We start from the raw sequence: 576,716 nt of genomic DNA, 5'->3' as shown, positions 1-576,716 counted from the left end.
GCGTTCCATTGAAATCCTGGTTGAGAATGAAACACCTGAACAAATGAAGAACCTTCATTTAACGAGGCATGTCAGTTAAGAACAAATTCTTATTTACAATGACGGCTCAGACGACGCTGGGACAATTGTGTGCTGCCCTATGGTACCCCCAATCCCGACCGGATTTAATACAGCCTGGATTCGAAGCAGGGACTGTAGCGACGCCTCTTGCACTGAGATGCAGTGCCTTAGACCACTGCGTCCATGTGTGTGTGTGTGTGTGTGTTAACTATTTAACTATACTAGAATGCTTAAAAGGCCACTATCGTTTTTTTGGCAAGGAAAATATCGGATATCGGTATCGGCCAAAAATGTCATATCGGTGCATCACTACTATCTATTGCATCTCAGCCGCTCTGTCACTGCTCATCCATATATTTAATATTTATATATTCTTATCCTATTCCGTTACTAGATTGTATGTATTAGGTTTTGTTGTGGAATTGTTTGATATTACCTGTTACACATTACTGCTGCACTGACGGATCTTGAAGCATAAGCATTTAGCTACACTCACAATAACATCTGCTAACCATGTGTATTTGACCAATAACATTTGATTTGATCTGAGATGTTTGATCCGGTTCAAATACGGGCTCTGGCTAGGCCACTCAAGGACATTCAGAGACTTGTCCCGAAGCCACTAGACAGCAATGTTGCCTTGGCTGTGTGCTTAGGGTCGTTGTCCTGTTGGAAGGAGAACCTTCGCCCCAGTCTGAGGACCTGAGCGCTTTGGAGCAGGTTTTCATCAAGGATCTCTCTGTACTTTGCTCCGTTCATCTTTCCATCGATCCTGGTCTCCCAGTTCTTGTCCCTGAAAAACATACCCACAGCATGATTCTGCCACAACCATGCTTCACCGTAGGGATGGTGCAAGATTTCTTCCAGACGTGATGCTTGGTATTCAGGCCAAAGAGTTCAATTTTGGCTTCATCAGACCAGAGAATGTTGTTTCTGAGCCTGAGAGTCTTTGGGTGCCTTTTGGCAAATTCCAAGCGGGCTCTCATATGCCTTTTACTGAGGAGTGGATTCCATTTGGCCACTCTACCATAAAGGCCTGATAGGTGGAGTGCTGCAGAGATGGTTCTCCCATCTCCACAGAGGATCTCTGGAGCTCTGTCAGAGTGACCATCGGATTCTTGGTCATCTCCCTGACCAATGCCCTTCTCCCCTGATTGCTCAGTTTGGTGGGGCGGCCAGCTCTAGGAAGAGTCATGGTGGTTCCAAACTTCCATTTAAGGGTGATGGAGGCCACTGTGTTCTTGGGGACCTTCAATGCTGCAGACATGTTTTGGTACACTTCCCCAGATCTGTGCCTCAACACGATCCTGTCTTGGAGCCTCACGGACAATTTAATTTGAGATTATGGCATGGTTTTTGCTCTGACATGCACTGTCAACTGTGGAACCTTATATAGACAGGTGTGTGCCTTTCCATATCATGTCCAATCAATTGAATTTACCTCAGGTTGACTCCAATCAAGTCTCGAGGATGATCAATGGAAACAGGATGCACCTGAGCTCAATTTCGAGTCACATAGCAAAAGGTCTGAATAATACTGTAAGGTATTTCTGTTTTTATTTTTAATAAATTAGCAAACATTTCAAAAGATCTGATTTCGCTTTGTCATTATGGGTTATTGTGTGTAGTTTGAGGATAATCTTTTTAAAATTCTATTTAAAAATAAGTCTAACACAACAAAATGTGTAAAAAGTCAAGGGGTCTGAATAACTTCCCGAATCCGATATATCTGTGAGCTGTTGCTAGAGCGCACGTGCCAAAACCAGAGTGCCACATTTGCTAAATAACAGTGTTTTTATGTAAATGCCCATCAGTACAGTTAAATGCGATGGGATCCATTTACATTCAGGGCCTAACATAAGGACAGCTCAGTATGCTATTCTGTTCTTCTGAAATATATCTACATTTTCTTTATCTTTCTTTAGACCTGTCTAAAAGAAATCATGGATTTATTGTGATGGTGGAGGCTATATTACATGGATTTATTAGACTTAAAAAAATAGATGTTCCAAACGTCTGTATCAGTGGTTTGTAGGCTATGTGTGGAAGCCAGGAGATGCTAAATGGGTTTATGTTAATTAACAGTCAATTACCATGATACTGGCAGTTATTTGCCTGACGGTCACCGGCTCACAAAATGAAATGACCGCCACAGCCCTACTAGTGACACCCACTGACATGCATAATGTGAAAGATCCTCTGCTCCTACTGAAGTAGACCACATGGTGCCTTGCAGCCAGTGCCTGTGTGATCTGAGCCATGCTTGCACCACTGATTTTCCACAGTACTGGTCCTCACTTCCCAAAGTAATCATTGCTCTGGGGCCTACTCAATTGCAAGTTCCTTTCAAGGGTGACCAGCTGGGTCAAACATATGGTCCAATTAATGAGCTGAATATGGCTCTGACAGACACACTAATACCGGACAGACAAACAGGCACAGACAGAGATCAATGGAAGAGCCTCCTGCACACGATCCCTCTCTCCCATCTGTTTGTTCTGCTTATAGGTCTCTCTCAAAAAAACTGATATTAATGATCTCTTCATTTCACATGATCTCTGAAGTGTTTTCCTCCCCTTGTACCACTATAGCCATTGCTTTAAAAGAGTGTTTCACAAATAATTCTGTATAACATTGAAAATGATCTAGGTTCAACCGGGCATATTTTCTCTCATAATCTTTTGTCTCCTGACCACAACCCTGGATTTAGTGTAACTTCTCTGTCCTCTCCCTCAGGACCGTAAGCTGACCAAAGTAGAGCGTCAGCGGTTTAAGGAGGAGGCAGAGATGCTGAAGGGGCTGCAGCACCCCAACATTGTCCGCTTCTACGACTTTTGGGAGTCACCCCTCAAAGGGAAGAAGTGCATCGTCCTGGTAACGGAGCTCATGACATCAGGCACGCTCAAAACGTGAGTGTACTGTTACACCTGCTGAAGATGGGAGAGGATGATGATGATGATAGTCAAAAGAAGAGGCTATAATTGGGCAATGCGGGATCTAGTCATAGATGTAAAGTAACACCTTTTTTTTTACATGTATTCCCTACAACAAACCAGTTAATGTGTGCGGGAGTATTATTTATCATTGAGATTACTAAGCAATGTAGTACTGCAAAAAGAGGCAATGGAGTGATATGCACATGAATATTTGCTCTAAATTACCTTTTATTTTTGACTGGATTATCAATCCCAAAACTCTGAATATATGAATGGTGATACTGATGTCCTTTTCCCAACTGTAGATATCTGAAGCGCTTCAAGGTAATGAAGCCCAAGGTTCTGAGGAGCTGGTGTAGGCAGATCCTGAAGGGTCTTCACTTCCTCCACACCAGGGCCCCTCCCATCATCCACAGAGACCTGAAGTGTGACAACATCTTCATCACGGGCCCCACCGGCTCCGTCAAGATAGGAGACCTGGGGTTGGCCACACTCAAGAGGGCCTCCTTCGCCAAGAGTGTCATAGGTAGGAGATCCAATCAGACTGCATCAGTAACACCTGGTGTATCATCTATATATGTCTAAAATGGACAACAGTCTCCAGATTCCAAAAATGTCCTGCTGTCTGACCTTTGACCATGTCCTCCCAGGCACCCCAGAGTTCATGGCCCCAGAGATGTATGAGGAGCACTATGATGAGTCAGTGGATGTCTATGCCTTTGGGATGTGCATGTTGGAGATGGCCACCTCAGAGTACCCGTACTCGGAGTGCCAGAACGCTGCACAGATCTACCGCAAAGTCACCAGCGTGAGTCCACATTTAAAATGTAAACCAATTTAGCTCGTATATAGGTAACACTCACAACTAGGCTAGACACCAAATGACCAATTTCAGTCATTCATGTTAGCACTGTGATTTCTATGAATGGCAGCCACAGATCTCAAGTAACCAGGGGTATTCAGCATTAACGATTTAAAGGCCAGAATCATCAGATCATTTGTTTTGGTACTGTCCATAAGTAGCTTGTTTTGGGTCACATGTTCAGGAATGGCTAAAGAATTGCAGCATTTACCTTGAGTTAACTCCGCAAATAGCACTGCTGGGTGGGGCGGTAGGCAGCCTAGTGGTTAGAGCGTTAGACTAGTAACCGAAAGGTTGCAAGATCGAATCCCGAGCTGACAAGAAATCAAAACTGGATGGTCTACAGAGATAGATGGGAGGGGTTGAGTGTAGCTGAAGGATGGGACTAAAAATGAACAAAAAAATAACTAATGTAGAATATACTGTGTCCGTAACATTTTTGTGGAGGGTAAGGAGATACAAGACCTTTCCATGGTAGGGGTTATGTTACCAGCCAGCCCCATGGTTCTTGATACTTGAATAATTCCCTAGTTTACTGGACAGTAAAGATGGTCATGATGTGCCATATGGCACTGCTCAGGGAGTCCAGAACCCCTCAATTCTTCATAGATCTAATCTTGTATTCCACTCTATGCCAGTGAGGAAAAGAACATCACAGTGATGAATGCAGCAAACTGTTTTTAGATCAGGGGGTGTCCGGAGCCATAATATATTGGATGAAGGGTATTGATTTTGCACTTTTAAAACTTGGCAGGCACTGCTGAAGTAGGATGACTCATCTTAGCCTGGTCCCAGATCTGTACTTTAGCCTACTCCGCTGACTAGCATTGTCAATGATAATCAGAGGACTTGGCACTAAAGCACATGCATATATTCTGCGTGGTATGGTAAGGATAGTCAGAGGTGTTGGCTTTGGCTAAAGCATATACAGTTGAAGTCGGAAGTTTACATACACTTAGGTTGGAGTCATTAACTTGTTTTTCAACCACTCCACAAACTATAGTTTTGGTACGTCGGTTAGGACATCTACATTGTGCATGACACAAGACATTTTTCCAACAATTGTTTACAGACCCATTATTTCACTTATAATACACTATCACAATTCCAGTGGGTCAGAAGTTTACACACAGTGGGGCAAAAAAGTATTTAGTCAGCCACCAATTGTGCAAGTTCTCCCACTTAAAAAGATGAGAGGCCTGTAATTTTCATCATAGGTACACTTCAACTATGACAGACAAAATGCGAAAAAATTATCCAGAAAATCACATTGTAGGATTTTTAATGACTTTATTTGCAAATTATGGTGGAAAATAAGTATTTGGTCAATAACAAAAGTTTATCTCAATACTTTGTTATATACCCTTTGTTGGCAATGACAGAGGTCAAATGTTTTCTGTAAGTTTTTACACAATGTTGCTGGTATTTTGGCCCATTCCTCCATGCAGATCTCCTCTAGAGCAGTGATGTTTTGGGGCTGTTGCTGGGCAACACGGACTTTCAACTCCCTCCAAAAATGTTCTATGGGGTTGAGATCTGGAGACTGGCTAGGCCACTCCAGGACCTTGAAATGCTTCTTATGAAGCCACTCCTTCGTTGCCCGGGCGGTGTGTTTGGGATCATTGTCATGCTGAAAGACCCAGCCACGTTTCATCTTCAATGCCCTTGCTGATGGAAGGAGGTTTTCACTCAAAATTTCACGATACATGGCCCCATTCATTCTTTCCTTTACACGGATCAGTCGTCCTGGTCCCTTTGCAGAAAAACAGTCCCAAAGCATCCCCATGCTTCAGAGTAGGTATGGTGTTCTTTGGATGCAACTCAGCATTCTTTGTCCTCCAAACACGACGAGTTGAGTTTTTACCAAAAAGTTATATTTTGGTTTCATCTGACCATATGACATTCTCCCAATCTTCTTCTGGATCATCCAAATGCTCTCTAGCAAACTTCAGACGGGCCTGGACATGTACTGGCTTAAGCAGGGGGACACGTCTGGCACTGCAGGATTTGAGTCCCTGGCGGCATAGTGTGTTACTGATGGTAGGCTTTGTTACTTTGTTACTTTGATCCCAGCTCTCTGCAGGTCATTCACTAGGTCCCCCCGTGTGGTTCTGGGATTTTTGCTCACCTTTCTTGTGATCATTTTGTCCCCACGGGGTGAGATCTTGCGTGGAGCACCAGATCGAGGGAGATTATCAGTTGTCTTCCATTTCCTAATAATTGCTCCCACAGTTGATTTCTTCAAACCAAGCTGCTTACTTACCTATTGCAGATTCAGTCTTCCCAGCCCGGTGCAGGTCTACTATTTTGTTTCTGGTGTCCTTTGACAGCTCTTGGCCATAGTGGAGTTTGGAGTGTGACTGTTTGGGGTTGTGGACAGGTGTCTTTTATACTGATAACAAGTTCAAACAGGTGCCATTAATACAGGTAACGAGTGGAGGACACAGAGGAGCCTCTTAAAGAAGAAGTCTGTGAGAGCCAGAAATCTTGCTTGTTTGTATCCACCTGCTTTTAGAAACAGAAGCCCCTCTGTCTGGCAGCAGCAGTTTTTTTTCTGTCTACTTTACTCTATGAATATCGGCATGCCCTGGAGAGACCACAGAAGTCTATTTATTTATCCTTTATCCACGGGAAACTCTGATAGCTTTCAACCAGACTACACAGTGTATAAGTATCTGTATGAATGTGTCAGTTCCTGAAAATACTATTTTCAGTCCACAGAGTTGCAGAAAGGGGCTTGTTTAAAGCATTAACAATCTGACAAGTGATGTTGACACCTCTTGAAATGTGATCAACGTTTTTAATGAGTTGTCTGCACATTGTTCAGAAAACCACTAAAGTCATTATGACAACTTTTGGTAAGCTATGTGAATACATGTGGCAATCTCTCTCTGTCTCCCTTTTTATTTTCTCCACCATACTTACTCATGGCTTCCGGCCATCCCTCTGAACTGTTTTTTCCCTTCCTTTTCTGTTATCAGGGGGTGAAGCCTGCCAGCTACAACAAGGTTGTGGATCCTGAAATCAAGGAGATTATTGGCGAGTGCATCTGCCAGAAGAAAGAGGAGCGGTGAGGGACTGTACCTGCGTCTCTGTCCACCTTGGAGGCCATAGGGCCGCCAAGGTGCTCCGTCATCCCTCCATACCTCACTTAATCTGCCCACATCCTATCACGATGACATTTGGGGCACTCAACAACATTCCAATCTCCCCTCCCGATCTGTACGCCATCCTCTGTTAACTTGAATAATAATGGGTTTAATACAGAGGAGAAAATGACCCTTAAAACTGCCTCTTCGGCAGGTTTTCATACTGAGAGGTGATTGTGTACAGTTCTCTCTCGTTCCTTGTCCTGGCAGCTAGTAAATGGAGGGTGTTCTTAGATAGGAGCTTATACTGTCCAGACCGGAACACTGAGAACATTGGTGCTCAGGAGAGTCTTTCAGCTCCTGCATGACATAACTACTGAATTTGGTGGAGGGCATTAGGTCACTGTACTTGGAGTTGATATGACTAATTTGAAGTTAATTTAGGCTAAATCTGAAAATTACAGAAGGTCAAGTTGGAGCCATGCCATGTTAGCACAGTGATAAAGGGTTGTTTTTATTTTTCGTTCCTACCAGGTACTCCATAAAGGACCTGCTGAACCACGCCTTCTTTGCGGAGGACACAGGGGTGCGGGTGGAGCTGGCCGAGGAGGATGATGGGAAGAAGGCGGCCATCGCCCTGAAGCTGTGGGTGGAAGACCCAAAGAAGCTGAAGGGAAAATACAAGGAGAGTGGAGCCATTGAGTTTACCTTTGAACTGGAAAAAGAGAGCTCGGAGGGCGTGGCCCTAGAGATGGTAAGATGGATGGTGGATGGATGGATGGATAGTTTGATGGTTGAATACATGGGTGGAGTTTAGCATTAGACTGTTTGAACAGACATTGCAATCCAAGGTGGGGTTTGAATTTGTCCTGAATAATGTAAATACTTGATTAAATGCTGGTTCTGGCGGCTCTGTTATGGTGTGGGTTGCATTTTCCAGGCATGGTTTAGGTCTACTCAACCCCTTAGAGGGCAAGGTAAACGCCAGTAAATACACAACCATTCTGAGTGATCACCTTCAACCTACAGTGCCTAGTGAAAGTCCACACACCGCTTGGACAGTCTTCACATTTTGCTGCTTTACAATCTAAAAAGGGATTAAATTAATTAGATTGTTTTCTTACTGATCTACACATTTTCAAAGTGAAAGGAAGTTATAGAAAATTTTAATTGTGCGTCTTTTCACACCCCAGAGTTAATACTTGGGTGGAAGCACGTTTGGCAGCCATTACAGCTGTAAATCATTATGAATAGTATTCCACCAACTTTGCACAACTCTTTGGGCAACATGTACATTGTTTTGGTCGCTAAAAAAAACTATCGGACAGCATATTCAAACTTGGTCTCAGATTTTATTTTTTGAAAAGTCTGTTTATTCAGTTTACACACATGACAACACAATATAAATAATGTATGCTCAACTAGAAAAAACGTATTTCAAATATAAAGATACTGTACTTTGGACAAGTTAAACACACTGGGCAGAAAAGTACAAAGGTTAAAGGGCAATCTGTAGTTAATACAGGAACAAAGCGGTCACCTTGCCATTGTTCCTGTAAACAGACGAGGGATAGGTGTGGAGAAATGCAACCACTCACAGACAGTCATGGCCACAGACTGACCATCCATCTGACCAATATGACAGTTTACAATGCTATTTAAAAAATATATTATTTTTTTTACACTTATTTTTTACAAACAGGGCAAAACAAGCTCACATTTTAGGCTTTGACAGGGCAAGAAGAATAAGGCATCCACGAGTCACATTCAATAAGAATCAATAGGCACATCACCAACCTCAAGGTCCTCCCAAAAAAACACAGAAATGCTCCTCCAACCAGTAAATCACAGGGGTGTCAAATACAGATGTATTTTTGTTTTAATGAGAGTGCCATTAGAGGGTGGTGGACTGTACAAAGTAAGACTGGAATGGAGCCCAATCATCATAAAACAGTTTGGACTTCCCATGTGTGTTGAATAACTTTTAAAAAATAAATAAAATAAAAAATACATTTGAGATTACAGCACACTTCCCACTAGGGCTGGGCGGTATACCGTATTTTACTATATACTGGTATTTATACACGGACCGGTTTGGGTTTTTACTTGATCTTTTATGACGGTATTTTAATGTTTGGTTTGTTAAATGTGATACGCTGTGTGTAACATCCATTTTTATAGTTTACTCCGCTACTTGAGTGCTCTCTCTCTCCATGCCGCTTTCTACACAGACCTAGTCCCGCCCCCTGTAACTCAAAGGAGCGCATTTTTTGTTGCTTGACCACGAGATGGAGTAATCAATGCATGATCAATGCAGCACATGCAACAATGTTGATGACAACGATGTTGTTTCCACTTTGATCTGAATATACATCCACAAGCGTTCTATTGTAATTATTGTGTTTCTTCCATCTGCAAACAGCTAGTTTGTGTTTTCTTAGCAAGTTAAGCTAATTCGCTGGTTGGCTAACTAGCTAATAAAAGTAATACGAGTCGAGCAAACGTAGCCAGCTAATACAGCCTGATACCAGTACTGGTGGAGGCTTAAATCAGCATGTTGTTTGTGCAACAGTATCTTCTAAATCAAAGAGGAATAAGCAAAGCATGAATATGTTGGCTATATGAATAAAGATGTAATGTAGCCAAAGATTATAGGGTCCCCTAGGAAACACAGAACATAACTTTGGTTCCTACCCTGTCACATGGCATTTTCATTCATTGTCATGTCAAACAACACTGTATTCAAAGTGCCCACTATTATTTATATTCTAACAATATAATTATAATAAACATTCTATTTCCATGATTCCAAAAGTTGACCTAAGGGTTTTGATCTAAATCGCAATTGCAACATTTGGTTAAAAATAAGGCCTAGTATTTTAGCCCATTTCGTGGCAGTGTGGAAATGATCTCAAATGAGTGCAGGAAATGCAGAAATTGATGGAAATTATTTTAGGTTGAATTGAATTGAATTGATAAACCAATCAGAATGTAGAAATATTAATTGAAATCATTTAGAATATATGTGTTTCCACCCTCGGGTCACGCACTACTCATAAAGCAAATGTGCAACTTTTATTAATCAAAAACATAAAATACTGTCAAAACTTTGAAAAATACCATGATATGATAATTTGACCATATCACCCAACCCTATCTCCCACCCAATATTTATAAGATGGGGGAACTACACCTGTGTAATGATCATGTTGGTTAATCAGCTTCTTGATATGCCACACCTGTCAGATGGATGGATTATCTTTGCAAAGGAGAAATGCTCACTAACAGGATGTAAACAAATTCATGCACAACATGAGAGAAATTAGCCTTTTCTGCGTTTTATTTTTTTCTTCAATATATACAGTTGAAGTCGGAAGTTTACATACACCTTAGCCAAATACATTTAAATTCTTCACAATTCCTGACATTTAATCCTAGTAAAAATTCCCTGTATTAGGTCAGTTAGGATCACCACTTTATTTTAAGAATGTGAAATGTCAGAATAATACTAGAGTGATTTATTTCAGCTTTTATTTCTTTCATCACATTCCCTGGGGGACAGAAGTTTACATACACTCAATTAGTATTTGGTAGCATTGCCTTTAAATTGTTTAACCTGTTGAATCTAGGGGTCATTTTTTTGGGGGTGTTCGTTCCCAAAGTAAACGGGCTATTTTTCAGGACTAGAAAATAGAATATGCATATAATTGACAGCTTAGGATAAAAAACACTCTAAAGTTTCCAAAACTGTAAAGATATTGTCTGAGTATAACAGAACTGATATTGCAGGCAAAAGAATGTGAAAAATCCAATAAGGAATGCAGCGGTTTCTAAATAAGAGTCCCTTCCTAAGCTTCCCTATTGAGCAGTGAATGGAATATCAACGAGATTCCCTTTTCTATGGCTTCCTTAATGTGTCTAGTATCACAAGACATAGTTTCAGGCTTTTATTTTGAAAAATGGGCATGTACAACAACATTGCGTCAGTGTCCACCTGATGGCTCTTTGTGTATTTCTCTCGCAAAAGACAGAGGTAGCCATTTTTCCACCCAGTCTTACTGAAAAAAGCTCTATCCCGGTTTATATATTATCGAATAGATATTTGAAAAACACTTTGAGGATTGATTATAAACAACGTTTGCCATGTTTCTGTCGATATTATGGAGCTAATTTTGAATATTTTTCGGCGTTGTCGTGACCGCAATTTCCGGTCGTTTTCTCAGCCAAACGTGAAGAACGAACGGAGCTATTTCGCCGACAAAAATATTATTTTTGGAAAAAAGGAACATTGGCTATCTAACTGGGAGTCTCGTGAGTGAAAACATCCGAAGCTCATCAAAGGTAAACAATTTAATTTGATTGCTTTTCTGATTTTCGTGACCAGATTGCCTGCTGCTAGCTCGGCATAATGCTATGCTAGGCTATCGATAAACTTACACAAATGCTTGTCTTGCTTATTTTCAAAATCTGAGATGACAGGGTGATTAACAAAAGGCTAAGCTGTGTTTGAATATATTTCACTTGTGATTTCACGAATATGAATACTTTCTAGTAAGATTTTTTGTCCGTTGCGTTATGCTACTTAGTGTCAGTTGATGACAATTATCCCGGATCCGGGATGGGTAGATCCAAGATTAACTTGGGTCAAACGTTTTGGGTAGCCTTCCACAAGCTCCCACAATAAGTTGGGTGAATTTTGGCCCATTCCACCTGACAGAGCTGGTGTAACTGAGTCAGGTTTATAAGGCCTCCTTGCTCGCACAAGCTTTTTCAGTTCTACCTACGACTTTGGAAGTATGCTTGGGTTCATTATCCATTTGGAAGGCCAATTTCCGACCAAGCTTTAACTTCCTGTCTAATGTCTTGAGATGTTGCTTCAATATATCACATAATTTTCCTACCTCATGATGCCATCTCTTTTGTGAAGTGCAACAGTCCCTCCTGCAGCAAAGCACCCCCACAACATGATGCCACCCCCGTGCTTCACGGTTGGGATGGTGTTCTTCGGCTTGCAAGCCTCCCCCTTTTTCCTCCAAACATAATGATGGTCATTATGGCCAAACAGTTCTATTTTTGTTTCATCAGACCAGAGGACATTTCCCCATGTGCAGTTGCAAACCGTAGTCTGGCTTTTTTATGGCGGTTTTGGAGCAGTGGCATCTTCCTTGCTGAGCGGCCTTTCAGGTTATGCCCATGTAGGACTCGTTTTACTGTGAAAATTAAGCCATCTTATGGCTTGGGGGTAGAAACTGTTAAGGAGCCTTTTGGACATAGACTTGGCGCTCCGGTACCATTTGCTGTGCGGTAGCAGAGAGAACAGTCTGACTTGTGTGACTGTAATCTTTGACAATATTTTGGGCCTTCCTCTGACACCGTCTAGTGTCAGAGGAAGGCTTGGCCCCAGTGGTGTATTGGGCCATACTCACTATTGTCTGTAGCGCCTTATGATCGGATCCCGAGCAGTTGCCATATCAGGCAGTGATGCAACCGTTCAGGATGCTCTCGATGGTGCAGCTGTATAACTTTCTGAAGATCTGGGGACATATGCCAAATCTTTTCAGTCTCATGAGGGGGAAAGATGTTGTCGTGCCCTCTTCACGACTGTCTTGGTGTGTTTGGATCATAATAGTTCAGCCCTTCTTCTCATGTAGTCCACAATGATTTCCTTTGTCTTGCTTACATTGCGGGAGAGGTTGTTGTCCTGGCACCACACTGCCAGGTCTCTGACCTCTACCCTATTGGCTGTCTCATCATTGTCAGTGATCAGGCTGACACTGTTGTGTCGTCAGCAAACTTAATGATGGTGTTGGAGTCGTGCTTGGCCACGCAGTCGTGGATAAACAGGGAGTACAGGACTGAGCACACACCTCTGAGGGGCCCCGGTGTTGAGGATCAGCGTGGAAGATGTGTTGTTGCCTACCCTTACCACCTGGGGGTGGCCCTTCAGGAAGTCCAGGATCCAGTTGCAGAGGAAGGTGTTTAGTCCCAGGGTCATTAGCTTAGGGATGAGCTTTGTGGGCACTATGGTGTTGAATGCTGAGCTGTAGTCAGTTAGCATTCTCACATTGGTGTTCCTTTTGTCCAGGTGGTAAAGGGCAGTGTAGAGTGCGATTGAGATTGAGTCATCTGTGGATCTGTTGGGGCAGTATGCAAAATGGAGTGGGTCTAGGATTTCCGGGATGATGATGCCTTTCAAAGCACTTCATGGCTACTGATGTGGTTGTCATTTAGGCAGGTTAACTTCGCATTCTTGGGCACAGGGACTATGATCTGCTTGAAACATGTAGGTATTACAGACTCGGTCAGGGAGAGGTTGAAAATGTCAGTGAAGACACCAGTTGGTCCGCGTATGCTCTGAGTACACGCCCTGGTAATCTGTCTGGCCCTGCGGCCATGTGAATGTTGACCTGTTTAAAGGTCTAGCTCACATCGACTACGGAAAGCGTAATCACAAAGTCGTCCGGAACAGCTAGTGCTTTCATGCATGCGTCAGTGTTATTTGCCTTGAAGCAAGCATAGAAGGCATTTAGCTTTTTTCCGTCTGGTAGGCTTCCGTCACAGGGCAGCTCGTGGCTGTGCTTCCCTTTTGTAGTCCGTAATAATTTGCAAGCCCTGCCACATCCGACGAGCATCAGAGCCGGTGTAGTAGGATTGACGCTTTGCCTGTTTGATGGTTCGTCTGAGGGCATAGGATTTCTTATAAGCATCTGGATTAGTGTCCTGCTCCTTGAAAGCGGCAGCTCTAGCCTTTAGCTCGGTGCGGATGTTGCCTGTATCCCATGGCTTCTGGTTGGGATATGTACGCACGGTCACTGTGGGGACGACGTTGTTGATGCACTTATTGATGAAGCCGGTGACTGAAGTGGTATACTCCTGTATGCCATAGGACGAATCACGGAACGTATTCCAGTCTGTGCTCGCAAAACAGCACCCTTACGTAGCATCCGCATCATCTGACCACTACCATATTGAGCGAGTCACTGGTACTTTCTGCTTTAGTTTTTACTTGTAAGCAGGAATCAGGAGGATATAATTATGGTCAGAGTTCCCAAATGGAGGGTGAGGGAGAGCTTTGTATGTGTCTCTGTGTGTGGAGTAAAGGTGGTCTAGAGTTAGTTTTTTTCTTTGGTGGCACATGTGAATGAGGTAAAACAGATTTGTTTCCCGGCATTAAAGACCCCGACCACTAGGAACGCTGCTTCCGGATGGGCATTTTCTTGTTTGCTTATGCCCTTATACAGCTCATTGAGTGCGGTCTTAGTGCCAGCATTGGTTTGTAGTGGTAAATGGACGGCTACGAATAATATAGATGAGAACTCTCTTGGTAGATAGTGCGGTCTACAGCTTATCATGAGGTACTCTACCTCAGGCGAGCAATACCTCGAGACTTCTTTAATATTAGACATCGCGCACCAGCTGTTATTGACAAATAGACACACACCCCCGCCCCTCATCTTACCAGATCTGTCCTACCGATGCACAGAACCCCGCAAGCTCTATATTATCTGTGTCGTCGTTCAGCCACGACTCTGTGAAGCAAGATATGACAGTTTTTAATGACCCGTTGGTAGGATAGTCTCGACCGTAGACCATCCAGTTTGTTTTCCAGTGATTGCATGTTGGCCAATAGAACCGATGGTAGTGGTGATTTACTCACTCGCCTACAAATCCTCACAATGTACCCCGATCTTCGCCCCCTGTATCTCCGTCTTTTCTTCACGTGAATGACTGGGATTTCGGCCTGGTCTCCAGGAAGCAGTATATCCTTTGTGTTGGACTCATTAAAGAAAAAATATTTGTCCAGTTCGAGGTGAGTAATCTCTGTACTTTTCGGTCATAAGAGACATTAGCAGGAACTTTATGTACAAATAATGCGGAATATAACTGTAGTATCTGGGATCTACATATTTTTATATTAGTTACTGTGCTGTTACTAAGCAGTAATGCATTACGGCAGTGTTACGTTACTACACCTAATAGGAAATGCACATGCGCACTGGGGTGCCGGGAACTGTAGAGCACGAGGGGTTTTGACTAAACGAAAACTTACTGTACTCCCGTCTCCTGCCTGGTCATTTCTCCATAACACAAATATTACAGTGGCGACGAGGATGGGATTAAACTACATAAACGGACATTGTTTGAAGGGAAGAATGTTGCGTGAGTAATGAAACTCAAAATAATTATGTAATTCGTCAGTAATTTTTTATTTTCTTTTGCCAGTAGAGAAGGCTAAGCACTGCTAGCACTGCTAGCACAGTATTCAGGAGCTGCCAAGTAGCAAGACTATTGGAGTCCAGAATAGCGACACTGCCCTCTGGTGGTTAAATAAAAGAAATAAAAAACTGTCATTGAACCCATTGAAATTAGGCGATCTCAGTGGAGAAATATTGTCAAGAAAAAAAAAGGAAGAAGGGACGTAACACGGTGTGTACATTAATACAAATGAGTGCAGTGAATGAAGTAATTGCAGAAACTTCTGAAGTGAAGAATTAGATGAAAATTCAGAAAATTAAGGAAACTGAACAATTAACTGTGAAAATGGCAACCATTGGTCGAGTACCAGAGTTCGAGGCTACAAAAGAGGATTTTGATTCCTATTTGGAGCGTTTTGAGCGTTGGCTGGCTGCAAATGAAATCAAAGATGAAAAGAAAGCAGACCTATTTCTCAGTGTTTTGGGTCCAACTGAGTATGGATTGCTGAAAGGTCTCATTGAACCAATAAAAGCAGTGGAGTTGAACTATGCAGAACTGACAAACTCTTTCAAGGTATTTCAAGCCTAAGCCAATTCTCATTGCAGAACGTTTCAGATTTTACCAACGTCACCAGAGTCAAGGGGAAACAGTGAAACCATGGCTGACTACATTCTTGCTTTGAAAAGGCTGACAAGTACATGTGAGTTTGCACGATTTCTTGATGATGCTCTCCGAGACAAGTTTGTATGTGGTCTCACAGGTGAAGCATATCACAGAAGGCTTCTGTCAGAGAAGGACCTGACCTTTAAGAAAGCCTGTGATATAGCACTTGGACTCGAGCTTGCCCACAGGGATACTATTGAGCTATCGGGACATGCAGAACGTCAGAAAGGTGTTCACAAGGTCGAAAAAGCTCACAAAAGTCACACTTTTTTCAGTCCCGTCCTCAAGGTTACACAAGAACAAAGCAGCCCACATCTCAAAGGTCTAAGCCAAGTTGCTACAGATGTGGGGGAGATAATCATCAGCACAGTGAATGTCGATTCCAAAATGAAAAGTGCCACAATTGTGGAAAGGTTGGACATTTACAGAGAGTGTGTAAGGCCTCAAAACGCACAGGAAGAGCGCACAAAGTGTCAGACGCAGCACAAGAAGAGGAAGGTACAACTGAAACAGTATTGGAACTGTTCACAGTGTACACAGCTCAACAACTAAAATATGGAATCTATCTCAACATGGAGTTAGCGGGAAAACCAGTAAAAATGCAGCTGGACACCGGAGCGTCTGTATGTCTGGTTCCAGAGAGACTCTACAAAGAAAAACAAAGAGTGCCCTCTTCAGCCCGCGTCCATCCGCCTTTCTTCATACACTGGTGACACTATTCCTGTGTTAGGGCAGATCCAGGTACCAGTCAGGTATGAGGGGAAGGAGTGGACGCTACCGCTTGTCATTGTTAAAGGAGAAAAATCAGCCTTGCTAGGCAGAAACTGGCTACAAAAGATCAAGTTGAACTGGGGAGAAATCTTCAGTCTCAGAAATGACAAACCAGTGAGTCAGGCTACACTCACTAACATGCTGGAGATGCACAAATAACTTTTCAAAGATGATTACGGTGAAATACAAGACTTCACAGCAAAAGTCAGAGTGCAAGAAGGAACCAAGCCTATCTTTCACAAACCACGTCCAGTTCCCTATGCTCTTAAGGAAGCAGTAGAGAAGGAACTGGACCGCCTACAGAAGAATAACATAATCACGAAAGTATCGAGGAGCGACTGGGCCGCTCCGATTGTTGTAGTCCCAAAGAAAAACAAGACTGTCAGAATGTGCGGTGACTACAAGGTCACAGTAAATCGCTGCATACTACCAGAGGAATATCCACTACCAAACGCTGAAGATCTGTTTGCCACTCTAGCTGGTGGGAAGGTTTTCAGTAAGCTGGACCTGGCATTCGCTTATCAGCAACTGAAGCTGGATCCGGAGTCAGAACAGTATCTGACCATCAATACACACAAGGGGCTATTCAGATTCAATCGCTTGGCCTATGGAATCTCGACAGCTCCAGCGATATTCCAACAAACAATGGATCAGATCTTGGACGGTATAGACCATGTTGTGTGCTTCATGGAGGACATCCTTGTGTCAGCACCAACCATTGGAGAGCACCTTGTAGTGCTGGACAAAGTGATGTCAAGACTGGAGAAATACGGAGTGAGAATGAAACGCAGCAAGTGTGAGTTCCTCCAGGACTCAGGGGAGTATCTCGGATACAAGATTGATGCACAAGGCCTGCACCCAACCAACAGCAAGGTGGAAGCAATCGTTAACGCACCAGCACCCACAAATATCTCAGAGCTGAGGTCATTTTTGGGGCTTCTGAACTATTACGGAAAGTTTGTGGCAAACTTGTCCACATTGTTGCATCCGCTTCACCAACTGCTGCAGGCCGATACAAAGTAGAATTGGTCCCCACAATGCGAAGAAGCATTCAAGACTTGCAAACAGCGTCTGCTAAAGAGCAAGTGGCTTGCCCACTACAACACAGAGATGAAGCTGAGACTCGCGTGTGATGATCTCCATATGGAGTAGGAGCCGTCATCTCACATGTTCTACCGTCAGGTGAAGAACACCCTATTGCATTTGCATCACGGACTCTGTCACCAAGTGAGAAAAATTATGCTCAAATTGAGAAGGAAGCCCTGAGCATAATATTCGGAGTGAAGAAGTTTAACAAATACCTCTACGGAAGGAAGTTCCAACTGCTGACAGATCACAAGCCTCTGTTGGCCATCCTTGGACCAAAATCAGCTATACCAACCCTTGCTGCACTTCGAATGCAATGTTGGGCTCTGATATTGTTAGCCTACGACTACGAGATTGAGTACAGACGATCCAGTGATCACGCAAATGCCAATGCACTATCGAGACTACCGTGCAATAGTGACTCCGACAGTGAAGATGATAGAGCAGTCTTCCAGATCTCTCTCATTGATGAATTGCCCATATCTGCTTCTGACATAGCAGAGGAAACAAGGAAAGACCCTGTGCTTTCCAAAGTCTTGGACTTAACATTAGGCGGTTGGCCAACCTTCGTAAATGACGATAACCTTCGTCCATTCATCGACAAGAAAGACCAGTTGTCCACTGATCAAGGGTGTGTTCTGTGGGGATCAAGGGTGGTGGTACCTCACAAATTCCAGAGGAGACTGCTATCTGACCTGCATGAGGGACATCCAGGGACCACTCGAATGAAAGCACTCGCTCGCAGTTATCTGTGGTGGCCTGGACTGGATCAGGACATTCAACAGCATGTAGGCCACTGCTCACCTTGTGAAGCTGTTTGCAACAAGCCGGCTGCTGCACCTATTCATCCATGGTCCTGGGCTGCTACACCTTGGGAACGCATCCATGTGGATTACGCCGAAATTGACAAGCAACATTTCCTTGTTGATGTCCATTCCAAGTGGATGGAAGTGTTCCCTACTCAACTGACCACAGCTGAGAAGACCATCAATCTTCTCAGACACCTGTTTGCATCCTTTGGACTAGTCAAGGAGCTCGTATCGGACAATGGCCCTCCGTTCACGTCAAACGATTTTGAAATGTTTCTCAAGAACAATGGAGTAAGGCACATCCTGTCACCACCTTACCATCCGGCATCAAACGGAGCAGCGGAGAGAGCCGTGCATACCTTTAAGAAGGTCTGGACTAGACTCGAGGTTCAGTCTGTGCCCACCCACCAAAGGCTTCCGCGGTTCCTGTTTACTTACCGTAACACACCACACACAGTAACGGAATGTAAACCAGCTGAACTGTTTCTGAAACGCCAACCACGTACCCGCCTGACATTGTTGAAACCAGACTTGTCAAGCACTGTGGCAAAGCACCAGCTACAGCAGAAGAAAGCTCATGACAGACACTCAAAGACTGTCAGAGAATTCAAAGAGGAAGAGAGGGTGATGGTACGTGATTTCAGACACCCTAAGCGCCTGTGGAACTCAGGTGTGATCTTGCAAAGCAGAGGACCTTTGACTTACCAAGTCCAAATTGGTCATCGCCAGGTCAACGTTCATGTGGATCATCTGCTATTGGGTCCAACGCCATCTGCAAATTGGGTCCAACGCCCCAGCAGAGACATGCCGAGAGAACAAGAACAATAACGACCTCCAGGACTATTCTCCTGACTGTGGACGTACGGGAGAGACAGAGCCTGACCTTCCACCCGAACCTGGCCCACCACAGGAAGCCTAGGAGGAGCGGAGATATCCTATTTGACAGCGAAGGGCACCTCAAAAGCTTGACCTGTGAGTTGAGCTGGTTAAGGAGGTAACAGACAGTAAAACAAACACTTTAATATGTCCTAGATAAAAGGAAAGAAAAAGGACATTACCTGGGTTAGTTATTAGGACACAAACTCCATCTTCGGGGCAGAATAATCCCCTGGATTTGTGTTGGGCTCTGAAAAGTCTGCTTCAACCCAGTAGTTGAAAAATGTTTAAGAATGCATTGTTCAGATAATGCATTAGTAGTTACCTAACATATTGACCTTGTTCTCTGGGAGTTAAACACTATGGGGGAGGAGTGTAGTATCTGGGATCTACATCTGTTTATATTAGTTACTGTGCTGTTACTAAGCAGTAATGCATTACGGCAGTGTTACGTTACTACACCTAATAGGAAATGCACATGCGCACTGGGGTGCCGGGAACTGTAGAGCACGAGGGGTTTTGACTAAAGGAAAACTAACTGTACTCCTGTCTCCTGCCTGGTCATTTCTCCACAACACAAATATTACAATAACTAACAAAATAGCACAGTTGGTTAGGAGCACTTAAAACGGTAGCTATCTCCTCCGACGCCGTTATATAATCGGCGCCATTTCACGTGCCTTTTTGCAAACTCGTGCTGTCGTGTCTTTTTCTCAGGATTGGCTTCCGTCTGACCTCTCTCCCATAAAGCCCAGATTCGTGAAGTGCTGTAGAAACTGTCCTTCTGGCAGGTTCTCCCATCTCCCTCAAGGAACTCTGTGGTTCATTGGGTTCTTGGTCACCTCTCTGAACAAGGTCCTTCTTGCCCGGCTGCTCAGTTTGGTCGGACAACCAGCTCTAGGCAGTCTTGGTAGTTTAAATGTATGTGTTTCAATTTCTCAATGATAGAGACCACTGTGCTGTTGGAAACTTTCAACACTCTAGAAATTGTTTTATACCCTTCCACAGATGTATGCCTCATCAAAATTCTACACTACATGACCAAAAGTATGTGGACACCTACACTACATGACCAAAAGTATGTGGACAAACATCTCATTCCAAAATCATGGGCATTAATATGGAGACGATCCCCCTGTAGCTGCTATAACAGCCTCCGCTCTTCTGGGAAGGCTTTCCACTAGATGTTGGAACATTGCTGCGGGGACTTGCTTCAATTCAGCCACGAGCATTAGTGAGGACGGGCACTGATGTTGGACGATTAGGCCTGGCTCGCAGTCGGCGTTCCAATTCATCCCAAAGGTGTTCAATGGGGTTTTAGGTCAGGGCTCTGTGCAGACCAGTCAAGTTCTCCCACATTGATCACATTGACCATTTCTCGCTTTGTGCACAGGGGCATTGTCATGCTGAAACAGGAGAGGGCCTTTCCCAATCCTATTTGTTAACATCACACACACTGTCAGGCATTTCACACACAAATATGTAGATACTGACTGTTACTTCTTGGTGGCCTACAGCAATACACTAAAATAATAGACTTTACATGAGGCGGGTGAACCTGCAACCACAACACTTCAATTACACTTGACATGAGATCTTCTCTAAGAATTACAGGGATATCGCTCTGATATGGTGCCTACGGAAAGAACCCTCAACTTTTTCCAAATTATGTTGCGTTACAGCCTTATTCTAAAATGTATTAAATATATTTTTTCCTCATCAATCTACACACAAAACCCTATAATGACAAAGCAAAAATTTAATTTAATTTATTTTTTATTGGATTAGGAGCATTGCGGCACAGCTATTTTCAAGTCTCTCCAGAGATGTTCGATCCGGTTCAAGTCTGAGCTCTGGCTGGGCCACTCAAGGACATTCAGAGACTTGTCCCGAAAGCAACTCCTGCGTTGTCTTGGCTGTGTACTTGGGGTGGTTGTCCTGTTGAAAGGTGAATAGGTCCTGAGTGCAAAGTTTCTTCCAGACGTGACTCTTGGCATTAAGGTCAAAGAGTTCAATCTTGGTTTCATCAGACCAGAGAATCTTGTTTTTCATGGTCTAAGAGTCTTTAGGTGTGTTTTCGCAAACTCCAAGCTGTCATGTGCCTTTTCCAGAGGAGGGGCTTCCATCTTTCCACTCTACCAGAAAAGTCTGATTGGTGGAGAGTCGCAAAGATGGTTATCCATCTGGAAGGTTCTCCCATCTCCACAGATGAACTTTAGAGCTCTGTCAAAGTGACCATCAGGTTCTTGGTCACCTCCCTGACCAAAGCCCCCGATTGCTCAGTTTGGCCGGGCAGCCAGCTCTAGGAAGAGTCTTTGTGGTTCCAAACTTGTTTCATTTAAAAAAGATAGGGACTTTCAATGCGGCAGAAATGTTTTGGTACCCTTCCCCAGATCTGTGCCTCGACTCAATCCTGTCTTGGAGCTCTACGACAATTCCTTCAACCTCGTGGCTTGGTTTTTGCTCTGACATGCACTGTGAACTGTGGAACCTTTATATAGACAGGTGTGTTCCTTTCCAAATCATGTCCAATCAATTGATTTTACCACAGGGGACTCCAATCAAGATGTTGAAACATCTCAAGGATGATCAATAGACACAGAATGCACCTCAGCTCAATTTTGAATTTCATGGGTCTGAATACTTATGTAAATAAAGTATTTAAGTTTAAAAAAATTGCAAAAAAAACAACATGTTTTCACTTTTTCATTATGGGGAATTGTGTGTAGATTGATGAACATTTTTTATTTAATATACGTTTTAGAATAAGGCTGAAACGTAACAAAATGTGGAAAAAGTGAAGGGGTCTGAATACTGTTCAGACCCCTTCTCCTATCTCTCACTCACTCACTCACTCACTCAGTCACACACCTCCCCTATAGGCATTCCTGTCTCTTCTGTAGTTGTTATATCCTTGTATTGCTACTGCTGTATCACTAAAGGAATTATCTAAGTGTCTCTGAAATGGATAATATATGAATTAGAGGTCGATGTTTTAATCGGAATGGCCGATTTTCAAGTTTTCATAACAATCGGTAATCTGCCTTTTTGGATGCCGATTATGACCGATTATATTGCAATCCACGAGGAGACTGCATGGTAGTCTGACCACCTGTTACATGAGTGCAGGCAGCAAGGAGCCATGGTAAGTTGCTAGCTAGCATTAAACTTCTCTTTGTTTTATATAATCTTAACAATAATCACTAGTTAACTAGACACGGTTGATGATATTACTAGTTTAACTAGCTTGTCCTGCATTGCATAAAGTCAATGCAGTGCCTGAAATTGTGTAACTTCTCTTGCGTTCAGTGTAAGCAGAGTCAGGGAATTTGCAGCAGTTTGGGTCGCCTGTCTCGTTGCAAACTGTGTGAAGACCATTTCTTCCTAACAAAGAACGTAATTAATTTGCCAGAATTTTACATAATTATGGCATAACATTGAAGGTTGTGCAATGTAACAGATATATTTAGACTTAGGGATGCCACCCGTTAGATAAAATACGGAGCGGTTCCGTATTTCAATGAAACAATAAATGTTTTGTTTTCTAAATGATAGTTTCCGGATTTTACCATATTAATGACCTAAGGCTCGTATTTCTGTGTGTTATTATATTATAATTAAGTCTATGATTTGATATTTGATAGAGCAGTCTGACTGAGCGGTGGTAGGCAGCAGCAGGCTCATAAGCATTCATTCAAACCACACTTTCCTCTGTTTGCCAGCAGCTTTTCGCAATGCTTGAAGCACAGCACTGTGTATGACTTCAAGCCTATCAACACCCGAGATTAGGATGGCAATACTATAGTGCCTATAAAAACATCCAATAGTCAAAGGTCTGTGAAATACAAATGGTATAGAGAGAAATAGTCCTCTAATTCATATAATAACTACAACCTAACTATAACCTTAACTGGGAATATTGAAGACTCATGTTAAAACAAACCACCAGCTTTCATATGTTCTCATGTTCTGAGCAAGGAACTTAAACATGAGCTTTTTTACATTTTACTTTCTTCTCCAACACTGTGTTTTTTTGCATTATTTAAACCAAATTGAACATGTTTCATTATTTATTTTCAGACTAAATTGATTTTATTTATGTATTATATTAAGTTAAAATACAAGTGTTCATTGTTCATTTAGTATTGTTGTAATTGTCATTATTACAAATATATATATATATAAAAATCGGGCCGATTTAACCGGTATCTGCATTTTTCGGTCCTCCAATAATTGGTATCGGCGTTGAAAAATCATAATCGGTCGCCACTAATATGAATGCTATCTGATGCAAGTTATTGATTTCATGATCCGTATTTCTAAGGTTGCTTGTATACATTTCCCTCTAAGTCCTTTCCCGTGTAGCTTATCAGAGATTGACTTAATATGGAGAAAGAAAATATATACATTATTCAGCACTCCATGAATCAGTTGTTAGTGTGTGTGCCCTGTGAGGTTCACTCTATGAGGCCTCAGGGTTGGCTCTCTCATTCCTTCCAGAGTGATCATTGCTGTTGTTAATGGGTCAGGCTGCAGTGCTCAGTGTTACTGAGAATCAGGGCCATAGATTATTTTGGCAGACAGCAAGCTGACCTGCTTTCTTCCCTCTATGGTGACATCTCTCCATCTGTCTGCGCTGGGTCAGGATGAGCTGGGGAAAATTGAAGGTCTTGCTGTAATGATAGAGAGAGAGAAGGAATGTGGCCCACAGCTCTTCATCTTCGATCACCCCTCACCACTTTCGATGACTCATTTCTTCACAGACGGGCACCATGGGAGATGCAGTTTATCTTTATCGACGGGGCTGTTGTGTTCATTCATGCACTATGCTACTTAGCGAGCGGAAACGCTGCCTCTTATGCTTCTTTTCTTTATTATTATTATTATTATTCAGGGATGTTTTATGACATGTTTTATTAAGTTTGGGTTGATTAAATGACTACATTTTACATTGTGAACGACGGTCTTAAAAGCAAAGCTCATGTTAAAGATATGGGACTCATACTCCATGAAATAAATACATTTGTCAGGTTGTGCTAAAACAGAAACCATTGAAACATTCCATGGAAGGTTCAGGCCATAATGCCTATTAATGACTCCAAACCCCCCCCAAAATCTAAACATCATTATTTCAGATGTATCTCTTCCCATGGTCTAAATGCACCTGTCCTGTATCCTGTCTCCAGTGCTGTTGTCCCAGACAGAGGCGGACTATTCTCTCTGAACCCAGCTGCTGACAGCTGCTGCCCTCCTCAAGAAATGATTCTCTCACCATCCCTCTTCCTGGCTTTCTCCTGTTTTCTCTCTTCCTCTAACACATTGACTCTAAAAAATACTCCTCTTCCCACACTCCTCCTCTCCCCGACAGGTGGAATCAGGGTTCTTCCATGAGAGTGATGCTAAGATCGTGGGGAAGTCGATCCGGGACCGCGTAGCACTTATTAAATGGAGGCGGGAGAGGACTGTGTCGGCCCTACCCCCAGTGAACCAGGGAGAGGCAGGACTCAGGGCCCAGGCCACCCTAGCCCAGGGGACCTCTGCTGGGGCTACACAGGCAGGACAGCCCCCTTTGATTGAGCCCAACGAGCCAGAAGCAGACCAGCACGACAGGCTATGTAACCTTCCGGCCAGCGCAACCTCTGTCACATGTGAGACACCACTGACACACACATCATGTGGAAAGACACGCAACATGTAAAACCCCACAACATGTAAAACCCCACAAGACCCCACAACACATCTCCTTCCTGTCACACATTCACATACATTTAATACAGTGGTCTCTGTGTCATTAGTTGAATTGATCTTTGACAGTAGTGTTTATATTATGGGGGTTTGTACTTGTTTATTTGTGTCTAATGTGTAACCGCTCTTTGTCACTTTGTTCTAGTTGCCTGTGTGGTTAAAGACTAACCTCCATCTCTGTTTGTCTATGTAGCAGACAGTACCTTTGACAGCGGCCTGGGCTCCACTGTGTTTTCTGACTCCCACAGCAGCCAGCACAATGTCCTCTACCAGTCCCAAGTGGAGCCCATCACCATGGCAACACAGCAGGTCTGTACCACACACATACAGATGTACACTTCATGTACACTTCATGTACACTCAAGACATGTGAACTGCGCAGAGGGTCATTAACATGCATACACTACACACACATACTGGACACATGCACATACATCATCATTTACATAGAGATATGCATTACATGCACATGTATGTTACATATGCTCACAAACATGGTTATTTGCCTTTATCCATAAATCTGTATCAATTTACATGTCTGCTAACATTGGCACATGTATGTTTATGCTCAACGTATACTGATTTAATACACACACACTCACGTGTATCCCATTATCTCAGAATTCCCCAATTCATCTCTATCCCACTTCATTATCATGTTTTTGTTGTGCATATGTGTTTTGGTTGTGTGCCTTTTGAGTAAGGTGTGTTTTGCCTGTGGGTCCCTGTATGGGCTCAGCGTCAGTGTTTGGCTTCAGCACGTCCCCGATCCTGTGAAAGGGGCGAGGGGTGGAAAGCAGCCCTGGGGCCAGAGTTCCGAGTGTGTGCAGGGACACGGAGAGGGAGTGCCTCGGTCATTGACACTCTTAGGGGCAACAACGACATCCCTCTTCATATGCTCCTGCAACCTATTACCTCTGGGTCCTGCAGCCAACGGAGAGCTTCCAGTCCCTCCCCCACATCACCAGACGACCAGTCAGAGAGCAGCCCCTCTGAGTCCCGCTCTGAGGCCGAGGACGGCTTCCCTTCCCCGAGTGCATTTCCTGCCCCCGTCCTCCTGGCCCCCCCATCCCCCACATACTCTGAGGCCCGACGTCATAGTGACTCTTCTATAGAATCTCCGACATTGGAAGCCACCAATGGAAGTAGGTTGAAGTCTGTGTCAGTGGAGGCAGCAGTGGGGCGGAGGCACTCGGACCTTAGCACGCTGCAGAGCCTAAACTCTGCCCTTCAACACCACCATCATCATCACCAAGGCGCACCCAGAAACCACCTGTGCCAAGCCTGTCTCTCTCTGCTGCTGGTGAAGTCACGAGAAGGGGGGCACAAGAAGCACACTGCTTTTCCCTTTCCACCACACCCCTGTGCTTGCCCCCACCGGCACCACCACTTCTCCAGTGGGATGACGACAACTGCAGGGTCAGGAGGGATGAAAGGTCCAAGTCATACAGGAAGTGACTTCTCTGACCTCTCCTTATTACAAAAGAACCTGATGAACATCATCAGCCGTAAAACCACCCCATCCAACCAGGGCCAAGCCTCCCTCCTCCACCTGCGTACAGCCCAACAGCCTGTACGGAGCTATGGGGATGGTAGTCTGAAGTTAACCCAGAGAGGCAGCTTCAGTGGTGACCACACAGCACCCCCTCTAGGCAGGCCCACACAGGACCACAAGGCCAGCTACTGTGCTGGGGAGCACCAAGCCACCGGGCCTCCGGGAGTGGTAGGTCCCACAGGGAGACTAGGGCTGCATCTCAATGGTCTGAAGTGTCTTTCTCTCCATGTCTCCTTTCCTTCAACTGCACTGAACTGACAACAAAGGATAGGTGAACTTACTGTTGATACCAACAATGATTGTGCTTTCACCTGTCCAGTTCCATGATGTCAGTGCAGATTTGGTAAAGCAGATGAGAGGGGTCTGCTTTAGACTACTGAGAGGCTCCCAGACCCCTACCCTCAGCTCAAACTCTCACCCGTAGAACTGACTCCTCCCAGCTTATAGAAGGCGCTACTTTGCATAAGATGGAGCTGATGATTGCTCTAGACCTCACTCCCTCTTTGGGCCAGTAGAGGGCGCTCTGTTTTAATGCAGCCATGGGACTGGGCCCTGCTCTCTCTCTTCCGCTCAGCTTCAAACTACCATAGAAGTCCATGGTCCCTCCACTGATTCTGTTTGTGCGCTTTGGGACAAGCTGGTTCTCTGGAGGGCCATAGATGCTGCTGTCTACACTAACTCTCTAACCCTTTGCCAACTTCAGCTAGCCTGTTTTAATGTCAGCGTCTTCTGTTTCTACTTCACTGACCAACTGCCAAAAATGCAAAACCCGCCTTTTTACACCGACTCATATCTCCCTGCCCATGGAACGTCCTCAGTGAATGGACAGATGGCTGTGGCAAACGAAGGGAATGAATTATGGCTGTGTGTCCCCTCTTCCCCATCCTCTGCCTCCTTATTTTAGTGCACACCTGCTGCCTCTTCTGTTAACCCTGCTCATTGTTTGGGTGTTTTTACAACTTTATTTTAATCCTTCATCCACGCATTATCATTGACATCCTTTGTTTTTGTCAACTGAACATTTCGGCTCATGTTTTTCTCTTGTACAGGATGTCTAGCTATTATTGTTCTAGTTTGTAGATTTAGATATTTGTGTTCATTCATAATATTTTTACATCACTGTCAAATACAGACATTTTTAACGGGGGCCTAAAAGCGCCGCCCAGAGAAGTGACTATCTCTGTCTGTCCTCTAACATGTCTCCATCTCTCCTCTCAGCCCAGTGCTGTGCATGCATTGCTCCAGAACCAGTCATCTCTCCAGGGCCAGCCTGCCTCTGCCCCAGCCCTGCACACGCCCCTGCAGTACCTCCAGCCTGGCCACAACTATCCCGCCAGTCCCCTGGCAGCCCAACAGACACCTACCGCAGCAGGCTACTCGGCTGCAGCTCTACAACACACCCCAGCCTCGGCAACTTACACAGCATCAAACATTCCTCTGCAACATAACAATACTGGACATACCTACCCAGCTCCAGCTCTGCAAAAGGCAGCAACAGCAGCAAGTCATTCAACTGCAAATGTACCACTTCAACAGCCTGCAGCAAGCTTTTCAGCAGCTACCCTGCCCCTGCAACAGCCACACACTGCAGCAAGCTACACTGCAGCAACTATGCCAATCCAACAGACACCAACTCCACAGAGCTACAGTGCCCCAACTCAGCAACAAATGACTCAAACTGCTGCAGCTCCAATTCTGCAACAGACCCCAACAGCAGCAAGCTTCTCAGCAGCAGTAGCCATGCCTGTCCAACATACTGTATTGGCAGCTAGCATAGGAACTGCAACAATACCCTCACAACCAGCTGCACAGAGATACCCAGCTCCAGTGGAGCATCTGCAACATCTCGCTCCCCCACAGAGCTATGCATCTGTAGCCCCAACTGTGGTCCACACCGTACCTATACCCAGTCTCCCTACTCAGGATCCCAGTGTCGCAACACAGCCTCTAGCTGCTGCTGTGCTTCCCCCAGTCCAGCCTTGCCCAGCGCCACACAGCCTCCCAGCCACAGCCATGCCTCCCAGTCTGCAGCCAGGCGAGTCTAGTCCCATGCATCACAGCCAACAGACTGCGCCGGTCCCCATTCAACAGCAACATAGCCAGCCAATGCCCCAGCCCTCAGTACAACACCGCCAACAGCCTGTTCAGGCCCCCATTCAGCAGCACAACCAGCAAACTGTGCAGGTCCCCCTACCCAAACACAGCCAGACAATGGCCCAGCCCACTGTCCAACAGGCTCCAGTCGTCCAGAGCTATCAGTCACCTGCCCATACTGTGCAGCAAGGTTCAACCCTCCAGAGTTACCCCAACGCTGCACCCCTAATGGGGCAACCGAACACTGCTTCACAGAGCTACACACCCACAGCCCCACACATAAAACAACAGGCTGCACCGGTACAAGGCTACACGCCAACGAAACCCAGTGTGATGGGTCAGGCCTGTCCATCTGCTCCACAGCAGGCTGCAGTCCCTAAGACCTACCCAGTGGCCCCCATAGTGCAACAACAGACTGTGATTTCCACTCCACAGCACAGCCAGGCCCAGGCAGCTACACTACCACTAGGCCAACAGGTGAGTTTAGATATAGGAGTATAGGAGTCAGCCTGAGGTTGACGCTGTGCACTTCTAACCCTTGTCGTGGAAATTTCCTCTATTTACCAAATCATGAGCGCAAACCACACACAAGTCAGAGTTAGTTATCAAAGTCCATCTTTAATTATATGAGCTCTATCACAACCCTGTGACTCTCAGATCAATTCAGTGTCTATCAATGAATTCTCTGAGAGCCCCCTCTACATTGCAACTGAGATCCTTTAATAGCAAAGAACACACATAGTCAGACAGCATAGACATAATAAATCGTTCAGCGTTGTCTCCTTACTCAAACCCAGAACCATAAACCAATCCTCCATATCAACAGGCATATATCAAATTGTCATTTAGATACAACCAATTCTAAATACAACCAATTCTAAATACAACCAATCCTGGACAAGCTCACGGGGAGCATAGAATGATTCCATACACTGCCATCCTCCTCTCCCCGATGGGAAAAGTAGGGAGTGACTGGCACACAGACACAGTGGAGCAAAAGAGCAAAATATATGTTTACACATGATGACACCTTGACCTCTCCCCTCTCTGCGGCCCATGCAACTTAGTCTTGACATAGAACAGATAACTGCCAATGGCCACCACTATAGTACAACAAAATACATTCTTATGAGAAATAACTCATAAGTATATCATGAAAATAAAACATCTTATCTATGTTACCCACCAATTCTGATTATTCCCCAACACCCTTTATCATCAAGGATCTGTTGATGCTCAGTTGCAAGTACCTTGCTCAGGCTGACCTGAAAAGTAGTGCCATTCCCATTGAACTTGGTGGAGAGTAACCGTACAGTAGTACAGTGTTCCCCTTTTGAGTCAAGTTTCAGTTCTCTGACCCTGTGTTTTCATTCTTCATAGAACCAACCCTATGTCTTCAACACAGTTTTCCTGAACCAGGTAGATCTCCCTTCCTCTCAATACACACGGTCTAAATGGGCTAAATAACACTGTCAGAGGGAGAGAAAACGAATACACATTCTCTGTCAGATAAACATTTGTTTATGACAATGCTGTTGGTTTGTTTTGGTGCTGCTGGGATGAGGACCAGCTGTGTAAGTGTATTGTATGTTAGGTGAATCACCAAACTGCTAGTAGCCTAATAAACAGGAGTTTCCTCCGAGTGTGGCCAAATAGAAAGATATTGGATACTACAAAATGAAAACAATAATAGTTGTTTTATCCGCTGCATCCGCCAGTCCCTCAGGACTGTTTTGTCTGTGGAGTGTGCAGCAGTAACAGTAGCAGATGCTGGCTGACTCCTGGCACAGAGACAGGGACAGGATGGGAAATGTGGGCCTGATTTTTGATTTGGGTCAATGGCAGGAAAAAATGTCCAATTGAGAGATGTAACCGGAGACCTAGCCTCATCCCACTTCATTTCTCCCCCCTCTCTCCCTCTCTTTCTCTCTCGCTCTATTTTTCTATCTTACACTCCCTCGCTTGTGCTGTCTGTAGAATTTTCCTGCTGCTCAAAGCCTTTCCCAGCACCACCAATCATCATCTAGTCTGCCTTCCCAGGCATCTCCTCCTCAGCAGCTATTGGCTCAGGCCTCTGTCCCTCAGCAGCTGCAGCCACTGCAGATCTCCACCTCTCTGCCACCAACACACCTTTCCCAGGTAACCCCTCCCCTCTCACTTTTACTGCTACCTGTGATGGATTATTCTTTATTCCCTGTCTCTTTCTTTTTGGTACCATATGTAGCCAACTCTATATAGGTAGATGTGCTTATAGCATTTGACAACTAAAAAGTAAAGTTCTTAATTGAGCAGCTATTAGGATATATCTTGCTTTCTCTCTAATGGCATCAAATACACCATAGTACACAGCTTTTTTGTCAAAAGTTGTGTACTGTATTGGAAATATGCCATTTTTTGCAATTTGCCTTTTGCTTGCCTGATCGGTCTGCAGTATGGAGGTTCCAAACTCCAAACCCGGGTCTCTGATTGCTTTCTTATTCTACCCTTTTCTTATCCTCCTCCCAGTTTTCCTCACCGTATCTCAACATTCAAGTGTTGACCTCTCTGACTGGATGTGACACCTACACTCACCCCTGCCCTGTTCCCCAGTCCTACCCCTCCTCTCTGCCCCCTCTCTACCTCTCCCCAGGCCAGCCTGCCACTCTGCCCCCCTCTGTCTCGTCCCTCGTCCCCTTGCATATAGAGAATGCTCTGGCGCCCCCCACCTCAGTGCCCCCGATATCCTCACACACACCCCTGCTGGCCATGACAGCACCCACACTGCCACAGCATCAGCAGATGTACCCCGCTGCTCTGCAAAAGAGTGTTATGACACACACACACCCTCACACACAGTTCCCCACTCTCACACACCCGGTTCACTCACACCTTGCCTCACTGCCTGGACAACAGAACACACAACCGCAGCATACACACCACATGCACCCAAACCCTTTTCAACACGTCACACACCCCACATACTCACACCCTGCTGCTGCACCTGAACTTGCTCTGCCGAGCTTTCTGCCCTTAAGACAGGTAAATATAAGAGGAGGACTGGAATGGAACAAAGGTTTTTGTGTACATAGCTATTATTTTTCTGTTTTTATAGACATGATAATATATAACTGTGAGTTTGTGTATACAATACACTTACACAAACCAATGCCTAGGTTTACCTCCACTGTACACACATCCTACCATACCCTTGTCTATACATTATGCCTTGAATCTATTCTACCACGCCCAGAAATCTGCTCCTTTTACTCTCTGTTCCGAACACACGAGATGACCAGTTATTTTAGCCTTTAGCCGTACACTTATCCTACTCCTCCTCTGTTCCTCTAGTGATGTAGAGGTTAACCCAGGCCCTGCAGCCCCCAGCACCACTCCCATTCCCCAGGCGCTCTCATTTGTTGACTTCTGTAACCGTAAAAGCCTTGGTTTCATACATGTTAACATTAGAAGCCTCCTCCCTAAGTTTGTTTTATTCACTGCTTTAGCACACTGCGCCAATCCGGATGTTCTAGCCGTGTCTGAATCCTGGCTTAGGAAGGCCACCAAAAATCCAGAAATTTCCATCCCTAACTATAACATTTTCTGACAAGATAGAACTGCCAAAGGGGGCGGAGTTGCAGTCTACTGCAGAGATAGCTTGTAGAGTTCTGTCACACTATCCAGGTCTGTGCCCAAACAATTTGAGCTTCTACTTTTAAAAATTCACCTTTCCAGAAACAAGTCTCTCACCGTTGCCGCTTGTTATAGACCCCCTTCAGCCCCCAGCTATGCCCTGGACACCATATGTGAATTGATTGCCCCCCATTTATCTTCAGAGCTAGTGCTGTTAGGTGACCTAAACTGGGACATGCTTAACACCCCGGCCGTCCTACAATCTAAGCTAGATGCCCTCAATCTCACACAAATGATCAAGGAACCTACCAGGTACAACCCTAAATCCGTAACCATGGGCACCCTGTTAGATATCATCCCAACCAACTTGCCCTCTAAATACACCTCTGCTGTTTTCAACCAGGATCTCAGCGATCACTGCCTCATTGCCTGCGTGTGTAATGGGTCCGCAGGCAAATTATCACCCCTCATCACTGTCAAACGCTCCCTTAAACACTTCAGCGAGCAGGCCTTTCTAATCAACCTGGCCCAGGTATCCTGGGAGGATATTGACCTCATCCCGTCAGTAGAGGAAGCCTGGTTACTCTTTAAAAGTGCTTTCCTCACCATCTTAAATAAGCATGCCCCATTCAAAAAATGTAGAACTAAGAACAGATATAGCCCTTGGTTCACCCCAGACTTGACTGCCCTTGACCTGCACAAAAACATCCTGTGGCATTAGCATCGAATAGCCCCCGCGATATGCAACTTTTCTGGGAAGTCAGGAACCAATATAGTCAGTCAGTTAGGAAAGCTAAGGCTAGCTTTTTCAAACAGAAATTTGCATCCTGTAGCACTAATTCCAAAACGTTTTGGGACACTGTAAAGTCTATGGAGAATAAGAGCACCTTCCAGCTGCCCTCTGCACTGAGGCCAGGAAACACTTTCACCACCGATAAATCTACGATAAACGTTCATTTCAATAAGCATTTTTCTACTCCTACCCCGGCCAACATCTCAGCACCCTCTGCAGCAACTTTCCCAAGCCCCCCGCTTCTCCTTCACCCAAATCCAGACAGCTGATGTTCTGAAAGAGCTGCAAAATCTGGATCCCTACAAATTAGCTTGGCTAGACAATCTGGACCCCCTCTTTCTAAAATTATCCTCAAATTGTTGCAACCCCTATTACAAACCTATTCAACCTCTCTTTCGTATCGTCTGAGATCCCCAAAGATTGGTAAGCTGCCGCGGTCATCCCCCTCTTCAAAGGGGGAGACACTCTATACCCAAACTGTTATAGACCTATATCCATCCTGCCCTGCCCTTCTAAAATCTTCGAAGGCCAAGTTAACAGATCACCGACCATTTAGAATCCCACCGTACCTTCTCCACTATGCTATCTGGTGTCCGAGCTGCTCATGGGTGCACCTCAGCCACGCTCAAGGTCCTAAACGATATGATAACTGCCATCGATAAAAGACGGTACTGTGCAGCCGTCTTCATCGACCTGGCCAAGGTTTTCCACTCTGTCAATCACCACATTCTTAACGGCAGACTCAATAGCCTTGGCTTCTCAAATGACTTCCTCGCCTCGTTCACCAACTACTTCTCTGATAGAGTTCAGTGTGTCAAATCGGAGGGCCTGTTGTCTGGACCTCTGGCAGTCTATGGGTGTTCCACAGGGTTCAATTCTCAGGCTGATTCTTTTCTCTGTATATATCAATGATGTCGCTCTTGCTGCTGGTGATTCTTTGATCCACCTCTACGCAGACGAAACCATTCTGTATACATCAGGTCCTTCTTTGGAAACTGTGCTAACAAACCTCCAAACAAGCTTTAATGCCATACAACACTCCTTCCGTGGCCTCCAACTGCTCTTAAACGCTAGTAAAACTAAATGCATGCTCTTCAACAGATTGCTGCCCGTGATGTCATTTGCAAAATAGTCTGGATGTAGTCTATCACAGTGCCATCCATTTTGTCACCACAGCCCCATATACTACCCCCATATACTACCCACCACTGCGACCTGTATGCTCTCGTTGGCTGGCCCTCACTACATATTCGTCGCCAAACCAACTGGCTCCAAGTCATCTATAACATTTTCTACATTTACTTCCTTTTGGAAGTTAAACAGCCCCACAACATCACAGATCCCACCACCATACTTCAGTTGATCACCATGTCTCTTGTTATGCCACACCCACCTTTGGTGTTTGTTGCCAAAAAGCTCTATTTTAGTCTCATCAGACCATAGAACCTGGTTCCAATTTAAGTTCCAATGACATAGATTTGTCTGTTGTGTTATTGACTGTATGTTTGTGTATGTGTAACTCTGAGTTGTTTTTGTCGCTCTGCTTTACTTTATCTTGGCCAGGTCGCAGTTGTAAATGAGAACGTGTTCTCAACTGGCCTACCTGATCAAATAAAGAATAAATATTTTAATAAATGTTGAGTCCTCCACCAATATAATATATGTCCTTCCCTACATCAGCAGGTCCAGCAGCAGGCCAAGGCCCAGCTTCCAGATGCCATCCCCTTTGCACAGCCTAATCAGCCTTCAAAGCCTGCAGTTTTCTCCCCTCCAATACAGACTGTGTCGGACCCTGGCACTGTTACTGCCACAACCCAGCTTGACTTCAACCAGAACCCCAGCCAAACCCAGTCCCAGCATCAGGCCCAAGGCCAGAGCCAACCACAGGCTCCAGCTCCACTACCCCCTGACTCCCAGACAGCAGCCCCTTGGCCTGCAAGCACCAGCCTGACTCAGCAGAACCAGGCCAGTGCCAGCAGATACTCAGGAACCACACTCACCTCGGGACAGGCTCAAACAGAGTCCAATCTGGAGGTATGGAGGACTGACCTGTCCGATATGTCCCTAAGGCCTTGAATCTCAGTCCCTCAATTCTCCCCTTTCTCAGCCCCTCCCTGACCCTCCCTCTACTTTTTCCTAAAACAGCATCTCCAATATCTCTGCACCCCAAGTATCCTCCCCAACTTTCCCTGCACACTCATCTCCGTTTATGACTTCGCTAATAATGACACAATCCATGTTTATGCCCCAACCCTTCTGAACATACTCACTTTTTGTTTGTTTTGTCTGCAGGATCCTGGTGCAGAGAAGCAGGCTTCAGGGGCCAGCTACTCCTACGACAGGTATGAGCTGACTCAACTCTTCAACCCTTCTGATGGCTATCTAGTGCAGAGATTTGGTGGTGTGTTAGGAGAGACCATGGAGAGTTCAGTGATGCCTATCATTCTCGTCTCTCAGGATGAGGATAATATAACAACCTCAGACATAAAGGGCAACAGGGAAACCTTGGTAAAAGTCCGGCCAAACCGTAGGCATAAATGGTGAACTGACAGTGCATACAGCTCACTCACTCGCTTTGCGGACATAAGGGCAACCAGTAAAGTGGTCGGTCTTAAAGGAGAGATATTTAATCTCCTCGTTTTCCAGCAGCTCAAAAGGCTGCTGTAAAATAGCTTCCAGCACAATAGACAAATCCCATGATGGGACTAAAGGCTTTGGAACTGGATATAAGCGACATAATGGGTTGTTTTCCCAACATGTTATTGTTGAAGCCTATTTGACCGGCCGAGATAGCGGCAAGATAGGCCTTAACAGTGGAGAAAGCCTTCCATAAGGTTCGTCAGAAAGCATAAAACCTTGGATACAGAGCATTGGTAAGGGATGATCTGTTTTTGGTCACACCACTTCTCAAAAATGCACCACTTGTTTCCATACAGTGAGTGTGTAGAAGGAGCCCTGGCACTCTGGATAGACTCTATGACTCTGAGAGGCAGGCCTAACCTCTCCCAGAGGGCCATCGAGGGACTACCAAGATGAGGGATGAGCCTTCTTCCTTCACTCTGGCTAGAGTGGGGGAGTATGAGGCTTAGAAGAGGAAAAGCGTAAAGCAACACCCTCGACCATGGGTGTGCCAGTGTGTTCACCCCCAGTGGTGCGTCTCCTGCTAGTGCAAAGAACAATGGGCAGTGCACGTTTTCTTGCGCTGCGAAGAGCTCGACAGATGCTTGACCGTATCTCTCTGACATCTGTTTCACCACTTGGGGATGAAGTTTCCATTCCCTTTTAAGGGGATTCCCTGTGGACAATAAGTCCGCTGCTACGTTCAGTACGCCCCAGGACATGAGTGATGTGGTGTGCTCTGCTTCACAGAATAATCCTGATGGCTAGTCCGTAAGCGCAGGGAGGGAGTGCCCCCCTGGCGGCTGATGTTCACCACCACAGTCGTATTGTCCGTTCTGATCAAGACGTGATTCTCAGCCACTTGTTTCTCAGGGATATGAGAGCTGCCTCTACACATTTGCTGAACATTTGGGGAGCTAGCACTAGCCTGAATGGAACAGCGAGGTATTTGTCGGCTGTACCTTGAAACGCAAACCTTAAAAATCTCCTGTGTGCTGGCAGGATGTTTGTGAAAATAATCATCCTGCAGGTCAACTGAGGTAAACAGCCACCTCGATGAATAGAGCGAGACACCTCTACATTTTTTGGGAACCTGGAAGTACCGGGAGTAAAAGCCTAGGTGGCTCTCTGCCGCTGGAATCACCCTGATAGTGCCTTTACTTAATAGAGAGGAGATTTCCTGCTTTAGTATTCGTGCCGAGTTGCCAGCCACTGCTGATTTCCAAATTTAGTTGAAACGGGTGGTTTCAGAGCGAATTGCAGTCTGTACTTCTTTGTAACAGTGGACCAGACCCAGGACTGGACTGCGCATGCACACCAGTTCCTTGCTCTTGTGGCGAGTAGCCCAGACTCGATCACCAGAGAGCCGTGGCACGGGGGGCCCCTCGGGTAGAGTGTATTCCCTCCGTCTTCCTTGAGAGCGAACCCATGTGAATGGGTCGCTGCACAAAGGGAAGGGTTCTAGGAGCACATGCAATGCCCTCCTGAATGATTGGCATCATAGGTAAATATGAACAAAAAAGGCTGTGTAATTGTTGTTTATCAGCTTTATCTTACACTCAAAATATCATATCACGAATATAATTACACTCAAAATATCATGAATCTAATTTGAGTTAAAATTCTGAAAAGAAGAAAAATCGGCATAAAGAAATAATTATTTTTATTCAAAAAACATTAATGTCACAAATATTTGCACCCCTGCATTTAGTACTTTGTGCACCCTCCCTTTGCCAAGATAACAGCTCTGAACCATCTCCTATAATGTTTGATGAGGTGGAAGAACACATACAGTGAGGGAAAAAAGTATTTGATCCCCTTCTGATTTTGTACGTTTGCCCACTGACAAAGAAATGATCAGTCTATAATTTGAATGGTAGGTTTATTTGAACAGTGAGAGACAGAATAACAACAAAAAAATCCACAAAAAGACACGAGGGAGCCAAAAATCTTTTATGAGGGAAATAAGTATTTGACCCCGTCTCAATCAGAAAGATTTCTGGCTCCCAGGTGTCTTTTATACAGGTAACGAGCTGAGCTATTCTGTCTCTCACTGTTCAAATAAACCTACCATTCAAATTATACTGTTCATTTCTTTGTCAGTGGGCAAACGTACAAAATCAGCAGGGGATCAAATACTTTTTTCCCTCACTGTAGGAAGAGATTTGACACCATTCCTCCATACAGAAACTATCCAGGTCCTTCAGAGTCCTTGGTCCTCACTTTGTGGACTCTTTTCTTCAGCTCACCCCACAGAGGTTTAGGTCAGGGGACTGGGGTGGCTATTGCAAAAGCTTGATTCTATGGTCAGTGAACCATTTTCGGGTGGATTTGGTGGTATTGCTTTGGATCGTTGTCCTGCTGAAAGATCCAATGACGACTCAGTTTTTTCATCTTGGAACATGGAGTCCATGATGCCTATGTATCCTAACAATCTTCCCAGGGCATTTGTAAGTAAAACAGTCCCACAACATCACAGATCCACCACCATACTTCAGTGGATCACCATGTCTCTTGTTATGCCAAACCCACCTTTGGTGTTTGTTGCCAAAAAGCTCTATTTTAGTCTCATCAGACCATAGAACCTGGTTCCAATCTAAGTTCCAATGACATTTAGAAAACTCCAGGCGGTTTCTTCTGGCAACCCTTCCAAATAACTTGTGTGCCTGAAGGTGGTGTCTAATAGTAGTTTTGGACACCCCAACTTCTGCAATTCTCCAACTGTGATCCACTCCAGTGAAACAGGAAGTCATGGATGACCTTTTTAAATTTTCCCAAAGACTTAAATCAGAATATACACTACCGTTCAGAAGTTTGGGGTCACATTGAAATGTCCGTGTTTTGTGTTAGGCAGAGTTGCAAAGAAAAAGCCATATCACATACTGACCAATAAAAAGAAAAGATTAAGATGGGCAAAAGAACAGACACTGGACAGAGGAACTCTGCCTAGAAGGCCAGCAGGGTAGCCTAGTGGTTAGAGCATTGGACTAGTAACCGGAAGGTTGCAAGTTCAAACCCCTGAGCTGACAAGGTACAAATCTGTCGTTCTGCCCCTGTTCCTAGGCCGTCATTGAAAATAAGAATTTGTTCTTAACTGACTTGCCTAGTTAAATAAAGGTAAAATAAAATAATTTAAATCCCGGAGTCGCCTCTTCACTGTTGACATTGAGACTGGTGTTTTGCGGGTACTATTTAATGCAGCTGCCAGTTGAGGACTTGTCTGTCTCTCAAACTTGCTCAGTTGTGCGCCTCCCACTCTTTCTATTCTGGTTAGAGCCGGTTTTTTTCTGTTCGGTGAAGGGAGAAGTACACAGCGTTGTACGAGATCTTCAGTTTCTTGGCAATTTCTTGCATGGAATAGCCTTCATTTCTCAGAACAAGAATAGACTGACGAGTTTCAGAAGAAAGGTCTTTGTGTTTGGCCATTTTGAGCCTGTAATCGAACCCACAAATGTTGTTGCTCCAGATACTCAACTAGTCTAAAGGCCAGTTTTATTGCTTTTTTAATCAGGACAACAGTTTCAGCTGTGCTAACATAAAAAAAATGTAATTGATCAATTAGCCTTTTAAAATGATAAACCTGGATTAGCTAACACAATGTGCCATTGGAACACAGGAGTGATGTTTGCTGATAATGGACCCCTGTAAGCCTATGTAGATATTCCATAAAAAATCAGCCGTTTCCAGCTACAATAATCATTTACAACATTAACAATGTCTACACTGTATTTCTGATCAATTTGATGTTATTTTAATGGACAAAAAAAAGGAAATTATAAGTGACCCCAAACTTTTGAACGGTAGTGTACATCAATTAGATTTTGTTCATAAGAATTTCTAGGGTTGCCAATAATTGTGACATGCATGTTTTTGATAAAACAATTATTTCTTGATGACACCACCATTTGGAGAACCCTGCGGTTACAGGCGGTGATACACAGCCCGACAGGATGCTCTCAATTGTGGATCTGTAAAAGTTTGTGGGTTTTCAGTGTCAAGCCAAATTTCTTCAGCCTCCTGAGATTGAAGAGGTGCTTTTCCACCTGACCAAACAGCTCCTTCTTCTCGACAGGAACGTCAAGGAAATAAGGAAATCTGCTTTCTCGACAGGCTGGACAAGTTGAGCCACAAGGCTCTTTTCCCCACCACTACAAGGCTCATGGCACGGCGACAGCCTTTGACGACAGATCTCTTTCCAAAGGTCTGAGTTAGGCTTGCTGATAGTTAGGAGATTATGCAGAACGAGCATCAAATTGGCCTGGTAAGCCAGCAGTAGGGACGTAATATTCAACGCCTGTACAGAACGTGCAGTAGACACATAGACCTTTTGATAGATGGATGCAGAAAAGTGGTAATTCTTACCAGGGAGAGATGTGCCTGTCAGCAACAAGGCACTGAGGTTGAGGTGGTTGGCCAGTGACTGCTCGACCACTGGTGGCTTGCCGATTTCTAGCTCCTTCATGTCCTTGACATTCATGTTGGCAAAATTCTGGTTTGGACTTTGCTGGTCAAGGGTTTGTCCCTTGGGCTGAGCGAGCAGGCTCCATGAAGCCAAAATACTGCTAATCCTTTAACAATGTTAACAATGTAGTTAGCATTCACCTCGTGAGCTAGTAGCCTAGCTAGTTAGCACAATCTTACACCAAACAAAAGCATGGCTCTAGACTGATAAGCAGTGACGCTAGGATAGTTTGGTCTAGTCCAGTGGTTCCCAAACTTGTTATAGTCCCATACCCCTTCAAATATTCAACCTCCAGTACCAGGGTCAGCGCACCCCTCTAGTACCAGGGTCAGCGCACTATCAAATGTTGTTTTTTGCCATCATTGTAAGCCTGCCAACACACACACTATACGATACATTTATTAAACATAAGAATGAGTGTGTTTTTGTCACAACCTGGCTCGTGGGAAGTGACAAAGAGCTCTTATAAGACCAGGGCACAAATAATAATATAATAACAATCAATAATTTTGCTCTTTATTTAGCCATTTACATATAAAACCTTATTTGTTCATAAAAAATTGTGATTAACTTGCCACAGGTTAATGAGAAGGGTGTGCTTGAAATGATGCACATAACTCTGCAATGTTGTATTGGAGAGAGTCTGTCTTAAATCATTTTCCACACTGTGTCTGTATTTAGTTTTCATGCTAGTGAGGGCAGAGAATCCACTCTCACATAGGTATGTGGTTGCAAAGGGCATCAGTGTCTTAACAGCGCGATTTGCCAAGGCAAGAAACTATTCAGAAATCCGGCAATGGCTTCTGATTAAATTCAATTTTCATAGAACCGCTTGTTGCAATTTCGATGAGGCTCTCTTGTTCAGATATCGGTAAGTGGACAGGAGGCAGGACATGAAAGGGATAACGAATCCAGTTGTTTGTGTCATCCGTTTCGGGAAAGTACCTGCGTAATTGCACACCCAGCTCACTCCGGTGCTTCGCTATATCACATTTGACATTGTCCGTAAGCTTGAGTTGATTTGCACACAAAAAAATCATACAATGATGGAAAGACCTGCGCGTTGTCCTTGTTAATGCAGACAGAGAAGAGCCCCATCTTCTTCATCATTGCCTCAATTTTGTCCCACACATTGAATATAGTTGCGGAGAGTCCCTGTAATCCTAGATTCAGATCATTCAGGCGAGAAAAAACATCACCTAGATTGGCCAGTCGTGTGAGACACTCGTCATCATGCAAGTGGTCAGACAAGTGTTAATTATGGTCAGTAAAGAAAACTTTAAGCTCGTCTCTCAATTTAAAAAAACGTGTCAATACTTTGCCCCTTGATAAGCAGTGCACTTCTGTATGTTGTAAAAGCGTTACATGGTCGCTGCCCATATCAGTGCATAATGCAGAAAATACACGAGCGTTCAGGGGCCTTGCTTTATCAAAGTTAACCATTTTCACTGTAGTGACCAAAACGTCTTTCAAGCTGTCAGGCATTCCCTTGGCAGCAAGAGCCTCTCGGTGGATGCTGTAGTGTACCCAACTGGCGTTACCACTCCACTATGTCTCCCTGTCATGACTTTTGCGCCATCAGTACAGATACCAACACATCTTGACCACCAACGTCCATTTGATGTCACAAAGCTGTCCAGTACTTCAAAAATATCCTCTCATGCTGTCCTGGTTTCCAGTGGTTTGCAGAAGAGCATGACTAGCCCCTTCTTATTAATGTAATCTGTTGCTTTTATACACTTCTTTATTCTCACTCAAAAACTCCAGTGGCTTATTTTTTTAATTGTCATGTTTAGTTTCTAAATGTCTGCGCAAGAGTGAATGCTTCCCGCGAGAGAGTAGTGGTTAATGTGATTGGATGTTAATTATTTGATTAGGCTACCTGCATTTGACATTGTGTTGTTACCACACCAGATTTTATTTTTGGCAGTAAAACGAGGCTACTCTCACCAAAATATATAGCCCTGTTGGAAAATATAAATGTACTGTTTGAAAATGTCAAGAAAAAAAATCTAGTCAATGCGGCACAGTAGTGGGTTGAGCTAAACGAGAGAGAACGCTAGTGATTCTACCCTTCCAAGCTTAGCTAGCCAAGTTTCAGTAGCTAGCCGTGTGATGCTAGCTACTGCAGGAAACAAATGGGAAGGAAAAAGTGGAAAAGCTCATTCTTACTTGACGCGAACACTTTCCTTTCAGTAAAGTCACCCAACACAGAAGACGAGAGATGAAAAACCTGCACTTGGCGGCATAACTTTGCAGCACACCTGTGAACAGTTGAACAGGAAAACAAATCAAGTTGTGCTGAGGAGAGCTTAGAGTAGTACTCTTCGTGAGGAAGAGAAGTGAGAATGATCATAGGGTGGGCAACTGGCTCTCTATGATGAGGGGAGGGGCTCACCTCATTCGCCACTTGACCTGTCTGTCTCCGACAGACGTGTGAGACTCTTATGTTGTTTTATGAAGGGAGAGTGCTGCTATCCAAACCTTTAGCCCTGTCTTCGGACCTGTCTATTGTGCTTCAGGGTATTTCACAGCAGTCTTTTGAGCTGAAAAATATGTGGACATGTCGTCAAACATCTCATTCCAAAATCATGGGCATTAATATAGAGTTGGTCCCCCTTTTCTGCTATGACAGCCTCCACTCTTCTGCGAAGGCTTTCCACTAGATGTTGGAACATTTCTGCAGGGACTTGCTTCCATTCAGCCACGAGCGCTGCCAGATGATGACGCGTGATTCATCACTCCAGAGAACGTGTTTCCACTGCTCCAGAGTCCAATGGCAGTGAGCTTTATACCACTCCAACCAACACTTGGCGTAGCGCATGGTGCTCTTAGGCTTGTGTGAGGCTGCTCGGCCATAGAAACCCATTTCATGAAGCTCCCGACAAACAGTTCTTGTGCAGTTTGGAACTCTGTAGTAAGTGTTGCAACCGAGGACAGACTATTATTACACGCTTCAGCACTTGATGGTCCCGTTCTGTGAGCTTGTGTGGCCTACCACTTTGCGGCTGGGCCGTTGTTGCTCCTAGACGTTTCCACTTCACAGTAACAGCACTCACAATTGACCGGGGCAGCTCTAGCAGGGCAGAAATTTGACAAACTGACTTGTTGGAAAGGTGGCGTCCTATGACGGTGCCACGTTGAAAGTCACTGAGCTCTTCAGAACGGGCCATTCTACTGCCAATGTTTGTCTATGGAGATTGCTTGGCTGTGTGCTCAATTTTATACACCTGTCAGCAACGGTGTGGCTGAAATACCCAAATCCACTCATTTGAAGAGGTGTCCACATACTTTTGTGTAGATATAGTGTATCTCTCCTTCATATTGCTTCACTAAAAAGTTTCTAAGCCTTTAGTCCTGTCTTGGGACCTGTCTATTGTGCTTGAGGTCTTTTCACAGCAGCCTTTTTTGAGCTGCTGGACTACTAATTGCCCTGACATCTGCAAAGCTAGTGAGTGAGCGGCACACATTGTCAGTCCACCATTCATGCTAACAGTTTGCTCTGGGGTTATGCAAGGTAACCTTACCTAACCTCACCTTCATGCCTAAGGTCAGCAATGATGTATTGTCAACGGGTGTTGCAAATTCCATTCTGTGAACAGGCCTAGGCTACCAGCCACACAGACAGCGAGAGGATAATGGACAGTTCCCTGCACCCGATGCATGCTAGGAATATGGGACCAAATTCGACACTTTTTACTATTTTAATACACATATAAGTATCGGCCTTCGTCAGAGCTTTTGTGAGATAAAAAAAAAAAAAAAAAAAAACCCACCCACATCCGTTCCACGCATCGAAAGGGGTTGGAGGCGAAGGAAAATCAAATATGTGCTACCAAATATAACAATATGCATTTCATAAATATTCAAATAAAGTGTGTAAATAAGATGTATTAAACATGTCTGTAAAACCACAATGAGGACACCGAGCAAGTTTTCATTAATCATTGGGTACATACAGCCATAGACGACACGATCAATCAGTCCATTGGGAAATACAGAGACTTTCTACAAGCAACAAAGATCAAGAAATATCAGCGAGACACAGAGGACTACCAGCTTAACCAGGTGTACACATGGGAAGGCCCAAGGACAGGAGCACGGAGAGGCCGACGTAGGGACGCACCACTGATCGGGGGGACGCAGATACGCAGCAGCAGGAGGACATGGAAACTTGGACACAGAGGCATCCACTGAGAGCGAATTCCCTACAGACAGCGACTCCAGCTATCTTCGCACACAGTCAGGTTTTTTTTCCCGGAAGCAACACAATGCTCCACGAAAGAAAATACACTATGTAGGAGAGGCAAGCGGTCGAAGAGGGGACCAGGAACACATGCCGTGGACACGGAGCTACAGCAGGACGCGGTAGTTAAAAATACCTTACTGATGCGCAAGTCTGTCTTATCTAATGGCCTCTCTTACCTACATGTACAGATAAACCATTCGATACGAAAGTAGATTTGCTTAAATTCTTTCGCAAGATTAAATTTAAGCATGTGTTTTCTCAAAACACTGTTTCGGGCCTGGAAACAGATCAAATAACTGGTACCAATTTTAACCCCAAAAGCAAATTTTGTCCTATGGTTAACTACTCCTCGATGAATACCTATTGTAGGTTAGTCGAACAAGAAGCCCTTTCAGTATGTATGAGACAAACATACCACATTCAGAAGAATCTCACTAGAACAGAAGAACAGGCACTTAATGAATTAATGAAAGATTCATCTTTGGTTATTAGACCTGCAGACAATGGGGGTGCTGTGGTTGTTTTACACTATGAAAAATATAAAGAAGTTCAATGAACGTTTCTATAGAAAAGTGTTGATCCCACACAGGTGTTCCAAAGGGAAATATGCTCTAATCTGGAGCAAGCCCTATTAAACCACCTTATCTCACCGGAATATTACCGGAATATGAATACCTTTGCTGCAAATGTGCCATATGTCCATGCCTGCACATTTTACCGAAATTACACAAACCTAAAACACATCACTATTTGAGAGATAGAGATACTAACAAATACCGACCAACAAGCTTTATTCTGGGGCTGAATATGTTTTGACGTGTAACTCTTTCAGATTTGATGATGAACACCACCTCCAAATGAATGGAACATCGATGGGCTCCACATTCGCTCCGAGCTATGCAACCTTTATGTGGGTATTTTTGAAGAATGTTTTGTTAACAATGAAAAAAAAAAAAAAAAAAAATTTAATAAAGCCCTGAAGTGGTATCGATATATTGATAAAAAAAATTGCATATGGGAAGGAATGGAAAAAGAGCTTTATGGCACTACTCAATGACATTGACTCCAATCTCAAATTCACTATGAATGTGGCATTCTACGTGTTCATCACATTGATATGTGGTTTTGGAAATCAAATGGAACCCTGTTTACAACTCTGTATAGAAAAGAAACGGACAGAAGGGACAACTTACAGGGGGACAACTTCCATCCTAAGCCATTAAAAAGAGGACGTCCAAGAAGCCAGTTTTTCAGACTGCGCCGTATATGCCACTCCACAGAGGATTATCTCGAAAAAGCAGCGGAGATGCGCACTGGGTTTCTAACACGGAACCCAAACTGGCTGCGCGCATGCGCCATCGTGCATACATTTATTTTGTCCCCCACACCAAACGCGATCACGAAGCGCAGGTTAAAATATCAAAACAATCTCTGAACCAATTATATTAATTTGGGGACAGGTCGAAAAGCATTAAACATTTATGGCAATTTAGCTAGTTAGTTTGCACGTGTTAGCTAATTTGTCCTATTTAGCTAGCTTGCTGTTGCTAGCTAATTTGTCCTGGGATATAAACATTGAGTTGTTATTTTATCTGAAATGCACAAGGTCCTCTACTCCGTCAATTAATCCACACAGAAAACGGTCAACCGACTAGTTTCTAGTCATCTCTTTTCCTTCCAGGCTTTTTCTTCTCTTAACTTTATATTGCGATTGGAAACATTCATAAATTAGGTGCATTACCGCCACTGACCTTGTTCGTCTTTCAGTCACCCACGCAGGTATAACCAATGAGGAGATGGCACGTGGGTACCTGCTTCTATAAACCAATGAGGCAGGACTTGCAGCGCGATCTGTGTCAGAAATAGAACGGATTTCTATTTTAGCCCTTGGTGTCGCAGACGCTCGTTGGCGCGCGCGAGCAGTGTAGGTGCATAATTGAATAACATAGATTTCTAACTGTATTTTGCAACGCGAACGGTGTGGTCAGCCTGTCAGAAGAGGCTATTCGCCACAATGTGTGGATGAAGCTCTTAATTTGGCATTGGGAAAAACACGAGATGAACTGCTACAAAAAAGACCCGCTCAAGCTAAAGAACACTCATGTTCAGAAGCACAAATACTTTGAACTCGCGAAAAGTGGGAGATGCGGTCAAGAGACACTGGCATAAATCCACCACTTATTGTGTATAGGAGAGGTAGCAATTTACGCGATAAATTGATTCATGCCAACTGCCTGCCACAAAAGAAAATCAGCCAGGCTCTTTTACGCCCTCTTCCAAATGGTAGCTATACATGCAGAGGATGCCGACAGTACAACAATATGAAGTGTGAATAATTCTGCCACCCACATACAGGAAAACGGTTCCAAATAAATGACATTATTACGTGCTCCACCACCCATGTTATGTACATGATTAAATGTCCATGTGGACTCTGCTATGTAGGTAAAACCTCTCCTTCTCTCAAACAGAGATTCAGTGAACATAAAAGTTCACTCAGGAGAACCATTAGCAGTACATTTTAATGACCTAAAGCATGACATTTCTACCTTATTAGATTTTGTGGCATAGAGAAAGTTAAGATATCAGACAGGGGGGGGGGGTGATTATTAATAATACTCTGAGTAAAAGAGAATGTTTTTGGATTTTCACCCTCCAGACATTAATTATACTCCTATTTAAGATTACTCTGCTTTTCATACGATGTACCCAATGATTAATGAAAACTTGCTCGGTAGGTCTATGTCCTCATTGTGATTTTACAAACGTGTTTAAAACGTCTTATTTACACACTTTATTTGAATATTTATGAAATGCATATTGTCATATTTGGTAGCACTTGTTTTTCCTTCGCCTCCAACCCCTTCTGATGCGTGGAACGGATGTGGGTGGGGCTTGTTCTACATAAGGGTGGTATTTTTTTTTTTTACTCACAAGAGCCCTGACGAAGGCCGTGAGGCCAATATGTAAAGCTTATTAAAGATCAGAGATACTATCAAGAGCAGTGTGTGGTTTCCTTTTTCCTTCATCTTGTTCAACTGTTACCATGCACCTGCAAAAAAAGATTGCTCAGATGTGTGAGTGCCTTTTGAATTTTGAAATACACATATAAGTGAATTTGTCACTACTTTTGGTCCCCTAAAATGGGGGGACTATGTACAAAAAGTGTTCACCCGATATGGATGAAAACAACCCTCAAATTAAAGCTGACAGTTTGTAGTTTAACCTCAGTCATTGTGCTGGAGTACATAGCCAAAACAACAAAACATGTGTCACTGTCCCAATACTTTTGGAGCTACTGAATGTCATTTTTGGTGAGTTTGTGCATTTACAAGAAAATGTGAATTAGAGACATTGTGCAAATGGACAAAGTTTTAATGCAAGCTTGTCTGAAGGAAGAACAGTACTGGCTCTGGAGCAGTAGGTGTACTGTGTGTCTGTGTGGAGTCTAGAGTTGCTAGGGCAACAGGCCTGCCTGCTCTGCTCAGAGAAGATGGGGGAGGAGCAGACTGGCCAAGAACAGAGAGGAGAAAGAAACGCAAGGAAATTAAAGATATCAGTGGCAGCTGTACAGATTACTCATCCAAAGAGCTTTGACTTCTCATTTTATTAATTTAGCAGATGCTCTTATCCAGAGATGTGGTTTGTGCATTCACCTTAGGACAACTAGGCGGGACAACCACATCACAGGCATACTATACTGACTCTGTTTTACAAAACTTTCATTGAGTGTATTTTAACTTGTATTGTTTGTTGGTATGGCAATGCCACTGTCAGACAGAAAAATATGCTGATAATGATTATCACCACTGCGAGCAAGGTACTTGGAGTCAAACAGACAGGTTTGAATGAGATCTTTAAGGTCAGGGCCCTCCAAGGCTCACAAAATCATTTTTAGATCCAAGCCCCACCCCCTGTACCCAGACTTTGAACTACTCCCCTCTAGGTGCAGGTATAGGGACCCCTCTGCAGGAAAAACAGAACTAGATAATAATTTGTGCCATGTGATATCCCTCCTAAATAGCTCAGGCTAGTGTTTCTATCGACCCAGTAAGGCCAGTCTCTTTTTAGTGGTATGTAACTGTTCTGAAAGTTGTATTGTCAATTTGTTTTGTAATTAAAACGCCACTTTAAACGTGTACATGACACTGCAACAAAAAGATCTCCCAGGGGACAATAAAGTTAGTAAAGTAGAAAGTACACTAGCTATCAGTAGAGTCTGAGCTGGAAGGGGGGTGGGGGTCGAGGTGAGGAGGAGGATTATTTAAGATATTGTTTGAAGAGGTAGGGTTTCAGATGTTTCGGGAAGATGGGCAGGGACTATGCTGTCCTAGCTTCAGGGGAAAGCTGGTTCCACCTTTGGGGTGGCAGGACAGAGAAGAGCTTGGACTGGGCTGAGCGGGAGCTGCCCTCCCAGAGGGCCAGGAGACCTGAGGTGGCAGAACGGAGTGCTTCGGCTGAGGTGTAGGGTTTAGTATAGCCTGGAGGTAGGGAGGGCCACTTCCTCTTGCTGTTCCGTATGTGAGTACCATGGTCATGTAGTGGATGCGAGCTTCGACTGGAAGCCAGTGACGTGTGTGGAGGAGCAGGGTGAGATGAGAGAACTTGGGAAGGTTGAAAACAAGGCGGGCTGCAGCTTTCTGGATAAGTTTCAGGGGTTTGATAGCACAAGCGGGGAGTCCAGCCAACAGCGAGTTGAACACAATATGATGCCCTGTCACCTTATTAATTCAACCACTTATTTGGATAACTAGCAAGTTAAATTTAGGGGTTGTGTTTTTTTCACGCTGGAAAATATAATCAAACCCATAAGAAATATCTTGCTGTGTTTATAAACGCAGATCTAAAATGCTTATTATTGTAATTTCTGCTCGGCATCGGACTAATGCATACAGCGCTCTGACTGAGGAATAGCTACTTTTTTCCGGTACTTTTCTTGATGTAGCCAGCCCACTTTTCTCCGGTGAAATGCAACATTAACTTTAAAGAAAGCTGGCTACTTAATTTGTATGGTAAATATTCGAAATGTGATGTCCATGCATCGTTTTTGCAAAAAATACCTTGCAAGCTAATTTACTTGTGTGGCTTCCAGCCAAATAGTGTATAATTTACTTGTGTGGCTGCCAGGCAAATAGTGTATCACTTCTGTCATATGATGAAAAATTAAGCTATTTTCTGTGAAGGAAAACTATAGTGCACGTCCCTGATCACGCAATTGAAGCAAAAAAAACTTGACTTACAATAAAATCGCGACCCCTGTCGATGCACAGCTGGACTCACCTGCTTCTGCGTTCTCCCGTTGTGCTATTTACAAACAAACATGTAACTGGCTCAAATGTTTTAGCAAACTATGGTAAGCTTCTTACACTGGTGTAAAGTACTTAAGTAAAGAAGTAGTTTTGGGGGGTATCTGTACTTTACGATTTATATTTTTGACTACTTTTACTTCACTACATTCCTAAAGAAAAGAATGTACTTTTTTATTCCATACATTTTCCTTGACACCCAAGAGTACTTTTTGAATGCTTAGCAGGACAGGAAAATGGTCCAATTCATGCACTTACCAAGAGAACACGTGGTCATCCCTACTGCCTCTGATCTGGTGGACTCACTAAACACACGTGTCATGACGTTGGCCCCGGGGGTAGGTTTATGACAGTCATAAATACCTCTCTACCCCTCCTTTTTCCTCTACCCTACTGATGTTGCATTTGCAAAACCCTTGGTTAATATAGAGATTCTGGGAACATCAGAATTTGGGGGGAAATGAACTATATTCTGGTAATCTGACCAATTGAACATATGCGGTGGTACTTAATGAATATGATGTCAGTTCGGTTGTCATCTGAGACATTCTCATCAATGATAAGATGACAAACTCTACAGTGGTAAGTCTACACATCAGAGTTATCGGATTTACATGGAATCGTTGTTCAATTTAAATGTTTGAATATGAAATTATTTGTGATGGATGAAATGTAATTTTAGCTTCTAAAATGTGAGATTTGGGTTTTCATAAGTTTAGGGCTCTGCTCAATCAGTGGCCCGCCCCTGTGAAGGGACATGGACTATAAAACTTTTCAAACACGCCCTCCTCTCCCTTCCTATATAAAGCCTTGACGACAATATAACCTCCTGTTCTGAGGATGTGAGGACGACGGTCCGATGTCAGAATGGTTCAGATAATTACAGAACGAAGCCAACAAAGCGTGAGCTTTGGTTGCGAATGGTATGAACTTTGAACTCTGATACACTACAGAAGTGGTACCTCCTAGCCGTTGAGTTAGCAACAGCAGCTGCAAATGCAGGTTAGGAAGGAACAGACAGAGTATGCCATCTACCGCACAACCACGTTACTACAACGTATTCAATTTACCAGCAGAGACATTCTTCAATGTACTCGGTTGGGCAACACGGCCTTCCATCTACCACCAACCTACCGAAGCGCAGCTCAGATTAAATATTTATTGCATTTTCCTTTTCCAAATGGCCGGTAATTTAGAATGGATAAGATTCTGTATTTACGATAGCACAGCTTCACCCTTTGTTCCTCAGTCTTCCCGCTCTTTCACTCAAACCCAGCCCTTTTCTTTTGTGTAGCAAGCTGTCATATCTGTTCCGCCCGCTAGGGACGTTTTCGTTTATGATGTAATTTGTAATCAAGTTATGATTAATTATGTGTATGTGTAATTCTGTGTGATTAGTTAGGTATTTAGTAAATAAATAATTAAGCCCAATTTTGTATTGCTGATTCCAACTTGTTAGCCAGGGTTCGTGAAGAATTTACAACATTCAGATGAGACTGAATTAAGGTGACGATTAATATTGACTGCTATTGATGTAAAATATTACTAGGTCTTTAAGAGTTTTATTCGGAAGATAACGGCTCTATAAATATTATTTATTGGTGCCCCGGCTCTCTAGTTAATTACATTTACATGATTAGCTCAATCAGGTAATATTAATTACGGATAAATTATTTTATAGAAAAGCATGTCATATCACTTAATCCGGCATAGCCAAAGTGACACGACACATGCATTGTTTATAAATTATGTCTGAGTGTGTCCCTGGCTACCAATGCATTTTCTTATAATAAGGAATTTGACATTTTTTACTTTTGATATTTAAGTATATTTAGAACCAAATACTTATACACTTTTACTCATGTAGTATTTTACTAGGTGACTTTCACTTTTACTTGCTAAACTTTCTATTAAGGTGTTTATGACAATTGGGTACTTTTTCCACCACTGGCTTCATAATGTAAAATAATGTGACAGATGAAATTAAGCACGCAATCTGCTTTATCGCCTAACGTATTGCATAAGTTGACTGCAGCTATTTACTTAAAGTAGCTACAAATATAGTTTGTCTTTGAAAAAATTCGAAGAAATAGTTTCAACGGTACTGAAAAACTATACTGGGTATTTGGAAATAGCTACGGGATATATGATATACCGCCCAAGCCATTTTTTCTCCATCCCAACTGAGGGGCCTTTGTCAATGGAAAACTGTAAATCTTGGCCGGGAAGGGGCATGACTTCACTCGTGGGCTCTTGTTACAACATTAGAAAAGAAGGCTCTTTTTCAAACCAATTTCAGTTGTCAATGTGCTGCGTTGTGAAAATAAGAAGATATCATTCTTAATTCATGGCATGGTTTCTTTTTATCTAAATGTTGAATAGACATAGAGAAATTCATTCATGGAAGAAAGGGCAATAGCCTATACTACTCTGGAGTCATAAAAACAATTAAATCAATTAATTTTATTTGTCGGGGCACAGATCGGCTCTCAGAACGGCGGGTGGGTCGGGTTGCGGAGAAGAATCTGCCCTGTTATCCAGTATCGGGTGGGGCTCGGAATTGATGTGGCAGGCACTGGGCAGGTGCGGCAAAAAAAAACTGACCTGTGCAGGACTCTACCCCGGAGGGTGCATGTTCAAATTGATTTGGTTTGCTATTCGCTCGTATCTGATATCTTAGCACCATGTTTATCTAGCCAGCTAGCTAGCATAGTAGCTAATATAGCTAGCTAGTTAACACCACAGATAAAAGGATTAGTTATTGTTATCTTTGCTAACAGGTAGCTTGCTTATTAGCTAGCTTGCTTATTGCATGCATGTCCGGGGACATTGACACAAGCCTTTATTATTAGTGAATTAGCAAAACAAATATTTTCAACAGGAGTTCAATTTTGGTCGCTGTGTCAATTAATCCATTTCTCAATACTGCACCTTTCTGTTGGAGAATTTGCTAGCTTGCTGCTGCTGATTTTCCCAGTTAGACTTTCCTCAGCATTGTGCAGTGCTCGTACCCTTGTATCATGTTAGGATAAACAATTTCCCATGAGTGTGTGCGGGCCTACATTTATCTTGACTTTGCTCAACCACCTTGTTAAGCTTTTATTTTGATATGCACATACTGTTGTCAATATCAGCCAACCCTGATAATTGAGCATCCGAGAAGTGCATACACTGTTCAAGTGCATTTCAGTTCACCATGTTCAGGCATTCGGGACTATCTCAAGCCATTGCATTTATAATGAGTTGGACTGTATAGTATGTCTCGTTTACTTTTTTTTCATCTTTCATGAACCAGTGTGAACTCCGACGCCACCTCAGGGAAGGAGATGAGCGATGGTAACGAGGGGACGCACGGATCAGGGAAGGGCGAGGGGAAGGTCCGGAAACACCACCGCCGCTCCACACGCACCCGCTCACGCCAGGACAAGAACAACAAGCCCAAACTCAGCATGCTCAATGTGAGTACCGCACATCCATTTATAGTAGTCTTAGTAGATCAATCGGCACACATCCATGTCTCTTGACACCTGTTCCTCTCTGGTTTCTGCCTGGACAGGTGTGTTATACAGGGGATAAGATGGTGGAGTGTCAGCTGGAGACACACAACCACAAGATGGTTACCTTCAAGTTCGACCTGGATGGAGACGCACCTGAGGAGATAGCCACTTACATGGTATGGTTAGAGTACAGTCGTGGCCAAAAGTTTTGAGAATGACACAAATATTAATTTTCACACAGTTTGCTGCTTCAGTTTCTTTAGATATTTTTGTCAGATGTTACTATGGAATACTGAAGTATAATTACAATCATTTCATAAGTGTCAAATGCTTTTATTGACAATGACATGAAGTTGATGCGAAGAGTCAATATTTAAAGTGTTGACCCTTCTTTTTCAAGACCTCTGCAATCCGCCCTGGCATGCTGTCAATGAACTTCTGGGCCACATCCTGACTGATGGCCGCCCATTCTTGCATAATCAATGCTTGGGGTTTGTCAGAATTTGTGGGTTTTTGTTTGTCCACCCGCCTCTTGAGGATTGACCACAAGTTCTCAATGGGATTAAGGTCTGGGGAGTTTCCTAGTCAGGCTTATTGAGGTAGTATGTACATGTGGGTATGGTTAAAGTGACTGTGCATATATGATGAACAGAGAGTAGCAGTAGCGTAAAAAGAGGGGTTGGCGGGTGGTGGGACACAATGCAGATAGCCCGGTTAGCCAATGTGCGGGAGCACTGGTTGGTCGGGCCAATTGAGGTAGTATGTACATGAATGTATAGTTAAAGTGACTATGCATATAAGATAAACAGAGAGTAGCAGCAGCGTAAAAGAGGGGTTGGGGGAGGCACACAATGCAAATAGTTTGGTTACCTGTTCAGGAGTCTTATGGCTTGGGGGTAAAAACTGTTGAAGCCTTTTTGTCCTAGACTTGGCACTCCGGTACCGCTTGCCATGCGTTAGTAGAGAGAACAGTCTATGACTGGGCTGGCTGAGGTCTTTGACAATTTACAGGGCCTTCGTCTGACACCGCCTGGTGTAGAGGTCCTGGATGGCAGGCAGCTTGCTTTGATGTACTGGGCCGTACGCACTACCCTCTGAAGTGCCTTGCGGTCGGAGGCCGAGCAATTGCCCTACCAGGCAGTGATGCAACCGGTCAAAATGCTCTCGATGTTGCAGCTGTAGAACCTTTTGAGGATCTCAGAACCCATGCCAAATATTTTTAGTTTCCTGACGGGGAATAGGCTTTGTCGTGCCCTCTTCACAACTGTCTTGGTGTGTTTGGACCATTCTAGTTTGTTGTTGATGTGGACACCAAGGAATTTGAAGCTCTCAACCTGCTCCACTACAGCCCCGTCGATGAGAATGGGGACGTGCTCGGTGCTCCTTTTCCTGTAGTCCACACTCATCTCCTTGGTCTTGGTTACGTTGAGGGATAGGTTGTTATTCTGGCACCACCCGGCCAGGTCTCTGACCTCCTCGCTGTCTCATCGTTGTCGGGGATCAGGCCTACCACTGTTGTGTCGTCAGCAAACTTAATGATGGTGTTGGAGTCGTGCCTGGCCATGCAGTCGGGGGTGAACAGGGAGTACAGGAGGGGACTGAGCACGCACCCCTGGGGAGCTCCAGTGTTGAGGATCAGCGTGGCAGATGTGTTGCTACCTACCCTCACCACCTGGGGGCGGCCTATCAGGAAGTCCAGGATCCAGTTGCAGGGGGAGGTGTTTAGTCCCAGGTTCCTTAGCTTAGTGATAAGCTTTGAGGGTACTATAGTGTTGAATGCTGAGCTGTAGTCAATGAATAGCATTTTCACATAGGTGTTCCTTTTGTCCAAGTGGGAAAGGGCAGTGTGGAGTGCAATAGAGATTGCATCATCTGTGGATCTGTTGGGATGGTATGCAAATTTGAGTGGGTCTAGGGTTTCTAGGATAATGGTGTTGATGTGAGCCATGACCATCCTTTCAAAGCACTTCATGGCTACGGACGTGAGTGCCACGGGCACAGGGACTATGGTGGTCTGCTTGAGGCATGTTGGTATTACAGACTCAATCAGGGACATGTTGAAAATGTCAGTGAAGACACCTGCCAGTTGGTCAGCACCTGCCCGGAGCACACGTCCTGGTAATCCATCTGGCCCCGCAGCCTTGTGAATGTTGACCTGTTTAACCTGTCTAGGACTGGGTACCCCCCCGCCGCCAAATTCAAAACAACAAAAATCTCATAATTAAAATTCTTCAAGCATACAAGTATTTTACACCATTTTAAAGATACAATTCTCATTCATCCAGCCACAGTGTCTGATTTCAAAAAGCATTTATAGCGAAAGCACCACAAACAATTATGTTAGGTCACCACCAAGCCACAGAAAAACACAGCCATTTTTTTCAGCCAAAGTGAGGAGTCACAAAAAGCAGAAAGAGATGAAGATCATCAAAAGTTAGTGATTATTTTATCAGGTGACACTCATAGGACGTCATGTTACACAATACATGTATGTTTTGTTTGATAAAGTTCATATAAAAAAATCTGAGTTTACATTGGCGCGTTACGTTCAGTAGTTCTAAAACATGCATTGATTTTGCAGAGAGCCACATCAATTTACAGAAATACTCATAATAAACATTGATAAAGATACATGGAACTTTAGATAAACCTCTCCTTAATGCAACCGCTGTGTCAGATTATTTTTTTTTACTTTACGGAGAAAGCAAACCATGCAATAATCTGAGTACAGCCTTTAGACAACAAAGCAGCCAACAAGATACCCACCATATTGGGTAGTCAACATTACTCAGAAATAGCATTTTAAATATTCACTTACCTTTGATGATCTTCATCAGAATGCACTCCCAGGAATCCCAGTTCCATCATAAATGTTTGATTTGTTCGATAATGTCCATCAGTTTTGTCCAAATATCTTCTTTTGTTAGGGCGTTTGGTAAACAAATCCAAAAGCGTTTTCAGGTCACGTCGGACGAAAAGTTCTAAAAGTTCCATTACAGCCTGTAGAAACATGCCAACCTAGGTATGGAATCAATCTTTACGATGTTAACATAAAACTTCATTAATGTTCCAACCGGACAATTCCTTTGTCTGTACAAATGAAGTGGAACCTTTCACATGAGCGCGCCAGACCGAGGCTGTGGCACTCTGCCAGACCACTCACTCAGAGCCCTTATGAGCCTCTCCTTTAGAGTAGAATCCTCAAAACAGGTTCTAAATACTGTTGACATCTAGTGGAAGCCTTGGGAAGTGAAACATAACTAATATCACCCTGTATCTTCAATGGGCGCTGAAACCTCAGATATCCCACTTCCTGGTTGGATTTTTCTCAGGTTTTCGCCTGCCATATGAGATCTGTTATACTCACAGACATCATTCAAACAGTTTTAGAAACGTCAGAGTGTTTTCTATCCGATACTAATAATAATATGCATATATTAGCATCTGGGACAGAGTAGGAGGCAGTTCACTCTGGGCACTCTATTCATCCAAAAGTGAAAATGCTGCCCCCTATCCCAAAAAGGTTAAAGGACTTACTCACGTTGGCTACGGAGAGCGTGATCACACAGTCGTCCGGAACACTAGATGCTCTCATGCATGCCTCAGTGTTGCTTGCCTCGAAGCAAGCATAGAAGTGATTTAGCTCGTCTGGTAGGCTTGTGTCATTGGGCAGCTCGCGGCTGTGCTTCCCTTTGTGGTCTAATAGTTTCTGACATCTGACGAGCGCCGGAGCCGGTGAGGTATAATTCAATCTTAGCCCTGTATTGACGCTTTGCCTGTTTGATGGTTCGTCGCAGGGCATAGCGGGATTTCTTGTAAGCTTCCGGGTTAGAGTTCCGCATCTTGAAAGCGGCAGCTCTACCCTTTAGCTCAGTGCGAATGTTGCCTGTAATCCATGGCTTCTGGTTGGGGTATGTACTGTCACTGTGAGGACGACGTCCTCAATGCACTTATTGATAAAGCCAGTGACTGATGTGGTGTATTCCTCAATGTCATCGGAAGAATCCAGGAACATGTTCCAGTCTGTGATAGCAAAACAGTCCTGTAGTTTAGCATCTGCGTCATCTGACCATTTTTTGATAGACTGAGTCACTGGTGCTTCCTGCTTTAATTTTTGCTTGTAAACAGGAATCAGGAGGATAGAGTTGTGGTCGGATTTACCAAATCGAGGGCGAGGGAGAGCTCTGTACGCATCTCTGTGTGTGGAGTACAGGTGATCTAGAATTTATTTCCCTCTGGTTGCACATTTAACATGTTGATAGAGATTTGGTTGAACTGATTTAAGTTTCCCTGCATTAAAGTCTCCGGCCACTAGGAGCGCCGCCTCTGGGTGAGTGGTTTCCTGTTTGCTTATTTCCTTATACAGTTGGCTGAGTGCGGTCTTAGTGTCGGCATCTGTCTGTGGTGGTAAATAAACAGCCACAACAAGTATAGCTGAGAACTCTCTATACTCCAGGCGGGCAAAATCTAGCTCAGATTTCATGCACCAGCTGTTGTTTACAAATCTGCACAGACCACCCCCCCTGCTCTTACCGGAGTGTGCTGTTCTATCCTGCCGGTGCAGCGTGTATCCCGCTAGCTGAATATCCATGTCGTCATTCAGCCACGATTCCGTGAAACATAGGATATTACAGTTTGTGATGTCCCGTTGGTAGGATATTCGTGATCGTACCTCGTCTAGTTTATTGTCCAATGATTGCACGTTGGCGAGTAATATTGACGGTAACTGCAGCTTCCCTGGTTGCCTTCTGCGGGTCCGGACGAGGCATCCAACTCTTCTTCCTTTGCGTCGCTTCCTTTTGCGAATAATTGGGATGTCTGCCCTGTGGGATGTTTGGAGAATATCGTGTGTCCTGCTTACTGCTGTTGTTGTTGAAAAAATCTTTGTCTAAGCCGAGGTGAGTGATCGCTGTCATTATATCTAGAAGCTCCTTTCTTCCGTAAGATACGGTTGCAGAAACATTATGTAGAAAATCATTTACAAATATCGCGGGAAAAAAACATAATAGCACAATTGGTTAGGAGACAGTAAAACAGCGGCCATCTCCTCCGGCTCCATTTTGTTCTTAGGCAAAATTGTGAGTGAGCCCACTGCCACTGCCTTGGCTGAGAAGTAACCCCACACATGAATGGTCTCAGGATGCTTTACTGTTGGCATGACACAGAACTGATGGTAGCGCTCACCTTGTCTTCTCTGGACAAGCTTTTTTCCGGATGCCCCAAACAATCGGAAAGAGGATTCATCAGAGAAAATGACTTTACCCCAGTCTTCAGCATTCCAATCCTTGTACCTTTTGCAGAATATCAGTCTGTCCCTGATGTTTTTCCTGGAGAGAAGTGGCTTCTTTGCTCCCCTTTTTGACACCAGGCCATCCTCAAAAAGTCTTCGCCACACTGCGTGCAGATGCACTCACACCTTCCTGCTGCCATTCCTGAGCAAGCTCTGTACTAGTGGTGCCCCGATCCCGCAGCTGAATCAACTTTAGGAGACGGTCCTGGCGCTTGCTGGACTTTCTTGGGCGCCCTGAAGCCCTCTTCACAACAATTTAACCGCTCTCCTTGAAGTTCTTGATGATCCGATAAATGGTTGATTTAGGTGCAATCTGTGAAGCCCTTTTTGTGCAAAGCAATGATGACGGCACGTGTTTCCTTGCAGGTGAACATGGTTGACAGAGGAAGAACAATGATTCCAAGCACCCTCCTTTTGAAGCTTCCAGTCTGTTATTCAAACTCAATCAGCATGACAGAGTGATCTCCAGCCTTGTCCGCGTCAACACTCACACCTGTGTTAATGAGAGAATCACTGACATGATGTCAGCTGGTCCTTTTGTGGCAGGGCTGAAATGCAGTTGAAATGTTTTGGGGGATTCAGTTCATTTGCATGGCAAATAGGGACATTGCAATTCATCTGATCACTCTTCATAACATTCTAGAGTATATGCAAATTGCCATCATACAAACTGAGGCAGCAGACTTTGTGAAAATGTATATTTGTGTCATTCTCAAAATTTTGGCCACGACTGTAGACCCTACTCTAGCACAGAAGCAAGCTGCAGTTTCCATGCCACTAATGGGAGGGGTGGGGGACATTTTTCTTCCCTTCACACACCTCCAAAGACTTGTGAAAACCTCCACAACCAAGGGAACCCCCCCCCCACACTAACTTTGGAAATCTTGAATATATATCACAATCTAAACACCTACACAGATGCACACTTAGCAACAAACACCCCAGAAAACCTGTTACCCTTTATCCGCCTGCCTCTAAAATTCTGTGTGTGTGCTCTGTATGCCTAGCTCTGTGAGGGAGATGCTCTTTGATGTTCCAGGGCACTGAAACTCTGTTCACTGCACTGCAGCAAAAACTCCCCTCTCTCACTAAAAACCTCAGCCCTGTTAATTTTGGACCGATATGCTTTTTTGTACGTGGATTACACATTTTGTTGCAAATAATTTTTTGTTTCATTCCCCCAAAATCGAAATATTTCTCCAAAACTGGTGCCTCTGGCCGTGCTTTGGATGGGCAGGTGTCAAACACCATCACATAGGCCTAGCCCAATTTGATTTCTTATATATTTTACCCCCTTTTTTTCTCCCCAATTTCCATCTTGTCTCATTGCTGCATCTCCCCAACAGGCTCGGGAGGTGAAGGTCGAGTCATGCGTCCTCCGACACATGATCAGCCAAGCCGCGCTTCTTAACACCCGCCCGCTTACCCCGGAAGCCAGCGTTCACCTGACAACCGAGGTCAACCTACAGGCACCCGGCCCGCCACAAGGAGTCACTAGAACACGATGAGCCAAGTAAAGCCCCCCAGACAATCCCTTCCCTAACCCGCTGGGCCAATTTTACGCACCCCTATGGGACTCCCGATCACGGCCAGTTGTGATACAGCTCGGGAATGAACCAGGGTCTGTAGTGACGCCTCTAGCACTGCGATGCAGTGCCTTAGACCGCTACGCCAAGGCCTAGCACAATTTTTATCGAAGGACAGTCCAGACGGGACTGTTTATTATACATTTTTCAGGGGATTTGACATTGATGGATGGTGTCTATTTTTGTCTGTTAGGTGGAGAATGACTTCATCCTGCTCCTGGAGAAGGAGATGTTTATAGAGCAGTTAAAGGATATTGTGGACAAGGCTGAGGACATGCTGAGTGAGGACACGGAGGGGGAAAGGATTTCTGACCACGTGGGCAGTCCCCAGCAGAGCCACGGAGCAGTCATACTGGGGGGAGAGGTGAGGAGGGATGGAGGGATTTTGAAGTAACAGAGTTATCGGGGAGAGGTGCAGGTGGCCAGTCTCAGATGCATTGTCCAACACTCAAGATTACTTAGTGAGCAGTAGAGGTCAACCGATTATGATTTTTCAACACCGGTTCCGATTATTGGAGGACCAAAAAAAGCCGATACCGGTTAATCAGCCGTTTTTTTGTTTTTTTGTTATTTATTTGTAATAATGACAATTACAACAATACTGAATGAACACTTATTTTAACTTAATATAATACATCAAAAAAATTAATTTAGCCTCAAATAAATGAAACGTGTTCAATTTGGTTTAAATAATGCAAAAACAAAGTGTTGGAGAAGAACGTAAAAGTGAAATATAATATGTGCCATGTAAGAAAGCTAACGTTTAAGTTCCTTGCTCAGAACATGGGATCATATGAAAGCTGGTGGTTCCTTTTAACATGAGTCTTCAATATTCCCAGTTAAGAAGTTTTAGATTGTAGTTATTATAGGACTATTTCCCTCTATACCATTTGTATTTCATTAACCTTTAACAATTGGATGTTCTTATAGGCACTTTAGTATTGCCAGTGTAACAGTATAGCTTCCGTCCCTCTCCTTGCTTCAACCAGGAACACAACGACAACAGCCACCCTCGAAGCAGCGTTACCCATGCAGAGCAAGGGGAACAACCACTCCAAGTCTCAGAGCAAGTGATGTTTGAAACGCTATTAGCGCGCACCCCGCTAACTAGCTAGCCATTTCACATCGGTTACACCAGCCTGATCTCAGGAGTTGACAGGCTTGAAGTCATAAACAGCGCAATGCTTGATGCACAACGAAGAGCTGCTGGCAAAACGCACAAGCCTGCTGCTGCCTACCACCGCTCAGTCAGATACTTGTATGCTTGTATGCTTGTATGCTCAGTCAGATTATGTGCAAAGCAGGATACGCTAGATAAACTAGGAATATCATCAACCATGTGTAGTTAACTAGTGATTATGATTGATTGATTGTTTTTTATAAGATAAGTTTAATGCTAGCTAGCAATTTACCTTGGCTTACTGCATTCGCGTAAAAGGCAGTCTGCCAGCAGCATACCACCCTGCATACCACTGCTGGCTTGCTTCTGAAGCTAAGCAGGGTTGGTCCTGGTCAGTTCCTGGATGGGAGACCAGATGCTGCTGGAAGTGGTGTTGGAGGGCCAGTAGGAGGCCCTCTTTCCTCTGGTCTAAAAAATATCCCAATGTCCCAGGGCAGTGATTGGGGACACTGCCCTGTGTAGGGTGCCGTCTTTCAGATGGGACGTTAAATGGGTGTCCTGACTCTCTGAGGTCATTAAAGATCCCAAGGCACATAATTGTAAGAGTAGGGGTGTTAACCCCGGTGTCCTGGCTAAATTCCCAATCTGGCCCTCAAACCATCACGGTCACCTAATAATCCCCAGTTTACAATTGGCTCATTCAACCCCCTCCTCTCACCTGTAACTATTCCCCAGGTCGTTGCTGCAAATGAGAACGTGTTCTCAGTCAACTTACCTGGTAAAATAACGGATAAATAAATAAAATAACGGATAAATAAATTAAATAAAGTCTCCCTGTGGAGTGCAACGAGAGGCAGATGGTTTTAGCGTTGGACCAGTTAACTGTAAGGTTGCAAGATTATATCCCCCGAGCTGACAAGGTGAAAATCTGTCGTTCTGCCCCTGAACGAGGCAGTTAACCCACTGTTCCTAGGCCGTCATTAAAAATAAGAATGTGTTCTTAACTGACTTGCCAAGTTAAATAAAGATTAAATAAAGGTGTAAAAAAAATATTTTAAAAAATGTTTTTTTTTTATCGGCCAAATCGGTGTCCAAAAATACCGATTTCCAATTGTTATGAAAACTTGATTCCGATTAATCGGTCGACCTCTAGTGAGCAGGACAGCCACTGCCAAGATAGAAACGTCGTTGCTGATGGGACACTTTTGGCTTACCTAATTTGTCAGCCGGGGCCAACACAGTGACATTGTTGAGAGAACCCTTTCAAGCTTCATTGTCTCCAAGTTATATTCGAGTGCCATCAATTTCTAACAATTCTCTCCCTTTTAGGGTACAAAGACAGCTACACCTAATTCACCACAACTTGTGTACCAGCAGAACGGTAGGGCTTCGCTACCTCCTGGTGTGAAGGTGAAGGCTTTTGCTCTAGCCCAGCTGTAACATCGATACAGAATATTAACTAATCATGGTCTTCAAATTAGTTTTAATGATGCATGTAACAGATAAGTTGGAACAAATGGTCTTGCAGGACCCCTAATATACAATCTTCTCTCCAACCCACGCCAGATACATTACATAGTACATTACAGCCTCTCTGTGACTCTGGTGAACCTCAGACACAGCAAATTTCCTGCCTCAGTAGATTTGTATGCTCTGGGAGGTTATTGTGGTCAGGAGTGATGGAGAGGAGGATTAGAGGATGACTGGGTTATATCTCTCTCTAGCTCTCAATCGCTCTTTCCTTTTACATCTCTGTCCTATCGTCCCTCAGTCCTATCTTTGCGTCTCCCCCAATCAATCTCTATCCCCCATTCTCTTCCTCTAAACATAATTTGATAGTTTATATGAACTTGTGAGCATCTCTATCTGTAGATCATCTGCATTTGAGTACATGTCTGTCTTTCTCTATAGAGCTATCTTACTGTTGCTACTAGATCTGTATCTATGAGCGTGTTTCTTTGTCTGTGTCCTTGGCAGTCCTCCACACTGGGAAGCGCTGGTTCATCATCTGCCCCGTGGCCGAGACGCCCACGCCAGACAGAGAGAGGACTTCATCAGACACCTCTACAACCAAGGGTGCACACACACACCCATCCATACACACACGTACACACAATCAAACGTACGTACACACACGCACACAGCAGAGTGGGTGAATAAAGCTGTGTATTAGTGTCTGTTGGTGTCTGAGCTAATGTGTGCGTTGTATGTGTGCATAAGGGTCAGTTATGTAATGCAAGCGCTGCAGTGGCTGTGGTGAAAGGTAGGCTTTGCACTCCAACTGACAGAGCTCTGATTGGGGAAGACAAGTGATGATGCAACACACAAACAGGACATATATCTCCTTGACTCCAGTCTTTAACTCCTTCTCTTCTCACCTCTCTCCCCTACAGAGGCTCCTGTCACATCATTGTCTAGGTCTAGTTGCAGTACTACTCCGCCAGTGTCTGCCCCAACTCCTGTTCTTGCCCTGACCACCACACCCCCTACTCCAGGCCCCTCTGCACCTCAAAGCTCTGCCCAGTCTCAGGACACCAACGTAGGCAAGGCCAGAGTTCAGCAGCCCCAGGCCTCTGGAACCAAACCCTCCAGCACCAGTGCTACGACTGCTGCCATGGGCCGCCACGACTCTCTTTCCGGCAGCGAACCCTGCATCTCCATGGTAACAGACATCCCATGCTGCCCCATCGTCCCACCTGTGTCCCTGGATGTGAATGGGGCGGGACATAAAGGGGTGAGTGGCACTTCCTCATGTCTACCCAATCAGGAGGCCAGCCTGTCAGGAGACCCGCCCCCTCCCCTGGACTCCCACCAGCCAGTGGTCCTGCAGCAGCCCTATGCCATGCCAAGCATGGTGGGTGGAGGAGGTGGAGCCAGAACACCACCACAGCCCCAGAGTCCTGCCCACCAGGCGTCCCAGCAGCAGGATGGACCTGGGGGGTCTGGGAGTGGAGGTGGTTGCGGCCTGGGGGAGTCTGATGGAGAGGGCCCGCCCAGGGTGGAGTTTGTAGACCGTACCATCAAGACTCTGGATGAGAAGCTGAGGAACCTGCTGTACCAGGAGTATGCCCAATCTGCTCCCTCCAGCACCGCCTCCGACCTCCAGGGCTCCAACACAGAGGGGATCAGCTCTGACTGCCAGACCACCTCTGGGGGGGGGCCCTCCAGGAAGAGAGAGGTGCTGGTAAAGATGCACTGTGTGTCTGTGTCCGCCAGATATTCGGATTGGGGCAGCAGCAGCGTTTTATCTGATGGAGGGGTGTGTGTTTGTGTGAATCCTTGGTGTAATATTGATTCAGCCATTGAATGTAATCACTGGCCTTTAGTGTGACTGATACTGCATTTAGCAGAGGAAGTACAGCTCAGGGCTGCTGGCCAGATAGTCCATTATACTCTGCACCCCTGGCAGTTTGATCTCTGATGTGGGTTGAGTGGTGTGTGTGTGTCGGCGCCGATATGTTTAGACAAAGCAGGCATCATAGAAGGATAATGGCTAGACTGATTCACAAGTTTTTTTCATTCAATATTTATTTCTCATTTTCAGCCTCAGATTCCTGAGCGTACTGATAGTTTGGGTACACTGAGTGACTCTGCAGGTAAATTACATCACAAACACAATTTTATATGCTATATTATGTATTGTGTAGTATTCATTTGTACTATTTAGGATAAACCCCCAAAGTGATTCCTACTTTTTAAATGTTGACTTTGAATTGTATTTTGTTAAGGATTGTTGAACAGGAGAGACTTTGTGGGCAGTTCCAGTTCCTATGTCTCCAAGAGCCGCTTTCAGGTAACCATCTACTTTAATCCCTCTCACTTAAACAAACACAAACATTCTGAATACGAACTCTCTTCAATAAACTACATTTGACTTTGATTAAAGTGAACACGTTTTATGTAACTGTTTGTCCTCAAGATTTAGATCTATTAAATCAGTTAATTGAGAATTATTCAGTTTACTCCCTAGTTTTTTAAATTTTTTATAGTTTAATCAGATTCTATTTGATCACTATGTCCTTCTCCAGATCATCCCCACTCCTCCGGACGTCATCCGTCGTTTAGAGAAGGGCAGAAGTCGCAGTTCCCTGGCTCCCTCTAGTGGTTCGGGGGGCTCTCGCGCCGCAGCCGAGGGGGGCAGCCCACGAGACCAGGGGTGTATGGTCGTGGGTAGGTTCTCAGTGATGACCGCTGAAGAGGGTGCGGAAAACGCCCCCAAACCCCCCTGTAGTAACCGCTACTCAGCCCCCCCAGACTTGTACCAGGACACCACCGCCTCTAGCCCCAACGCCACCCCCAGCCTGCTCCCACGTGCCCACACTGCTGACGCTGCCACCAACCACTCCTTTCACTTCGACTCTGACTCGGGGAAGGAGGACACCAGCAGTTTAGCCCCTCACCTTGCCCACCACAAGCCTCCGGCTCATGCCCTCCCGGAACACAGCAGAAGTGACCTCATGAAGAGGGCGGTGGCCTTCCTGCGCCGCACTGGCCGCAGCAGTGTGCAGAGTTCTGATTCGCCGAGCCGGCAATCCGTGGTAGCGAATGGTCACACCGTCCTGCCGCCTGGACCCGGCCATGTATCATACGTCAGCAGTGACAACGACTCTGAGTTTGAGGATGCGGACATGAGGAAGGAGCTGCAGAGGCTGAGGGAGAAGTATGTACACACATATGCATTCATAGACCCTTTGTGTGTGTGTATGACTAAGTCAACCCATTGATATATAGCAAACTATTAACCATTGTAACCTTCATAGCCCTGGATAGGTGTGTATCCCATTAAACACTGCTAGTTAGTGAACTTTTAAAATTGTACGAGACAATATAAATGACAGTTCCTGTCCCGGTTAAAGAGAGAAATGGAATACATTGTAGTATGCAGATTTTCCCTTTCTCAATCTCTCTCTTTTTTCTCCTCAGACACATGAAGGAGATCTCTGAGCTGCAGGCGTTCCAGAGGAGTGAGATAGAGCGTCTGTATAAAGAGCTGGGGAAAGCCCTGCCGCCTGGTGTAGGCCTGTTGCACGCTGCTCCCCCTAGTGGCCGCAGACGCAAGGTCAGCAAACACAAGCTGAAGGCAGCCAAGCTGCTCAACCCCATGGTGCAGCAGCTGAAAAACAACCTGAATACCATCACCACCACCGGTGAGGGGAAATGTGTCAGAGTGGTGAGAAGAGGGTAGAGGGGTGTGTGGTGGATAGAGTGAAAGGTGGGGTGAGGAGGAAAAGAGTGACATGTCTCTGTGAGAGAGGGAGGGAATGGAAGAGAGAAAGGGGTTTGTGAGCTGTCCTGAGAAAGGGGAACTGAGTGAGGAAGATTGGGAGGATTTGAAATGTGGTAATAACAAGAAATGAATCACCAATTCACCCTAAAGCTGCTTCTGTGGCTTATCCAGTATTTCTCTCTGAAGGTGAGAGCGCACCGAGCTCGTCTGGCTCTCCAGCTAAGAGCTCCATTGTGTCTGACGGCTCGGCCCGCTCCAGTGGCAGCAGCAGTACCAGTGGCACTCGGCCCGGCAAGACCCCAGAGCCTGTCCAGACCCAGCAGCCCTGCTCTCTCAGGGGCTCGTTCTCTTCTGACAACATCTACGGTGGAGGCATGGCCACACACGTAGGCCCAGGGCAAGGTACCTGCACGCACATGCATGCAGGACAAGTACACACAGTACACGTCCACAGTGAGGAGTACCACACACATTTGGTGCTTAGTAAGCTTCAAACACACACATAGGATTCACGCAATATACCAAATGCAAATACACCCAAACACGTGTCACTTACTCAAACACCCATTTGTACTGAGGAACAACCAACAACTCAGCTTAATCTGCTGTAGAATTCTAAACTCTCTAATATTCAAAGTTGTGTCTAAACCGGAGGTCTCATTAGTCTCATAAGGGGATGTGGAAACTGCCACATTGGAAAAAAAAGTCATGATTGTCAGTCTATCGAAAGCTAATGTTTTTAGGCAAACGTCACATCACACATTTTTCTTCCAAAATACCGCCACGATACTGCATGACTTCTGAGGTGTCAATGGAAGCTGTCTTCAAGCACTGGTCACAGATCAGTTTACAGTCCTCATGGTGAAGGTCAGGATGAATTCGGGAAAGTAACCTGATCTTAGACCAGTGCATAGTGATAACTTGTCCATTTAGTGAATGTGAGGGCTGTCTCCTGGTGCTGGTTTAGCCCATGTGACTGTACCCTATACTGGTGCTGCGTCTGTTAATGGTGGGGGGGTTCTCATCCCAAGTCTCTGTGCACTTTTACAGAAGTATTTCTCTCTTTGTTTCTTCTCTTCTTCCCTCTTATATTCATTTTTACAGGCTGGATGGTATACCACCAAACGTCAGAGAGAGTGACCTATAAATCTAGTAGCAAACCACGTGCTAGATTCCTCAGTGGACCCGTGTCTCTGTCCATCTGTTTGTATTTGTTATTTTCTACTTTTCTCACTCATCTCATCCCTCTCTCTTCTCTTTATTTCACTTCTATCGACCAGACTGTTTCTTTTGTGTTTTAGATAGTGGATCCTCCCCTCCTCCCCCTCCGTGTCCCCCAACACAAGCATATGTCAGCTATTTTGTATGTCCTCGTAGCTTTCTCCCCCTCAGCCCTAAGTTATTCTGGGTTTAGACATCCCTCCATGCAAACGCTTTGTGCACTGCTTCTGGCTTTAAACAGACTCCAAAAGCATAGTGTATGTCATAAAGCTCGTCTTCTCCAAAGATTGGCTATGCTAGACCCGAAACCTGAGCGAGTGTGTTTGTCCACCAAAGCTTTTGTATCCTATGTGTGTTTTAATTTACTCACTTCCTTAATTGTGAGGCGCTTCATCTCAAGTCTACAACCCCTCTGTATACCAAGACTAAAGCCAGCTCTCCCCTGATAGCCCCGCCAGGTTCCATAGAGGCTTTCATGTTTGGACTGGGAGGACGTGCATGGTGCAGACAGGCGGGGGGGCAGGGCACTGTTGGAGACTGGCTCCTGCAAAAAGGCCGTATCATCAATACGATCTACTTCTGTCTACTCCTTCTCCTGCATGTCTTGATATGCGCTGACTCTGATGTGCTCAGGCTATAGTATCTCTGTGCTCTTCGGTTCAGATTTGTGGGGTTCCTTTATTATGTTTCACAGGTATTCTTGTACTTACTGGTAGGTGAACTGTTCTATGTTTAGAAATGAGCTTCAGGGATCTCGTTACTCTACTACTTACAGCATGGATCATTCACTAATTTGTGTGTCTACTCATTTAAAATGATTATATGCAAACAGTATAGTTTTACTTTCAACATTGCCATCCATTGTAACGTTTAACATACCATGTACAAACTGAAGTAAAAGGAGCCTGAAATATTGACAGTATTACTGAAACAATGACTTATTCCAAGTACGTTTTTAAAGGAACGTTCTAGACATGAAAATAGGACATGACAGGGTTACTAGGACCATATAATAGGAAGGTCTGAGTGACCTATGACAGTGTTGACATGCCCCACCTTACTGTGGTCTTCACCAAACCCCCTGTACTGGACTGTGGACCAGCATACCCAGGGCCTAGGCTTCTCTTTGTTTTCTAGGCCTCATACATTTTCTTTTCTTTTGGAGTGACAGCACAATTTAAAAGAGTCTTTCCCCCACTCCCATGACTTCTCACTGATTTTAAACCCCCTTCTCCTCCTCTCCTTTTTTCCTCGTCTCTCTCCCTAACTGATTTGATAGCTGTGTGTGGCTTTTCAGCAGCTTGTCCACAGACCTGCAGTGTGTCCCGGCCTAACTGTTTCTGTCTCTGCTGTTTTACCTTCTTATAGGGTCCACACTGAAACGACTATGTCTAGGCAAAGAGCGCAGTAGTAGTAACTATCTCATTTACTTTCTTCTTTCTCTGTCTACTTCGCTCTCTCTTTTTCTCTCTTTTGGCATGAGCAGCCTTGGTTAATAGTCTCGTGTTGAGTTTGGCAGTCTGAAAAAAACATGCCAGGTGTTGTTGGAAAGGTGTTGTTTGGGCTCTGTTGCACGAGGAGTGTCACCTTCATGAATTTATTTTATTAGGTTTTTTTGTTAGTGCATGGCGGTGTTTGTCCTAAATGTCTGAGTGCTGAATAATGTGACGTGTGGTTGTTTGTATTAGCATTAATGGTTTCTGTTTGTCTTACTGTGGTGGTGGAAGGGGGTTGGTTGGGTGGGTTGTTGTGATTCAACCATGCTGTAATCCTTTGGCTGCTAGGTTTGAGAACCTACACATTTGCTGACCAGTTGAATGAGATCACATGTCAAATACACATTTTTGTCAGCTGATCTTTCTCCACAAAACAATTACCACTCAAAGTGACATTTTAAGGTCCACTTTTAGTTGCCCTGTTTTATATTTGAATAAATATGCAGGCTCTATAGAGGCTGATGGTGGTTGAAGTGCCATAGATAACTGTGAAAGGCCTAACCGCAGCCAATCGATTCCATCGGAAGGGTCTAACTGGGCAGAGTTTACAAATCTTTCTGTGTTCTAGGGTCTTCTCACGGCGCCAGTGCGACATCCAATCAGCAACAGCCAGCAACTGTCCCCAATCCTTTGCCATCTCCTCAACCAATGACGGTGCTAGCTCAGGCCCAGACAAACAACAGCAACAACAAGAAACCAGGTACTTTCACGGACGACCTGCACAAGCTTGTAGATGATTGGACGAAGGAGACGCTGGCGGCCACACAGCCGCGGCCCTCTCTGAACCAGATAAAACAGCAGAGACGCATGCAGGACCTGGAGGGTCTAGCCGCGCCCCTGGGAGGAGCCACGCAGGAGGTAACTGGCACAGAGAAACACATCAAAAGTCTAAAGACTATCACCAGTCTGAAACACTTTTGGGAGTTGCATCCCTTCTCGCTCTCTTTACCTGATCATGTGAAAATCAGTTGACAGAAGTCCGTGTAATGTTAAACATCCCCTCTGGTTCTTCCAGGTGAGATGTCCCATCCCTCCAAATAAGTTCCAGCTGCCTTTGTCGTGCCCGCTGACAGCTGCTTTAGGCCCAGCCATGCCCACTGCCCTGAACTCCAACCCCTCTGCCATGCTCCAGCCCGGGTACATGGTACCAGCAGGCCCCTACGGAGGGGTGGTGCCCAGCCCCCTATACCCCCTGCAGTGGTCTGGTATGCCCAGCCCTGTGGGGATGATGGGGGCAGCGGGAGGGATGCCCTACCCCACCATGGCCAACCCAGGGGTGCAGGCCTACCCCCTGACCCTGCACAGCCCTGAGAACGTCCCCAACACCAGGACTTCCTAAAGTGACAACTAGCACCTCCCTGCACCCACTAAACCCCTATCTTACCCCATCGCCCCTGATGCTCAACAGACTGCCCCCAGATGTTCCCCTCTATCCCAGCACACTCACATCAGGACTGCCTGACTAACACGTTTTAACTAATCCTGTGTTGCTATCCTAACTCCACTCTGTCCCCCCTGGTTCTCACTCCAGGGTTACAATTGTAACGAAATCAAACTCTTAAAAACTTTTAATAGAGTGATGGGCTGAAAAATAGAGTAAAGTAGGGCCCACACAATTAAATGCTCCAACAAATGGCTTATGGGTCATTCCACCTCAAAGCACAAGAAAGATGATTTCGACACCCACCATCTGATTGTGCTGAAATATTTTCTGTAGTTAGAAACCTGATATTAGCATTCCTGAAAATGTTTTTTGAGATATAATTTGATCCCTGAGAAATTAAGCTAATTGCACAAAAATGTGCCATTTTAAATGTATATGATTCATATAATCTTCAATAAAAATAGTACCTAACATTCGATTTGGACCATAATTCTTCATGACAATTAGTAAGACGTGGTATACAATAAAATGATAAAAAGCCACCCACGGACCCATGTGAATCTGGTGACAGCTTTTTCCCCTTTTCACAGAAATTAGCCTTTTGAAGTCTCTTGCATTATTTGAATTTTATATTGCTTTTTTTTTTTTTACATTTAACCTTTACTTAACGAGGCAAGTCAGTTAAGAACAAAATCTTATTTACATTGACGGCCTACTGGGGAACAGTGGGTTAACTGCCTTGTTCAGACCGACAGATTTTTACCTTGTCAGCTCGGGGATGCTTTCGGTTACTGGCCCAACGCTATAACCACTAGGTTACCTGCTGCCCCATTTACCATCGATTTAGGGTGAAAGTACTCTGTTTTTCCCACTAGATGCCACTGTTTCTGCTACTGCCACACCCTTTAATCAATTTTGCTGGTCTCTTGTCTTTTATTAAATGGATCACAACATTTTCTTTAACTTTTTGTAGAAAACCAATAGCTTTTGCTCATGATGAAAATAAATTGTATGGAAATCCTCACAATTCAAGCAAAGTCCTCCATTAAAGTAATTGTTTGTCCTTCTCTTAATCTGTGTCCAGGAAACAGCCCCTCTGTGTGTGGTTTATTCCGTTAAAAAAACGTTTAAGATTAGTTAGGTCATTCCTGTTGAACAAGCAAACCATTCGGCTACAGCAGTTCTAATGGTTTCAATGTCATGGTCTCAAATGGTCTTTAATGGTGAAAGTCCTAAACATAGTGTTTGAAGGATGACCACACAATCTATTTTCATCATGAGCTGTTTTTGTTCTACCCAAAGTTGCAAAATAAAATGTTGTGATCCATTTAATGAACACGAGAAACCAGCTAAATTAATAAAGGGTATGGCAGTAGCAGGAACAGCGGCATCTAGTGGGAAAATGCTGGTACTTTCACAATTTGTGGTAAGTAATACAAGCTACTTAAATACATTACATGGGATGAAGAAGCAATAATCCAAGCCGCAGCTCCATACTACTTGACAGACATAGAGAACTGATACTGTATACTTGTTGTTGGGGTGAGATTGGTGTGGGGGGTCTGTGGGTGACCATGTTATTGGATTCCTCATGTCTTACTCAATGATAGGTAGAAGTTTGGTCCAAATCGGATGTTGGGTACTATATGTATTGAATATTACGTGAATCCTATCAATTTTAAGGGCTAATTTGGGTGCAATCAATTTCCTTAATTTCTCAGAGATAATTTTTTATTAACAAAATAGTGTTGCGGGTATGCTAATCTTATCGGTTTCTAACTATAGAAAGTATTTCAGAACAATCTGGGATGGTGGGTGTCATGGCTTGCTGAAATGACATGGAACGACTCTTATGTGTTGGAGCATCTGGTCCCTACTTGACTGTACTACTCACCCCCTCCAGTGTTTCTATATGCAGGATAATCCTGCTCCACTCTTCTCAGATTGTGGTTTGATGCTTTATTAAAGAGCAACACACGTGTAAATAGCCTGTGAGCTTGCAAATATCCAGTGTGCGTGTCAATATACTTTATACAGCACCGGGAGTTTTCCTGTGTGTATGTATACGTGTGTACAGTATAAATGTTCTGTGTGTGTCTGAGTACCTACTGCTTTTAGCTTTGGTCTTGTCTAAACTCACAGCCATACTTTATAATATCAGCGGTCACAAATGTGATGTTTTCACCAAATCCGTCATAAACGATAAGTAGTCATGTTTTCAGATTGATTTTTATCGTTTACTAATGTTTTGTCAACCTTAAAACACTACATTAGAAATCAAAATTCAATGGTTTAAGATGATGGGGCAGGAGACCTGTATTTTAAAGTGAAGTTCTCTGAAGGAGTGTAGTGCCTTGAACATTGATTTTTCTGTCCGCATTTTCTTTCCGCAACCAAGAGATTTTATTTCGCGGTGGCTTTGCGTCTTATTTTTTTCTTCTTCTTGGTTTACAATTGAATGCCCTTGTAGCACTGCACTATTAACACAGTATATGCTTTTATTCAAGTAATAAAATCATGTTTTTAATCTTTGTTTACTCCCCACCCCTGTGACATTTAGAACGCCATAGAGGTGAGATGTACAGTTGCCCTGTGGAAACAGACAGTTGATGTACAATTTTTAAAAGTCAAAACTCACTCATTGGGCAGTGGGTAGGGTCCTAGGCATAGTTAGAATTCTTAGAATTAGCGTTCCCCAGTGGGTGGACCAATTTATTTTTCATTCTATATTTATAGAATGAGGGGAACCCGTAGTGTCCAGCTCAGAATGTAGCAGAGGCAGGTTTGCCGAGCAAGACTTAGTGCAATTTCACCTATCCACCTAGCTTTCGTAGCGGCCTTCCCACAAGCCTTACCCAGGAACCTGCAACAGGAGCTAGTTTCTTTTGTTGCCGTTTAGTTGAACCTAAGTTACAAATCACATTGAAAACGATAACAGCAGTTACAACTGCTAAATATTTTCTGTTGGGGCAAGAACATGGTTCTCCTTTTATTAGGCACATTATGGGATTTCTTTAGTGCAATCACCAGTTATTATTTACTTGTCTAAATTATTGCCATTGTTTTATGTTTCTAAGCTTGATTTTGATGCTGCTAGTGTGTCTGAGGTGGATCCACTGTAAGTATGAAAGGGGAGTTGATGTGTGTTTTATCTGCACACATGATGATACAGTGGAGTCCCTCCAGTAATAAAACCTTTGTCAGAGGGTGAGTTGTTTTCTCAATGAGATTATGTTCATGTCAAGCAGTGTTATTATATTGCCTTGTTGAAATGAATAAATGATGTATCATTTCCCAGGTGGTTATTGATGATAGCCTTGCTTTTCTGTATTGTTTTGAGTGTTTGATTTCTCTGTTCAGAATGAAGCATGTAAACTCCAGATGGATACTTGATTTGCACAACATGCCCAGTGCTCTAACTATAGCCCATAATATCAGTTCCAACACACCTATACATAATGAGGTTAACCTTCCCGCCCCTTATCCTCCTGACCACTGAAGAGCATGTCTGTTATTTTCCATACAGCCGTGATTATCATTACTATACATCCATTTAGAAATGTCACAGCCACCACCACACCAGTGAAAGGTTGCAGCACCCCAGTCCTGCCAAGCTGTGAATTGTACAGTTTTCGTGTCATTAATATATTTTGTTTAACTGTTTTGGGAATTCACGTCGGTGTATATTATTCCATCAATTCGGTTTGAATTGGACTTTTTATAGGATATAATGCAGAGTTGTCTGCTTTGGTGAAATACTTGCAGTAGTAAGAGATTTCTGTTCTCTGTTACTCGTTGTATCTGACATTACTGCTACACCTCCCTGTCTGTTACACTTAGTGAGCAGATTTGGAAATAACTCTGTTCGAATATTCACTGGGAGGCCACATTCAGATCCATAGAAACTGATCATATAGAGCAGATGTGGTTCTCTGAGGAATAGAGAATAATGCCTGTTCTGATCATTGCATTTCTATCAGTTCTGAGTAACATTGCCTCATAGAATATGCCTGTAATTGTGGAAGGCTTGCACTAAAGCTCTGTGTCGGATTGCTTCTGCCTGCTATGTATCACTAGATTATCTTACCAACCCAGTCAGCGCACTCATCACAGACTGTACATGTTTAAAGAGAAATAAACATTATTTTGTGCTTGATGTTGATGTCTCTCCTTTGTTCCTCAATAATCTAGATCTATTTAATATCTCTCATGCTATTTTTTTGTAAAGATTAAAGAATTAACCCATATTTCTGTACAGATGTGATCAATTATTGGGTTCCCTTCTTAACCTCCATTAACACTTTATTGGGGAATGGACATATTATGGACATTGCTTTTTTCCCCAGGTTTGTCCAACTGACACAACCCTTTCTCTCTGCATCGTGGAAACCGTTCCTGACGTTAAATATTTAAATTCCTAAATATCTTTCCTCCAGAAAAGTCTTTTTCAGAAAAAATCTCAGAAAAGATTTTTAAATGGTCCTCCAGTGAAAATTCAGCCCACCTCCACTTTTTGACAGCCTGATTTATTATTATGGTATTAAGCGCCATGATAAAATTAGTTATTACATTTGGCCTACATTCTATTTTATAAGTGTCAAATTACCGTAATGTATATATGATTGGCCATATTTTTATTTAATTAGGCAAGTCGGTTAAGGACAAAATGTACAATGACAGCCAAACCCAGACAACACTGGGCCAATTGTGTACCGCCCTATGGGACTCCCAAACACGGCTGGTTATGACACAGCCTGGAATCAAACCAGGGTCTGTAGTGACACCTCTAGCACTGAGATGCAGTGCCTTAGACTGCTGTGCCACTCGGGAGCCTATAAATAAACATATTTTCCAAAAGACATAGCCTATAGTGACCAAATTAAAATCACATTTTATTTGTCACATACATGGTTAGCAGATGTTAATGTGAGTGTAGCGAAATGCGTGCGCTTCTAGTTCCGACAATGTAGTAATATCCAACGAGTAATCTAACCTAACAATGAAAATGTATACTGAACAAAAAGCTGCTGAGTATTTCTGGTTGTGATAACGCCCTTTTGTTATGAAAAACTCATTCTGATTTGCTGGGCCTGGCTTCCCAGTGGATGGACCTGGCTCCTAAGTGGGTGAGCCTATATCCTCCCGCCCCACCCATGGCTGTGCCCCTGCCCAGTCATGTTAAATACATAGATTAGGGCCTAATTCATTTATTTAATTTTACTAATTTCCTTCAATGAACTGTAACTCAGTAAATTCTTTGAAATTGTTGCATGTTGCATTTATATTTTTGTTCAGTACCTATTTGACTGTAGCATTATGATATTTAATAAATAATGTCCCTTTGCCAGGCTAGACTGATCAAATAATACATTTCAAAACTATCAGGCACGTGTGAACTGATCTATGATTTTTCATATTCAAATTTATGGCGCAAGCCCTCCTTTTATGATTCACATTTCCATATTGGCAGATTCGCAAATGACACAAATAAATACGAAATAAAAAAAAAACATGATCTTAGACGTGTTAATAAAATGAAATACAGCCTATTTTATCCCCATGTCTTTGGAAATTCTTTAAAGTGCACATTTATCCAGATGTATATTAAAAGTTGCGAAACGGATCATTAGATTCGCCACACAGAAAAATAACAACAAAAGGAAGCGAATTACCTTTTAATGGTGAAAATGTGACGCCACTTGACTAGGCGTCCTTCGAGTTTCAAAATTGCATCTTCCTCAAACACAAAAGAATGATACACATCGAAATGAGGCCCTTATTTCGACAAAAGCACCAAAGAACAAATACTCTATTTGACGAAAGTGCCCACACGCGCCTATGGCGTACAGCAGTGGCTGCCGCTTTTGTTCGTTGGAGTTCCTGAATTAATACCATCACAATGAAATAACTAGGATATTGTGTTGTTTTTAAACCATTTACCCCACATTTCTCATGATCATATTGGGTTTTATAGGATTAATACATCGATCTGCAATCGTCCCATTTACCGAGCTGGAGTGAGAAATTTTGCTGCACCCTAGCTTCCAGGAGCCCTGAGTAGTAAGTGCTTATTAATTCAGAGCTAGATTGGCTATGTATTCGTGGTGTCTACAGATAAATAGGCTTACATCCGTAAGGTATTTTATGAATTTTGTAAATTGTAATTATTTGTGCTTTGATTTTTGTTACAATTTGCTTTTCGAATCGTTTCAGATCCTTTAGCAAGATACGAAGACCCAGGATTCTGAGTGCCACCTTATCATAATGATTGTCTATTTATCTTTCCCTAGTAGTGAATGTAGAACTGTAGGTTTTTATTTAGTTACATGAATAGGTAGCGATCAGGTGACCACAGAGTGTTATATTGTAGTGGCTGATCAGGGTGAGGTCTAAACATTGTGGAGGGAAACATTGTAGCAAGCTGAATGTGTCCCATAACTGGAGCTGTCTGTTACAATGCATCACCTCGAGTTGTTGTAACCTATACGATTGGTTACAATGTTTCTCAGGCTTCTATAGATACAAAAGTATCATTTTGCTGAAAACTCCCAACAATAGTTGCAAGCTAGCTGCTACACATTCCTTGGATCTTTGAGCAAGTGAATGGAACATGTCATGAGATTGCGCTATCCAAATCATGGGCTAAACAAACAAAAAGAGATTACGTTGATTACTTTGCCATAGTTGTATATGGAACCTCAGGTAAATATTTTTATTCCCGTGAGAGTGGAGTCTATGTCCAGGTTTTTAGAAGTTTGCTTTTTGATTGATAGACAGCTTCTGGTTGAATCAACCTTGAAATGCATCTGTTATCTGTAATCCAACATTCCAAACGGCTGTCAAATCGAGCTGTCTAACTACCTTTCTTTTGTCTTCAGTTTAAGATTGAAATCTGTTTGATTTGAAAAGTAAGTGGTATGATGAGCAATATTGCAAGTAAAATGTCATTTGCAATAATTAAAACTAGCAAGAAAAATGGATGCAGCTGTGCCATGGTAAAGTTGACAGCTCTCCAGCCACGTGCCTGCTGTTGACGGCCTTGTTTCCTTGAAATCTGCAAGACAACATGGCATAGCTTTTAGGATTTCACAGGGCTGAAGGCAATGGACACATTCTGTATTGTTTCCAACATAGACTGATTACTTTATGGACATAATACTACCCACTGGCATGTCTGTGTTTCAATAATGTTGGTGTCAGAGATGGCAAAAAGAAATTGGTGCAAAATTTACATCAGGGTGCATCATCTCCCCTCCTCTCTCCCTCTGTCTATCTGTCTCTGTGTGTCTCAGATGTAAGCTTGAACAGCTCCTGTCCCAGCAGTGGCCATCTGCACAATGGGGCTGGACTTTGATGTGAAGACTTTCTGCCACAACCTCCGGGCCACCAAGCCCCCTTACGAGTGCCCCGTGAAGACCTGTCGCAAGGTCTACAAGAGCTACAGCGGCATCGAGTACCACCTCTACCACTACGACCATGACAACCCAACGCCTGCGCAGGCCATGCCCCAGAAGAAGAGGAAGGGGCGCCCCCCTCGAGTGTCCCTGGTTGGGGACGGAGAGGGAGGGGTGGGAAAGGGAGGTGGGCTGGGCGGGCAGGGAGCGAACACCCCGGGGAGTCCTAACCGGTCTGAGCGCTCCCACTCCCCAGGCAGGGAGACGATGACCTATGCCCAGGCCCAGCGCATGGTGGAGCTGGAGATCCATGGACGCATCCACCGCATCAGCATCTTTGAGAACATTGACGTGGTGTCGGAGGACGACAGCGGGGCCGAAGACCCTCCATCCTCAGGTGGAGGGGGATGTGGGGGAGGGGCGTGTAATGGGGGAGAAAGCGGGGGAGGAGGGAGTGAGGCAGGTGGCAACGGCAAGGACAGGCATGACACCCCTGCTGCTAACGCAGGGAAGGCCACATCTAAGTCTGGGAAGCATAAGAGTAAAGAGAAGAAGAAGGAGGTATCATCGCACCACCAAAGTGCTTCCTGTGGCCCGGTGGTCAAACTGCCTGAGGTGGTATACAGAGAGCTGGACCAAGAGAGGCCTGATGCACCCACAAGACATTCCTCCTACTACAGGTCAGTCACAGTACCACACGACACTCATCCTTCTACAGGTCAGTCACAGTACCACACGACACTCATCCTTCTACAGGTCAGTCACAGAACCACACGACACTCATCCTACTACAGGTCAGCCACAGTACCACATGACACTCATTCTACTACAGGTCAGTCGCAGTACCACACGACACTCATCCTACTACAGGTCATTCACAGTACCACATGACACTCATCCTACCTCAGGTCAGTCACAGTACCATACGACACTCATCCTTCTTCATGTCAGTCACAGTACCACACGACTCTCGTCCTTTTACAGGTCAGTCACAGTACCTCACGACACTCATCCTACGACAGGTCAGTCGCAGTACCGCACGACACTCATCCTGCTACAGGTCAGTCACAGTACTACACAACACTCATCCTACTACAGGTCAGTCACAGTACCACACGACACTCATCCTACTACTGGTCAGTTAGTCACAGTACCACATGACACTCATCCTACTACAGGTCAGTCACAGTTCCACACGACACTCATCCTACTACAGGTCAGTCGCAGTACCGCACGACACTCATCCTGCTACAGGTCAGTCACAGTACTACACGACACTCATCCTACTACAGGTCAGTCACAGTACCACACGACACTCATCCTACTACTGGTCAGTTAGTCACAGTACCACATGACACTCATCCTACTACAGGTCAGTCACAGTTCCACACGACACTCATCCTACTACAGGTCAGTCACAGTACCACACAACACTCATCCTACTACAGGTCAGTCACAGTACTACACGACACTCATCCTACTACAAGTCAGTCAGTCACAGTACCACACGACACTCATTTTACAACAAGTCAGTCACAGTACCACACGACACTCATCCTAATACAGGTCAGTCGCAGTACCACACATCACTCACCCTACTACAGGTCAGTCTCAGTACTACATGACACTCATCCTACTACAGGTCAGTCACAGTATCACACGACACTCATCCTACTACAGGTCAGTCACAGTACCACACGACACTCATCCTACTACAGGTCAGTCACAGTACCACATGACACTCATCCTACTACAGCTCAGTCAGTCACAGTACCACACGACACTCATCCTTCTACAGGTCAGTCACAGTACCACACAACACTCATCCTTCTACAGGTCAGTCACAGTACCACACAACACTCATCCTTCTACAGGTCAGTCATTCGCAGTAACACACGACACTCATCCTACTACAGGTCAGTCACAGTACTACATGATTCTCATCCTACTACAGGTCAGTCAGTCACAGCACCACACGACACTCATCCTACTACAGGTCAGTCGCAGTACCACACGACACTCATCCTACTACAGGTCAGTCGCAGTACCACAAGACACTCATCCTACTGCAGGTCAGTCACAGTTCTACACGACACTCATCCTGCTACAGGTCAGTCACAGTACAACACGACACTCATCCTACTTCAGGTCAGTCAGTCACAGTACGACATGACACTCATCCTACTACAGGTCAGTCACAGTACCACACGACACTCATCCTACTACAGGTCAGTCACAGTACTACACGACACTCATCCTGCTACAGGTCAGTCACAGTACAACACGACACTCATCCTACTACAGGTCAGTCACACACGACACTCATCCTACTACTGGACAGTCAGTCACAGTACCACACGACACTCATCCTACTATAGGTCAGTCACAGTACCACACGACACTCATCCTACTACTGGTCAGGTAGTCACAGTACCACATGACACTCATCCTACTACAGGTCAGTCACAGTACCACACGACACTCATCCTTCTACAGGTCAGTCACACACGACACTCATCCTACTACTGGACAGTCAGTCACAGTACCACACGACACTCATCCTACTACAGGTCAGTCACAGTACCACACGACACTCATCCTACTACAGGTCAGTCAGTCACAGTACCACACGGCACTCATCCTACTACATGTCAGTCAGTCACAGTTCCACACGACACTCATCCTACTAAAGGTCATTCACAGTCCCACACACGACACTCATCCTACTACATGTCAGTCAGGCACAGTTCCACACGACACTCATCCTACTACAGGTCAGTCAGTCACAGTCCCACACGACACTCATCCTTCTACAGGTCAGTCACAGTACTACACGACACTCATCCTGCTACAGGTCAGTCACAGTACCACAAGACACTCATCCTACTACATGTCAGTCGCAGTACCACACGACACTCATCCTACTACAGGTCAGTCACAGTGCCACATGACACTCATCATACTACAGCTCAGTCAGTCACAGTACTACACGACACTCATCCTGCTACAGGTCAGTCACAGTACCACATGACACTCATCCTACTACTGGTCAGTCAGTCACAGTACCACACGGCACTCATCCTACTAAAGGTAATTCACAGTCCCACACATGACACTCATCCTACTACATGTCAGTCAGTCACAGTTCCACACGACACTCATCCTACTACAGGTCAGTCAGTCACAGTACCATACGACACTCATCCTACTACAGGTCAGTTACAGTACCACATGATACTCATCATACTACAGCTCAGTCAGTCACAGTATCACACGACACTCATCCTACTACAGGTCAGTCGCAGTACCACACCACACTCATCCTACTACAGGTCAGTCACAGTACCACACCACACTCATCCTACTACAGGTCAGTCGCAGTACCACACCACACTCATCCTACTACAGGTCAGTCGCAATATCACACGACACTCATCCTACTACAGGTCAGTCACAGTACCACACGACACTCATCCTACTACTGGTCAGTTAGTCACAGTACCACATGACACTCATCCTACTACAGGTCTGTCACAGTAACACATGACACTCATCCTACTACTGAACAGTCAGTCACAGTACCACACGACACTCATCCTTCTACAGGTCAGTCACAGTACCACACGACACTCATCCTTCTACAGGTCAGTCACAGTACCACACGACACTCATCCTACTACTGAACAGTCAGTCACAGTACCACACGACACTCATCCTACTACTGGACAGTCACAGTACCACAAGACACTCATCCTACTACTGGTCAGTCAGTCACAGTACCACATGAAACTCATCCTAATACAGGTCAGTCACAGTACCACACGACACTCATCCTACTACTGGTCAGTTAGTCACAGTACCACATGACACTCATCCTACTACAGGTCAGTCACAGTAACACATGACACTCATCCTTCTACAGGTCATTCACAGTCCCACACGACACTCATCCTTCTACAGGTCATTCACAGTCCCACACGACACTCATCCTACTACAGGTCAGTCAGTCACAGTACCACACGACACTCATCCTACTACAGGTCATTCACAGTCCCACACGACACTCATCCTACTACATGTCAGTCAGTCACAGTTCCACACGACACTCATCCTACTGCAGGTCAGTCACAGTACCACACGACACTCATCCTACTACAGGTCAGTCAGTCACAGTACCACACGGCACTCATCCTACTACAGATCAGTCACAGTACTACACGACACTCATCCTGCTACAGGTCAGTCACAGTACCACAAGACACTCATCCTACTACATGTCAGTCGCAGTACCACACGACACTCATCCTACTACAGGTCAGTCACAGTGCCACATGACACTCATCATACTACAGCTCAGTCAGTCACAGTACTACACGACACTCATCCTGCTACAGGTCAGTCACAGTACCACATGACACTCATCCTACTACAGGTCAGTCACAGTACACACGACACTCATCCTTCTACAGGTCAGTCACAGTACCACACGACACTCATCCTACTACAGGTCAGTCAGTCACACTACCACACGGCACTCATCCTACTACAGATCAGTCACAGTACTACACGACACTCATCCTGCTACAGGTCAGTCACAGTACCACAAGACACTCATGCTACTACATGTCAGTCGCAGTACCACACGACACTCATCCTGCTACAGGTCAGTCACAGTACCACATGACACTCATCCTACTACAGGTCAGTCACAGTACCACACGACACTCATCCTTCTACAGGTCAGTCATTCGCAGTAACACACGACACTCATCCTACTACAGGTCAGTCACAGTACTACATGATTCTCATCCTACTACAGGTCAGTCAGTCGCAGTACCACATGACACTCATCCTTCTACAGGTCAGTCAGTCACAGCACCACACGACACTCATCCTACTACAGGTCAGTCGCAGTACCACAAGACACTCATCCTACTACAAGTCAGTCGCAGTACCACACGACACTTATCCTACTACAGGTCAGTCACAGTGCCACATGACACTCATCCTACTGCAGGTCAGTCACAGTACTACACGACACTCATCCTGATACAGGTCAGTAACAGTACAACACGACACTCATCCTACTTCAGGTCAGTCAGTCACAGTACCACATGACACTCATCCTACTGCAGGTCAGTCACAGTACTACACGACACTCATCCTGATACAGGTCAGTCACAGTACAACACGACACTCATCCTACTTCAGGTCAGTCAGTCACAGTGCCACATGACACTCATCCTACTGCAGGTCAGTCACAGTACTACACGACACTCATCCTGATACAGGTCAGTCCCAGTACTACACGACACTCATCCTGCTACAGGTCAGTCACAGTACAACACGACACTCATCCTACTACAGGTCAGTCACACACGACACTCATCCTACTACTGGACAGTCAGTCACAGTACCACACGACACTCATCCTACTACAGGTCAGTCACAATACCACACAACACTCATCCTACTACTGGTCAGGTAGTCACAGTACCACACGACACTCATCCTACTACAGGTCAGTCACAATACCACACAACACTCATCCTACTACAGGTCAGTCACGGTAACACACGACACTCATCCTACTACAGGTCAGTCACAGTACCACACAACACTCATCCTACTACTGGTCAGGTAGTCACAGTACCACATGACACTCATCCTACTACAGGTCAGTCACAGTACCACACAACACTCATCATACTACAGCTCAGTCAGTCACAGTATCACACAACACTCATCCTACTACAGGTCAGTCGCAGTACCACACCACACTCATCCTGCTACAGGTCAGTCGCAGTACCACACCACACTCATCCTACTACAGGTCAGTCGCAGTATCACACGACACTCATCCTACTACAGGTCAGTCACAGTACCACACGACACTCATCCTACTACAGGTCAGTCACAGTACCACACGACACTCATCCTACTACTGGTCAGTTAGTCACAGTACCACATGACACTCATCCTACTACAGGTCTGTCACAGTAACACATGACACTCATCCTTCTACAGGTCAGTCACAGTAACACATGACACTCATCCTTCTACAGGTCATTCACAGTCCCACACGACACTCATCCTGCTACAGGTCAGTCACAGTACCACATGACACTCATCCTACTAAAGGTCATTCACAGTTCCACACGACACTCATCCTACTACAGGTCAGTCACAGTACACACGACACTCATCCTTCTACAGGTCAGTCACAGTACCACACGACACTCATCCTACTACAGGTCAGTCAGTCACAGTACCACACGGCACTCATCCTACTACAGATCAGTCACAGTACTACACGACACTCATCCTACTTCAGGTCAGTCAGTCACAGTACCACATGACACTCATCCTACTACAGTTCAGTCACAGTACCACACGACACTCATCCTACTACAGGTCAGTCCCAGTACTACACGACACTCATCCTGCTACAAGTCAGTCACAGTACAACACGACACTCATCCTACTACAGGTCAGTCACACACGACACTCATCCTACTACTGGACAGTCAGTCACAGTACCACACGACACTCATCCTACTACAGGTCAGTCACAGTACCACACAACACTCATCCTACTACTGGTCAGGTAGTCACAGTACCACATGACACTCATCCTACTACAGGTCAGTCACGGTAACACACGACACTCATCCTACTACAGATCAGTCACAGTACCACACAACACTCATCCTACTACTGGTCGGGTAGTCACAGTACCACATGACACTCATCCTACTACAGGTCAGTCACAGTACCACACAACACTCATCATACTACAGCTCAGTCAGTCACAGTATCACACAACACTCATCCTACTACAGGTCAGTCGCAGTACCACACCACACTCATCCTACTACAGGTCAGTCGCAGTACCACACCACACTCATCCTACTACAGGTCAGTCGCAGTATCACACGACACTCATCCTACTACAGGTCAGTCACAGTACCACACGACACTCATCCTACTACAGGTCAGTCACAGTACCACACGACACTCATCCTACTACTGGTCAGTTAGTCACAGTACCACATGACACTCATCCTACTACAGGTCTGTCACAGTAACACATGACACTCATCCTTCTACAGGTCAGTCACAGTACCACACGACACTCATCCTTCTACAGGTCAGTCACAGTACCACACGGCACTCATCCTACTACTGGACAGTCAGTCACAGTACCAGATGACACTCATCCTACTACAGGTCAGTCACAGTACCACACGACACTCATCCTACTACTGGTCAGTTAGTCACAGTACCACATGACACTCATCCTACTACAGGTCAGTCACAGTAACACATGACACTCATCCTTCTAAAGGTCATTCACAGTCCCACACGACACTCATCCTTCTACAGGTCATTCACAGTCCCACACGACACTCATCCTACTACAGGTCAGTCAGTCACAGTACCACACGACACTCATCCTACTACATGTCAGTCAGTCACAGTTCCACACGACACTCATCCTACTACAGGTCAGTCAGTCACAGTACCACACGACACTCATCCTACTACATGTCAGTCAGGCACAATTCCACACGACACTCATCCTACTACAGGTCAGTCAGTCACAGTACCACACGACACTCATCCTACTACAGGTCAGTCAGTCACAGTACCACACGACACTCATCCTACTACAGGTCAGTCACAGTACACACGACACTCATCCTTCTACAGGTCAGTCACAGTACCACACGACACTCATCCTACTACAGGTCAGTCAGTCACAGTACCACACGGCACTCATCCTACTACAGGTCAGTCACAGTACTACACGACACTCATCCTGCTACAGGTCAGTCACAGTACCACAAGACACTCATCCTACTACATGTCAGTCGCAGTACCACACGACACTCATCCTACTACAGGTCAGTCACAGTGCCACATGACACTCATCATACTACAGCTCAGTCAGTCACAGTACTACACGACACTCATCCTGCTACAGGTCAGTCACAGTACCACACGACACTCATCCTACTACTGGTCAGTCAGTCACAGTACCACACGGCACTCATCCTACTAAAGGTAATTCACAGTCCCACACATGACACTCATCCTACTACATGTCAGTCAGTCACAGTTCCACACGACACTCCTCCTACTACAGGTCAGTCACAATACCACACGACACTCATCCTACTACAGGTCAGTCGCAATACCACACGACACTCATCCTATTACAGGTCAGTTACAGTACCACATGATACTCATCATACTACAGCTCAGTCAGTCACAGTATCACACGACACTCATCCTACTACAGGTCAGTCGCAGTACCACACCACACTCATCCTACTACAGGTCAGTCACAGTACCACACCACACTCATCCTACTACAGGTCAGTCGCAGTACCACACCATACTCATCCTACTACAGGTCAGTCGCAGTATCACACGACACTCATCCTACTACAGGTCAGTCACAGTACCACACGACACTCATCCTACTACAGGTCAGTCACAGTACCACACAACACTCATCCTACTACTGGTCAGTTAGTCACAGTACCACATGACACTCATCCTACTACAGGTCTGTCACAGTAACACATGACACTCATCCTACTACTGAACAGTCAGTCACAGTACCACACGACACTCATCCTTCTACAGGTCAGTCACAGTACCACACGACACTCATCCTTCTACAGGTCAGTCACAGTACCACACGACACTCATCCTACTACTGGTCAGTTAGTCACAGTACCACATGACACTCATCCTACTACAGGTCAGTCACAGTAACACATGACACTCATCCTTCTACAGGTCATTCACAGTCCCACACGACACTCATCCTTCTACAGGTCATTCACAGTCCCACACGACACTCATCCTACTACAGGTCAGTCAGTCACAGTACCACACGACACTCATCCTTCTACAGGTCATTCACAGTTCCACACGACACTCATCCTACTACAGGTCAGTCACAATACCACACAACACTCATCCTACTACTGGTCAGGTAGTCACAGTACCACATGACACTCATCCTACTACAGGTCAGTCACGGTAACACACGACACTCATCCTACTACAGGTCAGTCACAGTACCACACAACACTCATCCTACTACTGGTCAGGTAGTCACAGTACCACATGACACTCATCCTACTACAGGTCAGTCACAGTACCACACAACACTCATCATACTACAGCTCAGTCAGTCACAGTATCACACAACACTCATCCTACTACAGGTCAGTCGCAGTACCACACCACACTCATCCTACTACAGGTCAGTCGCAGTACCACACCACACTCATCCTACTACAGGTCAGTCGCAGTATCACACGACACTCATCCTACTACAGGTCAGTCACAGTACCACACGACACTCATCCTACTACAGGTCAGTCACAGTACCACACGACACTCATCCTACTACTGGTCAGTTAGTCACAGTACCACATGACACTCATCCTACTACAGGTCTGTCACAGTAACACATGACACTCATCCTTCTACAGGTCAGTCACAGTAACACATGACACTCATCCTTCTACAGGTCATTCACAGTCCCACACGACACTCATCCTGCTACAGGTCAGTCACAGTACCACATGACACTCATCCTACTAAAGGTCATCCACAGTTCCACACGACACTCATCCTACTACAGGTCAGTCACAGTACACACGACACTCATCCTTCTACAGGTCAGTCACAGTACCACACGACACTCATCCTACTACAGGTCAGTCAGTCACAGTACCACACGGCACTCATCCTACTACAGATCAGTCACAGTACTACACGACACTCATCCTACTTCAGGTCAGTCAGTCACAGTACCACATGACACTCATCCTACTACAGTTCAGTCACAGTACCACACGACACTCATCCTACTACAGGTCAGTCCCAGTACTACACGACACTCATCCTGCTACAGGTCAGTCACAGTACAACACGACACTCATCCTACTACAGGTCAGTCACACACGACACTCATCATACTACAGCTCAGTCAGTCACAGTACTACACGACACTCATCCTGCTACAGGTCAGTCACAGTACCACACGACACTCATCCTACTACTGGTCAGTCAGTCACAGTACCACACGGCACTCATCCTACTAAAGGTAATTCACAGTCCCACACATGACACTCATCCTACTACATGTCAGTCAGTCACAGTTCCACACGACACTCCTCCTACTACAGGTCAGTCACAATACCACACGACACTCATCCTACTACAGGTCAGTCGCAATACCACACGTCACTCATCCTATTACAGGTCAGTTACAGTACCACATGATACTCATCATACTACAGCTCAGTCAGTCACAGTATCACACGACACTCATCCTACTACAGGTCAGTCGCAGTACCACACCACACTCATCCTACTACAGGTCAGTCACAGTACCACACCACACTCATCCTACTACAGGTCAGTCGCAGTACCACACCATACTCATCCTACTACAGGTCAGTCGCAGTATCACACGACACTCATCCTACTACAGGTCAGTCACAGTACCACACGACACTCATCCTACTACAGGTCAGTCACAGTACCACACGACACTCATCCTACTACTGGTCAGTTAGTCACAGTACCACATGACACTCATCCTACTACAGGTCTGTCACAGTAACACATGACACTCATCCTACTACTGAACAGTCAGTCACAGTACCACACGACACTCATCCTTCTACAGGTCAGTCACAGTACCACACGACACTCATCCTTCTACAGGTCAGTCACAGTACCACACGACACTCATCCTACTACTGAACAGTCAGTCACAGTACCACACGACACTCATCCTACTACTGGACAGTCACAGTACCACAAGACACTCATCCTACTACTGGTCAGTCAGTCACAGTACCACATGAAACTCATCCTAATACAGGTCAGTCACAGTACCACACGACACTCATCCTACTACTGGTCAGTTAGTCACAGTACCACATGACACTCATCCTACTACAGGTCAGTCACAGTAACACATGACACTCATCCTTCTACAGGTCATTCACAGTCCCACACGACACTCATCCTTCTACAGGTCATTCACAGTCCCACACGACACTCATCCTACTACAGGTCAGTCAGTCACAGTACCACACGACACTCATCCTTCTACAGGTCATTCACAGTTCCACACGACACTCATCCTACTACAGGTCAGTCACAATACCACACAACACTCATCCTACTACTGGTCAGGTAGTCACAGTACCACATGACACTCATCCTACTACAGGTCAGTCACGGTAACACACGACACTCATCCTACTACAGGTCAGTCACAGTACCAAACAACACTCATCCTACTACTGGTCAGGTAGTCACAGTACCACATGACACTCATCCTACTACAGGTCAGTCACAGTACCACACAACACTCATCATACTACAGCTCAGTCAGTCACAGTATCACACAACACTCATCCTACTACAGGTCAGTCGCAGTACCACACCACACTCATCCTACTACAGGTCAGTCGCAGTACCACACCACACTCATCCTACTACAGGTCAGTCTCAGTATCACACGACACTCATCCTACTACAGGTCAGTCACAGTACCACACGACACTCATCCTACTACAGGTCAGTCACAGTACCACACGACACTCATCCTACTACTGGTCAGTTAGTCACAGTACCACATGACACTCATCCTACTACAGGTCTGTCACAGTAACACATGACACTCATCCTTCTACAGGTCAGTCACAGTAACACATGACACTCATCCTTCTACAGGTCATTCACAGTCCCACACGACACTCATCCTGCTACAGGTCAGTCACAGTACCACATGACACTCATCCTACTAAAGGTCATTCACAGTTCCACACGACACTCATCCTACTACAGGTCAGTCACAGTACACACGACACTCATCCTTCTACAGGTCAGTCACAGTACCACACGACACTCATCCTACTACAGGTCAGTCAGTCACAGTACCACACGGCACTCATCCTACTACAGATCAGTCACAGTACTACACGACACTCATCCTACTTCAGGTCAGTCAGTCACAGTACCACATGACACTCATCCTACTACAGTTCAGTCACAGTACCACACGACACTCATCCTACTACAGGTCAGTCACACACGACACTCATCCTACTACTGGACAGTCAGTCACAGTACCACACGACACTCATCCTACTACAGGTCATTCACAGTTCCACACGACACTCATCCTACTACAGGTCAGTCACAATACCACACAACACTCATCCTACTACTGGTCAGGTAGTCACAGTACCACATGACACTCATCCTACTACAGGTCAGTCACGGTAACACACGACACTCATCCTACTACAGGTCAGTCACAGTACCAAACAACACTCATCCTACTACTGGTCAGGTAGTCACAGTACCACATGACACTCATCCTACTACAGGTCAGTCACAGTACCACACAACACTCATCATACTACAGCTCAGTCAGTCACAGTATCACACAACACTCATCCTACTACAGGTCAGTCGCAGTACCACACCACACTCATCCTACTACAGGTCAGTCGCAGTACCACACCACACTCATCCTACTACAGGTCAGTCTCAGTATCACACGACACTCATCCTACTACAGGTCAGTCACAGTACCACACGACACTCATCCTACTACAGGTCAGTCACAGTACCACACGACACTCATCCTACTACTGGTCAGTTAGTCACAGTACCACATGACACTCATCCTACTACAGGTCTGTCACAGTAACACATGACACTCATCCTTCTACAGGTCAGTCACAGTAACACATGACACTCATCCTTCTACAGGTCATTCACAGTCCCACACGACACTCATCCTGCTACAGGTCAGTCACAGTACCACATGACACTCATCCTACTAAAGGTCATTCACAGTTCCACACGACACTCATCCTACTACAGGTCAGTCACAGTACACACGACACTCATCCTTCTACAGGTCAGTCACAGTACCACACGACACTCATCCTACTACAGGTCAGTCAGTCACAGTACCACACGGCACTCATCCTACTACAGATCAGTCACAGTACTACACGACACTCATCCTACTTCAGGTCAGTCAGTCACAGTACCACATGACACTCATCCTACTACAGTTCAGTCACAGTACCACACGACACTCATCCTACTACAGGTCAGTCACACACGACACTCATCCTACTACTGGACAGTCAGTCACAGTACCACACGACACTCATCCTACTACACGTCAGTCACAGTACCACACAACACTCATCCTACTACTGGTCAGGTAGTCACAGTACCACATGACACTCATCCTACTACAGGTCAGTCACGGTAACACACGACACTCATCCTACTACAGGTCAGTCACAGTACCACACAACACTCATCCTACTACTGGTCAGGTAGTCACAGTACCACATGACACTCATCCTACTACAGGTCAGTCACAGTACCACACAACACTCATCATACTACAGCTCAGTCAGTCACAGTATCACACAACACTCATCCTACTACAGGTCAGTCGCAGTACCACACCACACTCATCCTACTACAGGTCAGTCGCAGTACCACACCACACTCATCCTACTACAGGTCAGTCGCAGTATCACACCACACTCATCCTACTACAGGTCAGTCACAGTACCACACGACACTCATCCTACTACAGGTCAGTCACAGTACCACACGACACTCATCCTACTACTGGTCAGTTAGTCACAGTACCACATGACACTCATCCTACTACAGGTCTGTCACAGTAACACATGACACTCATCCTTCTACAGGTCAGTCACAGTACCACACGACACTCATCCTTCTACAGGTCAGTCACAGTACCACACGGCACTCATCCTACTACTGGACAGTCAGTCACAGTACCAGATGACACTCATCCTACTACAGGTCAGTCACAGTACCACACGACACTCATCCTACTACTGGTCAGTTAGTCACAGTACCACATGACACTCATCCTACTACAGGTCAGTCACAGTAACACATGACACTCATCCTTCTACAGGTCATTCACAGTCCCACACGACACTCATCCTTCTACAGGTCATTCACAGTCCCACACGACACTCATCCTACTACAGGTCAGTCAGTCACAGTACCACACGACACTCATCCTACTACATGTCAGTCAGTCACAGTTCCACACGACACTCATCCTACTAAAGGTCATTCACAGTCCCACACACGACACTCATCCTACTACATGTCAGTCAGGCACAATTCCACACGACACTCATCCTACTACAGGTCAGTCAGTCACAGTACCACACGACACTCATCCTACTACAGGTCAGTCAGTCACAGTACCACACGACACTCATCCTACTACAGGTCAGTCACAGTACACACGACACTCATCCTTCTACAGGTCAGTCACAGTACCACACGACACTCATCCTACTACAGGTCAGTCACAGTACTACACGACACTCATCCTGCTACAGGTCAGTCACAGTACCACAAGACACTCATCCTACTACATGTCAGTCGCAGTACCACACGACACTCATCCTACTACAGGTCAGTCACAGTGCCACATGACACTCATCATACTACAGCTCAGTCAGTCACAGTACTACACGACACTCATCCTGCTACAGGTCAGTCACAGTACCACACGACACTCATCCTACTACTGGTCAGTCAGTCACAGTACCACACGGCACTCATCCTACTAAAGGTAATTCACAGTCCCACACATGACACTCATCCTACTACATGTCAGTCAGTCACAGTTCCACACGACACTCATCCTACTACAGGTCAGTCAGTCACAGTACCACATGACACTCCTCCTACTACAGGTCAGTCACAATACCACACGACACTCATCCTACTACAGGTCAGTCGCAATACCACACGACACTCATCCTATTACAGGTCAGTTACAGTACCACATGATACTCATCATACTACAGCTCAGTCAGTCACAGTATCACACGACACTCATCCTACTACAGGTCAGTCGCAGTACCACACCACACTCATCCTACTACAGGTCAGTCACAGTACCACACCACACTCATCCTACTACAGGTCAGTCGCAGTACCACACCATACTCATCCTACTACAGGTCAGTCGCAGTATCACACGACACTCATCCTACTACAGGTCAGTCACAGTACCACACGACACTCATCCTACTACAGGTCAGTCACAGTACCACACGACACTCATCCTACTACTGGTCAGTTAGTCACAGTACCACATGACACTCATCCTACTACAGGTCTGTCACAGTAACACATGACACTCATCCTACTACTGAACAGTCAGTCACAGTACCACACGACACTCATCCTTCTACAGGTCAGTCACAGTACCACACGACACTCATCCTTCTACAGGTCAGTCACAGTACCACACGACACTCATCCTACTACTGAACAGTCAGTCACAGTACCACACGACACTCATCCTACTACTGGACAGTCACAGTACCACAAGACACTCATCCTACTACTGGTCAGTCAGTCACAGTACCACATGAAACTCATCCTAATACAGGTCAGTCACAGTACCACACGACACTCATCCTACTACTGGTCAGTTAGTCACAGTACCACATGACACTCATCCTACTACAGGTCAGTCACAGTAACACATGACACTCATCCTTCTACAGGTCATTCACAGTCCCACACGACACTCATCCTTCTACAGGTCATTCACAGTCCCACACGACACTCATCCTACTACAGGTCAGTCAGTCACAGTACCACACGACACTCATCCTTCTACAGGTCATTCACAGTTCCACACGACACTCATCCTACTACAGGTCAGTCACAGTACACACGACACTCATCCTTCTACAGGTCAGTCACAGTACCACACGACACTCATCCTACTACAGGTCAGTCAGTCACAGTACCACACGGCACTCATCCTACTACAGATCAGTCACAGTACTACACGACACTCATCCTGCTACAGGTCAGTCACAATACCACAAGACACTCATCCTACTACATGTCAGTCGCAGTACCACACGACACTCATCCTACTACAGGTCAGTCACAGTGCCACATGACACTCATCATACTACAGCTCAGTCAGTCACAGTACTACACGACACTCATCCTGCTACAGGTCAGTCACAGTACCACATGACACTCATCCTACTACAGGTCAGTCACAGTACCACACGACACTCATCCTTCTACAGGTCAGTCATTCGCAGTAACACACGACACTCATCCTACTACAGGTCAGTCACAGTACTACATGATTCTCATCCTACTACAGGTCAGTCAGTCGCAGTACCACATGACACTCATCCTTCTACAGGTCAGTCAGTCACAGCACCACACGACACTCATCCTACTACAGGTCAGTCGCAGTACCACAAGACACTCATCCTACTACAAGTCAGTCGCAGTACCACACGACACTTATCCTACTACAGGTCAGTCACAGTGCCACATGACACTCATCCTACTGCAGGTCAGTCACAGTACTACACGACACTCATCCTGATACAGGTCAGTCACCGTACAACACGACACTCATCCTACTTCAGGTCAGTCAGTCACAGTACCACATGACACTCATCCTACTACAGGTCAGTCACAGTACCACACGACACTCATCCTACTACAGGTCAGTCACAGTACTACACGACACTCATCCTGCTACAGGTCAGTCACAGTACAACACGACACTCATCCTACTACAGGTCAGTCACACACGACACTCATCCTACTACTGGACAGTCAGTCACAGTACCACACGACACTCATCCTACTACAGGTCAGTCACACACGACACTCATCCTACTACTGGTCAGGTAGTCACAGTACCACATGACACTCATCCTACTACAGGTCAGTCACGGTAACACACGACACTTATCCTTCTACAAGTCAGTCACACACGAAACTCATCCTACTACTGGACAGTCAGTCACAGTACCACACAACACTCATCCTACTACAGGTCAGTCACAGTACCACACGACACTCATCCTACTACAGGTCAGTCACAGTACCACACGACACTCATCCTACTACAGGTCAGTCAGTCACAGTACCACACGGCACTCATCCTACTAAAGGTCATTCACAGTCCCACACACGACACTCATCCTACTACATGTCAGTCAGTCACAGTTCCACACGACACTCATCCTACTACAGGTCAGTCAGTCACAGTACCACATGACACTCCTCCTACTACAGGTCAGTCACAATACCACACGACACTCATCCTACTACAGGTCAGTCGCAATACCACACGACACTCATCCTACTACAGGTCAGTCACATTACTACATGACACTCATCCTACTACAGCTCAGTCAGTCACAGTACTACACGACACTCATCCTACTACAGCTCAGTCAGTCACAGTACCATACGACACTCATCCTATTACAGGTCAGTTACAGTACCACATGATACTCATCATACTACAGCTCAGTCAGTCACAGTATCACACGACACTCATCCTACTACAGGTCAGTCGCAGTACCACACCACACTCATCCTACTACAGGTCAGTCACAGTACCACACCACACTCATCCTACTACAGGTCAGTCGCAGTACCACACCACACTCATCCTACTACAGGTCAGTCGCAGTATCACACGACACTCATCCTACTACAGGTCAGTCACAGTACCACACGACACTCATCCTACTACAGGTCAGTCACAGTACCACACGACACTCATCCTACTACTGAACAGTCAGTCACAGTACCACACGACACTCATCCTACTACTGGACAGTCACAGTACCACAAGACACTCATCCTACTACTGGTCAGTCAGTCACAGTACCACATGAAACTCATCCTAATACAGGTCAGTCACAGTACCACACGACACTCATCCTACTACTGGTCAGTTAGTCACAGTACCACATGACACTCATCCTACTACAGGTCAGTCACAGTAACACATGACACTCATCCTTCTACAGGTCATTCACAGTCCCACACGACACTCATCCTTCTACAGGTCATTCACAGTCCCACACGACACTCATCCTACTACAGGTCAGTCAGTCACAGTACCACACGACACTCATCCTTCTACAGGTCATTCACAGTTCCACACGACACTCATCCTACTACAGGTCAGTCACAGTACACACGACACTCATCCTTCTACAGGTCAGTCACAGTACCACACGACACTCATCCTACTACAGGTCAGTCAGTCACAGTACCACACGGCACTCATCCTACTACAGATCAGTCACAGTACTACACGACACTCATCCTGCTACAGGTCAGTCACAGTACCACAAGACACTCATCCTACTACATGTCAGTCGCAGTACCACACGACACTCATCCTACTACAGGTCAGTCACAGTGCCACATGACACTCATCATACTACAGCTCAGTCAGTCACAGTACTACACGACACTCATCCTGCTACAGGTCAGTCACAGTACCACATGACACTCATCCTACTACAGGTCAGTCACAGTACCACACGACACTCATCCTTCTACAGGTCAGTCATTCGCAGTAACACACGACACTCATCCTACTACAGGTCAGTCACAGTACTACATGATTCTCATCCTACTACAGGTCAGTCAGTCGCAGTACCACATGACACTCATCCTTCTACAGGTCAGTCAGTCACAGCACCACACGACACTCATCCTACTACAGGTCAGTCGCAGTACCACAAGACACTCATCCTACTACAAGTCAGTCGCAGTACCACACGACACTTATCCTACTACAGGTCAGTCACAGTGCCACATGACACTCATCCTACTGCAGGTCAGTCACAGTACTACACGACACTCATCCTGATACAGGTCAGTCACAGTACCACACGACACTCATCCTACTACAGGTCAGTCACAGTACCACACGACACTCATCCTACTACAGGTCAGTCACAGTACTACACGACACTCATCCTGCTACAGGTCAGTCACAGTCACACACGACACTCATCCTACTACAGGTCATTCACAGTCCCACACGACACTCATCCTACTACAGGTCATTCACAGTCCCACACGACACTCATCCTACTACATGTCAGTCAGTCACAGTTCCACACGACACTCATCCTACTACAGGTCAGTCACAGTACCACACGACACTCATCCTACTACAGGTCATTCACAGTCCCACACGACACTCATCCTACTACATGTCAGTCACAGTACCACACGACACTCATCCTACTACAGGTCAGTCACAGTACCACACGACACTCATCCTTCGACAGGTCATTCACAGTCCCACACGACACTCATCCTTCTACAGGTCATTCACAGTCCCACACGACACTCATCCTACTACAGGTCATTCACAGTCCCACACGACACTCATCCTACTACATGTCAGTCAGTCACAGTTCCACACGACACTCATGCTACTACAGGTCAGTCACAGTACCACACGACACTCATCCTACTACAGGTCAGTCAGTCACAGTACCACACGACACTCATCCTACTAAAGGTCATTCACAGTTCCACACGACACTCATCCTACTACAGGTCAGTCACAGTACCACACGACACTCATCCTTCTACAGGTCAGTCACAGTACCACACGACTCTCATCCTACTACAGGTCATTCACAGTCCCACACACGACACTCATCCTACTACATGTCAGTCAGTCACAGTTCCACACGACACTCATCCTACTACAGGTCAGTCAGTCACAGTACCACACGGCACTCATCCTACTACAGGTCAGTCACAGTACTACACGACACTCATCCTGCTACAGGTCAGTCACAGTACCACAAGACACTCATCCTACTACATGTCAGTCGCAGTACCACACCACACTCATCCTACTACAGGTCAGTCGCAGTACTACATGGCACTCATCCCACTACAGGTCAGTCAGTCACAGTACCACACGACACTCAACCTACTACAGGTCAGTCACAGTACCACATGACACTCATCCTACTACAGGTCAGTCACAGTACCACATGACACTCATCCTACTACAGGTCAGTCAGTCACAGTACCACACTACACTCATCCTACTACTGGTCAGTCAGTCACAGTACCACATGACACTCATCCTACTACAGGTCAGTCACAGTACCACATGACACTCATCCTACTACAGGTCAGTCACAGTACCACATGACACTCATCCTTCTACAGGTCAGTCACTGTACCACACGACACTCATCCTACTACAGGTCAGTCAGTCACAGTACCACACGACACTCATCCTACTTCAGGTCAGTCACAGTACCATAATACACTCATCCTACTACAGTTCAGTCACAGTACCCTGCCTCGGCTGGTGGTATTGAAGGTATCCATGTCCAAACTCTATCTCACTTTAAATCATTTCTGCATCCTCTTTCCCCCCACACTTTTCCCTCCCTCAGGTACATAGATAAGTCGGTAGAGGAGCTGGATGAGGAGGTGGAGTATGACATCGATGAAGAGGACTACATCTGGCTGGACATCATGAATGACAAGCGACGTAGTGACGGGGTGACGCCCATCCCCCAGGAGGTGTTTGAGTACCTCATGGACCGGCTGGAGAAAGAGTCCTACTTCGAGAGCCACAACAAGGTGATAAACACTAGGTACACTCTGTCTCTCGCTCTGAGTGACAGCTTTTGTACCACAATATGATAGACTACCAGTGCAGCATGTGCCACTGGCTGCTGTTAAGCTTTCTTGACTTGGACATCAAATCAAATCAAATTTTCAGATTTCTGATTTGATTTGACTTGGACATGCATGGCTAACCTTTGTCTAACCAGCTGCTCTTAGCGAAAATGTTTTTGGAATACCTTTTCAAGCTATTAGGTTATGTTTAGAGTTTACACCTCTTCCAATTCTATTGTGGGGAGGTCAAAATAATGAAAAACTATCTACCAAATATATTTATTTAAAAATGATGATTCATTCTCCTTGCCATTATCAATCACTTGATGATAAGACAAGATGTGACATTTTTTTTTTCCTCAGGTATGACTGGGTCCCTCGGTTGCCGGTTTGCCTGGGCAAGAAAAGGTTGAAGACCTAAATTATCCCCTTACCCTCTCCTCTTTTCTTCTCCCCCTTTTCCATTCTCTCCCAGATGGACCCTAGCGCCCTGATCGACGAAGATGCCGTCTGCTGCATCTGTAACGATGGCGAGTGTCAGAATAGCAACGTGATCCTGTTCTGTGACATGTGTAACCTGGCCGTACACCAGGAGTGTTACGGTGTGCCCTACATCCCTGAGGGCCAGTGGCTGTGTCGTCGCTGCCTCCAGTCCCCAAGCCGGGCCGTCGACTGTGCCCTATGCCCCAACAAGGGTGGAGCTTTCAAACAGACGGATGACGCACGCTGGGCCCATGTGGTGTGTGCCCTCTGGATCCCTGAGGTGAGAGTGTGTGCGAGGGTAATAGTGTTTGTGAGGGTAGGAGTGTGTGCAAGGTTGTTATTTGTTTTTTAAACAACTAATTGACCGACGTCTGTTCAATTATTTGAATTCCATTTAATTCAGTGTTGTGAGCTCAATGCGCAGTTTCTCTAGAGATAAATCAGCTCAAGCCCGAACTGTGCGATGTCGTAGGGAGTTGTAGTTTCCAACAGGCCAATATTCAACATAATTACCACGTTTTCTGTACTAAACTAACTACAATGACCATAATCCGTTGCGCGCCTACTTGTCCGGTCTGTGTGGGGAGTACACAGAGACGGAGAGAAGAGACAGAAGAACACACAATCGAGAGGGATAGAGAGCACTTGCTTGGTGAGCTATCCTTACCTGAAAATACATGATCTATGTGACTGATGGTTGGTATTTAGCAGTCATAAAAGTTTGCCTTATTTACTTTGAAGAACTACTACAAAAAAAAAATCTGACAGCATAAGCAGTAGCTTTATAATAATGAGATGACTTGGAATGAAATAATAAAGTAATCAAATAAAACAAATGTAATATACACAACTGAAATATTTTACTGAAGTACTATGAATACATTATGGTTAAGTGGTAAGCTGTAATGGGCAGTCATGCCGTTATGGTACTTTTATTCATTGTTTTATTCTGTGTCACAGCATTCAGCCCACATAATGCATACATTTAATGTTTGTTTTTGGGGGGGGATCAAAATGACCTCAAAAGCACTAATTTCTGAGCACTAGTTCAAGAGTTGGAGTGTATGTGTGAATGCTGTGCTTGAGCTGTGTATTGACAAACCATATGATAGTTTTGATGCTGTGCATGTCTGCATCTAGTCTGTCCTGTTGACAATCCTGTTGCAATGACCCCTTTTCACCCCTTTTTCTCTCTCCCCAAGGTGTGTTTTGCCAACACTGTCTTCCTGGAGCCCATCGACAGCATCGAACACATCCCCCCGGCGCGATGGAAGCTCACTTGCTACATCTGCAAGCAGCGCGGCTCAGGTGCCTGCATCCAGTGCCACAAGGCCAACTGCTACACAGCCTTCCACGTCACCTGCGCCCAGCAGGCCGGCCTCTACATGAAGATGGAGCCTGTCAGGGAGACCGGTGCCAACGGCACCTCCTTCAGTGTTCGCAAGACCGCCTATTGCGACATCCACACCCCGCCCGGCTCTGCACGCCCCATCGGAGGGGCGGGAGGGACTAGCATGGGCTCCTCCCACAGCGAGGGCGAGCTGGAGGAGGACGATGAGCCCAGTATAGGTCACGATGACGACTCCAAGGGCTGGAGCTCAGAGCGGGCCAAGAGGGCCAAGGCCAAGTCCAGACTGAAGATGAAGAGAGCCAGGAAGATACTGGCTGAGAAGAGGAACGCTGCGCCTGTGGTGTCTGTGCCCTGTATACCCCCACACAGGTACACACAGTGTATGCACACACACTCACTGCAGATACAAAGGCATTACAGATTCAGACATCACATACTCTCCCAGTCTCTTCAGTCCTACCATCTCCCCTGTGTGTTCTTCCCCAGGCTCAGTAAGATCACCAGTAACCTGACAGTGCCCAGGAAAAGCCAGTTTATGCAGCGACTGCATAGCTACTGGACCCTGAAGAGGCAGAGCCGGAATGGTGTCCCTCTACTGCGACGGCTCCAGACCCACCTGCAGTCGCAACGCAACACAGAGCAGCTACATTCACAGCCGCAGGCGCCAGAGTCACAGGTTACCACGGTAACCACCACACCGTCTCTGTCTGGTGGTGTTATCTTAGCGGTAGGGAGAACACTACTGGAAGCTCTGCATGTGTTTGGACTGATGTGTGTGTGAGAAAGAGTTATGTAAATGAGAGAGTTGTTTGATTCTGCTGTAATGGTGTGAGTGTGCTGCTGTATCCTGATTAACTGTGTTACACTGCCAAACAAACCAGTTTGTGTGTGTGTGTGTGTTGGTGCCCCAGAGGGACAGTGAGGAGAATAACTTGGCTCTGAAGGAGCAGCTGAAAGCATGGCAGAGACTGAGACATGACCTGGAGAGAGCCAGACTACTGGTGGAGCTCATCCGCAAGAGAGAGAAACTTAAGAGGGAGACGGTGAGACACACACACACACTCCTCACATCCACACTTCAAGCGCACATTTGTATATTGACACACAAACTTGACATCTGGCAGTTTGCAGTTTGCACAGTGAGCAGTTTTTTTTACAGTGTGTGTGGAATGTGTAGATCAAGGTACAGCAGATGGCACTAGAGATGCAGCTAACTCCCTTCCTGGTCCTACTGAGGAACACCCTGGAGCAACTACAGGAGAGAGACACCAGCAACTTCTTCACTGAGCCTGTCCCTCTGGCTGAGGTAACACACACGCACGCACACACAAATGTTATTTGCACACACAGTGGCTGGAGGGCTTTAACCCTGACCTCTTTTTCTCCTCAGGTGCCAGACTACCTGGACCACATCGAGAGGCCTATGGACTTCCAGACCATGTGGAATCTACTTGAGTCTCACTGCTACCTCAGTTTCGAGGCTTTCGAGGCAGACTTTGGCCTCATTGTGAACAATTGTCTCAAATACAACGCCAAGGACACCGTGTTCTACCGCGCCGCTCTGCGCCTCCGAGAGATGGGCGGGGCCGTGATCAGAACCGCCCGCAGACAGGCTGAGCGAATAGGCTTGGACTATGACACAGGCATGCACCTCCCCCGAGAGCCCAGCCCTGACAGCCAGCGTGACAGAGAGCGAGACCGAGAGAGGGAGCGGGAGAGAGAAAGGGACAGGGAGCGAGAACGAGAGAGGGACCGAGACGGAGACAGGCCGCTCTCTTCCAATGAGGAGGGTGAGTGGCTTGGAGTCCTGTTTTACCACCAGCTTTTCTACTTCTGCCTCTCCCCCTTTCTCCTTTTCCTTCAGTTGCACTCTTCCAATTAAGTAATTATGTTGCTGTATAGCTATTTGGGATTCTGTACTTGCGTTAAATCTCTCTCTGTCTCTTAGACCTGCTCTTATCAGAGAACCGGCGACGGCTGCCATTGGAGGAGCAGCTGTGTTTTTTGCAGGCGCGCTTTGATGAGGTCAGCTCGGGGAAGCACAGCATCGGTCGGTCGCGGCGGGCCAAAGCCCTGAGGAAAGAGATGACGGTCATCAAGAGGAAACTGGCCCACCAGAGAGAGGGGGGTTCGTGCATGGGGAGCAGGGACTCAGGGGGCGGAGGGGACAGGGGACCATGCCTCCCCCATCACCCCTCCTCCACGGGACGCCATGACGAGGGGGAGGAGAGCAGCAGTCAGGAGATCAGTGGCAAGGGTGAGACTGAGGGTATATCTAAACTAACTCACAGTAAATACACTATGCATTCATATGAATAACTGTTCATAACTATCTCACACTGGCCTACCCCTACCATACTGGTAATTAATTCCCAACTCTCCTTTTACGAAGGAGGGATATATGATATACTGTACTTCCATTTGCTCTTCCTCGTTCTCTCTGTAGATCTAAGTGCATCGTCTTCGGCTCTAGCTCCAGAGGTGGGACGTCGTACCTCTGTCCTCTTCTCCAAGAAGAACCCCAAAATGGCCGGACCTCCCAAGAGGCCGGGCCGCCCCCCTAAGAACAGAGACGCGGGGGTAAGCCCTAGTCCGATTGGTCCCCCTCAACTGCCCCTCCTGTCCCCCCCTCGGCAGAGGAAGAGACCCCGCAGCCCTCACAGCAGCTCCAGCTCCGAGAGTGACAGTGACGACCTCCTTCCGAGTGAGTAACACACACACAATCACACACGCACAATCACACTTCTTACATTGTTATATTGTCATTACTTGTGTTTTTGAAGTTATGACAGTCAGTCTAGTAACTGTAATGGTTATGACTCTGTCTCCTAGGTCTGCCCACTAACGGTTTTGTTGGGGGCAACCAGCCGGTGACAGAGAGTTTCCGGGTGTACAGGAATGAGAGGAGCCTCCCTCGATCCAGCTCTGACTCTGAATCCACCACTAGCAGCAGCAGCAGCGCTGCCTCTGACAGAACCAGGTAATTATAATCCACACACAATGGCATTCATACACAGTCACATAGTCAAACACAACTGAACTTTCAATGATACACACATTTTGGTTTAGGATGAATAAATTACTATTTTATTGTCTTTCTCTTTATCTCTCTCAGTACTACTCCGTCTAAGCAGGGCCGGGGGAAGCAGTCGTTCCCTCGTTCCGCCTTCCAGGAGGACAGCAGTGAGGAGACATCAGGGACAGAGAATGACTCCTACTCTGTGGGAGGGTCACGCAGTGTCTCACACTGTGAGTGACACACTACACACACACGCATAGGCATGCACTTATCTTCATCTGTCGCTCTACCTCTCCTTTTCCCAAAGTGTGTGTGTGTTTAGGAGGTAAAAATAGTGTTTTGCGTGTTTCTGTGCTAAAAAATCACCTTTTTGGGCCCTCAAACAGGGATGAAAACTTGTATGTATGTGATTCTGATGTATCGTGTGTTTCTCTCAGTAGGGTGGGGCCGGGGCCGATCAGGTTGTAGGATGCCATCAGATGACTACTCTTCCCTTGATGCTCTGGACCTGGTGTGGGCCAAGTGTAGAGGCTACCCTTCATACCCTGCTCTGGTAATCCTGCAATGGATGGACACACACACATTAGGATAAACTATGGTTTAAATTTCTGTTCGGCCACAAAGAGGCACAACATATTTCTCACACCATATTAATTTAACACCCTTTTCGTGGTATCCAATTGGTAGTTACAGTCTTGTCTCAACTCTGCAACTCCCGTACGGACACGGGAGAGGCGAATGTCGAGAGCCGTGCTCTGAAACACAACCCAACCAAGCCGCACTGCTTCTTGACACAATGCCCGCTTAACCCGGAAGCCAGCCGCACCAATGTGTCGGAGGAAACACCGTACACCTGGCGACAGTGTCAGCGTGCATGCGCCCGGCCCGCCACAGGAGTCACTAGTGCGCGATGGGACAAGGACATCCCTGCCTGCCAAACCCTCCCCTAACCCGGACGACACTTGGCCAATTGTGCACCGCCCAATGGGTATCCCGGTCGCGGCCGGCTTCGACAGAGCCTGGACTCGTACCCAGAATCTCAAGTGGCACAGCTAGCACTGCGATGCAGTGTCTTATACCAGTGCGCCATTCGGGAGGCCCCTTCGCACCATATTCATGAAACTATCCTAACCCTCCTCTTCCCCCCTTTAGATCATAGATCCTAAGATGCCCAGGGAGGGGGTATTCCACCGAGGGGTCCCCATCCCCGTGCCCCCCCAGGAAGTCCTGAAGCTGGGGGAACAGATGACCCAGGAGGCCCGGGAACACCTCTTCCTGGTTCTCTTCTTCGACAACAAGAGAACCTGGTCAGTACACTGTTTCTTCTCTTGATACTGTCTCTCTTTCTGTTATGTGTTTGTTTTTTCTCTCTCTTTCTCTCTTTGTTCCTACTCATTTTCCGCTTTCTCACTCCACTCAAACCTCAATCCCTCTCACACTCTGGTAGAGAAGTGGTGATTTGGAGGCCTCCCCTTCTACAGCTCAGGTTCTTACTCAGTAGAGGCAGCGGAAAACCCAGAATCAGAGTGTATCAGCAAACCTCTGGCTGTAGTCAACAACGTGCAGCTCAGCAGCTTTTCACTAAAGCATGTCAAATGGCTGTCTTCAAGTAGTACAAGAACAAAGGGAACTTTTCTTGACATATAAATGCAAGAAAGCAAAAAGTGGGTCAGCTGAAGTGGGTCAGGAGTGGTTGATGAGGATGCTTTGCGTGAGAACAAAGAGAGAGAAAAAAACATTGTTTTAGGTCACAGCTCACACAGTAGTTACTATTATGTCTGCAGAAGCTACTACCCTGTACTGTATGTCCCTGTGTGTGTTTCTGACCATGTCTGTAGGCAGTGGCTGCCGCGCTCTAAGCTGGTTCCTCTGGGGGTGGACCAGGAGCTGGACAAGGAGAAGATGCTTGAGGGAAGGAAGTCCAACATCCGCAAGTCAGTGCAGGTGGCCTACCACCGTGCCATGCAGCACCGCAACAAGGTCCAGGGAGACCCCAGCAGTGACACCAGCGACAGCGACTGAGCACACACACGTCTTTGCTGGCCTCCCGTTGTATTGATAGGGTATTATTTTCAGGTCTGTGTGTTGTTGATTGATATACCCTGTGGCCTTGGAGAGCCATACCCCAGCACACAGTAGCATCAGTGTGCCGGTGTAACCTATTGGAAAGCACATGCAACATTCTCTCTCTCGTTCGTTCGTTCGTACGTACGTACTTTGTTGACACACACAGTGGTATTGAATCTGAGATGTAAAATATGTATTTAAGAGAATTGAAACAAAAAGGGTATTAAGAGGATGGAAGACAATGCTATGCCCAGAATCATGATGGAAAATTGTCCTTGTATGTGGTTGATATGAGTGTTCACCAGCTCCTGAAAAACAGGATCTGCAAACAGGGTTGTATTACACAAATATGCGCATACACACTTGTATACAGTCAGGTCCAAAGTGAATGCCACCCTTGATAAAGATTAGCAAAAAAGACTGTATACAATAAATAATACAAATACTCTGCTATATTGTATGCAAAAATATGCAAAAATTGTTATTTTATACTAATACAATTTCTCAGAGAAAGATATTTTGATGGTGGGAGTAAAAAGTATTGGCACCCCTATTTTCAATTCCTGACCTTATGAGGATAATGGCACTGAGCCTTTAGAAAAAGTGTTTTATGAGATTGAAGAACACATTGGGAGAGATCTTATTTTATGTTCAATTGACATATTCTTTGTGGCTTTTGATGTGTACTTGGGGTTATTGTCTTGCTGGAAGATTCACTTGCGGCCAAGTTTCAGCCTCCTGAGGCAACCATGTTTTTGACTAAAATGTCCTAGTACTGGGTAAATGTGACCGTAACAAGGGCCCCAGGACCAGTGGAAGCAAAATAGCCCCATACAGTCGAAGATCCACCACCATATTTCTGCTCACGCATCCTTATTTCGATGTCAAACCCACCACTAGTGTGCGTGGCTAAAGACCTCTATTTTACTCATCTATATCAAGGGTGCCAATCATTTTCAACCTGACTACATTCAAACAGGGAAATGCATACACACTCACACAAAGCTCTTCTCATAGAAAAATATACACATCCACACACCCCGTTGTGTGCACTTATGGTTTGACAGTACCACTGGTCCAGCAACCCCTCTGCCGCCGCCCCCTCTTACCCCATGTCCAATCACGGCCCAATGGAGCACGGGGTTGGATGGCATGGCCAATCAACTGAGCAAAGCATCTTCCTGCTATTTATTCCGTCTCCCAAGGACCTCCAGTCTTCTCTCCACTAGTCTAACTGACCGTCTTCACAACATTGCATTGTGCAGTCGTTTCCTCTACTCTTCCGTATATGATTTTTTTTTGTCGCCTCTGTTTACATCTCTTTTTGTTCTTGTCTGTTGTACAATTCTGGCTGCTGGTGAATAATGAGGACTAATGTGGATATGATAAAACACGCCAGCCTCACTGTCTGTTCTAGTCTCAGGCCAATGGCTTAGAACTTTTATATATACAGATTACATAAGATAGAAGTTTAATAAAATAATTGAGTTTTGTACACCCTTGTTCTGGTCTGCTCTCTTTTGCCTGTTAATGTGTATGTCTGTGTATGTGTGTACAGCATTGCCGCATTTCCCTGTTAAGTTCCAAAGTTCTCTCAATCAAAATATTTTAGCAAAAGGCAGCGATCACATCTAATCACATTTAATTACACGAGTACATACTTGACATTATACAAACAGTGGTGAACAGCAGGACCAGAGGGGTGTACGACAAATCAGGATCAATGTCTTAGCCAGCTAACTATGATAAACAACCAGAAATAACTAGATTTTCTGGTTCATTAAGAACGATAAAGTTATGTTTTTTGTTTTTGAGCAATTAGACCAAGCCCCTTTTAAGCTTGTTATTTCATTATATTTGGGAAAGTTAGTGGACTAACTCCTTGATCCTGATTGTAGTATACCCCTCTGGGCTCTTATCTTGCTCCTCAACCTTCATTTCCCTGTTGTAAGCAGGAAGTTAGAACATGTGGAATACCCCTGTGTGTTCTTCAATAGCCCTGTTCTTCACTTCAGTGATTCTCAACTAGGATCATTAATGAGTGAGTGTACTTACCGCCATGCTTGACCTCCATCTCTAAATCTGACTGCCTTGTCACTCTCACACACTGACAACAAAACCATCTTCCTGCGGCCATTTGTGGGGGTGTTGAGTGAGGTGGTATGAACAGGGTGTGTCAGGTGTTGAAATTGGACACAGTCAATGCTCTCTGGTGGCTTATTTTTCATCATGACTCCTGTCTGCAGAAGGAGGGTGTAACTGCCAGGACACAAAGACAACACTCCGGTTCTGCAGGTTCCTAATCATGAAACCTAGATCCATCATAGGCCTACAGGACATACACACTGACAAGGTCTCATTTCACAAACGCACTTACTACTCTTACACATAATTACTGATTTATGTTGTGACACTATCACCTCCTGGTTACCCTCTTGAAAACAGTAGATCCTGTGAGTTATGTGAGACAATGTGTTTTTTCACTGTGGGGAAGGGCAATGTAGAAACATATATATTGAGTAAACATGCAACAACATGGTGGGCCCTGATGGTGAGAATTTCTTGAATAGCAATGCTGGGATGAATTTGATAAGAGACTGCATCTGTGAAGACAGATGACCCACTCTTCTAAAGATCTTTGTTTTCTGCCATAAATCCCCCACCCCTGTTTATAGTCATAGGGAGGATGAGTGGGAGCTGGAAGAACTGATAGATATCACCCAGTGGTTTGGTCAGAGAACAGATGAGATGAAAGAGCTGTGTCGACACTGATGTTTTTCTTCAGTTGACAGTTCATGAGTTCTTTGATATCTCTCTATGATCTCTCTAAGCAAACCCTGCTACTGTTTCCACAACAGTTCTCTCTGTACTATACCTAATTGTACACAATATGTGTGTGTGTGTGTGCGTGTGTGTGTGTGTGTGTGCGTGCGTGCGTGCGTGCGTGCGTGCGTGTGTGTGTGTGTGTGTGCGTGCGTGAGTGTGAGTGAGTGGATGAGGTCTCATTTATTGAGGTGGATGTTGAGGTAGTTGTGCCTCCAGAAAGTATTCATACCCCTTGACTTATTCCACATTAAATTACTACACAATAATTCCACAACATTTTTGTTGTGCCTGAATTGCAAATGGATTCAATTGTTGTTGTTTTCTCTCACCCATACACATACAATAACCCATAATGACGAAGTGAAAACCTGGCTTTAGAAATGTTAGCAAATTTAGTGATAAAGAAATACAGATATATCTCATTTACATACTGTAAGTATTCACACCCTTGAGTCAAATGTTAGAATCACCTTTGGGAGCTTCTGTGAGTCTTTCTGGATAAGTCTAAGAGCTTCATACACCTGGATTGTGCAACATTTGTCCATTATTATTTTCAAAATTCTTGAAACTCTGTCAAATTGGTTGTTGCCATAGATTTTTTAGTAGATTTAAGTCAAAACTGTAACTTGGCCACTCAGGAACCTTCACTGTCTTCCATGTGTATATATGGCCTTGTGTTTTAGGTTTTATTTTTATCCCCCCAAAAAACTCCCTAGTTCTTGCCGACTACAAGCATACCCATAACATGATGCAGCCACCAACATGCTTGAAAATATGAAGAGTTGTCTCCCAAGTGAACTGTGGCCTCCCAGTCTAAGGCACTGCATCGCAGTGCTAGAGGCATCACAACGGACCCGGGTTCGATCTCGGGCTGTATCACAACTGGCTGTAATCGGGAGTGCCATAGGGTGGCGCACAATTGGCCCAGTGTCGTCCGGGTTAGGGGAGGGTTTTGCCGGGGGGGGGGCTTTAATTCGCTCATTGCGCTCTAGCGACTCCTTGTGTCGGGCCGGGCCCTTCCAGGCTGCCCTCGGTTGTCAGGTGAACAGTGTTTCCTCCAACACATTAGTGCAGCTGGCTTCCGGGTTAAGCGGGTGGGTGTTAAGAAGCACAGTTTGGCGGGTCATGTTTCAGAGGTCGCATGACTTGACCTTCGCCTCCCAAGCCCCTATAAATATATATATTTTCAAAAATATGAAGAGTGGTACTCAGTGATGCTTTGGATTTGCCCCAAACATATCTTTATTTCATTTTATATTTATTTATATTTTTAAAAAGTAGATCAGCTTTAATATTGCAACTTCCATCAATGTAATTGTCTGATTCACTGTAACGATGTGCGCTGAGTGTCGGGAAGCAAGTTCAGGGAATGAGTGATTTAATCAATAAACGAAACATAATACAAAACCAGAAACATGAAAAATGTACAGACATGAAACAGAAACAATAACGTCTGGGGAAGGAACCAAAGGGAGTGACATATATAGGGAAGGTAATCAAGGAGGTGATGGAGTCCAGTTGAGTGTCATGAGGCGCTGGTGCGCTTGATGATAGTGACAGGTGTGTGGGATAATCAGCAGCCTGATGACCTAGAGGCCTGAGAGGGAGCACACGTAAACATTCACTTCCAATCCTCCATATATTTTCTGGCAAATATATATATATACATACATACATACAAATACATATACACATATTTTTTTATTAGATATTCCCTTTATTTCCCTCCAACCCTCCCCCAATTGGAGCAAACTAGTGAACGCTTAGGCCTTTATTTCCAGCTTAAACATACTATATGCATTTGATGGACACAGTCTATTTTACAATAGTTTGTTTTTAACCCTCTACCCTCAACCTATCCCATATATTTATGATGTACATACGGTTTGATTTCTGTTTGCCGTATCTTTCAAACTGTGCTCTTTCAAAAAAGTGAACCTATATACAGGTACGTTTTACGGCATTAGTTACATTAGTTATCTTGTTTTTAGTCCCAACCTTCAGCTCCATTAAACCCTTCCCATCTATCGCTTAACACCATCCATATTGGATTTCTATTTGCCATATACTTTTCAACTGTGCTGTTTCACAAAAGTTCTGAACCTTTCTATTCTCATTGTTGCGACAGACTGCAAATTGAAATGAACAATTCTTGCTAAAAGTATACTATTGATTGATTTTCTATGACTTTTCAGATCACCCAGTAGTGCTATCTGCAGCGTTAGCTCCAGGTAAATATTGCAATTCTTCAGCCATTCATTGACCTGTGACCAAAAACAAGCTATGTATGGACAATACCAAAACAACTGATCTTGTGAGGACAGATGCTGGGAGACGAGAAGCAAGTACAGGAAGTGAACATTTTATAAATAACAGACAGCGTCTGGACAGGGGGAACAAAACGGCATTAATGCAGACACGGGGAAGAAACTGAGGAAGTGACAGATATAGGGGAGGCAATCAATAAAGTAATAGTCCAGGTGAGTCCCATGAAGTGCTGGTGCGCATAACGATGGTGACAGGTGTGCCTAATGATGGGCCGCCTGGCGCACTCGAGCACCAGAGAGGGGGAGCGGGTGCAGGCATGACAGTATCCCTCATATAAATAACATTATGTTGGTTGCAAGAATTCTGAAAAATAATTTAAATTGAACAATTTCAAGTTTTGAATCCGGCGTCGTTTTGCATATCAGTTCATAAACCATGTGCCATGGAATCGGTACGTCAAAAATCTCTATCCAACTATTTTGCAATATATATGGCACAGCTGTCAATATTTTGGTTGTTACATTTTTTGGGTTGTTAATTGGATAGAGCAGACATGTCCATATGTTTTAGTTCGCTGCATGTATGACATACCAGTCATATTTATGATATAATTTACGAAGATTATACTTTTTTTTTTTTACATTTAAAAAAATTATGCTTTTTTAACAATTAGTATATTTGAGTTTAACCACAATATTCATGTATTTAGTTTGGGATATGTATACCGAGTATATCAACATCACCATCAGATAATTTCATTGGTAAACCACATGGTAAAATAAAAGTAGTATTTTTTTGTAATCCAATACGTAATATAGTACACTATAATTTGGTTGTAATCCAGAGAGGTTAGAATAATTATCTAGATCCTCTATGAGGCTGTGGAGGGATCCAAATTGTGGATTTAAAAGAACATGAATCATCAGTGTACAATGACACCTTTGTTTTTAAGCCCTGTATTTCTAGTCTCTTGATGTTATTGTTGGATCTGATTTTAATAGCTAACATTTTGATGGCCATAATAAATAGATATGCCAATAGTGGACAACCTTGTTTTACTCCTCTTGACAGTTTAAAACTTTCTGAGATGTAGCCATTATTTGCTATTTTACACCTAGGGTTACTATACACGATTTTAATCAATTTTATAAGAGATTCTCCAAAATTGAAACGTTCAAGGCATTTATATATTTTTTATTTTACCTTTATTTAACCAGGTAGGCAAGTTGAGAACAAGTTCTCATTTACAATTGCGACCTGGCCAAGATAAAGCAAAGCAGTTCGACAGATACAACAACACAGAGTTACACATGGAGTAAAACAAACATACAGTCAATAATAAAGTATAAACAAGTCTATATACAATGTGAGCAAATGAGGTGAGAAGGGAGGTAAAGGCAAAAAAAGGCCTTGGTGGCAAGGTAAATACAATATAGAAAGTAAAACACTGGAATGGTAGTTTTGCAATGGAAGAATGTGCAAAGTAGAAATAAAAATAATGGGGTGCAAAGGAGCAAAATAAATAAATTAATTAAATACAGTTGGGAAAGAGGTAGTTGATAGGGCTAAATTATATGTGGGCTATGTACAGGTGCAGTAATCTGTGAGCTGCTCTGACAGTTGGTGCTTAAAGCTAGTGAGGGAGATAAGTGTTTCCAGTTTCAGAGATTTTTGTAGTTCGTTCCAGTCATTGGCAGCAGAGAACTGGAAAGAGAGGCGGCCAAAGAAAGAATTGGTTTTGGGGGTGACTAGAGAGATATACCTGCTGGAGCGTGTGCTACAGGTGGGAGATGCTATGGTGACCAGCGAGCTGAGATAAGGGGGGACTTTACCTAGCAGGGTCTTGTAGATGACATGGAGCCAGTGGGTTTGGCGACGAGTATGAAGCGAGGGCCAGCCAAGGAGAGCGTACAGGTCGCAATGGTGGGTAGTGTATGGGGCTTTGGTGACAAAACGGATTGCACTGTGATAGACTGCATCCAGTTTGTTGAGTAGGGTATTGGAGGCTATTTTGTAAATTACATCGCCAAAGTCGAGGATTGGTAGGATGGTCAGTTTTACAAGGGTATGTTTGGCAGCATGAGTGAAGGATGCTTTGTTGCGAAATAGGAATAGGATATATAAACCCCAGTCGTACTTTATCAAAAGCCTTTTCAAAGTCCGCTATGAATAGCAGGCCTGGTTTACCAATAGTGTTCTATTGTTTCCAGTACTTGTCTTATATTATCTCTAATGTATCATCCATGTAAAAAACCTGTCTGATTAGAATGAACAATACCTTTTTAATTCTACGTGCTATACATTTTGCAAGAATTTTTGCATCAACACTGAAGTGTAAGGAGCCTCCAATTTTTTAAATGGACTGGATCTTTATATTTCCCACTTGCATCCTGTTTCAGTAATAATGAAATCAGACCTTGTTGAGAGTCTGATAATCTACCATTTACATAGGAATGGTTAAACATGCTAATAACGGTCCTCTGAGTATATCAAAAAAAGGTTAGGTATACCTCAACTGGTATGCCATCCAGCCCTGGAGTTTTCCCAGACTTAAAGGCTTGAATTGGTTCAAAAAGTTTCTCCTCTCTAATTTCACCTTCAAATTAGTTTTTCTGTATGGCTGTTCATTTTACATTATTAATATAAAAAAAAATCCATACTGTACAATTAGCTTCGGTTAGAGGAGATGGAGGAGACTGAAACAAAAACATATGCTTAAAGTACTTTGCTTCCTTTTCAAAATATAATTTGGTGACTCATAGGTGACTCCATCATTTGTAACAAGTTTCAGAAATTATTTTTGGTCGCATTTCGATGTTGAAGATAAAAAAAATATTTGGTGCATTTTTCCCCATATTCCATCCAGTTTGCTTTATTATTATTATATATTATAATATATTACACATATATTACACTGTTTAAAAAGTTCCTCCATTTCTTTTTCCTCTAATTTACTCTATGGTACAGTTTTTATTGCTATCTACTGTATCTGTTCTGTTAGACCTTATTTTTCCATTGTTAGTATGGACTCCTTTGACTTAAATTGCTTTTGTTTTATAGATGAGTACTGAATTGCATGGCCCATACAATAATCGGATTTGCTGTACCTATGTTGTCGTAAAAATGATGTTATAAATTTCTCTGTCCTAGTTAAAAACATATCATCCAATAGGCTTTGATTAAATGTCCAATATCCTTGCCCACGTGGAAATCCAGCAACAGGCATGTATATGCCAATTACAGTGCCTTGCGAAAGTATTCGGCCCCCTTGAACTTTGCGACCTTTTGCCACATTTCAGGCTTCAAACATAAAGATATAAAACTGTATTTTTTTGTGAAGAATCAACAACAAGTGGGACACAATCATGAAGTGGAACTGTCATGTATTATATATTATGTTATGTTATTATGTATTATGTCTTGTTCCTGTTCTTTCTCTTCACTCCGTCTCCCTCTGCTGGTCGTATTAGGTTACCTTCTCTTCCTCTCCTTCCCCCAGCTGTTCCTCATCTTCTCTAACTACCTCGTTCACCCTTTTCCCACCTGTTCCTTTTTTCCCTCTGATTAGGTCTCTATTTCTCTCTCTGTTCCTGCTTCTGTCTTTGTCAGATTCTCGTTTGAGTTTCTCATGCCAGAACCAAACTATCGTCTTGTTTGCTTCACCCTTGTCCTGTCCTGTCGGAATCTGCCTGTTCATCTGATGCTACGTGTGATCAGGTACCTCTGTCCTCTACGACCCGCGCCTACCTACAGAGACCAGCAGTCTGTCGCCGCTAACCCAGCTATTCTCCTCTGCTGCTAAGAAGGGGACTCTAACCCAGCTATTCTCCTCTGCTGCTAAGAAGGGGGACTCTTCTGTAAATATCAGAAGGACTTTATGATTCATTTGTCGCCCTCTCTGCGGGTTGTCTTTTTTGCCATTATATACATCCGAAGAGGATCTATGTCTTCCCTGTGTTTTGACATTAAAGGACTCTGTTTTTGTTAAACCGCTTTTGGGTCCTCACTCACGTGCATAACAGAAGAATCTGACCAAGAATGGACCCAGCGACTTCGGATCCTCTCCACTCAGCCGTCGAGATCCAGGGAGCGATGCTAGGCAGACACGAGCAGGAATTGTCTGCTGCTCGACATGCCGTTGAGACCCTGGCCGCCCAAGTCTCCGACCTCACAGAACAGATTCACCATCTCCGCCTCGATCCACCGGCCACTTCCAGGGCTTTCGAATCTCCAGAGCCCAGAATCAATAACCCGCCGTGTTACTCTGGGGAGCCCACTGAATGCCGCTCGTTCCTCACCCAGTGTGATATTGTGTTTTCTCTCCAGCCCAACACTTACTCCAGGAGCACAGCTCGTATCGCCTACGTCATATCTCTCCTTACTGGACGGGCTCGTGAGTGGGGCACGGCAATCTGGGAGGCGAGGGCTGAGTGTACTAACCAGTATCAGGACTTTAAGGAGGATATGATACGGGTTTTTGATCGTTCTGTTTTTGGGGAGGAAGCTTCCAGGGTCCTGTCTTCCCTATGTCAAGGTAATCGATCCATAACAGATTACTCTATTGAGTTTCGCACTCTTGCTGCCTCCAGTGACTGGAACGAGCCGGCTTTGCTCGCTCGTTTTCTGGAGGGTCTCTGCGCGGAGGTAAAGGATGAGATTCTCTCCCGGGAGGTTCCTTCCAGCGTGGATTCCTTGATTGAACTCGCTATTCGCATTGAGCGACGGGTTGATCTTCGTCACCGAGCTCGTGGAAAGGAGCTCGCGTTCTCCGTTGCCCCCCTCTCCGCATCACTACCATCTTCCTCCGCCGGCTCGGGTGCTGAGCCTATGCAGCTGGGGGGTATCCGCATCTCGACTAAGGAGAGGGAACGGAGAATCACCAACCGCCTCTGTCTCTATTGCGGTTCCGCTGGTCATTTTGTCACTTCATGTCCAGTAAAAGCCAGAGCTCATCAGTAAGCGGAGGGCTACTGGTGAGCGCTACTACTCTGGTCTCTCCTTCAAGATCCTGCACTACCTTGTCTGTCCATCTACGCTGGACCGGTTCGTCAGCTTCCTGCAGTGCCTTGATAGACTCTGGGGCGGAGGGCTGTTTTATGGACGAGACCTGGGCTCGGGAACATGACATTCCTCTCAGACAGTTAAGGGAGCCCACGGCCTTGTTCGCCTTGGATGGTAGTTCTCTCCCCAGGATTCAGCGTGAGACGCTACCTTTAACCCTCACTGTCTCTGGTAATCATAGTGAAACCCTTTCTTTTTTAATTTTTCGTTCACCTTTTACACCTGTTGTTTTGGGCCATCCCTGGCTAGTTTGTCATAATCCTTCTATTAATCGGTCTAGTAATTCTATCCTCTCCTGGAACGTCTCTTGTCATGTGAAATGTTTAATGTCTGCTATCCCTCCTGTTTCCTCTGTCTCTTCTTCACAGGAGGAGCCTGGTGATTTGACGGGGGTGCCGGAGGAATATCACGATCTGCGCACGGTGTTCAGTCGGTCCAGGGCCACCTCTCTTCCTCCGCACCGGTCGTATGATTGTAGTATTGATCTCCTTCCGGGAACCACTCCCCCCCGGGGTAGACTATACTCTCTGTCGGCTCCCGAACGTAAGGCTCTCGAGGATTATTTGTCTGTAGCTCTTGACGCCGGTACCATAGTCCCCTCCTCCTCTCCCGCCGGAGCGGGGGGTTTTTTTGTTAAGAAGAAGGACGGGTCCCTGCGCCCCTGCATAGATTATCGAGGGCTGAATGACATAACAGTGAAGAATCGTTATCCGCTCCCTCTTATGTCTTCAGCCTTCGAGATCCTGCAGGGAGCCAGGTTTTTCACTAAGTTGGACCTTCGTAACGCTTACCATCTCGTGCGCATCAGGGAGGGGGACGAGTGGAAAACGGCGTTTAATACTCCGTTAGGGCACTTTGAATACCGGGTTCTTCCTTTCGGCCTCGCTAACGCTCCATCTGTCTTTCAGGCATTTAGTCAATGACGTCCTGAGAGACATGCTGAACATCTTTGTTTTCGTTTACCTTGACGATATCCTGATTCTTTCACCGTTACTCCAGATTCATGTTCAGCACGTTCGACGTGTCCTCCAGCGCCTTTTAGAGAATTGTCTTTTTGTGAAGGCTGAGAAGTGCACTTTTCATACCTCCTCCGTCACATTTCTCGGTTCTGTTATTTCCGCTGAAGGCATTAAGATGGATCCCGCTAAGGTCCAAGCTGTCATTGATTGGCCCGTTCCTAAGTCACGCGTCGAGCTGCAGCGCTTTCTCGGCTTCGCGAATTTCTATCGTCGTTTCATCCGTAATTTCGGTCAGGTGGCAGCTCCTCTCACAGCCCTTACTTCTGTCAAGACGTGCTTTAAGTGGTCCGTTTCCGCCCAGGGAGCTTTTGATCTCCTCAAGAATCGTTTTACATCCGCACCTATCCTTGTTACACCTGACGTCTCTAGACAGTTCGTTGTCGAGGATGACGCGTCAGAGGTGGGCGTGGGAGCCATTCTTTCTCAGCGCTCCCTCTCTGACGACAAGGTCCACCCTTGCGCGTATTTTTCTCATCGCCTGTCGCCGTCGGAACGTAACTATGATGTGGGAAACCGCGAACTGCTCGCCATCCGCTTAGCCCTAGGCGAATGGCGACAGTGGTTGGAGGGGGCGACCGTTCCTTTTGTCGTTTGGACTGACCATAGGAACCTTGAGTACATCCGTTCTGCCAAACGACTTAATGCGCGTCAGGCTCGTTGGGCGCTGTTTTTCGCTCGTTTCGAGTTCGTTATTTCTTATTGTCCGGGCTCTAAGAACACCAAGCCTGATGCTTTATCTCGTCTCTTCAGTTCTTCAGTAGCCTCCACTGACCCCGAGGGGATTCTCCCTGAGGGGCGTGTTGTCGGGTTGACTGTCTGGGGAATTGAGAGGCAGGTAAAGCAAGCACTCACTCACACTCCGTCGCCGCGCGCTTGTCCTAGGAACCTTCTTTTCGTTCCCGTTCCTACTTGTCTGGCCGTTCTTCAGTGGGCTCACTCTGCCAAGTTAGCCGGACACCCCGGCGTTCGAGGTACACTTGCTTCCATTCGCCAGCGTTTTTGGTGGCCCACTCGGGAGCATGACACGCGTCGTTTCGTGGCTGCTTGTTCGGTCTGCGCGCAGACTAAGTCCGGTAACTCCCCTCCTGCCGGTCGTCTCAGACCGCTTCCCATTCCCTCTCGACCGTGGTCTCACATCGCCTTAGATTTTATCACCGGACTGCCTTCGTCAGCGGGGAAGACTGTTATTCTTACGGTTGTCGATAGGTTCTCTAAGGCGGCTCATTTTATTCCCCTCGCTAAGCTCCCTTCTGCTAAAGAAACGGCACAAATCATCATCGAGAATGTTTTCAGAATTCATGGCCTTCCGTCAGACGTCGTTTCGGACAGGGGTCCGCAATTCACGTCTCAATTTTGGAGGGAGTTTTGCCTTTTGATTGGGGCTTCCGTCAGTCTCTCTTCCGGCTTTCACCCCCAGTCTAACGGTCAAGCAGAACGGGCCAATCAGACTATTGGTCGCATCTTACGCAGTCTTTCTTTTCGTAACCCTGCGTCTTGGTCAGAACAGCTCCCCTGGGCAGAATACGCCCACAACTCGCTTCCTTCGTCTGCGACCGGGCTATCTCCTTTTCAGAGTAGCCTCGGGTACCAGCCTCCGCTGTTCTCGTCTCAGTTCACCGAGTCCAGCGTCCCCTCCGCTCAGGCTTTTGTCCAACGTTGCGAGCGCATCTGGAAGAGGGTCAGGTCTGCACTTTGCCGTTATAGGGCGCAGACTGTGAGAGCCGCTAATAAGCGTAGAACTAAGAGTCCTAGATATTGTCGCGGTCAGAGAGTTTGGCTCTCCACTCAGAACCTTCCCCTTAAGACAGCTTCTCGCAAGTTGACCCCGCGGTTCATTGGTCCGTTCCGTATTTCTCAGATCATTAATCCTGTCGCAGTGCGACTTCTTCTTCCGCGATATCTTCGTCGCGTCCACCCGGTCTTCCATGTCTCCTGTGTTAAGCCCGTTCTTCGCGCCCCCGCTCGTCTTCCCCCCCCCCATCCTTGTCGAGGGCGCACCTATCTACAGGGTCCGTAAGATTTTGGACATGCGTCCTCGGGGCCGTGGTCATCAGTACCTAGTGGATTGGGAGGGGTACGGTCCTGAGGAAAGGAGTTGGGTTCCCTCTCGGGACGTGCTGGACCGTTCGCTGATCGATGATTTCCTCCGTTGCCACCAGGTTTCCTCCTCGAGTGCGCCAGGAGGCGCTCGGTGAGTGGGGGGGTACTGTCATGTATTGTCATATTATGTCTTGTTCCTGTTCTTTCTCTTCACTCCGTCTCCCTCTGCTGGTCGTATTAGGTTACCTTCTCTTCCTCTCCTTCCCCCAGCTGTTCCTCATCTTCTCTAACTACCTCGTTCACCCTTTTCCCACCTGTTCCTTTTTTCCCTCTGATTAGGTCTCTATTTCTCTCTCTGTTCCTGCTTCTGTCTTTGTCAGATTCTCGTTTGAGTTTCTCATGCCAGAACCAAACTATCGTCTTGTTTGCTTCACCCTTGTCCTGTCCTGTCGGAATCTGCCTGTTCATCTGATGCTACGTGTGATCAGGTACCTCTGTCCTCTACGACCCGCGCCTACCCACAGAGACCAGCAGTCTGTCGCCGCTAACCCAGCTATTCTCCTCTGCTGCTAAGAAGGGGACTCTAACCCAGCTATTCTCCTCTGCTGCTAAGAAGGGGGACTCTTCTGTAAATATCAGAAGGACTTTATGATTCGTTTGTCGCCCTCTCTGCGGGTTGTCTTTTTTGCCATTATATACATCCGAAGAGGATCTATGTCTTCCCTGTGTTTTGACATTAAAGGACTCTGTTTTTGTTAAACCGCTTTTGGGTCCTCACTCACGTGCATAACAGGAACGACATTTATTGGATATTTCAAACTTTTTTAACAAATCAAAAACTGAAAAATTGGGCGTGCAAAATTATTCAGCCCCTTTACTTTCAGTGCAGCAAACTCTCTCCAGAAGTTCAGTGAGGATCTCTGAATGATCCAATATTGACCTAAATGACTAATGATGATAAATACAATCCACCTGTGTGTAATTAAGTCTCCGTATAAATGCACCTGCACTGTGATAGTCTCAGAGGTCCGTTAAAAGCGCAGAGAGCATCATGAAGAACAAGGAACACACCAGGCAGGTCCGAGATACTGTTGTGAAGACGTTTAAAGCCGGATTTGGATACAAAAAGATTTCCCAAGCTTTAAACATCCCAAGGAGCACTGTGCAAGCGATAATATTGAAATGGAAGGAGTATCAGACCACTGCAAATCTACCAAGACCTGGCCGTCCCTCTAAACTTTCAGCTCATACAAGGAGAAGACTGATCAGAGATGCAACCAAGAGGCCCATGATCACTCTGGATGAACTGCAGAGATCTACAGCTGAGGTGGGAGACTCTGTCCATAGGACAACAATCAGTCGTATATTGCACAAATCTGGCCTTTATGGAAGAGTGGCAAGAAGAAAGCCATTTCTTAAAGATATCCATAAAAAGTGTTGTTTAAAGTTTGCCACAAGCCACCTGGGAGACACACCAAACATGTGGAAGAAGGTGCTCTGGTCAGATGAAACCAAAATTGAACTTTTTGGCAACAATGCAAATATGTTTGGCGTAAAAGCAACACAGCTGAACACACCATCCCCACTGTCAAACATGGTGGTGTCAGCATCATGGTTTGGGCCTGCTTTTCTTCAGCAGGGACAAGGAAGATGGTTAAAATTGATGGGAAGATGGATGGAGCCAAATACAGGACCATTCTGGAAGAAAACCTGATGGAGTCTGCAAAAGACCTGAGACTGGGACGGAGATTTGTCTTCCAACAAGACAATGATCCAAAACATAAAGCAAAATCTACAATGGAATGGTTCAAAAATAAACATATCCAGGTGTTAGAATGGCCAAGTCAAAGTCCAGACCTGAATCCAATCGAGAATCTGTGGAAAGAACTGAAAACTGCTGTTCACAAATGCTCTCCATCCAACCTCACTGAGCTCGAGCTGTTTTGCAAGGAGGAATGGGAAAAAATGTCAGTCTCTCGATGTGCAAAACTGATAGAGACATACCCCAAGCGACTTACAGCTGTAATCGCAGCAAAAGGTGGCGCTACAAAGTATTAACTTAAGGGGGCTGAATAATTTTGCACGCCCAATTTTTCAGTTTTTGATTTGTTAAAAAAGTTTGAAATATCCAATAAATGTCGTTCCACTTCTGATTGTGTCCCACTTGTTGTTGATTCGTCACAAAAAAAATACAGTTTTCTATCTTTACGTTTGAAGCCTGAAATGTGGCAAAAGGTCGCAAAGTTCAAGGGGGCCGAATACTTTCGCAAGGCACTGTATCTGATGGTCTGACCGCATTCTATCCCCTATCAGCACTTCTTTCACTTTTGGTGCCAGAGAGAATGACATAAGAAAGTAGTCAAGACGACTAGCTTGATTGAGCCTCCACCATGTATATCTCACTAGGTCAGGATATTAAACCTCCTCCATGTATATCTCACTAGGTCAGGATATTTAATCCTCCATATATCCACAACATTCATGATTTCCTGTATTATAATCTCCCACCATAATAATAGTCTTGTGTTGCTTGCAGGGTTGATCATTTATTATATATATTTTCAATGAAGCGTGGCTCATCATTATTTGGTTCGTAAAGGTTAATGAGCCATATCTGTTTATGGTCCAATAACATATATTAAATCATCAATCTACCATGTGGATCTGTTTGGACAATCTGCACAATCAGATCAAAATGATTGTTAATTAATATCGTCACCCCTTTTGAGTTTCTTTGCCCATGGGAGAAGTATATTTCATCCCCCCCAGTCCATTTTTCACTCACCTTCATCTAAAATTGTTGAAAGAGTTTTCTGTAAACAGTAGAATGCATGTTTTGGAATATTTGTATTCTGTACAAGCTTCTTTTCACTCTATCATTTAGGTTAGTATTGTGGAGTAACTATAATGTTGTTGATCCATCCTTAGTTTTGTCCTATCACAGACATTAAACTCTCTAACTCTTTAAAGTCACCATTTGCTTCATGGTGAAATCCCTGAGCAGTTTCCTTCCTCTCCGGTGACTGAGTTAGGAAGGACAACTGTATCTTTGTAGTGACTGGGTGTATTGATACACCATCCAAAGTGTAACTAATAACTTCACCATGCTCAAAGGGATATTCAATGTCTACTTTTTTATTTTTACCCATCTACCAATAGGTGGCCTTTTTTTGTGAGGCATTGGAAAATCTCCCTGGTCTTTGTAGTTGAATCAGTGTTTGAAATTCACTGCTCGTCTGAGGGACGTTGCAGATAATTGTATGTGTGGGGTACAAATATAGGATAGTTTTTCAAATAATGTTAAACACTATTATTGAACACAGACTCCATGCAACTTATTATGTGACTTGTTAAGCAAATGTTTACTCCAGAACATATTTCGACTTGCCATAACAAAGGGGTTGAATACTTAGACTCAAGAAATGTCACCCTTTCATTTGTTATTAATTTGTAAAAATGTTATTTTTTTAAATGTAAAAAAATATATACTTTGACATTATGGGTATTGTGTGTAAGCCAGTGACAATTTAATAAATGTTTAATTCAGGTTGTAACACAACAAAATGTGGAAAAAGTCAAGGGGTGTAAATACTTGCTGAAGGCACTGTACGTTTGTTGATCCCTCATAGTGCTAAGGAGATGTAAATGAGTCAGAGAGGGTACAGGACATCCTGTTACTTCTTACAGGCAGAATGTGTGTATGTGTGGACGTGTTTGACTATACTTGTGGGGACCAGAAATGTGTGTGTGTGTGTGTGCGCGTATACACTGACGTAGCGCAGATTGTAAAATTAATTTTCTACGTAACAGCATACTATTCAGTTAACCAATATATATTTTATATATACAGTATTTAACAGGTAGCCTATTTATATTAGGCTACACATTGGAACCCGGACTCACTATCTGGGGTATCCGTCTCATCATTCAGAGACTGTTCACAGAAGGAGGAAAGTTACTCTCACTAGAGGAACAGTCACTACACTCTTAGAAAAAAAGTCTTCCAAAGGGATTCTTTGGCTTTTTGTATCCAAGTAGAACTCTTTTGCGTTCCATATAGAAACCTCTGTGTAAAAGGTTCTACTCAAAAGGGCTTGACCTAGAACCAGAAAGGGTTCTTCAAAGATTTCTCCTATGGGAACAGCTGAAGAACCATTTTATGTTCTAAGAATGTATTCCCAAGGCCATTGCCAGGCCCAGGCAGTGCAGCCTTGTCTCATAGACGAGACATAATATAGTAAATGTAAATCCGGGACACTCAAATTAGTATGTTATGGTTACATAAGACAGAAGATTTCCTGGTTGTTTAAATTGTAATAGTTAATTAATCATTTCAGTTTATGTCACAAGACAAGCAAGTATAGTGTAAAGAATTGTACCATCTAAACCGCTGTGAAATATATTTTCGATAAAGAAAAATTTAGTATTTTCATCTGTTTGAAGCTGGTGTGCAAAACTGAAAGTAAATGATGCAAAAACGAAACTTAAGAATGGGAAGCATAGAAATAGCACACATTGAACAGATCTACCGCTTCTTAGACTTGCGTTCAATGAGAATGAGATATCTATAATGCACATTTCTATGTGAATTTGGTCAGGTCTCCTGTTGGGGAATAATCAGAATTAGTTGGTAACATAGGTAAGATGTTTTATATTCATTATATGTTTGTGAGTTACTTCTCATCAGAATGTCTATTTTTGTATAATACTGTGGGCCGGTTGCAGTTCTGTTCTCTGTCATGGGGTAAGTTATTTGGGCCGCAGAGAGGGGAGGGGTCAAGATTGTCTTTATATGTAAACATATATTTTAAATCAATTATCTCTTGGCTCCACAATGTCTGTGTGCCAGTCAATGTGTCTCTGTGATCTTGTCAAGGAGGGGGTATTTGATATATGCCTGTTGATAGGTTTTGTTTTATGGTTCTGAGAGCGAGAAAATAACATAGTTTAGGAGACAAAGCTGAACGATAATTTATGGCCAATGCTGTCTGGCTATGTGTGTCTTTGCTATAAAGGATCTCAGTTGCAATGTGTAAGGACTCTCAGAGAATTCATTGATAGACACTGAATTGATCTGAGAGTCACAGGGTTGTGATGTAGCTCATATAATTAAAGATGGACTTTATGATAACTCTGACTTGTGCGTGGTTTGCTCTCATGATTTGGTAAATACAGGAAATTTCCACGACACTCCTAAAAAGTTATATATTACAGCGTTAAAGCAAAAACGAAAGTAGGATGGTTGGTCAGGGTGGATGGGTACCTATATAAATGCTAATTAGGTTGCGTCTTCAAATCTCATCACCAACAACTTTAGAATTTTAGCTAATTAGCAACGTTGCAACTACTTACTACTTTTTAGCTACTTTGCAACTACTTAGCATGTTAGCTAACCCTTCCCCTTAACAGTTTAACATAACTCCTAACCTTAACCCTTAACCCCTAACCTAGCTAAAGTTAGCGTTAGCCACCTAGCTAGCGTTAGCCACCTAGCTAACGTTAGTGACAACAAATTTAAATTCGTAACATATCATAGCACGGAGCCCCAGGCCGAGGGAGATTGACATTTCTTTTGTGTTTCTTCCATTTGCGAATAATCGCACCAACTGTTGTCACCTTCTCACCAAGCTGCTTGGCGATGGTCTTGTAGCCCATTCCAGCCTTGTGTAGGTCTACAATCTTGTCCCTGACTTCCTTGGAGAGCTCTTTGGTCTTGGCCATGGTGGAGAGTTTGGAATCTGATTGATTGATTGCTTCTGTGGACAGGTGTCTTTTATACATGTAACAAACTGAGATAAGGAGCCCTCCCTTTAAGAGTGTGCTCCGAATCTCAGTTTGTTACCTGTATAAAAGACACTTGGGAGCCAGAAATCTTTCTGATGGAGAGGGGATCAAATACTTATTTCCCTCATTAAAATGCAAATAAATTTCTAACATTTTTGACATGCGTTTTTCTGGATTTTTTTGTTGTTATTCTGTCTCTCACTGTTCAAATAAACCTACAGTACCATTAAAATTATAGACTGATCATTTCTTTGTCAGTGGGCAACGTACAAAATCAGCAGCGGATCAAATACTTTTTTCCCTCACTGTAATGTACGGATTGCAGTTCATAGCATATTGTAGGAATTGCAATTCGTAACATATCATGTAAAATGGATGATGGACATCCACAAATGAATACATAACATACAAAACGTAACATATGATACTAATTGTGGTGTCCCGGATTTACATTTACTATGTTACGTGGGTGGCTGCTAGTGCTAGATGCTACATAAGTAGGTCGACTAGCTTTTTGCAGTGTTTTTGTGCATCACTTGGTCATGCCTTTTGTTTCTCCATCTTGAACAACACACTCACTCTCCATCCAAATCTGACCTGATTCACCTAACCTTTTTTTTTTACTGCTGCCAGCGCCGCTGAGAAATAAAATAATTAGATGCCACTCAGTGGCCAGTTTATTAGGTACACCCTATCCACAAAATGGCTCGCTCCTACACATACGTGGTCATGGCTTGCTATATAAAGCAGGCACAAGGCATTCAGTTACTGTTCGATTGAATGTCGTATGATCGTTTGTGCTCAGAAATGTCTGGCCTCCTAGGCTTTTCACGCATGACGTATGGTTCACAGAGAATGGTGTGACAAACAAAAAACATCCAGTCAGCGGCAGTCCTGTGGGTTTAAACAGCTCCTTGATGAGAAGTCTAAGGAGAACGGCAAAAGAATTGTGCAAGCTAACAGGCGTACCATAAACGGGCAAATAATGGCGCAGTACAACAGTGGTGTGCAGAATGACATCTTGGAATGCACAACTGGTTGGTCTTTGTCACAGATGGGCTATTGCAGCAGACGACCACACCCGTTCCTTTCCTATCTAGCTAAAAACAAGAAGGAAGCGGCTCCAGTGGGCACGCAATCACCAACCGTGGACAATTTAGGAGTGAAAAACATTGCCTGGTTTGACATATCCCGGTTCCAGTTGCGTCATGCTGATGGCAGAGTCCGTTTTTGGAGTAAACAGTATGGCCCCATCCTGCATTGTGTCAATGGTACAGGCTGGTGCCGGGGGTGTAATGGTGTGGGGAATGTTTTCCTGGTACACATTAAGTCCTTTGATACCAATTGAGCAACGTTTCCATGCCCTGAAGAATAGAGTCTGTTCCAGAGGCAAAGGGAGGTCCAACCCTCTACTAGATGGGTGTACCTAATAAACTATTGTCTGACTGACTTGCATACTACCCATGTAGATTGGACAATACAAACACTTTGCTTGCTACATGTGGAAATATATATATTTTTTTTACATTTCAATGCTTTCTACAGTTGTGTCAAGTTGTCTGAATGTCCTTTGGGTGGTGAATCATTTTGATTCACACAGGAAACTGTTGAGCCTTAAAACCCCAGCAGCATTGCTGTTCTTGACACAAATCAGTTTGCCTCGCACCTACTTTTTTGTCATTTAGCAGACACTCTTTTCTGGAGCAACTTACAGTAGTGAATGCATTATTTTCCTACTGGTCTCTCATGGGAATTGAGCCCACAACCCTGGCGTTGCAAGTGCTATGCTCTACCAACTGAACCACACGGGACATGCACTTAAGTCTTTTGATCTTTTGTCTTGCCAACTCACCCTCTGAATTGCACACATACACAATGTCTTAATTGTCACAAGGCTTAAAACTGTTTCTTTAACCTGTCTCCTCCCCTTCAACTACATTGATTGAAGTTAATTTAACAAGTGAAATCACTGTACGTGTGTGTGTGTGTGTGTGCAGGTGTGAGGTGTCCTCGAGGGCACAGAAGGGATGGAGGTAAAACGCATGAAGTCTCTTTAAGGAGGAAGTATCTGTTCAGGGTTTTTACCCTCTGTAAAACACACACACAAAGACACATATTGTGAGAATTAGCACCTTGAACTCATAATGAAACCTTGACCCAGTTAGAGAGCCCACTTACCGTCAACTACATTCAACAATTTCTGAGCATTATAGTGTGTGGTGTGTGTGTGTGTTTGAGAGAGATATCGCACAACTGACAAACTTTCCACCACGTCTGACACATGCATACACATTTACAGACATACTTACTGTTTAATAACATGAATATTACCCTATCCAAATAACCAAGGCTGTTCAAAGTCCATAACTGAATTTACACATTTCAGAGGTCCTTTCCCTAGCTTTGTAGGATGTGAATAGAGACCGTTTTGAATAGAATCCAACAATAGCAATACAATAATCGTTTTGTGGTGAAGAGGAATAGATGTGACCTGATAATAGCCTATAAACATTACGGAATCAGATATCTCACTAATCTACCGCTGTTAACGCTATCTTTACACCACTGAGATGTTTTTCAGATTCGTCCTGGGTTCAAATATATGCATACTCTGAGTATTTGAGTATTTTCAAATAATATGGGCCGAATCAACTATATATTACCAAGTATTTTACCATTTAAAAAAAATGTATAGGCCTAGCATAGGCTACTATTTGAATTATTTTCAAATACTTATTTCCAAATACATTATTTCAAATACCAGGCAGACCTGGGGTAATACAATATTTGCATTTGAAAATAGAAGTTTATGTGTATTTGAATACATGCCAATATTTTCTAAGTGTTATTTTAAAATACATTCTAATATTCAACTACTTGTATTTTCAAATAAATAATATCCAAATACTTGGCCTACTTCCAAATGTCTTCGAATAAATTGAAATACTAAAAATAGTAGGCCTCAACACTAACTGTGCAGGGGACTGCAATGTTTATGCAGCAAACATTTCCGTCCTTCCCGCAGTTAAATAAAATGTTCTTTCTCAGTATACCCTGACTATTATTTCCTTACTGTTAGTTAAAGCAAAGTTCACACTCTCGGCAATCCAAGACGTAGAGCAGCAACAGTACTAGCGTGAACATTTGGCTAGTTCGTTTTGCATGGCCCAATGCCCCGGGGAGTGGAGATGTCTCTTAAGGACCAATGGAACGGTCTAAAATGAACACACTCCGCCTAACCGGGGCACCGGGCAATACAAAACGTATTCGCCCAATGGTAAACTGTGGGAGGTAACTACTGATGTAACCTGTCTGTCTGGAGTAGGCGGCTGGAGAGGTGGAACTGTATGTTGTAAACTAGTCAGCGATTACGCACTCTCCCAAGACACAATTGAACTCGTAGGGAACTATTTGATCAGTTCTTAGGAACATACAAGAACAACATGGCACTGGAACATAACATGTTGGCCTATCTACTTTTCAGTTGTATTGAATTACATTTAATTTGTTTTGAAATGCACTCTGTAGTGTGAACATGTATGTGGACTATCGGCCCACTGGATTTTGCGTTAGTTGGCTGCCTGAGCGTTGTTCTAGCAACTTCGGATACAATGTGACTTTTCCAAGTGTCTCTGGTGTCAGTACTGATCAATGTTCATGATGAGTTGCGGAAATGAACCAGCACGTGCTGTGCTCCTGTTGTGTTTGCTGCTGCTCCTGCACGCGGCGGAGGAGAAACCACGCGCTAAACTAACTGTCACTGAGGTAAAGGAATGAATCATACCATCTTTGATGTTAATCTTCATGGAGATAATGTAACTAATAAGCAATGGAGACATTATACTCAGACTGTAGCCTATAGATAATGGAAATTATGTTTTGAAAATGCATTAGGCTATGTGAATCTGCATCAATATTCACTTCACATGTCAATAACAAACTCAACACAGCCATGCTCTGTTTCTTCTCCTTCTTCCTTTCCCTGTCTCCTCCACTTTATCCATAGATTCAACACCATAATGGTAAGTGTTTCTTTAGTCCATGGTCCCCTTGGAGAGCTGATCTTATACACAATATGAAGAGGAATAGTTTATTTGGAATTGAGACTTCACGTGGAAATTTTACTCCATATGTTGTACAGTTTTGAAAGTTCTGTGGCATTTGTTTTTTCTATAGGTTCCACCTGGAACTTGGAGAGTCTTCCCCAGCTGAGTCTGTCCACCTTCCGGTTCTCTCCATCACAAGGCTCCTGTTCTGCTTGTGTCCATGTCCGTGTCAGAATGAAAGCTGCAGGTAAGGCCTTGAACTCTGTCTCCCATCCACAAACAATCTCACTCTCCACATCATCCTCTTCCCTGTCATAACCTTCTTCCAGCTTACTTTTATCCAAAGTCTTCATCTCAGTCTCCCTTTCTCTGACCTTGTGTTTGTTGTCCCCCATGATGAAATTGGGGAGGGGACTATGGATTTGTCTCTGTATGTTAGTACATTAGTCACACACGATATCTCAGACACCACTGGCCTGATGTTTGATGAAACTTGGGTGAATGATGCGTCTTGTTATAGAGATCCAGCATTTACAAAATTACACTGATTGTCCAGATGGTGGCGGTATAACAAGAGATTGAAATTTGGCGTCTTGCCATTTGGCACATATGGTCAGGAATATTAGTCTAGCCAACCCATGTGATATCTGACACCACTGGCCCGATTTAGACGAATGAATGATGCGTCTTGCCATAGAGGTCCAGTATTTACAAAATCACATGTTATTGACCCAAGGGGGGGGGGCGCTATAGTAATCAACTGTGCGTACATTGTCACACGCGATATCTCACACACCACTGGCCCGCTTTTGATTAAACTTGGGTGAGTGATGCATCTTGCCATAGAGATCTGTCATTTACAAAGTTATACTGATTTGCAAAAGGGGGGACGGACATGTTTACTGTTGCCTTATTTGTCTATCTTTCTTCCTTAACATTACTTTCTCTTGTTCTACCTTTACTGCCACGATTCCTTAATCTGTCCTCTGTTTTTCCTCTCTAGACTTTACTGGGACACTGACTATTACCTACCTGGAGCTGTCAACTAGTACTCACAGAATCATCTCCATAGAAAATGTAAAAAATCGCACTTTACAGGTAACAACTTCTCTTCATTCCACTGACCAGTGAGTATTCCTTAGCTACCAAAGTTATCAGCTGGATAGGATAGATGGATATAATTAAGTTCACTTTCTTACCCTCTTATCTATTAATTGTCCCCCACGATAAAATCGTGGAGGGGACTGTGGATCTATCTCCATCAGTTACGTTCGTACGTTAGTTCGTACGTTAGTCACACACGATATCTGTGACGGTACTGGTCTGATTTTGATTAAACTTGGGTGAATGATGCGTCTTGCCATAGAGATCTGTCATTTACAAAATTACACTGATTTCCCAAGGGGGGCCCTGCATCATTTGTGGGGGATAACATGTTTACTGTTGCCTTGTTTTTATTTTAAGTGGAGAGGCCCGCTTCCATTCAACGGAGGAAAGACCAAAATCAAACGTTTACGTCTTCATAATATTGGCCATCAAATTTTGGTAAGATCTGATATTTTCATGCGTGCACACATTAAAACAGGTCAACGTGTGTTTCTGATTATGGTGCTGTGTCTCTGCTGCCCGCCAGTGGGAGTTGGTGTATGACTGTTTCCCGGCCGATGCAGGGCGACAAGTGTATGTGTCTTTGTCCTCCAAACCAAAGAGAGAAGACAGGTACATCGTACAAGACATCTGTCCAGGTAATGAATCTCAAAACCTAACTTGCCACATCCCTCACTTTTCCCCTTCCCTCATGTGATCAAAATGACGTAATAATTTATTACATTTCTATAGTCATTTTGCATACTATGACTCTCTGTCTGTGGTGATTCAGATCCAGTGCCGGAGTTTGACCTGTTTGTTGATGAGCTGGCTCGATCCCTCACTGTAACTGTAGCCACTGGGGACCACATGTACCAGCCGGCTCTCTCACCTGAAGTGTACACCAGGCTGTGCTACAGACAGACAGACTCAGAATGCTCCAACCTTTCTCCTCTTACCACTGTAAGCCCATTGTGTGTGTGTAGACGTGTTTCAAAAGGTGAAAGTTGTGTACAAAGATGTATATCATTTGTTTATGGATAACGTATGTTTTCACCAGATTGACACCAATCAGGCATTGTCAGTGACTCTCAGGTTCCCCTACCTGCTTCGCTGTGTCTGTGTACAGGTAAGGTCTCACTCGACTACATATCAGATAATGTGCAATGGACAGTGACATTGCTGCATGGCTCAAACTATGTCCCATGTAAGTGTCCTTACTTGTCTTGTCTGTTTGTATGTCTGCCCGCTACAGGTATATTACACACACCTGGATGCAAGGCGAACCACAGTTTGCCCATTTGTGAACAGCTCATTAGGTGGTGAGTATTCGTGTTTTTTTTTTATGTCTCTTAGACTTGTGTGAGATGCAGTAGTTGATGATTAGCTTCAGTCTCTGCCTGTGTTACCTGTAAATTGCCCTGTGAATCTGATATGGGAAACCAGGGGCTTTCTGCTGCATCTATTATTATTATTGTGAGTCACAGATAAACCAGCAGAGCATGCAGTCCTTAGAGACCGAAGTCACCTTGGAGCATTCACTCCTCACACTACTATCTGTAATAAGGCACTGTCTGTGTGTGATTTGAAGAGGGCAGAGATGTGTGGCGCTCCAGTTTTGTGACTCTGTATGGTGAGTTGGGTTCCGACCTGGCATGGAGTTCCCCGTGTCCTGCTGCTTACCTGAAGCTCTCTGCCTCCCTCTGCTGGCAACACCAGAGAAACACATCCCACTGCATTCCCATCTTCAACTCCACACTGGAGGACATAGTGGAGAAGAGAGATCTGGTAAGGGTTGGTGATTACTATGATGATGATGATGACGAGGAGGATAATAATGATGAATATTCCCTTCCCTCTCCCGTTGACAGAAATATAATGTTTCTGCTGTGGATAAACACCCTCAGATGTGTGTGCAGGTAAGACTGTGAGCCGATACATGTATAATATCAACAGTTAACTGTATAGTACATGTGGGTTTCAGTCGCTGATGTTCTCATGTCTCTCCTCTCTCTAGTTGTCCTTCAGAAGCAGTTTTGATGTCCACTGTCCATTCCTGCCAGGTGAGAGACCACAAGACCGCAGTGATATGAATACTGCGCTTGATATTGTTGTTATTTATTTATTTATTTAACCTTTTATTTAACTAGGCAAGTCAGTTAAGAACAAATTCTTATTTACAATGACGGCCTACCCAGACGACGCTGGGCCAATTATGCGCCACCCTATGGGACTCCCAGTCACGGCCAATTATGATACAGCCTGGATTCAAATCTGTAGTGACACCTCAAGCATTGAGATGCAGTGCCTTAGACCGCTGCGCCACTCGGGAGCTCATAAACACATCTTCTGTGCCACTAAGAGCGGTAAAACATACCACTTTTAGTCTACCCAAATGCATGCAAGACCCTCCCTTCGGCAAATCCGACCATGAGTCTATAAACCCTTCTTTCTGATTCCAAACAAACGCTCAAACAGGAAGTACCATCCGACCCGAGGCTACAATACTATTTTGCTAATACAGACTGGAATAAGTTCCGGGGATCAACCGATAGCATTGAGGAGTTTACCACATCAGTCACGGGCTTCATCAATAAGTGCATAGACGATGTCGTTCCCACAGTGCCTATACAAGCGTGTAAACCAAAAAACATGTATTAAAGGCAATATCCTTGCTGGGCTAAAGGCTAGAACTACTGCTTACAAAGAATGGGACATGGATATGGGTGCATACAAGAAAGACTGCTACGACCTCCGAGACATCAAACATGAAAAAGGACAATCTAGGAGGAAGGTGGAATTCAAATCAAAATCAAATCAAATGTATTTATATAGCCCTTCGTACATCAGCTGATATTTCAAAGTGCTGTACAGAAACCCAGCCTAAAACCCCAAACAGCAAGCAATGCAGGTGTAGAAGTACGGTGGCTAGGAAAAACTCCCTAGAAAGGCCAAAACCTAGGAAGAAACCTAGAGAGGAACCAGGCTATGTGGGGTGGCCAGTCCTCTTCTGGCTGTGCCGGGTGGAGATTATAACAGAACATGGCCAAGATGTTCAAATGTTCATAAATGACCAGCATGGTCGAATAATAATAAGGCAGAACAGTTGAAACTGGAGCAGCAGCACGGCCAGGTGGACTGGGGACAGCAAGGAGTCATCATGTCAGGTAGTCCTGGGGCACTGTCAGGAGAAGTACTCCAGATATAACAAACTGACCCTAGCCCCCCGACACATAAACTACTGCAGCATAAATACTGGAGGCTGAGATAGGAGGGGTCAGGAGACACTGTGGCCCCATCCGAGGACACCCCCGGACAGGGCCAAACAGGAAGGATATAACCCCACCCACTTTGCCAAAGCACAGCCCCCACACCACTAGAGGGGGGGGGCAACCCAGACAGGATGACCACATCAGTGACTCAACCCACTCAGGTGACGCACCCCTCCCAGGGACGGTATGAGAGAGCCCCAGTAAGCCAGTGACTCAGCCCCTGTAATAGGGTTAGAGGCAGAGAATCCCAGTGGAAAGAGGGGAACCGGCCAGGCAGAGACAGCAATGGCGGTTCGTTGCTCCGGAGTCTTTCCGTTCACCTTCCCACTCCTGGGCCAGACTACACACAACCATATGACCCACTGAAGAGATGAGTCTTCAGTAAAGACTTAAAGGTTGAGACCGAGTTTCTCTATTACACCGGATCTGATGCTCGTTGGATGTGGCAGGGATGGCAGACTATAACAAAAGGGAAACCCAGCCATGAGATGCCCAGTGATGAGAAATTCCCAAACTAGCTAGACCACAACAACTACGCCACACTGACCCTAAACACAGGGGCCCCTCAGGAGTGCGAGTTTAGTCCCCACCTGTACTCCCTGTTCACCCATGACTGAGTGGCCATACACGACTCCAACACCATCATCAAGTTTGCTGACGACACAATGGTTGTAGGGCCTGATCTCCGACGGCGATGAGACAGCCTATAGGGAGGAGGTCACAGAGACTTGGCAGTGTGGTGCCAGGACAACAACCTCTCCCTCAACGTCAGCAAAACCAAGAAGCTTATCGTGAACTACAGGAGAAGGGTTCGAGAGGTTCAGGTTCCTTGGCGTCCACATCACTAAGGCCTTAACATGGTCCATACACACACCCGCACAGTCGTGAAGAGGGCACGATAGTGCCTCTTCACCCTCAGAAGGCTGAGAAGATTAGGCATGGGCCCTTGGATCCTTAAAATGTTATACAGCTGGGCCCCAGCCTTATGATAAATAGCCATAAGACTGCTAAATGGTTAATTAAATGGTTCATCACTCCAGAGAACGTGTTTCCACTGCTCCAGAGTCCAATGGCGATGAGCTTTACACCACTCCAGCCAACGCTTGGCATTGCGCATGGTGATTTTAGGCTTGTGTGCTGCTGCTCGGCCATGGAAACCCATTTCATGAAACTCCTGACTAACAGTTCTTGTCCTGACATTGTTTCCAGAGGCAGTTTGGAACTCGGTAGTGAGTGTTGCAACTGAGGACAGGCGATTTTTAAGCGCTGTGCGCTTCAGCACTCAGCGGTACTGTTCTGTGAACTTGTGTGTTCTATCACTTTGTGGCTGAGCAGTTGTTGCTCCTAGACGTTTCCACTTCACAATAACAGCATTTACAGTTGACCGGGGCAGCTCTAGCAGGGCAGAAATTTGATGGACTGACTTGTTGGCATCCTATGACAGTGCCACGTTTGAAAGTCACTGAGCTCTTCAGTAAGGCCATTCCACTGCCAATGTTTGTCTATGGAGATTGCATGGCTGTGCTCGATTTAAAAAATATATGTTTTATACACCTGTCAGCAAAGGGTGTGGCTGAAATAGCCTAATCTACTAATTTGAAGGGGTGTCCACATACTTTTGAATATGTAGTTTATCTACCTCAAATTCCTGGTACTGTATATAGTTTAATTCCTCTTGTGTTACTATTTGTATTTATATATATATATATATATATATATATATATATATATATATATATATATATATATATATATATTTTTTTTTTTTTTCAACTGCATCGTTGGGAAGGGCTCGTAATCAAGCATTTCATTGTAACAGTAAAGTCTACATCCATTCCGCGCATATGACCGATAAAATGTGATTTGAACATCTCTCTCTCCTTCCTTCCCTCAGGTATGTCTAAGTGGGAGGCATATGTTGGTCCTGGTTCACAGAGTCTCCGTGTCTATCTCACTTCCACTATCCCAGCATCCTTTGCTGCTCAACTCTGTGTATGGCAGGACAAGGGATGTGTGTCCAGAGGAGCTATCTACTTAGTAAACATGGTAAGGTAAGAAGACACTGTTACCGTATTATAGAGCTGTAGACACTGGTCCATGCTGTTAAGAGTGCAGTTTTCTGTTGTACAGGGTGGGGGCACCAGAGAGACACAGCTAAACCTGCCCTTATCCTTCCTAACTGAGAGACTATGTGTGCAGGTATGACCTAACTATGAATGTTTTTTGTATTATGTGAAAGGATATCTTACCTTACTTTGACTTTCTTTTCATTTCACGCTCTCTTTAACTCTCTGAAGGTGTGGCGGTCAGATCCTCCACAGTATGGGAGGAGAATACTCTGTCCTGACTGTGAGTTCTCTCTCTCTCTCTCTCTCTCTCTCTCTCACACACACACACACACACACACACACACCTTCCAGCACTTATAAGTAGTATCCTCAAATGCCTTCTCAGATTCCCACAGGAGATGGGGTCTCTATGCTGTTGCAGCCTTGACACTTCTGGTTATTGTGGCAATGCTGGGACGCCTCATATACTATGTGACCAAGAATGGAGTCACAGGTCAGTTTTTCTTGTACTGTACATAGACCTTTGTAGCCCCTTCTTGTGTCCTCAGTCATATTATATTAACAATGTTTGCAATATTATGTACTGTTTTTGACCTACTTGTCTGCTCTCTTTGTATCACCTTATCCTTCAAACCTAATTTAATCCACATTTGATTTGATCCCAAAGGCTTAATGGCCATCAGTGAAATAATAGAGAAATCAAGCAATAACTTACAATCATTTCCAATAATTTTTTTGTCTCATCCCTGTATCCCTCTCCTTTGTGTGTGTGTCTGCCTCGCCCCTACTCTCGCTCTCTGCAGGTTGGCTGTTCATCCAGAGGCCTGTGTTGTTGGTGTGTTCCTCAGAGCTGTCAACCCATGTGTCTCCCGTGTGTGCTTTGGCCTCCATTCTACAGGGAGAGCTGTGTGCTGACGTGCGCATGGCTCTGTGGGCCCAGATCTCCAATGGGGATGGTCCTGGGGCTATGGAGAGGTCTGGGGCTGGTGTGGCTGAGCTGGGCCCTGTGCCCTGGATGTATGGACAGTGGGAGGCAGTCAGAGAGGCAGGAGGCCGGGTGCTGATCATATGGAGCCCAGAGGCTAAGGAGTCCTACAAGAGCTGGAGAGAAGAGCGAGATGGAGGGAATAGGAGAGATGAGAAAAAGATAGGAGGGAGTAAAGGAGAGGAGATGCGACAAGGGGAGAGTGGAGGAGAGGAGCTGAAAGGACTTGAGTTAACAAGAGATATACAGGAGCAAGCAGGAATGGAGAAAGGAGTGGAATGGAAAGAGGAAGGTAGGAGCGGAGAGGAGGAGAGGGAGCCCTCCTCAGTGACGGGGCCGGTGTTCAGGGCTGCCCTGTCCTGTCTGCAGGGGGCACTACAGGGGACAGGCAAGAGCCACGGCTTTGCCCTTGTCTACTTCCAGGACCTCTGTCACAGCCGAGACATCCCCAAAGACCTCAGAGGTGTCCCGCGCTACTGCCTGCCTCGGGATTTTGGGGGACTGATACGAGAGCTGGGCGGGATGGCTAGAGGAAGGAACAATGTGATTGGCAGCTGGCACTGCTGGCTCAGACTCCTCTCCAAAACATTGTCGCTTTGGTTGGCACGACAACTAACTCACAAGGTGAGTTGCCACGGACGCACCCACAGGAAGAAGAGGGTCCAAAACTGAAATTGTCGCAGAAAGTGAGGTCAGAGAGGACACTAAGCAGGCATGTGTCGCCACTGTCAACCAATTAAGAGAGGACAGAGCCAAGCACTTTGCAGGAGGAGTCACTCAGCGGGCCACCGTGGTGATGAGGCAGGGCATCTCAGGTTTGACCTTTTATACAGGCTTTTTTTTAATTTTTTTTTATACAGGTTTTTTTTTGTTGTCATGACTGTAACATGAGACATGGGTGGTGTAGTGACCCAAACAGAGACAACGAACATTTATGCCTATCAAGTCAATAGGGGGTAACACTTCACCACTAAGATACCTTACCACTTGATTCGCTAAGCTAAGTAAATATGGTCGTCTGGGTACATCCCACATAGGGCCACAGTTTGTTCTTTGTGTACTGAGTGCACTGTTTGAACCTGACCATGAAGCCGCACACATCAGCCTTACCGTTGTGGGTTTGCCTGAACAAAGGAGACACCTTAATCTGGGGAATATCTCCTACAAAATCAACCACCCTCTGTTAATACAACAAGATTTAAATTCACTACATTACTCTGAACAATCTTGCCTAATTATTTTGTTTTGATTATATGTGATTTTTGACATAATATAGTGAAATCAGAACAAGTTGACATGGCAGAGTGCATGGGGGCTGCCACATCAAGCAGCATTAAGGGAAATGTTAAAGAAAAGGAGGCTTGAAGTACAGTTGCCGGGCGCAACACACCAAAGGAAACGGTTCACCCTATCTTCATCTTGGAGAGAAAAATCCTTACAAGGGAGGAGGCCAGAGCTAACCCCCTGAAGGAAGTATAGCTCAACCATAGCATACAGGGAATCCACCCAAGCCACTTGAGGTTGGTACAGAGAGTGCACTCTGGCGTATCTAAGTAAATAGGAGGCAAGGGCAACTCCTTATTGGAGGAATATATGTCTGTGGAAAGCATGTACTGTTCAAGGAAAACAACCCTGTCAGTCTGAAGTCACGCATGGCCAATCAGAACTCAGTTCAAGGTACAATCAAAGAGCTGCCTGAATCAGCAGATGACAGAGTTTCTGACCAAAGCAGGCTGCAAGACTGGGGAAAGTTATGAAACGCATGATTCGATGCAAGAACCAACTCACTAACTGTTCCAATGGAGAGCGCTTTGTTTACATTGAAGCAGACCCAGACCGAACCCAGACCGCGCTCTGCAAAGATGGGTCCACACTGGGTCAAAATATTATTAGTGCAATGGACAGCGTCAAGACGAGCCGGAACAAAAGCCTGCACTGAGCCCAAAATGCATTCCAGCCACTGAAGAGAACTTGAATTACATAGAGGAGATGTACAGTATAGCTAGTCTGTGCTGGATGACAACGCCTGCCTGAAAGTGGAACAGAGCTATCAGAAACACCCGCAGAATCTGGAGAAATTCAGGCCACTTCTACACCGAACAATAAGGGGGATGAGCCTGGAGAAAACAGTGTGCCAGACCCAACTATACATTCTAATGAGCAGAGAAAGAAGAAGAAATAAAGTAGCAAAAGAATGTGAAGAGAAAAAAATGGAAGTGACAAAAGCAGAGTAAAACAAGAACAACAAGACCTAAGATAGTAAGATGAACAGAAGGCGGTGCAACTCACTTGGGAGGGCAAAAGGAGGGAATCCATCCTTTAATTATCTTATTCCCTCTGTGCTCTGTTCCTCTGTTCTCTACAGGCAAGTAAGAAACCTAGGGAGACTCACACAGTTAAGTCTGGAACAGAAGTCAAAGAAAGAAAATGATGATGAACAGGACCAAAGTCCCCAGATCACAAGTGAAGAACACAAAAAGTCCACCCAGGAAGTATAAAGGTGATAGAACCATCATGGACAATGTGTGATGTAAATACTACCTGAGCTTGATGATCACTAACTCACTGGGCACACCACATAATTTCAACGTGGAAATATGGGTAATATTTGGGTAAGACGTTGATCAATAATATTTCACTGTGCTTCATCTAATACCATAACCAAATTACCTGGATTGCAGTTCAGATTATATTAAAAGTACATAGTGTCAATGATCAATGTTGTTTGAGATTTTACACAGATTATTATAGCAATTGTGAAGATCTCCACAGACCTGTGATGACCTTTGCATGCTATCTTGAACATGCACACTTTCTATAATTACACAAGACATTTATAGTTCCAGTAGGCTAACCTCAGAATGTGGCCATGGATCTGTTACTTATTTTAAGGTAGAATAAGTACTGTTACATTAGCCTTATTGCTATATACTGTATTACAAAAGTAAATGGAACTGTCCAAGGTACACATTCTTCAAATGTTGATATTTGGTTGCCAAATGCATTTCAATATCCAGTTTGTCTACAAATTAATAACTTGTTGGATTCACGTCTCCACCTCAACCAAAAATCTAAGTTAAAGAATTGTCACTAGAGCCGTGCGCTGAAAATCCTGGACACATCCTGTACAATGTACTGAGCTTTGAACACTTCATCTGATTTTTCAAATGTGAAGCTTGTCTTCAAGTGTCTCAATGGTCTTTCCCCTGAACCCCCTGCCCTAACAGATGCTGGAGCTGCAAAGGCCTGGAATGTCCACCAGGGAAAACTGCGGGGTCTTTCTACTGCATTGTTTCCCAACAGGCTGCTACTGCTTCAGCAGTGCAATCATGTATGAACTGCCGTGTGTTATCCAACAGACCCATTAAGACTTGTATGTCCAAGTTGTAAATATTACTGCTATGAGATTTGCTTAGGTGCATCTAATTGAAGGCTGGCATTGTGGATATAATTATGATAATGTACAGATGTGATATTTTTATTGATTACATATTTCTTTTCATTAAAGTCTATTTTGGGACGGGTGTGGAAAATGAGCTTGAGCTAGACACACTAGTGCAATGCATCGGACGATTGTTTGTTCATTGTGTCAATGTGTTTGTCCCCATTCAAATAAACTAAACTATTATTGTATGAAACTGAATGTCCTTGATGTGTACCCTCACCACAGGTGAGGGTACACTTCATCACTCTGATGAAAGTATGTGATATCTTTGGGCACTAACTATACATACAAAGTGTTGTTTTACCCAAGTCTCCACTTGACTGACAGAACCTTTCTGGAATATGTAGTTCTACTGAAGTGCACAGCATCAACCTGCCCCATCTTGAGCCAGCACATGTCCATCTAACTGGTTGGCAGTAGAACTGCCTGGGTATGCACAGTGCCATAGAGATATACAATGTCTGGGTATAGAGACCACTCCTACATTGTAATGAGCTCAACTGGACCGGGATAGGTCAGCTCCAATGAGCTTGTATGGACTGTACTGTAACCTAAGGTATATGAGAAATAGACACCTTAGTGACTCATTCTCTGGTCCAATGATGACATGGTCTTAGTTTAATATTTAAATTATTCAAGACTTTGTTTTCAGAATATTTCACTTTGCAGTATGTAGTTATCAACTATCACACCCTGATCTGTTTCACCTGTCTGTGTGCTTGTCTCCACCCCCCCTCCACGTGTCGCCCATCTTGCCCATTATCCCTTGTGTATTTATACCTGTGTTCTCTGTCTGTTGCCAGTTTGTCAAGTCAACCAGTGTCAACCCGGCTCCCCGGTATTGTCTCGGGCAGAAGGTATGGCTATCCACCCAGGATCTGCCCCCAGGTGTAATCCCGCAAACTCTCCCCCTGGTTTATGGGCCCTTTCTCCACCTCCAAGGTTATTAGCCCCTCTGCTGATCATCTTCTGTTGCTCCGTACCCTTCGTAACTTCTAAAGGATCGGCGTCCCTTCAACAGGACAGTTGTAAATCATGCAGTCATGTCAAGATCGCAGATTTGAGAGAAACAACAAATATCAAGACTTCACTATATCATTAGGGGTGTAGTATATCCTATAGGACCATATTTGGTCAGAGTGATGCCTTCATGGCATGCCGACGACACGGGCAGTCATCTCTTGAACTTTGTCAACTAAGCACCAATCGGGGTCAAACAAAGCTAGCTAGATAGCCAATAAGCTGGGCTTTACAGGAGTATCCAGAAACCATGTATGTCTTAAAATGTAGTTACTAACCTTGTACGACAGCATGCCTTTTCATTTTGGACAAATTATAAGGATATTCACAGTTATGAAAACTGGTTGTTTTGCAAATGTTGAACTTATATGGCCACTAATACTTGGAAAGCTAAATCAAAGTCCAAGTATACAGATTTGACAATATTCTTACATAAAAATATAATATGAATGCAAATGGCTCCTTCACGATTTTCCCAAATGTACCTGGGGACTTCAGTCTTGCAGTTCACTCATACTTCAAGTTATCCATCAAACTTTGCACATACACTGCTGCCATGTTGTGGACACTATCGGAATTACAACCAGAGTGATGGCTAGAACTGTGCCCTTTCTCTTGCATTTCGAAGATGGTGGTAGAAAAATACTTTTTTTTTCTTATTTTCTTCTACAATATCTATTGTGTTATTCTACTACATTCAATTCACATTTCCACAAACTTAAGTTTGTTCCCTTTCAAATGGTACCAAGAATATGCATATCCTTGCTTCAGTTCCTGAGCTACAGGCAGTTAGATTTGGGTATGTCATTTGGGAAAAAATTGGGGAAAAAAAGGAAGTTATGCCTAAACATCCCACCTTTCATGTGTCCAGAGCCAAACCTATTTCTCACAGCCCTTTGTCTACTGTTTCCAGGCCCACCCCCTCTACACTGTCTCGGTGAGGCGTCTCCTGAAGGTTCGACCTCTGGGCAGGGGGTTCTAGTACCTGGTTGACTGGGAGGGTTATGGCCCGGAGGAGAGGTGCTGGGTCCCCGCCAGGGACATCCTGGACCCAGGCCTCATCAGGGTGTCGACGTTGAAAAAACACGATCATCCAGGTATACACCCAGGTAGGACACCAGGTGACACCCCTAGAGGGGGGTACTGTCACACCCTGATCTGTTTCACCTGTCTGTGTGCTTGTCTCCACCCCCCTCCAGGTGTCGCCCATCTTCCCCATTATCCCCTGTGTATTTATACCTGTTCTGTTTGTCTGTTTGTGAAGTTTCGAATGGGGGGTCGTTTTGCTAAAATCCATTTTATGTTTTTAGTCATGAGTAATTAACTGATCTTTAGGTTCCCTTTGTGTGCATATATAACGTTTATAGATCTGACTTCCATTAGACTAAATTACAAAATATATTGTTTGGAGTGACTTAAGTTGATGAGACCGATACAAGACTAGTGGCATTCATGGAAAGTGTTTAAAAAATGGGGACATAGCATAAAGTGGTTTCTGTGAGAATTACAGGAGGGGAGCGCTTAACCCTGGGGGGGTCGTTTATCCCCAAGCCACCCTACCATAAGACAACTGTTCTAACCAGAGAAGTAAGTAATGTTTGCAATTATATGCAGTAAACAGAGGCGGGGGGGCATGCAAACACACAGACAAGCTTTAGTTCACTTGTGCGCACCATGCACAGTAATTTGTCTTATCTAGTAAGAGGCTGTCAGAAAGAAAACATCACAATGAACCTTAACCTGCTCTTTCTGCATTAACCACACTTCTGATCTAGTCTTTATTTACCTAGGCAAGACAGTTAAGAACTCATTCTTATTTACAATGACAGCCTATCCCTGCCAAACCAGGACAGAGCTGGGCCAATTGTGCACCACCCTCCCAATCACAGCTGGATGTGATTCAGCCTGGATTTTAACCAGGGACTGTAGTGACACCTCTAGCACTGAAATGCAGTGCCTTAATCCGCTGCACCACTCAGGAGCCCAGTCTGGTGCCTGTGCATTAAGTCTGGTGCCTGTGCATTAAGTCTGGTGTCTGTGCATTAAGTCAACACTGGTAAGATGCTTGATCCGTTTGAGTGAACAGATTACTGTTTTTATTGACATGCTGTAGCGCAGTCTGTACTGTAGAACAGAGTTTACCAAACTCCATCCTGCCTGGTCTGCATGTTGTAGGAAATCAATCTCTCTGTGCTCTCTCTGACTGCAGTGTAAAAGTTGAGACCATTTAAAGAAAGTATAGTGCATTATAAACCAAATTACACTGAACAAAAATATAAATGCAACATGTAAAGTGTTGGTGAGCTGAAATACAAAATCCCAGAAATGTCCACATGTACAAAAAGCTTATTTCTCCAAAATTGGTTTACATCCCTGTAAATTTAGCATTTCTCCTTTGCCAAGATAATCCATCCACCTGACAGGTGTGGCATATCAAGAAGCTTATTAAACAGCATGATCATTACACAGGTGCACCTTGTGCCGGGGACAATAACAGGCCACTTTAAAATGCTGACTGCAGGAATGTCCTATCAGGCGTGGGGGTGCTGAGGAGTATTTCTATCCATAATAAAACCCTTTTGTGGGGAATGCATTCTTATTGGCTGGGCCTGGCTCCCCAGTGGTTAGATTAGGTTCTAATACATTTATTTCAATTGACTGATTTCCTTATATGAACTGTAACTCAGTAAAATATTAATTGTGATATCTCTCTCAGATGTTGCCCTTCCTGCCATGAAAGGTCCTGTGAATGTTAGGTGGTTGGAGCTTAGTGTTTCTGTGTTGACACGACTGCAAACCCTGCCTACAAGTCCAGGTCTTATTCACAATCAAAGGTAACCCGTACAGCTTCAACCATTCAGCTGCAGAAAACTCTCTCTCGTCCTAGACACTGTGATTAGTCCAGGAAACCCTAGCCTTGATACATTGTGGGAGGCAATAAGCCTGCCCAGGGAGACTACACTGTGATGCATTGTACCGCAGTCCTTAACCATAACACTACCACTACTTTTAACAGGACTCACGTTAACTTCAACAGGACGTCACTGTGCCTGCGACTTGTGTGTCTGCTGTTCTCAGCACATGACATGGTGTTGCTGTTTCTGCAGTCCCAGATCAGCATGAGGACCAGTAAGTGTCTGCTGACCACAGTGACAAAGATTACAACTCTAAGCAGAAGTAAGTGGGTGAAAGGAGTGCCCTAGGGATGCTGAACAGGTAAGAAGACATATTGTGCCAAAAGAGAACACACACACATTAATTGGGGGAACCGTATACGGTCAAGTAAAATAAATGATGGTCTCACTGTGTTTGCTAACTTCATATTAACTGAATGTCTTTCAACCTTTTGACTGTGTTTTGCACTTTCTCATGGTGAAGTACAATTCTTGCTCTGCTGTCTCCTACTGTATGTGTTCCAGAAGTTTCTGTAATATTGTGTTACAGCTACCCACACATCATTGATTGCTGCAAGAACGTGACATTTACATTGGAACCATTCAGCTCTGGGGGACCAGAACTCTCCTGAAGTAAATTCTATCTATCACCTGTCATTGAACTGTTGTCTATTAAAATATGATGGTTATTTGGGGGAACTTTAGAGTTGTTTAGTGGACAGGACATATAGCCCAATATGTAATAGTTTGTTTGATTCCTGCAGATGTGGCTAGTCTTATTGCTGGCGCCAGAACCATATGGCAGTCCAGTCAAGGTCTATACATTATCTTCCTCAGGGACCACCACAATCCCCTCCTTTACAAAACGCTAAGAATAATATACATCATACATTTCAACAACAACTGTACTGTAGGCTATGCATTTTATTCATCAGATCATGTATTTTGATGACCACGCTCTCCTCTATTTCTGTCTCAAAGGTTGTTCCCCAAACCTAGGTGTTGAGAAAGAATGTGAGGGTGAGTCACTATCATTTGAAATTGCAATCATTTTCATTAGTGCACTGTTCTCTACACCCGCACTGAGCCTGCTTTAGTTTTATGCCACCATTTAAACCCCTGATTGGCTGACATCTGACTGATTTATGTCTCAGTGCCCAAGCTCCAAGCTGTGATTGATGAGAAGAGAGGTGTGGCTGTGCTCCTATTAAACAGTTCTAACAAAACACTGACCAGGATGAGTCAGATGCACAACCACTGTAGCTCCCTTCAGTGACCACAAGCACAACCGTTCCTTGATTTTAACTGGCGGCTTTATTCTGTGGTTTTAGTCAGAATTATCACCTTCCGTGAGAACTATAAAGTAAATGAAAAATACAGTTAAGCACACTCTTACAACCTTATCTTACGAGTAACTTATTAGCTTGGTATAACTCTGAAGTACTTACATACATAACAGTTTAACCGACAGTATCATATTAAACACATGAATAAAGGAAAAATACCTCATTGGCTGCTTATTACAGAAGGGAGGAAATCAAACTTCACACGTATTATTCCTGGCATGAATTCACACTTCATCCCAACATACACGCTGCAACCTTTATGAACTACACCCAATGACATGAAAACTTAGCTAATGCAGCGAAGGATTGCCTTCCCTCCAAAAGTGTGTTGCTACAATAAGGATCCCCGTTACAACAGTATTAGCTACGTAGTTCCGCTTGTCTTATTTCCCCTGCACAGCAGACACGTAAACAATTCAAACAAAAGACAGTCTAACTGTCAGTTACAACCACAAACACACCGGGTGGACAGCCACTCTCCACGGACATTGGGTAATGCCAACCGTGTGAAAAGTTGACTTACCCATTACCTTTAATAGTGTATATAATAATATATGCCATTTAGCAGACTTTTTTTTCCAAAGGGAAAGGGAGATACCTAGGGATACCTGTACAACTGAATGCATTCAACTAAAATGTGTCTTACGCATTTTAAAAAGCGACTCCCAGTAGTGCATGCGCAGGTTTTCGTATGGGTGGCCCAAGCAGGAATCAAACCCTTGACTTTGGCATTGCTAAACCACAGATGAATATCTGGTGTTTTCTGATCACTGACAGTGTGTTTGTGTTTGGATGTGTCTTTTTTCAGAAAAGAGGAGGGTTCATCAATGTGAACCCCCATCCTGCTTTGTGTGTTCAAGTAAAGTGTTTTCTTTCCCTTCACACTTGTCCAATGACTATTGGGCAGCATGCACTGTATAAAAAAAATGTGAGCCTGTATTTGCTCTGAAATGTAAGTGCAAGTGTTTGTCTGACACTGTACTGCTTCTTGTTGTCTAGATGAAAGTACAGGGGATGGATACAAAGCTGGATCCCTTAATATGTCCATTTGCAAGTACGAATTTCACCCCTGAGGGTCAATTTATCTATAATGATTATCTGGTCACCTCCAAAATTACTGGCACCCTTGATAAAGATGTAAAAAAAATATATAAAAAAATAATACAAATCGAGCTATATTATATGTTCACATTTTATGTGTGCTTGAGGTCATTGTCTTGCTGAAACCACAAGTTCTTCCTGGTAGAGCATTGTCTTGCTGAAACCACAAGTTCTTCCTGGTAGAGCATTATCTTGCTGAAACCACAAGTTCTTCCTGGTAGAGGCAAAATGTTCTGGTACTTGGTAGACTTCATGAAGCTGTTTACTTTTTTATTTTTTAATATTTTTTTCACCTTTATTTAACCAGGTAGGCAAGTTGAGAACAAGTTCTCATTTACAATTGCGACCTGGTCAAGATAAAGCAAAGCAGTTCGACACATACAACGACACAGAGTTACACATGGAGTAAAACAAACATACAGTCAATAATACAGTATAAACAAGTCTATATATGATGTGAGCAAATGAGGCGAGATAAGGGAGGCAAAAAAAAGGCCATGGTGGCAAAGTAAGTATAATATAGCAAGAAAAACACTGGAATTGTAGATTTGCAGTGGAAGAATGTGCAAAGTAGAAATAAAAATAATGGTGTGCAAAGGAGCTAAATAAATAAATACAGTAGGGAAAGAGGTAGTTGTTTGGGCTAAATTATAGGTGGGCTATGTACAGGTGCAGTAATCTGTGAGCTGCTCTGACAGTTGGTGCTTAAAGCTAGTGAGGGAGATAAGTGTTTCCAGTTTCAGAGATTTTTGTAGTTCGTTCCAGTCATTGGCAGCAGAGAACTGGAAGGAGAGGCGGCCAAAGAAATAATTGGTTTTGGGGGTGACCAGAGAGATATACCTGCTGGAGCGCGTGCTACAGGTGGGTGATGCTATGGTGACCAGCGAGCTGAGAAAAGGGGGGACTTTACCTAGCAGGGTCTTGTAGATGACATGGAGCCAGTGGGTTTGGTGACGAGTATGAAGCGAGGGCCAGCCAACGAGAGCGTACAGGTCGCAATGGTGGGTAGTATATGGGGCTTTGGTGACAAAACGGATTGCACTGTGATAGACTGCATCCAATTTGTTGAGTAGGATATTGGAGGCTATTTTCTAAATGACATCACTGAAGTCGAGGATTGGTAGGATGGTCAGTTTTACAAGGGTATGTTTGGCAGCATGAGTGAAGGATGCTTTGTTGCGAAATAGGAAGCCAATTCTAGATTTAATTTTGGATTGGAGATGTTTGATGTGGGTCTGGAAGGAGAGTTTACAGTCTAACCAGACACCTAGGTATTTGTAGTTGTCCACGTATTCTAAGTCAGAGCCGTCCAGAGTAGTGATGTTGGACAGGCGGGCAGGTGCAGGCAGTGATCGGTTGAAGAGCATGCATTTAACTTGTATTTAAGAGCAATTGGAGGCCACAGAAGGAGAGTTGTATGGCATTGAAGCTTGCCTGGAGGGTTGTTAACAGTGTCCAAAGAAGGGCCAGAAGTATACCGAATGGTGTCGTCTGCGTAGAGGTGGATCAGAGACTCACCAGCAGCAAGAGCGACGACATTGATGTATACAGAGAGGAGAGACCTTAACAAAGGCCCCATGACCAGTGGAAGCAAAATAGCCCCATAACATCAAAGATACACCACTATATTTTACTGTAGGTATGAGGTTATTTTTGGCATATGCATCCTTTGTCGACGAAAAACACAACGCTGGTTTGCGTGGTTAAAGACCCCTATTTTCATCTCATCTGATCATAGCACCCGGATCCAATCCAATGCCATTTCGCTAACTCCAGACATTTTACATACGTTGGTTGCTCTCAATAAAGGATATTTTCTGGCAAACCTGGAGACTTGGTGACCCCCAAGATGTGACCAAATTCTGTAATTCTCCAACTGTTGCCTTCAATTTTCCGTTGCCTCCCAAACCATCTTCCTCCATGTGCGTGTGGACAAGATACACTTACCAGCAAGTAAGATACACTTACCAGCAACAAGTTTATCACTGTTCAAGTGGTTATACACTTTATAATACTTGCCCTAATAGTGGTATAATTAAACAATAAGCTGAGGGGGTGTGCTATATGGTCAATATACCACAGCTAAGCGCTGTTCTTATGCCCGACACAACGCAGAAGACCTGGATACAGCCCTTAGCCGTGGTATATTGGCAATATCTCAAACTCCCAATGAGTTGCTTAATTATACTTCTTACCATTTATTAAGGCAATAATTAAAAAGTGTAAAACCACTTGAACAGTGGTAAACTGCTGGTAAGTGTATATTGTCCCCACGCACAGTGCTATTATAAATTGGTTACCAATTGAATGAGTAAAAATAAATGTTTTGTCATACCCGTGGTATACGGTCTAGCCAATCAGCATTCAGGGCTCGGACCATCCAGTTTATAATTATTGTTTTAGTAATTTTTTGGTACCAATTGCCTGATTTTATGAAGGTCAACAACCATTTGTGTCCTTTTGTTTGAGTTCTTTACCTTTCCCCATGGTGATGGATGACAAATGGATTTAGTGTGTTACTTAATTTTTATGCCCTAGTGAAACAGGAAGGCCATGGAAGGCCACATTACAGTTCCTTAAGCTGAGACGACCTTTACAAAGTAGAATGTTCATGCAGATTTATTATTTTATTTTTTTTATCTTTAGGGGTGTATCCTTATATCCTTCCTGTTTGGCCCTGTCCGGGGGTGTCCTCAAATGGGGCCACAGTGTCTCCTGACCCCTCCTGTCTCAGCCTCCAGTATTTATGCTGCAGTAGTTTGTGTCGGGGGGCTAGGGTCAGTTTGTTATATCTGGAGTACTTCTCCTGTCCTATTCGGTGTCCTGTGTGAATTTAAGTGTGCTCTCTCTAATTCTCTCTTTCTCTCTTTCTTTCTCTCTCTCGGAGGACCTGAGCCCTAGGACCATGCCTCAGGACTACCTGACATGATGACTCCTTGCTGTCCCCAGTCCCACCTGGCCATGCTGCTGCTCCAGTTTCAACTGTTCTGCATTATTATTATTATTATTATTATTATTATTATTATTATTATTGGACCATGCTGGTCACTTATGAACATTTGAACATCTTGGCCATGTTCTGTTATAATCTCCACCCGGCACAGCCAGAAGAGGACTGGCCACCCCACATAGCCTGGTTCCTCTCTAGGTTTCTTTCTAGGTTTTGGCCTTTCTAGGGAGTTTTTCCTAGCCACCGTGCTTCTACACCTGCATTGCTTGCTGTTTGGGGGTTTTAGGCTGGGTTTCTGTACAGCACTTTGAGATATCAGCTGATGTACGAAGGGCTATATAAATAAATTTGATTTGATTTTGGGTGCCAATCATTTTGACACTTTTTTGGGGGGGGATTACTTTTTAAACAATGTGCAATTGTATTATAAAATCATGTACTTTCCCAATTTTTTTGCATACAATATAACTTAGAATTTGTATTACTTCATTTTATACAGTATTTCTGTTGCTCATCTTTATCAAGGGTTCCAATACATTTGGAGGTGACTGTATTAATTCAACTGACACATTAATAATATTGTATATCAGTGTCGATAGTATAGACCAGGTTATCTCATTGGTTAATCTCTGTCTCTCTAACACGCAGCGTAGAGATTAATGCTCTATTAGCTAGAAAGATATTTGGCAGAAATAATGGAGTCTGTGGAGGGGTGTCGTTCTCCATATTTGGATGTCTTCAGCGCTTCACTCACTTGCATTCTGTGAACTATCTGCAGTGCTGCGCCGCGCCGGTGAATACTTCACCCTGGTGCAGTTTGAGTCTCTGCCCCTCCGGCCTCCTGGTGGCGGCCGCCCCCTGCCTGAGCTCTACAGGGGGCTGCCGCTCTTCAGCCTCCCCTCCCAGAGCCTGGGCTTCCTGACTGAACTGGCTTTGGGGCGAAGTAGTGGAGCAGCCTCATGGCCACTGGCAGGGGGGCACAGGGCAGCCTCACGGGTACTTGCTGGGGGGCTGAGAGGGTTTGCGGGGGGTTCAGCAGTGTTACAAGCCGCCACAGGACTGTGTTGGTGCAGGGGTGGAGGACCCCTGGGAGTCTGTGCCTCTGGAGCCGTGTCTCAGTACCCCACCGTCTAGTCCTGACACCAAGACCAGCAGGATAGTCTGAGAGGACATGAGAGGCTAGGAAGGAACCAGGGGCTTTTGCTACAGGACGGTAACTGTGGCACTTATACAGTATACTATAATCAGATACTGGACATAAGGACTTGCGGAGATGGTGGCTTGTTGAAACTGTATCTCATCATGCACTTGTAGAGCTACTCTACAAAGTTGAGCATGACTTGTAAATATTGTAAGTGATTCACTTTTGTGCTCCTGAAACACTACTGTCAACCCCAGCTTGGTGCTCATTCCTGAACTGTAAATGTGTGACATTGTTGTACTCAACCATTATCTTAATTTCAAAATATTATATGGTTAAAGTTTTTTTTAGTTTACTAAGTGATTTGTTAAGTTGTTTAACGCCAGTGTTGGGGAGTAGTGAACTACATGTAGTTCAACTACTAATTAAACAACATTTTGTCATAGCTTGGTGGTAGTTTAACTAAATCTAAATCTCGGCAGTGTTTTCAGTAGTTTATTACTTTTTTTATTAGCTAATTTCTTGCTCAAAATATATAGTAGGCAATAATTTCCTCACTTGAAATGTGTTTAATAGGCTAAATGACACTTTCTGTTAACATCTGACTCCAGAGCGATTTGTTCTTGCAATTTTTAGTCTGACATTTCATATTTAGATAGGATCATTTTTCACGAAGTAGCTTGGCTGTAGTGAACTACTATTTCAAAATTACCTATCTAAAGCGAATTATTTATTTTATTAAAGGTAGCTACAGTGTAGCTTAACTTCTTCCAGTGTGAAGTAATTGGTAGTTTGGTAAACTATGATTTCAGAGTAGCTTCCCACCACTGTTAAATTCAATTTTCTACATTTGTGTATTATGTTGTGGTGCATTGCTGTGACTGGGTGATTCATAATCAGTCATAGGTCTATAGTGGTTGTGACTAAATGCAGAACAACTACGGACGGGAGTAACTTTTTTGTAGCAGGTTAGCAGAGCATTTTTAGCTAAGCCTAAATATTTTCTTAAACTTAACCTAAGTATCCTAAACTGCTACATTAATTATCCTAACCTGCTGCATACGTTTTCCTAACCTTTAACGAACAAGTTACTTCCGGCCGTAGTTGTATACCACGTAGTCAACACCGTCTACAGTGGTTTGATTCATGCTCGTGTATTGGTTAAAATAAATGTTGAAATTGAAATTGGTCTGCTAAGTCGTCTCAGGACAAACGATAATGTCGTTCAGGATCAAGGCACGCCCTTCTTGGTACTCGGCGAGTAATGATTGGTTTAAGACTGAGGTCCCAGTGGGATTGGGCGGTATCCTGCCAGCTGCGTCTCAACCAAAAATAGGCAGAAAAAAAGCTACTAGAACCCCTGCATCAGCACCGGTCAGGAAACTACCGTAGATAATACGGTGGCTGGTCAATGAATGGCATGGTTGAACTGAACCGGTGAACCACGGTGTAATTGGATTACTGTGCCGACGACGCTCCCAGTCTATTGCCTGCAAACTGCTGGTAGGATTCAGCTCAGCATCATTCTTTAGAAGCAGAACATCTTTGTTGAAGCTAGGTGGCTAACATTAGCTATCCAGCTAGCTAAAAACCCCTTAAAAAGTGCATTAGTTATAGCAGCTAGCTAGTTAGCATAGTACATGTTCTGTCCTGCAGTGTACAGTAGGCAGCATCTCATATTACTTGCGCTGATCTGATGGGATTGAGGGTTATCGGATGTGACTGCGAACGGGACCTTGGCTAACGTTAACTAGCTAGAATGATGATGATCCTCTGGACCACAGCCTAGATGGATCAGTCAGGACAACAACGTTAGTGAGCTCCGTACCTAGCTAAGAATTTAACTAGCTATGTTTTTGCTAAGCAGCAGAAGCGATGTAAAATAATCATCATTAATTAGGCTTATCCTTAACAGGATCCAACTGGATTTGGCAATACATAGCTATGATTAGAGAGAGAGTAAGTGGCACTGCATTGTTTACTACAAAAGTATATAACTCATCCTCCTTTCTTTTCACACACTTTATTTAATCCTGCTGCCCGTCATTGTACACAGCAGTTCTCAAAGTATGATAAATGACTAGGTTGATTGAAAGACACAGTAACAAATCGTGACATAACCACTGTGATGAAGAAATATCGGACTGTGTATCAGTAGTTAGGGTCAACTACTTTGTACTGAATCTCCTCTGTCCTCCGTGGCTGAGTGGTAGGTAGTCCAAGCCATGTCGTGGTTGTGGCCCCTGCTCCCTGCCCTGGTACTCTTTTCTGTGTTGTCTGTGGTTCGAGTACAGACTGCACCATGCCAGACCTGCCGCAAGCTCACTGACAGCTTCATCAAGGTAGAAGTTGTCTCTCTTCCTGTACTCCCTCTTTGTTAGTTTGTCGGTCATATTGTGCGTTTTTGTATCTGTTGGTATCTCTGTTTTGCTTATTGCTCATGTCTCTTGTCGGTAGCTGCTATTTTACTCTCCTTGCTGTTCTGTTTTTGTCTTCACCTGATGGTCTTTGTTTTTCCCAGGGACTGGATAAAACATCCAATAAGAATTTTGGGGGTGGCAACACTGCTTGGGAGGAGGAAAATCTGGCTAAATATGCTCGCAGGTACTATTGGCCCCACTATGCCTATGTCTCTAGAATCTCTACGAATAAGCAGTCTTTAGGACCTACAGTCTAACATCTGTGTTTATGCAGAGGCAAGTCCACAAGGCCTACTAATCTCTGACAAGCCTTAGCATGTAGTTGAAGGGACAATGCACCATTGTCACTATAAAGGCTTGAATTTGATTCCTCTGACCTGATTCTGTTGTCCTTCTGATTAAGCCAAGGCAGACAAGACAAGAGCTTAGTACCCCCTATGTTCTTACACAGTACAGCCTCTCATAATTGTGTGTGTGATACTTCTTGAGTGTATAATGGAGGATATAAGGGTGTAGTATTTGTTTTATCTGTGCTATGTTCGCTAGTGAAGTGTACTATATTACTCACTCTTCCCCTCCCATCCTCATTCTCAGTGAAACCAGGTTGCTGGAGATAGTGGAGGCAGCGTGTGAGCAATCAGACTTAGACTGTAACAAACTGCTGGAGCAGATAGAGGACCAAGTGGAGACATGGTGGTTCCACCGGTATGTATGCCACAGTGTGTCTGTTTGTATCTGACTGTAAATGCGTTAAATGCAGTACCAGTCAAAAGTCTGGACACTTAATCATTCAAGGGTTTTTCTTTATTTCTACTATTCTACATTGTAGAATAATAGTGAAGACATCAACAATGGAATAACACATATGGAATCATGTAGTAACCAAAAGAGTGTTAAACAAATCCAAATATATTTTAGATTCTTCAAAGTAGCCACCCTTTACCTTGACCGCTTTGCACACTCTTGGCATTCTCTCAACCAGCTTCATCTGGAATGCTTTTCCAACATTCTTGAAGGAGTTCCAACATGTGCTGAGCACTTGTTGGCTGCTTTTCCTTCACTCTGCAGTCCAACTCCTCCCAAACAATCTCAATTGGGATTGAGGTTAGGTGATTGCAGAGGCCAGGTCATCTGATGCAGTATTATATCACTCTCCTTCTTGGTCAAATAGCCCTTACACAGCCTGGAGGTGTGTTGGGTCATTGTCCAGTTGAAAAACAAATGATAGTCCCACTAAGCGCAAACCAGATGGGATGGCGTATCGCTGTAGAATGATTCACAGTCTCTGAACAGTACAGTTGATGTTGAGATGTGTCTGTTACTTGAACTCTGTGAAGCATTTATTTGGGCTGCAATCGGAGATGCAGTTAACTCTTATGAACTTATCCTCTGCTGCAGAGGATAACTCTAGGTCTTCCTTTCCTGTGGCGGTCCTCATGAGAGACAGTTTCATCATAGCGATTGATGGTTTTTGTGACTTCACTTGAAGAAACCTTTCAAAGTCCTTGAAATTTTCCGTATTGACTGACCTTCATGTCTTGCAGTAATGATGGACTGTCGTTTCTCTTTGCTTATTTGAGCTGTTCTTGCCATAATATGGACTTGGTCTTTTACCAAATAGGGCTGTCTTCTGTATACCACCCCTACTTTGTCACAACACAACTGATTGTCTCTAACTCATTAAGAAGGAAAGAAATTTCACAAATTCACTTTTAACAGGGCAAACCTGTTCTTTGAAATGCATGAAGCTGGTTGAGAGAATGCCAAGAGTGCAATCTGTCATCATGGTAAACGGTGGCTACTTTGAAGAATCTCAATTTTGTTTTGTTTAACAATTTTTTTGGTTACTTCATAGTTTTTAATGTCTTCACTATTATTCTACAATATAGTAAAAATTATGAAAAACCTTTGAGTGAGTGTGTCCAAACTTTTGACTGGTACTGTGTATACACTCCCCTCCGTATGCATTTGGACAGTGAAGGAACATTTTTATTTGGCTCTATACTCCAGTTTTTTTTTAATTTTTGATATCAAATGTGCCATATGAGGCACATCATTTCACCTTTTATTTGAGGGCATTTTCATATCTGTTTTTAGAAATCAAAGCACTTTATGTATCTAGTCCCCACATTTGGACAAATTCAATTACGGCGTATTAAAGTAGTTAAACGTTTAGGATTTGGTTCCATATTCCTTGCACTCAATGACTATATGAAGCTTGTTGGATGGAGTTTGTTTGTTTTGGTTGTTTCGGATTATATTTAGCCAAATAGGAACTGAATGGTGAACAATACATATATTGTGTCATTTTGGAGTCACTTTTATTGTAAATAAGAATGTGTTTTTAAATTATATATTTTTTTAAACTTCTACATTCATGTGGATGCTACCATGATTATGGATAATTATAAATTAATTATGAAAATGATGAGTGAGAAAGTTAGATGCTCAAAGACCATACCCCTTCAAAATGCTAACCTGTTATTGGTAACAGTGAGAAGTTAGATGTTTCTCACTCATCATTATTCAGGATTTTTCTTAGTCTTGGCATTATCAGGATTAGTTTAGAAGTGTTCACAAACATCTTATTTACTCACGTAGAAAGAAATTACTCCAGTTATCATTTACCATTCAGTTCCTATTGGGCAAAACAACCCATAACACAACCAAAACAAACTTCAAATATCACAAACTTGGTGTAGTCATTGCGTGCTAGGACCAAATACTAAACTTTTGACTACTTTAATACAATATAAGGGAATTTGTTCAAATACGTATGACTAAATACACAAAGTGCTATAATTTCTAAATGGTAAAACATATGTATTAAAATACCCTCAAGTAAAGGGTGACATCTAATGTCGTCTCATGAAACATTTGATCTCAAATCCAAAATGCTGGAGTATAGTCAAATTTCAGTGTCTAGATTGTAGCTTCACTGTCCAAATATCTATGGAGGAGAGTGTATACAGTGCCGTGAAAAAGTATTGCAAAGACCCAAACGGCGTTCCATACTTTCTACTTTTGAATGCAAGAGTGGGCCAAAATTCCTCCACAGCGATCTGAGAGACTGATCGACAGCTACAGGAAGCATTTGGTTGCAGTCATTGCAGCTAAAGGTGGCACAACCACTTATTGCGTGTAAGTGGGCAATTACTTTTCACACAGGAGAATTGGGTGTTGCATAACTTTGTTAATTAAATAAATAAGTATCACATTTTTTTTGTTATTTGTGAACTCCGGTTCCCTTTATCTAATATTAGGTTTTGGTTGAAGATTTGATAACATTATAAAAAATATGCAAACATGGAGAATCAAACGGTGCCAATACCTTTTCACAGCACTGTAACTGTTCTGTGTCAATGTACATGCACACCTAAGCAGTATGTTATTTGTTTGTGTGTGCTTGTCCTTCCTCTCATCACTGATCTTGTCACTGTCTGTCTCTGTGTGCGTAGGCAGCAAGAGGCTCCAGACCTATTTGAGTGGTTGTGTATAGAAGAGCTCCCGCTTTGCTGTCCCCCGGGACATTTTGGACCAGACTGCAAAGGTACTGAACACCACACACACACACACACACACACAGTCACTGTATTAACCGTGTGTTGTTGTTGTTGTGCTGCAGAGTGTCTGTCTGGTCCTGGAGGGGTGTGTGGTGGTCTGGGCCGCTGTGAAGGAGAGGGCACGCGTCTGGGAGATGGAGAGTGCGTGTGTGACCCGGGGTACTTCGGTCAGCTGTGTCAGAGCTGTGCAGACGGCTATTACAGAGAGAAGAGCTCCAATCACAGCACACCAGCCTGCGCAGGTAGCCAGTCAGAAACAGTTTGCCTATCTGATCATCAACCAGACAGCCTGGCTCATATATTATCAAGCAATCTCATGTAGAATGCTCACAAACCAATAATTTCTCCTCTGTGTAATGTCTTTAGCATGCTACCGCTCTTGTAAAAAGTGCTCAGGGCCAGAGAACTACAAATGTCTGGAATGCAAACCTGGGTGGCTCTTCCATGACAACAAGTGTGTTGGTGAGTATTTGGCTTTTGTGTGTGTTTGTTCAAGCGTAATGTCGTCTGTTGGTTTTCGTACTGTGCCTGTGTTTAACTCCTGCTGTGTGTGTTCTTTCCAGACACTGATGAGTGTGGCACAGAGCTGGCTCGATGTTCCTCCAACACCTATTGCCACAACACAGATGGATCGTACGAGTGCAGAGGTACTGTAGGCTCTCCCTCTACTATCTGCTAGTAACAGAGTAATGACTAATCCTGTTTGTTGTTGGTAGACCTGTGTGCTGACCCAGTTCTCTGTCCTCTCTTGTCTGTGCCAGGCTGTGACCAGGCATGTGTGGGCTGTATGGGCAGTGGTCCAGCCCGCTGTAAGAAATGTGCTCGGGGATACAAGCTCAGAGGAGCCAAATGTCTTGGTGAGGGAACCCGGCTGTGTCTCCATTTACTGTCTGTCTGTGTGGCTCCCTTTACTATATGATTCTGCTCAGGGGCGCAACGTTCACTGGGGACGGGGTGGACATGCCCCCCCACGTTCTGAAATGACATTTTTGCCCACCCCAGTTTTATCATTGGAATGTGATACAAAACAAGCCAACGGAGTGCTTTAGGACCATAGGGACGCCTCCGAGTGGTCGGGTAGGCTGTTTAGAGTGTTAATCTGACTGAATAAAACAATTATGTCCGCCCCACTTCTAAAACCAAACTTGCGTCCCTGATTCAGCCAATCAGATGAACCTTTTATTAAAGCAGTCGGACTTTCTCACCTACTTGTATTATACACTCTTGTCATGCGGGTCACTCTGTCCAGCTTTTCTTTCTCTCCCACCCAGATGTGGATGAGTGTAGTGAGAGGGCGATAGCATGTCTAGGGCTGAATGAGGCGTGTTTCAATGACGAGGGGTCCTTCCGCTGTGAATGTGCTGACGGCTTCATTCGTAGAGACAGCATCTGTGTGGAGAACCATCCGCTGAGTAAGTGACACACACATACACAAACACGTGTATGACCTCCACCCCACAGCATCACAAACATATTTCTCTCTTCCTCGCGATCGCTCCATCAGGTGGTCCAGAGAAGGGTCTGTTTGATGACATGACTGATGACGAGGTCCTGGTCCTGCAGCAGATGTTCTTTGGCGTGGTCATCTGTGCCCTAGCAACGCTCGCCGCCAAGGGCGACATGGTCTTTACCGCCATCTTCATCGGGGGCGTGGCCGCCATGGCTGGATACTGGCTGTCAGAGAAGGGCGACCGCATGCTGGACGGCTTCCTAAAGGGACGCTAGCCTACCAGGAGCTAGGGATACAGGACAGAGGAAGGAACTCTTGAATGCAAACCAATGAGGGCGACAAAGACTGAGGGGTGACGGCTACAGGAATGCTAGCCAATCAGGGATGTACTATACTACTTTGGGGGTGTTGGCTTGGGATGATTGTGGGTCTTCTGGATTGTGAACCTTTGAGATAAGAGACCTTGGAGCTTAGTGAAATTAGAGAGCTCAATGGAGGAAGGAATATAGAAGACCGGGTACTACTTGATCCAAGAACACTGAAAAGACACTGGACTGTCTTTCTGCACTGATATGGGAGACCAAAACCCAAGCCTCTTGCCTCAACTCATGGAATCCCAAAAAAACATTTCCACTGAATTTCAGCCGTGACCCAAAAGGACCAGCTGACATGATTATCTCGTTAACACAGGTGTTGACGAGGACAAGGCTGGAGATCACTCTGTCATGATGAAAAGGGAGGGAGTGCAGGTTGGATAAGACCACTACTGATTGTTACCAAGTTATTATGCATTTGTATCTTCTACTGAGCAAAATATTGCTCCAAAATGATGTCTGTCCATTTCCACACATCCCAACCCCAAACTTCAAGAGCAAGAGCTACCCCTCTTACCTCATCAGTATTCTACTGTTCATCATTTCACCTTATACTGAGGAACAGCGGTGCTTCCCTGGTAATGGAAGGTGATATGGGATGGTCAGTGGGGTGTTGAAGCACTAAAGACTGCTGCTATAGTGGACATGGGAAATGTGTAGGAAAGGACAGATGCTTCCTGTTGCACCAGTGAAATTATGTCCAATGTTATAACACTATTTATAATCGCGTCCCTATTATGACTGTGTTTTTGCACAAACTTATTCTTACTGTATGAATGCATGAGAAAGGCGATACTGTATGTATTTATTATCCTGATAGGCATGAAAGACTGAACTTTATAGAGCTGCTTGTTTCCCCCTTAAACTGTTCAACCAGGATACAAGGATCATCACTTCTGTGTCACCACCCCAAACCCTAGTGCCTGAGCAGTGTGCATGAGAAAGCAAGAGAGTAAAAGGCAGCAGTCCTAGTGAAGATGTCACCCATTGTATTGTTTTGCAATAATTCATTTCTGATCATTTTTTTGCAAAAACCTTAGATGTTTATTCTGTATCTGTTTGATATGTGTGTGATCAGCACCAGGCAAAATGGGGTACTGTACAGTCGTGGCCAAAAGTTGAGAATGACACACACATTAATTTTCACAAAGTCCGCGGCCTCAGTTTGTATGATGGCACTTTGCATATACTCCAGAATATTATGAAGAGTGATCAGATGAATTGTAATTAATTGCAAAGTCCCTCTTTGCCATGCAAATGAACTGAATCCCAAAAAAACATTTCCACTGAATTTCAGCCGTGACCCAAAAGGACCAGTTGACATGATTCTCTCGTTAACACAGGTGTGAGTGTTGACGAGGACAAGGCTGGAGATCACTCTGTCATGATGGAGTTCGAATAACAGACCGGAAGCTTCAAAAGGAGGGTGGTGCTTGGAATCATTGTTCTTCCTCTGTCAACCATGGTTACCTGCAAGGAAACACATTCCGTCATCATTGCTTTGCACAAAACGGGATTCACGGGCAAGGATATTGCTGCCAGTAAGATTGCACCTAAATCAACCATTTATCAGATCATCAAGAACTTCCAAGGAGAGCGGTTCAGTTGTTGTGAAGAAGGCTTCAGGGCGCCCAAGAAAGTCCAGCAAGCACCAGGACCGTCTCCTAAAGTTGATTCAGCTGCGGGATCGGGGCACCACCAGTACAGAGCGTGCTCAGGAATGGCAGCAGGCAGGTGTGAGTGCATCTGCACGCAGTGAGGCAAAGACTTTTGGAGGATGGCCTGGTGTCAAGGGCAGCAAAGAAACCACTTCTCTCCAGGAAAAACATCAGGGACAGACTGATATTCTGCAAAAGATACAGGGATTGGACTGCTGAGGACTGGGGTAAAGTCATTTTCTCTGATGAATCCCCTTTCCGATTGTTTGGGGCATCCGGGAAAAAAGCTTGTCCAAAGAAGACCAGGTGAGCGCTTACCATCAGTCCTGTGTCATGCCAACAGTAAAGCATCCTGAGACCATTCATGTGTGGGGTTGCTTCTCAGCCAAGGGAGTGGGCTCACTCACAATTTTGCCTAAGAACACAGTTATGGATAAAGAATGGTACCAACCATCCAGGAACAGTTTGGTGACGAACAATGCCTTTTCCAGCATGATGGAGCACCTTGACATAAGGCAAAAATGATAACTAAGTGGCTCGGGGAACAAAGCATTGATATTTTGGGTGCATGGCCAGGAAACTCCCCATACCTTAATCCCATTGAGAACTTGTGGTCAATCCTCAAGAGGTGGGTGGACAAACAAAAACCCACAAATTTTGACAAACTCCAAGCATTGATTATGCAAGAATGGGCTGTCATCAGTCAGGATGTGGCCCAGAAGTTAATTGACAGCATGCCAGGGTGGATTGCAGAGGTCTTGAAAAGAAGGGTCAACACTTTAAATATTGACTCTGCATCAACTTCATGTAATTGTCAATAAAAGCCTTTAACACTTGTGAAATGCTTGTAATTGTACTTCAGTATTCCCTAGTAACATCTGACAAAAATATCTAGACACTGAACCAGCAAAGTTTGTGGAAATTAATTTGTCTCATTCTCCAAACTTTTTGCCACGACTGTACAAAGCACAAGTGTATTTTATCAGAACTGTGTCAACATGTGCATCCACTCAATCCCAACACGTTGTTCCACCCTCATCCTGAGTATCTACTAAAGCTAGTGCGCTTAGAATAAAACATTTATTCAAATTATATTTTTTCATTTTCAATCATCTTTTATTTTATTGTTAATCATGTCCTTAGGTTGCAGAACCAGTATGTGTGTATGTTAGGCCTAAGATTCCCAGCTGCACTTACTTGCATTATGACCATTATTTAAAAACATTTTTTCCCCCCAGAGTGCTATTTTCTTTACAATATCCTTTCACCATTTTTATTTGACATGTTGAAATGAACTAAAAGCAATTTAATTTGAACTACTGCTGCTCATTGCTGAAGACCTTACTAAAACACTGCTGTTGCATGTTGGCGATAGATGAAAGCCATTCAAGGAAACAGACCGCTGCGCCACTCAGGAGCTACTATCTAAGACACTGCATCTAGAAGTGTCACTACAGACCCTGGTTCGATTCCAGCCAGTATCACAACTGGCCGTGATTGGGAGTCCCATAGGGCGGCACACAATTGGCCCAGCGTCGTTTAGGGTTTGGCTGGGGTAGGCCGTCATTGTAAATAAGAATTTGTTTGTAACTGACTTGCCTAATTAAATAACCCTAACCCTAAAAATAGTGAAGTCCCCTATAAAGCTAGCTATGGAAAAAGAGAAAATGTGTGAACAGAGGTGTGTGCTTCTATTTCAGTGTGCCGCTCCAATTAATGGGGTTGTGGCGTAGCAGTTCTCTCTCCATCAGGGCCTCCTGAGAGCGAATCAGTGCCCTGTCCATCCAGCTCTGCTCCATCAGCTACACCACACACACAAAAGAGAAGAGTATGAGTAAAAAAAATATCACATTAGGACGAAGTCAGTGGAGACTGCTGAGGGGAGGACAGCACGTAATAATGGCCGGAACAGAGCAAATGAAATGCCATCAAACACATGGAAACCATGTGTTCGATACCATTCTGCTCCAGCCATTAGTACGTAGTGTGTGTGTGTTACAGTGTTCCCCAACTGGCGGCCCGTGGGTTGTTTTATTTGGCCCCCCAAGTTGTCTGGAAAAAAATATATATATATTGATAAACTTTTTAAAAACGTTTTATTGTTGGACAGAGACTGTAAAAACACCAGGAAATCAGCTCCAAGTGATTTTAATTTAAGAAATCTGTATTCCACACATAAGACACATGTGGATCGTATACAAATATAAGCAAGGTTTAAAATAATTGTTTTAGTCAAACATCTGTTTAGGCTTCTTGCGGTCAATATACAGTCTACAAATTATTTGTAATTATGTTTATATTTTACATTTTAGTTGACACTTATCCAGAGCGACTTACATGAGCAATTAGGATTAAGTGCCTTGCTCAAGGGCACATTTACAGATTTTTCACCTAGTCGGCTCTGGGATTCAAACCAGTGACCTTTGAATTACTGGCCCAACACTCTTAACCGCTAGGCTACCTGCTGACCCTGCCTGTTCCGGCCCCCTGACCATCCGCTAGTTGATGATCCCTGGTGTATTACCTTCTTGTTCTCATCTCTGTAGTGGCTCATCGCTCTGCTGTGCTGGATCCTCTGCTGTTTCTCACTGGACAGAGCCAAGCGATCCACTTCCTGTAAAAACTCAGCCTCCTCTGCCTTACTGGTCAACTTCAGCATCAGCCCCGCCCTCTTCTCCTCCATCTGCCTCTTCAGCTGCTGACGTACCTCCGATCTGGAAAATCGAGAGATTTATAAACAATATGACGGAATCCAGAATCCCACCTAGATATGGGAGGGAAATGAATCATTCAGACGAGGATGCTTTTACCTGTACTCCTCTCTTTCAGTGCAGGATCCGTAGAATGGCTTCCGCCACACCTGGTGATACCTAACAAAGCCCCAGAGAAAAAAGATTCATTGGCAGAAATGTGACATTCATATTATCGGTAATTTGTAGTTTTCTCCAAAGTGTCAGAAAATGCAGAAACAGACTGGCATCAGGGTTTATGTTTTACTACTGGAGTCACCTATTGTGCTCCTTTCTCTGCATAACCAGTGCCCTCTGGTGGTTGTGGTGATGCACAGCAGGGGTCTCCAGGCTGACGGTCCGTCTATGGGCCAGAGGAGGATGGAGGGGGTCCAGTCTGGGGACAGACTGCCGACCAGATAGGAAGTTCACACGGCAGGCCAAAATATTTATAACACTTGAATTTGCTTTATCTTAGAGTCAATGCACACCTGGCTGACTGGCAGTGCTGCAGAGGCAGGTGAGATGATGATGGGCAATGTCAGGGGAGTGACCATAAGGTAGCGACTTTGGCGGACAGGTATGGATCGAGGAATAGACAGAGTTGTGGAATTCAAGCAAACAGCAGCTGTGGTAATGAAAAGAAGAATAAAACACTGAACGGTTTAAATAATCAAACATGCACAGTTCAAACTGATAAAAAACCATTAATTAAAAACAATTTAAAACGTCAAAGCTGTTTTCAAAGTTTTCTTACGAAGTTTCATTCCGTAGACAGGGCTGTGCCTTGTGTTTCCCCAGCAGTGGAGTCCGGTCCTTGTGCATTGAAAAACTTCTAAAGGCTCTGTCTTAACTTTTACACTAAGCTCTCTTCTTACTACTGACACTGTCAAAACAGTAAAGCTATTTTTCATAACAGTTAAGTTAAATTAATTACATGCAAACTACTTCCTTTTCAAATATTTACTTTAATGATTATGAAGACTTGGATTCAAATAGAAATAGTACAAACAAATGCACTCACTTGGGTGTTTTGCGGTGGCAACGGTTGCCCTGGGAATCAGGTTACTCGTGTGCAGACAGAGAATAAAGCTGGAGCCTAGCGTAGCTAAATGCACTGGTGCTCTCCTAAAGAAATGTATTAGCATGTGAAATAGGGCTGGGCGAGCTATTGTCAGAGCATAGCTACACAGCTAGACAGATGGAGACGATTCAATACACGCAAAAAGGAACACCAATCTCCACTAGACAAAAGGGACACAGTTTATCTGTTGCTTTTCCAGAGGCACAACATCAAAGTCCAATTCAATGTAAATGAGTCATTAGGCTTTTAAAACATGATAAAACAATTTATTTAATAGAATCATGTTGAGTAACAATTGTTGTCCAAGAGAGATACCGATATGTCAGGTTATAAGCCTAATGATTTAAGAACTAGATACTGATAAAACAGGTTGTGACATCGCAGTTCCTCATGGTTCAGATTCCCAACCGCTCATGGTTCTCCCACAGCCAAGCATGGTACTTGTTTAGCATGTGGTCCTGGGGTTCAACCTATGTAAATACACACACACAAGGGCAATATCTCTAGTTGACTATATCTGGATCTATTATTTAAATGTTGGTGTAACAACAGTTGTCATCTTTGCTAAAGGGAAAATACACTATAAACTGTATGTAACAACCTACTATGGGGTCTGTGACTCACTCACCTGTCTCCACTCCTCTACACAGAAGATCCTGTAGGAGTCATTTCCATACTTCCCAATCCCATGCAGCTCTATAGGGTAGCGCCACTGCTTGGTCAGGTATTCATCTGCATAAGAGATTTGAGGTCGACCGATTATGATTTTTCAATGCCGATACCGATTATTGGAGGACCAAAAAAGCCAATATCGATTAATCGGCCGATTAAAAAAAATGTATTTGTAACAATGACAACAATACTGAATTAACACTTATTTTAACTTAATATAATACATCAATAAAATCATTTTAGCCTCAAGTAGATAATGAAACATGTTCAATTTGATTTAAATAATGCAAAAACAAAGTGTTGGAGAAGAACGTAAAAGTGCAATATGTGCTATGTAAGAAAGCTAACGTTTCAGTTCCTTGCTCAGAACATATGAAAGCTGGTGGTTCCTTTTAACATGAGTCTTCAATATTCCCAGGTAAGAAGTTTTAGGTTGTAGTTATTATAGGACTATTTCCCTCTATACCATTTATATTTCATTAACCTTTGACTATTGGATGTTCTTATAGGCACTTTATTATTGCCAGTGTAACAGTATAGCCTCCGTCCCTCTCCTCGCTCCTCCCTGGGCTCGAACCAGCAACACAACGACAACAGCCACCACATCGAAGCAGCGTTACCCCTGCAGAGCAAGGGAAACAACCACCCCAAGGCTCAGAGCGAGTGAAGTTTGAAACGCTATTAGCGCGCGCTAACTAGCCAGCCATTTCACTTCGGTCACACCAGCCTCATCTCGGGAGTTGATAGGTTTGAAGTCATAAACAGCGCAATGCTTGACGCACAAGAAGAGCTGCTGGCAAAATGCACGAAAGTGCTGTTTGAATGAATGTTTACGCGCCTGCTTCTGCCTACCACCGCTCAGTCAGATACTTAGATTTAGGTACTTAGATTTACAGTGCCTTGCGAAAGTATTCGGCCCCCTTGAACTTTGCGACCTTTTGCCACATTTCAGGCTTCAAACATAAAGATATAAAACTGTATTTTTTTGTGAAGAATCAACAACAAGTGGGACACAATCATGAAGTGGAACGACATTTATTGGATATTTCAAACTTTTTTAACAAATCAAAAACTGAAAAATTGGGCGTGCAAAATTATTCAGCCCCCTTAAGTTAATACTTTGTAGCGCCACCTTTTGCTGCGATTACAGCTGTAAGTCGCTTGGGGTATGTCTATCAGTTTTGCACATCGAGAGACTGACATTTTTTCCCATTCCTCCTTGCAAAACAGCTCGAGCTCAGTGAGGTTGGATGGAGAGCATTTGTGAACAGCAGTTTTCAGTTCTTTCCACAGATTCTCGATTGGATTCAGGTCTGGACTTTGACTTGGCCATTCTAACACCTGGATATGTTTATTTTTGAACCATTCCATTGTAGATTTTGCTTTATGTTTTGGATCATTGTCTTGTTGGAAGACAAATCTCTGTCCCAGTCTCAGGTCTTTTGCAGACTCCATCAGGTTTTCCTCCAGAATGGTCCTGTATTTGGCTCCATCCATCTTCCCATCAATTTTAACCATCTTCCCTGTCCCTGCTGAAGAAAAGCAGGCCCAAACCATGATGCTGCCACCACCATGTTTGACAGTGGGGATGGTGTGTTCAGCTGTGTTGCTTTTACGCCAAACATAATGTGTTGCATTGTTGCCAAAAAGTTCAATTTTGGTTTCATCTGACCAGAGCACCTTCTTCCACATGTTTGGTGTGTCTCTCATGTGGCTTGTGGCAAACTTTAAACAACACTTTTTATGGATATCTTTAAGAAATGGCTTTCTTCTTGCCACTCTTCCATAAAGGCCATATTTGTGCAATATACGACTGATTGTTGTCCTATGGACAGAGTCTCCCACCTCAGCTGTAGATCTCTGCAGTTCATCCAGAGTGATCATGGGCCTCTTGGCTGCATCTCTGATCAGTCTTCTCCTTGTATGAGCTGAAAGTTTAGAGGGACGGCCAGGTCTTGGTAGATTTGCAGTGGTCTGACACTCCTTCCATTTCAATATTATCGTTTGCACAGTGCTCCTTGGGATGTTTAAAGCTTGGGAAATCTTTTTGTATCCAAATCCGGCTTTAAACTTCTTCACAACAGTATCTCGGACCTGCCTGGTGTGTTCCTTGTTCTTCATGATGCTCTCTGCGCTTTTAGCAGACCTCTGAGACTATCACAGTGCAGGTGAATTTATACGGAGACTTGATTACACACAGGTGGATTGTATTTATCATCATTAGTCATTTAGGTCAACATTGGATCATTCAGAGATCCTCACTGAACTTCTGGAGAGAGTTTGCTGCACTGAAAGTAAAGGGGCTGAATAATTTTGCACGCCAAATTTTTCAGTTTTTGATTTGTTAAAAAAGTTTGAAATATCCAATAAATGTCGTTCCACTTTATGATTGTGTCCCACTTGTTGTTGATTCTTCACAAAAAAATACAGTTTTATATCTTTATGTTTGAAGCCTGAAATGTGGCAAAAGGTCGCAAAGTTCAAGGGGGCCGAATACTTTCGCAAGGCACTGTAGATTTGTATGCTCAGTCAGATTATATGCAACACAGGACACGCTAGATAATATCTAGTAATATCATCAACCATGTGTAGTTAACTAGTGATTATGATTGATTGTTTTTTTATAAGATAAGTTTAATGCTAGCTAACAACTTACCTTAGCATACTGCATTTGCGTAACAGGCAGTCAGTCTCTATAAGAGATGCATAACATCTGCATAACATCCCCATTATTTCTCAGGTGCTGTCAAAAACAAACACACCACTAACACTTGGAGGATAGGACAACCCAGTCGTCCTCCTCGATTCAGCTAAAACTAAAATCTCACTTTCTAGGAGGGAAATCAGTGGATCATCTCTTGGATCCACAGGTGGAGATGGGAACAGTGACTCACCAGAGAACCTGATGATGATTTTGGCTCGCAGTTCATACAGGCCCAAAGATCTCAGCAGCACAGACAGGGGCTTCCACTCTGCCCCCCTGGTCTCCTCCGCTGATGGGTAAAGCTTAAAGAACTGCCACAACACCGGGATGGCCATTTTACCTGAAAAGGAACACAGAACAGAGACTGTGTGAGATAATTCCAATGTTGTTATTGTAGATGTGTGTGTTTGAGCCTTGCATGTGTGTGTGTGTGTTTGTGTGTCTCACCGCTGGTTTTGTTGAGGAACACGGTGGCTACCAGGAGTTTCCAAGGGTCGTGGAAAAGGGTCTCCTGCACCAGGTGGAAGGGAGAGCGAGGAGGGGTCCACTTCCTTAAGGCTTTCCTCCTGGGGGGGCTTAGACCTGTGTGTGGACATAAGGGGTTTCGGACATAAATAAACCATTTTTTATTTGACTTACATTTTTCTCCAAGAATGGCAAGTTCTGTTAAGTTCTACCATTTATGAAATTATTACCATCTCTCATTGACTTCCGGCTGAAATAAGGACTGGTCTTCCGTTTCTCTCCTAACAGTTCTGGGCAGAACAGGAACAACAGGCACCACTACACACATTAAACATGTTATTCTCTTGGGTCAGTACACTGAAACCATGGAGGTTCTCTATCTAGGCATCACAGTCAATGCACATTATGCATCATAACTCAGATAGCACAATGCACAGTAGAGAAAATTGATACATACTGCTCTGGGAATCTTTCAGTGGTGTACAGCGCTCTCCAGTGGTCTGGGGAGATGGCAGCTCTTCGTCATGCACCTCTGCCTCTATATTCTCCACTCCCTCAGTCTCCCCCACTCCCACAAACTCAGACTCAGCCTCCCCCTCGCTCTCAGAAGCAGACTGCACCCTAAGGACTGGGACAAGTAACAGTGACACAGGAAGCTGTTCTTCTCGACCAATGAGAGCATCTTGAGGATCAGTGGGCGGGGCCAGCCTGAGCAGCTTTTCTCTCAGCAGCCCCGGCCTCCTCTGGGGGCTCTTCTCCAGTATGACATCGTCAACTACCGCCACGACCTTCAGACGCCTCTGAGTCTCATCATCCTCACCCCTTCTCACAGAGGCTTGTATGTGTGTCTCTTTGATGTCTTCATTTGTGTCTGATGGTTGGCCCGTTTCTGTGCCTCTCCCAGCTGCCGGTCTGTGATTCCCCCTTGCCAGGTGAGGCATGTCAGGCCTCAGATGAGTTATTATCGTTCTCTTGTCTCTGGGTCTGGTCCTCTGCTTGCAGGATTTTGCGGAATTGGCTATTTTTGTGTTATTTGGAGGCAGGCTTAATATTCTACCCTCTTCCATATTCTCCTCTGTGTTCTGCCGGTCTTCATTGATATTGGCCTCTGAGGTATGACGTGTGTGTTTCTGATTAACTTTCCTCTGTCTCTCCTGGCTTGGCAGCGGAGTCACAGCTACACTGCCACTCTTGGCTTTGGTGAAGTCAAAGTCATCTATCTGTAGATCCCCTCCTGCATCTCTGAGAAGGAAAGCTTGAAGAGACGCCCTGGACCGGAACCTCTGTCCCTGGGGACTAGAATCATTGATCATAGGATATCTGCAATGCACTTAGCCCCTGGCCCTGACAGTAAGATACACACACTTCAGGGATATTTTACATGCAATGAGAGAATGGAGAGTAACTAGTGAAGAAGCAAAAATCAGAATCACCTTGTTATATAGATGTCCATTTTGCCTGCAGTCTTCCCACTTTTCCTCCGTCTCACTACTCTCACCCAGCCCAGCGGCATACTAGAAGGCGGGCACGACTCCTCATCTTCCTGTCTGGTCCGCTGTCTCTTGACTGCATTCGGATCAGCCTCTTTGGTAACTCTCATATCTGAACCTGGAACAGCCATAGTGTCTGTGTCAGAGTTAGGATTCAAATGTGTGTCAGTGACGGGGTTCTCTGTGTTGAGGTCATTGTTTTTGAGCCTGGTTGTGACAGTGTTGTTGTCCGTAGGGGAAGCACAGGTTGTATCAACAGTAGGCTCAGTTTTAGCCTGATACATATGATAATCCAGTGATAGTATATTGTCCACACTCGGGAGTGTTGAGGATGTCTGTCTCAGACATGTGTCACAAGCTGGGTTTCATGAGGCTGAGATCCTGCTCCGGTCCTCTTATCTGCTAACATCTTCTTAAGACATCTGGAGCTCTATACCTTGCTGCCACAAACAAAAAGATGGATCAGAATAGTCAACTCACACTGTCTATAAAATCATATTTTAATTATATTTTATTTTATATGGAAGAGCATGGTTTGGACAAATAGGTGACTATTAGCTAGCTAAGTAGCTCAACAGTTGCAGATTGGTTGACCTTCTTGATAGTCGATTCAACTGTGCTTCTTTACATACCTCGTGATCACATGCTGTTCTGGATGAATGGTTCATATCTATTGGTATATTATTTGAAGATCGAGTTGAATAAAACTGTCGGAGACATAACATCTTTGGATAAATTGTATTGTGCGCTGGGCTGTGAAGTGTGTGAACGAGCTTGTGAGCGATTCCGCTTGACTCACACATGACATGCGCAGAACGCAGCACAAGAGACAGGACAGGAAACAGAGAACGGAGTCTGCGCACAAGCGATCCTGTAAACAGTCCTCCACGACAGCAACCTGTTGGACAGCAACATGTAGAACATAAACTGCGCAAACGGAGAGGAAATCGGAGAAAATAGACATACTTGTGAGTGCGGTTGAGAGTTTTTTTTGGGGACATCAGAAGTCCAATGCATTTCCTGTAGACAGCCAGTAGGTGTCAATGTTTGACCAAGCGAGCTCTGACAGGGACTGGTGGAAGTGGGTGCCGTTCTGTGAGGAAGAGGATGATGAGGCAGTGGAAGTGGAAGTGGATGTGGACAGCAGCATGCCAGAGCCCCTGTGCCTGCTCACCGACGCCCCCTACAGCCAGAGCAGGCAGAGCTGCAGCAGCAGGGTAGAGCACCTGGTGCTGAGCTAGGCAGCTGGAGAAAGAGAGGCAGGCAGGGAGAGGAGGGGAGCCCCTGCTGCAGGGACTGTTCTCTGATCAAGACCACTGCATGCATGAAGGAAGGGAGGAGGTAACATCAAAACTCAGGGAAAGACTCATTGTGTCGTGTCTCTCTCAGGGATGAGCACAATGACCCGCTGAAAGAAATTAGGTAAAAATTATAACGGATCTATATATTTTCAAATAACTGTGCTTTTTCTGATCCACATTGATTTTGACAAACAAAACAACCCCCCAAAAATCTGTGGCCTTTCATTGAATTTCAAAATACCGATGTGGCCCTTAAACCAAAAGGTTTACCCACCCCTGGTCTAAAATGTAGTAAATGTGTTTGCCTCCTACTGGCCATCTGGATATTGGTTACATATGAGATAAACATTTAGAGTTTGTTTCCACAGCAAATTAATAGATATGCTATGTTAGACAAGTAGCCTATCTAGTAGAAAATGCAGTCGTGATTTTTTTAAACATTTGCTTCATAGAAAGTAACATAGAAAATACTCTGATGATTGACAATCCAAAGTATATCAGTGTGTAGCACAGCAATACACCGAATGGTCGTTATGTAGAGATCAAAAGGCCTATGGTTACGACCACAGGGTTTGAGGCTCTGCTCCCAGGTGGGCAGCGGTGATTGGTCAATGGCCTGGGCGTTATCACACTTTCCCATTGCTGTGGCAACGAGCGATAACACATAAACCACAGGCCACCATAATGTATTGATAACACTTCATTAGGCCTTTAAGGCCTGTATGCAATCAGCCTGTCAGGCACTATTGAAACCATAACACTGGACTGGAGGTGATCCTGTTTAGCATTTAATAATGATCCCCTCACTACTCCTCCCCCATATTCCCCTGGGTAATACTGTAAGTACAGACAAATATGCACTGTTTCATTACCCTGCCATGGAACCTTAGTCTCATGTGTTGTCACTGGGCTGTTCATCGGTTTCAGTGAACATGCTGGTTTGATTACCATGCTGGGAATAATCTGTAATAAAAAAAAGGGAGGTTGTCCAAAATTATTTTATTTCAGGGCAAAAGAATGGACTGTCAGGCGGTTATTTTTCAGAGTGAGGAGAACCAGATGCACAGTCGGGAACTGATATGACGTTGCGCAAATGGACTTCAAGTGCCAGAACAATAGAGCCCATTTAGAAACAAGAGAGTGTGTATGTGTTTTTCCATCTGTTTGGTCAGGCGCTTAACGGGATTGCTAAGGACTGTAAGCTTTGATGTGTCTACTAGGTCGTGGTCTGGAGAAAGCCTTGGCTCAGACATTGTGGACCATAAATATGAGAGAAACTTCCCTGTTTTAATGGGTGAGACCACATTTCAAATGATGCCATATTCCTGACACAAAGATATGACCCAGGATGACAGCCTCACGCCCAAACCACCCCACCCCCCTGACCAGCGAGTTCAATACAACCTTCAGTACTCGCCTCTTGGCAAATAGTTGGACCATATCATAAAAAAACGCTGGCTCATCTTGAACACCGATCCATAACTGGAAAATACATTTAAAGAACCCCTGCAGGTCGTCTTCAGACACGCCTCCAACATCAGTCAAATGAGGATGGATCTTCCACCAGCACCACGTAGCACCTTCCTAGTCAATGTGTCGGACGGTAATTACAGACGTACCCACTGAAACTTTACGAAGAAATGTTCAATCACCCTATCATGGGCAAGGCATCATTAGGTGTTCTACAAACAACGTGGTATGCCTAGTCAAGTGTATTTGTGGTCGGAAAAGTGTGTAGGAAAAAACTAAATGAGCTCTGAAAACAAGGATAGCAGAACACAGGGTTCATATAGGAACTCTTGACCAGAGGCACCCTGTGCTGCTGCGCATTTCATGGAGGCTCGTCACAAAATCAGCTCTCTGAGATTCCAGTCAAGTTCTTCCACACCGATCTCGACAAACCATTTCTGTATGGACCTCGCTTTGTGCACGGGGGCATTGCCATGCTGAAACAGTAACGGACCTTCCCCAAACTGTTGCCACAAAGTTGGAAGCACAGAATCATCTAGAATGTCATTGTATGCTGTAGCATTAAGGTTTCCCTTCACTGGAACTAAAGGGCCTAGCCCGAACTATGAAAAACAGCCCCAGACCATTATTCCTCCTCCACCAAACTTTACAGTTGGCACTATGCATTGGGGCAGGTAGCGTTCTCCTGGCATCCGCCAAACACAGATTCGTCTGTCGGACTGCCGGATGGTGAGGGCGTGATTCATCACTCCAGAGAACGTGTTTCCACTGCTCCAGAGTCCAATGGCGGCAAGCCTTACACCACTACAGCCGATACTTGGCATTGCACATGGTGATATTAGGCTTGTGTGCGGCTGTTCGGCCATGGAATCCCATTTCATGAAACCCCCGACGAACAGTTGTTGTGTGAGTGTTGCAACCGAGGACAGATGATTTTTAGGACATTCATTTGAGACTTGCTCCCAGTCAGGGGAAGTATTGGCCTAGACAAGCATAGCTCAGTTAAAGGTAAAAAAAATATGAAGTAGAATTCCTTGTTATTTCAATGTCTGTTCCTCTGTCTCTCTCAGATTGGGAAGGACATAACTCTCTATGACTCCTGCTGCGTCAGCTACTTTCCCAAGTGGGAGTACATTGTAATGGGCAGCTCGGACAGGCAGGCCTCCCTCTACACCAAATACTGGGTGCGGCTCGGCACCATCGGGGAACAGAGCTCCTGGGTGTGGACCTGTAGAGTCTATGTGGTGGGTCTCTTTTAGTGTGTGTGTGTACATTTGAGTAACTGTGTAAGAGTGTATGAGAGAGAGTGTGTGTGTGTGCGTGTGTCTGAAGGGTACTGTATTGGAACGCTGTAATTTAAAACAGAGCTGACATGGTGCCGAGACATGCTGTGAAGAACGCGGAACGGAAATGATAAGATGCGACTGACGTAAACGCTATAGATGTCATGCTGTCAGATCAAGTGTTGATGCGACATATCACGTTGGGATAAATTCACAGATCAGTTATTTTTAACTTGTGGAAAAAGTATCTGTAATCACCCATAGAGTACATGAAAGTAATATCAATGTAGTTTATTTTATATCTTTAATATTTTATATTATATTAATACTAGCGACTCACACGAGAAAGCAATAGGTTCTACCTGGCTGACATCTCCACATTGTCTTAGACGGGGATCTAACAACAGGAACACTTTGTCTCTCTGTATTTTCATGGAAGTGTTAATGGGAACCACTGTTACATTGTTCTCTCTTTGTCTTCTGTGTAGGTGTTGGGCTTCCAGGACAGACCATAGCCTTCTTTCAGCTCATCTTCACCACGATGCATGGCCTGTACAAAGACCGTTACGCCTACAGAGACGGCATGACCGATGTCATCCTCCAGCACCTCATCACTGAACAGAAAGGTGGATTGACTTAAACAGTACATTGTACTTCCCTTAAGTCCCTTACGTTGTCAGTGTTAGCAGATCTGATGGAAATGGATGGCAGAAGCTCCCTGAAGAAGTCCATTAGAAGGCTATGTAGTCCAGCCCATATGCTCAGATCTATCCAGTCCCTTCAGATCTGTAAACACTAAGGGTGTAGGAGTTAAGTGAAGCTAGGGCTAGTGGTTATTTTTTGACTGGACTTCCTGTGCTTACTATACCTGTTCTCCATGCCCAGTGAGGATGAAGTGCAGAGAGCTGGATAAGAAGATAGCTATCAACAGGAACCGCCGTGCCATCCAGCTGCCTGAGAAGATCCTCATCTACGATTTCTGACGACTCTTCCGACATATACAACCGCATCAAGGAGAAGATCTGCAGGAAGTTTGAGTGCAACCTGCTCGTGGTCTGCTCAGAGCACATCATCCTGTGTCAGGTGAAACTTATACCCAGTCCAAAATCATACCCTATCCCCTACTACCCCCAAACACATTTACACTGTGGTAGTAGATGGTCGTAGTATTTGTACAGTTATTTAAAGTTGTTTTTAGACTAAATACATTGATTAATAACTGTTTTCTACGGATTTGCTTTTGACTTCAGGCTTTTCTCAAACACTTGGTGACAAACAACTCCGTAAAGTGCCATAACAAAACACAACACAGGGGGCTGCTGAGGGGAGGAGACCATGTGTTTGATGAGTTCGATACTATTTCATTTAATCTGTTCCAGTCATTACTATGAGCCCGTCCTCCCCAATTAAGGTGCTACCAACCTCCTGTGCAACACAAACTATTTGGCCTGAGTCAATAACATTGACCTGCAGCGTCTTTGGCTTATGTAAATTATACTAATGCATTGGTGACAGATTGTGAAAGACCCCCCCCCCCGAAATACATTATCATGCTATTAAGATGATGGAAAGCCAGTGAATTAGTGTTTAGTGCTGCATCGCTGCTCTAAAACACCTCAGAGAGAGGCCAGAGAGGGACGGCCAGAGAGGGACGGCCAGAGAGGGACGGCCAGAGAGGGACGGCCAGAGAGGGACGGCCAGAGAGAGGCCAGAGAAGGACGGCCAGAGAAGGACGGCCAGAGAGGGACGGCCAGACAGAGGCCAGAGAGAGTCCAGAGAGGGACGGCCAGAGAGAGTCCAGAGAGGGACGGCCAGAGAGAGGCCAGAGAGGGACGGCCAGAGAGAGGCCAGAGAAGGACGGCCAGAGAGGGACGGCCAGAGAGAGGCCAGGGAGGGACGGCCAGAGAGAGGCCAGAGAGAGTCCAGAGAGGGACGGCCAGAGAGAGGCCAGAGAGGGACGGCCAGAGAGAGGCCAGAGAGAGTCCAGAGAGGGACGGCCAGAGAGAGGCCAGAGAGGGCCGGCCAGAGAGAGGCCAGAGAGAGTCCAGAGGTCCTCCAGATCTTTCTGCCTATCCTTCTTCAACTGTATCTGTGTTCCTTTACGGGTTCTCTCTCTGAGTCTCTCCCCCGCCTCCTCAGCCTGAGTGAGACAGGGAAGAGTGAGTGGTTACCACCACAGCATTGTGGAGCCTGGCTGGATGTATCTGGTGGTTTCCTCCCTGGTTTGTGTCTCTGGGGTTTGACAGAGAAGGGGAGGGGAGCAGTCTAGAGTTAACTGTGACAGAGATGCTTTAGATCTGTCTCTAAAAGCCATGTTACAGCTTCACCACTGAGGCTGATGGTTTCTCTGGTATGACTGTCTAACCTCTGAATGGGCTCGGTCAAATACAATCAGACTTATCTTCACATAGCATTGAACGAGAATGAAACATATGGATAGTTAGATTAGAAGGATATATTAAGGGACAGCCATACAAAAATGCCCTCTTTCCATTCATCAAATGGTACAGTTTGGAAGCTGGAATGACATTTTTGAGGAATGTGTGCAGGTAGCCTGTAGGAGACGTTTGAAGGAGCCTAATCATATTAAAACCTTGTGACTGCTTGTGTTTATGCCACACATAAAAGGTGTTACATTTGAAAAGTGAAATTACAAATATTGAAGCTGTATTGAAGCGTTAGTTTCTAGGTTGGCAAGGAATAGCCGCTGGAATCACTGAAGTTTAGAAGAAGTTTGAAGCGTAGAAGCGTAGAAGTTTGTACTCACTTAAAAACAATAATAAAATGATTCATTGTTGTAGGCTAGTCTAGGTAGGATCATTGTATTGTCCCTAATCAAGATCAATAGGGGAGCCTTTTGAGCTGCATGTCTCATTGTCTCCAACCTGGCCTCTCTGCTGCTTATCAGCTATTCCTCGTAGTTCTTGTGGATTTACACTATATTGAACATTGGTTCAGCTTTAAATTATTTTATATGTGGTGTCTGTCTTTCACCAATGCAGTGTCTGTCCTTCACCAGTACCAAGGAATAGTGGCTCATGGAGTCTCTGATTCTCTACATCAAAGTCATTGGTGGCCGACCGGACAGCGAGGGCCTACTGGTGGGGCTAAAGAATAGAGCAGATACAAACACTTCTGTCTTAGCTAACTTGTATTTATCTAGGTTAGTCTTATTGAGATCTCCTGCGGCTCAAGCCAATCCAACTTGCACCAATGGTATTAATTTTCTCTTCAGATCCTGAAGGTCTTTGTGGACAACCCGTTTGCCATCAATCTGCTGAAGCAGTCTACACCTGTGCGTTGTCTGGACATGAGTACGTCCCGCAGCACGCTGGCAGTGGTGGACGAACACAGCACCTGCCGGTTTAATGACATCCACACCAAGGAACAGCTCTTTAAGGTCAGAGGGCAGGCATCAAGAGTTATTAAGGCCAAGGTTGAGGTGGCTTCACTTTCAAATTATTGTTCAAAGGTCGTCCCTTTTTCCTTCACCTACTTTTCCCCCTGACTTGCCCTCTATGAGCATCCTTCCCTACTCCCCAGGAGCCCAATGCTAACAACGTAGCATGGAACACTTAATGTGAGGGCATGCTGTGTTTGTCAGGCAGCTGCTACCTCAACGTCAAGGCCAGTAACTTCCCAGTGCACCAACAGAAGCTGCAGGGCTTTGTGGTGGGCTACAATGGCTCCAAGATCTTCTGCCTGCATGTCTACTCCATATCCACCGTGGAGGTTACCGGTGGGTGGGAAGAATAATACTTAAAGAACTGAGCTTTATTATCCACTATTTAGTTATGTTTCTACGTTTTCTTATTGTATGTTGAATTGACTGATTTCCCCTTCTTTCCCATCTCTTCTCCACAGTCGAACTCCTATGTACCGGTGTCTATGTACCAGTGTCTATGTACCAGTGTCTATGTACCAGAGAGAAGGATGTTCAAGCAGGTCTATCAGATCTCCTGTCTGTGTGTGACTGACAGTGACTGTAGGGATCTGGCCACGGATGCCCTGGAAGGGTTCGACTGTCACCTTTAAGAAGGTCATACAAGCACATACTCCCACGGAAGCACACACACACCTTTTCACTGCAATGCTAGTGTTCACCACTAGATGGAGCAGCCTGATGCTATTTGTATGAATAACCTCTCTCATGCTTGTTTGACCAATGTGACAGAATAGCTTAAGTATGTGGTGTGAGTGGATTCTCTGGCTTCCCCATAATTTGTTGTGGCTCCGGACAAGCACACTTAATTCTGCCCTTGACAAGTTGAATCAGGTGTTTTTGTCCAAGACTACAACAAAAATGTGTGCTGTTGGGGATACTCGAGGACTGGAGTTCCCTTTTGTTTCTCTCTCTCAGGCCTTCATCCGAGTACGAGACCTGCGCTGCCTGGAGCTCATCAACAGCATTGAGGTACAATATGGCACAGACACACTCCCCTAAAATGCATAATGGATTAGTCCAAATGGTATTATTCCAAGATCAAAGAATTTGTCACGGTAGAAAACAGACCACATAGCTTTAATCAGGGTGGATTTACTGGTTTACCAGAGAACTCCACATGACATCATCAAAGCGAGACAGAGGAGGGGAAACTTGGGATCGCATGGGTTGCCCTCATTAAGCATTTTCTTACTGCCCCAACATATGACTGTGTACACACACACACACACACACACACATGCACTCAGGCACTCACACACAAAGGGCTAGTAAAGGGAGGAAAGCGTTATGTTATGTGAACTTAGCTGATCTCCTGGGAATATTTGGGACTATAAATACATTCATGTGTTTTCATGGACATTCTTTGTGATAAGATTAGACCTGCCTCGGGGGCTGCAGTTTGAAAAGGGAAAAGTCAATCATTTTTTTGTTGTTGCATGGTGACGGTGGATGTGGAAACAATGGATCATTGAATTCCACAAAACAGTCTTGGTGTCTGTGTGTGTGCATACTGTATGGAATACGTGCAACTATGGGCAGATAGTCCAGGGTCAGACTAGGGTGAAACTGACTGAGCGGCTGATATTAGCTAATTTCTCTCTTTCTTTGCATGTGCGTGTATACACTAGTGTTCGTGTGTGTGTGCTGATGGATTTCTAGGAGAGAAAGAAGAGGGGTGAGAGTGACAAGGAGCTATTCCTATCGGACGTCTATGCCTACCAGGGGAAATTCCACCAGTCTAAGGACTGGCTACCACTCCAGAGTCCTCAGCTTGTACACTGTACGACTACCGATTGACTCATACACACACTCTCATACCCTAGACCTGTACATGTTCAAGACAACAGACATTCACACACATGGATGTTTGAATATGCCTGTACACCCACACACACATGTGAGACCTGTGCCTGTTTGAGTCAGCCAAGATACTGTACACACACACACACACAGGGGCTGTGGCTTTATGTGACACACATACCCAGAAATAATTGATGGTGGGGTGTCAGTTGTTGGATGTAAATTATTTTATGAGGGGTCAGTTGAAGTTGAGGCGATCTCCTGTTAAGTGTGTTTATGTGTGGAGTGGTCTTTGATCACAACCTGTGTATGTATGTTCATGGTAATGAAGCAGATGACACAGGCGTGACTCCTTTCCCCTCCTTTCCCCTCCCTTGTGTGTTTTGTGGCTGCTGTATATTTATGTGGCTGTGAGGCCATCTGGTCCTCGAGGCTGTTTGTTTTACCACTGGAGGACACTAGAGGGGGAATCCTGGTCCTGTTTGTGTGACTCCATGTCCCCCCTCTCCAGGCCCTGACCTGAACACCTCAAAGCCATCGACATCATAGGAGAACCAGGCTGAGTCGACATGTGGATCACACACACACACACACACACACACACACACACACACATACTCAGCTCTTGGCTTTCCTGTGAGTCATGGGAAAGCGTTATGTGGTTGGGAGGCAGGCAGATGGCTAATGCTGGGTCCTGTGGCTCTATCAGAGCTCCCCATGGGCCCCTCTCTCTGTGTCTTCTGCTTGTCAATCACACACCCACTCTGGCCCAGACCACCTAGGCTAAGGCGGCCTCAGCATAACAAACACAGGGAAAGACTGGTCGGCCTCGTCAAGCTTTATCAGGCATGACAGCTGACATTCGGGTATGAGTGAGTTCGGCCTTATTCCTAAGTGTGGTGTGATGCGCTTATAAGAGCTATGTGATTTGTAAAGGGTCCTCTACGAGGCCTGATCCACACACACACTTGGACACACACACTCAACCCCCACCTCCCACAAACTCCGTCTGATCGCATCTCTTCCCACCCCCCCACTAGGCTGATTGACATCGTCCGTAAGCTGGATAATGCGGAGCACCATGGCTACTCCTCTGAGACCTACTCCAAGATGGGAGACCTGCAGGCCCTGGTGCAGCTGCACGTGGAGGCACGATACTGGGACCAGGTTAGTCAAAACCTTTCACATTTCACTTATGGTCCTTTCACCTGTTGGACACAGCTACAGTATTCTATCTTACTTGGCTCATCAGAAAGTTGACCTCATAGGTCCCACCCAGAACACAGAAAATTCAACTGCATATTTACTGGAACAAGACAAACTGAAACGATGTTCTATTAAAACCAGAGCAACGTTTCCAGCCAAACCAGAGATTTCCTCTGAATCTCTGCCTACATTATGACTAGAATGTGAGAAGCACCCAACAGTCCAAAGCAATAAAGAGCCTTAGCTCAACCACCCCCATCAGAGCAGCTCATACTACAGAGACATGAAGAAAACACTACATTTCCTAAATCCATCACTAGTGTTTCATCAATTACAGGCGGTCCTGAGAGCAAACTGCCGATGTCCACGGTGAAACAGAGAATGCCAAAAAAAATAGAACCTTTTATCAGATTCATATTGTATGAATCTGGCATGGCGTTAGCAGCCATGTTTTTACATCCCTTTCTGGGGGAGGTGGACATTGAGAGAGAACAGAACACAGCCTACAGTACAGTATGAATGGGCCATATGGATGCTATTCACTGCACTCACTCTTATCCTGGGCCTAGCCTGGGTTTAGTCTGCTTAGACTCAGAGGCTGATTGGGCTGTGCAGAAGAGGGCTTTGACATTACTGTGACACACAGTTACACATATAAAGAGGAGTGTACTTAACAACATTCTTGCTATGGGACGTTTAGGTTAATCAATCAACATGACAGGCAGGTATGCCTCCATAGGGTACTGTCACACTACTCTATTACAGACAAACACCAGCTACTCTACCACAGACACCACCAGCTACTCTACTACAGACAACACCAGCTACTATACTACAGACAACACCAGCTACTCTACTACAGACAACACCAGCTACTCTACTACAGACAACACCAGCTACTCTACTACAGACAACACCAGCTACTCTACTACAGACAACACCAGCTACTCTACTACAGACAACACCAGCTACTATACTACAGACAACACCAGCTACTCTACTACAGACAACACCAGCTACTCTACTACAGACAACACCAGCTACTCTACCACAGACAACACCAGCTACTCTACTACAGACACCACCAGCTACTCTACTACAGACAACACCAGCTACTCTACTACAGACAACACCAGCTACTCTACTACAGACAACACCAGCTACTCTACCACAGACAACACCAGCTACTCTACCACAGACAACACCAGCTACTCTACTACAGACAACACCAGCTACTCTACTACAGACAACACCAGCTACTCTACCACAGACAACACCAGCTACTCTACTACAGACAACACCAGCTACTCTACTACAGACAACACCAGCTACTCTACTACAGACAAACACCTGCTACTCTACTACAGACAAACACCAGCTACTCTACTACAGACACACACCAGCTACTCTACTACAGACAAACACCAGCTACTCTACAACAGACAACACCAGCTACTCTACAACAGACAACACCAGCTACTCTACTAAAGACAACACCAGCTACTCTACTAAAGACAACACCAGCTACTCTACTAAAGACAACACCAGCTACTCTACCACAGACAACACCAGCTACTCTACTACAGACAACACCAGCTACTCTACTACAGACAAACACCAGCTACTCAACTACAGACAACACCAGCTACTCTACTACAGACATCACCAGCTACTCTACTACAGACAAACACCAGCTACTCTACAACAGACAACACCAGCTACTCTACAACAGACAACACCAGCTACTCTACAACAGACAACACCAGCTACTCTACTAAAGACAACACCAGCTACTCTACTAAAGACAACACCAGCTACTCTACTACAGACAACACCAGCTACTCTACTACAGACGACACCAGCTACTATACTACAGACACACACCAGCTACTCTACCACAGACAACACCAGCTACTCTACTACAGACAACACCAGCTACTCTACTACAGACAACACCAGCTACTCTACCACAGACAACACCAGTTACTCTACTACAGACAACACCAGCTACTCTACTACAGACAACACCAGCTGCACACTAATTGACCATGACATAAAATCAGTCTAATATACTGTAGTAGGGTGGCTACTTTGAAGATATATACAATACAAATGTACAATATATTTTGATTTGTTTAACACTTTTTGGTTACTTTGTTTAACACTTTATTGGTTACTACATGATTCCACATGTGTTATTTCATAGTTTTGATGTCTTCACTATTATTCTACAATGTAGAATACAGAAAAAATTAAGAAAAACCCTTGGTACTGTATGTTAACCCTAATATATCACATTAGTAATGAGATGTATTCATGTTTTGGCAAGTGTTGGTATTTATCATCATTAGTCATTTAGGTCAACATTGGATCATTCAGAGATCCTCACTGAACTTCTGGAGAGAGTTTGCTGCACTGAAAGTAAAGGGGCTGAATAATTTTGCACGCCCAATTTTTCAGTTTTTGATTTGTTAAAAAAGTTTGAAATATCCAATAAATGTCGTTCCACTTCATGATTGTGTCCCACTTGTTGTTGATTCTTCACAAAAAAATACAGTTTTATATCTTTATGTTTGAAGCCTGAAATGTGGCAAAAGGTCGCAAAGTTCAAGGGGGCCGAATACTTTCGCAAGGCACTGTACATACATACATAGCTCACAGAACAGCCTCAATTAATTGGGGAATGGACTCTACAAGGTGTCGAAAGCGTTCCACAGGGATGGTGGCCTATGTTGACTCCAATGCTTCCCACAGTTGTGTCAGTTGGGTGTCAAACTGTTGAGTCAAACCCGGCAGCGCTGCACTTCTTGACCCAAACCGGTGTGCCTGGCACCTACCACCATACCCCGTTCTAAGGAACTTAAATATTTTGTCTTTTGTCAATTCATGTCTCAAGGCTTAAAAATCCTTCTTTAAACTGTCTCCTCCCCTTCATCTATACTGATTGAAGTGGATTTAACAGGTGACCTCAATAAGGGATCATAGCTTTCACCTGGATTCACCTGGTCAGTCTGTTGGAACAAGTAGGTGTTCATAATGTTTTGTATACTCAGTGCTTATATATTATATATTCTTATATAATATATCTATATACTTATAGTACCGGTCAAAAGTTTTAGAACACCTACTCATTCAAGGGTTTTTCTTTATTTTACTATTTTCTACATTGTAGAAAAGTAGTGAAGACATCAACTATAAAATAACACACATGGAATCATGTAGTAACCAAAAACATGTTAAACAAATCTAAATGTATTTTATATTTGAGATTCTTCAAATAGCCACCCTTTTGCCTTTGACAGCTTTGCACACTCTTGGCATTCTCTCAACCAGCTTCATGAGGTAGTCACCTGGAATGCGTTTAAATTAACAGGCGTGCCTTCTTAAAAGTCAATTTGTGAAATTTCTTTCCTTATTAATGAATTTAAACCAATCACTTGTGTTGCGACAAGGAAGGAGGGTATACAGAAGATAGCCCTATTTGGTAAAAGACAGAGTCCATGTTATGGCAAGAACACATCAAATAAGCAAAGACAAACGACAGTCCATCATTACTTTAAGACATGAAGGTCAGTCAATAAGGAAAATATCTGCAAAGAAACATTACTGAAGGACACCAATAAGAAGAAGAGACTTGCCTGGGCCAAGAAACACAAGCAATGGACATTAGACCGGTGGAAATCTGTCCTTTTGTCTGGAGTCCAAATTGGAGATTTTTGATTCCAACCAACTTGTTTTTGTGAGATGCAGTGTGGGTGAATGGATGATCTCCACATGTGTATTTCCCACCGTAAAGCATGGAGGAGGAGGTGTTATGGTGTGGAGGTGCTTTGCTGGTGACACTGTCAGTGATTTATTTGGAATACAAGGCACACTTAACCAGCATGGCTACCACAGCATTCTGCAGTGATACGCCTTCCCATCTGGTTAGTGGGACTATCATTTGTTTTTCAACAGGAAAATGACTCAACATACCTCCAGACTGTGTAAGGGCTATTAGACCAAGAAAGAGAGTGATGTAGTGCTGCATCAGATGACCTGGCCTCCACAATCCCCACACAAATCCCCAGACCTCAACCAAATTGAGATGGTTTGGGATGAGTCGGACCGCAGAGTGAAGGGAAGCCAGCCAACAAGTGCTCAGCATATGTGGGAACTCCTTCAAGACTGCTGGAAGGGCATTCCAGGTGAATCTGGTTGAGAGAATGCCAAGAGTGTGCAATGCTGTCATCAAGGCAGAGGGTGGCTATTTGAAGAATGTCAAATACAAAATACATTTTGATTTGATTAACATTTTTTTGGTTACTACATGATTCCATATGTGTTATTTTATAGTTTCATATCTTCATTATTATTCTACAATGTAGAAAATAGTAAAAATTAAGAAAAACCTTTTAATGAGTAGGCGTTCTAAAACCTTTGACCGATAGTGTACCTATTTTCATATTTTTGACTTTCTTTGCTTCCAGGCCCACGGGGAAGGGGTGGAATATGGAGGGTTGCTCACTGTTCTCCGGGAGCATGGCTGGAGGGTGGATCTATGTACCTTTTCAAGATCATCTGTGATATGAACACTTCTTCCCCTCTCTCTCCCAGGCTTTCTCTCTGGTATAGAAATTTTACGCTCAGTGGCTGGCTGAGAACAACCTTTTTGAGGATGGAACAGAGAGGTCGGAGTGAAGAGAGAATATACTCATATGTTACAGGAGCTCAATGTTTGATGTTCCCAAATGGTATAGTAACTTTGCCAAGGCCATGTCTGTTGAAACTTCTTAGCATTGTTCTTAGCATTAGCAGTTTTTTTTAAATCTCATTTTGTGCACCTTACATTGACCAGACATATCTCAGATCCTTCTGGAATCAGAACTATATCAACGTATCACAGAATACCACAGATGGCTAGAAGGCAATGTTAGTTCCTAACATGGGGTACATATGGAAACCATATAAAGGTTGGCCCGTGTAGTTTTTTACTACTTCCTCTTCACTGCTCTCTCTGTTCACTGTAAAACATGATCCACAGCTAGACAGACTGCTAACACTATTACATGCCATGCATGGTTCCAATCAGCACTACAACAAGAATTCCTAATTATGACTTGAAGAACTGTAATCACCACATGGATTTACAATCAGAATCCCTGCATGCATATTTATCTACTGTACTGTATCCAATCGATCTTGCACAATATTCTTCTCTGTGTCTTGCTGTAGAGTATATAGTTGAACAGCCATGGTTGTGTTTCAGTCTGGAAGTAATCTGGTGTTGTGCTGTCTGTATTGTGTTTTCGTAATGGTGTATTGTGTTACCACCACAGTGATTGGTATTGCCTTTAGGCCCTTGTAGTCTAGTAGCCTGGTAGTTCCTCACCTGGCTAAGGCTGACTGGCGACTGTAACTCCTCACAAACTCAAACGTGTGGTGTAACCGAGCTACATCACAGAGCTTTGTGGGCCCAGACCACAGCCCATGTTAATCATTGTTAGTGTAGTGTGTTTGGGGGAGGGTATGTGGTTTGTGTGTGTGCCTGTATAGTGTTCGTGTCCTTACACTAAGCAGCAGCAGCTGACTGTGGTTTTATCCGCCTGGCTGCACTGATAAATATTAGCTACTAATATGTCCTGACCTCCTGTACATCTAAGCAGGACAGACAGGGTCACCCGAGGGGCTGTCTCCCTGAAGCTGGCTTTAATTAGCCACAGATAGCAGCATGAAGAATAGGACATATGTTTACTGGTGCTCTGCTTGCTAAGTGCCATGCTGTTTGACATTTGGGAGTGGGTTCGTTTAAGAAGACGTCTGTTTGTAGTTAGTGAAAATATTGTCTCGTATACGTTAAGTACAAATTGCCCTTGGCGTGTAGTAGCGAGAGAGAGAGAGTGTGTGATGCTGTTAAACTCTGGCAGCCTGAGAATGAGACAGAGTAATGGGAAAGGTGTTGGCTCCTATAAGGTTGAATCTCAAGGAGATTTCTTAGACTTGTCAAAGCATATCTCTGTTGTTGCAATAGAAGCAGTGTTAAGGGCTGTCCAGACGGGAAGAGATGGGGTGGAGCGGAGTTCTCCAAAACAGAGCAGATTCCTATTTTTGCCACCTCTGCTTTTACGTGCACGATCACCATCAATCACTCCGTCTGGATAGAATTCTGGCTCCGTTGGAAATGTATGGGCAGCTCTGCCCCGCTTCATGTCCGGAAAGCCCTTTTAAAGGTAGACTCAGCGAAATGATGTTGCCATGAGCAGTAACGGAGATTTTGAGAGGAGCGAGATGCAACATTTCACACAGTATCTGTGCAGGTACACAGGTCTGCTTCACGCTGTGGACAGCGTGGTAACCAGGGGACCAAAACCAGCAGAGAAGTTGAGCCTCACGCTTCAACGCTCTTAGTTGTTGTGGAAATTATCCCACTATGCTGTTTACTTTCTGCATCTACGTCATATTGCGTGATAAGTCTGCCTTTAAGCGCCACTCAAGCCTGCATTTTCCTCCTCCATCGCTACAATTAAGTCTCTTCACTTCCTTCTCTCCTCCCCCCACAGCATTCCACAAGGCGGGCGGACAGAGTGATGCTGTGAAGGTGTTGAAGCAGCTTACCCACAATGCCGTGGTGAAGAGCAGGTTTAATGAGGCTGCGTATTATTACTGGATACGGTCTATGCAGTGTTTGGACATCACTAGGGGTAAGGGAGTCTACCTAGTGAAAGTCTTCACATTTTCCTGCCTCAAAATTACCTTTAAAAAGGGGGGAAGAACAGAAAATTAGGAGAGGAAGGAGTAGACGCTGAAGAAGTTCAGGCATTTCCAGCAGCTGGCTGAGCTCTACCATGTTTACCGCTCTATACAGCGTTACACTGTAAGATGCTCACCATGCCTAAAGGTAGAGTAGAGCCCAGTAAGTACAGTTAAGAGTGGGTTAAGGTTGAGTTAAGAAAAGCTAAGAAGTTAAGAATAACAGTTTTGAGAAAGTTGAGAATGGTAGCTTGCAGTACGGCCAGACAAAAACTGTGAAGGCTAAATTCCCTTCAGTTCCTTAGTTGAAATACAAAATGCTTTTGGAATCCATTCCAATTCAGCAATATACTGCTGCAAAGCATAAGTTGGTTAGATATACAGAGCAAAGCCATCAATGAGAGAACATTCCTGGAGATTCTGTCGACAACAGCCCCGATGACCATTGCTACAACCCAACTCATGTCAACCATGACGTCAACTCTCTGAACCCCTCCCACCAGCACCCCTTCTTGAGGGGTACACTATATAATCAAAGGTATGTGAGACACCCCTTTAAATTATTGGTTTAGACTATTTCAACCACACCCGTTGCTGACAGGTGTATAAAATCGAGCATAATCTCCATAGACAAACATTGGCAGTAGAATGGCCTTACTGAAGAGCTCAGTGACTTTCAATGTGTCACCGTCATAGGATGCCACCTTTCCAGCAAGTCAGATCGTCAAAGCTGCCCCGGTCAACTTTTTAAGTGCTGGTATTGTGAAGTGGAAACGTCTAGGAGCAACAATGGCTCAGCTGCGAAGCTGAAGAAGAGAAGAGTGGAGGCTGTTATAGCAGCAAAGGGGGGACCAACTCCATATCAATGCCCATGATTTTGGAGATGTTCGATGAGCAGGTGTCCACATACTTTTGGTCATCTAGTGTATGTCTGATTATAAGCACCCTGTCCCTTTTAGGCTGGTATGCAGTGGCTTAACTATCCCTGGCCTGTGTCAGTGTGCTCTCTCTCTCTCTCTCTTTGTTTTTACAGTACTCTACCCTGGTCACACCCCTGAAATAAGGAACCCCTGTGATTGAATCCAGAGCAGGAACCTTATAGATCTCACTTTAACTCTCCCGGCCAAAGGGCTTTGATGAGCCATCAAACACTGCGGGAGCTAGCTGGCGCTACACACTAATAAACACACCCTGCCTCTTAACCTAGCCCATGTGAGCAAAGTGCTCTGTGCTGTGAAGGGAGGATGTGGCGCAGCTCAGGCTATTCTTTATCTTCAGACTAGTGTTTAAGGCAAGAGAGCGAGGAAGAGAAAAGAAGTGGAGGGCAAGGGAGGGAGAGAGGAGCAAAAGGGGCAGAGACGGAGTCGTGGTGCCTCTGTGTCCTTACAGAGATGCCCAAAGATGTGTGTATCTGATGGATGTTGTGTGCCTTCTGTCTCTCTCTGCCCCCTTTCCCTGCCGCCCATCCTTACATTTTAGTCATTTAGCAGATGCTCCTATCCCGAGCAATTTACAGTTATTGCATTCATCTTAAGAAAGCTAGGTGGGACAACCACATAATAAGTCCACCTTTCCTCAATAAAGTAGCTATCAGCAAAGTCAGAGCTAGAAGGGGGGGGGGTCAAGTGCAAATGTGAGGAGGGGAATTATTTAAAATACTCTTTGAAGAGGTAGGGTTTCAGGTGCTTTCGTGAGATGGAAGCTTCAGATGGAAGCTGGCTCTACCATTGGGGTGCCAGAAAAGAGATTGCACTGGGCTGAGCAGGAGCTGCCCTCCCTTAGGGGTGGGAGGGCCAAGAGACCAGAGGTGGCAGAACGGAGTGCTCGGTTTGGGTTGTAGGGTTTGTGCATAGCCTGAAGGTAGGGCGGGGCAGTTCCTCTTGCTGCTCTGTAGGTAAGCATCATGGTCTTGTAGTGGAAGTGCTCTTCGACTGGAAGCCAGTGGAGGAGCGGGATGACATGGGAGAACTTGAAAAGGTTGAAAACCAAGCGGGCTGCAGCACTCTGGATAAGTTGCAGGGGTTTGATGGGGCGAGTTGCAGTACTCCAGACGGGACATGATAAGTGCCTGGATTAGGAACTGCGCCGCTTCCTGTGTGAGGTAGGGTCGTACTCTACGGATATTGTAGAGCATGACCTGCAGGAGTGAGTCACTGCTTTGATGTTTGCAGAGAACGATTAGGGTGTTGTCCAGGGTCACGCCAAGGTTCTTTGCACTCTAGGAGGGAAACACTGTGGACTTTTCAATCATGATGGAGATGTCTTCCCCTGGAGGAAGAGTAGCTCCGTCTTGTCGAGCTTCCTGCTTCCTTTCCCGCCCTCTATTTCCCTCCTCTCTCCCTTCTCCTCTCTCCAGGATGAACCCTTCAGCTCTCATATACCTGAGACGCTCTTTAACATCTCCAGGTACTTCCTGCACAACCTCACCAAGGATGTACCACTGGGCATTACTAAAGTGTATCCTTCCAATGTGGGGCCTACTTCTGCGACTTGTGTTGCAACGGTCTAAAGCAGAAGGCCAAATCCATGTGTCAAATGTCACCTTTAAATGTTTTGTTTTAGTTGATGCACAGAGAGGGAGAAGGTAAAGTAGAAAAAGAGAGAGAGTGTTGGTGCCAGTGAACAAACAGATTAGAGGAAACAGCCCAGCGCAGCCAAGAGATGGGCAGGAAGAGAAGACGCCAGGAAGAGGCACATCCTCACTAACCAAAACAAACCCACTGATTACCACACACACACACACACACACACACACACACACACGCCAGGAAGAGGATGTGCCTCTTCCTGGCCATCTCCCTTTTACTTCACTTGGTTTCCTCTAATCTGTTTGTTCACTGGCACCAACACTCTCTCTCTTTTTTCTACTCTTTTCTACTTTTACCATCCTCTCTGGTGCCGCTTGGAAAACTTTGAACTGGGATTTATGAGTTTAGCGGACTCTGGACGGAATAACACGGCACAATGTCATGGAAAACACTGCTAAACAACACACAACAGGAGGAGATAAATTGATTAACAATTCCAATACTGACGCTGGGACAGAGGAGAGGAGAGCTGTTGGAGCTAGTAGATGAATATCAGTTATAGGGCTTCTGCAGCTGCAAGTCATTGACCTAGTGTTGCCTTTCTTAGAGGTCCCTCAGTGCACAACAATCTTCATCTATACAAACAGGCAGCAATTTCCTCTGCTCAAACACACACATGCAAGGATGAATACACAAACACTTACAAGTATAAATTCCTCTACTCACAGCACTTTTAAACAAAAAGCCAAGGTAGTTATTTTAGAGAGGATCAGTACACCCATCACAGAGCAAAACAGAGTATTGACTGGGGATTGTGGTTTCTGGCAACAATGGCTATGCTTAGCATACATACACAGCTCTGATGAGTGTACAGTATGTACAATCAATTGCGTGCCCAGTTCTGTCTTGATCTACACTTCCTGTTCTGGAGTTCTGAAGAAGTTTCCAGTAGGCACTGATCTAAGTTCAGTTTTCCATTTCCTAGCCTAATAGTTAGGGTATAATTTGAAGAGGGTATGCTGACCCCAGATCTGTTGCTAAGGGCAATTTCTACCTGTAGCACCTTGTTGTCCTTGATGGTGGGTCTCAGTAACACTCTGTATGCGTTGGCTAAGCAGAGCAGAACCCCGGGAGAGTTTGAGCTGGCCAGACCCTCTCGCTTCCAGGAGACCATGGACCTGGGTAGCCTTACCGTCTGCTCCAAACCACTTCAACCAGGTGTGTGTGTCTTTGCATGCGTGCACACCAGGGTTTCTGTTAGGAAAATGTGGCGCCGGACAACGTGACCGGTAAGATTTTAATTTACCGGCCAGTTGAGAAATTTACCGGACCCATATGCTTTGGTGTGCTTAACAGAACATGTAACTCATGTATTGAAGCAGCCAATAATGCAATTTGGGGGAAACACAAACATTCTGCGCAAATATAGCAATTACAAATGTGACAAAGATTAAAATCTCTGTTAGCAACTTAGAAAGAGGGGGGAACTAAAGATGCAACATCTAGGTTGGGTTGTATATATGACTAGAATTGTGCCTTTGGCTTCTGGACAACAAAATAAAGTTGACATGAAAACCAATAGAACAGGAGAGAAATGGCATAGTGGTGGGTCCAATAGGGAAGTATACTGAAGGAAAATATAAATGCAACATGTCCAACATTTTACTGAGTTACAGTACATTTAAGGAAATCAGTCAATTGAAATGAATTCAATTATTGCCTAATCGATGAATTGCACATGATGGGAATGCATTAAGGTCACAGATACCTGTGTGTGTGACCACCATTTGCCTCATGCAGCGCTACACATCTCCTTTACATAGAGTTGATCAGGCTGTTGATTATGGCCTGTGTAATGTTGCCCCACTCCTCTTCAATGGCTGTGCGAAGTAGGTATATATTGGCGGAAACTGAAACACGCTGTTGTACATGTCGATCTAGAGCATCCCAAACATGCTCAATGGGTGACATGTCTGGTGAGTATGCAGGCCATGGAAAAACGGGGACATTTTCAGCATTCAGGAATTGTGTACAGATCCTTGCGACATGGGGCTGTGCATTATCAGACTGAAACATCAGGTGATGGCGACGGACAAATGGCATAACAATGGGCCTCAGGTTCTCGTCACAGTATCTCTGAGCATTCAAATTGCCATAGATAAAATGCAAATGTGTTTGTGGTCCGTAGCTTATGCCTGCCTATACCATAACCCCACCGCCACCATGGAGCACTCTGTTTACAATGTTGACATCAGCAAACAGCTCACCCAACAACGCCATACGGCGTTGCGGTTGTGTACAACGATGTTGGAGGCGGCTTATGGTAGAGAAATTAACACAAAATTCTCTGGCAACAGCTCTGGTGGACATTCCTGCAGTCAGCATGCCAATTGCAGACATCTGTGGCATTGTGTTGTGTGACAAAACTGCACATTTTAGAGTGGCATTTTATTGTCCCCAGCACAAGGTGTGCCTGTGTAATGATGCTGTTTAATCAACTTCTTGAAATGCCACACCCATCAGGATTATCTTGGCAAAGGAGAAATGCTCACTCATAGGGATTTAAACAAATTTGTGCACAACATTTGAGAAAAATAACCTTTTTGTGCATATGGAATATTTCTGGGATCTTTAATTTCAGCTCATGAAATATAGGACCAACACTTTGCATAATATAATGTCATGTATTGTCATGTTGTGTCTTGTTTCTGTCCTTTCCCTTCACCCTGTCTCCCTCTGCTGGTCGTTATTAGGTTACCTTTTCTCCCCCTCTTTCCCCCAGCTGTTCCTTGTCTCCTCCTAACTACCTCGTCACCTCTTTTCCCACCTGTTCCCTTTTTCCCTCTGATTAGGTCTCTATATCTCTCTCTGTTCCTGCTCCTGTCCTTGTCGGATTCTTGTTTGTGTTATTCATGCCTGAACCAGACTATCGTCATGTTTGCTGCAACCTTGTCCTGTCCTGTCGGAATCTGCCGGTCCATCTGAGCCTACGTTTGTTTTGTTATTAAAGAAGCTCTGTTTACGTTAATTCGCTTTTGGGTCCTCATTCACGCACCGTAACATATAATCACTCCTATACTGAAATACTTCACCAGAAAGCATGACTTATCCACAGTGGAATCGAAGATAAATAGCCTCTTTAAAAAAAAATGTAAAATTTTTTTAGCACACACTTTTATCCAGAGCGACTTACAGGAACAATTAGTGTTGACTGCCTTGCTCAAGGGCACATCGACAGATTTTTCACCTAGTCTGCTCAGGGATTCAAACCAGCAGCCTTTCAGTTATTGGCTCAACGCTCTTAACCGCTAGGCTACCTGCCACCCTATGAGCATGTCTGATTTCTCTGTCCTGATAATGTTGAGGGGGCGTGCGAACCTGAGTATGCATAAGAAGTACCTGGCCTGCTGCACAGAAATGTAGGAAAGTGATTCCATTTTTTTTTTACATGCAAATTCGACTAATAATGTATTAAAACTATAGTTCCTCACAGTAAGCTATTTATAAATCTTTCTTACAATCTCCCCGTCGATAATCACCAATCCTGAGTGTAAAAGATGGAAGTTATACTGCTACATTGGCCTATAGGCTATGAGTTCCATGTGCTCATTTCTTTAGTTGACTTTGAACTTTTTATGATGAACCGCATGACAATGATTTTGAGAAACTAAAATGTTATTATTGAAATGAATCTGTTCCAAGAAAAAGCACATATGAAAATCATAACTGGCACGCAGAATTGTAGATATGGTAGAATGATTTGTATGCTTCCCCAAGCTTGAAACTCACGCGCCGCCTATGAAGTCTTAATAAAATAATTGCTTTCATGGTCAGATTTTGCCCATAGACATGCGTCATAATATGAAATAAAACATTCAGGTTTCAAACAATTAAGTATGTTTTTAAAATGGATACTGCCTTCAGCTCACATTGTAAAGTTGTGGGTGAAGCGTTTATAGCCTGTTGCCTATGCTTGAATGGTGAATGGGAGACCGCTTAAATTACCAGTTGAGAAATAAAAATAGTAGCTCTTTTTTATCATGCACCCAAACAGTTTTAACACGCAATTGCATTTCGAATTGTTGCGTAATGAATGTACTTATAAAAGCACATGTTTTACTCCAGCAGCAACCAAATGAGGAGTTGCAGGAGAAATCCCTCACAAAATAACCGCTGTATGTTTTGCACGTGATTGTTTTGTTGGATAAATAAAATACACACAGGCCAATTTAATTCCACTAAATTATGCGATTTATAGACCTTACAGATATGAATCTAATGTTAATATATTATAACATGAATGAAAATGACATATATATGGATCTTGCCAAAAAAAAATGATTGGTAAATGTTGAATTAATATGGAAATGACTAAAAGTAACTCCACTACATATAACTGTTATTCTTATATGTGTGGGGTACAGAGATGAGGTAGTCATTTAAAAATCATGTTAAACACACAGAGTGAATCCATACAACTTACTATGTGACTTGTTAAGCAAATTTTTACTCCTGTACTTAGGCTTGCCATAACAAAATGGTTACTTATTTACTCAAAACATTTTAGCTTTAAATGTGTTATTAATTTGTAAACATTTCGAAAAACATAATTCCACTTTGACATTATGGGGTAAAAAATCTCAATTGAACCCATTTTAAATTCAAGCTGTAAAACGCCGAAATGTGGAAAAGGTGTGTGAATACTTTCTGAAGGCACTTAATTTTTAATTTTTTTGTGGAGTGTGTATCTTATACGTTTGTGTATATTCACAAAGGTGTGTAACCCAGGACCTGATCTCCATGTGCGCTGCTCCACCAACAACCCCCTGCTGGACAGCCAGGGCAGTGTGTGTATCAACTGCAAACAGCCCTTGATCTACACGGCATCGTCATACGGTAGGTTGACACCCGTCTCTTTGTGATTGATGTTTGGTTCCAAGGTGTGTTATTAATGTGTCACTGTACTGTAAAGGTCCTACCTCTGTCGCAGTTCTACCTGGACGAGGGTATTGGTGATGAGGAGGCTGTGTCTGTCATTGCCCCGGAGGTCCCTCGCATCGACAGGAATGCCGCAGTAGGGGTATCCATTACCTTATGCAGTGTACACCACTAAAATCAACACATTTCTCATGACCACTTTTAGCTAATGGGAATAATCTGTATGTTAAGGTTGTGTGCTCGTACACGTTTCCATACATACACACATTACATACAGTATGTGTATGTGTCAGTGCTGAGGTGTGTGTTCTGAGAAGGTAGTAATCCAAGTATTTCTTGGCACTGATTTAATTTCTGCCGAGCAGCATAAGCTGTCAGGCCTAAGTCATCTTAGCGGTGAGAGTTAATAGGGTTAGAGGGAATCTTCTCTCTCAGTTTAATGACACTAACACCTCAGAGACCTCTCTGTCTGGGATTAACCTGCATTAGCCTGCCTGCCACAAGGGCACGGTGGCCACGGCTTTTCCTAGAAACTACATGCTGACTAACTCACTGACTGACCTTTAGTAGTCTACTCTCTCCGTCACTCTTACTGGCTGAGCTCTGAGGGTGAAATGTTGTGCATTTCAGTGTCTTTGTTTTTCTTTGGTGTTAAAATGCTCAAAGTGGTGGCATGGGTCTGTTAATGGTGTATGACTTAAATGTGTGTAAGAAAGCAGGGAGCAGAAGTATTGTGCACGTCTACGAGTGAGTCCTTAACGGTGTCAGAATCCCAGTCCCTGAAGCTGGATGATGGCACGGAAGACACAAAGGAGGACATCTTCATGGCCAAACTCAGTTTTGAGTTGAGGAGGGAGGGACAGAAAGAGGGAAGGATATGGAAAGTGAGGAGTGAGAGGGTGGTTAGAAAGGTGGAAGAGAGGGAGGAGGGAAACTAACAGGAGAGTATGAATGGAAAGACTCAGTTTCCCTTTACAGAAGGGTGGGTCTGACTATGTCCCAGTGGTGGTGAGTCGCTCTGTGCTGAGGTCTATGAGCAGCAGGGATGTCCTGCTCAAGCCCTGGCCTAAACCCCTTCAGTGAGAGTACTACCGCTCCTTACTGCCTGCTGTCAGCATCAATATGTGCCGCTTTTATGTTTAACTTATTTTTGTGTTTCGTGTTTTTTTTACCAGAAGTGTCTTTTACCAAATGTTGCTAGCGGTAGTGCTAGATGTTGTGTTGCTATCTATGGGAATCCCTCCTCTGCCTGGTGCTGTGTTCTCTGACCCATTCATCCTGTCTTCTCTGCTGTGTTTCCTCTAATCTAGATGTTCCACAGTGAAGACTATAAGCTGCCAGAGAGCTTCAGCTTAACTGCTCTCTCTACTGCTGACTGCCGATCGATGAACCCAACTGACCTCCGCAAACTGGTTTAGAATCACTTAATCCATCTCCCAGTTTATTAATATATTTTATCAACATTTCTACTTGGTTATAATCCAGCCAGTAAATATTTATGTTCGATTGTATGCTGATCTGGAATCAGTTACATGGCTTTCATCGAAAGTCCAGTCTGATTGAAAAAGGAGTTTCTCTCTTGCTCTTCTGAGGAATATTCCGCCCATATGCTCACACCCGATCAGAAATACAGTGTAGACATTGTTAATGTTGTAAATGACTATTGTACCTGGAAACTGCAGATTTTTTAATGGAATATCTACATAGGCGTACAGAGGCCGATTATCAGCAACCATCACTCCTGTGTTCCAATGGCACGTTGTGTTAGCTAATTCAAGTTTATCATATTAAAAGGCTAATTGATCATTGAAAACAACTCTTTTGCAATTGTGTTAGCACAGCTGAAAACTATTGTGCTGATAAAAAGTAGCAATAAAACTGGCCTTTAGACTACTTGAGTATCTGGAGCGTCAGCTTTTATGGGCTCAAAATGGCCAGAAACAAAGACCTTTCTTCTGAAACTTGTCAGTCTATTCTTGTTCTGAGAAATGAAGGCGATGCGAGAAATTGCCAAGAAACTGAAGATCTGGTACAACGCTGTGTACTACTCCCTTCACCGAACAGCGCAAACTAACCAGAATAGAAAGAAGAGTGGGAGGCCCCGGTGCACAACTGAGCAAGAGGACAAGTACATTAGAGTGTCTAGTTTGAGAAACAGATGCCTCACAAGTCCTCAACTGGCAGCTTCATTAAATAGTACCCGCAAAACACCAGTCTCAACGTCAACAGTGATGAGGCGACTCCGCGATCCCGGCCTTGTTAAATGTTAAATGTTGAGGGGCGGTAGGTAGCATAGTAGTTAGAGCGTTGGGCCAGGAACTGAAAGGTTGCTAGCTCGAATCCCCGAGCTGACAAGGTAAAAATCCCTAAACAAGGCAGTTAACCTAGGCCGTCATTGTAAATAAGAATATATTCTTAACTGACTTGTCTAAACTGTATTTCTGATCAATTTGATGTTATTTTAATGGACATAAAATGTGCTTTTCTTTCAAAAACAGGGAGATTTCTAAGTGACCCTAAACTTTTGAATGGTAGTGTACGTTATTTGAGTGACGAGGTTATGACGATCATTATAGTCCGTAACAAAAGTGCGTCTTTAGCCGATCAACCCAATAGGATTAACAGGATCAGATTACACAGAGCCTCTCACACAGATTTACACCAACAGGGAATGTAGACCGTCCATGAAATAACTGTCTGGAACATGATATATAGAAAAATGTTTGACATGTCGGTCTGCACTAGCAGACTGGTACAGTAGCCTCTTGACATCTAGGATAATGTAAATCTCTGATGACACCATGTTTCCTAGTGCACTACTTTTTGCCAGAGTCATATGTGCTATTTGAGAAGAAGTCTATAAATTGCATTGGTCTTCGTCAGCCTCCTGTAGTAACACTCTCTCCTTAGCAAACTTGTTTATGACACACTTGTGATGATGAAATCATCATAGGATAACCCTCGAGTATACAGTATATGTCCTAGATGTTTTTCTCATGAATTACTGTGTGTGTGTGTGTGTGTCCTAAATCTGCCTATGCTGACACCATGCTGAGTTCCATGCACGTCCCTAATCCTAAGAGAGAAGCTCTTAAAAGGGTCTGTGCCCGCCTCGGGGGGGGGGCAGAGCACACCACTTCTCATCACTAGGATCTATTTCCTCCATCTATCTATCCAACCTTCCAGCTAGAAATAGCTCCTCTCGTAGAAGGCATAGTGCTTTCTCTTTCCTCTCTCCAAATACCAGAGAGGATAGAGAAAGACACAAACTCCTGTAGAGACACATAGACAAACAGAAACACACACACACACCCCAACAGCCGTCGCCATGAATGGCACAGAGGGCCCAAACTTCTACGTGCCCATGTCTAACAAGACAGGGGTGGTGAGGAGCCCCTTTGAGCACCCTCAGTACTACCTAGCTCCACCCTGGAAGTACTCGCTCCTCGCTGCCTACATGATCTTTCTCATCATAACAGCCTTCCCCGTCAACTTCCTTACGCTCTATGTCACGGTGCAGCACAAGAAGCTACGGACCCCCTTGAACTACATCCTGTTGAATCTGGCTGTGGCTGACCTCTTCATGGTGGTGGGAGGCTTCACTGTGACTCTGGCAACAGCCCTACAGGGATACTTCTTCCTGGGGGTCACCGGCTGTAACATTGAAGGATTCTTTGCCACTATGGGAGGTAAGTCACGGTGGAGCCTTAGGTTAGGTAGAAGTTGTCGCAAGCTACAGGATAAGATATGTTTGTTCCCATAATGGTTATGGTTAGGCTTTAGGGAATTTGATTTTAGATCTGTGGTTAAGAGGATATTTTACCTAAAGGGGTGCCCAACTTTTTTCAGGTGTCACCTCAATGTACCTTGAACTCAATGAGTTTAATGTAAGGACATACAGAACACTAGGGTTAAGTGCCTTGCTCCACTAGGCTACCTGCCGCCCTATAATATGTATATTTGCACCTCTTTTACACACCTGTGTTCTGTGACTGGGGGGGTGGGGGAAAGGTATTTAATAACTGCAGATGTATAGACCTTATATAATGAATACATTAAGCTCTGTGTTGAAGTAGGACCTACGGTAGTTATCATATCAATATAAATGAGATCATATAACTGTATTTGCCAATATTCTTGGAACTCACTCACTATACCCTGTGTACTTTTAGATACAGTAGCCTGTGTTCACTGTTAAGTTTTCTGCCTGTGTCCAATATTCCTTAACTGTCTGAATAGTTTCTGCACATGTGCATTTATACTGTGTATGTCTCTCTAACATGCTGTGTCTCTCTCAGGGGAGATCGCCCTTTGGTCTCTGGTGGTATTGGCCATCGAGCGCTATATCGTGGTGTGTAAACCAATGACCAACTTCCGCTTCAATGAGAGGCACGCCATTGTGGGCGTGGCCTTCACCTGGATCATGTCTCTCACCTGTGCTCTACCTCCATTGTGTGGCTGGTCCAGGTAGGTAACCCTCTAAATACCCTCCAAATAGCATCTCCTACTAGTCTTACCTTAAATGTCACCTTAAGAACAGGGAATGGGCTGATGGCTGGTAGACCTCAGGGGCAATACTTCTGTATATTACATTTCCAAACAAAAATATGAGGTGAATGTTTGTAGGTACATCCCAGAGGGCATGCAGTGTTCCTGTGGGATTGACTACTACACCCCGACGCCTGAGCTGGGAAACACCTCCTTTGTCATCTACATGTTCACCCTCCACTTCTCCATCCCTCTGGTCATCATCGGCTTCTGCTACGGCCGTCTGCTCTGCACCGTCCGCGCGGTACGACCACACACACGGTCACTGAGTATCGGTAAACACACAGGACTAATATATCTCCAGTTAGGGCTCATGTCAAAGCACTCTGTGTGTGTCTGTCCATTCAGGCGGCAGCCCTGCAGCAGGAGTCAGAGACCACTCAGAGGGCAGAGAAAGAAGTGACCCGTATGGTGATCGTCATGGTCATCTCGTATCTGGTGTGCTGGATGCCCTATGCCACTGTGGCCTGGTACATCTTTGCCAATCAGGGCACCAACTTTGGCCCTGTCATGATGACCATCCCAGCCTTCTTTGCCAAGAGTGCTGCCCTCTACAACCCAATAATCTACATTCTACTCAACAGACAGGTAACCCCAAGCAGAGTGTGTGTGTGTGTGTGTCTGTCTACATAAAGCGGACATAGATAGACGTGTGTGTGAAAAACCTTCCCTCTCCTCCCTTCTCCAGTTCAGGAACTGCATGTTGACCATAGTGTGTTGCGGGAAGAACCCATTCGGTGAGGAGGAGACCTCCACCGCCTCCTCCAAAACACAGGCCTCCTCCATCTCCGCCAGCCAGGTGGCTCCTGCCTGACCTACGACCCATAAAGCCTGACTCCTTACCTGTCCCAGCCCATCTGTGGACCCACCGCCAAGCAGCAGCCTCCGATAGGCCAATTTTCTCGATTTACCTCTGTCTGCACTGCATGGGTGTGCCTGTTGTACCTGTACATATATCCCTCAATGTGACCAAAGCATAACAAACCAAGAAACAGTGCTTAGTTGGCTTCATCAATCGTTTACTGGAGTTGGTAGAAGTTGCCTCAAACCACTGATAAAGAGTCAGATTATTTTACTCCCCTTATGGTTAGGAATAGGGGTTGCATTGTCTGATATCAGGTCTGTGGTTAGTGCATCTTGACTTCTACCTCAAGCACTTTAAGCAGCACCTTTGGGTGTCATTTTGGTGGCTGTCCAACTAAACACGTTCCATGGGCTCCCCTCCCATTAAAACACATACAATAATTTAGTGTTGAAGTGAAACCTTCAAATGCCACAATATAAAAAAAAACGTATGGCAACTTTTGTTTACATAATTGTTCAGCTTATGCCCCTTAAATACACTTTAAAGTATCCATTTTTTAAATTAATACTTAGGGTAAAATACGTTTTAAATTGGTTTAGATTGTGCCTACCATAAAGCATTGAGGAGAGCTCTCCCCTGGTTTCGGTGTCTTTCCCATGATGAGGCTGAACGGGTTAGTTCTTAACACTTGGCTCGGAAAAGGTCCTGAATGTAAACAAATGGACCTGCATAGAACCTCTGCAGAAAGAAGACACCTCCTGAGAGTGTGTGTGTTAGTGTGCGTGTGTGTATGCGTGTATGTTTAAAAGCTCTGGAGACAGGACTAGTGTTAATAATGTAAAGATTAGGATGTTGTACGTGACGTGGAAATAAAGTTGTTAAATGTCCTGGAATTAAAATGACGATAAAAATATGAGACCTTTCTTTTTCATAGCTGTTTCTTTCATATGGGAGCATTTACAGTACTAGCCATTCAGAAAAAGTCCAGATGCCCATTGGGTTGTTGGGTGGTATGCACAACCAATCAAGACAGCACAAACAAAACACTACAGTACATTGCTGCCCTGTGGTTAAAAAATGTCACTTTGCTGAACTTTTCTCAGTTTACATAGGACCAGGGCCTAGATTCAGTCAGATCAAGCATTAACTGGCGATAGCAGACACCCGCATAGCAGATGTTTTGGCAATGTCAGAGGTGAAACTGCTAGAGCTGTCTAATCGGTGAGCAGCTGCTCTTGCGATCGTTGCCATGAAAGCCAAAGCGCTAGAAGTTCAGAATGAGAAAATGTAGGCTATATAGAAATAATTATGCTCAAATTTATAAATCATCCAATGAAATCATGAGCATTTCTATCATCCTAATTCAGGTGTAGATTATATCTCACAATCCAGTGTTAAAATTTGTAAATAAGGCTGCATGGGATTTTCGTTAATGCAACTTGTGCAGCGAATGGCAATGTCCGCTTTAGGTATAATGCCAGGAGCCACTTGTGGATATGACAGCTCGAACTCAGTTCCCATACCGCCAAAACAACCGCTATGCGGATGTTGGCTAAAGCGGATTTGATTGAATCGAGCCCTTGTTATTGATGAAAACAGGAATTGAAATATGATTACGAAACTGACATTTCATAACATTTTATACTATATTAAAGCTTTGTAATAGCATTTACTTTCACAAACTCTGACAATAGACAAGTCATTTTGGCATCACAAGTACAGTCATGTCAAACAGTTCTTCCTCTTTGATTAACTGAAGGTCATAGTTCTACTCTAAATTTCCCGCTTGGTCATAATCAATCTTCGTTCTCAGTCACTTCCAAAACAGATCAACCTGTCTTCACAAGAACACATCCAATGTAATTATATAGAGTCCAGTCTCTTTGCAAGCAGGTCTGGCACATGAAACACACTAAATAAATCACCTAATTATACTCTCTACTCCTCCATAACCCATCACCAACTTGCAAAGCCCATTGGGACTTGTAGTTCAAAGCACCGGTGGAGTTCTTTGCCCATTCCACCAATCAAACCTGAGAACAGTGCAGGTTACAAGAAGATGGGAGGAGTTTCTCATTCACATATCATTGAACAGGCCACTCAGAAAGCTATAACTCAGCTATAAATATTGCTATGGACATGTATCATACAGTACAGTGCATCATTGGCTCATCCCCCTAGAAAAAGGGGGTCAGTGCGTAAGATGGTTGCCGGGGATCCAGGTCCCAGAGGCGGTGACGTCATCCAGAATGAGGTCCATCTCCAAGTGCCTCCTCTAACTCCACTATGCTTCAGGTCAAAGCAGTGTGAAACCAGAGTGAGATTTAAGCCAGGTGTGAATAAGCAGGAAACCAGCTTGGGGTTATATCCATGTGTGAATAGAAGAGTCAACACAGTCAAAAGGGAGGATCCAGAGATTCTATATTTGATATAAGGGACGTGGGTATCAATTTCTCGGTATCTAAAGCAATTGCTCAATACAAGGTACGTTTCTTAGGACATTTCTTAATCCATGGTACAGTGCTCCCAATCAGGTTTCTAAGGCAGTCTTGGGTTAGGGGTGGTACAGTAAAGCTCAAGCTGACATCGCTTCCAGTCTTAAAGCAAAATCTTTCTTAAAGCAAAGAGTTCCTTTCCGTCTTTGGGCTCTATAAACAGAAGGAATATGTGGAGGGTAGACGGACTGGGGGTTTCCTAGGTCCTTGGACCCCGGGTAGGGTGGAGGCAGCCAGGGGGAATAGGCTGGAATCTGGGTGGAGGGGGACTCAGGCCTCACTGCTGCACTCATAGATGTTGTCCTCCACCAGAGCAATGACCTGCTCAAACTTGTGGTGCAGCTGAGTACGCTTCGCTGTGGGGTTGGACTCAAGAGCACTCACCACCTAACAGAGAGAGAGGGAGAAGGAGAGCGAGAAAGAAACAGTTCAGACAATGGCCAAGTGAGGAACCTTACAACACGTATCTACCCACAGATAGAGAATGAGAGCGAGAGAGAGAAATACAGAGACTCATTTCAGTAACCCTCAAGTGTTCATGCATTCTGCAGCACAAGACAGAAACTCAAACTCAACTCAACCCAGACAGAGAAAGAGTACTTCAGCAGTTCTTCAGCCTTCATGCGTGACTCTCTCCCCACAAGAGCCTTTATTGTTCACATACAGTGGGGCAAAAAAGTATTTAGTCAGCCACCAATTGTGCAAGTTCTCCCACTTAAAAAGATGAAGCGCCACCTTTTGCTGCGATTACAGCTGTAAGTCGCTTGGGGTATGTCTCTATCAGTTTTGCACATCGAGAGACTGAATTTTTTTCCCATTCCTCCTTGCAAAACAGCTCGAGCTCAGTGAGGTTGGATGGAGAGCATTTGTGAACAGCAGTTTTCAGTTCTTTCCACAGATTCTCGATTGGATTCAGGTCTGGACTTTGCCTTGGCCATTCTAACACCTGGATATGTTTATTTTTGAACCATTCCATTGTAGATGTTGCTTTATGTTTTGGATCATTGTCTTGTTGGAAGACAAATCTCCGTCCCAGTCTCAGGTCTTTTGCAGACTCCATCAGGTTTTCTTCCAGAATAGTCCTGTATTTGGCTCCATCCATCTTCCCATCAATTTTAACCATCTTCCCTGTCCCTGCTGAAAAAAAGCAGGCCCAAACCATGATGCTGCCACCACCATGTTTGACAGTGGGGATGGTGTGTTCAGGGTGATGAGCTGTGTTGCTTTTACGCCAAACATAACGTTTTGCATTGTTGCCAAAAAGTTCAATTTTGGTTTCATCTGACCAGAGCACCTTCTTCCACATGTTTGGTGTGTCTCCCAGGTGGCTTGTGGCAAACTTTAAACGACACTTTTTATGGAGATCTTTAAGAAATGGCTTTCTTCTTGCCACTCTTCCATAAAGGCCAGATTTGTGCAATATACGACTGATTGTTGTTCTATGGACAGAGTCTCCCACCTCAGCTGTAGATCTCTGCAGTTCATCCAGAGTGATCATGGGCCTCTTGGCTGCATCTCTGATCAGTCTTCTCCTTGTATGAGCTGAAAGTTTAGAGGGACGGCCAGGTCTTGGTAGATTTGCAGTGGTCTGATACTCCTTCCATTTCAATATTATCGCTTGCACAGTGCTCCTTGGGATGTTTAAAGCTTGGAAAATCTTTTTGTATCCAAATCCGGCTTTAAACGTCTTCACAACAGTATCTCGGACCTGCCTGGTGTGTTCCTTGTTCTTCATGATGCTCTCTGCGCTTTTAACGGACCTCTGAGACTATCACAGTGCAGGTGCATTTATACGGAGACTTGATTACACACAGGTGCATTGTATTTATCATCATTAGTCATTTTGGTCAACATTGGATCATTCAGAGAACCTCACTGAACTTCTGGAGAGAGTTTGCTGCACTGAAAGTAAAGGGGGCTGAATAATTTTGCACGCCCAATTTTTCAGTTTTTGATTTGTTAAAAAAGTTTGAAATATCCAATAAATGTCGTTCCACTTCATGATTGTGTCCCACTTGTTGTTGATTCTTCACAAAAAAATTAAGTTTTATATCTTGATGTTTGAAGCCTGAAATGTGGCAAAAGGTCGCAAAGTTCAAGGGGGCCGAATACTTTCGCAAGGCACTGTACATACTCATCTCATATGTATATACTGCACTCAATACCATCTACTGTATCTTGCTTATGCCGCTCTGTACCATCACTTATTCATATATCTTTATGTACAGTGCCTTGCGAAAGTATTCAGCCACCAATTGTGCAAGTTCTCCCACTTAAAAAGATGAGAGAGGCCTGTAATTTTCATCATAGGTACACTTCAACTATGACAGACAAAATTAGAAAAAAAATCCAGAAAATCACACTGTAGGATTTTTAATGAATTTATTTGCAAATTATGGTGGAACATAAGCATTTGGTCACCTTCAAACAATCAAGATCTCTGGCTTTCACAGACCTGTAACTTCTTCTTTAAGAGGCTCCTCTGTCCTCCACTCGTTACCTGTATTAATGGCACCTGTTTGAACTTGTTATCCTTATAAAAGACACCTGTCCACAACCTCAAACAGTCACACTCCAAACTCCACTATGGCCAAGACCAAAGAGCTGTCAAAGGACACCAGAAACAACATTTTAGACCTGCACCAGGCTGGGAAGACTGAATCTACAATAGGTAAGCAGCTTGGTTTGAAGAAATCAACTGTGGGAGCAATTATTAGGATATGGAAGACATACAAGACCACTGGTAATCTCCCTCGATCTGGGGCTCCACGCAAGATCTCACCCTGTGGGGTATAACAGCAGTTAAACACATGAGGGTCCTCAGACATTGTGATGAGGGTCCTCAGACATTATGATGAGGGCCCTCAGACATTATGATGAGGGCCCTCAGACATCATCACTGTCTGAATCATTCCATGGAACAGTAGGTGTGTGTGTGTGCGCGCGGGTCTTTTTCGGGTCTGGGTGAAAGAGGGTGTGTGGGGTTGTGAAGAGGCCGTTAATCTTTAAAGAAGCATGTGATCACCTGTACTGATGCTTCATGCCCTGATACTCATCTCTCTCTTTCTCTCTGAAACTCTAAACTCCATGTGGAATATAGACTGTGATAAGGCTGGAGATAGGGCCAGTTTAAACGTGTCAAACAGCTCATCCAGGGCAGAGGTAGTGGGAGAGATAGCGGATCTTACCTGGTTTCTGTATTTCTTGGCGTATTTGTAGATCTCCGTCAAGGCCAGGTTGGTATTGAACTCGTTTCTGTATTTCTGTAACAGAGTGAGCGTATCGTTCCGATATACAGTCAAAAGTTTGTATACACCTACTCATTCAAGGGTTTTTCTTTATTTTTTACTATTTTCTACATTGTAGAATAGTAGTGAAGACATCAAAACTATGAAATCACACACATGGAATCATGTAGTAACCAAAAAAAGTGTTAAACAAATCAAAATATATTTTATATTTGAGATATTACAAATAGCCACCCGTTGTCTTGATGACAGCTTTGCACTCTTAGCATTCTCTCAACCAGCTTCAAGAGGGAGGTACCTGGAATGAGTTTAAATTAACAGGTGTATCTTGTTAAAAGTTGATTTGTCAAATTTCTTTCCTTCTTAATGCATTTGAGCCAATCAGCTGTGTTGTGACTAGGTAGGGTGGTATACCAAGTCCATATTATGGCAAGAACAGCTAAAATAAGCAAAGACAAATAATAGTCCATCATTACTTTAAGACATGAAGGTCAGTCAATAGGGAACATTTCAAGAATTTTGAAAGCTCCTTCAACTGCAGTCGCAAAAACCATCAAGCGCTATGATGAAACTGTCTCTCATGAGGACCGTCACAGGAAAGACCCAGAGTTACCTGTGCAGCAGAGGATAAGTTCATTAGAGTTAACTGCACTTCAGATTGCAGCCCAAATAATGCTTCACAGAGTTCAAGTAACAGACACATCTCAACATCAACTGTTCAGAGGAGACTGTGAATCCGGCCTTCATGGTCAAATTGCTGCAAAGAAACCATTACTAAAGGACACCAATAAGAAGAGATTTGCTTGGGCCAAGAAACACGAGCAATGGACATTAGACCGGTGGAAAGCTGTCCTTTGGTCTGATGAGTCCAAATGTGAGATGTTTTGGTTCCAACCGCTGTGTCTTTGTGAGACGCAGAGTGGGTGAACAGATGACCTCCGCATGTGTGGTCCCCAACGTGAAGCATGGAGGAGGAGGTGTGATGGTGTGCGGGTGCTTTGCTGGTGACACTGTCAGTGATTTATTTAGAATTCAAGGCTCACTCACCAGTATGGCTACCACAGCATTCTGCAGCGATATGCCATGCCATCTGGTTTGCGCTTAGTGGGACAATCACTTGTTTTTCAACAGGACAATGACCCAAAACACACCTCTAGACTGTGTAAGGGCTATTTGAGCAAGAAGGAGAGTGATAGAGTGCTGCATCAGATGACCTCGCCACCACAATCACCTGAGCTCAACCCAATTAAGATGGTTTTGGATGAGTTGGACCGCAGAGAAAGAAAAGCAGCCAACAAGTGCTCAGCATATGTGTAGAACTCCTTCAAGACTGTTGGAAAAGTATTCCTCATGAAGCTGGTTGAGAGAATGCCAAGAGTGTACAAAGCTATTGAGCTAAAGGGGGGCTACTTTGAAGAATCTCTCATATAAAATATATTTTGATTTGTTGAACACTGTTTTGGTAACTACATGATTCCATATCTGTTATTTCATGGTTTTGATGTCTTCACCATTATTATACAATGTAGAACATAAAAATAAAGAAAAACCCTTGAATGAGTAGGTGTGTCCAAACTTTCAGTGTAGCACCGTTGAATGCAGTGGCAGTCTGCCACCAAGGATAACAAATTACAATCAATCAATCAATCAATCATATATTGATCTGTCACCCCTCGCTCTCTCACCCGTGACTCCTCGGCCAAGTGGGCGTTCATCTCCTGCTCGCTCAGTGGCGCCATCTCCTGGATCTGCTTGTAGTAGCACTGCACCCTCTTCTTGTACTCTGGGATCTCCTTGGCATACAGCAGCTTGTTGGTGGGAGAGTCCTGAAACAAGACACAGTCCTATTTAGTCAAAGTAACCTCTATGGAGCTTTTAGTAATTAACCAAACTAGTTCTGTACTTTACCACTCTCCTGACCACGACCAGTATGTAATAAACCACTGCCTGTGTTTGGTTGTCAGATTGTTTTCAGTATGACAGTGCTCAGTCCAGTGTATGGTGAGTCAAATCAAATCAAATCAAATGTTATTTGTCACATACACATGGTTAGCAGATGTTAATGCGAGTGTAGCGAAATGCTTGTGCTTCTAGTTCCGACAATGCAGTAATAACCAACGAGTAATCTAGCTAACAATTCCAAAACTACTACCTTATACACACAAGTGTAAAGGGATAAAGAATATGTACATTAAGATACATGAATGAGTGATGGTACAGAGCGGCATAGGCAAGATGTAGTAGATGGTATCGAGTACAGTATATACATATGAGATGAGTATGTAAACAAAGTGGCATAGTTTAAAGTGGCTAGTGACACATTTATTACATAAAGATGCAGTAGATGATATAGAGTACAGTATATTCAGTATATACGTGAGATAAGAGATAAATAATGTAGGGTATGCAAACATTATATTAAGTAGTATTAAGTAAGAGTGTGGTCTATGGTCAGTGAGTTGTTAATGAGACTGTGGGCAGCATGGTCTGTGGTCATAATGTAGTTGGTCTATGGTTGGTCTATGGTCCATGGTCATAGTGAGTGGTTGGTGTTATCAGTGTGTGAGTAGGTCAGCACCTCCTTGTGCAAAGACAAAGAAGGGAGGGCCCAGGGTTTCCTCTCCTCACAATAGGAAAGTTAAACAAGCCATATCCACAGCCACAGAGAACGAGGCCAGATATAACAACCCTTTATTCTACTTACATCTGCTACTTCTCCAAGTTACTGACAGCATTTACAATGGTACTGAAAGCATTATTCAATCACTAAGGTACACATACAAGGTATTGGGTTGAGCTGAGCATACAGATATGTAGGCTATGCATTTGCGTGTGTGTGTGGTATCGGAGCTAGGAAGATTCCAGCCACTGCCCCTCCTCCTGATAGGGATCCCTCTCTTCCTGTCCACAAGGTCATTTCATTTCCTGTGGTTCCTCCATCTGCCTGACGACCCCCCTTGACCCCTAATAACCGCCCACACCCCCTCCATCCCTACTGTATGTCTGCAGGCCACCAGATAAGGTTTTCGTGGAAGCAGCTTAGTTTCCAAGCCCTCTCTCACCCCTGCAGAGCGATGTCCTGTCCTCTGACCGCTACACACGCACACTTGTGTATTGTACTTGTGAGGACTTTTTGGGGATTCCCATTCAAAGTCCTATTTACCCTAAACCTGACCCTGACCCCAAATAATCAACTAATTATCAATTTTGGTCATTTGAATCAGCGTTAGTTAGTGTTAGGGAAAAAAACCTAAATGTGCACACCTTGGGTCCCGTGGACCGAGTTTGGGAAACGCTGCTATAACCCTAGTTCTAAACCTAACCCTTAAGCCTAAAATAGTATTTTTTCTTTTTAGGACTGGCCAAATGACCGATGAGCATCGGGATGTGAGCATCTAGATGTTTTTTACGGTGCCACGGTGTGTTTCTTTGTTTGTGTGTGTTTCACATGCTTGACGTGCTTGCATTGGCTCTTTGGCAATGAACAAGTGGAATAGATCAGCATTGTTTGACAAATATCTCCAGGGAGGAAGTCAGTCAGAGAGACAGGAAGCAGTGTGTATGCTAGGGGTCACAACGTCCGAGGGATGAGACTGATTTGTGGGGGGTGAGGGCACTGAAAGACACACACACACACACACACACACACACACACACACACACACACACACACACACACACGATTCCTGGTGCTCATGACCTTGGTTGAGCAGACTGGGCTGAAATAACATGAGGAGAGGTAGACAGAGCTGACGTACTGACTGGAGAAAGGAGGGGAGGGAGGTTGGCAGGGACTGGGGAGGAAACTGGGGATTTCTGCACTCGTCTTTTCCTACTACCACTGACTTTGCTGATAACTATTTTGTTGAGGGAAATGTACTTGTTAAGACCGTGATATGTGATTGTCTCGCCTAGCTATCTGAAGATGAATTCAATAATTGTAAGTTACTCTGGATAAGAGCGTCTGCTGTCAAAAATGTCTTTTTTTTTCTGTGTGTAAGAGTATATGCTGTAGGTACAGCAGTCTTGTATATTTGTATCAGGGCCGGCTCTAGCCTTTTGGGTACCCTAAGTGAGATTTGGGTAACCAAAATTGTCTGCCTCTTGACAGTGGAGAGAAAAATGTACCCTTTAAAAATGAAATATCCAGCAATTCTACACATTATGCCAAGGAGGCGTAGAGAAAATATTGCAGTTTTAAAGGACGTTTTCTGCAGTTTGACACATTTTGCCATGGAGTGAAGAGAACATTTTGCAATTTTATAAGAAATATCATGCAATTCTACTTATTTCGCCATGAGGCAGAGATATATTTTAGTAGTTTTAAAGCACATTTCCTGCAATTCTACACATTTTGTCATGACATGTGTGCCTGTCGGTATTCGGCCATAATTACTACAAGTTTAGATGGCTAGACTAACTTACAGTCTAAAAGTTGTTAGCTGACATGGCTAATTGAGTGACTGTCAAAAAAAGAGAAAATCTGCTGATACACAACCAAATTTCCAATTTACACCTTACACCACCACCAGCGGCCGGGGGCCCTAAGCGCCTGCTGATGTGTAACCATGTCTATGAGTGTGTGTTTACCTAGCAGTGAATATGTATGTGTGTATGCATGTTTATGTGTACTGTATTACATGTGTAGTGTACTGTATTACATGTACCATAAAAGTGTGTGTAATGCATGTGTGAAGTGTTTTTGTGTCTCACCTTGCCCAGCTGCAGGTCTGAAATGGAGCAGGCGTCTATGAAGGCCTGGGCGATGACAGACAGACATGCATCCATGTGATCCGTCTTATCAATGTCAAACACAAACTGAGGGTTCTTCAGGATGTTCACCCAGAAACGCAAAGGTAAACTAAGGAGATGGGAAAACATTCTGTGAGCTTCAGAAAACATTTAGCATTAGAGGTACAATAGTATTGATGAGTAGATGATCCGATGTATCTAGTTCCCCTACCTGTTGGTCTTCCAGATGTGCAGGGTGTCGGGGTCGGTGATGCCCCTCTTGTCTGCCTGCTCCTCCAGGAAGTCAAAGAAGTATTTGATGGCCAGTGGAGGACGCTCTGCGGGAATACTGAGGATGGCCTGGAAAAGGTCGTCCAGGAACTTCTGCAATGTTCCCTACGGAATCACAACACAGATGGGATCAGACACAGAACCAGAACTGGGATCAAGATGGATTGTTTGGAATTCCAGGATGATGTCACTGTAAATAGAACTGGTAATGGGATGATTCATAATGATTAAGGAGTGATGCCTCTGGTTTAGCCAGCTACTCTGATTGTCATGCCAAACTGTTTAGGCTCACGATTGGACATGATAAGGAGTTGGCGAGCTGAAGCAGTAACAGACCCAAACTAGGCTGGCACTGCTTTCTGTCACAGCATTGTAGACTGCAAATCGTTCAAGATGGCTGCCATGTATTTTTTATTTTCTGACCTTGGTGGAGAGGAGGCGTGTCAGGTAGATCTCAGGGAGGACCTTCTTACGGTGACTCTGTCTGTGGGACTTCTTATTCTCAAACAGCTCATCATGAGGCAGGACCTAGATGGGCAGGTTAGCAGAGATTAGAGGTCAGGGTACAAAAACATCCATTCAGCACCATGGGAAATTACCTCATTCTAAACGGGAATCTACTGTACTGTAGGTGTGACTAACATTTGACAGGGAGATGAAATTATTATTTTTTGTGTTATTTTTGGAAAAGTTCAATTAATACGTCTTCCATTTCAAAAGGTTTCTCTTATTCTTGCCTCATGAATACGACCCAGGAATCACAGTGGGGATTTATGAGGTATGACTAACATGATGTCACTTTATGAAATACTGCAAGTTGGAAAAGTCTGGAATTTTCTCTTACGCAGTACCAGTATCATGTGACATGCTCCTACAGGTCTTAGCTAGGACAGGGCTATGGAGCTGGGGCAGAAAGACACTGGCGTTTGTCCTCTACTGAGCCTGTCAACAAGCTCCATTCCAGGCCAGCACACCATAATATGAAGTCCTACAACAAACAACTGCACACTAAAAATGACTGAAGCAAGAACTCATGTCAAACCCAAAGTCATATCTGAGTTTTCTTCAATGGCTAATGTGCTATTAGCGCTGTCATGTCCTTCCTCCAGCTTTCCTACAAGCACACGCACACTCAAACTCTTACGAAAGTATGTAGTCAGATGTATTGCTCAGGCCTTCACTGTGTCTGTCCGAGTTAAATTGAGCTCTCTCTGAGACCAATGGGGCCGATGACAGAAGGAACGGGGGTGAATGAAAAAGCTCTCTGTCCATGTGTGTGTGTGAGTGAGTGTGTCTGTACTTACCAAATGGACATATTTCTCTGTGTCCAAGTCTTTGGCTGCAGAGGGAGAGAAAAAAACAGAACAAAACAATCAGAAATCAGAGGAGAGAGAGAGAGAGAAATCAGAGGAGAGAGAGAGCGAGAAAGAGGCAGTTTGAAAAAAAGAAGATTGGAGGAGGGAAGGCGAGTGAAAGACAGTAAAAAGAAAAAGAGAGAGTATGTAAGAGCCAATGATTCAGGTGGATTGGGAGCTGAGTGAAAAAAAGAAAGATTATGAGTGAAAGAATGAGGGAGAAAAGCTGAAGAGAAACAGACAGAGCTTGTGATTGGTGCTGGAGCCAGTCTAATGAGTTTACAAAGCTCAGGCACACACACAACCCCCCCCCCCCCCCCCCCCCCCCATGGTGACTGTGCTCTCATTACTCCAGGCCTAGCGTTGTCTGGCAGACAGGTTTAGGCTCCGGTCCCAGTCCAGACCCTCTGAGGTGATCACAGAAAGGGGTAAATGTGTTTTACATTAGCTAGGGTTTACTTCACATCCATTTAGCCTGTTTCTGGCCCAATATGACTGAGAGGAGAGGCCCTAATCATTAGGGTGGACAGAGCGGGTCTGTCAGAACTTAGATCTGTTCTGGGTGAGGTTAGCAGACCCTCCCAAATGTTGACGTCACAGTAGAGAATCATCTGGTACAGGGAACACTCCCCCTCCTGTTTCATCTGGGGCTAGATATCTGTTCATGCTTATGGCTACTGGACATCAACCATGCTGTAGAAAGGTCTAAATGTCTGGTTGGCCCTGTCCGGGGGTATAGTCGGACGGGGCCACAGTGTCTCCCGACCCCTCCTGTCTCAGCCTCCAGTAATTATGCTGCAATAGTTCATGTGTTGGGGGGCTAGGGTCAGTCTGTTATATCTGGAGTATTTCTCCGGTCTTATCCGGTGTCCTGTGGGAGCATTTAAGTATGCTCCCTTTAATTCTCTCTCTCTCTGATGACCTGAGCCCTAGGACCATGCCTCAGGACTACCTGGCCTGATGACTCCTTGCTGTCTCCAGTCCACCTGGTCGTGCTGCTGCTCCAGTTTCAACTGTTCTGCCTGCGGCTATGGAACCCTGACCTGTTCACCGGATGTGCTACCTGTCCCAGACCTGCTGTTTTCGACTCGCTCGCTCTATCGCACCTGCTGTCTCTAACTCTGAATGATCGACTATGAAAAGCCAACTGACATTTACTCCTGAGGTGCTGACCTGTTGCACCCTCTACAATCACTGTGATTATTATTATTATTTCCTGCTGGTCATCTATGAACATCTTGGCCATGTTCTGTTCCCTTTCTAGGGAGTTTTTCCTAGCCACCGTGCTTCTACATCTGCATTGCTTGCTGTTTGGGGTTTTAGGCTGGGTTTCTGTACAGCACTTTGAGATATCAGCTGATGTAAAAAGGGCTTCATAAATACATCTGATTGATTTATTGATTGATGTACTGTGTGTGTGCGTGCATCCGTGTGTGATTTATTAAGCGAGACTGCTACAGCGTGTTTTATGGCGGGAAATGTATGTATGTCAGTGGTTTGATGTGTGAGTGTGTGTAATATGCTCAGGATGAAGTGAGTGTGTGTGGTTTTAATAAAGTTTATATTTTTCTAAGCATGTAGGAGTGTGTGACAAGGTGACAGATAGTGTGTGTGTGTGACCTACCTCTCCCCAGGGTGTTGTCTCTCTTGTCTTTCATGCTCATGGCGAACGACGCCCCCTCTGGGATCTGTGGGAGGGTTCAGAGGTCACAGGGACAGGGGTGAGAGGGGGAGCACGAGAACTGGATCATTATCTGCTGCCTCAGGGTATGTGTGTGTGTTCGGGTGTGTGTGTGAGTCTGAAGTGGCAGGGTGGCTCCAGGGGGGCTCCAGGAGGGTTCCAGGGGGGCTCCAGGGGGGCTCGCTGGGCTCATTAAAGTCAACACAGGGAAATGGATTGAACAGCCTTGCCAGTGAACCGAGACTGTTAGTACACACTGTGCCTCACTGCCTTCACAACTCAGCACTAACTTAACAGAGCACGTAACAGCACTGGTAACAGGGCAAAGGTTATAGGTCACCGCCCGACTGTTTACACACACAAATACACTCAGACACACAGAATTACTCTGACACAATACAAACATGACAAGACACTAGAAAATGCCAAGACCCCCAATTATTTTTTTTACACCAAGACAAACACACAAATACCCACCACAGACAATGACAGATACAAATAAAAACAGAAATCACACAAAAACATACAACATGTGTATGATGACACAAACAAACACACAGTCACAGAGGGGCACCACACACACACATACTGTATCGACACCCATCTGTATGCAAACACAGATAAACAGAATTTGGCACTCCTTGGGCAGTCAACATTTACAGTGACTTCTCACCCTCACCTCTCTGTTACTTCCACCCTTGCTGTGAGTGTGTTAATGTCAGGGAAAACACACAGACACAGGGGACACACACCACGCACAACTTCACTTATGCATCCACTCACGCAGGCACAGGTGAGTTGGTGTGTGTGTTGTGGGAGCAGAGCCTTGCCTGGTAATGCGTGACTGTGTTGAGTTTCTTCCTGCCATCCTCCATCACTGAAGTGTTATCCAGGTCCTGGAGGATCCTGCTGTTACTACCAGACGCAAACCATTCTACAGCACAGCAGAGAGGGGGGAAAAAGGGAGAGAGGGACGAGGAAAGGGACGATAATGTTATAAATGTTCAAATGCATTTGGCCATCTATTGTATTAGCTTCATGTCAGTTGTGCTACAAAGCAAGAGTTGATCAGGGGTCCCTTTCAAAAAATGTCTTTCTCAATCAATCTGAATAAAGGAAGAAGAATAAAATAAAATACAAACCCAGGTCTACGTCCTCTGCCTGGGGCCACTGCGAGAAGGGCAGGTTCTTATAGAAGGCATCTAGAATCTTATCCTTCACCTGGCAGATGGTGTCTGTGTTCATCACCCTCACGGCCAGAGAGTCCATCCCACAGCCCTGGAACGAGACGTTGATGTTCTGGACACAAAGAGAGGGAGGACATTAGAGTAGGCAGGGTAGGTCACTATTTAATTAGGACATTATAAACAGGATTATATAGAGGTGAATGATTGACACATGATACATGCATACAGCAAGTCTTTTAGATTTTTTATTAACCAATCAGTGGTCAGTATATTAAATCAGCATTGCGGTGTTGTGACTGACCTGTGGCTTGGCCTCGATGTTCTCTCTGAGCAGCCACTCCTCGTTGAGGGTGTACCGGGCCTTCCCTGTGATGGCGTCTATAGAACCCTTGTTGATCTGCTGCTTGATGGCACACAGTAGCAGGAAGAAGGGCTCGCCCACTGTCTCCTGAAGAAAACATCACAGTAACATGTTAAAAACGTAACAGATAGCTTTGAGAACCGAGGGATGATGTTTCTCAGTAAGGGGTTCAACTACATTGACAGTGGATCCTCATGATTTGATAAAAAGGTCAAGGTGAGTCTCGTTTTTTATCCTGCCATCCTTCCCACACCTTGAGGTAGCTGTACATGCAGATAGACATCCAGTTGGTGAGCATCTTCTCCACCACAGACTCTGTGCGTCGCAGCATCAGCTTGGGGTTCTTGGCGGCCGAGGCGTCGATCAGGTCCACCAGCAGATCCTTCATAATGCTGGTGTAGTACTCCAGTTTACCATGGAGGGCGATAGTGAGCAAGGACGCCAGGCTACACCTGAGGAAAGAGAGACAAAAGAAAAACACCAAAATGTGTGTGAGAACAGAGTACAGAGACATGCAAGAGGATTTACTCCCCGCACCTGAGAACACACAGAGTTATGTAGTTCAGAAAGGAAATACCACTTGTACATTTAACCATTTATTAGAAAAGATAACCATGCATAGTATTGGCATTAGCAAGAGACACCAGCGCATGTGTGCGTGTGACATCTGGCATTGAGGAAGCATGTGTAGAACTGGTCAACTTCAATAGACCGCATGTAAGTAGAGTGTCAATACATTTAGTGTAATATCAGCTGATGCCACCACACTGGGGTTTCCCTTCTGAACTGGCTCCGCTTTATTTATGAGTGGTCCAAATGGATAGAGGGTGAGGACGGGGTGATTTCCATAACAAAGAGCCTTTCATCCAGGAGACCAAGTAGGGGAAATATTATAGCTGCTGTGTTGCTTAGCCTGGAGAGGGAGGGAAGTAGTTTGGTCTCAGGTAACCTAATGTAGCAGGAGTAAAATAAATGCCTGAGTTCCTAAATCCAGTTTTCAGCAGAAAAGGAAGCTAGGTTGAAGATATCCCTGAAAATTGGATGCATCCGGTTGTTGGCAACTACGCTAAGGGTGGGACTCGGGAATATCCCAGTTCTTTGAAGAGCCTTCAGAACAACATTGTTTTTACACAGATATGCTGAGGTGTTGTATTGAGCTGTCATATTCTACACATAAACACTTTGAACTGGGAAGAGGTGGATACATAGGATCATTAGTTAGGGTCCGATTCCGACTTAGGAAATTACGCCTTTCTTATATGCACGCCTTTCTTACGCAAAGTGTTTGACAATGGTCCAGTCATTGTAAAGCGTGCACCAGGCTCCAGGTTTACCTGCTATGTGTGGTCTCCTCGTTATGGCGAACATGACAGAATAACCCACCATAAAAGGACCAAGGACACAGGCTTGGACACAGGCTGAGGAGTCGCCTAGGAGCAAGAGAGGACAGCAACGACGTCGGGAAGGTAGGCCACAGAAACCCCAAGATTGTTTTTGGAGGAGGCACATGGAGCAGTCGGCGAAGTTGAGGGGTGAGTCAGAGATTGTCGAGGAGTTATTGGACAGATTGGAGGAGAGTGAACGGAGGGGGATTATGAGACCTTCGAGGAGTTGTTGATTCAATTGGAGGAGAGTGAAGAGAGAGCTGTTGGTTTGGCGTAGTATGCACGGCATTCGCCATGAGCGTGTTAGCTGTCCGATGCCACCTGTGTCAGTTCCTCGTACTCATTCTGAAATGTGTTAAAGTTTCGGAACAATTGATGCCGGCTATACACACTAGGTCTCCAGTGTACTTTCACAACCCGGTGTGTACTGTTCCTACTGCTCGCACTCTTCTCAAGTGCGCCTCCAGAGTCCAGGACGTCCTGTGTCTCCTTCCCGCACTCACCCTGAGGTGTGTGTCCTCAGCCCGGTACCACCAGTTCTGGCACCACGCACCAGGCCTACAGTGCGCCTCGGCAGTCCAGAGCGTCCGGCAATAGTACCCAGTCTAGAGCGTCCGGCTACAGTATCCAGTCCGGAGGGTCCGGCGACAGTACCCAGACCAGAACCTCCGGAGATGATCCACGGGTCAGTGCTACAAGAGCGGACTCAGTGCAAAGAAGGGGGGCGGCGTCCAGAACCAGAGCCGCCACCTAGGGTAGATGCCCACCCGAACCCTCCCCTATAAGTTCAGGTTTGCGGTCGGGAGTCCACACCTTTGGGGGTGGGTGGGGGGGTACTGTCACGCCCTGACATTAACTTATCTATGTTTTATGTATTATTTTGGTCAGGTCAGGGTGTGACGAGGGTGGGTATGTGTGTTTTTGTCCTGTTTAAGGTTTTTGTATATCTATGGGGTTTTTGTATATCCATTGGGGTTTTTGTATATCCATGGGGTTTTTGTATGTCTAGGTAATGTAGGTCTATGGTGGCCTGAATTGGTTCCCAATCAGAGGCAGCTGTTTATCGTTGTCTCTGATTGGGGATCCTATTTAGGTTGCCATTTTCCATTTTGGTTTTGTGGGTTATTGTCTATGTGTAGTTGCCTGGCAGCACTCCTGTTACATAGCTTCACGGTCGTTTTTGTTGTTTTGGTAGTTTGTTTAGTGTTCTTCGTGGAATAAAAGAAGAATGTATTCTTGGTCTCGCTGCACCATGGTCTCCTCGTTATGACGAACATGACATACAGTGCATAGAGACTGCTGTTGTTTCTATGGAAAAAAGAAAGTAGATGCTTTTTCCACTTGAAACCGGCAGGTTCGATCCACCTTATTCATGGTTTCCTGGCATGTAAAACTGGTGGAATTATGAGGGAATTAAGTCAAGGTCAGTATACCACTTATCTGTAGACACACCTCTGCCACACCTTCATTTCTTAGATCTCTACCCCGAATGAATAGAGGGTGAATAGCGTGCTATTCTCATGCTTAAGTTCAAGGTCAGAATACGCATAGAGAGAAATGCATAAAAAGGGAATGACGTTCCATTTTTGCATGTTTAACTTGGGTTGGAATCGGGGCCTTATGCAGTAACAGTGTTTTGGGTTTGAAGTGTGCATGGTTGTCATGATTTTCATGGTTACCTGTCGCGTACGGCAAAGTCCTTCTGTTGCTCCAGCGCGTGGACGAAGGTAACCAGAAAGTGTTTGTTGTTGAGAAGAGTGGAGAAGAGAGTTATGCCCTCTTCCATGTTAGGCTTGGCTGTGTTAGAGGGCTGGAGAGACAAAGAGAATGAGGAGAGAGAAAAGAGGGAGTTACAGTATGTGTATTGAACCAACCTGTTCAGTCAGTCTCCTCCCTAACCCAAATCCACCTCATAACTTCATTTGATCAGGGTATGATCACTAAAAGTCATTATGCAGTTTCTACCTCGGAGCTTTCACCTGCTCTCTCTCACACTCTCAGCCTAGTTAATGAGATGATATCCTATCTAACTGTGCATCTAAGCAGTGCTCTGATAAAGTCTTCCCCCTGGACTGCAGCAATATGCTCCTGTTTTCACAGTGACAGGAGAGCGGTGATAAATGGCCAATGTGAGATTTGGACGCTGTGGCCTGGAAAACACGGGAAGGATCTGAAACACTTTATCACTCTTAGACAGGCTCACCAGGCTGTTGACCCAAAACCATGCAGTGATGCAATAGTAGATCTCTCACTTTCTCACACACACAACCAGAGATGGCTGTCTACATGGTTACAGTAGAATGTGTGTGGTGCCATTGTCAGGGAGATGGTGGGAAGTGTGTCAACAACCTGCCAGTGTCTGGGTGGGCTGGGGTAGTGTTTGACAACATGAGAACTGCCAGAATCATAAGGACTGGCAGCTGCTGAATGTGAATTAAAATGCAATGTACACACACACACACACACACACACACACACACACACACACACACACACACACACACACACACACACACACACACACACACAATGTCAATATGCCTTGTATACTGTTGTTCAGGTTAGTTATCATTGTTTTAGTTTACAATGGAGCCCCTAGTTCCACTCTTCATACCCCTGATACCTCCTTTGTCCCACCTCCCACACATGCGGTGACCTCACCCATTACAACCAGCATGTCCAGAGATACAACCTCTCTCATCATCACCCAGTGCCTGGGCTTACATCCGCTGTACCCGCACCCCACCATACCCCTGTCTGCGCATTATGCCCTGAATATATTCTACTATGCCCAGAAATCTGCTCCTTTTACTCTGTCCCCAACGCTCTAGGCAACCAGTTTTGATAGCCTTTAGCCACACCCTCATACTACTCCTCCTCTGTTTCCTCGGGTGATGTGGAGGTAAACCCAGGCCCTGCATGTCCCCAGGCACCCTCATTTGTTGACTTCTGTGATTGAAAAAGCCTTGGTTTCATGCATGTCAACATCAGAAGCCTCCTCCCTAACTTTGTTTTACTCACTGCTTTAGCACACTCTGCTAACCCTGATGTCCTTGCCGTGTCTGAATCCTGGCTCAGGAAGGCCACCAAAAATTCTGAGATTTCCATACTCAACTATAACATTTTCCATCAAGATAGAACCGCCAAAGGGGGAGGAGTTAGCCTGCAAAGTAATGTCATACTTTCCAGGTCCATACCCAAACAGTTCGAACTACTAATTTTAAAAATTACTCTCTCCAGAAATAAGTCTGCCGCCTGCTACCGACCCCCCTCAGCTCCCAGCTGTGCCCTGGACACTATTTGTGAATTGATCGCCCCCCATCTAGCTTCAGAGTTTGTTCTGTTAGGTGACCTAAACTGGGATATGCTTAACACCCCGGCAGTCCTACAATCTAAGCTAGATGCCCTCAATCTCACACAAATCATCAAGGAACCCACCGGGTACAACCCTAAATCTGTAAACAAGGGCACCCTCATAGATGTCATCCTGACCAACTGGCCCTCCAAATACACCTCCGCTGTCTTCAACCAGGAACTCAGTGATCACTGCCTCATTGCCTGTATCCCCTACGGAGCCGCAGTCAAACGACCACCCCTCATCACTGTCAAGCGCTCCCTAAAACACATCTGTGAGCAGGCCTTTCTAATCGACCTGGCCCGGGTATCCTGGAAGGACATTGACCTCATCCCGTCAGTTGAGGATGCCTGGTCATTCTTTAAAAGTAACTTCCTCACCATTTTAGATAAGCATGCTCCGTTCAAAAAATGCAGAACTAAGAACAGATATAGCCCTTGGTTCACTCCAGACCTGACTGCCCTCGACCAGCACAAAAACATCCTGTGGCGGACTGCAATAGCATCGAATAGTCCCCGCGATATGCAACTGTTCAGGGAAGTCAGGAACCAATACACGCAGTCAGGAAAGCTAAGGCCAGCTTCTTCAGGCAGAAATTTGCATCTTGTAGCTCCAACTCCAAAAAGTTCTGGGACACTGTGAACATGGAGAACAAGAGCACCTCCTCCCAGTTGCCCACTGCACTGAGGCTAGGTAACACGGTCACCACCGATAATTCCATGATTATCGAAAACGTCAACAAGCATTTCTCAACGGCTGGCCATGCCTTCCGCCTGGCTACTCCAACCTCGGCCAACAGCTCCGCCCCCCCCCGCAGCTACTCGCCCAAGCCTCTCCAGCTTCTCCTTTACCCAAATCAAGATAGCAGATGTTCTGAAAGAGCTGCAAAACCTGGACCCGTACAAATCAGCTGGGCTTGACAATCTGGACCCTCTATTTCTGAAACTATCCGCCGCCATTGTCGCAACCCCTATTACCAGCCTGTTCAACCTCTCTTTCATATCGTCTGAGATCCCCAAGGATTGGAAAGCTGCCGCAGTCATCCCCCTCTTCAAAGGGGGAGACACCCTGGACCCAAACTGTTACAGACCTATATCCATCCTGCCCTGCCTATCTAAGGTCTTCAAAAGCCAAGTCAACAAACAGGTCACTGGCCATCTCGAATCCCACCGTACCTTCTCCGCTGTGCAATCCGGTTTCCGAGCCGGTCACGGGTGCACCTCAGCCACACTCAAGGTACTAAACGATATCATAACCGCCATCGATAAAAGACAGTACTGTGCAGCCGTCTTCATCGACCTTGCCAAGGCTTTCGACTCTGTAAATCACCATATTCTTATCGGCAGACTCAGTAGCCTCGGTTTTTCTGATGACTGCCTTGCCTGGTTCACCAACTACTTTGCAGACAGAGTTCAGTGTGTCAAATCGGAGGGCATGCTGTCCGGTCCTCTGGCAGTCTCTATGGGGGTGCCACAGGGTTCAATTCTCGGGCCGACTCTTTTCTCTGTATATATCAATGATGTTGCTCTTGCTGCGGGCGATTCCCTGATCCACCTCTACGCAGACAACACCATTCTATATACTTCCGGCCCGTCCTTGGACACTGTGCTATCTAACCTCCAAACGAGCTTCAATGCCATACAACACTCCTTCCGTGGCCTCCAACTGCTCTTAAACGCTAGTAAAACCAAATGCATGCTTTTCAACCGTTCGCTGCCTGCACCCGCACGCCTGACTAGCATCACCACCCTGGATGGTTCCGACCTTGAATATGTGGACATCTATAAGTACCTAGGTGTCTGGCTAGACTGTAAACTCTCCTTCCAGACTCATATCAAACATCTCCAATCGAAAATCAAATCTAGAGTCGGCTTTCTATTTCGCAACAAAGCCTCCTTCACTCACGCCGCCAAACTTACCCTAGTAAAACTGACTATCCTACCGATCCTCGACTTCGGCGATGTCATCTACAAAATTGCTTCCAACACTCTACTCAGCAAACTGGATGCAGTTTATCACAGTGCCATCCGTTTTGTCACTAAAGCACCTTATACCACCCACCACTGCGACCTGTATGCTCTAGTCGGCTGGCCCTCGCTACATATTCATCGCCAGACCCACTGGCTCCAGGTCATCTACAAGTCCATGCTAGGTAAAGCTCCGCCTTATCTCAGTTCACTGGTCACGATGGCAACACCCACCCGTAACACGCGCTCCAGCAGGTGTATCTCACTGATCATCCCTAAAGCCAACACCTCATTTGGCCGCCTTTCGTTCCAGTTCTCTGCTGCCTGTGACTGGAACGAATTGCAAAAATCGCTGAAGTTGGAGACTATCTCCCTCACCAACTTCAAACATCTGCTATCTGAGCAGCTAACCGATCGCTGCAGCTGTACATAGTCTATCGGTAAATAGCCCACCCATTTTTACCTACCTCATCCCCATACTGTTTTTATTTATTTTATTTTCTGCTCTTTTGCACACCAATATAGACCTGTACATGACCATCTGATCATTTATCACTCCAGTGTTAATCTGCAAAATTGTAATTATTCGCCTACCTCCTCATGCCTTTTGCACACAATGTATATAGACTCTCCTTTTTTCTACTGTATTATTGACTTGTTAATTGTTTACTCCATGTGTAACTCTGTGTTGTCTGTTCACACTGCTATGCTTTATCTTGGCCAGGTCGCAGTTGCAAATGAGAACTTGTTCTCAACTAGCCTACCTGGTTAAATAAAGGTGAAATAAAAAAATACAAATAAATAAAACACACACACACTTGTGGTTTCCTTCTATAGTTACTCCTAATCAACAGCCTCACCGTGGAGACGTAATAATCAGTGTGACCCAGTTGTGAAGCAGAGGCGCTGGAGGTAGAGGAGAGCAGAATGGATAGTGGAACACTTCAGGGGGTTAACTCTTTACCTGCCAGTCCTGCAGAAGGGGGTGTGTCTCAGGGAGGGCTCGTGGACCGAGGGCGTTGTTCTCATAGACGGGCTGGACCAGACTCCTCTCATAGTCTGAACACATCTGAGATAAACACACAGAGAGACAGAATCAGTGTGCGGACAGTGTGTGCTTGTGTGTGTGGCGATGTTGGAGTAAGTACATAATAATAACAATAGTTAGTGGGTGCTTATATTTCTCCTATTTCACACATGTACAAGTGTGTATTAAAACGCATGTGTGATTGGAAATGTGTTTTTTGCACATCCCAACTCGCCCTTAGACACTGTCGGGAAAGTGCGGTCACGGCCATCGTCTACCACTATCAACGGGGAGCCTGAGCAATTAGGGTTAAGTGCCTTGCTCAAGGGTACATTGGCAGATCAGCTCGGGGATTCAAACTAGCAACATTTTGGTTACTGGCCCAACACTCTAACCCAGGGGTGTCAAATTAATTCCATAGAGGGCCCAGTGTCTGACGGTTTTTGTATTGTCCTTTCAATTAAGCCCTAGACCACCAGGTGAGGGGAGTTCCTTATTAATTAGTGACCTTAATTCATCAATCAAGTACAAGGGACAAGCGAAAACCCGCAGACACCTCCATGGAATGAGTTTGACACGTGCTCTATTAGCTAAGCTCCTTGCCATTGTTAGGTTGTACTAAAGCGTGTATGTGCATACAAAAGTGTAAGTATGGGTGTATGGTGTGTATGGGTTAGCAGAAGAATGTGTGCTGTGTGCAGCAGTGTGTTTACATAAGTGGGGAAAGTTCTCTTGTGTGAGTGCCCAGCAATGTTCTGTCTCCTTGAAACATCATGTTTAAACATGAAACACACTGTTCTGTCTGTGGAAAAACAGATGGATAGCACACCAGAAAGGAGAAAACACTTACCTGTAACAAATATATGTTCTTCCGCTAGTGACTAAAACCACACCACGCTTGAAAAGTTTTGGGACGGAATAACTATTCAATGTAAATGGTTTCTGATCGAAAATCTCCCTCTAATGGTTGTAGTAAGGTGATACCCACCTTGGGGGAAGAAGGTCGGTGTGTATGTGTGTGTGTGACTGACTCACCTTGGGGAAGAAAGTGCGTGTGACAAACTGTTTGTACTCCAGGAAGGGGATTCCCTGGCTACTGTTCAGCTCCTTAGTCAGGTCTGTCATATCTGTCTGCAGCTCTGCAAAGCCTGGAGGGACACCACAGGGTTAGAGGACAACATCTCACCACCATTCACAGGTCATTTAGTTGAGAACACCTCAGACGACAATGTATTTTATTCCAGAGCACAGGCCCAGAACCATGCATATGTCTCTACCTAGTTCTAGAACTTTCTTTTACATTCTAGAATATCCCAGAACCCAGGTTTAACTACATTAGCATATTCTGGTGTCACATGACCGTGCCAGCATTTGCAGTCCAGCACAGCATGCAGGGAAATATTTACAAAACACAATCAGAGCTGCCAGATTCAATCTGAGAGTCTCCTATCAGAACCATGTGTGCTAGCAGTAAAATCCACAAGAACCGTATCAACATATCTAAACACATGGGTCTCATAGGTTCTGCTATGAGTGGATTATGTTCTGTCATTACAAGCTGTCATGAGACATGGAGGGGCTGTGTTGTCTCGTTATTGGACATGGGAGATCTCTTTATGGACAAGCTCTTCCTTCCCCAGGATGAGAAGTTTGTTTATGTTTTATGCAATAATCACCATGGAGACATTCTGTGTGTGTATCTGTGTGTGTGTCAGGCCAAAACTCCCTCTTAGCATTTCCCTTCGGGATAATACATCCTCTGACAAATAGTCCTTTGGTCAGGCCTGACCATCAATGACTGACTCTACAGCCAAATTCCAATGCTCTTCAGTCACACACCTTATCACTCCCACACATACCAAACTATTATCATTCATCTAGATAGGGGTGTCAAACTCATTCCATGGAGGGTCTAGTATCTGCAGGTTTTTTGGTTTTTCCTTTTAATTAAGCCCTAGACAACCAGGTGTGGGGAGTTCATTAATAATTAGTGACCTTAATTCATTAATTAAGTACACGAAAGACACTCGGCCCTCCGTGGAATGAGTTTGACACGTGTGATCTGATTTTAGGGCGGCAGGTAGCCTAGTGGTTAGAGCGTTGGGCCAGTAGCCGAAAGGTTGCTGGATCAAATCCCTGAGCTGACGAGGTAAACATCTATTGTTCTGCCCCTGAACAAGGCAGTTAACCCACTGTTCCCCAGTAGGCCATCATTGTAAATAAGAATTTGTTTTTAACTGACTTGCCTAATTAAATTGTCCCTGCAATATGCCAATCTCTTTACTCCCTTCCCAAACCTGTCCCCCGCCCCTGACACTCTCACCCACACATCTGTGTCCTTCCTAACAAACCTACCCTCCTCTTCTTTCCCTCATCCTCCTCCCACACCTCTCCTCACAGAAACATGTCCCTGACTCCTGCCCCTATTTCTTCCTCTCCCACTCTCAATTTCTCTTTCTTTCTTTATCCATCTTTATCTATCTGTCCTATAAATCTGGTCGCTCAGACATTCTGTGTCCTTCAAACTGGCCCACAGTGACCCCCCTCCTCTCGACTCCCCTCTCACACTCCTACCACTTTGCCCCTTCAGAGTAGACACATCTGAAGCAGTGTGTGACCACCATGTTTGTGTGTGAGTGATCACTACTCAGTATGTGTGTTTTATGAGTCACGCTAACTATGCACACATCTTTCAACTGCTGCCACCACATACAGCCACAGACACACACATACGTAAGCGCACACACATAAAAGCCCTATCCCTAAGTGAAGGTCCATGTTTTCTGTTTTCCCACATGTAGCCTTGGTCCAGGGACATCAGAGAACATGAGTGAGACTTCAATGGAGCTTAAATAACATCTGAGTGTAGGGAGACCTGCTGGTAGCATTACGAATCACACAGAAACCCCAGCCTTTCTGCCAGTACAAGAGAGTGCAAGTGTGTGTGTGTGTGGTTCTGAACCTTTGCGGATCTCCTCTCTGATCTGGGACTCCATCTCCTCCATCTGCAGCAGAGTCTTCTGCCAGTAGCGCTCCGCCCTCCGGCTCTTAGTACAGTATACCACCAGAGCTGTGTGTGTGTGTGTGTGTGTGTGCAAGAGAGGGCAAGGGAGATGGAGTGTGAGAGGAAAAGGGCGAGAGAGAAGGAGGGACAAAAGGGAATGAGGGAAAGTATGTGAGGAGAAACACACAGAAAGAGACATAAGAGTCAATAAATAGATGTCTTTGAAGCCATATCCTGTTATCACAGGTTGACATGTTGTAATGAATCAGGACATACTCCATTTGTAAAAGCTCCATACATAAACAGCTTCTGGAGAGAAATAAAAACACACTTGTCGAAGACACACACACACAAACACATTAAAAAAGACACACAGACATACAACTACGTGAGAACAAACATTCGCACCCACAGACAAAAACGTCACACACACACACACACACACACACACACACACACACACACACACACACACACACACACTGGGAGCAGTGGTAACAGTGGTGTCTTTGTGTTGTGTAGACTGGGGGAGAGAGACCCTAACCCCAGAGATCCTTTTATCTCCCTCACATCTGGAGCATCCGTCGCCAGGCAGCCCAGACATCCATCATTCACGGCAATATCACCAGCCCAGACACTTACCCACAGTGCACAGCAGCAACAGGACGCAGCACACCACGATGGACACCACAATGGCCAGCTCACTACCACCCAGCTGCACCTTGGCTATGATCCTCTGGAAGTTACCCACCTGCACCTAGGGAGGGAGAGAGGGGGAGAAAGAGTAAAGAAAGGAGAGAGGTTGAAAGAAAGGGTAAGATAGGAGGAAAGAGGATTCAGGGGAGAGAGCGGTGTTTAGCAGGCCTGTTTCAACATACACATGCAAACATATGTTCTGAGGTATAGAAATGCACACAATCTCACATTGACACACACAATCAAACCAATACACATTCAGGCTAACATGACACACACACACTGGAATGTGTGTGATGGTATTAGTCAACCAGTTCAGGGTAAAACAGATGTGACTGGAGAGATGAATTTCACTTCTGCTTTCTGGTTGTCCAACCCAATTCCCTATCGCAACCTTGTTGACAAAATTCAGTATGTCTGCTTCAAGGTCCTATTCCCCATATCCTTCTGTTCCTGGACTGAGGAGGGGTACGAGTGGTCTCTCTCTCTGCGGGGTCTCGCTCTGGTATGACCAATTCTTTCTCCAAACCATGAAAACAAAGCAAGAAAGAGTGTTGGAAAGAATTGCCATTGTTCTGTGTTCACATTTGGTTTGGGGTACAGCAGCCCACACAACCCCTCACACACAGCTCCCCTATACAGAGGCTCAGCTTCACTTCTGAGCCAAGGGAAAAAAGGGAGGTAAAAATAGGTACTAGTATACCACTGAAAAGTCTCTGAATAAATCATAAAGGTTGTTTTAATGCCCAGAAGCTAAGCATTTGCATACCTTTTAAACTGGGGGGAGCTAGCGTACACACACACACCGGTACACACACAAATATCTAAACACACACACACACACACACACACACACACACACACGCACACACACACACACACACACACACACAAGGTATGAGGGCAGCCCAACCTTTAGTGTTTTGACATCTTGTTGGACCCCTGCCCTCTGTGTTTGTCTGCTAATTGCATGTGTTTATTTATGGACATCCTGAGAGAGTTTTTCCCCTCCTACACTCCATTCCTCCCTCTCTCTCTTTCTGTGACTCACGCCTCACTGACTGTCTGTGAGGGACATAGACTGACAGACAGACAGACAAACATGGCCATTCTAATCCACTGCTCTCAACGGCCTTATTTTCCCTAATAAGCCCCCTCAAAACTGAAATGTGCAACAGACAAGACAGTGGGGGGAGAGAGTAAAACGAGAGAGAGAGAGTCTTTATCAGAGCAAGGCAGGGTTTAGTTGGTTGAGCCCTTCTATTATAAAGAGAGACTTCTTAGACAAAACAAAAACCATATGGGCAAGTCCTACTGTCCTTCCCGAGAAAGTGTAATTTCAGCTGAAGCCCAGAGTGTGTGTGTGTGTGTTGACTCTTGCATGCAGGCTTACGCACATGCTTGCGTGCCTGTGTCCCCCTACACGTGTGATTGGGATGGACAGACAGACAAAAGATGAGCAGATAACAGATGAACAGATATCAGATTGGTTTACTCTTTGATTCATTTACTGTTACACCCTGTCCCCTGACCAAGAGTGGCCTGTCATCCTGCTCGTCCCTCTGCTCTCAGCCAGATCATCGAGGCATAGTTGGTAGTTATACCAAACTGGACACTGTTTCAAACATTGATAATAATGTGGTCCAAAGTAGTAGCCTTAAAATATAATGCAGTTGTACTTACGGTGACAGGCAGTTCTCCTTCACTGGAGCCCAGCGAGCCGTTGATGCTGCAGTGGAACAGCTGGTCGTTATGGAAGCTGATGTCACAGGGATAGGAGCCAATCATTACTGAGTATTCCTCCGGCGCCAGTTCCAGATTGCTCGGTCCTTTCTGTGCCAGACCCAAACAAAAACAGACGTCTGTCAGTCAGAGCTCTAGGGACACCATGGTCTGTCTTGGATAGGCACAGCTGACACACAAGCACAGGCACACACATAAACACACACACACACATAAATACACCCACTGAGTAGTCCAGAACCAAACTCATTCAGTCTCACAACATTCCTCATACACAGGGCGAGAGTTCATCTTAAAGAATCACACAGTAGACATGGAGAGAACACTTTCTCCAAACTGACTAACCCACTGACTGTCATGATGGACACTGTCCATCTAAACCCCAGCCACTCCTTCATCAATGCACTGTAGGAGCACTGGTCCCCTCCATGCGCGCTCACACGAGGACATGCACCCACCCACCCACCAGTGGAGACTGCTGTGTGAGGAGAGGTTGTATGTTTATCCCCAGTGTGTTTCCTCTCTGTGATTACACCCTCAGGACCATGTACTGTCCTGTCCCCTCTACAGGATGCCACCCCCTGGGTCTCTGTCAACAAACACTTCCTCAAACACACACACACACACACACACTCACACTCACACTCACACTCAGACAAAACACATACATGAAACAATGAATTCCAAGTACCAAAACAGGATGAAAGCAAACAAAACCCACCCACATTCCAACAGATGTCCTTAATATAGGATCTAACCAAACAACAATCCCCATCAAACAAACACGTTCTACTCCATCCAACATTATCTGAACCTGGATAAGCCCACAAACATCCAGCCTGGTCCACCCAAAGTGGAATCCACCTTCGTAATGAAAACAAGAAGCAACATTGAGTACCCCCTTGCCCCTACATCACCCAAGTAGACAGGGCTGAGGCAGAAATTCCTGTAAGGGCCCCAGCTTTACACACACATACGCACAGAGGAGAGAAAGAGAGCGAGAGGGGCAGAAAGAGACTTCCCTGTAACTTCCCTGTCTGTGTCTCATCCTGTCTGTACCAGCACCAGTGGAGATCCAGCAGTTTTTAATGACTGTTAGCATTAAGACCCTCACTCCTCTCTCATATATGAGGTAGTCGTTTATGGGGCAGTAGCTTAGGTCAGCTAGAAGACAGACAGGACCTCACACAAAGATGTCTGACTGAGTTATCTGCTAAGAGGTGGTGGTACTGTAATCCCATTCTTTCTGAACAGCCCAGCCACAACTTAACACACCCCAGGTTTCAGAACTACACAGTCTTTTATCTTTTTAAAGTATGAATACAAAGAGAGTGAGCCATGATTGCTATTTTCAGAATGAAGTCAGATTGACAGGACTGGACAGTTTCTAGAACAAGTGCACGAATCTCCCTGGTCAATGGGCCTTTCAGTTCTCATCCTGCTCCATCCTCTCCCATTTGGTGGACTAAACTGTCACTTACAAAACTCCCCACCCCCATCCTCTCCCATTAGTGCTGGGCTGTCACATACGTTGATGATGAGTGTGAGTGGCTCCCCAGGGTGGTGCTTGATCAGCTTCTCCTTGTTGGCGGTGAAGAATTGAGGGTCCTCCACGTACTCCAACAGGAAGTGACCTCCATGTGGCTCCTCCTCTTCCTCCTGGCCTGGGCCATAAAAGATTGGGCTATCTCCCGTGTAGAGGACTCCATTCAGGAAGAACTCTACCGTGGCCTGCTGAGATTGGCTAGAGGTGGGGGAGGAGCATGTAATCATGGAGGGAGGCTGCACCTTACAGGCCTAGAGAGGGACCAGGAGGATGAGAGAAAAAACCTTCATCACCTCGAAGTGTACACACTGTGCAGGAGTCCATTCTTCAAGTTTTTCATCTAAGATGTTAGCTACTTCAGGAGTTTATCTATTCACACTCGAGATGTTCCTTGTTGTTACTTACCGCCTGCCCGATGTCTAGCACCTCCATAGTGACGCTCTGAACCAGGTCAAAACCCTGCCCCGTCACTGTGATGGTCCGACCGCCACTGGAACACAACCACACACGGTTAAAAACATAGAACACAGAGACACACCCAAACAACCACTCTGGCCAGAGACGGAGAGCACAAACTCACATGCACATAACCACAGGATCAGAGACAGTCCAAACCAACACACTACACACAGTCAGAGTTGGCACACATTGGCACACAAGCCAATCCGACCCACCATGCCCTCCCTCATAGGTCTGTCTCACACATGGGGTGTCATTTCAAACCAACACACACACACAGTCAGAGTCGGCACACAAGCCAATCCGACCCACCATGCTCTGCCTCATAGGTCTGTCTCACACATGGGGTGTCATTTCAAACCAACACACACACACCCATGTACGCACGCATGCACATGCAAACCCTGTGGAGAAGCTACAGAGCATAGATCAGGAAGACATTAACTCAGTATGTCATCTCTGTGGCTGGGTGGGATACCAGGCAAACCCTGCAAGAGAGTGACTGTGGTAGAACGGAACTACAAGAGCATTAGAATGACTGAAATCATATTTTCTATATGCTGTCATACTCTGTTGTCAACAGAACACTGGAAAAATAGAACCTATGGAATGCTAGATTGATCCATGGAACAATGCAGGACACTGACTGTTCAGTTTTCTACTGTATGTATAAGATACTGCATAATCAATGGAACAATGCAGGACACTGACTGTTCAGTTTTCTACTGTATGTATGAGATACTGCATAATCAATGGAACAGTGTGTTTGATAAATGTATCGCCAAACCACTGCCCGGCACATACACAGTGTGTCGTAATGTCTTTGTACCTGAGGTAGCTCTGTCTAGGTTTGATGTAGCTGATGCTGGGGTTCTTCTCGTAAATGTACTGGGTGAGGAGCTCAGAGCGCTGACAGGGTATGTATTCAAACTCCACACACACCGACACCGCCTCAGTGTGTGTGTGCAGGGCCGCAGGCATGGTGCACTCAATGGTGTCTTCAGTTAGCCTGAAACACACACACATGCACAAGGACGAAGACACACAGGGACGCACAAGGACAGAAAAATACCACACAATCAGCATGATAAAACGACACACTAAGAGCTTCCATAACAAATATATCCAAGAACAAAAACAGCCTCTGAAAATACAACAAATGCATCAGCTGAAAAAATAACAATACCTCACACACGATATAATTAAACAACTCAACTGGACTGTCTCCTTTATAACACTCAGCATCACAAAGCCATCAGATTCTGCACAGCAACATATGCAACAGTGATGACAATGTACTGAATCCCACAGCAAGACTCACGTGAGGATGGTGCATTCCTGGGTACCATTGACCTTGACTCTGATCTGGGAGCCAGTGTCCAGGTGCTCCCCCTTGATGGTAACCCTGGTTCCCCCAGAACGAGAGCCCTTTCTAGGCTCCATGGATAGCAGCTTGGGGACCTGGGGAGGGAGATGGGACATATGTGTGGGTATTCATGTGCCATAAGACCACGTTGTTGTTATGCTGTCATGTGCTGTCCACACATCCGAGGCAGCAGTCTGCTGGTGTTGCATCATTGTGGCACTGTAATTGAATGATTCAAATAATATTCTATACAGTAGATGTCTACAGTATATGTACCATATGCTTGGTTTCCTCAGCTAAATAAGTTGCTGAGTATAACATATTTTAAGTTTGACAACTTGTGGACACTGCAGCCCTGGGAAACTAAAGTTGAGTAGCCCACCCCTGCAGTTCAGTATTGTTCTGCACTGAGGCCTTACGGCTTTGCGTTCATCTCAGCCACATATGACAGATCCCTGGGGCTAGGATATATTTTGCTATCCAGCTATATAGCAGTACAGCCATACACACACAGGACAGGTCCCTGGGGCTAAGACGAATATCCCTATACAGCTATACAGTTCTACAGCATCAGCATTCTGGAGACTTCCGAAGCCTCTCTCCCCTCTATGAACCTTGCCTCCAGGGAGGACCTCTCATTCTCACTGACATGATCCACTTCCTGTGTATGTGTGTGTGTGTGAATGGGGCAGGGGTGTCTATTGTGTGTGCGTAAGGAAAAGGCAGATGTTTCCGGCCCAATATTTGAGGAAGGAGGTCCAAAGGAAGCACACATCCGGTCTCCGTTTGGATTTGAACAACTTTCCCTTTTCCTCAGAAATCACCTTCTCTCCTCTCTACCTTTCTTTCCGGTACACCCTGGGGCAGCATCCCAAAAAGTGGCAAGGGGCAGAAAGGACTTCTGAGAACCTCTAAAAGTGTTTGTTGCTTTGTATTTCAATACTTTCACATCTCCAAGACTGTTACTTCTTACTGGGATCATGACTCATACTGAAGGCAGAATCCCTTTTATAAAAGTGTCTGAAATTATGCAGAACCCTTCGACTTTATCCACACTTTGTTAGGTTACATACTCATTCTCGCTGCACAGCTATTTTCAGGTCTCTCCAGAGATGTTCCATCGGGTTCAACTCCAGGCTCTGGCTGGGCCACTCAAGGACATTGAGACTTGTCCCAAAGCCACTCCTGTGTTGTCTTGGCTGTGTGCTTAGGGTCGAAGGTGAACCTTCGCCTCAGTCTGAGGTCCTGAGCGGTCTGGAGCAGGTTTTCATCAAGGATCTCTCTGTACTTTGCTTCGTTCATCTTTGCTTCGGTCCTGACTAGTCTCCTAGTCCCTGCCGCTGAAAAACATCCCCACAGCATGATGCTGCCACCACCATGCTTCACCATAGGGACGGTGGCAGATTCCCTCCAGATATGATGCTTGGAATTCAGGACAAAGAGTTCAACATTGGTTTCATCAGAGCAGAGAATCTAGTTTCTCATGGTCTGAGAGTCTTTAGATGCCTTTTGGCAAACTCCAAGCAGGCTCTCATGTGCCTTTTACTGAGGGGTGGCTTCCGTTCTGCCACTCAACCATAAAGGCCTAATTGGTGGAGTGCTGCAGAGATGGTTGTCCATCTGGAAGGTTCTCCCATCTCCACAGAGGAACTCTACAGCTCTGTCAGAGTGACCATCGGGTTCTTGGTCACCTCCCTGACAATGGCCTTCTCCCCCAATGTCTCTGTTTGGCTGGGCAGCCAGCTCTAGGAAGAGTCTTGGTGGTTCCAAACTTCTTCCATTTAAGAATGAGGGCACTGTGTTCTTGGGGACCTTCAATGCTGATGAAATGTTTTGGTACCTTTCCTCAGATCTGTGCCTTGACACAATCCTGTCTTGGAGGCTACAGACAATTCCTTTGACCTTAAGGCTTGGTTTTTGCTCTGACATGCACTGCCAACTGTGGGACCTTATATAGACAGGTGTGAGCTTTTCCAAATCATCTCCAATCAATTGAATTTGCCACAGGTGGACTCCAATCAAGTTGTAGAAACAGCTTAAGGATGATCAATGAAAACAGGATAAACCTGAGCTCAATTTCGAGTGTCATAGCAAAGGGTCTGAATACTTATGTAAATAAGGTATTTCTATTTTTATTTTTAATACATTTACTGACATTTTTAAAAGCCTGTTTTCACTTTGTCATTATGAGGTAATGTGTGTAGATTGCTGAGGGTAATTTAAAAAAATCAATTTTATAATAAGGCTGTAAAGTAACACAATGTGGAAAAATGTAAGATGCCTGAATACTTTCCGAAGGCACTGTATTCTAAACAAAAATATAAACGCAACATTAAAAATGTCAAAGATTTTACTGAGTTACAGTTCATATAAGGAAATCAGTCAATTGAAATAAATTAATTAGGCCCTAATCTATTGATTTCACATGACTAGGCAGGGGTGCAGCCATGGGTGGGCCTTGGAGGGTATAGGTCCACCACCTGGCAGCAGAGGCCCACCCACTGGGAAGCCAATCAGAATGAGTTTTCCCCCACAAAAGCAGAATTTCTCCTCAGCATAATAAGCCGGATGTGGAGGTCCTTGGCTGGCATGGTTACACGTGGTGTCAGCAGTTGTGAGGCCAGTTGGACGTACTGCCAAATTCTCTAAAACGACGTTGGAGACAGCTTATGAAATTAACGTTCAGTCATCTGGCAACAGCTCTGGTGGACATTCCTGCAGTCAGCATGCCAAATGCACGCTCTTTCAAAACTTGAGACATCTGTGGCATTGTGTTGCGTGACAAAACAGCACATTTGAAAGTGCTCTTTTATTGTCCCCGGCACAAGGTGCACCTGTCAGGTGGATGGATTATCATGGCAAAGGAGAAATACTCCCTAACAGGGACACATTGTGCACAACATTTGAGAGAAACACGTTTTTGTGTGAATGGAACATTTCTAGGATTTCTTATTTCAACTCATGAAACATGGGTCCAAAAGAAAGAAACAGAGGGCTTAGATGGGAATTTCCACAGGCTGTGTAGTCTTAATCCAAAGGGAGACAGTGTTGGTCAGGGTCAATTAGCAGAAGAAGCAGCCAGCCTCGGCTGGTCATGAATTCAAAGAGGGGGACATTTCAACAAGCGGCATATTTGTTTTTGCTGGCACGAGTTCTGGATGACAATAGTGCTTAGTTGCTGTTCTAATGAACGTTTGAAGATTCCCACACACTTGCATTCCTGAATATCAAGACGCATCTGTTAACATTCAACTGACACATTGGGAACACTTTTCCCAGTATGAACAAGGACTGGGGAGTGGGGAGAGGGAGAGAGAGAGAGAGAGGAGGTAGGAGAAAGGATGGAGAGATTGTGGATTTAACCAGCAAGAGAAAGAGAAAGACTATACTAAAGAAATACTGTAAATGAATAGGCAGAAGAAAATGGAAAGGTAGGTCAGGGAGAAGGAGAGGAAAAATGAGGAAGGAAGACAGAGAGGAAGGAGAGAGAGAGAGACAATGAGAGAGAAAGAGAAGAGAGACAGAGAGAGGAAGGAGAGAGAGAGAGAGGGGAAGGAGAGCAGGAGAGAGAGGGAGGATAGAACACACTCACCAAGTATGAGAAGGCCTCTTTGGACACCGCCATTGCTTTTTGGTTCACAGTAATTCTGACAAAATTCTTTGTGGGATCAATGGCCTGCCCAGTAACACACACCAGCCTGTAGATAGAACACAAAACTGTAAGGTCAGCAGACACCCTTAATCTGAACCAACACTGACCAAAATCATCGCTACAGGAACAGCACAGTATTTTGGCAATTGCCTTTTAGGATGTTTTTGTGTCAACTGTGGATTACATATTTTTTTTTTGATTTTTCATGAGTTTCACAACTTTTAGAAGAAAGCTAAACACAGACATTATGATAGAGATCCTTAGAGGTTCCGTAATAATATCTATGGTAAGTACTATACAGTGTTGGCTAAACCCAGAGGAAGGGGACTTCAAAGCCCCCCCGGCCAGATGCTGCGAAACACAGAGGGGCTTAACGAGGTGACTGGATGTTTGTTTTATAACCTCATGGCTCTAATTAAGCTTCATATTGTCACACAGTACTGGGACCAGAGGGACGCAGTAGGATTATCCATACAGTGATGGAGTAACAGAAAACATTCTGCAAGGCTAGATCCCAGATCTGTATGTGCTTTGGCCCTGCTGTATTTCAGTCAGAGGAACTGGCTAAAACTCATACGGTACAGATCATGGACCAGGCTATGATACAATGACTCCCCACAGAAATAAACACAGGGGAAACCATGACGCCCCACCCCAACCCTGCGTGGCTCGAAGCCCATCCCGTCACCCTCCTCTTGTTCAGCACGTGCGGGCAGTTTATTTAGTCAGGTGGTTGGTTCTATAACGTCCATAAATACCTGGCAACCCAATCAGGGGTCTAGTCGCTGACTGACAGGAGGCTTGATCGTCTGAGGGTCACATGAGATAGGTACCCCAGAGACAGGGCAAGACCAGAAAAAGGGCTGGGCTGACGGATGGGTCTGAAGGGGATCAAGGAGCTCATAGAGCTGGATCAAGTCCCAGTAGTTGTTTGTTGTTTTGAAACAAGTAACTGATTGCAGCCAAATTCTCAGCTTTCAGGGACAGATTTCCACGTTAGAGAGTTTAAATCTCAATGCAATGGGATCCCCTCTAGGGAAAATGATTCATCATTTTGGTAAATTAATGTGAAACCTAGCTCAGTAAAACTACGTCACCATGCTGTAGACACCTTGGGGAATACGTAGAAAGCGTAAGCTCGTTGATGGCACATTCACAGCTCAATAGGGACTCATTGGAACGCAGCGCTTTCAAAACCTGTGGCACTTCCGGATTGGATTTTTCTCAGGCTTTCGCCTGCAACATCAATTCTGTTATACTAACAGACAATATCTTTACAGTTTTGGAAACGTCAGAGTGTTTTCTATCCAAAGCTGTCAATTCTTGTCTTGACAAAATATCCCGTTTAAAATGGGAACGTTTTTTTCCCAAAAATTAAAATACTGCCCCTAGAGTCGCAACAGGTTTTAACTATAAATGGCCAACTGATTGAAAGTGTTGTATAGAATATTACAGTACTTACTATAGAATTCTGTAGTAAACTGTAGTATATTGCAGAAAACTATACTAAACAATGTAGTATCCCTCGATCATGTGTAGGACTCAGCATAGAATTTTGTGGTATATTGTAGAATACTATAGTAAACCTTACAGTATTATCCACATAAGAAAACACTGAACCGTGCCCATTCCCATCCCTAATATCCCAATTTGTGCCACCCATAAGTGAGAAACCTACATGTCAAGTAGGGTTAATATATTTTGTTCCCTACAGGTTATAGAAAAGAGCAGAAACTCTGAACTCTACGTTCAGAATCCAGTCCTTGTTTAGGAAAATATGTTATTTTAGTATTTCTCCAGTAAGTTTCCTCAAGATGAAAGCCCTCTACTTCTATGTCAAAAATAATAAAACCAAATCATTTTAGTAAATAATTAAGCGGAGCCAGTTCAGAAAGGAAACCCGAGTGCCCCGCCTCAGGCTGACACATCAGCTGAGATGGCATCAATTACAGACTAGTATCAATCACGCCTACCTTATTTGGCGGCCTATTTAAGCTGACCAGGTCTGCTCAATAATCCTGCTGCCGCTTGCTGTTACTGCCACTATGCACTGACTTCTTGCTCCCACCACCACCACCCCAACCTCCACCTGTTAGGTTCTGTGTTGACGCTTTGCTTGGGCAGCGACCTACCCTGAAGGAGCAGAGCCTATATCGCCAAGACTTGCATTGTTCATTGTTAAATAAATGGATTAACATACAGTATATCACAAAAGTGCGTACACCCCTCACATTTTTGTAAATATTTGAGTATATCTTTTCATGTGACAACACTGAAGAAATGACACTTTGCTACAATGTAAAGTAGTGAGTGTACAGCTTGGATAACAGTGCAAATTTGCTGTCCCCTCAAAATTGGGCCCAATTAGCCATTTTCCCTCCCTGGTGTCATGTGACCTGTTAGTGTTACAAGGTCTCAGGTGTGAATGGGGAGTAGGTGTGTTAAATTTGGTGTCATCGCTCTCACACTCCCTCAGACTAACTGGTCACTGAAAGTTCAACATGGCATCTCATGGCAAAGAACTCTCTGAGGATTTGAAAAAATAATTGTTGCTCTACATAAAGATGGCCTGGGCTATAAGAAGATTGCCAAGACCCTGAAACTGAGCTGCAGCCCGGTGGCCAAGACCATACAGCGGTTTTAACTGGACAGGTTCCACTCAGAACAGGCCTCGCCATGGTCGACCAAAGAAGTTGAGTGCACGTGCTCAGCGTAATATCCAGAGGTTGTCTTTGGGAAATAGACGTATGAGTGCTGCCAGCATTGCTTCAGAGGTTGAAGGGGTGTGGGGTTAGCCTGTCAGTGCTCAGAACATACGCCGTACACTGCATCAAATTGGTCTGCATGGCTGTCGTCCCAGAAGGAAGCCTCTTCTAAAGATGATGCACAAGAAAGCCCGCAAACAGTTTGCTGAAGACAAGCAGACTAAGGACATGGATTACTGGAACCATGTCCTGTGGTCTGATGAGACCAAGATAAACTTATTTGGTTCAGATGGTGTCAAGTGTGTGTGGCGGCAACCAGGTAAGGAGTACAAAGACAAGTGTGTCTTGCCTACAGTCAAGCATGGTGGTGGGAGTGTCATGGTCTGGGGCTGCATGAGTGCTGCCGGCACTGGGGAGCTGCAGTTCATTGAGAGAACCATGAATGCCAACATGTACTGTGACATACTGAAGCAGAGCATGATCCCCCTCCCTTCGGAGACTGGGCCGCAGGGCAGTATTCCAACATGATAACGACCCCAAACACACCTCCAAGACGACCACTGCCTTGCTAAAGAAGCTGAGGATAAAGGTGATGGACTGGCCAAGCATGTCTCCAGACCTAAACCCTATTTCGCATCTGTGGGGCATCCTCAAACGGAAGGTGGAGGAGTGCAAGGTCTATAACATCCACCAGCTCCGTGATGTCGTCATGGAGGAGTGGAAGAGGACTGCAGTGGCAACCTGTGAAGCTCTGGTGAACTCCATGCCCAAGAGGGTAAAGGCAGTGCTGGAAAATGATGGTGGCCACACAAAATATTGATACTTTGGGCCCAATTTGGACATTTTCACTTAGGGGTGTACTCCCTTTTGTTGCCAGCGGTTTAGACATCAATGGCTGTGTGTTGAGTTATTTTGAGGGGACAGCAAATGTACACTGTTATACAAGCTGTACACTCACTACTTTACATTGTAGCAAAGTGTCATTTCTTCAGTGTTGTCACATGAAAAGATATACTCAAATATTTACAAAAATGTGAGGGGTGTACTCACTTTTGTGTGTATTTCCACATGGCGTTTTCTTTCTGAACTACAGTAATGTCCCCAAAAACACTACAGTAAATAATACAGCATACCATTCTATAGTCCGCAAAAACACTACAGTAAATACTACAGTATACCGTACCATTCTCAGCAAAAACACTACAGTAAATACTACAGTATACCGTACCATACTCAGCAAAAACACTACAGTAAATACTACAGTATACCGTACCATACTCAGCAAAAACACTACAGTAAATAGAACAGTATACTGCAGTCTGTAAAAACACTACAGTTTTTACTATAGTATATACATACTTTTTTTTTACTACAGAACCTCGCTTTACATTCCTCCACCGCCCAGAGAGGAAATATTTTGCGATCTAGCGCGTGATGTTTTGGCTACTATGAGCAATGTCTCTGGACATTTACCCAGAGAGGAGGACCAGGATAATCAGCAATGGAGCCTGAGGAAGGCGGTATTTGTGCGTGTGCGCACGCTTGGTGCATGCGTGTATGTGTTGAGGTAGAGAGGGAAGCCAACCAGGACACTCAAGGATATGAAAGAGTTGGCTGCTTGAACTTCTACTCTTTCCCCAACAGATGTGTCCAGAGTGGGTACTGAATTAGTACCCCTACTTAGCCTACATGATGAATTACCTTGAAACTATTGACACGTTCTGACTTCATCTCTCTCTCTCTCCAGAGCAGTACACTTCCCTCTGGCACTCAGATGTGACCTCTGACCTCTCAGCACACGAACAGACACCTGTCTCAGCCATGGTCGTGGTGAGGTCACGCAGGTGTGTGTGTGTGTGTGTGCATCTATTCAGTGTGTGCGCCTGCTGTAAGACAAACTGACATGTTTTGGTTTGTCAGCACCACTACCTCCGAAGAGGAAATATTTTGCTGTCTAACAACCAGCTCAGGGAACCAATGAGGGACGAGCAAGCAGGGTGAGGTCATCCCTGATGTGAAATCGCGGGATCTGGAGTGACCTGGAATGTGTGTGTGTGTGAGTGTGTGTTTGGGAGTGTGTAGTGACAGGTTAGACCTGTGGGTCAACCCAGCACTGGTCTGCATTCTACTACTGCGTGATTGGCTCCAGTGGAGCGGGAGGAGATAAACATTTCCATCCGAGGAACATTCTGGAAGTCGGTATGGAGGTTTTGCTGTGGTCCTATAGTTACAGTGTTTCCATGGAATACTATGTGCAGGTGTCAACCCAGAGTTCTGCTGTCTCCTTGGTGATAGTGTTGTGGGCCTTGAAGTGTCTCCTTCATTTTAACGGAATGGTTTAAAATGAGAAGTGCTCTTCTATATTATGCTTTTATAAATTACCCCAACAGCATCATTACAAAAATTCTGACACCTGTGCAAGAAGACACTGAACGAATGAATGCATCAACTAATTAAATAAATGAATGAATCAATCAATCATAAGACATTTACTTACTCCACAGAGACAGTGTATTGGTCAGGAATGATTGTACATGGGAACATCCCGATGGAGACCTCCACTACCTCAGCCCTGCGCCCCATGTTCCTACCCTGCACCGTGAGCAGGGTACCTCCCTCCAACGGCCCACTCTGGGGGGAGATCTAGGAGGGAGAGAGGAAGAAAAGAGAGGGGTAAATGCTCGCTTATATCCCAGCTAGCATATTTGGTTCCTTGGAAGCTGTGGTAACGTATATATTTGGTTTTACATTGGTTGTGGAAACGAACCCATACGTTCCCTGACCGGTAAAAGTGAATGTTTTTGCTAGCAGCTACCCATAGATTCCCATAACACTACCTCTAACTTCCTTCATACTGGACACAGAGACAATTCAAATGGTATCCACAAGTTTATTTGACTCTTGGGAATCAGATAAAAGGCCTCATTGCCAAAGTGTCCATTTTAAAATATTCAATAAGAACACTTTTTGGCACTTATTTCCCAATGCCAGAAACACATACAGTGGGGAGAACAAGTATTTGATACACTGCCGATTTTGCAGGTTTTCCTGCTTACAAAGCATGTAGAGGTCTGTAAATCCAGAAAATCACATTGTATGATTTTTAAGTAATTAATTTGCATTTGACCCAAGTTAAACAATTTAAAGGCAATGCTACCAAATACAAGTACTCAGTGTACGTAAACGTCTGACCCACTGGGAATGTGATGAAAGAAATAAAAGCTGAAATAAATCATTTTCTCTACTATTATTCTGACATTTCACACTCTTAAAATAAAGTGGTGATCCTAACTGATTTAAGACAGGGAATTTTTACTAGGATTAAATGTAAGGAATTGTAAAAAACTGATTTTAAATGTATTTGGCTAACACGGCACCCAAACCGGCTGCCCGCGTGTGCCATCGTGCGCTATCGTGCATAAATGTATTTTACACCAAACGCGATCGCGACACGCAGGTTAAAATATCAAAACAAACTCCGAACCAATGACATTTATTTGGGGACAGGTCAAAAAGCATTAAACATTTATAACCAATGAGGAGATGGGAGAGGCAGGACTTGCAGCGCGATCTGCATCAGAAATAGGAATGACTTCTATTTTACATGCTGACCAGACCAGACACGTCGCGTGCGTGTGCGTCGCAAAATACATTTAGAAATCCATGTTATTCAATTATTGCGCCAACGAGCGTCTGCGATGCCAAGGGATAAAATAGAAGTCATACCTATTTGTGACGCAGATCGTGCTGCAAGTCCTACCTCTCCCATCTCCTCATTGGTTTATAGAAGCAGGTACCCACGTTATACCCACGTGGGGGATGGAAAGACGAAATGTTTTGTCAGTCGTCGTGGTAATAATATGAAAGTTTAGATGCCAATCACCATATAAGTTAAAAGAGGAAAAAGCTTGGAAGGAGGAGAGATGACTAGAAACGATTCAGTTGACCGTTTTATGTGGGATTAATTGTCGGAGTAGAGGACCTTGTGCATTTCAGGTAAAATAACAACTCAATGTTTATATCCCAGGACAAATTAGCTAGCAACAGCAAGCTAGCTAAATAGGACAAATTAGCTAGCATATGCAAGCTAGCTAGCTAAATTGCCATACATGTTTAATGCTTTTCGACCTGTCCCCAAATTAATGTAATTGGTTCAGAGTTTGTTTTGATATTTTAACCTGCGTGTCGTGATCGCGTTTGGTGTGGGTGGACAAAATAAATTAATGCACGATGGTGCACAATGGCGCACGCGCGCAGCCGGTTTGGGTTCCGTGTTAGCCCTTGAAAACGCAGACGCTCGTCGACTTCAACTGTAAATTGTACAACTGTAAACTAACAAATAATTATTCAAGTTAGAACCCATGTATATTAATATATAGCACCAACTACATAAATATCTGATAGGGTCCATTGTCTGCTACCTGGACTAATCAGAGGTGGTCGGTGACTTTTAAGATGAGGGAGGATGATAAAAAAAATGCATGAGCATGGCCTTATTTCTATTTCATCATATTGGATGACTGTTATTCATATTCCATTCACCCAGCTCAATGAAACATCGATAGGTTTAGGCTACTACATGACACTCACATTTTCCCTATAACCATCATGAGGTTGCTACATCCTATCCTATGAATGAAAGTTTATAAAGAAGGTGCACAGGTCGAGTGAATTTTGAGTAATCAAGGTGACAGACAGTGACACATTCAATACCGTCTTGCACATACTTGCCTGTCTCTAGCTGATCTAGGGTGTAATCATTAGTCCAACAGCTGCAAATTAGAGTTTCTATTGGACAAATTCAGGTATGTTTATCCCCATTTCGTTACGTTTGCTTATGTTTAAGAAACATTTTTCATCAGAATCAGCAGAATGAATACACCCCTGAGCACACGCAAACACAGTTCACTTTCATAGCAACCACATTAAAACAGCATGTATATATTTGCTCATTGTGTATATATAAGTCCTTGTCACGACTTCCACCGAAGTCGGTTCCTTTTCTTGTTTGGGCGGCGTTCGGCGGTTGACGTCGCCAGTCTTCTAGCCATCGCCGATCCACCTTTCATTTTCCATTTGTTTTGACTTTTCCCACACACCTAGTTTACATTCCCACATTATTTAACCCTCTGTTCCCCCCATGTCTGTGTGTGAAACTGTTTGTTGTAAAGTGTTCACTCTGACTGGTTATTTGACTGACTGGTTAAATCGCGACAGGCTATTTTGTATCCATATTTTGATGTTCTGGGTGCCGTTGGTTTTGCATATTAAACTGCTCCGGTTATTACCCAGTTCTGCTCTCCTGCGCCTGACTTCCCTGCAGCCAGTCACGCACCTCTTACATTCCTTCTCCTAACTATCTACGCGCTCTCCTATTCCCTTCGCTTGTGGACTTCAGTGCACAATTTTGGTATTTGGTATTTTATTAGGATCCCCATTAGCTGTTGCGAAAGCAGCAGCTACTCTTCCTGAACAATTAATACAATCGTAACCGGACAATTTACATTGACCACCCCCCCCCCCCCCCCCCCAATCCATTTTTGTACACTGCTGCTACTCGCTGTTTATTATCTATGCATAGTCACTTCATCCCCACCTACAAATTACATCAACTCACCTGTACCGGGCGGCAAGGAAAGGTTGTTAGATCGAATCCCCAAGCTGACAAGGTAAAAATCTGTCGTTCTGCCCCTGAACAAGGCAGTTAACCCACTGTTCCTAGGACGTCATTGTAAATAAGAATTTGTTCCTAACCTTTATTTAACTAGGCAAGTCAGTTAACTTCACTAGGGTAGGGGGCAGCATTCGGAATTTTGGATGAAAAGCGTGCCCAATTTAAGCTGCCTGCTACTCAGGCCCAGAAGCAAGGATATGCATATAATTAGTAGATTTGGATAGAAAACACTCTAAAGTTTCCAAAACTGTTAAAATAATGTCTGTGAGTATAACAGAACTGATATGGCAGGCAAAAACCTGAGGAAAATCCAACCAGGAAGCATTATTATTTTGAAAGGCTGTTTTTCCATTGAAAGTCTATCCACCATATAAAGACTTAGGACCCAGTTCACGATCTCTATGGCTTCTTGTACATGTGGCCAGTCTTTAGACATTGTTTCAGGGTTTTACTCTGAAAAAAGGAGGGAGATACAGCACTTTCAATGAGAGGCCAGTGGAAATTTCCAGCCATGTGTCCTGCGTGTGATCGGGAACGCGCCTTTCTTGTTTCTCCTTTTCTATTGACGAAGCCTTTGTCTGTTTGAAATATTATTTATTATTTATGACAAAAACAACCTGAGGATTGATTTTAAACATCGTTTGACATGTTTCTACTAACTTTTATTGTACTTTTTTGACTTTTCGTCTTGATATTGAGAGCACGCATTGTGCCTTTGGATTTCTGAACTAAACACAGCAACAAAACTGAGGTTTTTGGACATAAAGAGGGACATTATCGAACAAAACAAACATTTATTGTCTAACTTGGAGACCTGGGAGTGCCACCAGATGAAGATCATCAAAGGTAAGTGATTAATTTTAATGCAATTTCTGACTTTTGTGAGCCCTCTCCTTGGCTGGAAAATGTCTGTATGGTTTTCTGTGTCTAAGCGCTGACCCAACATAAGCACATGGTGTGCTTTCTCCGTGAAGCCTTTTTGAAATCGGACACTGTGGTTGGATTTACAAGAAGTTTATCTTTAAAATGGTGTATAATACTTGTATGTTTGAGGAATTAATTAATTATGGGATTTCTGTTGTTTTTAATTTGGCGCCCTGCAATTTCACTGACTGTTGCCGAGGTGGGACGCTAGCGGGACACTTGTACCAGAGAGGTTAAATAAATTAAATAAATATGCGCGCACACTGACTCAGTACCGGTGCCCCCTATATATAGCCTTGTTATTGTGTTAATATTTACCAAGTAGACTAAAATAAAAAATGTCATGTGACAAATAAAGTTGGATTTGATTTGATTTGACTACAATCATGCAGTCAGAAATCAGTTTAGCAGTTACACCGGCAGGCCTCGGTGGCAATAAATGAATACAACCAAAAGCTTACCTTGACTTGGAAGAGTTCCAGTGTTGGATGGCCATAGCCAGCTAGCTAACATAGCATCACTCTCTGTTTGAGACGGGCGTTTTGAGTAGGCTAAACTAGCTAGCTGTATTCACAAGTGAAAGTGAAAAAAATATAACCAAATTCCTCCAACCCTCTCAATCTCCCACTCTCAATTCTCCTTAATTTTGGAAGATTTTTTTTTCTTCAAACTGTTCATCTATTGTCTTTCTCTCTCTTTGAGTCCACTACTCAGCACATTGTATGCAATGCAGTGCTAGCTAGCTGTAGCTTATGCTTTCAGTACTAGATTAATTCTATGATCCTTTGATTGGGTGGACAACATGTCAGCTCATGCTGCAAGAGCTCTGATAGGTTGGAGGACGTCCTCCAGAAGTTGTCATAATTACTGTGTAAGTCTATGGAAGGTGTTGAGAACCATGAGCCTCCTAGGTTTTATATTGAATTCAATGTACCCAGAGGAGGACAGAAGCTAGCTGTCCTCCAGCTACACCATGGTGCTACCCTACAGAGTGCTGCTGAGGCTATTGCAAAACAGTGTGTCAACCAGTTGGAGAACATTCCTAGAACATTACCAACATTATTATAACCAAGTTTGAACTTTTAGGAAACGTTCTGTTAAAGTAATGAAAATACCAAGAAAATAACATTTTTTTTGTCAAGTTCCACAAAACTATCCTGCACCATTCCCAGGAATAATCATAGGACAACTACACTCTCACCAAGGTCTAAGAAACATATGGTTCTCAGAACATTATGTGCTCGTTGGGATTGCTCTTCAGCTCAAGATTCAGATATAATTGAGACAGACAGTCCCTCCACTCAGCTTGGGGTCAGGTTTCATATAGAGGGCTCATCAGTCTGTACCTCTCTGAGCTACAGCCCTGTATCTGTGCTAGTTGAGTGGAACCTTAATAGTTCTTCCAGGACTCAAGTGAGACAGAGAGGGCTATATAGAGTCAGTTTGTGAGAGAGCAATAAGGAGGAAAGACAGAGAGGTAGATGGAAAGGAGTGGGGCAGATATTGAGCTAAGAGAGTTAGAGTGAATATGGGGGAGAGGTGATAGGGTAGTGTGTGAAGGTGAGAGAGACAGCAATCTACTCCCAATCCTCCAGTAGCCTATTTACCCTACATACCTCCGTCCCATTTACTCCTGTGACGCTCAGAAGCATGCTCTCTTTCACAGATCATTTCAACCCTGGCCTTTCTTCTCCCAGTGCTCCTCTCAGGAGCCATGGAGAGGACGGCAAGAGTATTTACCATTTCCACTTTATTTACCACTTCTAAGGGAAAACAACCACAGAGATTGCTTTTGCCTGGGAGCCAGAGATGGCTTACTACCATCAACTCATAGTGTAGCGTAGCTAGCTTAGCGTGGTCTAGAGTGGAAACAATGATGATGGATGACGTTGCTCCTAGAGGCTGATCTGAGGTCAGCTTTGTTTTTTTCCCCCGTTCATGTTTAGGGAATTGGGGGTGGGAAAGTTGGTCCTAGATCTGTGTTTAAGGGAACGTCTATCCAGCAGGTCCAGAGGTTCCTGTCACCTTGGCATCATGCTTTATAGAGTGACCCTTTGCCTTGGTGTCCCAAGGTCGCTGTGACCACGCCGTGTGTTATGTCTGGCTCCAGCTTGCTGCAGCTCTATCCCCCATTTGGTCTGGGTGAAAGGGTTAGGCAGAGGGTCTACCTTAAGAAAGGAATTCACGTGGACATGTGATTGACAGCTGAGACACACAAACACTGTGCTTCCGAGGTAAAGTGAGAAAGGAGGACAGTGTGTAAGTTACACATGCTTACAGTATATTACCATATAAAAGCAAACTGTTATAAATCCAGCATAAACCTAAATCTGTATAAGACCAAGACTGTGATGTACAGTAAGTGTTTGGTTATGCAAAGCTTTTGGCATTCAAGTAGTTTATCCCAAAATGAGTTACAGTTTTAAGCTTTTAGATTAAATAGTGACAAACATGCAAACACACACACACACACACACACACAAGCTCAACTTGGTAAGTACAGCAATTATCACTATGTATCTCTGAGCATCTCACTCTCTGGTGTTAGCATGTCTGGGGTTAGTGATAGCGTTAGCTGCCATGTTGCTCATTTGCACCTCTCACTCCTCTGTGAATGAGTCTCAAGCTGAGCGGAGGACAGTACAGTACAATAACATCAGGAAACTTCCTGATCCAAAACACCTTCAACAATAAAGGATCTCTAAAGAGCTCATCCTGACAGGAAATTATGAATTGTATGATCTTCTGAACATACTAAATCATTTGGATAAAGAGGATCGGCCCTCCAGATTATATACCCAGATTATGTACCCACCATCTCTGGTTGTTCTGAAATTGTTTCTGTAGTTACGATTAGCATTCCTGAAACATTATTTTGTTGAAATATAATTTGATCTCTGGAGAAATTAAGCTAATTGATTACACCCAAATTAGCCATTTTAATTTATATGATTCAGATAATATTCAATAAATTAACCACTGGATGCCCGATTAACCTCTGGATGCCTAGTCCCCATTGTAGTACTTGGAACCGGGCTGATCACGGAACGTAAAGTATGTTAGTGGGTCCTCCCTGGGGTCAGGTTCTCAGTCTGGGCTTTTCAGACCGTGGTCTCAATACTCTATATCACAGGGGCCACAATGCTTGAGCTGGGGATGATGGGCTCTTGGTCCCTCTCCTTGTTAGAGACATCATGTTGGCTGGACAGGGCATCTGCCTTCTAATTCTTGGATCCCGGGCATAGGCTAGTGTGAAGTCAAACATGTTAAAAAACAGCGCCCACCTAGCCTGGCGAGTGTTCAACCTCTTTGCTTCTTGAATGGAGACCAAGTTCTTATGGTCCGTCCAGATTCCAAAAGGATGAATTGCCCCCTCCAACCAGTGTGTCCACCCCTCAAGGGCCCACTTAACTGCTAAGAGCCTACATTGTAGTTGCGTTGCGCTGGCGAGAACCGCTTGGAGACAAACTGCATGGGTGCAATTTCTTGTCCTCCTCATTCCACTGTGAAAGGACCGCTCCTGCTCCGGTGTCCGAGGCATCCACCTCCACCACAAAGGGACGAGTCGGATCAGGATGAAAGAGGATGGGTCCAGAGGTGAAACGTCCCTTGAGCTCCATGAATGCCCTGTCAGCCTCGGGGGTCCAGCAAAAACGGGTCTGGGACTTGCCTGTTAGGACTGTGAGAGGCGCTGCCACAGCACCAAAGTTGCAAATAAAACACCTTTAAAATTGGCAAACCTGAGGAACCGCTGGACCTGCTTGAGTGAGGTGGGACGGGGCCAGTCGGTGACCGTCTCATTCTTTACGGGGTCTATTTGGATGCCTGCGGTAGAGATAATGTGACCCAGGAAGGAAACCTGGGATATGTGGAACTCCCAGTTCTCTATCTTGACATATAGTTGACTCTGCAGGAGAAACCTCAGGACTTGGCGGACGTGCAGTATGTGTTCTGGAAGGGTCTTGGAGAAGATCAAGATATCGTCGAGGTAAACAAAGACGAACCGATTCAACCTATTCCCCAGGGTGTCATTAACAAATGCTTGAAAGACTGCCAGTGACTTCGATAATCCGAATGGCATGGCTAAATACTCATAGTGGCCACTAGGGGTGTTAAAGACAGTCGTCTAAGACTTATCTCCCTCCCCGATTCTCACCAGATTGTAAGCACTACGGAGGTCCAGTTTGATGAAGAATTGGGCCCCTTGGACCAACTCCAATGCGGAGGACATCAGGGGTAGGGGGTAACGATTCTGGATCGTAATCTGGTTCAGCCCTCTGTAGTTGATGCATGGATGCAGGCCTCCATCCTTCTTACCCACAAAGAAGAAGCCTGCACAAGCAGAGGATGTAGAGGGGCGAATTAAACCTGTGTCCAGTAACTCCAGGATGTAATTGTCCATGACTGCTGCTTCAGGGGTCGAGAGGGAGTACAGATGACCCGGAGGAGGTGTGGTGCCAGGTAGGAGTTCTATGGCACAGTCGTAAGGACGATGAGGGGGAAAGGTGGCCATCGAGGGCTTGAATCTGCAGAGGGATGGGACATTTCACGCAGGGGATCTGTAACTCTCTGTCGAAGTCTTGATCAATGAAATCATCCGCGGCTCTGGAGTCCACGAAGGCTTGAATCTGGTGCTGATGGTTATCCCAGTGGAGTGTTGTGGGTAGTAACAAACGGTGAATGGGTAGCCGGGCGGTATCTGCACAGCTCGTCAGGGTCTCCCCCTGTCCTGGCGAGCCCTGGCGTTTCCCGCCAGCTCTGGGCAGGTAGCACGGAGATGGCCGAGACCTCCGCCGTAGAGGCATCAGCCTTCGCATTCGACTGTCATGCTCCTGTCAGCTCAGATGTGTGCGACCCAGCTGCATGGGATCCTCCATGCTGGGCTTGGTGGGCTTGGGATGCTCAGGAAACCCGGAATGCTGAAGGGTGCGGAACTCACTCACGAAACGAATGCACACGGTAAACAATTCAAGCTTCTGCAAAGGACCACAAAAAACACACCTCTTTTAACAGGGACACAATCATGAAATAATAAGACACACCTGAGTCCAATAAAAGTCTCTAGGGCGGTCTCTGCCGGCCTCTGATGCCAGGAAGAACAACTTTATTGTACTTTATGATAAATCATTTATCTGAATTGGGAGAACCCCCCCCAGATTTACAGGGAATACATTGCATAGTATGGAGAAGCAATACTGAATATGATCTGAATCCTTTCAATTAAAATGGCACATTTTGGTGCAATCAATTAGCTTAATTTCAATTATGTTTCAGGAATGCCAATCTTATCTGTTTCCAACTACAGAATTGTTTTTCGAACAATCTGAGATGGTGGGTGACATGTCTCGCTGAAATTACATGAAACAACTCACTCAATTTTACCAGCTTGCCATCTACATAGGTAACATCCCAGCTAATACATTTGGTTCCTTGGAAATTGTGGGAACATACTGACTGATAAAACTGAATGTTTTTTTAAATGTTCTGAAAACAGAAGTGAAAATGTATACTTTTCTGGGAATGTTCATTTTTTTTAAGTTGCAGGGAGGTTCTGAGACCATTTTACTATGATTCCCTGAAAGTTTTCCTGGGAAGTGTTAATGTTCTGAGTGGTTATAAGTTATAGGAGAAAATTATAGGTTATTTTTATGTCATTAAATAACGTTCTGAGCGCATTTTTCAATAAGACTTTTAATAACACTGCTAGCTTAGTTTGTGCTAACTGTTTTGAACTCCAGCCAAAGAGAGGACAAATGGAAATTCGTTTGCTTAGGTATTAATAATACAAACATATTTTTATTTTTTATTTTTGCATGGTATCAGTGAGATTCAAACCTATGATCTTCTGTTCTCTATCCAAGGAATTAGTGAATGATGGTAGACGACAAACCCCCTTCAACATGCGTAGTGCAAACAGACCCGACTCATCTTGTAACCTCTAAAACAAACATGGCGACATGCACAAACTACCCATCGTCAAATTACCTTAGGTTTTTTTACTCAATGATTTCGATCACTGGTGAGGTCAACTGTGATGTGATGAACTGTAAATAGTAATTGCTATTGGCTTATTCATATTATGGATTCTTTCAGCCGAGCGTTAGCTACGTAAATATGACCTCTTGTATCAGGTCACTCTTTCCTCAGTTAGCGCTCACCTGTAGGCAACGCTATGGTAAAGTACTGAAATTCCTACCTAAGGAACATATGGTTCTCAGAACATACAACATATGGTTCTCAGAACATACACTATATATACACAAGTATGTGAATACCCTTTCAAATGAGTGGATACGGCTATTTCAGCAACAACCATTGCTGACAGGTGTATAAAATAGAGCACACAGCCATGCAATCTCCATAGACAAACATTGGCAGTTGGTTGGCCTTACTAAAGAGCTCAGTGACCTTCAACATGGCACCGTCATAGTCAGTCAGTTCGTCAAATTTCTTCCCTGCTAGTGCTGCCCGGTGTGTTGTTATTGTAAAGTGTAAACATCCAGGAGCAACAACGGCTCAGCCACAAAGTGGTAGGCCACTCAAGCTCACAGAACGGGACCGCCGCGTGCTGAAGTGAGCAAAAATCACTACCGCGTTCCAAACTACCTCTGGAAGCAACTTCAGCACAATAACTGTTCGTCGGGAGATTCAGGAAATGGGTTTCCATGGCCTAGCAGCTGCACACAAGCCTAAGATCACCATGTGCAATGCCAAGCGTCAGCTGGAGTGGTGTAAAGCTCTGACGGACGAATCTGGTTTTGCCGGATGCCAGGTGAATGCTACCTGCCTGAATGCATAGTGCCAACTGAACATTTTGATGGAGGAGGAATAATGTTCTGGGGCTGTTTTTCATATTTCGGGCTAGGCCCCTTAGTTCCAGTGAAGGGAAATCTTAACGCTACACCATACAATGACATTCTGTGCTTCCAACTTTGTGGCAACAGTTTGGGGAAGGCCCTTTCCTGTTTTAGCATGACAATGCCCATGTGCACAAAGCAAGGTCCATACAGAAACTGGCCTGCACAGAGCCCTGACTTCAACCTCATCGAACACATTTGGGATTAATTGGAGCACAGAGTACGAGCAAGGCCTAATTACCCAACATCGGAGCCTGACCTCACTAATTATTTTTATTATTTTTAATTTTAGAACACATTGAAGAACCTCCAGAAGCTAACCAGCTAATTAGCTACAAGCTATTTAGTCATTGTTAGCCACTGCTAGCGGCTTTTACCTTTTGCACAGCCAGACAGTTTTTTTTAGCCTGGATAACTGTCTCTCCACAACAACGCCGGATTCCTGCCGTAATCCCTGGACCACTACTTCTGATCTTCACAGATAGCTTGCACCCAGTACCGAAGCTATCCCTGAGGCCCACCTCCCGGCCTACTCAGCTGTTCACCCGAACCCCACTCATACACGGCTAGAGCCCAATACTCCACCGGATCCTTGTTGTAAACTCTGGACCTTAGCTAACGCCACTGCCACAACGCTAGCACCAGTTAGCCGTGAGCCAGGCACATCTTCCTGCTAGCAGGCACATCTCCCTGCCAACCCTGAGCAGACCCCTCCTACCACCCCCGGGCTACTAACTTTAAACGCTGTGTCGCTACTTTAGTGGTGGCTACCCTGTCCCATCTACTGCTGCCCCCTGGACACTGTGATCACTTGGCTACATAGCTGATGCCTGCTGGACTGTTCATTAATCACGGTACTCACCATCTGTGAATTGATCTCCCCCCATCTAGCTTCAGAGTTTGATCTGTTAGGTGACCTAAACTGGGATATGCTTAACACCCTGGCAGTCCTACAATCTAAGCTAGATGTCCTCAATCTGACACAAATCATCAAGGAACCCACCAGGTACAACCCTAAATCCGTAAACATGGGCACCCTAATAGATATTATCCTGACCAACTTGCCCTCCAAATACACCTCTGCTGTCTTCAATCAGGATCTCAGCGATCACTGCCTCATTGCCTGTATCCGCTACGGTCAAACGACCACCCCTCATCACTGTCAAACGCTCCATAAAACACTTCTGCGAGCAGGCCTTTCTAATCGACCTGGCCCGGGTATCCTGGAAGGATATCGACCTCATCCCGTCAGTTGAGGATGCCTGGTCATTCTTTAAAAGTAACTTCCTCACCATCTTAGACAAGCATGCTCCGTTCAAAAAAATGCAGAACTGAGAACAGACCTGACTGCCCTCGACCAGCACAAAAACATCCTGTGGTGGACTGCAATAGCATCGAATAGTCCCCGCGATATGCAACTGTTCAGGGAAGTCAAGAACCAATACACGTCAGGAAAGCAAAGGCCAGCTTTTTCAAGCAGAAATTTGCATCCTGTAGCTCTAACTCCAAAAAGTTCTGGGACACTGTAAAGTCCATGGAGAACAAGAGCACCTCCTCCCAGCTGCCCACTGCACTGAGGCTAGGTAACATGGTCACCATCGATAATTCCGTGATAATCGAAACTTCAACAAGCATTTCTCAACGGCTGGCCATGTCTTGCTCCTGGCTACAACAACCTCGGCCAACAGCTCCGCCCACCCCGCAGCTACTCGCCCAAGCCTCTCCAGGTTCTCCTTTACCCAAATCCAGATGGCAGATGTTCTGAAAGAGCTGCAAAACCTGGACCCATACAAATCAGCTGGGCTTGACAATCTGGACCCTCTACTTCTGAAACTGTCCGCCGCCATTGTCGCAACCCCTATTACCAGCCTGTTCAACCTCTCCTTTGTATCATCTGAGATCCCCAAGATTTGGAAAGCTGCCGCTGTCATCCCCCTCTTCAAAGGGGGAGACACTCTGGACCCAAACTGTTACAGACCTATTTCCATCCTGCCCTGCCTATCTAAGGTCTTCGAAAGCCAAGTCAACAAACAGATCACTGGCCATCTCGAATCCCACCGTACCTTCTCCACTGTGCAATCCGGTTTCCGAGCCAGTCACGGGTGCACCTCAGCCACGCTGAAGGTACTAAACGATATCATAACCGCCATCGATAAAAGACAGTACTGTGCAGCCGTCTTCATCGACCTGGCCAAGGCTTTCGCCTCTGTCAATCACCATATTCTTATCGGCAGACTCAGTAGCCTCGGTTTTTCTAATGACTGCCTTGCCTGGTTCACCAACTACTTTGCAGACAGAGTTCAGTGTGTCAAATCGGAGGGCATGTTGTCCGGTCCTCTGGCAGTCTCTATGGGGGTACCACAGGGTTCAATTCTCGGGCCGACACTTTTCTCTGTATATATCAATGATGTTGCTCTTGCTGCGGACGATTCCCTGATCCACCTCTACGCAGACGACATCATTCTGTATACTTCTGGCCCTTCCTTGGACACTGTGCTATCTAACCTCCAAACGAGCTTCAATGCCATACAACACTCCTTCCGTGGCCTCCAACTGCTCTTAAACGCTAGTAAAACCAAATGCATGCTTTTCAACCATTTGCTGCCTGCACCCGCACGCCCGACTAGCATCACCACCCTGGATGGTTCCGACCTAGAATATGTGGACATCTATAAGTACCTAGGTGTCTGGCTAAACTGCAAATTCTCCTTCCAGACTCATATCAAACATCTCCAATCTAAAATCAAATCTAGAGTCGGCTTTCTATTTCGCAACAAAGCCTCCTTCACTCCGCCAAACTTACCCTAGCAAAACTGACTATCCTAACGATCCTCGACATCGGCGATGTCATCTACAAAATAGCTTCCAATACTCTACTCAGCAAACTGGATGCAGTTTATCACAGTGCCATCCGTTTTGTTACTAAAGCACCTTATACCACCCACCACTGCGACCTGTATGCTCTAGTCGGCTGGTCCTCGCTACATATTCGCCGCCAGACCCACTGGCTCCAGGTCATCTACAAGTCCATGCTAGGTAAAGCTCCGCCTTATCTCAGTTCACTGGTCACGATGGCAACACCCACCCGTAGCACGCGCTCCAGCAGGTGTATCTCAATGATCATCCCTAAATCCAAAACCTCATTTGGCCACCTTTCCTTCCAATTCTCTGCTGCCTGCGACTAGAACGAATTGCAAAAATCTCTGAAGTTGGAGACTTTTATCTCCCTCACCAACTTCAAACATCTGCTATCTGAGCAGCTAACCGATCGCTGCAGTTGTACATAGTCCACGGTATATAGCCCACCCAATTTACCTACCTCATCCCCATACTGTTTTTATTGATTTACTTTTCTGCTCTTTTGCACACCAGTATCTTTACCTGCACATGTTCATCTGATCATTTATCACTCCAGTGTTAATCCGCTAAATTGAAATTATTCACTCCTATGGCCCATTTATTGCCTACCTCCTCATGCCTTTTGCACACAATAGATTCTTTTTTTTTCTACTGTTCTTGACTTGTTTATTGTTTACTCCATGTGTAACTCTGTTGTTGTCTGTTCACACTGCTATGCTTTATCTTGGCTAGGTCGCAGTTGCAAATGAGAACTTGTTCTCAACTAGCCTACCTGGTTAAATAAAGGTGAAATAAAAAATAAATACAAAAAAATAAAATATAAAAATGCTCTTGTAGTGTATGTGCTAGCTGGGTTTCCTGTACCATTCCCAGAACGTTGTGGGAAAGTTGTATGCCAAATAAATAATAGGACAACCACGTTCTCACCAAGCTCTAAGAAACATATGGTTCTCAGAATGTTATGTGCTAGCTGGCATGTACTTAATATTATTTGTCATTTGATAAGACTTCTACTCAAAGAATATGCTACAATTACTGATTTCCCAACCATTTGAAAGCTGACTAAGAAAAAATGTGGCCTAGTAAGGAAAACCTTAGAGCAACAGCCCATACAACCTTTAGACACAGTCACTGTAGCATATGGGGTAACAGTAAACCACGGGTGATACTGTGGGAGAACAGATACTCCCCCGTAAAGCTGAGAACTCTGACTGACTGTTACTCTAACTAACTCTTGGTGATTCTATGTCTGGGAAAACATGGCTGCCAAGGCATTGCATCACACTCCCACAACCACAGCTCTAGTTTCCTGCCTTACAATCACCTCTCCTGAGGCAGCTATTCCAGTGTGTGTGTGTGTGTGTGTGTGTGTTTATGAGCATGTGTGTTTGTGTCTTTGAGCTGCCCTCACATTGAGGATTTCAACACATCTAACCCCAGTCATCTCAGTGGGATACACACACAGATGGACACTCAACAGTCCATGAGTCATGACACAATGGCTGATACAGAGAGTCAGCACTGAGTGTGCTGACAGTGGTAACAGCTACTAGTCTGTGAGTTGTGCCTCTAAATCCTTGGTGGTGTTTGAATAAAGGTTTATCCATGTGTGTAAGATATTATAGATTGTTTGAGTGGTAGTGTGAGTGTATGTGTGTCAGTCAGACTCCTTTGTTTCCCTGCTGGGCCAGGCAAGGCAGGTTTAATCTTCAGGAAGTGTTTAGGCCGACTGGGCCTCATGCGAACCGTACTTCCCGTCTGCAACTGCAGCACAGATAAAGGCAGCATTCAGTAGCGTTCAAAGTGGGTTTTAACGCAGCTCTTAACACAGCGACATAACCACAGAGGTTCAAAGTATCGGTACAAAAGAGCACGGTCACCCAGATGAATCCAAACCAACTGTTGAAACCATGTGTTCCCAATAATGAAGTTTAATGACCACAAAGAGGAGCTCTGCAACCAAATAAACTTGACCCATGTGGCTGAAGTTGTAATGTAGTTGTGTATTGCTCAATTCTGTTCCTGTGGGTGACCGCGTAGAGAGCTCAAACATTAGTACAAATATTATGCACAGAATATCCTCTCGACAGACAGACAGACAGACAGACAGACAGACAGACAGACACAGACAGACAGACAGACAGACAGACAGACAGACAGACAGACAGACAGACAGACAGACAGACAGACAGACAGACAGACAGACAGAGTAAGTGTTCCCATGCCCTCTGTCATCCCTCCAGATCAATTGTGTTGTTCCTCCATAAGGGCCAGTGTCTAAGTGGTGTGACTGTGCTGTGGAGTCAGCCAGTCAGTGAGTAGTACAGTATATAGTGTGTTATTTCAGACTGACTTGGTTTAATGAGGCTCTGTAAAAACACTTCCCCTTCCAAAATAAACCCTCATCACGAGACAAATCAAATGTATTTATATAGCCCTTCTTACATCAGCTGATATCTCAAAGTGCTGTACAGAACCCAGACTAAAACCCCAAACAGCAAGCAATGCAGGTGTATAAGCACCTGCAGAGGAAAGGCAGGGCACAGTGCCCACCCGCAGCACACCATGTGACAGGTCAAGTGACACTTCCTGTTCTAAATGTGGGCCTAAGTCAATAATGAGCGGATGGAGAATTGTGTGTACAGTGGTTCTTCCATGACTGTTTGTGGTAGATGGTGGCATTCTGTCATTGCACCATACTATCACAAGCGGGGGTTAGAACGCTGATTTATCGGTAGTTTAGTTTAGTTTATTAATTTGACCATTTTAAAAAACAAGCACACATAAAACTTGAAAAAGCCATAGATGCACATGAGTAAAATCATGGAGGATAACACACAATAAAGTCTGGGACCTATTTCTATTGTGGTCCTCTTGAGATAAGATGGCTAGGCAAGATCGAATGAAGTTAAACACAGTATTGCAGTGAAATAATAAAACATAAAACAAAGAAGAAGAACGAGGAGACAAGGTGAGTTGCTAGCTAGCATTAAACTTATCGTATAAAAAACAATCAATCTTCACATAATCACTAGTTAACTACACCTGGTTGATGATATTACTAGGTTAACTAGCTTGTCCTGCGTTGCATATAATCAATGCGGTGCCTGTTAATTTCTCATCGAATCACAGCCTACTTCGGCAAATGGTTGATGATTTAACAAAAACCCATTCGCGAAAAAAGCACAATTGTTGCACGAATGTACCTAACCATAAACCAATGCCTTTCTTAAAATCGATAAACAGAAGGATATTTTTTTAAACCTGCATATTTAGTTAAAAGAAATTCACGTTAGCAGGCAATATTAACCAGGTGAAATTGTGTCACTTCTCTTGCGTTCATTCAACGCAGAGTCAGGGTATATGCAACAGTTTGGGCCGCCTGGCTCGTTGCGAACTAATTAGCCAGAATTGTACATAATTATAACATAACATTGAAGGTTTTGCAATGTAACAGCAATATTTAGACTTAGGGTTGCCACCCTTTCGATAAAATGCATAACGGTTCCGTATTTCACTGAAAGAATAAACGTTTTGTTTTCGAAATGATAGTTTCCGGATTTGACCATATTAATGATCAAAGGCTCGTATTTCTGTGTTTATTATATTATAATTAAGTCTATGATTTGATATTTGATAGAGCAGTCTGACTGAGCAGTGGTAGGCAGCAGCAGGCTCGTAAGCATTCATTCAAACTTTACAGCGTTTGCCAGCAGCTCTTAGCAATACTTGATTCAGAGCGCTGTTGACTTACAAGCCTATCAACTCCTGAGATTAGGCTGGCAATACTAGTGCCTATTAGAACATCCAACAGTCAAAGGTACATGAAATACAAATGGTATAGAGAGAAATAGTCGACGTGTCATAATTCCTATAATAACTTCAACCTAAAACTTCTTAACTGGGAATATTGAAGAATTGGGAATATTGAACCACCAGCTTTCATATGTTCGGAGCAAGGAACTTAAATGTTAGCTTTTTTAGATGGCACATATTGCACTTTTACTTTCTTCTCCAACACTGTGTTTTTGTATTATTTAAACCAAATTGAGCATGTTTCATTATTTATTTGAGACTAAATTGATTTTATGTGTATTATATTGTTGTAATTGTCATTATTACATATATATATGATTTTTCAACACTGATACCGATTATTGGAGAACCAAAAAAAGCCGATACCTATTAAGTCCATGCTAGGTAAAGCTCCGCCTTATCTCAGCTCACTGGTCACGATGGCAACACCCATCCGTAGCACGCGCTCCAGCAGGTGTATCTCACTGATCATCCCTAAAGCCAACACCTCATTTGGCCGCCTTTCGATCCAGTACTCTGCTGCCTGTGACTGGAACGAATTGCAAAAATCGCTGAAGTTGGAGACTTATCTCCCTCACCAACTTCAAACATCAGCTATCTGAGCAGCTAACCGATCGCTGCAGCTGTACATAGTCTATTGGTAAATAGCCCACCCATTTTCACCTACCTCATCCCCATACTGTTTTTATTTATTTACTTTTCTGCTCTTTTGCACACCAATATCTCTACCTGTACATGACCATCTGGTCATTTATCACTCCAGTGTTAATCTGCAAAATTGTAATTATTCGCCTACCTCATGCCTTTTGCACACATTGTATATAGACTCCCCCTTTGTTTTCTACTGTGTTATTGACTTGTTAATTGTTTACTCCATGTGTAACTCTGTGTTGTCTGCTCATACTGCTATGCTTTATCTTGGCCAGGTCGCAGTTGCAAATGAGAACTTGTTCTCAACTAGCCTACCTGGTTAAATAAAGGTGAAATAAAAAATTAAAAAATAAAAATAAAAAAATCGGCCGTTTTTTAAAATATATATATAAAAAAATCTACCCAGCACTACTCCTGAACCTGTATAAACACACATTAGCAACACCTAATCTGGTGCTGTGATTGTGTGCATCCCTAACGCAGGGAAAGTAATCAGTTAGATATCTGGGCGCAGAACCATAAAAAGTCATGTAAACCAAACCTAGTCTAATCTGGGACACCCTAGCCTCAACAGGCAGCCAGTTTCTGAAAGCAGCTCCTGCCTATAAACTTAGATAAGCCCCCAAACCAGGAAGTACTAGCGTAGTCAAAATAGCATTGAATGAGGGCAGTGGCTTAGCACTTTCATGGAGTCCTTATCAAACAGCTTGTACTGTCTAGCCAAAAACTTAGTCCTGGCATTAACCTTCCCTAGCACTTTATTTGCCATGCTCACACCTCCCAAGCTGCCATCAATAATACATCCCAGGTAGCTAACAGAGGTTTTAGTAGTCAGCACCTCACCTAACTCCCCTCGGATTTCAGAGGTCCTATCTAACCTAACTCCACTCTGATTTGATTTGACCTACTCAATTTAGGTCAATTTAGGTCTGGATGCAAAAATAATTGCCTCGGTTTTAAGTGCAGAAATAGCTTATTATCTCCAAGCCATTTGCTAATGTTAGTAAGCTCTGTGCTAAGTATGCTCTCCAACATAGTTTTACTTTGTGAGACACCAGAAGCGTAGAGTCATCCTCATAAAGGAAAATACGGCAAGAACAAGCATCTTTCATATCATTAATATACAGTAAAAACAGTAGAGGCCCAAGCACGCTCCCCTGCGGAACACCACAACTCATTGGTTTTGCCTGAGACCTTGAACCATTAACCTCTACTACTTGCTCCCTACCTGATAAATATGACTTTACCCAGCCTAGAGGGTTACTGCTTAATACCAGTGCCTCCATTAGGAGACAGTGGTTAAATGTATCAAAGGCCTTTTGTAGGTCAAGCAGTACATTTCACAGAGATTTCCCTCATTAATCTCTTTCCTGATGAAGTCAGTCAAGTAAAGTAGACATGAATCAGTGGAGTATGTTTTTCTAAAACCCAACTGAAAATCATACATTAGACTTTGTTTGTTGACATGACTACATTTGTTCATGTACAACACTCTCAAGGATCTTTGATGTTATACTAAGAATAGATACAGGCTTATACTGCCCAAGGTCAGACTTTATCCCATTCTTATACAGAGGTATAACTTTAGCCTGTTTCATGTCCCTGGGAAAGATGCTTTGTTCAAGAGACAGATTGACGATATGTGAAATACAAGGGCCAATTTTCTCAGCAAAATCTATAAGAAACCTTGCATGAATATAATCCAGGCTTGTGGCTTTGTAGCATTCAAGCTCTGCTAGCATACTGACTATTTTGGCTGTTGCCTTTGCAAAAGAAAAAGAGTTTGGCTGAACCCCTAACTCGGCATAATACTTCTTGACTTGGTTGTTTCCATACAAACCAGAACTGGTGGGCAGCTTGCTAACCAGTTTGCTGGCAACAGAAGTAAAAAACAGTTGAATTCATTGGCAAACTCTGCTTATTCATATACCATCTCCCCCTGATGTTCAGTCCAATAATAAAATCAGGCTGCTCTTGACAGTTCTTACATTTCTTAAAGGCCTTATTCCTTGCTTGGATAGATTCTAGAATCTCATGATTAAACAAAGGGCTTCAACACAGTATTTTTTGAGTCCTCTGATTTTAACAGTTTTGTGACACTTAAATATATCTTTAACACCCTCCTTATGCAAAATGTAATAAAATAAAATAATTAATTAATTAAATTATTACTCCACTCTGCAATATTTGAAATTTATCAGACACCAATATTAAGTCAATTGTACTTTGCACTGTTTCAGACAAAAAAAAAATTCTTCAACAAGCAGGATGCACAGGACATTCTCCGAACACCCGACAAGGCCATCATCCCAGTTATTTGCAAGAGGAAGAGAGCCAGGTCAACATTCACAGGGCTGCGGGTCCAGACGGATTGTGTGCTCCGGGCATGTGCTGACCAACTGGCAGGTACAGAGGACACAGAGCTGGGTGCCTCATAAGGATACGCAGAAGGCGAGTGGTAAAGCTGCCGTTACCGTCAATATTACTCGCCAACGAGTAATATTAGACGAGGTACGATCACGAATATCCTACCAACGGGGCATCAAAAACTGTAATATCTTATGTTTCACGGAATCGTGGCTGAATGATGACATGGATATTCAGCTAGAGGGATATACGCTGCACCGGCATGATAGAACAGCACACTCGGTAAGATGAGGGGGGGTGGTCTGAGCATATTTGTAAACAACAGCTGGGGTACGAAATCTGATTTTGCTCGCCTGAAGTAGAGTATCTTGTGATAAAATACAGACCACACCATTTGCCTAGAGAGTTTTCAGCTACACTTTTCGTGGCTGTTTATTTACAACCACAGACAGATGCTGGCACTAAAACCGCACTCAGTCAGCTGTATAAGGAAATAAGCAAACAGGAAAACGCTCACCCAGAGGCGGTGCTTCTAGTGGCCGGAGACTTTATTGCAGGGAAACTGAAATCAGTTCTACTAAATTTCTATCAACATGTTAAATGTGAAACCAGAGGGAATTTGTTTTATAGATCACCTGTACTCCACTACAAAGCTCTCCCTCGCCCTCTATTTGTTAAATCCAACCACAATTCTATCCTCCTGATTCCTGCTTACAAGCAAAAATTAAAGCAGGGAGCACCAGTGACTATAAAAAAGTGATCAGATGAAGCAGATGTTAAACTACAGGACTATTTTGCTATCACAGTGGAACATGTTCTGGGTTTCTTCTGATGGCATTGAGGAGTACACCACATCAGTCACTGGCTTTATCAAAAATGCATCAATGACATCGTCCCCAAGTGATTGTACGTACATATCCCAACAAGAAGCCATGGATTACAGGCAACATTCGCACTGAGCTAAAGGGTAGAGCTGCCGTTTTCAAGGTGCAGGACTCGGAAGCTTATGAGAAATCCTGCTAAACCTTCCGACGAACCATCAAACAGGAAAATCGTCAATACAGGGCTAAGATTGAATCGTACTACACCGGCTACGACGCTCGTCTTATGTGGCAGGGATTGCAAACTATTACAGACTACAAAGGAAGCACAGCAGAGGAGGAGCTAAATCACTTCTACGCTCGCGTCGAGGCAAGCAACACTGAGGCATGCATGAGAGAATCTGCTCTTCCCGATGACTGTGTGATCACGCTTTCTGTAGCCGACGTTAGTAAGATCTATAAAACAGGTCAACATTCACAGGGCTGCGGGCCCAGACGGATTGTGTGCTCCGGGCATGTGCTGACCAACTGGCAGGTGTCTTCACTGACGTTTTCAACATGTCCCTGATTGAGTCTGTATTACCAACATGTTTCGAGCAAACCACCATAGTCCCTGTGCCCAAGAACACGAAGGCAACCTGCCTAAATAACTACATACCTGTGGCAGTCACGTCCGTAGACATGAAGTGCTTTGAAAGGCTGGTAATGGCTCAAATCAACATCATTATCCCAGAAACCCTAAACCCACTCCAATTTGCATACCTCCCAAACAGATCCACAGTTGATGCAATCTCTATTGCACTCCACACTGCCTTTTCCCACTTGGACAAAAGGAACACCTACGTGAGAATGCTAATCATTGACTACAGCTCAGCGTTCAACACCATAGTACCCTCAAAGCTCATCACTAAGCTAAGAATCCTGGGACTAAACAGCTCCCTCTGCAACTGGATCCTGGACTTCCTGACGGGCCGCCTCCAGGTGGTGAGGGTAGGTAGCAACACATCTGCCACGCTGATCCTCAACACTGGGGCCCTCAGGGGTGCGTGCTCAGTCCCCTCCTGTACTCCCTGTTCACTCACAACTGCATGGCCAGGCACAACTCCAACACCATCATTAAGTTTGCAGACGACACAACAGTGATAGGCCTGATCACCGACAACGACGAGGCAGCCTACAGGGAGGAGGTCAGAGACCTGGCCGGGTGGTGCCAGAATAACAACCTATCCCTCAACATAACCAAGCCTAAGGAGATGATTGTGGACTACAGGAAAAGGATGACAGAGCACACCCCCATTCTCATCAATGGGGCTGTAGTGGAGCAGGTTGAGAGCTTCAAGTTCCTTGGTGTCCACATCAGCAACAAACTAGAATGGTCCAAACACACCAAGACAGCCGTGAAGAGGGCACGACAAAGCCTATTCCCCCTCAGGAAACTAAAAAGATTTGGCATGGGTTGTGAGATCCTCAAAAGGTTCTACAGCTGCAACATCGAGAGCATCACTGCCTGGTACGGCAATTGCTCGGACTCCGACCGCAAGGCATCACAGAGGGTAATGCGTACGGCCCAGTACATCACTGTGGCTAAGCTGCCTGGGATCCAGGATCTCTACACCAGGCAATGTCAGAGGAAGGCACTAAAAAATTGTCAAAGACCCCAGCCTATCCAGTCATAGACTGTTCTCTCTACTACCGCATGGCAAGCGCTACCGGAGTGCCAAGTCTAGGACAAAAAGGCTTCTTAACAGTTTTTACCCTAACCCATAAGACTCCTGAACAGGTAATCAAATGGCTACCCGGACTATTTGCATTGTGGGCCCCCCCAAACCCCTCTTTTACGCTGCTGCTACTCTCTGTTTATCATATATGCATAGTCACTTTAACTATACATACATGCACATACTACCTCAATTAGCCCGACCAACCAGTTCCCCTGCACATTGGCTAACCGGGCTATCTGCATTGTGTCCCGCCACCCACCACTCGCCAACCCTCTTTTACGCTACTGCTACTCTCTGTTGATCATGCCTGTATATAGCCTCGCTGCTGTTATAGCGTCGCTACTGTATATAGCCTCGCTACTGTTATTTTTCACTGTCTTTTTACTGTTGTTTTTATTTATTTTACTTACCTATTTTTCACCTAATACTTAAAACATTTTTTTTTAAATTGCACTGGTTAGAGCCTGTAAGTAAGCATTTCACTGTAAGGCACATGTGACAAATACACTTTGATTTGATTTGATTTCCCATCAGGGAATCATTACAGTAGCCTAAACTGTGGCAATTAATGGAGTTGTTTTCTGAGAGTCTCTCCTCTGGCACTAGAGTCCTGCATCCGGCAACAACAACAAAAACAGTCAGTGGTTCTAGAGTTAAGAGAGAACTTGGGGAAATACAATACGGGAATTTCACTTGACGTGTGAACTGATGATTTTTGAAAAATAGGCATGGTGGGCTTTTGGTTTCTCTCCCTCTAAAAACCGCAATAAATAATTCTATAGAACAAACTGTCTTTATTTACAAATTAGTAAGAATGTCTCACCCCATGTTCAAGAATGGCCTTTTCCCCTTTATTCAGATTACAATCGCTCACTTTCGATCATTTGAAATTAAATCTTCTCCAAAATATCATATTTTTTTATCAAGTTAATCTGCTCACATTGTGTGTGTTCAATTATTTGTGACATTGTGACATTTAAATCATATTGAAGATAGAAGCTTCCTCTTAATGAGTTCCGAGAGCCAATCTGTTATCCAACGATTAGTTTAATAGCCCGGCTACTGTAGGTGTGAAAATCCCTCCCAACTGGCAATTTATTTGATGCTTAAGTACTCTAAAGTTTTACAGAGTAACTGCTCATCAACATCTTTATGCTTTTGTTCATAAAATAACAATAAAAAACTTTCAAAATGCAGATGTTTATTTCAACTACAGAACAGTACACCCCAGCTCCATGACCACGGGTAAAACCTTGCTGAGATGATAAGATCAATGTATTTGTTGCAATGTTGTATCATCAGTTTCTCAAGCCAAAACGTCTTGATGGCCTTCACCAGTTCATCTTTGTTTGTAGGTTTGGCAGAGATACAGATTAATTTTTCAGAATAAAGTAGGCTATTGAAGGCAATAAATTGTTGTTTACTGGAACACCCAAAGTCATCCAATTGTTATAATAGGATTTGAAGCAACAGCCTAACCCCGTGTGGGGAAGCATGGGACTAGTCTTGATAAATCAATGCAGATTTTGTTTTCACAAAATCTCAATTTGGGTATTGGTTAGCCTACAATTAGGGGATGGAAATGTTAGGATAATTTTGCTCTTGGTCAGCCTACTCCCGACCGGTCACGTTGTACAGCGCCATATTGTCTTAACGGAAACCCTCAGGGTTTTGTTTTCGTTTTTCTTGGAATAGAAACACCATAATCTTAATCCAATTAATTAAGATACATTTCTTAAAGTCAATCCCATATACTATGTTCTCACAAAAAAAGGTACAGCCAATATTAAAAACTGTCAAATGCTTCTCAAAGATGCCCTCTGGTGGTCAAACTAGCACTAACTAGCATTAATGGCAACAATAGCTGACACTTAAATAAAGTACCATAGAATTCTGCGGCAGCCCGCAAGGTGTGCTGCAGTATGACACAACTTTAAAGGTTGAACCACTGTATACTAGAGTATAGGTTCAGTCTTATGGATCTCGCGGATGGGACATGATGTGTGTGTGTGTGTGTGTGTGTGTGTGTGTGTATGTGTATTCCTACCTTGGTGATCTCGGGGTCAGGACACTGGCTATTCATATACTGGCAGTCATTCCTGGGTCTACAGCTGTTGTCACACCAGCCACACAGATGTCCCAGGTTCTCACGTCCCCAACACTGAGAACAGTCCCCATTGCCCACCCCACAGTTATACACCTCCACTGAGAGTGAAAGAGGGGGAGGGAGAGGCAGAGAGCTTTATTATTACAATACAGCATGCTAGCAACATACAGTCTACATCACGTAACCGTATGGGCTGAATATATTATACTGAGCCTATGTCAGATGCTTTGGATAAAAAATATTCAACATAATAGAAATAAACCCAGAAAAACTGAGAGGAAAGACATATGAACAGAAAGAAAGAGAAACAGATGAGCATGCCTATGTTCCAGCACCTCCCATAGAGAAATCATGTGCGCTTGTGTGTGTGTTTTGATGACTGAGCACGGTATGAAGCATCAATCTTGTAATAAAGTATGCAGTTTTTCTGGCTGTGGGCCAGGGCTGTTCTTCTGCTCTAAGGGCTCACATGGTAAACACATGGCCTGTTAACTTTGAGAATATACTGGCATCTGGGAGTGTGTGTGTGTGTGTGGTTTTACTATCCTTGAGGGTAACAGAAGTCCTCGCAAAGATAGCAAAACATGGATAATTCGGGTCCCCACAAGGAAAGATGCTATTTTAGGGGTTTTGTTTAGGGTTAGGTTTAGAATAAGTGTTAGGTTTAGGAGATAGGGTTAGGTTCAGGGTTAGGGCTTTGGTGTTAGGGTTAAGTTTAGGGAAAATAAGATTTTGAATGGGAATAAATGTTTTGGTCCGCACAAGGATATTAAGACAAATGTGTGTGTGTGCGTGCATGTGCTCATACCTGTCACGGGTTTAGGGCTGTCGATGTATTTGTCCAGGTGTCCCTTTCTACGCAGACTGAGCTGAAACACCTGACTCTTCTCCACAGTGGTTAGCTATATGGTAAGAGAGACACGCCCACTGATCGGCCATTTCACCATACACTACCAGTAAGCATGGCTTCAATTGGCCATACACTAAACAGCTTATTTCTTATTGGCCCTTTACAAAGATTGTGTTGCGTGACAGCTACTCTTGGAACATGATTGGTTGTACTCACCGTCACTCCACTGCACTTGATCCCTGAGCTGTCCTCCAGCCATCGGGAATCATACCGCTGCTCGTTCCCAAAGTCACACTCTAGCTCCTCCCCCTAAGGAACAAAACAATACAGCCATGTCGTCATGGCAATGACATTTCATTTATAAACCAATCAGAGGGGAGGCACAGTCTGACATCACCCAGGGAAACAGGGTTTATGGGGACACATTTTGGGATACTGTATATTACCTTTACACATCTTGTTATGTCTTTACTTTCCTCATCCTAGCTAGTCCTGTAGCTTAGATGCCAATCTGTTTCTGCTTCAGCCAACTGCTTTGGAAATGTCATGCAAACATTGGCAAGAGAACATTGGCAAGAAAGCGACAAGTTAGCTAAAGTAACAGCCTGGCATCCATAAAACTCCATATTTTCACAATAGTTTGTTTTGGAGCTACAAATAGTGTCTCTTTATTCAGAGTGTGCACTTTTTCTAGTTCCATTATCAGCATGGTGGCTGTTTCGTTTAGTTGAGCTAACATACCTATTAGTCGATCAGGGCTAATGTTAATTGGTTCATGAATGTACATGCACTATGTAGGGAATAGAGTGTCATATGAGAAACAATAACAAGGACCTGGCTGGCAGAGAACTCTGTCCTCCTGAATAGTTGGTAACCATTGACAACCCTGGGAAGGGAGGAATGCAAAACATCTAAATAGCCCAGGATAATTGTCCCTGCCAAGCAGAATTTAGAATCCATTAATAATTCATCATATTCATCAACATCTGGACGGTAAAGTCCCCTACCTCAGCAACTCATCTGGGATGCAGAGGGGTTTACTATGAATTCACATTTCAGCCAAAACATCAGGAGATACGACCACACATTTTGTGTGTAATAGTGTACACGTCAGGAAGAGAAGTGCAGTCAATCTACTCAAAGTGCTTGCAGTCAGTCATAAGGTATGTATGAACAGTTACATTTGGATTGATTTAACATGTTATAATAGGCCAGAATAAGCAGTGTAAGGCATTGCATCTCAGTGCAAGAGGCTTCACTACAGTGCCTGGTTCGAATCCAGGATGTATCACATCTGGCCATGATTGGGAGTCCCATAGGGCGGCGCACAATTGGCCCAGCGTCATCCGTGTTTGGCTGGGGTAGGCAGTCATTGTAAATAAGAATTTGTTCTTAACTGACTTGCTAAATAAAGGCTAAAAAAATATATTTCAAAAAAGTATATGACTGTGATGCTTTGAACTGTAAAACATTTACCCTTTCACATTACATTGTTTATGTTCCTTCTGCTTTCGACTACGTTTCCCTGATTCATAAAGATCTTCTCTGAATGGTCATTGCGTTCTTTGCCCCAGATCGACTATATGCCAATTTGAGGCATAGAGCCATGTTTAAACAAGCTAAATAAGAGCAAGGATTGCCAGGTCAAGCTAGTTTGGACTTCCCACTGTAGTATGAGACCTCCTTTTCTATACTTTACAACACATATACATCTGACTCACAGCAAAGCTGATGACATTGTTCAAACAACTGAAATGAAATAATAACAGCTATCAAAGGTTGATTATATCTATGCCAATAAACTGTGTGTGTGTGTGTGCATGTGTGTGTTTTTGTGGGTATGTGTGACTAACTGTCTGTCGCCATAGAAACCCAGTCAGAGAGTGTGTGAAAGGGCACAGGGTTATGGTTATGACTGACCAGACTTGGCAACTAGTCAGAGATGGAATGTCACAAGCTAACAGAGTCAGACCTCATCACTTTTTTCCTCCAATAAATTGAGGTTAGGATTTGGGATATACAGACTGATCTGAGATCAGTGTCTGACGGTAAAAATTGTCTAAAAGTGAAAAGATAGGGCACATAGTACTAAAGATTGCTATGTGTTCTTTGAATGTCTCCATATGTCTGTGAATGCCTGTATATCTACTGAGAGATAAGATATCAGAGAAACTGGTGGGAACAGACAGCTAAAAGGTGTTTCAAATAAGTGAGGAGATAAAGCCATTCATCATTCTGATTCTAACCTGTTCATTGCAGATGTCTCAGCTCATTCCCAAAAAGCAACCACTCACTATCAATCCCACAAATCTCCCTCTAAGAGCCTGAATCACTTCACTCCTATCTTGTACCACATTTAGTATAGTATCTAACAGGGGCTACTGTATATTGTACCTGTACCACGTTGTCTAGGAACAGGGTGAAGTTCTGGGTCATCCCCGAGGGCGAAGGTGCAACATTCTCTGCCACAAGACTTGGACAGAAAGTAGCATTCTGGGGGACAGGAAGTGACACACACACTCAGGGGTTAAAGAAAACAATGGTTCCCCTGCAGACATCCGCTTCCAAAAATACCTGTCCTGTTTATGTTGCTGAGAGGAAGGAGGAGGAAATGAGAGGGTGAAGCTCTGCTCTGCTCAGAGTGAAACAACAGCCTAAAATGGACGGGTGGTGAGGGATTCGAAAAACAGGCCCACCGGAAGGCAAAGATGGCGGAATAATGGCAGGATGGGGCTCAACACAGAAAACCAGACTTAAAAAATGTTATGTCCAGCTAACAGACTAACAGAGCCATGCTCACTCTGACTCACCTAACCACACGCCTTCAGAGTACACCAGTTTCTATGGACTCAATCAGACTGTGTGTGGGGATCCAAACAGTGGCAGGGCAACTTTGCTTCTCTAACACCAACGGCAGTATGAGAGAGGGGTGGCTGGCTGTACCACAGCAGTGATGCTGTCAGAACCTAGGTATGCTCAGAGGAGGTGAGTAGTGTGTCTAAGGGGTTGTGATAGCTTCAATGAACATAACGAGCATTTCCTGCCGTAACATAACAATACTTAAAGGGATAGCTGTTCTCACAACAATTAAAGTTTGACTGAGATTTTTACATCTCAAAAGAGGTTTTATATTGAGATCAGTCCTCCATGCCAGATTTGGACCATTTTAAAAACATCATTACTAACAAACATTTTCAGATGAAAGCAGCTCCCACTCTGGCACCATACACACTAACTATACACCAGGGCACCATTATTCAGCACTGTACAGTAGACAGGAAAAACAGTGAAACAGTGAGCCTATTCTTCACTCTGGTTACAGAGGGCCTATCAAAAGCCCCCACCATGAAGAACTGGGAGAGAGAGGCCTGAGAAGGTCAGAGAGGCTTTAACATGACCCATTATCTCGTTAGGAGTCTGTTAACCATGTCTCCCTGTGTTTTATGGGCTGTTTCAAAAATGGCTGACAACTGTAAGATAGCTTTAACCTGGTATGACTGGCCGGAATGTTACATGAGGCCAAATCAGAATGGACTGAGATCATCATAGGAGCTTCTGATTGGTTGCCATTGATCTAGGGTTTAATTTGACATTTTCCCCGCTAATGTTTAAGGTTAGGACTAGTGGAGAATGGATCCTCGATCTGTAACTAATAGAGCTACTTCTAAACTAGCCAGTGATTCTGACTGGAGTGGTTTAACAGAGGGCTAACTCACCTCTAGCAGGCTATGTTTGGAGTCTTCTTTAGAGGAGAGGCAAGAGTGGCTGTCCTGGTCCCAGTAACACCTCCACCTGGTGCTCAGACAGCTGATACATCTGACACACAGGAGAACACACATAAATAAAGGTTAGACCAGGGTTTCCCAAAATCAGTCCTCCGGACCCCAAGGGGTGCACGTTTTGTTTTTTGCCCTAGCACTACACAGCTGATTCAAATAATCAACTAATCATCCAAATTTGATTATTTGAATCTGCTGGCAAAACACACACACGTGAGACCTGGAACCTTTAGTAAACACAGTGGACAAAGCAACATGCAAGGTCAAACAGGGTTACACTGGCTACGAGAGAAGATACTAAACATCGAGTTCCACTATTCACGAGGAGCTCTGTAAAGGCAGGAATCCCTGACAGAGCTGTGTGCATGCTTGTGTGTGTTTTCTCAGATAGCAGCCCAAATAAGAACACCTCCACTGTGTGTCACACTATTGCCTGTGGGTGGAAGACAGATGTCCCCACACCAGGAGTGATAGCGCCTTCAGTGATGCCCTGTCTGTCTCGTAACAACCATGGGAGAAGGGGTGCCAGCTTGCCATTTAAGAGAGGGGAGATGAAGGGGTTTGCAGGAACGTGATTTGCTGGGTGTGTGTGGGGGAGGGTGATTAGAAGCAGACGACCCACTCCAGGGACTCTTATCAGGCAGCTTTTTTGTTTTAGCTAAATTACTCTCACTCACAAACACATACACAGAAACACACACTTCCGCTCTCCCTCTCTCACACTGCTCGTCATATAGAGTCATCCTGAAAACCCACCCCTGACCCTGACACACTGAACACACAGATGAGCTCTTACTCTCAGGTCTCTCAGTGAGCACTGTGGTTCAACACACACTCTTAGTCTCTGTCAAGGAGAAAGCTGTTAGGGAGAATCAGGGGCTCAACTTTCACGGGGGACGGGGACATTTTTATTGTTGTCTCCCCCCAGTTTTATAATTGCACTGTGATACAAAAAAAGTGCCAATGGTGTGCTTTAGGACCATGCGGACACCACAGATCATGCGGACAAGTGAGTGACCAGCACAGTGCTACTGTCTGCAGCGGCTCTCTTTGTGTGTTGCAAAGTTGTAAAGTTGTAAAGGCAAGCAGAGCAGAAACGGGTTACTCTTTATTTGACTGATGTAGCTGTCAAGGTAACTGTTGAATAAACTAAAAGGAACAAAAAAAATATTACCAGTGCTGAGCTAGTAGTGTAACTACTAGCTAATGTTCAATCCCCTCTCGACTGAAGTTCTGTCTGAAGAGAATGAACTAGCAAGTAGCTACCACAGCCGGTTCAGCTCTAGCCTCTAGCTATCTGTCAGATAGCAATATCTAACAGCTGTTGTGTGTATGGAAATGTTTTTGTCCCGTTTCAACAGAAGTAAATTAACTTGGCTAATTTTCGGGCAGTACCATAAGAGCTAGCCAAAAGTTGGCTAACATTAGCTAGCTTGCTGACTAACTTTGTATTATTTTTGCCTCAATCACACTAGACCTGAGTCAAACAATGAAACCAGTGGCCAAAGAATTGAAGACGGATATCCTGACGTTTTTTGACAGCGCAATGTGAGTTTTTATTAGAGTCAGTATAGCAATGTAACGTTATTGATCTGTCAGTTTCCTTAGCTCTACAGGCTACTCTGTCATGGTGCACAGTCAGTACACAGCACAATATTGATGAAGATGAATGGATACAGATATGTTTGAATGCCCAGTCATGTTCATATCATCTCAGACATAAATTACTGAATTTTAAGATCATCCATAGAGCATCCTATAAGCCAGTGAAACTGAATATCATGCCCTCAGAAATGTAATTAGTCTGCTGGAAGTGTAAAACACAAAAGGGGACATATTTGCATATGTTATGATCTTGTGAAGGCTGGCTGAATTCTGGTAAAGAGTATGATTTGATTTATTAGATTCACTAGATTTGATTTATTTATTTTACCTCAGCAGGTCTACAGATTCTTCTCCCTGTTTTTGTTTGCTTGGAAATGTTGATACTGGAGACTGTTATAAGAAGAAACCATGTAACCTAGCATTTATAGTGGCTAAGAAATGCATTGGCATTAATTGAAAGGTTGGTTATCCTACCACAACTTCAGAATGAATGGCAGAAATGTCAAATTGTGTATCAATATATTTGATTTATTACAAGATTAAGGGTATACTGTGCAACTTTCATAAGGTCTGGGTGCCTGTTTGACAGAAGGGGTCTGTATTGAAAACATTCAATTATTTTTGTCGTACAGTCGCAAATAAAACAATTATTTTCATGGCACACGAGACACCTGTGTGATTTGGCCTGTCTCAGTGGACTAATCCATTGAGGAGGCCCAGTGGTGTAAAGTACTTTAAAGTAAAAAACACTTTAAATTAGCCTACTACTTAAGTAATTTTTTGGGGTGTATCTGTACTCTACTTTGCTATTTATAGTTTTGACAACTTTTACTTTTACTCCACTAAATTCCTAAAGAAAACAATGTACTTTTTACACCATATACATTTTCCCTGACACCCAAAAGTACTTGTTACATTTTAAATGCCTGAGGGCACAGTGTGTTGTGAAATCTGTGAATGTATTATAATGTTTTTAAAATGGTATAAACTGCCTTAATTTTGCAGGACCCCAGGAACGGGGATTCATAATGAATACAAATACAAATGCTTAGCAAGACAGGAAAATGGTCCAATTCACGCATTTATCAAGAGAACATCCTTGGTCATCCCTGAACATCCCTGCCTCTGATCTGGCAGACTCACTAAACATAAATGCTTTGTTTGTAAATTATAATCGGAGTGTGCTGCCGGAAATCCGTTAAAAAAACGCTTTTAAAAAATTATAAGCAATTTCAAATGATTTATACCTTTACTATTGATAATTAAGTGTATTTAAAACGAAATGCTTTTAGACTTTTACTCAAATAGTATTTTACTGGGTGACCTTCACTTTTACTTCAGTTATTTTCTATTAAGGTATCTTTACTTTTACTCAAGTATGACAATTGGGTACTTTTTCCACCACTGAGGAGGCCGTGGGGATGCCATGGTCCAAGAATATGGGGATTGTGGCTCAGATGCACAAGGCACGTCACCAGAATGTGCTCTCTCCCGCCATTTTGTGGGTATTCATTGTTTCATAACTTTTTTTATTTAATTTTTTTATTTCACCTTTATTTAACCAGGTAGGCAAGTTGAGAACAAGTTCTCATTTGCAACTGCGACCTGGTCAAGATAAAGCAAAGCAGTTCGACACATACAACACAGAGTTACACATGGAGTAAACAAACATACAGTCAATAATACAGTTGGGAAAAAAGTCTATATACAGTATGTGCAAATGAGGTAGGATAAGGGAGGTAAAGGCAATAAATAGGCCATGGTAGTGAAGTAATTACAATATAGCAATTAAACACTACAATGGTAGATGTGCAGAAGATTAATGTGCAAGTAGAGATACTGGAGTGCAAAGGAGCAAGATAATTAAATAAATACAGTTTGGGGATGAGGTAGATGGATGGGCTATGCACAGGTGCAGTGATCTGTGAGCTGCTCTGACAGCTGGTGCTTAAAGCTAGTGAGGGAGATATGAGTCTCCAGCTTCAGTGATTTTTGCAGTTCTTTCCAGTCATTGGCAGCACAGAACTAGAAGGAAAGGCGGCCAAAGGAAGAATTAGCTTTGGGAATGACCAGTGAGATATGCCTGCTGGAGCGCGTGATACTATGGTGACCAGTGAGCTGAGATAAGGCGGGGCTTTACCTAGCAGAGACTTGTAGATGGCCTGGAGCCAGTGAGTGTGGTGACGAGTATGAAGCGAGGGCCAGCCAACGAGAGCGTACAGGTAGCAGTGGTGGGTAGTATATGGGGCTTTGGTGACAAATCGGATGGCACTGTGATAGACTGCATCCAATTTGTTGAGAAGAGTGTTGGAGGCTATTTTGTAAATGACATCGCCGAAGTCGAAGATCGGTAGGATGGTCAGTTTTACGAGGGTATGTTTGGCAGCATGAGTGAAGGATGCTGAGTTGCGAAATAGGAAGCTAATTCTAGATTTCATTTTGGATTTGAGATGCTTAATGTGAGTCTGGAAGGAGAGTTTACAGTCTAACAAGACACCTAGGAATTTGTAGTTGTCCACATATCCTAAGTCAGAACCGTCCAGAGTAGTGATGCTGGACGGGCGGGTGGGTGTGGGCATCGATCGGTTGAAGAGCATGCATTTAGTTTTACTTGCATTTAAGAGCAGTTGGAGGCCACGGAAGGAGAGTTGTATGGCATTGAAGCTTGTCTGGGGGTTAGTTACAGTGTCCAAAGAAGGGCCAGAGGTGGTGTCGTCTGCGTAGTGGTGGATCAGAGAATCACCAGCAGCAAGAGCGACATCATTGATGTATACAGAGAATTGAACCCTGTGGCACCCCCATAGAGACTGCCAGAGGTCCGGACAACAGGCCCTCCGATTTGACACACTGAACTCTATCAGAGAAGTAGTTGGTGAACCAGGCGAGGCAATAATTTGAGAAACCAAGGATATTAAGTCTGTCGATAATAATATGGTGATTGACAGAGTCGAATGCCTTGGCCAGGTCAATGAATACTGCTGCACAGTAATGTCTCTTATCGATGGCGGTTAAGATATCGTTTAGGATCTTGAGCGTGGCTGAGGTGCACCCATGACCAGTTCTGAAACCAGATTGCATAGCGGAGAAGGTACGGGGAGATTCAAAATGGTCGGTAATCTTTGTTAACTTGGCTTTCGAAGACCTTAGAAAGGCACGGCAGGATAGATAAAGGTCTGTTGCAGTTTGGGTCTAGAGTGTCTCCCCCTTTGAAGAGGGAGATGACCGCGGCATCTTTCCAATCTTTGGGAATCTCAGACGATATGAAAGAGAGGTTGAACAGGCTAGTAATAGGCGTTGCAACAATTTCGGGAGATCATTTTAGAAAGAGAGGATCCAGATTGTCTAGCCCAGTTTATTTGTAGGGGTCCAGATTTTGCATCTCTTTCTGAACATCAGCTATCTGGATTTGGGTGAAGGAGAAATGGGGAGGCTTGGGTGAGGTGCTGTGGGGGGTGGAGGGCTGTTGATCGGGGTAGCGGTAGCCAGATGGAAAGCATGGCCAGCCGTAAAAAAAAAGCTTTTTGAAATTCTCAATCATAGTGGATTTATCGGTGGTGACAGTGTTTCCTATCCTCAGTGCAGTGGGCAGCTGGGAGGAGGTGCTCTTATTCTCCATGGACTACAGTGTCCCAGAACTTTTTTGAGTTTGTGCTACAGGATGCAAATTTCTGCTTGAAATTGTTCTTCATTGTTTGCTGTGTCTATCAATTCCCCATTACATACATCACCAGCAATAGTTTACATTTACTGTTAATTCCCATAATGTCTAATCTGCAATGTGTGTTTGGTTATGGTAATTTTGGACATGTGTTTTGCAGAACTCACAATCTATGCTACAATTGTAAGAAACAAGTTTTTGTTTATTTCATTCCATTTATGAGTTTTGTCAATTTAGTCATTGTCTTTTGCTTAAAAAACTCCTGTCAATGTTGATTAAGGTCATGAACCTGATTACGCACATCGAAGTAGGACTAGGCTACCTGGCCTGCATGCAAATGTTGGCCTATAAATGTTTCATTTTGGGATGTATGATAGTATTTCTGATTGTCTTAACTCAGAAGCTGTGCAGCTTCTCAAAGTATTTTTTCTTCCCCTCAAACAGGAGGTAAACAAAGTCAGATTTTTAGAATCAATTGAGAATGACAATAGTTCCGCAAAGTACTTGAACAATTTTTCCAGCTCTCTCCCTTCAGAGACTACTCGGCATTAAAGGGGAAAAAAAGTAATGCTCTGATCCAGTGGAAACGTCATAAAATACCTGATTACTTCTTAAGCCTTGCACAAGTAGCCTACAGCTGTCGCTGTCCCGGGCTCACTGGCGCGGGAAACTCTGACTGCCCAAATTTTTTTATACAATGTTTAAAGTTTTCTAGTGCGAGTTTTGATAGTTTTATAAAATGTTTCAGACAGGCCCTGAATAGCCAATATGATTTATCAGATATTTATTGTTATTAGGATATTTTATACCTGCAGGCTGCAATGCTTTTATGTGTTGGCTTTATGTAGATTGTTATTACATAGTTGGCAATGGCAATAGAAGTTTAGATTTGTATTATTTTCATTTAGATATAGAATGTAGATTAACCACAGACAATGATTTTGAGATACAACAACTATTATAAGTTAAATAAAACTGTTCCATGAAAATGTGCATATGAAATCATAACGGGCACGCAGATTGGTAGAAATGGTAAGATAAATTGGCACTACAAATGGAAAAGGTTGCTGACGCGTGTAGCCTATTACTGGCAACTTCAGGAACATAATGGTAGAATCTGCGAAGCAGCGGGAGAAGGAGGGTCGGGAACTTTTTTTTCTTCTTCTGGTTAGGCTATCTTGATCTCTGGCTCCCTCTTGAGTAATTTGTCATTTGTTGATTGTCTTCATTATTTAATCAAACAGCGTGCTTAAAGCATCAGACAAGTTCAGTAAACCTACATATAGTTGTTTTTATAAAAACACATAGGGTGTGTCTATATAGGCTAAGGAAAACTACATGTTTTAAAATGTTGATCAATCGATTGGTCAAAAAAAAAAAAAAAGACTACTCTTTGTGGACCAAGATTTTTTTAGTCAGGGACAGCCCTAGTAGAAATGTGGTAAATGCGCTTTAGATGACCCAAAAATTCTGAGGGAGAACCCCCCGCACTTCTAAAACTAAAGTTGCGCCCCTGGGGAGAATATACAGTTGAAGTCGGAAGTTTACATACACTTACGTTGTAGTCCTTAAAACTCGTTTTTTAACCACTCGACAAATTTCTTGTTAACAAACTATAGTTTTGTGCATGACACAAGTAATCTTTCCAACAATTGTTTACAGACAGATTATTTCACTTATAATTCATTGTATCACAATTCTAGTGGGTCAGAAGTTTACATACACTAAGTTGACTGTGCCTTTAAACGGCTTGGGAAATTCCAGAAAAGGATGTCATGGCTTTAAAAGTTTCTGATAGGCTAATTGACATCATTTGAGTCAATTGGGCGTGTGCCTGTGGATGTATTTCAAGGCCTACCTTCAAACTCAGTGCCTCTATGTTTGACATCATGGGAAAATCAAAAGAACCAGACCTCCACAAGTCTGGTTCATCCTTGGGAGCAAATTCCAAACGCCTAAAGGTACCACGTTCATCTGTTTAAACAATAGTATGCAAGTATAAACACCATGGGACGATGCAGCAGTCATACCACTCAGGAAGGAGAAGAGTTCTGTCTCCTAGAGATGAACGTACTTTGGTGAGAAAGGTGCAAATCAATACCAGAACAATAGCAAAGGACCTTGTGAAGATGCTGGAGGAAACAGGTACAAAAGTATCTATATCCATAGTAAAATGAGTCCTATATTGACATAACCTGGGACTGGTGCACTTCACAAAATAAAAGGCATCATGAGGAATGAAAATTATGTGGATATATTGAAGCAACATCTCAAGGGTCTTTCAAATGGACAATGACCCCAAGCATAGTTCCAAAGTTGTGGCAAAATGGCTTAAGGACAACAAAGTCAATGTATTGGAGTGGCCATCACAAAGCCCTGACCTCAATCCCATAGAACATTTGTGGGCAGAACTGAAAAAGCATGTGCGAACAAGGAGGCCTACAAACTCAGTTACACCAGCTCTGTCAGGAGGAATGGGCCACAATTCACCCAACTTATTGTGGGAAGCTTGTGGAAGGTTACCTGAAATGTTTGACCCAAGTTAAACAATTTAAAGGTAATGCTACCAAATACTAATTGAGTGTATGTAAACTTCTGACCCACTGGGAATGTGATGAAAGAAATAAAAGCTGAAATAAATCATTCCCTCTACTATTATTCTGACATTTTACGTTCTTAAAATAAAGTGGTGATCCTAACTGACCTAAAACAGGGAATATCTACTAGGATTAAATGTCAGGAACTGTGAAAAACTGAGTTTAAATGTATTTGGCTTAGGTGTATGTAAACTTCCGACTTCAACTGTACATTTTTAAAGGGGGAGAAAGGGACGGTCAGAGGGAGGAATGAGAGACAGAGGCATAGTGAAAGAAACAAGAGTGACAGTGAAAGAGGGAGACAAAAAGAGAGAAAAAGGGGGAAGTGTGTGAAAGAAAGTGAAAAGAGCTTCACCTAGAAACCTCATCGACACAACTCCCACCAAACCAACTTTTTTTCAACACACTTTTAATCAAAATCGAATGTCATGGTGAATTGTTTTGTTGAGGTCACATTGAATTATCGTTAATTGAAAACTCAGCCAAATGTAAATCACAAATAGACATTGAACTGATGTTTGTGCCAAGTGGGCTGTGAGAGCGCACTCTCAACACACAAACACACTCTTCTGGACACTAACACAGACGCAAGGCCCACAGAACCAAGAAACCAGGATTCGCTCCAAACACAGAACAAAATAAGCCTGTATCCTCTTACAGTGTGATGGTGAAATTCTAGTTTACACATACAGCCTCTCTCAGTCGAACTTGTCTTTCTGCAATTATTAAAGGTCCAATTCAGCCATTTTTTACATCAGAATCAAATCATTTCTGGGTAACAATTAAGTACCTTACTGTGATTGACAATGTGAATTGAAAACAAAAAGGAACAAAAATAGCTTATTAGTAAATAGATATTTCTTAAGTAAGAATTTATCCAGGACTGTGTGGGAGTGGTCTGAGTAGGGAGGGGAAAACTGAAAATGTGCTGTTATTGGCAGAGAGGTTTAAAACTATCTTTCTTATTGGTCTATTAACAAATTTACTGCATGGTGATGTCACCGTGGAAGGCCAAAACTCCATCCCACCAAAACAAACTGAATCTTCATGCGTTCTTTTCAATCAGCTCTTACACTAAAATGGCATTATCATAATTTTCACAATTTCACAGTATTATTCCAACCTCATAGAGTGTAAATGTACACAGCTCAAAAAAATAAAGGGAACACTAAAATAACACATCCTAGATCTGAATGAATGAAATATTCTTATTAAATATTTTTTTCTTTAGTTGAATGTGCTGACAACAAAATCACACAAAAAGTATCAATGGAAATCAAATGTATCAACCCATGGAGGTCTGGATTTGGTCTGGAGGTCTGGAGTCACACTCAAAATTAAAGTGGAAAACCACACTACAGGCTGATCCAACTTTGATATAATGTCCTTAAAACAAGTCAAAATGAGGCTCAGTAGTGTGTGTGGCCTCCGCGTGCCTGTATGACCTCCCTACAACGCCTGGGCATGCTTCTGATGAGGTGGCGGATGGTCTCCTGAGGGATCTCCTCCCAGACCTGGACTAAAGCATCCGCCAACTCCTGGACAGTCTGTTGGTGGATGGAGCGAGACATGATGTCCCAGATGTGCTCAATTGGATTCAGGTCTGGGGACCGGGCGGGCCAGTCCATAGCATCAATGCCTTCCTCTTGCAGGAACTGCTGACACACTCCAGCCACATGAGGTCTAGCATTGTCTTGCATTAGGAGGAACCCAGGGCCAACCGCACCAGCATATGGTCTCACAAGGGGTCTGAGGACCTCATATCGGTACCTAATGGCAGTCAGGCTACCTCTGGCGAGCACATGGAGGGCTGTGCGGCCCCCCAAAGAAATATCACCCCACACCATGACTGACCCACCACCAAACCGTTCATGCTGGAGGATGTTGCAGGCAGCAGAACGTTCTCCACGGCGTCTCCAGACTGTCACGTCTGTCACATGTGCTCAGTGTGAACCTGCTTTCATCTGTGAAGAGCACAGGGCGCCAGAATTTGCCAATCTTGGTGTTCTCTGGCAAATGACAAACGTCCTGCACGGTGTTGGGCTGTAAGCACAACCCCCACCTGTGGACGTCGGGACCTCATACCACCCTCATGGAGTCTGTGTCTGACCGTTTGAGCAGACACATCCACATTTGTGGCCTGCTGGAGGTCATTTTGCAGGGCTCTGGCAGTGCTCCTCCTGCTCCTCCTTGCACAAAGGCGGAGGTAGCGGTCCTGCTGCTGGGTTGTTGCCCTCCTACGGCCTCCTCCACGTCTCCTGATGTACTGGCCTGTCTCCTGGTAGCACCTCCATGCTCTGGACACTACGCTGACAGACACAGCAAACCTTCTTGCCACAGCTCGCATTGATGTACCATCCTGGATGAGCTGCACTACCTGAGCCACTTGGGTGGGTTGTAGACTCCGTCTCATGCTACCACTAGAGTGAAAGCACCACCAGCATTCAAAAGTGACCAAAACATCAGCCAGGAAGCATAGGAACTGAGAAGTGGTCTGTGGTCCCCACCTGCAGAACCACTCCTTTATTGGGGGTGTCTTGCTAATTACCTATAATTTCCACCTGTTATCTATTCCATTTGCACAAAAGCATGTGAAATTTATTGTCAATCAGTGTTGCTTCCTAAGTGGACAGTTTGATTTCACTGAAGTGTGATTGACTTGGAGTTACATTTTGAGCAGTGTATATAAAACACAGGAACACACGTTTTGGACTGCACTTTGCCTTGAAGGAAGCAACATGAAGTGGTTAAAAGTAGAAAGAGTATCAGGTCTTCAGTTTGCGGCACTGTACTCTTCCTGTGAGAATGGCATTTAGCTCATTATCACATTCGACAATACATTTTACACCTTCAGACCTCACTGAGGACACAGGGGCATGCAGACACACACACACATACAACTTCGTACATATCTTCTTTGAGATTTAACGTGTAATGAAAAGTGCTATATAAATTACATCTATTATTATTATACACCTGCATACACACAGACAACTCCATTTTCACACCTCTAAACCAATCTGACAAGTGGACCGAATGAACACGTTCCAACAGTTTGCTGCTCTGAATGCACAAACATACACATTGTCATTTATACGTACGCACACATACATTATACACATTACACTATACACATTACACATACTGTACATTAGCCACAGCTCTCCACAGAAAAAGCATGAACAGGACCAGCCACAGCGCTAACTTAGCCAATTAGCTTACTTCTACTGCCACACTACATACATTTGACATTTAATACCTTGTCAAGACTTCAACCAGGCTGAATTTAAACTATTCAAGTAGATATAGAAAAATATTTAACCATCATTCCCCTCACTGAGTACAGAGGGAAAGCTATTAAATTCAATAAACTATATTTACCCCAAATAAACAATGGTTGCTAGTCAAAACATAGTATTGTAAGACCACATAAAACAACATGAGACACACTGTATATAGCCAACCAACAACATTCAGCATATACAAGACAAATATAGCACCCCTCACTGACACCAACACTGATTTCAATAGCTCTGCCGCCAGAGGCGTCATAACCCACTGGAATTGTTATAAGTGAAATAATCTGTTTGTAAACAATTGTTGGAAAAATTACTTGTGTCATGCACCTAACCAACTTGCCAAAACTATAGTTTGTCAACAAGTCATTTGTGTAGTGTTTGAAAAATGTGTGTATGTAAACTTCCGACTTCAACTGTATATGTACATACAGCTATATAGTCGCCCAAAAAATATGGGGGATTGGAAGTGATGCAGACAATTACATTGATTGAAGCTACAATCTATCTGCAATATTAAAACTGTTCTACCCCCACCCCCCCAAAAAAGTATTCAGACCCCTTTACTTTTTCCACATTTTGTTACATTACAGCCTTGTTCTAAAATGTATTAAATTGTTTCTATCCTTCGTCAATCTACACACAATACCCCATACTGACATTTTTGGAAATGCAAATAAATAAATAAAATAAACATTTACCTAAGTATTCAGACTCTTTACTCAGTACTTTGTTCAAGCACCTTTGGCAGAGATTAGAGCTTCAAGTTGTCTAGGGTATGACACTACAAGCTTGGTACACCTGTATTTGGGGAGTTTCTCCCATTCTTCTCTGCAGATCCTCTCAAGCTCTGTCAGGTTAGATGGGGAGCGTCGCTGCACAGCTATTTTAAGTTCTCTCCAGACATGTTCGATCGAGTTCAAGTCTGGGCTTTGGCTGAGATACTCGAGGACATTAAGAGATTTGTCCAAAAGCCACTCCTGTGTTGTCTAGACTGTGTGCTTAGGGTCATTGACCTGTTGGAAGGTGAACCTTTGCCCCAGTCCGAGGTCCTGAGCACTCTGGAGCAGGTTTTCATCAAGGATCTTTGCTCCGTTGATCTTTCCCTCAATCCTCAATAGTTTCTCAGTCCCTGCAGCTGAAAAACATCCCCACAGCATGATGCTGCCACCACTGTGCTTCACCGTAGGGATGGTGCCAGGTTTACTCCAGATGTGATGCTTGGCATTCAGGCCAAAGAGTTCAAGCTTGGTTTCATCACAGATAATCTTGTTTTTCATGGTCTGAGAGTCTTTAGGTGCATTTTGGCAACCTCCAAGCGGGCTGTCATGTGCTTTTACTGAGGAGTGGCTTCTGTCTGGCCATTCTATCATTAAGGCCTGATTGGTGGAGTTCTCTATAGATGGTTGTCCTTCCGAAAGTCTCTCTCATCTCCACAGAGGAAATCTGGAGCTCTGTCAGAGTGACCATTGGGTTCTTGGTCACCTCCCTGACTAAGGCCCTTCTCCCCCGATTACTCAGTTTGGCTGGGCGGCCAGCACTAGGAAGAGTCTTGGTGGTTATTAACTTCTTCCATTTAAGAATGATGAGGTCACTGTGTTCTTGAGGACCTTCACTGCTGCAGACATTTTTGATACCCTTCCCCAAATCTGTGCCTGGACACAATCCTGTCTCGGGACTCTACGGACAATTCCTTCAACCTCATGGCTTGGTTTTTGCTCTGACTTGCACTGTAAAATGTGGTACCTTATAGAGACAGGTGTGTACCTTTCCAAATCATATCCAATCAATTGAATTAAGTTGTGGAAACATGTCAAGGATGATCAATGGAAACAGGATGCACCTGAGCTCAACTTCGAGTCTCATAGCAAAGGGTCTGAATACTTACTGCCTGCAGGGAGAAACTTTGTAGTGGGGCAGGGGGAAAAAGGGAGAAGCATCAGGGAGAGTCGCATTAGAAGGGGTGGGAGATGAGGAAATGTTGGATGGGCAAGGAGGCATGGCTGAGTCAAATAGGAATCCTGACTTAAAAAAAGTGGTGATTAAAGAGCTCAGCCATGTGCTTCTTGTCAGTATCAACCACATCATCAACATTAAGGGACATGGGAAACTATGAGGAGGAGGGTTTATTCTCCGGGTCTTGAACTGTTTTCCAGAACTTATTGGGGTTAGACCAGCAGAGAGGGAACAGACTGATACCTATCAGGATTATTTGTGAGGATAACATCGAGGAGAGTAGCCTTTTCTGGGTGTTTGGAGTCATACATTGTGGGATGTTCTTTACCATTCGGCCATCAGATTTGCCACCAATGCTCCTTATAGGACACATCACTGCACTCTATGCCCCTGTAAACTGGTCATATCTGTATACCCGTCACAAGACCCACTGGTTGATGCTTATTTATAAAACCCTCACTCCCCCCTATCTGGCCTCACTCCCCCCTATCTGAGATATCTACTGCAGACCTCATCCTCCACATACAACACCTGTTCTGCCAGTCACATTCTGTTAAAGGTCCCCAAAGAACACACATCCCTGGGTCGCTCCTCTTTTCAGTTCGCTGCAGCTAGCGACTGGAACGAGCTGCAACAAACACTCAAACTGGACAGTTTTATCTCAATGTCTTCAAAGACTCAATCATGGACACTCTTACTGACAGTTGTGGCTGCTTGGTGCGAGTATTGTTGTCTCTACCTTCTTGACCGTTGTGTTGTTGACTGTGCCCAATAATGTTTGTACCTTCTTTTGTGCTGCTACCATGTTGTATTGCTACCATATTGTTGTTATGTTGTGTTGCTACCATGCTGTGTTGTCATGTGTTGCTGCCTTGCTATGTTGTTGTCTTAGGTCTCTCCTTATGTTTATTTATTTATTTATTTTATTTCACCTTTATTTAACCAGGTAGGCAAGTTGAGATCAAGTTCTCATTTACAATTGTGACCGATGTAGTGTTGTGTTGTCTCTCTTGTTGTGATGTGTGTTTTGTCCTATATTTATATTGCATTTATTTATTTATTTATACATTTTGTTTACCTTTTTAATTAACATTTTATTGATATATATATTTTTTAATTTAATTTGTATTTATTTTTATCCCAGGCCCCAATCCCCGCAGGAGGCCTTTTGCCTTTTGGTAGGCTGTCATTGTAAATAAGAATTTGTTCTTAACTGACTTGCCTTGTTAAATAAAGGTTAAATAAATACAAAATTAAAAAATTAAGCTGGTTAAGAGAATTCCAAGTGTGCAAAGCTGTCATCAAGGCCAAGGGTGGCTACTTTGAAGAATCTCAAATAGAAAATATATTTAGATTTGTTTAACACTTTTTTGGTTACTAAATGATTCCATGTGTGTTATTTCATAGTTTTGATGTCTTCACTATTATTCTACAATGTAGAAAATAGTAAATATAAAGAAAACTTCTGGAATGTGTAGGTGTGTCCAAACTTTTGACTGGTACTGTATATATAATATTTTGTGTTGTTGTTTCTCTTTAATACTACTAGCCACCTAGACATATTATGAAGTTGGCTTTAGCTAGCCCAGATAGGTTCCCAATCTCCCAACCTCATAACTAGCTACCAAGATGCCATTTCAGGCTATCAATCAAGTTAGTGTAGCTAGCTTGTCTAACTATCTTAGCAGGCAAGCAATAACTACATATACTGAATAAGACTCCCATTCTTTGAAATCTTTTATCCAGATTTTAATAGACATGCAGAGAAGCATACTTAGTTTAAAAAACAAAACACAAGTCAGGAGGATACAGGCAGCTCAAGAGGTATGCTTAGATATGCAGAACAATAGACACAATTTTTACATAGGATTAATCATAATGATTAGGGCTCTACATTGCAGGAAAAGTCTTTGAAAAATGCAAAATTCTCCAATTTACGGACAGTCATAGGACCACCCCCCACCCATCATTACAGACTTTGTGCCCCCTCAGAGTTTTGGGGTGTATACACCCCTGTCTGCCACCCTTCCAGCCTTGAGCTGCATGTGTGGTGAGAGAATTCCAGTGAGACTATAGATGACATTTGGCCGACATTTGAGTGATGCAAGTGACTTGGCAAAGAACTCTGCTCAGGGACGGGGCTGATTGCGTGTCTCAAATTTCACAGTTATGAACCTGCTATTTAGGCTACATTTGAGGTAGATTTGTGGATCCGGGATAAACAGAGACAGTGCAGATTGGAAGTGTGTGTGTCAGCGTGTGTGTGTCTTGTAACTGGGTTTAACTTAGGAAGATCTGGAAATAGTGTTAGTGGTTAAAACTATAAGATGGATAAACGAGTGTAAAAGAAACCCTAGATGACTCAGACTTGAAAACACTCACGCAGTCTTCGTGTGTATCGCTCCTGTCCTCTCGCAATCATAGATGACGAAGCTCCCGGAAACCACGGATGTGCCGTTCACCTTTATCGCCACGGGAACAGTCAAGTGATCTGGCACAACAACATATAACATGGAAATGTCTCAGCATATGTCAAGATCAGCAGTGATGAAACAGAATGATAGCAAACTAGTGTTCTACCAGTAGTATAAGTAACCCTTACCTCTGCCAGGGGGGATGTTGGGGTACCTCTCCCGAGGTAGTAGGGGGCAGGTCTGAATCTGGGCTGGGCCGTAGTCCAGGTGCACCGTGGCTGCCGTGGCAACACCCAATCCATAATCACATTCCACCCGCGAACCAACCAGATCAGGGACACTGCCGTTTATCAGAATCCCCACATCCTGGTGGAGAGAAAGAAGGGTTAGGGGATGCAGGAAAGTAGAGAGACGGAAAGAGAAATCTTCATGTCTCCAAAAGACAGATGGCATAGCAAACTTGCATCCAAACATACTGTTGTGTGACGAGAGACATGAGTGATCTACACTGGGATCACAACACTGAGGAACATCACACTTCGTTGTCTGTCAATCTCACTGATCTCATTTCAATATGTAGGAGAAAAACAGAGGCGGAGGAAGAGGGGGAGACAAGGGGGGGTGAAGAGTGAGAGCGACAGACGGAGAGGAAGATGACATAGCTGTAGACATAGTAGTTGGAGAGGCCAGTGACATATGGTAACATGCTACACTTTACACTCTATTGTCTGGAATTGATCATTTCCTGGCTGTGGCGCTGACTTCCTCTTTCCTGCTTGCTGCTTCCTGTTTGGGGAGACGGCAGTGGGCCCAGCTTCCTGTGGTCCTGAGTGATGACTTGGGATTGGACAGCTGCTGGAGCTATCACAGCCAACCTGACCTACATACCCCACACAATGCTGTGTCTGACACTCATAATGTACCTACTGTACACACAGTACCAGTCAAAAGTTTGGACACACCTACTTATTCAAGGGTTGTCTTTATTTTTACTATTTTCTACATTGTAGAATATTCACTTAACAATGTTTGAACTTACAGTACATACACCTGATGACACATAAAAACAGTTATGATGTAATGTATGGTACCTTGATGTCAGTGGACAGGCTGATCTCTGGGGGGGTGAGGGTCATGGAGGGGCACTGCTGGGGACCTTCGCCCATCCCGATCCAGGAGCGCGCCAGAGGCCCCCAGGCACACTCCCTCTGGATGGAACACCTGCACACGGGGCACATATAAAGACGTGTACATGATTAAATACGTTTAAATTGGAGCCAATTATTCTAGTAATTTATGTTTATACTCTTATAATATATCTCATAGTGAGCTCCCACTCGGTACAGATGTCAATTCAACATCTATTCCACGTTGAAATTACGTGGAAACAGCATTGATTCAACCAGTGTGCCCAGTGGGATAACACATCATGAAAGTTATTCATAGCCAAACTACTGTCTAGCAGAGCTTCTTAAATGAGCTCCCAGCTTCCTCTATGGACCTAGTAGCAACAGAGCTCCACATTGTAAACTCTGTTTACTCAGTGTTTCCACTACATCTGCTCTCCTCTCATTGCAGAGAGCGGACATATTTTGATTTCTGCCCTCATTAAATCTCAATGCAGCGTTTAGTGGGCTGGTTGGTTTCCCATAGAGTTGCGTATCAGACTCATCTCATTGTGTCACATGAGAGGTCTGGGCTGTCAGTCAGTCAGGTCAACACACACAACACACTGTTTGACTTGGTGTCAAACATGTTCCCATCACAACCTAAACCCTCCGGCATCAGGATCAGAGGCTATTTAATTCAATTAAGGAGCTACCAGGCCATGTCATTCATGTGTGTGTGTGTGTGTGTGTGTGTGTGTGTGTGTGTGTGTGTGCGTGTGCGCGTGCGCGTGCGCATGTGTGTGTGTGTGTGTGTGTGTGTGACTGTGTGAGTGTGTGTGACTGTGTGTGTGTGTGTGTGTGACTGTGAGAAAGTGGGAGCTTATCAAGCAGGGTGGGCTCGTATTATGACTACTGTTTGACTAATAAACTTCACCAGTCCCTAAGCACAGAGCACAGCTAGTACTCCTGCAGCGCAATATAAAACAAGGACACAATGACCTTAAACTATAGATTAACTAGACTGGAGCAGCCACAAGCAGTAGAACAGCAGTTAGAAGTTAGAATCACCATGTAATGACTTTGGCACCCATACTTTCCTTTAACACTTTAACAAGTCTGTTCTAAAATTGGTGTGTGAGCGAATGAGTGGATGTGTGTATGCATTTAAATGTGCATCTGTGTGTATGTGTGTATCGCTGCGTGGGTGCGTGAATGTCCAGATTTTAGTCCTACTGGCGCTAAGGGACCAGGAAAGACCATGAGGTCAGCTACTCTTCTAAGAATAGAATAGAATGGCTCTGCAATCCCACAAAAATCCCCTACACACACACACACACACACACAAACACACACGCAACAACCTCAAACACATAAAACACAAGCAGTCTCGACAAACTTAATAGCCTCTCTGGAACACACAAATACCTAAAACAAAAGCACAGCACACATTGAAGCCTAAAGAAACTAACAAACACACATAAACAATATTTAAACACACACACACAGAGAGACAAGCTATGATGCTGAGCAGGAAAGTCAGACAGTAACTCAGTGACCAGTGAGTCATTCACCTCTGTCTAAACCAGTATGGCATCAGAATGGACTTTTCTTACTTCCCTTTCTAAAGAGTAAGGGCTCTATTTGAACAAACCTTACCTGCAATGGTAAGTCTACGTGCAGGTTCAGGGGTGTGTCAGAAATATTTTTGCTATTTACTTTCAAAATGATCTACGCACTTGCTGGCATTGGTGGGAAAGGGCTGGGTTTTGATGAATAAACAAGTTGTGGGTGTGTCAAGCCTTGGCCCCTCACTGGCCAATCAGAACGCGCTCCATGGCAAAATATGTGGCTGCTTCAAGTTCTGTATTTACGTTTTTTATGTACTGCCTTGGAATCAACTCCAATTCTAATGTTAGTCCGTTATAGCTTGTTAAATGGTTTACAGAAAATAAATAAGAAAATATAGACCTATATTTGATAAATACGTCAATTTGAACCTATTTGCAGTCCACCTTGTGTTGTGTTCAAAGTAAATTTGTGGCTTCAATAGCAATCACACAGATTTAGGGGCTAGGCTTACTGTAAATTGCATTATGGCTGAGCATGGACATGCCAAATATTGTCAGTAAGATTGATAAGGCCTAAAAAGAGAATGAATAATTCCAATCAAATTCTAAACAAAACAGCAACTTGTTTTCAATAGGCTATGTCACATTTACAGGCATCATATTTTACCCCCATGGGCATATGATATTAAACAATGGAGACTACGGAGTGTTTTACACACATCCAAATGTTTCACAGTATGCACCAAGATCCAATATAAATAGAAAGGGAGGATGTCCACTTCCTGTTATACTGGTCCCAAATAGGCCCATGTTTTATGAACATATTCGGAACCATTTTACAGATCAGATCGCAATTCACAAACCTCCAGAAGTTGCATTGCAAGCGCGCCACGGATGTTGTCACCATAAAACCAGGAAGGTGAATCATTCTAATACATTTGGTTGTAATAAAATTCAATGAAGACCAACTTGTGTTTTTTAACGACAACAACAATAAATACATATAAATGTACTGATATCATAAAACCACCAGGATAAATGACAGGCGTTGCTGTTGAACCAGCCTTCGTTATAGTAGGCCTGAGGGAGAGATTGGATTTTGAACGTATGAAACAGAAAACAAGCTCTTTTTACAGGTTACATACAGATCACTTCTAAATACGAGGTTCACCAGTATTCACATAGGTTCTCATCTCTCGTTTCATGATGGGTATGGTTAAAATAATGTAGGCTTGTCTACAATACATAGATAAAAAAGGAATGTCAGCTCACTATTTTACTCCTCTCTAACTTGATATTTTAATAAAGCTTTGGTGAATAAGATGTATTTCCAAGCAGTCTCAAGAGCCAAACCCTTTACGCAGACAAAAAAAAAGCCTTAATTGAGAGGAGGGGAGGCTATGCTTGGTTCCTGATCAAATAAATCGAAATGGGACAAAATATATATATATATTTTATGTTTCTTGCCTACACTTGTTCCATGCGCATATGGGCAGTGTGTATCACGGCTGGACAGGCTGCGTTTTCGCTGTCAAGATTAATGCCATAACTAAATGCATTACCGTTAAAACCATCTTTTGGTTGGTCTTAAATATTCCTATCAGCACTGCCTGAAATTAGCACTTTGCATCATATTTTTAAGGACACACCTCACATATTTCCACCCTGCCCATCTGAGTGCAAATAAGCTGATAAAAGACAGGTGAAAGGCCAAACCAAATGCCAGGGCGTCAGTTTTTACATGAAAATTGCAAACTAATGTGCGTTTGATACTAACGCAGTGTCACGTCCTGACCTTAGTTCCTTTTTTATGTCTCTGTTTTAGTTTGGCCAGGGCGTGAGTTGGGGTGGACATTCTATGTTGTGTATTCTAGGTTTTGTATTTCTGTGTTTGGCCTGGTATGGTTCCCAATCAGATGCAGCTGTCAATCGTTGTCTCTGATTGAGAACCATACTTAGGCAGCCTGTTTTCCCACTATGATTTGTGGGTAGTTGTTTTCTGTTTTGTGTTGCTGTACCTTACAGGACTGTTTCGTTTTCATTTCACTCTCTTTGTTATTTTGTTTTGTGTTTCTGTTCTAATAAATATAACATGAACACTTACCACCCTGCGCATTGGTCCAATCCATCTTATTCCTCATCGGAAGAGGAAGACGGCCGTTACACGCAGCCTTAACGCCAGTCGAAAATAGAGCCTAAATGTTTACTCCAGGGGCTGCTCAGGAAAAGTTCTCACTGTTTTGAAATTGTTTCTAAAAATCCATTCACACCTTCTCTGTCAACTCTACCACACTCACAGTGATCATGGTGTACATAAGTAGATGCAAAAACAACTCTCTCTCAAATACACCCACACCCACAACAGCAGCCTGTCATCACCTGTCAACTACTTTGCTAAAGAAGGCAAGTTTTAAATGGTAACATGCTACTCCTTACAGTTTTTGTATAGCTTTAGTGCAATTTCACAAGTATGTGGTCAAATTTCACAATTCATAGTACAAAATTCAAAACAGATCATCAAACAGGTAGTTGTTTCAAACCTCTAAGCACATGTTCAATAGAATAAGTACAACACATAAAAATCATAGTCACTTTTTCACCAAACTTAATCAGTGTTTCATCTAGAAATACACCTTCCTAATATTGAGTTGCACCCCCTTTTGCCCTCAGAACAGCCTCAATTCGACAGAGCATGGACTACAAGGTGTTGAAAGCATTCCACAGGGATGCTGGCTCATGTTTACTCCAATGCTTCCCACAATTGTGTCAAGTTGGCTGGAAGTCCTTTGGGTGCTGGACCATTCTTTTACAAATGGGATACTGTTGAGTGTCAAAAACCCAGCAGTTTTGCAGTTCTTGACACTCCAACTGCTGCGCCTGGTACCTACTACCATACTCTGTTCAAAGGCACTTAACCTGTCTCCTCCCCTTCATCTACACTGATTGAAATGTATGTAATAGGTGACATCAATAAGGGAACAGCTTCCACCCTTGGATTCACCTGGTCATGTCATGGAAAGACAAGGTGTTCCTAATAATTTGTAGTTATCAGTTTTGAGCAGATTAAGTGATAGTTAATTGTATTGACAAATGACAAGAACATCATATCAAAAGTAAAGTGAATAGTGCATTTTTAAAAGCATATACTTAGATTGAATATGTATCCAAATTGAAAGAGCGATTTGGTGCAGTGAACAAGTGACTTTGTGAATTTGTTTGTTGTACTCAGTCAATTGAGAATGTGCTTTGAGTATTGAAAAATGAGCCATTTTGATGATCTGTTTAGATTTCTTTGCTTACAAGAGTTGTGAAAATGTACCAAATATAGTGCCTTCAGAAAGGATTCACACCCCTTGACTTGTTGTTGTTACAGCCTGAATTTAAAATGGATAATACTTTTTCCACTGGCCTACACACAATACCCCATAAGGTCAAATGGAATTATATATTTTTCAAAAATGTTACAAATTAATAAAACGGGCACCTTTTGGTAGATGGGTAAAAAAAAAAAAATCTGACATTAATATCCCTTTCAGCATGGTGAAGTTATTAATTACACTTTGGATGGTGTATCAATACACCCAGTCACTACAAAGATTCAGGCGTCCTTCCTAACTCAGATGCCGGAGAGGAAGGAAACAGCTCAGTGATTTCACCATGAAGATAATGGTGACTTTAACACAGTTACAGAGTTTAATGTCTGTGATAGGAGAAAACTGAGGATGGATCAACAACATTGTAGTTACTCCACAATACTAACCTAATGACAGAGTGACAAGAAGGAAGCATACAATTATTCCAAAACATGGATCCTGTTTGACACAAGGCACTAAGGTAATACTGTCCTGAATACAAAGTGTTATGTTTGGGGCAAATCCATTACAACACATTACTTAGTACAACTCATATTTTCAAGAATAGTGGTGGCTGCATCATGTTATGGGTATGCCTGTAATTGTTAAGGAATGGGAGTTTTTCAGGATAAAAAATATTTGGGATGGAGCTAAGCACAAGCCTAGACGAACCTGTTTCAGTCTGCTTTCCACCAGACACTGGATGAGGAATTCACCTTTCAGCAGGGCAATAACGTAAAACATAAGAACAAATCTACACTGGAGTTGCTTACCAAGAAGACAGTGAATGTTCCTGAGTGGCCGAGTTACAGTTTTGACTTAAATTAGCTTGAAAATATATGTCAAGACTTGAAAATGTCTGTCTAGCAATGATAAACAATGAACTTGACAGAGCTTGAAAACAAATGCTTCAGAGTCCAATGGCGGCGAGATTTACACCACTCCAGCCGACTCTTGGCATTGTGCATAGTGATCTTAGGCTTGTGTGCGGTTGCTAGGCCATGGAAACCAATTTCATGAAGCTCCTGACGAACAGTTATTGTGCTGACGTTGCTTCCAGAGGCAGTTTGGACCTCGGTAGTGAGTGTTGCAACCAAGGACAGACTATTTTTACACACTACGCGCTTCAGCACCTCGGTAGTCCCGTTCTGTGAGCTTGTGTGGACTACCACTTCGCGGCTGAGCCGATTTTTCTCCTACAATAGCACTTACAGTTGACCGGGGCAGCTCTAGTAGGGCAGAAATTTGACAAATTCACTTGTTGGAAAGGTGGCATCCTATGACAGTGCCACATTGAAAGTCACTGAGCTCTTCAGTTTTTGTGTATGGAGATTGCATGGCTGTGTGCTCGATTTTATACACCTATCAGCAACGGGTGTGGCTGAAATAGCCGCATCCACTCATTTGAAAGGGTGCCCACATACTTCTGTTTATATAGTGTCTGTAAATGAGATATTTCTGTATTTCATTTTCAATAAATTCTTAAAACATGTAACTTTGTCATTATGGGGGTATTGTGTGTGAGAGGATAAAATCCATTGAATCCATTTTGAATTCAGGCTGTAACACTAAAAAATTTGGAATAAGTCAAGTGTATGAATACTTTCTGAAGGTACTGTACTTGTGAAAATTGCACCTAAGTGATTGAAAAAGGAGAATCTCATTTCTCACCAAGTATGTGTGTGTCTGGCAGGTAAAAAGGAAGATAAGTTCTGATAAGAAGAATGTTAAACATCTTAAAACATAGATCTCTCTCACACTCACAACATGGACAGATACAGTATACAGACCCCCCCCCCCCCACACACACACACAGACAGATATACAGAGACAGACAGACACAGACAGACAGACAGACAGACAGACAGACAGACAGACAGACAGACAGACAGACAGACAGACAGACAGACAGACAGACAGACAGACAGACAGACAGACAATCACAGACAGCAAAAACCCAAAAGCGAGAAATATACTGTAATATACACAGATACAGACACTAAGACACATGCATGCACACATACTTTACATTTGAACACACACACACACACTCACAGAGACATACAGTAGACAAAAAATGCATAATGACAGGCAGAATAACACACATGCCTACTGTAAAACACAGACACTTACAGAGAGAAAGCCACATGATACAAAGGCATATAGACACAGTGCTGACACACACACACAGACAGGAGAAGATTATTTAGTGATGAGATAATCCTCCAGCACCCAGTATGTTTGAGTGTGTGTGTGTCAGAGAGGTGACGGAGAGGACCCTCCACCCCCAGACACCGACCCCTGATGCCCTGAGAACAGCCCCCCTTCCTGGATCAATCTGCCCTCCAGCCCTGGAACATATCACCAGCAGCAGTCCAGAGTGAGCGCCCAAACACACCACTACACACACGCTCATGAGTTCAGTACCCAGGACTCTCACAGGCACACACACACACACACACACACACACACACACCTGAACACAGACAAAGACACGCACACACATACACGAACACAGACAAAGACACGCACACATACATAGAGACACAGAAAAGCGCACACACACACACACACACACACACACACACGAACACAGACAAAGACACGCACACATACAAAGAGCCTCATAGAAAAGCGCAAACACACACACACACACACACACACAAACACACACAGATTCACTCATTCACTTACACAGACATATACACGAACACAGACAAAGACACGCACACATACAAAGAGCCTCATAGAAAAGCGCAAACACACACACACACACACACACACACACACACACAGATTCACTCATTCACTCACACAGACAAAGACACGCACACATACAAAGAGCCACAATAGAAAAGCGCACACACAGATTCACTCATTCCCTCATACAGACATATACACAAACACAGACAAAGACAAGCACACATACAAAGAGCCACATAGAAAAGTGCACTCACACACACACGCACACACACACACACACACACACACACACACACACACACACACACACACACACACACACACACACACACACACACACACACACACACACACACACACACACACACACACACACACACACACACACACACACACACACACACACAGATTCACTCATTCACTCACACAGACATATACACGAACACAGACAAAGACACGCACACATACAAAGAGCCACATAGAAAAGCGCAAACACACACACACACACACACATACACACACAGATTCACTCATTCACTCACACCGACATATACACGAACACAGACAAAGACACGCACACATACAAAGAGCCACATAGAAAAGCGCACACACACACACTCAGACATACTCAGAGACGCAGAGACACAAACACAGGCACAAAGTCACACAGACATGCGCACAGATACACACTTTGACATTTTCTTGTCAAAGGAGCCAGTGTGCACTCTCCCTCCCACCACCATTATCATCACAATCAACAGGCTTTTGTAGAGGTAGAGACAGAGAGACAGGGGGAGAACAGCAAGGGCAGAAGACAGAGCCCAAAGAGACAACGAGAGGAGAAGGGAACCCAACGAGAGAAGGATGACTAGAGCCAGATAGAGAATGAGAGCAAATGAGACAAAAAGAAAATAGTAACTAACAGTTACTAAATAAAAAAGTAATGCCAGACAGGGAGCGAGAGAGATAAATAGGAGATATATAAATAAAGAGAGGTGTGAGAGAGATTAAAGATGGACAGACAGCGTTAGTCTGTTACATTAATCAAACACCAGTCTCTCTCTCCCTCCCTTCCTCACTCCCTCCCTCGGTGCCCCCTGGCCATGTTAGCCGTGCCAGATCCCCAGTCAACCAGCGCAGCCCAGCACACATCACTAACCCCCATCTCATCTGTTGATCTGCTTTTATCACCCAGCCATAACCAACACAGCCCTCAGACACAGAGATATAGAGCGAGAGATACAGACAGAGGGACAGAGAGAGAGAGAAAGACCAACATCCCAGACAGACCCACTCATAATGCTAAACTCTAAGTCCTTTCACAGCAATTACCATAAAACTCTACTCCAACACCACTTCTTACAGTAATCTTACGGGAAACTACACAGTCCCTCCTCACTAAAACTCCTTACCCCTCTAACATCAATTATCAGCTCTCTCACAGTCCCTTCTCACTAAACTCCTCACCCCTCTAAAATCAATCATCAGCTCTCTCACAGTCCCTCCTCACTAAACTCCTCCCCCCTCTAACATCAATTGTCAGCTCTCTCACAGTCCCTCCTCACTAAACTCCTCCCCCATCTAGCATCAATCGTCAGCTCTCTCACAGTCCCTCTTCTCTCAATCTCCTAAAACTCCTTATATCACTAATATAACATGTTATACTATTAGACGACTGCACCTTACTAAACTGAGGATTGATTGATTGGTTTACATGGGTGGCCGTGGTTCTTACCTGCTCTCCAGTGTGCACCAGCCACAGTGTGCATCGCCGGCCCCCAGACAGTCACTGCATGTTCTGTACTGGCTACATGCTGCTACCTTTACCCTCAGGAGCTATTGACAGAAGCACACATACAGACACTCAAAACACTGTACATAATACAGTATATTATTCACACCTCATCTCTTTTAGCATGTTTTGTGTATTTACACACTGTCATACATGGTTAGGTCTTATCATGTTTATCAAGCATAGCATGTCGTCTGGCTTTCACACACATGCAAGGTGCCTTTCTCACTCTTTGTCTAATATGTTACCATGTTGAATAGGTACGTATTTCTCTGTTTACAGGAAGCACATTCATTCTCTCACACCAATTTTTCCGTTTGCAGCCCCACTTCTATATACAGTTTGCACGGTTGACTCATAACCTTCGTGCATTATTTAACATACAACACTTTTAGACAAGGGGCCACCACATTCTCCTAAAACGTCTGACAAGGCAATGCATATTCGCTCATCTAGCATTATTTGGTTTGTCAAATCAAAAGGGAAAGCAGACTGCTTATATCACCTCTTGAAAATTGTTATCTCTCTAAATTGTTATCTCTGAATGTATTTATCTGATGTGAAGTGAATGGATATAATATCACTTATTCACTTATTCAGAAACTTGTAATAACTGCTAAATAACATCTGTTTTTCCTAAAGAAATATGACTACTCACTAGGAAAAACCAGGAAAATGCATAAATGAAAGGCTTGTCAAAGAAACAAACTAAACCAATGCCATTGTCAGTGAGAACATGAATCAGTCTAACTGAGTCTAGTTGATGGATGAAAGTATTGATCCCCACAGCCTTACATGGTGAGAAGTCATAAGGTAGAGGTAGTTCCTGTCTATGGGGTCAAAGGTCATAATGTGGTGCACTGATTCGCCGGCTGGTAGCTTCAGAGACCACTGATTGGCCACGGTCAGGTTCTTCAGGAGGGTCAGCTGTGGGAGACAGGCAGAGTGCTCAGTACACACAAAGACACGTAACAAGTTAGGTAACAATTCAGGTCATGATTACCAGTGATTCTAGTTTTTTATTTGACGGATTCCATTCTTTCAGACTATATAAACCTGTTTATACATGTACTATTTACACAAAGGCACACTACTTGGCGGTGCTGATGTGAAGTGGGCTACTTCTTTGAGTTAAGCAGATTCATTACTTTGGCCATCTCACAGTTTGACTGGGCTGTTATTTAGGGGTTATGCAACCATGCACTTCAGTCCACTCCAACACAACTCACCCTCGATACTTTGAAAATACTCAAATGATATTAAGTCCTTTAACAAAGCACTTTGTTTTTAAAAAAGGCACAGTCGAAAAAAATGACTGTAAGATGTACACAAGAGTACACACAATTCTTTACAAAAAGTATCAAGTATTTGGAATCTTGCTCCTACACACTCACATACACACAGTAATCCATAGACCACAGACAAGTACATGCTAAGGCTGTGACTTGATGTCACACAGACAGTGAGAAAGCTTCTTGCTGAGAATTGTTGTGGTTTCTGTCTCAGCTCTATCGACATCCTGCCATCCTGAGGAAACCAGACAGAGATTGTTCTGGTGACAGTCCCGGACTCGACTGCTTCTCTAGTGACCAAACACAACTCAACCCACGAACACACACACATATGCATGAGCACTAGCACAAAATTTCACACACAAACACATGTGAAAACAGGCACGTGCACACACACTCACACGCACACAAATAAACATAAACCCCCACACACACACAAACATAAACACACACACACACACACACACACACACACACACGCATGCCAATAAAGATCAAACATACAGGGTCACAATAGAGCCACCCAATAGCCCACACCTGGGCAGATAGCAGGGAGCTGTGAAGAGGTGGAGATGAGTTGGGCACAGCCAGGTCAAACAACAAAACACCTGCTGGATACTGGCAGGTCACTCACTGCCTCTCTCTCTCCCCTGTCTGTCTGCCACAACATGAAAGACTCTATTCAACTCAGGAGTACTCAGCTGCTCCAAGCACGCGCACGTGTGTGTGTGTGTGTGTGTGTGTGTGTGTGTGTGTGTGTGTGTGTGTGTGTGTGTGTGTGTGTGTGTGTGGGAGGGAGGGAGGGAGGGAGGGAGGGAGGGAGGGAGGGAGGGAGGGAGGGAGGGAGGGAGGGAGGGAGGGGGGATAGAGTGTGTGTTTGTTGACAATATAATCAAAGGACCCTTTTTATGGTTGAGATAGTGGACTGAGCGACAGAGAGGGAGAGGGACAATGAAAGACAAACTGAGATGGGAGGAGGTGGCGAGAGAGGGAAATAAACGAGAGACAGAGAAAGAGAGAGGGAGTGAAAGAGAGACATAGAGAGACAGAGAGTAAAATAGAGAGATAGTGCTGCTGTAGTGAGAGACTTTGTTAAAAATGTCTGTAATTACTTCATTGAGGGTCTCCCACCCCCAGTAGCAGAGGCCTAACTCAATCTCTACCACTGTTCCCATGTACTCTGTACTACTCCGCCTGAGCCAAGCTCACAGACAGAATCACATTACACACACTAACAGCACCATTACCCTCTGTTACAGTGCTGCCCCCAGGACAAACACACACACACAAATGTGTAGACACACACACAGCATAAAACACACAGACCTCCTGTTTTGAACATGGACACATGCATCATACATATGTGCCACATGCAACACATACAACACGCTCCATATTAACACACACACCAGGGTTTCCTTTAGGAAAATGTGGCGCTGGCAGAATTTGAGAAAAGTACCGGACACATATACATTGGGTGTGTACCCTGATTAGGGCGTCCACCCACGGTGCTCAGAATGACAGAAATTCTGATGCACACTTTGAAGACGTTAGAATACCTGTCCACATTTGCTGTTCCTCAGCCAACAAGACGAGTAATGAACAGCAACATCACTAGCCTATATCAATCTACTATCCCACATAGTAGAAAAGTTGACCTATTCTATTGGTCAGCTTATTGAGAAAGAAATAGCCTATTCCAAACAGACTCTGGGACAGTTGTGGTAGATAGATCCCAAATTCATATAACTAATAAGCCTAGGCTACATAAAATAAAAAAAAGTTAAAAAGCTTTGAGGCTGATGCAACAGATCAGAACATTTAGTTTAAAATGTTGATAAACTGTTATTTCTTCACATTATAAGTGCAGCAATTCACACAAGGCAGTAGACGACGCATGAATGTTCGTTGTCACGACTCCTACCGAAGGTGGCTCCCCTTCCTGTTCGGGTGGCGCTCGGCGGTCGTCGTCACCGGCCTACTAGCTGCCACTGATCCCTTTTCCCTCTTTTCTGTTTATTAGTTGCACCTGTGTATAGTTTAGGATAATTGGTTGGGCTTTATTTACCAGCCGGCCCGCCTGCTGAGGTATTGCCCTCTCATATGTATTTTTTGTGTGCATTAGACTGGTACCTTTTACAACATTAGAAATATGTTGCTGGAGGGTGTCTTGTTTTAGGCCTCCTAAAAGAGCATTCTGTTAGCTTTTTTTTGTTTATGCCAGAGGTATGGTGGTGGTTAAGGTTGTGTGCGTGTGCGTGTGCGTGTGCGTGTGTGTGTGTGTGTGTGTGTGTCTCCAAATTGTCTGGCCTGATTGTATATTTAGGTTTTTGGTTGTCCTTACGCCATTGAGTAAAAGTGGTTTGGTGTTTACCCAATGTGCATACTCCATACCCCATGATTATGTGCTCTGTGTGTTCTCACAGCATGTGTGTTTATGTCTGTCTGTGTGTGTGCGCGCGTCTGCGCCTGTGTGCGTGTGAGCGCGACACCCACATAAAGCAAATGTTCTCTCAACTGTAGACATTTCCTCACCCTGCTCAGATGTGATCTTTCATTAATATACTTCCTGACATTTTAGAGCACCCTTTTAGACCTACAGTAAATCTACATTATTTTCTCACGTTAACAATGTCTCATCTTTATTCATTACCTTCAGTTCAATCTATTGTAATTTACACCTTACACTTCTCTGATAACATCTAAAACTGCTCTCTCTTCTTTGGAAATGTCAATATTCCTGAAAGAAAAATGGATGTCAGTAAAGCAGTTCCTCTAACCTTGCGCAGTCGTCCGGTGCTGGTGCCCAGAAACACCACAGTGTGGTGATGTACATTGTCCACGGCAACAGAGCTGAGGCCCAGAGACTCAAACAGGGGTGTGGCCCTCAAGGGCCTTTGTAGGGCCAGTGGGTGCTGCAGGTGGGCCGCTCCACAGTCCAGCTGCTCCGGTTGCAGCTGACAGATGGATATAGACAGACAAATAGCCAATGATCAAACTTTGAGTCAGTTTAAAATATCTCAATAAACAGGAAGAGAGACAGGCAGGCAATTATGAAAAAAAAAAAATATATATATATATATATATATATTGGATAAAATAATATCAATTACAGGTCAACATATTGCTCCCAGCGTTGTTCAAAATTCTTATATTCTTGAGCATATATGTGTATACATAAATCATTGGTTCTAATCACACCTGCGTTTTGCAAACAAGTAGAATCATAAACAGTGGTTTGTTTGTTATGTTGGCCTGCGTCCCCTGAATTTTTCTCACGGATTTGCCTCTTGATCATTACATTCACCACTCTCTCAAACGTCTAACTCCGCCCTCTCGTGGCACAGGCCGAGGGTCTGAGACGTGAAACGAATTGCCCCAGCTGAGAGTCGGCTCAAGTAGGGAACTAGAGACGCTGCTGATAGTGTGTTTGCAAGGTGCCGAACTAAAGGCAATTTTAAAACCATCCCTTTCCCAGACATCCCACAAACAAACATACACTGACTCTGGTAAATAGTCACTTAGATATGTTAGTTAGTCAGGTGGCTAGCTGACAGCAGAGACTTCTATTGCAGTAACGTTGAAGGGCTCTGGCTAGTAGGCCTATTACTTAGCCAGCTAGAAGGATGAAGTAAGAAGCTAACGTTAAGTGGCGATGCCTCAACAGGAGCAAAAAGAGGCTACTAAGTTCTCATAATAACGTTGCTTTACAGACTAGGCTACTGAGAAAGACAGTGATGTGGCGCTCAGTGTTGAGGCTGAGGCAGGCTTCAATGCATGAAGGAAGAGACAGTAAGAGAGAGGAAGCAAGCAGAGAGAGAGGTTAGTACAGTGGGTTCATATTAGTTTGTAGCCCAAATAGTTTGGATGCTACAGACAGAAGTTGGCACATCTGCAGTACCGACTTCAGACGGGCAAAACGGAGAGCACCATCGTGCTCCTGAGAGTCTCATCTTTCCATAGAGTGATCATATTAGTTAGTAGGCCATTTGGACACTACAAAGGTTTTGTGGGAAGACTTTTGTATTATGCTAATTAGATTTACAAACAGGTGAGTAATTTAAGAAATAATACATGAGAGGCCATGTGTCATGACATTTTTATCATGGCTGTGATGTGGTCATAGCCACAAAGCGACAAAGTGTTATTTAAATTGGAATCCAGCCAGTTAGGATAGCTAACAATTGGAACGTTTAATCACACACAACTGTAGTTAGAATTACTACCAAGGTGGGAAGATTGATAAATGAGACTACCTAAACCATCTAAACTGGAACAACCATCTCAATAATGGGTGAAATAAGTCCATATTGGATTAGTTTAGAATAATGTATGTTATTTAACTTTGTGTGGTTGGCTATAAAACAAATGAAACAATCAATGTTGATGCAGAAACATATATATTAAAACAAACTATTCTAAAAAGCAACCTGCAGCAAAGAATACTAGGAAATGTGATAATAAACCCCCTCTCTTGTATTTTTAACTCAGAGAGCTCATGGAAATTAACTCAACACAGCCAAGTAACAACAAAACCACAAGGTGGTGATTCAACTGTGATTCAGTGATTGAACTATGATTCAAATGATTTATTCACTGCAGGTGGTGTACATTTCAATCCCACCAGAATCAACACTCAGATGTACCTCAACACCGAGATTTGCTGTGTAGCATCTTTAAGACCTGACTGTCAACACAATGGTGGGATTGAATTTCACAGCATTCCTCAGAAGCTGCAAGTTGCATAAAGACCTTTTATAAGACACGTTGTTTGAGTACTATGGGTCCTTTAAATAATGAGAGGGGATGTATAGTGTGAAAGTAATAGCCTTTAAAGATATGATCTTTAAGGTAATAAGAATACACTTTTCTTCCTAAATTTTGTACGTAAAATATTTTTATAGGCCTAATCTAAGAGCATGTATTATGTTATTTGACACATTGAATACAGATTAACCTCAATAATGATTATGGCCTATGATACTACATTTTCCGAGAGAACGAATCAGCTTGTCCAGTGGAAAACTATAATTTTACCCTACATTTAATTTAAAAAGTTGTTGAGTATCGATGGTAAACGAATGTTTACTTTAAAAAAACATGTCCATTCTACGTCTCCAGTAGAGGCCTAAAGCTTGCGCGGATGAGAGTTTAACAAAAGAACCCTACCCCGCACGGTTCCCATAACCAGATCCTGCAAACAATCACCGACCTGAGCGCGCTCGTGACAAGAAACTTTTCCCATAGAAATGATACGGTGTGATTCATTATTAAAACTGTCTTTTGCCAAAAGCAACACATTTTGCCAATTTATTTATGCAGGCCTATAGTAGCAAGTCCAATAAACCCACACCTTTCAGTTTTTTTTTTTGTAGCACGTAGGGTTCCTAACTTCATCAAAATAGAATGAAATAAAATGAGTTCCCACCAAGTATCACAAATATGAATAGGCCTACAAATCTCACTGAAGTTTAAAACAAAATTATAGTTTTCATGCTTCACTTACCACCAGATTCCCTTTGTGTACGCACGCTGCGCCCGAGCCCTGGATGACGCTGTCCAGCACCTGCACCTCGCTGCTGGGGGAGTTGGAGCAGTTCCTCCGGCCCTGACGGATCTCTTCCTCGATGTCTGAGAACCGAAACGCACACAGGGCAGACTTTCTATCTGATTTGGTGAACACCCCGAACAGGTACGACTCCAGCCCCTCTCCGGTCCCCGAGTGGATCTCCGCGGGGTGAACGGAGACGAGACGGTTGTAGATGTTCCCGTTATATCCACACTGGAGCGGCATCTGGATGAAGGACTCAGTGAGTTTACGGCTCTCTGAGGTGGATTTTCTGGGGTTCTCGGTGTCCAGGCATATCCTGGCCAGGATGCTGTTCGGCTGGCTCTCCTTGTGGCCCATATTCGCGTCGTTGTTGATAGCAATATAAGAATAGGTCTTCTGAATGAAGGCATGGACAAAGTTTAGTTTATTCTTCTGCTTCACCTCCTGTTTGATCTTGAAGACGTTATCCTCGGACGGGTTGATGTCATAGGTGAACAGCCTAGATAAATCATTGATGTTCAGGGACCGAATGGCGATTTCGGGTGTGTTCTCGAAGCGCAGGTCCTCCTTGCTGTGGTTCTTGGGGAAAAACGTGGTCCCGACGCCGGTGTAAGTGGCCCCGACGAGGAGTCGGGTGTTCCCCCCATGGCTCCTGAAGATGAGCCCCACGGTGGAAGCGTTGGGGTGGTTCGCGGCGATATTCAGCATGCTGGGGAACACGGTCTTCTCGCCCTGAGGGGGAAACTCCACCGCTATCTGAGATATATTTTCCATCTTCCTGAGCTCACAGAAGCCCTGGTACACCGAGCCGCATACCACCAGCACCCCCTGCTCCCGGTCCAGCTCGAGCAGCTTGTTGAAGTTGTCAGTGAGGGATTTGGGGTGCTCGCAGGGCGCTTGGGGAAGCTGCGGCGCATGGCACAGCAGGTTGTCCTCCACCGGCCCTGTTCTCTTCTCCACCTCCACGCTCAGGGTCCTGTTAAGCTGGTAGACCATGTTTACCGTAGCCAGGTAGACTTTTCTACTCACCTCATCCACCACAAAGTTATTGGTCTGGTTTGGAGAGGCGAACGCCTGTTGGATCTGTAGCGCGCTGGCAAGCCATGGGCTGTGTTGTGCATTCCAGGACGATTCCAGCACCAGAACGCCGAAAATCAGAACAACTATCTTCTCCGAAGGAGGCATTTTTCCTTCTGGCCGGTTTCCGCGTCTTCTGTGCCGAGGGGTGCATTGAGTAAGGAAAAAAATATCCTGTTTTGTCCTACTGCGACAATCCAAGAGGAAAGGCTGTTTCCTGCTCAACTCCTTAACACAGAGTGACGTGATAAGAGAGTCGTGCTTCCTTTTCTCAGCGCAGCGCACATCAGAACACAGCAGACGAGGGCTGAGAGCGCAGAGCTGTCTTCTGCTGCTGCCCCTCTCTCTGCCCACTCCACTCCACCACACAGCCCCTCACCCAGCAGCTGCAGTCCTCAATCCTCCCATTCATTCTTCTCAATATTATAGGCATTGGAATTTCATCATGTGAGATTTGTTTCAGTCAAAGTTTATTGGAGTGGTTAGCGTAGGCTAATTTTAGGCTATTTGCGTAATGGACATCCACACACCAAGGCAGAACAATAATGGTGTAATTACTGTTAATGAGTTATCTATCTATAGAACTATAACAAAAATAATCCCCAAATGATCAAACTAGAATAATACTTTGAGAGAGATTTGAGGGGGATTAATAATGTGAGAAGAAAATATAGCATGGGCCTATTTTCTAAAATAGAAACCTACAAACAGACATTTAGATAGCCCAGTTGATGTTGCCTGTCATCCCAAATCAGTGCTCTGCTCCTCTTAGGGTTGATGCCGGGAGCTGCTCTTACATCCTGCGACCAGTGGCCCCTTCCCACTGGGCATAAACTGGTTGAATCAACTTTGTTTCCACGTCACTTCAACCAAAAAATTAACGCGATGACGTTGAATCAGCGTGAAAAACTGATTGGATTTGCAAAAAATCCTCAATGTAAGGGGATTTCATATTTTTGACCTAATTCCATTGACATGGTGAAATGTGTTGTTGATTTCACGTTGAATTCACGTCAGTTGACAACTCAACCAAATGTAAAGCAAAACTAGATGTTAAAGTGACGTGTGTGCCCAGTGGTTCTCAGATTAGTTATGCAGATTTGCAAAGGGCTCCGTCTGCACTCTGTGCACATATGGTGGGGTAAGCACCGTGAAAGTGCTACCAGATGGGCACCTCAGCGCACCTTTCCATTTTTTGACATTCACATCTATTTAGCTTTTGGATCCCTGCCTCATAAATATTGAAACGCAACACATGTGCACCTCTCAAAAATGTATGACGCTTAAAGTTTCATTTTTTTTAACAGAAATGAAGTCCTTCTTGTTCACAGCTCTGCAATGAGAGAACATGCGACATCTCAGTGGGATATCAATACAAAAAGTGACAGCGCAGACTGGGAGTGCATCTTTTTCGATTACCCACATTCTCTCAAGGGCCCACATAATGTAAATACAATTACCCAAAGACAGATCAGAAAGGTGGAAGGGAGAATAATCTCTGGAGTGAATGAGAAATACGGCAATATGTGCGTCATGCCAGTTCGTGCACTAAATCCCTGCTGGATCTCTCGCGGCCGGCTGTCACAGGGGACCTGTTCTGTTCCACTTAGTTCCGTGCACGCCTCCCATCACCACTTCGTGCTGTTATTTGTGCTGATAAGCACCGCCGGGGCCTATGCGTGTTTACGTTTGCCCACAAACCCGCTCATCTAATTGGACAGTGTGGAGGGGCAGGAAAGAGGTATGATAAGGAACCAGCTCACTGATCGCTCGGAGGAAGACTACCACACACACATATCGCCTACACACATCCTCCAACACACCCACTAAAACCCCTCATCTCTACTAAGAGTGAGAGGGAAGGGACTGAGGAGAGAGACTGGCGAGAGACGCGGTATTACGGGTCACGGCTGTCAAGGATCAGATATTACTGAAGAGGTGTGACGGAGTGCTGCACTTTGGTTACCCTCGATTTTTTGTGACACATCATGGAAGAGTGTGTTAGGGGGTAGACCTATCGAATCAAATCAAATTAAAATCTAATCAAAGTTTATTCGTCACTTACACAGTTTACAGCAGGTATAAAAGTCAGGGGTGGAAAAGTGAAAGTCACACTATAAAATACTACTGAGTAAAAGTATCTGGTTTTAAATTAACTTAAGTAGCCTGCAGTGGTGGAAAAAGTACTTAATTGTCATACTTGAGTAAAAGTAAAAAGTAGGCTAAAAGCAAATGCTATACATCAAATTCCTTATATTAAGCAAACCAGATGGCATGATTTTCATGTTTTCATTTATTTACAGAAAGTTATGTGCCACACTCCAACACTCAGACATCAATTACAAAGACAGCATTTGTGTTTAGTGAGTCCTCCAGATCATAGGAAGTAGGGCTAGCAATTCGTTATATTGATATGTGTGTGAATTGGACCATATTGTTGTCCTGCCTGAAAACCTATGGGAGAAAAAAGTACATATTTTCTTTAAGGAATCTAGTCGAGTAAAAGTGGTTAAAAATATAAATAGTAAAGTACAGATACTGAAAAAAACGACTTAGAATTATTTTTACTTAAGTAGGCTACACCACTGTAAAAGGTGCAGTGAAAAAAACTTGCGAGCTCCCTCAACAATGATGTTGAAGTTGAAGAAAGTCTTATACTAAGTCATAAAACTGATATGTGCACTATATGATATACAGTATACACTTTGAATGTGCAGTCAAATATGGCTGTATTTACAATATAAAGTGGATTGTCTTGGTCACGCAGTTTAAATAGTAGGTCCTAAATGGAACAGCAGCGTAGACTGAACGTATGTGTGTACAGTGCCTTCAAAAGGTATTCATTCCTTTGATTTATTCCACATTTTGTTGTGTTACAGCCTGAATTCAAAATTGATTAAATTGATTTATTTTCTCACCCATCTACACACAATACCCATAATGACAAAGTGAAAACTTGTTGTTAAAAATTGTAGCAAATTTATTGAAAATGAAATACGGAAATATCAAATTTACATAAGTATTCACACTCCCGAGTCAAAAAATCGTAGAAGCACCTTTGGCAGTGATTACAGGTGTGAGTCTTTCTGGGTAAGTAACTAAGAGCTTTCCACACCTGGATTGTGCAACGTTTGCCCCTTATTCTTTTCAAAATTCTTCAAGCGCTGTTAAATTGGTTGTTGATCATTGTTAGACAACCATTTTCAGGTCTTGCCATAGAATTTCAAGTAGATTTAAGTCAAAACTATAACTTCTTTAAACATTATTCTTGGTAAGCAAATTCAGTGTAGATTTGGCCTTGTGTTTTAGGTTATTGTCCTGCTGAAAGGTGAAATCATTTCCCAATGTCTGGTGGAAAGCAGACAACCAGGTATTCTTCTAGGAATTTGCTACTTAGCTCAATTCTGTTTCGTTTTTATCCTGAAAAACTCCCCAGTCTTTAACGATTACCAGCATACCCATTACACGATGCAGCCAACACTATGCTTGAAAATATGGAGAGTGGTACTCAGTAATTGTTGTATTGGATTTTCCCCCAAACATAACACTTTGTATTCAGGACAAAAAGTGAATTGCTTTGCCACATTTTAGCAGTATTACTTTAGTGTTTTGTTGCAAACAGGATGCATGTTTTGGAATATTTGTATTCTGTACAGGATTCGTTATTTTCACTCTGTCAATTTGGTTAGTACTGTGGAGTTATTACAATGTTGTTGATCCATCCACAGTTTTTTCCTATCACAGCCATTAAACTCTGTAACTTTTTTAAAGTCACCATTAGCCTCCTTCGTCTCCAGCAACTGAGTTAGGAAGGACGCCTGTATATTTGTAGTATCTGGGTGTATTGATACACCATCCAAAGTTTAATCAATAGCTTCCCCATTCTTAAAGGGATATTCAATGTCTGCTTTAAAAAAATGTTTTACTCACTAATTGCAAGGCATTGGAACACCTCCGTGGTCTTTGTGGTTGAAACTGTGTTTCAAATTCACTGCTCGACTAATGGACCTTACAGATAATTGTATATGTGGAGTACAGAGAACACAATTTATGTGACTTGTTAAGCACAATTTGACTTTTGGCTTGCCATAACAAAGGGGTTGAATACTTATTGACTCAAGACATTTCAACTTGTAATTTTTAATTAATTTGTAAAACATTTGAAAAACATTATTCCACTTTCACATTATGAGGTATTATGAATATGACAGTGACAAAAAAAATCTATATTTACTAAATTTTTAAATCAGGCTGACTTTCAACCTTCGTCTCTCCCGAGCCCGTACGGGAGTTGTAGCGATGAGACAAGATAGTAGCTACTACAACAATTGGATACCACGAAATTGGGGAGAAAAAGGGGTAAAATATATATTTTTTTTAAATGTAAAAAAATTGTGGAGCGGTTAAAAAATGATACAGTATGTAAACTTTCGACTTCAACTCTATATATACAGTGTATATATATATCACACACAGTGCCTTTGGAACATATTCAGACCCCTTGACATTACCCACATTTTGTCCTGTTACAGGCTTATTTGAAAATGTATTAAATAAATAAACATTCTCAGCAATCTACACACAATACCCCATAATGACAAAGTGGATACATGTTTAGATTTTTTTGCAAATGGATAAAAAAGAAAGAACTGAAATAACTTATTTACATTAGTATTCAGACCTTTTTCTATGAGGCTTAAAATTGAGCTCAGGTGCATCCTGTTTCCATTGATCATCCTTGAGACGTTTCTACAACTTGATTAGAGTCCCCCTGTGGTAAATTCAATTGATTGGACATGATTTGGAAAGGCACACACACCTGTCTAAATAAAGTCCCACAGTTGTCGGTGCATGTCAGAGCAAAAACCAAGCCATGAGGTCGAAGGAATTGTCCGTAGAGCTCCGAGACAGGATTGTGTCGAGCACAGATCTGGAGAAGGGTACCAAAACATTTCTGCAGCATTAAAGGTCCCCAAGAACACAATGGCCTCCATTATTCTTAAATGGAAGAAGTCTGGAACCACCAAGACCCTTCCTAAAGCTGGTCACCCGGCCAAACTGAGCAATCGGGGGAGAAGGGCCTTGGTCAGGGAGATGACCAAAAACCTGATGGTCACTCTGACCGAGCTCTAGAGTTCCTCTGTGGAGACGGCAGAACCTTCCAGAAGGACAACCATCTTTGCAGCACTCCACCAATTAGGTCTTTATGGTAGTGGCCAGACGGAAGCCACTCCTAAGTAAAAAAAAACATGACAGGCCGTTGGAGTTTGCCAAAAGGCATCTAAAGACTCTCAGATCATGACAAACAAGATTCTCTAGTCTGATGAAACCAAGATTGAACTCTTTGGCCTGAATGCTAAGCGCCACATCTGGAGGAAACATGGCTCATCTTTATCAAGGGTGCCAATAGTTATGGACCTGACTGTGTATGTACAATGTGTAAACTTGGAACTCGGTAGGGAGTGTATGTGGACACCCCTTCAAATTAGTGGATTCAGCTAATTCAGCCATTCCCATTGCTGACAGGTGTATAAAATAGAGCACACAGCCATGTAAACTCCATAGGCCATTCTCCTGCCAATAATTGTCTATCTAAAGAGCTCAATGTGAAGTGAAAACGTCTAGGAGCAACAACGGCTCAGCTGTGACTTGGTAGGCCACACAAGCTCACAGAATGGGACCGCCGAGTGCTGAAGCACTTAGCATGTAAAAATTGTCTGTCCTATGTTGTAACACTCCCTACCGAGTTCCAAACTGCCTTCGGAAGCAACTTCAGCACAATAACTTTTCGTCGGGGACTTCATGAAATGGGTTTCCATGGCCGAGTAGCCACACACAAGCCTAAGATCACCATGCACAATGCCAAGCGTCTGGGTTTGGCGAATTCCAGGACAACTTTACCTGCCCCAATGCATAGTGCCAGCGGTAAAGTTTGGTGGAGGAGGAATAATGGTTTTGGGCTGTTTTTCATGGTTCGGGCTAGGCCCCTTAGTTCCAGAGAAGGGAAATCATAACACTATAGCATACGATGACATTCTAGACTATTCTGTGCTTCCAACTTTGTGGCAACAGTTTGGGGAAAGCTCTTTCCTGTTTCAGCATGACAATTCCCCCATGCACAAAGCGAGGTCCATACAGAAATGGTTTGTCGAGTTCAGTGTGGAAGAACTTGACTGGCCTGCACAGAGCCCTGACCTCAACCCCATCGAATACCTTTGGGATGAATTGAAATGCCAATTGGCCTAATCGCCCAACATCAGTGCCCGATCTCACTAATGCTCTTGTGCCTGAATGGATGCAAGTCCCCACAGAAATGCTCCAACACCTAGAGGAAAAAAGAGTAGAGGCTGTTATAACTGTAAAGGGGGACCAACTCTATATTCATGCCCATGGTTTTCGAATGAGATGTTCGACGAACATGTATCCACATACTTTTGGTCATGTAGTGTATGTGTGTGTGTTTCTGTGTGAGTGAATGTGTATGTGCTTGTGTAAGTGTTGGATGTGTGGAGTGTCTCTAAGGTGCAGGTCTGAGCAGGTAGACAGGAGCCTGTTAGTCCGAGACCCGATACCTTTTGAAAGATGGTAACGGAGTGAACAGTCCATGGCTTGGGTGATTGGAGTTCTTGACAATCTTCCAGGCCTTCCTCAGACACTGTCTGGTGTAAATGTCCTGGAGTGCAGGGAGCTCGACCCCAGTAATGTATTGGGCCGTCCACTCCATACCAGGTGGTGGTGCAGCATGATAAGACGCTTTCAATAGTACAGCTATAGACGTTCTTGAATATCGGAGGGGCCATGCCAAATTTCTTCATTCGCCTGAGGTTGAAGATGCTCCCTCTCCCCCCTGCTTTCCTGTAGTTCATGATAAGCTTCTTGGTTTTGCTGATGTTAAGGGAGAGGTTTCTGTCCTGGGACCACTTTGCCAGGGCCCTAACCTCCCTGTAGGCTGTCTCATCACCGTCGTGTCGTCTGCAAATTTAATGATGGTGCTGGAGTCATGCATAGACACAGTCGTAGGTGAACAGGGAAAACAGGAGGAGGATGAACACATACCCCTGACAGCCCCCTGTGTTGAGGGTCAGCGTGGCAGAGGTGTTGTTGCCTACCCTCACCACCTGGGGGCAGCCAGCCAGGAAGTCCAGGATCCAGTTGCATAGCGAGGCGTTTAGTCCCAGGGCCATGAGCTTAATGACGAGCTCAGAGGGGACTATGTTTTTTGAAGCTGAGCTGTACTATGCAAATTGTAGTGGGTCCAGTGTGGTAAAGGACTGGGACTGCGCTCTGCCCACCAACCTGTTTCCTGCCAGATAAGAAACAACCCCTGCACAGGGACAGCGTCAGCACTCCACTGCCTCTCCGCCCCATATGGACTGACAATGAGACATGAACAGCTAGGGAATATGAATGGTAAAATGTATATATTTTGAACACACACTGCATAAAGGACACGGACGCACACACACATTGAAAAGTTAAATATGTATCACACATTTCTAAACCCACTGTAATGAAGGTGTTTCAAGGCTCAATTTGAGCGCACAGATCATCTGTGGGTCATCTCAGGCACTAAGGAGTTTTAAACAGGATAGGACCGCCATCTAGTGGCTTCGTACATGAACTTCAACAGGACTGATTCCTTCTATAATCAATCCACATTAAACACTAATCAGTGCTTAAGCCTACTTTGTTCCTTAGTTAAAAATGTAAAATGTATCTCATCTAGACAAAGTTTAGTCCAGGCAGTTTAAGAATCTCACTTAATTAATTAATCTGTTTAACAACATGACTTTAAATAATTGCCCATCCTCAACCTGAAACAGGATTTGGCCAGCAGGGAGGAGATGATCGCTTGCCAATCCTACAAGAGAGCCTGAGACAGACACACACAAGACTATGAGTGCGTGTCTAGGTACACATGCAACACACACACACACACAAAGTCAGAGTGCCAGGAGTTAATCAGGAATGCACTTTTATTGTCCCACACTTAGAAAAGGACATCAGAAGGCACTCGAGTGGTTTAGCACACAACCCTACCCTACCAAACACCAGAGAGGACACGGCAAGGTCACACCAAAGTCAGAAGTAAACTCAGGAGCCATTCACCTGTGGCACGTTCAAGATCAAGACACAAGATCAAGACACAAATTCAGTGCAGTTTCTGGTTTAAATATGTTTCAATGATCCTGAACATAGGCCTAAGCCGCCAGAGAGGGCTATGTATAGGAAGAAATGTAGTGTTCCTCCATCCTTGTCCCAGAACGCAATTCCCAATATCAGTTATTATCTTCAAACAAGCTCCTAATGGAGCTGCAGACTGGACTTCAGATGGACTCATTCATGTCAGTTAGGTCGAAGGACCTTGAACTGAAGGACCTTGAACAAATGAATGGGAGGATAAAATGGATTGAGAGCCAGCATATTCAACAGTAATCAAGGACCCGGATTAGGAAACACACATCAGATCATTAGCAGTGAGTTTCTCAGAGCAATTACTCAGAAGTGGCCTTGTTAAGGTATATTCTGTTAGCCTGGTTCCATATCAGTGTGTGCTTTGTTTAGTCAATTCTTCTGCAATGTCATGACCATGAATCAGAGGAGTTGGCTAATAAAGCACAAACAGATCTGGGAACCAGGCTAATATTATTTGTCATACACCTCAAATCCAAGGTGAGACATACAAGTAGGCCGTATGTACAATTGGCTGATCATCGAAGAGAACTGTATGTTTTGTATCACAAATGGCACATTATTCTCTATTATACACAGTGAAAGTGGTGCACTATAAAGGGAATAGGGTGTAATTGACATTTTGCCTCTCATCCCCACAAGGCTATATGACCTGCGCTGGGTCTTTTCCCTTTACATACCAAAGAAAGAAAGAACATAAAAACCTCCCTATTTATTAACCAGGTGCAACGGGAGAGTTTTGGCACATAGGACAGAATGAATATTGGAGGAAACATGGGGATAAAAAGAGAGTGAAAGGGAGAGAGAGAACCGTAAGTGATGGAGTGAGTCACATTCGTAATACAGGCAGCGCATCGAACAACAGTAGCATGGCAGTGGATACAGTTGTATTTGTCTGGCAAAAGCAGCATTCCTTTTCAACATGGACTTCAGCTGACACAATGGGTGGGCACCAGTAAAAAGCAGTATCATGGCAACTCCACATTTCCTGCAAAGTGGCCTTATTTGTACCTTTGGTCTCTGGTGGCTCTGTGGCGAATGGCCCTAACTGTTAAACCCTCCCTCTTGTCTAAAGTGTTGCCACACTCTAGAAGTCATTATCATTCATGATATCACCTATCTTAATTGAAAAGGATGTACGGAAGCACGAGGAGTCTCTAGGCGTGACACTCAAAGTATTGTCCGGGAAACAAAAAGTCCTCGGTAGAAAGGTTCCTTCTGATCTCAGAATCAAGCCATCGCGTGGGGAAAAGTGCGAGGGCATTCATTCATCTTTTTATATTCTACCCATAACAGCCAGGTAGAGCACTTTCTTCCTGAAAGGCAGACAATCAGAATAGCATTTCTCTGCAGAGGGCCTGAGCCTGAGGTGAACTTCCAATCAGTTTCCTGACAGCTCCTCTTTGTGCAGAGTGGGAGGAGCTTAACGCTACATGGTACTGAATAAAAACAAATGAAAATAAAAATAATAATATTAGAAATAATAATAACGACAATAATATACTTGATTAACTCCTAGGAAATAAAACAGTATCAGGATGCAAAAAACTATTTCTGATCTCCAAAAATGTAAACAAAGTCTCATTCTTCCTAAATGAATTGAGTGGTATTCTCATCTTCCCTCCTTCCCTGACTTTCTCCTCAGTCCCACCTCACTGAGCTCAACAGATAGGCTCATTCCTCGGCGTCCGTCAACACAACCACCACATCCCATTGGCAGTTAGGCTGATCCTGCTTATTGTGTGTGTGTGGACAGAGTTCCACCCCCATGCGTAGTCATAGAACCACACCTCTCCACGCGGTCATCTGGGTGGCTGCAGGGCGCGGTGCGTGCAGCAGCCCGACAGCGCGTCCCAGTTCCTCCAGATGAAGGCGAAGAGCAGGATGAGGAGGAGGGTGGAGAAGGACCGAGAGCGGGTCTTCATCAGGGGGATCACACAGTTGGCTATGGTGGAGACAAACACCAGGAGCACGGCCATGAGGGCCAGGAGGACGTTGATGAGCTTCCCCAGCAGTGTCCGGGCTGTGGCATTCTCTAAGCCCTCTAGCTGGACCACCTGCTGCTGTTGCTGCTGCAACTCCATCTTAGAGATACGTGTCTGACACGCCTCCAGGGCTTCCTACAGGACAGGTCAAGAGAAAAGTGTTACACATAGTATTACTCAGTACTACTACACACAGTAAAGTAAAGACAGTAGTGTCTGGCAGACAAATAACAAAGATCATTCAATGTAAAACTCTAGCATTTAATTTAAAACATCAAAGAGAGGGATGTGTAGGTTAAAGATAAGGCAACGTTGTGCACCCACAACCTCATGCAGGACAAAAGGACATGTGGTTTACAGACACGGAAATGCTCTGTTTACAGACAAACAACCCACTGAGGTTATGGTACACAGACATGGTTTTCAGTTCATTTTACAGTCCTGTTTAAGCTGGTTATTAATAAATAACCCTGTTATTTAATAAGAAATTACATTGAAACAATGGTTACTTTTCTGGGACGAACCTGTGAAGGAACTCAACAAAATAACTAACTATCTGGTACATTATGATGCTAGTTCTTATGGATTCCAATGAAACAAATATACAGTTGAAGTCAGAAGTTTACATACACTTAGGTTGGAGTCGTTAAAACTCGTTTTTCAACCACTCCACAAATTTCTTGTTAACAAACTATAGTTTTGGCATGTCGGTTAGGAGATCTACATTGTGCATGACACAAGTAATTTATCCAACATTTGTTTACAGAATCATTATTTCACTTATAACTCACTGTATCACTATTCCAGTGGGTCAGAAGTTTACATACAATAAGTAGACTGTGCCTTTAAACAGCTTGGAAAATTCCAGAAAATGATGTCATGGCTTTTTTTTTTCTGATGGGCTAATTGACATCATTTGAGTCAATTGGAGGTGTTCCTGTGGATTTATTTCAAGGCCTACCTTCAAACTTAGTGCCTCTTCGCTTGACATCATGGGAAAATCAAAAGAAATCAGCCAAAACCTCAGAAAACAAATTGTAGACCTCCACAAGTCTGGTTCATCCTTGGGAGCAATTTCCAAACGCCTGAAGGTACCATGCTCATCTGTACAAAAAATTGTGCGCAAGTATAAACACCATGGGACCACGCAGCAGTCATACCATTTAGGAAGGAGACGCGTTCGGTCTCCTAGAGATAAACGTACTTTAGTGAGAAAAGTGCAAATCAATCCCAGAACAACAGCAAAGGACCTTGTAAAGATGCTGGAGGAAACAGGTACAAAAGTATCTATATCCACAGTAAAACAAGTCCTATATTGACATAACCTGAAAGGCCGCTCAGCAAGGAAGAAGCCACTGCTCCAAAACCGCCATAAAAAAGCCAGACTACGGTTTGCAACTGCACATGGGGACAAAGATCATACTTGTCTGATTAAACAAAAATAGAACTGTTTGGCCCTAATGACCATCGTTATGTTAGGAGGATAAAGGGGGACGTTCGCAAGCCGAAGAACACCATCCCAGCCGTGAGGCACGGGGGTGGCAGGATCATGTTGTGGGGGTGCTTTGCTGCAGGAGGGACGGGTGCACTTCACAAAATAGATGGCATCATGAGGGAGGAAAATTATGTGGATATATTGAACCAACATCTCAAGACATCAGTCGGGAAGTTAAAGCTTGGTCGCAAATGGGTCTTCCAAATGGACAATGACCCCAAGCATACTTCCAAAGTCGTGGCAAAATGGCTTAAGGACAACAAAGTCAAGGTATTAGAGTGGCCATCACAAAGCCATGACCTCAATCCTATAGAACATTTGTGGGCAGAACTGAAAAAGCGTGTGTGAGCAAGGAGGCCAACAAACCAGACTCAGTTACACCAGCTCTGTCAGGAGGAATGGCTCAAAATTCACCCAACTTATTGTGGGAAGCTTGTGGAAGGTTACCTGAAACCTTTGATCCAAGTTAAACAATTTAAAGGCAATGCTACCAAATACTAATTGAGTGTATGTAAACTTCTGACCCACTGGGAATGTGATGAAAGAAATAAAAGCTGAAATAAATCGCTCTCTCCACTATTATTCTGACATTTCACATTCTTAAAATAAAGTGGTGATCCTAACTGACCTAAAACAGGGATTTTTTACTAGGATTAAATGTCAGGAATTGTGTAAAACTGAGTTTAAATCTATTTGGCTAAGGTGTATGTAAACTCCCAACTTCAACTGTAAATATGAATTCATTATCATGTATTGTCATCCAAATTAAATACCAGGTAAATGGTGAACTGTAAAATAACCTGGTACTCCCACACACAGAAGAAAGATTATTGTGCCTCATCCTCATTCCTTATAACTGAAAGCCTTTCTGTTTGACTTCAGATGAAATTGTGTTTGTGAAATTAATCACAATCATACAATTGTCTGGCTATCTAGTTTGTATGTGTACAGTGTGCACACTGTACACATAGGAGACCGAATGTCTTTGAAGATTGAAAACAGCGATTCTCACAATTCAATATTGAATTAATTCTAACTGCAAGCAAATGATAGTCTACATTCACAGTAATGGACTTTAGTGTACAGTGTGTGTGTGTGTGTGTGTGTGTGTGTGTGTGTGTGTGTGTGTGGTTGTGCGTGTGACTGACCTGTGAGTCTCTGGCTCTCTCGTAGGACTGGTAGGCTATCTTCTCCTCCATGCTGGCCAGCTCCTGCTTCAGGTTTATGATCTCATTCTGATGAAGCTCTGTCAGATCATTCAGCTGCTCCTCCAGACGCTCACACCTAGACATACCCAAATATAGACACAAATGTTAGTCTAATAGCTCACGCAAACATAGACACAGACAGAGATTCAGAGAGGCGGACAGTCACACACGCACACGCGCACACACAGACAAACACACGCTCTCTCGAGTGCCACTTTAGAGAAACAGAGGTTCCAGTTTTTCCAGGAAAAGAGCCTAAAGAGCTTTTAGCTCAAATGACAACTGACTGGACTGATGGCTATCTGTGAGCTGATTAGCACATGCTTACGCGTCTGTCGATAAGACTGACCAATGGCAGATAATCAGCAGGATGACACTGACCAATCACATACTCTCAGCAGGAGGGAGGAGACCAGGAAGATTGATGTTATTAGTAGTGGAAAGCAACTGAACAGGCAAAAAAAAGAGCTGTATATGAACGTGAGTATTTTTGAATACAGTCGTACAAAAAATTTGAATAAATGCATAATGTGCTTGTCTGTGCATGCATGTGTGCGTGATTAGGTGAATCACTTCACCAGTCTGATCTCATTATGGCTCACCTGACCTGTTTAGATTCACATTTTAATATAATCTACAACTCTTCCCTCTGGTACCACACTGGCACGCACACACACAACAGATCAAGCAGAATAGAAGCATAACATGTGAGTCAGAGAGAAGGGGAGGAGGAGGAGCTACCGCAGAACCCAAGTTGTCTGAGCATAAACTCATTGTTGGAAATAAAAAACAAAAAGAACACCAGGAAATCAGCTCCAAGTAATTTTAATTTAAGAAATCTGTTCCAAAGTATTCCCATGCATAATAGAGAGATATATGTGATCATATGCAAATGTAAGCAATGTTTTAAATGATTCTGTTCTAGTCAAATATTATATCTGTTTGGGCTTCTTGCAGTCAATTTGTATGTTCCGGCCCCCGACCATTCGCTCAACAAAAAAAAAAGGGTCTGCGGCTGAATCTAGTTGATGATCTCTTTGGTAAAGTTTCCTCTAAGAGTTATACAGGTAGCAGTCTCAACACAGAAACAGTGTGAAATAACCAGTGGACTTAGTTCATTACAAGTCATGAAAAGATAAATACAAAGTCTTCAGTTCAGGTTGTATTCTCATTCATTCATCCACCCATTTCTTCATTAGTTATGCTTCAGACTCTTATCAAAGGTTTAAACACAGTGGTTTAACCATAGCTGTGTGGTTAATTGCGAGAACATAGTCATCAGCAGACACGCTCAAAGCTCATTAGGGTCCCTCAGTTTTGATGGTCTGTATTTGTTGCCTAAACACATCTCTCTCTCTCTCTCTCCCCTGTTAATTTGCCTAAATATATTTAAATGGAGACCTCTGTTCCTTTAGTGTCTTTACTAAATTGTCTGTACAAACACCTCTACAGTTTAGTAGTCTACAGCTGTTCTCTCTGCCTGAATGATGCATAACGGTGTTTCTGTAATTTCTGTGTATCTTTATGTTTACTGTCACTACCTTTACAACAAACATACATGCTTCCATAACACTTAAAGATAACCTCTCAAATGTTAACCTTACCCATCTTTGAATGGAGTTTTTCATACAGGTCTCTCTCCCTCTCTCGTTATTTAATGATTCTTTCCGTACCTGAATCGTTCCTCCTGTAGGGTCTGCATGATGACAGTGTAGTCCCTCTGATAGTGGCTCTTAAGTACCTCCAGACTCTCCTCTAGTCTCCCCTGGCCTTCCCTCAGCTCCTGCACTTCCTGCAGCAGCATGTCCAGGCTGGAGCTCTGGCTCCTCTCCAGGGTGTTCCTCCTGGAGCTGGGGGGGCCTCCGGGGGCCCCAGTCGTGCTGTTGGCCCCTGCCGACCCTGAGGTAGCGCTGGAGCAGTCATCCTCGCTACCGTACTTGGGACTGGACTGCAGGTGGTGGTGGCCTGCGAGGCCCAGAGACCTCCCCCCGGCCCCCATCAAACCCTCCTCAACACATGACGGGTCATCCAAGGAGTCCTTCAGCCCGGGGATGTTGTCGGCGCTGCCAAACTTGTTGCGGAACAGCGAGGCGATCTCTCGGGGCTTGGAGACGACCCCGGCGGCAGCAGAGTGCGTGGCCTGCGAGAAGCTGGTGAGGCCTCCCTTGACGCTGTCCACCACACCTTCGCTGAAGCCTGTGACCTTTGCCCCCACACCCTTTAGGCCTTGCTGCATGTCCCTGAGGACGTCCTTGGACTGGCGAGGGATGCCGTTGTGCTCCACCTCCCTCAGCTTGCGGTGGTAGTGTTCCAGCTTCCTCTGCAGCTGCTGGATGGTCTGGGCTGACTTCTGGTTCTTCTTCTCAAACACCTGCAGTTATATAGGACATTTAGATTACTGTGTTTAATATGACATTTACACTGAGTATACCAAACATTAGGAACATCTTCCTAATATTGAGTTGCCCCCCATTCCTTTTGCCTTCAGAAAAGCCAAATTTTGTCTGGGCATGGACTCTACAAGGTGTTGAAAGCGTTCCACAGGGATGCTGGCCCATGTTGACTCCAATGCTTCCCACAGTTGTGTCTAGCTGGATGTCCTTTGGGTGGTAGACCATTCTTGATACACAATGGGAAACTGTTGCTCGTGAAAAACCCAGCAGTGTTGCAGTTCTTGACACAAACCGGTGCGCCTGGAACCTACTACCATACCGCATTTAAAAGGCACTCCCATTCACGCCCTAAATGTCACACATACACAATCCATGTCTCAATTGTCTCAAGGCTTTAAATCCTTATTTAACCTGTCTCCTCCCCTTCATCTACACGTGGGTCAATACCATTTTTTAAATGCACGTACAAAGTCAGGGTCTCAACTTACTGTTGTGAGTTAGAATAATATAATACACAAGGTGCAAATTGGAAATGTGGCTGTGCATCAGCAGTCACTCAATTAGCCCATGTCAGCAAAGATGTTTTAGATTGGTAAATTAGTCTAGCGGCCAGCTATCTAAACGTAGTAAGCATGGTCAAATTACCGACCGGGATAACCCATTAATCATCAATTGTCATATTAAAAACTGAAAACATTTGCCTCCACCCTATTGCAAAATGTGTAGAATTGTAGTAGAATTGTATGAAATGAGTTATAAAATGTCAAAATATTCTCTCCGCCCATGGCAAAATGAGTAGATTTGCAGCAAACGTGCTTTAAAACTGCAACATTTTCTCTAAGCCACATGGTAAAATGTACAGAACTGCAGGAAATTAACTTTAGTGGGCCATAACAAATAACTTATTTTCTCTGTCACGAGGGGGGGGGGGGACTCCCCAAAAATAGGTATGCCAAGCTTGTAGCGTCATACCCAAGAAAGCACTGAAAAACCCCATATGGAATCATGTAGTAACCAAAAAAGTGTTTAACAAACTCTTCAAAGTAGCTAACCTTGCCTTGATGACAGCTTTGTACACTCTTGGCATTCTCTCAACCAGCTTCACCTGGAATGCTTTTCCAACAGTCTTGAATGAGTTCCCACATATGCTGAGCACTTGTTGGCTGCTTTTCCTTCACTCTGCGGTCCAACTCATCCCAAACCATCTCAATTGGGTTGAGGTCGTGTGATTGTGGAGGCCAGGTCATCTAATGCAGTACTCCATCACTCTCCTTCTTGGTCAAATAGCCCTTACACAGCCTGGAGGTGTGTTGGGCCATTGTCCTGTTGAAAAACAAACAATAGTCCTACTAAGTGCAAACCAGATGGGATGGCGTATCGCTGCAGAATGCTGTGGTAGCTCTTCCTTTCCTGTGGTGGTAACTTGATGGTTTTGGAACTGCACTTGAAGAAACATTCAAACTTTCAAAGATCTTGTAATTTTCCGGATTGACTGACCTTCATGTCTTAAAGTAATGGACGGTCATTTCTCTTTGCTCATTTGAGCTGTTCTTGCCATAACATGGAATTGGTCTATCTTCTGTATACCAACCCTACCTTGTCACAACACATCTGATTGGCTCAAACACATTAAGAAGGAAAGAAATTCCATAAATTTACTTTTAACAAAGGCACAGCTGTTAATTGTAACACATTCCAGGTGACTACCTCATGAAGCTGGTTGAGAGAATGCCAAGAGTGTGCAAAGCTGTCATCAAGGCAAAGGGTGGCTACTTTGAAGATTCTCAAATATAAAATATATTTAGATTTGTTTAACAATTTTTTTTGGTTACTACATGATTCCATATGTGCTATTTCATAGTTTTGATATCTTCACTATTATTCTACAATGTAGAAAATAGTAAAAATAGAGAAAAACCCTGGGATGAGTGCTGTAGGTGTGTCCACTCCAAACTTTTGACTGGTACTGTATGTAATGTGATATTTCCGTTTTTTATTTTAATACATTTGCAAAAAAGTTGTAAAAAAAAAACAGTTTTTGCTTCGTCATTATGGGGTATTGTGTGAAGATTGATGAGATATATATATTTTTTAATCCATTTCAGAATACAGCTGTAACGTAACAAAATGTGGAAAAAGTGAGGGGGTCTGAATACTTTCCAAATGCACTGTATTGTAGTAATATATTCTATCATTTAGCAGTGCTGTTATCCAGTAAAAGTAGATCTGTCTGGTGTATTGTCATTCAACTGTTTTGTGTTTCATATCAAAACGATAAAAACTCTGCTCACCTGTTTGATGCGGGCACTCTGCTGCTTGTCAGCGTTGTTGGCCAGTTTGAGGTACTCGGCCACGTTGTTGTCTCTGGCCGTCTGCTCAATCTTGATCTGCTCGGTGAGCTTCAGGATTTTCTGCTGCAGCTGGGCGATGGCCTGCTTGGTGCGCTGGGGGTCCGGGGTGCCATCGTCACCCCCAGAGAAAGACCCATCCTCCCCACACGACACTGCCTGGGGGGTCTGAGCTAAGCCACTCACCTCTAACCGCTCAATCTGGTGGAGGAGAGGGGAATTCATGATCACAATATGGGCTCCACAAAGAAAACAGAAAAAAGGAAGCGGCTGAAAAATAACCAATTTCCTTCCATATGCCCAGACAATACTGACTGTGTAGCATGGCATGCAGGCTGAACCATAGAGGAAATCAAACATTTGTCATCAGTAACAAATTGTTAATCATGAGTGGAGGTGGATAATATCATTGAACCTAATCACTAGTGTGCCCAGTACAACGTAGGACATCATGTATGACAGGATGTCGGATTTGCGATTACAGTGTTGACATTGATTCACAGATTAGGTCTACCTACAGACAACCTTTGCTTTTTCAGGCATTCACCTGATTTCTGCCAACAAGCACCAGTTTAAAAAAACGAAATCTAAATGGGAAATGTGGTATTCGATTAGCACTCCATGATAGTTAGGAGTTAGAATAGACTGGGAACCATGAATCCCCTGAGCCCTACAACTCCAGTAGCGACAAAGTCAAGGGCCATGCTCACTACTTACTAACCTAACTGTCAACACATTCCCTGGGGCCATTCTCCGCATCAGAGACTGACACTGGCATATGCTACAGTGCACCGAACAGACAGGAGCAAGAGGGATGGGGAGAGCCAGTATATGCACGCCAAAGTTGGGAAATAGAAAACTGGCAGATTCCTCACCTGTTGGCACAATATGACTAACTGATGACATATACCACTCTGTAATGACATGATTAAAAAGAAAACCACAGCATCCGGTAATTGAGACAGCTGTAAGAAAACTAAAATCGAGTCTATTGAAACCATTATGCTCCAAAATACAGAGACACCTGATACTTTCAAAAAGACAAGGGACAGCGAAACTGCAATGCAGCGAAAACTCTCTCACCTTGCCATTCTCCAATCGGAGTACTTGTTCCCAATCCATGTTACCTTATTCCCTCAGTCGGTCTGGCGACTTCATTCATGTATCCCGCTCTGGAGCTTCGCCCCTTGCTCACGCCAACTCCCCTAATTTATGTATACAGATTTAGTGTACCTGAACCCTGACTATCCTCCTCTCCCCGACGCTCCTCACCCCCTCCCCTCGGCGTGAAAGTGGTGACATCATCCTCCTGCAATCACGCCTAGAGCCAAGTGCAAGAAGTGCTCAAACGTCAATCATTATCCGCTCATGTTCCGATTGTGATAAAAAAAAAAGACTTGTCAGAGACATTTCAAACCGCCCGCGATCTGTATTGTTCATGTTTATTTATTTCAAACAACTTGGTGGAAATAAGAGGAACATTTATTCCTTCTTTGAACACAGTAGCCTAACCCTATAGTTTCACTATGTATTTTCACCTCAAGGTTCTCGTTTCACCTGTCACACAAGAATATGAATCATATGTATTGCATATGTATTAATCAAAATGTATTGCACAATGCAAATCGTTTCTCAGAAAAAAACTGGAGGAAACAGGATGTTCTCCAAAAAAGGTCAAAACGAAAAAATCTGAACAATTTTCTGTAAACAACTTTTTGACCTTGACATGGATTTATAGAAACAAAACCCTTGGACATATAACTATTTATATAAAACTCCCTCCTTAATCTGGGTTTAATCTTTCCATTCTGAAAACAGACATTCAGGGAGGAAAAACTGACTAACAGAGTACAGAAATCAGGGTGGTTGGGAGTGTAAATTAGATAACATCAAAACTTTGCCTCTCTCTGTGCCAAACAGCAGCTGAAGAAAGGTGGCAGTGGGACAAGCTCAACCAGTCTGACAGTTTCAGGAATGCCACACACACACACACACACACACACACACACACACACACACACACACACACACACACACACACACACACACACACACACACACACACACACACACACACACACACACACACACACACACACACACACACACACACACACACACACGCTCCAATTATTTTGAATATGGCATTGTTGGGCTCCCAAGTGGTGCAGCAATCAAAGGCACTGCATCTCTGCATGAGGTTTCACTACATTACCTGGTTCGAATCCAGGCTGCATCATATCTGGCAGTGATTCGGAGTCCCATAGGGCGGCGCACAATTGGCCCAGCATCGTCCGGGTTTGGCCGGAGTAGGCCTTCATTGTAAATAAGAATGAATTCTTAACTGACCTGCCTAGTTAAATCAAAAATATATACAGTTGAAGTCGAACGTTTACATACACCTTAGCCAAGTACAGTTAAACTCAGTTTTTCACAATTCCTGACATTTAATCCTAGTAGAAAATCCCTGTTTTAGGTCAGTTAGGATCGGCACTTTGTTTTATGAATGTGAAATGTCAGAATAATAGTGGAGAGAATGATTTATTTCAGCTTGTATTTCTTTCATCACATTCCCAGTGGGTCAGAAATGTACATACACTCAATTAGTATTTGGTAGCATTGCCTTTAAATTGTTTAACTTGGGTCAAACGTTTCAGGTAGCCTTCAACAAGCTTCCCACAATAGGTTGAGTCAGGTTTGAAGGCCTCCTTGCTCGCACATGCTTTTTCAGTTCTTCCCACAAATTTTCTATGGGATTGAGATAAGGGTTTTGTGATGGCCACTCCAATACCTTGACTTTGTTGTCCTTAAGCCATTTTGCCACAACTTTAGAAGTATGCTTGGGCTCATTGTCCATTTGGAAGACACATTCACTTCTGATGTCTTGAGATGTTGCTTCAATATGTCCCATAATTTTCCTCCCTCATAACGCCATCTATTTTGTGAAATGCACCAGTCCCTCCTGTAGCAAAGCACCCCCACAACATGATGCTGCCACCCTAGTGCTTCACAGTTGGGATGGTGTTCTTCGGTTTGCAAGCCTCCCCCTTTTTCCTCCAAACAAATGGTCATTATGGCCAAACAGTTCTATTTTTGTTTCATCAGACCAGAAGACATTTCTCCAAAAAGTACGATCTTTGTCCCCATGTGCAGTTGCAAACCGTAGTCTGGCTTTTTTATGACAGTTTTGGAGCAGTGGCTTCTTCCTTGCTGAGCGGCCTTTCAGGTTATGTCGATATAGGACTTGTTTTACTGTGGATATAGATACTTTTGTACCTGTTTCCTCCAGCATCTTTACAAGGTCCTTTGCTGTTGTTCTGGGATCGATTTGCACTTTTCGCACTAAAGTACGTTCATCTCTAGGAGACAGAACGCGTCTCCTTCCTGAGCGGTATGACTGCTGCGTGGTCCCATGGTGTTTATACTTGCGCATAATTTTTTGTACAGTGGTACCTTTAGGCGTTTGGAAATTGCTCCCATGGATGAACCAGACTTGTGGAGGTCTACAATTTGTTTACTGAGGTTTTGGCTGATTTCTTTTGACTTTTCCATGATGTCAAGCAAAGAGGCACTGAGTTTGAAGGTAGGCCTTGAAATACATCCACAGGTACACAGCCGATCAGAAGCTTCTAAAGCCATGACATAATTTTCTGCTATTTTCCAAGCTGTTTAAAAGCACAGTCAACTTAGTGTATGTGAACTTCTGACCCACTGGAATTGTGGTACAGTTAATAAGTGAAATAATGGGTCTGTAAACAATTGTTGGAAAAATTACTTGTCGTACACAAAGTAGATGTCCTAACCAACTTGCTAAAACTATAGTTTGTTAACAAGACATGTGTGGAGTGGTTGAAAAACAAGTTTTAATGACTCCAACCTAAGTGTATGTAAACCTCCGACTTCAACTGTATATAAATTGTGAAATCCTAATCATACAATGATGACTTTGAAACCTCCTGCTTTGGACTGGATGTGTCAATGTGTAGTTCATAGTCTACATAAATAATCTAGGAGCAGAATTACTGTTTTACCTCAATTAGCCACGAAATCCCTAGTTTCAAAGCCACTCTTTTCTTGAAGCTCTGCTGAGACATTTTCCCTACATTTTCTCCCACATAGGCCGGCACCCTAGCAATTTGAATTCTAGCCAATGAGCTTCAGCCCCTCGCATTCGAGTGACAGCTAGAAAAAGGCCTGCCCAGCATTATCCAATGAGGTTGCACGGTGGGCAGAAAGGCTCAGTGGACACAGCAAAGAGTTGCCGCATTCAAAACAACTAGGAACTCAGAAAAATATCAAATCATGACATAATAAGTGATCTTCAGGTTGGAAAGTCAGAGCTCTAGAAAGAGGCCAGAGTTCCCGAGTTGGATGACTATTCAAACCGATTTTTCCCAGTCTGATCTTGTTTTTTCCTGAGTTGCCAGTTGTTTTGAACACACTGAAGTCAGAAGTCAGAAATTTCCTAGTTCCCCGTTGTTTTGAACACGGCAAGAGAGACACAGAGAGAGCAATGGCGTGGTGCACATATCTGCACATATGTGACGTAGTACGTCATTTTTGGGGACCACTTTTGGCTCGTGAGTGCTACTTTCAGAAATACTGGCTAAAAAGTACACAAAATTACCAGAGAATCTATTTAATGGCCCAAAAAGAGAACAAGCCTATTATTATGATGACAGCTAAAATGAAAAGTCCCAATTAACAAGATGTGCTGCCAATTGACAAGGAAATTAATCAAAGAATGAGAAAAGTTCGCATTTCAACCGTATGCCTAAAGTGAGAATCCATAGGCCTATATATCCAGATCCAAAAATGTGTCAAATTAAAGTGCATTCGTAAAGTTTTCAGACCCCTTCACTTTTTCCACATTTTGTTACATTACAACCTTGTGATAAAAAGGATTACATTTTTAAATAAGCGTCATCATTGGTAAGACTAAGCTACATGGCTTTAACTGCAGAAGTGAGATCAAAGACATGATGACACGGATTAACTGTGGCCTCAAAAACGGCCCACTAAAATAGCTGTCTGGCCACTGACTGAGATAGATAAAGGAGGGAGGCCAAGGAATGGCTGAGTCAGCTGACCACAGTGAACTTGAGTGCCCTGCGAAGCAGCGCTGAGACACAAGCTTGCCCGTGATAACGAACAGATCAGAGACACTCACAGACTGGCACAGGAGTAATCCATCCATCCCCATAAACCGGGCCTAAAACGCACGATAAGCAAGAGCATGCGTCCAGGTACAGATGCAAGAACACACACACACACACACACACACACACACACACACACACACACACACACACACACACACACACACACACACACACACACACACACACACACACACACACACACACACACACACACACACACACACACACACACACACACACACCAGAAAGAGGAGAATGGTAATCCCTCATTTTCCCAATGCCCCTCTCATTTATCTGAGAGTATGACCTAACTTCCATCTTGATAAAGGATTTCTGAGCTATAAGGGAGGACAGACACTGATAAGGGCTTTATGAAAGCAGACTCCTCTAATGCCCTAGAGATCCTCACCCACTCGGAACACGTTACCATGGTCACAGTGTTCCGTCTGATCCACAGAAGCTAGGGGTCAAGGGTAGTAAAGCTAATCTGGAGTGTAAAGTTCAGATCTCAAAGAAAGGAAGGAAAAGGGAGAGCGAGAGAGAAAGAGAGAGGGACCAACAGAGGTGTACTTAGCCACGGAGAAAAGATACCCTAAACTCAATACACCTGTGACGAGCACACCTTATTGTTTACGCCTAGACGGAGCATAACTATGTCTGTATACAGTAGACAATCACAAAGCACATTCACATGACAGTGCAAAGTTTATCCCTGACTGTTTCATAGGTTGAAAATGTGATACATATAATATACATATATGATACATACAATATATAGTATGTGTGTCATACATTGGACATATACCTGCACCCCTCATCCAACTAACTCTTGTCAGCCATAAATGGCTCAAGTTGAGTGTATGCATCACACTTATCAGGAGTTGACAGGTATCACCACTTCACGTACATGGTAATGAGTTACATACTGTACAATATAACCACACCCCCGGAGAACTCCACCTGACTAACCACTGTGGATATCTCTGCGACTCCCCTGTGTGTGTGTCCACCGGAATTAAGCCTAGAAATAACATCAGATCATGTGAGTGGAAATCATTTACCAGTAGTAAGTACACAGCAGACCTTACAGTGCAGGACTATTCTATACTAGGTCTAGGGAGAGCTTACTGCACAGCTCAGTATAAGATTGGCAGACTGGGAGACACTGTAATGGACTAAGGCCCTAGAATTTCCCTCTCTAGGGTCAAAACTGATTAACTGATTAACACAAGTTCCCAATGCTTTTCCTTTCCTGATCTCCTCTCCCCCAGTCTTAATGACTCCCCTCTTCTCCTCTCTTCATCCATCTCCTGCTCTTCCTCCCCATTTAACCTCCATTTCCTCTCCTCTCAGTTCCTCTCCTCTCTTCTCTACCCCTCTCCTTTCCTGATGGTCTCAGTTCCCACCCAGCCTTGCCAAGTTAAGCAGCTCTGATAGTTTTTAATGGAAATCAGCTTTATTTGTGTCTTTAATGGGTTCCAATCAGACAACAATGAGGTCCATTCAATAGCTACGGACAATTACATAACTCTGTGTGACGCTGGGCAAAGCAGCCATTTACTAAACACACAAACACACAGTTCAAGCTCGCCAGCAGCTAACTTTTGTTATGTGGAGGAATTCAGAGGGGTCTGGGAGAAAAGCCTGTTGTGTCCGCTTCCAACCGGAAAAAAAACCCACACCGACTAAACTAAACTAAACTGGGAGCCTGTTGAAATGCTGTGGCTTTCCCTAGCCCAGCCATCACAACACAGGCTTTCAGTCCTCATGACGTCAAAACAAAGTCCTCTCAAAGCTTCTCAGTACAGGCCTTTCGTCTCTTACCGCAACTCACAGTTTCTCAAATGCTCTGTTAGGTTTCAACATGGTTCATGTAACGCAAGGACATTTTTACACATTGTAGACAGATTAACATTCATAGATGCTATATATGGATGGATACAAACATGGATGTCTGTACACACATATACAGTGCCTTGCGAAAGTATTCGGCCCCCTTGAACTTTGCGACCTTTTGCCACATTTCAGGCTTCAAACATAAAGATATAAAACTGTATTTTTTTGTGAAGAATCAACAACAAGTGGGACACAATCATGAAGTGGAACGACATTTATTGGATATTTCAAACTTTTTTAACAAATCAAAAACTGAAAAATTGGGCGTGCAAAATTATTCAGCCCCCTTAAGTTAATACTTTGTAGCGCCACCTTTTGCTGTGATTACAGCTGTAAGTCGCTTGGGGTATGTCTCTATCAGTTTTGCACATCGAGAGACTGACATTTTTTCCCATTCCTCCTTGCAAAACAGCTCGAGCTCAGTGAGGTTGGATGGAGAGCATTTGTGAACAGCAGTTTTCAGTTCTTTCCACAGATTCTTGATTGGATTCAGGTCTGGACTTTGACTTGGCCATTCTAACACCTGGATATGTTTATTTTTGAACCATTCCATTGTAGATTTTGCTTTATGTTTTGGATCATTGTCTTGTTGCAAGACAAATCTCCGTCCCAGTCTCAGGTCTTTTGCAGACTCCATCAGGTTTTCTTCCAGAATGGTCCTGTATTTGGCTCCATCCATCTTCCCATCAATTTTAACCATCTTCCCTGTCCCTGCTGAAGAAAAGCAGGCCCAAACCATGATGCTGCCACCACCATGTTTGACAGTGGGGATGGTGTGTTCAGCTGTGTTGCTTTTACGCCAAACATAACGTTTTGCATTGTTGCCAAAAAGTTCAATTTTGGTTTCATCTGACCAGAGCACCTTCTTCCACATGTTTGGTGTGTCTCCCAGGTGGCTTGTGGCAAACTTTAAACGACACTTTTTATGGATATCTTTAAGAAATGGCTTTCTTCTTGCCACTCTTCCATAAAGGCCAGATTTGTGCAATATATGACTGATTGTTGTCCTATGGACAGAGTCTCCCACCTCAGCTGTAGATCTCTGCAGTTCATCCAGAGTGATCATGGGCCTCTTGGCTGCATCTCTGATCAGTCTTCTCCTTGTATGAGCTGAAAGTTTAGAGGGATGGCCAGGTCTTGGTAGATTTGCAGTGGTCTGATACTCCTTCCATTTCAATATTATCGCTTGCACAGTGCTCCTTGGGATGTTTAAAGCTTGGGAAATATTTTTGTATCCAAATCCGGCTTTAAACTTCTTCACAACTGTATCTCGGACCTGCCTGGTGTGTTCCTTGTTCTTCATGATGCTCTCTGCGCTTTTAACGGACCTCTGAGACTATCACAGTGCAGGTGCATTGATACGGAGACTTGATTACACACAGGTGGATTGTATTTATCATCATTAGTCATTTAGGTCAACATTGGATCATTCAGAGATCCTCACTGAATTTCCGGAGAGAGTTCGCTGCACTGAAATGAAAGGGGCTGAATAATTTTGCACGCCCAATTTTTCAGTCTTTGATTTGTTAAAAAAGTTTGAAATATCCAATAAATGTCGTTCCACTTCATGATTGTGTCCCACTTGTTGTTGATTCTTCACAAAAAAATACAGTTTTATATCTTTATGTTTGAAGCCTGAAATGTGGCAAAAGGTCGCAAAGTTCAAGGGGGCCGAATACTTTCGCAAGGCACTGTATACAATGAAAAAACACATTTTGAGAAGTACGTGCGCATGGCTGTGAGGTCCAACATAGATGAACACACACATACAGGCACACGTTGTATACAGGTGGAGACTCACGGTGGTGGGGGAGGGAGATGGAGAGGTGTCAGCAGTTATCAGGTTGAAGATGACCTCCATGATGAGGGGGTGCGTGCATGGAACCTCACACAGCCTCATGTGGGGAGGGGGTTATTGGGGGGGGGGGGGGGGGGGGGGTGTGTGTGACACCTCTTAAGGAGAGTGGGGTCTGTCCCACAGCAGGGAGGAGGACTGAGCCAAGGGTCTACTCATCACACTGGACTCACTTACTGCCTGGTCCTCTTGGAACAAGATCCACTACCACTAGACAAAGACTGTGAATAACCTCTGTAGGAGCCAATGGAATACTATCAAGACTGAGTATAGTATCTGGCCCCAGCATAAGATCCACTGAGGCAGAGTCCACTGTCCATAGTCCAGTCTGTCCATCAAACAGCTAGCCTCTGCCAAGTCCCCAACAACCAGATGTTATGGTTTCAGGGGAAATGAAAGAGTCTGTGACGCGACGTTAAGAAGGTGACACTTCATATTAACTCCTCCTCCACATTTACTGTATTGGTTGAACAGTGCAGAAGAGAACCTCTCCCAACAGTTTTCGTTTTTCTCGTCAAGACCAGTATGAAGGGGATCTAGTTTCAGGCTTTTGTTTTACACCTGCTACGTTAATCAAAGAGCAGACCCAGCTAAACCGCTACTTCGTCCAGTCAACTCAGTCACCACTGAGTCCACAGACCTAGGAGACCCTGATACCAGCCTGTCCTGCTATCAGCCTGAGAGACATAGAGCAGCAGCTCTGCTGGGTCGAGGCTTCACTGATCACACACTCTACAGAGTGGAGGGAGAGTCCAGCCAATGTGAAGCCTATGGAGCACACACACACACGCTTCAGCGAGCACAAATCCCACAGACACAGTGCTCCTGGAACAACAAGGAGTCCTCGCATTGTAGGGTCGTCTTGACGCAGCCTCAGGATGACAAGAAGTGACAGTTAACTGACTAGAGTTGACTGCAGTTTGAACGCAGGGTGACAAACTTCAGGGTTAACGAAAGGAACAGCTGACCGAAGATTGAATGCGGAGTTAACTGAAGGAAGAGTTGACTGCAGTTTGAACGCAGGGTTAAGTTTTCACAGAGTCTATAGGGCGTAAATCCACTGAGGGAGAAAGAGAGAAAGTGAGACCCTGATGACGAATGTGCGGGGAACGAGGGAGTAGGGAGGAGAAAAGAGACCACCAGGAGCTGTCAGTGTGTGTGTGTGAGTGAGAGAATGAGAAGGAGGGAGAGAGGGAGGTAGGAGGGGGAGCAAGCACACAGGGAAGGGGGCAAGGGAGAAAGTATTTTAATCCGTTACAGTTTCTGGGCCAGTGAAACTCCACAGTTGGCTAGCTGATGCAGAAAACATCTCATAAGTAGAAAAATAACTGTCAAGCCTGAGCTAATTATCTTCCACAGCTTGATTGTCACAGCCAATCAGCACTGATGGCCAACACACAGAAACCAACCAGAAATGAACCTAGCCTACATAGCCTGACCAATGAGCTTCACAGCCAGAATCTCTTAGCCAGTCACCTGCCTGAAATCAAAAGACCCTTGCATCAGAATCCTATGATCTCATCTCTGTCCCTACTGTACTGGCTACTGCCAGTGGGCCTGATGTCACTCACCACACATCCACATTCCACATACTGTAGGATACATCATGTTACAGTCCTAAACAAAACCAGTGTTGTCATGTAATTAAAGATGACTAGGTTTTCTATGAGAAAACAGAATCAGTTTTAGCTAAAAAAACAGCTCCACCATAAACACCTTCTCAGATTATACGGTCATATGACCAACAAGACCACAATGCAATGTGTGTGTGTGTGTGTTTTTGTATACCAACTGCTCACAACCAATCAGGAAGAGAAGTGAAGCGGGGCACTTAGGGGGGTAAAGCAGGATGAGGGCTGACAAAAACTGAGAGGAGGGAGGGGGAGGAGGATGAAGGAAGGAGAGAGAAGGAGAGGGGATGAATACAGGCTTTAATGAGGCTTGTGGGAGGGAGGAATAGAGGGGATGAGGGACCAAGACCCAGAGAGAGGCTAGAGTTTAGGAGAAAGGTGGCTTACATAAGAGTAGGCCTCAGTCATTCTGAGGTTTCTGGGAGTGTGTGTGTCCACTCGACTCAACTCTAATTCCTGTAATGAATGAAAGGGGGCATATGACTATTTAATATGTATCAATCAATCATTCAGGGAAAGACCCGTGCCATAGTCTGACTGACCTAACTGGTTTGCAGGTGCTTTGAGAGTTAGCATCACATACATGTTGCAGACCCAGATCTGTCTCTACCTCTTAAGGATTGGACCCTTTTTTTTTAAATGTCGCCTAAAATGACATACCCAAATCTAACTGCCTGTAGCTCAGGACCTGAAGCAAAGATATGCATATCCTTGATACAATTTGAAAGGAAACAATTTTTGGGTTTGTGCATTTGAAATTAATGTGGGAGAATATAACACATTAGATCTGGTAAAAGATAATAATAATTTTTAAAAAATCATTATCTTTGAAATGCAAGAGAAAGACCATAATGTATTATTTTAGTTTAGGTGCAAATTAGATTGTGTGTGCAAAGCTGTGTGTGTGCAAAGTTTCAGATTGATCCAGTGAAGCATTTCAATACTGGACAATATTTTGTATCAAGTCTGCCCAAATGTGTTGAATTGGTCAATTGATACATTTTCAAGTACATAACTATATAGAACAAACAAAAATCATATGGTAATACAACATTTAAGTTCACACATCCCCAGGAATGTCATACATGACAGATCATTAGCTTATACAGTGGGGCAAAACAGTATTTAGTCAGCCACCAATTGTGCAAGTTCTCCCACTTAATAAGATGAGAGAGGCCTGTAATTTTCATCATATGTACACTAAAACTATGACAGACAAAATGAGAAAAAAATTGTAGGATTTTTTATTAATTTATTTGCAAATTATGGTGGAAAATATGTATTTGGTCAATAACAAAAGTTTATCTCAATACTTTGTTATATACCCTTTGTTGGCAATGACAGAGGTCAAACGTTTTCTGCAAGTCTTCACAAGGTTTTCACACACTGTTGCTGGTATTTTGGCCCATTCCTCCATGCAGATCTCCTCTAGAGCAGTGATGTTTTGGGGCTGTTGCTGGGCAACACGGACTTTCAACTCCCTCCAAAGATTTTCTATGGTTTGAGATCTGGAGACTGGCTAGGCCACTCCAGGACCTTGAAATGCTTCTTACGAAGCCACTCCTTCGTTGCCCGGGCAGTGTGTTTGGGATCATTGTCATGCTGAAAGACCCAGCCACGTTTCATCTTCAATGCCCTTGCTGATGGAAGGAGGTTTTCACTCAAAATCTCACGATACATGGCCCCATTCATTCTTTCCTTTACACGGATCAGTTGTCCTGGTCCCTTTGCAGAAAAACAGCCCCAAAGCATGATGTTTCCACCCCCATGCTTCACAGTAGGTATGGTGTTCTTTGAATGCAACTCAGCATTCTTTGTCCTCCAAACACGACGAGTTGAGTTTTTACCAAAAAGTTATATTTTGGTTTCATCTGACCATATGACATTCTCCCAATCTTCTTCTGGATCATCCAAATGCTCTCTAGCAAACTTCAGACGGGCTTTAGACATGTACTGGCTTATGCAGGGGGACACGTAGGAGGATTTGAGTCCCTGGCGGCGTAGTGTGTTACTGATGGTAGGCTTTGTTACTTTGGTCCCAGCTCTCTGCAGGTCATTCACTAGGTCCCCCCGTGTGGTTCTGAGATTTTTGCTCACCGTTCTTGTGATCATTTTGACCCCACGGGGTAAGATCTTGCATGGAGCCCCAGATCGAGGGAGATTATCAGTGGACTTGTTGGTCTTCCATTTCCTAATAATTGCTCCCACCGTTGATTTCTTCAAACCAAGCTGCTTACCTATTGCAGATTCAGTCTTCCCAGCCTGGTGCAGGTCTACAATTTTGTTTCTGGTGTCCTTTGACAGCTCTTTGGTCTTGGCCATAGTGGAGTTTGGAGTGTGACTGTTTGCGGTTGTGGACAGGTGTCTTTTATTCTGATAACAAGTTCAAACAGGTGCCATTAATACAGGTAACGAGTAGAGGACAGAGGAGTCTCTTAAAGAAGAAGTTACAGGTCTGTGAGAGCCAGAAATCTTGCTTGTTTGTAGGTGACCAACTACTTATTTTCCACCATAATTTGCAAATAAATTCATAAAAAATCCTACAATGTGATTTTCTGGATTTTTTTTCTCATTTTGTCTGTCATTGTTGAAGTGCAACGGACAAATCTTATTTATTTGCCCTCAAGTGGTTTTTAGACTGTTATTTGGCATATCAGCTTGACAAGAACAAGTGATATTTGGTATTTTATTAGGATCCCCATTAGCTGTTGCAAAAGCAGCAGCTACTCTTCCTGGGGTCCATACAAAACATGAAATATAATACAGAATGACATCCTACAGAACATCATTAGACAAGAACAGCTCAAGGACAGAACTACATACATCTTTAAAAAGGCACACGTAGCCTACATATCAATACATACACACAAACTATCTAGGTCAAATAGGGGAGAGGCGTTGTGCCGCGAGGTGTTTTTATAAACCAGGTTTTGCTGTTTACAGTGGCTTGCGAAAGTATTCACCCCCTTGGCATTTTTCCTATTTTATTGCCTTACAACCTGGAATTAAAATAGATTTTGGGGGGTTTTGTACAATTTGATTTACACAACATGCCTACCACTTTGAAGATGCAAAATATTTTTTATTGCGAAACAAACAAGAAATAAGACAAAAAAACTGAAAACTTGAGCATGCGTAACTATTCACCCCCCAGAGTCAATACTTTGTAGAGCCACCTTTTGCAGAAATTACAGCTGCAAGTCTCTTGGTGTTTGTCTCTATAAGTTTGGCACATCTAGCCCTGGGATTTTTTTCCCATTCTTCAAGGCAAAACTTCTCCAGCTCCTTCAAGTTGGATGGGTTCCACCGGTGTACAGCAATCTTTAACCACTATTATTGAACATGGAATGAGACCATGCAACTTATTATGTGATTTGTTAAGAACATTTTTACATTTTGCCGTAACAAAAGGGTTGAGTACTTATTGACTCAAGAGATTTCAGCTTTTAATTATTTTTTTATTTCTAAAATGTTCTTTGGGGTATTGTGTGTAGATCAGTGGCAAAAAATCTTAAATTAATACGTTTTAAATTCAGGCTGTAACACAACAAAATATCGAAAAAGTAAAGAGGTGTGAATACTTTCTGAAGGCACTAGGTAGCCAAGCGTGATCAGGAATTTATACTGTACTGTCTTTGGTTACATTACGCCAATGTCTCTGTATAAAATGGGCCATAACATTAAGACTAGCAGAGATCCAACTGTTGAACTTCGATATTATGTTCAACAATATATTGAAAAACATTATTTTCCAATATTCATAAGTTATTGTAAGAAAATTGTTATTGATTGTCAAAATACAACTCTTATTACAGAGCTTTGTAGCACCTACAGATGAAACATTATGAAGTCTTAAATGAGGGCTGGGTAAAGCCACAATGTCATAAATATGCCATCTTTAATCAATTATTTCTAAATTATCCTTTTATATACAAATGCCAAATATACTGTAGGTCAACAATTTTTTTATTGAATCCATTTTGAATTCAGGCTGTAACACAACAAAATGTGGAATAAGTCAAGGGGTATGAATACTTGCTGAAGGCCCTGTAAGCTCATGCACAAAAACATGTCATCAGGTCTAAAGGTTGTCTCGCGCCGAATTGCATATGTGCAGGCCTTCAAATCAAAGGTACTCCTTCGACATAAAGCTGTTTTTAATTCAAATTAAAACGTGTTAGTTTGTTACTTTCACAAAATTGGAGTAATGACATGTTCAACTACATGGTTGTGCCTTTAGATTTGAACAAATCCCAAACCCCGGCCTGGTCTTCTTGGTCTGCCTTGCAAGCATTCCCAGAAGTCTTGCGATGTTGCGCCTCGGTTTAGAAACTCTGTGAAATAACCAATCACAGCCCTCCTTTTACTTGCATCATTCCACATCCTGTAAATCAGCAGCAGAAGGGGACGATTTGTTGGTAACCCTTACAAATCGGATCATAACTCTAAGAGTAGCAGAGATCCGACTCTGCCACTACGCCGGTAGAGTATAGTATGTTCAACAATATATTGAAGAATTCACCAAATCCAAAATTTGGATTTGCCAATATTCATGTTTATATTTTTCAATATTCATACATTCATGCAAGAAAATGTTATTAGCAGGGTCGTGTTTCTGAGGAAGCACGGCTCTCGACCGTCGCCTCTCCCGTGTTCGTACAGGAGTTGCAGAGATAGAGAGACTAACTACCACGTATACCACGAAATTGGGGAAAAAAGGGGGTAAAAAGTATTTTTTAAATGTTTTTGTGAGGAATCACTCAGATACTGCTGACAAATAGGGAATGGTATGTCACAGCTAGGCCTAATTAATAATTAGTTATTGTATATTTAACCCTCTGTTCCCCCCATGTCTTTGTGTGAGATTGTTTATTGTAGTGCTTGTGCACAATCCCTGTGAGCGCACGACAGGTTATTTTTGTGCCTATTTATCTTGTTGTTCTGGATGCCGTTGGTTTTGTATAATAAATATGCGATTATCACCCAATTCTGCTCTCCTGTGCCTGACTTCTCTGCCACCAATTACGCACCCGCTACAACCCAGAGAGAAAATACACCCCTTTACCTACAACCCATTTGGGGACACTCACTCACACACACACACACACATTGAATAAGAATGCATGGGTTAAGAGAAGCTGACATTTTAATAAATCAAAGACCAAAACATTGAATAATCTGACGGATTTAGGTCAGATTCCATTTGGAATAATATGCCAAACATCTTTGTCACATAAGATCACCACACTGTCATGACTATTTAGCCTCTGCTAAATAGAATGATCTGGATTCCAGAGTAGGTTTTTGGATTCCAGAATAGAAGGCTCTGGGGCCTGTGAATTCCAGGGTATTGCCCTCAGCCAGGAACAAAACACAGACAGAAGAGATACAGGACTGGTGAGGGAACAAGAGAGAAAGGAGAGGGAAAGAAAGAAGGGCAGAAAGAACATAAAGGGGGAAAAAAAGGTTGAAGAAGATGAACAAATAAATAGATAGGGAGGGAGTGGATAGAGGACAGTTAGGAAAGAGGATAGTGAGAAAGTCAGGGAGAGTGAGGGAAAGGGAGAACAATCAGAAAAAAAGAGAGAGGGGTACACTGAGATCCTGACACTGCCCACCATGTGCATATGGGTTATGAGTTGTCGGGATGGGGGTGTGCATGTTGGAGGTTACTTGACGAGCGAAGGCGTTGCTTGGTCCTTAAGCCACTAGGAAAGGAGAGTCAATCTCAGGGCCCCATAAACAATACCGCCCCAATTGAGAACAGGCTCATTTCAACCCCTTTGTCCCAGCCCTGCACCCCCCAGCCCCTCATCTCCCATCAATGGGCTGATTAGGGGTTGCATAAACCACTGGACAGATTATTAACAGAGGCTTTATGATTGAAGGACAAGGGGCGGCCACGATCCTAATGACCAACCCAAACAACAAGACCGAACAACAACAAAACACAGGGTTACTGCTCTGTCACATGCTCTGGTGCTTGATTTATAATTGAATAGGTGCAACCTAGGGAAGAGAACAATTAAGTTTTCAATTCCCATGAAGGAAAGCTGAATCCATAAAGGGTGCTCTGAACAGTTGGTCCGAGCATGTAAACATGGTAGAGTACAGAGTGTGTCTAACAATGGTTTTGGCCCTAGCCACTGTGCATCTGTGTAGTTTGGTGTTGTAGATTCGATTAGAACACAGTGACCCTGACTGGTCTCACCAATATGGAGTTTAGACACAGTGTGCTAGAGACACATCCTGTCACAGATTACAGTGATGGTCGCAGGGGGTACATTTTGTGTGTTTTCCATGTATGTCAGTGGGCCTTTCAGTATGCAGGAACTCTGAAAGGAAACAGATACACAGTCATGAAAGTGTATTTAACACAACTGCTCAGTGAGAGTAAGATGCCCTTTTGAGTGTGTGAACTTGCATGCTCATACATATGTGTGTGTATCTGTGTGTGTGTGTGTGTGTGTGTCTGCTGGTTCTGGTCAGGATTTACCAGACCCAGTCTTGTTTACGTCCATCTCACCCTGATTATGCAACACAGAGACTGAGGCCGCTATCCCACAATGCCCTGCTGGCCCTGTACAATACAGCGTGTTGGCCCCACCCTGCCAGCCTATTTATTCATGGATAGGAAGACACAGAGACTAACACAATCAGTACAGGCCTTTCTCCCCTACAGTGTTTGACAACACCTCCCCCCCCCCCACAAAACACCCCTCCACTGGCCCTGCCTGGCCCACTTGGTGCTCTAATCTTGACCCAGCTGGCCCCTGGCAGGTGGGGTGTTGGGAGGGACAATCCAGTCCAGTTCTGACCAGTTCAAACCAGGACATTTGAGAAAGAGTGCAGAATGAGTCAAGAGTGTTCTCTAGGTCCTACTGTACAGTACTGCAGCCTACCACTGGGAGAGGTCATGTGAGTGTAGAAATCTAGCATAGGGTTTCCCAAAAGGTAGGTCAGGAGGACCTACTGGTGTGTACAGTAGCAGCTGGTTCATTTTGGGTCCGCGCATAAAACGGGGGCCTAGAAGATAGAATACGTTTGGTTTATTACATTGGACATATAATAAAAACAATGTGTGTGTGAGTGAGAGGGAGAGAGAGAGAGAAAAATAGTGAAAGAGAGAGAGGGAGAAAGGATAACGGGGTAGGGGAGAGAGCGAGAGAGAGTTGAGTGATGCACTGGCATCCAGACTGTATCACATCCGGGCAGTGATTGGGAGTCGCATAGGGCGGCGCACAATTGGCCCACTTTTGGCCGGGGTAGGCCGTCATTGTAAATAAGAATTTGTTCTCAACTGACTTGCCTAGTTAAATAAAGGTTGAATGCAAATTGGCATTGGTGACCACTAGGTGGTACTATCCCAACAGCAACGAGTACCATCTCTTCTTACACACCCACATTACATACGACTCTCTTTCTTACACACCCACATACATACAGACTCTCTTTCTTACACACCCACATACATACAGACTCTCTGGGACTATCTGCCCAATCTAGAATGCCTTTGGTCTGAGTAGCCAGGTCTGTGTCTCTGACCGTAGCCATTTCCTATGCTATTTCCTGTCAACATTCCTTTTCCTTGTTCCACCTGTGACCGATGTAACACATACAGTGCCTTGCGAAAGTATTCGGCCCCCTTGAACTTTGCGACCTTTTGCCACATTTCAGGCTTCAAACATAAAGATATAAAACTGTATTTTTTTGTGAAGAATCAACAACAAGTGGGACACAATCATGAAGTGGAACGACATTTATTGGATATTTCAAACTTTTTTAACAAATCAAAAACTGAAAAATTGGGCGTGCAAAATTATTCAGCCCCCTTAAGTTAATACTTTGTAGCGCCACCTTTTGCTGTGATTACAGCTGTAAGTCGCTTGGGGTATGTCTCTATCAGTTTTGCACATCGAGAGACTGAATTTTTTTCCCATTCCTCCTTGCAAAACAGCTCGAGCTCAGTGAGTTTGGATGGAGAGCATTTGTGAACAGCAGTTTTCAGTTCTTTCCACAGATTCTCGATTGGATTCAGGTCTGGACTTTGACTTGGCCATTCTAACACCTGGATATGTTTATTTTTTAACCATTCCATTGTAGATTTTGCTTTATGTTTTGGATCATTGTCTTGTTGGAAGACAAATCTCGGTCCCAGTCTCAGGTCTTTTGCAGACTCCATCAGGTTTTCTTCCAGAATGGTCCTGTATTTGGCTCCATCCATCTTCCCATCAATTTTAACCATCTTCCCTGTCCCTGCTGAAGAAAAGCAGGCCCAAACCATGATGCTACCAACACCATATTTGACAGTGGGGATGGTGTGTTCAGGGTGATGAGCTGTGTTGCTTTTACGCCAAACATAACGTCTTGCATTGTTGCCAAAAAGTTCCATTTTGGTTTCATCTGACCAGAGCACCTTCTTCCACATGTTTGGTGTGTCTCCCAGGTGGCTTGTGGCAAACACTTTTTATGGATATCTTTAAGAAATGGCCTTCTTCTTGGCACTCTTCCATAAAGGCCAGATTTGTGCAATATACGACTGATTGTTGTCCTATGGACAGAGTCTCCCACCTCAGCTGTAGATCTCTGCAGTTCATCCAGAGTGATCATGGTCCTCTTGGCTGCATCTCTGATACGTCTTCTCCTTGTATGAGCTGAAAGTTTAGAGGGACGGCCAGGTCTTGGTAGATTTGCAGTGGTCTTGTTATGGTGAGTGAATGAGGACCCAAAAGCGAACTAACTTAAACAGAGCTTCTTTAATAACCAAACATAGGTAGGCTCAGATAGACCGGCAGATTCCGACAGGACAGGACAAGGTTACAGCAAACATGATGATAGTCTGGCTCAGGCATGAAACACAACAAACAAGAATCCGACAAGGACAGGAACAGAAACAGAGAGAGATATAGGGACCTAATCTGAGGGAAAAAGGGAACAGGTGGGAAACGGGGTGAATGGGTAGTTAGAGGAGACAAGGAACAGCTGGGGGAAAGCGGGGGAGAAAAGGTAACCTAACAACGACCAGCAGAGGGAGACAGGGTGAAGGGAAAGGACAGAGACAAGACACAACATGACAGTACATGACAGTACCCCCCCACTCACCGAGCGCCTCCTGGCGCACTCGAGGAGGAAACCTGGCGGCAACGGAGGAAATCCTCGATCAGCGCACGGTCCAGCACGTCCCGAGAGGGAACCCAACTCCTCTCCTCAGGACCGTACCCCTCCCAATCTACGAGGTACTGGTGACCACGGCCCCGAGGACGCATGTCCAAAATTCTACGGACCCTGTAGATGGGTGCGCCCTCGACAAGGATGGGGGGGGGGGGGGGGGGAGACGAGCGGGGGCGCGAAGGACGGGCTTGATGCAGGAGACATGGAAGACCGGGTGGACGCGACGAAGGTATCGCGGAAGAAGAAGTCGAACTGCGACAGGATTAATGACCCGAGAAATACGGAACGGACCAATGAACCGCGGGGTCAACTTGCGAGAAGCCGTCTTAAGGGGAAGGTTCTGAGTGGAGAGCCAAACTCTCTGACCGCGACAATATCTAGGACTCTTAGTTCTACGCTTATTAGCAGCCCTCACAGTCTGCGTCCTATAACGGCAAAGTGCAGACCTGACCCTCTTCCAGGTGCGCTCGCAACGTTGGACAAAAGCCTGAGCGGAGGGGACGCTGGACTCGGCGAACTGAGATGAGAACAGCGGAGGCTGGTACCCGAGGCTACTCTGAAAAGGAGATAGCCCGGTCGCAGACGAAGGAAGCGAGTTGTGGGCGTATTCTGCCCAGGGGAGCTGTTCTGACCAAGACGCAGGGTTACGAAAAGAAAGACTGCGTAAGATGCGACCAATAGTCTGATTGGCCCGTTCTGCTTGACCGTTAGACTGGGGGTGAAAGCCGGAAGAGAGACTGACGGAAGCCCCAATCAAACGGCAAAACTCCCTCCAAAATTGAGACGTGAATTGCGGACCTCTGTCCGAAACGACGTCTGACGGAAGGCCATGAATTCTGAAAACATTCTCGATGATGATTTGTGCCGTCTCTTTAGCAGAAGGGAGCTTAGCAAGGGGAATGAAATGAGCCGCCTTAGAGAACCTATCGACAACCGTAAGAATAACAGTCTTCCCCGCTGACGAAGGCAGTCCGGTGACAAAATCTAAGGCGATGTGAGACCACGGTCGAGAGGGAATAGGAAGCGGCCTGAGACGGCCGGCAGGAGGAGAGTTACCGGACTTAGTCTGCGCGCAGACCGAACAAGCAGCCACGAAACGACGCGTGTCATGCTCCCGGGTGGGCCACCAAAAACGCTGGCGAATGGAAGCAAGCGTACCCCGAACGCCAGGGTGGCCGGCTAACTTGGCAGAGTGAGCCCACTGAAGAACGGCCAGACGAGTAGGAACGGGAACGAAAAGAAGGTTCCTAGGACAAGCGCGCGGCGACGGAGTGTGAGTGAGCGCTTGTTTTACCTGCCTCTCAATTCCCCAGACAGTCAACCCGACAACACGCCCCTCAGGGAGAATCCCCTCGGGGTCAGTGGAGGCTACTGAAGAACTGAAGAGACGAGACAAAGCATCAGGCTTGGTGTTCTTAGAGCCCGGACGATAAGAAATCACGAACTCGAAACGAGCGAAAAACAGCGCCCAACGCGCCTGACGCGCATTAAGTCGTTTGGCAGAACGGATGTACTCAAGGTTCCTATGGTCAGTCCAAACGACAAAAGGAACGGTCGCCCCCTCCAACCACTGTCGCCATTCGCCTAGGGCTAACCGGATGGCGAGCAGTTCGCGGTTACCCACATCATAGTTACATTCCGACGGCGACAGGCGATGAGAAAAATACGCGCATGGGTGGACCTTGTCGTCAGAGAGGGAGCGCTGAGAAAGGATGGCTCCCACGCCCACCTCTGACGCGTCAACCTCGACAACGAACTGTCTAGAGACGTCAGGTGTAACAAGGATAGGAGCGGATGTAAAACGATTCTTGAGGAGATCAAAAGCTCCCTGGGCGGAAACGGACCACTTAAAGCACGTCTTGACAGAAGTAAGGGCTGTGAGAGGAGCTGCCACCTGACCGAAATTACGGATGAAACGACGATAGAAGTTCGCGAAGCCGAGAAAGCGCTGCAGCTCGACGCGTGACTTAGGGACGGGCCAATCAATGACAGCTTGGACCTTAGCGGGATCCATCTTAATGCCTTCAGCGGAAATAACAGAACCGAGAAATGTGACGGAGGAGGCATGAAAAGTGCACTTCTCAGCCTTCACAAAAAGACAATTCTCTAAAAGGCGCTGGAGGACACGTCGAACGTGCTGAACATGAATCTGGAGTGACGGTGAAAAAATCAGGATATCGTCAAGGTAAACGAAAACAAAGATGTTCAGCATGTCTCTCAGGACATCATTGACTAATGCCTGAAAGACAGCTGGAGCGTTAGCGAGGCCGAAAGGAAGAACCCGGTATTCAAAGTGCCCTAACGGAGTGTTAAACGCCGTCTTCCACTCGTCCCCCTCCCTGATGCGCACGAGATGGTAAGCGTTACGAAGGTCCAACTTAGTGAAAAACCTGGCTCCCTGCAGGATCTCGAAGGCTGAAGACATAAGAGGAAGCGGATAACGATTCTTCACTGTTATGTCATTCAGCCCTCGATAATCTATGCAGGGGCGCAGAGACCCGTCCTTCTTCTTGACAAAAAAAAACCCCGCTCCGGCGGGAGAGGAGGAGGGGACTATGGTACCGGCGTCAAGAGCTACAGACAAATAATCTTCGAGAGCCTTACGTTCGGGAGCCGACAGAGAGTATAGTCTACCCCGGGGGGGGGTGGTTCCCGGAAGGAGATCAATACTACAATCATACGACCGGTGTGGAGGAAGAGAGGTGGCCCTGGACCGACTGAACACCGTGCGCAGATCGTGATATTCCTCCGGCACCCCTGTCAAATCACCAGGCTCCTCCTGTGAAGAAGAGACAGAGGAAACAGGAGGGATAGCAGACATTAAACATTTCACATGACAAGAGACGTTCCAGGAGAGGATAGAATTACTAGACCAATTAATGGAAGGATTATGACAAACTAGCCAGGGATGGCCCAAAACAACAGGTGCAAAAGGTGAACGAAAAATTAAAAAAGAAATGGTTTCACTATGATTACCAGAAACAGTGAGGGTTAAAGGTAGCGTCTCACGCTGAATCCTGGGGAGAGGACTACCATCCAGGGCGAACAAGGCCGTGGGCTCCCTTAACTGTCTGAGAGGAATGTCATGTTCCCGAGCCCAGGTCTCGTCCATAAAACAGCCCTCCGCCCCAGAGTCTATTAAGGCACTGCAGGAAGCTGACGAACCGGTCCAGCGTAGATGGACCGACAAGGTAGTGCAGGATCTTGAAGGAGAGACAGGAGTAGTAGCGCTCACCAGTAGCCCTCCGCTTACTGACGAGCTCTGGCCTTTTACTGGACATGAAGTGACAAAATGACCAGCGGAACCGCAATAGAGACAGAGGCGGTTGGTGATTCTCCGTTCCCTCTCCTTAGTCGAGATGCGGATACCTCCCAGCTGCATGGGCTCAGCACCCGAGCCGGCAGAGGAAGATGGTAGTGATGCGGAGAGGGAGGCGACGGAGAGCGCGAGCTCCTTTCCACGAGCTCGGTGACGAAGATCAACCCGTCGCTCAATGCGAATAGCGAGTTCAATCAAGGAATCCACGCTGGAAGGAACCTCCCGGGAGAGAATCTCATCCTTTACCTCTGCGCGGAAACCCTCCAGAAGACGAGCGAGCAAGGCCGGCTCGTTCCAGCCACTGGAGACAGCAAGAGTGCGAAACTCAATAGAGTAGTCTGTTATGGATCGATTGCCTTGACATAGGGAAGACAGGGCCCTGGAAGCCTCCTCCCCAAAAACAGATCGATCAAAAACCCGTATCATCTCCTCCTTAAAGTCTTGATACTGGTTAGTACACTCAGCCCTTGCCTCCCAGATTGCCGTGCCCCACTCACGAGCCCGTCCAATAAGGAGAGATATGACGTAGGCGACACGAGCAGTGCTCCTGGAGTAAGTGTTGGGCTGGAGAGAAAACACAATATCACACTGGGTGAGGAACGAGCGGCATTCAGTGGGCTCCCCAGAGTAACACGGCGGGTTATTGATTCTGGGCTCCGGAGATTCGAAAGCCCTGGAAGTGGCCGGTGGATCGAGGCGGAGATGGTGAACCTGTTCTGTGAGGTTGGAGACTTGGGTGGCCAGGGTCTCAACGGCATGTCGAGCAGCAGACACTTCCTGCTCGTGTCTGCCTAGCATCGCTCCCTGGATCCCGACGGCTGAGTGGAGAGGATCCGAAGTCGCTGGGTCCATTCTTGGTCGGATTCTTCTGTTATGGTGAGTGAATGAGGACCCAAAAGCGAACTAACTTAAACAGAGCTTCTTTAATAACCAAACATAGGTAGGCTCAGATAGACCGGCAGATTCCGACAGGACAGGACAAGGTTACAGCAAACATGACGATAGTCTGGCTCAGGCATGAAACACAACAAACAAGAATCCGACAAGGACAGGAACAGAAACAGAGAGATATAGGGACCTAATCAGAGGGAAAAAGGGAACAGGTGGGAAACGGGGTGAATGGGTAGTTAGAGGAGACAAGGAACAGCTGGGGGAAAGCGGGGGAGAAAAGGTAACCTAACAACGACCAGCAGAGGGAGACAGGGTGAAGGGAAAGGACAGAGACAAGACACAACATGACAGTACATGACAGGTCTGATCATCATTAGTCATTTAGGTCAACATTGGATCATTCAGAGATCCTCACTGAACTTCTGGAGAGAGTTTGCTGCACTGAAAGTAAAGGGGCTGAATAATTTTGCACGCCCAATTTTTCAGTTTTTGATTTGTTAAAAAAGTTTGAAATATCCAATAAATGTCGTTCCACTTCATGATTGTGTCCCACTTGTTGTTGATTCTTCACAAAAAAATACAGTTTTATATCTTTATGTTTGAAGCCTGAAATGTGGCAAAAGGTCGCAAAGTTCAAGGGGGCCGAATACTTTCGCAAGGCACTTTATCTAAACTTTAAGTCCCTGTACATAACTTCATTGAGAGTCTGCTGTATGGACATTACATAAAAACACGTGAGTTGGTGAGGCGGATGCTCACTGGGAGAGGGTAGAGGGAAAGACTGAAGAGAGGAAAGGATACAAATGGTAAGATGAGTATAGATGACTGAGCGCAATTGTCATTTGAACCAGGGCTATCATGCTGGATGGGGCTAAGTGCATTTACTGTATTTGCAAGAAAGAGGAAATTGATCACCAATATGGTAGAAACCCATTATTACTACTTAAACCTATTCCGTCTGTTCATACAGTATCTGCACACACCGAAGAGCAAGGGGGCTAGGATAAGGAGCCTTAGAGAGTAAATGAATCTCTCTGATATGAATGGACAGTATGAGAACATGGTTGGCTGCATTCAGATTGGTGGATCCACTTGCGAACAAGGCATGGGCATGACAGGTCAGACGATGTTTACTGGAGGTGTGTGTGTGTGTGTGTTTGAATGTTTGAGTGCTCTCCTGTGTGTTGTTATCTCGGTTAGTGGCACAAAGCCTCAGAGCTGAGCTCAGAGATATATATTGGAATATTGTAACGGTTCTCTAACGACAGACGCTGGGAGACGAGAAGCAAGTACAGGGTGTGGATTTAATAATAAATAGACATGAAACAAAACAAGAACAGCATCTGGACAGGAGAAACATAACATCAAAGCTGACTCGGGAATGAAACTGAGGAAGTGACAGATATAGGGGAGGTAAATGACGTAATAGAGTCAAATCAAATCAAATTTTATTTATCACATACACATGGTTAGCAGATGTTGATGTGAGTGTAGCGAAATGCTTGTGCTTCTAGTTCCGACAATGCAGTAATAACCAACGAGTAACCTAACCTAATAGTTCCAAAACTACTACCTTATACACACAAGTATAAAGAGATAAAGAATATGTACATAAAGATATATGAATGAGTGATGGTACAGAACGGCATAGGCAAGATGCAGTAGATGGTATAGAGTACAGTATATACATATGAGATGAGAAATGTAGGGTATATAAACATCAAGTGACATAGTTTAAAGTGGCTAGTGATACATGTATTACATAAAGATGGCAAGATGCACTAGATGATATAGAGTACAGTATATACATATACATATGAGATGAGTAATGTAGGGTATGTAAACATTATATTAAGTGGCATTGTTTAAAGTGGCTAGTGATACATTTTTACATAAATTCCCATCAATTTCCATTATTAAAGTGGCTGGAGTTGAGTCAGTCAGTGGAACAACAATAGTCAACTTCTCTTTAACACAAAGACCTGATGGACCAATGACAGTGAGGTTCTCTTTGACACAGAGAAAGCATAGACCAATAACAGTCAGTTGTACTTGGCACAGAGACAGAGTGGACCAATAACAGCTGAGTGCTGTTATATGCCAGTGTTATTTGCCAGATGTGGGTGAAGGTTGACCAGCATATCCTCACATCCTCCCCAGAGAGTAGAGATGTGTCAATGCTCAATGACCAAAGAGGAAGCACAGCTGTGGACCCCCCCAAAAAACACACAAAGAATGACCCACAGTGACTCCCTGAGATTCCACACACCCGCAAGTACGTACGTACGCACGCACACATTCACACACACGCACACACACAAACACTCACAAAAAAGGCTAACACAAACACTGGAGTGTCCTTGAGTGATGTACTTAATTTACACTACTCCAGGAACTGGAAAGCTGGTACTATATATAGGTGAGCAATGACAAAGAGTGCAGCCACAGCCAACCTACCCAGATTAGAAAGCCTTATAAACCAGGGAATAAAGGGTCAAACAGGCTCTCAAGTTTCCACATGTCCGTTATGTGTGTTTTTAAGGGTCTACAGACAATCATAAATAGACATAGGACTACAAAGGGAAAACCAGCCCGGTCGCGGACCCCGACATCTTGCATCCGGACAAGCTAAACACCTTCTTCGCCTGCATTGAGGATAACACAGTGCCACCGATGCAGCCTGCTACCAAGGACTTTGGGCTCTCCTTCTCCGTGGCGGATGTTAGTAAGACAGCCCAGACTGCATCCCTAGCCGCGTCCTCAGAGCATGTGCAGACCAGCTGGCTGGAGTGTTTATGGACATAATTCAATCTCCCTATACCAGTCTGCTGTCACCACTTGCTTCAAGATGTCCACCATTGTTCCTGTACCCAAGAAAGCAAAGGTAACTGAACTAAATGACTATTGCCCCGTAGCACTCACTTCTGTCATCATGAAGTGCTTTGAGAGGCTAGTTAAGGATCATATCGCCTCTACCTTACCTGACACCCTAGACCCACCTCAATTTGCCTCAATAGATCCACAGACGATGCAATCGCCATCGCACTGCACACTGCCCTATGCCATCTGGACAAGAGGAAAATTGACTATAGCTCCCCTCTCAGTTCCTTTCAGATCCTCCCACGATATTGAAATGAGAAAAGATAGTATGGGGGACCGAGAGAATGAAAAACAGCTTCTATCTCAAGGCAATCAGACTGTTAAATAGCCATCACTAGCCCAGATTCCACCCGGTTACGCAACCCTTCACCTTAGAGGGGCTGTAGTGGTGCAGTTTGAGAGCTTAAAGTTCCTTGGTGTCCAAACACACCAAGACAGTCGTGAAGAGGGCACAACAAAGCCAATTCCCCCTCAGGAAACTAAAAAGATTTGGCATGGGTCCTGAGATCCGCAAAAGGTTCTACAGCTGAAACATTGAGGGCATCCTGACTTGTTGCATCACTGCCTGGTACGGCAATAGCTCTGCCTCTGACCGCAAGGCACTACAGAGGGTAGTGCGTACGGCCCAGTACATCACTGGGGCTAAGCTGCCTGCCATTCAGGACCTCTACACAAGGTGGTGTCAGAGGAAGGCCCTAAAAATTGTCAAAGACCCCAGCCACCCCAGTCATAGACTGTTCTCTCTACTACTGCATAGAAAGCGGTACCGGAGTGCCAAGTCTAGGACAAAAAGGCTTCTCAAAATTTTTTACCCCCAAGCCATAAGACTCCTGAACAGGTAATCGAATGGATACCCAGACTATTTGCATTGTGTGTCCCCTCCCCAACCCCTATTTTTATGCTGCTGCTACTCCCTGTTTATGATATATGCATAGTCACTTTAACTATACATTCATGTACATACTACCTCAATTAGGCCGACCAACCAGTGCTCCCGCACATTGGCTAACCGGGCTACCTGTATTGTGTCCCACCCACCACCCACCAACCCCTTTCTTACGTTACTGCTATTCTCTGTTCATCATATGGTTAAAGTGACTATGCATATATCTACATGTACATATTACATCAATCAGCCTGACTAACCGGTGTCTGTATGTAGCCTCGCTACTTTTATAGCCTCGCTACTGTATATAACTTGTCTTTGTACTGTTGTTTTATTTCGTTGCCTACCTATTGTTCACCTAATACCTTTTTTGCACTATTGGTAGAGCCTGTTAGTAAGAATTTCACTGTAAGGTCTACCTACACCTGTTGTATTCGGCGCATGTGACAAATCAACTTTGATTTGATTTGATTTAGAGGCTGCTGTCCTATATACATAGACTTGTAAATCACTGGCCACTTTAATAATGGAACATTAGTCACTTTTATAATGTTTACATACTGCTTTACTCATCTCATGTATATACTGTATTCTATTCTACTGTATTTTAGTCAATGCCACTGACATTGCACAATCTAATATTTAGATATTTCTTAATTCCATTCGTTTACTTTTAGATTTGTGTCTATTGTTGTGAATTGTTAGATACTACTGCACTTTTGGAGCTAGGAACACAAGCATTTCGTTACACCCGCAATAACATCTGCTGCTAACAAATTTGATTTGGTTTTGATTTCATGTTTATGCTACTTAGCGTGTACACCTGTTGTGGCACCACATTCTGGGTCAATGTACAAGGCAGTTGTACATTGTCCCCAGAAGGTCAGCAAAACAAGAACACGCAAGCAAGCAAGCACGTACGCACACAGACACACACACACACACACACAATCACGCAGGTGCATACACACACATGCACGAAAACACAGATTAATATAGAGTTCGTACACACACAAGGGCATTTGAAGTTCATACATCAACATAGTGTTACAAAAGTGCATTCATTAGAAGACAGAACACGGACTGATCGTGCAGTTCTTTGAAGTGAAATGAGGCCGCACCATTGAAGAACAGTTCTATTGATTTATCTGTTATCTTATACAGATGTAGTAAGAAAGTAATTCCTGCTGTTGCGAACTGGTTCAATTTAAGATCCTACATCTGCAGCAACAGGAAATGTTAATTATGTGAATTATAATAAACTGACATCTTTGTAGGGAATGATACATTTCTGGTTGTCAGGAAAATTCTCAGCAACAAAAGAGTGATCAATTTAAGAATATACATCTGTAGCTTTCATTTATCTTCCCCAGTGGTTTTCTATACATAATGAGCCTTGATAACCCTCCACCTCTCATCCCTCTGGCTATATCATACACACCCCGTCTCCTATTCCACACACTCAATACTGTGGCCTGGTTGGACAATGAGTGAAGGTCTGTGTGAATATCTATAACTATGCAGTGAAAGGATGATACCTAGTCAGTTGTACAACTGATGCATTCAACTGAAAAGTTTCTTATGCATTTAACCAAACCCCTCTGAATTAGAGAGATGCGGGGGCCTTAAATCGACATATATGTCCAGGGGGAACAGTGGGTTAACTGCCTTGCTCAGGGGCAGAACGACAGATTTTGACCTTGTCAGCTCAGGGATTCATTCCCAAAGCCTATTGCAAGGCTACCTGCTGCCCCATTAAGTACGGGTTAATGTGTGTGTGTTAGTCCATCAAATCAGCATGTTTTGTGGTAGTGTGTTTTTTCACAAATATGCTTCAGGGAGAAAGAGCTGTGGTACTGGCTCACAGACTGGGCTACGCTAAGTTAATTGATTACCCATCCCATGCTCTAGGGAAAAAGCGCACAGTGGCCGGGTAGCAAACTCTATGCTGCACGGTACTAGTCCGGGGCCTGGTGGTTGGGAAACCCTGTACTACAATGTTTCCTCTGCTGCGTCATACACTGCTCAGTGTTGTGCAATGTGGAGATATGATAGGACTGTAACAATGACTGTGGAACTAGCACATCTACACCTCCACCACAGGAAAGAGGAAACAGCTGAGTGTCATTCTCACACAGAGATCAGAGAGCGGATGACACACACACACAATGGTTGGGCGGTATCCAGATTTCAATACCTTCAAACTGTGCCTGTGCCATTCCGGGATATATGGAATTACTGGCAGTGTACACAAGGGGCACTATTTTTTTTCAAGCTAAACAAAAAGCCCCAAAAACATCAGTTACCAGAATGCTAACAAAATGACAGCCAACCAAGCTCATAAAGTTATGCAAGTGTCAAAAAACGCAGTTTGAAGCGCGCACAAAACAAATATTAGACATCAGGGACCTTAATCCACGAGGGGATTCTCTGCTGCTGTTCCCAAGCTAACATTAGCTACTTAGCTAACATTAGCAAGTTAGAAAAACTCAGATAGACAAAATGTATTTGGCACATCTTAAATAGTTAACCTAATAGTAATACGATATATAGCTTGCAAACATTAGTAGTGGCGTCATACCCTGTGTTGTTCTGAACAGAATCAACCAATGCTTGTCTATTCTGAAGAAAATTTGCAGCGGAACACGCACCTGCATTCACTAATAACTCCTTTCTATGCGCACAAAAATGAAGTGTTTATCTGAAGTGCCTTGAAAGCCTAACACAGTAAGATCATATTTTATAACTTAGCTAGTCATATTGGCAATAGAACAAGCTTTCTAACGATGCCCACCTGACCGAGATTGAGATTTATAATGGGCCGTTTTTGGAATGCGTAAACAACAGCAGTAATTGTGTGATAGCAGGGATGTGTTCAAAACAACTACATGTGTGCTTGCTCTAGTTCCTCAATGACACAGCTAGGAGAGCTCAAAAAAGCACATAGTTGAAGACTCTTCTTTGAGTCATAAAAGTGCATTGAAATTACTTAGGGACTGTGCACACGTTGGAGAGGTGTGTGACCATTTAGTCCTCTCAGCCTTGTCCTTTTTTGTTGTCTTATGTTGCACTTACCGCACATTTTTCAGGAATATTCCTATAATGTTACTCAAGGTATACAGAGTATTTTCAGATTTTGTTTTTAACAAATGCGGTAAAAAGTATAGTTAAATATAAAATACACATAAAATGAACAGTGTAATGTTTGGATTCAGTCTTGTGTCAGGTGAACTGTTGTGTCCTCAACTTTGGTCTAATAATTTTCCCATAATCCCATAATGTTCCCATTCAACTGCTAACATGCTTATTGCATTTCATATTTCTTCTGTAAGAAACATTTCAATTTAGCCCTATTCATATGGGCCAATTCCAACGAGTGTAAAGGGTTAACACTCTTAATTCATCATCATTACCAAATGTTTGCTTTCTAATCAATAACACCTAAATCAATACACTCACACAAACGGAACAAAGAGCTATCATAAAACTAACATGGATACAGTATACAATGATATCAAAATCAAACACACAATCTCAATGGTCAATCTAAGCTCAGGCAGAACACACATTCTCTGCCAACTCAGTGGAGCAAGAGCCCATGGGCAAAAAGCAGGCAAGGAAATATTTACACTTATAGCAGAATATTTGTACAGCGCTCTGGGAGAGAGAGAAGTCTGTTTGAGAATGAAAGAGAGAAACAGGGAAGGTGATGAGAGGGCAGAAGAGCGGAGAGAGAAGAGAGGACAAGTAAAGAAAATGTCTGAGAAAAAGGAGAGAGGAAGATAGTAAAAGGGAAAGAGGGCGGAAGGAGAGCAGGCATGAACACAGATAAGGATAAAGTGTATCTTACTCTTTCTCTGATGAGAAGAATCTAGACTCAGCAAAAACAACAAACCTGAAAACCACGTGGCTTAGTGTACTGCCAGCCCGCACCACAGAACTCTGCCTAAACATATCCCTTCAACTGTAAACACTGTGGGTGTGAGAGGTAGGTGTTACATCAACTAACAATAGCTTTCAACCACTAATGCAGAGTGGGGCGATGACATTGGCCACATCACACACATGCCCAGCACAAGCACACTTGTTTTTATCTATTCAACCTTCACCTAACCTTTATTTATCAAGATCTGCAAAAACAGCAATAACATACACGCAGTTTCATTGAAATGACACAACAATGGATTACATCATGTCCTGGTCACAGGTCACATGGACTGCAAAACCCACACCTCATGCTTGTGTATGTCTGCTGAAACTCAATCGAAACTCTGCTGTTTGATGAGTGTGTGTGTGTGTGTTTGCCTGTCATAAACACAAATTAAGGTCAACAATGCCAGTAATATTGGTCCTTCAAATCAAATCAAATTGTATTAGTCACATGTGCCGAATACAACAGGTGTAGACCTTACAGTGAAATGCTTACTTACAAACCACTAACCGACAGTGCAATTAAAAAAAATAAGAATAAGAGATAAAAGTAACAAGTAATTAAAGAGGAGCAGTAAAAAATAACAATATATACAGTAGGGTGCGGGTACAGAGTCAATGTGCGGGGTCACCGGTTAGTTGAGGTAGGATGTACATGTAGGTAGAGTTAATTAAAGTGACTACGCATAGATGACAACAGAGAGTGGTAGTGGTGTGGAGAGGGGATGGGGGGGGGGGGGCAATATGAATAGTCTGGCTAGACCACTGAACCACCCGGGAGGCCCCATCGATGCACTTATTGATGAAGCCAATGACAGATGTGGTGTACAGTCGTGGCCAAATGTTTGAGAATGACACAAATATTAATTTCCACAAAGTTTGCTGCTTCAGTGTCTTTAGATATTTTTGTCAGATTTTACTTTGGAACACTGAAGTATAATTACAAGCATTTCATAAGTGTCAAAGGATTTTATTGACAATTACATGAAGTTGATGCAAAGAGTCAATATTTGCCGTGTTGACCCTTCTTTTTCAAGACCTTTGCAATCCACACTGGCATGCTGTCAATTAACTTCTGGGCCACATCCTGACTGATGGCAGCCCATTCTTGCACAATCAATGCCTGGAGTTTGTCAGAATTTGTGTTTTTTTTTTTGTCCACCCGCCTCCTGAGGATTGACCACAAGTTCTCAATGGGATTAAGGTCTGGGGAGTTTCCTGGCCTTTGACCGCAAATATGTTTTGTTCCCCGAGCCACTTAGTTCACTTTTGCCATATATCAAGGTGCTCCATCATGCTGGAAAAGGCATTGTGCATCACCAAACTGTTCCTGGATGGTTGGGAGAAGTTGCTCTCGAAGGATGTGTTGGTACCATTCTTTATTCATGGCTGTGTTCTTAGGCAAAATAGTGAGTGAGCCCACTCCCTTGGCTGAGAAGCAACCCCACACATGAATGGTCTCAGGATGCTTTACTGTTGGCATGACACAGGACTGATGGTAAGCGCTCACCTTGTCTTCTTCGGACAAGCTTTTTTCCGGATGCCCCAAACAATCGGAAAGGGGATTCATCAGAGAAAATTACTTTACCCCAGTCCTCAGCAGTCCAATCCCTGTATCTTTTGCAGAATATCAGTCTGTCCCTGATGTTTTTCCTGGAGAGAAGTGGTTTCTTTGCTGCCCTTCTTGACACCAGGCCATCCTCCAAAAGTCTTTGCCTCACTGTGCGTGCAGATGCACTCACACCTGCCTGCTGCCATTCCTGAGCAAGCTGTGTATTGATGGTGCCCGATCCCGCAGCTGAATCAACTTTAGGAGACGGTCCTGGCGCTTGATGGACTTTCTTGTGCACCCTGAAGGCTTCTTCACAACAATTTAACCGCTCTCCTTAAAGTTCTTGATGCTCTGATAAATGGTTGATTTAGGGCGAATCTTACTGGCAGCAATATCCTTGCCCATGAAGCCCTTTTTGTGAAAAACAATGATGACGGCACGTGTTTCCTTGCAGGTAACCATAGTTGAGGAAGGAAGAACAATGATTCCAAGCACCACCCTCCTTTTGAAGCTTCCTGTCTGTTTTTCAAACTCAATCAGCATGACAGCGTGATCTCCAGCCTTATCCTTGTCAACACTCACACCTGTGTTAACGAGAGAATCACTGACATGGTGTCAGCTGGTCCTTTTGTGGCAGGGCTGAAATGCAGTGGAAAAGTTTTTTGGGGATTCAGTTCATTTACATGGCAAAGAGGGATTTTGTAAATAATTGCAATTCATCTGATCACTCTTCATAACATTCTGGAGTATATGCAAATTGCCATCATAAAAACTGAGGCAGAAGACTTTGTGAAGATACATTTTTGTGTCATTCTCAAAACTTGGCCACAACTGTACTCCTCAATGCCATTGGAGGAATCTCGGAACATATTCCAGTCTGTGCTAGCAAAACAGTCCTGTAGCTTAGCATCTGCTTCATCTGACCACTTTGTTATTGATCTAGTCACTGGTGCTTCCTGCTTTAATTTTTGCTTGTAAGCAGGAATCAGGAGGATAGAATTATGGTCAGATTTGCCAAATGGAGGGCGAGGGAGAGCTTTGTATCAAATCAAGTTTTATTTGTCACATACACACGGTTAGCAGATGTTAATGCGAGTGTAGCGAAATGCTTGTGCTTCTAGTTCCGACAATGCAGTAATAACAAACGAGTAATCTAACCTAACAATTTCACAACAACTACCTTATACACACAAGTGTAAAGGGATGAAGAATATGTACATAAAGATACATGACTGAGTGATGGTACAGAACGGCATAGGCAAGATGCAGTAGATGGTATCGAGTACAGTATATACATGTGAGATGAGTAATGTAGGGTATGTAAACATATAAAAGTGGCATTGTTTAAAGTGGCTAGTGATATATGTATTACATAAAGATGGCAAGATGCAGTAGATGGTATAGAGTACAGTATATACATATGAGATGAGTAATGTAGGGTATGTAAACATATTAAGTGGCATTGTTTAAAGTGGCTAGTGATACATTTTTTACATACATTTTTCCAATATTAAAGTGGCTGGAGTTGAGTCAGTATGTTGGCAGCAGCCACTCAATGTTAGTGGTGGCTGTTAAACAGTCTGATGGCCTTGAGATTGAAAAACAGCTTCTGTCTCTCGGTCCATGCTTTGATGCACCTGTACTGACCTCGCCTTCTGGATGATAGCAGGGTGAACAGGCAGTGGCTCGGGTGGTTGTTGTCCTTGATGATCTTTATGGCCTCCCTGTGACCTCGGGTGGTATAGGTGTCCTGGAGGGCAGGTAGTTTGCCCCCGGTGACGTGTTGTGCAGACCTCACTCCCCTCTGGAGAGCCTTCCGGTTGTGGGCGGAGCAGTTGCCGTACCAGGCGGTGCTACTGCCTGACAGGATGCTCTCGATTGTGCATCTGTAAAAGTTTGTGAGTGCTTTTGGTGACAAGCCAAATTTCTTCAGCCTCCTGAGGTTGAAGAGGAGCTGCTGCGCCTTCTTCACAACGCTGTCTGTGTGGGTGGACCAATTCAGTTTGTCCGTGATGTGTACGCCGAGGAACTTAAAACTTACTACCCTCTCCACTACTGTCCCGTCGATGTGGATAGGGAGTGCTCCCTCTGCTGTTTTCTGAAGTCCATAATCATCTCCTTTGTTTTGTTGACGTTGAGTGTGAGGTTATTTTCCCTCACCTCCTACCTGTAGGCCGTCTCGTTTGTTTTGGTAATCAAGACTAGTGTCGTCTGCAAACTTGATGATTGAGTTGGAGGCGTGCATTGCCTTGCAGTCGTGGGTGAACAGGGAGTACAGGAGAAGGCTCAGAACGCACCCTTGTGGGGCGCCAGTATTGAGGATCAGCGGGGTGGAGATGTTGTTACTTACCCTCACCACCTGGGGGCGGGTAAGGCCCGTCAGGAAGTCCAGTAGCCAGTTGCACAGGGCGGGGTCGAGACCCAGGGTCTCGAGCTTGATGACGAGTTTGGAGGGTCCTCTTGTCCAGATGGTTTAGGACAGTGTGCAGTGTGGTTGCATCTCTGTGCATCTCTGTGTGTGGAGTACAGGGGGTCCAGAGTTCTTTTCCCTCTGGTTGCACGTTTAACATGTTGATAGAAATAAGGTAAAATTGATTTAAGTTTCCCTGCATTAAAGTTCCCGGCTACTAGGAGCACCGCCTCTGGGTGAGCGTTTTCTTGTTTGCTTATGGCGGAATACAGCTCATTCAATGCTGTCTTGTTGCCAGCCTCTGACTGTGTTGGTATATACACAGCTACAAAGAATATAGATGAAAACTCTCTCCGTAGGTAATGTGGTGTGCAGCTTATCATGAGAAACTCTACCTCAGGCGAGCAGTAACTCGAGACTTCCTTAGATATCGTGCACCAGCTGTTGTTCACAAAAATACATAGACCGCCACCCCTTGTCTTACCAAAAGCCACTGTTCTATCCAAGCTGTATGTTGATATTGTCGTCATTCAGCCATGACTCCGTGATGCATAGGATGTTACAGTTTTTAATGTCCCGTTGGTAGTTTAATCTTCCCAATAACGTCTATTTTATTGTCCAAAGATGGCATGTTTGCATGCAGAATTGAGGGGAGTGGGGGTTTATTCGATTGCCTCCTACTCCTCAGAAGGCAGCCAGCCTCCGGCCTCTCTTTCTCCGCCTCTCTTTCTCCGCCTCTTCTTCACGCAGATCACTGGGGTCGGGGCCTGTTCCCAAGGGAGCAGTATATCCTCCACCTCGGGCTCGTCAGAGTCGTGAAAGAAGAAAAAGGATTCTGTTAGTCCGTGGTGGGTAATCGCAGTCCTGATGTCTAGAAGTTATTTTCGGTCATAAGAGACGGTAGCAGCAACAGTATGAAAAAAATGAATGAAAAATGAAAAATAGTCCAAAAATAAGTTACAAACAACGCAGATAAACAAACAAAAAAACTCAATCAGTTGGGGGCATGTAAAACGTCTGCCTTTTCTGCTCTAGCGCCATTTTTAAATAATGGCGCCGGAGCTGCAGAACAGGGTGTGGTGAGTCTTTTGTTCCAGCCCTGCACTAACACAGCTGCTCTAGCTTATCAAGCATGTGGTTATACAGCACATTGCATAGCTGAATCAGGTGTGTTGTATCTTGGCAAGAACAAAATCCTGTGCACACTGTGGCCCTCAACGACCAGTTCCAATCAACCATTTCTACCAGCATGAAAAAGACCATGCATCCATCCAAAACAATACTGTAGTTATGGACATCATTTTCTGTCTTTCTCATAATATTGTAGGTAAACAGAAGTAACCAGCTTAGGTAACCAGCATCTACAGGCTTTTAGAAAGAGGGCATGTGCCATTGTGTGTGTGTGTTTACGGGTAAAATGATCTGAAGTAGACAATAGCTGTACCTTATTAACTCTGAATATTAAGTGCTAATTACTCCTGGAAATGATTGCATGCTACCAAAACTGCAGATATTTATGTACAGTGAATTGCGAAAGTATTCGGCCCCTTTGAACTTTGCGACCTTTTGCCACATTTCAGGCTTCAAACATAAAGATATAAAACTGTCTTTTTTTGTGAAGAATCAACAACAAGTAGGATACAATCATGAAGTGGAACGACATTTATTGGATATTTCAAACTTTTTTAACAAATCAAAAACTGAAAAATTGGGCGTGCAAAATTATTCAGCCCCTTTACTTTCAGTGCAGCAAACTCTCTCCAGAAGTTCAGTGAGGATCTCTGAATGATCCAATGTTGACCTAAATGACTAATGATGATAAATACAATCCACCTGTGTGTAATCAAGTCTCCGTATAAATGCACCTGCACTGTGATAGTCTCAGAGGTCCGTCAAAAGCGCAGAGAGCATCATGAAGAACAAGGAACACACCAGGCAGGTCCGAGATACTGTTGTGAAGAAGTTTAAAGCTGGATTTGGATACAAAAACATTTCCCAAGCTTGAAACATCCCAAGGAGCACTGTGCAAGCGATAATATTGAAATGGAAGGAGTATCAGACCACTGCAAATCTACCAAAACCTGGCCGTCCCTCTAAACTTTCAGCTCATACAAGGAGAAGACTGATCAGAGATGCAGCCAAGAGGCCCATGATCACTCTGGATGAACTGCAGAGATCTACAGCTGAGGTGGGAGACTCTGTCCATAGGACAACAATCAGTCGTATATTGCACAAATCTGGCCTTTATGGAAGAGTGGCAAGAAGAAAGCCATTTCTTAAAGATATCCATAAAAAGTGTTGTTTAAAGTTTGCCACAAGCCACCTGGGAGACACACCAAACATGTGGAAGAAGGTGTTCTGGTCAGATGAAACCAAAATTGAACTTTTTGGCAACAGTGCAAAACGTTATGTTTGGCGTAAAAGCAACACAGCTCATCACCCTGAACACACCATCCCCACTGTCAAACATGGTGGCGGCAGCATCATGGTTTGGGCCTGCTTTTCTTCAGCAGGGACAGGGAAGATGGTTAAAATTGATGGGAAGATGGATGGAGCCAAATACAGGACCATTCTGGAAGAAAACCTGATGGAGTCTGCAAAAGACCTGAGACTGGGACGGAGATTTGTCTTCCAACAAGACAATGATCCAAAACATAAAGCAAAATCTACAATGGAATGGTTAAAAAATAAACATATCCAGGTGTTAGAATGGCCAAGTCAAAGTCCAGACCTGAATCCAATCGAGAATCTGTGGAAAGAACTGAAAACTGCTGTTCACAAATGCTCTCCATCCAACCTCACTGAGCTCGAGCTGTTTTACAAGGAGGAATGGGAAAAAATTTCAGTCTCTCGATGTGCAAAACTGATAGAGACATACCCCAAGCGACTTACAGCTGTAATCGCAGCAAAAGGTGGCGCTACAAAGTATTAACTTAAGGGGGCTGAATAATTTTGCACGCCCAATTTTTCAGTTTTTGATTTGTTAAAAAAGTTTGAAATATCCAATAAATGTCGTTCCACTTCATGATTGTGTCCCATTTGTTGTTGATTCTTCACAAAAAAATACAGTTTTATATCTTTATGTTTGAAGCCTGAAATGTGGCAAAAGGTCGCAAAGTTCAAGGGGGCCGAATACTTTCGCAAGGCACTGTATGTGTTATTGTAATATATGTTCTCACAGATACATGAAAGAATAACAGAGTAGAATAAAAAGTGTGGTTGAGGAGAGAGCAGCAGGTGGGTAGGTGGAGAAGAGGTCTAAGAGGAGCAGGAGGAAGGAAGGAGGAGGATAATCCCATAATCCTGCTCTCTGAGGGGCGGGATGAGCAGACATCTTCAGAAAAGCCCTGAGGAGGCTTTACCCCCCCAAGTATGACTGCCTTTTCATCTCCACTCAATAATACAGAGACCCCCTCCCAGCCCCATTCAAAAGCAACCCCCTTTTCCTTACAAAACACCCAAAAATGCTCTGCCCCAACCCTCCTTCCCTTCCCTCCATATCTCTACCCCTACCCATCCCTCTCTCCCCAAGCAGCTCAAGTGAGAGATCAGACCAGACCCTCCACTCAATCAATGTGGAATCCTCAGCTGCAGGCGATCCTGCTAGACAATGTGTGTGTGTGTGTGTATGTTCTGGTGAATAATAAGAATGCATACATCAACTTTTGGTGCAGTCGAGAGAAATGGAATACTACCGAACATTGGAAAGAGACTTCACTTTATCTGAATAGTTAACCTTTGTAAAACAGCCCAAACAAAGAAAAACCTTAACTAATTACAGAATCAGTGATAATATCCTGGAAAGGACAGACTATGTCATCACTGTGGGTTAGGCGTGATAGAAAGTGAAGCACACTTTCTAATCACCTGCCCCAAACATAGATTCATTAGAGATTCCTTATTTTGAAAGGTTCTACATTCACAGAACAATTAAACAAAGAGAAACTTTCTATACTTTTGGGGGAGAGTATGTCACAGTTTGTCCCAAGCAAAGGGAGGAAACATAAAAATGTACTATTGTACTATTGTATTATAAGTAATATTGTAAGTAATAGACCATATAAGTACCACCATTTTCAATAATTTTGAACATTCTGAATAATTTTGAACACATTCTGAACATTGGCCATTATTACATTTCTGTATTGGATATTTATTTGTTATATTCTGTTAATATACAGTGTACACTGAATGTACAAATTCTTAATGTTTTGTACACTCAGTGTATATTTTTATTTCATATTATAGCTACTATTTTTTATTGCTGTCATTGTTGCTTTCATTATTTTTATTTGTATCACTTTGCTTTGTCAACATTGAAATGGTCATTCATACCATTAAAGCATATTGGACTTGAGAGAGAGAGAGATAGACAGGATTCAACACAGTGATGAGACAGATTTTTTTGGGACAGATTAACCAAGACAGATGGAGCTAGGAGGGAAAAAGAGAGAGACATTCAGCAACTACAGATGTACATGTCTTTTGAAAGTATACACTTGAAAGAGCCACACTAAACATATAATGTCACAGGTCTCAAATTACCAGACTAATATGGGGGTCCCCCACAATGAAGTCAATTTCATGTATTATGTTCAGCTCAGTGGGTCACTTTACAGTTAAGTGGGGGTCTTTTAGCAGACTTACCTTGGAGTACTGTCTGCGTAGACTAAACCTCTGAACCATCCTGACTGACGGAGCGACTGACAATGTGCTCTACTCCACTCCACGCACGGAGCTCTTCTCAGTAGGAACACACACATCCAGAGCCAGTATACACACACATCGCTACAATCTACTTCACACTACAGGAAATATGCATGTGCATAATCACAGAAAAGCACACACACGCAAACACACTTCTCTCTGTTCCAAACTGCTCTTAGACCATGCTGGTTCATCTAGTGAGAAAACACAAGTGACGAGAGAAAAGAAAGTGAGAAGGAGGTGAGAATGAGGGAGGAAAAGGGAGGGAGGGAGAACAGACAGAGATAAAAGAGTGCTCAGCTGTGCTGCCCTCTACTCACACAGCACTCTCTCCACATTCACACAATGTGGTTGAAATAATATAGAGTTACAAAGCAGACAGGAATTAGAAATACTGACACACTAAAACTATCTTGCTGCAGACACAGGGTCTGACGCAAACACACACAAACACATACACAGACACACACTCGGTCTTCAGCTCCGTCACATTTACTGGAGAAAAAGCAATGTTGCGTCATGCTTCCTGTCGGGCAGTGGAGGGGGCAGTAAAAAGGGGAGGGTGAGGGGCTGTCTGACTGTCTGTACAACGCTTCTCCTGGGACTATGTCAGTGGGGGGGTGGGGGGGGGGGGGGGGGGGGTGGGAAGGGGTGGGAAAGGGAGGAAGGATAAGAGAGAGAGTACAAGCACATTCCTTTCCAAAGGGCCGTGGGGTGAGACAGAGATGCAGCTTGAGCCCCACCCTCTTCAACATATATATCAACAAATTGGCGAGGGCACTAGAACAGTCTGCAGCACTCGGCCGCACCCTAATAGAATCTGAAGTCAAATGTCTACTGTTTTCTGATGATCTGTTGCTTCTGTATCCAACCAAGGAGGACCTACAGCAGCACCTGGATCTTCTGCACAGATTCTGTCAGACCTGGGCTCTGACAGTAAATCTCAGTAAGACTAAAATAATGGTGCTAAAAAAAGGTCCAGTTGTCATGACCACAAATACAAATTCCAAATTGAGACTCAGCATGCAGATTTCTGCAAAAACATACCAAATAATGCACGCAGAATTAGGCCGATCCCCGTTAATGATCAAAATTCAGAAAAGAGACGTTACATTTTACAACCCCAAAAAGAAAGCGATTCCCAAACCTTCCATAACAAAACCATCACCTACAGAGAGATTAACCTAGAGAAGAGTCTAAGCAAGATGGTCCTGGGGCTCTGTTCGGGAAACGCAAACAGACCCCTCAGAGCCCCAGGACAGCAACAGAAACACAATTAGACCAAACCAAATCATGAGAGAACAAAAAGATAATTACTTGACACATTGCCAATTCTTTCCATTTTTTTTTAGAAAACCTGAATGCTATTTGGCACTAAACAGAGAGTACACAGAGGCAGACTACATGACCACTGTGACTGACCACAAATTAAGGAAAGCTTTGACTATTTACAGACTCAGTGAGCTTAGCCTTGCTATTAAGAGGCCACCATAGGCAGACCTGGCTCTCAAGAAAAGACAGGCTATGTGCACACTGCCCACAAAATGAGGTGGAAACTGACCTGAACTTCCTAACCTCCTGCCAAATGTATGATCATATCAGAGACACATATTTCCCACAGATTACACAGACCCACAAATAATTTTTTTAAACAAATCCAATTTTGATAAACCCCCATATCTGTTGTGTGAAATACCACAGTGTCCCATCACAGCAGCAATGTGTGTGATCTGTTGCCACAAGAATAGGGCAACCAATGAAGAACAAACACCATTGTAAATACAACCCATATTTATGTTTATTTATTTTCCCTTTCGTACTTTAACTTCTTGAGTGTAGGGGGCAGGATTTTCGTTTTTGGCTAAAAAACATACCCATTTGAAACTGCCTATTTCTCAGGCCCAGAAAGTAGAATATGCATATAATTGTCAGATTAGGATAGAAAACACTCTAAAGTTTCAAAACTATCAAAATATTGTCTGTGAGTATAACAGAACTGATATTGCAGGCGAAAACCTGAGGAAAATCAAACCAATCTGCTGTTTTTCCTGAAAGCTCTCTGTTCCATTGGATGCCTTGCCTCCATTTAAAGGGATATCAACCAGAGTCATTTTCCTATGGCTTCCTCAAGGTGTCAAAAGTCTTTAGACATAGTTTCAGGCTTTTATTTTGAAAAATGAGCGAGAAAGATAACACCGCGCTGCGATACAACGGGTGTTGATGAAAAGGATCCCGCTAAATGGATGGGTGCGTCAAGAAGTTAACTATTTGTACTTAGCCATATTTGAAATGTCTCTATTCCTCTGAAACTTTTCTCAGTGTAATGTTTACTTTGTTTTGAATGAGATAGAAAATGAGAGAGGAGGGGAGGAAGGCAAAAGACAGACAGTGGGTCATAAAGAGAATGAGACAGGTAGTATTTGGGTAGGGTGTGGCTCTATCAGATCCATTGTGTGCAATGTGGAATCTCAAGCACACACACACACACACACACACACACACACACACACACACACACACACACACACACACACACACATTTCACTGCTCCAGCCTCTTCAAATATCTTCAACAGTGTAAGGACAGACACTAGAGACAAGAAGCAAGTACACGGAGTGAACATTTAATGAAACACGGACAGGAACAGAATACGGACAGCGTCTGGACAGGGGAAAACAAAATGGCAATAATGCTGACAAGGGGAACAAACTGAGGAGCGGACAGATATAGAGGGGCAATCAACAACGTAAAGGAGTGTGTGTGTGTGTGTGGCTTTGTATCCCACAAATGTTGCGAGGGAGTAAAAGATGTTAGGGACAATACAGGATGAATCACAATATTTTTTTGCTAAAAAAGAGGTCAAAATCCTTTCAATAAACTGTCTACATTACAACATATATGAATAGCTAATTATGGAAAATAAGATAAGCAGGATTTTTGAAATATATATATATATATATATATATATATATATATATTTTAATGGCTTTATATAATACAAATTGAGGTGAGGGCGATGGAAATGCATTTGCCGTTTGATCTGCTTCTGTTCTGTGGGTGTCACTGTGTGCTTTTTTCGAAGGATGAGTCCAAACAGGTCATCAAGGTAGATGGATTATTTTAAACATGTTATTGCTAACATGTCACCACAATGACTGGAACGAACTACAAAAATCTCTGAAACTGGAAACACTTATCTCCCTCACTAGCTTTAAGCACCAGCTGTCAGAGCAGCTCACAGATTACTGCACCTGTACATAGCCCATCTATTATTTAGCCCAAACAACTACCTCTTTCCCTACTCTATTTATTTTATTTTATTTATTTATTTATTTATTTATTTATTTATTTATTTATTTTGCACCCCATTATTTTTATTTCTACTTTGCACATTCTTCCACTGCAAATCTATCATTCCAGTGTTTTACTTGCTATATTGTATTTACTTTGCCAACATGGCCTCTTTTTGCCTTTACCTCCCTTATCTCACCTCATTTGCTCACTTCATATATAGACTTGTTTCTACTGTATTATTGACTGTATGTTTGTTTTACTCCATGTGTAACTCTGTGTTGTTGTATGTGTCGAACTGCTTTGCTTTATCTTGGCCAGGTCGCAATTGTAAATGAGAACTTGTTCTCAACTTGCCTACCTGGTTAAATAAAGGTGAAATAAATAAAAAATGGACAATAAGCAGATATGGCTTCTTAACCTATACTGTCCAAATAATGATGATCCAAGCTTCTTTGAAAATACACACTACCGTTCTTATTGTGCAGGAATACATTGATTTGGATAGAAAACACTCTAAAGTTTCCAAAACTGTTAAAATAATGTCTGTGAGTATAACAGAGCTGATATGGCAGGCGAAAATCTGAGATTTTTTTTAAATGTTTGTAGTTTTCGATAGACTGCCTATACAGATTCCAATGACTTAGGACTCAAATTGCACTTCCTATGGCTTCCACTAGATGTCAACAGTCTTTGGAAATTGTTTCAGGCTTGTATTCTGAAAAATGAGGGAGTAAGACCAGTCTGAATGAGTGGACACTGCAGTGTCCCAGAGGTTTTTCATGCGCACGACCGAGAGCACGCCTTTCTTGTTTTCCTTTTATATTGACAAAGCTTTTGTCCAGTTGAAATGTTATTGATTATTATGACTAAAAACAACCTGAGGATTGATTATAAACATCGTTTGACATGTTTCTATGAACTTTACTGATACTTTTCGGATTTTTCGTCTGCCTGTTGTGACTGCCTTTGAGCCTGTGGATTACTGAACAATACACACAAATATAAAATTGGATAATTGGATATAAAGAGGGACTTTATCGAACAAAACAAACATCTATTGAGTAAATGGGAGTCCTCAGAAAATCGCATGGTTTGCTTTCGCCGTAAAGCCTTTTTGAAATCTGACACAGCGGCTGGATTAACAAGAAGTTAATCTTTAAGCCGATGTATAACACTTGTATGTTTTATGAATTTGTAATATGAGTATATCTGTTTTTGAATTTGGCGCTCTGCAATTTCAGTGGATGTTGGTCAGGTGGGACGCTACCGTCCCATGTACCCTAGAGAAGTTAACAAAAATCTTGCAGGGTGGTTGAAAAATGAGTTTTAATGACTCCGACCTAAGTGTATGCAAACTTCTGATTTCAACTGTATAAAGCTCCAGTCCATTAAATAAATTGGAGTCCTCTTACACTTCAGTGTTGTGATGCAAATATTCTAGCTAAATGCTTGGCGCATAGAATTAAAAAGGTATTGTCAGATATTATTCATCGTAATCAGACAGGTTTTTTACACGGACAATACATTGGAGATAATATATGACAAGTACTGGAAACAGAATACTATGAAATATCAGCGAAACCAGGCCTGGTTTTCAAAGCTGATTTTGAAAAGGCTTTTCATAAAGTATGACTGGAGTTTATATATACATGCCTGGAATATTTACATTTTGAAGAATCTCTTATAAAATGGGTTAAAGTTATGTACAGTAAACCTAGGTGTAAAATAATCTCTCAACAGCTACTTCTCAAAGTTTTAAACTGTCAAGAGGAGTAAAACATGGTTGTCCACTATCTGCATTTATAATTATTATTGCAATTGAAATGTTAGCTGTTAAAATTAGATCCAACAATAATATTAAGGGATTAGAAATCTGTGGCTTAAAAACAAAGGTGTCATTATACGCTGATGATTCATGTTTTCTATTAAATCCATAATTAGAATCCTTCCACGGCCTCATAGAGGATCTAGATACTTTGTCTAACCTCTCTGGATTAAAACCAAATTATGATAACTGTACTATATTATGTATTGGGTCACAAAAAAATTCAACTTTTACATTATCGTGTAGTTTACAAATAAAATAGTCTGACAGGGATGTGGACATACTTGGTATTCATATCCCAAAAGAAATGAATGATCTCACTCCAATAAATTATGTTTGAAAGTTAGCAAAATAGATAAGATCTTGCTACCACGGAAAGGAAAATACCTTTCTATTTGTGGTAAATCACCCTGACTAACTCTTTAGTCATATCACAGTTTACCTATTTGCTTATGGTTTTGCCTACACCTAGTGACTTGCTTTTTAAATTATATGAACAACAAATATTCAATTTTATTTGGAATGGCAAGCCAGACAAAATTAAAAGGGCCTATTTATATAACGAATATGAATTACTGGAGGGGGGGAAATTATTAAATATTAAAGCATTTAAACTCTCACTAAAGGCATCAGTCAAACAAAAGTTACATTTAAATAATAAATGGTTCTCTAGTAAACTAGTAAAAATTGTTCAAGAATGCTATTTAATGAACCTGCCAGTTGAGGACTTGTGAGGTAACTGTTTTCAACTTACATATTTGACATACGTTTACATTGCGCATGTTTATTTATACAGTCATTCAACATGTCCTAATCTGGGATTTGAACTCACAAGCTTTGGGTCATGGCATTCTGATCTTTCTGCTGTCTGTGTCAATTGGGAAGTAGTGAACTACATGTAATTCAACAAGGAATCTAATTACATTTTGCTGTAGCTTAGTGGTAGTTTAACTACATTCAAATCTTGGTAATGTTGTCAGTAGTTAATAACTTTTTTGTCATGTAACTACTGGAACTACAGTCAATTTCTTTTGCAAACAAATTATATGGGTAAAGTAGACAATCATTTCCTTTCATTTTCAGCATCAGACCTGTCTAATTCTCACTTAAAACACTTTTTTTGTGGGGCCTCCCGAGTGGCGCAGCAGTCTAAGTATGTCACTACAGACCTGGGTTCAATCCCAGGCTGTGTCACAGCTGGCCATGACTGGGAGACCATTGGCTCAGCGGGTTTGGCCAACCGGGATGTCCTTGTCCAATCATGCTCTAGTGACTCCTTGTGGCGGGCTGGTTGCAAGTTGTACGATGTTTCCTCTGACACATTGGTGCTTCCGGGTTAAGCGAGCAGGGTTGTGTTATGAAGGACGAGAGTGCAGCCAAATCTGCAACGGTCAACAGTGGCATCAATTCTGCAAAATTTCCGGCAAAAAAACAGGTAAGATGTGCATTCTGCAAGGGCATCTGACTGAACTGCACATTACAGAAGTAAATTGAGCAAAGCCTCCAAAACTATTTGTGTGCAATTTTTGTATTTCTGCATAGGACCCAACGGTTACCTCCTACAGGCGGGAGAGGTAGGATTTTCACTGCTGGGCAGGAAACTGCAATCGTTGATATGGTTATCAGAAACAATGGCATAAAACTCAGAGATTCAGGATGAGTATTGGCAGACAATGTAAGCATGACAACTATTTCTAGAGTCCTGAAACAACATCAAGTCAGGATGAAGCAGTTGTACACTGTCCCCTTTGAGAGGAACTCTGATGAAGTCAAGCAACTCAGGAACCAATAAGTCCAGGTAAGATGACTATAAAATACAGAACTGGTTTTGAACAAAATCAAACAAGGCAGAGGCACACAATGGCATGTTTTTAGGTATAATGTAAACTACCGTAATAACCTAACTCTTATGTTGCCTTGTGGATTTATTTTAGAGAGTCATGGAGATTGAAGCCAGGCAAACACATATTCATCTTTGTGGATGAGGCTGGTTTCAACTTGGCCAAAACATGGCGGCGAGGGAGGAATGTGGTTGGGAAAAGAGCCACAGTGGATGTCCCGGGCCAAAGGGGTGCCAACATCACAATGTGTGCAGCAATATCCTCTGATGGATTGCTGTTACACAAACCACTAATTGGGCCATACAACACAGAGTGTCTCATTTAATTCCTGGGTGACCTCTATCTATGGAAGGGTTGTGCCAGGTGAGGAAAGGGTGGCATTTCACCACGCCTGTGCAGTCACAGAGTGGTTTGCAGCCCATCCCAGGATGGTGTCACTTTTCCTCCCACCTTTCTCTCCATTCCTCAACCACATATAGGAATTATTTTCCTCATGGAGGTGGAAGGTTTATGACCACCATCCACATGATCAAATGTCCTGGACGCAATGAATGCTGGATGCCTGGACATATCTGCAGAAGATTGCCAGGGATGGACCAGGCATTCCAAAATATTCTTTCCTAGGTGTATTGCCCAAGATGACATAAGATGTGACATGGAAGAGAACCTGTGGCCAAATGCATAAGATAGGGTTGACTAGTATTGCTACTGTATCGGTAGATGGCGTGTATATACAAATTATTGTATTTTGGAATCACTCAATGCCATTACATGACATAAAACATATTGAAGCATATTGCATCACGTCTGATTCATCCCTCTAACATATACTGCAGTGAATTCTAAACAGTAAAGGTGTCCTTCTTTTGTAAAGAAAACATTGTGTAATGCTACCTGTTGTTAGTGTTGTTTAGTTCAATGTTTTATGAGTGACAACGTGTGCTTGTTTGGAGACAACCTTTGCTCGTTGTTGTGGAAGAACGAGCTGATTTGAGACATGTATGAAGTGTTTTGGTAGTTTTAGGGCATTTTGAACGTGAAATGAACTGCTGTGCCAAGCTGAAAGTTAGTTAGGAGAACCGTGTGAAGAGTTTTGAAAAAGTGACCTAAGTATTGAGAAATGGGTCCTAGCGATTGTAAAAAAAAACAGTAAAATGGCTATATATATACACACACGCAGATCAGACTACAGCCATTATCTGATAGGACACCGCCATCTGGTGGCAGTAAGGACAAACATCAGGCATTTACACACCGGTATGGCTATAGCTATACTTTCAGAGAGGAGAGCAAGGCTGAAAATCTATATTCTCTCACTGGGGCCAGTCTGTTTCTCTTTCAGCCAACGTGTCTATCTTGGCAACAAGAGGTAGTAATGTTGTTGAATGACAAATTAGTCTGGCACTCAAACTAAATACAGACGTTAGATAAAGTCAAGTGAACACAAATTAACACCGTTCACACCTACTGTAGTGAGAGGCTACTTCATCAGAGGATATTAAAAGAACATAGCATGCTAGATGAGCAGGAAAATACTGCATGTACTTCCCCTGCGTCAGCTTTCCTTTGTTATTGAGCTCTGTCCTTTCAGACACAAGTGGTCTATTCTTACACACTGTCCACCAGGCTGTCGTTGGGTGTGTGTGTGTATGCGTGTGAATGTGTGTGTGTGTGTGTGTGCGTGCGTGCGTGCGGTTATAGCAGTGTCTGGTACAGAACTCTCAATGCAAAACCTGAGACTGAGAGGTCCTCTGACCTATCTTATCACAGATGGACAAGCATCATACACACATACTGTACATTCTGAACACAGAACAACAAACATACACATCTTGCGTGATGTAGCATTTCCAATTTCCAAAACATGATAAGAATTCTCATAAAAGCTCAGTGCTCCTACAACACAAGGAGCTCTTCTTAATGTATTATGTGGATAGACAGCATGTCTACTTTACTGTTAAAATAAAATGTATCTTCTTGACATGACAGAAATGCTTTTATAACATTCAGCGTTAGTTCTTCCTCTAGTGGATAATTCATCTTCACATGTCTCATAACATATACTGTAACTAAATAACTGAGAATCTGTCTGTTGACTACATGGCAGTCAGCAATTACAGTGGAACATACCATTCTCAAACATCCAGAGAGGGGTGTTTGGCTATCTTGCTAGGATAATGCATATCATATTTGCTCTAGACGTACTTGGGACAGTCTTTGGGCAATCGGGGCTCAGGAATACCAGTTTCTGACTGATCTGAGTAGACATGTGTGTGTGTATCTCTGACCTGAGCCTGGATTAGCACTGCCTCTGCTCAGGAGCATTTAGCATTACTGGACAGAAACATTATTATACACACATGGCATCACGTGTCATACTCTAGTAGATACCCATAAACTTCCAGTCATTGCGCTAATGCTAATTAGCATTGGCTCGCGAAACTCTCAAACTTCTTTCATATTGGACACAGAGACATAACAATGTTATCCACGAGTTCACCTGACACTGGGGAAGTAGATAAAGGTTGCCAATATCCCGAAGAGTCCCGTTAAGCCTCAATATTTAAGAGCAGGCCTGTTGGATGAAGAACACCTGAGTAGGACAGGATTGTATTACATCCATTACCAGATAAAACATGACCACAAACCAAAAAATACCCTAATATGATTGACAGCTGACATTGCTCACCTTGTCTGTCTCCTCCGTGGACTGGTATCCTGACGACAGCACCACGTCGCCTGACGTTGCATATCCAGGATTGTACCCAGGGGAGGGGCTACTTCGTGTGGTGTTGTCCGTCGTGGAGGAGGAGCGCAGGCGTTCGGAATGCTTCTGTGCATCATAGGTAGGGTGGCGGTGGGGGGTCTGGGGGCTGCCTCTCAGAGGGGGATCCTGGTCTACTCCCCCTCCCCCTGCCCCTGTCCCGTTCCCCCCACGGTGCTGGCTCTGCAGCATAGTCCCACGCCTCATCGTGCCCACAGGGCCGGCACCCTGACCAGCTGGGGGGGCAAGGAGACCACCAGAGGGGGGGTCAGAGTCAGGACAGGCCAAGGGGGCTTGGAGGGGGGTGAGGTAGTCCTCGGGAGGGTAGCGAGAGGGGCCACCCATTGAGATCACAGAGGATGAGGAAGAGGAGGATGCAGAGGAGGAAGAGGAGGAGGCTAGGGTAAAGCGAGAGAGGGACAGGCGTCTGCGTTGCTGCTGGAACAACTGCTTCAGACCCTGGCCCAGGACGCCCATGCTCTCTCGGGCATTCTGGGTCATTTTGGAGGGGGAGTGGTGGTCTGAGTGAGAGGAACACCTCTTGAGGCCTAAGTCCTGCGCCCCTTCTCTACCCCCCGACCCCCCCTGGGTGCCTCCCACTACCTCCTCTCTGCATACGAGGGTGCAGCACTCTCATACACAGGGGAATGGGGGTGGGGTAGGATAGGGGAGTAGAGTAGAGTAGGGTGTGTGTTTCGGGATGGGTTGAGACAGGAGAGGTCAAAGTTCAGCGGTGGCCAATGGGAGTCCACAACATGCATCCAATCAGCTCAAAGATAATGCTTGCCTAGTAGTCTACCATAGAAAGAGAGGAAGTGGGTTATGATGGAGTGAAAACAAGGGACAGCAAGAGGAAGCAAACAAGAAGAAGATGCTCTAAAACAGATAGTGTTGGAAGTTGCCCCCGACTCTGGGCCAGATGTTGGGGGCAACTTCTACTAACACCACAGGCACTGCACACACAAACGGGGGAAGGGGAAAGGAGAAAGATAGACACACAGAGATGGAACAAACAAAAGAGAGAAATAAGTGAAAAGACCCACATACCATCAGCCCAACACTGCCTAGACTCACTCAGTGTCCAAGATCACCTGTAGAGAGAGAGAGAGAAAGAGAGCAATCAATGTCTCAATCAATTAATCAAATCTACTTACGCAATCTATGAACACTCAAACCTTACACCCAAGTATTGTGTCCCCTGGCAGATCCTCTGGGAGCTCATTTGGCGTCACTAAATTTAAAATCCTTCTGCTTTACCGCTACAGTGGTGTCTGGAGAGAAGGGCTTCCTCAAAAACTACAACACACAGCAACACAGGCTCACTATACCAACTCACCTAACCTGCAGCAACCCCCAAAAAACTATGCCAATCTATGCTAAGCAACATGGTTTCCTTTGAGGCTGAGGAGCGACAGTAATTTCCTTAGATACATATTCCTAGTGTGAAGAGAAGGCAGCCTGTCAGACAGTCACAGTGAGTACTGGCAGTGAGGGGAGGAAAACAAGTCCGAGTCAGGAACATTCTGAGCTCTGGGGGTGGGTGACATGCTCACTATATTCCCTAAGCTGCACAGTCATAAGAGACTATGCATGAATGCACACACACATGTGCGAGGGCGAGAACACACAAACATGCAAGGGACACACACACAGTGTAATCTACACAAATAAGGCTGTGATACGGTCGGCCCACGTCACAGCTAGTTAACACAATCAGCTGTTCAGTTTCACAATAGGCCTAGAGAGAGGAGAGAGAGCAGCACACAGCACAGTGCCCACACTGTCACTAGCAGCACACAACAACACTGATACATTCACAAAGCAGTATACTGACCACTGATCAGCCACTAGCCTTCAATATAATACAGTCTTAGAAAAAAAGGTGCTATCTAGAACCAAAAAGGGCTGTCCATTTTGAAGAACCTCTTTTGGTTCCAGGTAGAATCATTTTGAGTTCCATGTAGAACCCTTTCTACAGAGGGTTCTACATGGAACCCAAAAGAGTTAAACCTGGAACTAAAAAGGGTTCTACATGGAACCATAAACGGTTATACTATGGGGTCACTTTTTTTCTAAAAGTGGACTTTTTTCACATTTTCAAACAATCCATTTATATTTTCCAACGGGGCTATACATTTGGGTGAGGTTTCTTTCCTCGCCTGCAGTAGCCTCGTTTCACTGCCAAAAATAAAATTGAAACATCTGGTGTGGTAACAACACAATGTCAAACACAGGTAGCCTAGTCAAATAATTAACATCCAATCACATTAACCGCTACTCTCTCGCGGGAATTCCACTATGTAGCAAACGTAGCTGCTGTTCATGTTGGTATCTGTACTGATGGCGCAAAACCCATAACAGGGAGACATAGTGGAGCGGTAACTCGCGTGCAAGCCGTTGGTCCCGACGCCACTTAGGTACACTGCATGCATCCGCCGTGAGGCACTTGCGGGAATGCCTGACAGCTTGAAAGACGTTTTGGACACTACAGTGAAAATGGATAACTTTGTTAAAGCAAGGCCTCTGAACTCTAGTGTATTTTCTGCACTATGCAATGATATGGGCAGCGAACATGTAACGCTTTTACAACATACAGAAGTGCGCTGCTTATCAAGGGGCAAAGTATTGACAAAAAATTTTTTATTGAGAGACGAGCAACTGGATATGTTATCTCTTTCATGCCATGCCTCCAGTCCACTTACCGATATCTGAACAAGAGAGCCTCATCGAAATTGCAACAAGCGGTTCTGTGAAAATGTTATTCATTCAGAAGCCACTGCCAGATGTCTGGATTGGGCTGCACTCAGAGTATCCTGCCTTGGCAAATCACGCTGTTAAGACACTAACGCCCTTTGCAACCACGTACCTATGTGAGAATGGATTCTCGGCCCTCACTAGCATGAAAACTAAATACAGGCACAGACAGTGTGTGGGAAATGATTTAAGACAGACTCCAACACAACCCAACATTGCAGAGTTATGTGCATCCACTCAAGCACACCCTTTTCATTAACCTGTGGTGAGTTATTCACAATTTTCAATTAACAAATAAGGTTTTATATGTAAGATGGTTAAATAAAAGAGAGAAATTATTGATTATTATTATATTATTATTTGTGCCCTGGTCCTATAAGAGCTCTCTGTCACTTCCCACGAGCCGGGTTGTGACAAAAACTCACACTCATTCTTATGTTTAATAAATTTATCGTATAGTGTGTGTGTTGGCAGGCTTACAATGATGGCAAAAAACAATATTTGAGAGTGCGCTGACCCTGGTGCTAGAGGGGGTACACAGCTGGAGGTTGAATGTTTGAAGGGGTACGGGACTATAAAAAGTTTGGGAACCACTGCTGTTGAGAAACACATAGCCAACTGGAGACTCTCAGTGAGTGCAGGGTTTTGATAAGCCTAACTTAAGTTCTTTAGATCAGCTGAGTTTGTGCTGGGCTGTACCTACACAAACCATAGTTTGCCAGCCATTAGCCTTTAGTACTCTACAGAAATAACATGCCATTGAGGAACACTCTAATAAGTCTACACACAACTCACAGAGACACATGGCCAAGTGGAGTTTCTTTACGAGTGCATGGTTTTGTTTCAACAGTGACACACCTGATTTAAATAATTGTGGTCTAAACCACGATTAGTGATTATTAAAGCAGGTGATGTAGCACCGGGCTGGAACAGGACTTTACACACTCTGTCTGTGGCGCTCCAGGACCTCAGTTGGCAACCTGGTAGTAGTGTTTGAGTGGAACGCAGTGATGAAAGGTTGAATATGACAAGAGAGACAGAGAGAGAACATATGGGGGACAGGACAGGTTCATGCTCACTGCCAGTCACAGCCAATCAGTCAGTAACCTGCTGCCAGCCTGGTACTCACTATTATAAACACTCTGAGTGGCACATTCAATGCATGACAAAATGCCCCTGTGATCTGAAAAGAACAGCTCTGACTGACACACCTTGAACCCTTTCACCTTCACCACCCGAGTACTCAAAGGTCTTCACATAACACAACACAAGCATGTGCGCATAAGTGTGCAAACACAGTGTTTCCCCCCTATATTCAAACATATATAACATCTAGTGTTACGGTGCGTGAATGAGGACCCAAAAGCGAATTAACGTAAACAGAGCTTCTTTAATAACAAAACAAAACGTAGGCTCAGATGGACCGGCAGGTTCCGACAGGACAGGACAGGGTTGCAGCAAACATGACGATAGTCTGGTTCAGGCATGAACAACACAAACAAGAATCCGACAAAGACAGGAGCAGAAACAGAGAGAGATATAGGGACCTAATCAGAGGGAAAAAGGGAACAGGTGGGAAAAGGGGTGAATGAGGTAGTCAGAGAAGACAAGGAACAGCTGGGGGAAAGAGGGACAGAAACGGTAACCAAGTACGACCAGCAGAGGGAGACAGGGTGAAAGGAAAGGACAGAAACAAGACACAACATGACAATACATGACATCTAGGGGAAACACTGTGCACACCAATTCACAATACAGACACACGTACATCAATCAAATAGCACCTAACAAGCATCCTAAATGATTGTGTAACGGATGTGAAACGGTATGGGCGAGGGGACGGTCTAAAATTATACTGTTACAATTTCTATGGTGTGTATTTTTGTGCGTTAGCGGTGGAATTGTCCTGTTTGAATCTGGTGCTGAACCTGCCTCTGGCTGCTAGCCCCCTCTCTCTCGCTAAGTCCTCTCTCATCCCCAGGCCGATCTCAGCCCATCTCAGCCCAGCTGATCTCAGCCCAGCTGACTGGGTGTTTTCTTTATTGTCTACTGTTTTATATGCATGCTTAATCCTCTTTCAAGAGCCCTTAGAGGACAAAGCCCCATTTTGTGTGTGTGTGTGTGTGTGTGTGTGTGTGTGTGTGTGTGTGTGTGTGTGTGTGTGTGTGTGTGTGTGTGTGTGTGTGTGTGTGTGTGTGTGGTATGCAGTCCTAATGCATAATTTCATTAGGCAAGGCTTGGCTTTCCACCTTGGTGAGGTCACGAAGCTATAACAAAATCAAATGAAATGTACCGTCAGTTGCCAGATGGGCTGTTGAGTGACATGACAGTGCTGTTCTGTTCTATCCTGTTCTGACCCTGACCCTCAGAGCAGGTGCTGCTGGAATCATAGAGAGGGTCTTGGGACACTACTGAGGCTATAGTCGACACATGACCATCCTCTACAGCACAGATCACTCATATGCTGCAGGCCTATCAGGACTTAGGCAAACACTCACACAGACACAGGCACGCAGTGGTGATTAAACAGACAACAGGTGTCAGAGCCTTTGTGAGCAGGGTAGCCATGATGAGTCAGCACATTTCTCAGAATTACTGTGGCTGCATCCCAGTCAAAGGTAAACCAGCAATGACCACAAGAACAATGGCCCTTCTGGAAGCCCCTGGTACACGCACACATGCACACATGCACACACACATGACCTGGACCTCATCTCTATGTCAGGACATTTGTTGGCCAGTTTTCCTGTTGCGGTTGTTGATACCATTGTCTCTGCAAGGCCAGCTGAATCATACAGATGGAGACAGCTCAGCCACATATTGTTGGTCATTGTTGAACTAATAGGCTCACTCCCCAAAAATCTCATAGTATACTGAAACAGGCCCATACAGTTCCAGAGGACGTGGAACAGACTGCTCTTTGTTCTGCTCAGAGCCACAAACAGCCCTATCTCTGGTCTTTGTGCTCTGTCTCTATCACTGACACATCAACGAGAGAGGAATTAGACCAGAGAGTTCTGTCAGCCTTGCCGTTGAGAGAGAGAGTACACTACCATTCAAAGGTTTGGGGTCACTTAGGAATGTCCTTGTTTTTGAAAGAAAAGCAATTTTTTTGTCCATTAAAATAACATGAAGTTGATCAGAAATACAGTGTAGACATTGTTAATGTTGTAAATGACTTTTGTAGGTGGAGACGGCTGATTTTTTAAAATGGAATATCTACATAGGCGTACAGAAGCCCATTATCAGCAACCATCACTCCTGTGTTCCAATGGCACGTTGTGTTAGCTAATCCAGGTTTATAATTTTAAAAAGGCTAATTGATCTTTAGAAAAAACTTTGTTGTTTTAGATTCCATCACTCACAGTTGAAGTGTACCTATGATAAAAATTACAGACCTCTACATGCTTTGTAAGTAGGGAAAACCTGCAAAATCGGCAGTGTATCAAATACTTGTTCTCCCCACTGTATGTATGTATGTATATGCATATATGTATATGCATATATATATATATATATATATATATATATATATATGAAGAATATGTAGGATAGACTAGTATATGTACAGTAATAGTTAATAGGATAGGCCTTGACTAGAATACAGTATATACATATGATGTGGGTTAAACAGTATGTAAACATTATTCAAGTGACCAGTATTCCATTATTAAAGTCACCAGTGTTCCATGTATATTTACATAGGCAGCAGGCTCTAAGATGCAGGGTTGAGTAACCGTGTGGTAGCTGGCTAGTGACAGTGAAAGTTAAGGGCAGGTTACTGGGCGGAGGCCGGCTAGTGGTGACTACATGCCGTGGCTCAATGGGGGGTTAGAGATCACAGCATAACACTGTGATATGGACCTGATGCTGTGGACCACGAGGATGACTTCAACCTGTAGTGGTAGTGGTCAGCATTCCAGCTTTTACAGCAGGGGTACTAGGCAATTAGATTCAGTCGCAGGTCGATTTTTGTCTAAGCGAATGGTCGGGGGGGGGGGGGGGGGATTGACCACAAGTAAACCCAAAAGAGGTTGTATTTGAAAATAACAATACTTTCATACCTTGTTTCAATTGAGACATGATCACGTCTCTTTTTTTATAATGTGGGTATACCTGGAAAGATGTTTCCATAACAATTTTAGCAAAATTCCTGGTGATTTTATAGTCTTTTTGTGTCCCTAAAACATTTTTTTTGTATGAGAGAAATTGAGCTGCTAATCCTCAAAATAATTCCACATCAGAGGGGCAAGCTGGCTGTCTCTCTCCTATCTCGCTCTCTCTCCTATCTCGCTCACTCTCCTATCTCGCTCACTCTCCTATCTCGCTCACTCTCTCTCTTATCTCACTCTCTCCCCTCTCTTTCTCTCTCGCTCTGAGCAACAGGCTAGAAATGTCACCCACATTTTTGAAGGTTGTGTCTAACCAAAATGAAATTATAAAATTACATTAGTCATTTAACAAAAATACAGTCTACAGTGGACAGCAATTGGTAGTTGTCATGGGTTGCAGCTATCTGGGACATCCATCCCAGTGTGCACACACTGTTTGAATCAACATTGTTTCCACGTCATTTCAATTAAATGACGTTGAACTAACGTGGAATAGACATTCGTGCCCAGTGGGATGGCATGCACATTCACATATCCCCAGATATACTGATGATGTCTGATGATATGCATAAAGACAAGACATAAAACCGAAGTGAAGTAAAAGTAGGCTAAATAACAGAAGGTAATAAAAGTACAACTTTGATGATAGAGCTCTCTAATGTAACCTACAATAAAATTGAATCTTGAATCTACAAAACAGCATATTATCAGATCATTAAAACATGCATGCAGTGTTTTGTTAATATGTGCTACTAACACATAAAGCAGATCACAGTGTAGAAGTTACACTATGGCCAGTCAAATTATCTCAAAATTACTGTAGAAGGTGGAGATAATAATCTAGGGTTCCTTCATGATTATGGCGCATAACGTCAAATCAAAGTTTATTTTTCACGTTCGCTGAATACAACAGGTGTAGTAGACCTTACAGTGAAATGCTTACTTACAGGCTCTTACCAATAGTGCAAAAAAGGTATTAGGTGAACAATAGGTAAATAAAGAAATAAAAACAACAGTAAAAAGACAGTGAAAAACAGTAGAGGCTATATACAGTAGACAGGCTTTATAACAGGCACCGGTTAGTCAGGCTGATTGAGGTAGTATGTACATGTAGATATGGTTAAAGTGACTATGCATATATGATGAACAGAGAGTAGCAGTAGCATAAAGAAGGGTTGGCGTGTGGCGGGTGGCGGGACACAATGCAGATCGCCCAGTTAGCTAATGTGCGGAAGCACTGGTTGGTTGGATCAATTGAGGTAGGATGTACATATGTACATGAATGTATAGTTAAAGTGACTACATATATAATAAACAGAGAGTAGCAGCAACGTAAAAGAGGGGTTGGGGAGGGCACACAATGCAAATAGTCTGGGTAACCATTTGGTTACCCGTTCAGGAGTCTTATGGCTTGGGGGTAAAAACTGTTGAGATGCCTTTTTGTCCTAGACTTGGCACTCCGGTACTGCTTTCCACGCGGTAGTAGAGAGAACAGTCTATGACTGGGGTGGCTGGGGTCTTTGACAATTTTTAGGGCCATCCTCTGACACCGCCTGGTGTAGAGGTCCTGGATGGCAGGCAGTTTAGCCCCAGTGACGTACTGGGCCGTTCGCACTACCCTCTGTGATGCCTTGCGGTCGGAGGCCGAGCAATTGCCATACCAGGCAGTGATGCAACCAGTCATGCTCTCAATGTTGCAGCTGTAGAACCTTTAAAGGATCTCAGGACCCATGCCAAATCTTTTTAGTTTCCCAAGGGGGAATAGGCTTTGTCGTGCCCTCTTCACGGCTGTCTTGGTGTGTTTGGATCATTCTAGTTTGTTGGTGATGTGGACACCAAGGAACTTGAAGCTCTCAACCTGCTCCACTACAGCCCCTTCGATGAGAAAGGGGGCATACTCGGTCCTCCTTTTCCTGTAGTCCACAATCATCTCCTTAGTCTTGGTTACGTTGAGGGATAGGTTGTTATTCTGGCACCATCCTGCCAGGTCTCTGACCTCCTCCCTATAGGCTGTCGGTGATCAGGCCTACCACTGTTGTGTCATCTGCAAACGTATTGATGGTGTTGGAGTCGTGCCTGGCCATGCAGTCATGGGTGAACAGGGAGTACAGGAAGGGACTGAGCACGCACCCCTGGGGGTCTCCAGTGTTGAGGATCAGCGTGGCAGATGTGTTGCTACCTACCCTCACCACCTGGGGGCGGCCCGTCAGGAAGTCCAGGATCCAGTTGCAGAGGGAGGTGTTTAGTCCCAAGATCCTTAGCTTAGTGATGATCTTTGAGGGTACTATGGTGTTGAACACTGAGCTGTAGTCAATGAATAGCATTCTCACATAAGTGTACCTTTTGTCCAGGTGGGAAATGGCAGTGTGGAGAGCAATAGAGATTGCATCATCTGTGGTTCTGTTCGAGCGGTATGCAAATTGGAGTGGGTCTAGGGTTTCTGGGATAATGGTGTTGATGTGAGACATTACCAGCCTTTCAAAGCACTTCGTGGCTATAGACATGAGTGCTATGTGTCTGTAGTCATTTAGGCATGTTGCCTTCATGTTCCTGGGCACAGGGACTATGGTGGTCTGCTTGAAACATGTTGGTTTTACAGACTCAACCAGGGACATGTTGAAAATGTCAGTGAAGACACCTGCCAGTTGGTCAGCACATGCCCGGAGCACATGTCCTGGTAATCAGTCTGGCAATGCATCCTTGTGTATGTTGACCTGTTTAAAGGTCTTACTCACATCGGCTACAGAGAGCGTGATCACACAGTCGTCCGGAACAGCTGATGCTCTCATGCATGTCTCAGTGATGCTTGCATCGAAGCGAGCATAGAAGTGATTTACCTCATCTGGTAGGCTTGTGTCACTGGGCAGCTCACGGCTGTGCTTCCCTTTGTAGTCTGTAATAGTTGCAAGCCCTGCCACATAAGACGAGTGTCGGAGCCGGTGTAGTATGATTCAATCTTAGCCCTGTATTGACGCTTTGCCTGTTTGATGGTTCGTCAGAGGGCATAGCAGGATTTCTTGAAAGCTTCCGGGTTAGAGTCCCGCACCTTGAAAGCTGCAGCTCTGCCCTTTAGCTCAGTGCGAATGTTTCCTGTAATCCATGGCTTCTGGTTGGGGTATGTACGTACAGTCACTGTGGGGACAACGTCCTCGATGCACTTATTGATAAAGCCAGTGACTGATGTGGTGTACTCCTCAATGCCATTGGACGAATCCCGGAACATGTTCCAGTCTGTGATAGCAAAACAGTCCTGTAGTTTAGCATCTGCTTCAACTGACCACTTTTTTATAGACCAGTCACTGGTGTTTCCTGCTTTAATATTTGCTTGTAATCAGGAGGATAGAGTTGTGGTCGGATTTACCAAATGGAGGGCGAGGGAGAGCTCTGTACGCATCTCTGTGTGTGGAGTACAGGTGATCTAGAATTTCCCTCTGATTGCACATTTAACATGTTGATAGAAAATTGGTGGAACTGATTTAAGTTTCCCTGCATTGAAGTCTCCGGCCACTAGGAGTGCCGCCACGGGGTGAGTGGTTTCCTGTTAGCTTATTTCCTTATACAGCTGACTGAGTGCGGTCTTAGTGCCAGCATCTGTCTGTGGTTGTAAATAAACAGCCACAAAAAGTAGCTGAAAACTCTCTAGGAAAATTGTGTGGCCTGGAATTTATCATAATATACTCTACTTCAGGCGAGCAAAATCTAGAGACTTCCTCTAGAGATTTCGTGCACCAGCTGTTGTTTACAAATAAGCACAGATCATCCCCCCTCGTCTTACCGGAGTGTGCTGTTCTATCTTGCCGGTGCAGCGTATATCCCGCTAGCTGAATATCCATGTAGTCATTCAGCCACGATTCCATGAAACATAGGATATTACAGCTTTTGATGTCCCGTTGGTAGGATATTCGTGTCCCTTGTACCCGCGTTTCTTCCTCTTGCAAATAACGGGGATGTTGGCCTTGTAGGGTGTTTGGAGAATGTCCTGTGCGTCTTGCTTGTTGAAGAAAACATTTAGCCTAATCCGAGGTCAGTGATCGCTGTCCTGATATCCAGAAGCTCTTTTTTGCCGTAAAATACGGTTGCAGAATCATTATGTACAAAATAAGTTACAAATAATGCGAAAAACCCCCACATAATAGCACAATTGGTTGGGCGCCCGTAAAACTGATGCCATTTCTTCTGCGGCCATTTTCCATAGGGAGGAGAGAGGCTATCCAGACACGCCTAGTGCACAAATTAATAACATACAGTATGTCTCGCAGCTGAGTCGAGTGTGGAGACGAATGGATTTGGATCAGTCAGACTTCCTGATGAGCCCTTCCCAGCTAACTACCTAATGGACCAATAGCCACGGGAAGTCATTTGGGGTTGGGGGTGCTGTAATTGTTAAGGTGCGTGAATGAGGACCCAAAAGCGAATTAACGTAAACAGAGCTTCTTTAATAACAAAACAAACGTAGGCTCAGATGGACCGGCAGATTCCGACAGGACAGGACAAGGTTGCAGCAAACATGACGATAGTCTGGTTCAGGCATGAATAACACAAACAAGAATCCGACAAAGACAGGAGCAGGAACAGAGAGAGATATAGAGGACTAATCAGAGGGAAAAAGGGAACAGGTGGGAAAAGGGGTGACGAGGTAGTTAGGAGGAGACAAGGAACAGCTGGGGGAAAGAGGGGGAGAAAAGGTAACCTAATAACGACCAGCAGAGGGAGACAGGGTGAAGGGAAAGGACAGAAACAAGACACAACATGACAATACATGACAGTACCCCCCCACTCACCGAGCGCCTCCTGGCGCACTCGAGGAGGAAACCTGGCGGCAACGGAGGAAATCATCGATCAGCGCACGGTCCAGCACGTCCCGAGAGGGAACCCAACTCCTCTCCTCAGGACCGTACCCCTCCCAATCTACTAGGTACTGATGACCACGGCCCCGAGGACGCATGTCCAAAATCCTACGGACCCTGTAGATGGGTGCGCCCTCGACAAGGATGGGGGGGGGGGGGAAGACGAGCGGGGGCGCGAAGAACGGGCTTGACACAGGAGACATGGAAGACCGGGTGGACGCGACGAAGATATCGCGGAAGAAGAAGTCGAACTGCGACAGGATTAATGATCTGAGAAATACGGAACGGACCAATGAACCGCGGGGTCAACTTGCGAGAAGCGGTCTTAAGGGGAAGGTTCTGAGTGGAGAGCCAAACTCTCTGACCGCGACAATATCTAGGACTCTTAGTTCTACGCTTATTAGCAGCCCTCACAGTCTGCGCCCTATAACGGCAAAGTGCAGACCTGACCCTCTTCCAGGTGCGCTCGCAACGTTGGACAAAAGCCTGAGCGGAGGGGACGCTGGACTCGGCGAACTGAGATGAGAACAGCGGAGGCTGGTACCCGAGGCTACTCTGAAAAGGAGATAGCCCGGTCGCAGACGAAGGAAGCGAGTTGTGGGCGTATTCTGCCCAGGGGAGCTGTTCTGACCAAGACGCAGGGTTGCGAAAAGAAAGACTGCGTAAGATGCGACCAATAGTCTGATTGGCCCGTTCTGCTTGACCGTTAGACTGGGGGTGAAAGCCGGAAGAGAGACTGACGGAAGCCCCAATCAAACGGCAAAACTCCCTCCAAAATTGAGACGTGAATTGCGGACCTCTGTCCGAAACGACGTCTGACGGAAGGCCATGAATTCTGAAAACATTCTCGATGATGATTTGTGCCGTCTTAGAGAACCTGTCGACAACCGTAAGAATAACAGTCTTCCCCGCTGACGAAGGCAGTCCGGTGACAAAATCTAAGGCGATGTGAGACCACGGTCGAGAGGGAATGGGAAGCGGCCTGAGACGGCCGGCAGGAGGGGAGTTACCGGACTTAGTCTGCGCGCAGACCGAACAAGCAGCCACGAAGCGACGCGTGTCATGCTCCCGGGTGGGCCACCAAAAACGCTGGCGAATGGAAGCAAGCGTACCCCGAACGCCAGGGTGGCCGGCTAACTTGGCAGAGTGAGCCCACTGAAGAACGGCCAGACGAGTAGGAACGGGAACGAAAAGAAGGTTCCTGGGACAAGCGCGCGGCGACGGAGTTTGAGTGAGTGCTTGTTTTACCTGCCTCTCAATTCCCCAGACAGTCAACCCGACAACACGCCCCTCAGGGAGAATCCCCTCGGGGTCAGTGGAGGCTACTGAAGAACTGAAGAGACGAGATAAAGCATCAGGCTTGGTGTTCTTAGAGCCCGGACGATAAGAAATTACGAACTCGAAACGAGCGAAAAACAGCGCCCAGCGCGCCTGACGCGCATTAAGTCGTTTGGCAGAACGGATGTACTCAAGGTTCCTATGGTCAGTCCAAACGACAAAAGGAACGGTCGCCCCCTCCAACCACTGTCGCCATTCGCCTAGGGCTAAGCGGATGGCGAGCAGTTCGCGGTTTCCCACATCATAGTTACGTTCCGACGGCGACAGGCGATGAGAAAAATACGCGCAAGGGTGGACCTTGTCGTCAGAAAGGGAGCGCTGAGAAAGAATGGCTCCCACGCCCACCTCTGACGCGTCAACCTCGACAACGAACTGTCTAGTGACGTCAGGTGTAACAAGGATAGGTGCGGATGTAAAACGATTCTTGAGGAGATCAAAAGCTCCCTGGGCGGAAACGGACCACTTAAAGCACGTCTTGACAGAAGTAAGGGCTGTGAGAGGGGCTGCCACCTGACCGAAATTACGGATGAAACGACGATAGAAGTTCGCGAAGCCGAGAAAGCGCTGCAGCTCGACGCGTGACCTAGGGACGGGCCAATCAATGACAGCTTGGACCTTAGCGGGATCCATCTTAATGCCTTCAGCGGAAATAACAGAACCGAGAAATGTGACGGAGGAGGCATGAAAAGAGCACTTCTCAGCCTTCACAAAAAGACAATACTCTAAAAGGCGCTGGAGGACACGTCGAACGTGCTGAACATGAATCTGGAGTGACGGTGAAAAAATCAGGATATCGTCAAGGTAAACGAAAACAAAGATGTTCAGCATGTCTCTCAGGACATCATTGACTAATGCCTGAAAGACAGCTGGAGCGTTAGCGAGGCCGAAAGGAAGAACCCGGTATTCAAAGTGCCCTAACGGAGTGTTAAACGCCGTCTTCCACTCGTCCCCCTCCCTGATGCGCACGAGATGGTAAGCGTTACGAAGGTCCAACTTAGTGAAAAACCTGGCTCCCTGCAGGATCTCGAAGGCTGAAGACATAAGAGGAAGCGGATAACGATTCTTCACTGTTATGTCATTCAGCCCTCGATAATCTATGCAGGGGCGCAGGGACCCGTCCTTCTTCTTAACAAAAAAAAACCCCGCTCCGGCGGGAGAGGAGGAGGGGACTATGGTACCGGCGGCAAGAGCTACAGACAAATAATCTTCGAGAGCCTTACGTTCGGGAGCCGACAGAGAGTATAGTCTACCCCGGGGGGGAGTGGTTCCCGGAAGGAGATCAATACTACAATCATACGACCGGTGTGGAGGAAGAGAGGTGGCCCTGGACCGACTGAACACCGTGCGCAGATCGTGATATTCCTCCGGCACCCCTGTCAAATCACCAGGCTCCTCCTGTGAAGAAGAGACAGAGGAAACAGGAGGGATAGCAGACATTAAACATTTCACATGACAAGAGACGTTCCAGGAGAGGATAGAATTACTAGACCAATTAATGGAAGGATTATGACAAACTAGCCAGGGATGGCCCAAAACAACAGGTGTAAAAGGTGAACGAAAAATTAAAAAAGAAATGGTTTCGCTATGATTACCAGAAACAGTGAGGGTTAAAGGTAGCGTCTCACGCTGAATCCTGGGGAGAGGACTACCATCCAGGGCGAACAAGGCCGTGGACTCCCTTAACTGTCTGAGAGGAATGTCATGTTCCCGAGCCCAGGTCTCGTCCATAAAACAGCCCTCCGCCCCAGAGTCTATTAAGGCACTGCAGGAAGCTGACGAACCGGTCCAGCGTAGATGGACCGACAAGGTAGTGCAGGATCTTGAAGGAGAGACAGGAGTAGTAGCGCTCACCAGTAGCCCTCCGCTTACTGATGAGCTCTGGCTTTTACTGGACATGAAGTGACAAAATGACCAGCAGAACCGCAATAGAGACAGAGGCGGTTGGTGATTCTCCGTTCCCTCTCCTTAGTCGAGATGCGGATACCTCCCAGCTGCATAGGCTCAGCACCCGAGCCGGCAGAGGAAGATGGTAGTGATGCGGAGAGGGGGGCATTGGAGAACGCGAGCTCCTTTCCACGAGCTCGGTGACGAAGATCAACCCGTCGCTCAATGCGAATAGCGAGTTCAATCAAGGAATCCACGCTGGACGGAACCTCCCGGGAGAGAATCTCATCCTTTACCTCTGCGCGGAGACCCTCCAGAAAACGAGCGAGCAAAGCCGGCTCGTTCCAGCCACTGGAGGCAGCAAGAGTGCGAAACTCAATAGAGTAGTCTGTTATGGATCGATTACCTTGACATAGAGAAGACAGGACCCTGGAAGCCTCCTCCCCAAAAACAGATCGATCAAAAACCCGTATCATCTCCTCCTTAAAGTCCTGATACTGGTTAGTACACTCAGCCCTTGCCTCCCAGATTGCCGTGCCCCACTCACGAGCCCGTCCAGTAAGGAGAGATATGACGTAGGCGACACGAGCAGTGCTCCTGGAGTAAGTGTTGGGCTGGAGAGAAAACACAATATCACACTGGGTGAGGAACGAGCGGCATTCAGTGGGCTCCCCAGAGTAACACGGCGGGTTATTGATTCTGGGCTCCGGAGATTCGAAAGCCCTGGAAGTGGCCGGTGGATCGAGGCGGAGATGGTGAACCTGTTCTGTGAGGTTGGAGACTTGGGTGAACAGGGTCTCAACGGCATGTCGAGCAGCAGACAATTCCTGCTCGTGTCTGCCTAGCACCGCTCCCTGGATCTCGACGGCTGAGTGGAGAGGATCCGAAGTCGCTGGGTCCATTCTTGGTCGGATTCTTCTGTTAAGGTGCGTGAATGAGGACCCAAAAGCGAATTAACGTAAACAGAGCTTCTTTAATAACAAAACAAACGTAGGCTCAGATGGACCGGCAGATTCCGACAGGACAGGACAAGGTTGCAGCAAACATGACGATAGTCTGGTTCAGGCATGAATAACACAAACAAGAATCCGACAAAGACAGGAGCAGGAACAGAGAGAGATATAGAGGACTAATCAGAGGGAAAAAGGGAACAGGTGGGAAAAGGGGTGACGAGGTAGTTAGGAGGAGACAAGGAACAGCTGGGGGAAAGAGGGGGAGAAAAGGTAACCTAATAACGACCAGCAGAGGGAGACAGGGTGAAGGGAAAGGACAGAAACAAGACACAACATGACAATACATGACAGTAATATTTTTGCCGACCGCTAATACAGGACTAGTAAATGCCCAGTGCACTACTTTTGTGAATCTAAATGTAGTTAAGTGTTTACTAGCATTTGCATCTTGAGTCTCTTATTTATCTGTACAAAACAATTAATCTGATAATACTTGTGGAACATAAAAGCACTTGCCTGATATATGTTTTCCAGTTTCTTGAAATACTTTGCAAATGCAACTTATTTCTACGTGAAAACTGAAATGGTCTATTCTTTAATTTTCCTAGACACTCTTATACAGAGCAACTTACAGTAGTGAGTGCATACATATTCTTACTTATTTGTACTGGTCCCCCTTGGGACTCAAACCCACAACTGTAGCATTGCAAGCGCCATGCTCTACAACTGAGCCACATCATCACAAACCATGTGATATCTCAATGTACTCAATTACTGTATTGTGCATTGTTTTACTTCATGGCGATGGAAAGTCAACAGGTACAAACCTAGATGACCATTCTGACCAGCCAATACAGTAATATACATTTACATTAAGTGGTTTGTAAGGATGGTAAAATAATACTGCACAAAAAAGTGGTTGTTTTATATGTTATTTGATCATGAAAAATATTTAATTTGATGTAGATGCTTTGCACCTTTTGATGTAAATGTTTGTGGACAGGGTTTTGTTATTTCTGGATTCCATTAGAATGACAATTGCAGAGGAAGGAACAGGGCAACAACTCTTACAATCCTTGAATCCTGCAAGATACTGTTCTTAATTATACAAATACCTTTTTTTGCCAAAGCAGAGATGCTGAAAATATTTTTTGGCCAGCACTACTATATGGTCTGCTAATACCAAGTAAAGCCCCAGTGCACTACTTTTGTGAAATATTTAATTTGATTATATATATATTTTCATTCTGATTTTTCAGGAGGTGCTGCAGCACCCTCAGCACCCCTACTTCCAGTGGCTGTGCACGGACCTAGGTCATGCTGGCTAGCTGGCAACAATGGTGCTAGTTAAAACTTAGGAAAGTGATGTTTATTTTGATGGGAAGGGAGTACTGGTCACCATCTGGTTGTCACCATTACCAGTGCAATGGTGTTGTATCAAGGTGCTTTCCGATGTGAGTTGTTTCTGTTCCCACCAGGCAGCAGTTGCTTCCCACCTATGCAAGTTCGAATCCAGCTGTAGAAAGTTTTTTTATATATTTTTAGTTTTAAGCTTATCCCAAACCTTAACCATGTTGAGTTAATTCCTAACCTTAAGAATGTGGAATTAATGCCTGAACTTAACCTTAAACACTTCGAAATTTGAAGTTTGGAACCACTTCGAAATTTGACGCTTGAGAAACATGGATCAACATCTAACTCTTACTTGAGACTGAGCGCAACCATGTGGATTTCACCATGATACAGTCTGCTGCTCAATGGGGAGAGTTTGCCCTCAAGCAGGCAACACTACATGGGGCTCAGTGTCCTTGGCTCCCGGTTGCCGCAGTCTGAGCCCTTGGCTCCCGGTTGCCGCAGTCAGGGGGAGGGGAGTAGCTAGAATAGTGTATCCAATATCAGGCCAGGGTGACAGGTAAATAACATTTATTGCAGATTTAAACGGAATGATTCTACACTCAAGTCCCAACTTCGGCTGACAAGTTTCAAATTCTGGGTGAAGTTCCCAGCCACAAGCACAAACTAGCTAGCTGGGAAGGGCTCAGTAGGACGACTGACTAAACCGAATCCGTTCGTCTCCACTCGACTCTCGCTACGCGACACAGGTCATCAATTTGGGCACCCGGCGCGTCAGTATAGCGGATCCTCTCCCAATATGAGTGACAATCTGTATCACTGAAACAGATGCATATTGACAGCGTTTGAAGTCATGTTAGATTGTGTCATTGTAAACCCAGACTTATGATTCTAGACAGTTATGTACTAGAACAGAGTCAATAAATGTCACACTATACACATGATATTTAGAGTTGATAACTTAAGCGGTATATTGGTACTTACCTGGGCGATGAGAAAACTGTTACAGCCGACACACGTCCACCCCTCCTCTGACAGTGGCAATAGGCTGCCCTTGGACAGCGCATTTCACTCACGACGTACGCTACTGCAGCGGAGGGCGCGCGTATGGCCGGACCAGACCATTTGTTTCGATTAGGGGAGTTGGCTGCAAAATATGCTCAATTCACATAGGTTACTCCAGCTATATTGGTCATTGAAACAAATACAATGTTCAGAATATTGTGCAGGTTTTGAAATGATTTTATTCATCATCTATTATAAAAGGGTTAGGGTTATTTTTTTTTTATTCAACTTGATTATTATTATTTTTTTATTGATCTACGGCTTGTTGTTGTTTAGTGGTCTTTGTCACCTCGTGGCAGTAGCCATACTGTGACCCCAATGACGGTGAGGGTATGACAGTATTACAATGTGCACATTTGTAATATAAGTAAAAAACACGGATGAAAAAATTGGTTACGGGAGACATTGATCTTTACATTTTATCGATACAGCCCAGCTCGGTGACACTCTCTGTATCTCAATTTACCATCAAACCTGAAAGGGACAGAGAGTTGGAGAGTAAGGTGGGAGGAAAAGCGACACCATCCTGGGATGGGCTGCAAACCACTCTGTGACTGCACGGGACTGGTGAAATGCCACATTGTCCCATACATTTACAAACGTTGGCCGATTTCGCCTCACTGCAACCCTTTCCTCACCTGTCACAACCCTGCCATAGAGGTCACCCAGGAATGAAATGAGGCCCAATTATCGGTTTGTGCAACAGCAATCCATCAGAGGATATTTCTGCACACATTGTGATGTTGACACCCCTCTGGCCCAGGACATCCACTGTAGCTCTTTTCCCAATCACATTTCTTACTGTTGTTTTTTACTGTTTACTATCTTACTGTTGTTTTGCCAGAAATTTCTCAGAATAGATGCCACTGTTGCAGATTTGGCTGCACTCTCAGACCAGCCTCTCTCATTGATAGACCATGATTTATTACATGATCAATTATAGTAGCCCTAATCTCATCTGAGACTATCACTAGCCATGTCACGTTCTGACCATAGTTCTTGTGGTTTCTGCACCAGATAGGACTGTTTCGGTTTTGCCACGTTGGTTATTTTGTATTGGAAGTGTTCAGTTTGTATTTATTATTAAATCAGATGAACACTTTGGTCCTCTCCTTCCCAGGAAGAAAGCCGTTACAAGCCACTTTAAACAATGCTACTTAATATAATGTTTACATACCCTACATTACTCATCTCATATGTATATGTATATACTGTACTCTATGTCATCTACTGCATCTTTATGAAATACATGTATCACTAGCCACTTTAAACTATGCCACTTTGTTTACATACCCTACATTACTCATCTCACATGTATATACTGTACTCGATACCATCTACTGCATCTTGCCTATGCCGTTCTGTACCATCACTCATTCATATATCTTTATGTACATATTCTTCATCCCTTTACACTTGTGTGTATAAGGTAGTTGTTGTGAAACTGTTAGGTTAGATTACTTGTTGGTTATTACTGCATTGTCGGAACTAGAAGCACAAGCATTTCGCTACACTCGCATTAACATCTGCTAACCATGTGTATGTGACAAATACATTTGATTTGATTTGACTACAGCTCTTGATCTTCATCTAAGTCTTCTTCCACCACACATACGTACTCCTTTCCCTCTCCCTCTCCCAGCCACTCTTCTTTCTCTATCAGCCACTTCTCTATATCTGGCTGGGTCCATGTTTACATTACAGTACAGCATTATTCCTAAAATGTCCCCTTTTGTATAGATGGTAATGAAATTGAAAGACGAACACCTGGGTAGATGTTCAGCTACAATGGGAATCAGCTGTGGTTTGTCTAATTGTTTTGATAGTATTTAATCTTTCAGATTTGGAATATATTTCGGTATTACTGTCTTATTTAATTTTGTTGTGTCTGAGTGAGAAAATAATTCATGAAATTTGAAAGATGTAGTCATTGAGTGCATTTTGTGCCAAAGCAAAATTATCCACAGTCTTGCCCACATAGACTGTGTGAAGAGTTTTGAAAAAATGACCTAAGTATTGTGAAATGTAATGCGTTTGAGACAATCAGTTGTGTTGTGACAATGTAGGGGTGTATACAGAAGACAGCTCTCTTTGGTAAAAGACCAATTCCATATTATGGCAAGAACAGCTCAAATTAGCAAAGAGAAATGACAATCCATCATTACTTTTGCAGTCGCAAAAACCATCAAGTGCTATGAAACTGGCTCTCATGAGGACCGCCACAGGAAAGGAAGACCTAGAGTTACCTCTGCTGCAGAGGATAAGTTCATTAGAGTTAACTGCACCTCAGATTGAAGCCCAAATAAATGCTTCAGAGTTCAGGTAACAGGCACATCTCAACATCAACTGTTCAGAGGAGACTGTTGAATCAGGCCTTCATGGTCAAATTTCTGCAAAGAAACCACTACTAAAGGACTTCAATAAAAGGAAGAGACTTGCTTGGTCCAAGAAACACGAGCAATGGACATTAGACCAGTGGAAATATGTCCTTTGGTCTGATGAGTCCAAATTTGAGATTTTTGGTTCCAACTGTTGTGTCTTTGTAAGACGCAGAGTAGGTGAATGGATTATCTCTGCATGTGTGGAACCCACCATGAAGCATGGAGGAGGGGGTGTGTTGGAATGGGGGTGCTTTGCTGGTGACACTGTCTGTGATTTATTTAGAATTCAAGGCACACTTAACAGCATGGCTACCACAGCACTCTGCAGTGATACGCCATCCCATCTGATTTGCGCTTAGTGGGACTATCATTTGTTTTTCAACAGGACAATGACCCAACACACCTCCAGGCTGCTTGGGATGAGTTGGACTGCAGAGTGAAGGAAAATCAGCCAACAAGTGCTCAGCATATGTGGGAATTCCTTCAAGACTGTTGGAAAAGCATTCCAGGTGAAGCTGGTTGAGAGAATGCCAAGCGTGTGCAAAGCTGTCATCAAGGCCAGGGCGGCTACTTTGAACATTCTCAAATATAAAATATATTTTGATTTGTTTAACACTTTTTTGGTTACTACACGATTTCATATGTGTCATTTCATAGTTTTGATGTCTTCACAATTATTCTACAATGTATAAAATAGTAAAAAATAAAGAAAAGCCCTTGAATGAGTAGATGTGTCCAAACTTTTGAATGATACTGTATACATGCACACAAATATATACAGTACTAGTCAAAAGTTTGGACACACCTTCTCATTCAAGTGTTTTTCTTTATTTTTACTGTGTTATTCAATGTAGAATAATATGGGTTGAATACTTATTCAGGGGTTGGTTGTTTAGCAACAAAACCAACGTGTGCACAACTATGGGGAAAAACAGACAGGGTTGGCTTTAGATTGTTGACAAAATGTAAGCTATAATTAATCTCCAATGTTTATTGAAAACAGAAATGAATTTGCACAATGAGCACTTGTTGTCTCTCAAATACATCGTTACAGTTGTTGGTTAATATGGCTAGTGAATTGTAGCCATATTAGCATTGACATGAAATCAAGATCAAGATGAAACAAACCACTTACGATTCCCCACATGGCAGTTTCTTCTCAATCTTGCCATCCAGAATTACAACACACGAACATCTGCCCCATTAAGCATGCACAAATCGTTTGAGTGATGTCGTCAGCTAACCCATCCATCTTTGATATATTTGTTTTTTCATTTGTTTTTTTACACATTCAAAAATTGTTCTTCCAATTTGACATTACAGAGTATTTTGTGTAGATCGTTGACAAAAAAATATAACAATTAAATCAATTTTAATTCCACTTTCTAACTCAACAAAAACGTGGAAAAAGTCAAGGGGTGTGAATACTTTCTGAAGGCACTGTAGCTGTTACCTCAACAGCACAGCAATGAACACAGGGTTTTCATTCCTATGTATCTGTCCTTCATGCTTTGTCACATATTACAATGTACAGTATGATACAGAGACAACATGAGAGAATGAATATGATGGTGGGAAATTAGTTTGTATATGACTCAGAGCTCACTTACAGACATGTACATGTGTTATCAACTATGCCCAACAGAGGGCAACAGTGTCAAATATATGTTAACTTGTGTGTTACAGTTTTAGGCCTACCATCCTAGTAAATAAATATACACAATTCTGAATATTATGTTTACATGTTAGGCTACTGGTCATAATGCACACTTACATTCGATCATATCAAAGACAGACTGAGCAGTGGCAAAAATACACTATCGCTAGCAAGCACATCTAAGGAAGAGTGGGCATTATCCTCATCATCATCGGCCTTGTCTCAGTCTTGTCTCAGGTTAGTAAGTTGGTGGTCTGTTGATATCCCTTTAGTGGTGTGGGGGCTGTGCTTTGGTAAGTGGGTGGGGTTATATCCTGCCTGGTTGGCCCTGTCCAGGGGAATCGCCGGACTGGGCCACAGTGTCCCCTGACCCACCCTTGTCTCAGCCTCCAGTATCTATGCTGCAATAGTCTATGTGCCGGCGGGCTAGGGTCAGTCTGTTATATCTGGTGTAATTCTCCTGTTTTATCTGGTTTCCTGTGTTTATTTAGTATGCTCTCTCTAATTATCTATCTCTCCCTCTCTCCCCTCCCGAAGGACCTGAGCCCTAGGACCATGCCTCAGGACTACCTGGCCTGATGACTCCTGGCTGTCCCCAGTCCACTTGGTCGGGCTGCTGCCCCAGTTTCAGCTGTTCTGCTTGCGACTATGGAACCCTGACCTGTTCACTGGACCTGCTACCTTGTTTTTGACTTAATGGCCATGTGCTCTTACAATATCCATCCGGCACAGCCAGAAGAGGACTGGCCACCGCTCAGAACCTGGTTTCTCTCGAGGTTTCTTCCTAGGTTCCTGCCTTCCTAGGGAGTTTTTCCTAGCCACGTGCTTCTACATCTGCATTGCTTGCTGTTTGGGATTTTAGACTGGGTTTCTATATAGGACATTGTGAAATCTGGTGATGTAAAAGGGTTTTATAAATACATTTGATTGAAATTTCATTTGATTGGGCTGCAGGATAGGGAGTCCAAAATCATGGTTAGTTTCCACTTTGTTTCCACTTCGCCATTTTGGGCAATTCCATTATAACGGAATTGGGCTGATAGTCAGATTTTCCACTTAAAAATGTATGCCAAACAAAGAACATTGATTTCAAATCACAAGGACTACTTTTAACAGTTTACCCTGAACATTTCACAAAAACACATGTACTGAAAGAATAAAAAAAAAATAATAAAATAATTTCTGCAATAAAAAAAATATGTTTTCCAAAAACGCTGTTATGTCTGCAGAAAGAATGAGGTGTCAGCTATGCCATGACATATTGAATTTAAATTTTTTTGGGGGGGTTATTGAACTACAGTAAGTGAAGTGGATTAACACCCGGGGTCCCTGATCTGTACTACATAGAAATGCATAGTTATGGATATGAATGTCATTCTCTTCACGGTGATGTATCCTAAATAGCTACACAAAGGTATACAGTGTCTTGCGAAAGTATTCGGCCCCCTTGAACTTTGTGACCTTTTGCCACATTTCAGGCTTCAAACATAAAGATATAAAACTGTATTTTTTTGTGAAGAATCAACAACAAGTGGGACACAATCATGAAGTGGAACGACATTTATTGGATATTTCAAACTTTTTTAACAAATCAAAAACTGAAAAATTGGGCGTGCAAAATTATTCAGCCCCTTTACTTTCAGTGCAGCAAACTCTCTCCAGAAGTTCAGTGAGGATCTCTGAATGATCCAATGTTGACCTAAATGACTAATGATGATAAATACAATCCACCTGTGTGTAATCAAGTCTCCGTATAAATGCACCTGCACTGTGATAGTCTCAGAGGTCCGTTAAAAGCGCAGAGAGCATCATGAAGAACAAGGAACACACCAGGCAGGTCCGAGATACTGTTGTGAAGAAGTTTAAAGCCGGATTTGGATACAAAAAGATTTTCCAAGCTTTAAACATCCCAAGGAGCACTGTGCAAGCGATAATATTGAAATGGAAGGAGTATCAGACCACTGCAAATCTACCAAGACCTGGCCGTCCCTCTAAACTTTCAGCTCATACAAGGAGAAGACTGATCAGAGATGCAGCCAAGAGGCCCATGATCACTCTGGATGAACTGCAGAGATCTACAGCTGAGGTGGGAGACTCTGTCCATAGGACAACAATCAGTCATACATTGCACAAATCTGGCCTTTATGGAAGAGTGGCAAGAAGAAAGCCATTTCTTAAAGATATCCATAAAAAGTGTCGTTTAAAGTTTGCCACAAGCCACCTGGGAGACACACCAAACATGTGGAAGAAGGTGCTCTGGTCAGATGAAACCAAAATTGAACTTTTTGGCAACAATGCAAGACGTTATGTTTGGCGTAAAAGCAACACAGCTCATCACCCTGAACACACCATCCCCACTGTCAAACATGGTGGTGGCAGCATCATGGTTTGGGCCTGCTTTTCTTCAGCAGGGACAGGGAAGATGGTTAAAATTGATGGGAAGATGGATGGAGCCAAATACAGGACCATTCTGGAAGAAAACCTGATGGAGTCTGCAAAAGACCTGAGACTGGGACGGAGATTTGTCTTCCAACAAGACAATGATCCAAAACATAAAGCAAAATCTACAATGGAGTGGTTCAAAAATAAACATATCCAGGTGTTAGAATGGCCAAGTCAAAGTCCAGACCTGAATCCAATCGAGAATCTGTGGAAAGAACTGAAAACTGCTGTTCACAAATGCTCTCCATCCAACCTCACTGAGCTCGAGCTGTTTTGCAAGGAGGAATGGAAAAAAATGTCAGTCTCTCGATGTGCAAAACTGATAGAGACATACCCCAAGCGACTTACAGCTGTAATCACAGCAAAAGGTGGCGCTACAAAGTATTAACTTAAGGGGGCTGAATAATTTTGCACGCCCAATTTTTCAGTTTTTTATCTGTTAAAAAAGTTTGAAATATCCAATAAATGTCGTTCCACTTCATGATTGTGTCCCACTTGTTGTTGATTCTTCACAAAAAAATACAGTTTTATATCTTTATGTTTGAACCCTGAAATGTGGCAAAAGGTCGCAAAGTTCAAGGGGGCCGAATACTTTCGCAAGGCACTCTAGTTCAATACAGTACAATACAGTAGAGTTCAGTACAGTACATCACAGTAGAATATACAGTTCAGTACAGTACAGTACTGTATACTATAGTGTACTTAACTCTAGTGTGCTCTACTGTGTACTGCACCAAACTTTACTCTAATCTATTATACTGCACAGTACTGTACAGTAAAGAACTGTACTGTACTGAACTATGCTCTGCTCTTTTTATGTTATTTTATTGTACTCTACTGTGCTCTCCACACTTATGAAACAGACGTTTATGATTGGTTCAGATTTGGTCCAGCCCGGATTGAATCAATCATGGACATCTATGTTTGTGCCAAATCCTCCTGATTGCACCAAAAAACTAAAATAACGTATTTGGAAGTTGAAATTAAGGCAAGGGTGGACTGACCACATTTCAACTACTCTTCAACATCCATGGAGGTCCGGTGTCGGTCGTGCTCCGTGGGTAAGGATGCTGGTTACAGTGGAAAGAGAGGGGGCTCATGAGTAGGTGTCAGTAAGAGTCGGGATAGGTGACATTAACCGAAGAGAGAGACGCAGAGAGAGAGATAGAGAGAGAGAGGGTTAAAGAGATGGAGGGGGTATCCAGACTGTAGTCACACTTGCTTTGACCTCCAGACAACAGAAAGAGAACGAAAACAGTTGTGAGTTGAATGTAACAGTATGCCAGTGGAAGGGAGGACTGTACAGGTGACCCAACTGTGGTTTGTGACTGTGGTTTGGGATCATTTCCCATCGTAGCCAATTCATTTGCAGTAATTACGTAATTGTTTTTCGGAAATTTCGGTACCAATTTGGTAACAGAATTTAGAGTTTAAATCATTTAATAATTCATAAACGAAATAAATATCAGTTAAAACACTATAACCAAACTGTATGTCATTATCCTCCCTCCTCACGAGGGAGAGAAATGAGAAAATATCTTAAAGATATGTGGGGGTTTTTGGTAATGGAATTTCAAGGAAGAGGACAATGTTTCTTCAATTTGTACAAGGCAAATAATTTCTGCAAAACTAATTAAATTGTTGATTTTAGTTGGCAGGGGTCTTTACTTTAACTTTAAAACTTTTTGTGGTAGATGTTTTCTAAGACCACTTTTCCATCTGTTTGACCAGAAATCAAAGCCATTGATTATTTCTAATATTTAGGATATGGTTGAAACATGTATATATGCCTTCATAAATAGATAGACTATTAGTTTTCAATTGACACCAGCTTTTACATGGTCCTATGGACTTCACGTGTTGGTGCTTTTACATGGACATGACCTTGTATGTGTGTGAATGGGCTTCACACTATGTTAACATGTTTAAATGTGAGGGTAGAAGCAAAGCAAAAATAGACAGGTTGTGCCAAATCTATTTCTCATGATGCTGTCAATATAGTGATTGAGTATGCAAATCGCAATTGCTACCCTCTAAATTACTTAAATGTTGTAATTAAAATGATCAATTAAAACTATTAAGGGGTAGGAAATTGATTTTGTTATGAGGAAATATGAATGACTGGCTCTTTTGGTAAATGATTGACCGTCCTGGAACCTAAAGTGATTACGTCTTACGTTCTCAGTAGCTCAGGTGGTTTGCACTTATAGAGCTGCCTAAAATAAGTTGTATCTAATGTTTATTGAATGGATTTAGTGCATGGTTCCATAACCCTTGACATTGGCCATGCATGTATCAGACACTCGTTAGGCTAGTAGCTAGTAAATGAAACACCAACAGTTATAGGTCTTGATGAGTGCTTCATTCTCCTCCAGTGGTTTCCAGTGTTCATGATGTAACAGGAAGTACTTTGTCAAGCTGCTGAGTGACAGAAACACTCTACCTGACGAACAGACAAATAACAACATAACACAAAAACAGGCAGGGCTTTCTAGCAAATGCCTAGTCCCAAAAACACCTAGCTGACAAGGATCGAAAGCTTTGACGTCATCCCTACCCCTAACCTCTATGTACCTCCTTCATTCTGAGAAACACACACACACACACACACACACACACACACACACACACACACACACACACACACACACACACACACACACACACACACACACACACACACACACACACACACACACTCCAGTGGTCTGTTTTTCTTCCTCTCACAACACCAGAGAGAGGTGGATAATGGGAAACATTAGTGTGAACGGCTGCTGCCAAGCGACCCTCTCTCCCCGAGCACACCAGACGTGAATGCCATCTCCCCACGGCTCCCGCCAATTACAGGAGCCCCTCCAGCAGGCCTGGCCTAATAAAGAGCCTGGAGCATGGTGGGGGAGGGGTCAAGCAGGGATCGATCCCCCAGCCTCATGAGGGTACAACTGGAGAGCCCACAGCTGACCCTCTGGGGAAAGTTACACCATTCTTGTCAATGTCCTCACTTCTTGACCTCTCAACTTCATTATTTTCACTTCCTGTCGTGTGATTGGTGCCATTGCAAACACAAAGTACAGACATGGAGGAGGACGCAAGTGCGAAAATGTCTGTCAGACCTGTCCCTCTACAAGTCCAAACATAACAGAGTGCTCTAGCGTCAATATTTGGAAGTAATCAACCTGGAAAATATAATTTTTAATTGACTGATATCAAATCAAGTCAAATCTTATTGGTCACATACACATGGTTAGCAGATGTTAATGCGAGTGTAGTGAAATGCTTGTGCTTCTAGTTCCAACCGTACAGTAATATCTAACAAGTAATCTAGCAATTTTACAACAACTACCTTATACACATACAACTGTACAGGAATGAATCAGAATATGTAAATATAAATATATGGATGAGCGATGGCCGAAGTGAAGAGGCAACTCCGGGATACTGGACTTCTAGGCAGAGTTGCAAAGAAAAAGCCATATCTCAGATTGGCCAACAAAATTAAAATATTAAGGTGGGCAGTGCCTAGAAGGCCAGCATCCCGGAGTCGTCTCTTCACTGTTGACGTTGAGACTGGTGTTTTGCGAGTACTATTTAATGAAGCTGCCAGTTGAAGACTTGTGAGGCTTCTGTTTCTCAAACTAGACACTAATGTACTTGTCGTCTTGCTCAGATCTGCACCAGGGCCTCCCACTCCTCTTTCTATTCTGGTTAGAGCCAGTTTGCGCTGTTCTGTGAAGGGAGTAGTACACAGCGTTGTACCAGTGTAACGTCTGCTTCCAACTCCCACTCTCAAACACATAGATCCCCTGAACGCAGCTCACTTTCCAGCCCACTTTCTAGCTCACACTCTCAAACACATGGATCCTCTGAACGCAGTTCACTATCCAGATCCCAATCACCTGAATTATGATCACCTGTTCACACACCTGTATGTCATTATCACACATTATTAAGTTCCGTTCTTTGCACCCCATCATTGTAAGGTATTGTTTATTTTGTGACACACTTCTATTTCGGAGCTCTGTTTTTCGCGTAATTTGTGGCGCCTTCTGCCTATCCCCTGCCTTTACTGTTGCTTTTTTGGATACCCTGTGTATGATTCTGCCTGCCCATGGACCCAGCTACCTGCCTCCTCCAGTGGTCCATTACAAATAAACGCCTGCTGCGCCCTGCGCTTGAAACCAGCTCTCTGTCTCCCGTCGTGTTCATTACAACCAGATCTTCAGTTTCTTGCCAATTTCTCGCATAGAATAGCCTTCATTGGTCATAACAAGAATATAATGATGAGTTTCAGAAGAAAGTTCAATGTTTCTGGGCATTTTGAGCCTGTAATCGAACCTACAAATGCTGATGCTCCAGTTACTCAACTAGTCTAAAGAAGGCCAGTTTTATTGCTTCTTTAATCAGAACAACTGTTGTCAGCTGTGCTAAAATAATTGCAAAAGGGTTTTCTAATGATCAATTAGCATTTTAAAATTATAAACTTGGATTAGCTAACACAAAGTGCCATTGGAACACAGGAGTGATGGTTGCTGATAATGGGCCTCTGTACGCCTATGAAGATATTCCATAAAAAATCTGCCGTTTCCAGCTACAATAGTAATTTATAACATTAACAATGTCTACACTGTATTTGTGATAAAAAAAATGCTTTTCTTTCAAAAACAAGGAAATTTCAAAGTGACCCCAAACTTTTGAACGGCAGTGTTGGTACTCAGTAGGTATTCACATTCATATTGTGCTCACTGTATTCCTACGCAGTAAGGCAAGCATTTACATAAAATACTATTATGTAGTGGAACCAAGGAAACCTACTTGTGTGTGTGATGCCACCACTGTGCTCTCTGATTAAGTAAATCACTGTACAATGAAAGTATGTGAGCATGGTCATTACTGCATTACTGAGAGAGTAAAATAATAGGTCAGTGAGGGTTTAAGGTTATCAAGTTCAATCCTAGTAACTGCTCTGGGCTATAGAGTCACTCCACAACATCCAACCCATTTTACAGAATTTTTTTCAAGAATCAAGAAAAAAACTAAGAAAAACACATCCTGTCAGAGGAATATATACTTGTTCCAGTGAAACCCCAGCCTTTTATAGCACCTTTCTAAAGCTCAATGCTAACTGGGGTTAAAGTTACTATATAGTTGACGTTGCTCTCATCTACATTCGGAGGCCATCTCTTTAATATTGCCAAGGCCTTGAGTCATAACGCTATAGAACTGTGTCTTTGTGAAGTGTGGAGATCGCTCCACCCCACAGTCAGAGACTAGACTACTCCTATTACTCCCAGATCCAGGATTCCTATTCTAGAATTGGCTTCTTCTTTATCCCATCAAACCTTTTTCACTGTGTCTCAGAATGTGAATATCTCCCAATAATAATTTCAGACCGTTCTCTCTTGTATTTTGAGATGAAGTGTAATGGTGCTTAAGACCCCCCTAAAATATGGTGCTTAGTCACTACTTTGGGAAATAAGTTTATTAACCAATAGCAGGAGATGTTTATATTAACTAACGTCAATAAGAATTTGTGCCAACTTATTATCTGGGATACACTGGAAGCATTCCTTCCTCAAACTAGAATGGTCCAAACACACCAAGACAGTCGTGAAGAGGGCACGACAAAGCCTATTCCCCCTCAGGAAACTTAAAAGATTTGGCATTGGTCCTGAGATCCTTTAAAGGTTCTACAGCTGCAACATTGAGAGCCTGACTGGTTGCATCACTGCCTGGTATGGCAATTGCTCGGCGACCGCAAATCATCACAGAGGGTAGTGCGAACGGCCCAGTATGTCACTGGGGCTAAACTGCCTGCCATCCAGGACCTCTACACCAGGCAGTGTCAGAGGATGGCCCTAAAGTTGTCAAAGACCCCAGCCACCCCAGTCATAGACTGTTCTCTCTACTACCATATGGCAAGCGGTACCGGAGTGCCAAGTCTAGGACAAAAAGGCTTCTCAACAGTTTTTACCCCCAAGCCATAAGACTCCTGAACGGGTAACCAAATGGTTACCCAGACTATTTGCATTGTGTGCCCTCCCCAACCCCTCTTTTACGTTGCTGCCACTCTCTGTTTATCTTATATGCATAGTCACTTTAACTATAAATTCATGTACATACTACCTCAATTGGCCGACCAACCAGTGCTCCAGCACATTGGCTAACCGGACTATCTGCATTGTGTCCCACCACCCGCCAACCCCTCTTTTTACGCTACTGCTACTCTCTGTTCATCATATATGCACAGTCACTTTAACCATACCCACATGTACATACTACCTCAATAAGCCTGACTAACCGGTGTCTGTATATAGCCTTGCTACTCTTATTTTCAAATGTCTTTTTACTGTTGTTTTATTTCTTGACTTACCTACACACACACACACACACACACACACATACTTTTTTTTCTCTCCGCACTATTGGTTAGAGCCTGTAAGTAAGCATTTCACTGTAAGGTCTACACCTGTTGTAATTCAGCGCACGTGACAAATAAACTTTGATTTGAGATGGCAAATCATATAATTTTCCAAAGCGGCCACACACCTTTCCAAAGTGTACACAGTTCTTAAGTAATTTCAATGCACTTTCATAACTCAAAGAAGAGTCTTCAACTATGTGATTTTTTGAGCTCTCCTAGCTGTGTCATTGAGGAACTAGAGCAAGCACACATGTAGTTGTTTTGTTTGGAACACAACCCTGCATCCATGCTACCACACAATTACTGCTGTTGTTTACGCATTCCAAAAACGGCCCATTATAAATCTCAATCTGTGTCAGGTGGGTATCATTTGAAAGCTTGTTCTATTGCCAATATGACTAGCTAAGTTATAAAATATGATCTTACTGTGTTAGGCTTTCACAAGGCATTTCTGAGAAACAGATCATAATTCTGGTGCGCATAGAAAGGAGTCATGAGTGCATTCAGGTGTTCAGCTGCAAATGTTCTTCACAATAGACAAACGTTGCCTCATTGTGTTCAGAACAACCCAGGGTAGGATGCCATATCATCTTGTAACTGTGCATCAAACATAGTGATCATGAACATTGACACTTTATATTATATGAGTTTTATGATACCCTCTAGTTGACATCAGTTCTTGCTCTGTATCTCTGAGGCTGTACAAGTCAATGCATTATGTCCTGCTGTCATGCACTTAAGGAAATCACGAATATCATGGATATATTGAAACTAGTGTAAATATGGAGGTGAAAATATCCTGGCCTAGTGAGATATACAGTATCAGTCAAAAGTTTGGACACACCTACTCATTCAAGGCTTTTTATTTATTGTTTACTATTTTCCACATTGTAGAATCATAGTGAAGACATAAACACTATGAAATAACACATATGGAATCATGTCGTAACTAAAAAAGTGTTAAATAAATCAAAATGTATTTTATATTTGAAATTCTTCAAAGTAGCCACAGCTTTGCATGCACTTGGCATTCTCTCAACCAGCTTCATGAGGTACTCACCAAGACTGCATTTCAATTAACAGGTGTGCCTCGTTAAATGTTCATTTGTGGAATTTCTTCCCATCTTAATGCGTTTGAGCCAATCAGTTGTGACAAGGTAGGAGTGCTATACAGAAGACAGCATATCTGGTAAAAGACTAAGTCCATATTATGGCAAGAACAGCTCAAATAAGCAGAGAAACGACAGTCCATCATTACTTTAAGATATGAAGGTCAGTCAATAAGGATAAGGAACATTTTAAGAATTTTGAAAGTTTATTCAAGTGCAGTCGCAAAACCATCAAGCGCTATGATGAAAGTGGCTCTCCTGAGGACCGCCACAGGAAAGGAAGACCAAGAGTTACCTCTGCTGCAGAGGATAAGTTCATTAGAGTTACCAGCCTCAGAAATTGCAGCCCAAATAAATGCTTCACAGAGTTCAAGTAACAGGCACATCTCAACATCAACTGTTCAGAGGAGACTGCATGAAACAGGCCTTCATGGTCAAATTGCTGCAAAGAAACCACTACTAAAGGACACCAATACGAAGAAGAGACTTGCTTGTGCCAAGAAACACTAGCAATGGACATTAGACCGGTGGAAGTCTGTCCTTTGTTCTGATCAGTCCAAATTGTAGATTTTTGTTTCCAACTGCCATGTCTTTGTGAGAATCAGAGTAGGTGAACGGATGATCTCCGCATGTGTGGTTCCCACCATGAAGCATGGAGGAGGAGGAATGATGCTGGTGACACTGTCAGTGAGTTATTTAGAATTCAAGGCACCCTTAACCATTCTGCAGCGATATGCCATCCCATCTGGGTTTTGCTTATTGGGACTATCATTTGTTTTTCAACAGGACAATGACTCAACACACCTCCAGGCTGTGTAAGGACTATTTGACCATGAAGGAGAGTGCTACATCAGATGACCGGGCCTCCACAATCAGCTGATCTCAACCCAATTGAGATGATTTGGGATGATTTGGACCGCAGGTTGAAGGAAAGCAGCCAACAAGTGCTAGGCATATATGAGAACTCCTTCAAGAATGTTGGAAATGCATTCCAGGTGAAGCTGGTTGAGAGAATACCAAGAGTGTGCAAAGCTGCCATCAAGGCAAAGCATGGCTACTTTGCAGATTCTAAAATATAAAACATATTTTGATTTGTCTAACACTTTTTTTGGTTACTACATGATTCCATGTGTTATTTCATAGTGTTGATGTCTTCACTATTATTCTAAAATGTAGAAAATAGTACAAATAATGAAAAACCCTTAGGTGAGTAGGTGTGTCCAAACTTTTTACTGGTACTGTACATGGCAGAGGCTAAATCAAGCTAGTCGTCTTGACTACTATCTTATGTCATTCTCGCTGGCACCAAACGTTTAAAAACTGTTGACGGGACAGAATGCTGATGGACCATTATTCAAGAAAAATCAAGTGTAATACATTCTAAAAAAATAAAAAATGAAAGGAGCACGTGATGCCACGGAGCTGAGCAGACGTTAACAAACCGAGCTCTTCAAAATAATATTATTACCTAAATAACAACATTGAAACAATATTCTAACATCGGCTGGTAGCTAGCTAGCAAGATTAGAATTAGCCCTCAACCCACGCCAAATGAGCCACCACGGGCCTTTCTGATCAGGTTCCTCCATTTCCAGGACATGGAGAAGATACTGCGACTTGCAAGAGCCAAATGGGACATCACCATCGATGGCAAGAGAGTCAGCCTTTTCCCGGATATGAGCGCGAAACTCGCCAGACGTTGCAAGCAGTTCAGACTAGCCGCCAAAGGACTGAAGGAGAAGAACATCACTGGCTACCTCATTCACCCTGCAAGGATAAAAGTTTACTACAATGGCTGAAGCAATTTCTTCAACACACCGGGAGAAGTGTTCACTTTTCTCAAAGAACTGAACCACGTTTGATTCACGAAGGGTTATCCGTGGGATAAGATGCAGTTTATTGTTTTTTTCTTGTTTGTGCTGTCCTGGGTCTGAGCTGTTGATGTCTACTTGGAATTTGGATCCATTTACCCCGCGATTCGGTCGCTACAGTTGATTAGGACATTTTCAACAAACAGTTTTTTTCCCGTGGTTAGTTCTATTACATTTACAGGAGAGTATATTTTGGTTTTGTCAATATCCACTGGGAGAAGCAAATTAGTAGGCTTAGTCCCATTTCTTTCTCCGCCTTTTATTTTTCTCCTCTCCTGAATAGAGACTCAAGTAGCCCTTATTGTGGACAGTAAATATTCAGCCATAAATTATTATTCACAAAGTTTGTTTTCAACTTAGAGAGCTCGTAGGTTTTAGTTTACGCCAAGGTTTAGCTATTAAGAGCAAGATGGAAAGAGAGCAACAACAAATCTCTACAAGTGTTTTCATGTTTGATTGTTGGGATTGTGGTTTTAGTCCGACAATCGGGGTGGGTGGGGTTTATGTTTTCTTATCTATGTTTAATTTAATTTCCTTCCTAAAGAGACACATAGACCACTACAGTGTTCAAACTAAAGCTGGAACATTACCTAACTATTTACATATGAGGGATTACCATTCGATTATATATTTGAAACCCAACCCATGCTTAATCCACTAAAATATGTCACATTCAACATAAAAGGTCTTAACAGCCTTTTAACAGTTAAGAGGAAAAACGTCTATACATACAGTGCCTTGCGAAAGTATTCGGCCCCCTTGAACTTTGCGACCTTTTGCCACATTTCAAGCTTCAAACATAAAGATATAAAACTGTATTTTTTGTGAAGAATCAACAACAAGTGGGACACAATCATTAAGTGGAATGACATTTATTGGAAATTTCAAACTTTTTTAACAAATCAAAAACTGAAAAATTGGGCCTGCAAAATTATTCAGCCCCCTTAAGTTAATACTTTGTAGCGCCACCTTTTGCTGCGATTACAGCTGTAAGTCGCTTGGGGTATGTCTCTATCAGTTTTGCACATCGAGAGACTGACATTTTTTCCCATTCCTCCTTGCAAAACAGCTCGAGCTCAGTGAGGTTGGATGGAGAGCATTTGTGAACAGCAGTTTTCAGTTCTTTCCACAGATTCTCGATTGGATTCAGGTCTGGACTTTGACTTGGCCATTCTAACACCTGGATATGTTTATTTTTGAACCATTCCATTGTAAATTTTGCTTTATGTTTTGGATCATTGTCTTGTTGGAAGACAGATCTCCATCCCAGTCTCAGGTCTTTTGCAGACTCCATCAGGTTTTCTTCCAGAATGGTCCTGTATTTGGCTCCATCCATCTTCCCATCAATTTTAACCATCTTCCCTGTCCCTGCTGAAGAAAAGCAGGCCCAAACCATGATGCTGCCACCACCATGTTTGACAGTGGGGATGGTGTGAGCTGTTTTGCTTTTACGCCAAACATAACGTTTTGCATTGTTGCCAAAAATTTCAATTTTGGTTTCATCTGACCAGAGCACCTTCTTCCACATGTTTGGTGTGTCTCCCAGGTGGCTTGTGGCAAACTTTAAACGACACTTTTTATGGATATCTTTAAGAAATGGCTTTCTTCTTGCCACTCTTCCATAAAGGCCAGATTTGTGCAATATACGACTGATTGTTGTCCTATGGACAGAGTCTCCCACCTCAGCTGTAGATCTCTGCAGTTCATCCAGAGTGATCATGGGCCTCTTGGCTGCATCTCTGATCAGTGTTCTCCTTGTATGAGCTGAAAGTTTAGAGGGACGGCCAGGTCTTGGTAGATTTGCAGTGGTCTGATACTCCTTCCATTTCAATATTATCGCTTGCACAGTGCTCCTTGGGATGTTTAAAGCTTGGGAAATCTTTTTGTATCCAAATCCGGCTTTAAACTTCTTCACAACAGTATCTCGGACCTGCCTGGTGTGTTCCTTGTTCTTCATGATGCTCTCTGCGCTTTTGACGGACCTCTGAGACTATCACAGTGCAGGTGCATTTATACGGAGACTTGATTACACACAGGTGGATTGTATTTATCATCATTAGTCATTTAGGTCAACATTGGATCATTCAGAGATCCTCACTGAACTTCTGGAGAGAGTTTGCTGCACTGAAAGTAAAGGGGCTGAATAATTTTGCACGCCCAATTTTTCAGTTTTTGGTTTGTTAAAAAAGTTTGAAATATCCAATAAATGTCGTTCCACTTCATGATTGTGTCCCACTTGTTGTTGATTCTTCACAAAAAAATACAGTTTTATATCTTTATGTTTGAAGCCTGAAATGTGGCAAAAGGTCGCAAAGTTCAAGGGGGCCGAATACTTTCGCAAGGCACTGTACCTTAAGAAATTAAAGGCTGACATTATGTTTGTACAAGAAACACATCTTACAGCCAGTGAACACAAGAATTTGAAGAGGGAATAGGTAGGACAAGTTTTCGCGTCCTCTTTTAGCTCCAATACAAGAGGAACTGTGATTTTGATAAGTAAACACATCCCCTTCTGTGTCAGCAACACTATGTCTGATCCCTCATGCAGGTTTGTTTTGGTGCTGGGGCATATATATTCAGAGTCTTGGACCCTATTGCTCCTAACTTCGATGACCATATGTTTATTCAGAATGTCTTCCTTCAGGTAGCTCAAGCACCACCAGGATGGTTACTGGCTGGAGGAGATATACATTTTTGTTGAGATACAGTTCTTGATTGGTCCTCTGATGAACCCTACCTTCTTACCAAAGCCGCCAAGCTCACCATGTCATTTATGAAGGTTCTCAATTTACTAGGTATCTGGAGACAGATATTTTACACCCACACAACATACACACACACGCATAGATAACTTTTTGCTATCAACCCAACTGTGTTAGATATTGATTATCTCCCCAGATTGCATAGTGACCATTATCCTCTGGTACTATCAATCTCCATTCCTCCCAAGGTAAATGGAGTATATACAGTTGAAGTCGGAAGTTTACATGAACTTAGGTTGGAGTCATACAAACTCGTTTTTCAACCACTCCACACATTCATTGTTAACAAACTATAGTTTTGGCAAGTCAGTTAGGACATCTACTTTTGCATGACACAAGTCATTTTTTCCAACAATTGTTCACAGACAGAATATTTAGCTTATAATTCACTGTACCAAAATTCCAGTGGGTCAGAAGTTTAAATACACTAAGTTGACTGTGCCTTTAAACAGCTTGGAAAATTCCAGAAAATTATGTAATGGCTTTAGAGGCTTCTGATCCGCTAATTGACAACATTTGAGTCAATTGGAGGTGTACCTGTGGATGTATTTCAAGGCCTACATTCAAACTCAGTGCCTCCTTGCTTGACATCATGGGAAAAACAAAAGAAATCAGCCAAGACCTCAGAATTTTTTTTGTAGACCTCCACAAGTCTGGTCCATCCTTGGGAGCAATTCCCAAACGCCTGAAGGTACCACGTTCATCTGTACAAACAATAGTACGCAAGTATAAACACCATGGGACCACACAGCCGTCATACCACACAGGAAGGAGACACGTTCTGTCTCCTAGAGAAGAACATACTTTGGTGCGAAAAGTGTGAATCAATCCCAGAACAACAGCAAAGGTCCTTGTGAAGATGCTGGAGGAAACAGGTACAAAAGTATCTATGTCCACAGTAAAATGAGTCCTATATCGACATAACCTGAAAGCCCACTCAGCAAGGAAGAATCCACTGCTCCAAAACCGCCATAAAAAAAATCTGACTATGGCTTGCAACTGCACATGGGGACAAAGATTGTACTTTTTGGAGAAATGTCCTCTGGTCTGATGAAACTAAAATAGACCTGTTTGGCCATAATGACCATCGTTATGTTTGGAGGAAAAAGGGGGAGGATTGCAAGCTGAAGAACACAATCCCAACCGTGAAGCACGGGGTGGCGGCATCATGTTGTGGGGGTGCTTTGCTGCAGGAGTGACTGGTGCACTTCACAATTTAGATGGCATAATGAGAAGGAAAATTATCTGGATATATTGAAGCAACATAACAAGACATCATACCCAAATCCAGATAGCAGATGTTCTGAAAGAGCTGCAAAACCTGGACCCGTACAAATCAGCTGGGCTTGACCATCTGGACCCTCTATTTCTGAAACTATCCGCCGCCATTGTCGCAACCCCTATTCCCAGCCTCTTCAACCTCTCTTTCATATCGTCTGAGATCCCCAAGGATTGGAAAGCTGCCGCAGTCATCCCCCTCTTCAAAGGAGGAGACACCCTGGACCCAAACTGTTACAGACCTATATCCATCCTGCCCTGCCTATCTAAGGTCTTCAAAAGCCAAGTCAACAAACAGATCACTGACCATCTCGAATCCCACCGTACCTTCTCCGCTGTGCAATCTGATTTCCGAACCGGTCATGGGTGCACCTCAGCCACGCTCAAGGTACTAAACGATATCATAACCGCCATCGATAAAAGACAGTACTGTGCAGCCGTCTTCATCGACCAGGCCAAGGCTTTCGACTCAATCACCATATTCTTATCGGCAGACTCAGTAGCCTCGGTTTTTCAAATGACTGCCTTGCCTGGTTCACCAACTACTTTGCAAAGTTCAGTGCAGACAGAGATGCAGTTTATCACAGTGCCATCCGTTTTGTTACTAAAGCACCTTATACCACCCACCACTGCGACCTGTATGCTCTAGTCGGCTGGCCCCCGCTACCTATTCGTCGCCAGACCCACTGGCTCCAGGTCATCTACAAGTCCATGCTAGGTAAAGCTCTGCCTTATCTCAGTTCACTGGTCACGATGGCAACACCCACCCGTAGCACGCGCTCCAGCAGGTGTATCTCACTGATCATCCCTAAAGCCAGCACCTCATTTGTTCTCTGCTGCCTGTGACTGGAACGAATTGCAAAAATCGCTGAAGTTGGAGACTTTTATCTCCCTCACCAACTTTAAACATCTGCTATCTGAGCAGCTAACCGATCGCTGCAGCTGTACATAGTCCATCGGTAAATAGCCCACCCAATTTACCTACCTCATCCCCATACTGTTTATATTTATTTACTTTTCTGCTCTTTTGCACACCAGTATCTCTACCCTCACATGACCATCTGATCATTTATCACTCCAGTGTTAATTTGCAAAATTGTAATTATTCGCCTACCTCCTCATGCCTTTTGCACACAATGTATATGGACTCTTTTTTCTTTTTTTCTACTGTGTTGTTGACTTGTTTATTGTTTACTCCATGTGTAACTCTGTGTTATTGTCTGTTCACACTGCTATGCTTTATCTTGGCCAGTTCGCAGTTGTAAATGAGAACTTGTTCTCAACCCGCCTACCTGGTTAAATAAAGGTGAAATACAAAATAAAATAAATCAATCAATCAGGAAGTTAAAGATTGGTTGCAAATGGGTCTTCCAAATGGACAATGACCCCAAGCATACTTCCAAAGTTGTGGCAAAATGGCTTAAGGACAACAAAGTCAAGGTATTGGAGTGGCCATCACAAAGCCCTGACCTCAATCCCATAGAACATTTGTGGGCAGAACTGAAAAAGTGTGTGCGAGCAAGGAGGCCTATTAACCTAACCAGTTACACCAGCTCTGTCAGGAGGAATGGGCCAAAATTCACCCAACATATTGTGGGAAGCTTGTGGAAGGCTACCCAAAATGTTTGACCCAAGTTAAACATTTTAAAGGAATGCTACCAAATACTAATTGAGTGTATGTAAACTTCTGACCCACTGGGAATGTGATGAACGAAATAAAAGCTGAATTAGATCATTCTCTCAACTATTATTCTGACATTTCACATTCTTAAAATTAAGTGGTGATCGTAAATGACCTAAGACAGGGAACTTTTACTAGGATTAAATGTCAGGAATTGTGAAAAACTGAGTTTAAATGTATTCGGCGAAGGTGTATGTAAACTTCTGACTTCAACTGTAACTTTAACCCATTGTCTACGCTCCTGAAGCAACCTGAATTTTGTGCATTCATCAAAGAGCAGATCAATATTTTTATTTTGACAAACAAACCCTCCGCTCCTGACAGTTTCATTCTTTGGGGCACATTGAAAGCCTATCTGAGGGGACTGACCACTGCCTATACTAATGGGCTGAAGAGAAACCACAGTGCCAAACTGAATATCCTTGAATCTGAAATCTCTGAGCTTGAGAAAACCTACCAAAGAGGACCGACTAAAGATCTTTACAGGCTTTTGGTAAATAAATAGCTGAAATATAATACTCTGAACACATATCAAGCTGAGAGGGCCATCATTAAATCAAAACAGCGTTACTATGAGCTTGGAGAGAAAGCACACAAAGTATTGGCATGGTAACTGAAAGCAGAGGAAAGTAAGAGAACAATTAATGCTATAGAAACTCTTACTAATGATATATCTTTCGACCCTACTGAAATTAATGATACTTTTAAGAAATATTACGAGGACCTCTATACTTCCCATTCAAGCGATGATCTATCAGAGATCAACTCTTTTCTCTCCTCTCTCAACCTCCCATGCCTGTCAGATGAAGACAGCGAGCGCCTGAGTGAACAGTTCTCAGTCCCTGAATGGTTGGAGGACATTAAATCCTTATCTTCTAGTAAGTCTCCTGGGGAGGATGGCTTCCCCCCAGAGTTCAATAAAGAATTTAAGGAGCTGTTGGTACCCTACCTTATGGAAGTACTTAAAAAAGCCAGGGAAGAACTACTTTCCTGAGTCTTTCTCTCCAAAGCAGTGATTACAGTAATTCACATGAAAGGGAAAAAACCTGATAAAGTGCGCCTCCTATAGACCAATCTCTCTCCTTAACACAGATTGTAAACTGGTCACCAAGATGCTATCTAAGAGACTGGAGTCATGTCTTCCCCTGTTGGTCAACCCAGATCAGACTGGCTTCATAATTAATAGATTGTCCTCCAACAATCACAGAAGGTTCTTTGATATAATTCACCTTGCTAACCAAAACATAATACCTAGTGTCGCGGTCTCCCTCAACGCAGAAAAGGCCTTTGATAGGGTCGTATGGCCAAATCTCTTTCGCGTCTTTGAAAAGATTGGTTTAGGCACCATGTTTGTAAATTTGATAAAATTCCTCTACAAATCTCCTAAAGCTAGGATTGCTACCAATGTGATTAATTCCTCCTCTTTCCCTCTCTATATGGGGAACAGACAAGGTTACCCAATTAGCCCCCACCTCTTCGTTGGCTGAGACCATTAGAACATGTCATGACATACATTACATGGCTTTGAGGTGGGCCCCCATACACATAAGTTATCACTTTCTGCGGACAACCTTATTTCTAACGAATCTAGAACATTCCCTCTCTCACTTTTATAATTATGTATCTGGATATAAGGTCAATTTTGATTAAAAAAAACTAAATCTTACCGTTGTCTGTCTTTGACCATCATACCATCAAGCATAAGCTTCCATTTAGATGGTTGCCTATGGGCTTCACATATTTGGGTATAATGGTGGATGGTAACCTGAGCAACCTTTATATAAACTCAATCTGGCCAGCTTGTTGCAAAAGGTGGAGGGTGACCTTTGTAAATGGATGGACTTGCCTCACTCTACTGGGTAGAATTAACATAATTCAAATGAATGTCCTACCCATATTTCTATATTTGTTTTAATCTCTCCCCATCCCTGTGCCCACAGGATTCTTTTCCTCTCTCGACATGCTGACCAGACATTTTATATGGCACGGCAAAATCCCTAGGTTTAGTCTGGACAAACTGACCCTTGATTACAGTCAAGTGGGCTTAAACCTCCCCAATTTCAGAATGTATTGCTGGGCTGAACAGTCTAGGTTTCTGGCTCAGAGGTTTGACAATGGTCCTTCTCCCTCATGGTTGAACATTGAACAGTTTGAGGTAAATGAGGATGTGTTTTTATGTAATATCAATGGGTCAGAGGAGGAAGAAGACCGTTACAAACGATCAATGGAAATAGTGTTTTTTATGTAATATCAATGGGTCAGAGACATGGGAGGAATTTCAGTCTGGGACTCATGAAAAGTTCTCATTGGTCTAAATTGTTTATACATTGAATCTGAAATAGGATACTTGTTGTTTGGTCATTGGCCCAGTTTTATTGCAAGGAAGCCTAATTGGTCAACCACATGCTAAGGCTGAGTTATAAACTACATCCTGTCCCTTTGTTCTGTGGAGAGAATCACAGGAGCGAATCACTGAGGACGGGGGAGCATGAACATCTACCATCTACCTCCCTGCATGATTTGTTCTCTTTGAATAAACCTATTTTCCTCCCCCTGATTTGCTTTGGGGTCTGTGTTATTGAAGAATAACATCAACTGCTATCACTTGGTGCCGTGCCCGAGATGAATTTGGTCTGAACAACAACAAGAAAACTCATCAACTCTGTGTTGATCCAGAGCAAAGAGAGAAGGCTGCACACAACCCACTTTGAGAGTCAACTCTTATTCTCCTGACTGATGGCATAATTTCTGGGTGAGTCTAGACCAATATCATTTTAAAAGAACCAAATCAGGTTCAAATTAGTGCATGCAATGAGTGATATGTATCTGTGGTGTTTAAGAGTTGAAGTCCTTTGTTCTATTACAGACTTCCTTTGTTCTCTATGAAAAGGTTTGAGGCCTTTCTTTTAGTGAAACCTTCTTGTTGCATAGACGTGAGTTGCTAGTTGAGTAGCATTTATTTTACACGTGTGGTTAATGCAAGCTTTTTGAAGTGAACATACGTTTTTATGGGTAACCAGGCCCTACAGAAGCAATTTGTGTTCTAGAAGATTAGAGGTTTGAGTCCTCAAAAGTTTATATATATATATATATATATATATAAGGGTAAATAAATAATGGGTTAAATAAATATATAAACATTGAGATATATATGAAGTTATATATGAACCACTCTGGAACAGGGCAGAACCGCTCCTCCGGATGTGAGCATGAAAGAGATTTTAAATTCACTGTCTAGTGATATGAGGAACCATTTCAAAGTAGAGAAGTGTAGGCAAGAGATAATAAAGAAATATTCCATCATTGTTGACAAAGATGGAGTATGGCATCTGTCTGATATACAAAACATTTTGGGAACAATACAGAGAATGTCTAATTCATTGGCAAAGACACGATGGTCTTTAACTGTTTTAGCCGAAGTAAGAAAACGGCATGGGAAATTCTTTCTGGAGAATCATGTCAGGACATTGCAGAGAAATAAATAATGTTTAAGGGCTCTTGGTGAACAGATCAAAAACTTGAAAGAAATAATTCAACAATTACTGGCAAGGGTCGTGAAAACAGACTTGACCCCACCTGTGGAAAAATGTTTTCCCTCAATCTACCCTCAGGTTGAGTTGCGATCAAGGATGATCAGGTTTCAAGCATCTGGTCAGCATTGCGTCGCTTTGAGTCAACAGATTCTGACAGCAGTGACGAACGATGTCTTAGGCCAACCAGAACACAGGCTGTAAAGGGTAGTAAAGACAAACCTCCAATGACAGTAATCACACATAAATCAGCCTCTCCAAAACAGTTGGATGAATGGTCAAAACTTTGAAACATCCCAGAGAAGTGGGTATGAGAACATGGGACCATTTGAAGCGTTATAAGAAACTCTGCAATCTACATCCTTATGATGGGTTTCAGTTATTATTACTTGAAGAAAATATTTATAGAGCTGTGGGTGGTGAAGAGCAAGATGTGGCCGATGGATGGAGAGCCATACATGTTTTCCTTAAGGGTCTGACCAATGCAGCCAACAATTGGGGAGAGATAACTAAATGTGTACAAAAACTGAAAGAACAGTTTGGTGAATTTGAAGAAAGGTTTAGAGCAGAGGTGGTTAGACACTGGGTTACCCGACATGGAAGATGAAAATACACTCAATTACTCCAAAAATTGAGCAATCTGTCATGCCCTGACCTAGTGGTGTTGTCACGGTTCGTTTTTGTTAGTTTATTGTTTCGTCTTTGCATTGCCTACGGTATTGTGTAGTATACGGGCAACATATAACAAAACCAGAGGGTTGAGTCCATTTGAGGTCGTCACAGGTCGACTCATGTCACTACCAGGCATGTTAGATTTGAGAAAAGCAGACATTCACTTCATGAGTGACACAATTATTAACTATTGCATACAACTCTCTAATGCAGTAAGGGAAGCAGAAAGACAAGTAAAAGAGGCGTAGGGAATAACTCCCGAGGGGGAACATGACGTAGTACCAGGACAGTGGGTGATGGTAAAAAAAATATGTAACAGGTTCTTTAGGGCCAAAATGGGAAGGTCCTTGTCAAGTTTCACTCATAACGAGGTCAGCAGTAAAAGTCCAGGGAAAATCACGATGGATACATGTTACTTTTGCAAGTTTGTCCAATGTGATGACAAAGTGGAGCCTGGAGAATAAAGAACTGATTGATTAGCAATTGGGGGCCAATCTCGGGTGAAGAAGCATAATAAGATGATCAAAATCTGATAAGCTTCTATGTTGTACACCGCAGTCATCATATTAGGGATACCTAGGAGAAATGTTCAACTTTTTCCAGAAAATCGGGACATGCTTACTTAGGGAAATCTATGTGAAATATCAATTTCTATTGAAACCAGGACATCAAATTTTCACTTTTTTGTTTCCTTCATTACAGGTAATGAGAATAACCAAGGACTATACCTGAAATGATACCAGATCACCGGTGAAGTGTTCATTAGAAAAGTCAATATCAACCAGTGGAATAGAAGAAGAATTCCTCACTACCGGCAGACTGTCAGAACATACAGTTGAAGTCGGAAGTTTACATACACCTTAGCCAAATACATTTAAAGTAAGGTGAAATAAAAAATAAATAAAAAAGAGAAGGGAGCTGGCAATACAACTGTATGTTCTGGTAGGAGTGTGTTTAGCTTGCTTTCCAGTGAGCTTAATCCTTGACCAAGTCTCGATGGTTAGCAGTGTGACGCTAGCTATCACCAAAGACTGGAGATTAGAAAACAAATTCAAATTCTGCTTCAGTACTCAACACTGTAGAAGGGAACTGAGGTTCTACTTCGACAGCGTTAACCTTGCGGTTCACGTGAGAACTGTTAAGTAGGAAGACAGGATTCAAGTCTTGTTGAGGAGAGCTTCAGGTGCCGTACTGATACTTCCACAAGGAAGCGCGGTGAGAATGCCAAGAGAACGGTCGCGTAGCGCTCCTGATTCGCCATTCTACCTGTCTGTCTCCGAGTGAAACCTCTATGTGATACATCGAAACAAATATTTGAAAGATAATTTTTTCCAAGATCCAAAGCCTATTTATACATTTTATTTGGAAAAACAGTACCCCAAGGGTTCGAATTGGCCTTCTATACTTACGAAGCAGGAGGTTTGGGTCTACCCCAACCGAAACTGTACTACTGGGACGATCAGTTAAGCAGTTAGACAATGAGTAGTGGAATCATTGGACTCCTGGGTAAAGATGGAAGCCCACTGAGTTAAATAAAATTGTTCACTTTGGGACCAAAAAAGGGAAAGTTATTACTATAATCTTAAAGAGATTCATGAAATGGGACCCCCCTTTATAGCTCTATCTGGAATAATCTATTTCTACTTAAGATATTAATCTTCTTGTTAAATTGGAAGCAGACTTAGGGGAAAGTATTATAAATGAGGAATGGGAAAATATCTGGGATATCACACACTCACGCTCTTACAATCTGAGGCATAAAATGTTGCAATATATGATTCTACATAGAGTATATTTCTATATAGTTCCCCTTACATATGTATTTTGGGCAATACAAACGTGGGCGACCTCTATCAACAGAACTCCTGTAACTTAGACCTTATAGGGGCCTTTTTTTTCACTCTGCATTGAAAGTCACCTGATCCTCCAACAGTTGCCCATTGGTTTGTAGAGTTATCAAGCAATGTTCCTTTAGATCATGTGCATTATAATATTACAGGTAATATTAATACAAGTTATTTGAATGTATATGGGAAGAATACCTGGAATATGTTGAACATAAAGGGATCAACGCATGACTACATATTTACCATCAACAATCTACTTTGACAAGTTCCTCCAGGTCCAGCCCTCGCGGTCCCCGGCTGCTCCGGATGCTCGGTTTGGCCTGGTCTGTCCACACCAGATTCAACTAGCCACTTAATTAGCAAGCCCTTTACCTGCAGGGTCTGGTGTGCTGGTGTTGGAGTGGATCGGATATGTGGATTGGCCGGAGGTCACGGAGGCCTGGTTGGGAGGCACAATCGCAGACCATCAAATAACATTTTTTTTTTTATAATAGTGGCACTAAAGATATACCCCTAAATCAACCTATTTAATGCCAATGGTTGAATAATTGTATTTTGCGTTTTTTTTTTTAGAATTGTATTTTTTTATGTTTTCTTTTTGTCTTGTTATTATTTATGACTTGTTTGCTATGATTTCTCTGCTCTTCTCCCAGCCATTGGGAAGATATGGTTGGGGTTATAGGTGAGAGGGTAGAAGTGAAGTTGGGTGGTCTTAAAGGTGGGTGGGTGTGAATGAAAAGCAAATTCCTGTATTATGAATTACTGTGCAATATCATTTATTGTGTAGGAATGATTATAAAAACATAAGAAACATTTATTCAAAAAAGTGGCTCTCTGGAAATGTATGTTTTTGACCTTGCCTCACTCAGGAGGAATTGTCTTACCTGAGAATTACCTAATGAAACATGTAGTCATTAGTTCTGTTCCCTTGCAATCACTTCACACACCGAATAAGAAACTCCTACTTACACACGCACACACACACACACTTTGGTTTCACTCGGTCTCTGCCTCTGTATTCTGAATGCACCAAGAACAACTAAGCCTTTGATAAGGTCAGGATCCCCCCCAGTGTTACAGCATTGCTGAGGTGACACAAATCCTAATGAGGCTAATTTCAGTCTCTGAAGCGGAATTAGCATTTAGTGTGACAGGTTGACCATTGACAGGCGGCCAGGCAGGGAAGAACAGAGCAACCCAGGTTAGCACTAATAGATGCTAGGAGGACACTAGGATAAAGATCTGGTTAATTAAGAAAGATCATGTTAATGATCCCAGCTAGCAGTTAATGTTCTGAGAACCAAATGTTTCTTAGAGCTTGGTGAGAGCATGGTTGTCCTATGGATATTTTGCATACGACCTTCCCACAACTTTCTGGGAATGGTGCAAGATAGTTGCTTGGCTTTGGAACATTCTCAGCACATTTAAGGAACTTGACAAAAAATCATTTTCTTGGCATTTTGATACTTAAACAGAACGTTTCCTAAAAGTTCAAACATGGCACATTAAATTTCAATTTTGGTAATGTTCTAGGAACGATCTCCAATTGGTTTAACATTAGGAATGTTCTCAAATAGTTTAGAGCGCATTAAGAAACAACAATCTTCGGTAGGGAATTTCAGCATACCATTGTTCAGAGAACGTTAAAACCTCTCTAGGGTATGCCCACCTGGCCAACATCCAGTGAGATTGCAGAGCGCCAAATTCAAATACAGAAAAACTCTTTATAAAAATTCAGAAAATATATAACTATTTTACATAGGTTTAAAGATTAACTTCTTGTGAATCCAACCACGGTGTCAGATTTAAAAAATGCTTTACGGCGAAAGCATACCTTACGATTATTTGAGAACATAGCCCAGCAGACAAATCATTACAAACAATAACCAGCCAAGTAGAAGAGTTCCATAAGTCAGAAATAGAGAAAATTAATCACTTTGATGATCTTCATATGGTTGCACTCAGAAGACATTCATTTATTCAATAAATGTTCATTTTGTTCCATAAAGTCTCTCTTTATATCCAAAAACCTCTGTTTTGTTTGCGCGTTTTGTTCAGTAATCCACAGGCTCAAACGCAGTCACAACAGGCAGACAAAAAATCCTAATTGTATCCGTAAAGTTCATAGAAACATGTCAAACGATGTTGATATTCAATCCTCAGGTTGTTTTTAGCCTAAATAATCGATAGCATTTCAACCGGACAATAACGTCATCAATATAAAAGGTAAACAAGAAAGGCACTCTCTTGGTCACGAGCATGAAAAAGCTCTGTGACACGGCAGGGTCCACTCATTCCGACTGCTCTTACTCCCTCATTTTTCAGAATACAAGCCTGAAACAATTTCTAAAGACTGTTGACATCTAGTGGAAGGCATAGGAACTGCAATTTGAGTCCTAAGTCAATGGATACTGTAATGGCATTGAATAGAAAACAACTACAACAACAAAAAATCCTACTTCCTTAATGGATTTGTCTCAGGTTTCCGCCTGCCAAATCAGTTCTGTTATACTCACAGACACTATTTTAACAGTTTTGGAAACTTTAGTGTTTTCTATCCAAATCTACCAATTATATGCATATCCTATCTTCTGGGCTGAGTAGAAGGCAGTTTAATTTGGACACACTTTTCATCCAAAATTCCAAATACTGCCCCCTACCCTAGAGAAGTTAAGAAAACTTTCCACAATAACCACAAGAAACGTTTAGTAATGTTCGGAGAACTTTCTAAGATTGTTATTTAAAAACATATACATTCTGTTTTCAGCATCAACAAAACTGTCCACACCTGATCTGAATGCTTGTTTCCTTTGAAACAGGGTCTGTTTGAATATACTAAAATGAACACTTTGTATGCGTTAAAAACTCCATCCTGGTGGTGCAGTGGACTAAGACAATTAATAGAGATCAGACTGAATCTCACCGATGCCATGTAACAATAAAAAGGAAATGTGTATTTTTTACAAGTATGTGGTACATTTTCACAACTCTTAGAAAAAGATTCACACTTGGTCACATTTGTAACGCAGCCAGTCTTTCATTCAAAACCTGTCATTGTGCATTAATTTGGATTGTAAACATCTCTCACCACACAACCATTGATTTTCAAAAATATAATATAATTGTGAAATGTAATGAAAACATTGGTTTAATCACCAAAACACAACGCAATAATATATTTTCAATGTATTTGTTTAAACTGCCCGTTAAACCAATAGCAAACAATCCAAGATAAGTGTGTCAAATCGCCCTTAAAAGTGCTGAAAGTAATATGCTACAGTACTGTACATTACAGTTTTCACATTCGGCAATACATTTACATTACTCAACAATATTGACAGAAAATCTATAATTTCTTTATCTATCCAATTCATGCAAAAAAACTATCTGATATAATTGCAACCTAGGTGAAACAAATTCAATTAATGAAAATAAAACAATGTTGGCATGCATTCATTTGCATCAAAGCTGTCTTGAGCATCACAGTGAATGTCCTCATTGTTCATACACCGCGGGAGAAACCTTTCGGCCTTTTTGCGCATCTAAACTTGACATTGGTCTGCATTGATGTTGTTGAATGCCTCATCGATGGCCAGAAGGAGGGTGCCATTCATGAGGACGGTGATCGTACACCTTCCACCTCCATGGTGAATAAGATTCCTCAGTAGGGTTGAGAAAAGGACAGCATGGGGGCAGGTGTAGGGTCACGAATCGGGGATCGGCCCAAAACCATGCCTGAACCATCTCTGCATGATGGAACGTGACATTGTCCCACACAATGACATAGGTGACCTTGACAGACCTGCTCAAATTCCTTGAGAAACACAATGAGGTGTGCAGCGTTGTAGGATCCCAGTAATGTCCTATGTCCAACCACAACATTTTCAGAGATAGCTGCTCACATGGAGATGTTGTTCCCACGTTGTCCAGGCAGTTGGACGACGAGGCCTGTTGGCCGGCGAGGTTTTGCCCACGATGTCGAGTTTTGACCAGGTTGAAGGCAGCTTCATTAACAAAACTACACTTGTGAAGATTTCACAGCAGCATCAAGCACCATCTAAAAATACATAAAAGGTAAGTTATTTTTTACAGTATAGTTCCAATATGATATTCTGAAATTGAATGTGCATCAAATAGTAACAGTAATACGTAGCATTCGGAAAGTATTCAGAACCCTTGACTTTTTCCACGTTATGTCACAGCCTTATTCTAAAATGGTTTAAATATACATTTTTCCTCATTAATCTACACACTATACCCCATAATGACAAAGCAAAAACAGGTTGTTAGAATGTTTGCTAGTTAAAAAAAATATATATATATTTACATATTCATACTCAAAATTTAGCTCCGTAGAGCTCCAAGACAAGATTGTGTCCAGGCACAGATCTGGGGAAGTGTACCAACAAATTTCTGCAATGTGGAAGGTCCCCAAGAAAACAGTGGCCTCCATAATGATTAAATGGAAGAAGTTAGGAACCACCAAGACTCTTCCTAGAACTGGCCACCCGGACAAACGGGTTGCCAAGGGCCTTGGTCAGGGAGGTGACAAAGAACTCGATGGGCACTCTGAAAGAGCTACATAGTTCCTCTGTAGGGCGGCAGGTAACCTAGTGCTTAGAGCATTGGGCCAGTAACCGAAAGGTTCCTAGATCAAGTCCCCGAGCTGACAAGGTAAAAATCTGTCATTCTGCCCCTGAATAAGGCGGTTAACCCACTGTTCCTAAGCTGTCATTGTAAATAAGAATTTGTTCTTAACTGACTTGCCTAGTTAAAACCTGTTTGGGATAGCCCCCACTTTTCCCAATTTCCGCCTGAAGAGATACCCTAATCTAACTGCCTGTAGCTCAGGCCAAGAAGCAAGGATATGCATATTCTTGGTATCATTTGAAAGGAAACACTCTGACATTTGTGGAAATGTGAATGTAGGAGAATATAACACAATAGATCTGGTAGAAGAAAATACAAGGAAATAAACATATGTTTTCTGTTTTTTTATTGTTGTTGCATCTTTCAAATGAACAAGAACAGCCAAACATTCAGATATAATGCTGGGGATCATTTCGAAGAACAGAAGAGGGCAACAGTATTTGACCAAAGTTTCAGACAGATACCTTCAGGAATGAGTGAGCTACATGACATTGAGCATGAAGTCACCAAGGTGTCCCACACAGGTTGCCCAAATGTACCCAAGTGTCCGAATTGGTACAGTGATACATTGATGCAAATAACTATATACAAAATACAAAAATTATATTCTAACAACCCCCCCCCCAAAAAAAACTATTGAAATATTAAAAACAACAAGGGTAACTATTTACACTTTCAATGTACAATATTGTGAAGACCCTCAGTCCTCTCTGAAGGCTAGCTGTGAGATGGGGGGCTGTCCAGCTCTTAGCCATTTCCTTCTGGAGGATGAAGGCATTCACCACAGAAATGTCGATGAAATGATAAAACAATGTGTTGTACCATTTCATTGTCTTGTGGAGAACATTGTAGTAACCTATCAGCGCGTCTGACATGTCCACACCTCCCATGCTCTTGTTGTAGTCCTTTATAGCTGCAGGAATGGGGAAAGTTTTTATGGTCTATGCACCAGTATCGTCCTTCACACGCCTGCCGATGTGATCGCCACTGAAGGACTGGATAGTGGTGCACATGACCACCTCTCTGGTATCCATCCACTTCACAAAGAGCAGGCCGTCCTCGCGAATCCATCTCATGGTACTCCGATCAGCCCGCTTAGAAATGTCATTAACCTTTGTTTTCGGAAAGCCCACTCTGTTGGTCCGAATGGTGCCACAAGCTGACACCTCCAGCTTCATCAGGTCTGCGAACAGGGTAGGGCTTGTGTAGAAGTTTTCACAAACAGTTTGTAGCCCTTCCCCAGCAATCTAATAACTCCATAAGGGAATCATAGCCGGTTACCTGTTGCACAACTGCTCTTCCCCTCATAAACAAAACAAAATAATTTATTTGGTATGCACACACAGAATCAGCCAAAACAAACAGTTTGTAAGCCCATTTAGTTGGTTTGTTACATATGTATTGTTTTAGGCCAATTCTGGCCTTTGAGGCTACCATCCTCTCATCTATGGAAAGGTTCTGGGCGGGCTGAAAAGAGGTCTTGCAGGCCTCAACGATGTTGTGGTAGAGAGGTTTTATTTTGTAGAGCCTATCAAACCTTGCTGTGCCTTGCTTCTTCTCGTTGTCCTCATCAACTTTTGGGTCACTGATTTGAAGCGCCCGTGAGATTGTCAGAAACATTTTGCATGACATGACAATGGTGGGGAAAAAGGCAGTTGATAAGAGGGGTGCAGATTTCCAGTAGTCTTTCAGGGGTTTTAGCCTTACAAGACCCATGTAAATTACCATTGAAAGGTAACAAAAAAGATCTGACGTGGAAATGGGCTTACATGTCTCTTTCTTGCCTGCCTGCTTCTTAGCTCCATACTTATTAGTGTTCGACACCGAGGAATCAACAACTGACAAGGTGAAAAACAACTGAAATAGTTGCATGGGGCTGTACCTTGAGGTCATGTCCAGCTGAGGTCCTGGTGGCCTTTTTGGTCTGAATATTGGAGGACGTGGCTCCATATCCTCCTCCAGCACAGAGTGCCATCGCCCCTCTACCTCTCTGCCAGAAGGTTCCACACTTCCCTTCCTCTGCTTCTTTGTCACCTACTTCACACCTCTAGATGGCCCGGTAGGTCTGGTGCCGGAGACAGCAGGGGTACGGCTGGATGAAGCAGGTTTAGTGGGGGATGGGCACCTTGGCAGTAAGGTCTATGATCTATATCTATATATAGATCAAATAAATATGTAATATATACAGACAGACACACCCACAATGTAGAGCCATATGTACTTTATACATTTCATTACTGACTATATTTTTATATATGGCAAATAAAATAAAAAATATCTCCAAAACAACTCAAACAAATAATATTTAATATTATTAATTTCAAATGGTACTCCCCAGTCCAACACTGCATCTTCTCCGTACAAGAACATCTCCTTGGTTTGCGAGTCAAAATTATTCACACTCTCCGAATCATCTTGAAGTAACTCACTGTCACTTTCCCTATCAATTTCATCAATAATATCATGTAGATCTGAATACCTAGTCTTTGCCTTTCCAGATTTACTCGCCATAATTGTTCAGATAAAATAGAGGAAAATGCTCTCGAAACAGTACTGCTACGTGTAACCAGCGTGGCTGTTTCAGGTAGAATTTTCTGGAAAATGGAAAATGGCGGGGGTTTACGCTCAAGCTTTAAACAAAGGCTGGTCTTCCCAGTTAGAACAATTACATATTGCCGTTTACCTCAGCTCATTGGCTATCTACCAAGCTAGACTTCAAGACGATCAGTGGTCATTGGGTCAAAATACAGTCAATCAACGAAGCACTGGTCACATCATTGGTGTGCAATGAGGTCATTGTTTGGTGTGTTCAAATCAGTTCCTTTCGGTCAATACGTCCCGGGAAAAGAACCATGAAGTATGGCTGTGTTACTAACAGAGGATTGCAATGAAACCAACCATGACTGGACAAACGTCTGTTTAGAGTGAGTAATTACATCAAGTGTGCCGTCGAAAGTTGAAGGACACAAGCCGTTTACAATTCACGACACAAGCCGTTTACAAAATGTTTCGTGTTAGGTCGATAAAATGGATTTTATCGACCTTTTGTATTGCCAAAAGAAGATCTTCAAAGGTAGGTGATGAATTGTACTGCCATTTCTGACTTTCGCGACTCCTGTGTTTGGATGGAAAACGTTTATTATGCATTTGTATGATGGGTGCTGTCCTCAGATAATCGCATAGTTTGCTTTCGCCATAAAGCTTTTTTGAAATCACATTGGCTGGATTAACAAGAAGTCTAGCTTTAAGTTGGTGTATTGCGCTTGTGATTTTAAATATTTCTAATAATTTCATTTTGAATTTCGCTCTCTGCCATTTCACCGGATGTTGTCGAGGGGTTCCGCTAGCGGAACATCTAGCCATGACAGGATATACAAGTCATGAACACGCACCTGTGGAACAGTCGTTAAGACACTAACAGCTAACAGACGGTAGGCAATTCAACTTCTTAATTAAGGCTAGTGGCACTATTTTCACATCCGGATGAAAAGTGTGCAAAAGTAAACTGCCTACTACTCAGGCCCAGAAGATGGATATGCATATAAATGGTGGATTTGGATAGAAACACTCTAAAATTTCTAAAACTGTTAAACGTATGTCTGTGAGTATAACAGAACGTATTTGGCAGGCGAAACCTCAAGGACAAACCATTCAGGATGGGGTCACTCTTGTCAATGGGGGTCACTCTTGTCAATGGGTTTTCTATGTGGATCTAGATTTCTAAGGCACTTGCATGCAGTTCCTATCGCTTCCACTGGATGTCAACAGTCTTTAGAAATTGGTTGATGTTTTTCTTTTGAGAAATTAAGAAATAGGGCAGTTCAGAACGAGGGTCGAGTGAAGTGTACTCTTGTGGTTGGGGGGCACGACCTGAAAGATCGCTCCACTTTGTTTTTATCTGCTATTGAACACAGTTTATTCCGTCTTAATTTTGATCGATTATTTACGTTAAAAAATACCTAAAGTTTTATTAGGAAAGTTTGGATCAAGATTACAGGTAACTTATTAGATATTTTGTAGTCATGTTGCGCGAGTTGGAACCTGTGTATTTTCAGAATCAAACGAGCCAAATAAATTGACATTTTACGGATATAACGACATAATTAATCGAACAAAGGGACCATTTGTGATGTTTAATGAACATATTGGAGTGCCAACAGAAGTTGCCCTTCAAAGGTAAGGCATGAATTATATGTTATTTCTGACTTGTGTCATGCCTGGCGGGTTGAATTATGATTTTCATGTGTATGTTTGATGGGGTGCTGTCCTCAGATAATAGCATGGTTTGCTTTCGCCGTAAAGCATTTTTGAAATATGACACTGTGGCTGGATTAACAAGAAGTTAATCCAGCCACAACGGGATTGGTGCGTGAAGGGATCACTAAGAAGTTTAAGGTCACAGTTATGAAAATGTAGGACACTAAAGAGGCCTTCCTACAGACTCTGAAAAACACCAAAAGAAAGATGCCCAGGGTCCCTGCTCATCTGCATGAACGTGCCTTAGGCATGCTGAAAGGAGGCATGAGGAGTGCAGATGTGGCCAGGGCAATAAATTGCAATGTCCGTACTGTGAGACGCCTAAGACAGCGCCACAGGGAGACAGGACGGACAGCTGATTGTCCTAGCAGTGGCAGACCACGTTTAACAACACCTGCACAGGATCGGTACAGCCGAACATCACACCTGCGGGACAGGTATAGCATGGCAACAACAACTGCCCGAGATACATCAGGAATGCACAAACCCTCCATCAGTGCTCAGACTGTCCACAATAGGCTAAGAAAGGCCTACAAGCCCTCAGTCCATCCTGTTGCAAGGCAGGTCCTCACCAGACATCACCGGCAACAACGTCGCCTATGGGCACAAAACCACCGTCGCTGGACCAGACAGGACTGGCAAAAAATGCTCTTCACTGACGAGTCGCGGTTTTGTCCCACCAGGGGTGGTGGTCGGATTTGCATTTATTACTGAAGGAATAAGTGTTACACCGAGGCCTGTACTCTGGAGTAGGATCTGTTTGGAGGTGGAGGGTCCGTCATTGTCTGGGGCGATGTGTCAAAGCATCATCGGACTGAGCTTGTTGTCATTGCAGGCAATGTCAACGCTGTGCGTTACAGGGAAAACATCCTGCCTCATGTGCTCTTGTGCTAGGCTCATCCTGACATGACCCTCCAGGATGACAATGCCACCAGCCATACTGCTTGTTCTGTGCGGGATTTCCTTAAAGACAGGAATGTCAGTGCCACGGCCAGCCCGGATCTCAATCCCATTGAGCACGTCTGGGACCTGTTGGATCAGAGAGTGAGGGCTAGGGTCATTTCCCCCAGAAATGTCCGGGAACTTGCAGGTGCCTTGGTGGAAGAGTGGGGTGACATCTCACAGCACGAACTGGCAAATCTGGTGCAGTCCATAAGGAGGAGATGCACTGCAGTACTTAATGCAGCTGCTGGCCACACCAAATAATGACTGTTACTTTTTATTTTGACCCCCCTTTGTTCAGGGACACATTATTAAATTTCTGTTAGTCACATGTCTGTGGAACTTATTCAGTTTATGTCTCAAATATTTACACGTTAAGTTGGTGAAAATAAACGCAGTTGACAGTGAGAGGACGTTTCTTTTTTATATACTATATTCTACTGTCCTTTATATTCTTAATTCCATTCCTTTACTGTAGATTTGTGTGTATTGTTGTGAGATTGTTAGATATTACTGCATTGTTGGAGCTAAAAACACAAGCATTTCGCTACACCAGCAATAACATATGTGTATGTGACAAATCAAATTTGATTTTGATTTGACAAGGTGACATAATAGACAGCCAAGTGGTAAATTGCATTTTGTCTAATGAAAGGATTAATCTTTTTGCTAATCCATTTAAGAATGAATGAAATGAATCAAAATGAATGTACTACTTTTATCTGCTTGGCTGGGTAATTAGCCTTCTAGTTTATCAAACAGGGTATTTTGCAAACAACTTTTTACATAACACACATTACCTGTTGATGAAGCCATCTGTGTCATCAGGGCAGTAACTCAGGCCACTTTCAGAAACCTAATGATGGGGTGTCCTTTTCATATGAATCAAGGGAGACTCTGGCAACAATGGAGGAGGTGTCTGTCACAGAGAGCGGAAACAGGTGAACCCAAGAGCATACTCGGACGAGGAGACTGGGATGAGCTAACCAAGGTATTTATTGAAACACGGGGGAATATTGAGTGCAGGCCAGGGGAAGCTCAGGTGGGTTGCTGGAAACCAGGTGCGGAGGCTGATGCTGGAGCGAGAGATGTGAGGACAGGGTATGCAGGTCCGGAGGGGAAACCAAGGGGGCGTAGAGTGGGGAATCCAGGACAGAGTAGCAGGACTGACGAGAAGTCAGACTGGAGACAGGGAACAGTGTCAAAGCTGGCAGAACTGTGGCGGAGAGGAAAACAGCGTCAGGCATAGGGAAACAGGCACAACAGGAACAAATGGCTAGAAACATGGACTGACTGGGTAGAGATTATGATCTGGCAGTGTGGAAGTGGCAGGACTGAGTAAACTGCATTCAGCAAATTGCGAGAGCTAGCTTGTACTCTCCCACAAAATTGCTAAACATAGCAAGCCATTTGCTGAGGGCGAATAAAATAAAGAATGTTTAGTTGACTCTGCAGCAAGAAAGAGCTGTTTGAAAATGTTTCCCTGTCAAGACGAACAGTGACACGGTGTTCAAGGACATCACAGAGAATATGGAACAACAGTTGAAAGACAGGGTAAAGGATTTCACCTATTTCTCCTTGGCCCTGAATGAGAGCAGCGATGCATGTAACATGGCACAGTTGTTGATATTCTTACGAAGCATGAACCCAGACTTTGAAATTACAGGAGTTTGCTTCAAATCAAATGTTATTTGTCAAACACGCCAAATACAACAGGTGTAGACAATGAAATGCTTACTTACAAGCCCTTAACCGACAATGCAGTTTTAAGAAAATAGCTTAAAAAAGTAAGAGATAAAAGTAACAAATATTTAAAGAGGAGCAGTAAAATAACAACAGTGAGGATATAGACAGTGGGGAGAACAAGTATTTGATACACTGCCTGTTTTGCAGGTTTTCCTACTTACAAAGCATGTAAAGGTCACATTTTTATCATAGGTACACTTCAACTGTGAGAGACGGAATCTAAAACAAAAATCCAGAAAACCACATTGTATGATTGTTAAGTAATTAATTTGCATTTTATTGCTTGACATAAGTATTTGATCACTTACCAACCAGTAAGAATTCCGGGTCTCACAGACCTGTTAGTTTTTCTTTAAGAACTCTCCTGTTCTCCACTCATTACCTGTATTAACTGCACCTGCTTGAACTCATTACCTGTATATAGGACACCTGTCCACACACTCAATCAAACAGACACCAACCTCTCCACAATGGCCAAGACCAGAGAGCTGTGTAAGGACATCAGGGTTAAAATTTTAGACCTGCACAAGGCTGGATGGGCTACAGGACAATAGGCAAGCAGCTTGGTGAGAAGGCAACAACTGTTGGTGCAATTATTAGAAAATGGAAGAAGTTCAAGATCACTCTCGGTCTGGGGCTCCATGCAAGATCTCACCTCGTGGGGCATCAATGATCATGAGGAAGGTGAGGGATCAGCCCAGAACTACACGGCAGGACCTGGTCAATGACCTGAAGAGAGCTGGGTCCACAGTCTCAAATAAAACCATTAGTAACACATTACACCGTCATGGATTAAAATCCTGCAGCTCATGCAAGGTCCCCCTGCTCAAGCCAGCGCATGTCCAGGCCCGTCTGAAGTTTGCCAATGACCATCTGGATGATCCAGAGGAGGAATGGGAGAAGGTAATGTGGTCTGATGAGACAAAAATAGAGCTTTTTGGTCTAAAATCCACTCGTCGTGTTTGGAGGAAGAAGAAGGATGAGTACAACCCCAAGAACACCATCCCAACCGTGAAGCATGGAGGTGGAAACATCATTCTTTGGGGATACTTTTCTGCAAAGGGAACAGGACGACTGCACCGTATTGAGGGGAGGATGGATGGGGCCATGTATCGCGAGATCTTGGTCAACAACCTCCTTCCCTCAGTAAGAGCATTGAAGATTGGTCGTGGCTGGGTCTTCTAGCATGACAACGACCCAAAACACACAGCCAGGGCAGCTAAGGAGTGGCTCCGTAAGAAGCATCTCAATGTCCTGGAGTGGCCTAGCCAGTCTCCAGACCTGAACCCATTAGAAAATCTTTGGAGGGAGCTGAAAGTCCGTATTGCCCAACGACAGCCCCGAAACTTGAAGGATCTAGAGAAGGTCTGTATGGAGGAGTGGGCCAAAATCCCTGTTGCAGTGTGTGCAAACCTGGTCAAGAACTACAGGAAACGTATGATCTCTGTAATTGAAAACAAAGGTTTCTGTACCAAATATTAAGTTATGCTTTTCTGATGTATCAAATACTTATGTCATGCAATAAAATGCTAATGAATTACTTAAAAAATCATACAATGTGATTTTCTGGTCTTTTGTTTTAGATTCTGTCTCTCACAGTTGAAGTGTACCTATGATAAAAATTACAGACCTCTGCATGCTTTGTTCTCCCCACTGTACATGGGGTACCAGTACAGAGTCAATGTGGGGGGACATCGGTGTTCGAGGTAATTGAGGTTTAATGTACATTTAGGTAGAGTTATTAAAGTGACTATGCATAGATAATAACAGGGAGCAGCAGCAGCAGCGTATAAAGGGGGGGTTGGCAATGCAAATAGTCTAGGTAGCCATTTGATTAGATTCTCAGGAGTCTTATGGCTTGGGGGTAGAAGCTATTTAGAAGCCACTACGACAAAGACTTGGCACTCCGGTACCGCGTGCCGTGTGGTAGCAGAGAGAACAGTCTATGACTAGGGTGGCTGGAGTCTTTGACAATTTTTAGGGTCTTTCTCTGACACCGCCTGGTATAGAGGTCCTGGATGAAAGGAAGCTTGGCCCCGGTGATGTACTGGGCCGGAGGCACTACCCTCTGTACTGAGGCAAAGGCAGTGATGCAATCATTCTCTCAATGGTGCAGCTGTAAAACCTTTTGGCATGGGTCATGAGATGCTCAAATATTTTTAGAATCCTGAGAGGGAATATGTTTTGTTGTGTTTGGACCATGTTAGTTTGTTGGTGATGTGGACGCCAAGGAACTTGAAGCTCTCAACCTGCTCCACTGCAGCCCCTTCGATGAGAATGGCCGTGCTCGGTCCTCCTTTTTCTGTAGTTCACAATCATCTCCTTTGTCTTGATCACGTTGAGGGAGAGGCTGTCTCCCATGAGGCTGTCTCATCGTTGTCGGTGATCAGACCTACCACTGTTGTGTCATCGGCAAACTTAATGATGATGTTGGAGTCGTGCCTGGCAGTACAGTCATTAGTGAAAAGGGAGTACAGGAGGGGACTGAGCACGCACCCCCGTGTTGAGGATCAGCGTGGTGGATGTGTTGTTACCAACCCTTACAACCTGGGGGCGGCCTATCAGGAAGTCCTGGATCCAGTTGCAGAGGGAGGTGTTTAGTCCCAGGGTCCTTAGCTAAGTGATGAGCTTTGAGGGCACTATGGTGTTGAACGCTGAGCTGTAGTCAATGAATAGCATTCTCATTCCTTTTGCATTCCTTTTGTCCAGGTGTGAAAGGGCAGTGTGGAGTGCAATAGAGATTGCATCATCTGTGGATCTGTTGGGACGGTTTTCAAATTGGAGTGGGTTTAGTGTTTCTGGGATAATGGTGTTGATATGAGCAGTGACCAGCCTTTCAAAGCACTTCATGGCTACAGACGTGAGTGTTACGGGTCGGAAGTCATTCAGGCAGGTTATCCTTTCTGGGAAGGGGGCTAGCGGAACACCGGACCTACAGCCAGTGAAATTGCAGGGCGCCAAATTCAAAAAACAGAAATCTCATAATTAACTTTTTATGGCTGCAGGGGCAGTATTGAGTAGCTTGGATGAAAAGGTGCCCATTGTAAACGGCCAGCTCCTCAGTCTGAGTTGCTAATATATGCATATTATTATTAGTATTGGATAGAAAACACTCTAAAGTTTCCAAAACTGTCAAAATATTGTCTTTTATTTATTTCACCTTTATTTAACAAGGTAGGCAAGTTGAGATTTACAATTGCGACCTGGCCAAGATAACGCAAAGCAGTTCGACACATACAACGACACAGAGTTACACATGGAGTAAAACAAACATACAGTCAATAATACAGTAGAAACAAGTCTATATACGATGTGAGCAAATGAGGTGAGATAAGGGAGGTAAAGGCAAAAAAGGCCATGGTGGCAAAGTAAATACAATATAGCAAGTAAAACACTGGAATGGTAGATTTGCAGTGGAAGAATGTGCAAAGTAGAAATCAAAATAATGGGGTTCAAAGAGCAAAACATAATAAATAAATAAATAAATAAAATAAAATAAATACAGTAGGGAAAGAGGTAGTTGTTTGGGCTAAATTATAGGTGGGCTATGTACAGGTGCAGTAATCTGTGAGCTGCTCTGACAGCTGGTGCTTAAAGCTACTGAGGGAGATAAGTGTTTTTCAGTTTCAGAGAGAGGCGGCAAAATAAAGAATTGGTTTTGGGGGTGACCAGAGAGATATACCTGCTGGAGCGCGTGCTACCGGTGGGTGATGCTATGGTAACCAGCGAGCTGAGAGAAGGGGGGGACTTTACCTGGCAGGGTCTTGTAGATGACATGGAGCCAGTGGGTTTGGCGACGAGTATGAAGCAAGGGCCAGCAAACGAGAGCGTACAGGTCGCAATGGTGGGTAGTATATGGAGCTTTGGTGACAAAACGGATGGCACTGTGATAGACTGCATCAAATTTGTTGAGTAGAGTGTTGGAGGATATTTTGTAAATGACATCGCCGAAGTCGAGGATTGGTAGGATGGTCAGTTTTACAAGGGTATGTTTGGCAGCATGAGTGAAGGATGCTTTGTTGCGAAATAGGAAGCCAATTCTAGATTTAACTTTGGATTCGAGATGTTTGATGTGGGTCTTGAAGGAGATTTTACAGTCTAACCAGACACCTAGGTATTTGTAGTGTTCCACGTATTCTAAGTCAGAGCCTTCCAGAGTAGTGATGTTGGACAGGCGGGCAGGTGCAGGCAGCGATCAGTTGAAGAGCATGCATTTAATTTTACTTGTATTTAAGAGCAATTGGAAGCCACGGAAGGAGAGTTGTATGTCATTGAAGCTTGCCTGGAGGGTTGTTAACACAGTGTCCAAAGAAGGGCCAGAAGTATACAGAATGGTGTCGTCTGCGTAGAGGTGGATCAAAGACTCACCAGCAGCAAGAACGACATCATGGATGTATACAGAGAAGAGAGTCAGTCCAAGAATTTAACCCTGTGGCACCCACATAGAGACTGCCAGAGGTTCGGACAACAGACCCTCTGATTTGATACACTGAACTCTATTAGAGAAGTAGTTGGTGAACCAGACGAGGCAATCATTTGAGAAACCAAGGTTGTTGAGTCTGCCGTTGAGGATGTGGTGATTGACAGAGTCGAAAGCCTTGGCCAGATCAATGAATACGGCTGCACAGTAATGTTTCTTATCGATGGCGGTTAAGATATCGTTTAGGACCTTGAGCGTGGCTGAGGTGCACCCATGACCAGCTTTGAAACCAGATTGCATTGCAGAGAGGGTATGGTGAGATTCGAAATGGTCGGTAATCTGTTTGTTGACTTGGCTTTCGAAGACCTTAGAAAGGCAGGGTAGGATAGATATACAGTGGGGCAAAAAAGTTTTTAGTCAGCCACCAATTGTGCAAGTTCTCCCACTTATCAAGATGAGAGAGGCCTGTAATTTTCATCACAGGTACACTTGACAGACAAAATGAGAAAAAAAATTCCAGAAAATAACATTGTAGGATTTTTAATGAATTTATTTGCAAATTATGGTGGAAAATAAGTATTTGGTCAATAACAAAAGTTTATCTCAATACTTTGTTATATACCCTTTGTTGGCAATGACAGTGGTCAAACGTTTTCTGTACGTCTCCACAAGGTTTTCACACACTGTTGCTGGTATTTTTGCCCATTCCTCCATGCAGATCTCCTCTAGAGCAGTGATGTTTTGGGGCTGTTGCTGGGCAACACAGATTTTCAACTCCCTCCAAAGATGTTCTATGGGGTTGAGACCTGGAGACTGGCTAGGCCACTCCAGGACCTTGAAATGCTTCTTATGAAGCCACTCCTTTGTTGCCCGGGCGGTATGTTTGGGATCATTGTCATGCCAAGTTTCATCTTCAATGCCCTTGCTGATGGTAGGCTATGTTACTTTGGTCCCAGCTCTCTGCAGGTCATTCACTAGGTCCCCCCGTGTGGTTCTGGGATTTTTGCTCACCGTTCTTCTGATCATTTTGACCCCACGTGGTGAGATCTTGCGTGGAGCCCCAGATCGAGGGAGATTATCAGTGGTCTTGTATGTCTTCCATTTCCTAATAATTGCTCCCACAGTTTATTTCTTCAAACCAAGCTGCTTACCTATTGCAGATTCAGTCTTCCCAGCCAGGTGCAGGTCTACAATTTTGTTTCTGGTGTCCTTTGACAGCTCTTTGGTCTTGGCCATAGTGGAGTTGGGAGTGTGACTGTTTGCGGTTGTGGACAGGTGTCTTTTATTCTGATAACAAGTTCAAACAGGTGCCATTAATACAGGTAACGCGTGGAGGACAGAGGAGCCTCTTAAAGAAGAAGTTACAGGTCTGTGAGAGCCAGAAATCTTGCTTGTTTGTAGGTGATCAAATACTTATTTTCCACAATAATTTGCAAATAAATGCATTAAAAATCCTGCAATGTAATTTTCTGGATTTTTTTTTCATTTTGTCTGTCATAGTTGAAGTGTACCTATGATGAACATTCCAGGCCTCTCTCATCTTGTTAAGTGGGAGAACTTTCACAATTGGTGCCTGACTAAATACTTTTTTGCCCCACTGTAGGTCTGTAGCAGTTTGGGTCAAGAGTGTCCCCCCCTTTGAAGAGGGGGATGACCGCAGCTGCTTTCCAATCTTTGGGAATTTTAGACGACACGAAAGAGAGGTTGAACAGGCTAGTAATAGGGGTGGCAACAATTTCGGCAGATAATTTTAGAAAGAAAGGGTCCAGATTGTCTAGCCCGGCTGATTTGTAGTGGTACAGATTTTGCAGCTCTTTCAGAACATCAGCTGACTGGATTTGGGAGAAGGAGAAATGGGGAAGGCTTGGGCGAGTTGCTGTGGGGGGTGCAGTGCTGTTGACCGGGGTAGGGGGGTAGCCAGGTGGAAAGCATGGCCGGCCGTAGAAAAATGCTTATTGAAATTCTCAATTATAGTGTATTTATCAGTGGTGACAGTGCTTCCTATCTTCAGTGCAGTGGGCAGCTGGGAGGAGGTGTTCTTATTCTCCATGGACTTTACAGTGTCCCAGAACTGTTTTGAGTTAGTGTTGCAGGAAGCAAATTTCTGCTTGAAAAAGCTAGCCTTGGCTTTTCTAACTGCCTGTGTATAATGCTTTCTAGCTTCCCCGAAAAGCTGCATATCACGGGGGCTGTTCAATGCTAATGCAGAACGCCATAGGATGTTTTTGTGTTGGTTAAGGGCAGTCAGGTCTGGAGAGAACCAAGGGTCTGGAGGTCTGGAGAGAACCATCTGTTCCTGGTTCTGAATTTCTTGAATGGGGCATGCTTATTTAAGATGGTGAGGAAGGCATTTAAAAAAAATAACCAGGCATCCTCTACTGACGGGATGAGATCATTATCCTTCCAGGATACCCCGGCTAGGTCGAATAGAAAGGCCTGCTCGCTGAAGTGTTTCAGGGAGCGTTTGACAGTGATGAGTGGAGGTCGTTTGACCAATGACCCATTACGGATGCAGGCAATGAGGCAGTGATCGATGAGATCTTGGTTGAAGACAGCAGAGGTGTATTTAGAGGGCAAGTTGTTTAGGATGATATCTATGAAGGTGCCCGTGTTTCCGGCTTTGGGGAGGTACCTGGTAGATTCATTGATAATTTGTGTGAGATTGAGGGCATCAAGTTTAGATTGTAGGATGGCTGGGGTGTTAAGCATGTTCCAGGTTAGGTTGCCTAACAGCACGAGCTCTGAAGATAAATGGGGGGCAATCAGTTCACATATGGTGTCCAGAGCACAGCTGGGGGCAGAGGGTGGTCTTTTCGAGGCGGCAGCGGTGAGAGACTTGTTTTTAGAGAGGTGGATTTTTAAAAGTAGAAGTTCAAATTGTTTGGGTACAGACCTGGATAGTAGGACAGAACTCTGCAGGCTATCTTTGCAGTAGATTGCAACACCGCCCCCTTTGGCAGTTCTATCCTGTCTGAAAATGTTGTAATTAGGGATAAAAATTTCAGAATTGTTGGTGGTCTTCTTAAGCCAGGATTCAGACACAGCTAGAATATCCGGGTTGGCAGAGTGTGCTAAAGCAGTGAATAAAACTAATTTAGGAGGAGGCTTCTAATGCTAACATGCATGAAACCAAGGCTATTACGGTTACAGAAGTCATCAAAAGACAGCGCCTGGGGAATAGGAGTGGAACTAGGCACTGCAGGGCCTGGATTCACCTCTACATCACCAGAGGAAAAGAGGAGGAGTAGGATAAGGGTACGGCTAAAAGCAATAATAATTGGTCGCCTAGCACATCTGGAACAGAGAGTAAAAGTAGGTTTCTGGGGGCGATAAAATAGCTTCAAGGTATAATGTACAGACAAAGTTATGGTAGGATGTGAATACAGTGGAGGTAATCCTAGGTATTGAGTGATGATGAGAGAGATATTGTCTCTAGAAACATCATTGAAACCAGGAGATGTCATCGCATGTGTGGGTGGTGGAACTAATAGGTTGGATAATTTATAGTGAGCAGGACTCGAGGCTCTACAGTGAAATAAGCCAATAAACACTAACCAGAACAGCAATGGACAAGGCATATTGACATTAAGGAGAGGCATGCTTAGTCGAGTAATCAAAAGGGTCCAGTGAGTAGTGAGGTTGGTTGGGGTCACGGTGATTCAGACAGCTTGCCGGGCCATCGGTAGCAAGCTAGCATAGGATGAAGGTCTGTTTTTAGCCACCTCGTGCGTTTCCATCAGTAGGATTAGTGGGGTTCCATGTGGTAGAGGGGATCAATCCAATTCGCAAAAATAAAAAAAATAGATAAAGTTATAGAGGCCCAAGAATTAAAAAAATAATAATTGTCCGATAAATCTATTCAGATAGCAGCCGATAAGACAGCTAACAATTAGCGGACTGCAGATGGGAGTTCAGGTAACGTCGCGACGGAGGAGCCAACTGGATAACTCCCTCGGGTAGATAACGTCGGTAGTCCAGTTGTGAAGGCCCGGTGGGGCTCCGCATTGGCAGTAAAACGGTTCCGGATAGGTGATTGTAGCCCAAGAGTGGCTGATGGAACTCTTCAGCTGGCTAGCTCCGGAAATAATTGATATATGCTCCGGGATCGACGTAAGCCGATAGTCACACGGATAGCAGCTAGCTAGCTGCAAGATCCAGGTATAAATGTCCAGAGCTTCCGGTTGAATTCCGGGGACATGGAGAGAAAAATAGGTCCGGTATGTTCCGGTCCGAGCCGCGCCGTACAAAATTGGCGATAGATTTTCGAGCTAAAGGATAGCTGATGACCACGAAGCGTGGTTAGTTGAATACTAACGATTAGCCAGTAAAGAAGCTAACTAGCTTCTGATTAGCTTCAGGCTAGCTTCTGGCTAGCTTCTGGTTAGCTTCTGGCTAGCTTCTGGCTAGCTTCTGGTTAGCTTCTATGGAGGATTACAGATTTGAGGTAAATAATACTTTCTTTTTTTTAATATAAATTGGTGAGGCGGGTTGCAGGAGAGTGTTTTGAAGTTGAGTTTATGGAAAATAAAAATATATATACACTGCTCAAAAACATAAAGGGAACACTAAAATGACATTTCCTAGATCTGAATGAATGAAATATTCTTATTAAATACTTTTTTCTTTACATAGTTGAATGTGCTGACAAAAAAATCACACACAAATTATCAATGGAAATCAAATTTATCAACCCATGGAGGTCTGGATTTGGAGTCACTCAAAATTAAAGTGGAATACCACACTACAGGCTGATCCAACTTTGATGTAATGTCCTTAAAACAAGTCAAAATGAGGCTCAGTAGTGTGTGTGGCCTCCACGTGCCTGTATGACCTCCCTACAACGCCTGGGCATGCTTCTGATGAGGTGGCGGATGGTCTCCTGAGGGATCTCCTCCCAGACCTGGACTAAAGCATCCGCCAACTCCTGGACAGTCTGTGGTGCAACGTGGCGTTGGTGGATGGAGCGAGACATGATGTCCCAGATGTGCTCAATTGGATTCAGGTCTGGGGAACGGGCGGGCCAGTCCATAGCATCAATGCCTTCCTCTTGCAGGAACTGCTGACACACTCCAGCCACATGAGGTCTAGCATTGTCTTGCATTAGGAGGAACCCAGGGTCAACCGCACCAGCATATGAGCTCACAAGGGGTCTGGGATCTCATCTCGGTACCTAATGGCAGTCAGGCTACCTCTGGCGAGCACATGGAGGGCTGTGCGGCTCCCCAAAGAAATGCAACCCCACACCATGACTGACCCACCGCCAAACCGGTCATGCTGGAGGATGTTGCAGGCAGCAGAACATTCTCCACGGCGTCTCCAGACTGTCACGTCTGTCACGTGCTCAGTGTGAATCTGCTTTCATCTGTGAAGAGCACTTGGCGCCAGTGGGGAATTTGCCAATCTTGGTGTTCTCTGGCAAATTCCAAACGTCCTGCACGGTGTTGGGCTGTAAGCACAACCCCCACCTGTGGACGTCGGGCCCTCATACCACCCTCATGGAGTCTGTTTCTGACCGTTTGAGCAGACACATGCACATTGTGGCCTGCTGGAGGTCATTTTGCAGGACTCTGGCAGTGCTCCTTCTTCTCCTCCTTGCACAAAGGCGGAGGTAGCGGTCCTGCCGCTGGGTTGTTGCCCTCCTACGGCCTCCTCCACGTCTCCTGATGTACTGGCCTGTCTCCTGGTAGCGCCTCCATGCTCTGGACACTATGCTGACAGACACAGCAAACCTTCTTGCCACAGCTCGCATTGATGTGCCATTCTGGATGAGCTGCACTACCTGAGCCACTTGTGTGGGTGGTAGACTCCGTCTCATGCTACCACTAGAGTGAAAGCACCGCCAGCATTCAAAAGTGACCAAAACATCAGCCAGGAAGCATAGGAACTGAGAAGTGATCTGTGGTTATCACCTGCAGAACCACTCCTTTATTGGGGGCGTCTTGCTAATTGCCTATAATTTCCACTTGTTGTCTATTCCATTTGCACAACAGCATATGAAATTTATTATCAATCAGTGTTGCTTCCTAAGTGGACAGTTTGATTTCACAGAAGTGGGATTGGAGTTACATTGTGTTGTTTAAGTGCTCCCTTTATTTTTTTGAGCAGTGTATAAAAAGGTATGCAAAGAAAGTAGTAAATATATATATATATATATACAGACAAGAATAAGACGAGGACAAAAGACTGACTGCTATGCCATCTTGGTGACGTCTGTGAGTATAACAGAACTGATATTGCAGGCGAAACCCTGAGGAAAATCAAAACAGGAAGTGGCTTCTATTTTGAGAACTCCATGTTCTATAGCCTCCCTTTGCTGGATTTAAAGGGATATGAACCAGATTCCTTTTCCTATCGCTTCCTCAAGCTGTCAACAGTCTTCAGACATAGTTTCAGGCTTTTATTTTGAAAAATGATCCAGAACGATAACATCGCAACAAGTGGTCACATGAGTTTTGCTCGCGCAACAGAATTTGGACAGCCATTGTTTTCCCCTCTCCTACTGTGAAAGACATTGATGTATAATCAATTATATATTTTAAAAACAACCTGAGGATTGATTATAAAAAACGTTTGACATGTTTCTGTGGACATTATGGAAACTATTTTGAATTTTCGTCTGCGTTGTCGTGACCGCTCTTTCCTGTGGATTTCTGAACATAACGCGACAAATAAACAGAGGTATTTTGGATCTAAAAATAATCTTTATGGAAAAAAAGGAACATTTGTTGTGTAACTGGGAGTCTCGTGAGTGAAAACATCCGAAGATCATCAAAGGTAAATTATTAATTTGATTGCTTTTCTGATTTTCGTGACTGAGCTACCCGATGCTAAGTGTACTTAATGTTTTATCGTGCGATCGATAAACTTACACAAACGCTTGGATTGCTTTCGCTGTAAAGCATAATTTCAAAATCTGACATGACAGGTGGATTAACAAAAGGCTAAGCTGTGTTTTGCCATATTTCACTTGTGATTTCATGAATATAAATATTTATAGTAATATTTATTGTATGTAAGCTATGCTATTCAGTGGTTGTTGATGACACTTATCCCGATATCGGGTTAGGCAGCCATAACAAGTTAAAATTCCTCAAACACACAAGTATTATACACCATTTCAAAGATAAACTTCTTGTTAATCCAACCACAGTGTCCGATTTAAAAAAGGCTTCACGGCGAAAGCACACCATGCAATTATGTTGGGACAGCGCCTAGCCACAAAAACCATACAGACATTTTCCAGCCAAGGAGAGGTGTCACAAAAGTCAGAAATAGCGTTAAAATTAATCACTTACCTTTGATGATCTTCATCTGGTGCCACTCCCAGGACTCCATGTTACACAATAAATGTTTGTTTTGTTCGATAAAGTTCATATTTTTGTTTGCGCGTTTAGTTAGGTAATCCATATGCACAAAGCGCGGGCACAACATCCAGACGAAAAGTTAAAAAAGTTCCATTAAAGTTCGTAGAAATATGTCAAACGATGTTTCAAATCAATCCTTAGGGTGTTTTTATCATAAATATTCAACAATGTTTCAACCGGACAATACTGTTTTCATTAGAAAGGAAAGAGATTGAACGTCGCACTTACGGCCATGTGCCATAAACAACTCATGACTTTCAGCTGAGCCATAAGAGCTGAGTGCTCTTATTCTCTCCCTTTTTACAACAGAAGCCTGAACAACTTTGAAAGACTGTTGAAATCCACTGGAAGCCTTAGGAAGTGCAATCTGACCCCACAGACACTTGCTATTCAATAGGCATTTACTTGAAAACTCAGAATTCCCACTTCCTGGTTGGATGTTTCTCGGGTTTTCGCCTGTCATATGAGTTCTGTTATACTCACAGACATGATTTTAACAGTTGTGGATACTTTAGAGTGTTTTCTATCCAAATCTACTAATTATATGCATATTCTAGCGTCTGGGCCTGAGTAACAGGCAGTTTACTATGGGCACGGTTTTCATCCAAACTTCCCAATGCTGCCCTCTATCAAAAAGAGGCTTTTAACTTAGTGGTCTTGGGCACAGGGACTATGCTGGTCTGCTTGAAACATGTTAGTATCAGACAGGGAGAGGTTGAAAATGTCAGTGAAGACACTTGCCATGCTTGGAGTGCACATCCTGGTAATCCGTCTGGCCCAGTGGTCGTCCGGAACAGCTGATGCTCTCATGTATGTTTCAGTGTTACTTGCCTTGAAGCGAGCATAGCAGTTATTTAGCTCATCTGGTAGGCTCGTGTCACTGGGCAGCTCTTTTCTGTGTTTCCCTTTGTAGTCTGTAATAGTTTGCAAGCCCTGCCACATCCAACGAGCGTCAGAGCCGGTGTTGTACGATTTGAACTTTGCCTGATTGATAGTTCGTCAGAGGGCATAGCGGGACTTTTATAAGCTTCCGGGTTAGAGTCCCGCTCCTTGAAAGCAGCAGCTCTACCCTTAAGCTCAGTACGACTGTTTGCTGTAATCCATGGATATTGGTTGGAGTATGTTCGTACAGTCACTGTGGGGACAACATCATCGATGCGTGAATTCAGTGACTGATGTGGTGTCCTCCTCAATGCCTTTGGAAGAATCCGGGAACATATTCCTGTCTGTGCTAGCAAAACAGTCCTGTAGTTTAGAATCGGCTTCATCTGACCACTTTTTTATAGACCAAGTCATGGGTGCTTCCTGCTTTAATATTTTCTGGTAAGCAGGAATCAGGAGGATAGAATTATGGGTTAACCTTTGTAACTAGGGGGCAGTATTTTCATTTTTGGATAAAAAACATTCCCGTTTTAAACGGGATATTTTGTCACGACAAGATGCTCGACTATGCATATAATTGACAGCTTTGGATAGAAAACACTCTGACGTTTCCAAAACTGCAAAGATATTGTCAGTGAGTGCAACAGAACTGATGTTACAGGCGAAACACAGATAAAAATCCAATCAGGAAGTGCCCAATATTTTGAAAGCGCTGCATGCCAATGACTCCTTATACAATGCCTTGCGAAAGTAATCGGCCCCCTTGAACTTTGCGACCTTTTGCCACATTTCAGGCTTCAAACATAAAGATATAAAACTGTATTTTTTTGTGAAGAATCAACAACAAGTGGGACACAATCATGAAGTGGAACGACATTTATTGGATATTTCAAACTTTTTTAACAAATCAAAAACTGAAAAATTGGGCGTGCAAAATTATTCAGCCCCTTTACTTTCAGTGCAGCAAACTCTCTCCAGAAGTTCAGTGAGGATCTCTGAATGATCCAATGTTGACTTAAATGACTAATGATGATAAATACAATCCACCTGTGTGTAATCAAGTCTCCGTATAAATGCACCTGCACTGTGATAGTCTCAGAGGTCCGTTAAAAGCGCAGAGAGCATCATGAAGAACAAGGAACACACCAGGCAGGTCCAAGATACTGTTGTGGAGAAGTTTAAAGCCGGATTTGGATACAAAAAGATTTCCCAAGCTTTAAACATCCCAAGGAGCACTGTGCAAGCGATAATATTGAAATGGAAGGAGTATCAGACCACTGCTAATCTACCAAGACCTGGCCGTCCCTCTAAAGTTTCAGCTCATACAAGGAGAAGACTGATCAGAGATGCAGCCAAGAGGCCCATGATCACTCTGGATGAACTGCAGAGATCCACAGCTGAGGTGGGAGACTCTGTCCATAGGACAACAATCAGTCATATATTGCACAAATCTGGCCTTTATGGAAGAGTGGCAAGAAGAAAGCCATTTCTTAAAGATATCCATAAAAAGTGTTGTTTAAAGTTTGCCACAAGCCACCTGGGAGACACACCAAACATGTGGAAGAAGGTGCTCTGGTCAGATGAAACCAAAATTGAACTTTTTGGCAACAATGCAAAACGTTATGTTTGGCGTAAAAGCAACACAGCTAAACACACCATCCCCACTGTCAAACATGGTGGTGGCAGCATCATGGTTTGGGCCTGCTTTTCTTCAGCAGGGACAGGGAAGATGGTTAAAATTGATTGGAAGATGGATGGAGCCAAATACAGGACCATTCTGGAAGAAAACCTGATGGAGTCTGCAAAAGACCTGAGACTGGGACAGAGATTTGTCAAAAATAAACATATCCAGGTGTTAGAATGGCCAAGTCAAAGTCCAGACCTGAATCCAATCGAGAATCTGTGGAAAGAACTGAAAACTGCTGTTCACAAATGCTCTCCATCCAACCTCACTGAGCTCGAGCTGTTTTGCAAGGAGGAATGGGAAAGAATTTCAGTCTCTCGATGTGCAAAACTGATAGAGACATACCCCAAGCGACTTACAGCTGTAATCGCAGCAAAAGGTGGCGCTACAAAGTATTAACTTAAGGGGGCTGAATAATTTTGCACGCCCAATTTTTCAGTTTTTGTTTGTTAAAAAAGTTTGAAATATCCAATAAATGTCGTTCCACTTCATGATTGTGTCCCATTTGTTGTTGATTCTTCACAAAAAAATACAGTTTTATATCTTTATGTTTGAAGCCTGAAATGTGGCAAAAGGTCGCAAAGTTCAAGGGGGCCGAATACTTTCGCAAGGCACTGTATGGCTGTGAATGGGCTACGAATGAGCTTACGCTTTCTACGTATTCCCCAATGTGTCTACCGCATTGTGACGTCTTTTTACGCATTTATGTTGAAGAATCGCCGTAAGGGACCACATTGAGCAAGTGGTCACATGATGGCTCCCGCAGAAAATCTTGCGTAAAGTACAGAAGTAGCCATTTTTCCAATCGCTTCTTATGAGAAACCAATTGTCCCGGTGGATATTTTATGGAATAGATATGTGAAAAACACCTTGAGGATTGATTCTAAACAACGTTTGCCATGTTTCTGTCGATATTATGGAGCTAATTTGTAAAAAAGTTTGCCTTTGTAGTGATCGCATTTTCCGGTCGATTTCTCGCCAAACGTGAAGAACAAACGGAGCTATTTCGCCAACAAAAATAATATTTTTGGAAAAAAGGAACATTTGCTATCTAACTGGGAGTCTCCTGAGTGAAAACATCCAAAGTTCTTCAAAGGTAAATTATTTAATTTGATTGCTTTTCTTATTTTCGTGAAAATGTTGCCTGCTGCCAGATGCTAGGCTATGATAAACTTACACAAATGCTTGTCTAGCGTTGGCTGTAAAGCATATTTTGAAAATCTGAGATGACAGTGTGATTAACAAAAGGCTAAGCTGTGTCTCAATATATTTCATTTGTGATTTTCAATGGGAACGTTTTCTAGGGATATTTATGTCCGCTGCGTTATGCTAATTAGTTTGAGGCGATGATTACGCTCCCGGATCCGGGATGGGCAGTATCAAGAAGTTAAGAGCCAATAAAACGGCAGCCATCCTCTCCAGCGCCATCATATGTGCATTAGTTAATTGCAGTCAATGAAGAGCACAACCACAGGTTAATACTGTAAGTGTGTGACAGGAAATAAAACTTTGGCCTTTTGAAAAGGATACAAGATCAAGTCGCTGAGCTGAAACCAGATCTGAAAATGATTTTCCTGCTTTGCATTATTCATCAGGAAGTGCTCTGTAAATGTGTTTCTAAAACTGAGCCATGTTGTGGATACAGTCACTAAAGTGGTAAACTTCATAAGAGCAAAATCTTTAAACCACAGGCAGTTTGTCTCACTGTTGGAAGAGACCGAGTCGGGTCATGCAGATCTCCCCTACCACACAAACATGAGATGGCTGAGATTGGGGAAGGTGCTTAAAAAGATGTGGGACCTGAAGTCGGAAATTGATGAGTTTTTGCAAATGAAAGGAAAATTTGTGGATTCCCTCAACTGCAAGATAAAGAATGGTTGATTGATTTTGCCCTCAATGGACATCATGGCCCTTCTGAATAAACTGAATTTCAAACTACAAGGGAAGGGCCTTTTTGCATATCAGATGCCCAGCCTTGTCAAAGCCTTCAAGGGAAAATTACTCCTCCTGACCCACCAAGTAGAAGCCAACAATCTCACCCACCTTCCGACACTACTAGTCTGTTTCCTATCAGATGACCAGCGGGAGAAGTATACATCTCTGCTGTGTGCTTTGAATGGCAAGTTTTCTTGTTGTTTTGAGGATTTCAAAGTGTTGGAAAATGACATGCTTTTGGTTTCCTCTCCATTCACTTTCAATGTGGATAATGCTCCCACTGACCTGCAACTTGAGCTTATCGATCTTGAGTCTGATGCAGTGATTGGAGAACCATTCAAAACAATGTCACTGACGAGGTTCTATGCATCTTTCGACGAACAAAACTTTCCAAAGATTAGGAGTCATGCTCAGAAGATGTTGGTACTGTTTGGTCAACCTATGGATTTAAACAGACATTTTCAGTGATGAAATATAACAAGTCAAGGCACAGATCATCGCTTACTGACTCTCACCTCTCATCAATCCTGCGCATAGCGACGTCAGAAACTATACCTGACTTCACTACTCTAGTCAATGCCCATCAGAGACTTCACTCCTCACACTGATTGAGTAGTTTAAGTGTAATGTTGAGCTCTCTCACTTTCTTGTGTTGTTGTGCATACCTGTTAACTCTAGCAACTCCCCATCCCGGGTCCGGGAGCGTAATCATCGACTGACACTAATTAGCATAACGCAACGGACATAAATATTAATAGAAAATATTCCTATTCATGAAAATCACAAGTGAAATATATTGAGACACAGCTTAGCCTTTTGTTAATCACCCTGTCATCTCAGATTTTCAAAATATGCTTTACAGTCAAAGCTAGACAAGCATTTGTGTAACTTTATCGATAGCCTAGCATAGCATTTTGTCCAGCTAGCAACAGGTAACTTGGTCACGGAAATCAGAAAAGCAATCAAATTAAATCGTTTACCTTTGATGAGCTTCGGATGTTTTCACTCACGAGACTCCCAGTTAGATATCCAATGTTCCTTTTTTCCAAAAATATTATTTTTGTTGGCGAAATAGCTCCGTTTGTTCTTCACGTTTGGCTGAGAAATCAACCAGAAATTGCAGTCACGAAAATGCCGAAAAATATTCAAAATTAGCTCCATAATATCGACAGAAACATGGCAAACATTGTTTACAATCAATCCTCAAGGTGTTTTTCAAATATCTATTCGATAATATATCCACCGGGACAATTGGTTTTTCAGTAGGACCGATTGGAATAATGGCTACCTCTGTATTTTACGCAATAATCACTCTGAGAGCCATCAGGTGACCACTTGCGCAATGTAGCCGCTATGTCACAATGCTGCAGACACCTTGGGGAATACGGAGAAAAAGTAATCTGGTTGAGCATTCACTGCTCAATAGGGACGCATTGGAACGCAGAGCTTTCAAAAGATGAGTCACTTCCGGATTGGATTTTTCTCAGGCTTTCGCCTGCAATATCAGTTCTGTAATACTCACAGACAATGTTTTTACAGTTTTGGAAGCTTTAGAGTGTTTTCTATCCTAAGCTGTCAATTATATGCATATTCTAGCATCTTGTCCTGACAAAATATCCCGTTTCCTATGGGAAAGTTATTTTTCCAAAAATGAAAATACTGCCCCCTAGTCACAAAAGGTTTTTTAATTAACAAGAGTTCTGTCCGTGGTGCTGAATGCACAGTGTACTTTCCCTCTGTGTAGTTCATTGCATGTTTAATAATGAAAATACCTACCAAAAGAAGAACATAGATGTGGTTTATTTCTGTGCATGTTAAAAAATTAAAATAAGTAGCATATCTGGACATGATTTACAGTAGATATATCTGTCAACATAGTCATAGACATGATGTATCCTGTAATATGATTCTGGCCCGCGATGGCAAAAATATATTCTAATGTGGCCCTGCATGGAAAATAATTGCCCGGGCCTAATCTAGACCATACACAATAAATGTGAAATGAGCTACGAGCAAAATCAGTTGTAATGAGGTAACTTTATAGTTATATAGCTAGCTACCTATGCTAATGTTAGCTAATGTTAGCTAGACTGCCTCGCTAGCTAATGTTAGCTAGCCTGTCTGGCTCATATTATCAAAAGATAGCTACATAACCAGCAATAACATTATCTAACGCCGTTAGCTAAGTTGTACCAGAGGGGTCATCATATTCCAGTATCTCTGGTTATACTCACCACCACCGGTCATGGGTTTGACAATTGGCAGCGTGCAGAAGTGGTAGCGTCAGATGTTATTGGGCCATCTAGCAATATTGTAGGTACTGCGTTCACAGATAGGATTAACTTGGAATGGATAACGAAATCCACTTGGTTGAAGTTTGAAAAGCATTCCCGAGTGAAATGTGTGTTGCACACCAAGCTACTGATGCTGGTGGAGACTTGTGGACCGGCGGACTGCAACCACCTGTCCCGCATGGTAGTACTTTCAGCAGGGCATGAAAACTAATGACTGCCGTGCTTCCTGGAACCATGCATTTTCAAACTGATGGCATGGTCTTGGCTAACTAATGTTACTAGCTACTACAATGACTATGACTACTACTACTAACTAACCTTAATAATGATCTAGCTCTAATCTAGTGGATACTATGCTAATACTAACTTAAACTTACTATACTCTATCTCTAGCTCCGTCTCAAAGAGGACAATTTGAACGTGGACCTGAGGCTTTAAATGGGTGTTGCCATTCTGTGTTTTCAGCAAGAGGGGGCATGAATTGTTTACATCCATACCTAACCCTCAGGAAAACTGTGGCGTATCCTTGATTCTGTGACATACTCATATTTCTCATCATCTCATAAATCTCAGCTTTGAACGAGACTGACTTTATGACCAAAATGATCCTATATACACTTTGTGGTGCATTTTTACACCATAATAAATGTTTCTGACTCATGTCAATGCCACATAGGCCATTTTAAAACGGAGAAGTTGTTTTTTAAATGCTTTAATAAGATTGAAACCCTGGGCTAAAGTTTCAGCACAGCCACCTTGATAAGAGGCTAATAAAATGGAAGACAGAAATATAAATCTGCTACACTCTGATTGGAGAGGCACTGCCAAAAATAGAACGTTTCTGCATAGTGTCTACTCACCTGTGCATACGAACCAACACATTTAATATTGATACAATGAATATGAATGTAGACTATGCAACTTCATGGTTGACGGACAAAATTTGGTATTCCACTAGAAACGCTAAAATTGTAATGGCACATTCTAGTGGCAGACACACTTACACAAAGTGAGTGCTCTAAATATAATGAGCTATCTTGTTATCATTTGCCTGTTTTATTCATTTATTCATGAGTTGGGTCCTTAACTGAGCCCAGTAGACTGCTGTCAGCTCAGAGATGAGTTACTCCAGGGTTTCCCAACCCTCCCTAGCACTACACAGCTGATTCCAAAAACCAACTCATCATCAAACTTTGATTATTTTAATCAGCTGTGTAGTGCTAGGAAGAAAAAAAAACGAAGTGGGCACTGAGAGATAGAAAGAGAATTAGAAGGATGGATAGAGAGGGATTATTACTGCCTTTTAATTAGATGGTTGTGTAGGAGAGGGGGGGGGGGGATTTAGAGATGAGCAAAAGAGGAGCGGAGAGAAGGTTGTTCAGTGTTTCTGGGATGGGAGATTCAGTAAATGGGCTTAGAGGTTTTGAGAGTATCAGATAGGAGGGATTTGTTAGTAGTGATTCACTTCAGGGAATCAGTTTTGAGTTTGACAGAAGAATAATTTAGATATCTGTGAGATAGTATCAGGCAAAAGGTCTGGGGGTGAAAGAGTGAAGAGGAGAAAAGGGTGAAAGGAGAGTATTTTTGAGTGAATGAGGACAGATCGGGTGTGGCTCCTGAGGTAGGAATGTGAAAGAGGGCAATGTTTGAGGAAGATAGAATTAGGGAATAGAAGGAGACGGAAAATTACGGAAGACAGGACAAATTGAGAAGTGTCTTCTGAGAGAGAGAGAGAGAGAGAGAGAGAGAGAATCAGAGGAACAGTAACAAGGGAGAGGAGAGACGTGAGTCCAGAGAGGAGGTGTGAGCCCTCCATCACACTGTTGATTACTACAGAAGGAGGCTCTGTGGAATTCTATTACATCTCCCTGCTGCCTGTGCGCTCTGTGTGCCTGTTCCTCTGCCAGCCTTATTAACACGCACACACACACACACACCTGCATTCCGTTGATGATCTCATTGTATCTCATTATTTCACAGTTCCCTCTTTTTCTCTCTCCCTCTTACTCTCTCACCATTTCTAAGGCCGATGTTGCTAGGCAAAGTGAGACTGGCCCAGCGTCGTCCGGGTTCGGGGAGGGTTTGTTCGGGGTAGGACGACATTGTAAATAATAATTTGTTCTTAACTGACTTGCCTAGTTAAATAAAGGTTAAATAAAACATTTAAATCAACAATAACAGTAAAATATAAATATTAGTAATGGTGATTGTACTGTATATACATAATATACAGTCAGGTCCATAACTATTGGCATCCTTGATAAAGATGAGCAAAAAATTGTGAATAAAATAAATATTATAAATCTTGAGCTGTAAGGTATGCTTGAGAAAATTGGTAAATTATATTATTTTATACTAGAGATAAATCTATTTTGTTTAGAAGCTAAGATTGGGATCAAAAGTATTGGCACCCGTGTTTTCAATACTCTAGCACCCTCCCCTGGCAAGGATAGCAACACTGAGCCTTTTTCAAAAAGATTTCTGAGATTGGAGAACACATTGGGAGAGATCTTAGACCATTCCTCCATACAGAATCTTTCCAGATCCTTGTTATCCTTCGTCTGCCCCATTCAATTCAAACCACAGCATGTTGATTTGGTGGTCAATTAACCATTTATTTGTGGATTTTGATTAGTGCTTGGGATTAATGTCTTGCTGGAAGATCCACTTACGCCCAAGTGTCAACCTACTGGCAGAGTCAACCAGGTTTTTGGCTAAAATGTCCAAGTACTTGGTCAAGTTCAAGAGGCCATTGTCCTTAACAAGGGCCCCAGGACAAGTGAATAGGTACTATGAGATACAATGAAATTATCTATGGAATGTACAGTGCCTTGCGAAAGTATTCGGCCCCCTTGCACTTTGCGACCTTTTGCCACATTTCAGGCTTCAAACATAAAGATATAAAACTGTATTTTTTTGTGAAGAATCAACAACAAGTGGTGCACAATCATGAAGTGGAACAACATTTATTGGATATTTCAAACTTTTTTAACAAATCAAAAACTGAAAAATTGGGCGTGCAAAATTATTCAGCCCCTTTACTTTCAGTGCAGCAAACTCTCTCCAGAAGTTCAGTGAGGATCTCTGAATGATCCAATGTTGACCTAAATGACTAATGATGATAAATACAATCCACCTGTGTGTAATCAAGTCTCCGTATAAATGCACCTGCGCTGTGATAGTCTCAGAGGTCCGTTAAAAGCGCAGAGAGCATCATGAAGAACAAGGAACACACCAGGCAGGTCCGAGATACTGTTGTGAAGAAGTTTAAAGCCGGATTTGGATACAAAAAGATTTCCCAAGCTTTAAACATCCAAAGGAGCACTGTTCAAGCGATAATATTGAAATGGAAGGAGTATCAGACCACTGCAAATCTACCAAGACCTGGCCGTCCCTCTAAACTTTCAGCTCATACAAGGAGAAGACTGATCAGAGATGCAGCCAAGAGGCCCATGATCACTCTGGATGAACTGCAGAGATCTACAGCTGAGGTGGGAGACTCTGTCCATAGGACAACAATAAGTTGTATATTGCACAAATCTGGCCTTTATGGAAGAGTGGCAAGAAGAAAGCCATTTCTTAAAGATATCCATAAAAAGTGTTGTTTAAAGTTTGCCACAAGCCACCTGGGAGACACACCAAACATGTGGAAGAAGGTGCTTTGGTCAGATGAAACCAAAATTGAACTTTTTGGCAACAATGCAAAACGTTATGTTTGGCGTAAAAGCAACACAGCTCATCACCTTGAACACACCATCCCCACTGTCAAACATGGTGGTGGCAGCATCATGGTTTGGGCCTGCTTTTCTTCAGCAGGGACAGGGAAGATGGTTAAAATTGATGGGAAGATGGATGGAGCCAAATACAGGACCATTCTGGAAGAAAACCTGATGGAGTCTGCAAAAGACCTGAGACTGGGACGGAGATTTGTCTTCCAACAAGACAATGATCCAAAACATAAAGCAAAATCTACAATGGAATGGTTCAAAAATAAACATATCCAGGTGTTAGAATGGCCAAGTCAAAGTCCAGACCTGAATCCAATCGAGAATCTGTGGAAAGAACTGAAAACTGCTGTTCACAAATGCTCTCCATCGAACCTCACTGAGCTCAAGCTGTTTTGCAAGGAGGAATGGGAAAAAATGTCAGTCTCTCGATGTGCAAAACTGATAGAGACATACCCCAAGCGACTTACAGCTGTAATCGCAGCAAAAGGTGGCGCTACAAAGTATTAACTTAAGGGGGCTGAATAATTTTGCACGCCCAATTTTTCAGTTTTTGATTTGTTAAAAAAGTTTGAAATATCCAATAAATGTCATTCCACTTCATGATTGTGTCCCACTTGTTGATTCTTCACAAAAAAATACAGTTTTATATCTTTATGTTTGAAGCCTGAAATGTGGCAAAAGGTCGCAAAGTTCAAGGGGGCCGAATACTTTCGCAAGGCACTGTAGATGTGCATGCAGGTGTCAGTAGTGTGTGTGTGTGTGTGTGTGTGTGTTTGTGTCTGTGTGTGCACATGGTTTTGTATGGGTGTGTGTGGATAATAAGTACAGCATATGAGCGTATTACATTGTCGTGGAAATTATTACACAGGGACACTCAAACTCAATCTTAAATGAATCATTGTTTATTGTCATCTCACTGGAGAGTTTCCAACCAACTCAACGCACCATACACATTTCAATCAGGATCTCTGTCTGGGCAGTCCCAGCAGTTGTTTTTTATATGGCTATACACAGACAAGTTATATTTGCATTATTTAGCATAATTGATTAATCATAACCATTTTGTTTCATTCACGTGACCGACCAATACTTGTTCATAACATGTGACAGACCAATACCTCACGGGGCTGCTTCTCTCTAAGCTGAGACCTTGAAATAGAGATATATTTTGTTCGTTCTCAAAACAAGGTCAGGGCATTCTGCCAAATTGCAGATACTGATAAGTGAGGATTTGTTAAATCAGTCACTTGCATGAACATATAAATTGGTTATTAGAACAGCACATGAATAGAACACAGAAACTAATTTTCAGAAAAGCACAAACATTAAAATGCCCATTATATTCCATCCTTTTATCACCGGTTTGATAATAATCATTACATTTTAATGCAAATATTTAGATTTGAGCTTCTATAAAAAAAATCCTATACTCCGATTAAAGTAATGGAAATCAACACAAAAAAATAGACACTTCATAATTTCAAACACTCCATTCTGTGTTATACAATCCACTTAGTATGGTAATATTATACTCATAACAAAGGTTATACTTCATTAATGGGTGTGAGAATCAAACAAATACACACATACACAAGGGATCTTTAGGTGAATAAATCTCTCAATGTTAGCCATTGTTTCCATATTTCTTACCACAATCGGGATGCGTTGACCTATGTTTTTCACTAACTGTCCCTGGGACAACAACTTAGTCAAAATATAAAACCCAGTTGTTTAACAATTCCTCTAAGACATTCAAAAGGTTGGTGCATGCTCATCAGATCAGTGTTCCACATAATGTAAACCGGTTAAGGGTTTAATAACAAATCACAGGTAAGAGAGAGAGAGAACACATCTTAGAACAGTTTCACACCAACCTGGTTAAGAATGAGTTTGGGACAAGAATTTCCCAAGCTACAATCTAGTGTCCCTCCTCACATTTTTAGGGCACAGCTCTGTCTCTAGAAACCTTGCCTTTCCAAATCATAATTATAACTATTGATAAATGTTCTAACCCAATTTTAGAATGACAGTCCTAAGTACTTCACGTTGGTTCTATCACTTTAATTTAAGACTCTCACTTTTCTCATCACTTGTGGTAATGACAGATTGGTATTTTAACGCAATATGTATTTCAATGCAAAATGTAAATTACTATACTATATGCAGTGTGTAGACCTCCACAATCAACCTGATACCCCAAATAAACAATAGTGGGTAAGCCTAAATCAAGTACGGGCACGGTTAAACCCCGTCCCCTGTCCCCGGCGCTCATCCTTCCATTCCTGGCATTTATTCATGTTCTTCTTCGGATAGTGTTTCAGTTCGTCTTTTTAATGGCACATGTTCAAAGTGGATGACCCTTGATAATGTCTCTCACCTGAGCCGCCACTGTCCTTTAGACTCAGTAGAGGATGCCAGTAGAGGATGCCTGGGGTTGTTCTCTAAAAGTTATTTCCTCACCATCTTAAATAAGCATGCCCCATTCAATTTTTTTTTAGCTAAGAACAGATATAGCCCCTGGTTCACTCCTGATTTGACTTCCCTTGACCAGCACAAAAACATCCTGTGGCGTACTGCATTAGCATCGAATAGCCCCCGCGATATGCAGCTTCTCAGGAAAGTCAGGAACCAATATATATAGTCAGTCAGGAAAGCAAAGGTGAGCTTATTCAAACAGAAATTTGCATCCTGTAGCACTAATTCCAAAAAGTTTTGGGACATTGTAAAGTCCATGGGTAAATACCTGGAGAATAAACCCTGCTCTTCCTTAGCTGCCCATGTCCATTAATGTTGATGATGTGGTTGTTACTGACAGGAAGCACATGGCTGAGCTCTTTAATCAACACTTCATTGAGTCAGGATTCATATTTGACTCAGCCATACCTCCTTGCCCATCCAACATTTCCTAATCTCCCACCCCTTCTAATGCGACTATCCCCAATGCTTCTCCCTCTTTTTCCCTGCAGGCAAAGTTTCTCCCTGCAGGCAGTCACTGAGTCCGAGGTGCTAAAGGAGCTCCTTAAACTTGACCCCCAAAAAACATCTGGGTCAGATGGTTTAGACCCTTTCTTCTTTAAGGTTGCTGCCCCTATCATCGCCAAGCCTATCCCTGACCTTTTTAACCTGTCTCTCCATTTCTGGGAAGGTTCCCATTGCTTGGAAGGCAGCCACGGTTCATCCTTTATTTAAAGGGGGAGATCAAGCTGATCCTAACTGTTATAGGCTTATTTCTATTTTGCCCTGTTTATCAAAAGTGTTGAACAAACTTGCCAATAATCAGCTGACTGGCTTTCTTGATGTCTATAGTATTCTCTCTGGTATGCAATCTGGTTTCCGCTCAGGTTATGGATGTGTCACTGCAACCTTAAAGGTCATCAATGATGTCACCATTGTCCTTGATATTTTTGTTCAGTGTATGTGGAAGGCCTACAATTGTAAAAACACACCAAAAAAGACTGCTGGTCCGGACAGGACTGAAAAAAAGACAGGGGCGTTGTGCTTACTTGGGTGTAGCCTGTACCATGTCGCCACAATCACATTTCATGAATGCCCATCCATGTTTGGCCCACAGTTTGTGAAACAAGCTGTTGCACTGGCTCTATTAGTCATGATTCCTGTGACTAGTCAATTTGGCTATTTTAGCTCTGAAAATCCCAACTTTATCAGGAGGAGTTATCCTGAGCCTATTTGCAATGTGTTTGCACAGCAGGAAATGCAGAAGTATTTTATTTTTTCGCTATGATCAGCTTGTAAAAGATTTACGGATACAAACTTGAAACCACTGATCATAACAATTTAGCCGCTCCTGGACAGCAGTTGTGAGTAGCCTGATTATGCATTCCATATTGTCCATTTTACTTTGACCTTCCCCGTTTTTAGGATATGTTATTTTTTAACATGTCAGCACATCTTTTATTTGATTGGGTGCCTTTTAAGTTAGGCTATTTGATAGGAGAAATGTGCACGATGTAAAACGTTTCTGTCTCATCACATTCTCACACATTTTATCTCCAGCCTGTAGGCTACAGAAAAAGCCACATACTATTTTTACCATATGCTATTTTTCCTTCATGATTTATGTTAGCACACTTATGGGGCGGGATGTTGGTGGAGCGCCACAGTGATATCTCTCCAACAGCACCCTGTAGAGGCACGCTGGGAATTGACAAAATAGGGCATTGCATATCATAGGGCGGCATCAGCGCTCACCTAAAAAGCCCATATGCCACTGGTTGAAAGAAATAGTCACTGTTTTGGGACAGAAATATGTGAGGTTTTATGTATTGTTGGAGGTGCTCAGAAAATTCTGCTCTCAATCTGCTGCCACAGGCGGCCACCTAACCCTGCCTAATGAGCGGTCCGGCCTTGTCCTTTTGGGAGAAATGGTTACTCTTAATGGAGCTTTGTTTTTAATAGAGCTCTGGTCTGCTTGATTTAAATGCTGCCAGAATTTAAATGCTATTTTCTGCACTTGAATGTGTAGCGGGAAAAGTCCCAGTTCTGCCCTGCAGGCATTGTTTGGAGACACCTAAAATACTTGTTCATGAATTCTAACAGAAATATCTCAATGGGTCTTTTTTCCCATTTGCTTAAGTTAAGATCAGAGATGGGTCCCCATACTTCGCTACTATACAGTAGTATTGGGGTCAAAAATGGAATAGAACAATTTGAGCAACATTTTTATTAGAATATTTGTGTTGCTGAATTTGGATTTGATAGCATAAAAATACAATTTTTTTCACTCTATGCCTTTATAGCTAGGCTGAAACTCCAAGATGAGCTTATCTCCAGGCCCAGGTAACCATAGCTGGCACTTTGCTTTAATGTAGTTCCAATGTAGGTAAACTGGTGCCAGTTTCCCTGGGATCTGGGTTTCTTCTGATCATGATTTACATTTTTCTAAGTTTACTGTTAGAGCCCATCTTTAGCGGTACTGCTCAACAAGGGATAAGCTCTGTTGTAACAACCTGGTGTAACGTCTTTCTTCTGTGGACGAAGGAGAGGACCAAAGCGCAGCGTGGTTAGTGTTCATCATGTTTAATAAAGACGATAACCGTGAACACTACAAAATACAAAACAACAAATGTGAAAAAACCAAACCAGTTCTGTCTGGTGCAGACAGGCGAAGACAGAAGACAACCACCCACAAAACCCAACACAAAACAGGCTACCTAAATATGGTTCCCAATCAGAGACAATGACTAACACCTGCCTCAGAACCATACCAGGCCAAACATAGAAACGGGAAAACTAGACACACAACATAGAATGCCCACTCTTGTCCTGACCAACACTAAAACAAAGAAAACACAAAATAACTATGGTCAGAACGTGACACCTGGACTCAGGGGTAAAGGTAATGTAGTAAAAGTAAATCTGTGGATGTCAATCCATGTTACAAATTACAAATTGTATGATATGTTACGAATTGCAATTGATGCAAAATGTTAGGAATTTGCTAAACTTATGATATGTTACTAATTCAATTTCTTGTGGTCAACGTTATCTGGGTAGCTAACGTTAGCTAGGCGGCTAACATTAGCTGGGCTAGGGGTTAGGGTAAGGGATTAGGGGTTAGGTTAGGGTTGGCTAACATGCTAAGTAGTTGCAAAGTAGCTAAAAACTAGTAAGTCGATGCAAAGTTGCTAACTAGCTCAAATTGTTCATGACTAGATTCAAACATGCAACCTTTGGGTTGCTATATGTTTGCGTTAAATGCCTACCCATCCACCAAGACCAACTACCCTACTTTAGTTTTTTTGCATTAGGTAACCTTCTGCCTTATGTAACCAGGGTTGCAATTTTCACTGGGGACAGGGGGGACATGTCCACATTTTAAAATAGCATTTGTCCCCCTAGTTGTATCATTGGAATGTGATACAAAATCCGGTAACTGTGTGCTTTAGGACCATGCGAATGCCTCTGAGGAGTCAGGTAGGCTGTTTGGAGTACAGCGCCCATGTATGTAACCATACCAAAAGTAACATATTATATTAATTTGAGTGTCTTGGATTTATATTTACTATGCTATGTTGTCATGACTTCCATCGAAGTCGGCTCCTCTCCTTATTCGGTCTGCGTTTGGCGTCACCGGCTTTCTAGCCATCACCACTCCATTTTTTTCATGTTAGGTGGTGTTAGTTTACACGCTTTACTTTTATGTTCCGTTTTTTGAGCACGTTTGATTTATGTAGTGCTCTCGTTTTTTGGAACTATAATAAAAGTGCGCCTGTTCATTGTACTCTGCTCTCCTGCACCTGACTTTGCGTCCAATACACCATTGACATATGTCTAGTGTGAGTATGTCTAGTCTGAGATTTGGCTGGTTGTAAAACCTTGTTCTGTGGATGACAACAAAACTAAATTGTCAGAGTACAACAAGGACTTAAATCTGTGTGTCAGGTAGGGTGAGGTCTGGGGATGTAAAATATCTTCCCCAGATTACTGCACACACAGATGCCTCTGTAGTTATCGGGGTCAAATTTGGCTCCTTTTTGGTAGATGGGTGTTATTAGTCCTTCATTCCAGAGAAACATCCAGATTCCAGTATTAAGTTAAATAATGTAGGGCTTAAATAATTTAAGCAGTGTCTCCACCAGTTTACGACTGCTCAGTTTCAACATTTTATTACTGATGCATCTTCTCTCTTGGAGACCACATACTGGTGAGTCAGCCAGAGCACTGTGATACTAGCTATCTCTCTCGCTCTCATATATGGCTTTATTGGCATGAGAAACATATGTTAATATTGCCAAAGCAAGTGAAATAGATAATAAACAAAAGTGCAGCTCAGTTTCCACCCCATTTTGTGGGCAATGTGCACAAAGCCTGTCTTCTCTTGAGAGACAGGTCTGCCTATGGGGGCCTCTCTCAATAGCAAGGCTATGCTCACTGAGGCTGTACATAGTCAAAGCTTTCATACATTTTGGGTCAGCCACTGTGTACTCTCTATGTAGGGCCAAATAGCATTCCAGTTTGCTAATTTCTTTGGGTAAATTCTTTCCAATGTTTATCTTTTAATTCTCTCATTATTTGTTTGTGTCTAATTGTGTCGCTGTTGCTGTCTTGGGGCTCTTTGGGGTCTGTTTGTGTTTGTGAACAGAGCCCCAGAACCAGCTTGCTTAGGAGACTCTTCTCTAGGCTAATCTCTCTGTAGATGTTGGCTTTGTTATGGAAGGTTTGGATTTAGTTAGAGGTTATCAGCCTTATTCTGCTCTGCATGCATTATTTGGTGTTTTACATTGTACACAGAGGATGTTTTTGCAGAATTCTGCATGCAGTGTCTGAATTCTTAATTGGTGAGCGGACCCCAGACCTCACAACCATAAAGGGTTCAATAACTGATTCAAGTATTTTTAGCCAGATCCTAATTGGGATGTCGAATTATATGTCCCTTTTGATGGTGCACAATGCCCTTATTGCCTTGTCTCTCAGATCGCTAGCTTTGTAGAAGTTACCTGCAGTGATGATGTTTAGTATGCTCTAGGATAACGATCTCTAGATGGAATTTGTATTTGTAGTCCTGGCAACTGGATATTTTTGGAACACCATTATTATTTTTCTTACTGAGATTTACTGTCAGGGCCCAGGTCTGCCTCTCGGGCTTCCTTGCCAGCCGTGTTCCCTCATATCATAAGGCTGCCGCTCCGCCTTAGCTGCCTCCAGTTCCTCCAGTGGACGGCGATACTCCCCAGCCTGCCTCCAGGCTCACTTACCGTCCAGTATCTCCTATCATGTCCATTTCTCCAGATAGCGCTGCTCCCCCTTACCACGCTGCTTGGTCCCTTGGTGGTGTTTAGTTCTGTCACGCTCGTCTGATGAAGAAGGAGTGGACCAAAGCGCAGCGTGGTACATGTTCATGATATTTATTTAAATCTGAACACTAGAACAAAATAACAAAGCGAAAAACTAACAGTTCTGTAAGGTAACTAAAAGTATATAGAAAACAACTACCCACAAACCCAGGTGGGAAAACGATAGACAGCTGCCTCTGATTGAGAACCACACCCGGCCAAACACAAAGAAATAGAAAACATAGAAATAAAGAAACTAGAATGCCCACCCTAGTCACACCCATTTTGGCCTAACCAAAATAGACAATAAAAGCCTCTCTGTGGCCAGGGAGTGACAGCATCCCTGTCTCATCCCACGGCCCAGGTAAAGAAATGTGTGTTTTCTGCCAATTTTAACTGCACAATAGTTGTTTGTGTGCATGGATTTTTTAATGTCGTACACAGTGGGGCAAAAAAGTATTTAGTCAGCCACCAATTGTGCAAGTTCTCCAACTTAAAAAGATGAGAGAGGCCTGTAATTTTCATCATAGGTACACTTCAACTATGACAGACAAAATAAGGGAAAAAAAATCCAGAAAATCACATTGTAGGATTTTTTATGAATTTATTTGCAAATTATGGTGGAAAATAAGTATTTGGTCAATAACAAAAGTTTATCTCAATACTTTGTTATATACCCTTTATTGGCAATGACAGAGGTCAAACGTTTTCTGTAAGTCTTCACAAGGTTTTCACACACTGTTGCTGGTATTTTGGACCATTCCTCCATGCAGATCTCCTCTAGAGCAGTGATGTTTTGGGGCTGTGGCTGGGCAACACATTCCCTCCAAAGATTTTCTGTGGGGTTGAGATCTGGAGACTGACTAGGCCACTCCAGGACCTTGAAATGCTTCTTACGAAGCCACTCCTACGTTGCCCGGACGGTGTGTTTGGGATCATTGTCATGCTGAAAGACCCAGCCACGTTTCATCTTCAATGCCCTTGCTGATGGAAGGAGGTTTTCACTCAAAATCTCACGATACATGGCCCCATTCATTCTTTCCTTTACATGGATCAGTCGTCCTCCTTTGCAGAAAAACAGCCCCAAAGCATGATGTTTCCACCCCCATGCTTCACAGTAGGTATGGTGTTCTTTGAATGCAACTCAGCATTCTTTGTCCTCCAAACACGACGAGTTGAGTTTTTACCAAAAAGTTATATTTTAGTTTCATCTGACCATATGACATTCTCCCAATCTTCTTCTGAGTCATCCAAATGCTCTCTAGCAAACTTCAGACGGGCCTGGACATGTACTGGCTTAAGCAGGGGGACACGTCTGGCACTGCAGGATTTGAGTCCCTGGCAGCGTAGTGTGTTACTGATGGTAGGCTTTGTTACTTTGGTCCCAGCTCTCTGCAGGTCATTCACTAGGTCCCCCCGTGTGGTTCTGAGATTTTTGCTCACCGTTCTTGTGAACATTTTGACCCCACGGGGTGAGATCTTGCGTGGAGTCCCAGATCGAGGGAGATTATCAGTGGTCTTGTTATGTCTTCCATTTCCTAATAATTGCTCCCACAGTTGATTTCTTCAAACCAAGCTGCTTACCTATTGCAGATTCAGTCTTCCAAGCCTGGTGCAGGTCTACAATTTTGTTTCTGGTGTCCTTTGACAGCTCTTTGGTCTTGGCCGTAGTGGAGTTGAGTGTGACTGTTTGAGGTTGTGGACAGGTGTCTTTTATACTGATAACAAGTTCAAACAGGTGCCGTTAATACAGGTAACGAGTGGAGGACAGAGGAGACAGAGGAGTTACAGGTCTGTGAGAGCCAGAAATCTTGCTTGTTTGTAGATGACCAAATACTTATTTTCCACCATAATTTGCAAATAAATTCATAAAAAATCCTACAATGTGATTTTATGGATTTTTTTCTCTCATTTTTCTCATCCCTGTCTTCAAAGGGGGGGACACTCTTGACCCAAACTGCTACAGACCTATATATATCCTACCCTGCCTTTCTAAGGTCTTCGAAAACCAAGTCAACAAACAGATTACCGACCATTTCGAATCTCACCATACCTTCTCTGCTATGCAATCTGGTTTCAGAGCTGGTCATGGGTGCACCTCAGCCACGCTCAAGGTATCTTAACCGCCATCGATAAGAAACATTACTGTGCAGCCGCATTCATTGATCTGGCCAAGGCTTTCGACTCTGTCAATCACCACATCCTCATCGGCAGACTCGACAGCCTTGGTTTCTCAAAAGATTGCCTCGCCTGGTTCACCAACTACTTCTCTGATAGAGTTCAGTGTGTCAAATCGGAGGGTCTGCTGTCCGGACCTCTGGCAGTCTCTATGGGGGTGCCACAGGGTTCAATTCTTGGACCGACTCTCTTCTCTGTATGCATCAATGATGTCGCTCTTGCTGCTGGTGAACCTCTGTTCCACCTCTACGCAGACGACACCATTCTGTATACTTCTGGCCCTTCTTTGTACACTGTGTTAACAACCCTCCAGGCAAGCTTCAATGTCATACAACTCTCCTTCCGTGGCCTCCAATTGCTCTTAAATACAAGTAAAACTAAATTCATGATCTTCAACCGATCACTGCCTGCACCTGCCCGCCTGTCCAACATCACTACTCTGGACGGCTCTGACTTAGAATACGTGGACAACTACAAATACCTAGGTGTCTGGTTAGACTGTAAACTCTCCTTCCAGACCCACTTCAAACATCTCCAATCCAAAGTTAAATCTAAAATTGGCTTCCTATTTCGCAACAAAGCATCCTTCACTCATGCTACCAAACATACCCTTGTAAAACTGACCATCCAACCAATCCTTGACTTCGGCGATGACATTTACAAAATAGCCTCCAATACTCAACAAATTGGATGCAGTCTATCACAGTGCAATCCGTTTTGTCAACAAAGCCCCATACACTACCCACCATTGCGACCTGTACGCTCTCGTTGGCTGGCCCTCGCTTCATACTCGTCGCCAAACCCACTGGCTCCATGTCATCTACAAGACAATGCTAGGTAAGTCCCCCCTTATCTCAGCTCGCTGGTCACCATAGCATCACCCACCTGTAGCACGCGCTCCAGCAGGTATATCTCTCTGGTCACCCCCAAAACCAATTATTTATTTGGTCGCGTCTCCTTCCAGTTCTCTGCTGCCAATGACTGGAATGAACTACAAAAATCTCTGAAACTGGATACACTTATCTCCCTCACTAGCTTTAAGTACCAACTGTCAGAGCAGCTCACAGATTACTGCACCTGTACATAGCCCACCTATAATTTAGCCCAAACAACGACCTCTTTCCCTACTGTATTTATTTATTTTGCTCCTTTGCACCCCGTTATTTTTATTTCTACTTTGCACATTCTTCCACTGCAAATCTACCATTCCAGTGTTTTACTTGCTATATTGTATTTACTTTGCCACCATGGCCTTTTTTTGCCTTTACCTCCCTTATCTCACCTCATTTGCTCACATCGTATATAGACTTGTTTATACTGTATTATTGACTGTACAGTGCCTTGCGAAAGTATTCGGCCCCCTTGAACTTTGCGACCTTTTGCCACATTTCAGGCTTCAAACATAAAGATATAAAACTGTATTTTTTTTGTGAAGAATCAACAACAAGTGGGACACAATCATGAAGTGGAACGACATTTATTGGATATTTCTAACTTTTTTAACAAATCAAAAACTGAAAAATTGGGCGTGCAAAATTATTCAGCCCCCTTAAGTTAATACTTTGTAGCGCCACCTTTTGCTGCGATTACAGCTGGAAGTCGCTTGGGGTATGTCTCTATCAGTTTTGCACATCGAGAGACTGACATTTTTTCCCATTCCTCCTTGCAAAACAGCTCGAGCTCAGTGAGGTTGGATGGAGAGCATTTGTGAACAGCAGTTTTCAGTTCTTTCCACAGATTCTCGATTGGATTCAGGTCTGGACTTTGACTTGGCCATTCTAACACCTGGATATGTTTATTTTTGAACCATTCCATTGTAGATTTTGCTTTATGTTTTGGATCATTGTCTTGTTGGAAGACAAATCTCCGTCCCATTCTCAGGTCTTTTGCAGACTCCATCAGGTTTTCTTCCAGAATGGTCCTGTATTTCGCTCCATCCATCTTCCCATCAATTTTAACCATCTTCCCTGTCCCTGCTGAAGAAAAGCAGGCCCAAACCATGATGCTGCCACCACCATGTTTGACAGTGGGGATGGTGTGTTCAGCTGTGTTGCTTTTACGCCAAACATAACGTTTTGCATTGTTGCCAAAAAGTTCAATTTTGGTTTCATCTGACCAGAGCACCTTCTTCCACATGTTTGGTGTGTCTCCCAGGTGGCTTGTGGCAAACTTTAAACGGCACTTTTTATGGATATCTTTAAGAAATGGCTTTCATCTTGCCACTCTTCCATAAAGGCCAGATTTGTGCAATATACGACTGATTGTTGTCCTATGGACAGAGTCTCCCACCTCAGCTGTAGATCTCTGCAGTTCATCCAGAGTGATCATGGGCCTCTTGGCTGCATCTCTGATCAGTCTTCTCCTTGTATGAGCTGAAAGTTTAGAGGGACGGCCAGGTCTTGGTAGATTTGTCTGATACTCCTTCCATTTCAATATTGTCGCTTGCACAGTGCTCCTTGGGATGTTTAAAGCTTGGGAAATCTTTTTGTATCCAAATCCGGCTTTAAACTTCTTCACAACAGTATCTCGGACCTGCCTGGTGTGTTCCTTGTTCTTCATGATGCTCTCTGCGCTTTTAACGGACCTCTGAGACTATCACAGTGCAGGTGCATTTATACGGAGACTTGATTACACACATGTGGATTGTATTTATCATCATTAGTCATTTAGGTCAACATTGGATCATTCAGAGATCCTCACTGAACTTCTGGAGAGAGTTTGCTGCACTGAAAGTAAAGGGGCTGAATAATTTTGCACGCCCAATTTTTCAGTTTTTGATTTGTTAAAAAAGTTTGAAATATCCAATAAATGTCGTTCCACTTCATGATTGTGTCCCACTTGTTGTTGATTCTTCACAAAAAAATACAGTTTTATATCTTTATGTTTGAAGCCTGAAATGTGGCAAAAGGTCGCAAAGTTCAAGGGGGCCGAATACTTTCGCAAGGCACTGTATGTAAAAACTCTGTGTCGTTGTATGTGTCGAATTGCTTTGCTTTATCTTGGCCAGGTCGCAATTGTAAATGAGAACTTGTTCTCAACTTGCCTATCTGGTTAAATAAAGGTGAAATAAACATTTAAAAAAATTAAACATTTGTCTGTCATAGTTGAAGTGTACATATGATGGAAATTACAGGCCTCTCTCATATTTTTAAGTGGGAGAACTTGCACAATTGGTGGCTGACTAAATACTTATTTGCCCCTCTGTATTTTTCCCCCAACATCGCTTTCCATCAATTTCTATAGCAGACCATCATGCCAAATTGAGTCAACAAAACAGACTTTGCCTTCGTTTTGGTTTGTTTGAATACATGGTTGGTCGTACAGTAATTTGGTAAAAAGCTCATTTGACTTTTGCTCAGTACATTGTTTTCACTGATGTAATGTAACCAGCACTACCAGTACTTCAGTATATCATGTACAGGAATACATGTAGCCACAGCATAATCTAACACTTCAGACAAACCACCATCCCTGAGAAGGGTCAGGACGCCAAAACACTCTCCACAGAACTTCTGATTAGTGTGTGTGTTACATCTGCGCTTCAAAACCGAAGCACAGCCCACATTTGTAATGACAACACAGCAGTAAATAGAGGGAGCAAATTTAATCCAAGTAGATCAGTCCCAGGATACTATGCCTATCACTCACATGTTGACGTGTTGTCCGCTTACATTTATATGGATACTTTAGACTGTAGCCTAAAATGTCATTTTTTTTGTTTACAATGCTTCTTATTCTCATTTTAGCACTGTTTCTTACTAACACATGAAATAATATTTGATTTACGATGCTCATATTGTTGTTTCAGCCTCCTTATTTGAATGCTCTTGCAGTAAATCACTCTGTATTTGAGCTGTGTATTCAGTGTGCATTCATGACAGGTAATCAGAGTATATTTTGAGTGTAAATCCAAAGTGTGTTTTTCAGACTGTTTATTCATGGCGTGTATTCAGGGGTGTATTCAGAGTATGTACTCAGGGCATGTATTCGGAGTGTGTGTTGGTTTCATTGCCTGGTTGGGGATGGTGAGTCACGCTGACTGTCAGCTCCTCAGCACCATCACTCTGTGGCTAGGCAGCAGGCCTGTCTGTGACAGGGACATCTGACAGGGATCTGACAGGGAGCAAGGGACACCAGAGCAGAGTATAGCACAGTGCCTTCACTCCCTGGTCATACACAGGGAAACACTGGCCAGAAATGTTTTAATGTTGCCCATTTCCAGTAGAGCACCAAGGCGGGGAGTGGGTGGATGGGGACGCTCTTTTAATATGTTGTTGAAGGGCAATTCCACGGTAATGAAATTACTCCGATTTTCCACCTTAAAGTGTATGCCAAACAAAAACCATTGATTTCCAAGTTGCACAAGCACTACTGTGAAGAATTTCCACACAAAATCTCACAAAAACACATTTGCTGGATGAACTGTGCAGATGCAATGTTTGGTACCAGAATTACAGTAAAAACTCTGTAAAGTATCTATTCTTAACTAAGATTCAAAGATGTCTGCAGGAATAATCGGGTGCCAGTTATGGCATGACACCATGAGTTTGAAAAAAATCTGTTTTGGTTAAACACTACAGTAATTGAAGTGTATTTACACCCAGTAACAGAACAGAATTACATCATGGGTCCCTGATCTGTACTACACAGAAATACATAATTATGTATATGAATATCATTCTCCTCACGGTGATGTATCCTAAATAAATAATGATGTTTCCTAACTTAAATAGGTACACAGGCATAAATATTCAACATTATTCTTCGAATATATGGGTATTATTCTACACACTGGGTATTATTCTAATGACCTCTGCCCCCAAACAAGGCCACATTTGGTTGGTCCGGACCAGACCAAATCTGAACCAATCATAGATGTATGTTTGACAAGTTTGGACATCACAGTACAGCACAGCACATCACAGTAGAGTTCAGTACAGTACAGTAGAGTTCAGTACAGTACATTATACTGTCCTTTACTCTTGTCTGCTCTACTATACGGTACTGAACTCTACTCAACGTTTCTTTACTGTAATCTACTGTACCCTACTGTACATCTGTGGACGGTGAAATCAAGGCCAGGGCGGACTGACCAAATTTAAACTACTTTTCAATGCCCATGGACCTGTTGGTCTGGGATCAGTGGTTGCGGATGCTGGTAAGAGTAAATGGAAGAGAGAAGGAAGAGAGAGGGAGAGATGCTGAGAGAGATAGGGAGAGGTGGTCCAGACTGTTTTCACAATATCTCTTTGACCACCAGACAACAGAAACAGAAAGAAAACAGTTATGAGCTGAACATAACAGTATGCCAGTGGAACAGAGAGCAGTAGCAGGTGACCCAATTGTGGTTTGTGACTACTGATTTCCCATTGTAGCAAATTCAATTGCAGTAATTCTGCTACAGATATTTTGTTAATTCTGTACCATTTGACAACTAATTTGATATTATCCTATGGACTTAATATGTTGGTGCTCAAGGGTAATTATACATGGAAATTACCTGAAGTTAATTAAGCTTCTTTCTTTCTTTATTTTGATGTGTTGCTAAAATTAATTTTGCTTGTTTCTTTTCAATATAATGTCTACTGGCTGCATTCGTCAAAGTTCCACTTCTTTTCTGATTAATCCTTTTGGCTTTATCCCTTTACCCCTTATATTTTTACATATTCTTACTATTTCCAGCACTACAGGATGAGGTCATTCACATTCTGACCCCTATAAACAACTGAGATAAATTCAAAATGAAATCCACCATCGACCCCAGAGTCAGAAGAACAAACCTCTTCTATTATACAGTATTATGTGATGTTACCTCAGCCATTTAGTAAGAACCAGTAGACCTAAATGTCTGAACGCTGACTGCCATCATCCATCCAAGTAGCCTTTTAAAAAATGAGTTACTGAACTTCTCACTTCAGCGGGCCCTCAACAAGGGGCGCTGTCTGGGTTTGACAGGGGCCCCCAAGAGTCCTTCTCTCTGGGGCTGTGGGGGGCGTCTCTCTAGTGATTGAGCATGGAGTACCATCTATCTGACTGGAAGTCTGCGCTTGGGCACTGGACCTGATCACAAAGCCCATTATCTCTCCACTCTGAGTGAATCTCTGAGCATTGTGTGTGTACTCAGTCTCTACCTCTACCTACTATACCATCACAGATGCAATTTACAGTCCAACATGACTCAGACAGAGATGTCTCAGTTTAAATCTCAAAAATAATTCAATCACTAACTAGAGAAATAGAGAAAGACAGAGTAATATAAGTAGAAGTAAATAAGGTAAAATTATTCTGTATATGGAGTGAGAATTAAATATACATGTAAAGAGAGAGAGAGAGTTTCAGCCCTCAATTGTACTGTCAGAGACAATCCTGAACCTTACCTCACTCCATCAGACCCGTAGGGTTCCCTTTGATTAGAGACATCGCCAATGGGGGAGGAGAGAGATGGTAGGAAACGTGTCCATCAAGCAGAGAGGGCATCTCTACTGTGATATTTGAACTTTTGGCATGTGGGAATAAACTGTATGACGCCAAGACAGGAGGAATATGTCACTCACAGGTAAATAAGTGTGTGTGTGTGTGTGTGTGAGAGAGAGAATTTGTGGACATTTCTACTGATTGTACTTTATGAACAACGAGAAAGATATAGATGGGGCACCTCAACCCCTGCAATCTATATCTTATTGTCCATCCTCTGGTTGCCATTATACTGAAATCAGCTTACATTCTCTTTGGCTTCACACAGTCCTGACCAGCAACAAAAGGCCTGGGACTGCAGTAATGCTGTGATTCAGTTAGACACACAACCAGATGTGGAACCATCTGTCCTACTCTTTGACTCCCTGTTCTTTTCCCCTCACACCCCAGCCTCAGTTAGCCCCCCCCCCAAAGGGCTCCATTTCAGGCAAGAGCACACACACAATGACCCTGGATCAATCAGTGCCTCCACCAAAACAGACTGTCTTCAAGAGAGAATAATTTAGGCTGAATGTAAATCATTGGGGTTCAAGCCTTAAGTAGATCGTCGCCTCAGGATTGAGAACATTACTTCCACAATGAGAACACTGATGATGACTGACAGCTCATTACTTTAAGGAAGCGCTGTATTTAGTGTGCACGTGTGCAGGTGGTAGAACTATTATAGTGTGCTTTCCTGAAATCTGAGAGATCCTTATTTTCCAGTAGTATTCACAGTAAAAGTTTAGCGGATGTTTTAATGAACAGACACCTCTCCTCCTGACTCCACAGGCCAGACACTGAAGACCAAACCCAATACAAAATCCCACCAGAACAGTATTAACTTCTCTGTCTGACCGTTTAAACATTTCCAGGCAGTATATCTTCATTCAAAGACTGCGGTCTAAGGCAAGCTAAACTGGCCACATTTGGAGACATTACACCAAGCCATGATTGAATGCAACCATATTAGGAACAATAGTGGCAACACAATGTGACATGGCTTTGTTTCATCCTTACTTAATGATAAGTTAATTAGTAGTGATACAGTACAGACGTGTCTCTGGAGAGTAAGAGACAACATAGACATGAGACATTCATCACAGACTGGACAGTTACTTTACATTAGTGGCAAGGCTCTAGGCAATTGTTTTCCACTGCCAAGTAAGACTATTGAGATGTTAGCCTATGATTCAAAAAGCCAGCTATTTCATCTAACATATCCAGGAAATGCATGATTGATATTCAAAATAGGGACAGGCTGATACCTTTTGAACAGCAATCAACATAATGCATTGGCTATTAGTGTTGACCAAATAATGTTTTTAGAACAATCTACAGGAACATTGTGAAGCAAAATCACCTAAAATTACAGACGGTAGAAAAATGCTTTCGTTAAAAGGAAGGCAATGTCGGTGTCTGTAATTTTTGGTTCATCATCCCAGCTCTACGTCAGAGACAGTGGTACTGTACATTAGGTGTTCAAATGTGCTAAAAACTAGTGGGTACATCAGGTGCACAAAAATGCCAGGGTGGCTACACCTCCTCAGTACTGTCTTCCCTTCCCTAGAGCCAGTAATGAATGAGAGCTGGGAGTCTGGTTGGCATCTCATTTTACAACTTTGCCTTTTCCTGACAAAACACTTCATATGAAAACCGATCATATGATTTACTTGTGGAACCTTTTCTATGTCTCTAAGAGAATTCCTAAAACTGACCAAGCACCCCTCAATTCAGCAATTGGTAAAGGCTTTTCCCATTCAGGCATAAAATTGAGTCACTTGAAACACTGCTGGTTTTAAGACATTACCTGTTGAGATTCATTTTCAACCATCATGATTTGAATCACATATGCTTCTCTGTCACCAGGAGCCCATATCCTTTTATTTCAGGCTGTTTCCTGTTCTGAAGCACACACACACACACACACACACACACACACACACACACACACACACACACACAGCTCCTGATAACTGATTGTTTCTCTCAGTCCGCAGCTCAATGAGCTGGTGTGTGATTTCTTCCTCCACAAGTGTGTGACGTAAAGCATGACCACATCTCTTTTTTCCCTGGTGGGAGCTCAGATCTCAGGCCTGTGTCCCGCTTATCAGGCCCCCCAGGGGCTCTGTATCTCCCATCGATCACTGGGGCAGGCATAACTAGCCACTTGCGCTCTGGCCCACAAAGACACAATCAAGGAGCATAACTCCCCTCGGTCCAGCTTCTGATTGAGTAAACAACAAAAAGGCTGCAGATAGAGAAGTGTAGGTGTGTGTGTGTGTGTGTTTATTCAGTTTTACTATACTTCACAAGGTCTTCACAAGGATAGTAATACAAGGAAAATATTTTAGGTTTAGGGGTTTTGGGCTATGGTTCCAATTAGGTTTAGAATGAGCAGTTAGGGTAAGGAGTTTGTCTTTAGGGTTACGGTTAGGGTTAGGTTAAGGGCCGGGTCAGTTTTAGGGCTACTGGTTAGGGGTTAGAGTTAGGGTTAGTGTTAGTGGTTAGGGTTAGTGGTTAGGGTTAGGTTAAGGGCCAGGGTCAGTTTTAGGGTTAGTGGTTAGGGTTAGGGTTAGGTTAAGGGCCACTTAAGCCATGAATGATTACAAACATCAGGATCATTTTAATTATAAAAACTAACCTTTAAAATTGATTGGGGAGATCTTCAGATGATTATACTATTGTGGATGGGATGTGAGAAGCTGGTAAAAATGCCCTTTGACACAAAAGTAAAAATAAAAAAATCCTTAAGTTCACAGACATAAGAAGAATTGGTGACAATAGGTGACGTCAACCAAGGTCCAGTAATTTTTATTTTTTTACCCCCCCAATTTCATGGTATCCAATTGGTAGTTACAGTCTTGTCTCATCACTGCAACTCCCGTACGGACTCAGGAGAGGCGTATGTTGAGAGCAGTGCATCCTCAGAAACACAACTCAACCAAGCCGCACTGCTTCTTGACACAGTGCCCACTTAACCTGGAAGCCAGCCACACCAATGTGTCGGAGGAAACACCATGCACCTAGCAACCATGTCAGCGTGCACTGCACCCGGCACGCCACAGGAGTCACTAGTGCGCGATGGGACAAGGACATCCCTGCCGGACAAACCCTCCCCTAACCCAGACGCCACTAGGCCAATTGTGCACCACCCCATGAATCTCCTGGTCGCAGCCAGCTGCGCCAGAGACTAGACTTGAACCAAGAATCTCTAGTGGCACAGCTAGCACCACGATGCAGTGCCTTAGACCACTGCGCCACTCAACCAAGGTCAAGTTAGACAGCTGACCATGACACTGTGAAGGCTCTAACAGACCTCTCTGACAGTCTGGGAACAAGGGAGGACATCTCCCTGACAACTGACAGATCAAAGGGTCATAGGGTCATGGCTATGGCTGACTGACCATTCCCTAAAGCCAAAATGATTCAGTACGCTGCATTTGGAAGTTGACCTTCGTCCCAGATCTAGGGTCAGCTTAATCATATTCTGACGCTTTGCAGTGGTTATGCGGAGAGACTTATGCCATATCCAGTGATGTCATGGCTTTGGGCATACCCGTGTGTGGCTGCTAGACTAACTTTGTGCCCAATCAACTCTCATTCATTCCTAGAATTTCTACTCAAAAGAACCCTGTTACCATGTACATATTGCATGCATACATCTGCATTTGATTCAGGCGTTGAGAGGGAAAGATCAGCTCAATCTTCTATTACACATGGTGTCAGACATTACCTGACTATGACAGAGGGAGGGAGAGACGGCGGGGGACAGAGATGGAGAGGAGGAGAGAGATAGTTTAGAGAGTGATGATCAGTGAGCTGTAGCATGTGGTGGAGGATAGCTAATCATGGTCTCCATCTGGAGAAACATATAGCCGCCTCTCAGGTTATTGAGAGATAATGGGATTCTCAGAGTCCCGCCACACAGCTTAAGACAGCGATGAAATCTAAAGATAAATAATGCAAATTTCGGTTTGTCTCTCTCTGTGCGTTAGGATTCCAGTGCACCCTTGGGTGTGATGAAAGATTGAGAGAGACCCCCCCATCCCTCACCCATCACCTCGCAGGAGAGAGACACACCAGCACCTGACTGACAAACAAGTCCGATGAGGTCCTTTTAGAGCTCTGTCAATCTCCACATGACAGTCTGGGCAACCTTGTGTCCAGCCCCAATGGGGTTTCCTAATGGATGGGTGTGCTGTAACTCCCTACGGCTACACCAGGCATAACATACACCTGAGAGAGTACTGCTTTAATACACTACCCTCCTACCCGTTGGTGTGTGTGGACTCTGTTAATTCCTTGGTGATGTGGACACCGAGGAACTTCAAGCTCTCGGCCCTGTCAATGTGGTTGGGGGCGTGCTCGGCCATCCGTTTCCTGTAGTCCATGATCAGCTCCCCACCACAATCAATGGAAAATGCAAAACCTGTAATTAAAACATAACCTTTAAGGGCCTCCCGGGTGGCACAGTGGTCTAGGGCACTGCATCGCAGTGCTAGCTGTGCCACCATAGACTCTGGGTTCGTGCCCAGGCTCTGTCGCAGCCGGCCGTGACCGGGAGGTCCGTGGGGTGACGTACAATTGGCCTAGCGTCATCTGGGTTAGGGAGGGTTTGGCCAGTAGGGATATCCTTGTCTCATCGCGCACTAGCGACTCCTGTGCACGATAACCAGGTCGCCAGGTGCACAGTGTTTCCTCCGACACATTGGTGCGGCTGGCTTCCGGGATGGATGCGCACTGTATTAAGAAGCAGTGCGGCTTGGTTGGTTGTGTTTTGGAGGATGCATGGCTTTCGACTTTCGTCTCTCCCAAGCCCGTACGGGAGTTGTAGCGATGAGACAGGATAGTAACTACTAACAATTGGATACCACGAAATTGGAGAGAAAAGGGGGTAAATAAAAAATATAACCTTTAGCACATTTGATCATATCACCTCCACCTTACCGGCCACCCTAGACCCACTTCAGTTTGCATACCGCCCTAAACAGGTCCACAGACGATGCCATCACACTGCACACTGCCCTATCCCATCTGGACAAGAGGAATAACGATGTAAGAATGCTGTTCATTGACTACAGCTCAGCATTCAACACCATAGCACCCTCCAAGCTCATCATCAAGTTGGAGGCCCTGGGCCTCAACCCTGTCCAATTGGGTTCTGGACTTTATGATGGGCCGCCCTCGGGTGGTGAAGGTAGAAAACAACATCTCCACCTCGCTGATCATCAACACTGGGGCCCCACAAGGGTGCATGCTCAGCCCCCTCCTGTACTGCCTGTTCACCCATGACTGAGTGACCCATGACTGAGTGCAGACAACACAACAGTAGTGGGCTTGATTACCAACAACGACGAGTCAGCCTACAGGGAAGAGGTGAGGGCACTCTGAGTGTGGTGTCAGGAAAACAACCTCTCACTCAACGTCAACAAAACAAAGGAGTTGATTGTGGACTTCAGGAAACAGCAGAGGGAGCACCCCCCTATCCACATCGAGGAGGCTGAAGAAATTTAGCTTGTCACCAAAAACCCTGACTAACTTCTACAGATCCACAATCGAGAGCATCCTGTCGGGCTGTATCATAGCCTGGTACGGCAACTGTCTCGCCCGCAAGGATCTCCAGAGGGTAGTGAGGTCTGCACAACGCATCACCGGGGGCAAACTACCTGCCCTCCATGACACCTATAGCTCCCAATGTCACAGGAAGGCAAACAAGATAATCAAAGACAACAACCACCTGAAGGCGAGGTCAGTGCAGGTGCTACCATCCAGAAGGCGAGGTCAATGCAGGTGCATCAAAGCTGGGACCGAGAGACTGAAGAATAGCTTCAATCTCAAGGCCATCAGACTGCTAAACAGGAAGCACTAACTCAGAGGCTGCTGCCTACATGGAGACCCAATCACTGGCCACTTTAACAAATGGATCACTAGTCACTTTAAACAATAACACTTTAAATAAAGCCACTTTCATAATGTTTACATATCTTACATTACTCATATCATATGTACAGTGCCTTGCGAAAGTATTCGGCCCCCTTGAACTTTGCGACCTTTTGCCACATTTCAGGCTTCAAACATAAAGATATAAAACTGTATTTTTTTGTGAAGAATCAACAACAAGTGGGACACAATCATGAAGTGGAACGACATTTATTGGATATTTCAAACTTTTTTAACAAATCAAAAACTGAAAAATTGGGCGTGCAAAATTATTCAGCCCCCTTAAGTTAATACTTTGTAGCGCCACCTTTTGCTGTGATTACAGCTGTAAGTCGCTTGGGTATGTCTCTATCAGTTTTGCACATCGAGAGACTAACATTTTTTCCCATTCCTCCTTGCAAAACAGCTCGAGCTCAGTGAGGTTGGATGGAGAGCATTTGTGAACAGCAGTTTTCAGTTCTTTCCACAGATTCTCGATTGGATTCAGGTCTGGACTTTGACTTGGCCATTCTAACACCTGGATATGTTTATTTTTGAACCATTCCATTGTAGATTTTGCTTTATGTTTTGAATCATTGTCTTGTTGGAAGACAAATCTCCGTCCCAGTCTCAGGTCTTTTGCAGACTCCATCAGGTTTTCTTCCAGAATGGTCCTGTATTTGGCTCCATCCATCTTCCAATCAATTTTAACCATCTTCCCTGTCCCTGCTGAAGAAAAGCAGGCCCAAACCATGATGCTGCCACCACCATGTTTGACAGTGGGGATGGTGTGTTCAGGGTGATGAGCTGTGTTGCTTTTACGCCAAACATAACGTTTTGCATTGTTGCCAAAAAGTTCAATTTTGGTTTCATCTGACCAGAGCACCTTCTTCCACATGTTTGGTGTGTCTCCAGGTGGCTTGTGGCAAACTTTAAATGACACTTTTTATGGATATCTTTAAGAAATGGCTTTCTTCTTGCCACTCTTCCATAAAGGCCAGATTTGTGCAATATACGACTGATTGTTGTCCTATGGACAGAGTCTCCCACCTCAGCTGTAGATCTCTGCAGTTCATCCAGAGTGATCATGGGCCTCTTGGCTACATCTCTGATCAGTCTTCTCCTTGTATGAGCTGAAAGTTTAGAGGGACGGCCAGGTCTTCCTTCCATTTCAATATTATCGCTTGCACAGTGCTCCTTGGGATGTTTAAAGCTTGGGAAATATTTTTGTATCCAAAATCCGGCTTTAAACTTCTTCACAACAGTATCTCGGACCTGCCTGGTGTGTTCCTTGTTCTTCATGATGCTCTGTGCGCTTTTAACGGACCTCTGAGACTATCACAGTGCAGGTGCATTTATACGGAGACTTGATTACACACAGGTGGATTGTATTTATCATCATTAGTCATTTAGGTCAACATTGGATCATTCAGAGATCCTCACTGAACTTCTGGAGAGAGTTTGCTGCACTGAAAGTAAAGGGGCTGAATAATTTTGCACGCCCAATTTTTCAGTTTTTGATTTGTTAAAAAAGTTTGAAATATCCAATAAATGTCGTTCCACTTCATGATTGTGTCCCACTTGTTGTTGATTCTTCACAAAAAAATACAGTTTTATATCTTTATGTTTGAAGCCTGAAATGTGGCAAAAGGTCGCAAAGTTCAAGGGGGCCGAATACTTTCGCAAGGCACTGTATATACTGTATTTTATACCATCTAGTGCACCTTGCCTATGCCGCCTGGCCATCGCTCATCCATACACTACCATTCAAAAGTTTGGGGTCACTTAGAAATGTCCTTGTTTTGAAAGAAAAACACATCTTTTGTCCATTAAAATAACATCAAATTGATCAGAAATACAGTGTAAACATGGTTCATGTTGTTAATGACTATTGTAGATATTCATTAACAATCAGGCGTTTCCAGCTACATAGGCGTACAAAGGCCCATTATCAGCAACCATCACTCATGTGTTCCAATGGCACGTTGTGTTAGCTAATTAAAGTTTATCATTATAAAAGGCTAATTGATCATTAGAAAACCCTATTGTAATTATGTTTGCACAGCTGAAAACTGTTGTTGCTGATTAAAGAAGCATTAAAACTGGCCTTCTTTAGACTAGTTGAGTATCTGGAGCACCGGCATTTGTGGGTTTGATTACAGGCTCAAAATGGCCAGAAACAAAGAACTTTCTTCTGAAACTCATTAGGCTATTCCTGTTCTGAGAAAGGAAGGCTATTTCATGCAAGAAATTGACAAGAAACTGGAGATCTCGTACAACGCTGTGTACTACTCCCTTCACAGAACAGAACTGGCTCTAACCAGAATAGAATAGAAGGAGTGGGAGGCTCTAACCAGAATAGAAAGAGGAGTGGGAGGCCCCGATGCACAACTGAGCTAGACACATTAGTGTCTAGTTTGAGAAACAGACGCCTCACAAGTCCTCAACTGGCAGCTTCATTAAATAGTACCCGCAAAACACCAGTCTCAATGTCAACAGTGAAGAGGCGACTCGGGATGCTGGCCTTCTAGGCAGAGTTCCTCTGTCCAGTGTCTGTGTTCTTTAGCCCATCTTAATCTTTTCTTTTTAACGGCCAGATGTGGCTTTTTCATTGCAACTCTGCCTAGAAGGCCAGCATCCCAGAGTTGCCTCTCACTGTTGACGTTGAGACTGGTGTTTTACGGGTCAAATGTATTGAATTTCTAAGTGACCCCAAACTTTTGAACGGTAGTGTATATTTATATGTTCCATATTCTCATTCACCCCTTTTAGCTTTGTATGTATTAGGTATTTGTTGGGGAACTGTTAGATTACATGTTAGATATTACTGCACTGTCGGAACCAGAAGCACAAGTATTTCGCTACACTCGCATAAACATCTGCTAACTATGTGTATGTGACCAATAACACTTTATTTGATTATAATAACAATACAGAGATAGCAATAAAGTCTTTCTCACAACCTTTGGTCTTAACAATTAATGGTCATGGCATTTTAGTCATTTAGAAGAGCAACTTACAGGAGCAATTAAGTGTCTTGCTCAGGGGCACATCATCAGATTTTACACCTAGTCGGCTTGGGGATTCAAACCTTTAGTTTACTGGCCAAACACTCTTAACCACTAGCCTACTTGCTCCATTACCCTCTATCAGCCCAACAGTCCATATTTAGTTAACACTGGGTGTCTTGGGTTTGACTCGAAGTCTGTAGTGTATTAGAAAACTACAAAGGCTATAGCGAACAACCAGCTTTCCAGACCTCAGTGTCCAGAGACTGCCCAAACTGCCCAATCACCAGTCCCCTACTCCCAGTCACCGCCATGACCAGGGCATGTACCCATCACTCACACCCAGCCACAGAGACCCCTGTCAGGGCAGTGTCAGTGCCAGGGGAGAGGTGGGTGTCACATCAACACTCTATCCATAGCCGGCTCTTCTGTATGTTTGTTGACTTTCACTACCTTTGAATCGGTCTTCTTCCGGCCTGTCTATCTCTCTGCAGCTAGTAGAAACCACACAGTTAGCCTTCTGTCCTTGGCAGCTGTATGGTAATGTGTCTTTTTAGTCTTTCTTACCTCTGACTGCTTCATGTAGACTACTGTGTTCATTTTCCATCTCGCTCTCTCTCTCTTGGTTGGGTTCCACCTGTCTGCATCCCTGTTACACCCACAACTTAGGCTTCAGGAACTTTAGGGAAATTTGCCACCTCTCTTTCTGACTCACCTATCTTTGATGTGTGTTTCCCATACTCTGTTGGGTTCGCTTTCACATAACTTCTCCTTCTCCTCCTAAGTGTTGAGAGTACAGCCACTTGTGCCATTCTCTTGTTGTTTCTGGTTCTCCGTTGGAGGGAGAAATCTCTTGAAAACGATCAGATAATCCACCCATTATTGAAGCTGTGAGCAGTCTGGGGCTGTAGGATGCAGCCCGAGGTGTTCATTAAGTTTGGAAGAGGTGTGACGGTGTCTAGAACATTATCTGACTACAAGATGATAGCCTACAGCCCACCAAAAATGATAAGTTAGTTCAGAACAAATTCATATTTTACAATGACGGCCTGCCCGGCCAAACCCTCCCCTAATCTGGGCCAAATGTGCGCCGCCATATGGGACTCCAGATCATGGCCGGTTGTGATACAGACTGGGAATGAACCAGGGTCTGTAGTGACACCTCTAGCACTGAGATGCAGTGCCTCAGACTGCTGCAAAACTTGAGAGCCCCGGTATTGCTTGATTGTGTCCAACTTCCAACTTTAGCTAGATCAGTGGTCACCAAACTTTTGAAAATTATTATTATTATTATTATAAAAATTAATATATATTTCAAAACTCGAGCTTTGATAACAAAATAGATCAGTTGGTGTGGCACTTGAGAGGCATAGCTGAGCATAAATTGAAATGATTTGCTTTTTTATTTTACTGGACTGATGGTACCTGCATATGATGGTAATGGTGCTTTCAAGACAACTGGGAACTCAGAAAAAACAAGTTCAAATCATGACGCCAGTGATCTTCTGTTCGGAAAGTCTGAGTTCTAAAAATATACTAAAGTTTCCAACTTGGAATTCTGAGTTCAAAACTATTTTTTCCAGTCAATTCAAAAGATTGTTGTGTTCCCAGTTGTCCTGAACACAATGAAGTCTGAGATTTCCGAGTTCCCAGTTGTTTTGACCACAGCATTAGTCTCACGAGCTGCTAATAATAATAAAAACACAGTGCTATCGATACACCTGGCTACTCATTCATTGCAGCGCCAGTGGAAGTATGTTTTGTAGGGCGATTAGTGTTGAATAAAAACAGTGTTAACAGTGCTGAATAAAGACATAGACATGAACTCACTCATAAAAACAGCAGCTATTTTCTGTATTTTTTGACAGTCTGTCAAAGAATACAGATTCATAAAAGTTACCTGTCCCAGACCTGCTGTTTTCAACTCTCTAGAGACAGCAGGAGCGGTAGAGATACTCTGAATGATCGACGATGAAAAGCCAACTGTCATTTACTCCTGAGGTGCTGACCTGTTGCACCCTCTTTAACCACTGTGATTATTATTATTTGACCCTGCTGGTCATCTATGAACATTTGAACATCTTGGCCATGTTCTGTTATAATCGCCACCTGGCACAGCCAGAAGAGGACTGCCCACCCCTCATAGCCTGGTTCCTCTCTAGGTTTCTTCCTAGGTTCTTGCCTTTCTAGGGAGTTTTCCTAGCCACTGTGCTTTTACACCTGCATTGCTTGCTGTTTGGGGTTTTAGGCTGGGTTTCTGTACAGCACTTTGTGACATCAGCTGATGTAAGAAGGACTTTATGAATAAATTTGATTGATTGATTGAAGCCTTTATCGTTGGCTTTTCTATAGAAATGGTGATCGACTAGGAATGCCTTGAAGATCGACCGGTTGGTAACCACTGATCTAGATGAACGCTTATCAGATCTGCAAGAGGACAGCAGAACTTCCTCACGACTTAACCTCTCTGGATATGTGGGACGGTAGAGTCCCACCACGCCAACAGCCAGTGAAAGTGCAGGGCGACAAATTCAAAACAACAAAAATCTCATAATTAAAATTCCTCAAGCATACAAGTATTTTACACCATTTTAAAGATACAATTCTCGTTCATTCAGCCACAGTGTCTGATTTCAAAAAGGCTTTATAGCGAAAGCACCACAAACGATTATGTTAGGTCACCACCAACTCACAGAAAAACACAGCCATTTTTCCAGCCACAGTCACAAAAAGCACAAATAGAGAAAAAAATGAATCACTAACCTTCGATGATCTTCATCAGATGACAATCATAGGACTTCATGTTACACAATACATGTATGTTTTGTTCGATAAAGTGCATATTTATATTCAAAAATCTAATTTTACATTGGCGCGTTATGTTCAGTAGTTCTAAAACATGCGGTGATTTTGCAGAGAGCCACATCAATTTACAGAAATACTCATCATAAATGTTGATAAAAAGACAAGTGTTATACATGGAATTAGAGATATACTTCTCCTTAATGCAACCGCTGTGCCAGATTTCAAAAAAACTTTACAGAAAAATCAAACCATGCTATAATCCGAGTACAGCAATCAGACAACAAAGCAGCCAAAAAGATATCCTCCATATTGTGTAGTCAACATTAGTCAGAAATAGCATTATAAATATTCACTTTCCTTTGATGATCTTAATCAGAATGCACTCCCAGGAATCCCAGTTCCACAATAAATGTTTGATTTGTTCGCTAAAGTTCATCATTTATGTCCAAATAGCTTCTTTTTTTTAGTGCGTTTGGTAAACAAATCCAAGCGTTCAGGTCCAGACGAACGTCGGACCAACAGTTCAAAAAGTTATGTTACAGCCAGTAGAAACTTGTCAAACTAAGTATAGAATCAATCTTTAGGATGTTTTTATCATACTTATTCAATAATGTTCCTACCGGAGAATTCCTATGTCTGTAGAAAAGCAATGGAACGAGAGCTAACTCTCTCGTGACCGCGCGTCACGAGCCTGTGGCACTCTGCCAGACACCTGGCTCAATCCCCTCTCATTCGCCCCCACTTCACAATAGAAGCCTCAAACAAAGTTCTAAAGATTGTTGACATCTAGTGGAAACCCCAGGAAGTGCAATATGACCCCATTTTCACTGTATATTGGAATGGCAAAGAGTTGAAAAACTACAAACCTCAGATTTCCCACTTCCTGGTTGGATTTTTCTCAGGTTTTCGCCTGCCATATGAGTTCTGTTATACTCACAGACATCATTCAAACAGTTTTAGTAACTTCAGAGTTTTTTCTAACCAATATTACTAATAACACTAATAACATGCATATATTAGCATCTATAGTAGCAGGCAGTTTACTCTGGGCACCTTATTCATCCAAGCTACTCAATACTGCCCCCTGTCACCAATAAGTTTTAAGATAATTAATAACAAGGACAGGGGAAAGTAAACAGTGGACGTTGAGTAAGACTAGCATCATTACAGAGGGTATATTCATGATGTCCTCTTCGTCAGCACATACCGTAGAACCTGCTCTCTAATTGTTATGAATCCCCACTTTTAACAACCCTGCTGCCTCGTGGGTCTTATTGAGAGGTCAAAAGGCAGTGCTTGCCTTAATTATAGTCCAGTGCAGGGGTGTCAAACTCATTCCATGGAGGGCCTAGTGTCTGCTGGATTTAGTTTTTTCCTTTCAATTTAGACCTAGAAAACCGGGTGCGGGGTTCCTCAATCAAGTACAAGGGAGGAGGGAACAATGAATGGAGCCAAATACAGATAAATAATTGATGAGAACCTGTTTCAGAGTGCAACCTCAGACTGGGGCGAAGATTTAAGTTCCAACAGGACAATGACCCCAAGCATACAGCCAAAAGCAACGCTGGAATGGCTTCAGAAAAAGAATGTGAAAGTTATTGACTGGCCCAGCAAAAGCCCAGAAATTAAACCAAGTCTTCCACATTTAAGTTAACAGAGCATGAGAAAATCTGCAAGGAAAAATTTGAGAAGATCTAGATGTTCAAAGCTGATACAGACATACAGTACCCAAGATGACTCAAAGCTGTAGGTGCAAAAATTTCTAAAAACATGTTTCCAATTTCTTATTATGGGCTATTGTGTGCAGATGGGAGAGAATTTTTGATTTAACCAATTCTGAAATCACACTGTAACAGTGTGATAGTGTAACAGTGTAGTGTGGAATAAGATATGTGGATGTATCAATGTGGAATTTGAAAGCACTGAAATTGTGCTTGTCTCTAGCTGTGTTCTTCCACAGAATAATAGTCTGTTCTCTAGGTTAAATGGGGGGGGGGGGGGGGGGTTGACAAGATGTGCTCTCTGACATAAGTTGTGGAGGTTTAGCTAGAAATCATCAAGATCTTGTTCTGTGCACTTTATAGCTTCTATTTCTGGCCAACAGTGTGGCCCTGTCACTTGTTTGTGTCTGTTTTGGAGGACTGGTGTGTAACGATGTACGCTGAGAGTCAGGAAGCAAGTTCAGGGACTGAATACGTTTAATAAATAAATGAACAAAACAAGAAACCCAAACAGCGCACCGACATGGAACAGAAACAATGACGACTGGGGAATAAAGCAATGGGAGTGACATATATAGGGCAGGTAATCAAGGAGGTGATGGAGTCCAGGTGAGTGTCATTATGCGCCTAACGCTGGCCCACACGTGACAGGTGTGGGCCAGCGTCCTGATAGGTCTAAATTGAATTTGAATTTAGTTGCAGTGGAAAGAAGCTACGGAGTACTCCTTTAACTGGTTACAACTGCTGTAGTTTATCACATTGCAGTCTGGTTAGACATGTATTGGATGTCTGTCTGACTTCTGGATAATGAGTGTGTGTCTGAATGTCTGCTCAACATTATCGATACTGTCATGGATTAAGGTCAAACAAAATGTGGATCACTACATAGACCAATACACCTAATCACGAAAGCCTACAGCAGAGAGAAAATACCACTATTCCAACAGGAAAGAAGTGGGTGGCAATATATTCTTATTTAGGGCTTCAGAATGTATTCAAACCCCTTGACTTTTTCCACATTTTGTTGTTACAGCCTGAATTTAAAATGTATTAAATTGAGATTGTCTACACACAATACTCCATTTTAAAGTAGAATTATGTTTTAGACATTTTTACAAACTGTCACGAATATTACCGAAGGTGGCTCCCCTTCTTGCTCGGCTGGCGCTCGGCGGTTGTTGTCGCCGGTCTACTAGCTGCCACCGATCCTTTGTTCTGTGTTCGTTTGGTTTTGTCTAATTGGTTTCACCTGTTCATTGTTTGGTTGTTAGGGTGGGGTTATTTAAGTTTGTTTAGCCCGCTTCTGTTTGTGCGGGCTTGTTCTTCTGTATTTGTGAGAGGTGTTAGTGTTTTGTTGGGTTTTCTCGCTGTCCTAGTATTTCACAATAGGGTACTATTTTGTTTTATAGTTACACCTGTGTTGGGTATACTATTTTGTTCCTGTGAATTTTTGGACATTAAAGCGTGTTTTTTCCCACATCCTTTGCTCTCTGCGCCTGACTCCACACCCATTCACTCATTGAGCGTTACACAAACTAATTAAAAATGAAAAGCTGGAGTGTCTTAAGTCAATTATTCAACCCTTTAATTACAGCAGAACTAAATATGTTCAGGAGTAAAAATGTGCTTAACAAGTCACATAATAAGTTGCACTCTCTGTGCAAAAGTTGTTTAACATGATTTTGGAATAACCACATCTCTGTAACCCACACATACAAGGTCTGTAAGGTCACTCAGTCAAGCAGTGAATTTCAAACACAGATTCAACCACAAACACAAGGGAGGTTTACCAATGCCTCGCAGAGAAGGGCGACTATTGGTAGATGAGAACTAAAAACAAAAAACAGGCATTAAATATCCCTTTGGTGAAGTTATTAATTACACTTTGGATGGTGTATCAAAAGAGACATCCTTCCTAACTCAGTTGCCGGAGAGGAAGGAAACAGCTCAGGGATTTCACCAAGAGGCCAATGTTGACTTTACAACACTTAAAGAGTTTAATGGCTGTGATAGAAAACTGAGGATGGATCAACAACATTGTAGTTACTCCACAATACTAACATAAATGACAGAATGAAAAGAAGGAAGCCTGTACAGAATAAAACATTCCAAAACATGCAATAAGGCACTAAACTAAAACTGAGACAAAATGTGGCAAAGAAATTTCCTTCATGTCCGGAATATAAATGTCATGGATCCTTCCAGGAACTTTCATTACGCACATCTGTCCCCTAATTCCCACTGATTAGTACTTGTATAAGTGTGCCCTTTGGTTTCCATTGGGCAGTCCATTATTGTTACTACGTCTTTTGGTGCGTGTGAGTACCTGCACTGTGTGTTTTGGGCTTTCGTGTCCTTGTGGATTGCACAGATGATTACGGGTCTCGCCCCGTGTGTTAATCATTGTGCGCGTGTGTTATTTATTCGAGGTACTCATCGCTCTTTCATTTTGGGTTTATACCCTGTGTTTTGTTACGTGTTTGTTTGGTTTTCGTCCCCATGCCTCTACACAGCACGCCGTAATTTGGGCTTAATTTTAAAAAACTATTACGCATTCCTGCGCCTGTCTCCCGAATCTCATCATTACAACAAAGCATTATTTTGGGGGGAAATCCAACACAACACATCACTGACTACCACTCTTCATATTTACAAGCATGGTGGTGGCTGCATCATGTTATGGGTTTACTTGTCATCGGAAATAAATAAACATTTGGATAAAAATGAATGGAATACAGCTAAGCACAGGCAAAATCCTTGAGGAAATCCTGGTTCAGTCTGCTTTTCAACAGACACTGGGAGATAGATTCACCTTTCAACAGGACAATAACCTAAAACATGAGGCCGAATATACACTGGATTTACTTACTAACATTACATTGAATGTTCCTGATTGGCCTAGTTACAGTTGTGACTTAAAACAGCCTGAAAATCTATGCAAAACTTAAAAGAGCTTGAATATTTTGTTATAGAATAATGTGCAATATTGTACAATCCAGGTGTGAAAAGCTCTTAGAGACTTACCCAAAAAGACTCACAGCTGTAATCACAACCAAATTTTTTTTTTTTTATTTTTATTTTTTTATTTATTTCACCTTTATTTAACCAGGTAGGCTAGTTGAGAACAAGTTCTCATTTGCAACTGCGACCTGGCCAAGATAAGGCATAGCAGTGTGAACAGACAACACAGAGTTACACATGGAGTAAACAATTAACAAGTCAATAACACAGTAGAAAAAAAGGGGAGTCTATATATACATTGTGTGCAAAAGGCATGAGGTAGGCAAATAATTACAATTATGCAGATTAACACTGGAGTGATAAATGATCAGATGGTTATGTACAGGTAGAGATATTGGTGTGCAAAAGAGCAGAAAAATAAAAATAAATAAATAAAAACAGTATGGGGATGAGGTAGGTGAAAATGGGTGGGCTATTTACCAATAGACTATGTACAGCTGCAGCAATCGGTTAGCTGCTCAGATAGCAGATGTTTGAAGTTGGTGAGGGAGATAAAAGTCTCCAACTTCAGCGATTTTTGCAATTCGTTCCAGTCACAGGCAGCAGAGAACTGGAACGAAAGGCGGCCAAATGAGGTGTTGGCTTTAGGGATGATCAGTGAGATACACCTGCTGGAGCACGTGCTACGGATGGGTGTTGCCATCGTAACCAGTGAACTGAGATAAGGCGGAGCTTTACCTAGCATGGACTTGTAGATGACCTGGAGCCAGTGGGTCTGGCGACGAATATGTAGCGAGGGCCAGCCGACTAGAGCATACAAGTCGCAGTGGTGGGTGGTATAAGGTGCTTTAGTGACAAAACGGATGGCACTGTGATAAACTGCATCCAGTTTGCTGAGTAGAGTGTTGGAAGCAATTTTGTAGATGACGTCGCCGAAGTCGAGGATCGGTAGGATAGTCAGTTTTACTAGGGTAAGTTTGGCGGCGTGAGTGAAGGAGGCTTTGTTGCGGAATAGAAAGCCGACTCTTGATTTGATTTTCGATTGGAGATGTTTGATATGGGTCTGGAAGGAGAGTTTAGAGTCTAGCCAGACACCTAGGTACTTATAGATGTCCACATATTCAAGGTCGGAACCATCCAGGGTGGTGATGCTGGTCAGGCGTGCGGGTGCAGGCAGCGAACGGTTGAAAAGCATGCATTTGGTTTTACTAGCGTTTAAGAGCAGTTGGAGGCCACGGAAGGAGTGCTGTATGGCATTGAAGCTCGTTTGGAGGTTAGATAGCACAGTGTCCAAGGACGGGCCGGAAGTATATAGAATGGTGTCGTCTGCGTAGAGGTGGATCAGGGAATCGCCCGCAGCATGAGAAACATCATTGATATATACAGAGAAAAGAGTCGGCCCGAGAATTGAACCCTGTGGCACCCCCATAGAGACTGCCAGAGGACCGGACAGCATGCCCTCCGATTTGACACACTGAACTCTGTCTGCAAAGTAATTGGTGAACCAGGCAAGGCAGTCATCCGAAAAACCGAGGCTACTGAGTCTGCCGATAAGAATACGGTGATTGACAGAGTCGAAAGCCTTGGCAAGGTCTATGAAGACGGCTGCACAGTACTGTCTTTTATCGATGGCGGTTATGATATCGTTTAGTACCTTGAGCGTGGCTGAGGTACACCCGTGACCGGCTCGGAAACCAGATTGCACAGCGGAGAAGGTACGGTGGGATTCAAGATGGTCAGTGACCTGTTTGTTGACTTGGCTTTCGAAGACCTTAGATAGGCAGGGCAGGATGGATATAGGTCTGTAACAGTTTGGGTCCAGGGTGTCGCCCCCTTTGAAGAGGGGGATGACTGCGGCAGCTTTCCAATCCTTGGGGATCTCAGACGATATGAAAGAGAGGTTGAACAGGCTGGTAATAGGGGTTGCGACAATGGCGGCGGATAGTTTCAGGAATAGAGGGTCCAGATTGTCCAGCCCAGCTGATTTGTACGGGTCCAGGTTTTGCAGCTCTTTCAGGACATCTGCTATCTGGATTTGGGTAAAGGAGAACCTGGAGAGGCTTGGGCGAGTAGCTGCGGGGGGGGGGGAGCTGTTGTCCGAGGTTGGAGTAGCCAGGCGGAAGGCATGGCCAGCCGTTGAGAAATGCTTGTTGAAGTTTTCGATAATCATGGATTTATCGGTGGTGACCATGTTACCTAGTCTCAGTGCAGTGGGCAGCTGGGAGGAGGTGCTCTTGTTCTCCATGGACTTCACAGTGTCCCAGAACTTTTTGGAGTTGGAGCTACAGGATGCAAACTTCTGCCTGAAGAAGTTGGCTTTAGCTTTCCTGACTGACTGTGTGTATTGGTTCCTGACTTCCCTGAACAGTTGCATATCGCGGGGACTATTCGATGTTAGCGCAGTCCGCCACAGGATGTTTTTGTGCTGGTCGAGGGCAGTCAGGTCTGGAGTGAACCAGGGGCTATATCTGTTCTTAGTTCTGCATTTTTTGAACGGAGCATGCTTATCTAAAATGGTGAGGAAGTTACTTTTAAAGAAAGACCAGGCATCCTCAACTGACGGGATGAGGTCAATGTCCTTCCAGGATACCCGGGCCAGGTCGATTAGAAAGGCCTGCTCACAGAAGTGTTTTAGGGAGCGTTTGACAGTGATGAGGGGTGGTCGTTTGACTGCGGCTCCGTAGCGGATACAGGCAATGAGGCAGTGATCGCTGAGATCCTGGTTGTAGACAGCGGAGGTGTATTTGGAGGGCCAGTTGGTCAGGATGACGTCAATGAGGGTGCCCTTGTTTACAGAGTTAGGGTTGTACCTGGTGGGTTCCTTGATGATTTGAGTGAGATTGAGGGCATCTAGCTTAGATTGTAGGACTGCCGGGGTGTTAAGCATATCCCAGTTTAGGTCACCTAACAGAACAAACTCTGAAGCTAGATGGGGGGCGATCAATTCACAAATGGTGTCCAGGGCACAGCTGGGAGCTGAGGGGGGTCGGTAGCAGGCGGCAACAGTGAGAGACTTATTTCTGGAGAGAGTAATTTTCAAAATTAGTAGTTCGAACTGTTTGGGTATGGACCTGGAGAGTATGACATTACTTTGCAGGCTATCTCTGCAGTAGACTGCAACTCCTCCCCCTTTGGCAGTTCTATCTTGACGGAAGATGTTATAGTTGGGTATGGAAATCTCAGAATTTTTGGTGGCCTTCCTGAGCCAGGATTCAGACACGGCAAGGACATCAGGGTTAGCAGAGTGTGCTAGAGCAGTGAGTAAGACACACTTAGGGAGGAGGCTTCTGATGTTGACATGCATGAAACCAAGGCTTTTTCGATCACAGAAGTCAACAAATGAGGGTGCCTGGGGACATGCAGGGCCTGGGTTTACCTCCACATCACCCGCGGAACAGAGAGATGAGATTCTAACATGTATTGACTCAGGGGGGTTGAATACTTATGTAAATTAGATATTTCTGTATTTAATATGCAATACATTTGTAAACATTTCTAAAAACATGTTTTAACTTCGTCATTATGGGGTATTGTGTGTGGATGGGTGAGAAAACCCCCACAATTGAATCCACTTTCAATTCAGGCTGTAACACAAAATGTGGAATAAGTCAAGGGGTATGAACACTTTCAGACAACACTTTATGAGTTGTGTAGCTCATTTAGACAGCAGACAATGACTTAGCTAATGACATTGACAAACAGTGATAAAACATGATATAATCACTTCATGAGAATCAGTGGAAGCACAGCTAACAATTCTAGGGAGAGAGAACATTTTTGTAATGTTACTCATAATGTTCCCCAGATACAGTATTTGAGTGTCCACGTTGATGGAATATTCTTCTAACCCTCAGAAAACTGGACACAGGAATGTTCTTGAAACATGTCTAGAACATTAATATTGGATATTCTGAGAACATGGTAACCATGTTCTCTGTAAGTTCTGTTTGATATTTAGGGATGTTCTCCTAACTCTAATGCCAAAACATGCTAAATAGGTTCTCAGGAGGTTCTTGCTAATTTACAGTGCATTCTAAACATTTTTGGTACCCTTCCCCAGATCTGTGCCTCGGCACAATCCTGTCAAAGCTCTACTGACAATTTATTTGACCTCATGGCTTGGTTTTTGCTCTGACATACACTGTCAACTGTGGGACATTATATAGACAGGTGTGTGCCTTTCCAAATCATGTCCAATCAATTGAATTTACCACAGGTGGACTCCAATCAAGTTGTAGAAACATCTCAAGGATGATTCATGGAAACAGAATGCACCTGAGCTCAACTTAGAATCTCATAGCAAAGGGTATGAATACTTATGTAAATGAGGCATCTGTTTTTTATGTTTAATACATTTGAAAAAATGTCTAAAAAACGATTTTTGCTTTGTCATTTTTGTAGATTGATGAGTTTGTTTTTTTTTAAATCAATTTTAGAATAAAGCTGTAACATAACAAATTGTGGGTCAAGTCCAGGGGGAAAAAAAAGTCTAGGGATCTAACTTCCTGATGACTGACATACAGGAAGGTTCTTGCAAGGTTCCCATGGAACGTGTCTAAAATCTTCTATTTTGAGAACATGACAATCTTGTTCTGTGTAAATTTGGTGGGATGTTGATAGAACATTCTCCTAACCTTTAGAAAACTGGACACAGGAAGGTTCTTGCAACGTTCCCATGGAACGTGTCTAAACCCATATCTTCTATTTTGAGACCATGACAACCTTGTTCTATGTAAATTTGGTGGGATGTTGATAGAATATTCTCCTAACCTTTAGAAAACTGGACACAGGAAGGTTCTTGCAACGTTCCCATGGAACGTGTCTAAAACAATATCTTATATTTTGAGACCATGACAACCTTGTTCTGTGTAAATTTGGTGGGATGTTGATAGAATATTCTCCTAACCTTTAGAAAACTGGACACAGGAATGTTCTTGCAACGTTCCAATGCAACGTGTGTAGAACAATAATATTGAATACTCTGACAACATGTAACTATGTTCTGTGTAGGTTTGGAGGGACATTGATAGAATTAGTCTTCTCCTAAACCCTTAGAAAATCTCTGTTTTGAAAAAGACAGTCTGTATGACCAAAAATATGATATTTACATGTTGTAGTTCATTTTGATACTATAATAAATGTTTGAATCATATCGATGCCACATATGCTTTCAAAATGAGAAGTTACTTATTATGTTCAATTGAACTTCAGCAGTGGTGGAAAAAGTAGTTTATGAATGAATCCATACATTATCATCCTTTACATTTGGTGTTGCATAATCTTAATGAACATCTTGAAAATGAATTAGCATAATGCATCAATAAATGTCTATAGTTGGAGAAAAAATACAGATATCTGGGTGGCAGTAGTTTATGAATTAATCCATATATTATCATGATTTACATTTAGTGTAGCATAATCTTAACAAACGTCTTGAAAATGACAGCCCCAATGGCAAAACAAGTGAATAGAATTACATTGGTCTTCTGCAAAATAAGCACCACCACTTTGCGATATGAGTAGAACATTTTTGAATGAATCCTCTCTCGCAGTCATCATATTTTACTCCTTCGGATTCGGCTGGTCGGCTCAGTTGACGCCCAAGAAAAGAACCAGACAGCGTCCTCTAGAGGTTAGAACCTACTTTAATCCAATTGCGCACGAATGTGAAATCAATGGAGACGAAGATTCTATGAAATTACTACAGCGTGGTTGGCGTGACGGGGGTAACCGCTGACTATAAATGGCGGGACGCGTTGTATCCGAACATACCTATAAACTTTGCCTGAACGGGTTTCCAACCGCTGCAAGAGGCAAATAACATCCTTTCTAGTTGGTTTGCTATAATTGAAGGTTATCAGAGGTGTTGCGAGTGACAATAGCCAGAACACAAATCTAAGGTAAGTTTGGATCACCTCAAATATATATATATATATATATATATTTTTTTTTTTACATTAGATAATATCTCTGGACCTTCAGTTTGTGCATTGCAAAATAGTTTGCAAATATATATTCATAAAGGATTTTCCAGTTTTACGGACCAATAGGTTATTGAAACGTACTATGTGCGTAAAACAGACAGAGAACTCCAAATTAGTTATACAATGCCAATGTCAACCAAATATCATATAGGATGCATGTTTTTTTAAGTAGCCTAGTATATTTCCACTAATAATGATATCTTCTCTTGTTTTCGAACGAATGGCCAAGTTACCATGAAGTCCACCTGCCTGATCATTCTGGTATCTCTGGCAGTCTGCAACCTGACCGTGGCTCGAGGACAGAGCATCCCCGATCAAGAGAAAACGGGAGACCGGCAGATAGACGACATCATCCTACAGAGGGCCGAGGGCATCCTGCTCCGCTCCATTCTAAAAATGACAGAGGATGAGGATGGTGTGAATGGTGCGTAATAGCTTTTGGATCGATTTTGTGTTTTGGCAAACTGGCCGAGTTTGACACGAACCGGGGGTGTTTTACATTGAATTGAAAAGCAAAGAATTTAACACAATTGAAGACATTAATTCTAGCTATGCTTTTGTATACCTGTTTTAAAGTTACCTAGTTGCACGAAAGAAACATTTCTATTCGTTTCAGAAAGACCAGATTAACTCAATATTTTCGATTGTTTCATTAACAAATAACCCAACATTTCCAAGATCTTTCATTCATGTTTTGTGCAACATTAACGTGAATACATTAATAGATTGTGTTATTTGTTAGGATGCAAATCTATTTGGAGAGGGCAACCGGCAAAGCACCCGTGAAACGCATCCAATATTTTCCAGAAGTTAATACTGGCATCAAAGCACAAATGCCTATATTTTAATGGTGAAATAATGAAAACAGAATAGAATAAATATGTTTGACATAACCTACGTTTTCATGTTCATGTATGTTCAATGGAAATACATGTACACATGGCATAACAAGCGGTGGCAGATTTATGTTTTCCCCTGTCAGTAAACTAATCAGGTTGTCATTTTAATTTTACAGAGGCATTGTCCTCTCAGCCAGAGTGGCTAGTGAAGCGGCAACACCCTGGTAAACGAGAGGAGGACGAGGACGAAGACTCAGGGGAGGTCCAGAAAAGACAGCACCCAGGAAAACGTGAAGACGAAATTGACTCTTTTGTGGAGCTCCAGAAAACGCAGCATCCAGGCAAGCGCTCAATGCTGGAGCAGATTACAGAGAACTCCGCATTTCTAAGTGAACTCTCCAAACGGCAGCACCCGGGCAAGCGCTACCTGATGATGTACAGCAAGCGCCAGCATCCTGGCAGGCGAGATGTGGACGACGAGTCAGACGAAGGGGACCTCCAGGAGTTGGAGAAGCGCCAGCATCCCGGCAAACGTTACTGGTATAACATGAGTCCGGATTTGGGCGCCAACAGTCCCTGTGACGTGCTGGACCCTGGCTGCAGTAAAGCCAACCTGTTGCTCGAGCTGTTAGACAACGTGACAAAGAGTCGCGCCGCGGAGAAGAGACAGCACCCGGGCAAAAGGTCCGCACCTGACGAGGATTTGACTGAACGGGAGTGACGAGTGGGCTGGCGCCTGCGAAATACTGTGTTGTAAAAAAAAAAATCTATGTGTAAATTGATACAAGTAATAATTTCAAGTGATTTATTATGAATATAATATGGACCCCTCTGCCATGGGTAGTCTATAGTTTATTTGGCAAGCTGCTTTTATGACGAATATTCAGAAAACGTCTCCAGAAAGTACTGAGAAATGTTTAAATGAGATATTATTATTTTTTTGTTGGGGGGGGGGGGGGGGGGGGGGCTTGAGTGTAATTAAACACATTTGAATTGCCAGAATCAGTAACGCTCAAAGGGATTTCAAGTTAATGAATAGCTGTATTGTTTGCTGGACCAATATTGTTGTCGTGAGATGCTCAGAAATGTATTCGTTTTACAGATTAAGCCTACGTGGCAAAGAAAAATAATAATAAAGCGAAGCATCTCAGGGAAATAGCTTTTGGCTCAGCAGGCAGGGAGCCTGCATCCAACAGAGGACGCAGGCTTTAAATCTGCTCTCTTCGGTCTGGCCTTGAATTGCATGATTCTAAGTGTCAGAGTTATGTAGACCAAATTGACCTGTAGTTAGGTTTATGATTTAATGCGTTCAAGTTGTAAAACACAAGTGAATGTTCCCCGGACATATATAGTGGGTCTCTGGATTATTTTCTACTTGAATATATTGCATGGTATAAAAACGGATTATTATTGTACATTTTCTGTTACTTTTGCCTTAAAGCTTATTAGGTTATGTATCTACAACGCTGTTATAGGCCTACAATAAAACGCATTGGTACAGATCACGGAGCGTTGGTCTACAGTATGTTTTTCGTTTGAAATTCAGATCTATTCAGAGAAAGCCTCTATCCTTAGCCTTGCAACTAACATGGAATAGGTTAATTATGCGTTTACCTTCCCCTACTGTGATTTCTAGATACAGTGGAAGAGATGGACACCAATTCGTTCCCACTAACACAACAATTACAGCGCCATTAGCTAAGTAAAACGCACCCACGTTCAGAGACACACAACCAGTCAAAAGTTTGGGGTCACTTTTCAATGAAAACATACATTAAAGGAGTTGCAAAATGAATAGGAAATATTGTCAAGATGTTGACAAGGTTATAAATAATGATTTTTTAAATATTGAAATCAGCAAACGCTCATCCACATGACGCCATACACGTGGTCTGCCGGTGTGAGGCCGGTTGGGCAAACTGCCAAATTCTCTAAAATTACATTGTAGAGAAATTAACATTAAATTCTCTGGCAACAGCTCTGGTGGACATTCCTGCAGTCATCATGCCAATTGCACGCTCCCTCAACTTGAGAGAGCTGTGGCATTGCGTTGGGTGACAAAAGTACACATTTTAGTACCATTTTATTGTCCCCAACACGAGGTGCACCTATATAATTATCATGCTGTTTAATCAGCTTCTTGATATGCCACAGCTGTCAGGTGGATTGATTATCTTGGCAAAGGAGAAATGCTCATTAACAGGGATGTAAACTAATTTGTGCATAACATTTTGAGAAATGAGCATTTTGTGCATATTGAACATCAGCTCATGAAACATGGGACCAATACTTTACATGTTTATATTTTTGTTCAGTGTAGGATTTCCCAGCATTTTTGCAGGAGCTAGTCATTTCTATGCGATGTGGCCACAGGCACGTGAAGTACCATTATGACACACACAGTGCGACCAAAACAAAACTCTACACACATGCAATAGCATTTCTCACTCGATACAAAACATGGAATTAACATCTTGGTATCTCTGTTTTCTGTAGATCCACCTGCAACTGGACTCTTTAGAAGATAACCTACTCTTGGCGATACTTTCCTCGTTCTCGATTCGGGGAAAGGGTTAACACACTGTAGCTACTTGCGCCGATGCTCTCCTTCATGCGCGACTAGCAAGCTAGGGCTAAAACTTGTGAAAAAGGTAGCTAGTTATCTGGTAGCTAGTTAAAGTTCATATTATCATGCAAAAATCTAGTCACGTTAATTTGTATTGACATTCATTTGAACTTAGTCTACCTGTTGTCTGCTGTTTTCGTCTTTTCGTTTTGTGTGTAGAAATTTGGGACAAAATATCCACAGGAAAGTATTACTAAACCGACTTCAAAATGCAGGTCTCTGTGTGGCGATCTTGATTTGTTTGCTCATCACCTAAAGCACACACATAAGACAGAAGTGCATGCATACTAACCAAAACCATTCGAGCCCTCCCAGAAATGTGTTTGTTTGTTCAGAGGCTTACTCAGACCTAGCTCCGAAGCAGAATGCACAATACGACCTCCTGCTCCCAGAGGATGCTGGGTAACAAAAATGCCCCCCCCCCCCCCAGTCGTCTCGGTGTAACTGACTCTTTCTCTCTGGTCTTAGGTTCCTGGAGGGAGACGAGGATGAGGATACATGCACCATCTCACAGGATGACATCGCTGATGCTGTGGGAATAGACACATTACCTCCGGGGCAAATTTGAGTCTTTCAGGGACAATGTGTCATTTAAGTTGCCACAAGCAGAAGATTTTAAATTATCTGTCTTTTTTATAACAATGTGTTTGTCTCGAACTCGCTCTCACTCCACAGTACTTTAATAACCTGAACCTGTCTCAGTTTGGGCCCTACCAACTGGATTACAACAAGACTAGATGGTCAGTTTCACCTGCTGTTGTTTGAGTGTTCTGTGCAAGTGGGCCAGATATTCTTTGCTTTATTGTTAGAGCTGCATTTACTGGATAAATTAACTGTGAGTGTGTGTTTTGGTCTTGAGAAGATGTCTGTTTCGTATGTGTGTGTGTTTCCTCTATTCCAGCCACCTGCTGCTTAGTGGAAGTAGAGGTCATGTGACCTGCCTAGACTGGCAGTCCAAACAGCTGATGTGTGAGATGAATGTGATGAAGATGGGGACCCAAAACACACCTCCATGCTGTAAGGGCTATTTGACTAAGAAGGAGAGTGATGGAGTGCTGCATCAGATGACCTTGCCTCCACAATCACCTGACCTCAACCCAATTGAGATGGTTTGGGATGAGTTGGACCACAGAGTGAATGAAAAGCAGCGAACAAGTGCTCAGCATTTGTGTGAACTCCTTCAAGACTGTTGGAAAAGCATTTCTCATGAAGCTGGTTGAGAGTGCCAAGAGTGTTCAAAGCTATCATAAAGGCAAAGGGGCTACTTGTAATGAGTAGGTGTGTCCAAACGTGGACTGGTATTGTATGTGTATATATAACTCAGCAAAAAAATAAACTTTCTCTCACTGTCAACTGTTTATTTTCAGCAAACTTAACATGTGTAAATATTTGTATGAACATAATATTCAACAACTAAGACATAAACTGAACAAGTTCCACAGATATGACTAACAGAAAGGGGGGGGGGGGGTCGAAATAAAAAATAACAGTCAGTATCTGGTGTGGCCACCAGGTGCATTTACCTCCCTAGGATATGTGGGACGCTAGTGTCCCACCTCGGCCAAAAGACAGGAAAAATGCAGAGCGCCAAATTCAAAATAAACTACTATAAAAATCAAACTTTCATTAAATCACACATGCAAGATAGCAAATTAAAGCTACACTTGTTGTGAATCCAGCCAACATGTCAGATTTCAAAAAGGCTTTTCGGCGAAAGCAAACAATGCTATTATCTGAGGATAGCACCTCCCTAAACAAAGAGAAACCATAATTCAACCCTGCAGGTGCGACACAAAACACAGAAAATATAATTCATGCCTTACCTTTGACGAGCTTCTTTTGTTGGCACTCCAATATGTCCCATAAACATCACAAAGGGTCATTTTTGTTCGATTTAATTCTGTCTATATATATATATCAAAAATGTCCATTTATTTGGCACGTTTGATCCAGAAAAACACTGGTTCCAACTTGCTCAACGTGACTACAAAATATCTCAAAAGTTACCTGTAAACTTTGCCAAAACATTTCAAACTACTTTTGTAATACAACTTTAGGTATTTTTTAAAGCAAAATAATCGATAAAATTGAAGACAGGATGATCTGTGTCCAATACAGGAAGAAAACAAACAAGCATGCTTTCTGGTCACGCGCCTCTATCTAACAGTACACTTCAAGTGACCCTTGTTCAAGATGGCCGTACTTCTTCATTACACAAAGGAATAAAGACTGTTCTAAAGACTGTTGACATCCAGTGGAAGCAATAGGAACTGCATAAGGTCCTTTGGAAATCTGGATTCCCAATGAGAACCCATTGAAAAGAGTGACCTCAAAACAAAACAAAAATAATCTGAGTGGTTTGTCCTCAGGGTTTCGCCTGCTAAATAAGTTCTGTTATACTCACAGACATGATTCAAACAGTTTTCTATCCCAATCCACAAATAATATGCATATCTTATCTTCTGGGGATGAGTAGCAGGCAGTTGAATTTGGGCATGCATTTAATCCGGACGTGAAAATACTGCCCCGTTACCAAGTTGTTAAGTACTGCAGTGCATCTCCTCATGGACTGCACCAGATTTACCGGTTCTTGCTGTGAGATGTTACCACACTCTTCCACCAAGGCACCTGCAAGTTTCCGGACATCCAACAGGTCCCAGACGTGCTCTGTGGGATTGAGATCTGGGCTCTTTGCTGGCCATGGCAGAACACTGACATTCCTGTCTTGGAGGAAATCACGCACAGAACGAGCAGTATGGCTGGTGGCATGCTGGAGGGTCATGTCAGGATAAACCTGCAGGAAGGGTACCACATGAGGGAGGAGGATGTCTTACCTGTAATGCAAAGCGTTGAGATTTCCTGCAATGACAACAAGCTCAGTCCGATGATGCTGTGACACACCGCCCCAGACCATGACAGACCCTCCACCTCCAAATTCGGTCCCGCTCCAGAGTACAGGCCTCGGTGTAACGCTCATTCCTTCGACGATAAACACGAATCCGACCATCACCCCTGGTGAGACAAAACCGCGACTTGTCAGGGAAGAGCACTTCTTGTCTGGTCCAGCAACGGTGGGTTTGTGCCCATAGTCGACGTTGTTGCCGGTGATGTCTGGTGAGGACCTGCTTTACAACAGGCCTACAAGCCCTCAGTCCAGCCCCTCTCAGCCTATTGCGGACAGTCTGAAAACTGATGGGGGGAATTGTGCGTTCCTGGTGTAACTCAGGCAGTTGTTGTTGCCATCCTGTACCTGTCCCTCAGGTGTGATGTTCAGATGTACCGATCCTGTGCAGGCGTCGTTACACGTGGTCTGCCACTGCAAGGACGATCAGCTGTCCGTCCTGTCTCCCTGTAGCGCTGTCTTAGGTGTCTCACAGTACGGACATTGCAATTTATTGCTGTGGCCACATCTGCAGTCCTCATGCCTAATTGCAGCATGCCTAAGGCACATTCACGCAGATGACCCTGGGCATCTTTCTTTTGGTATTTTTCAGAGTCAGTAGAAAGGCCTTTTTAGTGTCCTAAGTTTTCATAACTGTGACCTTAATTGCCTACCGTCTGTAAGCTGTTAGTGTCTTAACGACCGTTCCACAGGTGCATGTTCATTAATTGTTTATGGTTCATTGAACAAGCATGGGAAAGTGTTTAAACTCTTTACAATGAAGATCTGTGAAGTTATTTGGATTTTTACAATTTATCTTTGAAAGACAGGGTCCTGAAAAAGGGATGTTTCTTTTTTGCTGTGTGTGTGTGTATACTTTTTTACCACCTCCATTGATTTAGTCACCCTAATTCTGGCCATTTTATAAGGGTAAAAACTCCAAACTTTTGAATGGATTATGATGGCGATATGAGATTTGGACCATTGGTTTTCTTAGAGGAAAATCTACACAATTAACATTGACCCATTGGTCAAAAGATGAGTTTTTGTTTGGAAACCCTACACACTCATTTACATGCACATTTTAGGCATTATTTCCTCTCCCATTGAATCATCCTAATCTGTACTCCTCTGTGTCCTTTAGGTGGCTCCACTGTGAAGCCATGTTCACAGTGGCTCAGAAGAAGTGGCTCTATATCTATGACAACAAGGGCATTGAGCTCAACAATGGTTTCCGCATGCAGTTTCTCCCCTACCACTTCCTGCTGGCCACAGCGGTGTGTTAACTTATACTAGCTTTGTAATGTTTGTGTCATATGTCAGGGGAATCTATTGTGTAATGTGCTTGTTGAGAATATGAATGTGAAACTGACTGAAGACATAAGTAAGCTCTGGGGGGCTAACACAAATCTTCAGCTCTCAAGCAAGGTTACTCACACAACATGCGAGCGTAGTCAGGTGAACCACCACCAAGACTCACCTGTGAACTCCTGTCCCTCTACCCCTCCTCCAGAGTGCGACAGGTTCCCTGCAGCACCTGGACGTGTCGGTAGATAAGGAGGCGGCGGCCATCTGCACCAAGGCTGGATGTGATGGCCCATAACCCACACAACGCTATCATCTACCTGGGCCACTCCAACGGCACCGTTACCCTCTGGACGCCCAACCAGAGAGAGCTGCTTGTCAAGATGCTCTGCCACCAGGGAGGCATGCGCTTGGTCACCATTGACAAGACTGGCACGTGAGTCTCAATCAAAAACATAATATCGTTCTAGTTTTGGTCTCTTAGCTATTGCAAGGTGGTTATAATGTTATGTAATGTAGCTGTTGTAGTCCATATGAAATCCACACATTTGGGTCATTTTATTTTTTGTCTTTGCTGGTGTACTTCCATAAATGTCCAGCAGAGGGTTTTCCTGTAAGAATCTCCTGTCTATGCAGGTACATGGTGACCTCGCGCATGGACAAGAGGCTGAAGGTATATGACATCAGATCCTACTGGCCCCTGCTGTCCTACCTCTTGCCTGCGGGAGCTTCCTGTCTGTCTCTAAGTCAGAGGGGCCTGCTGTCCGCCGCTACGGGAGACATAGTCCAGGTCATACACTATAGTCATACATACTGCTTAAAATGTTTGTGTGCCATGCCTTTTGTATTTCCCTGTGATCCTCAATATAAACTCAATGTTTCCTGCCATTCCATAGTTCCATTCCACCAAGCCATGGTATAGCCTCAAACTATATTAACCTATATGGCCCACTGAATCTAGAACCAAGCATACTTATGAAATTGACAGAACTGGAACCTAAATACTCATTAAAAGTGAGAGAATGGATTGCTCTGGGGTAGCAACATGGCACCCAGCTCTGTTGTCCAAACTCTGTACTGTTTCTGACTCTTAAAAAAAAAACTCAGTATCTGTTAATGACTGAGTCTGTGTCTCTGTGCTCAAGTTGTGTCTGCTTATCTGTGTGTGTTCTGTAGGTATACAGAGATGTGGGTGGAACCCCAGTGACTAAGCCCTACATGGCCCACAGGGCACAGGGCTCAGTGTGGGTGGTAGACTTCTGTCCCTTTTGAAGACGTGCTTGTTATAGGCAATGGAGAGGGCTTCACCAGCATGGCCATACCAGGTCCGAATGAAATTCTGATTCAAATTCTCCTTTGTGCCATGTTCTATTACCACTCATACACAATACAATTACATGAAATGTCTTCATTATTTCATATTTTACTAACACACATCTCTTGCTCTTCTTTCTGATCCCTAACCTCTGTTGGCAGCTTTCCACCCCTCCGGAAGTGATCAGGAAAACAGTGGAAGTCAGGATGAAGACAGATAAAGAGAGAAAAAAGAAGAGGCGGCAGCAGCTGGACAGAGGGACCAGTGGATGTGTCAACTCCCATTGGTCCTCTGTGGGGATGAATTTTGACCTTTCAGATACACGTTCTTGGACATTCTTCCAAAAGCCCAGACAGCAGGCTCCAACAGCCACTGCAGACACAAAACAGTGTATTCAGACCCCTTGACTTTTTACACATTTTGTTACGTTATAGCCTTATTCTAAAATTGCTGAGAAAAACAACGAGTTAATCAATCTACACACATTACCCCATAATGACAAAGCAAAAACAGGTTTTTAGAACTGTTTGCAAATTTATAAATAAAATAAATAAAATGTACATTACTCAGTACTTTGTTGAAGCACCTTTGGCAGCGATTACATCCTCAAGTTTTCTTGGGTATGACGCTACAAGCTTGGCACAACTGAGTTTCTCCCATTCGTCTCTGCAGAGCCTCTCAAGTTCTGTCAAGTTTGATGGGGAACATCGCTGCACAGCTATTTTCAGGTCTCTCCAGAGATGTTTGATCAGGTTCAGCTCTGGCTGGGCCACTCCAGGACATGGAGACTAGCCCCAAAGCCACTCCTGCATTGTCTTGGTTGTGTGCTTAGGGTGGTTGTCCAATTGGAAGGTGAACCTTTGCCACAGTTTGAGGTTTTGAGTAAAAGGCACGACAGCCAGCTTCGAGTTGGCCAAAAGGCACCTAAAGGACTCTCAGGCCATGAGAAACCAGATTCTCTGGTCTGATGAAACCAAGATTGAAATCTTTGGCCTGAATGCCAAGCGTCACATCTGGAGGAAGCCTGGCACCATCCCTACAGTGAAGCATGCTGGTGGCAGCATCATGCTGTGGGGATGTTTTTCAGACGTTGGGACTGGGAGACTTGTCAACATCAAGGAAAAGATTAACGGAGCAAAGTACATAGAGATCCTTGATGACAACTTTCTCCATAGCGCTAAAAATCTCAAACTGTGGCAAAGGTCCACCTTCCAACTGGACAACCACCCTAAGCACACAGCCAAGACAACGCAGGAGTGGCTTCGGATCAAGTCTCCATGTCCTTGAGAGGCCTGGACTTGAACCCGATAGAACATCACTGGAGAGACCTGAAAATAGCTGTGCAGCAACAGATCCACAGATGATGCACTCTATTTCACTCCACAATGCCCTTTCCCACCTGGACAAAAGGAACGCCTATGTGAGAATGCTATTAATTGACTACAGCTCAGCGTTCAACACCATAGTTCCCTCAAAGCTCATCACTAAGCTAAGGATCCTGGGACTAAACACCTCCCTCTGCAACTGGATCCTGGACTTCCTGACGGACCGCCCCCAGGTGGTAAGGGTAGGTAACAACACATCCGCTACGCTGTTCCTCAACACGGGGGCCCCTCGGGTGCGCGCTTAAGCCATAAGATTCCTGAGCATCTAATCAAATGGCTACCCACACTATTTTCATTGCTCCCCCTATTTTTACATGTACATATTACCTCAATTACATTGACTAACTTGTGCCTCCGCACATTAACTCTGCTGCTCTTGAATTATTTTTTTGTTTTATTTCTTATTCATATTTTTGTTACTGCATTGTTGGTTAAGGCTCATAAGTAAGCATTTCACTGTAAGGTCGACACCTGTTGAATTCGGCGCATGTGACAAATAAAATTTGATTTGGTTTTTTAAATTTGCCCCAAAAAATAAATCTAACCCTGTTTTTGCTTTTTCATTATGCGGTATTGTGTGTAAATTGATGAGAGAAACTTGAATTAATTTTAGAATACGGTTGTAACGTAACAAAATGAAGGGATCTGAATACTGTCCGAATGCACTGTCTCTCCCTGAAGGCCAGGGACTCATTGATAATCAAAGCAACTACCACATATTTACTGCCTTCCTGCTCTTCTGTATGCGAGGGTAACGCCACCAATGTATTGTGCTTCTATAATCCTAACACCTCTGAATTATTTAATTGCTAAATAATTATGTATGAAATATGAGTTTTTTATCAAGATTTCACAATTTTTAAATGTATAAGCCTTGAACTGGGAAAGGGGAGATACCTAGTCAGTTGTTCAACTGAATGCATTCAACCGAAATGTGTCTTCCGCATTTTTAACCCAACCCCTCTGAATCAGAGAGGTGCGAAAAGCTACCTTAATCGACATCTTCGGCGCCCGGGGATCAAAAGACCATGGTAACTGGCCCAACACTCCTACCCGCAAGGCTACCTGTCGGCCCTCACCGCCTTAGTTTAGGACAATACATGTTATTCTATTTAGTTATGTGGACGTCAAGGAAGTGGACATTGTTGATTCATTTCTCAGCAGACCATTCTATGGGTGTGCAATAACCAGAAAATCAAGTTTGGTTTATCTCATGCAAGAGTGTTTTTATCAATGCTCATTGACATTGGCTGATTAATTGCACGCAGGTCTGGTTTCAAGACTTTGCATGTTATAACCTGCTTTGCACGTGACTACTTATAATCAGCACACACTGGTTGAATAAACGTTGTTTCTATGTCATTTCAATGAAACAACATTGAACCAAAGTGGCATAGACGTTGAACCCAGGGGGGCAGAGTTTGTCACAAATGAGAGTGAAAATGACAGAACTGTATAGAATGGGTAAAATAGCTTTGTGTGGACAGACAGACATTCAGGATATGATTCACCTGCCCCCTGGTTGCTAGGCAACTGCGGGAAGGTTCGGGTTTCATTTTTTTTGCCTCGCTTTGCCTTCCTGTCGTCATCATCTATATTAAGGAAGAACTTACATGCAACCCGGATCCACCCTTTGTTCATACAATGTTCCAGTTCGCTTCTGACCACATTAGTATTGAAAGGTTATTGTAAACAATAATATATTAGATAGTTATTCTATTTATCCTGCACACAGGAGCAAAGAGATGAGTGGGTGTCAAATTATGTCCCCACGTCTGAAAAATCCAAGAGATGTACTTTTGTCAACAACATTTTGTAAACTGCATTTGACTCTGTATTGGATCTCAACTGATTGCAGAAAAGCCCTCTGCAGCAGTGGACAAAATCCCTCTCTGGGTCAGACAAATCATTACTCCCAGCCCAGAAAAATCCATACATGTCCATACAAAAAATATATGGAAGCATTTCGCTGCCGAAAGTCAATTGAAAAGACAAATGGACAAAAATGATAAATCAATATGTTTGTAATTCCTTTTCCTAAATGGGTATGCATTTGTTGTGACAAAATTATAATTAAAGTTCAAAGTAATATATAGCATTATCACTTTCATGATTGAGCATGCATAATACCTGCCAAATAGTAAAGTTTGAAATAGCAAAGTTTGTTTAATATGTGAGCATCAGGCTCGATTTGGTCTTATGTAGCAAAATGTGTTTTTACATTGGATAAAAGTAGAGGCTCAGAGCTAGAAAATGGTATATCATTACATTACAGTTGAGGAACATTGAGAAAGTAAATCTCCTTTGAAAGTTGACAAACTTGTATCCCCACTTTTGGCCTGTGAATGTTTTGGTACAACTACTGGAAAGCTCTTTCTCTACACCCATCCAGCATAGTTCACACCCTCTTAAGTCTTAGCCCCACCCATCTCTTTAAGGATTCACATGTGAGACCATGTGCTGAATCAGTAGTTCCCAACCTTTTCTGGTTACTGTACCACCAACAGTATTTTGCTATGCCTGGAGTACCCCCCAAATTACCCCCTCTTGTATTTTACCAGTAAGCCTATGGTCTCATGAGTCTTCTCAAGTACCCACTGTGGATAGGCAATGTACCCCCGGGGTCCTCGTACCCCTGGTTGGGAACCACTGTGCTACACGGTGAGTACGGTAGTGTACTAATTTCAGAAAATAGCTTACGGTTGCGAGTGTGACAAAATAAAAGCAGGGCATTCTACCGGAGAATTTTAGAACTTGGACGCTGACTTGTTGGCCTAAAATTATATCCAAATTAGACTTTTGTGCAGTTGATGTTCTTCACATTAGCGTCTCTGGTAACACACACTATATAAAATAAAATACAAGTTTATTTGTCACATGCACAGGATGCAGAAGTTGTAAACGGTACAGTGAAATGGTTACTTGCCCAGTGGAGTATTTTGTTTAAACATATAGCTAGATAGCTAGCTAAACAATTAACCATAATCCCAAATCATAGCATTACTACCCTGCATAAATCTACAGATTGTTAAAGCTAACCAACTAGCTGGGCTCAATGTTAGCTAGCATGGCATGCAAATCGCAATGAGATACGTATATTACTACACAGATCATACATGTAACATTAGCTAGTTAGCTAACAGTAAGCTTTAACTTGCAATGAAAACTAAATTAGAAATGTATCATTTCTGAAAATGTAGCTAGCTAGACTCTCTTACCCGTATAGATGGATGAACGCTTCTCCCTCTCCGTCACGGATGCCATGGTTGCCCTTAGTTTGAAGATGTAATCTGGAGACAGGTGTTTTATACAACAGCCTTATGTGTTCTCTTTTTGACTCCCTCCTCAATTGCAATCAAATGCTTGAATTTTCTCCATCTCCTTAGCTATCACACTCTGCTTCCATCAGGCATTACACTGATTTCAAAACAACTTTCAAAACCATTTCAAAAGCCTTAGAAACACTTTTTTAGTCATTTCAAAAATGCCGCTTTAGAAAAGGATTACCTACAAATACTAAGCAGCTCATGTTATAGACGGAAGCGTGCTACATGGCAGACCAATCCTAACTCATCTCTTGGCATGTGCAGCACATCCATTATCTCAGCCAATAATGGCTAGCGGGAAGGTTACGGTCTTTTTCCATGGCTAAATCAACTAGGCTCATAATGTATTTTTTTTAAATTCATATTTACAGATGGCATACACATTAATGATTAAGGCATATGAAAGTTCACATGTTCCAGAAGGCATTTCTGCCCAAAAAATGTTTTTTTATTTTTTTTATTTTTTATTATATTGAAATGCCTCTCCTGTGAAGTAGTTTCCTGAAACTAGTCACATATTTAAATTCCATGGTACTATCCAGTACAACACTGACATATTTAAAAACAACATTTAAATGCTTAAATGACAAACTATTTCTCATGTTTTTGCTTGTTGTGACTGCATTTTCTTTTTGTCACAATTCATGCTTTCTCAGTTACAATTGACAATTATTTTCCAAAACTCTGTGGTTTAAGACTGTCAAAATTCAAATGTTATATAGTTTCCTCATTGCTCCTTTGCCTTTTCAATGTGTTAGACCTGTCAATCAAACACGGTTGGCGGTGTTTTGGTAATGTGAGGCGGAAGAGGTTGCCTGGGCATGCTAGCAATACCAAATATTATAGATACCGTATACTGACAAGATACAGTGCCTTGCGAAAGTATTCGGCCCCCTTGAACTTTGCGACCTTTTGCCAGATTTCAGGCTTCAAACATAAAGATATAAAACTGTATTTTTTTGTGAAGAATCAACAACAAGTGGGACACAATCATGAAGTGGAACGACATTTATTGGATATTTCAAACTTTTTTAACAAATCAAAAACTGAAAAATTGGGCGTGCAAAATTTATCAGCCCCCTTAAGTTAATACTTCGCAAGGCACTGTACATGTCTTTCCACCCTAACAATGGGAGTCGTTGCCCACAAAGCGGCATGGCGGGCTGTCTAGCTCCCGCCTATCCTTTCTTTGGATTGGTGGATACAGCTCATTATTGTAATCCTTTTTTGAATATCCGATGAGGGATGTTGACAACCGCCCGCAACCGCCTATATTCAGTGGAGAGAAGCTATGGTACTAGCCTCATGCCATGAATATGCATAGCCATCTAGAGACAACTCCGATTTAACATGTTTTTTCTCAAAGTTGCCGGGATGTCATGTGTCCTACTTATATCAGTAGACTCGTATCAACATAATCATTACGAAACTTCTATTCGATCAAATAAACCTCATGCAGCAAATAATCCATACATTTTTTTGTTAACCAAATTCGACACCCCCTCATTGACCTCCATAGAAAAACTCCTTGCTTGTTGGGCGAAACAATGAAAAAATGCCACATGCTGGAGGGAGTATGGAAAAGCATTGTCAATTGCCAATTGATGTAATTTGTCACAATTCATGCTATCACAACAAGCAAATGAAATGACAAACGTGAGAAATTATTTGTCATTTAAGCATTTACATTTGATTTTTAAATGTTTCATTGTTGTACTGGATAGTACAATGTAAAGGAAATATCAAACACTGCGGAATTAATATAGGTGAAACACTGACATTAGGATATCCTGTATGTTATGTTTCCTGGTCAGTAATATTTTCATATCTACAGTTAATGTCTGTGTAGTGTGTGTTTTAACAGTCTTAAAAATATATTCACACTAATAAATCAACGGATTCATATAGCTTCAGCTTTTACAAAATGCTAGCGTAATAATCATCACCATAAAATACATTTAAAGTGTTCCTAAAAGTCTATAAAAATAAAAGTACATTTTCACACTGCACAGTGATTCCTCATCATAGCTAATGAAATAGAGTGCTTGCCACTTGTGCTATTCACAGTATTGAAATACTGGCAGAGAAACAGCCCCCCATAACGCAATAGTATTTTCTATCCACAATGGCAATAACACTCTCATAGCCCCTGCTCCACCCCCAGAAAGGTCCCCAGCATGGCCCGGACTTTACAGACCCCCAGGGAGGCACGCATACCCAACCAGGAGCAGGAGGGAGGGGAGTGGACGTCAGCCCAGAACCGGAGCATCTCGCTGGGGGAGATGTGATGGATGGACACCATGGCCTGGTAGCAGCAGCGCCCGTAAGGCACCACAGGCCCACCAGAGAACAGTGGGCAGTGGGAGGGCAGCATTCCAGCCTCACGGGCACACAGTCCCACAAACACGTCCTCGGGGGGCAGAGGAGTGGACGGAGGCGAGGCAGCGGCCATCAGGGAGATCTTGAGCAAGGCGGAGCGGGACAGGATGTAGGCAGTGCCGCTGCAGTAGTCGGGGAAGACAGAGGCAGGGTACGCCCCTCTAGGGAGGTAGTGCTTACTGCCTGGGTCTCGGTCTGGAGCCACGTTTTGGTGGAGCCGGCCCAGGTACAGGTCCCCGTGCTCGTAGGTGCTGTTCAGGTAGAGCAGAAGGGCTCCAGGGTTGAACAGGACGTCATCGTCCACCTTGGCCAGGAAGTGGGCCTGGGGGCAGAAGCGTTGGGCCCAGCTCAGCATCGATAGCGTCTTCAGAGTCAGGTTGGAGTAGGACTCCCAGAAACGCCCTTGAATCAGGTCCCCTCTTTCCCAGGACTCATCTATCAGCAGTTTGGCTAGCCCGGGGTCAGAGGCCACCCCGAGCATGAACAAGGTCATGACCCTATGACCCCTGACCTCCACCTCCCCACCCCACGTGTCCCGGATGGCCTGGCGGGCCCTCTGATTGGCTGGGGCGGAGGTCACCATGGTGATGAGGTAGGGCTTGGCATGCTGGCAGACATGAGGGCTGGGCATAAGGAGGTACTCCTCGGGTCTGGTTGGGGGGACACTCTGAGGGGGTATGATCCCCCCCTGTGCCTCTACCATTGTGTTCATATTCATGTATGTGGCCCATGACTCAATGGAGTCAATGAAGAGTAGAGCTAGCAGGGCAGCACTGACTATCAGCAGACAGAGAGCAGGCACCACTCCGAACCGGCCCCCACGCTTCCCAAAGCGGGGCTTAAACACCCACAGCCCCTGCCACACCATGACCTCCCTCCAACCTCCACACTGCAGCGCAAAAACTCACCCCTTCTCTCTCTCTTTATCCTCTGGTCTTCTCTCAGTCCAGCTTTATAACTCTGAATTGTTTGCTTTTCTCATGTTTTACTTCCTCGTTGTCTCTTGCATCTCTTGCTTGAACCTCAGTTGATCTGCTAGCGGATAACTATCCAGGTTGTTGGTGGGTGTTGTGTGATGCTTTCACTCTGCAGACCGGTAAAACTGTGCGTTAAAGAGGCAAATACAAATTGGGGTTAACAGACAGACATTTACCTGGAGCTGTCAATGGCCTTACTTCCCACAACACTCTACATGCATCAAAATGGTGTCGCTATTCTCAGTGCAAATAAAAACGAAAGAGAGTAAGTCTTTCCACCTACCAGTCAAAGGTTTGGACACTCATTCAAGGGTTTTTCTTTATTTTTCACTACTTTCTTTGGAATCATGTAATAACCAACATTTTATTAAACAAATCAAAATATATTTTATATTTGATATTCTTCAAAGTAGCCACACTTTGCCTTGACAGCTTTGCACACTCTTGGAATTCTCTCAACCAGCTTCCTGAGATAGTCACCTGGAATTCATTTCAATTAACAGGTATACCTAGTTAAAAGTTGATTTGTCAACTTTTTTTCTGCATTTGAGCCAATCAGTTGGGTTGTGACAAGGTGGGGGTAGTATAACTCAAATACACACATATATATATATATATATATATATATCCATTGCGCATGTTTCTTGGCCCAAGCAAGTCTCCTCTTATTATTGGTGTCCTTTAGTAGTGGTTTCTTTGCAGCAATTCGACCATGACGGCCCGATTCACGCAGTCTCCTCTGAACAGTTGCTGTTGAGATGTGTCTGCTACTTGAACTCTGTGAAGCATTTATTTGGGCTGCAATTTCTGAGGCTGGTAACTCTAATGAACTTATCCTCAGCAGCAGAGGTAACCCTGGGTCTTCCTTTCCTGTGGCGGTCCTCACGAGACCCAGTTTCATCATAGCGCTTGATGGTTTTTGCGACTGCGTTTGAAGAAACGTTCAAAGTTCTCGACATTTTCCGTATTGACTGACCTTCGTGTCTTAAAGTAATGATGGACTGTCGTTTCTCTTTGCTTATTTGAGCTGTTCTTGCCATAATATGGACTTGGTCTTTTACCAAATAGGGCTATCTTCTGTATACCACAGCTACCTTGCCACAACACAAAACTGATTGGCTCAAATGCATTAAGGAGGAAAGAAATTCCACAACTTTACTATTTATATTTTTGCCAACTTTTACTTTACTACATTCCTAAAGAAAATTATGTATTTTTTACTCCGTGCATTTACTTACTCCCTGACACCCAAAAGTACCTGTTACATTTTGCTGGAAAATTGTCCAATTCACACACTTATCATGATCTGGCAGACTAAACACAAATGCTTTGTTTGTAAATTATGTCTGAGTGTTGGAGTGTGCCCCTGGCTATCCAACAACAACAACAACAAAAGAAAGACAATTGTACCATCTGGTTTGCTTAATATAAGGAATTTGAAATGGTTTATACTTTTACTTTTTATACTTAAGTACATTTTAGCAATTCCATTTACTTTTGATACTTAAGTATATTTAAAAACAAATACTTTTAGACTTTTACTCAAGTAATATTTTACTGGGTGACTTTCCCTTGAGTCCTTTTCTACTAAGGTATATTCACTTTTAGTCATGCATGACAATTGAGTACCTTTTCCACCATTGATATAGATATATATATATAAATACAGTGCCTTGCGAAAGTATTCGGCCCTCTTGAACTTTGCGACCTTTTGACACATTTCAGGCTTCAAACATAAAGATATAAAACTGTATTTTTTTGTGAAGAATCAACAACAAGTGGGACACAATCATGAAGTGGAACGACATTTATTGGATATTTCAAACTTTTTTAACAAATCAAAAACTGAAAAATTGGGCGTGCAAAATTATTCAGCCTCTTTACTTTCAGTGCAGCAAACTCTCTCCAGAAGTTCAGTGAGGATCTCTGAATGATCCAATGTTGACCTAAATGACTAATGATGATAAATACAATCCACCTGTGTGTAATCAAGTCTCCGTATAAATGCACCTGCACTGTGATAGTCTCAGAGGTCCGTCAAAAGCGCAGAGAGCATCATGAAGAACAAGGAACACACCAGGCAGGTCCGAGATACTGTTGTGAAGAAGTTTAAAGCCGGATTTGGATACAAAAAGATTTCCCAAGCTTTAAACATCCCAAGGAGCACTGTGCAAGCGATAATATTGAAATGGAAGGAGTATCAGACCACTGCAAATCTACCAAGACCTGGCCGTCCCTCTAAACTTTCAGCTCACACAAGGAGGAGACTGATCAGAGATGCAGCCAAGAGGCCCATGATCACTCTGGATGAACTGCAGAGATCTACAGCTGATGTGGGAGACTCTGTCCATAGGACAACAATCAGTCGTATATTGCACAAATCTGGCCTTTATGGAAGAGGGGCAAGAAGAAAGCCATTTCTTAAAGATATCCATAAAAAGTGTTGTTTAAAGTTTGCCACAAGCCACCTGGGAGACACACCAAACATGTGGAAGAAGGTGCTCTGGTCAGATGAAACCAAAATTGAACTTTTTGGCAACAATGCAAAACGTTATGTTTGGCGTAAAAGCAACACAGCTGAACACACCATCCCCACTGTCAAACATGGTGGTGGCAGCATCATGGTTTGGGCCTGCTTTTCTTCAGCAGGGACAGGGAAGATGGTTAAAATTGATGGGAAGATGGATGGAGCCAAACAAAGGACCATTCTGGAAGAAAACCTGATGGAGTCTGCAAAAGACCTGAGACTGGGACGGAGATTTGTCTTCCAAGAAGACAATGATCCAAAACATAAAGCAAAATCTACAATGGAATGGTTCAAAAATAAACATATCAAGGTGTTAGAATGGCCAAGTCAAAGTCCAGACCTGAATCCAATCGAGAATCTGTGGAAAGAACTGAAAACTGCTGTTCACAAATGCTCTCCATCCAACCTCACTGAGCTCGAGCTGTTTTGCAAGGAGGAATGGGAAAAAATGTCAGTCTCTCGATGTGCAAAACTGATAGAGACATACCCCAAGCGACTTACAGCTGTAATCGCAGCAAAAGGTGGCGCTACAAAGTATTAACTTAAGGGGGCTGAATAATTTTGCACGCCCAATTTTTCAGTTTTTGATTTGTTAAAAAAGTTTGAAATATCCAATAAATGTCGTTCCACTTCATGATTGTGTCCCACTTGTTGTTGATTCTTCACAAAAAAATACAGTTTTATATCTTTATGTTTGAAGCCTGAAATGTGGCAAAAGGTCGCAAAGTTCAAGGGGGCCGAATACTTTCGCAAGGCACTGTATATACACACACACCCACCACACCAACCGAGATATCGTTAAACTCCTCCCTTCCACTTACAGGGAAGGCAATAACACCTGCAGAGAACTTCCCCTCTATAGAAAATGCCGTTTAACAGCACAACATTCCAGGGATTGGCTTGACTAGGCTACAGTTGTGCTGTGCGCGTTTTGGCACTATGAAGGTTATGCTCTCGACATTGACAAGTATTACATTTATTTGACTGCTTCAAATAGGATGCATTAGTGCCTTACGGGCAATTCAGATTCAATTATTTACCAAGGAATGTGGTTGTTTTTTATGATAGTTTTTTGTTTTTCTTTGTGTATTTCCTGTACTTATGTTGCTTGCTCGTGTATTTGTTTGTGATTGAAAATCGAATAATTTTGCTCTGTATTTCTGATCTTTATGTAATATGTTATCTCTTTGAGCTTTTTGAATTGTTGTTTGTTGTAATACAGGCAACAGTTGCAAAATAGACCATAGTGTCAATTTACATTCTCTGCATAAATAAAGGTAAAAAAAATATTGCTTATCATCGTGTATAGCACGTGTCAAACTCATTCCGATGAAGGCCAAGTCTCTGCTTGTTCGCTCGTCCCTTGTACTTGATTAATTAATTAACTGGTTGTCTAGGTCTTAATTGAAAGGGGAAAAAACTAAACCCAGCAGACACTAGGCCCATGGATTGAGTTTGACACCCCGGCTGTATAGCCTAACAATCAAATGCTGATATCATCTGAGCACGCTAATAAATAAAAACGCAATAACATCAAACCTTGAAGACGACAGTGTCAACACATTCTGTCCATGGTTCCGTTTTGGTCCGCAATATTGTACGGTTTCAAATTCATTCCCGCTGAGCAGAAACAATTTGCTTGAATGTTAAATGACGAGACCGAGGCATTGATGCGAGTAACCAGTCTTGTTCGAGTACATCAAACATCCGGGTATCTCAAGCACCCCGGTGAAACACAAGAGTTGCAATAATGAACATTTACCAACAGATGGCATCACTGTGCCATTTTACACCCATAACATCTTCCATTTAATAAAATAGGACAGGAGGTGTCAATTCACTAACAAAACAAACCTAGTAACAATTTCCAACATGAACAGTTCAGTATTTTAAAAAAAACAAATTCTCAGGTAACAACACATTTTGATATTCTCTTCACTTTTATCTCTGTCAACAATCCCTGATGGGAAACATACAGATTAAGTATTTTTGGTGGCTGGGACAGACACCCGCAGCGTGAAAAGACAGGGGGCTTGTCTGCGAGGACTGCGGGTTCCCGCACAGGCGTGTCACCTGAATGTCTAAGGGGAGAATTGATGGGCGAGGGAGCAGCCGACCTGTGATCCCCTGGCTCTTCGCCCAGTGCCTCAGGCCCCATGTGACTTGCTGGGGTTCTGTCTTTTGTCATGCGACCCCTTTGGCCATCAGGGTTCTGAGTAGGTGCTGGCTCAGCAATCCGAAGGTCAACCCTGTTACAAAGGTACAGTGATCCATTCACTTCGACCAAGTAGGAGCGTGGTCAAGCTGAGCCTTCGTAGCTGCTTTCATGGCCACTGGTACATTGCGGGGTGCACACTGGACAGGCTGGATTGCTGCGTCCAACTCAAAGTGGACTTCCCTGGGAACTGACTCGACCGGTGCGTTGAAGACATCATGGTACTTGCTTAGGAGTGTCTCCTTGCTCAGGGGCCCAGACTGGACTTTGTCTATAATGTTAAGATCAGCAGGGATGGTGAAGTTAATGAGCCCAAGGCACTCGCATGTAGAACCTGACAGTAATGGCTGTAGACTAGCCTCAACTATTTCAAACTCAAGGGTGTGTTTCTGGCCACGTAAAACACACTCTGTCACAAACAGGCCTAAAGAGGTCATGAACTGGCCTGAATACAGTTTCAGCTTGGTGCTACTCTGTGTGAGTTTGTCTCTGGGCGCGAGCCTCCTTTTGTCTTTAAGGCTTATAAAATTGCATGTGGCCCCTGAATCTAGCTGGCATTGCTGTGGTTTATTATTAAGTAGCAGAGTGACAAACCACTTTTGTCCTTTTGCCCTCACTGCCCCTGTGCACTCGCTAGCATGTACATCCTCTGTGCTGTCGTTCCCTTCATCTGTGTTTGTTTCCATGGAGTGCACTTTTATTTGGATTTATTTATTTATTTCACCTTTAATTAACCAAGTAGGCAAGTTGAGAACAAGTTATCATTTACAATTGCGACCTGGCCAAGATAAAGCAAAGCAGTTCGACACATACAACAACACAGAGTTACACATGGAGTAAAACAGACATACAGTCAATAATACAGTATAAACAAGTCTATATACGATGTGAGCAAATGAGGTGAGATAAGGGAGGTAAAGGCAAAAAAAAGGCCATGGTTGCAAAGTAAATACAATATAGCAAGTAAAACACTGGAATGGTAGATTTGCAGTGGAAGAATGTGCAAAGTAGAAATAAAAATAATGGGGTGCAAAGGAGCAAAATGAATAAGTAAAATAAATGAATACAGTAGGGAAAGAGGTAGTTGTTTGGGCTAAATTATAGTTGGGCTAAGTACAGGTGCAGTAATCTGTGAGTTGCTCTGACAGTTGGTGCTTAAAGCTAGTGAGAGAGATAAGTGTTTCCAGTTTCAGAGATTTTTGTAGTTCGTTCCAGTCATTGGCAGCAGAGAACTGGAAGGAGAGGCGGCCAAAGAAAGAATATGGTTTTGGGGGTGACCAGAGAGATATTGTCACGCCCTGGCCTTAGTTATCTGTGTTTTCTTTATTATTTTGGTTAGGACAGGGTGTGACATGGGTGATTTATTGTGTTTCGTCTTGTCTAGGGGTTTATTAGATTTATGGGGTTGTGTTCAGTGTAGTTGTCTAGGGAAGTCTATGGTTGGCTAGAGTGGTTCTCAATCAGAGGCAGGTGTTTATCGTTGTCTCTGATTGGGAACCATATTTAGGCGGCCATATTCTTTGGGTATTTTGTGGGTGGTTGTCTCCTGTGTCAGTGCCACACGGGACTGTTTTCGGGTTTTCACGGTTCTTGTTTTGTATTCTGTTCATGTATAGTTTCTCTAATTAAAGAACCATGAACTTTAACCACGCTGCATTTTGGTCCTCCGATCCTTCCCAGGAAGAAAACCGTTACAGATATACCTGCTGGAGCGCGTGCTACAGGTGGGTCATGCTATGGTGACCAGTGAGCTGAGATAAGGGGGGACTTTACCTAGCAGGGTCTTGTAGATGACATGGAGCCAGTGGGTTTGGTGACGAGTATGAAGCGAGGGCCAGCCAACGATGGTGGGTAGTATATGGGGCTTTGGTGACAAAATGGATTGCACTGTGATAGACTGCATCCAATTTGTTGAGTAGGTTATTGGAGGCTATTTTGTAAAAGACATTGCCGAAGTCGAGGATTGGTTTGGATGGTCATTTTTACAAGGGTATGTTTGGCAGCATGAGTGAAGGATGCTTTGTTGTGAAATAGGAAGCCAATTCTAGATTTAACTTTGTATTGGAGATGTTTGATGTGGGTCTGGAAGGAGAGTTTATAGTCTAACCAGACACCTAGGTATTTGTAGTTGTCCACGTATTCTAAGTTCGAGCCGTCCAGAGTAGTGATGTTGGGCAGGTGCAGGCAGCGATCGGTTGAAGGGCATGCATTTAGTTTGACTTGTATTTAAGAGCAATTGGGGGCCACGGAAGGAGAGTTGTATGGCATTGAAGCTTGCCTGGAGGGTTGTTAACAATGTCCAAAGAATGGCCAGAAGTATTAGCTTCCTTGTGAAGTGATTAGCTGTACCACAGGATTTGCATATTTTTCCATAGGCTGGGCAGTGTTTTCCTCGTCCATGAGAAATGCCACACTATCGGCATGTATTGGGGTTGTCTACTGCAGAGTTGGCTGTAGTATTAGCTGTAGCAAAGGGGAATTTCTTTACTGGCTGCCTGAATGTAGCATTGACATTGTCCATATATTGCCTTTCTTATGGGCCCTACTACTTTTTAGTACTAATTAAAAAAACCTACTCATTCTAGAGTTTCTTTATTTTTACTATTTTATACATTGTAGAATAATAGCGACGACATCAAAACTATGACATTTTTTATTTAACCAAGCAAGTCAGTTAAGAACAAATTCTTATTTACAATGATGGCCTACCCTGGCCTAACCCTAACCCAGAGCCAATTATGCGCCACCCTATGGGTCTCCCATTCACGGCCGGTTGTGATACATCCTGGAATCAAACCAGTGTCTCTAGTGACGCCTCTAGCACTGAGATGCAGTGCCTTAGACCCCTGCGCCACTCGGGAGGGCTATAACACATATGGAATCATGTAGTAACCAAAAAAGTGTTAAACAAAATATTTTTCAAAAGTAGCCACCCTTTGCCTTGATGACAGGTTTGCACACTCTTGGCATTTTCTCAAACAGCTTCATAAGGTAGTCTCCTGGAATTCATTTCAATTAACAAGTGTACCTTGTTAAATGTTCATTTGTGGAATTTCTTAATGCGTTTGAGCCAATCAATTGTGTTGTGACAAGGTATGGGTGGTTTACAGAAGATAGCCTTATTTGGTAAAATACAATATTATGGCAGGAACAGCTCAAATAAGCAAAGAGGTCCATCATTATGTTCAGTCAATGAAGAAACTTTCAAAGTTCTTGAAATGTTCCACAAGTGCAGTCGCAAAAACCATAAAGTGCTATGATGAAACTGGCTCTCATGAGGACCACCACAAGAAAGGAAGACCCATAGTTACCTCTGCTGCAGAGGATAGATCATTAGTTACCAGCCTCAAATTGCAGCTCAAATAAATGCTGCACAAAGTTCAAGAAACAGACCCATCTCAACATCAACTGTTCAGAGGAGACTGCGAGAATCAGGCCTTCACTACTAAAAGACACCAATAAGAGATTTGCTTGGGCCAAGAAACCCGAGCAATGGACATTAGACTGGTGGAAATTGTCCTTTGGTCTGAGTCCAAATGTGTGACTTTTGGTTCCAACCGCCGTGTCTGTGAGACGCAGAGTAGGTGAACGGATGATCTCCGCATGTGTGGTTCCCAACGTAAAGCACGGAGAAGGTCGTGTGTTGGTGTGGGGTGCTTTGCTGGTGACATTGTCCGTGATTTTTTTTTTCCGAATTCAAGGCACACTGGCTACCACAGCAAGATGCCATCCCATCTGGTTTGCGCTTAGTGGGCCTATCATTTCTTTTTCAACAGGACAATGACCCAACACACCTCCAGGCTGTGTAAGGGCTAGGAGAGTTGGAGTGCTGCATCAGATGACCTGGCCTCCACAATCACATTACCTCAACCCAATTGAGATGGTTTGGAATGAGTTGGACCACAGAGTGAAGGAAAAGCAGCCAACAAGTGCTCTGTGTATGTGGGAACTTCAAGACTGTTAAAGCATTCCAGGTGAAGCTGGTTGAGAGAATTCAAAGTGTGAAAAGCTGTCATCGAGGCAAAGGGTGGCTACTTTGAAGAATCTATAATATATTTTGTTATGTTTAACACTTTTTTTGGTTACATGATTCCATGTGTTATTTTATAGTTGAGGTCTTCACTGTTATTCTACAATGTAGAAAATAACAACAAAATTAAGAAAAACCCTTGAATGAGTAGGTGTCAACTTTTGACTGGTACTGTATATGCACAAATGAACTAGGGCCTATAACAAGAACACTTTAGGCTTTTTACTAAAGCTCGACCGATTAATCGGAATGGACGATTATGTAGGGCCTATTTCAAGTTTTCATAAGAATCGTTAATTGGCATTTTTGGACACCGATCATGGCCGATTACATTGCACTCAACAAGGAGACTGCGTGGCAGGCTGACTACCTGTTACGCAAGTGCAGCAAGGAGCCAAAGTAAGTTACTAGCTAGCATTGAACTTATCTTATAAAAAACTATCAATCTTAAAATAATCACTAGTTAACTACACATGGTTGACGATATTACTAGTTTATCTAGCATGTCCTGCGTTACATATAATCGATGCAGTGCCTGTTAATTTATCGAATCACAGCCTACTTCGCCAAACGGGTGATTTGCACCAATGTGTAGCTAACCATAAACATCAATGCCTTTTCTTAAAATCAATACACAAGTATATATTTTTAAACCTGCTGTTACGCACGCCTCTATGAAGAGGGAACGCAACACCCTGCTACAATTAAACTTTCCGTGAAGTGAAAAAAGGTATGGACTGTAGGTGCGAGTAAGGATGACAACAGGCAGAATGTGGTACCGTTTACAAGGACTTTATTCCTTTACACGGTAATATGGGGAAAAGGGGCTGGACGGAACCAAAGCAAAGAAAGTAAATCTCAAAGCCCCCCCTCTCCTTATCTTACCTGCCTACCCACTACTTACCTAATTTGCTTACCCACTACTTACCTGTGCCCTAACCAAAATACAGGGGGTGGTCCGCCCAGGTCTTACCTAGTGTGCCTAGACAGTGAATATACTACGGGTATATGTATGCCCGCGGGCCTCTTGCCTAAGCACTCCCAAGGTGCCTTCCCCTTCCCCCCTGGGAACAAATGAAACAGAATATTAAACAATTCACAAACAAATTAAGAAACAAAGTACATCAAATAAGCTCTATCTGAGCAACAAACTCACAAAACATACCCACTCTCAGCAATGAACTCCCAGCAAAATCAACCACTAGCAAAAAACTCTCTATCACAAACAATCACTCTGCAATGACCTCAGCAAAGTCTCTCTCAGCAATCCCTACCTCCAAAATCTCTCTATGCAATCCCTACCTCCAAAAATCTCTCTCCTGAACAGAACACTGGCTTTTATATAGCTTCAGAATGAATGTATAATTGGAGACAGCTGTGTCTTGATGAGGGGGCGGGGTCAGCTCTCCAATTAGCCCTGGAGTCGACCAATCAGCTGCTTGAGGGATTTCAGGAAGCCATTTCCTGAAATAAAACACATGCAAATACACAAACTACAACACAAACTGGGGAACGTAACACGCCCACCACAAAAATTGCAAACCTAGTTTTGCAATAACAAAAGCCATCGCTTCCCCAGTTTGTAAACCCGTGATAGAGCGTCAGCAACCACATTCGCCGAGCCCTTCACATAAGCTATCTGCAAATATGCAAATACACAAATACACAAACTACAACACAAACTGGGGAACGTAACACCTGCATATTTAGTTAATATTGCCTACTAACATGAATTTCTTTTAACTAGGGAAATTGTGACTTCTCTTGCGTTCTGTGTAAGCGAGTCAGGGTATATGCAGTAGTTTGGGCTGCCTGGCTCGTTGCGAACTGTGTGAAGACCATTTCTTCCTAACAAAGACCGTAATTAATTTGCCAGAACTGTACATAATTATGACATAACATTGAAGGTTGTGCAATGTAACAGGAATATTTAGATTTAGGGATGCCACCCATTAGATACGGAACGGTTACGTATTTCACTGAAAGAATAAATGTTTTTTTTTCGAAATGATAGTTTCCGGATTTGATCATATTAAAACCTGTTTGGGTTAGGGGGCAGCATCTTCACGTTCAGATGAAAAGCGTGCCCAGAGTAAACTGCCTGCTACTCAGGGCCAGTTTCTAATATATGCATAGTATTAGTAGTATTGGATAGAAAACACTGAAGTTTCTAAAGCTGTTTGAATGATGTCTGTGACTATAACAGAACTTATATGGCAGGGGAAAACCTGAGAGAAATCCAACCAGGAAGTGGGAAATCTGAAGTTTGTAGTTTTTCAACTCATTCCCTATCAAATCTACAGTGTCTATGGGGTCATATTGCATTTCCTAAGGCTTCCACTAGATGTCAACAGTCTTTAGAACATTGTTTGAGGCTTCTACTGTGAATGAGAGGGGAAAGAGCTGATTGAGTAAGGGCTCTGCCAGAGTGACCTGCGTTCCATTGCATACCTAAAGACAAAGGAATTCTCCGGTTGAAACATTATTGAAGATGTATGATAAAAACATCCTAAAGATTGATTCTATACTTCGTTTGACATGTTTCTACGAACTGTAATATGACTTTTCATCTGAACTTAGTGAGTTTGGATTGTGTACTAAACGTGTGAACAAAAAGGAGGTATTTGGACAAATGATGCACTTTATCTAACAAATCAAACATTTTATTGTGGAACTGGGATTCCTGGGAGTGCATTCTGATGAAGATCATCAAAGGTAAGTGAATATTTATAATGCTATTTCTGACTTCTGTTGACTCCACAACATGGCGGATATCTGTTTGGCTTGTTTTGTTGTCTGAGCGCTGTACTCAGATTATTGCATGGTGTTTTTTTTTAAATCTGACGCTGCAGTTGCATTAAGGAGAAGTATATCTATAATTCTGTGCATAATACTCTTATCAAAGTTTAGTATGAGTATTTCTGTAAATTGGTGTAGCTCTCTGAAAATTTGCCGGATGTTTTCGAGGCACAACATTACTGACCATAAAGAGCCAATGTAAACTGAGATTTTTGGATATAAATATGAACTTAATCAAACAAAACATACGTGTATTGTGTAACATGATGTCACGGCCATCGAAAGAAGCGGACCAAAGTGCAGCGTGCTGAGCGTACATTGTCTTTTATTTTGTAAAATGTCTCCAACAAAACAAGAAATAACAAAAACGACCGTGAAGCTTAGAAGGGCTATAGTGCCCCTAACAAAGACAACTACCCACACTGAAGGAGGGGAAAGGGCTACCCAAGTATGATACCCAATCAGAGACAACGATAGACAGCTGTCCCTGATTGAGAACCATATCGAAACAGAATGCCAACCCAAATCACACGCTGACCAAACCAAAATAGAGACACAAAAAGTCTCTCTCAGGTCAGGGCGTGACACATGAAGTCCTAGGAGTGTCATCTTATGAAGATCATCAAAGGTCAGTGATTCATTTCATCTCTATTTCTGCTTTTTGTGACTCCTCGCTTTGGCTGGAAAATGGCTGTATGTGTTTTGGTGACTAGGCTCTGACCTAACATAATCATATGGTGTGTTTCGTTGTAAAGCATTTTTTAAATTAAGTACGATGGGTAGATTAACAAGAAGCTTTAATTTGGTGTATTGCATTTGTGAACGTTTGAAAGTTAAATATTTCAAATATATATCTGCCTTTCCAGCGGATGTTCCGCTAGTGGAACCCCTAGCCCTAACAAGTTTAAAGGCACTATAGTCTTGCCAGCCTAATCTCGGGAGTTGATAGGCTTGAAGTCATAAACAACGCAATGCTTGAAGCACAGCGAAGAGCTGCTGGCAAATGCAGGAAAGTGCTGTTTGAATGAATGCTTACGAGCCTGCTTCTGCCTTCCACCGCTCTATCAAATCATAGACTTAATTATAATATAATAACACAGGAATACGAGCATTAGGTCATTAAGAACATCCAATAGTCAAAGGTATATGAAATACAAATGGTACAGAGAAATAGTTCTATAATTCCTATAATAACTAACCTTACGTAAATAACTTCTTACCTGGGAATATTGAAGACTCATGTTAACAGGAACCACCAGATTTCATGTGTTCCCATGTTCTGAGCAAGGAACTTAAACGTTAGCTTTTTTACATGGCAAATATTGCACTTTTACTTTCTTCTCCAACACTTTTTTTTTGCATTATAAACACTTCAGCGAGCAGGCCATTCTAATCGACCTGGCCCGGGTATCCTGGAAGGATATTGACCTCATCCCGTCAGTAGAGGATGCCTGCCTGTTCTTTAAAAGTGCCTTCCTCACCATCTTAAATTTGCATCCTGTAGCACAAACTCCAAAAAGTTATGGGACACAGTAAAGTCCATGGAGAATAAGAGCACCTCCTCCCAGCTGCCCACTGCACTGAGGCTAGGAAACACTGTCACCACTGATAAATCCAATATAATTGAGAATTTCAATAAGCATTTTTCTACAGCTGGACATGCTTTCCACCTGGCTACCCCTACCCCGATCAATAGCCCTCCACCCTCCACAGCAACTTGCCCAAGCCTCCCCATTTCTCCTTCACCCAAATCCAGATAGCTGATGTGCTGAAAGAGCTGCAAAATCTGTACCCCTACAAATCAGCCGTGCTAGACAATCTGGACCCTCTCTTTCTAAAATGATCTGCCGAAATTGTTGTAACTCCTATTTCTAGCCTGTTCAACCTCTCTTTCGTATAGTCTGAGATTCCCATAGATTGGAAAGCTGCCGTGGTCATCCCCCTCTTCAAAGGGGGAGACACTTTAGACCCAAACTGCTACAGACCTATATCCATCCTACCCTGCCTTTCAAAGGTCTTCGAAAGTCAAGTTAACAAACAGATCACCAACCATTTCGAATCCCACCGTACCTTCTCCGCTATGCAATCTGGTTTCAGAGCTGGTCATGGGTGCATCTCAGCCACGCTCAAAGTCCTAAACGATATCATAACCGCCATCGATAAGAGACATTACTGTGCAGCCGTATTCATAGACCTGGCCAAGGCTTTCGACTTTGTCAAGCACTGCATTATCGGCAGACTCAATAGTCTTGGTTTCTCAAATGATTGCCTCGCCTGGTTCACCAACTACTTCTCTGATAGAGTTCAGTGTGTCAAATCGGAGGGCCTGTTGTCCGGACCTCTGGCAGACTTTCTTCTCTGTATACATCAATGATGTCGCTCTTGCTGTTGGTGATTCTCTGATCCACCTCTACGCAGACAACACCATTCTGTATACCTCTGGCCCTTCTTTGGACACTGTGTTAACTGACCTCCAGACGAGCTTCAATGCCATACAACTCCCCTTCCGTGGCCTCCAACTGCTCTTAAATGCTAGTAAAACTAAATGCATGCTCTTCAACCGATCGCTGCCCGCACCCACCCGCCCGTCCAGCATCACTACTCTGGACGGTTCTGCGTTAGAATATGTGGACAACTACAAATACCTAGGCGTCTGGTTAGACTATAAACTCTCCTTCCAGACCTACATTAAGCATCTCCAATCCAAAATTTAAATCTAGAATTAGCTTCCTATTTCGCAACAAACCATCCTTCACTCATGCTGCCAAACATACCCTCGTAAAACTGACCATACCCTACCGATCCTCGACGATGTCATTTACAAAATAGCCTCCAACACTCTACTCAACAAATTGGATGCAGTCAATTACAGTGCCATCCGTTTTGTCACCAAAGGCCCATATACTACCCACCACTGTGACCTGTATGCTCTCGTTGGCTGGCCCTCGCTTCATACTCGTTGCCAAGCCCATTGGCTCCAGGTCATCTACAAGTCTCTGCTAGGTAAAGCCCCACCTTATCTCAGCTCACTGGTCACCATAGCAGCACCCACCTGTAGCAAACGCTCCAGCAGGTATATCTCACTGGTCACCCCCAAGGCCAATTCTTCCTTTGGCCGCTTTCCTTCTCTGCTGCCAATGACTGGAACGAACTGCAAAAATCACTGAAGCTGGAGACTCATATCTCCCTCACTAGCTTTAAGCACCAGCTGTCAGAGCAGCTCACAGATCACTGCAACTGTACATAGCCCATCTGTAAATAGCCCATCCAACTACCTCATCCCAATACTGTATTTATTTATTTATCTTGCTCCTTTGTACCCCAGTATCTCTACTTGCACACTCCTCTTCTGCACATCTACCATTCCACTGTTTAATTGCTATATTGTAATTACTTCGCCACCATGGCCTATTTATTGCCTTACCTCCCTTACCTTACCTCATTGGCACATGCTGTATAAATACTTTTTCTACTGTATTATTGACTGTAGTATGTTTGTTTATTCCATGTGTAACTCTGTGTATGTGTCGAACTGCTTTGCTTTATCTTGGCCAGGCCGCAGTTGCAAATGAGAACTTGTTCTAAACTAGCCTACCTGGTTAAATAAAGGTGAAATAAAAATTAAATAAATGATTTAAACCAAATCGAAAATGTTTCATTATTTATTTGAGACTAAATTGATTTTATTGATGTATGTGTTAAGTTAAAATAAAAGTGTTAATTCAGTATTGTTGTAATTGTCATTATTACAAATATATATATATATTTTTTAAAATCGGCAGATTAATCGGTATCGGCTTTTTTTTTTGGTCCTCCATTCAGTATCGGCGTGGAAAAAATCATCGGTCGACCTCTACTTTTTACAGTCAGATTCAATAAATGCATACAGGTTAGATTTACACACCCATAAATATCCTAATCAGCTCTCTCCTTATTTTAAGGAATGTTCTATTACAATGTATGAAAGGTTTACAAGATTGGTAGATTTTGTTGTCAATCAGCTCCCCTTTGAAGAAGGCAGACAGGCTAAAGTCAGTGCTGTCAGGCTCGCGCCGCGCACTAGAAGGGAGAAAAGAGCAAGGGGCTTGAGGAACGGAGTCACGAACTATGACCTTTCAATGAATAAAAACAACATATTAAAAACACAAATTCAATTAAATCCCTAAATCTTCCAACTTTGATCCCGGGGGTAAGTCGTCATCCAAAATATTTACGCTGTTTTAATTTTTTATTTAACCTTTATTTAACCAGGAAGGGCTCATTGAGATTAAAATCTCTTTTTCAAGAGCGCCCTGGCCAAGATGGGCAGCACCAGTCATTACAAAAAATTAGACAGACAACATGAAACTACAAGTAATCTAGTAAAAACCATTGCATTCACAAGAATATAAAAAAAAAAAAGCAAATTAAAAACATTGACAGGTGTCACGAATCCCGCCGAAGATGGTGCCTCTTCCTGTTCAGGCGGCGCTCGGCGGTCGTCGTCGCCGGCCTACTAGCTGCCATCGATTCCCTTTTTTTGTTTCTGTTAGTTTGGTCTGATTGGTTACAACTTTTTTGAGTTTAGTTTTGTTTGTGGGCTATTTAAGGGCACTAGGCCCGCCGGCTTTTGTGCGGGCTTGTTTCCTGTTTATGGTGTTGGATTATTTGTGGATTCTATTTTTCCGGACAGTTTAGTCCTGTTTGTTTTGGACTGGTTATTTCATGCGCCCTTGTGTTTGGCATGTCCATTTTCACTGTCTTTGGAATAAAGATCTACGTTCGGAACTAAACCTGCTCTCTGCGCCTGACTCCTCCACCCACTACTCCTAGAAGCCTTCACAACAGGTCAGGGAATCAGCCTCAATCTTTCATCAGTGACTTAAAAACACCAATCGGGGCAAGTTCTTCCAGTTTAAAAGTATTTTGTAAGGTGTTCCAAGACGATGGCGCAGAGTACATAAAAGCCCTTTTACCAAATTCAGTTCGGACATTTGGAACAGTTAGCAGGATAAAGTCCAGCGAACGAAGAGGGTACCCACTACATTTCTGAACAATAAAAATGCCCAAATAAAAATTGTGCTATGCTTCTTCCTGAAGACCGATTGGTACATTGATAAAATAGAGTTAGTAAGTGAACAGCTAAAAATCGTTTTTATTTACAAGCGTTTCAAGCATTTTCACCAGGGGTGACAGCTTTGAGATTGGCCTATAATTATTTAAAATAGTTGGATCTCCCCCTTTTAAAAGTGGTAGGACAAATGCTGATTTCCAGATCTTTGGAATTTCATACATTCCACGGTTATATTGAACAGATGTAAGTGGTTCAGCTATGAAATCAGCTGCCAGATTTAAAAAGCAGGGATCCAAAAGATCAGGACCTACAGGCTTTCTCTGATCTAAGGATTTCAGGGCTTTATGTACCACCTGCACTGAGAATGGCAAAAAGCTAAAAGTTTGACCAGCTCTCACTGGTTCATCCACACAGGGTTGTACAGAGGACACGGAATCAAACAGCCTACCAGATGATACAAAGTGCTCATTGAAACAATTCAGCATTTCAGTTTTGTCATATATAGCAACAGAGTCCTTCAAAACACATGACGGTAATTCATTAACATTACTGTTACCAGACAGACTTAATAGCCTTCCAAAATGTTCTAGGGTCATTCAGGTTATCAGTGGTAACAGACATAAAATATTCAGACTTGGTCTTCCTGAAAAGAAAAGAAACTGCCTAAAAATAAGAATCAGCATCAGAACATGAGATTACGGCCGTGAATAATACAGGACAGCTCAGAAAACCATGGATTATCCCGCCCTTTAACCCTGAACCTGCGGAATGGGGCATGTTTGTTTACTATTTGGGAAAAACCATCATGAAAGAATTTCCAGGCAGTTTTCACATCAGGGATAAACTCAATCTTGCTCCAGTCAAAATAAAACAAATCATGAAAGAAAAGCTGCTCATTAAAACACAAATTTCTCATACAAATAAAACGTGGGTTTGTCTTAGGAACCTTAGTATTTCTAACAGCAACAACAGCACAATGGTCACTTACATCATTACAGAAAACACCAACCGCAGAATATTTATGTGGAACATTTGTCAATATCAAATCAATCAGGGTAGATTTATCTGGGCATTTAAGATTTGGGCGAGTGGGTGAGTTAATCAACTGGGTAAGATTCATAGAATTACAAAACATTTTTAAATCATCAGACACCGGCTTTAATCAACACCAGTTGAGATCACCAATCAAGATAATTTCACTGTAAAGAAGTTTAGACATAAAGAAGAAGAAGAAAATGCATCACCGAGAGCAGGGGGGGGGGGGGTCTATAACAGCCAATCACAGTTATAGAGAGGCCCTTTGAAACCTCAATATTCAAAGTAAGAAATTGTTTACAAATAGTTTCAGACTTTGCCACACTTCCATGGAATTTAGATTTGACATATAGCCACACCCCCACCTTTCTTAACCCAATCAGTGCGATAAACATTGTAACATTTAAAGCTAGTGTTGAAAGGCACAGCTAGTATTGGAAGGACAATTTAGCTCGGTTAGACTGCTGCTGCTGTGATTTTCGAGGGAGAACTCTTCCCTGTGGGCTGGAGGATGGTTGTCAAAACTGAGCGGTGCTGTCATCCCTTCTTTCAACGCTATTAAAATATCTATTCATTGACAACGTCATTGAATACCCTGTCTCCCGTGTCAAACCTTTGATAGATCTTTAATGTAGCAAGATTATAACGGAGGACAAAAGATGAGCTGTAGCTGTCAATGCAGCCAATCACGTTGATAGCCGGCTAGTACCACACAGATAAACCCGGCTAGTACCACACAGATAAACCCGACCGACCCTTTTACCTTTGCCATCTCATTGACAAGGGTTGTTTTGGGGGGTTGTACGTGTAAATATACGCGGGTGCTTAGATTTTTGTTGTCAGGGTTTTCTCATTCAAATAAAATGTTAAATAACGGGTATCTCATAGATGTAAATATGTTGACGAATTGCCAGGTTCTTCATTTTGTTCCGTTTGAATGTCAATGGAAATTAGTTTTTGAAAGACTCGTAATTTGGCCAGTGAGTGAATGAACACATGGCCATCCTTTAGCCAATGGCAGTCCTCACTGAGCTTTAAATCAAAGTGACGCATACCAGATCTTACAACGCCTGATGGGTATTTCAGTATTGGTAACCACATCATAACCACGCCAAGATGGCGTCACTGTGAGAGGGAGTTTTCTCGCTCTTCAAAGCAACATTGAGGGTTAGGTGGTTAACAGTCTAATATTGGCTATCAATGTTGAAAGAAACTAACTATAACTTGTTTTAGGGACATAGGATAAGTTTAGAGGTCGTTTTTGTCAAGTTGAATGGGAAGAACACAAAGTGCCGGCATCGAGTAATTGTCTCTGGCCCCCTCCCAGTTAGGGGGAGTGATGAGCTCTACAGCAGAGTAGAGCTCATCACAACTCAATCGCTGGTTAAACTGTTTTCTGCACCTCCCAAAATATATAATTTGTAGATAATTGGCCCAATTTCATGGACTCACCAAGCCTGGCCTGTTGAGGAGTGACGGACTCCATCCTAGCTGGAGGGGTGCTCTCATCTTATCTACGAACATAGACAGGGCTCTAACTCCCCTAGCTCCACAATGAGAGAGGGTGCAGGCCAGCTTAGTGGAGTCTGCCACTAGCACAGTCAGTGTAGTCAGCTCAGCTATCCCCATTGAGACCGTGTTTGTGCCTCGACCCAGGTTGGGCAAAACTAAACATGGCGGTGTTCGCCTTAGCAATCTCACTGAAATAAAGACCTCCTCCATTCCTGCCATTATTGAAAGAGATTGTGATACCTCACATCTCAAAATGGGACTACTTAATGTTAGATCCCTCACTTCCAAGGCAGTTATAGTCAATGAACTAATCACTGATCATAATCTTGATGTGATTGGCCTGACTGAAGCATGGCTTGGCCTGATGAATTTACTGTGTTAAATGAGGCCTCACCTCCTGGTTACACTAGTGACCATATCCCCGCGTATCCCGCAAAGGCGAAATCATAAAACACGGGACGAGATGTTAAACTGTCCATTGTGCCAATAGATGGTATGCACTCACATGAGATTTGCCGTGATGTTGACAGAGTGGAATGGGAGGTTTATTTCTTAGACTGGGTTAAGATGTCAATTTTGGGACATCCTCAGTAGTGTGCCTTCGAATCAGTGGGTGTTTCGGCCTTTAATCACTAAACACCCTCATCAAAGGTGGCCAGTTAAAGGGTGATCAAGCCTTAGCTTGTGTCCCATGCCCAATTAAGATTTCCCACGGGACTATGAAAGACAGGGGCGTCCTCTTCCCTGAGCCAGCCCTACAGCTGACCGCATACCTCATATGCCCTCCTCAAGTTGGAGGGATCTGAATTGGGTTCTCAGGTGGGGGTGGGGGGTCATGAAGTTATAGCCCAGCAAGGGTCCTTCCGATTGTTCCAGATCCACTGGCTGCCTCTTTCAGCTGATTGAGAAACTGCTCTGACAGTCTGCCACAGCCTGTCCATGGATTCCAAGTTCTTTCAGCAACCTGATGGTGGAAGAAGCCACGAATCCTCTGCATCCCACTTCAACTGGCCAGACTTTTGCATTCCAGCCACGCTGAGTTGCGTCTGCTGCCAACTGTGTAACGCAGTTTCTTACGCTCGTAGGCCTCTTCAACAGAGTTTTCCCACGGGACTGTGAACTCTGATGTACACAGCCTTTCGTGAAGGGGACCAGAGTACCATGTCTGGCCTAAGGTTGGTAGAAGCAATCTCAGGTGGAAAAATGAGTTGCTGGCCAATATCGACAAGCATCTTCCATTCCCAGGCCATGGCTAGGTGTCCAGTTTCTGGCTTCGTAGGAGGATGCTTGGGCCTTTTCTGCCCCTCCCGGATGAATTTTGTTGTTTTGACGGGATTGCTTGTTTTTGGAGGTAATGAATTGGTTGCACTCCTCTTGGTCTCAAGTGCTGTGTTGCTAACATTTACAATAGCAAATTTAAATTTACAAAAAAATACGTTTTCTTCTTTTGAGCTTCTAGTCATGAAATCTATGCAGACTACTCAATCACTTTTTATAGCTACTGTTTACAGGCCTCCTGGGCCATATACAGTGTTCCTCACTGAGTTACCTGAATTCCTATCGGACCTTGTAGTCATGGCAGATAATATTCAAATTTCTAGTGACTTTAATATTCACATGGGAAAGTCCACAGACCCACTCCAAAAGGCTTTCAGAGCCATCATCGACTCAGTGGGCTTTGTCCAACATGTCCCCGGACCTAGTCACTGCCACAGTCATACTCTGGACCTAGTTTTGTCCCGCGGAATAAATGTTGTGGATCTTAATGTTTTTCCTCATAGTCCAGGATTATCGGACCACCGATAGTGGCCAACAGGATGAAATCCTTGCAACATCTTTACCTCAGTTAAAAATCCACTGGTGAAAAAAGTAAGAGGACATTTCCATGTCTGAACTTCTCTGCAATCCAGTCCCTGTCTACTAAACAAGACGCCACGCTCTCCAAAGTGTCCATCATAGAGCGGGCTACCGAAGAAACATCAAATAAGATCGATAATTTGTCAGAAACTGTCAGCCAGCTACACAAAATTATGAGCGAGAACAAGGAAAAGATAACGTTCCTAGAGAATGAGTTGAAGAAACTGCAATCCCAAAATAATGAGCTGTGTGAGAATGTAGCTGAACTTCAAAGATACTCTCGCAGGTGGAATCTGAAAATCCAAGGTGTAATAGAGGTAGAGGGAGAGGATATTAGGGAAGCAGTCATTAATATCCTGGGAAAGGTGTCTCCGTGCATCAAAGACAAGCTAAGAGACGTGATCGACGTGGTACATCGACTTGGGAAACAAAGATCTGATGGACCCCCTCTCAATATCATTTTGCGCTTAACTATTACAGGGACATCATTGGGAAAATGGCCAAGGGGATCAAGTTTCTGGACAAGAAGAAGCTCCGCATGTTACGGTTTTCTTGCGGTGAAGGAGAGGAGGACCAAAATGCAGCGTGGTTATTTCGATTCATGTTTAATAAAAAGAAAACCATGAACAATACAAACAACCGTGAACCTAAACAGCCTTATCTGGTGCAAACTAACACCGAGACAGGAACAATCACCCACGAAACACTCAAAGAATATGGCTGCCTAAATATGGTTCCCAATCAGAGACAACGACAAACACCTGCCTCTGATTGAGAACCACTCCAGACAGCCATAGACTATTCTAGACAACCCCACTATACCACAATCCCAATACCTACAAAAACCCCAAGACAAAACACACCACATAATAAACCCATGTCACACCCTGGCCTGACCAAAATAATAAAGAAAACACAAAATACTAAGACCAGGGCGTGACACCGCATCAAAGAAGCTCTGATCCTGCAGGATCAGACTGCCAGGGAGAAACTGTGGCTGCTCATAGAGAAGGCACGACAAGAGGGAAAGAAGTAGGGGTTCAAGGGTCCACATGCGTTTATCGAAGGAAGAATGATTACTGAGTAACCCTGACATTAACCGAACTGCAACTGTGGGTACTACCGTGAGTACAGTTAATGTACTGCCACAAATAAATGTACCGGTTGAACTACAACTGATGAACACTTGCCAACTAAAAGAAAAGGAAGTAAATAGATTTGTTATACTGTTGACCACCACTACCTCAGCTGAGCGTAGTTTTTCGTCAGAGTAATCCTCAAGGTTCACTGTTTGTTTTAATGTTCACATTAATACTTCTGAGTAATTTGTGTTCTTTCTCTTTTTTAATGCAGTAGTTCATTTTCAACTCACTCAATATCGTTAGTGTCACACTCTGACCATTATTTGAGTTGTTTGTTTCTATGTTTTGTTTGGTCAGGGTGCGATATGAGTGGGCATTCTATGTTGCATGTCTAGTTAGTCTGTTTCTATGTGTTTTGGCCTGATATGGTTGTCAATCAGTGGCAGGTGTTTGTTGTTGTCTCTCATTGGGAACCATATTTAGGTAGCCTGTTTTGTATTGTGGTTGGTGGGTTATTGTCTATGTGATGTTGCATGTTAGCACTCAGCTTCGATAGCGGTCGTGTTGTTATTTTGTTTAGTGTACTTGGTGGTTTTTTTTGTCATTCATTAAAAGTATGTGTTCACACCACGCTGCGCTTTGGTCTCCTCACTACGACAATCGTGACAGTCTGAATGCTAGGGGTTTGAGAGCCTTATTTTTATATTGTAAACGCAGTAATGCAGATTTTGTCCTTCTTCAGGAAACTCATTCAGGTGAAAGTGATTTGAAATTTTCACAATGGGGAGACATGGCCTATTTCAGTCATGGATCAAAACATTCTGCTGGTGTTTTGACACTTATTCACAAGTTTAAAGGTGACATTCTAGAATCCACATCTTCACAAGATGGGAGATGTGTCATAGTGTTAAACTGTTAAACTTGACAATGCTATTTTCATTTGTAATGTATATGGACATTACTCGGGTTATACCTGGAACAACAAAACTATGTCACGTAAATCTAGAATAGATTAATTCTTCATTTCCACCTTTTTGTTACAATTTGTTATAGATGTAGATCATCAGTTGGCTCTCTTGTCTGATCATCATTTATTATTTTCCTGAATTTACAAGCTACTAAAAAAACAAAAGGTACTCAAGGATATTGGAAATTAAACAACACCCTTCTTAAAGATCCTACTCTCATTGGAAACATCAAATCGTTAGCCAAAGATATTTTTGCAACAAAAGACTTGGGTCATGTAAGTAGATGGGATTTTTTCAAATATAAAGTAAACATGTCAAAGAGCTGATGCACTTAAAGAACCTTAGAGAAAAATAGTTGATGAGCAAGCTTGACAGTTTTCTAAAGAAAGAAAGTCTATCTGAAGAAGAGTCTGTATTTACACGGATCAGCTTTACACGGATCTGGCAAAGGGTGCCTCGTAAGGTTAAAAGCAAAATGGATTGAAGAGGGGGAAAGAAACACTTTTTTGCACTTGAAAAGAGAAACTACAAAATAATCTATAACTGCACTCAAAATTTAACAATGTTTTAGATCCCATTACAATAACATCTTTTGTCAATTCCTTTAATGAAAACCTTTACAGCTCTCAATTTCAGGAAGATGGTTGTGAAAGTTACATTTGCCACATTCGGAATTATGTCCCTGTAATTGAGGATGATTTCCACTCAGTTTGCAGTTCACCTGTGTCAATTGAAGAAATTAGAGAGGCTATGAATTCAATGAAAAAAAGGGAAATCACCTGGCCCTGATGGCCTGACAGTTGAATTCTATAGACGGTTTAGGGAGTTACTAGAAGACCAGATTATTATTATTTTTTTTATTTTTTTATTTTTTTTCCCCAAGATTGCCTCAAAAGTGGAAATGAAACGGGGCCTTATTTCATTGATTCCGAAGCCCAATAAAGACTCTTCCCTCATTGACAATTGGAGACCAATTACTTTATTAAATATTGATTACAAATTGGAATAGGAATAGATACCATTTATAAATGAGACTCAAACAGGATTTATGAAGGGCCATCACATAATCTTTAACATTCTTTTAGTCTTGGACCTTATAGATTATTCAGATGCATTTGACTCAGATGCGGTTGTCTTATTTTTGGACTTCTGTAACGCCTTTGACACAATTTAACATGAATTTCTCTTTGGGTCACTTAAAATTTTCACAGAATCCAAAAAGTTTATCAAAGTCATTTGCATGTATTACAAAGATATATAAATAGTTCTGTGTTACTAAACCTTAATACTTCCAAAAGATTCAGGGACAGGGATGCCCAATTTCGCCATTTTTATTCATTTTGGTTGTGGAACTTCTTTCTCTAGATATTCTGAATTTCTCTCCTAAAATTAAGAATACATTTAATAATTGGCTACAAAGAGATCTTTCTATACTTGGGAGAGTGCTTCTGTCCAAGGCAGAGGGACTGTCTCATTTTGTGTACACCTCATTATCGTTATGTGTAAATCCAGCTACTTGTAAAGAGATCAATAAGACCTTTCTTGACTTCATCTGGAAAAAATAAGTCTCACAAACTAAAAAGGTCAGTCCTCTCTGAAGGAGGTCTGGAAGTGTTGGATTTTGTTGACATAAATAATACATTCAAGATCAACTGGTTGAAAAGATGTTTGATCAACACTGATTCAATATGGTATTTCATTCCAAATAATGTGTTTAGTAAGTTGGGAGGGCTTCAATTTTTACTGAAATGTAATTATATTCCTGAAAGATTACCCACTAAATTGTCTAGGTTTCACCAACAAGCTTTTAATGGCCTGAAATAGGTTTCCTGCACAATTTTTTTCCACACAAAGCTCTTTTGTGGAATAATTCAGACATAACTGTAAGGAATAAGTAATTGTTCTACCCCAGCTGGCATGAGAAGAATATTGACTTTGTTATTGATGTTTTTGACAACAAGGGTAATATTCTTACATATGAACAATTTATAACATTGAAAGAGTTTCCAGTACCTTTCAGAGTTTTTATTTCTGTGATCAAAGCCATTCCCAGTGGTCCAACTACACAAATGAAAACTCATCTTAGCTTTGGTAATGATCACGAAGTTTATCCAGAACTCAGATTGGAAGGCGTGGACTTACTTGAGAAATCTTGTTGTAATAAATATATAGGACAAATTCTTCATTCACAAAACCAACTTACACTGTGAGGAAAGTTTTTCTGGAACATGCTTATTCCTGACATTGTCCTTACAAATATTGTATACCTAACAAAGTTAAGGAAGTGCACTTTAAAATTTTACATAAGATATATCAATGTAATTCTATGATATTCAAATTTGTGGATATTGATGACATCTGCGTTTTCTGTGAAAAAGGTGAGAATCTGTCTCACTTGGTCTTTGAATATAAATTTGTCCGAATTTTGGGAAAACCTTGCAAAATACTTAATTACCATTATGAACACAACCCATGTTTTTGACATGAAGGATATAATATGGTACTATTGCAATGAAAACAAGACCATTGAAATGATTGTGATGTTTTTAAATATTGTTGCCAAATACTTTAAACACAAACAAAAATTCCAAAATTCTATATCAAAATTACATTTGTTTTATTGAATTCAACTATCTTATTAAAACATTAACCCTAGTGAATAATAACAAGAATAACATCTTCCTGAATCATTAATAAGATGTTTTCATAGTGAATACAATTGCACTAGAATTGTTTTTTTATTTTTATTACTTGATATTTTTTGTATGTTTTAGAATTTTCTCGTTAATATCTGCATTCTGTTTTGTATGATGTAACAATGTATATTGTTCATCAGCAAAAATCACAGAACCACACTGGGGGACCTAGCGAATGACCTGCAGAGAGCTGCGACCAAAGTAACAAAGCCTACCATCAGTAACACACTACGCCGCCAGGGACTCAAATCCTGCAGTGCCAGACATGTACTGGCTTAAGCAGGGGGACATGTCCAGGCCCGTCTGAAGTTTGCTAGAGAGCATTTGGATGATCCAGAAGAAGATTGGGAGAATGTCATATGGTCAGATGAAACCAAAATATAACTTTTTGGTAAAAACTCAACTCGTTGTGTTTGGAGGACAAAGAACACCATACCTACTGTGAAGCATGGGGGTGGAAACATGCTTTGGGGCTGTTTTTCTGCAAAGGGACCAGGACGACTGATCCGTGTAAAGGAAAGAATGAATGGGGCCATGGAAGGAGGTTTTCACTCAAAATCTCACGATACATCAGCAAGGGCATTGAAGATGAAACGTGGCTGGGTCTTTCAGCATGACAATGATCCCAAACACACCGCCCGGGCAACGAAGGAGTGGCTTCGTAAGAAGCATTTCAAGGTCCTTGAGTGGACTATTCAGTCTCCAGATCTCAACCCCACAGAAAATCTTTGGAGTTGAAAGTCCGTGTTGCCCAGGAACAGCCCATCACTGCTCTAGAGGAGATCTGCATGGAGGAATGGGCCAAAATACCAGCAACAGTGTGAAAACCTGGTGAAGACTTACAGAAAACGTTTGACCTCTGTCATTGCCAACAAAGGGTATATAACAAAGTATTTCAACTTTTGTTATTGACCAAATACTTATTTTCTACCATAATTTGCAAATAAATTCATTTAAAAATCCTACAATGTGATTTTCTGGATTTTTTTTCTTCTCATTTTGTCTGTCATAGTTGAAGTGTACCTATGATGAAAATTACAGGCCTCATCTTTTTAAGTGGGAGAACTTGCACAATTGGTGGCTGACTGAATACTTTTTTGCCCCACTGTACTTTGTGTGTTTTAGGTATCAAGTTTATGGGCATGTTGCAGCACTGTGTGGAAGGGAGAGTCCTAGATGCGAGAAGTGTGCAGGAGGGCATGAGACGAAGGAATATGTCATTTCTGTGGAGGAAGTTGTGTGTGTTAGTTGTGGGGATGCCCGGTGAGATAAAGACAGGTTGAGGTTGCTAGGGTCAGAGTAGTACAGAAAGTATCATATGTTGAAACAGTGAAGAGATTGATAGAGGAAGATGTGTACGGGGAGAGGGATCCTGAGGCTTCCTGTGAATAGGCAGAGACCAATAGAGTGATGGGAAAAAATATGTGCTTCTGTAAAGTAGGTTTCTTGGCATTCATAGCCATGGTTGTCAATTGTACTGCAGAAATGGATGGAAAGTTACAGAAAATGAAAGGTTGTGGTAGCAGCGGCAGAGAAATACTTGAGTGCAAGGTTTTACTTCAGAACAGTTGCAGTGGGTGTTGAATGGTAATGTTCTGTCCTCCCAGACAGTTGGTCTGAAATAGGATTAGATAGGGTAAATGGTGGTGGTATTATTTTTTTAATAAAAATATATATATTTGAGAGGGCTATTAGTTGGCAGAGTAATTTTTCATTTTCCTCGATTTTATAGTACCGTATCACAAAGAATTCAATGTGGGTAGGCTGTGAATGGCCTCACATTCCAGTACAGTAGGTGGCAGTGTATGCACCTTAAATTGGATACGATCGCTCCAACACATTCCCAAAGAAGAAGAATGGGCGGCATGGTGCATTCTGGGCGATTCTTGGACTATGTGTGTTTGAGTGGTAAGCCTAAAGGAAGCCGACTGTAGGCGAAAGTTGGTGAGTAAAGTCAGAGGAGGTGCATCTGCGACAGCCGAAGTCAGACACTTTTCCAACAGTAAGGCTCAGATCAACATGGTAGTGTCAACATAGCTACTATTGTTGGTACCTCTTTCATTTACATATTTGGTCACGTTCATGTGGGGAAAACAAAAACACCCTAATGGTTGACTGACAAATAGTGCCTTCTACAATGCAGTTGATTCCTACATGGTGCAGATGGTGAGAAACAACTGCAGTAACTTGAATGCGACCTCATTAAAAATGGCATGACCTTCAATCACATGATCTTTGACCATGTAGCACCTTTAACCTGCTACGAAGAAGTTACGTCCGATCGTAGCTGTATACCACCTAGTGAAAACCCAGCCATTCAAGGAGTGAATGGGAGTCAATTGGGCACTAGCTCAAAAAAAGCATGAATTTTATGAACAAGAAGTACAACATTACAAATATTTTCTGAGATGTGAGATAATTAACTTGTTCTTTGTAATATTGTATAGCTTGGGCAGCTTTCAAACAACTGAGAACAATAGTCGGGGCGGCAGGGTAGCCTAGTGGTTAGAGCGTTGGACTAGTAACCGGAAGGTTGCAAGTTCAAACCCCCGAGCTGACAAGGTACAAATCTGTCGTTCTACCCCTGAACAGGCAGTTAACCCACTGTTTGTTCCTCGGCCGTCATTGAAAATAAGAATTAGTTCTTAACTGACTTGCCAGTTAAATAAAGGTAAAAAAATGTAAATAAAAAAGGAAAATATGCAGCTTTCAAACAACTGGGAACCTGTGAAATCTCTGACATCTGACTTCATGGTGTTCAAGACAACTGGGAACTCTGGGGGGACCAACTCAGAATTCCAACTCAAACTCTGACATCTTTCTAGAGCTCTGACTTTCCGACCTGAAGATCACTTTTTCAGAGTTCTCTGTGGTCTTGAAAGCACCTATAGGTTTCTTGACTCGTACCCTGGGCGCGTTCGAGCGGATGACTTTTGTCAGGTCAGTGACCATCGTTGGTCCCCGTGTGTAGCATTATGGGGACAAAAAAGATTGACTTGCGGAAGAGGAGAAATGAAAGGTTTTACTCTAACTATTCCCTAGGTCGTTGTTGTAAATGAGAATTTGTTCTCAGTCAATTTACCTGGTAAACTAAGAATAAAAAATTGTGAATTTGGTCAACACTTTTTATTGCTTATTTGATTGAATAGAAGTTTGGTAATGGTTAGGTAATGGTTAGGTTGTTACGAATGCACTGTCATGAGTGGATGCACATGGCATTTCGGTGTTGTGCCTGTTGTCATAGAGATAGAGGACTCATTATGGATACAACCCGTTTTAACATGGACCTAATTTTAAAGCAGTCAACTGGTTGGGATTCCTAGGAGTTGGGAGAAATCAGTAGATGAAGAATAAGAAAATGTACTACTTTAAAATGGAGATGGCCTCAATGGCACTGCCCATGCTGTCACAGATGCTATAATGGCACAGATACAAAGATGAGTCGATTTCGATTTTTGAGGACATGTATTTCCATTGTCAGAGCGGTCACTTGAATGTCTTGTCAATATAATAGACAATCTTTGCTTGTTGACTACATGAACTTTACATAAATCGTGTGATCAAAGATCATGACGTTTTGATTCCAGTCAGACAGAAAAAGAGGCCCAACTTGGGGTAAAATCTGTCTCCCTCCAGCAGTTGATGTTTTTTCATTGTTTCTCCCACCAAGCAAGGAGTTTTTGTATAGAGGTCAATGAGAGTGTTTGAATTTGGTCATCAAAAAAGTGAATTGCTACATGAGGTTTATTTGATCTAATAGAAGTTTCGCAATGCGTAGGACACGTGAAATCCCGGTAACTTTGAGAAAAAACACTTTATCGGAGTTGTCTCGATGGAGCGGGTCGAGAGTTTCAAGTTCCTTGGTGTCCACATCACTAACAAACTATCATGTTCCAAACACATCACGAAAGTTGTAAAGAGGGCATGACAACTCGGAGACTGGAAAGATTTATCATGGGTCCCCAGACCTGGTATGGCAACTGCTCGGCATCCAACCATAAAGCGTTACAGAGGGTATCCAGGACCTATATACTAGGCAGTGTCAGATGAAGGCCCCAAAAATTGTCAAAGACTCCAGTCACCCAAATCATAGTTCTCTCTGCTACAGCATGACAAGCAGTACCTAAGCGCCAAGTCTATGTGCAGAAGGATCCTAAACCGCTTCAACCCCCAAGCCATAAGACTACTGAACAATTAATCAAATGGCCACCCAGACTATTTGCATTGACACTAAATATTCTCTTAACTCTATTTTCTTAAAACTGCTTTGTTGGTCAAGGCTTGTAAATAAGCATTTCATGGTGAGGTCTACGGTTGTTTTCGGCGCATGTGACAAATTCAATTTGATTGATGCATATTCATGGTATGAGGCTCGTAGCATAGCCTCTCACTCCATTGAATACAGGCAGTTAAAGTCAACAACCTTCATAGAATATTCAAAATAGATTACAATAATGAGATGTCTCCACCAATCCAAGAAAGGATAGGTGTGAGCTAGACAGCCGCCATGACGCTTTGTGGACAACAACACCCATTGTTAGAGCGGAAAGACGTATCTTGTCAGTATGTCCATACTCTTTGCTGCAGTCGACTGTACGTTTCTGCAGTTGCTCTTTACCGACTTCATCCTGCAGCCATTGACTGCATTGTGAGAGGCTCTATCGTCAACAAATCATTATAGAGTGTTTTTGTTTGATCTACATGAAGGTGACTAAAGACGTGACTGAAACAGGAACCAACTTTGCCGCCACTCATTAATTCATACAGGTTAGTCGAGGTAGTTGTACTGTACATGTAGGTATGGGTAAAGTTACTATGCATATATAATAAACAGTGAGTAGCAGCAGTGTATCACGTGCAAGCAAATCAAACATTTTAATTGGTTTATAAGCTTTTTGTGCTGGAGAACCTGTTTTAAATTTAAATGGTTGCTTATGTTCGCAAGTATGGACCCTTGCTCACCAATTTATTTTACAATGTACACATTTTGTGAGTGCGTGTGATATGGGGATTGGAGGAATGTTTATTTTGGCATTATAAAGATAAACCTTTAGCTAATAAACAATGGCAACCCTGCAATTGTGATCTGCGCAAAGATTATGGATATACTGACAAGATACATGTCTCTCCGCCCTAGCAATGGGAGTCATTGTCCACAAAGCGGCAAGGCTCCTGCCTATACTTTCTTTGGATTAGTGGATACATCTCATTATTGTAATCTTTTTTGAATATTCGATGAGGGTTGTTGACGTCAACCACCTGTATTCTATGGAGAGAATGCTATGGTACTAGCCTCATGTCATGAATATGCATAGCCAACTTGAGACAACTCCGATACTCCAACTTTTTTCTCAAAGTTGCCGGAATGTCATGTGTCGTATTACTTATAGCAGTACACTCGTAACCACTTACGCTTTACAAAACTTATATTAGATCAAATAAACCTCACTTAGCAAATAAGCCATACATTTTTTTGTTAACCAAATTTGTGCCTGCCTCTTTTCCTCTCTGTCTGAACCTTGCTGTTGAAAAACCACATTAGTGTCGGACTTTCGGCTGTCACAGATACACCTCCCCCGTATTCACTCCTCAAATTTTTCGTCTAGAGTCAGTTGCTTCAGACTTACCAGTCAAATGAGCCCCCTGATTTTGAGAAGGGATTGCGCAACGATTAGCTTAGCAACCGTGTGACCCAGTATCCCACTGAACACGATTGGTTGACAGTATACTGAATGGGGGGTTATATGTTCCTCCAATGGCAATGTAGTGCCCGACAGCACAGTGGATAACGTGTCACGCAATTATTGGTTGATGCATGCAATGTCTGCGCAGGACATCATGACACATTCTTTCTTGAATGTGACGCGCACACAGAGACAGACAGAAAGTTACAGACTCTCTCGCTCTCTGAAACACACACACAATCATTGGTAAAATCCAGAACTGGAAAGTGTGAGGTGTAGTGTCTGAGGTAGCGATGCACCGATATGACATTTTTGGCCGTTACCAATATCCAATATTTTCCTTGCCAAAAAAAGAAACGATATCGATAATTTACAATTTTTGCGGTATTTTAAGCGTTCTAGTACAGTTAAATAGTTAACACACAGACACACACAGACACAGACACACACACACACACACATGGAAACAGCGGCCTAAGGCACTGCATCTCCGTGCAAGAGGCGTCACTCCAGTCCCTGGTTCGAATCCAGGCTGTATCATATCCGGCCATAATTGGGAGTCACATAGGGCGGCGCACAACTGGTCCAGCATTGTCCGGGATTGGCCGTCATTGTAATAAAGAATTTGTTCTTAACCGATTTGCCTAGTTAAATAACATTTACGTATGTCCCCATTACCATTAAAACATATTAACTTACTTGCTGTGCTGATTCGTTGTTCAGTCGTTTCATTCTCAACCAGGATTTCATCATACATGTCAAGCAGTGAAGTTTGAGCTCTGTCTGTCTGTGGCCTCTCTTCCTCGGTGGGAACTGTCACTGTGTCCATTTCCATCTTGTCCAGCTGTGTATGTAACATTTCACGTTAACCCTGTTTCTTGTCTGCATCGAAGTAGCGGTCCTTGTACATAGCATCGAGCATGGTGGCGACACAGTAAGAGGCTCAGAGAGAATGCCACCGAATCGCTTGTTCACAGTCTCGAGTACTTTTGTAAGTTTTAACCCCATGGTCTGTGTCGGCAGTTTAGTTGAGCAGGCGTTTCAATGCCATGACAGAAAGTATCACGTCTGAAGGTATCACGCAGTTGATGAGCTTATTTCTCCAGTCAGTTGTTTGAATGGTGCAAAGTAGTGTGTTCATGTTTCCAAGTTTCAAACATGTTCTCAAATGCCATTGAAATGGCAGCAGCGGTATGAGAACCAGCACATTCTTGAGCATGCAATACGGCTTTCCTCAGTGAGAAATCCTGGTCGACCCACTGTGCTGTCAGACTCAGCATGCTCATCGGGCTGACATCGCTGGTCCAAATGTCAGTCTTGAATCTAATAGCAGTGACTCATGGATGTGTTTCAACAATACTGTGTAACTCCGGTAGGGCAGCGTCTGAAAAATAGTGCCTACTTGGTAGTGCGTACCGGTGCTCGACCAGTCGGCGAAAGCCAACATCATCCACGACAGAGACCGGTTGATTGTCAAGGGCAATCTTGGCGTTCATGGATTTCGCCTTTTGAGTTGTCTCGCTGAAATGTTCTTACTCTTTCAAATGACTGCTTGACTTCAACTTGTTTAGTTGTTCGATGTGTGCACTTAGTATTTTTCTGCTTTTGTTCTGTGTAGCGCTGTATTTTTCATGGCGTCATCTACCTACGTTATATAGGTATGCACATCGGCTTTGCACATCGCCGTTAAACTAGACATCTGGCCGATGTTGGCATTTTCAGCTGATATCATCCGATTCCGATATGCTCACTCATATATTCTGCATCCCTAGTCTGAGGTGTAATTTCAGCCTTTTTGAGGTGTACACTTACAGCCTTATGCCCTCCAATCCTTAGTCAAATCCAGTGTAGGCTGGTGGGAAGAGATATAGGAGGATGGGCTCATTGTAATCGCTGAAATGGAATAAATGAAACCGAGTCAAACGTGGTTTCAATATATTTGATACTGTTCAATTTATTCCATTCCAGCCATTACATTGAGCTCGTCCTCCTATAGCTCCTCCCGCCAGTCGCCACTGGTTGAATCACTAAACAAGATGCCTTCCCCCGGAAGGATTGTCCCCAGACACAGTACATGTCCTCTTTTTTGCACAGGGAGTTGTTCACCTTACCTAGTTATATTTTGTGGCTGTAGATGCATACTCTTGTTACGATGCAAATTATGTACGAAGCAAATTAGGTACTACCTTAACTTGGTCAGTGACAATGTTCATGTCTTTTTACTCTTTCAAAAAAATTCCTTGAGTTTGTTCTTATTGAACGTGACCCTGCCTACTGATATAAGAGAGGTTGCACATCCCTACTTCTGCAGTTGACAGACGTCTTTGGCTTCGCTCCAGACAGGCTCAGCTAGTAGAACTTACATCACCATGACAACCGACGTGGAGATGCTTGCTCAGCAGATAGTGGTCCATGAGCAGGTGGCAGAGGTGAGTGGTGTGTGTGTGTATGGTTGTTTTATTATTAGGGGAGAGGATGTGTTTGTGTACTATACGTAGGTAAATTCTAATCAAATTGTATTTGTCACATGCGCCGAATAAAACCGGTGTAGAACTTACCATGAAATACTTACAAGATGTGTGGAGAAATTTCACTGCAGCTAATGTAGAGGGAAAAGCTGTGTACATTTGCAAATACTGTGCCAAATCATGTGAAGACTGCAACAAAGATGCAGAATAATCTGGCCAAGTGCACAAAGTTCCCTAAGCGCTCACAACAAGCAACCTCTGACAAAAGTCCCTCTACTTCTATTTGAGGTGAAAATTATGAATCAGACACCTTAGCAATAGCAACAGCTCATGGGCCTCCGGGAATCAAAAGTTTTTTTTGACTCAATGGAGGAACGTAGTCAGAAATGCTGGTGAATGTCTTGCTCGAGCTGTGTATGCAACTGGTTCACCTCTGATGCTCACAGGCAATGTGTATTGGAAGAGATTTCTGAATGTTCTTTGCCCAGCATACACCCCTCCAACCAGACATGCTTTATCTACTCATTTGCTGGATGCAGAGTTCAACAGAGTTCAAGTGAAGGTCAAGCAAATCATAGAGAAAGCAGACTGTTTTGCAATCACCTCTGAAGGGTGCTCAAATGTTTGTGGGCAAGGAATAATTAACAACATCTCCACCCCTCAACCAGTATTTTACAAGATCACAGACACAAGGGACAACAGACACCTAGTCTTTACATTGCAGATGAGCTGAAGGCAGTCACCAATGACCTTGGACCATTGAATGTATTTGCACTGGTGACAGACAATGCTGCAAACATGAAGGCTGCTTGGTCTAAAGTGGAGGAGTCCTACCCTCACATCACACCCATTGGCTGTGCTGCTCATGCATTGAATCTGCTCCTCAAGGACATCATGGCACTGAAAACAATGGATACACTCTACAAGAGAGCCAAGGAAATGGTTAGGTATGTGAAGGGTCACCAAGTTATACCATCAATCTACCTCCCCAAGCAAAGTGAGAAGAATAAGAGCACCACATTGAAGCTGCCCAGCAACACCGTTGGGGTGGTGTTGTCATCATGTCTGACAGTCTCCTGGAGGGGAAGGAGTCTCTCCAAGTAATGGCCATATCACAGTCTTCCGATATGGACAGCCCCATCAAGAGGGTCCTCCTGGATGATGTATTTTTGGAGAGAGTGGTATGTAGGGATGAAACGGGTACCGGTTTCACGATAAACCACAGTAAAATTCCCGACGGTTAGTATTACCATTTCAAATTTGAATTATCATTAAAACCATGTCTGATTACCGCGGTAAATACTCACAGTAAATACTGTCCAGCATCAACCAAAGTTAGCAACAGTCTGACGCAGGTGCAGCATGCAACGTGGGTTTTGTTTTGTGTGAAAACCTGGTGACAGCGCTCCAGAGATTTGTCAGCCTTCTAAGGGGACTAAATCTGAAGTGTGGTCATATTTTGGGTTTTACAAGAGTGCGGAGGGAAACTTAGGGGGACCATCTTCAATTGTCTGCAGAACATGCAAAATAAATAAACGCTGCGAAGGGGCAACACTTCAAATCTCTTGAGTCATCTTCGTGACCACCACCTACTACTTTATAGCGTATGCAAGGTAAGTTAACTTTTAGCTCAATGCATGATGTGGGGACTTCGGAATGGGGGAAAATGTCATGGTTTGTCTGTCTAACTTGCTAATAGCTTGTCAATAATGTAAAATGAAGCTGTCAGTGTTACCTACTCTTGTATAAACACTACACGTTGTTCTGCTGCTGTATGCGTCGTGTGTCTGACGACTATTCACCCATTGCACACGATAACACTATATGTAGTTTAGTCACCCAACCAACATATTTTGTTCATTTAGAAATCTGTCAGTCTTCGACTTGGTTGTAAAAGTGTTCCAACAGGAGAAACACTATAGAAGATTGTGTATTAATAATAATTGTTATTATAATGTAACAACACCAATAATAATACATTTGCTATTCCCTTTTTTATAGAGTGGGCGAGCAGCAGGCAAACCCAGTGATGCTACTGGTCCCTCTACAGTTGTGACACAGACACTCCAGCAAGCATTTAAAAAGGCAGGCTGCTTATGCACTCACATCAAAAAATGCTCAAGACCTCACTGCAGCCCTTTCATATTACATTGCAGTGGACATGATGCAATTTCAAATTGTTAGGAGGCCTGGCTTTCTGAGGCTGATGGAGGTTGCCGTGCCTCACAAAGTGCCTTCACAAACTTTATTTTCCAAGACTGAAATCCCAAACCTGTACAGCCAGGTTAAAACTGATGTTGGAAAAAGTTTGGCTCAAGGAACATGGTTTGCTGCAACTACTGACCTCTGGACCAGTGAAAGCGGGGGTGGTCAACCCTACATAAGCTTCACTATCCATTACCTCAACCCAGACTGTCAACTGGAATCAAACTGCCTGGAAACACAATTCTTCCCAGAAGATCACTCGGCTCACATTAGAGTTTCTTGAGAATATGCTGGAAGAGTGGGGGATCAACAAAGAGAGAAAAGCAAGCTGCCCTCAACATGCCACAGAAGGCTCTGATCCATGATGTGGTGACCTGATGGGGATCTACACACAAGATGCTTGAGCGTTTTCTCAGCCAACAGCAGCCAGTCTGTGTGACACTGGCTGGAGAAAGAGGAACATGGCATCTGATGCCCAAGGATGCTGACATAAGTGTCATGGAGCAACTGTGCCAGATCCTTGAACCTCTGAGCAAGTTTACAGATGCACTTTCCTCAAAAACACGAGTGACACTGTCAAGCCTGTCCTGGACCACATCACCCATGATGTTCTGGTGGGAAAGGATACGGAGCCATCCCTGACCGAGGAGATTAAAAGGGTAATGAGAGAAGACATTAACAACAGATACACAGAGAAGGCAAAGAGAGTCATCCACATGGCTTGTTTCATTGACCCCCGCTTCAAAAGGAGCTTTTTAGATGAGCCTACAGTGGCTACAAAAGTTAACACTGACAGCTGTGTCCAGGAGGCCTTGAAGCTGGCAGCTGTGTCCAGGAGGCCTTGAAGCTGGCAGCTGTGTCCAGGAGGCCTTGAAGCTGGCAGCTGTGTCCAGGAGGCCTTGAAGCTGGCAGCTGTGTCCAGGAGGCCTTGAAGCTGGCAGCTGTGTCCAGGAGGCCTTGAAGCTGGCAGCTTCACAAGTCAGGGAAGAACCACAAAGCACCAGCAGCACCTCCACCACCAACACCCCCACAGCAGCATCAGAGGGGAAAGGCCTGGCTGGGTTGCTGAGAAGGATTACCTCAACAAGGCAGCAGAGGGGTGAAGAGGGTCAGAGAGAGTGAAGAAGAGATCAAGGACTACCTGTCTCTGCCACCCATTCCAGCAGAATGAGGATCGACTGGTGTGGTGGAGGGACAATACATCAGTTTCCTCACCTTGCCAGGGTTGCCAGGAAGCTTTTGTGCATCCCAGCAACCAGCGTGCCATCAGAGAGAGTGCCAGCGGGCACATTGTCTCCATTTGCAGATCACTACTTAAATCGGACAAAGTAAATATACTGACATTTTTTACATTTCAATCTCGTGAACAAAGATGCATACGTACAGGATGTTAGGCCAGCAGCACCTTATTTCTTTATGAAGGAGAGAACAGACATACAATCAGTGCTGTTCATTTGATTAGTTGACATATTTTGTGTTGTTATTTTAATGTCAACACCTGCACATTGGATGTGTTTACATATGGTTGTATTGTTCTTACATGCACATTGCTTTACTTGTGTTGCTTTTATATGCACATTTGATTTGCTTACTTAAGGTTGTGTTCATTAAAACCTGCACTAGGGAAACTTACCTCTCATGGCCACATGGTGCCATCTTTAATGTTATTATTTGAATGTTTATGCACATAAAAGTGCATAGTGCTGCTCAATTTATTTGTTTGTTGATTTGCAATATAAAACTCGGTGAAATAATTTCAGTGTGTGTATCAATACTTTTTGAAAATTTCCAGCACATTTTAACAATAACACGGTAATACTGATAACCGTGATAATTTTGGTCACTATAATCATGATATGAAATGTTTAATCTCTAGTGGTAAGCAGCCTGAAACTCCTGAAACCTACAGCAGTAGCCAATGCACGGATTGAGGGAGACAATGCCATCCTGTCTGATGTTCACTCTGTTTGCAGATGTGAGAGAAGAAATCCATACTGCCCTGCCCACTTCATTGTTGCACTGCAGTTCTGAAATACATCAAAAAACATGAAGACTTCTTCCTGAAGCCCACACATGCCGCAGCTTACCCCAAGTATGCTGGCAAGAGCATCCTGCCTTGTGCAGAGATCAACAAGGCATATGGTGTCATCACTACCATGTCTCGCCACTTTGGCCTGGATGAGGGCAAGGTTTTTGGCAGTCTGGCGAAGTACACTTCCAAGCAAGGGCTTTGGGATGGAGATGCAATATGGCAGTCGTGCCAACATATCTCATCAGCCATCTGGTGGAAGGGACTTTGTGGATCTGAGGCTCTTTCCCCTTTTGCCTCCATCATCCTCCAAATCCCACCAACATCAGCCGCCTCAAAGCGCAACTGGTCCTTGTTTGGGAACACACACACCAACGCACGCAACAGGCTGACCAATACAAGGGTTGAAAATTGGTGGCCATCTGGGCAAATTTGAGGCTTTTTGAGCCTGACAACGAGCCAACCTCAACGTTGGAAAGTGAAGATGAGGCCTCAAGAGTCTGATGTTCAAGAGGTGGGGATTGAGGAGGTCCAGGGAAAAGACATAGAAGCCTGAGAGGAAGACGACCAAAGCTTTAGTTTCTAGACTATCATTTTACAGATGTATGTTTAAAACATTTTTGGGAGATGCGATGGATCATTGGGGATCATTCAATATTCCCTTTCTTTTGTTCAGTGAAATCCTCCCATGTGAAGAGTCAACTCATTTAATTAAAGTTAAATTCTTAACAATTTTTTTTTTTTTTTATATTGGAAGGATTTTAATCATTTGCAATTATGTCTATTTATGATAGGGTAAAAGGTTTATGTCTCCATATGATATGGTAAATATAACCAATGGAAAAAACATCTACATTTAAATGGTACTAATATTAATTTGCATATTTTTCTGTTAATTCCCACGGAAAGTTTCCACCTCTGAATATTCCCCAAAATGTGCAACCCTAATGTCTACATTCGTTTTTGCCACATTTTTCCTGTTACAGACACCTTATTGCCTACTTTTAAGACCTTTCAACAGGGCAACTTTCACAAGGCCGCAGGTCCAGGTGGATTACCAGGAAGCATGCGCTGACCAACTGGCAAGTGTCTTCACTGTCATTTTCAACCTGTCCCTGACCGAGTCTGTAATACCTGCATGTTTCAAGCAGACCACCATAGTCCCTGTGCCAAAGAACGCCAAGGTTACCTGCCTAAATGATGATCGATTCGTAGCACTCACATCTGTAGCCATGAAGTGCTTTGAAAGGCTGGTCATGGCTCATATCAACACCATCATCCCAGAAACCCTAGACCCACTCCAATTCATATACCGCCCTAACAGATCCACATGATGCAATCTCTACTGCACTCCACACTGCCCTTTCCCACCAGGACAAAAGGAACACCTACGTGAGAATGCTGGTCATTGACTACAGCTCAGCGTTCAACACCATAGTGCCCTCTAAGCTCATCACTAAGCTAATGACCCTGGGACTAAACGCCTCCCTCTGTAACTGGATCCTGGACTTCCTAATGGGCCGCCCCCAGGTGGTAAGGGTAGGCAATAACACATATGCCACGCTGACCCACAACAGATGGGCCCCTAAGGGGTGTGTGCTTAGTCCCCACCTGTACTCCCTGTTCACCCATGACTGTGTGGCCAAGCACAACTCCAACACCATCATTAAGTTTGCTGACCACACAACGGTGGTAGGTCTGATTACCGACAAAGATGAGACAGCCTATAGGGAGAAGGTCAGAGACCTGTCAGTGTGGTGCCAGGACAATAACCTCTCCCTCAACATGATCAGGACAAAGGAGCTGATCGTGGACTACAGAAAAAGGAGGGCCGAACACTGTGGCCCCGTCTGACAATACCCTTGGACAGGGCCAAACAGGCAGGATATTAGCCCAGCCATTTTGCCAAAGCACAGCCCCCACACTAGTAGAGGGATGTTAACAGTCAACCAACGTACTACCCTGAGACAAGGCCCAAGTATAGCCCACAAAGATCTCCTCCACCGTATGAGCCTGAGGGGGGCGCAAAACCGGACAGGAAGATCACGTCAGTGACTCAAACCACTCAAGTGACACACAACTCCTAGGACGGCATGGAAGAGCACTAGTAGGCCAGTGACTCAGCCCCCATAATAGGGTCAGAGGCAGAGAATCTCAGTAGGGAGAGGGGAACCGGCCAGACAGAGACAGCAAGGGTGGTTCATTGCTCCGGTACCTTTCCATTCACCTTCACACTCAATCATAGGACCTACTAAAGAGATGATTCTTCAATAAAGACTTAAAGATTGAGACCGAGTCTGCGTCTCTCATGGATAGGCAGACCATAAAAATGGAGCGCTATAGGAGAAAGCCCTGCCTCCAGCTGTTCACTTAGAAATTCTAGGGACAATTAGGAGGCCTGCGTCTTGTGACCGTAGCGTACGTGTAGGTATGTACGGCAGGACCAAATCGGAGAGATGGGTAGGAGAAAGCCCATGTAATACTTTGCAGGTTAGAAGTAAAACCTTGAAATCAGCCCTAGCCTTAACAGGATGCCAGTATAGAGAGGCTAGCACTGGAGTAATATGATATATTTCTGGGGTTCTAGTCAAGATTCTAGCAGCCATGTTTAGCACTAACTGAAGTTTATTTAGTGCTTTATCTGGGTAGCCGGAGAGTAGAGCATTGCAGTAGTCTGTTACGAAGATTGGGAAAAAAGCTGTCCTTTTCTTGATATGTTTATCAAAAAAGAGATCAGGGTCCAGAGTAACGCAGAGGTCCTTCACAATTGTATTTGTGACGACTGTACAACCATCAACATTAATTGTCACATCCAGCAGCAGATCTCTTTGTTTCTTGAAACCTAGAACCTAGAGTCTCTGTTTTGTCTGAGTTCAAAAGTAAAACATTTTCATCCATCCACTTCCTTATGTCTGAAACACAGGCTTCACCATGTTTCATCAAAATGTACAGCTGTGTGTCGTCCGCATGGCAGTGAAATTTGACATTGACTTTCCGAATGACATCACCAAGAACCTTGAGGAACACTGAAACCATCCACAGAGATGGTCTAAACCAGGCAACAACTTGTCTGAATAGACCAATTAGGGTTCCCAATCTCTCCAAAAGAATGTGGTGATCAATGGTGTCAAAAGCAGCACTAAGGTCTAGGAGCACAAAGACAGATGCAGAGCCTTGGTCTGATGCCATTTAAAAGGTAATTTACCACCTTCACGAGTGCATCCTCAGTGCTACGATGGGGTTTAAAACCAGACGTAAGTTTTTCATATACTCTATTTGTCTCCAGGAAGGCAGTTATTTGTCTCCAGGAAGGCTGCTCAACAGCTTTTTCTAAAAGTTTTGAGAGGAATAGGAGATTCGATATAGGCCGACAGTTTTTTACATTTTCCGGGCCAAGGTTTGGCTTTTTCAAGAGGACTTTATTACTGCCACTTTTAGTGAGTTTAGTACACATCCGGAGGATAGGGAGGCATTTATTATGTTCAACATAAGAGGGCCAAGCACAGGAAGTAGCTATTTCAGTAGTTTAGTTGAAATGAGGTCCAGTACGCAGATTGAAGGTCTAGAGGCCATGACTATTTTCACGAATGTGTCAAGAGATACAGGATTAAAAAACTTGAGTGTCTCCATTGATCCTAGGTCCTGGCCTGGTTCTGTGGTTCCTAGGTCCTGGCCTGGTTCTGTGATGATTCAGGACAACTGAGATTTTGTGAAATACACAGATTCAAAGAGGAGTCCGTAATTTGCTTTCTGATGATCATGATTTTTAGTTTCTTAATCTCCTCAATTAGGTTGTAAAAATAGGATGCTTGAGCATCAATGAGGGCTCTTCAATATTGCACGGTACTGTCTTGCCAAGTTACTCGGAAGACTTCCAGTTGGGTGGAGCGCCAGTTCCGTTCCAATTTTCTGGAAGCTTGCTTGGGTATTTTCTGTATACCAGGGAGCTAATTTCTTGTGACAAATGCTTTTGGTTTTTAGGGGTGCGACTGCATCTAGGGTATTACTCAAGGTTCAATTTAGATCCTCAGTTATGTGGTTAACCAATTTTTGTACTCAGACGTCCTTGGGTAGGTGGAGGTAATCTGGAAGGGTATCGAGGAATCTTTGCGATGTCCGAGAATTTATAGCATGGCTTTTGATGATCCTTGGTTGGAGTCTGAGCAGATTATTTGTTCTGATTGCAAACGTAATAAAGTGGTGGTCCAATAGTCCAGGATTATGAGGAAAAGCATTTAGGTCCACAATATTTATTCTACGTATGACTGTGGTAATGAGTAGGTCCAGAGAGATGTTGGACAGAAGTCGATGATGACTCCAAAATCCTTTGAGTGGGTCCGTGGACTTTTCCATGTTGTTGGGGATGAATCAAAATTAGTTGGGTAACATAGATAAGATGTTTTATTTTCATAATATGCTTGTGAGATACATGTCATTTAGAATGTATATTGTTGTCCTATAGTGGTGGCCGTTTGCAATCTGTTCTCTGTCAGGGTTCAGTTACTTGGGCCACATAGAGGGGAGAGGTCAAGCTTGTCGTTATGTGTAAACGTATATTTTAAACCATGTGAAGGGATGATTGAGGGGGAACCAATTATCTCTTGGCTCCACAATGTCTGTGTGCCAGTCACTCCCTACTTTTCCCATCGGGGAGAGGAGGATGGCAGTGTCTGGAACCATTCTATGTTCCCTCTCTGGTTGCCCTTATCTTGACCTAGAGGCTCACTCTCCTCTCCGTGAGCTTGTCCAGAATGGGTTGTATTTGGGATGGGAGTGTCTAAAATGACAATTGATATATACCATTGGGTGAGGTAATGTCGAGATAAGGTTTAGGAGACCAAACTGAACGATAATTTATAGCCAATGCTGTCTGGCTATGGGATACTCCTCTCTGAAGTAAAGTCTTTCTTTGTGTAAGTTCCTAAGACCTGTGGTTTGTCATGTCGACTAGGGGGGTGGATCTTTGCTATAAAATATCTGTTGCCATTATGTTGACCACTCTCAACTTTTCATTAGAGATACTGAAATGTTGAATGTCAAAATGCTATTGCAAAAGCTTAATTATTATTAAAGGTGAAGATTAAGCATAACTCTGACTGGTGTGTGATTTGCTCTCTCATCAGTTGGTAATTAAGGAAATTTCCACGACAATGTGAATATTGAAATCCCCAAAAATGCAAATATGATCTGCCATGACTACAAGGTTCTATAGGAATTCAGGGAACTCAGTGAGGAACGCTGTATACGGCCCAGGAGGCCTGTAAACAGTAGCTATAAAAAGTGAATGAGTAGACTGCATAGAATTCATGACTAGAAGCTCAAAAGACTAAAACGCAGCTGTTTGCTCTTGTAAATGTTAGCAACACCTCCGCGGGATGCGCGTGAGATATGGTCACTAGCGTAACCAGGAGAAGCCTCATTTAACACAGTAAATTCATCAGGCTTGAGCCATGTTTCAGTCAGGCCAATCACATCAAGATTGTGATCAGTGATTAGTTAATTGAGTATGACTGCCTTGGAAGTCGTTTTATTTATTTTATTTCACCTTTATTTAATCAGGTAGGCCAGTTGAGAACAAGTTCTCATTTACAACTGCGACCTGGCCAAGATAAAGCAAAACCACACAGAGTTACACATGGGATAAACAAACGTACAGTCAATAACACAATAGAAAAATCTGTATACAGTGTGTGCAAATGAAGTAAGGCATTAAATAGGGCAATATAGTCGAAGTAATTACAATTTATCAATATACACTTGAGTGATAGATGATGATGTGCAAGTAGAAATACTGATGTGTAAAAGAGCAGAAAAACAAAAACAAATATGGGGATGAGGTAAGTAGTTGGTTGGATGGGCTGTGTACAGCTGCAGCGAACGGTAAGCTGCTCTGACAGCTGATACTTAAAGTTAGTGAGGGAGATATAAGTCTCCAACTTCAGTGATTTTTGCAATTCGTTCCAGTCATTGGCAGCAGAGAACTGGAAGGAAAAGCAGCCAAAGGAGGTGTTGGCTTTGGGGATGACCAGTGAAATATACAGTGCCTTGCGAAAGTATTCGGCCCCCTTGAACTTTGCGACCTTTTGCCACATTTCAGGCTTCAAACATAAAGATATAAAACTGTATTTTTTTGTGAAGAATCAACAACAAGTGGGACACAATCATGAAGTGGAACGACATTTATTGGATATTTCAAACTTTTTTAACAAATCAAAAACTGAAAAATTGGGCGTGCAAAATTATTCAGCCCCCTTAAGTTAATACTTTGTAGCGCCACCTTTTGCTGCGATTACAGCTGTAAGTCGCTTGGGGTATGTCTCTATCAGTTTTGCACATCGAGAGACTGACATTTTTTCCCATTCCTCCTTGCAAAACAGCTCGAGCTCAGTGAGGTTGGATGGAGAGGATTTGTGAACAGCAGTTTTCAGTTCTTTCCACAGATTCTCGATTGGATTCAGGTCTGGACTTGGCCATTCTAACACCTGGATATGTTTATTTTTGAACTATTCCATTGTAGATTTTGCTTTTTGTTTTGGATCATTGTCTTGTTGGAAGACAAATCTTCGTCCCAGTCTCAGGTCTTTTGCAGACTCCATCAGGTTTTCTTCCAGAATGGTCCTGTATTTGGCTCCATCCATCTTCCCATCAATTTTAACCATCTTCCCTGTCCCTGCTGAAGAAAAGCAGGCCCAAACCATGATGCTGCCAACACCATGTTTGACAGTGGGGATGGTGTGTGTTCAGGGTGATGAGCTGTGTTGCTTTTACGCCAAACATAACGTTTTGCATTGTTGCCAAAAAGTTCAATTTTGGTTTCATCTGACCAGAGCACCTTCTTCCACATGTTTGGTGTGTCTCCCAGGTGGCTTGTGGCAAACTTTAAACAACACTTTTTATGGATATCTTTAAGAAATGGCTTTCTTCTTGCCACTCTTCCATAAAGGCCAGATTTGTGCAATATAAGACTGATTGTTGTCCTATGGACAGAGTCTCCCACCTCAGCTGTAGATCTCTGCAGTTCATCCAGAGTGATCATGGGCCTCTTGGCTGCATCTCTGATCAGTCTTCTCCTTGTATGAGCTGAAAGTTTAGAGGGACGGCCAGGTCTTGGTAGATTTGCAGTGGTCTGATACTCCTTCCATTTCAATATTATCGCTTGCACAGTGCTCCTTGGGATGTTTAAAGCTTGGGAAATCTTTTTGTATCCAAATACAGCTTTAAACTTCTTCACAGCAGTATCTCGGACCTGCCTGGTGTGTTCCTTGTTCTTCATGATGCTCTCTGCGCTTTTAACGGACCTCTGAGACTATCACAGTGCAGGTGCATTTATACGGAGACTTGATTACACACAGGTGGATTGTATTTATCATCATTAGTCATTTAGGTCAACATTGGATCATTCAGAGATCCTCACTGAACTTCTGGAGAGAGTTTGCTGCACTGAAAGTAAAGGGGCTGAATAATTTTGCACGCCCAATTTTTCAGTTTTTGATTTGTTAAAAAAGTTTGAAATATCCAATAAATGTCGTTCTACTTCATGATTGTGTCCCACTTGTTGTTGATTCTTCACAAAAAAATACAGTTTTATATCTTCATGTTTGAAGCCTGAAATGTGGCAAAAGGTCGCAAAGTTCAAGGGGGCCGAATACTTTCGCAAGGCACTGTACCTGCTGGAGTGTGTACTACGGGTTGGTGTTGCTATGGTGACCAGTGAGCTGAGATAAGGCAGAGTTTTACCTAGCAAAGATGACCTGGAGCCAGTGGAACCAAGGACCAGCCAACGAGAGTGTACAGGTCGCAGTGATGGGTAGTATATGGGACTATGGTGATGGCACTGTGATAGACTGCATCCAATTTGCTGAGTAGAGTGTTGGAGGCTATTTTGTAAATAACATCCCCGAAGTCAAGGATGGGTAGGATAGTCAGTTTTACGAGGGTTTGTTTGGCAGCATGAGTGAAGGAGGCTTTGTTGCGAAATAGGAAGCTGATTCTAGATGTAATTTTGGATTGGAGATGCTTAATGTGAGTCTGGAAGGAGAGTTTACAGTCTAGCCAGACACCTAGGTATTTATAGTTGTCCACATATTCTAAGTTAAAAGCGTCCAGAGAAGTGATGCTAAGGCGGGCGGGTGCGGGCAGTGATCGATTGAAGAGCATGCCTTTCGTTTTACTAGCATTTAAGAGCAGTTGGAGGCCACGGACGGAGTGTTGTATGGTGTTGAATCTCATTTGGAGGTTTGTTAACAGTGTCCAAAGAAGGGCCAGATGTATACAGAATGGTGTCGTCTGCGTAGAGGTGGATCAAAGAGCGACAAGAGCGACATCATTTATATATACAGAGAAAAGAGTCGGCCCGAGATTTGAACCCTGTGGCACCCCCATAGACTGCCAGAGGTCCGGACAACAGGCCCTCCGATTTGGCACACTGAACTCTATCAGAGAACTAGTTAGTGAACCAGGCGAGTCAGTCATTAGAGAAACCAAGGTTGTTGAGTCTGCCTATAAGAATACGGTGATTGACAGAGTCGAAAGCCTTGGCCAGGTCGATGAAGATGGCTGCACAGTACTGTCTTATCGATGAGGGTTATGATATCATTTAGGACCTTGAGCGTGGCTGAGGTGCACCCATGACCAGCTCGGAAACCAGATTGCATAGCTGAGAAGGTACGGTGGGATTTGAAATGGTCGGTGATGTATTTGTTCACTTGGCTTTCGAATACTTTAGAAAGGCAGGGCAGGATGGATATAGGTCTGTAACCTGGGTCCAGAGTGTATCCCCCTTTAAAGAGGGGGATGACCGCGGCCGCTTTCCAATCATTAGGAATCTCAGACGATATGAAAGAAAGGCTGAACAGACTAGTAATACGGGTTTCAACAATGGTGGGGGAACATTTTAGGAAAGAGAGGGTCCAGATTGTCTAGCCCAGCTGATTTGTAGGGTTCCAGATTTTGCAGCTTTTTCAGGACATCAGCTATCTGGATTTGGGTGAAGGAGAAATTGGGGAGGCTTGGGCAAGTTGCTGTGGGGGGTGAAGAGCTGTTGACCGGGGTAGGGGTAGCCAGGTGGAAAGCATGGCCAGCCATAGAAAAATGCTTATTGAAGTTCTTGATTATCGTAGATTTATCGGTGGTGACAGTGTTTCCTAGCCTCAATGAAATGGGCAGCTGGGAGGAGGTGCTCTTATTCCCCGTGGACTTTACTTTGTCCCAGAACTTTTTGGAGTTTGTGCTACAGGATGCAAATTTCTGTTTGAAAAAACTAGCCATTGCTTTTCTAACTGCCTGTGTATATTGGTTCCTAACTTCCCTGAAAAGTTGCATATTGCGGGGGCTATTCGATGCTAATGCAGTACGCCACAGGATGTTTTTGTGCTGGTCAAGGGCAGTCAGGTCTGGAGTGAACCAAAGGCTATATCTGTTTTTGGTTCTACATTTTTTGAACATGGCATGATTATTTAAGATGGTGAGGAAAGCACTTTAAAAGAATAACCAGGCATCCTCTACTGACGGAATGAGGTCAATATCTTTCCAGGAAACCCGGGCCAGGTCAATTAGAAAGGCCTGCTCGCTGAAGTATTTTAGGGAGCGTTTGACTGTGATGAGGGGTGGTCGTTTGACCGCGGACCCATTACGGACGCAGGAAATGAGGCAGTGATCGTGAGATCCTGGTTGAAGACAGCAGAGGTGTATTTAGAGGACATGTTAGTCAGGATAATATCTATGAAGGTTCCCGAGCTTACGGATTTGGGGTTGTACCTGGTAGGTTCAATGATCATTTGTGTGAGATTGAGGGCATCTAGCTTAGATTGTAGGACGGTCCGGGGTGTTAAGCATATCCCAGTTTAGGACACCTAACAGGACAAACTCTGAAGATAAATGGGGGGCAATTAATTCACATATGGTGTCCAGGGCGCAGCTGGGGGGGGGGGGGGGGGGGTGGGGGGGGGGGGTCTGTAACAAGCGGTAACAGTGAGAGACTTAATTCTGGAAAGGTGGATTTTTAGAAGTAGAAGCTTGAACTGTTTGGGCACTAGACCTGGATAACATAACAGAACTCTGCAGGCTGTGTCTGCAGTAGATTAAAACTCCACCCCCTTTGGCAGTTCTGTCTTGGCGGGAAAATGTTATAGTTGGGGATGGAATTTTCAGAATTTTTGGTGGCCTTCAGCGAGGATTCAGACATGGCTAAGACATCAGAGTTGGCGGAGTGTGCTAAAGCAGTGAAAGAAAGAAAAACGTAGGGAGGAGGCTTCTGATTTGCATGAAACCAAGGCTTTTACGGTTACAGAGGTCTACAAATGATAGTGCCTGGGGAATAGGAGTGGAACTGGGTGCTACAGGGCCTGGGTTAACCTCTACATCACCAGAGGAACAGAGGAGGAGTAGAATACGGGTATGGCTAAAAGCTATAAGAACTGGTTGTCTAGTGCATTGGGGACAGAGAATAAAAGGAGCAGATTTCTGGGTGTGGTAGAATAGATTCAAGGCATAATGTACAGAGTACAGTGGAGGTAAACCTATGCGTTGCATGATGATGAGAGAGGTTTCGTTTCTGGAGGCATCAATTAACATAGGTGAAGTCTCTGCATGTGTGTGGGGTGGGACGAAAGAGCTATCTAAGGAATTTTGAGCGGGACTGAGGGCTCTACAGTGAAATAAAGAAATAAAAACTAGCCAAGACAGCAGTAGACAAGGCATATTGACATTGACAGCAGTAGACAAGGCATATTGACATTGGCAGCAGTAGACAAGGCATAAAGCAATCACAGGTGTTGATCAGGAGAAGACAACGGGTGAAGAAATGGCAGAGCGTGTCAGTTAGATACATACAGGACCTGAGTTCGAGGCTGGGGCCTAAAGGTAAACAAAAGGAGGTACCGTGTTATTGAAACAGTCCAGGGGGAATCCGCTGTGTAGCCGAGTGATCGTAGGGTCAAAAGAGTAGCAATGGGTGAGTCAGGGTGCTGTATGGTATTCACTAATACGCTGGGCAAGCAGGGAACACAGACTTCAGAAAAAGCTAACGTGCCGGAGCTAGTAGATGGTTCTGCGGCAATATCGTAACAGAATAGCCTTTTGAGACCACATCGGGCAATCACATTGGGCAATCACATCGGCAGTCCAGTCGTGATGGATCGGAGTGGCAGGAATCCGGTGATATGGTAGAGAGAAGCAGTCTGATATGCTCTGGGTTGATAACGCGCTGTGCAGACAGGCAGGTGTTGTCCGAGCTAAGGCTGGCTGATTCCGGGGGAAAAAGGCGAGGACAGCTAGCCGTGGCTATCAAAGACTAGTAGCTAGTTAGCTGGCTAGCTCCTGATGGAAGTTCAAATCAAATTTATTTGTCACATACACATGGTTAGCAGATGTTAATGCGAGTGTAACGAAATGCTTGTGCTTCTAGTTCCGACAATGCAGTAATAACCAACGAGTAATCTAACTAACAATTCCAAAACTACTACCTTATACACACAAGTGTAAAGGGATAAAGAATATGTACATAAAGATACATGAATGAGTGATGGTACAGAGCGGCATAGGCAAGATGCAGTAGATGGTATCGAGTACAGTATATACATATGAGATGAATAATGTAGGGTATGTAAACATATTAAGTAGCATTGTTTAAAGTGGCTAGTGATATATTTTACATCAATTCCCATTATTAAAGTGGCTGGAGTTGAGTCAGTGTGTTGGCAGCAGCCACTCAATGTTAGTGGTGGCTGTTTAACAGTCTGATGGCCTTGAGATAGAAGCTGTTTTTCAGTCTCTCGGTCCCAGCTTTGATGCACCTGTACTGACCTCGCCTTCTGGATGATAGCGGGGTGAACAGACAGTGGCTCGGGTGGTTGTTGCCCTTGATGAACTTTATGGCCTTCCTGTGACATTGGGTGGTGTAGATGTCCTGGAGGGCAGGTAGTTTGCCCCGGTGATGTGTTGTGCAGACCTCACTACCCTCTGGAGAGCCTTACGGTTGTGGGAGGAGCAGTTGCCGTACCAGGCAGTGATACAGCCCGACAGGATGCTCTCGATTGTGCATCTGTAGAAGTTTGTGAGTGCTTTTGGTGACAAGCCGAATTTCTTCAGCCTCCTGAGGTTGAAGAGGCGCTGCTGCGCCTTCTTCACAACGCTGTCTGTGTGGGTGGACCAATTCAGTTTGTCTGTGATGTGTACGCCGAGGAACTTAACTTACTACCCTCTCCACTACTGTCCCATCAATGTGGATAGGGGGGTGTTCCCTCTGCTGTTTCCTGAAGTCCACAATCATCTCCTTAGTTTTGTTGACGTTGAGTGTGAGGTTATTTTCCTGACACCACACTCCGAGGGCCCTCACCTCCTCCCTGTAGGCCGTCTCGTCGTTGTTGGTAATCAAGCCTACCACTGTAGCAAATTGGAGTGGGTCTAGGGTGTCAGGTAGGGTGGAGGTGATATGGTCCTCGACTAGTCTCTCAAAGCACTTCATGATGACGGAAGTGAGTGCTACGGGGGTAGTCGTTTAGCTCAGTTACCGTAGCTATCTTGGGAACAATGGTGGCCCTCTTGAAGCATGTGGGAACAGCAGACTGGGAAAAGGATTGATTGAATATGTCCGTAAACACACCAGCCAGCTGGTCTGCGCATGCTCTGAGGGCGCGGCTGGGGATGCCGTCTGGGCCTGCAGCCTTGCGAGGGTTAACACGTTTAAATGTTTTACTCACCTCGGCTGCAGTCCGCATGTTTTGGTTGCGGGCCTGTCAGTGGCACTGTATTGTCCTCAAAGCGGGCAAAAAAGGTATTTAGTCTGCCTGGGAGCAAGACATCCTGGTCTGTGACTGGGCTGGTTTTCTTTTTGTAATCCGTGATTGACTGTAGACCCTGCCACATACCTCGTGTCTGAGCCGTTGAATTGCGATTCTACTTTGTCTCTATACTGACGCTTAGCTTGTTTGATTGCCTTGCGGAGGGAATAGCTACACTGTTTGTATTCTGTCATGTTTCCAGTCACCTTGCCCTGATTAAGCGCTTTCAGTTTCACGCGAATGCTGCCATCAATCCACAGTTTCTGGTTTGGGAATGTTTTAATCGTTGCTATGGGAACGACATCTTCAACGCATGTTCTAATGAACTTGCTCACCGAATCAGCGTATTCGTCAATGTTGTTGTTTGACGCAATACAAAACATATCCCAGTCCACTTGATGGAAGCAGTCTTGGAGCTTGGAATCAGATTGTTCGGACCAGCGTTGAACTCGGGAGCTTCTTGTTTTAGCTTCTGGAAGTTAGAATAGCAATGATCCAAGGTTTTACCAGCCCTGGTTGCGCAATCGATATGTTGATACAATTTATGGAGTCTTGTTTTCAGTTATAAGGAATAAAAATAGCAGATCCGTACCACATTGGGTGAGGCGGGTTTCAGGAAAGTATATTTAGTTCATAGATAGAAAGTGAGATTAAGAAGTATACAAAAAAAGGCCAGCTATTTACAGGGGATAAGACAAAGACAGATATACAGGTCCTACTGCACCGCCATCTTGGATTCCATGAGATGTGAAATATCACAATCTCATTCAATAATGACAGGAATGGAAGTGGTCTTTATTCCAGTGAGATTGCTGAAGCGAACACCGCCACGTTTCACCTGGCTAACAGCCTGCTACCTGGCCTGCACCCCTATCTCTGTAATAGCATATTTAATAAGCCATATACTATTTAAGTTTCACTAATTCAAATGAATTAAACTTAATCATTATGACACACCCCTCACTACTGTCATTGGTTACACTAATTGCACAGTGTGTCTACATAACCTGGTTCAAGTATAAATGACATTACCCTGAGGAAGGCACAGTGATGCTGAAACGTTGGTAAATACACATTAAATTGCTGGGAGATTATACATGGTGTGCAACTTTATTTTGATAGTTTATAATTATCAGTCTGAAACAGTACAATGGCAAAGGGGCATAAAGATGGAGGAATTCAGATACGTCTTCATTTGAGCGCTATCCATATTTTTTAAACTACGGCACGCGACATGGTTCAATGTGCCGATAAATCAACACAATATACTTTTTAATTTGTTTTAATTGCCGGCGTTTGCAGTATGTACATGGGGGCCGACATCTTTATGCACTTTGTAGAAATTACATTTCAATTTACTCAACTGGTTATCTGGGTAGTTGGTCCTTATGCAGCTGGAAATTTTCGGACAAAATATCCACAGGGAATATTACTAAAACAACTTTTTTAAATGCTAGTACTGCTAGTACTGCTGTTAAGATTTCTATCACCTGTGCAAAACCATGGGCACGTTCAGTACGAACATGTTTGAGAACATTGTAGATAGAAATTCCACAAATAGGGGAGATGTGATTCCTTATTCTACATAGCCAGTTTATATTCTGAATGTTCCAAAATGTCCTGCTGAAGCGCCCCATACAACAACAAAAAAAGCTCAGTTAGTATGCATGCATCATGCATGTATTAAAAAAAACATGTATATTTTGTCACATCCACCAGGTGCAGTGAAATGTGTTGTTTTACATCGTCAGCCATAGTAGTACTGTGCCCCTGGAGCAAATTAGGGTTAAGTGCCTTGCTCTTGGGCACATACGTTGTGTGCCTCAGATGAACAAACAATCCGTGAGAGCCACGCAAATCGGTTTAATAGCCTAATACTTTACTGTGGCTATTTTGTCTCAAATTTTGGTGCAAGGACAAACTCACTAGACACTCGGGAGAGTAAGTTCCAATAAAGTTTATTCAACATTCTGACTTGTAACAAGGGATCTATTACCGGTGTGATCATATAGCCTACCTCAACTTTTGAAATACATTTTTTTTTAAATGTCCCAAACAACAATACATTGGCAGGTAAATTCAAGCAAAGCCAGTATGTGGTGATAATGTATTGGGCCAGCTTACTGCACAAACCTCATTGCTAAAGTACTGTTTAATTGGTTAATGTTGCATAGGCTTACCTTTTTAAGTCATGTTAATACAAAATTAGAGCGGTAGATCTCGGCATATATTTTGACTCCTAAAAGGTTGGTGACCACAGGGTTAGATGCTACGCTCTTGTCTAAAGCTTCCCATTTGAAACAATTAGCGCATATTATAAAATGTTGGCTGTTTGCCCGCACATTTTTTTTCTTGAGTCAGGTCAAAGTTCAGTAGCCGAAGTCAACACTCCCTTCATCTGTGATTGGGCAACAGTAGGAGTGTGAACATGAAGTGTTTGCCATTCAAGGAGAGACTTAGCTTTCATGCTATTTCTTTCACCTGAGAAATACTGCACCAAACTTCTTAGATGTATAATTGTGTGACTTAAGACCCTCTGCAAAAAAATCGACTTGATTTTGAACTTCTTTAAATTTGAGTATTTTGAAGAAGTGTTACGACTATGTTTTTGCTACGGTTGTTCAAGTGAAGGTCTTTAGGGAGTATGCGAGCAGACTTTCAGTTCGACTATCCGAGTTCTAGGAGCAAACCTATGTGTACAGTATGTATGATTTGGTTCATTTGTCTTCCCCTTGTCGTTATTTTTCCTATCCCTCCCTTCACAGCGAGGCCCTGCAAGCGGAGGCTCTAGCCAGGATGGAGGCTGCTAACCCAGCCAAGTTTGGGCCTGAGAAGTACTGTCTGAAAGGAGGTCCCCTGCGACCAGCACCACCCAAAGAGATGACAGGGAAAGACCACGCTCAGGTGCTAGCTGCACAGGACTAAGGTTGGAAGGAATCATGGACTGAACTGTTATTTAGTAGTATATCATGTTTCACTGGAAATATTGTGGATGTTTCTGTACATTAAAAACCAGACAGGATTTAGTTTCATTGTCAGCTGTTGTAAACAATGATGATTTGGAGATCGGTGAACTAGAATCTGCTCCTTAGATTCGTGAGGTTGAAAGTATATAATCTTTGCAACACACTATCACATCGTGTCGATGGAGTGGGTGAATGAAAAGGCCACATCCTATTGTTCACATAGGTCATGTCTTTAATTAGTGTTGTGTGACGGAACCTTCTACGATAACAAAAGGCAAACTGGCAACATTATCAAAGCTACTCGACAAGTCATTCACATTTGCCACAAATACATTATTCATGTATGAAAATGTTTGGTTTAGATGCAACACAGCTGAGAGTTAGTGGTGCATGATCGATTACAGCGAACACAATACTGCTTTAGTTCAAAATGACAAGTACTATTGTATACTTTGCAAGGAAAGCGAACCAGTACTTGGATACATCAAAGTACTTATTCAACAGGTGACACAGGAGTTTGCCAACAGTATAAATTATACTTGGTAGCGTGGAATAGGTTTAGTGTTAATCTATTGTCATAGGTAAATTATCTTTAAGAGATTAATCAAGATAGTCTTTTATCCTAAAGTTGCCACAACCTTATGGATACAGAGCAGGCTGATATAGGTGCCAAGCAGAGCACTCTGTGTGCCTCAGACCTAAACAGCTCAACTGTTGGTGTTCTGAGTTAATGGTAAGTGATGCCAAGAAAGACTTTGCTGAATCAGTTGCATAAATACACTAAATACAGACTGAAGTTACAAGACTAGACAGCTATTGAATAAGGATGACAAAGGCCAATATTCTGAACCAGGCTTGGCATAAGAGAAAGTAAATGGGATGTTTTTTTTTACCCTGTAAAGAGCTTTAGATTTGTTCAGAGCAGGACAGATTCTGACCCTCAGTGCACTAAGAGAGAACAGTAGGAGAAACAGCATGAGAGACTAGGACAATATCAGCTTTGAAAGCCTACTTTGGACCACTGCTGAAGTGCCTCCTAGTGATGTACACACACTGAAAGCTAATGCATCTATCCTGCAACAGACACAAACCAGCTTACAGAAACTGAAGGAGGCAAAGTAGGATTTCAAAAACAGTTTGTTGGTTTCGCTCATGTTTTGTTCAACATTTTCTTCTAGTGGTCACGACCCCCAGGGATGACAGAAGACCGAGATAAAAGATTATGTGCGAACGGCAATGAGTTTCCACTCCCCTACAAACATGTATGTGAAGATCTGACAGACAAATGTAGCGGTTACAGGTTAGACATGCTTAGTATTCAGGGCTGCATTTGTGTGCAGACAACACGTTTTCATGGCACTCACAGCTGCCATTTTAAACTATTCAGAGTAAACCAAGGTTGGGCCGATGTGATTAAATACAATATAAGGACAAAAATGGCATAGTCTGGAATTATCTGGTCATTAACGTGCAAATCAATTATATCAGCTATCGCAGTATTTGGAGTAGCATATCGTAGGTCTCATATCGCCCAACCCTTGAGTGAATGTTTTCAAAACCATGTGATCTTGAATGCAACCCTGATTCTACATGAGATATCTATTGTGTAGCAGGACTACAGATCGATGTCTGGCCTCAAATAACCTCCCTTATGACCCCTTGAATCCTCTCTCCAGTGGCCGAATACAGACATCTGTCTGTAAGTGATGATACTCTGCCCTTGTGCTTCTTACCATACAAATATAATAAAAACCAACCTGGGCTCCTAAAAGACACCTTTATAGAGTGAGAGTGTTATTAGTAAGTACGAGAGTGAGAAAATCAAAACACAACCTAAATGCATCTCGTGGTCGGCATCCTTCTAGTGGCTTGGCTGTCAAAACCTGAGAAAGCCTCAAGTCTGTAGATGCTTCCTCTCCTTGACCTGCACTTGGTAGGGCAATCAGGATCGGCAAAGAAGAAATGCTATTATTATTAGCAGTTTATTCACATCAGTGCAGATGAAGGAAAGGAGTATAGGCTATTGGAGTATAGACTGAGATGCACCCTCTGGACCCTGGCTCTGGAGGGCTACTCACCAAGGGTGGCGCTGGGTGATTCCGTCACCTAACACAACCTAGTATCAACGAGATCATTGGTCATTTAAAGGGAACTACCGTCGTCTCAGGAGTAGCCTTCTAGCCCTGGGTGGGCAGCCCTGTTGTAAGCGTCAGGTAATGGTATGGGGGTATGAGAGAAAGAGACAGGGAGGAGGTGTCTGTCAGTGTGTCTTGCTCTTCTGTTCCTGTAGCGTGCGCTGCAGCTCTCTCAGGTTCTCCGACAGCAGTTCTACCTCGTCTAGCCTCCCGTTGAGCTTGGCATCAAATATGTACGCCCGTATATTATCGATCTGCTGCAGCAGCAAATCCTCCTCAATCACGTCAACATCCGGCATCGCCTCCTCATCCTCCCCCTCGAAGGGATTGGTCGAGGCTCCCGGCGGGGTACACCCAGAAGCCTCTTTAAAAGGGTTACCTTCATTGTTTTCCTCCTTCACTTCGAAAGGGTTGCCAGTGGCGCCCTCGGCCTGCCCCTGCTCTTCCTCCCCACCCTCTTCCTGCTCAAACGGGTTGTACTCCTTCTTCCCGTTAGCCACCTCCTTGTGCTCCTTTTGGATCTCCTCGAAGAACGGATTGGAAGGATCCTCCACAGGGGTGGAGTCTTCCTCCTCAAAGGGGTTGAGGGAGGAGCTGTTCTGTCCCTCGCCACCAGGAGGTGTCACATCTCCCCCCAGCCTCCTCAGCCGGGGGGGTGACTCCTCATCCTGGTCGGTCAGGGCAGGGAAGGCCCTCATGGACAGGGGGCTGCTCTCTGCTTTAGGTGTCACCTCTTCCTCCCCCTCTTCCTCCCCATGGAGGCTCCCTGTATCGGTTAGGTTCAGTGAGCCCTGCCAGGTGTATGTGGCCTGGGATCCTGGGGCTTGGCTCTGGGCCCTGTGCTCCCTCTCCCCCCTCTCTCTGTCCTCCAGGCGTTGCAGCTCGTCCTGCTGTAGACTCTCCTCCTGCGCCAGCCTCTGGGACAGAGCGATGGCCAAGCTGGTCTGTTGCTGGTCGTACTCATCCTGGGAAACACATAGTTCAACAAATAACACCCTATTCCTACACAGAGCCCTACTTGATGTGGTGCATTGTAAATCACAGTATATACAACAATGAATGCCTTGATCAATACTAGTTGTGGTACATGTCTAATATAATGTAGGTTTCCACACCTGCAGCTGCCTGAGGTTCTCCTCCAGCATGGCCACTTCGTCATGCCTCTGGGCGGCCTTGGCCTGCCGCAAGAATGACTGGATGTTGTCTATCTGCTGCAGCAGGGGGTCCTCCAGCTCCCCGCACGTGTGGAGGGTATCAGAAGAGGGCAGCCATCCCCCAGCTTTGGTCATGCGGGGGGCCCTGGGGGCCTGGGGAGCCTCCCCATTGGTGCTGGCAGCTGGGCGGTTCTTCTCAGAGTCCTGCCTCCTTTTCTGGGCCACCTGGGCAATCTGGCAGTAAAATAGGTAGGTAAGCTTTTAGAGACAGCTTCATTATAAAACACTAATTGTGTTGCTTTTTGCTTGTCTGTTATCATAGATATATTAGATCCTTATTGGAATATCATTGTTGGGTCATTAGATTAAACAATAAGCAGCCTACTCACCAGTCTCTCCTGCGTGAGCCTCTTCTCCTGCTCCTGCTTCCTCTTCTCCTTTAGGTCCTCATACTTGTCCTTAGTGGGTAGAGACATCAGACCCAGCAACTTCTCCTGCAGGAGGGAGGGAGAAGTATAGAGATGGGGGGGGGGGGGGGGGTTGCTTGAATATAGTATGTAACTTTACTGGTGGCAGTCTCAGTTATCAATGACACGTTTAGTATGCTATTCAGCTCATCCATAGCTGCTCTGTGTGTACAGTAGTGTACCCTCTGTGTCTCACCTGGACAAACAGTGTGGCTGTGTATCTGACCATCCTCTGCAGCTGGAGAGTCTTTTGATGGGGTTGTGGCTCCTCCTTCATTCCCAGTGTTAAGATCTTCTTACTGACATGAATATATATAGAGAATGTTATAATATGGTCGTTTAGCAGACACTTTTATCCAAAGTGACTTGAAGTTAGTTAACACATGTTCTGTAAACGGTATGTACCTCAGTGCGTCGATCAGTTCGTAGTATTTCTGGACTTCCATTCTCAGTCCACCAGCCGTGTCCAGGTTATAGGTGGTCTCTCCAGCACTGTGAAAATGGAAGTTTGACAATGAGGATAAAACAACCGAACCAGAGCCACATATAGCTCTGGTCAAATGTAGTACGCAATATCGGGAATGAGGTGTCATTTAAGACACAGGCTATATCTTACTTGAGAGACTCAGCCATTCTGATATACTCTGGAGCCCTCTCATCCACCTTGTCCATGCACAGTCTCAGCCTCTGGGAGGAAGACAGGAGATGGATGGTGAATGACAGGAAGTACACTACATGGTGAACAAGAGGAAGCACACAGAGCTCTGTGTTACCTCATAGAGCTTGACAATGTCAGGCACGTGGTCTTTCTCCTCCAGTTTCTGCTGTCTCTTCATCAGGGTGTCCATGCAGTGGAGGCAGCAGCGGATCCTCTCGTCATCCTTCTCTTCCAGCATTGAGGTGACACTGCTCAGGCTGCTGATGCTGCCCCTCCTGGAGCCCATCCCGCTGACATTGCCCCCGCCCCCTGTTGGAGGGGACTGGGACTGGCTGCCCGTAACACTACGGGCCTCCCGAGTCCCACTGGTCAGCTTGTCTGGAGAGAAGAGAACAAACAGGGTGAGGATTCACTGAGCAACACTGAGATATGTTGCAATAATATGTAACACTGTAGTATGCATTTAAACACATGCACACGTTATATATGTCCATAATGTGGTGTGTTTATGTGTGTGTGAGTGTGAGTGTGTAATTCTACTCACAAGCCAAAGGCAGGGGCACAAACTCCATGCACTTCCTACACATGATGGAGCCACAGAGGCGGCAGTGGTGTCGCCTGTTGCGAAGGTTGAACTTGTTCCCGCAGTCGGGACAGAACGGAACATCAGTGTCGCTCACCCACGCCACAACAGACTTTTCAATCGCTAGAGAGGAAGAGAAGAGGCTTTTCTGGATTCACACAATGAAAATGACATTCAAATCCACACTGTACTCAATAAGAAGAAATGCGGATCTGATATAATGTGATGGTGAATACCAAAACACACTGCAATATGAACCCCACTTAACTCACCTCTAATTTTGCCTGCATCTATGTTCATCCTGTCAAAAGATGTCAGCTGAAACAGAACACAGGATACATGGTGAGTCATGTTCTGACAGTATCTTGGCCAGGTCGCAGTTGCAAATGAGAACTTGTTCTCAACTAGCCTACCTGGTTAAATAAAGGTGAAATAAAATAAATAAAATAAAATAAGGGCAGTGTAACTGCTACTGTATGTGTCAAAGCCACATTGACAAACAACTTGTGATTGTCTGCTGTAGTTTGTGCAAGAGTCCTCACTTTCTCCAGCCTGATAATGAGCTTGTTGACCTCGATGACATAGTGGTCAATCCGGGCAGCTCTGTGCTTCTTAAAAAAGTCCATATGATTTCTTGTGGCTCCTATGGGGTATAGGAGGGACACCATCAGACTGGATGGAAGGGTGTTCCATTACAATGTAGCACCACATTTTCAATTCAGTCAAGATGACTCACTAGCATTCAATGACCAGACCAATACATCTCTTATGTAGTGTAGATTTAGTCACTTTATACAATGCACTCTAAACAATGCCATTTTAATAATGTTTACATGTCTTACATTACTCATCACATGTATATACTGTATATTATACCATCTATTGCAACTTGCCTATGCCGCTCAGTCATCGCTCATCCATATACTTACATGTACATATTCTCATTCATCCCTTTAGATATGTGTGTATTAGGTAGTGGTTAGGTAATTGTTAAGAGTACTTGTTAGATATTACTGCACTGTCGGAACTAGAAGCACAAGCATTTCACTACACTTGCATTAACATATGCTAACCATGTATGTGAGAAATAAAATTTGATTTGGGAAGCCCTCTACCACACCATCTCTTTCCTCTACTCCCAGTAACCCCCCCTGCATACTTCTCCCAGTCTCACCCAACTCCTGAGGCTCCCACATGTAAGGGTCCACTCCGCCGTAGTAGAAGGACTCATAACTGCCCGTCTCTGGCTTGTCTTCACCATCCCTCTTCAGCAGCTTGTCTTTGGCTTTCTTAGCCTTCTGGACCAGACCTGTAGCCAAAAGGAGAGAGTTGTGATTACTTCAAGCAAGGATGCATGCCTTCTAAAAGTATTATCAGAGACCCTTTTGATTTAGAATTTCCTTTGCTCCTCCATGATGTGCATATTTAGTCTGGTAGAGCTCACTCTTGAGTTGTCCCCTGACATGTCGATCGTCCCCAGAGTGCTCCTCCTCGTAGTGTTCCTGGAGCTGGTAGAACGACTGCAGGTCCTTCAGGCACAGCGGGCACAGGAAGCCCTCCTTCACCTCCCCTGTGCCCTCGAATGGGGGTGGGTAGCTGGAGGCCATTTTGGTGGGGGTGGGTGCAGGATGGTAACAGAGACACCCAGGGTGTGTGTCTGTCTCATGCCACGCCCAACTGGGTGTGATTCCCACCCCTCATCTGCTCCATTATGACAGGAGAAAGCCTGAGAGGCAGAAACTGATCGTTTGAAGCAGTAGAGGGGTTAAGGGTACTGACAACAACATACATACATGTAAGAAGTTCAGACGTTAATGGAAGTCATGGTTTAGTGGCTTACTGAATGACGAACTCTAAAAACTTCCAGCATGAAAGACTTGTCAGATGACATTGAAGTCACTGATTAACGTTACCTACTGAACGCTAACTGCTCACTTAAATCCTATGCATGGCGTTACTTAAAAGAACCGCGTTTGAAAGAATAAACAGACTAGCTAGCTAACTAACTTACAATAGCTAACAACGGCTGCAGTCGGCTGTGTTTAGAACTCTCCATAAGCCAGTGATGGCTGTGATGTAGCTAATGTATGTTTACGGTAGTCATCTGTCTCACCTTGTATCTGATTGAGGGACATATTGGCACTAGGTAGGGACATCATTTGATTAGAACCAGCCAGTCATAGATAGCTAACTAGTTAGAACTATTCACACTAGCTAGCAATTAGCTGGCTAAAGTTAGCAAAAGGCTAACAACCTAGCTAACTAACAGTTAGCTACTGTAGATAATGACGTTTCGCCAGTAGTGAGTATACCGTTTGCTATGACAAAAAACTATCCAAAGACGCATTTGTGTACTTACATATCACAATGTAAACCTGTTAACGGTGCAGTTTATGAATGAAATGTTGACAGCTCGCTACAACACTCTTCGCGGTTGAAAGGTTAGCCGCCCTAGCCTAGTCATGTGACTAGCATACAGCCAAGACCAGAAGGAAGAACGCACAAAATGCATATGGATGGGAAAGCCAGGAGGCACATATTTGACTTTCTGTCCTTTTTCACAACAGGAAAACATACATTTATCAGAGGAAACAAGTGTTATTGGACACACTGAACATCACAGTGGTGATGTCCACCCCTTCCTTTATACCTCAGTGGTCCTCCCTAGAGAAGGGTTGCGGTTCAAACTCACCTACCCTCCCATTATGGGGAATCACCGTCGCCATCTTGGCGGGCGGTCCAATGATTAGCCAAGTAAGGGAAGTTTGGTACGTAAGCCCCCGGTTTTAGTCGGGTTTGGGAGAGCACAATTTTATTTTAAGTTGACTGAGAACACGTTCTCATTTGCAGCAACGACCTGGGGAATAGTTACAGGGGAGAGGAGGGGGATGAATGAGCCAATTGTAAACTGGGGATTATTAGATGGTTTGAGGGCCAGGTTGGGAATTTAGCCAGGACAACAGGGTTAACACTCCTACTCTTAGGATAAGTGCCATGGGATCTTTAATGACCTCAGAGAGTCAGGACACCCGTTTAACATCCCATCTGAAAGACGGCACCCTACACAGGGCAGTGTCCCCAATCACTGCCCTGGGGCATTGGGATATTTTTTAGACCAGAGGAAAGAGGGCCTCCTACTGGCCCTCCAACACCACTTCCAGCAGCATCTGGTCTCCCATCCAGGAACTGACCAGGACCAACCCTGCTTAGCTTCAGAAGCAAGCCAGCAGTGGTATGCAGGGTGGTATGCAATTATGTTCACTAAGGGGCCTGGAAATCCCCATAATTCAAATCGCGACGATTGTACATCCGCTAAGAAAAGTCCACGAAAACTTAAAAACAATGTAACATCAATGTAACATAAAAGTGTAAGTAAATTCATATTAATGCCATTGAAATGTAGATGTTTTTTGCATTGGATATATTTACCATATCATATGGAGACAGAAACAGAAACATTTTACCTTATAAGTAGACACAATTGCAAATGATTAAATCTTTATAATAGAAATAAAAGAAACTATTTAGTTCCGAATTTAACTTTAATTACATGACTTTACTCTTCACATGGGAGGATTTCATTGAACAAAAAAAAAGGGAATATTGAATGATCCATCGCATCTCCCAAAAATGTTTTCAACATACATCTGTAAAATGAGTCTAGAAACTAAAGCTTTGGTCGTCTTCCTCTCAGGCTTCCATGTCTTCTCCCTGGACCTCCTCAATGTCCACCTAATCTTCACTGTCACTTTCCAACCTTGTTGAGGATTTCTCAAATTTGCCCAGATGGCCACCAATTTTTCAACCCTTGTATTGGTCCCAAACAAGGACCAGTTGCACACTGAGGCAGCTGATGTTGGTGGGATTTGGAGGATGATGGAGGCAACAGGGGAAAGAGCCTCAGATCCACAAAGTCCCTTCCACCAGGTGGCTGATGAGATATTTTGGCACAACTGCCATATTGCATCTCCATCCCAAAGCCCTTGCTTGGAAGTGCACTTTGCCAGACTGCCAAAACCCTTGTCCTCATCCAGGCCAAGGTGGAGAGACACGGTAGTAATGACACCATAGGCCTTGTTGATCTCTGCACCAGACAGAATGCTCTTGCCAGCATACTTGGCAGCATACACAGCATACTCCAACATGTATGCTGTGGCGAGTATGGGCTTCAGGCAGAAGTCTTCACGCTTTTGATGTATTTCAGAACTGCAGTTTCCTCTACTTGGAGCAACAGTGAAATGGGCAGGGCAGCACGGATTTCTTATCTTACATCTGCAAGCAGAGTCTGAACATCAGACAAGATGGCATTATCTCCCACAATCCGTGCAATGGTTACTGCCATAGGTTTCAGGGGTTTCAGGCTGCTCACCCAAAATACATAATCCAGGAGGATCCTCTTGATGGTGTTGTCCATATCGGCAGACTGTGATATGGCCATTTCTTGGAGAGACTCCTTCCCCTCCAGGAGACTGTCAGACATGATGACAACACCACCCCAATGGGTGTTGCTGGGCAGCTTCAGTGTGGTGCTCTTATTCTTCTCACTTTGCTTGGTGAGGTAGATTGCTGCTATAACTTGATGACCCTTCACATACCTAACCATTTCCTTGGCTCTCTTGTAGAGTGTATCCATTGTTTTCAGTGCCGTGATGTCCATGAGGAGCAGATTCAATGCATGAGCAGCATAGCCAATGGGTGTGATGTGAGGGTAGGACTCCTCCACTTTAGACCAAGCAGTCTTCATGTTCGCAGCATTGTCTGTCACCAGTGTAAATACCTTCAGTGGTCCAAGGTCATTGATGATTGCCTTCAGCTCATCAGCAATGTAGATGTCTCATCAGCAAGGGGTGTCTGTTGTCCCTTGTGTCTGTGATCTTGTAGAATACTGGTTGAGGGGTGGAGATTATGTAGTTAATTATTCCTTGCCCACAAACATTCGACCACCCATCAGAGATAATTGCAATACAGTCTGCTTTCTCTATGATTTGCTTGACCTTCACTTGAACTTCTGATTCCAGGAGGACCATGAGCTGTTGCTATCGATAAGGTGTCTGATTCATCATTTTCACCTCATGTAGAGGGACTTTTGTCAGAGGTTGCTTGTTGTGAGCGCTGAGGGAACTTTATGCACTTGGCCAGATGATTCTGCATCTTTGTTGCAGTCTTCACATATGATTTGGCACAGTATTTGCAAATGTACACAGCTTTTCCCTTCTACATTAGCTGCAGTGAAATGTCTCCACACATCAGATAGTGCCCGTGGCATTTTCCCTACAAGATTAGGAAAAAATGAGTAAAAAAACAAGCAAATACAAATCCATGTACAGATAAGTAGTTAAGCAGTTAGATTAAACAACTCCTTTGTGAGATAATTGTTTTAAAATGAAACATGTATGGAAACAGGTGAATTAACACTCAGTTAGCAGGCTCAAGCAAGCTAAAACCCACATGGTATAAAAAAGTAACTAGCGGAAATTGTTAACAAGTTAGAAATGATTTAAACACACTTTGATGTAGGCTACTATTTACTAGTTAACAAACATCATATATGTCATATACAGTGTCTTGCGAAAGTATTCGGCCCCCTTGAACTTTGCGACCTTTTGCCACATTTCAGGCTTCAAACATAAAGATATAAAACTGTATTTTTTTGTGAAGAATCAACAACAAGTGGGACACAATCATGAAGTGGAACAACATTTATTGGATATTTCAAACTTTTTTAACAAATCAAAAACTGAAAAATTGGGCGTGCAAAATTATTCAGCCCCTTTACTTTCAGTGCAGCAAACTCTCTCCAGAAGTTCCGTGAGGATCTCTGAATGATCCAATGTTGACCTAAATGACTAATGATGATAAATACAATCCACCTGTGTGTAATCAAGTCTCCGTATAAATGCACCTGCACTGTGATAGTCTCAGAGGTCCGTTAAAAGCGCAGAGAGCATCATGAAGAACAAGGAACACACCAGGCAGGTCCGAGATACTGTTGTGAAGAAGTTTAAAGCCGGATTTGGATACAAAAAGATTTCCCAAGCTTTAAACATCCCAAGGAGCACTGTGCAAGCGATAATATTGAAATGGAAGGAGTATCAGACCACTGCAAATCTACCAAGACCTGGCCGTCCCTCTAAACTTTCAGCTCATACAAGGAGAAGACTGATCAGAGATGCAGCCAAGAGGCCCATGATCACTCTGGATGAACTGCAGAGATCTACAGCTGAGGTGGGAGACTCTGTCCATAGGACAACAATCAGTCGTATATTGCACAAATCTGGCCTTTATGGAAGAGTGGCAAGAAGAAAGCCATTTCTTAAAGATATCCATAAAAAGTGTTGTTTAAAGTTTGCCACAAGCCACCTGGGAGACACACCAAACATGTGGAAGAAGGTGCTCTGGTCAGATGAAACCAAAATTGAACTTTTTGGCAACAATGCAAAACGTTATGTTTGGCGTAAAAGCAACACAGCTGAACACACCATCCCCACTGTCAAACATGGTGGTGGCAGCATCATGGTTTGGGCCTGCTTTTCTTCAGCAGGGACAGGGAAGATGGTTCAAATTGATGGGAAGATGGATGGAGCCAAATACAGGACCATTCTGGAAGAAAACCTGATGGAGTCTGCAAAAGACCTGAGACTGGGACGGAGATTTGTCTTCCAACAAGACAATGATCCAAAACATAAAGCAAAATCTACAATGGAATGGTTCAAAAATAAACATATCCAGGTGTTAGAATGGCCAAGTCAAAGTCCAGACCTGAATCCAATCGAGAATCTGTGGAAAGAACTGAAAACTGCTGTTCACAAATGCTCTCCATCCAACCTCACTGAGCTCGAGCTGTTTTGCAAGGAGGAATGGGGAAAAAATGTCAGTCTCTCGATGTGCAAAACTGATAGAGACATACCCCAAGCGACTTACAGCTGTAATCGCAGCAAAAGGTGGCGCTACAAAGTATTAACTTAAGGGGGCTGAATAATTTTGCACGCCCAATTTTTCAGTTTTTGATTTGTTAAAAAAGTTTGAAATATCCAATAAATGTCGTTCCACTTCATGATTGTGTCCCACTTGTTGTTGATTCTTCACAAAAAAATACAGTTTTATATCTTTATGTTTGAAGCCTGAAATGTGGCAAAAGGTCGCAAAGTTCAAGGGGGCCGAATACTTTCGCAAGGCACTGTAAAATATATTCACCCCACCCAGTATTGTAATCAAAACTTACCAGAAAGCATGTTGTCTTTGGCTCAGACAGTGTAGTAGTGTGGGCTCAATAGCTTCTCATTGGTGTGCAAGATCCTGAGAATCAGCTGTACAATTCCATTGCATTGAGTTGCAATTCCATTGAATTGGGGATAGTTTAATCAAAATATGCCACAAGATCTAGAATTAACTTATGTGTATCCCACAAAAAAAGCTTCACTGTTATAAGCTAACTTTTTTGATGAATTTAATCAAAATTCCCAAGATTCCCAGGCTTAACTTCCCATGGAAAGTTTCCGACCCTTTGCAACCCTTGTCATGACGTTGCCCTCTTTGAGTACAGCGAGCACCATCCCCCGCTCTCTGCTTCTACAACCAGACTCCTGTGGGCAGAGTGAGGTCATAAATTCCTAAGGAAAACCTTGCCTCATGGACAAACAGTTATAGAGGGTAAACTTTCACAGAGGACAAAGGAAATCCTTCCACCTCACAGAACGTGAGGTACGAACAAATTTCATGTTCCAGAGTAAGTGTAAAAGATCGGTGAAGAATCCAGCTACGAACTGGTGCGTTTGTCACAACTTGGGAAGCTCATGGGAGATGGTATGGTCACATTACCATAACGCGGTTTATGTAATAGCCTTAGATATGAGGTTTACATCTAATTGTTGTATAAGATGAATGAGTAAGGATGATACTGTTTGTATAATGGTGTAATATGAGTGTGGACTGTTTAATGAAGAAAAATACAATTCCCTTTTGATTTGAACTAAATCAGAGGACCGCCCCTGAGCCCAGTTAGGGTCAGACATCCTGGGACAGCCCTCTTCTGCCATTCTGAATAAAACCCAACTTTGAGAAATTATCACCAGACCATGTTTTTCTACATTAGGAAGGGGACTTAGGTTATAGACCAAGCTTTACTCAATTACGAGAGGGCTAAAGGTGTAGACCATTGCTGAATCTTTTTAACCATACCACGTGGTTAAACTCTTAGACTATCGATACCGACAGAATGAGAACAAGTCTTTGATACTAATTACTAGTCTGCAGCTAGGGATTCTGCATCATTGAACACGAAGAACGACAACCGCCGAAACATTTATTCTATAACGAATGTCACTTTGAACTATCCCCTCTAACCAAGACCGAGAGAGAGAGAGGGAGAGATGGACAATTCTACAATAGAAATACTTTTCACCGGCGATCAAGACGACATACTGAGCGTAAATATATATATTGATTGCAATTGTTCCCGAATGAGTGAGAGTTCATGTGTAAGGGATTAGCATTTTAATTGTTATAATTAACTCTGTAGGGACTTCTTAGCTGACCCCCCATTGCCCCTTTGTCTAACAAGCTGCCATGCCGGTTCAGCCCACTAGGGCACATTCTATCATTTTATGTGACCATATTTACTGTTTGTTTATGCATTTCTGTGAATTACTTAGTTAGTAATAAATTAATGATTTAAGACCATTTATGTATGGATGACTCATAGTGAAGACTGGATTCGTGCAGATAACCAACAATTTACGACGTTTGGAATGAGACTAACGTGAGGTAAAATTAATAAATAATTAATCAGAAGACTATTGATCAGATATGAAAATATCTGAAAGGTTATATTGGGAAATTATAACTTTGTTATCTGAATACTTTCCTTGGTGCCCCAACTTCCTAGTTAATTACAGTTAAATGATTATTCAGTTTAATCGAGTAACTAATTACAGAGAATCTTTGATAAAAACGAAGTCTTCAGTTTAATGATAGTAAAGACACGACACCCTATTAGAGACACATATTTCCCTCAGATTACACAGATCCACAAAGAATTCGAAAACAAACCCAATTTTGATAAACCCCCATATCTACTGGGTTAAATACCACAGTGTTCCATCAAAGCAGTAAGATTTGTGACCTGTGGCCATAAGAAAAGGGCAGCCGGTGAAGAACAAACTCCATTGTAAATGCAACCCATATTTATGTTTATTTATTTTCCCTTTTGTACTTTAACCATTAGCACATTGTTACAACACATAATATGACACTTGAAATGTCTTTATTCTTTTGGAACTTCTGTGAGTGTAGTGTTTGCTGTTCATTTTGACTGTTTATTTCACTTTTGTTTATTATCTACTTCACTTGCTTTGGCAATGTTATATGTTTCCCATGCCAATAAAGCCCCTTGAATTGAATTGAACTAGTGACGAATTTCTGGCCAAGGGTGATCCATTTTAAAAATCATTCCTTCCTCCCTCGCCATGATACGTTGTCAGAAGTGTCCACTTAATTTGAGGGCTGAGGGGATAGGGTGTGTCTTTTAAGTGTTTGGACAGCAGCCCTGTATTGTAAGATATTGCACATTATTCTTAAAAAAATATATACACTACCGTTCAAATGTTTAGGTCACATAGAAATGTCCTTGTTTTTGAAAGAAAATTATTTATTTTGTCCATTAAAATAACATCAAATTGATCAGAAATACAGTGTAGACATTGTTCATTTTGTAAATGACCATTGTAGCTGGAAACGGCAGATTATTTGAACAACTAGGAAAATGTTCCAGAGATGCCTATTATCAGCAACCATCACTTTTGTGGTCCAATGGCATGTTGTGTTAGCTAATCCGAGTTTATGGGTTTGATTACAGGATCAAAATGGCCAGAAACAAAGCCCTTTCTTCTGAAACTTGTCAGTCTATTGTTGTTCTGAGAAATGAAGGTATTCCATGTGAGAAATTGCCAAGAAACTAAAGATCTCATACAACGTTCTGTACTACTCCCTTCACAGAACAGCGCAAACTGGCTCTAACCAGAATATAAAGAGGAGTGGGAGGCCCCGGTGCACAACTGAGCAAGAGGACAAGTACATGAGTGTCTAGTTTGAGAACAGACGCCTCACAAGTCCTCAGCTGGCAGCTTAATGAAATAATACCAGCAAAACACCAGTCTCAACGTCAACAGTGAAAAGGCGACTCCGGGATGCTGGCCGTCTAGGCAGAGTTCCTCTGTCCAGTGTCTGTGTTATTTTGCCCATCTTAATCTTTTCTTTTTATTGGCCAGTCTGAGATATGGCTTTTTCTTTGCAACTCTGCCTAGAAGTTCAGCATCCTGGAGTCGCATCTTCACTGTTGACGTTGAGATTGTTGTTTTGCAGGTACTATTTATTTTTTGCAGTTTTACTTTAGTACCTTATTACAAACAGGATGTATGTTTTGGAATATTTGTATTCTGTACATGCTTCCTTCTTTTCACTCTGTCAGTTAGATTAGTATTGGGGAGTAACTACAATGTTGTTCATCATCCTCCATTTTCTCCTATCACAACCATTAAACTCTAACTTTTTTAAATTCACCATTTTGCCTCATGGTGAAATCCCTGAGCGGTTTCCTTCCTCTCCGGCAACTGAGTTAGGAGGGACACCGGTATCTTTGTAGTGACTGGGTGTATTGATACAGTGTAATTTATAACTTCATGAGGCTCAAAGGGATATTCAAGGTGCCCTTGTTTGCGAGGCTGAATCTGTGTCTGTCTGTCTCTCTGTCGACTGAGGGACCTTAAAGATAAATGCGCTGTATATGTGGAGTACAGAGATGAGGTAGTCATTAAATAATAATGTAAAATAGTATTATTGGTGGGGCTAGCAGCCCCAGCTTAGATATTCAACACACTGCTTCTTCTTATTCCGCCGCCTACTCCTACAGCGTTTATGCTAGAAACGCCATTCCAATTTCAGAATTGCGGAATGGTCTGGATCGAGTTGTTTGTATACTACTTTTTGATATCTGCTATACTTTTTACGTTCACTTTTTTGTCATCTTTTTTCACTCCGTCCATTAACATTGGATTTGTCAAGATTCTAAGGCTCTCAATTGTGACATCATCACTTCCAACTGTCATTTTCGAGCTGAAATTAAAGGCTTACCAGCTTTGTCTACTTCTCTGCTATTCAACTTTGGAGTTCTGACAAAAAAATATATTCTGATCAATATTTACAGCAGTTTAAGTAACCGCATCAACAGCATTTTCTGTAACATTTTTGCAAACAACGTCCGTTTTGACCACTACCGCAACCAC

General features: G+C 43.5%; 12 protein-coding genes, 4 long non-coding RNA genes and 2 pseudogenes across 46 annotated transcripts in view; 13 read left to right on the top strand and 5 right to left on the bottom strand.

Moving 5' to 3' along the window:
* Nucleotides 1–74,757, top strand: part of LOC110531157 (serine/threonine-protein kinase WNK2) — a 129,247-nt gene extending 54,490 nt beyond the window's left edge. The window contains exons 3-31 of one of the 11 annotated variants that reach the window (XM_036987891.1): nucleotides 2,797–2,969; nucleotides 3,302–3,522; nucleotides 3,647–3,804; nucleotides 6,840–6,928; nucleotides 7,482–7,701; nucleotides 24,717–24,996; nucleotides 25,287–25,402; nucleotides 25,833–26,816; nucleotides 27,867–29,219; nucleotides 30,123–30,161; nucleotides 30,720–30,881; nucleotides 31,248–31,760; nucleotides 34,825–35,178; nucleotides 35,437–35,486; nucleotides 53,076–53,238; nucleotides 53,337–53,453; nucleotides 60,347–60,517; nucleotides 62,603–62,654; nucleotides 63,251–63,349; nucleotides 63,667–64,451; nucleotides 64,818–64,869; nucleotides 65,002–65,066; nucleotides 65,302–65,933; nucleotides 66,197–66,420; nucleotides 66,687–66,902; nucleotides 67,605–67,703; nucleotides 69,090–69,134; nucleotides 69,786–70,075; nucleotides 70,233–74,757. In XM_036987891.1, coding sequence (XP_036843786.1) covers nucleotides 2,797–2,969; nucleotides 3,302–3,522; nucleotides 3,647–3,804; nucleotides 6,840–6,928; nucleotides 7,482–7,701; nucleotides 24,717–24,996; nucleotides 25,287–25,402; nucleotides 25,833–26,816; nucleotides 27,867–29,219; nucleotides 30,123–30,161; nucleotides 30,720–30,881; nucleotides 31,248–31,760; nucleotides 34,825–35,178; nucleotides 35,437–35,486; nucleotides 53,076–53,238; nucleotides 53,337–53,453; nucleotides 60,347–60,517; nucleotides 62,603–62,654; nucleotides 63,251–63,349; nucleotides 63,667–64,451; nucleotides 64,818–64,869; nucleotides 65,002–65,066; nucleotides 65,302–65,933; nucleotides 66,197–66,420; nucleotides 66,687–66,902; nucleotides 67,605–67,703; nucleotides 69,090–69,134; nucleotides 69,786–70,075; nucleotides 70,233–70,556 — 8,046 coding nt within the window. In that variant the 3' untranslated portion in view covers nucleotides 70,557–74,757. Of the gene's footprint in view, nucleotides 1–2,796; nucleotides 2,970–3,301; nucleotides 3,523–3,646; nucleotides 3,805–6,839; nucleotides 6,929–7,481; nucleotides 7,702–24,716; nucleotides 24,997–25,286; nucleotides 25,403–25,832; nucleotides 26,817–27,866; nucleotides 29,220–30,122; nucleotides 30,162–30,719; nucleotides 30,882–31,247; nucleotides 31,761–34,824; nucleotides 35,179–35,436; nucleotides 35,487–53,075; nucleotides 53,239–53,336; nucleotides 53,454–60,346; nucleotides 60,518–62,602; nucleotides 62,655–63,250; nucleotides 63,350–63,666; nucleotides 64,533–64,817; nucleotides 64,870–65,001; nucleotides 65,067–65,301; nucleotides 65,934–66,196; nucleotides 66,421–66,686; nucleotides 66,903–67,604; nucleotides 67,704–69,089; nucleotides 69,135–69,785; nucleotides 70,076–70,232 lie in introns of all 11 variants that reach the window. The other 10 variants (XM_036987889.1, XM_036987887.1, XM_036987898.1 and 7 more) reach the window with 10 other exon arrangements.
* A 1,490-nt stretch (nucleotides 74,758–76,247) lies between these two features.
* Nucleotides 76,248–107,011, top strand: LOC110531979 (peregrin). Of its 6 annotated transcripts, none has more exons than XM_036987885.1 (16): nucleotides 76,248–76,661; nucleotides 77,894–78,675; nucleotides 98,368–98,557; nucleotides 99,072–99,359; nucleotides 100,282–100,799; nucleotides 100,917–101,115; nucleotides 101,342–101,473; nucleotides 101,608–101,736; nucleotides 101,821–102,220; nucleotides 102,379–102,687; nucleotides 102,877–103,134; nucleotides 103,263–103,410; nucleotides 103,546–103,679; nucleotides 103,887–104,002; nucleotides 104,602–104,756; nucleotides 105,288–107,011. In XM_036987885.1, exons 2-16 carry the CDS (start codon nucleotides 77,939–77,941, stop codon nucleotides 105,469–105,471), a joined length of 3,897 nt encoding a protein of 1,298 aa, XP_036843780.1. In that variant the 5' UTR covers nucleotides 76,248–76,661; nucleotides 77,894–77,938; the 3' UTR covers nucleotides 105,472–107,011. The 6 variants fall into 6 exon arrangements, with proteins under 6 accessions (XP_036843780.1, XP_036843779.1, XP_036843776.1 ...); XM_036987884.1 differs by having other exon boundaries at nucleotides 100,917–101,157; nucleotides 103,890–104,002; XM_036987881.1 differs by having other exon boundaries at nucleotides 100,917–101,157.
* A 20,830-nt stretch (nucleotides 107,012–127,841) lies between these two features.
* LOC110531978 lies at nucleotides 127,842–136,818 on the top strand. Its single transcript, XM_021615531.2, has 17 exons — nucleotides 127,842–128,279; nucleotides 128,521–128,536; nucleotides 128,691–128,807; nucleotides 129,564–129,658; nucleotides 130,025–130,105; nucleotides 130,194–130,305; nucleotides 130,440–130,609; nucleotides 130,707–130,775; nucleotides 130,902–130,968; nucleotides 131,238–131,434; nucleotides 131,518–131,565; nucleotides 131,664–131,709; nucleotides 134,813–134,964; nucleotides 135,049–135,117; nucleotides 135,216–135,267; nucleotides 135,373–135,480; nucleotides 135,791–136,818. Exons 1-17 carry the CDS (start codon nucleotides 128,166–128,168, stop codon nucleotides 136,642–136,644), a joined length of 2,367 nt encoding a protein of 788 aa, XP_021471206.1. The 5' UTR covers nucleotides 127,842–128,165; the 3' UTR covers nucleotides 136,645–136,818.
* Nucleotides 136,819–136,828: 10 nt separating this feature from the next.
* Nucleotides 136,829–139,610, top strand: LOC118966037. The gene is made up of 2 exons (XR_005053234.1): nucleotides 136,829–138,472; nucleotides 139,200–139,610. It is a non-coding gene; the product is annotated as an uncharacterized LOC118966037 (long non-coding RNA).
* A 2,106-nt stretch (nucleotides 139,611–141,716) lies between these two features.
* Nucleotides 141,717–144,030, top strand: LOC118966036. Its single transcript, XR_005053233.1, has 4 exons — nucleotides 141,717–142,024; nucleotides 143,154–143,271; nucleotides 143,454–143,653; nucleotides 143,882–144,030. It is a non-coding gene; the product is annotated as an uncharacterized LOC118966036 (long non-coding RNA).
* A 7,140-nt stretch (nucleotides 144,031–151,170) lies between these two features.
* Nucleotides 151,171–159,126, top strand: LOC110531977 (protein disulfide isomerase Creld1). Of its 3 annotated transcripts, XM_036987879.1 has the most exons (12): nucleotides 151,171–151,372; nucleotides 151,785–151,828; nucleotides 152,083–152,211; nucleotides 152,391–152,473; nucleotides 152,884–152,994; nucleotides 155,748–155,839; nucleotides 155,915–156,094; nucleotides 156,219–156,314; nucleotides 156,416–156,499; nucleotides 156,614–156,709; nucleotides 157,124–157,264; nucleotides 157,357–159,126. In XM_036987879.1, the coding sequence occupies exons 2-12, from the start codon at nucleotides 151,814–151,816 to the stop codon at nucleotides 157,575–157,577; spliced, it is 1,248 nt and encodes a 415-aa protein (XP_036843774.1). In that variant the 5' UTR covers nucleotides 151,171–151,372; nucleotides 151,785–151,813; the 3' UTR covers nucleotides 157,578–159,126. The 3 variants fall into 3 exon arrangements, with proteins under 3 accessions (XP_036843774.1, XP_021471205.1, XP_021471204.1); XM_021615530.2 differs by lacking the exon at nucleotides 151,785–151,828 and having other exon boundaries at nucleotides 152,087–152,211; XM_021615529.2 differs by lacking the exon at nucleotides 151,785–151,828 and having other exon boundaries at nucleotides 151,172–151,372.
* Nucleotides 159,127–162,144: 3,018 nt separating this feature from the next.
* Nucleotides 162,145–169,622, bottom strand: LOC110531975 (methyl-CpG-binding domain protein 4). 5 transcript variants are annotated; one of them, XM_021615525.2, is made up of 12 exons: nucleotides 169,111–169,302; nucleotides 168,422–168,918; nucleotides 167,446–168,284; nucleotides 167,219–167,278; nucleotides 166,971–167,105; nucleotides 166,714–166,863; nucleotides 163,776–163,879; nucleotides 163,088–163,617; nucleotides 162,821–162,949; nucleotides 162,555–162,691; nucleotides 162,344–162,471; nucleotides 162,145–162,204 (listed from the first exon to the last, which is right to left on the bottom strand). In XM_021615525.2, exons 2-8 carry the CDS (start codon nucleotides 168,760–168,762, stop codon nucleotides 163,543–163,545), a joined length of 1,704 nt encoding a protein of 567 aa, XP_021471200.1. In that variant the 5' UTR covers nucleotides 168,763–168,918; nucleotides 169,111–169,302; the 3' UTR covers nucleotides 162,145–162,204; nucleotides 162,344–162,471; nucleotides 162,555–162,691; nucleotides 162,821–162,949; nucleotides 163,088–163,542. The 5 variants fall into 5 exon arrangements, with proteins under 5 accessions (XP_021471200.1, XP_021471203.1, XP_021471201.1 ...); XM_021615528.2 differs by having other exon boundaries at nucleotides 162,821–163,617; nucleotides 167,219–167,306; nucleotides 169,111–169,622; XM_021615526.2 differs by having other exon boundaries at nucleotides 162,821–163,617; nucleotides 168,422–168,914; nucleotides 169,111–169,303.
* LOC110531976 lies at nucleotides 169,522–176,258 on the top strand (annotated as a pseudogene).
* On the top strand, nucleotides 176,256–181,401 carry LOC118966034 (stress protein DDR48-like). Of its 2 annotated transcripts, XM_036987877.1 has the most exons (3): nucleotides 176,256–176,571; nucleotides 176,893–176,946; nucleotides 178,818–181,401. In XM_036987877.1, the coding sequence occupies exon 3, from the start codon at nucleotides 179,698–179,700 to the stop codon at nucleotides 180,469–180,471; it is 774 nt and encodes a 257-aa protein (XP_036843772.1). In that variant the 5' UTR covers nucleotides 176,256–176,571; nucleotides 176,893–176,946; nucleotides 178,818–179,697; the 3' UTR covers nucleotides 180,472–181,401. The 2 variants fall into 2 exon arrangements, with proteins under 2 accessions (XP_036843772.1, XP_036843773.1); XM_036987878.1 differs by having other exon boundaries at nucleotides 176,256–176,946.
* Nucleotides 181,402–186,541: 5,140 nt separating this feature from the next.
* Nucleotides 186,542–194,910, top strand: LOC118936413. The gene is made up of 4 exons (XR_005053232.1): nucleotides 186,542–188,169; nucleotides 189,331–189,458; nucleotides 193,016–193,136; nucleotides 193,213–194,910. It is a non-coding gene; the product is annotated as an uncharacterized LOC118936413 (long non-coding RNA).
* Nucleotides 194,911–195,730: 820 nt separating this feature from the next.
* On the top strand, nucleotides 195,731–199,447 carry LOC110531974 (rhodopsin). Its single transcript, XM_021615523.2, has 5 exons — nucleotides 195,731–196,867; nucleotides 197,477–197,645; nucleotides 197,805–197,970; nucleotides 198,075–198,314; nucleotides 198,415–199,447. Exons 1-5 carry the CDS (start codon nucleotides 196,507–196,509, stop codon nucleotides 198,538–198,540), a joined length of 1,062 nt encoding a protein of 353 aa, XP_021471198.1. The 5' UTR covers nucleotides 195,731–196,506; the 3' UTR covers nucleotides 198,541–199,447.
* A 3-nt stretch (nucleotides 199,448–199,450) lies between these two features.
* On the bottom strand, nucleotides 199,451–303,543 carry LOC110531973 (plexin-D1). Its single transcript, XM_021615522.2, has 36 exons — nucleotides 302,061–303,543; nucleotides 299,335–299,511; nucleotides 296,058–296,189; nucleotides 295,206–295,306; nucleotides 285,829–285,958; nucleotides 284,926–285,103; nucleotides 284,706–284,814; nucleotides 269,149–269,248; nucleotides 267,827–267,925; nucleotides 265,649–265,741; nucleotides 265,391–265,484; nucleotides 264,523–264,680; nucleotides 239,283–239,428; nucleotides 234,021–234,126; nucleotides 230,384–230,523; nucleotides 229,892–230,071; nucleotides 229,009–229,093; nucleotides 228,588–228,854; nucleotides 226,998–227,147; nucleotides 225,261–225,375; nucleotides 224,577–224,684; nucleotides 222,650–222,762; nucleotides 221,552–221,656; nucleotides 216,945–217,075; nucleotides 214,134–214,332; nucleotides 213,821–213,967; nucleotides 213,475–213,631; nucleotides 213,163–213,266; nucleotides 212,276–212,339; nucleotides 210,601–210,635; nucleotides 209,720–209,824; nucleotides 209,238–209,401; nucleotides 208,988–209,135; nucleotides 205,960–206,100; nucleotides 204,215–204,289; nucleotides 199,451–201,413 (listed from the first exon to the last, which is right to left on the bottom strand). The coding sequence occupies exons 1-36, from the start codon at nucleotides 303,288–303,290 to the stop codon at nucleotides 201,297–201,299; spliced, it is 5,703 nt and encodes a 1,900-aa protein (XP_021471197.2). The 5' UTR covers nucleotides 303,291–303,543; the 3' UTR covers nucleotides 199,451–201,296.
* A 7,591-nt stretch (nucleotides 303,544–311,134) lies between these two features.
* LOC110531972 (transmembrane and coiled-coil domains protein 1) lies at nucleotides 311,135–389,133 on the bottom strand. Of its 6 annotated transcripts, none has more exons than XM_036987873.1 (7): nucleotides 389,044–389,133; nucleotides 371,866–371,909; nucleotides 370,744–371,054; nucleotides 320,748–321,005; nucleotides 317,737–318,434; nucleotides 316,004–316,139; nucleotides 311,135–313,495 (listed from the first exon to the last, which is right to left on the bottom strand). In XM_036987873.1, exons 3-7 carry the CDS (start codon nucleotides 371,023–371,025, stop codon nucleotides 313,178–313,180), a joined length of 1,692 nt encoding a protein of 563 aa, XP_036843768.1. In that variant the 5' UTR covers nucleotides 371,026–371,054; nucleotides 371,866–371,909; nucleotides 389,044–389,133; the 3' UTR covers nucleotides 311,135–313,177. The 6 variants fall into 6 exon arrangements, with proteins under 6 accessions (XP_036843768.1, XP_036843766.1, XP_036843765.1 ...); XM_036987871.1 differs by having other exon boundaries at nucleotides 370,744–371,613; nucleotides 389,044–389,114; XM_036987870.1 differs by lacking the exon at nucleotides 389,044–389,133 and adding an exon at nucleotides 372,155–372,409 and having other exon boundaries at nucleotides 370,744–371,613.
* A 100,150-nt stretch (nucleotides 389,134–489,283) lies between these two features.
* On the top strand, nucleotides 489,284–491,294 carry LOC118936388 (pro-thyrotropin-releasing hormone-A-like). The gene is made up of 3 exons (XM_036987869.1): nucleotides 489,284–489,418; nucleotides 489,732–489,926; nucleotides 490,518–491,294. Exons 2-3 carry the CDS (start codon nucleotides 489,737–489,739, stop codon nucleotides 491,060–491,062), a joined length of 735 nt encoding a protein of 244 aa, XP_036843764.1. The 5' UTR covers nucleotides 489,284–489,418; nucleotides 489,732–489,736; the 3' UTR covers nucleotides 491,063–491,294.
* Nucleotides 491,295–493,016: 1,722 nt separating this feature from the next.
* LOC110531156 lies at nucleotides 493,017–498,688 on the top strand (annotated as a pseudogene).
* A 4,889-nt stretch (nucleotides 498,689–503,577) lies between these two features.
* Nucleotides 503,578–510,778, bottom strand: LOC110531971 (putative UDP-GlcNAc:betaGal beta-1,3-N-acetylglucosaminyltransferase LOC100288842). 2 transcript variants are annotated; one of them, XM_021615518.2, is made up of 2 exons: nucleotides 510,602–510,778; nucleotides 503,578–506,660 (listed from the first exon to the last, which is right to left on the bottom strand). In XM_021615518.2, exon 2 carries the CDS (start codon nucleotides 506,424–506,426, stop codon nucleotides 505,320–505,322), a length of 1,107 nt encoding a protein of 368 aa, XP_021471193.1. In that variant the 5' UTR covers nucleotides 506,427–506,660; nucleotides 510,602–510,778; the 3' UTR covers nucleotides 503,578–505,319. The 2 variants fall into 2 exon arrangements, with proteins under 2 accessions (XP_021471193.1, XP_021471194.1); XM_021615519.2 differs by having other exon boundaries at nucleotides 503,578–506,644.
* Nucleotides 510,779–533,670: 22,892 nt separating this feature from the next.
* LOC118966032 lies at nucleotides 533,671–560,491 on the top strand. Its single transcript, XR_005053231.1, has 3 exons — nucleotides 533,671–534,253; nucleotides 540,305–540,422; nucleotides 560,240–560,491. It is a non-coding gene; the product is annotated as an uncharacterized LOC118966032 (long non-coding RNA).
* On the bottom strand, nucleotides 559,417–568,187 carry LOC110531969 (rabenosyn-5). Of its 3 annotated transcripts, none has more exons than XM_036987868.1 (13): nucleotides 568,130–568,187; nucleotides 566,882–567,163; nucleotides 566,612–566,746; nucleotides 565,980–566,080; nucleotides 565,710–565,755; nucleotides 565,399–565,560; nucleotides 564,970–565,232; nucleotides 564,813–564,883; nucleotides 564,602–564,688; nucleotides 564,393–564,495; nucleotides 564,119–564,223; nucleotides 563,691–563,963; nucleotides 559,417–563,540 (listed from the first exon to the last, which is right to left on the bottom strand). In XM_036987868.1, exons 2-13 carry the CDS (start codon nucleotides 567,042–567,044, stop codon nucleotides 562,701–562,703), a joined length of 2,349 nt encoding a protein of 782 aa, XP_036843763.1. In that variant the 5' UTR covers nucleotides 567,045–567,163; nucleotides 568,130–568,187; the 3' UTR covers nucleotides 559,417–562,700. The 3 variants fall into 3 exon arrangements, with proteins under 3 accessions (XP_036843763.1, XP_021471192.2, XP_036843762.1); XM_021615517.2 differs by lacking the exon at nucleotides 568,130–568,187 and adding an exon at nucleotides 567,797–568,101; XM_036987867.1 differs by lacking the exon at nucleotides 568,130–568,187 and adding an exon at nucleotides 567,797–568,087 and having other exon boundaries at nucleotides 566,882–567,177.
* Nucleotides 568,188–576,716: the final 8,529 nt, after the last annotated feature.

This window comes from Oncorhynchus mykiss, chromosome 9, assembly GCF_013265735.2.
Source record: "Oncorhynchus mykiss isolate Arlee chromosome 9, USDA_OmykA_1.1, whole genome shotgun sequence".
Lineage (NCBI taxonomy): Eukaryota > Metazoa > Chordata > Actinopteri > Salmoniformes > Salmonidae > Oncorhynchus > Oncorhynchus mykiss.
This window is presented reverse-complemented; position numbering and strand designations above follow the sequence as displayed.

What these genes read in the sequence shown, in the direction of transcription:
- LOC110531979 (XM_036987881.1), top strand. Translation starts at nt 77,939, where the DNA reads ATGGGGCTGGACTTTGATGTGAAGACTTTCTGCCACAACCTCCGGGCC. An exon ending in CCCTGTATACCCCCACACAG is followed by an intron (nt 100,800 to 100,916) that starts GTACACACAGTG and finishes GTTCTTCCCCAG; the next exon opens with GCTCAGTAAGATCACCAGTA. An exon ending in TCAGGAGATCAGTGGCAAGG is followed by an intron (nt 102,688 to 102,876) that starts GTGAGACTGAGG and finishes TTCTCTCTGTAG; the next exon opens with ATCTAAGTGCATCGTCTTCG.
- LOC110531978 (XM_021615531.2), top strand. Translation starts at nt 128,166, where the DNA reads ATGTTCATGATGAGTTGCGGAAATGAACCAGCACGTGCTGTGCTCCTG. An exon ending in TGTCAGAATGAAAGCTGCAG is followed by an intron (nt 128,808 to 129,563) that starts GTAAGGCCTTGA and finishes TTTCCTCTCTAG; the next exon opens with ACTTTACTGGGACACTGACT. An exon ending in TGTGAACAGCTCATTAGGTG is followed by an intron (nt 130,969 to 131,237) that starts GTGAGTATTCGT and finishes TGTGATTTGAAG; the next exon opens with AGGGCAGAGATGTGTGGCGC.
- LOC110531977 (XM_036987879.1), top strand. An exon ending in TCACTGACAGCTTCATCAAG is followed by an intron (nt 152,212 to 152,390) that starts GTAGAAGTTGTC and finishes TGTTTTTCCCAG; the next exon opens with GGACTGGATAAAACATCCAA. An exon ending in CTGGCTAAATATGCTCGCAG is followed by an intron (nt 152,474 to 152,883) that starts GTACTATTGGCC and finishes CCTCATTCTCAG; the next exon opens with TGAAACCAGGTTGCTGGAGA.
- LOC110531975 (XM_021615526.2), bottom strand. Translation starts at nt 168,762, where the DNA reads ATGTATCAGGCTAAAACTGAGCCTACTGTTGATACAACCTGTGCTTCC. An exon ending in CCGGAAGTCAATGAGAGATG is followed by an intron (nt 167,106 to 167,218) that starts GTAATAATTTCA and finishes GTCCACACACAG; the next exon opens with GTCTAAGCCCCCCCAGGAGG. An exon ending in GTGTAGAGGAGTGGAGACAG is followed by an intron (nt 163,618 to 163,775) that starts GTGAGTGAGTCA and finishes GTATTTACATAG; the next exon opens with GTTGAACCCCAGGACCACAT.
- LOC118966034 (XM_036987877.1), top strand. Translation starts at nt 179,698, where the DNA reads ATGACAGGCAGGTATGCCTCCATAGGGTACTGTCACACTACTCTATTA.
- LOC110531974 (XM_021615523.2), top strand. Translation starts at nt 196,507, where the DNA reads ATGAATGGCACAGAGGGCCCAAACTTCTACGTGCCCATGTCTAACAAG. An exon ending in ATTCTTTGCCACTATGGGAG is followed by an intron (nt 196,868 to 197,476) that starts GTAAGTCACGGT and finishes TGTCTCTCTCAG; the next exon opens with GGGAGATCGCCCTTTGGTCT. An exon ending in ACATTCTACTCAACAGACAG is followed by an intron (nt 198,315 to 198,414) that starts GTAACCCCAAGC and finishes TCCCTTCTCCAG; the next exon opens with TTCAGGAACTGCATGTTGAC.
- LOC110531973 (XM_021615522.2), bottom strand. Translation starts at nt 303,290, where the DNA reads ATGCCTCCTTCGGAGAAGATAGTTGTTCTGATTTTCGGCGTTCTGGTG. An exon ending in GCCTGTCCACTGACATCAAG is followed by an intron (nt 285,104 to 285,828) that starts GTACCATACATT and finishes TCTCTCCACCAG; the next exon opens with GATGTGGGGATTCTGATAAA. An exon ending in ACACAGTCACGCATTACCAG is followed by an intron (nt 212,340 to 213,162) that starts GCAAGGCTCTGC and finishes ACCCTCCCACAG; the next exon opens with ATCCCAGAGGGGGCGTCGTT.
- LOC110531972 (XM_036987871.1), bottom strand. Translation starts at nt 371,319, where the DNA reads ATGACCCAGAATGCCCGAGAGAGCATGGGCGTCCTGGGCCAGGGTCTG. An exon ending in CCACGGAGGAGACAGACAAG is followed by an intron (nt 321,006 to 370,743) that starts GTGAGCAATGTC and finishes CTCCTCCACCAG; the next exon opens with ATTGAGCGGTTAGAGGTGAG. An exon ending in AGAGAGCCAGAGACTCACAG is followed by an intron (nt 313,496 to 316,003) that starts GTCAGTCACACG and finishes CCTGTCCTGTAG; the next exon opens with GAAGCCCTGGAGGCGTGTCA.
- LOC118936388 (XM_036987869.1), top strand. Translation starts at nt 489,737, where the DNA reads ATGAAGTCCACCTGCCTGATCATTCTGGTATCTCTGGCAGTCTGCAAC. An exon ending in GGATGAGGATGGTGTGAATG is followed by an intron (nt 489,927 to 490,517) that starts GTGCGTAATAGC and finishes TTAATTTTACAG; the next exon opens with AGGCATTGTCCTCTCAGCCA.
- LOC110531971 (XM_021615518.2), bottom strand. Translation starts at nt 506,426, where the DNA reads ATGGTGTGGCAGGGGCTGTGGGTGTTTAAGCCCCGCTTTGGGAAGCGT.
- LOC110531969 (XM_036987868.1), bottom strand. Translation starts at nt 567,044, where the DNA reads ATGGCCTCCAGCTACCCACCCCCATTCGAGGGCACAGGGGAGGTGAAG. An exon ending in AGAATGGCTGAGTCTCTCAA is followed by an intron (nt 564,689 to 564,812) that starts GTAAGATATAGC and finishes CCATTTTCACAG; the next exon opens with TGCTGGAGAGACCACCTATA. An exon ending in CAGCCACACTGTTTGTCCAG is followed by an intron (nt 564,224 to 564,392) that starts GTGAGACACAGA and finishes TCCCTCCTGCAG; the next exon opens with GAGAAGTTGCTGGGTCTGAT.